General features: G+C 48.6%; 9 protein-coding genes, 4 long non-coding RNA genes, 5 other non-coding genes and 4 pseudogenes across 55 annotated transcripts; 14 read left to right on the forward strand and 8 right to left on the reverse strand.

The window, feature by feature from the left end:
• Positions 1–7,531: 7,531 nt before the first annotated feature.
• Positions 7,532–7,747, forward strand: LOC129018574 (small nucleolar RNA U3). The gene has a single exon (XR_008495381.2). It is a non-coding gene; the product is annotated as a small nucleolar RNA U3 (small nucleolar RNA).
• A 3,461-nt stretch (positions 7,748–11,208) lies between these two features.
• Positions 11,209–22,380, reverse strand: LOC134737552 (GRB2-related adapter protein-like). The gene is made up of 3 exons (XM_063656205.1): positions 22,102–22,380; positions 17,073–17,170; positions 11,209–11,344 (listed from the first exon to the last, which is right to left on the reverse strand). The coding sequence occupies exons 1-3, from the start codon at positions 22,177–22,179 to the stop codon at positions 11,218–11,220; spliced, it is 303 nt and encodes a 100-aa protein (XP_063512275.1). The 5' UTR covers positions 22,180–22,380; the 3' UTR covers positions 11,209–11,217.
• Positions 22,381–38,631: 16,251 nt separating this feature from the next.
• Positions 38,632–38,860, forward strand: LOC129018584 (small nucleolar RNA U3; annotated as a pseudogene).
• Positions 38,861–47,146: 8,286 nt separating this feature from the next.
• LOC129018572 (small nucleolar RNA U3) lies at positions 47,147–47,362 on the forward strand. The gene has a single exon (XR_008495379.2). It is a non-coding gene; the product is annotated as a small nucleolar RNA U3 (small nucleolar RNA).
• A 3,357-nt stretch (positions 47,363–50,719) lies between these two features.
• LOC129018573 (small nucleolar RNA U3) lies at positions 50,720–50,935 on the reverse strand. The gene has a single exon (XR_008495380.2). It is a non-coding gene; the product is annotated as a small nucleolar RNA U3 (small nucleolar RNA).
• Positions 50,936–59,221: 8,286 nt separating this feature from the next.
• LOC129018585 (small nucleolar RNA U3) lies at positions 59,222–59,450 on the reverse strand (annotated as a pseudogene).
• A 16,244-nt stretch (positions 59,451–75,694) lies between these two features.
• On the forward strand, positions 75,695–114,121 carry LOC129017742 (GRB2-related adapter protein-like). 3 transcript variants are annotated; one of them, XM_054458440.2, is made up of 5 exons: positions 75,695–75,980; positions 80,912–81,009; positions 86,739–86,861; positions 106,346–106,479; positions 113,958–114,121. In XM_054458440.2, exons 1-5 carry the CDS (start codon positions 75,903–75,905, stop codon positions 113,990–113,992), a joined length of 468 nt encoding a protein of 155 aa, XP_054314415.1. In that variant the 5' UTR covers positions 75,695–75,902; the 3' UTR covers positions 113,993–114,121. The 3 variants fall into 3 exon arrangements, with proteins under 3 accessions (XP_054314415.1, XP_054314414.1, XP_054314416.1); XM_054458439.2 differs by lacking the exon at positions 113,958–114,121 and adding an exon at positions 106,778–106,955; XM_054458441.2 differs by lacking the exons at positions 106,346–106,479; positions 113,958–114,121 and adding an exon at positions 96,743–97,396 and having other exon boundaries at positions 75,698–75,980.
• On the reverse strand, positions 90,336–90,551 carry LOC134738786 (small nucleolar RNA U3). Its single transcript, XR_010124806.1, has one exon. It is a non-coding gene; the product is annotated as a small nucleolar RNA U3 (small nucleolar RNA).
• Positions 107,877–111,492, forward strand: LOC129016793 (kynureninase-like; annotated as a pseudogene).
• Positions 114,122–115,659: 1,538 nt separating the features above from the next.
• LOC129017743 (uncharacterized) lies at positions 115,660–123,639 on the forward strand. The gene is made up of 4 exons (XR_008495121.2): positions 115,660–115,853; positions 119,432–119,525; positions 119,684–119,844; positions 122,291–123,639. It is a non-coding gene; the product is annotated as an uncharacterized LOC129017743 (long non-coding RNA).
• Positions 123,640–136,539: 12,900 nt separating this feature from the next.
• On the forward strand, positions 136,540–235,973 carry EPN2 (epsin 2). Of its 15 annotated transcripts, none has more exons than XM_063656215.1 (12): positions 172,131–172,270; positions 173,047–173,440; positions 180,990–181,112; positions 181,985–182,749; positions 184,668–184,838; positions 209,183–209,295; positions 211,344–211,436; positions 212,390–212,564; positions 228,008–228,184; positions 228,854–228,940; positions 231,132–231,347; positions 233,202–235,973. In XM_063656215.1, exons 4-12 carry the CDS (start codon positions 182,155–182,157, stop codon positions 233,498–233,500), a joined length of 1,926 nt encoding a protein of 641 aa, XP_063512285.1. In that variant the 5' UTR covers positions 172,131–172,270; positions 173,047–173,440; positions 180,990–181,112; positions 181,985–182,154; the 3' UTR covers positions 233,501–235,973. The 15 variants fall into 15 exon arrangements, with proteins under 15 accessions (XP_054314423.1, XP_063512290.1, XP_063512288.1 ...); XM_054458443.2 differs by having other exon boundaries at positions 173,047–173,314; XM_063656220.1 differs by lacking the exons at positions 172,131–172,270; positions 173,047–173,440 and adding an exon at positions 136,595–136,729 and having other exon boundaries at positions 181,014–181,112.
• A 6,441-nt stretch (positions 235,974–242,414) lies between these two features.
• Positions 242,415–261,935, reverse strand: B9D1 (B9 domain containing 1). Of its 5 annotated transcripts, none has more exons than XM_063656237.1 (8): positions 261,695–261,935; positions 259,478–259,546; positions 256,998–257,109; positions 247,051–247,147; positions 246,537–246,599; positions 243,992–244,051; positions 243,032–243,099; positions 242,415–242,701 (listed from the first exon to the last, which is right to left on the reverse strand). In XM_063656237.1, the coding sequence occupies exons 1-8, from the start codon at positions 261,755–261,757 to the stop codon at positions 242,559–242,561; spliced, it is 675 nt and encodes a 224-aa protein (XP_063512307.1). In that variant the 5' UTR covers positions 261,758–261,935; the 3' UTR covers positions 242,415–242,558. The 5 variants fall into 5 exon arrangements, with proteins under 5 accessions (XP_063512307.1, XP_063512308.1, XP_063512309.1 ...); XM_063656238.1 differs by having other exon boundaries at positions 242,415–242,681; positions 261,695–261,928; XM_063656239.1 differs by lacking the exon at positions 243,992–244,051 and having other exon boundaries at positions 242,415–242,681; positions 261,695–261,928.
• Positions 261,936–276,585: 14,650 nt separating this feature from the next.
• MAPK7 (mitogen-activated protein kinase 7) lies at positions 276,586–311,257 on the forward strand. Of its 8 annotated transcripts, XR_010124664.1 has the most exons (9): positions 277,960–278,159; positions 278,425–278,661; positions 279,307–279,472; positions 280,012–280,029; positions 280,136–281,214; positions 281,309–281,988; positions 282,335–282,468; positions 282,600–282,842; positions 311,037–311,257. XR_010124664.1 is itself a non-coding variant. In XM_063656209.1 (8 exons), the coding sequence occupies exons 2-8, from the start codon at positions 278,430–278,432 to the stop codon at positions 282,751–282,753; spliced, it is 2,463 nt and encodes an 820-aa protein (XP_063512279.1). In that variant the 5' UTR covers positions 276,586–277,630; positions 278,425–278,429; the 3' UTR covers positions 282,754–283,063. The 8 variants fall into 8 exon arrangements, 7 of the variants coding, with proteins under 7 accessions (XP_063512279.1, XP_063512284.1, XP_063512280.1 ...); XM_063656209.1 differs by lacking the exons at positions 277,960–278,159; positions 311,037–311,257 and adding an exon at positions 276,586–277,630 and having other exon boundaries at positions 282,600–283,063; XM_063656207.1 differs by lacking the exon at positions 311,037–311,257 and having other exon boundaries at positions 277,961–278,159; positions 282,600–283,063.
• On the reverse strand, positions 282,967–287,103 carry MFAP4 (microfibril associated protein 4). 3 transcript variants are annotated; one of them, XM_054458456.2, is made up of 6 exons: positions 286,692–287,103; positions 286,300–286,378; positions 285,850–286,004; positions 284,876–284,972; positions 284,617–284,799; positions 282,967–284,227 (listed from the first exon to the last, which is right to left on the reverse strand). In XM_054458456.2, the coding sequence occupies exons 1-6, from the start codon at positions 286,695–286,697 to the stop codon at positions 283,980–283,982; spliced, it is 768 nt and encodes a 255-aa protein (XP_054314431.1). In that variant the 5' UTR covers positions 286,698–287,103; the 3' UTR covers positions 282,967–283,979. The 3 variants fall into 3 exon arrangements, with proteins under 3 accessions (XP_054314431.1, XP_054314432.1, XP_063512306.1); XM_054458457.2 differs by having other exon boundaries at positions 286,300–286,321; positions 286,692–286,768; XM_063656236.1 differs by having other exon boundaries at positions 286,583–286,733.
• Positions 311,117–317,072, forward strand: RNF112 (ring finger protein 112). Of its 3 annotated transcripts, none has more exons than XM_054458454.1 (14): positions 311,117–311,252; positions 311,419–311,459; positions 312,285–312,570; positions 312,730–312,936; positions 313,072–313,203; positions 313,369–313,473; positions 313,886–313,936; positions 314,246–314,302; positions 314,383–314,457; positions 314,567–314,684; positions 314,835–315,004; positions 315,083–315,136; positions 315,316–315,390; positions 315,501–317,072. In XM_054458454.1, the coding sequence occupies exons 1-14, from the start codon at positions 311,199–311,201 to the stop codon at positions 315,969–315,971; spliced, it is 1,896 nt and encodes a 631-aa protein (XP_054314429.1). In that variant the 5' UTR covers positions 311,117–311,198; the 3' UTR covers positions 315,972–317,072. The 3 variants fall into 3 exon arrangements, with proteins under 3 accessions (XP_054314429.1, XP_054314430.1, XP_063512300.1); XM_054458455.1 differs by having other exon boundaries at positions 312,733–312,936; XM_063656230.1 differs by lacking the exon at positions 312,730–312,936.
• Positions 317,073–323,168: 6,096 nt separating this feature from the next.
• On the reverse strand, positions 323,169–394,041 carry LOC134738716 (uncharacterized). Of its 2 annotated transcripts, none has more exons than XR_010124666.1 (2): positions 324,328–324,469; positions 323,169–323,432 (listed from the first exon to the last, which is right to left on the reverse strand). XR_010124666.1 is itself a non-coding variant. In XM_063656240.1 (2 exons), exons 1-2 carry the CDS (start codon positions 393,970–393,972, stop codon positions 323,366–323,368), a joined length of 648 nt encoding a protein of 215 aa, XP_063512310.1. In that variant the 5' UTR covers positions 393,973–394,041; the 3' UTR covers positions 323,187–323,365. The 2 variants fall into 2 exon arrangements, 1 of the variants encoding a protein (XP_063512310.1); XM_063656240.1 differs by lacking the exon at positions 324,328–324,469 and adding an exon at positions 393,392–394,041 and having other exon boundaries at positions 323,187–323,432.
• Positions 338,932–364,209, reverse strand: LOC134738717 (uncharacterized). The gene is made up of 3 exons (XR_010124667.1): positions 363,941–364,209; positions 350,708–350,783; positions 338,932–339,265 (listed from the first exon to the last, which is right to left on the reverse strand). It is a non-coding gene; the product is annotated as an uncharacterized LOC134738717 (long non-coding RNA).
• Positions 394,042–395,337: 1,296 nt separating the features above from the next.
• Positions 395,338–395,888, forward strand: LOC129017518 (large ribosomal subunit protein uL22-like; annotated as a pseudogene).
• Positions 395,889–405,539: 9,651 nt separating this feature from the next.
• On the forward strand, positions 405,540–405,611 carry TRNAW-CCA (transfer RNA tryptophan (anticodon CCA)). The gene has a single exon. It is a non-coding gene; the product is annotated as a tRNA-Trp (tRNA).
• A 21,091-nt stretch (positions 405,612–426,702) lies between these two features.
• On the forward strand, positions 426,703–470,610 carry SLC47A1 (solute carrier family 47 member 1). 5 transcript variants are annotated; one of them, XM_054458462.2, is made up of 17 exons: positions 426,703–426,925; positions 435,347–435,448; positions 439,382–439,450; positions 440,939–441,087; positions 442,580–442,622; positions 444,372–444,416; positions 448,109–448,206; positions 448,490–448,587; positions 448,693–448,806; positions 448,892–448,959; positions 452,675–452,783; positions 452,905–452,980; positions 458,312–458,381; positions 458,629–458,761; positions 463,038–463,132; positions 464,342–464,423; positions 468,905–470,610. In XM_054458462.2, the coding sequence occupies exons 1-17, from the start codon at positions 426,791–426,793 to the stop codon at positions 469,129–469,131; spliced, it is 1,713 nt and encodes a 570-aa protein (XP_054314437.2). In that variant the 5' UTR covers positions 426,703–426,790; the 3' UTR covers positions 469,132–470,610. The 5 variants fall into 5 exon arrangements, with proteins under 5 accessions (XP_054314437.2, XP_054314439.1, XP_054314438.1 ...); XM_054458464.2 differs by lacking the exon at positions 463,038–463,132 and having other exon boundaries at positions 426,711–426,925; XM_063656232.1 differs by lacking the exon at positions 435,347–435,448 and having other exon boundaries at positions 426,734–426,925.
• An 8,411-nt stretch (positions 470,611–479,021) lies between these two features.
• Positions 479,022–483,791, forward strand: LOC129017753 (uncharacterized). 2 transcript variants are annotated; one of them, XR_010124668.1, is made up of 3 exons: positions 479,022–480,198; positions 482,399–482,732; positions 483,692–483,791. It is a non-coding gene; the product is annotated as an uncharacterized LOC129017753 (long non-coding RNA). The 2 variants fall into 2 exon arrangements; XR_010124669.1 differs by having other exon boundaries at positions 482,688–482,732.
• A 39,516-nt stretch (positions 483,792–523,307) lies between these two features.
• LOC129017752 (uncharacterized) lies at positions 523,308–527,918 on the forward strand. Its single transcript, XR_008495126.2, has 4 exons — positions 523,308–523,663; positions 524,645–524,793; positions 526,678–526,732; positions 527,028–527,918. It is a non-coding gene; the product is annotated as an uncharacterized LOC129017752 (long non-coding RNA).
• The last annotated feature ends 13,730 nt before the right edge of the window (positions 527,919–541,648 follow it).

Below are 541,648 nucleotides of genomic sequence, written 5' to 3' on the forward strand. Positions count from 1 at the left end.
ATGGAGTCTCGCTTGGTCCCCCAGGCTGGAGTGCAATGGTGCCATCTTGGCTCACTGCAACCTCCGCCTCGCGGGTTCAAGCGATTCTCCTGCCTTAGCCTCCCAAGTAGCTGGGACTATAGGCGCGTGCCACCACTCCCGGCTGACTTTTGTATTTTTAGTAGAGATGGGTTTCACCATGTTGGCCAGGCTGGTCTCAAACTCCTGACCTCAAGTGATCCACCTGCCTCGGCTTCCCAAAGTGCTGGGATTACAGGCGTGAGCCACCGTGCCCAGCCTACAGATACTTTAAAAAACATGTTATTTGTCATGCCTGTAATCCCAGCACTTTGGGAGGCCAAGGCGGGCGGATCACAAGGTCTGGAGATCAACACTTTCCTGGCCAACATGGTGAAACCCCATCTCTACTAAAAATACAAAATTAGCCAGGCATGGTGGCGCATGCCTGTAATCCCAGCTACTCGGGAAGCTGAGGCAGGAGAATCGCTTGAACCCGGGAGGTGGGAGGTTGCGGTGAGCTGAGATCATGCCATTACACTCCAGCCTGGGCAACAAGAGCGAAACTCCGTCTCAAAAAATAAAAAAAATCTGTGGTTGGGCATGGTGACTCAGGCTCACACCTGTAATCCTAGAACTTTGGGAGGCCAAAGTAGGAGGATTGCTTGAGGCCAAGAGTTCAAGACTAGCCTGGGCAACATAGCAAGATCCCATCTCTACAGAAAAGTAATTTTTAAAAATTATGACATTTTGAGCTCCAGGATGAAAAAAATTTTAAAAAAAGAAAGAAAATTGGCCAGGTGCACACCCGTAGTTCCAACTAGACAGGATGCTGAGGCGGGAGGATCTCCGGAGCCCAGGAGTTCAAGGCTGCAGTGAGCTGTGATCATGCCACTGCTCTCCAGCCTAAGATACAGGAAAAACCAAAGTGTTTTTCTTTTCTTTTTTTTCTGCTGTCATTGTAGGAAATAGTCTATAGGTTTCCATTATATCCAGTTATAGAGGGTGTTACTGAGTTATGGATTTTCTGCCTGCTGGATCTGTCTGTTTCTGATAGAGGGACATTGAAGTCGCCAACTATAATAGTTTCTCCTTGCAGTGCTATCGCTTTTTCCCTCACGTGTTTTTAAACAACATATGACACACCTAAGTATTTCACTGGACTTACAGTACACAGGTGGCTCTTGGTTTAATTTTCTTCTGACTCTATTTCTTTCACCCTTGCCTCTCAGAGCAAAAGATTTGCTGCTTATCTTTGCTGTCTATGGGCTTTGGGCTGCTGGGCTGAAAGGCGGCGCCACTTAAAAGGAAAGTCTTCCTGCTCTTATAAAAATTCTAATGTAGCCTGGCGCGGTGGCTCACGCCTGTAATCCCAGCACTTTGGGAGGCCGAGGCAGGTGGATCACGAGGTCAGGAGATCGAGACCATCCTGGCTAACACAGTGAAACCCCGTCTCTACTACAAATACAAAAAAATCAGCCGGGCCTGGTGGCGGGCACCTGTAGTCCCAGCTACTCGGGAGGCTGAGGCAGGAGAATGGCGTGAACCCGGGAGGCGGAGCTTGCAGTGAGCCGAGTTTGCGCCACTGCACTCCAGAGCCTGGGCGACAGAGCGAGACCCCATCTCTAAAAATAAATAAAATAAAATAAAATAAAATAAAATAAAATAAAATTAAAATTCTAATGGAACCCACTTAAGGTGAAGAGGTCGATGATGACGAGAGTAAGGAGAGCAGGCAAAGCTTTCTCAGGATGGAGAGAAGATGGGGTACCAGGATTAGATTCTCAACCTATTAAGAAAAAAAAATACCAATGATTTATACAAGAGAAGGGTTTATTTCTATCTCCCATAACAAAATCTGGGGGTAGACACTCCAAGACCGGTCTTGGACCTTGACTCTCTTCCCATCAAAAGGTGGACTCCAATGCCACACTCGGTAAGGGCTGGTCTTAATGACAGGCTCCAAAGACATGGAATGTGGCTGGTGGGCACAGTGGCTCATGCCTGTAATGTCAGCACTTTGGGAGGCCGAGGCAGGCAGATCACTTGAGGTCAGGAGTTCGAGACCAGCCTGGCCAACATGGTGAGACCCTGTCTCTACCAAAAATACAAAAATTAGCCGGGCGTGGTGGTACATGGCTGTAGTCCCAGCTACTCAGGAGGCTGAGGCACAAGAATCGCTTGAACCCGGGAGGCAGAGGTTGCAGTGAACCGAGATCACGCCACTGCACTCCAGCCTGGGTGTCAGAGTGAGACTTTGTCTCAGAAAAACAAAAAAAACACAAAGAATGGAATGCGGTCGGGTGCAATGGTGCACCTCTGTAATCCCAGCACTTTGGGAGGCTGACGCTCGTAGATTGTTTGAGCTCAGGAGTTTGAGACCAGCCTGGGCTACATGGTGAGACGCTGTCTTTACAAAAAAATACAAAAATCAGCCAGGTACGATGGAGCATGCCTGTAGTCCCAGCTACTTGGGAGGCTGAGGTGGGAGGACCTCTTGAGCCTGGGAAGTCGAGGCTGCAGTGAGCCAAGATTGCACCACTGCATTTCAGCCTGGGCAACAGAGACCCTGCCTTTTAAAATAAATTGTAAAATAAAACTTTTAAATAAAGAAACAAAGGAAGTTGATTTCTGTATACTGTGTAAGATAAGGATCCAATGTGTTCTGCATGTGGGTATACAATTTTACCAATACCGTTGATTAAAGTGGCTGTTCTTTTGCCCCTTTGTCCTTGAAGAGATGGTCCTTGGCCCCTTTGCGGAGAATCAATTGGCCATAATTGTTTGGGTTTATCTCTGGGAGAGTGAGACCCTGTCTCGAAAGAAAGAGAAAGAACAAGCAAAGAAAAGAAGAAAGAAAGAGAGAGAGAGAAAGGGAGAGAAAGAGAGAGAGAAAGAAAGAAAGAAAGAAAGAGAGAGAGAGAGAAAGAAAGGAGGAAAGAAAGAGAAAGGGAGAGAGAAAGAAAGGAAAGAAGGAAGGAAAGGAGGAAAGAAAGAAAGAGAGAAAGAAAGAAAGGAAGGGCGAGCCGGGCGCGGTAGCTCACGCCTGTAATCCCAGCACTTTGGGAGGCCAAGGCGGGCAGATCATGAGGTCAGGAGATCCAGACCATCCTAGCTAACACAGTGAAACCCCGTCTCTACTAAAAGTACAAAAAATTAGCCGGGCGTGGTGGCGGGCGCCTGTAGTCCCAGCTACTCGGGAGGCTGAGGCAGGAGAATGGCTCCGGGAGGCAGAGCTTGCAGTGAGTCGAGGTCGCGCCACTGTATTCCAGCCTGGGTGACAGAGCAAGACTCTGTCAAAAAAAAAAAAAAAAAAAAAAAAAAAGAAAGAAAGAAAGAGAAAGGAAAGGAAAGGAAGAGAAGAGAAGAGAAAAGAAAAAGAAATGGAACGCAACAGAAGTGACGCTGTGTGAACTTCAAGGCTAGGTCATGAGCAGTGTCCACCCTCTCTCTGGAAAACTCACTCTTGGAACCCTGCCACCATCCTGTGAGGAGGGCCAGGCCACATGCAGAGGCTACCTGAAAGCCCCACTGAGGTCTCAGCTGATAGACAGACAGCACCGGCCATCAGACATGGGAGTGGTCTTCACTTGTGGTCTCCGTCCCCACCCTCCATCTGACAGTAACCACAAGAAAGACCCGAGGCAGGCACCATTTAGCTGAGCCGAGGCAATCACCAGAACCAAGAGACGTAATAAACAATTAATGAGAGTTTTACACCACAAGTTATGACTCAGGGATATTTCCTAAAGTGAAAAAAAACCAAAAACAAAAAAAACCTTAAGTATGGGGTGGTTCATTAAGCGGCAGCAGATAACACCTGTGTTCTACCCTGTCTCCCAGAATTCCCTGACAGGATTAAGACCCAGTTACCTGTAGCAGTAATTTACTTAATAACAATGCCCTTTGGTGACTATTTTCCCCATCCTACTCCCTTGTCACTGTTTCTTAAGATCATCTCCCGGCCAGGTGCGGTGGCTTATGCCTGTCATCCCAGCACTTTGGGAGGCCGAGGCGGGCGGATCACGAGGTCAGGAGATCGAGACCATCCTGGCTAACACGGTGAAACCCTGTCTCCACTAAAAAATGGAAAAAATTAGCCGGGCTTGGTGGTGGGCGCCTGTAGTCCCAGCTACTCGGGAGGCTGAGGCAGGAGAATGGCGTGAACCCGGGAGGCGGAGCTTGCAGTGGGCGGAGATCGCGCCCCTGCACTCTAGCCTGGGTGACAGAGGGAGACTCCATCTCAAAAAAAACATCATCTCCAGGCCAGGCGCGGTGGCTCACGCCTGTAATCCCAGCACTTTGGGAGGCGGAGGCGGGCGGACCACCTGAGGTCCGGAGTTCGAGACCAGCCTGACCAACATGGAGAAACCCCGTCTCTACTAAAAATACAAAATTAGCTGGGCGTGGTGGTGCATGCCTGTAATCCCAGCTACTCCGGAGGCTGAGCCAGGAGAATGGCTTGAACCCGGGAGGCAGAGGTTGCTGTGAGCCGAGATGGTGCCATTGCACTCTAGCCTGGGCAACAAGAGCGATACTCCATCTCAAAAAAAAAAAAAAAAAAATCATCTCCCAAGGCCACAGGCGGTGGCTCACACCTGTAATCCCAGCACTTTGGGAAGCCAAGGCGGGCAGATCACTTGAGGTCAGGAGATCCAGACCATCCTGGCCAACATGGCGAAACCCCGTCTCTACTAAAAATACAAAAATTAGCCAGGCGTCGTGGCGCATGCCTGTAATCCCAGCTACTCAGGAGGCTGAGGCACGACAATCACTTGAACTCAGGAGGCAGAGGTTGCAGTGAGCCCAGATCATGCCACTGCGCTCCAGCCTGGGTGATGAAGTGAAACTCTGTCAAAACAGAAATTATTCTCTCGCAGTTATGAAGGCTCAAAGTCAGGAATCAAACTGTTGAAGCCTCGAAGGGGGATCCTTCCTTGACTCCTCCAGCATCTGTAGGCTACTGGCCATCCTGGTGTTACTCAAACACCAGGGGTTCCATCTAGGGCCTGCTGCTCACCTCACAGAAAGCCAATCACTGAAACTGTAGCAGGACGAGTCGCAGACAAAACTCCTCAGACACCGGATTAAAGAAGGAAGAGGTTTTTTTATTCGGCCGGGAGTGTCGGCAGACTCGTGTCTTAAGAGCCGAGCTCCCCGAAAAAGAAATTCCTAGCCCTTGTAAGGGCTTACAACTCTAAGGGGTCTACGTGAAAAAGTCATAATAGATCAAGTAAGCGTGAGGAACGTGACTGGGGGCTACATACATCAGCTAACAGTACAAAAAGTTTTACAGTGCTTTCTCATACAATGTCTGGAATGTACAGATAACACCAGTAGTTTTGGTCAGGGGTTAATATTATTATTATTTTAACCACCAGGGCCAGGTGGTGGCGCCAAGGTCGTCTAGCTATTTATCTTACTTCTGTTTCTTTTCAACTTTTTGCTTTCTCCATTTTCTCCTGTCTTATAAACTAGGGAAAAGGGGAGGTTGGGGAGAAACTGGGAAGGACAACAGGAGAAGTGGTGGCCTCATACCATAAAACAACGATTATTGCCAAGGAAGAAGGCGTTAACCAGGTGCTACAGCTGAGGGGATGGGAGGGATTTATCCCAGGAACGCAGGGGGTGGTTCAACATAAGAAAATCCGTTAATGTAATATACCGCATTACTAGAACAAAGGGAAAAAAACAGTCATTCCAGCTGACACAGAAAAAGCGTCCAAGAAATTCTGACATTTCATCATTAAAACATAGAGAAAACTATGAAACAAGGGGATTTGCCTCAACATTATAAAAGGTATTTGTGAAAAACCCACAGTTACCATCACACTTAAGGGCGAAAGACTAAAAGCTTTCCCCCTAAGTTCAGGAACAAGACGCAGAGGTTCACTTTTACCACTGCTAGTCTGCTAGTCTGCTAGTCAATGTGTTTTTTTTGTTTTGTTTTGAGACGGAGTCTTGCTCTGTCACCCAGGCTGGAGTGCAGTGGCGCGATCTTGGCTCACTGCAGCCTCTGCCTCCAGGGTTCAAGCAATTCTCCTGCCTCAGCCTCCCCAGTAGCTGGGATTACAGGCGCGCGCGCCACCACGCCCGGCCAATCTTTGTATTTTTAGTAGAGACGAGGTTTCACCATGTTGACCAGGTTGGTCTTGATCTCCTGACCTGGTGATCCACCCGCCTCGGCCTCCCAAAGTGCTAGGATGACAGGCGTGAGCCACTGCGCCTGGTCCAGTTGTGTTTTTATACACTAGCAAGGAACAATTCAAAAATGTAATTAAGAAAACCGCTGGGCGTGGTGGCTCACGCCTGTAGTCCCACACTTTTGAGAGGCCGAGGCGGGTGGATCCCTTGAGCCCAAGAGTTCAAGACCATCCTGGGCAATGTGGTGAAACCCCCTCCCTACAAAAAATACAAAAAATTAGCCGAGCGTGATGGCATGTGCCTATAATCCCAGCTACTCAGGCGGCTGACGTGGGAGGATCACCTGAGCCCTGGAGGTCACGGCTGCAGTGAGCTGTCACGTCATGCATCGTTGCACTCCAGCCTGAAAAAGGAGTGAAATTCTGCAACATGTTACAACATGAATGAACCTGGAAAACGTCATTCTAAGTGAAATAAGCCAGACACAAAAGGACAATATTGCATGTTTCCACTTTTAGAGGTACCTACAAGAATCAAATTCATAGAGACAGAAAGTAGAATAGTGGTTAAAAGGGTCTGGGCAGAGGGAGGAAAGGGAAGTTTGTTTTATGGGTAGAGTTTCAGTTTGGGATGTCGAAAAAGTACTGGAGATAAATAACGGTGATGGTTACATGCCAATGGCTACATGAATGTACTTAATGCCACTGAGTTGTATATGTGAAAAATGGTTAAAATGGTAAATTTTGTATCTATTTTATACCATCCCCCCTAAAAAAAATTGTTCTTAAGAGTCAAGATCTCACTCTGTCTCCCAGGCTGGGGGGCAGTGGGGTGACTGATCAGAGCTCACTGCAGCTTTGAACTCAGCCAGCTTCCCTGACTCAAACGATCATCCCGCTTCAGCCTACCGAGTAGCTGGGATTACAGACGCTGCCATCACGCCCAGGTCATTGTTGATTTTTTTCCCCCGCGCTTGGTAGAGACGGGATTCCGCTATATTGCCTAGGCTGGTGTCGAACTCATAGAACAAAGGATCCTCCCTCCTGGGCCTGGGCGTGGGCTCGCAAAACGCTGGGATTCCCGGATTACAGGCGGGCGCACCGCACCAGAAGCAAACACTTCCTGCTTCAAAAATTCAGTTTGTGATTGGCTGTCATTCAGTATTATGCTAATTAAGCATGCCTGCTTTTAAACGTCTTAAAACAATTTTTAAAATTACGTTTCCACCTAAAACGTCAAAATTTGTCAAGTGATAATATTCTAAAAGATGTTATTGCCAAACTATTTTCCTATTTGTTTCCTAATGGCATCGGAAATAGCGAAAGTATCTCGCCATCAGTTAAAAGTGTGCGGCTGATGTAGACCCAGCAGAGGCTGGGAGCAGGACGTTAAGACTATACTTTCAGGGATCATTTCTATAGTTCGTTACTAGAGAAGTTTCTCTGAACGTGTAGAGTACCGAAAACCACGAGGAAGAGACGTAGCGTTTTCTCCTGAGTGTGAAGCCGGCTTTTGGTGTCGCTTCGTTGCGACTGCCGTCAGCCATTGATGATCGTTCTTCTCTTCTTATTGGAGAATAAGAGGGAGAGGACGCGGTCTGAGTGGTTTTTTTTTGACGGTTGAATAGTAGGCAACAGGGTGTGTAAATCTCGGATGCTTTCTGCTGGGGTTTCTTTGCTACGGCTGGCGGGCTGGCGTGTCCCCAAGAAACTTTTTTGTTTTCCGCACTGTCAGCGGTGGCTCTTGTCTTTTTTTCGTTCGGGGGGTTTTCCAAATTTTAGTCTTGGCGTGGGGAGGCCGTGCGTACCTCCTGTTGTCTCTTTTTGCACTTCGCATTTTGTGCTTTTCGCTGCGTCTTTCGTCGTCGTTTCCCGCCCGCCACCCCTACCCCCAGGCGGGGTCTCGGGATCATTTGTTCTGCCTGGCTCCCAGGGAGCCTGGAGTGCGATGGCGCGATCTTGAGGTTCATAGCAACATCTGCCTCCCGGGCTCAAGCGAGTCTTCTGCCTAAGCCCTCCCGAGTGGCCGGGGCTACGCACGCCACGCCCGGCTGCTTTTTTTTGTTGGTTGTTTGTTTTGTTTTAATTGTTTGTAGAAACGGGGTGTCACCATGTTAGCCAGGTTGTTTGTTTTGTTTTAATTGTTTGTAGAAACGGGGTGTCACCATGTTAGCCAGGTTGGTCTCGAACTCCTGATCTCAGGTGATTCGCCCGCCTCGGCCTCCAGAAGTGCTGGGATTACAGGCGTGAGCCACCGCGCTCGGCCAGTGAAGACACACTATTTATTTATTTTATTTTAATTTTTGAGGCAGAGTTTCCCCTCTTGTTGCCCAGGCTGGAGTGCAAGGGCGCAATCTCAACTCGCCGCAACCTCCGCCTCCGGGGTTCAAGTGATTCTCCTGCCTCAGCCTCCACAATCACAGCTCACTGCAGCCTCGACCTCCCAGGCTCAAGCAATCCTGACCCACCTCGGCCTCCAGAGTAGCTCGGACTACAGGTGCCCACCACCATGTCTGGTTAATTATTTGTGTTTTTAGTAGAGATGGATTTTCGCCCTTACCAAGGCTGGTCTCGAACTCCTGGACTCCAGCGATCCTCCTGCCTCGGCCTCCCAAAGTCCTGGGATTACGTAAAGGCGTGAGCCACCGCGCCTGACCTTTTTCCACCACAGCCGGCGAGTTTTTTTATTTTTAGTAGAGATGAGGTTTCACTATCTTGGCCAGGTTGTTCTTGAATTCCTGACCTCATGATCCACCCGCCTTGGCCTCCGAAAGTGCTGGGATTACAGTGGTGAGCCACCGCGGCGCTCGGCCAGTGAAGACATATTTTTCATTTAATTTTATTATTTTTTTGAGATGGAGTTTTGCTCTTGTTGACCCGTCGGAGCCTGGAAGGCATCAGGTGGGTGGGAATGCTTTTCCCCCAGCAGGAGCCCTCATGGGCTCCTGGCCCAGCCTGTCTGAGTCTGCCTTTGTCTGCTTCTTTGGGATCCCCTGACTCCAAGCCCCATCAAGCTTGCATCTCCACACCCGGCCCCAGTGTTAGCTCTTGACACAGGCCTGTATTTCTTTGTCCTTTATTTTTATTTTTATTTTTTGAGACAGAGTCGTACTCCATCACCCAGGCTGGAGTGCAGTGGCACAATCTCGGCTCACTGCAGCCTCTGCCTCCCGGGTTCAAATGATTCTCATGTCTCAACCTCCCGAGTAGCTGAGATTACAGGCATGCGCCACCATGCCTGGCTGATTTTTGTATTTTTAGTAGAGACGGGGTTTCAGCATGATGGCCAGGCTGGTCTCAAACTCCTGACCTCAAGTGATCCACCCGCCTTGGCCTCCCGAAGGGCTGGGATTACAGGCGTGAGCCACCACACCTGGCCTTCTTCATCCTTTAGGAGATCATGAGAGGCCACTCTGCCCTCCTCTGGGGCCACCCCTTCCTTCATCCCTTCCTCCCAGCTGGCCTCTTTACCACCCCAGTGCTAGCTCCGCTGGTGGCAGTAAGAGCTAGCATGGTAAGCGCCTCCTCCATTCCGGGCTCTGTGCCCACAGCAGCCCTGAGAGCTGGTACTGCTGGTGGTCCCCCCGCACACCTCCACGCCTGGGCCCAGCCATTTCTCTGTGTCCCCTCATCAGCCCCTACCCGTACAGTCCCAGAGGCCATCATCTACCTCCTGGCTCCCCACAGGCCTCCCTGCCACCATGCTCTCCCCCAACAGTTCTTTCTCCTCACAGCACTCAGAGTCATCTGCTAAAAATGGAGTCCAGTTACATCTCTCCCCTGCTCAAGACCCTCCATGGCTCCCTACTGCTCTGAGAGAAAACCCGACCTCCTTTCAGGCCCTCTGTGATCACTGGATGTGGGTGGAACTCCAGCCCCTGCCCTTCGCTTACTCTGCTCCAGCCACATCACCTCCTCCGGGTTCCTACACGCCCCAAGCGCATTCCCACCTCAGGGTCTTTGCAAATGCTATTCCCTCTGCCTAGAAGCCTCTCCTCCCAGGTCCTCCTCATTCCTGGGCACCTGGGAAGCCTCCACCTCCTAGTTCAGATCTTTGCTGCAATGCCACCTCCTCAGAGAGCCCTTTCCTGACCACGTTGGTTCATTCTGTGTTAACATGTTTTCTTGTTCACTCACAAAGACTGAAACCCACGACAGCAGCAACTTTGTTTTTTTTTCCCATTTGGTTTCCCCAGCCCCTAGAGCATCCTGGCACATGGCACATAGTCAATAAATATTCCTTGAATTAATGCGTCTAGATTCTACCAGGGCCTAAGAGTAGGAAGGACAGAGACCAACTAGGAGCCTGACCCTGTCTATCCCCACCCATTCCTGCTGCTACCTTCCAGCCTGGATTCCTCAATCACCCCAGGGTGGCCCTTTAGGATTGGATTCTGTGCTGCCCAGCGGCTGCCACACCACAGGTGAGGGCCACCCTAATACAATGCCAAATGTTCCCCAGCACGGTCATCCTGCCTCCATGCCAGGGACTATTCTAATTGCTTTAAATATACCAACTTGTTTCTTCCATGCAATAGCCTATTTTACATGTGAAGAAACAGGCACAGAGAAGGTAAGTGACTTGCCCGAGGTCACAGCCAGGAAGTGGCAGAACCAGCATTTGAGCCCAGGCAGCCTGGCCTCAGGGTGCATCTTCCCAACTATATCACATAGAGTGGGACCCTGTGCGGAGCACATCCTGGACACCCGCCCTGGGCATTTCAGCACTCTCCTGCCCTCAGTCCCTTGCCACATCACCACCCTGGACACCGCCCTCTCTTGATGAAGAACCTATGATGGCTCCTGTGCTCATAGAAGCCTGGACCTTCAGCCTGGCATTCGAGGCCTTGCACAGCTGGCCTGAGCCTGCTTTCCCAACACACCCCACTGCTCTGGGCTGCACCCTGGGGTGCCCAGACCACCGCCTGTGTCCAGGCCTCTGCCCGGACTGCTCCCTCTGCAGGGATGCCATTCTTCCACCCTCACTCTGTGAGCCCCTCCCGGGCCCCAAGGCTCAGCTCAAATGCTGCCCACCCCCCACCCACCCTCCTCTGCACACACCCCCAAGGGCCAGAGCTCACTTCACAGAGACAGAGAACTCCCCTGGGGAGCTCTCGCTCTCCCGGATCAGGAAGGCTCCCAGATGGTTCCGCTTCATCAGAATCTCTTCGGCCAGCTGCCGGGAAATCCTGCCCGAGTACCACCTGTGGAGAGAGGGAGCTGGTGAAGGCAGTGTGAGACCAGGCTTTCAGCCAGCCTCCCACCCGGTGCCAGGTGTTCAAGGTCTGAGACAAGAGAGATGTGATTGCACCCATTTTACAGATGGGAAAACTGAGGCACAGAGACGTGAAGCAATACACCCGCAGTCACACAGCAGAGGCAGGCAGGAGCTGGAACACAATCCCAGCATTTTAGCTCCTGAGGCCAGCCTCTCCTACCATGCCAGCAAACACACACCCTTATGGAAACAGAAAAGTCACACTCCAGTGAGCCACAACCCAGCCAACCTCAGTCTAACTTTCCCTTTGAGATGGTAGATTCTTTAAAGTCAAAAAATAAATCAGGCTGGGTGGTGCATGACCGTAGTCCAGCTACTCGGGAGGCTGAGATGGGAGGATCACTTGAGGCCAAGACTTTGAGACCAGCCTGGGGAATAGAGAACCCCCCTCCCACCCCCGTTCCTTAAAAAAATACTTCTGGCCGGGCGTGGTGGCTCACGCCTGTAATCCCAGCACTTTAGGAGGCCAAGGCGGGCGGATCACGAGGTCAGCAGATCGAGACCATCCTGGCTAACACGGTGAAACCCCGTCTCTACTAAAAATACAAAAAAATTAGCCAAGCGTGGCGGCATGCACCTGTAGTCCCAGCTGCTGGGGAGGCTGAGGCAGGAGAATGGCATGAACCCGGGAGGCGGAGCTTGCAGTGAGCCGAGATCACACCACTGTCCTCCAGCCTGGGTGACAGAGCAAGACTCCGTCTCAAAAACAAACAAACAAACAAACAAAACACTTTTTTTTGAAATAGAGTCTTGTTCTGCCGTCCAGGCTAGAGTGCGGTGGCATGATCTCGGCTCAGTGCAACCTCCGCCTCCTGGGTTCAAGTGATTCTCCTGTCTCAGCCTCCCGAGTAGCTGGGACTACAGGTGTGTGCCACCGCCCCGGCTAATTTTTTTTTTTTTTTTTTTTTTTTTTTTTTTTTTTTTTTAGTAGAGACAGGGTTTCACCATGTTAGCCAGGATGGTTTTGATCTCCTGACCTCGTGATCCGCCCACCTCAGCCTCCCAAAGTACTGGGATTACAGGCGTGAGCCACCTCACCCGGCAAAAAAAAAAAAACTTTTTAAGTCGAAAATATAAAAACATGACAAAAATAATAGTAGCTTTGATCTGGAAATACCCATTCCACAGTCTCAGGCCACCTGAATTTTTTTCGCAGGCACAAGTTCCTTTTGCTGCTGACCAAACAGAACTGGGTATGCAGAAGGTGCCTGGTAAATGCTTAGACTCTTGCAAGATCCCCAGGGTCTGGGAGTGAAACTCCTTTTCCAGTCCTGCTGATCTTGCTGTGTGGCTCCTGATAGCTCCTGGTAGCCCCTGGCCTCTTCAGGAATTTGCCACTGCTATAGGCTGACTTTGTGTCCCCCAAAATTCAAATATTGAAACCTAATCCCCCATACAACAGCAGTTAAAGGTGGGGTCATTGGGAGGTGATTAGCAGCCCCCATGAATGAGATTGGTGCCCTTATGAAAGAGACCCCAGAAAGCTCACTTGTCTCTCTGCCATGTGAGGACACAGCTAAAAGACACAGCCGTCTATGAACCAGGAAGTAGCCTCATCAGACACGAATCTGCCAGCACCTTGATTTTGAACTTCAGCCTCCGGAACAGTGAGCAACAAATGTCTGTTGTTCATAAGCTACCCAATGGATGGCATTCCGTGACAGCAGCCTGCAGGACTAGAACACCCACCATCGGAGGGTCTGTGTGGTCTCTGGCTGGCTTTCCTAACTCCAGTGTTTTAGCCCAGCTTTGGCTCTGACCCCTTTATTGTTCAGATGGGGAAACTGAGGCCCAGAGCAGCCAGAGGTCTCATGGTGGGACCATGACAGAATGTTCCCCTTCACTTCTTCCATAAATGCTCCTCTCCCTGAGTCAGACTGAGCTTGGCACAGGTGGTGGAAGCCAGGCGGGGCTCTTCCTGTTGTTTCGGATGTTGATGAGCCCTCGGGGCTGAGTGCAGAAGGCGTGCGGTGCTGCACATGCCGCTAGTGTCCTGGCCATGTCCCGGCGCCGGCCTTGGCAGGATGAAGGCTGCTCAGTACAGACCTCGGGGCTTTTTTTCTGGTGATTGACATATTTGGCCTGGGTTCAGGGCAGGCTGAGGCTCCCAGGAACAGTCTGACTCCCAGTGGTGACTGATGGAGCAGAGGGGTAGACGCCCCAGCGCCTGGCCCTCCGGAGGGATGACTCCTAGGTGCGCATTCTGCACTATCTCCAGCTGGCCCTTGTCCCCAGCCAGATGGAGCTCCGGTTGCCCCCAGCAGCGATGACACCAACAGTGTGCCCCACTGGCTCCCCCTCTTCCCTGTCCTCTTCGCCACTGTTATATAAATTCCTTGTTATCAGGCTTGTGTCTCAGGGACGGCTTCCGGAGAAACCTGAACTCCTAGACATGAGATTCTAGACCACTGCTGCCCCCAAACGAATGGGGGCCCCTCAGCCCCTGTCCCAGCGAGTTTCCTCCTGGGAGGGGGCGTGGGGAAGGTAGCCGCTGGGTATAGGGCTCAGGGCAACCATCCGGAGAGCTCAGCCTGGGTCTCCTGGGGTTTGGAGACCTGAAGGCAGGTGCCCAGCCAGCCTGGGTGTCTCAAGGCCAGAGGTGAATGCCACAGGCTGCAGCAGGAGGGGAACATAGGGGGCCCAGGGTTGGGGTTACCAGGGAGGGGAGCTGCAGAAAGCCCCCAGCTCCGTCCTGGAACAGTGCCCAGCGTGGCCCAGGGCGGGAGTTTCCTGAGGGGGCAGGTTTCTTCGAAGAACCCACAAAACTCCTCAGGCGGCATCAGTGCGTGGGTGGCTGTTGCCCTCAGAGAGCGTCGCAATCACACCCTCCCAGGAGTCTCCCACGTCCCCTGCCAGCCCTGCCCCCACCATGGCTTGACAGATGGAGGCAAGAAGAAAGCACTTCCTGAAACCCCCAGGGCCCGGCTCCTTCCCCCATACCAGTGTCACTCCATTTGTGGCCATCTCGCATCATTCCTGTATTACTTCTGTGGAAACTGAGGCCCAGATAGGGGCAGAGACGCCCCCACACCCCACCAGATGACATAGCAAGTGCATGGCCTGGGACTCTCCCAGTCCCACAGCTGTTCTTCTGAGCTTCCCCGCTGTCCTCCAGGGTGTCCCAGCCCAGGGCCAGGCCACACGGCTGCAGTCCCGCTCCACCTCGTGCCAGCTGTGAGATCCTGGAGGGGCACTCAACCTCTCTGTGCCTCTGTCTGCTCATCTCAAAGATGGCGATGGTGGTGCTCAGCTCCTAGGGCCTTGAGAGGATGCATGAGCTGCTTGTACGCGGGTGTTTGCTGCTCCCCCCACACATCCCCCTGCCAGGCTTGTCTCTGCCTTCCCTGGCAGATATCCACTTGAACTTCCAGGCCCAGCGGGCCACACCCTTCCTCTAGGAAGCCATCCCTGACTCCCATGGGCCGTGAGGCTGGGTCACGTGCTGCTGTGGCCCCTGCCGATGAGGCTGGCTCTGGAGCACTTGGCGTACATTGTGCCTCCCCCAGGGGCTCCTGGGGTTGGCAGGGGTGAGAGGGGGTGCCCAGGGAAGGAGTGGGCCTGGCATAGTCACGAGGCCTACCTCTGAATTTCTGAGGCCCCAGCCCTCCCTCTCTGCCCCCACACCCTGGGGCCTTTATGGGCTGAGTCAGGTGTGGAGCTGGAGTTTCCCCATAGACATTTCAGGGAGCAAAGCAGGTGCTGAGGTTAGTCGAGGACACACCTGGGCATCACTTCAGGCAGGTTACTCAGGGGCCTGACCCCATCCCTGCTGTGTCCCAGACACAAATGGCCAGAGATTACCCCAGAGGCATGGGAGGCTGAAACCCTCCATGGCTCCCAACTGCCCTGCTAGAGTCTTGCCTCGACCACTGGCATCCCCCCGACAGGCCTGGCCTGGCACTGCGATCTTTTGTCATCTTTTCTCCCCTGCCTGAGCAAATGCAACCCTCTCAGCAGCTGTAGGCCAGCCAGCCTTCCAGCCATTGCCAGGCCATTTCCTCCACCTGAAGGCCCCTCCCTGACAGCTTGGCCCAGGGGGATTTCTCCCGTTCATGCCCTCTGGCATGTCTAGATGTGCCCATTGGCTTGCAGGGGCCTGGGGCACTGGCTCCAGCTTGTGGCCCTGGGTCGGATTCTCTCGTCTCTCTCCCTCTTCACGCACCCCCCTCCCTCTCCCCCTTAATTGACAGAAAGAGCACAGAAACCTGCCCAATGTCAACAACCACACGAGACATAGTGGGGCCTGGAACCCAGGCTGCAGCCCCAGATGACTACTGGAAGCTGCAGCCTCTGTGGGGGAGGCTGGGAGTGCCTGGAGCCCGGGCAGGTGGCTGAGGACCTGGGTCGGAGGGGGCCTCGCCCAGCGCAGGAAGCTGGAGGTGGTGGCAGCTTTGGAACTAACTTAAAGAGAGATAAAGAGGAAATACCTCTCATGCCCCACCCTGGCCCTGCACCTCCTTCCCTTCCCACTGCACAGCCACACACGCATCTCAGCTCCCAAACTGTCCCTCCAGCCTGCTTGGCCCTGTCACCTGTCTCCATATCTGACTGAGTCCTACCATAACACCTCCATGGCTCCTCACATGGCTTGGCATTTGGGGTCCTCCTGCCAGTCCCACACGCCACAAATTCTCTGTCATTGCTCTCCCTTTGCTCATCCTGACCCTCTCCCAGGGATGCCTTTCTCTTTTTCTACTTAACCAACTCCTACACATCCTTCAAAACCTCACTCATTGCCACCTCTTCTGAGAAGCCTTCCCTGAGAAATCACCTTAATGCTCACTGTCTTCCCATGTAGTATGTCCTTCATGTCCTCTTTCTCCCCCAGAACACAGCTGCTCTGACCCCTTGTGTCTCCAGCATCATCCGGGCTGGGCCCCCTGGAATTGTGGCCAGTGTTTAGTGCATGACTAAGTGGCTGTATCTTGGGGCTGCCTCAGCTGTCATTTAAAGCATATCCAGTTGGTTTGCATAGATTTCTTGGGCCCCATGCCTGTTCTGAGGTTGGGCCCTGCCCCAGCCATTCTCAGGGCAGCAGTGTTGGCTGCCACCTGCCCAGAGCCCAACCTGGGACATCCCTAGGCTGGTAGGTCCCAGGCCCCAGGATAGCTGGGCCCCAGGCCCAGTTCTTGCTCCACCCGGGTCCCAGACTCTGCTCTGCCAATGTCCAATTCCCCCCCAGACCCCAAAGGCAGGGCCTACCGGGTCTGCTTCCTGCCCAGCCCTCTCCCAGTCGCCACCCAGGGCCGGGCCAGCTCTCAGCAAGAGCTCTAGAACCCTCCACCCTGAACAGATTGGAGCGTCTGCCCTCCTTGAGTTATAGATAGGAAAACTGAGGAACAGAGGGCAGGGACCTGCCTAAGGCCACACAGCAGCCAGTGGCGCAGCCAGCTGAAAGCCCAGGGCCTTGTCCTCTCTCGGGGACCTCCTGGACATTCTCCAGTGGCTCAGGTCCTCAGTGTCGAAGCCTGGGCTTGCCCTAACTCTGCCCCCACTGTGGGTAAGTCCTCAGAACTGTCTCCTATGCCTGCACAGGCTGGTGGCCTCTGTGGAGCCTGGGGGCCCCAGACGGAGGGACAGAGGCCCAGGAGTGAGGGGGTCCCAGGGCCAGGAGAGACAGAGCCACGGGGACGGGATGGGGGGTGTCCACTCACGGATGGGGCTTGACGCGGATGTAGTTCTTGGGAATAAACCCCTCGACACCCCGGAGCTCGGCCTTGTACCAGTTCTGGTCATCCTCCATGTTCAGGATCTGTGGGCAGGAGACACAAAGCCACTCAGTCACCGAGAAGGAACAACTGTTACCCCCGGAGGCCCCACTGCATGCCAGGCCCCAGGTGGGCTTCGCCTGCACCAGCTTCTGTGCCTACTCACAGAGAAGGGCTGGGGGCCTGGGACGGACTTGCCCACGGTCACAAGGGCTGAATTAGAACCCTTCGTTCTTCAGTGCTGCCCATCCCCTGGCCCCAGGACAGCCCATCCTCAGGTGATTCACAGACTCCAAGGGAGGCACAGTCGGGGACTCGTAGGAGGCTTGGGGTGGCTGGAGCTGGATTCTCAGGCTCCGACACCAGGAGCCCTGCGGACCATGGGGTTTGCAGGAGCAGAACGGGGGACCTGAGTTCCTTCCTGGGTTGTGCCCCCGAGTTTGGGGGGCCCACAGCACCTACATGCCATGCACTGAGCCTTGGGGTGAAGGTCGGGGGGCCCAGCGTGAGCACAGCCGCCAGTGGTCACCTAGGGTCCCTCTCATTTAAACAGCTCAGGGGTGACAATTCAGTGGGGGGACGTCAGGCTCTGGGGAGCAGATAAGGGGGCCTTTGGTCTGAGACAGACTGGTTCTCAGCCCTGGCATGGCCTGCTCGGTCACACGGGCTCCTCTTCCGAGCCCGTGAGGCCCCCATCACCCCACAGGTGGGCCCGGAGGAACTGAAATAGCCGGAGCGGGGGTGGGAGTCCCTGAGGGGGAGCAACCAAGCGATCAAGGTGGGGCGGGGCCGGGCCTGGGAGGGGCACAGCATGAGGCCGGGGGTCCTGCCTCCATTCCCTGGGCACACCTTCCGTGTGTCCCCCTGATTCTCATATAGCCCCCAAGGTCAACATCACCAAATGCTATTTTACAGATAACAAAACTGAGGCCCAGAGGGGAAGTGACTTGGCCAAGGCCACACAGCAGGGGAGAGGTAGAGTCTGTTTGGTCAGCCAGGACTCTGAGGCCTGGGGTTTTTGGCTCGCTGGTCAAGGGGGTCCTGGCCCACCAATTTTTGCCTCCAGTCCTCTTTGTCACTGGACCCCATGTTGAGGGGACATCTCTCCTGTGAGGGGACATCTCTCCTGTCAGTCCTGGAGCAGGTTCCAATGTCAGCTCAATCCTTCAGGGGTACTTGAGAGAAAAAATTGGGCATGGGGTACCAAAGGCCCAGGGCAGGCCAATACAGGGGCACCAACTCCAGCAGTGACATTTTGCCAAGAGTAGCTGGGATTGGCCTCCTAGGGCCCAGGCCTGAGGCCCCACCCTCACAGGTGGCCTCTGCACCCCCATCTCCACCCCTGCTTTGTCCACCAGGCCAGGCTGGCTGAGCCCCTTCCTTCCTGCCCCTGCAGCCTGGGCCAGGTCAGCACACCCAGGGGCGAACGGAAGCAGGTGGCTGACTCAGGAAAACTTTCGCTCAACACAAAACAAAACAGGCCGGGCGCGGTGTTTCACGCCTGTAATCCCAGCACTTTGGGAGGCTGAAGAGGGTGGACCGCCTGAGGTCAGGAGTTCAAGACTAGCCTGGCCAACATGGTGAAACCCCGTCTCTACTAAAAATACAAAAAAAAAAAAAAAAGCCAAGTATGGTGGCACACTCCCATAATCCCAACTTTCTCAGGAGGCTGAGGCAGGAGAATCACTTGAACCCGGGAGCTAGAGGCTGCAGTGAGCCAAGATCGCGCCATTGCACTCCAGCCTGGGCAACAGAGTGAGACTCCGTCTTAAAAAAACAAAACATCTCCCCCAACCTAAGGAGAAAATGAGGGCCTGTAGGCCACATACCACAGCCATGGATTCCAGGAGGATGCCCTGAAGCCTGGGGCTCCAGAACATTCTGTCTGCTTCTGACTCTCTCTGTGGTCTTGGCCTCAGTGTCCTCCCTCGTCTGTCCAATGGGTGCATTTATGGCCTGCCCTGCATGCAGCAGTGCGGACATTGGGTGGAATATATCTCATGCAGTCCCTGCTTCGTTTTGTCTCCTTGTCGTCTGCACTCAGAGGACTCAGGGATGTCCCATTGGTTACATTAGCGGATTTCTTTCTCTTTTTTCTTTTTTTTTTTCTTTTTGAGATGGAGTCTTACTCTGTCACCAGGCTGGAGTGCAGTGGCGCAATCTCAGCTCACTGCAACCTCTGCCTCCTGGGTTCAAGCGATTCTCCTGCCTCAGCCTCCCAAGTAGCTGGGACTACAGGTGTGTGCCACCACGCCCAGCTAATTTTTGTATTTTTAGTAGAGATGGGGTTTCACCATGTTGGCCAGGCTGGTCTCGATCTCTTGACCTCACGTTCACTGATTTCTTACTGTGAACATTGTTTGAAAGCCCCAGACCCTCTGAGACCCGGGAATTCTCACAAGGGAGAGAGGCCAACTCCTCCCTGGAGGAGTATCACTGCTCAAGGTGAAAGGCAGAACTCGGCCTGCCCCTGAGCCTTTGCCCCCATGGTGCCCTCGACCCAGGCTGCCACCCCACTTTACCATCCCAGCCCGATGCAGATGCTGCTTGACAGTTGTTTACTGAGCACCTACTGTGTGACAGGCACCCCACAACGGAGCAGGGAACAAGAAGCTCACATTCTAGTAGGCAGAGACAGACCATAAACAAGGGAAGAAACAAATAAGCAAGGTAGTTTAATGGAGCAGTAAGCGCTGCGAAAAATGGACATCAGGTGACAGATGGAGAATGTCTGGTTGGGTGGGGACAGGGAGATTGTCAACACGGGACAGGTGGGGTGGTCCAGAAAGGCCTCTCTGAAGAAGTGACATGGAAGCTGAGACCCGAATTACAAGAAGGAACCAGCGGTAAGAAAATGTGGGGAACAGTGTCCAAGGCGGACGGAACAGCCAGTGCCAAGGCTCTGAGGTGGGGCCAAGCTCTGTCCTTGAAACAGAAAGGAGGCCAGGGTGTCTGGAGCTGAGGGAGGGAGGAGCAGATGTCACAAGATGTGCGGGGGAGGACCAGGCTCTGAGTCACGGCCACTGCGTGGAGATTGGGCTGGGGAGCAGAGGGTGTCGCGGGGAGACCTTGGGAGCCACCACGCAAGCCCAGGTAAGTGACAATGGAGGCCTGGGCTGGAGGAGGGGCTTCAGGTAGGTTTTGCCAGAGTTGCCGACAAGACAATGACAGGCTGCAGAAAGTAGGTTCGGGGAGCCCAGGGCTGGCTGTGTTGGGTCTGGACCGTCGCCCTTTCCCATGGAGATGTCAAGGTGACATGGGCTTCCTGAGTCTGGGTCTCATCATCCAGGCTGCTCATGCAGAGATGGGAGTGAAGCCACTAACCACATGCCCCTCCAGCTGGCAACAGCAGGGGGGTGCGTGCACCCAGAAATGCCTGGCCCATCAGGGAGGGAGGCTTTGTCCCAGGGAGGTGATGTTTGGGGCCATTTGTCCAGAGTGAGTCCATGAGCCAGAGTTTTCATCCAAGACCAAAGTTCAGATTTGAATAACGGGCTTCATTGCCCACTCTCCCAGGCTGGACTCAATCTGTAGGCAGGCAGTGCTGTGGCAGGGGCTGGCCCACAGGGAGTGCTGGAAAACACTTGCTAGACAAGAGGACAGGATGGTCGCGGAGCTCAGCTTCCACCGCAGCCACTTGATCCCTCCAAGCCTGGCTCAACGCCTCCCGCGCACCCCATTCCTGTTTCATCACTGCCCCACTCCCTCCCAACACCACACTTGGGTCTAGAGACCTCGAAGTGCTCTCAGATGAGAAACCAAGACTTGGATCCCCGCAGAGGGTCATGCCTTGGGCTCACAGCCCCAGTGCTCAGCCTGGCCCTGTCTCCATCTGGCCACGAGGCCAACAGCCAGCACTGCAGTGACCCCAGGTGCCAGCACCCCAGCATAGAGAAGGAGGAATTGATCCTCCTCCTCTGGACCCCAACCCCCAGCCCAGCCTGTTCAGACCAAGTGCAGGTTCCACAGCCAAAGGGACACAGGTTCAAAACTGACTCCATACCGAGCAGGTCATGTTGCCTCCCTGTGCCTCAGTTTAGTCACCTGTGAAATGGGGGTGCCAGTCCCCATTGCTTAAATGGTACATGAGGTGTGCTGCTGAGTTTGGGGCCTGGCTATAGCAGGGTGATGGCACAGGGAGCTCTCCCGTCTTGTGCTTGAAGCTTGTGGCCAAGAGCAGCGCCCAGGGCTCAGCGCAGAGGAGCATCCAGTCTAACGCCCATTGCTCCAGTGGGGAAACTGAGGCCCAGGGAAGGGCAGTTACTTCCCTAGTGTGGTTTACTGGCAGTTCCAGTGCACACATCTTGGCATGGCCACTCCCAGAATCCTGGGCATGGCTTTCATATGCAAACTTTTAAGCAAGGACATTTCCAGAGACACATTCCACAGGCCCATCTGTCTAGACTGTCTTGGAAGGCTGCAACATTTGTCAAAAGCGGCCCAGACAAGGAGAAATGAACTGTGGTATGACTCTATTTTCCCTTTTCTCCACACTACTGGGAAGCTCATCCTTGACACTTTCATCATAGCTATTTTAGCCCTACTAGGTTAGCATGTGTACTTATTTCTTTCCTAAGACCTTCTCTCTCTCCCTCTTTCTCGCTCTGTTCTCCATTCCCATACTCTGTCTCTCTCTCTAGCTCTCATTCTCTCCCTCTCTCAACAATTTTCTCTTCAAACATTTTCCTGGAAAACTGGGGGTTGAACTAACTCCTGCCAGACACTGTGGTAATATCTCATCGAATCCTCACAACAGCCCCAAAGGAGGGTCATTAGTTATCTCCCCATTTCCTAGATGGAGAATCTGAGGCTCCGAGGGAAAAGGTGGCTTGTCCAGAGTCACACAGCCAATAACTGGAGAGGCTGGGCCTGTCTTCCAGGGGCCACAGTCTGCTTGGGACAGTCCCAGGCCCCCGGTGCCTAAATCCACCCCCACCCCGTGTGGGGCCAACTCAGCAGGCTCCAGTCCCCCTACCTTGAGTGTGTCTCCCTTGTTGAAGGCCAGCTCGTCGCTCTCTGTAGCCTGAAAGCTATACAGGGCCACGGACTCCATGCCGCTGCTCGGGGCTCCAGCAGCTGGGCTCAGAGCTGGGCCGACAGCTTCCTGCTTCCTCTGCAGTCGAGGACCGTCTTCCTTTGTTTTGAGTGCGTGTTTGTTCTTTTGAAGTTGAGACTGAAACTGCTCCTGATGGGGGAGAAACAGGAAACAGACATGTCACAGAACAGGGAGGGCTTGTGAGCCAGCTCGGTCCCTACCTCAGACCCCAGGTGCCAGGAATGGCCCTTGGGGAGTCTCCCTGAAGCTCTGGGAGTGGGGCCCCCTTGTGCCCATGTTTCTTTTTTTTTTTTTTTTTTTTTTTTTTTTTTTTTTTAAATTTATGAAGTATTTATTGATCGTTCTTGGGTGTTTCTCGGAGAGGGGGATATGGGAGGGTCATAGGATAATAGTGGAGAGAAGGTCAGGAGATAAACATGAACAAAGGTCTCTGGTTTTCCTAGGCAGAGGTCCCTGCGGCCTTCTGCAGTGTTTGTGCCCCTGGGTACTTCAGATTAGGGAGTGGTGATGACTCTTAAAGGGCATGCTGCCTTCAAGCATCTGTTTAACAAAGCACATCTTGCACCGCCCTTAATCCATTTAACCCTAAGTTGACACAGCATATGTTTCAGAGAGCATGGGGCTGGGGGAAAGGCCATAGATCAACAGCACCCCAAGGCAGAAGAATTTCTCCTAGTCAGAACAAAATGGAGTCTCCTATGCCCACCCCATTCTACACAGACACAGCAACAATCTGATCTCTCCTTCCTTTCCCCACACTTCCTCCCCTTCTCTTCAACAAAACCGCCATCGTCCTCATGGCCCGCTCCCGATGGTCGCTGTCTCTTTGGAGCTGTTGGGTACACCTCCCAGACAGGGCAGCCGGGCAGAGGCGCTCCTCACGTCCCAGACAGGGCGGCCGGGCAGAGGCGCTCCTCGCTTCCCAGACGGGGCCGCCCGGGCAGAGGCGCTCCTCTCCTCCCAGACGGGGCGGCCGGGCAGAGGCGCTCCTCACTTCCCCGATGGGGCCGCCCGGGCAGAGGCGCTCCTCGTTTCCCAGAAGGGGCCGCCCGGGCAGAGGCGCTCCTCGCTTCCCAGACGGGGCTGCCCGGGCAGAGGTGCTCCTCACTTCCCAGACAGGGCCGCCCGGGCAGAGGCGCTCCTCACTTCCTCCCAGACCGGGTGGCAGCCGGGCAGAGGTGCTCCTCACCTCCCAGACGGGGCGGCCGGGCAGAGGCGCTCCTCACCTCCCAGAGGGGGCGGCTGGGCAGAGGCGCTCCTCACCTCCCAGAGGGGGCGGCCGGGCAGAGGCGCTCCTCACTTCCCAGACGGTGTGGCGGCTGGGCAGAGGCGCTCCTCCCTTCCCAGATGGGGCAGCCAGGCAGAGGCGCTCCCCACTTCCTCCCAGACGGGGTGGCGGCCAGGCAGAGGCGCTCCTCACTTCCCAGAGGGGGCGGCCGGGCAGAGGTGCTCCTCATCTCCCAGACGGGGCAGCCGGGCAGAGGTGCTCCACACTTCCTCCCAGACGGGGTGACGGCCGGGCAGAGGCACTCCTCACCTCCCAGACGGGGCGGCCGGGCAGAGGCGCTCCTCACCTCCCAGACGGAGTGGTCAGGCAGAGGCGCTCCTCACTTCCCATATGGGGTGGCGGCCGGGCAGAGGCGCTCCTCACTTCCCAGATGGGGCAGCCGGGCAGAGGCGCTCCTCACTTCCTCCCAGATGGGGTGGCGGCCAGGCAGAGGCACTCCTCACCTCCCAGACGGGGCGGCCGGGCAGAGGTGCTCCTCATCTCCCAGACGGGGCAGCCGGGCAGAGGTGCTCCTCACTTCCTCCCAGACGGGGTGGCAGCCGGACAGAGGCACTCCTCACCTCCCAGACGGGGCGGCCGGGCAGAGGCGCTCCTCACTTCCTATACGGGGTGGCAGCCGGGCAGAGGCGCTCCTCACTTCCTCCCAGACGGGGTGGCAGCCAGGCAGAGGCGCTCCTCACTTCCCAGACGGGGTGGCCGGGCAGAGGCGCTCCTCACTACCCAGACGGGGTGGCCAGGCAGAGGACTCCTCACCTCCCAGACGGGGCGGCCGGGCAGAGGCGCTCCTCGCTTCCCATACGGGGTGGCAGCCGGGCAGAGGCGCTCCTCACTTCCCAGATGGGGCAGCCGGGCAGAGGCGCTCCTCACTTCCTCCCAGACGGGGTGGCGGCCGGGCAGAGGTGCTCCTCACTTCCTCCCAGACGGGGTGGCGGCCGGGCAGAGGTGCTCCTCACCTCCCAGACGGGGCGGCCGGGCAGAGGCGCTCCTCCCTTCCCAGACGGAGTGGCCAGGCAGAGGCGCTCCTCACCTCCCAGAGTGGTGCCCATGTTTCATCATCCGTAAAAGTGAGGTGCCTGGAGGAGAAGTGCCAAAGCCGTCCTGCTGGCTCAGGCACTGAGTCTCATGGCACCAGATGCTGGCCCCTCTTCACCAATTTGCCAATGACTCTCCGTCTTTTCCTAAACCCTGATGCCTCTTGTGATGCCCTGCCTCCTGCTCCTTCAATCCCAAACTCCTCACCTGGCATTCAAGGCCCTTGCAATCCACCACCTCCACCTGCCCCTACAAGCAGCCCCCATTCTCATCCCTTGTCATCCCCTTCACTCTAAACAAAGCTAGGGCTTCAGCCACAGCAAGGGGCCACACCAAACTCTCATTTCAACCCCAGACTTTTGCACCTGTGGTTCCTCTGCCTGGTGTTCTCCTCTTTCTGCTCCCAGGAGACTCTTATTCACCCATCAAAGCCCAGCTCAGAAGGTACCTCTTCTGGTTTAAACCCTGGGCACCTTAGGTGGGACTTAAATCCTAAGGTCAATAAGACTTGTAGGCCGGACGCGATGGCTCATGCCTATAATCCCAGCTTTGGGAGGCCGAGATGGGCGGATCACTGGAGGTCAGGAGTTCGGGATCAGCCTGACCAAGATGGTGAAGCCTCATCTCTACTAAAAATACAAAAAATTAGCCTGGCGTGGTGGCATGTGCCTGTAATCCCAGCTACTGGGAAGGCTGAGGCACAAGAATCGCTTGAACCCGGGAGGCAGAGGTTGCAGTGAGCCGAGGATCCATCCAGGCTCAAAGCAATCCTCCCACCTCAGCCTCCAGAGTAGCTCGGACTACAGGTGCCCACCACCATGTCTGGCTAATTATTTGTATTTTTAGTAGAGATGGGTTTTCACCATGTTACCAAGGCTGGTCTTGAATTCCTGGACTCAAGCGATCCTCCTGCCTGAGACTGTGCCATTGCACTCCAGCCTGGGTGACAGAGCGAGTCTCCTTCTCAGAAAAAAAAAAAAAAAAAAGAGAATTGTAAATAAATCTCTACCTTTTCTTAGTGGGTTTGTTATGAGCAGTGTTATCAGTGTAGCAATTCTGAAACTGTTTTGCAAGTGTTTCAGGATAGAGCACAAATGGACAAGCACAGCTATATTGTTTGGAACCAAGGTTCTCCCTGGGAAAGAAGGGAGACACAGACGTGGAAGGAAAACCAGGCAGAGCCCTGTGGTGTTGCATGGACACTGGATGAATCAGTGTGAAGTCATATTGTTTTTTTTCTGTAAAGAAGTTTTTCTTCCTTCATTTATATTAATATGGACTCATGGTTTCATATTTTAGCCAGTGGATTATAATCCATTACTATCACATTTATTTTGATGCTTAAAATGCCCCTGATTAGGCCAGTGGGGTCTCCTTCAAGCTGTCTCCTTATCCTTTTGACATGGACCCGTCATTCTGTGAACACGCCCTGACCTTCTGGCCAATAACAGAAGAATCGCTTGAACCTGGGAGATGGAAGTTGCAGTGAGCCGAGATCGCACCATTGCACTCTAGCCTGGGTGACACATCAAGACTCCATCTCAAAAAAAAAAGAAAAAATAGTTGCGAGGAAAGAAGAGAAGATGACAGCTGCCCGCCGCCCACTCTGGAGTCCCTGAGCCAACCAGGCAGGATGGAGCTGGCCCTGGCCTCACCTAGCTCCATTCCAGGGCTTCTCCACGCTGCCCTCTACTCAAAGACCCCTGCCTTCTGGCTGCCCCCGACCCCAAGGGTGACAGGATGTTATAAAGCCCCTCTTTCCGGCTCTGTTGCAGCTGAGGTTTCAAAGCCTCAGAATGATGCAATGGAGGGGTTGGGATCCGCCCCTGCCTCAGTTTTGAGGTGCTTCCAGCCATATGAGGGGAGGAAGACTTCCCCTTATGAAGCTGAATGTGTGTCCCCCGGGGCGGTGGGACAGATGCCTGGTTTATTTTTATGTGTTTTAGAAGTATTTATTCTCTGCCAAGTCCTTTACAAAGAGGTAAGTGACCAATAGTTGGTAGGTGGCAGGGCTGGGGTTCAAACTCAGGCAGGCCTGAGGGCCAAACCACGCCTACAACTCCTTCGCCGCATGGCCTCAACCCAGAGGATTCCTGCCCCAGGTGGCTCAGGCCAGAGCTGGGAGCCTGGGCTGCCTACTGTACAGTGAGCTCAAGGAGTGCAGTGAGGTAAGCAGCAAAGCTTTGTTGGAGGGTAAATCTGCCCTGATTCCGGGAGACCAGAGCGGACCCCGCAAATGGGACTTGACTGAGAGGACCCTTGAAGAATGCAGCACCCCAAATGAGGCAGACGCCGGGGCCTGGAACGAGGGGCCATCAGAAGCTGGAGGCTTGGGCCAGGCCCGGTGGCTCACGCCTGTAATCCCAGCACTTTGGGAGGTCAAGGCAGGCAGATCACTTGAGGCCAGGAGTTCGAGACCAGCCTGACCAACATGTTGAAACCCTGTCTCTACCAAAAATACAAAATTAGGCTGGGCATGGTGGCTCACACCTGTAATCCCAGCACTTTGGGAGGCCAAGGCGGGTGGATCACCTGAGGTTAGGAGTTTGACACCAGCCTGGCCAACATAGTACAACCCCGTCTCTACCAAAAATAAAAAATTAGCTAGGCGTGGTGGCAAGTGCCTATAATCCCAGCTACTTGGGAAGCTGAGGCAGGAGAATCACTTGAACCCAGGAGACGGAAGTTGCAGTGAGCCAAGATCATGCCACTGCACTCCAGCCTGGGCAACAAGAGTGAAACTCCGTCTCAAAAAATATATATACAAAATTAGCCGGGAGTGGTGGCGCATGCCTGTAATCCCAGCTACTTGTGAAGTTGAGGCAGGAGAATTGCTTGAACCCAGGAGGCGGAGGTTGCAGTGAGCTGAGATCACCCCATTATACTCCAGCCTGGGCAACAAAAGCAAAACCCCATCTCAAAAAAAAAAAAAAAAAAAAAAGGAGTTTTGGAAACCAAGGTTTTATTATGCAGATGAAGCCTCCAGGTAGCTAGCTTCAGAGAGAATAGAGTGTAAATGTTTCTTATCAGACTTAAAGAGTCTGTTCTATCAGTAATTCCAAAAGTGAGGAGGTTATAACCAGGCATGTCCAGCTCCCCCTTCCCATCATATCCTGAACTCATTTTCAGGTTAACTTTGGAATGCTCTTGCTGAGAGAAGGAGTCCATTCGGATGGTTAAGGGACTTAGGATTTTGGTTTTGATTGATGGAGGTCCCTCAAAAGCTGCTCACGGGAGGAAAACTCATCACTGGCCACAGGCCACACCAGGCTAGGGCAGACCCAATCACTCTCTCAGTGCTGAAACCCTAACCCCCTGTGATCAGCTGAGTGACGGCCCCGAAGACATCCAGGTCCTGATCCCAAGAACTTGGAATGTTCCCTTATATGACAAGAGGGACTTTGCGGGTGTGATTATATTAAGGATCGTGAGATGGGATGGAAACTGCAATTTCAATGCAGTTTGAGTTCTGTAATTATTAAACTGGGCTAGACTACTAGACCCTGGAACACTCCAAAGAGGCTGACTGGGGAACTTTTTATCATCAGAGATTGGCTGAAACACCTGAGAGAACTCCCTGAAAAAAAATTTTTTTTTGAGACAGAGTTTTGCTTTTGTTGCCTGCACTAGAGGGCAGTGGCATGATCTCAGCTCACTGCAACCTCCGCCTCCCGGTGTCTACTAAAAATACAAAAATTGGCCAGGCATGGTGGCGCATGCCTGTAGTCCCAGCTACTTGGGAGGAGAATCACTTGAACCTGGGAGGTGGAGATTGCAGTGAGCAGAGATCGTGCCACTGCACTCCAGCCTGGGTGACAGACGGAGACTCTGTCTCAGAAAAAAAAAAAAAAAAGAAAAGAAAAGAAAAGAAAATGAAGAAACAGACCAGGCATGGTGGCTCACACCTGTAATCCTAGCACTTTGGGAAGCTGAAGCAGGAGGAATGCTTGAACCCAGGAGTTCAAGACCAGCCTGGACAACATAGTGAGACCCCATCTCTACAAAAATAAACAACAACAAAAATAGGCCAGGCACGGTGGCTCACGCCTGTAATCCCAGCTTCTCAGGAGGCTGAGGTGGGAGGATCGTTTGAGTCCTGGATTTCAAGGTGATAGTGAGCTATGATCACACCATTGTACTCCTGCCTCTGAGGACAGAGCGAGATTTTGTCTGGAAAAAAAAAAAAAAGAAAACGGAAATGAAGAAACATGGATTCATGAACATCTATGAATATTTGGTTTAAAAAGGTGAGGCTATGGTGTTTGCATTGAGATCATGGCCCCTCTTGCCCTTCCTCTCAGCTCAGTGAGGCTGAGACTGCACTCTGGACAGCTGCAGCCAAGAACATGGGGTCTCCTGCTGCCTCCAGACCAAGGAAACAGGGCTCCCTCTGTCCCCAGCTCCCAGTAGGAGGGCTTTCCTCCCAGGAAGAACAGGACATCAATTTCCTATTCTACCCCAGCCACCTGTTGCTGAGACTAAGTCCTGGGTGAGTGTAGCCAAGAGTTGGGGGCCCCCTTCTTGCACCCAGCCCCCCTCAAGGAACAGAGGCTCTGCCTTGGGTGCAGTGTGCTGCAAGTGCTAGGGTCCTGATCACTCCAGCCCTGGCTCATGTGGAAGTGGCCCGACAACAGGAGAGACAAACTTTGAGGACCTCGGCCATTGTCCCCACTCCCACCAAGTCCTCAGCCCCTAGCGCAGGGTGTCACTCAGAGAGAAGCTTTCCAAAGTCTCCACCCCCAGCTCCAGGGCCCTGGCTCAGAGAGATTTTTGCCTAATGAAGAAACAGGCCATAAAAAGGAGACTTCCTAATCTCTTCCCAAAGCAACTGACCTCATTTGCTACAGAGAATGAAGGAATTCAAGGCAAAAGTTGCTTTTGTTTTGATTTTGGTTAGGTTTGTTTGAGAGTGCAGTGATGCGATCTCCACTCACTGCAACCTCCGCCTCCTGGTTTCAAGTGATTCTCCCGCCTCGGCCTCCCGAGTAGCTGGGATTACAGGTGCCTACCACCACACCCAGCTAATTTTTTTAAATTTTTTAATTTATTTTATTTTTTATTTTATTTATTTTTCAGAGGTTGAAACAAGCTCTGCAAGTTGCCAATGGATTGCTTTATAATTTCCTATAATGCCCCGCTCTGCACACTGATGCCTATCAAGTTTGGCTTCTTGGAAGGAATAGTGTGTGAGGTCCATGTCTGCTATTTGTTCTGACCTCAGGAGGGCTCCCTCTACTGGTGCTATTCCCTGTTCTCTCCTGTAAACGAGCAGCCTAGAGTTCAGCTTGTGTCTTGAATCTTCTCCCAATTATCTCTCACCATAATCTCTACCATTCTCAAAAGCACCTTTTGGGCCGGGTGCAGTGGCTCACGCCTGTAATCGCAACACTTTGGGAGGCTGAGGTGGGTGGATCACGAGGTCAGGAGTTCGAGACCAGCCTGGCCAAGATGGTCAAACCCCGTCTCTACTAAAAAACAAAAAATACAAAAATTAGCCGGGCGTGGTGGCAGGTGCCTGTAATCCCAGCTACTTGGGAGGCTGAGGCAGAGGACTGCTTGAACCCGGGAGGCGGAGGTTGCAGTGAGCCGAGATTGTGCCACTGCACTCCAGCCTGGGCGACAGAGCGAGACTCCGTCTCAAAAAAAAAAGAAAAAAAGAAAAAAGAAAAGAAAATTTGCATAGCTTAACAGCTGGGTATGGTCAGGGAAAGAGGAAGAGAGCCTTCCAAAACCACTGTCATCACAGGGTAACTGTAGGCATACTCAAAGCTGGGCCCCCTGAGAACGACCTTAGAAGATGAACGTCATAGGGAAGAAATAGACTTCACTAAAATAATCCAGCCAGTCACTAAACAAATAAACAAGAAAATAATAACAAGCCCAGGGCAGGGGAGACTCATACCCAGAATTGCTACAATGTATTATTTAAATGTCCTGTTTCCAACAAAAAAAAATACGAAGCACGCAAAAAATTTAAAAAACAGGAAAGCATGACCCATAGATCGGGGGAAATGCAGGCAAAGGAAACTGCCTGTGAGAGGGCACATGTTGATTTATCAGAAAAAGACTTTAAAGTAGCCATTATACACATGTTCATAAAACCAAAGGAAACCGTGACTAAATAAATAAAGGAATGTATGATGATGGTGTTTCATCAAATAGAGAATACCAATAAAAAGATAGAAATTGCCAGGCACGGTGGCTCACGCCTGTAATCTCAACACTTTGGGAGGCTGAGGCGGGTGGATCACGAGGTCAGGAGATCGAGACTAGCCTGGCCCAACATGGTGAAATCCTGTCTCTACTAAAGATTAAAAAAAAAAAAAATTAACCGGGTATGGTGGTGCATACCTATAATCCCAGCTACTCGGGAGGCTGAGACAGGAGAATCCCTTGAACCTGGGAGGTAGAGGTTGCGGTGAGCTGAGATTGCACCATTGCACTCCAACCTGGGCAACAGGGCAAGACTCCAAATAAAAAAAAAAAAAATCGAAATTATAAAAAAAAAAAAACAAGTGGAAATTATGAAGTTGAAAAGTATAGTAACTAAAATAGCCGGGTGCAGTGGCTCACACCTGTAATCCCAGCACTTTCGGAGGCCGAAGCAGGTGGATCACCTGAGGTCAGGAGTTCGAGACCAGTCTGACTAACATGGTGAAACCCCATCTCTACTAAAAATACAAAATTAGCCAGGCATGGTGGCGGGCACCTGTAATCCCAGCTACCCGGGAGGCTGAGGCAGGAGAATTGCTTGAACCCGGGAGGCAGAGGTTACAGTGAGCCAAGATCACGCCACTGCACTCCAGCCTGGGCGACAAGAGTGAAACTCCATCTCAAAAAAAAAAAAAAAAAAAAAAAAAAAAAAGTAAAGAAAAGTATAGTAACTGAAATAAAACATTCATTAAAGGGATTCACCAGCTGATTTCAAAATTCATATGGAATTGCAAATGATCTAGAATGGCCAAAAAAATCTTGATAAAGAAAAAAAAACGGCTGAGTGTGGCAGCTCGCGCCTGTAATTCCAGCACTTTGGAAAGCCCAGGCAGGAGAATCACTTGAGCCCAAGAAGTCAAGTCTGCAGTGAGCAGAGATCGCATCACTACACTCCAGGCTGGGCCACAGAGCAAGACCTTGTCTCAAAGAATAAAAACCAGAAACAACCAACAAACAAATAACAATAATTAAATAAAAATAAAAAACGTAGGGTTACATTTTCATGCCTTGTATTTGGCAATGGAAACTTTGATATGATACTCAAAATACAAGCAATGAAATGATAAATTGTATTTTATCAAAATTAAAACTTTTGCTCATCAAAGGACACTTTCAAGGAAGTGAAAAGACAACCTACAGAATGGAAGAAAATATTTGTAAATAATAAATCTGGTGAAAGTTTCATATCCAGAATACACAAGAACTCATAGAATTCAATACTTGAACACAAACAACCCAATTTAAAAATGGGCAAAGGATCCTAAAAGACTTTTCCCCAAATAAGGTATACAAATGGCTCACAGCTCCTGAAAGATGCTCAACCTCATTTGTCATTAGGGAAATGCAAGTTGAACCCACAATGACACACCCTTCACATCCCTAGGATTGCTATTAAGCCATGCCTGCTGTCTTGATGACCCCTGCCCCTGTCTGCCCCCCTGTCGTTGCTGGTCCCTGAGATCCATTGAGTGGACTCATTGCTGGCTCCTGGTACTACCAAGCTGGGACCTGGAATATCTTGGTGTCGCTAGAGTGAAAAGACTCATTAATTATGGTCAGTCAGATCCTTCTAGGGCTAAGAGACCAGCCAGGGTGGCCCCAGCTTGTCCCTAACTTCGGATCCTAGAAAGGAAGCCCTGGCTGGGCGCGGTGGCCCACGCCTGTAATCCCAGCACTTTGGGAGGCCGAGGCAGGAGGATCACCTGAGGTCAGGAGTTCGACACTAGCGTGGCTAACATGGTGAAATCCCATTTCTACTAAAAAAAAATACAAAAAATGAGCCAGGCATGGTGGCACGAACCTGTAATCTCAGCTACTTGGGAGGCTGAGGCAGGAGACTCACTTGAACCCGGGAGGCAGAGGTTGCGGTGAGCCAAGATTGTGCCACTGCACTCCAGCCTGGGAGACAGAGCAACACTCCATCTCAAAAAAAAAAAAAAGGAAGCCCTGAGTTCTGCCCAGTTCGGCCCTTTGAGGGTGAGAGATCCCACTATTACCCAAGCCTGGCTGTTCTGGGTATGTAAGTTGGGGGACAGTGGGGAGCACAGTTCAGGAACCACTCCCACAGCCCCAAGAGCCTCCCCAACCCCACCAAGTCCACCTTTGTCCTCTTCTCTGAGCTGCAAATGCCTCTTGGGCGCCATCCCCTGGAGGTTTCTCAGATGTACAACAGCCCAGATAAAACTCATCATTGCCGGGCGTGGTCGCTCACCCGGCACCTGAGACAAATAAAATGTTTTTTTAAATTATCTATAGGCTGGGCATGGTGGCTCACGCCTGTAATTCCAGCACTTTGGGAGGCCAAGGCGGGCAGATCACGAGGTCAGGAGATCGAGACTATCCTGGCTAACATGGTAAAACCCCGTCTCTACTAAAAATACAAAAAGTTAGCCGGGCATGTTGGCGTGCACCTGTGGTCCCAGCTACTTGGGAGGCTGAGGCAGGAGAATCGCCTGAACCCAGGAGGCAGAGGTTGCAGTGAACCGAGATCGTGCCACTGCACTCCAGCCTGGGCTACATAGCAAGACTCCATATCAAACAAACAAACAAACAAAAAAACACCACATTTTATTTGGGCCAGGCTTGGTGGCTCACGCCTGTAATCCCAGCACTTTGGGAGGCCAAGGCGGGCGGATCACCTGAGGTCGGGAGTTGGAGACCAGCCTCACCAACATGGAGAAACCCCATCTTTACTAAAAATACAAAATTAGCCAGGCATGGTGGCGCATGCCTGTAATCCCAGCTTCTCGGGAGGCTGAGGCAGGAGAATTGCTTGAACCCGGGAGGCGGAGGTTGCAGTGAGCTGAGATCATGCCATTACACTCCAGCCTGGACAAGAAGAGTGAAACTCTGTCTCAAAAAATAAAAATATATATTTGTGGTTAGGCATGGTGACTCAGGCTCACACCTATAATCCTAGAACTTTGGGAGGCCGAGGTAGGAGGATTGCTTGAGGCCAGGAGTTCAAGACTAGCCTGGGCAACATAGCAAGATCCCATCTCTACAGAAAAGTAAATTTTAAAAAATTATGACATTTTGAGCTCCATGATGAAAAAAATTTGAAAAGAAAGAAAGGCTGGGCGCGGTGGCTCACGCCTGTAATCCCAGCACTTTGGGAGGCCGAAGTGGGCGGATCACAAGGTCAGGAGATCAAGACCATCCTGGGTAACACGGTGAAATCCTAAAAATACAAAAAATTAGCCGGGCATGGTGGCGGGTGCCTGTAGTCCCAGCTACTCGGGAGGCTGAGGCAGGAGAATGGCGTGAACCATTCTCCATTCTCGGAGCTTGCAGTGAGCCGAGATTGTGCCACTGTACTCCAGCCTGGGCGACAGAGCAAGACTCTCTCTCAAAAAAAAAAAAAAAAAAAAGAAAAGAAAGAAAGAAAATTGGCCAGGTGTGTTAGTGCACACCTGTAGTCCCAACTAGTCAGGGTGCTGAGGCAGGAGGATCTCCTGAGCCCAGGAGTTCAAGGCTGCAGTGAGCTGTGATCGTGCCACTGCTCTCCAGCCTAAGATATGGGAAAAACCAAAGAGTTTTTCTTTTCTTTTTTTTCTGCTGTCATTGTATGAAATAGTCTATAGGTTTCCATTATATCCAGTTATAGAGGGTTTTAATGAGTTACGGATTTTCTGCCTGCTGGATCTGTCTGTTTCTGATAGAGGGACATTGAAGTCGCCAACTATAATAGTTTCTCCTTGCAGTGCTGTCACTTTTGCCTCACATGTTTTGATGTTCTGTTGTTAGGATCATACATGTTAAGGACTGTTATGTCTTCTTTGAGCATTGACTCCTTAATCATTATGTAATGCCCTGTCCTTATCCCGGATGACTTCCTTTTCTTTTCTTTTTGTTTTTCAGACAGGGTCTCTGTCAACCAGGCTGGAGGGCAGGGATCTTGGCTCACTGCAACCTCTGCCTCCTGAGTTCAAGCGATTCCCGTGCCTCAGCCCGCAGAGTAGCTGGGATTACAGGCAAGTGCTACCACACCCCGCTAATTTTTGTATTTTTAGTAAAGACAGGGTTTTGTCATGTTGGCCAGCCTGGTCTTGAACTCCTGGCCTCAGGTGATCTGCCCGCCTTGGCCTCCCAAAGTGCTGGGATTACAGGTGTGAGCCACTGTGCCTGCCCTATTCCTGATGACTTTCCTTGCTCTGAAGCCTGTACTGTCTGAAATTAATATAGAGACTCCTGCTTTCTTTTGATTAGTGTTGGCATAGTAGATCTTTCTTTATCCATTTGCTTTTAATACATACGTCTTTAAAGTGTAGTTCTTGTAAGCAACATATAGTTACATCTTGTTTTTTGCTCACTCTGACAATCTCCGTCTTTTAATTGGTTTATCTGGACCATTGATATGCAAAGGGATGTTGATATAATTGGATTAATAGCTGCCTTTTTTTGTTTTTACTGTTTTCTATTTGTTGCCTTTGTTTCCATTTTTGTCTTCCACTCTTTTTCTGCCTTTTGTAGTGTTTTGCCTTTGGGGTTTTTCTTTTTTTATTTTCTTTTACTTTCCTTTTTTTTTTTTTTTGAGACAGAGTCTCCCAGGCTAGAGTGCAGTGACGCGATCTCAACTCACTGCACTCTCTGCCTCCGCGGTTCAAGCAGTTCTCCTGTTTCAGCCTCCCAAGTAGCTGGAACTACAGACACGCACTGCCACGCCCGGGTAATTTTTGTATTTTTGTTAGAGATGGGGTTTCACCATGTTAGCCAGGGTGGTCTTGATCTTCTGACCTCCTGATCCACCTGCCTCAGCCTCCCAAAGTGCTGGGATTACTGGCATGAGGCACCGCACCCAGTCTATTTTTTTTTAAGTTTTTTGTTTTTTGTTTTGAGATGGTATCTTGCTCTTGCTGCCCAGGCTGGAGTACAATGGCAAGATCTCTGCTCACTGCAACCTCCACCTCCTGGGTTCAAGTGATTCTCCTGCCTCAGCCTTCTGAATCGCTGGAATTATGGGAGCCCGCCACCACGCCCAGATAATTTTTTGTATTTTTAGTAGAGATGGGGTTTCAACATGTTGGCCAGGCTGGTGACAAACTCCTGACCTCAGGTGATCCACCCGCCTTAGCCTCCCAAAGTGGTCAGATTACACACATGAGCCACCACGCCCGACCCTAAAAGTATTTTTTTTATAGAGATGGGGTCTCCCTCTGTTGCCCAGGCTGGTCTCAAACCCCTGATCTCAAGTTACTGCCTGCCTCAGCTGCCCAAGTTGCAGGGATTACAGACACAAGCCACTGCCCCCGGCTCTATTTAGGAACATCTTAGTTCCAAGTTTTGGCAATTATGGATAAAGCCGCTATAAACATATGTTTGCAGGCTTGTGTGGACATACGTTTTCAACTCATTTGGGTAGACACCAAGAGCTGCATTCCAGCCTGGGCAACAAGAGCGAAACTTCGTCTCAAAAAAAAAAAGAAGAACAGAAATTAGGCCAGCCATGATGGCTTGCGCCTATAATCCCAGCACTTTGGGAGGCCAAGGCAGGCAGATCACTTGAGGTCAGGAGTTCAAGACCAGACTGGCCAACATGGCAAAACCCTGTCTCTACTAAAAATACAAAAATTAGCCAGGCGTGGTGGCGCGTGCCTGTAATCCCAGCTACTCAGGAGGCTGAGGCACGAGAATCACTTGAACTCAGGAGGCAGAGGTTGCAGTGAGCCCAGATCATGCCACTGCACTCCAGCCTGGGTGATGAAGTGAAACTCTGTCAAAACAGAAATTATTCTCTCGCAGTTCTGGAGGCTCAAAGTCAGGAATCAAACTGTTGAAGCCTCGAAGGGGGATCCTTCCTTGACTCCTCCAGCGTCTGGAGGCTACTGGCCATCCTGGTGTTACTCAAACACCAGGGGTTCCATCTAGGGCCTGCTGCTCACCTCACAGAAAGCCAATCACTGAAACAACGATTATTGCCAAGGAAGAAGGCTTTAACCAGGTGCTACAGCTGAGGGGATGGGAGGGATTTATCCCGGGAATGCAGGGGGTGGTTCAACGTAAGAAAATCCGTTAACGTAATGTACCGCATTACTAGAACAAAGGGGAAAAAACAGTCATTCCAGCTGACACAGAAAAAGCACCCAAGAAATTCTAACATTTCATCATTAAAACATAGAGGAAACTATGAAATGAGGGGATTTGCCTCAATATTATAAAAGGTATTTGTGAAAAACCCACAGTTATCATACTTAATGGTGAAAGACTGAAAGCTTTCCCCCTAAGTTCAGGAACAGAGGTTCACTTTTACCACTGCTACTCGATGTTTTTTTTGTTTTGTTTGTTTTGTTTTGTTTTTGAGAGGGAGTCTTGCTCTGTTGCCCAGGCTGGAGTGCAGTGGCGCGATCTTGGCTCACTGCAGCCTCTGCCTCCCGAGTTCAAGCAATTCTCCTGCCTCAGCCTCCCCAGTAGCTGGGACTATAGGTGCATACTGCCACGCCTGGCTAATTTTTGTATTTTTAGTAGAGACGGGGTTTCACCACGTTGGCCAGAATGGTCTTGATCTCCTGACCTCGTGATTCCTCTGCCTCAGCCTCCCAAAATGCTGGGATTACAGGTGTGAGCCACCATGCCCGGCCTAGTCAACATTTTTTTTTCTTTTTTTTTTTTTGAGACAGAGTCTCACTCTGTTGCCCAGGCTGGAGTGCAGTGGCACAATCTTAGCTCACTGCAACCTCCGCCTCCTGGGTTGAAGCGATTCTCCTGCCTCAGCCTCCCGAGTAGCTGGGACTACAGGCTCGTGCCACCACGCCTGGCTAATTTTTTTTGTATTTTTATTCGACATGGGGTTTCACCATGTTAGCCAGTATGGTCTCGATCTCCTGACCTCGTGATCCCTCCGCCTCGGCCTCCCAAAGTGCTGGAATTACAGGTGTGAGCCACCGCGCCCGGCCTAACATTTTACTAGAAATTTTAGCCAGAGCCTTTAGGTAAGAAAAAGCAATAAGAGGCATCAAATTGGGGAAGAAGAAATAAAACCATCTCTATAAATACAGAAAATCCCGAAGAATACATACACAAAAATTACTAGAGCTAATAAGCAAATTCAGCAAAGTTTCAGGACACAAGATCAACTCACAAAAACCAGTTGTGTGGTTTCTTGTTTGTTTGTTTTTTTGAGGAGTTTTTCTTGTCACCCAAGCTGGAGTGCAGTGGCACGATCTCGGCGCACCGCAACCTCTGCCTCCCGGCTTCAAGCGATTCTCCTGCCTCAGCCTGCTAAGTAGCTGGGATTACAGACATGCCCCACCATGCCCAGCTAATTTTGTATTTTTAGTAGAGACGGTGTTTCTCCATGTTGGTCAGTCTGGTCTCGAACTCCCAACCTCAGGTGATCCGCCCACCTTGGCCTCCCAAAGTGCTGGGATTACAGGCTTGAGCCACCGCGCCCGGCCTAATTTTTATTATTATTTTTGTTTTCCCCTTGGTAGAGACCGGATTCCGCTATATTGCCTGGGCTGGTCTCCAACTCAGAACAAAGGATCCTCCGGCCTGGGCCTGGGCGTGGGCTCCCAAAACGCTGGGATTACCGGATTACAGGCTGGCGCAGCACACCAGGAGCAAACACTTCCCGCTTTAAAAATTCAGGTTGTGATCGGCTGTCATTCAGTATTATGCTAATTAAGTAGTCTTTAATTAATTTAGTTTAATTTAAATAAATTTTTAAGACAATGTTTTAAAATTATGTTTCTACCTGAAACGTTAATTTAAATTAATTTTTAAAACAATTTTTTTTAAATTATGTTTCCACCTGAAACGTTAATATGTGTCGTTACGTGATGATATTCGGGAAGATGTTATTACCAAACTATTTTTCTATTTATTTCCTAATGGAATCGGAAATGGCGAAAGTATCTCGCCATCAGTTAAAAGTGTGTGGCAGATGTGGACCCAGCAGAGGCTGTAAGAAAAGAATTAAGACTATATTTTAGGAAGTATGTGTCGTGTAGTTCGTTATTAGTAAAAGGTTTTTTTTTTTTTGAATGTGCGGAATACCGGTAAGCCACGAGAAAAAACGTAGTGTTTTTTGCTGAGTGTAAAACTGACTTTTGGCAGCTACCTTAGTGTTAACTGCTGACTGTCATTGACGACCGTCCTTTACGACTGTTTGGAGGGTAAGAGGGGAAAAAACGCCATCTGAATGGTTTTCTTTGTAAATGGTTTAACCACTCGTAACGGTTTAGCGGCTGTTGTTTTTTTCTCTCATTAATGAGTTGTTTTCGTCTACTCGCAAGTTCTGTCCTTTTATTTTGGTGGTAGTAAACCTGGTATTTTGCCTCGGTGATTTTTCAATCCTAGTCTTGACAGAGGGGATTCTGTGATATGTTTTATCTAATTTTCCGTTTCTTCCCGCCCGCTGCTTCTTTTGCCCTTGTTTTTTTTTTTGTTTTTTTTTTTAAGTTGTACTTTTTCTCCCCGGTCACCAACCCTAGGCGATTTTCCTACCTCAGCCTCCTGAGTAGCTGGGATTACAGGCTCGTACCACCACACCTGGCTAATTTTTTCTATTTTTAGTAGAGACGGGGTTTCACCATATTGGTCAAGCTGGTCTCGAACTCCTGACCTCGTGATCCTCCCGCCTCGGCCTCCAAAAGTGCTGAGATTACAGGCATGAGCCACCGTGCCCGACGTGCCCCCGGTTTTGTTTTTTTTTAAATTTGCCATTTTTGGAATCGGTAGCATTTGATAGCAGTAGGAGTCTACCTGAGTTTCCCTAATTCGAAAGACTTGTTGTTCCTGTATTTTGAGCAATGGGATACAACCAACAATGTAGTTGGCTCTCTTTAGAGAGTTACAAAGGAAAGCAATTTAGTTTTCTCCTAATCGCTCCTAAGTGCTATGCTTATTTCTTTTATGTTTCTTTAGTAAAATTAAAAATCAGCTTTTTTCTTTTTTTTCAGATGGAGTCTCGCTTGGTCCCCCAGGCTGGAGTGCAATGGTGCCATCTTGGCTCACTGCAACCTCCGCCTCGCGGGTTCAAGCGATTCTCCTGCCTTAGCCTCCCAAGTAGCTGGGACTATAGGCGCGTGCCACCACTCCCGGCTGACTTTTGTATTTTTAGTAGAGATGGGTTTCACCATGTTGGCCAGGCTGGTCTCAAACTCCTGACCTCAAGTGATCCACCTGCCTCGGCTTCCCAAAGTGCTGGGATTACAGGCGTGAGCCACCGTGCCCAGCCTACAGATACTTTAAAAAACATGTTATTTGTCATGCCTGTAATCCCAGCACTTTGGGAGGCCAAGGCGGGCGGATCACAAGGTCTGGAGATCAACACTTTCCTGGCCAACATGGTGAAACCCCATCTCTACTAAAAATACAAAATTAGCCAGGCATGGTGGCGCATGCCTGTAATCCCAGCTACTCGGGAAGCTGAGGCAGGAGAATCGCTTGAACCCGGGAGGTGGGAGGTTGCGGTGAGCTGAGATCATGCCATTACACTCCAGCCTGGGCAACAAGAGCGAAACTCCGTCTCAAAAAATAAAAAAAATCTGTGGTTGGGCATGGTGACTCAGGCTCACACCTGTAATCCTAGAACTTTGGGAGGCCGAAGTAGGAGGATTGCTTGAGGCCAAGAGTTCAAGACTAGCCTGGGCAACATAGCAAGATCCCATCTCTACAGAAAAGTAATTTTTAAAAATTATGACATTTTGAGCTCCAGGATGAAAAAAATTTTAAAAAAAGAAAGAAAATTGGCCAGGTGCACACCCGTAGTTCCAACTAGACAGGATGCTGAGGCGGGAGGATCTCCGGAGCCCAGGAGTTCAAGGCTGCAGTGAGCTGTGATCATGCCACTGCTCTCCAGCCTAAGATACAGGAAAAACCAAAGTGTTTTTCTTTTCTTTTTTTTCTGCTGTCATTGTAGGAAATAGTCTATAGGTTTCCATTATATCCAGTTATAGAGGGTGTTACTGAGTTATGGATTTTCTGCCTGCTGGATCTGTCTGTTTCTGATAGAGGGACATTGAAGTCGCCAACTATAATAGTTTCTCCTTGCAGTGCTATCGCTTTTTCCCTCACGTGTTTTTAAACAACATATGACACACCTAAGTATTTCACTGGACTTACAGTACACAGGTGGCTCTTGGTTTAATTTTCTTCTGACTCTATTTCTTTCACCCTTGCCTCTCAGAGCAAAAGATTTGCTGCTTATCTTTGCTGTCTATGGGCTTTGGGCTGCTGGGCTGAAAGGCGGCGCCACTTAAAAGGAAAGTCTTCCTGCTCTTATAAAAATTCTAATGTAGCCTGGCGCGGTGGCTCACGCCTGTAATCCCAGCACTTTGGGAGGCCGAGGCAGGTGGATCACGAGGTCAGGAGATCGAGACCATCCTGGCTAACACAGTGAAACCCCGTCTCTACTACAAATACAAAAAAATCAGCCGGGCCTGGTGGCGGGCACCTGTAGTCCCAGCTACTCGGGAGGCTGAGGCAGGAGAATGGCGTGAACCCGGGAGGCGGAGCTTGCAGTGAGCCGAGTTTGCGCCACTGCACTCCAGAGCCTGGGCGACAGAGCGAGACCCCATCTCTAAAAATAAATAAAATAAAATAAAATAAAATAAAATAAAATAAAATTAAAATTCTAATGGAACCCACTTAAGGTGAAGAGGTCGATGATGACGAGAGTAAGGAGAGCAGGCAAAGCTTTCTCAGGATGGAGAGAAGATGGGGTACCAGGATTAGATTCTCAACCTATTAAGAAAAAAAAATACCAATGATTTATACAAGAGAAGGGTTTATTTCTATCTCCCATAACAAAATCTGGGGGTAGACACTCCAAGACCGGTCTTGGACCTTGACTCTCTTCCCATCAAAAGGTGGACTCCAATGCCACACTCGGTAAGGGCTGGTCTTAATGACAGGCTCCAAAGACATGGAATGTGGCTGGTGGGCACAGTGGCTCATGCCTGTAATGTCAGCACTTTGGGAGGCCGAGGCAGGCAGATCACTTGAGGTCAGGAGTTCGAGACCAGCCTGGCCAACATGGTGAGACCCTGTCTCTACCAAAAATACAAAAATTAGCCGGGCGTGGTGGTACATGGCTGTAGTCCCAGCTACTCAGGAGGCTGAGGCACAAGAATCGCTTGAACCCGGGAGGCAGAGGTTGCAGTGAACCGAGATCACGCCACTGCACTCCAGCCTGGGTGTCAGAGTGAGACTTTGTCTCAGAAAAACAAAAAAAACACAAAGAATGGAATGCGGTCGGGTGCAATGGTGCACCTCTGTAATCCCAGCACTTTGGGAGGCTGACGCTCGTAGATTGTTTGAGCTCAGGAGTTTGAGACCAGCCTGGGCTACATGGTGAGACGCTGTCTTTACAAAAAAATACAAAAATCAGCCAGGTACGATGGAGCATGCCTGTAGTCCCAGCTACTTGGGAGGCTGAGGTGGGAGGACCTCTTGAGCCTGGGAAGTCGAGGCTGCAGTGAGCCAAGATTGCACCACTGCATTTCAGCCTGGGCAACAGAGACCCTGCCTTTTAAAATAAATTGTAAAATAAAACTTTTAAATAAAGAAACAAAGGAAGTTGATTTCTGTATACTGTGTAAGATAAGGATCCAATGTGTTCTGCATGTGGGTATACAATTTTACCAATACCGTTGATTAAAGTGGCTGTTCTTTTGCCCCTTTGTCCTTGAAGAGATGGTCCTTGGCCCCTTTGCGGAGAATCAATTGGCCATAATTGTTTGGGTTTATCTCTGGGAGAGTGAGACCCTGTCTCGAAAGAAAGAGAAAGAACAAGCAAAGAAAAGAAGAAAGAAAGAGAGAGAGAGAAAGGGAGAGAAAGAGAGAGAGAAAGAAAGAAAGAAAGAAAGAGAGAGAGAGAGAAAGAAAGGAGGAAAGAAAGAGAAAGGGAGAGAGAAAGAAAGGAAAGAAGGAAGGAAAGGAGGAAAGAAAGAAAGAGAGAAAGAAAGAAAGGAAGGGCGAGCCGGGCGCGGTAGCTCACGCCTGTAATCCCAGCACTTTGGGAGGCCAAGGCGGGCAGATCATGAGGTCAGGAGATCCAGACCATCCTAGCTAACACAGTGAAACCCCGTCTCTACTAAAAGTACAAAAAATTAGCCGGGCGTGGTGGCGGGCGCCTGTAGTCCCAGCTACTCGGGAGGCTGAGGCAGGAGAATGGCTCCGGGAGGCAGAGCTTGCAGTGAGTCGAGGTCGCGCCACTGTATTCCAGCCTGGGTGACAGAGCAAGACTCTGTCAAAAAAAAAAAAAAAAAAAAAAAAAAAGAAAGAAAGAAAGAGAAAGGAAAGGAAAGGAAGAGAAGAGAAGAGAAAAGAAAAAGAAATGGAACGCAACAGAAGTGACGCTGTGTGAACTTCAAGGCTAGGTCATGAGCAGTGTCCACCCTCTCTCTGGAAAACTCACTCTTGGAACCCTGCCACCATCCTGTGAGGAGGGCCAGGCCACATGCAGAGGCTACCTGAAAGCCCCACTGAGGTCTCAGCTGATAGACAGACAGCACCGGCCATCAGACATGGGAGTGGTCTTCACTTGTGGTCTCCGTCCCCACCCTCCATCTGACAGTAACCACAAGAAAGACCCGAGGCAGGCACCATTTAGCTGAGCCGAGGCAATCACCAGAACCAAGAGACGTAATAAACAATTAATGAGAGTTTTACACCACAAGTTATGACTCAGGGATATTTCCTAAAGTGAAAAAAAACCAAAAACAAAAAAAACCTTAAGTATGGGGTGGTTCATTAAGCGGCAGCAGATAACACCTGTGTTCTACCCTGTCTCCCAGAATTCCCTGACAGGATTAAGACCCAGTTACCTGTAGCAGTAATTTACTTAATAACAATGCCCTTTGGTGACTATTTTCCCCATCCTACTCCCTTGTCACTGTTTCTTAAGATCATCTCCCGGCCAGGTGCGGTGGCTTATGCCTGTCATCCCAGCACTTTGGGAGGCCGAGGCGGGCGGATCACGAGGTCAGGAGATCGAGACCATCCTGGCTAACACGGTGAAACCCTGTCTCCACTAAAAAATGGAAAAAATTAGCCGGGCTTGGTGGTGGGCGCCTGTAGTCCCAGCTACTCGGGAGGCTGAGGCAGGAGAATGGCGTGAACCCGGGAGGCGGAGCTTGCAGTGGGCGGAGATCGCGCCCCTGCACTCTAGCCTGGGTGACAGAGGGAGACTCCATCTCAAAAAAAACATCATCTCCAGGCCAGGCGCGGTGGCTCACGCCTGTAATCCCAGCACTTTGGGAGGCGGAGGCGGGCGGACCACCTGAGGTCCGGAGTTCGAGACCAGCCTGACCAACATGGAGAAACCCCGTCTCTACTAAAAATACAAAATTAGCTGGGCGTGGTGGTGCATGCCTGTAATCCCAGCTACTCCGGAGGCTGAGCCAGGAGAATGGCTTGAACCCGGGAGGCAGAGGTTGCTGTGAGCCGAGATGGTGCCATTGCACTCTAGCCTGGGCAACAAGAGCGATACTCCATCTCAAAAAAAAAAAAAAAAAAATCATCTCCCAAGGCCACAGGCGGTGGCTCACACCTGTAATCCCAGCACTTTGGGAAGCCAAGGCGGGCAGATCACTTGAGGTCAGGAGATCCAGACCATCCTGGCCAACATGGCGAAACCCCGTCTCTACTAAAAATACAAAAATTAGCCAGGCGTCGTGGCGCATGCCTGTAATCCCAGCTACTCAGGAGGCTGAGGCACGACAATCACTTGAACTCAGGAGGCAGAGGTTGCAGTGAGCCCAGATCATGCCACTGCGCTCCAGCCTGGGTGATGAAGTGAAACTCTGTCAAAACAGAAATTATTCTCTCGCAGTTATGAAGGCTCAAAGTCAGGAATCAAACTGTTGAAGCCTCGAAGGGGGATCCTTCCTTGACTCCTCCAGCATCTGTAGGCTACTGGCCATCCTGGTGTTACTCAAACACCAGGGGTTCCATCTAGGGCCTGCTGCTCACCTCACAGAAAGCCAATCACTGAAACTGTAGCAGGACGAGTCGCAGACAAAACTCCTCAGACACCGGATTAAAGAAGGAAGAGGTTTTTTTATTCGGCCGGGAGTGTCGGCAGACTCGTGTCTTAAGAGCCGAGCTCCCCGAAAAAGAAATTCCTAGCCCTTGTAAGGGCTTACAACTCTAAGGGGTCTACGTGAAAAAGTCATAATAGATCAAGTAAGCGTGAGGAACGTGACTGGGGGCTACATACATCAGCTAACAGTACAAAAAGTTTTACAGTGCTTTCTCATACAATGTCTGGAATGTACAGATAACACCAGTAGTTTTGGTCAGGGGTTAATATTATTATTATTTTAACCACCAGGGCCAGGTGGTGGCGCCAAGGTCGTCTAGCTATTTATCTTACTTCTGTTTCTTTTCAACTTTTTGCTTTCTCCATTTTCTCCTGTCTTATAAACTAGGGAAAAGGGGAGGTTGGGGAGAAACTGGGAAGGACAACAGGAGAAGTGGTGGCCTCATACCATAAAACAACGATTATTGCCAAGGAAGAAGGCGTTAACCAGGTGCTACAGCTGAGGGGATGGGAGGGATTTATCCCAGGAACGCAGGGGGTGGTTCAACATAAGAAAATCCGTTAATGTAATATACCGCATTACTAGAACAAAGGGAAAAAAACAGTCATTCCAGCTGACACAGAAAAAGCGTCCAAGAAATTCTGACATTTCATCATTAAAACATAGAGAAAACTATGAAACAAGGGGATTTGCCTCAACATTATAAAAGGTATTTGTGAAAAACCCACAGTTACCATCACACTTAAGGGCGAAAGACTAAAAGCTTTCCCCCTAAGTTCAGGAACAAGACGCAGAGGTTCACTTTTACCACTGCTAGTCTGCTAGTCTGCTAGTCAATGTGTTTTTTTTGTTTTGTTTTGAGACGGAGTCTTGCTCTGTCACCCAGGCTGGAGTGCAGTGGCGCGATCTTGGCTCACTGCAGCCTCTGCCTCCAGGGTTCAAGCAATTCTCCTGCCTCAGCCTCCCCAGTAGCTGGGATTACAGGCGCGCGCGCCACCACGCCCGGCCAATCTTTGTATTTTTAGTAGAGACGAGGTTTCACCATGTTGACCAGGTTGGTCTTGATCTCCTGACCTGGTGATCCACCCGCCTCGGCCTCCCAAAGTGCTAGGATGACAGGCGTGAGCCACTGCGCCTGGTCCAGTTGTGTTTTTATACACTAGCAAGGAACAATTCAAAAATGTAATTAAGAAAACCGCTGGGCGTGGTGGCTCACGCCTGTAGTCCCACACTTTTGAGAGGCCGAGGCGGGTGGATCCCTTGAGCCCAAGAGTTCAAGACCATCCTGGGCAATGTGGTGAAACCCCCTCCCTACAAAAAATACAAAAAATTAGCCGAGCGTGATGGCATGTGCCTATAATCCCAGCTACTCAGGCGGCTGACGTGGGAGGATCACCTGAGCCCTGGAGGTCACGGCTGCAGTGAGCTGTCACGTCATGCATCGTTGCACTCCAGCCTGAAAAAGGAGTGAAATTCTGCAACATGTTACAACATGAATGAACCTGGAAAACGTCATTCTAAGTGAAATAAGCCAGACACAAAAGGACAATATTGCATGTTTCCACTTTTAGAGGCACCTACAAGAATCAAATTCATAGAGACAGAAAGTAGAATAGTGGTTAAAAGGGTCTGGGCAGAGGGAGGAAAGGGAAGTTTGTTTTATGGGTAGAGTTTCAGTTTGGGATGTCGAAAAAGTACTGGAGATAAATAACGGTGATGGTTACATGCCAATGGCTACATGAATGTACTTAATGCCACTGAGTTGTATATGTGAAAAATGGTTAAAATGGTAAATTTTGTATCTATTTTATACCATCCCCCCTAAAAAAAATTGTTCTTAAGAGTCAAGATCTCACTCTGTCTCCCAGGCTGGGGGGCAGTGGGGTGACTGATCAGAGCTCACTGCAGCTTTGAACTCAGCCAGCTTCCCTGACTCAAACGATCATCCCGCTTCAGCCTACCGAGTAGCTGGGATTACAGACGCTGCCATCACGCCCAGGTCATTGTTGATTTTTTTCCCCCGCGCTTGGTAGAGACGGGATTCCGCTATATTGCCTAGGCTGGTGTCGAACTCATAGAACAAAGGATCCTCCCTCCTGGGCCTGGGCGTGGGCTCGCAAAACGCTGGGATTCCCGGATTACAGGCGGGCGCACCGCACCAGAAGCAAACACTTCCTGCTTCAAAAATTCAGTTTGTGATTGGCTGTCATTCAGTATTATGCTAATTAAGCATGCCTGCTTTTAAACGTCTTAAAACAATTTTTAAAATTACGTTTCCACCTAAAACGTCAAAATTTGTCAAGTGATAATATTCTAAAAGATGTTATTGCCAAACTATTTTCCTATTTGTTTCCTAATGGCATCGGAAATAGCGAAAGTATCTCGCCATCAGTTAAAAGTGTGCGGCTGATGTAGACCCAGCAGAGGCTGGGAGCAGGACGTTAAGACTATACTTTCAGGGATCATTTCTATAGTTCGTTACTAGAGAAGTTTCTCTGAACGTGTAGAGTACCGAAAACCACGAGGAAGAGACGTAGCGTTTTCTCCTGAGCGTGAAGCCGGCTTTTGGTGTCGCTTCGTTGCGACTGCCGTCAGCCATTGATGATCGTTCTTCTCTTCTTATTGGAGAGTAAGAGGGAGAGAACGCGGTCTGAGTGGTTTTTCTTTCTTGACGGTTCAATAGCAGGCAACAGGGTGTGTAAATCTCGGATGCCTTCTGCTGAGATTTTCTTGCTACGGCTGGCGGGCTGGCGTGTCCCCAAGAAACTTTCTCGCTTTCCGCACTGTCAGCGGTGGCTCTTGTCTTTTTTTCGCTCGGGGGGTTTTCCAAATTTTAGTCTTGGCGTGGGGAGGTCGTGCGTACGTCCTGTTGTCTCTTTTTGCACTTCGCATTCTGTGCTTTTCGCTGCGTCTTTCGTCGTCGTTTCCCGCCCGCCACCCCTACCCCCAGGCGGGGTCTCGGGATCATTTGTTCTGCCTGGCTCCCAGGGAGCCTGGAGTGCGATGGCGCGATCTTGAGGCTCATAGCAACATCTGCCTCCCGGGCTCAAGCGAGTCTTCTGCCTAAGCCCTCCCGAGTGGCCGGGGCTACGCACGCCACGCCCGGCTGCTTTTTTTTGTTGTTTGTTTGTTTTGTTTTAATTGTTTGTAGAAACGGGGTGTCACCATGTTAGCCAGGCTGGTCTCGAACTCCTGATCTCAGGTGATCCGCCCGCCTCGGCCTCCAGAAGTGCTGGGATTACAGGCGTGAGCCACCGCGCTCGGCCAGTGAAGACACACTATTTATTTATTTTATTTTAATTTTTGAGGCAGAGTTTCCCCTCTTGTTGCCCAGGCTGGAGTGCAAGGGCGCAATCTCAACTCGCCGCAACCTCCGCCTCCGGGGTTCAAGTGATTCTCCTGCCTCAGCCTCCACAATCACAGCTCACTGCAGCCTCGACCTCCCAGGCTCAAGCAATCCTGACCCACCTCGGCCTCCAGAGTAGCTCGGACTACAGGTGCCCACCACCATGTCTGGTTAATTATTTGTGTTTTTAGTAGAGATGGATTTTCGCCCTTACCAAGGCTGGTCTCGAACTCCTGGACTCCAGCGATCCTCCTGCCTCGGCCTCCCAAAGTCCTGGGATTACGTAAAGGCGTGAGCCACCGCGCCTGACTGAGAACTGTAAGAAATAAATTTGTGTTATTTAAGCCACAAAGTCTGTGTATTTTGTTATGGAGCCCAAGAAAAGACAAGCAGCTTCTTCTAAAACTAAACTTACTCTTTCCTTTTGATCAGAACTCGTGCCTCTTGGTGTCTACCCAAATTAGTTGAAAATGTATGTCCACACAAAAACCTGCACACCTATGTTTATAGCAGCTTTATCCATAATTGCCAAAACTTGGAACTCAGATGTTCCTAAATAGAGCCGGCGGCTGTGGCTTGTGTCTGTAATCCCTACTACTTGGGCAGCTGAGGCAGTCACTTGAGATCAGCAGTTTGAGACCAGTCTGGGCAACAGAGTGAGACCCCATCTTTATAAAAAATACTTTTAGGGCCGGGTGCGGGTGGCTCACGTCTGTAATCCCAGCACTTTAGGAGGCCAAGGCTGGTGGATCACCTGAGGTCAGGAGTTCGAGACAAGCCTGGCCAACATGGTGGAACATCTCTACTAAACATACAAAAATTACCCAGGCGTGGCGGCGCATGCCTGTAGTCCCAGCTACTTGGGAGGCTGAGGCAAGAGAATCGCTTGGAACTGGGAGGTGTAGGTTGCACTGAGTCCAGATTGTGCCATTGCACTCCAGCCTGCTTGAACTTGAGAGGCGGAGGTTGCAGTGAGCCAAGATCGCGGCACTGCATTCCAGCCTAGGTGACACAGCCAGACTCCTCAAAAAAAAAAAAAAAAAAAAAATGCTGGGATTACAGGCGTGAGCCACCGCGTGGCTGGGTGTAGTGGCTGACGCCTGTAATCCCAGCACTTTGGAAGGCCAATCCCTTGAGTTTACGAGCTTGAGACCAGCCTGGGCAATATGGGAAGACCCTGTCTCTAAAAAAAAATAAGACCGGGCACAGTGGTTGATGCCTATAATCCCACCACTTTGGGAGGCCAAGGCGGACGGATCACCTGAGGTCGAGAGTTCGAGACCAGCCTGACCAACATGGAGAAACCCTGTCTCTAATAAAATAAAATTACCCAGGCGTGGTCACGCATGCCTGTAATCCCAGCTACTCCTGAGGCTGAGGCAAGGGAATCGCTTGGACCCGGAAGGCGGGGTTGCGTTGAGTCCAGATTGTGTCACTGCATCCAGCCTGGACAAGAAGAGCAAAACTCCATCATCTCAAAAAAATAATAAAATTAAATGAAAAATATGTCTTCACTGGCCGAGCGCCGCGGTGGCTCACCACTGTAATCCCAGCACTTTCGGAGGCCAAGGCGGGTGGATCATGAGGTCAGGAATTCAAGAACAACCTGGCCAAGATAGTGAAACCTCATCTCTACTAAAAATAAAAAAACTCCCCGGCTGTGGTGGAAAAAGGTCAGGCGCGGTGGCTCACGCCTTTACGTAATCCCAGGACTTTGGGAGGCCGAGGCAGGAGGATCGCTGGAGTCCAGGAGTTCGAGACCAGCCTTGGTAAGGGCGAAAATCCATCTCTACTAAAAACACAAATAATTAACCAGACATGGTGGTGGGCACCTGTAGTCCGAGCTACTCTGGAGGCCGAGGTGGGTCAGGATTGCTTGAGCCTGGGAGGTCGAGGCTGCAGTGAGCTGTGATTGTGGAGGCTGAGGCAGGAGAATCACTTGAACCCCGGAGGCGGAGGTTGCGGCGAGTTGAGATTGCGCCCTTGCACTCCAGCCTGGGCAACAAGAGGGGAAACTCTGCCTCAAAAATTAAAATAAAATAAATAAATAGTGTGTCTTCACTGGCCGAGCGCGGTGGCTCACGCCTGTAATCCCAGCACTTCTGGAGGCCGAGGCGGGCGGATCACCTGAGATCAGGAGTTCGAGACCAGCCTGGCTAACATGGTGACACCCCGTTTCTACAAACAATTAAAACAAAACAAACAAACAACAAAAAAAAGCAGCCGGGCGTGGCGTGCGTAGCCCCGGCCACTCGGGAGGGCTTAGGCAGAAGACTCGCTTGAGCCCGGGAGGCAGATGTTGCTATGAGCCTCAAGATCGCGCCATCGCACTCCAGGCTCCCTGGGAGCCAGGCAGAACAAATGATCCCGAGACCCCGCCTGGGGGTAGGGGTGGCGGGCGGGAAACGACGACGAAAGACGCAGCGAAAAGCACAGAATGCGAAGTGCAAAAAGAGACAACAGGACGTACGCACGACCTCCCCACGCCAAGACTAAAATTTGGAAAACCCCCCGAGCGAAAAAAAGACAAGAGCCACCGCTGACAGTGCGGAAAGCGAGAAAGTTTCTTGGGGACACGCCAGCCCGCCAGCCGTAGCAAGAAAATCTCAGCAGAAGGCATCCGAGATTTACACACCCTGTTGCCTGCTATTGAACCGTCAAGAAAGAAAAACCACTCAGACCGCGTTCTCTCCCTCTTACTCTCCAATAAGAAGAGAAGAACGATCATCAATGGCTGACGGCAGTCGCAACGAAGCGACACCAAAAGCCGGCTTCACGCTCAGGAGAAAACGCTACGTCTCTTCCTCGTGGTTTTCGGTGCTCTACACGTTCAGAGAAACTTCTCTAGTAACGAACTATAGAAATGATCCCTGAAAGTATAGTCTTAACGTCCTGCTCCCAGCCTCTGCTGGGTCTACATCAGCCGCACACTTTTAACTGATGGCGAGATACTTTCGCTATTTCCGATGCCATTAGGAAACAAATAGGAAAATAGTTTGGCAATAACATCTTTTAGAATATTATCACTTGACAAATTTTGACGTTTTAGGTGGAAACGTAATTTTAAAAATTGTTTTAAGACGTTTAAAAGCAGGCATGCTTAATTAGCATAATACTGAATGACAGCCAATCACAAACTGAATTTTTGAAGCAGGAAGTGTTTGCTTCTGGTGCGGTGCGCCCGCCTGTAATCCGGGAATCCCAGCGTTTTGCGAGCCCACGCCCAGGCCCAGGAGGGAGGATCCTTTGTTCTATGAGTTCGACACCAGCCTAGGCAATATAGCGGAATCCCGTCTCTACCAAGCGCGGGGGAAAAAAATCAACAATGACCTGGGCGTGATGGCAGCGTCTGTAATCCCAGCTACTCGGTAGGCTGAAGCGGGATGATCGTTTGAGTCAGGGAAGCTGGCTGAGTTCAAAGCTGCAGTGAGCTCTGATCAGTCACCCCACTGCCCCCCAGCCTGGGAGACAGAGTGAGATCTTGACTCTTAAGAACAATTTTTTTTAGGGGGGATGGTATAAAATAGATACAAAATTTACCATTTTAACCATTTTTCACATATACAACTCAGTGGCATTAAGTACATTCATGTAGCCATTGGCATGTAACCATCACCGTTATTTATCTCCAGTACTTTTTCGACATCCCAAACTGAAACTCTACCCATAAAACAAACTTCCCTTTCCTCCCTCTGCCCAGACCCTTTTAACCACTATTCTACTTTCTGTCTCTATGAATTTGATTCTTGTAGGTGCCTCTAAAAGTGGAAACATGCAATATTGTCCTTTTGTGTCTGGCTTATTTCACTTAGAATGACGTTTTCCAGGTTCATTCATGTTGTAACATGTTGCAGAATTTCACTCCTTTTTCAGGCTGGAGTGCAACGATGCATGACGTGACAGCTCACTGCAGCCGTGACCTCCAGGGCTCAGGTGATCCTCCCACGTCAGCCGCCTGAGTAGCTGGGATTATAGGCACATGCCATCACGCTCGGCTAATTTTTTGTATTTTTTGTAGGGAGGGGGTTTCACCACATTGCCCAGGATGGTCTTGAACTCTTGGGCTCAAGGGATCCACCCGCCTCGGCCTCTCAAAAGTGTGGGACTACAGGCGTGAGCCACCACGCCCAGCGGTTTTCTTAATTACATTTTTGAATTGTTCCTTGCTAGTGTATAAAAACACAACTGGACCAGGCGCAGTGGCTCACGCCTGTCATCCTAGCACTTTGGGAGGCCGAGGCGGGTGGATCACCAGGTCAGGAGATCAAGACCAACCTGGTCAACATGGTGAAACCTCGTCTCTACTAAAAATACAAAGATTGGCCGGGCGTGGTGGCGCGCGCGCCTGTAATCCCAGCTACTGGGGAGGCTGAGGCAGGAGAATTGCTTGAACCCTGGAGGCAGAGGCTGCAGTGAGCCAAGATCGCGCCACTGCACTCCAGCCTGGGTGACAGAGCAAGACTCCGTCTCAAAACAAAACAAAAAAAACACATTGACTAGCAGACTAGCAGACTAGCAGTGGTAAAAGTGAACCTCTGCGTCTTGTTCCTGAACTTAGGGGGAAAGCTTTTAGTCTTTCGCCCTTAAGTGTGATGGTAACTGTGGGTTTTTCACAAATACCTTTTATAATGTTGAGGCAAATCCCCTTGTTTCATAGTTTTCTCTATGTTTTAATGATGAAATGTCAGAATTTCTTGGACGCTTTTTCTGTGTCAGCTGGAATGACTGTTTTTTTCCCTTTGTTCTAGTAATGCGGTATATTACATTAACGGATTTTCTTATGTTGAACCACCCCCTGCGTTCCTGGGATAAATCCCTCCCATCCCCTCAGCTGTAGCACCTGGTTAACGCCTTCTTCCTTGGCAATAATCGTTGTTTTATGGTATGAGGCCACCACTTCTCCTGTTGTCCTTCCCAGTTTCTCCCCAACCTCCCCTTTTCCCTAGTTTATAAGACAGGAGAAAATGGAGAAAGCAAAAAGTTGAAAAGAAACAGAAGTAAGATAAATAGCTAGACGACCTTGGCGCCACCACCTGGCCCTGGTGGTTAAAATAATAATAATATTAACCCCTGACCAAAACTACTGGTGTTATCTGTACATTCCAGACATTGTATGAGAAAGCACTGTAAAACTTTTTGTACTGTTAGCTGATGTATGTAGCCCCCAGTCACGTTCCTCACGCTTACTTGATCTATTATGACTTTTTCACGTAGACCCCTTAGAGTTGTAAGCCCTTACAAGGGCTAGGAATTTCTTTTTCGGGGAGCTCGGCTCTTAAGACACGAGTCTGCCGACACTCCCGGCCGAATAAAAAAACCTCTTCCTTCTTTAATCCGGTGTCTGAGGAGTTTTGTCTGCGACTCGTCCTGCTACAGTTTCAGTGATTGGCTTTCTGTGAGGTGAGCAGCAGGCCCTAGATGGAACCCCTGGTGTTTGAGTAACACCAGGATGGCCAGTAGCCTACAGATGCTGGAGGAGTCAAGGAAGGATCCCCCTTCGAGGCTTCAACAGTTTGATTCCTGACTTTGAGCCTTCATAACTGCGAGAGAATAATTTCTGTTTTGACAGAGTTTCACTTCATCACCCAGGCTGGAGCGCAGTGGCATGATCTGGGCTCACTGCAACCTCTGCCTCCTGAGTTCAAGTGATTGTCGTGCCTCAGCCTCCTGAGTAGCTGGGATTACAGGCATGCGCCACGACGCCTGGCTAATTTTTGTATTTTTAGTAGAGACGGGGTTTCGCCATGTTGGCCAGGATGGTCTGGATCTCCTGACCTCAAGTGATCTGCCCGCCTTGGCTTCCCAAAGTGCTGGGATTACAGGTGTGAGCCACCGCCTGTGGCCTTGGGAGATGATTTTTTTTTTTTTTTTTTTGAGATGGAGTATCGCTCTTGTTGCCCAGGCTAGAGTGCAATGGCACCATCTCGGCTCACAGCAACCTCTGCCTCCCGGGTTCAAGCCATTCTCCTGGCTCAGCCTCCGGAGTAGCTGGGATTACAGGCATGCACCACCACGCCCAGCTAATTTTGTATTTTTAGTAGAGACGGGGTTTCTCCATGTTGGTCAGGCTGGTCTCGAACTCCGGACCTCAGGTGGTCCGCCCGCCTCCGCCTCCCAAAGTGCTGGGATTACAGGCGTGAGCCACCGCGCCTGGCCTGGAGATGATGTTTTTTTTGAGATGGAGTCTCCCTCTGTCACCCAGGCTAGAGTGCAGGGGCGCGATCTCCGCCCACTGCAAGCTCCGCCTCCCGGGTTCACGCCATTCTCCTGCCTCAGCCTCCCGAGTAGCTGGGACTACAGGCGCCCACCACCAAGCCCGGCTAATTTTTTCCATTTTTTAGTGGAGACAGGGTTTCACCGTGTTAGCCAGGATGGTCTCGATCTCCTGACCTCGTGATCCGCCCGCCTCGGCCTCCCAAAGTGCTGGGATGACAGGCATAAGCCACCGCACCTGGCCGGGAGATGATCTTAAGAAACAGTGACAAGGGAGTAGGATGGGGAAAATAGTCACCAAAGGGCATTGTTATTAAGTAAATTACTGCTACAGGTAACTGGGTCTTAATCCTGTCAGGGAATTCTGGGAGACAGGGTAGAACACAGGTGTTATCTGCTGCCGCTTAATGAACCACCCCATACTTAAGGTTTTTTTTGTTTTTGGTTTTTTTTCACTTTAGGAAATATCCCTGAGTCATAACTTGTGGTGTAAAACTCTCATTAATTGTTTATTACGTCTCTTGGTTCTGGTGATTGCCTCGGCTCAGCTAAATGGTGCCTGCCTCGGGTCTTTCTTGTGGTTACTGTCAGATGGAGGGTGGGGACGGAGACCACAAGTGAAGACCACTCCCATGTCTGATGGCCGGTGCTGTCTGTCTATCAGCTGAGACCTCAGTGGGGCTTTCAGGTAGCCTCTGCATGTGGCCTGGCCCTCCTCACAGGATGGTGGCAGGGTTCCAAGAGTGAGTTTTCCAGAGAGAGGGTGGACACTGCTCATGACCTAGCCTTGAAGTTCACACAGCGTCACTTCTGTTGCGTTCCATTTCTTTTTCTTTTCTCTTCTCTTCTCTTCCTTTCCTTTCCTTTCTCTTTCTTTCTTTCTTTTTTTTTTTTTTTTTTTTTTTTTTTGACAGAGTCTTGCTCTGTCACCCAGGCTGGAATACAGTGGCGCGACCTCGACTCACTGCAAGCTCTGCCTCCCGGAGCCATTCTCCTGCCTCAGCCTCCCGAGTAGCTGGGACTACAGGCGCCCGCCACCACGCCCGGCTAATTTTTTGTACTTTTAGTAGAGACGGGGTTTCACTGTGTTAGCTAGGATGGTCTGGATCTCCTGACCTCATGATCTGCCCGCCTTGGCCTCCCAAAGTGCTGGGATTACAGGCGTGAGCTACCGCGCCCGGCTCGCCCTTCCTTTCTTTCTTTCTCTCTTTCTTTCTTTCCTCCTTTCCTTCCTTCTTTCCTTTCTTTCTCTCTCCCTTTCTCTTTCTTTCCTCCTTTCTTTCTCTCTCTCTCTCTTTCTTTCTTTCTTTCTTTCTCTCTCTCTTTCTCTCCCTTTCTCTCTCTCTCTTTCTTTCTTCTTTTCTTTGCTTGTTCTTTCTCTTTCTTTCGAGACAGGGTCTCACTCTCCCAGAGATAAACCCAAACAATTATGGCCAATTGATTCTCCGCAAAGGGGCCAAGGACCATCTCTTCAAGGACAAAGGGGCAAAAGAACAGCCACTTTAATCAACGGTATTGGTAAAATTGTATACCCACATGCAGAACACATTGGATCCTTATCTTACACAGTATACAGAAATCAACTTCCTTTGTTTCTTTATTTAAAAGTTTTATTTTACAATTTATTTTAAAAGGCAGGGTCTCTGTTGCCCAGGCTGAAATGCAGTGGTGCAATCTTGGCTCACTGCAGCCTCGACTTCCCAGGCTCAAGAGGTCCTCCCACCTCAGCCTCCCAAGTAGCTGGGACTACAGGCATGCTCCATCGTACCTGGCTGATTTTTGTATTTTTTTGTAAAGACAGCGTCTCACCATGTAGCCCAGGCTGGTCTCAAACTCCTGAGCTCAAACAATCTACGAGCGTCAGCCTCCCAAAGTGCTGGGATTACAGAGGTGCACCATTGCACCCGACCGCATTCCATTCTTTGTGTTTTTTTTGTTTTTCTGAGACAAAGTCTCACTCTGACACCCAGGCTGGAGTGCAGTGGCGTGATCTCGGTTCACTGCAACCTCTGCCTCCCGGGTTCAAGCGATTCTTGTGCCTCAGCCTCCTGAGTAGCTGGGACTACAGCCATGTACCACCACGCCCGGCTAATTTTTGTATTTTTGGTAGAGACAGGGTCTCACCATGTTGGCCAGGCTGGTCTCGAACTCCTGACCTCAAGTGATCTGCCTGCCTCGGCCTCCCAAAGTGCTGACATTACAGGCATGAGCCACTGTGCCCACCAGCCACATTCCATGTCTTTGGAGCCTGTCATTAAGACCAGCCCTTACCGAGTGTGGCATTGGAGTCCACCTTTTGATGGGAAGAGAGTCAAGGTCCAAGACCGGTCTTGGAGTGTCTACCCCCAGATTTTGTTATGGGAGATAGAAATAAACCCTTCTCTTGTATAAATCATTGGTATTTTTTTTTCTTAATAGGTTGAGAATCTAATCCTGGTACCCCATCTTCTCTCCATCCTGAGAAAGCTTTGCCTGCTCTCCTTACTCTCGTCATCATCGACCTCTTCACCTTAAGTGGGTTCCATTAGAATTTTAATTTTATTTTATTTTATTTTATTTTATTTTATTTTATTTATTTTTAGAGATGGGGTCTCGCTCTGTCGCCCAGGCTCTGGAGTGCAGTGGCGCAAACTCGGCTCACTGCAAGCTCCGCCTCCCGGGTTCACGCCATTCTCCTGCCTCAGCCTCCCGAGTAGCTGGGACTACAGGTGCCCGCCACCAGGCCCGGCTGATTTTTTTGTATTTGTAGTAGAGACGGGGTTTCACTGTGTTAGCCAGGATGGTCTCGATCTCCTGACCTCGTGATCCACCTGCCTCGGCCTCCCAAAGTGCTGGGATTACAGGCGTGAGCCACCGCGCCAGGCTACATTAGAATTTTTATAAGAGCAGGAAGACTTTCCTTTTAAGTGGCGCCGCCTTTCAGCCCAGCAGCCCAAAGCCCATAGACAGCAAAGATAAGCAGCAAATCTTTTGCTCTGAGAGGCAAGGGTGAAAGAAATAGAGTCAGAAGAAAATTAAACCAAGAGCCACCTGTGTACTGTAAGTCCAGTGAAATACTTAGGTGTGTCATATGTTGTTTAAAAACACGTGAGGGAAAAAGCGATAGCACTGCAAGGAGAAACTATTATAGTTGGCGACTTCAATGTCCCTCTATCAGAAACAGACAGATCCAGCAGGCAGAAAATCCATAACTCAGTAACACCCTCTATAACTGGATATAATGGAAACCTATAGACTATTTCCTACAATGACAGCAGAAAAAAAAGAAAAGAAAAACACTTTGGTTTTTCCTGTATCTTAGGCTGGAGAGCAGTGGCATGATCACAGCTCACTGCAGCCTTGAACTCCTGGGCTCCGGAGATCCTCCCGCCTCAGCATCCTGTCTAGTTGGAACTACGGGTGTGCACCTGGCCAATTTTCTTTCTTTTTTTAAAATTTTTTTCATCCTGGAGCTCAAAATGTCATAATTTTTAAAAATTACTTTTCTGTAGAGATGGGATCTTGCTATGTTGCCCAGGCTAGTCTTGAACTCTTGGCCTCAAGCAATCCTCCTACTTCGGCCTCCCAAAGTTCTAGGATTACAGGTGTGAGCCTGAGTCACCATGCCCAACCACAGATTTTTTTTATTTTTTGAGACGGAGTTTCGCTCTTGTTGCCCAGGCTGGAGTGTAATGGCATGATCTCAGCTCACCGCAACCTCCCACCTCCCGGGTTCAAGCGATTCTCCTGCCTCAGCTTCCCGAGTAGCTGGGATTACAGGCATGCGCCACCATGCCTGGCTAATTTTGTATTTTTAGTAGAGATGGGGTTTCACCATGTTGGCCAGGAAAGTGTTGATCTCCAGACCTTGTGATCCGCCCGCCTTGGCCTCCCAAAGTGCTGGGATTACAGGCATGACAAATAACATGTTTTTTAAAGTATCTGTAGGCTGGGCACGGTGGCTCACGCCTGTAATCCCAGCACTTTGGGAAGCCGAGGCAGGTGGATCACTTGAGGTCAGGAGTTTGAGACCAGCCTGGCCAACATGGTGAAACCCATCTCTACTAAAAATACAAAAGTCAGCCGGGAGTGGTGGCACGCGCCTATAGTCCCAGCTACTTGGGAGGCTAAGGCAGGAGAATCGCTTGAACCCGCGAGGCGGAGGTTGCAGTGAGCCAAGATGGCACCATTGCACTCCAGCCTGGGGGACCAAGCGAGACTCCATCTGAAAAAAAAGAAAAAAGCTGATTTTTAATTTTACTAAAGAAACATAAAAGAAATAAGCATAGCACTTAGGAGCGATTAGGAGAAAACTAAATTGCTTTCCTTTGTAACTCTCTAAAGAGAGCCAACTACATTGTTGGTTGTATCCCATTGCTCAAAATACAGGAACAACAAGTCTTTCGAATTAGGGAAACTCAGGTAGACTCCTACTGCTATCAAATGCTACCGATTCCAAAAATGGCAAATTTAAAAAAAAACAAAACCGGGGGCACGTCGGGCACGGTGGCTCATGCCTGTAATCTCAGCACTTTTGGAGGCCGAGGCGGGAGGATCACGAGGTCAGGAGTTCGAGACCAGCTTGACCAATATGGTGAAACCCCGTCTCTACTAAAAATAGAAAAAATTAGCCAGGTGTGGTGGTACGAGCCTGTAATCCCAGCTACTCAGGAGGCTGAGGTAGGAAAATCGCCTAGGGTTGGTGACCGGGGAGAAAAAGTACAACTTAAAAAAAAAAACAAAAAAAAAAACAAGGGCAAAAGAAGCAGCGGGCGGGAAGAAACGGAAAATTAGATAAAACATATCACAGAATCCCCTCTGTCAAGACTAGGATTGAAAAATCACCGAGGCAAAATACCAGGTTTACTACCACCAAAATAAAAGGACAGAACTTGCGAGTAGACGAAAACAACTCATTAATGAGAGAAAAAAACAACAGCCGCTAAACCGTTACGAGTGGTTAAACCATTTACAAAGAAAACCATTCAGATGGCGTTTTTTCCCCTCTTACCCTCCAAACAGTCGTAAAGGACGGTCGTCAATGACAGTCAGCAGTTAACACTAAGGTAGCTGCCAAAAGTCAGTTTTACACTCAGCAAAAAACACTACGTTTTTTCTCGTGGCTTACCGGTATTCCGCACATTCAAAAAAAAAAAAACCTTTTACTAATAACGAACTACACGACACATACTTCCTAAAATATAGTCTTAATTCTTTTCTTACAGCCTCTGCTGGGTCCACATCTGCCACACACTTTTAACTGATGGCGAGATACTTTCGCCATTTCCGATTCCATTAGGAAATAAATAGAAAAATAGTTTGGTAATAACATCTTCCCGAATATCATCACGTAACGACACATATTAACGTTTCAGGTGGAAACATAATTTAAAAAAAATTGTTTTAAAAATTAATTTAAATTAACGTTTCAGGTAGAAACATAATTTTAAAACATTGTCTTAAAAATTTATTTAAATTAAACTAAATTAATTAAAGACTACTTAATTAGCATAATACTGAATGACAGCCGATCACAACCTGAATTTTTAAAGCGGGAAGTGTTTGCTCCTGGTGTGCTGCGCCAGCCTGTAATCCGGTAATCCCAGCGTTTTGGGAGCCCACGCCCAGGCCCAGGCCGGAGGATCCTTTGTTCTGAGTTGGAGACCAGCCCAGGCAATATAGCGGAATCCGGTCTCTACCAAGGGGAAAACAAAAATAATAATAAAAATTAGGCCGGGCGCGGTGGCTCAAGCCTGTAATCCCAGCACTTTGGGAGGCCAAGGTGGGCGGATCACCTGAGGTTGGGAGTTCGAGACCAGACTGACCAACATGGAGAAACACCGTCTCTACTAAAAATACAAAATTAGCTGGGCATGGTGGGGCATGTCTGTAATCCCAGCTACTTAGCAGGCTGAGGCAGGAGAATCGCTTGAAGCCGGGAGGCAGAGGTTGCGGTGCGCCGAGATCGTGCCACTGCACTCCAGCTTGGGTGACAAGAAAAACTCCTCAAAAAAACAAACAAACAAGAAACCACACAACTGGTTTTTGTGAGTTGATCTTGTGTCCTGAAACTTTGCTGAATTTGCTTATTAGCTCTAGTAATTTTTGTGTATGTATTCTTCGGGATTTTCTGTATTTATAGAGATGGTTTTATTTCTTCTTCCCCAATTTGATGCCTCTTATTGCTTTTTCTTACCTAAAGGCTCTGGCTAAAATTTCTAGTAAAATGTTAGGCCGGGCGCGGTGGCTCACACCTGTAATTCCAGCACTTTGGGAGGCCGAGGCGGAGGGATCACGAGGTCAGGAGATCGAGACCATACTGGCTAACATGGTGAAACCCCATGTCGAATAAAAATACAAAAAAAATTAGCCAGGCGTGGTGGCACGAGCCTGTAGTCCCAGCTACTCGGGAGGCTGAGGCAGGAGAATCGCTTCAACCCAGGAGGCGGAGGTTGCAGTGAGCTAAGATTGTGCCACTGCACTCCAGCCTGGGCAACAGAGTGAGACTCTGTCTCAAAAAAAAAAAAAGAAAAAAAAATGTTGACTAGGCCGGGCATGGTGGCTCACACCTGTAATCCCAGCATTTTGGGAGGCTGAGGCAGAGGAATCACGAGGTCAGGAGATCAAGACCATTCTGGCCAACGTGGTGAAACCCCGTCTCTACTAAAAATACAAAAATTAGCCAGGCGTGGCAGTATGCACCTATAGTCCCAGCTACTGGGGAGGCTGAGGCAGGAGAATTGCTTGAACTCGGGAGGCAGAGGCTGCAGTGAGCCAAGATCGCGCCACTGCACTCCAGCCTGGGCAACAGAGCAAGACTCCCTCTCAAAAACAAAACAAAACAAACAAAACAAAAAAAACATCGAGTAGCAGTGGTAAAAGTGAACCTCTGTTCCTGAACTTAGGGGGAAAGCTTTCAGTCTTTCACCATTAAGTATGATAACTGTGGGTTTTTCACAAATACCTTTTATAATATTGAGGCAAATCCCCTCATTTCATAGTTTCCTCTATGTTTTAATGATGAAATGTTAGAATTTCTTGGGTGCTTTTTCTGTGTCAGCTGGAATGACTGTTTTTTCCCCTTTGTTCTAGTAATGCGGTACATTACGTTAACGGATTTTCTTACGTTGAACCACCCCCTGCATTCCCGGGATAAATCCCTCCCATCCCCTCAGCTGTAGCACCTGGTTAAAGCCTTCTTCCTTGGCAATAATCGTTGTTTCAGTGATTGGCTTTCTGTGAGGTGAGCAGCAGGCCCTAGATGGAACCCCTGGTGTTTGAGTAACACCAGGATGGCCAGTAGCCTCCAGACGCTGGAGGAGTCAAGGAAGGATCCCCCTTCGAGGCTTCAACAGTTTGATTCCTGACTTTGAGCCTCCAGAACTGCGAGAGAATAATTTCTGTTTTGACAGAGTTTCACTTCATCACCCAGGCTGGAGTGCAGTGGCATGATCTGGGCTCACTGCAACCTCTGCCTCCTGAGTTCAAGTGATTCTCGTGCCTCAGCCTCCTGAGTAGCTGGGATTACAGGCACGCGCCACCACGCCTGGCTAATTTTTGTATTTTTAGTAGAGACAGGGTTTTGCCATGTTGGCCAGTCTGGTCTTGAACTCCTGACCTCAAGTGATCTGCCTGCCTTGGCCTCCCAAAGTGCTGGGATTATAGGCGCAAGCCATCATGGCTGGCCTAATTTCTGTTCTTCTTTTTTTTTTTGAGACGAAGTTTCGCTCTTGTTGCCCAGGCTGGAATGCAGCTCTTGGTGTCTACCCAAATGAGTTGAAAACGTATGTCCACACAAGCCTGCAAACATATGTTTATAGCGGCTTTATCCATAATTGCCAAAACTTGGAACTAAGATGTTCCTAAATAGAGCCGGGGGCAGTGGCTTGTGTCTGTAATCCCTGCAACTTGGGCAGCTGAGGCAGGCAGTAACTTGAGATCAGGGGTTTGAGACCAGCCTGGGCAACAGAGGGAGACCCCATCTCTATAAAAAAAATACTTTTAGGGTCGGGCGTGGTGGCTCATGTGTGTAATCTGACCACTTTGGGAGGCTAAGGCGGGTGGATCACCTGAGGTCAGGAGTTTGTCACCAGCCTGGCCAACATGTTGAAACCCCATCTCTACTAAAAATACAAAAAATTATCTGGGCGTGGTGGCGGGCTCCCATAATTCCAGCGATTCAGAAGGCTGAGGCAGGAGAATCACTTGAACCCAGGAGGTGGAGGTTGCAGTGAGCAGAGATCTTGCCATTGTACTCCAGCCTGGGCAGCAAGAGCAAGATACCATCTCAAAACAAAAAACAAAAAACTTAAAAAAAAATAGACTGGGTGCGGTGCCTCATGCCAGTAATCCCAGCACTTTGGGAGGCTGAGGCAGGTGGATCAGGAGGTCAGAAGATCAAGACCACCCTGGCTAACATGGTGAAACCCCATCTCTAACAAAAATACAAAAATTACCCGGGCGTGGCAGTGCGTGTCTGTAGTTCCAGCTACTTGGGAGGCTGAAACAGGAGAACTGCTTGAACCGCGGAGGCAGAGAGTGCAGTGAGTTGAGATCGCGTCACTGCACTCTAGCCTGGGAGACTCTGTCTCAAAAAAAAAAAAAAAGGAAAGTAAAAGAAAATAAAAAAAGAAAAACCCCAAAGGCAAAACACTACAAAAGGCAGAAAAAGAGTGGAAGACAAAAATGGAAACAAAGGCAACAAATAGAAAACAGTAAAAACAAAAAAAGGCAGCTATTAATCCAATTATATCAACATCCCTTTGCATATCAATGGTCCAGATAAACCAATTAAAAGACGGAGATTGTCAGAGTGAGCAAAAAACAAGATGTAACTATATGTTGCTTACAAGAACTACACTTTAAAGACGTATGTATTAAAAGCAAATGGATAAAGAAAGATCTACTATGCCAACACTAATCAAAAGAAAGCAGGAGTCTCTATATTAATTTCAGACAGTACAGGCTTCAGAGCAAGGAAAGTCATCAGGAATAGGGCAGGCACAGTGGCTCACACCTGTAATCCCAGCACTTTGGGAGGCCAAGGCGGGCAGATCACCTGAGGCCAGGAGTTCAAGACCAGGCTGGCCAACATGACAAAACCCTGTCTTTACTAAAAATACAAAAATTAGCGGGGTGTGGTAGCACTTGCCTGTAATCCCAGCTACTCTGCGGGCTGAGGCACGGGAATCGCTTGAACTCAGGAGGCAGAGGTTGCAGTGAGCCAAGATCCCTGCCCTCCAGCCTGGTTGACAGAGACCTTGTCTGAAAAACAAAAAGAAAAGAAAAGGAAGTCATCCGGGATAAGGACAGGGCATTACATAATGATTAAGGAGTCAATGCTCAAAGAAGACATAACAGTCCTTAACATGTATGATCCTAACAACAGAACATCAAAACATGTGAGGCAAAAGTGACAGCACTGCAAGGAGAAACTATTATAGTTGGCGACTTCAATGTCCCTCTATCAGAAACAGACAGATCCAGCAGGCAGAAAATCCGTAACTCATTAAAACCCTCTATAACTGGATATAATGGAAACCTATAGACTATTTCATACAATGACAGCAGAAAAAAAAGAAAAGAAAAACTCTTTGGTTTTTCCCATATCTTAGGCTGGAGAGCAGTGGCACGATCACAGCTCACTGCAGCCTTGAACTCCTGGGCTCAGGAGATCCTCCTGCCTCAGCACCCTGACTAGTTGGGACTACAGGTGTGCACTAACACACCTGGCCAATTTTCTTTCTTTCTTTTCTTTTTTTTTTTTTTTTTTTTGAGAGAGAGTCTTGCTCTGTCGCCCAGGCTGGAGTACAGTGGCACAATCTCGGCTCACTGCAAGCTCCGAGAATGGAGAATGGTTCACGCCATTCTCCTGCCTCAGCCTCCCGAGTAGCTGGGACTACAGGCACCCGCCACCATGCCCGGCTAATTTTTTGTATTTTTAGGATTTCACCGTGTTACCCAGGATGGTCTTGATCTCCTGACCTTGTGATCCGCCCACTTCGGCCTCCCAAAGTGCTGGGATTACAGGCGTGAGCCACCGCGCCCAGCCTTTCTTTCTTTTCAAATTTTTTTCATCATGGAGCTCAAAATGTCATAATTTTTTAAAATTTACTTTTCTGTAGAGATGGGATCTTGCTATGTTGCCCAGGCTAGTCTTGAACTCCTGGCCTCAAGCAATCCTCCTACCTCGGCCTCCCAAAGTTCTAGGATTATAGGTGTGAGCCTGAGTCACCATGCCTAACCACAAATATATATTTTTATTTTTTGAGACAGAGTTTCACTCTTCTTGTCCAGGCTGGAGTGTAATGGCATGATCTCAGCTCACTGCAACCTCCGCCTCCCGGGTTCAAGCAATTCTCCTGCCTCAGCCTCCCGAGAAGCTGGGATTACAGGCATGCGCCACCATGCCTGGCTAATTTTGTATTTTTAGTAAAGATGGGGTTTCTCCATGTTGGTGAGGCTGGTCTCCAACTCCCGACCTCAGGTGATCCGCCCGCCTTGGCCTCCCAAAGTGCTGGGATTACAGGCGTGAGCCACCAAGCCTGGCCCAAATAAAATGTGGTGTTTTTTTGTTTGTTTGTTTGTTTGATATGGAGTCTTGCTATGTAGCCCAGGCTGGAGTGCAGTGGCACGATCTCGGTTCACTGCAACCTCTGCCTCCTGGGTTCAGGCGATTCTCCTGCCTCAGCCTCCCAAGTAGCTGGGACCACAGGTGCACGCCAACATGCCCGGCTAACTTTTTGTATTTTTAGTAGAGACGGGGTTTTACCATGTTAGCCAGGATAGTCTCGATCTCCTGACCTCGTGATCTGCCCGCCTTGGCCTCCCAAAGTGCTGGAATTACAGGCGTGAGCCACCATGCCCAGCCTATAGATAATTTAAAAAAACATTTTATTTGTCTCAGGTGCCGGGTGAGCGACCACGCCCGGCAATGATGAGTTTTATCTGGGCTGTTGTACATCTGAGAAACCTCCAGGGGATGGCGCCCAAGAGGCATTTGCAGCTCAGAGAAGAGGACAAAGGTGGACTTGGTGGGGTTGGGGAGGCTCTTGGGGCTGTGGGAGTGGTTCCTGAACTGTGCTCCCCACTGTCCCCCAACTTACATACCCAGAACAGCCAGGCTTGGGTAATAGTGGGATCTCTCACCCTCAAAGGGCCGAACTGGGCAGAACTCAGGGCTTCCTTTTTTTTTTTTTTGAGATGGAGTGTTGCTCTGTCTCCCAGGCTGGAGTGCAGTGGCACAATCTTGGCTCACCGCAACCTCTGCCTCCCGGGTTCAAGTGAGTCTCCTGCCTCAGCCTCCCAAGTAGCTGAGATTACAGGTTCGTGCCACCATGCCTGGCTCATTTTTTGTATTTTTTTTTAGTAGAAATGGGATTTCACCATGTTAGCCACGCTAGTGTCGAACTCCTGACCTCAGGTGATCCTCCTGCCTCGGCCTCCCAAAGTGCTGGGATTACAGGCGTGGGCCACCGCGCCCAGCCAGGGCTTCCTTTCTAGGATCCGAAGTTAGGGACAAGCTGGGGCCACCCTGGCTGGTCTCTTAGCCCTAGAAGGATCTGACTGACCATAATTAATGAGTCTTTTCACTCTAGCGACACCAAGATATTCCAGGTCCCAGCTTGGTAGTACCAGGAGCCAGCAATGAGTCCACTCAATGGATCTCAGGGACCAGCAACGACAGGGGGGCAGACAGGGGCAGGGGTCATCAAGACAGCAGGCATGGCTTAATAGCAATCCTAGGGATGTGAAGGGTGTGTCATTGTGGGTTCAACTTGCATTTCCCTAATGACAAATGAGGTTGAGCATCTTTCAGGAGCTGTGAGCCATTTGTATACCTTATTTGGGGAAAAGTCTTTTAGGATCCTTTGCCCATTTTTAAATTGGGTTGTTTGTGTTCAAGTATTGAATTCTATGAGTTCTTGTGTATTCTGGATATGAAACTTTCACCAGATTTATTATTTACAAATATTTTCTTCCATTCTGTAGGTTGTCTTTTCACTTCCTTGAAAGTGTCCTTTGATGAGCAAAAGTTTTAATTTTGATAAAATACAATTTATCATTTCATTGCTTGTATTTTGAGTATCATATCAAAGTTTCCATTGCCAAATACAAGGCATGAAAATGTAACCCTACGTTTTTTATTTTTATTTAATTATTGTTATTTGTTTGTTGGTTGTTTCTGGTTTTTATTCTTTGAGACAAGGTCTTGCTCTGTGGCCCAGCCTGGAGTGTAGTGATGCGATCTCTGCTCACTGCAGACTTGACTTCTTGGGCTCAAGTGATTCTCCTGCCTGGGCTTTCCAAAGTGCTGGAATTACAGGCGCGAGCTGCCACACTCAGCCGTTTTTTTTTCTTTATCAAGATTTTTTTGGCCATTCTAGATCATTTGCAATTCCATATGAATTTTGAAATCAGCTGGTGAATCCCTTTAATGAATGTTTTATTTCAGTTACTATACTTTTCTTTACTTTTTTTTTTTTTTTTTTTTTTTTTTTTTTGAGATGGAGTTTCACTCTTGTCGCCCAGGCTGGAGTGCAGTGGCGTGATCTTGGCTCACTGTAACCTCTGCCTCCCGGGTTCAAGCAATTCTCCTGCCTCAGCCTCCCGGGTAGCTGGGATTACAGGTGCCCGCCACCATGCCTGGCTAATTTTGTATTTTTAGTAGAGATGGGGTTTCACCATGTTAGTCAGACTGGTCTCGAACTCCTGACCTCAGGTGATCCACCTGCTTCGGCCTCCGAAAGTGCTGGGATTACAGGTGTGAGCCACTGCACCCGGCTATTTTAGTTACTATACTTTTCAACTTCATAATTTCCACTTGTTTTTTTTTTTTTATAATTTCGATTTTTTTTTTTTTTATTTGGAGTCTTGCCCTGTTGCCCAGGTTGGAGTGCAATGGTGCAATCTCAGCTCACCGCAACCTCTACCTCCCAGGTTCAAGGGATTCTCCTGTCTCAGCCTCCCGAGTAGCTGGGATTATAGGTATGCACCACCATACCCGGTTAATTTTTTTTTTTTTTAATCTTTAGTAGAGACAGGATTTCACCATGTTGGGCCAGGCTAGTCTCGATCTCCTGACCTCGTGATCCACCCGCCTCAGCCTCCCAAAGTGTTGAGATTACAGGCGTGAGCCACCGTGCCTGGCAATTTCTATCTTTTTATTGGTATTCTCTATTTGATGAAACACCATCATCATACATTCCTTTATTTATTTAGTCACGGTTTCCTTTGGTTTTATGAACATGTGTATAATGGCTACTTTAAAGTCTTTTTCTGATAAATCAACATGTGCCCTCTCACAGGCAGTTTCCTTTGCCTGCATTTCCCCCGATCTATGGGTCATGCTTTCCTGTTTTTTAAATTTTTTGCGTGCTTCGTATTTTTTTTTGTTGGAAACAGGACATTTAAATAATACATTGTAGCAATTCTGGGTATGAGTCTCCCCTGCCCTGGGCTTGTTATTATTTTCTTGTTTATTTGTTTAGTGACTGGCTGGATTATTTTAGTGAAGTCTATTTCTTCCCTATGACGTTCATCTTCTAAGGTCGTTCTCAGGGGGCCCAGCTTTGAGTATGCCTACAGTTACCCTGTGATGACAGTGGTTTTGGAAGGCTCTCTTCCTCTTTCCCTGACCATACCCAGCTGTTAAGCTATGCAAATTTTCTTTTCTTTTTTCTTTTTTTCTTTTTTTTTTGAGACGGAGTCTCGCTCTGTCGCCCAGGCTGGAGTGCAGTGGCACAATCTCGGCTCACTGCAACCTCCGCCTCCCGGGTTCAAGCAGTCCTCTGCCTCAGCCTCCCAAGTAGCTGGGATTACAGGCACCTGCCACCACGCCCGGCTAATTTTTGTATTTTTTGTTTTTTAGTAGAGACGGGGTTTGACCATCTTGGCCAGGCTGGTCTCGAACTCCTGACCTCGTGATCCACCCACCTCAGCCTCCCAAAGTGTTGCGATTACAGGCGTGAGCCACTGCACCCGGCCCAAAAGGTGCTTTTGAGAATGGTAGAGATTATGGTGAGAGATAATTGGGAGAAGATTCAAGACACAAGCTGAACTCTAGGCTGCTCGTTTACAGGAGAGAACAGGGAATAGCACCAGTAGAGGGAGCCCTCCTGAGGTCAGAACAAATAGCAGACATGGACCTCACACACTATTCCTTCCAAGAAGCCAAACTTGATAGGCATCAGTGTGCAGAGCGGGGCATTATAGGAAATTATAAAGCAATCCATTGGCAACTTGCAGAGCTTGTTTCAACCTCTGAAAAATAAATAAAATAAAAAATAAAATAAATTAAAAAATTTAAAAAAATTAGCTGGGTGTGGTGGTAGGCACCTGTAATCCCAGCTACTCGGGAGGCCGAGGCGGGAGAATCACTTGAAACCAGGAGGCGGAGGTTGCAGTGAGTGGAGATCGCATCACTGCACTCTCAAACAAACCTAACCAAAATCAAAACAAAAGCAACTTTTGCCTTGAATTCCTTCATTCTCTGTAGCAAATGAGGTCAGTTGCTTTGGGAAGAGATTAGGAAGTCTCCTTTTTATGGCCTGTTTCTTCATTAGGCAAAAATCTCTCTGAGCCAGGGCCCTGGAGCTGGGGGTGGAGACTTTGGAAAGCTTCTCTCTGAGTGACACCCTGCGCTAGGGGCTGAGGACTTGGTGGGAGTGGGGACAATGGCCGAGGTCCTCAAAGTTTGTCTCTCCTGTTGTCGGGCCACTTCCACATGAGCCAGGGCTGGAGTGATCAGGACCCTAGCACTTGCAGCACACTGCACCCAAGGCAGAGCCTCTGTTCCTTGAGGGGGGCTGGGTGCAAGAAGGGGGCCCCCAACTCTTGGCTACACTCACCCAGGACTTAGTCTCAGCAACAGGTGGCTGGGGTAGAATAGGAAATTGATGTCCTGTTCTTCCTGGGAGGAAAGCCCTCCTACTGGGAGCTGGGGACAGAGGGAGCCCTGTTTCCTTGGTCTGGAGGCAGCAGGAGACCCCATGTTCTTGGCTGCAGCTGTCCAGAGTGCAGTCTCAGCCTCACTGAGCTGAGAGGAAGGGCAAGAGGGGCCATGATCTCAATGCAAACACCATAGCCTCACCTTTTTAAACCAAATATTCATAGATGTTCATGAATCCATGTTTCTTCATTTCCGTTTTCTTTTTTTTTTTTTTCCAGACAAAATCTCGCTCTGTCCTCAGAGGCAGGAGTACAATGGTGTGATCATAGCTCACTATCACCTTGAAATCCAGGACTCAAACGATCCTCCCACCTCAGCCTCCTGAGAAGCTGGGATTACAGGCGTGAGCCACCGTGCCTGGCCTATTTTTGTTGTTGTTTATTTTTGTAGAGATGGGGTCTCACTATGTTGTCCAGGCTGGTCTTGAACTCCTGGGTTCAAGCATTCCTCCTGCTTCAGCTTCCCAAAGTGCTAGGATTACAGGTGTGAGCCACCATGCCTGGTCTGTTTCTTCATTTTCTTTTCTTTTCTTTTCTTTTTTTTTTTTTTTTCTGAGACAGAGTCTCCGTCTGTCACCCAGGCTGGAGTGCAGTGGCACGATCTCTGCTCACTGCAATCTCCACCTCCCAGGTTCAAGTGATTCTCCTCCCAAGTAGCTGGGACTACAGGCATGCGCCACCATGCCTGGCCAATTTTTGTATTTTTAGTAGACACCGGGAGGCGGAGGTTGCAGTGAGCTGAGATCATGCCACTGCCCTCTAGTGCAGGCAACAAAAGCAAAACTCTGTCTCAAAAAAAAATTTTTTTTCAGGGAGTTCTCTCAGGTGTTTCAGCCAATCTCTGATGATAAAAAGTTCCCCAGTCAGCCTCTTTGGAGTGTTCCAGGGTCTAGTAGTCTAGCCCAGTTTAATAATTACAGAACTCAAACTGCATTGAAATTGCAGTTTCCATCCCATCTCACGATCCTTAATATAATCACACCCGCAAAGTCCCTCTTGTCATATAAGGGAACATTCCAAGTTCTTGGGATCAGGACCTGGATGTCTTCGGGGCCGTCACTCAGCTGATCACAGGGGGTTAGGGTTTCAGCACTGAGAGAGTGATTGGGTCTGCCCTAGCCTGGTGTGGCCTGTGGCCAGTGATGAGTTTTCCTCCCGTGAGCAGCTTTTGAGGGACCTCCATCAATCAAAACCAAAATCCTAAGTCCCTTAACCATCCGAATGGACTCCTTCTCTCAGCAAGAGCATTCCAAAGTTAACCTGAAAATGAGTTCAGGATATGATGGGAAGGGGGAGCTGGACATGCCTGGTTATAACCTCCTCACTTTTGGAATTACTGATAGAACAGACTCTTTAAGTCTGATAAGAAACATTTACACTCTATTCTCTCTGAAGCTAGCTACCTGGAGGCTTCATCTGCATAATAAAACCTTGGTTTCCAAAACTCCTTTTTTTTTTTTTTTTTTTTTTGAGATGGGGTTTTGCTTTTGTTGCCCAGGCTGGAGTATAATGGGGTGATCTCAGCTCACTGCAACCTCCGCCTCCTGGGTTCAAGCAATTCTCCTGCCTCAACTTCACAAGTAGCTGGGATTACAGGCATGCGCCACCACTCCCGGCTAATTTTGTATATATATTTTTTGAGACGGAGTTTCACTCTTGTTGCCCAGGCTGGAGTGCAGTGGCATGATCTTGGCTCACTGCAACTTCCGTCTCCTGGGTTCAAGTGATTCTCCTGCCTCAGCTTCCCAAGTAGCTGGGATTATAGGCACTTGCCACCACGCCTAGCTAATTTTTTATTTTTGGTAGAGACGGGGTTGTACTATGTTGGCCAGGCTGGTGTCAAACTCCTAACCTCAGGTGATCCACCCGCCTTGGCCTCCCAAAGTGCTGGGATTACAGGTGTGAGCCACCATGCCCAGCCTAATTTTGTATTTTTGGTAGAGACAGGGTTTCAACATGTTGGTCAGGCTGGTCTCGAACTCCTGGCCTCAAGTGATCTGCCTGCCTTGACCTCCCAAAGTGCTGGGATTACAGGCGTGAGCCACCGGGCCTGGCCCAAGCCTCCAGCTTCTGATGGCCCCTCGTTCCAGGCCCCGGCGTCTGCCTCATTTGGGGTGCTGCATTCTTCAAGGGTCCTCTCAGTCAAGTCCCATTTGCGGGGTCCGCTCTGGTCTCCCGGAATCAGGGCAGATTTACCCTCCAACAAAGCTTTGCTGCTTACCTCACTGCACTCCTTGAGCTCACTGTACAGTAGGCAGCCCAGGCTCCCAGCTCTGGCCTGAGCCACCTGGGGCAGGAATCCTCTGGGTTGAGGCCATGCGGCGAAGGAGTTGTAGGCGTGGTTTGGCCCTCAGGCCTGCCTGAGTTTGAACCCCAGCCCTGCCACCTACCAACTATTGGTCACTTACCTCTTTGTAAAGGACTTGGCAGAGAATAAATACTTCTAAAACACATAAAAATAAACCAGGCATCTGTCCCACCGCCCCGGGGGACACACATTCAGCTTCATAAGGGGAAGTCTTCCTCCCCTCATATGGCTGGAAGCACCTCAAAACTGAGGCAGGGGCGGATCCCAACCCCTCCATTGCATCATTCTGAGGCTTTGAAACCTCAGCTGCAACAGAGCCGGAAAGAGGGGCTTTATAACATCCTGTCACCCTTGGGGTCGGGGGCAGCCAGAAGGCAGGGGTCTTTGAGTAGAGGGCAGCGTGGAGAAGCCCTGGAATGGAGCTAGGTGAGGCCAGGGCCAGCTCCATCCTGCCTGGTTGGCTCAGGGACTCCAGAGTGGGCGGCGGGCAGCTGTCATCTTCTCTTCTTTCCTCGCAACTATTTTTTCTTTTTTTTTTGAGATGGAGTCTTGATGTGTCACCCAGGCTAGAGTGCAATGGTGCGATCTCGGCTCACTGCAACTTCCATCTCCCAGGTTCAAGCGATTCTTCTGTTATTGGCCAGAAGGTCAGGGCGTGTTCACAGAATGACGGGTCCATGTCAAAAGGATAAGGAGACAGCTTGAAGGAGACCCCACTGGCCTAATCAGGGGCATTTTAAGCATCAAAATAAATGTGATAGTAATGGATTATAATCCACTGGCTAAAATATGAAACCATGAGTCCATATTAATATAAATGAAGGAAGAAAAACTTCTTTACAGAAAAAAAACAATATGACTTCACACTGATTCATCCAGTGTCCATGCAACACCACAGGGCTCTGCCTGGTTTTCCTTCCACGTCTGTGTCTCCCTTCTTTCCCAGGGAGAACCTTGGTTCCAAACAATATAGCTGTGCTTGTCCATTTGTGCTCTATCCTGAAACACTTGCAAAACAGTTTCAGAATTGCTACACTGATAACACTGCTCATAACAAACCCACTAAGAAAAGGTAGAGATTTATTTACAATTCTCTTTTTTTTTTTTTTTTTTCTGAGAAGGAGACTCGCTCTGTCACCCAGGCTGGAGTGCAATGGCACAGTCTCAGGCAGGAGGATCGCTTGAGTCCAGGAATTCAAGACCAGCCTTGGTAACATGGTGAAAACCCATCTCTACTAAAAATACAAATAATTAGCCAGACATGGTGGTGGGCACCTGTAGTCCGAGCTACTCTGGAGGCTGAGGTGGGAGGATTGCTTTGAGCCTGGATGGATCCTCGGCTCACTGCAACCTCTGCCTCCCGGGTTCAAGCGATTCTTGTGCCTCAGCCTTCCCAGTAGCTGGGATTACAGGCACATGCCACCACGCCAGGCTAATTTTTTGTATTTTTAGTAGAGATGAGGCTTCACCATCTTGGTCAGGCTGATCCCGAACTCCTGACCTCCAGTGATCCGCCCATCTCGGCCTCCCAAAGCTGGGATTATAGGCATGAGCCATCGCGTCCGGCCTACAAGTCTTATTGACCTTAGGATTTAAGTCCCACCTAAGGTGCCCAGGGTTTAAACCAGAAGAGGTACCTTCTGAGCTGGGCTTTGATGGGTGAATAAGAGTCTCCTGGGAGCAGAAAGAGGAGAACACCAGGCAGAGGAACCACAGGTGCAAAAGTCTGGGGTTGAAATGAGAGTTTGGTGTGGCCCCTTGCTGTGGCTGAAGCCCTAGCTTTGTTTAGAGTGAAGGGGATGACAAGGGATGAGAATGGGGGCTGCTTGTAGGGGCAGGTGGAGGTGGTGGATTGCAAGGGCCTTGAATGCCAGGTGAGGAGTTTGGGATTGAAGGAGCAGGAGGCAGGGCATCACAAGAGGCATCAGGGTTTAGGAAAAGACGGAGAGTCATTGGCAAATTGGTGAAGAGGGGCCAGCATCTGGTGCCATGAGACTCAGTGCCTGAGCCAGCAGGACGGCTTTGGCACTTCTCCTCCAGGCACCTCACTTTTACGGATGATGAAACATGGGCACCACTCTGGGAGGTGAGGAGCGCCTCTGCCTGGCCACTCCGTCTGGGAAGGGAGGAGCGCCTCTGCCCGGCCGCCCCGTCTGGGAGGTGAGGAGCACCTCTGCCCGGCCGCCACCCCGTCTGGGAGGAAGTGAGGAGCACCTCTGCCCGGCCGCCACCCCGTCTGGGAGGAAGTGAGGAGCGCCTCTGCCCGGCTGCCCCATCTGGGAAGTGAGGAGCGCCTCTGCCCGGCTGCCACCCCGTATGGGAAGCGAGGAGCGCCTCTGCCCGGCCGCCCCGTCTGGGAGGTGAGGAGTCCTCTGCCTGGCCACCCCGTCTGGGTAGTGAGGAGCGCCTCTGCCCGGCCACCCCGTCTGGGAAGTGAGGAGCGCCTCTGCCTGGCTGCCACCCCGTCTGGGAGGAAGTGAGGAGCGCCTCTGCCCGGCTGCCACCCCGTATAGGAAGTGAGGAGCGCCTCTGCCCGGCCGCCCCGTCTGGGAGGTGAGGAGTGCCTCTGTCCGGCTGCCACCCCGTCTGGGAGGAAGTGAGGAGCACCTCTGCCCGGCTGCCCCGTCTGGGAGATGAGGAGCACCTCTGCCCGGCCGCCCCGTCTGGGAGGTGAGGAGTGCCTCTGCCTGGCCGCCACCCCATCTGGGAGGAAGTGAGGAGCGCCTCTGCCCGGCTGCCCCATCTGGGAAGTGAGGAGCGCCTCTGCCCGGCCGCCACCCCATATGGGAAGTGAGGAGCGCCTCTGCCTGACCACTCCGTCTGGGAGGTGAGGAGCGCCTCTGCCCGGCCGCCCCGTCTGGGAGGTGAGGAGTGCCTCTGCCCGGCCGTCACCCCGTCTGGGAGGAAGTGTGGAGCACCTCTGCCCGGCTGCCCCGTCTGGGAGATGAGGAGCACCTCTGCCCGGCCGCCCCCTCTGGGAAGTGAGGAGCGCCTCTGCCTGGCCGCCACCCCGTCTGGGAGGAAGTGGGGAGCGCCTCTGCCTGGCTGCCCCATCTGGGAAGGGAGGAGCGCCTCTGCCCAGCCGCCACACCGTCTGGGAAGTGAGGAGCGCCTCTGCCCGGCCGCCCCCTCTGGGAGGTGAGGAGCGCCTCTGCCCAGCCGCCCCCTCTGGGAGGTGAGGAGCGCCTCTGCCCGGCCGCCCCGTCTGGGAGGTGAGGAGCACCTCTGCCCGGCTGCCACCCGGTCTGGGAGGAAGTGAGGAGCGCCTCTGCCCGGGCGGCCCTGTCTGGGAAGTGAGGAGCACCTCTGCCCGGGCAGCCCCGTCTGGGAAGCGAGGAGCGCCTCTGCCCGGGCGGCCCCTTCTGGGAAACGAGGAGCGCCTCTGCCCGGGCGGCCCCATCGGGGAAGTGAGGAGCGCCTCTGCCCGGCCGCCCCGTCTGGGAGGAGAGGAGCGCCTCTGCCCGGGCGGCCCCGTCTGGGAAGCGAGGAGCGCCTCTGCCCGGCCGCCCTGTCTGGGACGTGAGGAGCGCCTCTGCCCGGCTGCCCTGTCTGGGAGGTGTACCCAACAGCTCCAAAGAGACAGCGACCATCGGGAGCGGGCCATGAGGACGATGGCGGTTTTGTTGAAGAGAAGGGGAGGAAGTGTGGGGAAAGGAAGGAGAGATCAGATTGTTGCTGTGTCTGTGTAGAATGGGGTGGGCATAGGAGACTCCATTTTGTTCTGACTAGGAGAAATTCTTCTGCCTTGGGGTGCTGTTGATCTATGGCCTTTCCCCCAGCCCCATGCTCTCTGAAACATATGCTGTGTCAACTTAGGGTTAAATGGATTAAGGGCGGTGCAAGATGTGCTTTGTTAAACAGATGCTTGAAGGCAGCATGCCCTTTAAGAGTCATCACCACTCCCTAATCTGAAGTACCCAGGGGCACAAACACTGCAGAAGGCCGCAGGGACCTCTGCCTAGGAAAACCAGAGACCTTTGTTCATGTTTATCTCCTGACCTTCTCTCCACTATTATCCTATGACCCTCCCATATCCCCCTCTCCGAGAAACACCCAAGAACGATCAATAAATACTTCATAAATTTAAAAAAAAAAAAAAAAAAAAAAAAAAAAAAAAAAAGAAACATGGGCACAAGGGGGCCCCACTCCCAGAGCTTCAGGGAGACTCCCCAAGGGCCATTCCTGGCACCTGGGGTCTGAGGTAGGGACCGAGCTGGCTCACAAGCCCTCCCTGTTCTGTGACATGTCTGTTTCCTGTTTCTCCCCCATCAGGAGCAGTTTCAGTCTCAACTTCAAAAGAACAAACACGCACTCAAAACAAAGGAAGACGGTCCTCGACTGCAGAGGAAGCAGGAAGCTGTCGGCCCAGCTCTGAGCCCAGCTGCTGGAGCCCCGAGCAGCGGCATGGAGTCCGTGGCCCTGTATAGCTTTCAGGCTACAGAGAGCGACGAGCTGGCCTTCAACAAGGGAGACACACTCAAGGTAGGGGGACTGGAGCCTGCTGAGTTGGCCCCACACGGGGTGGGGGTGGATTTAGGCACCGGGGGCCTGGGACTGTCCCAAGCAGACTGTGGCCCCTGGAAGACAGGCCCAGCCTCTCCAGTTATTGGCTGTGTGACTCTGGACAAGCCACCTTTTCCCTCGGAGCCTCAGATTCTCCATCTAGGAAATGGGGAGATAACTAATGACCCTCCTTTGGGGCTGTTGTGAGGATTCGATGAGATATTACCACAGTGTCTGGCAGGAGTTAGTTCAACCCCCAGTTTTCCAGGAAAATGTTTGAAGAGAAAATTGTTGAGAGAGGGAGAGAATGAGAGCTAGAGAGAGAGACAGAGTATGGGAATGGAGAACAGAGCGAGAAAGAGGGAGAGAGAGAAGGTCTTAGGAAAGAAATAAGTACACATGCTAACCTAGTAGGGCTAAAATAGCTATGATGAAAGTGTCAAGGATGAGCTTCCCAGTAGTGTGGAGAAAAGGGAAAATAGAGTCATACCACAGTTCATTTCTCCTTGTCTGGGCCGCTTTTGACAAATGTTGCAGCCTTCCAAGACAGTCTAGACAGATGGGCCTGTGGAATGTGTCTCTGGAAATGTCCTTGCTTAAAAGTTTGCATATGAAAGCCATGCCCAGGATTCTGGGAGTGGCCATGCCAAGATGTGTGCACTGGAACTGCCAGTAAACCACACTAGGGAAGTAACTGCCCTTCCCTGGGCCTCAGTTTCCCCACTGGAGCAATGGGCGTTAGACTGGATGCTCCTCTGCGCTGAGCCCTGGGCGCTGCTCTTGGCCACAAGCTTCAAGCACAAGACGGGAGAGCTCCCTGTGCCATCACCCTGCTATAGCCAGGCCCCAAACTCAGCAGCACACCTCATGTACCATTTAAGCAATGGGGACTGGCACCCCCATTTCACAGGTGACTAAACTGAGGCACAGGGAGGCAACATGACCTGCTCGGTATGGAGTCAGTTTTGAACCTGTGTCCCTTTGGCTGTGGAACCTGCACTTGGTCTGAACAGGCTGGGCTGGGGGTTGGGGTCCAGAGGAGGAGGATCAATTCCTCCTTCTCTATGCTGGGGTGCTGGCACCTGGGGTCACTGCAGTGCTGGCTGTTGGCCTCGTGGCCAGATGGAGACAGGGCCAGGCTGAGCACTGGGGCTGTGAGCCCAAGGCATGACCCTCTGCGGGGATCCAAGTCTTGGTTTCTCATCTGAGAGCACTTCGAGGTCTCTAGACCCAAGTGTGGTGTTGGGAGGGAGTGGGGCAGTGATGAAACAGGAATGGGGTGCGCGGGAGGCGTTGAGCCAGGCTTGGAGGGATCAAGTGGCTGCGGTGGAAGCTGAGCTCCGCGACCATCCTGTCCTCTTGTCTAGCAAGTGTTTTCCAGCACTCCCTGTGGGCCAGCCCCTGCCACAGCACTGCCTGCCTACAGATTGAGTCCAGCCTGGGAGAGTGGGCAATGAAGCCCGTTATTCAAATCTGAACTTTGGTCTTGGATGAAAACTCTGGCTCATGGACTCACTCTGGACAAATGGCCCCAAACATCACCTCCCTGGGACAAAGCCTCCCTCCCTGATGGGCCAGGCATTTCTGGGTGCACGCACCCCCCTGCTGTTGCCAGCTGGAGGGGCATGTGGTTAGTGGCTTCACTCCCATCTCTGCATGAGCAGCCTGGATGATGAGACCCAGACTCAGGAAGCCCATGTCACCTTGACATCTCCATGGGAAAGGGCGACGGTCCAGACCCAACACAGCCAGCCCTGGGCTCCCCGAACCTACTTTCTGCAGCCTGTCATTGTCTTGTCGGCAACTCTGGCAAAACCTACCTGAAGCCCCTCCTCCAGCCCAGGCCTCCATTGTCACTTACCTGGGCTTGCGTGGTGGCTCCCAAGGTCTCCCCGCGACACCCTCTGCTCCCCAGCCCAATCTCCACGCAGTGGCCGTGACTCAGAGCCTGGTCCTCCCCCGCACATCTTGTGACATCTGCTCCTCCCTCCCTCAGCTCCAGACACCCTGGCCTCCTTTCTGTTTCAAGGACAGAGCTTGGCCCCACCTCAGAGCCTTGGCACTGGCTGTTCCGTCCGCCTTGGACACTGTTCCCCACATTTTCTTACCGCTGGTTCCTTCTTGTAATTCGGGTCTCAGCTTCCATGTCACTTCTTCAGAGAGGCCTTTCTGGACCACCCCACCTGTCCCGTGTTGACAATCTCCCTGTCCCCACCCAACCAGACATTCTCCATCTGTCACCTGATGTCCATTTTTCGCAGCGCTTACTGCTCCATTAAACTACCTTGCTTATTTGTTTCTTCCCTTGTTTATGGTCTGTCTCTGCCTACTAGAATGTGAGCTTCTTGTTCCCTGCTCCGTTGTGGGGTGCCTGTCACACAGTAGGTGCTCAGTAAACAACTGTCAAGCAGCATCTGCATCGGGCTGGGATGGTAAAGTGGGGTGGCAGCCTGGGTCGAGGGCACCATGGGGGCAAAGGCTCAGGGGCAGGCCGAGTTCTGCCTTTCACCTTGAGCAGTGATACTCCTCCAGGGAGGAGTTGGCCTCTCTCCCTTGTGAGAATTCCCGGGTCTCAGAGGGTCTGGGGCTTTCAAACAATGTTCACAGTAAGAAATCAGTGAACGTGAGGTCAAGAGATCGAGACCAGCCTGGCCAACATGGTGAAACCCCATCTCTACTAAAAATACAAAAATTAGCTGGGCGTGGTGGCACACACCTGTAGTCCCAGCTACTTGGGAGGCTGAGGCAGGAGAATCGCTTGAACCCAGGAGGCAGAGGTTGCAGTGAGCTGAGATTGCGCCACTGCACTCCAGCCTGGTGACAGAGTAAGACTCCATCTCAAAAAGAAAAAAAAAAAGAAAAAAGAGAAAGAAATCCGCTAATGTAACCAATGGGACATCCCTGAGTCCTCTGAGTGCAGACGACAAGGAGACAAAACGAAGCAGGGACTGCATGAGATATATTCCACCCAATGTCCGCACTGCTGCATGCAGGGCAGGCCATAAATGCACCCATTGGACAGACGAGGGAGGACACTGAGGCCAAGACCACAGAGAGAGTCAGAAGCAGACAGAATGTTCTGGAGCCCCAGGCTTCAGGGCATCCTCCTGGAATCCATGGCTGTGGTATGTGGCCTACAGGCCCTCATTTTCTCCTTAGGTTGGGGGAGATGTTTTGTTTTTTTAAGACGGAGTCTCACTCTGTTGCCCAGGCTGGAGTGCAATGGCGCGATCTTGGCTCACTGCAGCCTCTAGCTCCCGGGTTCAAGTGATTCTCCTGCCTCAGCCTCCTGAGAAAGTTGGGATTATGGGAGTGTGCCACCATACTTGGCTTTTTTTTTTTTTTTTGTATTTTTAGTAGAGACGGGGTTTCACCATGTTGGCCAGGCTAGTCTTGAACTCCTGACCTCAGGCGGTCCACCCTCTTCAGCCTCCCAAAGTGCTGGGATTACAGGCGTGAAACACCGCGCCCGGCCTGTTTTGTTTTGTGTTGAGCGAAAGTTTTCCTGAGTCAGCCACCTGCTTCCGTTCGCCCCTGGGTGTGCTGACCTGGCCCAGGCTGCAGGGGCAGGAAGGAAGGGGCTCAGCCAGCCTGGCCTGGTGGACAAAGCAGGGGTGGAGATGGGGGTGCAGAGGCCACCTGTGAGGGTGGGGCCTCAGGCCTGGGCCCTAGGAGGCCAATCCCAGCTACTCTTGGCAAAATGTCACTGCTGGAGTTGGTGCCCCTGTATTGGCCTGCCCTGGGCCTTTGGTACCCCATGCCCAATTTTTTCTCTCAAGTACCCCTGAAGGATTGAGCTGACATTGGAACCTGCTCCAGGACTGACAGGAGAGATGTCCCCTCACAGGAGAGATGTCCCCTCAACATGGGGTCCAGTGACAAAGAGGACTGGAGGCAAAAATTGGTGGGCCAGGACCCCCTTGACCAGCGAGCCAAAAACCCCAGGCCTCAGAGTCCTGGCTGACCAAACAGACTCTACCTCTCCCCTGCTGTGTGGCCTTGGCCAAGTCACTTCCCCTCTGGGCCTCAGTTTTGTTATCTGTAAAATAGCATTTGGTGATGTTGACCTTGGGGGCTATATGAGAATCAGGGGGACACACGGAAGGTGTGCCCAGGGAATGGAGGCAGGACCCCCGGCCTCATGCTGTGCCCCTCCCAGGCCCGGCCCCGCCCCACCTTGATCGCTTGGTTGCTCCCCCTCAGGGACTCCCACCCCCGCTCCGGCTATTTCAGTTCCTCCGGGCCCACCTGTGGGGTGATGGGGGCCTCACGGGCTCGGAAGAGGAGCCCGTGTGACCGAGCAGGCCATGCCAGGGCTGAGAACCAGTCTGTCTCAGACCAAAGGCCCCCTTATCTGCTCCCCAGAGCCTGACGTCCCCCCACTGAATTGTCACCCCTGAGCTGTTTAAATGAGAGGGACCCTAGGTGACCACTGGCGGCTGTGCTCACGCTGGGCCCCCCGACCTTCACCCCAAGGCTCAGTGCATGGCATGTAGGTGCTGTGGGCCCCCCAAACTCGGGGGCACAACCCAGGAAGGAACTCAGGTCCCCCGTTCTGCTCCTGCAAACCCCATGGTCCGCAGGGCTCCTGGTGTCGGAGCCTGAGAATCCAGCTCCAGCCACCCCAAGCCTCCTACGAGTCCCCGACTGTGCCTCCCTTGGAGTCTGTGAATCACCTGAGGATGGGCTGTCCTGGGGCCAGGGGATGGGCAGCACTGAAGAACGAAGGGTTCTAATTCAGCCCTTGTGACCGTGGGCAAGTCCGTCCCAGGCCCCCAGCCCTTCTCTGTGAGTAGGCACAGAAGCTGGTGCAGGCGAAGCCCACCTGGGGCCTGGCATGCAGTGGGGCCTCCGGGGGTAACAGTTGTTCCTTCTCGGTGACTGAGTGGCTTTGTGTCTCCTGCCCACAGATCCTGAACATGGAGGATGACCAGAACTGGTACAAGGCCGAGCTCCGGGGTGTCGAGGGGTTTATTCCCAAGAACTACATCCGCGTCAAGCCCCATCCGTGAGTGGACACCCCCCATCCCGTCCCCGTGGCTCTGTCTCTCCTGGCCCTGGGACCCCCTCACTCCTGGGCCTCTGTCCCTCCGTCTGGGGCCCCCAGGCTCCACAGAGGCCACCAGCCTGTGCAGGCATAGGAGACAGTTCTGAGGACTTACCCACAGTGGGGGCAGAGTTAGGGCAAGCCCAGGCTTCGACACTGAGGACCTGAGCCACTGGAGAATGTCCAGGAGGTCCCCGAGAGAGGACAAGGCCCTGGGCTTTCAGCTGGCTGCGCCACTGGCTGCTGTGTGGCCTTAGGCAGGTCCCTGCCCTCTGTTCCTCAGTTTTCCTATCTATAACTCAAGGAGGGCAGACGCTCCAATCTGTTCAGGGTGGAGGGTTCTAGAGCTCTTGCTGAGAGCTGGCCCGGCCCTGGGTGGCGACTGGGAGAGGGCTGGGCAGGAAGCAGACCCGGTAGGCCCTGCCTTTGGGGTCTGGGGGGGAATTGGACATTGGCAGAGCAGAGTCTGGGACCCGGGTGGAGCAAGAACTGGGCCTGGGGCCCAGCTATCCTGGGGCCTGGGACCTACCAGCCTAGGGATGTCCCAGGTTGGGCTCTGGGCAGGTGGCAGCCAACACTGCTGCCCTGAGAATGGCTGGGGCAGGGCCCAACCTCAGAACAGGCATGGGGCCCAAGAAATCTATGCAAACCAACTGGATATGCTTTAAATGACAGCTGAGGCAGCCCCAAGATACAGCCACTTAGTCATGCACTAAACACTGGCCACAATTCCAGGGGGCCCAGCCCGGATGATGCTGGAGACACAAGGGGTCAGAGCAGCTGTGTTCTGGGGGAGAAAGAGGACATGAAGGACATACTACATGGGAAGACAGTGAGCATTAAGGTGATTTCTCAGGGAAGGCTTCTCAGAAGAGGTGGCAATGAGTGAGGTTTTGAAGGATGTGTAGGAGTTGGTTAAGTAGAAAAAGAGAAAGGCATCCCTGGGAGAGGGTCAGGATGAGCAAAGGGAGAGCAATGACAGAGAATTTGTGGCGTGTGGGACTGGCAGGAGGACCCCAAATGCCAAGCCATGTGAGGAGCCATGGAGGTGTTATGGTAGGACTCAGTCAGATATGGAGACAGGTGACAGGGCCAAGCAGGCTGGAGGGACAGTTTGGGAGCTGAGATGCGTGTGTGGCTGTGCAGTGGGAAGGGAAGGAGGTGCAGGGCCAGGGTGGGGCATGAGAGGTATTTCCTCTTTATCTCTCTTTAAGTTAGTTCCAAAGCTGCCACCACCTCCAGCTTCCTGCGCTGGGCGAGGCCCCCTCCGACCCAGGTCCTCAGCCACCTGCCCGGGCTCCAGGCACTCCCAGCCTCCCCCACAGAGGCTGCAGCTTCCAGTAGTCATCTGGGGCTGCAGCCTGGGTTCCAGGCCCCACTATGTCTCGTGTGGTTGTTGACATTGGGCAGGTTTCTGTGCTCTTTCTGTCAATTAAGGGGGAGAGGGAGGGGGGTGCGTGAAGAGGGAGAGAGACGAGAGAATCCGACCCAGGGCCACAAGCTGGAGCCAGTGCCCCAGGCCCCTGCAAGCCAATGGGCACATCTAGACATGCCAGAGGGCATGAACGGGAGAAATCCCCCTGGGCCAAGCTGTCAGGGAGGGGCCTTCAGGTGGAGGAAATGGCCTGGCAATGGCTGGAAGGCTGGCTGGCCTACAGCTGCTGAGAGGGTTGCATTTGCTCAGGCAGGGGAGAAAAGATGACAAAAGATCGCAGTGCCAGGCCAGGCCTGTCGGGGGGATGCCAGTGGTCGAGGCAAGACTCTAGCAGGGCAGTTGGGAGCCATGGAGGGTTTCAGCCTCCCATGCCTCTGGGGTAATCTCTGGCCATTTGTGTCTGGGACACAGCAGGGATGGGGTCAGGCCCCTGAGTAACCTGCCTGAAGTGATGCCCAGGTGTGTCCTCGACTAACCTCAGCACCTGCTTTGCTCCCTGAAATGTCTATGGGGAAACTCCAGCTCCACACCTGACTCAGCCCATAAAGGCCCCAGGGTGTGGGGGCAGAGAGGGAGGGCTGGGGCCTCAGAAATTCAGAGGTAGGCCTCGTGACTATGCCAGGCCCACTCCTTCCCTGGGCACCCCCTCTCACCCCTGCCAACCCCAGGAGCCCCTGGGGGAGGCACAATGTACGCCAAGTGCTCCAGAGCCAGCCTCATCGGCAGGGGCCACAGCAGCACGTGACCCAGCCTCACGGCCCATGGGAGTCAGGGATGGCTTCCTAGAGGAAGGGTGTGGCCCGCTGGGCCTGGAAGTTCAAGTGGATATCTGCCAGGGAAGGCAGAGACAAGCCTGGCAGGGGGATGTGTGGGGGGAGCAGCAAACACCCGCGTACAAGCAGCTCATGCATCCTCTCAAGGCCCTAGGAGCTGAGCACCACCATCGCCATCTTTGAGATGAGCAGACAGAGGCACAGAGAGGTTGAGTGCCCCTCCAGGATCTCACAGCTGGCACGAGGTGGAGCGGGACTGCAGCCGTGTGGCCTGGCCCTGGGCTGGGACACCCTGGAGGACAGCGGGGAAGCTCAGAAGAACAGCTGTGGGACTGGGAGAGTCCCAGGCCATGCACTTGCTATGTCATCTGGTGGGGTGTGGGGGCGTCTCTGCCCCTATCTGGGCCTCAGTTTCCACAGAAGTAATACAGGAATGATGCGAGATGGCCACAAATGGAGTGACACTGGTATGGGGGAAGGAGCCGGGCCCTGGGGGTTTCAGGAAGTGCTTTCTTCTTGCCTCCATCTGTCAAGCCATGGTGGGGGCAGGGCTGGCAGGGGACGTGGGAGACTCCTGGGAGGGTGTGATTGCGACGCTCTCTGAGGGCAACAGCCACCCACGCACTGATGCCGCCTGAGGAGTTTTGTGGGTTCTTCGAAGAAACCTGCCCCCTCAGGAAACTCCCGCCCTGGGCCACGCTGGGCACTGTTCCAGGACGGAGCTGGGGGCTTTCTGCAGCTCCCCTCCCTGGTAACCCCAACCCTGGGCCCCCTATGTTCCCCTCCTGCTGCAGCCTGTGGCATTCACCTCTGGCCTTGAGACACCCAGGCTGGCTGGGCACCTGCCTTCAGGTCTCCAAACCCCAGGAGACCCAGGCTGAGCTCTCCGGATGGTTGCCCTGAGCCCTATACCCAGCGGCTACCTTCCCCACGCCCCCTCCCAGGAGGAAACTCGCTGGGACAGGGGCTGAGGGGCCCCCATTCGTTTGGGGGCAGCAGTGGTCTAGAATCTCATGTCTAGGAGTTCAGGTTTCTCCGGAAGCCGTCCCTGAGACACAAGCCTGATAACAAGGAATTTATATAACAGTGGCGAAGAGGACAGGGAAGAGGGGGAGCCAGTGGGGCACACTGTTGGTGTCATCGCTGCTGGGGGCAACCGGAGCTCCATCTGGCTGGGGACAAGGGCCAGCTGGAGATAGTGCAGAATGCGCACCTAGGAGTCATCCCTCCGGAGGGCCAGGCGCTGGGGCGTCTACCCCTCTGCTCCATCAGTCACCACTGGGAGTCAGACTGTTCCTGGGAGCCTCAGCCTGCCCTGAACCCAGGCCAAATATGTCAATCACCAGAAAAAAAGCCCCGAGGTCTGTACTGAGCAGCCTTCATCCTGCCAAGGCCGGCGCCGGGACATGGCCAGGACACTAGCGGCATGTGCAGCACCGCACGCCTTCTGCACTCAGCCCCGAGGGCTCATCAACATCCGAAACAACAGGAAGAGCCCCGCCTGGCTTCCACCACCTGTGCCAAGCTCAGTCTGACTCAGGGAGAGGAGCATTTATGGAAGAAGTGAAGGGGAACATTCTGTCATGGTCCCACCATGAGACCTCTGGCTGCTCTGGGCCTCAGTTTCCCCATCTGAACAATAAAGGGGTCAGAGCCAAAGCTGGGCTAAAACACTGGAGTTAGGAAAGCCAGCCAGAGACCACACAGACCCTCCGATGGTGGGTGTTCTAGTCCTGCAGGCTGCTGTCACGGAATGCCATCCATTGGGTAGCTTATGAACAACAGACATTTGTTGCTCACTGTTCCGGAGGCTGAAGTTCAAAATCAAGGTGCTGGCAGATTCGTGTCTGATGAGGCTACTTCCTGGTTCATAGACGGCTGTGTCTTTTAGCTGTGTCCTCACATGGCAGAGAGACAAGTGAGCTTTCTGGGGTCTCTTTCATAAGGGCACCAATCTCATTCATGGGGGCTGCTAATCACCTCCCAATGACCCCACCTTTAACTGCTGTTGTATGGGGGATTAGGTTTCAATATTTGAATTTTGGGGGACACAAAGTCAGCCTATAGCAGTGGCAAATTCCTGAAGAGGCCAGGGGCTACCAGGAGCTATCAGGAGCCACACAGCAAGATCAGCAGGACTGGAAAAGGAGTTTCACTCCCAGACCCTGGGGATCTTGCAAGAGTCTAAGCATTTACCAGGCACCTTCTGCATACCCAGTTCTGTTTGGTCAGCAGCAAAAGGAACTTGTGCCTGCGAAAAAAATTCAGGTGGCCTGAGACTGTGGAATGGGTATTTCCAGATCAAAGCTACTATTATTTTTGTCATGTTTTTATATTTTCGACTTAAAAAGTTTTTTTTTTTTTGCCGGGTGAGGTGGCTCACGCCTGTAATCCCAGTACTTTGGGAGGCTGAGGTGGGCGGATCACGAGGTCAGGAGATCAAAACCATCCTGGCTAACATGGTGAAACCCTGTCTCTACTAAAAAAAAAAAAAAAAAAAAAAAAAAAAAAAAAAAAAAAATTAGCCGGGGCGGTGGCACACACCTGTAGTCCCAGCTACTCGGGAGGCTGAGACAGGAGAATCACTTGAACCCAGGAGGCGGAGGTTGCACTGAGCCGAGATCATGCCACCGCACTCTAGCCTGGACGGCAGAACAAGACTCTATTTCAAAAAAAAGTGTTTTGTTTGTTTGTTTGTTTGTTTTTGAGACGGAGTCTTGCTCTGTCACCCAGGCTGGAGGACAGTGGTGTGATCTCGGCTCACTGCAAGCTCCGCCTCCCGGGTTCATGCCATTCTCCTGCCTCAGCCTCCCCAGCAGCTGGGACTACAGGTGCATGCCGCCACGCTTGGCTAATTTTTTTGTATTTTTAGTAGAGACGGGGTTTCACCGTGTTAGCCAGGATGGTCTCGATCTGCTGACCTCGTGATCCGCCCGCCTTGGCCTCCTAAAGTGCTGGGATTACAGGCGTGAGCCACCACGCCCGGCCAGAAGTATTTTTTTAAGGAACGGGGGTGGGAGGGGGGTTCTCTATTCCCCAGGCTGGTCTCAAAGTCTTGGCCTCAAGTGATCCTCCCATCTCAGCCTCCCGAGTAGCTGGACTACGGTCATGCACCACCCAGCCTGATTTATTTTTTGACTTTAAAGAATCTACCATCTCAAAGGGAAAGTTAGACTGAGGTTGGCTGGGTTGTGGCTCACTGGAGTGTGACTTTTCTGTTTCCATAAGGGTGTGTGTTTGCTGGCATGGTAGGAGAGGCTGGCCTCAGGAGCTAAAATGCTGGGATTGTGTTCCAGCTCCTGCCTGCCTCTGCTGTGTGACTGCGGGTGTATTGCTTCACGTCTCTGTGCCTCAGTTTTCCCATCTGTAAAATGGGTGCAATCACATCTCTCTTGTCTCAGACCTTGAACACCTGGCACCGGGTGGGAGGCTGGCTGAAAGCCTGGTCTCACACTGCCTTCACCAGCTCCCTCTCTCCACAGGTGGTACTCGGGCAGGATTTCCCGGCAGCTGGCCGAAGAGATTCTGATGAAGCGGAACCATCTGGGAGCCTTCCTGATCCGGGAGAGCGAGAGCTCCCCAGGGGAGTTCTCTGTCTCTGTGAAGTGAGCTCTGGCCCTTGGGGGTGTGTGCAGAGGAGGGTGGGTGGGGGGTGGGCAGCATTTGAGCTGAGCCTTGGGGCCCGGGAGGGGCTCACAGAGTGAGGGTGGAAGAATGGCATCCCTGCAGAGGGAGCAGTCCGGGCAGAGGCCTGGACACAGGCGGTGGTCTGGGCACCCCAGGGTGCAGCCCAGAGCAGTGGGGTGTGTTGGGAAAGCAGGCTCAGGCCAGCTGTGCAAGGCCTCGAATGCCAGGCTGAAGGTCCAGGCTTCTATGAGCACAGGAGCCATCATAGGTTCTTCATCAAGAGAGGGCGGTGTCCAGGGTGGTGATGTGGCAAGGGACTGAGGGCAGGAGAGTGCTGAAATGCCCAGGGCGGGTGTCCAGGATGTGCTCCGCACAGGGTCCCACTCTATGTGATATAGTTGGGAAGATGCACCCTGAGGCCAGGCTGCCTGGGCTCAAATGCTGGTTCTGCCACTTCCTGGCTGTGACCTCGGGCAAGTCACTTACCTTCTCTGTGCCTGTTTCTTCACATGTAAAATAGGCTATTGCATGGAAGAAACAAGTTGGTATATTTAAAGCAATTAGAATAGTCCCTGGCATGGAGGCAGGATGACCGTGCTGGGGAACATTTGGCATTGTATTAGGGTGGCCCTCACCTGTGGTGTGGCAGCCGCTGGGCAGCACAGAATCCAATCCTAAAGGGCCACCCTGGGGTGATTGAGGAATCCAGGCTGGAAGGTAGCAGCAGGAATGGGTGGGGATAGACAGGGTCAGGCTCCTAGTTGGTCTCTGTCCTTCCTACTCTTAGGCCCTGGTAGAATCTAGACGCATTAATTCAAGGAATATTTATTGACTATGTGCCATGTGCCAGGATGCTCTAGGGGCTGGGGAAACCAAATGGGAAAAAAAAACAAAGTTGCTGCTGTCGTGGGTTTCAGTCTTTGTGAGTGAACAAGAAAACATGTTAACACAGAATGAACCAACGTGGTCAGGAAAGGGCTCTCTGAGGAGGTGGCATTGCAGCAAAGATCTGAACTAGGAGGTGGAGGCTTCCCAGGTGCCCAGGAATGAGGAGGACCTGGGAGGAGAGGCTTCTAGGCAGAGGGAATAGCATTTGCAAAGACCCTGAGGTGGGAATGCGCTTGGGGCGTGTAGGAACCCGGAGGAGGTGATGTGGCTGGAGCAGAGTAAGCGAAGGGCAGGGGCTGGAGTTCCACCCACATCCAGTGATCACAGAGGGCCTGAAAGGAGGTCGGGTTTTCTCTCAGAGCAGTAGGGAGCCATGGAGGGTCTTGAGCAGGGGAGAGATGTAACTGGACTCCATTTTTAGCAGATGACTCTGAGTGCTGTGAGGAGAAAGAACTGTTGGGGGAGAGCATGGTGGCAGGGAGGCCTGTGGGGAGCCAGGAGGTAGATGATGGCCTCTGGGACTGTACGGGTAGGGGCTGATGAGGGGACACAGAGAAATGGCTGGGCCCAGGCGTGGAGGTGTGCGGGGGGACCACCAGCAGTACCAGCTCTCAGGGCTGCTGTGGGCACAGAGCCCGGAATGGAGGAGGCGCTTACCATGCTAGCTCTTACTGCCACCAGCGGAGCTAGCACTGGGGTGGTAAAGAGGCCAGCTGGGAGGAAGGGATGAAGGAAGGGGTGGCCCCAGAGGAGGGCAGAGTGGCCTCTCATGATCTCCTAAAGGATGAAGAAGGCCAGGTGTGGTGGCTCACGCCTGTAATCCCAGCCCTTCGGGAGGCCAAGGCGGGTGGATCACTTGAGGTCAGGAGTTTGAGACCAGCCTGGCCATCATGCTGAAACCCCGTCTCTACTAAAAATACAAAAATCAGCCAGGCATGGTGGCGCATGCCTGTAATCTCAGCTACTCGGGAGGTTGAGACATGAGAATCATTTGAACCCGGGAGGCAGAGGCTGCAGTGAGCCGAGATTGTGCCACTGCACTCCAGCCTGGGTGATGGAGTACGACTCTGTCTCAAAAAATAAAAATAAAAATAAAGGACAAAGAAATACAGGCCTGTGTCAAGAGCTAACACTGGGGCCGGGTGTGGAGATGCAAGCTTGATGGGGCTTGGAGTCAGGGGATCCCAAAGAAGCAGACAAAGGCAGACTCAGACAGGCTGGGCCAGGAGCCCATGAGGGCTCCTGCTGGGGGAAAAGCATTCCCACCCACCTGATGCCTTCCAGGCTCCGACGGGTCAACAAGAGCAAAACTCCATCTCAAAAAAATAATAAAATTAAATGAAAAATATGTCTTCACTGGCCGAGCGCCGCGGTGGCTCACCACTGTAATCCCAGCACTTTCGGAGGCCAAGGCGGGTGGATCATGAGGTCAGGAATTCAAGAACAACCTGGCCAAGATAGTGAAACCTCATCTCTACTAAAAATAAAAAAACTCGCCGGCTGTGGTGGAAAAAGGTCAGGCGCGGTGGCTCACGCCTTTACGTAATCCCAGGACTTTGGGAGGCCGAGGCAGGAGGATCGCTGGAGTCCAGGAGTTCGAGACCAGCCTTGGTAAGGGCGAAAATCCATCTCTACTAAAAACACAAATAATTAACCAGACATGGTGGTGGGCACCTGTAGTCCGAGCTACTCTGGAGGCCGAGGTGGGTCAGGATTGCTTGAGCCTGGGAGGTCGAGGCTGCAGTGAGCTGTGATTGTGGAGGCTGAGGCAGGAGAATCACTTGAACCCCGGAGGCGGAGGTTGCGGCGAGTTGAGATTGCGCCCTTGCACTCCAGCCTGGGCAACAAGAGGGGAAACTCTGCCTCAAAAATTAAAATAAAATAAATAAATAGTGTGTCTTCACTGGCCGAGCGCGGTGGCTCACGCCTGTAATCCCAGCACTTCTGGAGGCCGAGGCGGGCGAATCACCTGAGATCAGGAGTTCGAGACCAACCTGGCTAACATGGTGACACCCCGTTTCTACAAACAATTAAAACAAAACAAACAACCTGGCTAACATGGTGACACCCCGTTTCTACAAACAATTAAAACAAAACAAACAACCAACAAAAAAAAGCAGCCGGGCGTGGCGTGCGTAGCCCCGGCCACTCGGGAGGGCTTAGGCAGAAGACTCGCTTGAGCCCGGGAGGCAGATGTTGCTATGAACCTCAAGATCGCGCCATCGCACTCCGGGCTCCCTGGGAGCCAGGCAGAACAAATGATCCCGAGACCCCGCCTGGGGGTAGGGGTGGCGGGCGGGAAACGACGACGAAAGACGCAGCGAAAAGCACAAAATGCGAAGTGCAAAAAGAGACAACAGGAGGTACGCACGGCCTCCCCACGCCAAGACTAAAATTTGGAAAACCCCCCGAACGAAAAAAAGACAAGAGCCACCGCTGACAGTGCGGAAAACAAAAAAGTTTCTTGGGGACACGCCAGCCCGCCAGGCGTAGCAAAGAAACCCCAGCAGAAAGCATCCGAGATTTACACACCCTGTTGCCTACTATTCAACCGTCAAAAAAAAACCACTCAGACCGCGTCCTCTCCCTCTTATTCTCCAATAAGAAGAGAAGAACGATCATCAATGGCTGACGGCAGTCGCAACGAAGCGACACCAAAAGCCGGCTTCACACTCAGGAGAAAACGCTACGTCTCTTCCTCGTGGTTTTCGGTACTCTACACGTTCAGAGAAACTTCTCTAGTAACGAACTATAGAAATGATCCCTGAAAGTATAGTCTTAACGTCCTGCTCCCAGCCTCTGCTGGGTCTACATCAGCCGCACACTTTTAACTGATGGCGAGATACTTTCGCTATTTCCGATGCCATTAGGAAACAAATAGGAAAATAGTTTGGCAATAACATCTTTTAGAATATTATCACTTGACAAATTTTGACGTTTTAGGTGGAAACGTAATTTTAAAAATTGTTTTAAGACGTTTAAAAGCAGGCATGCTTAATTAGCATAATACTGAATGACAGCCAATCACAAACTGAATTTTTGAAGCAGGAAGTGTTTGCTTCTGGTGCGGTGCGCCCGCCTGTAATCCGGGAATCCCAGCGTTTTGCGAGCCCACGCCCAGGCCCAGGAGGGAGGATCCTTTGTTCTATGAGTTCGACACCAGCCTAGGCAATATAGCGGAATCCCGTCTCTACCAAGCGCGGGGGAAAAAAATCAACAATGACCTGGGCGTGATGGCAGCGTCTGTAATCCCAGCTACTCGGTAGGCTGAAGCGGGATGATCGTTTGAGTCAGGGAAGCTGGCTGAGTTCAAAGCTGCAGTGAGCTCTGATCAGTCACCCCACTGCCCCCCAGCCTGGGAGACAGAGTGAGATCTTGACTCTTAAGAACAATTTTTTTTAGGGGGGATGGTATAAAATAGATACAAAATTTACCATTTTAACCATTTTTCACATATACAACTCAGTGGCATTAAGTACATTCATGTAGCCATTGGCATGTAACCATCACCGTTATTTATCTCCAGTACTTTTTCGACATCCCAAACTGAAACTCTACCCATAAAACAAACTTCCCTTTCCTCCCTCTGCCCAGACCCTTTTAACCACTATTCTACTTTCTGTCTCTATGAATTTGATTCTTGTAGGTACCTCTAAAAGTGGAAACATGCAATATTGTCCTTTTGTGTCTGGCTTATTTCACTTAGAATGACGTTTTCCAGGTTCATTCATGTTGTAACATGTTGCAGAATTTCACTCCTTTTTCAGGCTGGAGTGCAACGATGCATGACGTGACAGCTCACTGCAGCCGTGACCTCCAGGGCTCAGGTGATCCTCCCACGTCAGCCGCCTGAGTAGCTGGGATTATAGGCACATGCCATCACGCTCGGCTAATTTTTTGTATTTTTTGTAGGGAGGGGGTTTCACCACATTGCCCAGGATGGTCTTGAACTCTTGGGCTCAAGGGATCCACCCGCCTCGGCCTCTCAAAAGTGTGGGACTACAGGCGTGAGCCACCACGCCCAGCGGTTTTCTTAATTACATTTTTGAATTGTTCCTTGCTAGTGTATAAAAACACAACTGGACCAGGCGCAGTGGCTCACGCCTGTCATCCTAGCACTTTGGGAGGCCGAGGCGGGTGGATCACCAGGTCAGGAGATCAAGACCAACCTGGTCAACATGGTGAAACCTCGTCTCTACTAAAAATACAAAGATTGGCCGGGCGTGGTGGCGCGCGCGCCTGTAATCCCAGCTACTGGGGAGGCTGAGGCAGGAGAATTGCTTGAACCCTGGAGGCAGAGGCTGCAGTGAGCCAAGATCGCGCCACTGCACTCCAGCCTGGGTGACAGAGCAAGACTCCGTCTCAAAACAAAACAAAAAAAACACATTGACTAGCAGACTAGCAGACTAGCAGTGGTAAAAGTGAACCTCTGCGTCTTGTTCCTGAACTTAGGGGGAAAGCTTTTAGTCTTTCGCCCTTAAGTGTGATGGTAACTGTGGGTTTTTCACAAATACCTTTTATAATGTTGAGGCAAATCCCCTTGTTTCATAGTTTTCTCTATGTTTTAATGATGAAATGTCAGAATTTCTTGGACGCTTTTTCTGTGTCAGCTGGAATGACTGTTTTTTTCCCTTTGTTCTAGTAATGCGGTATATTACATTAACGGATTTTCTTATGTTGAACCACCCCCTGCGTTCCTGGGATAAATCCCTCCCATCCCCTCAGCTGTAGCACCTGGTTAACGCCTTCTTCCTTGGCAATAATCGTTGTTTTATGGTATGAGGCCACCACTTCTCCTGTTGTCCTTCCCAGTTTCTCCCCAACCTCCCCTTTTCCCTAGTTTATAAGACAGGAGAAAATGGAGAAAGCAAAAAGTTGAAAAGAAACAGAAGTAAGATAAATAGCTAGACGACCTTGGCGCCACCACCTGGCCCTGGTGGTTAAAATAATAATAATATTAACCCCTGACCAAAACTACTGGTGTTATCTGTGCATTCCAGACATTGTATGAGAAAGCACTGTAAAACTTTTTGTACTGTTAGCTGATGTATGTAGCCCCCAGTCACGTTCCTCACGCTTACTTGATCTATTATGACTTTTTCACGTAGACCCCTTAGAGTTGTAAGCCCTTACAAGGGCTAGGAATTTCTTTTTCGGGGAGCTCGGCTCTTAAGACACGAGTCTGCCGACACTCACGGCCGAATAAAAAAACCTCTTCCTTCTTTAATCCGGTGTCTGAGGAGTTTTGTCTGCGACTCGTCCTGCTACAGTTTCAGTGATTGGCTTTCTGTGAGGTGAGCAGCAGGCCCTAGATGGAACCCCTGGTGTTTGAGTAACACCAGGGTGGCCAGTAGCCTACAGATGCTGGAGGAGTCAAGGAAGGATCCCCCTTCGAGGCTTCAACAGTTTGATTCCTGACTTTGAGCCTTCATAACTGCGAGAGAATAATTTCTGTTTTGATAGAGTTTCACTTCATCACCCAGGCTGGAGCGCAGTGGCATGATCTGGGCTCACTGCAACCTCTGCCTCCTGAGTTCAAGTGATTCTCGTGCCTCAGCCTCCTGAGTAGCTGGGATTACAGGCATGCGCCACGACGCCTGGCTAATTTTTGTATTTTTAGTAGAGACGGGGTTTCGCCATGTTGGCCAGGATGGTCTGGATCTCCTGACCTCAAGTGATCTGCCCGCCTTGGCTTCCCAAAGTGCTGGGATTACAGGTGTGAGCCACCGCCTGTGGCCTTGGGAGATGATTTTTTTTTTTTTTTTTGAGATGGAGTATCGCTCTTGTTGCCCAGGCTGGAATGCAGCTCTTGGTGTCTACCCAAATGAGTTGAAAACGTATGTCCACACAAGCCTGCACAATATGTTTATAGCAGCTTTACCCATAATTGCCAAAACTTGGAACTAAGATGTTCCTAAATAGAGCCGGGGGCGGTGGCTTGTGACTGTAATCCCTGCTACTTGGGCAGCTGAGGCAGGCAGTCACTTGAGATCAGGGGTTTAGGAGCTGCCTGGGCAACAGAGGGAGACCCTTGTCTCTAACAAAATAAAATAAAATACAATACAATAAAATAAAATAAAAAATATGTCTTTACTTTGGGAGGCCGAGGCAGGTGGATCTCCTGAGATCAGGAGCTCAAGACCAGCCTGGCCAACATGGCGAAACCCCACCTCTGCTAAAAATACAAAAATTAGGCTGGGCTCAATGGCTCACACCTGTAATCCCAGCACTTTGGGAGGCTGAGGTGGGCAGATCACGAGGTCAGGAGATCGAGATCATCCTGGCTAACATGGTGAAACGCCGTCTCTACTAAAAAAAAAAAAAAAAATACAAAATATTAGCCGTTCATGATGGCAGGTGCCTGTAGTCCCAGCTACTCAGGAGGCTGAGGCAGGAGAATGGTGTGAACCCTCTAAGCGGAGCTTGCAGTGAGCCGAGATCGCGCCACTGCACTCTAGCCTGGGCGACAGAACGAAACTCCATCTCAAAAAAAGGAAAACAACAACAACAACAACAAAAATTAGCTGGGTGTGGTGGCACACGCCTGTAATCGCAGCTACTCAGGAGGCTGAGGTAGGAGAATCGCTTGAACCTGGGAGGCAGAGGTTGCAGTGAGCTGAGGTCGCCTCACTGCACTGCAGCCTGGGAGACAGAGCAGAGTGAGACTCCATCTCAAAAAAAAAAAAAAAAAAAAAAAAAGGTCCTACATAGGTGAATGGACAAATAAACTGTGGTACATTCAGAGACTTAGATATTATTCAGTGCTAAAAACAAATGAGTTATCAAGCCATAAGAAACATTCAAGAACCTTAAATGCGTATTAACTAAGAAAAAGAAGCCAATGTGAAAAGGCCATATACTGTATGATTCCATACACATGACATTCTGGAAAAGCAAAACTATGGAGACAGTAAAAGGCTCAGTGGTTGGCAGGGGTTGGGGGAGGGAGGGATGAACAGGCAGAGCACAGGGGACTTTCAGGGCCACAAAACTACTCTGTATGACATGACAATGGTGGATATGGCATTACACATTTGTCCAAACCCACAGAATGTACGACACCAGGAATGAGCTGTAATGTGAACTATGGACCTTATTTAATAATTCCATATGCATATTGGTACATCAGTTGTAACAGAAGTATCACGCTATAATGCAAAATGTTACTAATAGGGAAATGAGTGTAGGGGTTTGAGAGAGAGGATGTATGGGGATTCTGTTCTTTGTGCTCAATTCTTCTGTAAACCTATAACCGCTCCTCCCAGAAAAGTCTACTAATTAATTCTTTTTTTTTTAAGACGGAGTCTTGCTCTGTGTCCCAGCTGGAGTGCAGTGGTGCGATCTTGTCTCACTGAATCAAGAGATTCTCCTGCCTCAGGCTCCCAAGTAGCTGGGATTACAGACATGCATCACCATGCCTAGCTAATTTTTGTATTTTTAGTAGAGATGGGGTTTCACCGTGTTGGCCAGGTTGGTCTTGAACTCCTGATTTTAAGTGATCTGTCCACCTCAGCCTCCCAAAGTGCTGGGATTACAGGCATGAGCCACTGTGCCTGCCCTCTACTAATTAATTTTTTAAAACACACAGGCATACATACATAATGACAAGTCACTGGCTGTACACACACAAACAAAATAGCATGGATTATGATCCCAGTCTTAAAAAACTTCACCTGTCAGCTGGACGTGGTGGTTCACGCCTATAATCCCAGCACTTTGGGAGGCCAAGTTAGGAGGATCTCTTGTGCTCAGTAGTTCAAGACCAGCTAGGGCAACAGGGTGAAACCCCGTCTCTACAAAAAATACAAAACAATTAGTCAGGCATGGTGGCACGCATCTGTAGTCCCAGCTACTTGGGAGGCTGAGGTGGGAAAACGGCTTGAGCCCCGGAGGTGGAGGTTGCAGTGAGCCAAGATCATACCACTGCCCCCCAGCCTGGATAACAAAGCCAGACCCTGTCTCAAAAAAACAAAAAACTTGCCTGTCCATCCATTCGTTCATCTTATATAGATAGATTGAGGCTGTGTGGAGAGAATTCTATGATGATATTCATGAAATATAAAACCCCACAGATAGGGGGAGATTTGTTGCTTTTTTTCTGTATACTTTCTAAGTGGCTTGGATTTTTTCTGTTGAGCATGTTTATAAAACAAGTACTTAAAATTTTTTTTAATTTAATGAAGTAGTGTGACATTTCTTGCACCTTTGAGTTTGTGAGCAAATATTCATAAATTTATATTTGGATGTATGAGTTTGTTGTGAGAAAAAGACCACAAATCCATGTATGAAGACCCAAAAACCCAATATGGTTATTGATGAAGGGTAGGATAATAGATAGTTTGTTTGTTTGTTCATTTGTTTGTTTATTTTTTCAGAGATAAGAGTCTTGCTCTGTCACCCAGGCTGGAGTGCAGTGGCATGATCACTGCTCACTGCAGCCTCAAACTCCTGGGCTCAAGTCATCCTCCCACCTCAGCCTCCCAAGTAGCTGAGACCAGAGGTGCTCGCCACCATACCTGACTTATTTATTTATTTACTTATTTATTTATTGTAGAGACAAGATTTCACTATGTTGCCCAGGCTGGTCTTGATCTCCTGGCTTCAAGTAATCCCTTCCACTTCAGCATCCCGAAGTGCTGGAATTACAGGTGTGAGCCACCATGTCTGGCCCCTGGATTTTTTTTTTAAGTGCATTTTATCATATTCTTTTTCCTCTTCCCCCTCCTCTTCCACTCCCCCTCCTCCTTTTCCTTCTATTTCATTTTCTAATCATGTCATTCCCTTGCTCACTGCTTTCAGTACCAGGCACTAGGGAAATAAAAATTCCTTAAATTGTATGACTTATTAAAAGGTCCCAGCCCCTGTGGGAGGTCCACAGTTCCCCAACCAAACGGGAAAAATAGGTTCACAAACTAGGTACCTTATATTCACATTATTTAATGCTTACAGTAACCCATTTTACTGGTGGCAGGATTAAGAGCCTTAACCTAGGAATGGAGGAGCCCGGGTTCGAACCCGCATCTGGGGCGCTGGGAGTGTGATTCCTCCCAGGGCTGCCGGGTTTCTTAGTCGCATCTCAAGGCAGCCCCAACGGGCAGCGCCCCATCCTATGGCCGCCTCTGCCCTCTTGCGGCGGCTTCCGGAACTACAGGTCGCATTCCGGTCCCAGAAGTGAATGAGGGGTCCCCCGGGGGCTGTGCTAAGGACGGCCTGTGGCAGGGCCACTCCACACCCCTCAGCGTCCAGGCCACACAGACACAGAATGCAAGAGAGAGACTGACCCACCCACGCACCGGTACTCATAGACGCAGAGACCGAGGCACAAATGACGGGATTGCCGCAGACCGGCCAGGAGCAGGGACAGACAGCGGCTCCGCAGACTCTGGTGGGACTGGGCTGACGCCACTCTCGTGTTTTCACCACACCCTCTCTCAACTATAACTACCTAATAAAACTTAAAATTGTTCTATAAATAGATGGGGGGGCGTGTTTGTTCGTTTGTTTGTTGAGATAGGGTCTCGCTCTGTCCCCAGGCTGGAGTGCAGTGGCGCAATCTCGGTTCATTGCAACTTCCCCCCTCCCGGGCTCAAGCAGTCCTCCCACCTCAGCCTCCCAAGTAGCTGGGACTACAGGCTTGTGACACCACTCCCAGCTAATTGATGTATTTTTTGCAGAGACGAGGTCTTGCTATGTTGCGGAGGCTGGTCTTAAACTTTTGGGCTCAAGCCGTCCTCCTGCCTCAGCCTCCCAAAATTCCTGGGATTACAGGCGTGAGCCACCACACCTGGTCAATACATGTACTCAAAGGGGGACTTTATCTATTGCTACTCTTAAGTGGAAAATTTGTGTCACTTTCATAGGCAATAACAATGAAAGTGAATAGGATAAAAACAAAACAATGTTATTAAATGGTGTTGGATGCTTCCCCACAGAGGCTGTGCAGGCTGAGTGCTCTGTTCAAAAACGAGTTTTAGCAAAGTGTGAGGACAGTTTTGCAACCATGTTTCATATTCCAACTCAGTAGACACAATTTTTCACAAAGTAACATTCTTCCTTTTCTGATATTTTCTATTGTATGTTATTCCATCTATTTCGTTTTATTTTTTAAAGCACTCAAAGGTGGGTAGAGGCAAGAAGTACAGAAACAGGTGGGGGTCGAGGCTGAGTGGCGGTAGTGAGGGCTCATACCTTCCACTTTAGTGCATGTTCAGATTTAATTTGCAAATTAAAAAGAAGTTGTGTTTTTTTCGTTTGTTTGGTTTTTTTTGAGACGGAGTTTCGCTCTGTCGCTCAGGCTGGGGTGCAGTGACGCGATCTTGGGTCACTGCAAGCTCCGCCTCCCGGGTTCACGCCATTCTCCTGCCTCAGCCTCCCGAGTAGCTGGGACTACAGGCGCCCGCGACCACGCCCCGCTAATTTTCTGTGCTTTTAGTAGCGACGGGGTTTCACCGTGTTAGCCAGGATGGTCTTGATTTCCTGACCTCGTGATCCGCCCGCCTCGGCCTCCCAAAGTGCTGGGATTACAGGCGTGAGCCACCGCACCCGGCCTTAAAAAGAAGTTTTAAAAAAACTAGTTTGGATTCAGTATACTAACTTTATAGCTCACTAAGCGGTCACACCCCATAATTGGAAAAACTGTGTGCAAAATACATAAAGCCCTAATAACACTGTGCAGAGATTTTACCTGGGCATAATCAGCAGATTGAAAGTGAATGAAGAAGGAAATTGCCTTCCCACTGTAGTTGATTATCTACTGAGGTGGCCACCAAGAACTTCTCCCCGCCCTGTGCACTCCGCCACACCCACATCCAAAGCTGAAGTCTATTTCCCCTCCCCTTGCATCTGGCCTGGCCTTGTGGCTGTTTTCACCCCTAGAATGCACCCCCACTAGAATGCACCAGAAGCAATGTTCTGGGACTTCCGAGTTAAGACCTCAGGAGGACTAGCAGCTTCTGATTGTTATCATTTGGGATGCTCCTTCTGGAAATGAGCCACCACATTGTGAGGAAGCCCAAGAAGCAACACAGAAAGACCCATGCAGAGAACTGAGGCCCTGGGCTAACAGCTCTAGCTGGCAGCCAGCAGCAACTGCCAGCCACATACTTCCTATCCACGCCTATGGCTTCAAACCACGAAAACACAGGATGACCAGGCGCGGTGGCTCACGCCTGTAATCCCAGCACTTTGGGAGGCTGAGGTGGGCGGATCACAAGGTCAGGAGATCGAGACTATCCTGGCTAACACGGTGAAACCCCATCTCTACTAAAAATACAAAAAATTAGCCGGGCGTGGTGGCGGGCGCCTGTAGTCCCAGCTACTCCGGAGGCTGAAGCAGAAAAATGGCGTGAACCCGGGAGGCAGAGCTTTCAGTGAACCGAGATTGCGCCACTGCACTCCAGCCTGGGCGACACAGCGAGACTCTGCCTCAAAACAAACAAACAAAAACAGGATTCCCAGTTAAAACTGATTTTTGAAAAAATAGTGAAAAATTATTATCACTATTATTTTTATTTTTTTTGAGATGGAGTCTGGCTCTGTCACCCTGGCTGGAGTACAGTAGCATGATCTTGGCTCACTGCTACCTCCGCCTCCCAGGTTCAAGCGAGTCTCCTGCCTGAGCCTCCCAAGTAGCTGGGACTACAGGCAAGCGCCACCACTCCTGGCTAATTTTTATATTTTTAGTAGAGACGGGGTTTCACCATATTGGCCAGGCTGGTCTCGAACCCCTGACCTTGTGATCTGCCCACCTCAGCCTCCCAAAGTGCTAGGATTACAGGCGTGAGCCACTGCGCCTGGCCTGAAAAATTATTTAGTATAAGTATGCCCCAAATAACATGGGACATTCTCATACCAAAAAAAAAAAAAAAATCATTCATTGTTTTCTAATTTAACTGGGAGTCCTGTATTTTTATTTGATATATTCAACAACCCTGCGGACTTTCTCTGGCTTCAAGAGAATGCTCAGCCTGGGCGAAGGGCAAAGGAGCAATGAGGACAAGTGCCACCCTCTCCAGCCCTTGTTGGGACACTTCCGAGCTGTGCTCGCCCAGGAGCACTGAGCCTCTGCTGCCTGCAGCGGTGACCTGCTCCTTCTTGGTTTTCACCCCTTAATCTCACTTCTCCACACGCCTGCTGGTGCCTCCTAGGGTTACCTCCCAAAGAAACTCCCAGTACCAAAATTCTTGTCTCAGGGTCTTTTTTTTGAGACGGAGTCTCGTCCTGTCGCCCAGGCTGGAGTGTAGTGGTGCAATCTTGACTCACTGCAACCTCCACCTCCTGGGTTCAAGCAATTCTCCTGCCTCAGCCTCCTGAGTAGCTGGGAATAACAAGCGTGTGCCACCACGCCTGGCTAATTTTTTGTATTTTTTAGTAGAAACAGGGTTTCACTATGTTGGCCAGGACAGTCTCGATCTCCTGACCTCATGATCCACCCGCTTCGGCCTCCCAAAGTACTGGGATTACAGGGGTGAGCCACCGCGCCCGGTCTATTTTAGAACTCAAACCAAGACAGGAAGAGCTGGGTAAATGCTAAGTTTAATGATGGCCATTATTCCAATTATTCACTCGCATCTCCTCTTACTGTAGAGGAAAATAAACAGGAATGTAATAATCACAGCTAACATTAATTAAGCCCCTACTGGATATGATACATGTTCCAGATGTACTAACTCACTTCTCACCAACAACCGTCTGAAATATCTTTAAGTCCATTTTCCACACAGGGAAACCAAGGCATAGAGAGCCTAAGCAACTTAACATCTCATTGCCAGCAAGCAACAGCAGCAGAATTCACACCTAGAAAGTGGAGCTTAATAAAATGTAAAATTGTTCTATAAATAGATAAAGTGTTATTAAAAAGAAAAATAGAATGAATTTTGAAATGTCAATTAATGTACTTATTTATTTATTTATTTATTTATTTGAGATGGAGTCTTGCTTTGCTGCCCAGGCTGGAGTGCAGTGGTGCAATCTCGGCTCACTGCAAGCTCCGCCTCCCAGGTTCACGCCATTCTCCTGTCTCAGCCTCCTGAGTAGCTGGGACTACAGGTGCCCACCACCATGCCCAGCTAATTTTTTTGTATTTTTAGTAGAGATGGGATTTCACTGTATTAGCCAGGATGGTCTCGATCTCCTGACCTTGTGATCCGCCCACCTTGGCCTCCCAAAGTGCTGGGATTACAGGCGTGAGCCACCGCACCTGGCCTATTCATTTTATTTTTAAGACAGGGTGTCACTCTGTTACCCAGGCTGGAGTGCAGTGGTACAATCATGGCTCACTTCAACCTCAAACTCCTGGGCTCAAGTGATCCTCTCACCTCAGCCTCCTGAGTAGCAGGTGGGCACCACTCAGGGCCCATGTGTTCACATTAGCTTAGGCCACAGTGCCTCTCCAACCCCCAGAATGAAATCCAAGCCCCTTGGCCTGGTCCTCAAGTCTTTCTCTGACCTGGTCATCCCTGCCACCTGCCCTCTCTTCTCCAGCTACCTTGAATCACTTGAAGAATCTCCATGCCTCACACCTTTCATTGCTGTTACTTTTGCCTTGAACACCCTTCCTCCTTGTCATTCCCACTTTTCAAGTCTCACATCAGCGTGCACTGCCTCCTCCAGGAAGCCTCTCAGCACTCACCCCAGAGTCTGTCAGGCTCCTCTAGGTTCCCATGGCCTCCCAGCTGTCCCCTATTTGATCACAAATGCTGGCTCTGGAAGAGTTGATAGAGGAGCAGGCAGCTGAGTGACAGGCACCATGAGGAGTGGGCGGCTGAGTGAGAGGCACCGTCCTGCCCCATGGTTAGCTAAAAAATCGATAAACCAGCATCCAATGGGCACCTACTGTGTGCAAGGCACTGTTCTCAGTGCTGGGGCTACCCATGGAAGTAGACAGACAAAAATCCCCGCACTAACAGGCCGACTTTCTCCTGGGCAGGCAGACAATAAACACAGTAAGTAGGATGGAGAGCTGGGAGGTGGCCCAAGGAGAGCACACGAGGGAGGATGCTGGGCGTTCGTGTCATTTGCATGGCTACGACAGCGTGCTGCGGGGGCATCGATGTTCCCACCTTCCCATGAGGCCTCCCCTCGCATCCTCCGATACACACTGGCCACTCCAGCTTCACTTCTTTTTTTTTTTTTTTTTTTTTTTTTTTGAGATGAAGTCTTGCTCTGTCGCCCAGGCTGGAGTGCAGTGGCCCAATCTCGACTCACTGCAACCTCTGCCTCTCGGGTTCAAGCGATTCTCCTGCCTCAGCCTTCCAAGTAGCTGGGACTACAGGCGCCCACCACCATGCCCGGCTGATTTCTGTATTTTCAGTAGAGACCGGTTTTCACCGTGTTGGCCTGGCTGGTCTCCAACTCCTGACCTCAGGTGATCCTCCCGCCTCAGCCTCCCAAAGTGCTGGGATGACAGACGTGAGCCACCACGCCCGGCTTTTCTTTTTTTTTTTAAGACTGAGTTTCGCTCTTGTTGCCCAGGCTGGAGTGCAATGGCATGATCTCAGCTCACTGCAACCTCTGCCTCCCAGGTGCAAGTGATTCTCCTGCTTCAGCCTCCTGAGTAGCTGGGACTGCAGGCATGCCCCACCATACCTGACTCATTTTTTATTTTTGGTAGAGACGGGGTTTCTCAATGTTGGTCAGGCTGGTCTCAAACTCCTGACCTCAGGTGATCCGCCCGCCTCGACCTCCCAAAGTGCTGGGATTACAGGCGTGAGCCACCGCGCCCGGTCCGGCTTCACTTCTTTAAGCACTCACCCTGTGCTAGACAACTGACATTCCGTGTTATGTTTATTGTTTATTGCCTGTCCCCTCTGTGTCAGCTTCCTGAGGCAGTGACTTTGCTCATCCTTGTCCCTGCGGTATCTCCGGTGCCCAACTCAGTATCTAGCACACGGTAAGTACTCAGGGAAGAGTTGTGAAGGATACATTTTGCGGAAGAGGAAACTGAATCTCAGGGAAGGAAGATGATTTGCTCGAGGCCACATGAAAATTAGAAGGCAGGAGAGGGATTTGAGCAGGGTCTGTGGCTCCGAGACCGAGGCTCCTCTCCGGGTGACTCTTCCCGGGATTCTGGCCTCATTTGGACCTCCAGGGCCCCCGACCTGAGCCTGGGGCAGAGCTGGGACCCAGGCGGCGGGCGAGGCTGAGCGGCTAGCTGAGAGTCGCCAGCAGAGGGCGCTGTCTACACGTGTCAGGGCGCAAGGAGGCGCCAGTAGGGCTGAGCCGGGGGAGAAAGAGGGAGCGGCGGGTTGTGGGGTGGTGGGGCAGTGGGGCGACAGGATGGGGAGGAGACTGAGGCAGGGGGGGCTGTGGGAACCTGCAGGAGAACTTTACCAGCTGGATAAAGGCAGATTTCCCAGGAGTTTATTTTTTAACTGTATGCGGAAAAATAAATGGGAGGTGGCGTTTGAGAAAGCGAAATGTGTTCAGGTGGAGAGAACAGCATGTGTGAAGGCCCAGAGCCGGCCTCCGGATCTTTTCAGTATGCATCTTGGTCAGGGGAGGATGCTCGGCCAGGACACATGCATGGCCCCCTGGAGTCGTGCAGCGCTGGCCTTGGTGAGTCTTCAGGCACAGATTGAGGCGTAAAGGAGGTGCTCCTGCCGAAATTTAATTACGCCCAGGCATGGTATCCCAGCACCTTGGGAGGCCAAGGTGAGAGGATTGCTTGAGGCCAGGAGTTCGAGACCAGCCTGGGCAACATAGTGAGATGTGATCTCTACAAAATTTTTAAAAATTAGCCAGGTGTGGTGGCATACACTTGTAGTCCCAGCTACTCTGGAGGCTGAGGTGGATGGATCACTTGAGCACAAGAAATGGAGGCTGCAGTGAGCTGAAGGGGCCACTGCACTCCGGCCTGGGTGACAGAGCAAGACCCTGTCTAAAAAACAAACAAAGAAGTAAATCCCCTAGTCTCAGGTATTCTGTTAGAGCAACACCAAACACACTAAGACAGGGAAGAAGGGGCTGGGTGGGCTCCCACAGTCCTGTCCAGCCACTGGGCCCGTGCAGCACAGCACTTCCTGGGTGCATCAGCATTGAGCCTTCCCTGAGTGCTGCTGCCATCTGTCCTCCAGTTATGAAGGGAACAAGAGACCCAGAAAGGGGTGGGGCTGGCCCATGGTCTCCCTTGCTCACAGCCCTGGGCTGGAGCCCTTGTACAGAGCTGCCTCCTGGTCAGCCAGGAAAGGCTCACTGGAGGAGGAGGGGTAGGTCAGGCCTCTTCCTGGCCTCAGAACAGGATATGGGTGAGGGATGTTGGTGTCTCCTACACTGGGGCCTGCCCACCTTCTTCCCCCAATGTTCCTCCATCCTGCTCTGAGTGTTGTGCAGAGGACCCTGGACTATGGGGTTCATCCTTTCCTAGGGAGCTTTCAAGAGCCCACACAGCCTGCTCCCCGCACCCCATGGAGGCGCAATGATAGCAGAATTACTGGCACTGTTAACCTGCTGGAGTTGGAACCTGGAGTCCTGGAAGGTCAGAGGTCAAGCTGGGGGGCTGGGGGGACTGCTTGCACTGGCCACTGCAGTGCAGAGAAGCTGAGGTGACCTCATTCTGAGAGACTGGAGACCAGGGCTGGGTGAGGGTGCATGGGAAATGGGTGGATGGGGACTGGGTGAATGGGTACTGGGTGGATGGGGACTGGGTGGATGGATACTGGGTGGATGGGGACTGAGTGGATGGGTACTGGGTGGATGGGGACTGGGTAGATGGATACTGGGTGGATGGGGACTGAGTGGATGGGTGTTAGGTGGATGGGGACTGGGTGGATGGATACTGGGTGGATGGGGACTGAGTGGATGGGTACTGGGTGGATGGGGACTGGGTGGATGGGGATTGGTAGATGGGGACTGGGTGGATGGGGACTGGGTGGATGGGGATTGGTGGATGGGGACTGGGTGGATGGGGACTGGGTAGACAGATACTGGGTGGATGGGGACTGGGTGGGTGGGGACTGGGTAGATGGGGATTGGTAGATGGGTACTGGGTGGATGGGGATTTGTGGGTGGGGACTGGGTGGATGGGGATTGGTGGATGGGGACTGGGTGGATGGGAACTGGGTGGATGGATACTGGGTGGATTGGGACTGGTGGATGGGGACTGACTGGATGGAAGGAGGGCAGGGGGGCCAGGTGTGGCCAGGCAGCCTGCCTGCTCTGCTGAGCGGCCTGGACCCAGGGGCTGCCTCTCCCAGGCCTCAGTCTCATCGTCTATAGAATGGAGTTTCCAGAGATGGTCTGAGGCCCCTTCCAACTGCCTGCAATGTGCTGGGTCCCAGGTCCACAGGAAGGACTGGTTCCTAGGGTCTTCCTTCCCAGCAAATTGTCCCTCCTGCTTCTGGCAGCAAAAGCTTCCCAGGATAATATTATCAATAATAATATTGTCCCCCCGCTCCTCCTCTGCCTCTTCTTCTTGTGTTTCTATATTCCAGGAACTTTCCTAAATGATTCATTTATTTATCAAATAATTCAATCCCCCACAATCCCATGAGTAAGAGACATTTACTGATCCCTTTTTATAGAGGAGGAAACAGACTCAGGGAGGGGAGGTGACTTGCCAGAGCCACACAGCTGGCAATCTGGCTCCTGTACCTCCGCGTCCCTGAGGTCACTTTAGTGCCCCCGCCGCATGCCAGGGATAAAGAGACCCAAGACCTTACCGCAACTCACAGAGACCTATGTGGCTGCATGTGTCACCCCCAGGCAGAGTGACTTGAAGGGCCCAGGGAGGGGCCTGTTTTCATCCTGGGGACAGCCAAGCCCTGGAGTCCAGCTGGGAATGGGCAGTCAGTCCGGGCTGGGGGATGGTGCCTGGCTGCTAGGGTGCTGGTCCTAGCATGGCAGACATGGTTTAAAATCCCAGCTGTGCCACTTTCTGGTGTGTGATTCCAGGCACGTGACCTTTCTGCTTTGTGCCTCAGTTTCCCCTTCTGTGGAACGGGGATAATAGCAACACCTCTTTTATAAGGCAAGGTGGTTGTGAGGATTCAATGAAGCAATACAGGAAAGCACTTGCCTGCTTTGTCCCATGGGTTCTCCATGGGATAGGGAACCCATGGAAGCCACGCCCAGCTAATTTTTTTCTATTTTTTTTTTAGTAGAGACAGGGTTTCACCATGTTGGCCAGGCTGGTTCCAAACTCCTGACCTTGAGTGATCCACCCACTTCAGCCTCCCAAAGTGCTAGGATTACAGGCCTGAGCCACGGCTTCTGGCTGTTTGTTTTTTGAGACAGGGTCTCACTCTGTCGCCCAGGCTTGAGGGCAGTGGTGCTATCATAGCTCATTGCAGCCTTGATCTCCTGGGCTCCAGTGATCCTCCCCCTTCAGCCTCCTGAGTAGCTGGGACTACACGTCCACACTACCATGCCTGGCTAGTTTTTTATTTTGTAGAGGTGGGATTTCATCATGTTACCATGGTCTTGAACTCCTAAGCTCAAGTGATCCACCCATCTTGGCCTCCCAAAGTGCCGGGATTTATAGGCATGAGCCGCCATGCCCAGCCTGAATGGCCGCTTTTGATGGAGCGCTTACTATGTGTCGCTAAACCCCTCTGAGCCTCAGTTTCCTCCTTTGTAGTGTGGGACTTGCTCGAGGACTCACTGCTGGCCTTGGGGAGCAGAGAACTCAGGTCTTTGTGATTCCGAAGTCCAGGTTCTTCCACCTGCAACTGCAGTTTCCAGAATTGGTCCCACCCCAGGAGGATCAGCCAGGTGATATGAGATCCTGCTCGGGGCTGTGAAAAGGGAATGGGAAGTCAGGGCACCCTGCCTGGTCCCACGCTGATCCACCTGGGGTACCCATCTGAGAAATAGGGGTGGAGACCAGACTGGGTGATGCAAATGGCATGTGGCATTGATCACTGGCCCCCTCACCCTGGCCACGGCCTCCAGATGGGCAGAGTGCACTCCCTGTCTCTTGACTCTGGGCTCAGCCACGTAACTTGCTTTGGTCAATGGGATGGCAGTGACTATAACAAGACCAAAGGCTTGAGGTGCACTTCCACAGTAGGGCTGTCTTCTTGTGCTTCTGCTGTGAGAAGATTGTCCCCCTGAATGGCTGCTGGCCCTTCAGCCTTGCCCTGCCAAGAGACACATGGAACAGCCAGAGCCCAGCCTAGAGCCTGTATCCCAGACTAGCCTGAGGCAGAGCCGCCCAGCCAAGACCAACTGACCTTCAGCTAACCTGCAGATGCATCGGGGGAATTAAATGATTGTTCTAAGCCACTGAGTTTTGGGGTGGTTTGTTATGTGGCATTATTGCAGTGATAGCTAATACAAGCCTGGTATCACTCTACAACTCTTGGACTCTGAGCTGCATTTACGTCCTGAATCCATCACTTACTGCGAATCAGGTCTTTATGATTATTATTATTAATTTTACTCCATCAATTTCAAGTTTTCCATAAGAGACATAGATAATGTAAAGGTCAAAGATTTTGGGTGACAAAACAGAGATAACTACAAAATCTCTGGTAAACAACAGTTGCTACCTTTGCACCAAGCTGAGCTCTGAGCTTCCTGACAGGCATGGCAAAGAGAGGAAGAAGATGCACTACTCATATGCTGGGGAGCGTTAAGGTCCTACGGGCTGCATCCCATGGGCTGGCGACCTCCCACTGGGGCCCTCTTCACATTGCTGTGGGATCCCAGCATTTTCCCCAGCTTTCTGCCTTCCAGACCCTGCTCCAGTATCACCCCAACTTGAAGCCTTCCTGGCTGTTAGAATTTCTTACAGCAGATTGCCTCCGTCACTCATTAGTTCATCCCGTATCTGCTGGCATCAACCTATGTTGTGCTTAGAAAAGACTTATAGAGGCCGGGCGTGGTGGCTCACGCCTGTAATCCCAGCACTTTGGGAAGCCGAGGTGGGCAGATCACGAGGTCAGGAGATCGAGACCATCCTGGCTAACACGGTGAAACCCCATCTCTACTAAAAATACAAAAAATTAGCCGGGCGTGTTGGCGGGTGCCTGTAGTCCCAGCTACTCGGGAGGCTGAGGCAGGAGAATGGCGTGAACCCAGGAGGTGGAGCTTGCAGTGAACTGAGATCGCACCACTGCACTCCAGCCTGGGCGACAGGAAGAGACTCTGTCTCAAAAAAAAAAAAAAAGAAAAGAAAAGACTTATCGAGTGAATAATGAATAAATGAATGAATGAGGAAATGAATTTACAGATGGGGAAGTGACTTAATGAAGTTAAAAGCAAGTACATGGAAGAAAGTGTTTGTTTACCTGAGTCTGATTAGGAGAAGGAGCCCTGAGTGGAGGCACTGTCGTTTGAGGTGGTCTTGCCTATACATTTGTAAAGAATGCTTGAGAAGTTTCTTGAGGGGTTCTGGGAGCTGAGGATCACATCAGAATTCTAGCTGAGAACAATTTGTGAGCTGTCACAGTGCAGAGCATGGTGGTTGAACTCAAATGCCACCAAGCAGATGACAGGGACACTTTCCACCTAGTTCAGGAACATAAGCTAAGGCACTTCAGGGAGGTTTTTTTTGTCTGTTTTTAATTTTTTTGAGACAGGGCCTCACTCCATCACCCAGGCTGACTGCAGTGGTGCGGTCTTGATTCACTGCAGCCTGGAACTCTTGGGCTCAAGGGATTCTCCCACCTCAGCCTCCTCAGTAGCTGGGATCACAGGCTTGCACCACTATGCCTGGCTGATTTTTTTTTTTTTTTTTTTTTTTTTTTTTTTTTAATTTCTGAAGTATTTATTGATCATTCTTGGGTGTTTCTCGGAGAGGGGGATATGGCAGGGTCATAGGATAATAGTGGAGAGAAGGTCAGGAGATAAACACATGAACAAAGGTCTCTGGTTTTCCTAGGCAGAGGACCCTGCGGCCTTCTGCAGTGTTTGTGCCCCTGAGTACTTGAGATTAGGGAGTGGTGATGACTCTTAAAGAGCATGCTGCCTTCAAGCATCTGTTTAACAAAGCACATCTTGCACCACCCTTAATCCATTTAACCCTGAGTTGACACAGCACATGTTTCAGAGAGCAGGGGGCTGGGGGAAAGGCCATAGATCAACAGCATCCCAAGGCAGAAGAATTTCTCCTAGTCAGAACAAAATGGAGTCTCCTATGCCCACCCCTTTCTACACAGACACAGCAACAATCTGATCTCTCCTTCCTTTCCCCACACTTCCTCCCCTTCTCTTCAACAAAACCGCCATCGTCCTCATGGCCCGCTCCCGATGGTCGCTGTCTCTTCGGAGCTGTTGGGTACACCTCCCAGACAGGGCAGTGCCTGGCTGATTTTTAAATTTTTTTCCAGAGAGGGGGTCTCACTTTGTTGCCCAGGCTGCTCTCAAACTCCTGGCCTCAAGTGGTGCTTCCACCTCGGCCTCCTAAAGTGCTCAGATTATAGGCATGAGCCACTGTGCCCAGCTGGGGAGTATTTTTATGTCCCCAAAATGCAGGATCTGCCTCCAGTTGATTTATCTTTAGTGAATAAGGATGAAAATGCCATCTATTTCCTGGAAAATTCTCTTGGCCTTCAACCAAAAATGGTTAAAACAGATCTTGAAGAAGAGCTAGTTGAGTGGGGCAAAATGGGAGCCTATGGTCACGAAGAAGGCAGCATCCTTGGGATACAGAGATGAGAGTATTGTAGGCCTACAGAAGGACTATAGGAGCCTATGAGAAAGAAATAGCCCTAGTGAATGCGCTGACTGTTAATCTACATCTTCTACTGTTATCCAGGGTCTCGCTCTGTTGTCCAGGCTGGAGTGCAGTGGCACAATCACAGCTCACTGCAGCCTCAACTTCCCAGGCTCAGGTGATCCTCCCATCTTAGCCTCCCAGGTAGCTGGGACTACAGGCACACACCACCACGCCAGACTAATTTTTGTATTTTTTTGTAGAGATGGGGTCTTACCATGTTGCACAGGCTGGTCTCAAACTCCTTGGATTATAGGTGTGAGCCACCGAGCCCAGCCTTAGTCCAGTTATTGTTTAAGCCTATACCAAATGGTATAAAATTCTTATAGAAGCCAAAGCTTTCTCTTTTAATCATTATACTCTTGAGTCACAGCTACAACTCCATGGAGTTAACATTGAGGAAAGTGGGGATTATAAAGCCGAGAGGGGGGAAGAAACCTTAAGAATAAAGGATATTGGCCGGGTGCGGTGGCTCATGCCTGTAATCCCAGCACTTTGAGAGGCCGAGGCCGGTGGATCACCAGAGGTCAGGAGTTTGAGACCAGCCTGGCCAACATGGTGAAACCCCATCTCTACTAAAAATACAAAAATTAGCCGGGCATGGTGGCAGGTGCCTGTAATCCCAGCTACTCTGGAGGCTGAGGCAAGAGAATCGCTTGAACCCGGGAGGTGGAAGTTGCAGTGAGCTGAGATCGCGCCATTGCACTCCAGCCTGGGGGACAAGAGAGAGACTTCGTCTCAAAAAAAAAAAAAAAAAAAAAAAAAATTAGCTGGGTGTGGTGATGCATGCCTGTAATCCCAGCTACTCAGGAGGCTGAGACAGGAGAATCACTTGAACCCAGGAGATGGAGGTTGCAGTGAGTCAAGATAGCGTCACTGCACTCCAGCCTGGGTGACAGAGCAAGACTCCATCTCAGAAAAAAAAGATAAATAAATAAAATAAATAAAGGATATCCCTGAAGCAATTGAGAAGGGAGGAGGCTCGATTACAGCAATCCTGTTTAGTGGGCTGCATTTTTATATTGGGCAGCTCTTTAATATACCTGCTACCACTAAAGCTGGACAAGTGAAGAGATGTTTTGCTGGCTTGATCTAGCATGTACAGTTGGAAATGCTGAACTCCACTTACATGACCGAAGAGTTGACTTTGCCCACTGGTGTTCCCACAATAATTTGAATGCAGGAGCAGGAGGTCTGGCAGGTGCTTTTTCTATGAAAAGCAGCCCGTATGATTAAAGCTGTGCTGGTGGGTGGTTTGGCTGTGAACTCAGCACCAGATTTGAGATGGATAACCAACTGCAGTTAATCCCTGGGGTTAGTGGATTCCAAATTTCAAATCCTTCCATTTTGTTGGTCTATTTCTTACACACTAGTTTAGAGATCTTTAGGCAGGCAGCGATTAAAGCATTGTGGAGAAAATCTATTTTGCTGACTGGTTATCTGGAATACCTGATCTAGCACTGCTATGGCAAAAATAAAGCAGAATCAAATAAGCCAATGGTGACCATTACTGCATCCCATATGGAGGATCAGGGCTGCCAGCTGACACTAACATTTTTCTGTTCCAAAGAAAGATGTTTTCCAAGAGGTAGAAAACAGAGGAGTGGTTTATGACAAGTGGAATCCAAATGTCATTCAAGTGGCTCCAGTTCCTTTCTATCATTATTTCCATGATGTTTATACATTTATCAATCTGGGCTGCGTGCGGTGGCTCACACCTGTAATCTCACCACTTTGGGAGGCCGAGGCCGAGGCCAGAGGATCACTTGAGCCTAGGAGTTTGAGAACAGCATGGACAACATAGTGAGACCCTGTTTCTACAAAAAAACAAACAAAAAAAAAGTATTTTTAACTAGCCAGGCATGGTGGCACACACCTATAGTCCCTGCTACCCAGAAGGCTGAGGCAGGAGGATCACTTGATCCCAGGAGATCAAGGCTGAAGTGAGCTGTGATGGCACCACTGCACTCCAGCCGGGCCAGAAAGTGAGACCCTGTCTCCAAAAAAAAAAAAAAATTATCAATCTGCTCACTTCTGTACTTCACTCTGCAAAAACAAAAAATTAGCAGTGTTTTCTAGAACAATTTAAGCAAATTATACTGAAAGCTGATGTGTTGTTTTTTTTTTACCATTATTCAATTTTTAGTTATTGAAAGTATTTTACAATTGATTGCATGCACCTGGCAGTAAGTAATATACTTTACAGAAAAGAAAAATAAGTAAATGAAACAACAAGTAAGACTAAGGAGTGATGGGTGAGCTAAGGAAATTGCTTTTATTTTATACAAGTTTATTGAAAACCTCCTGTACTTATCCCTGAGAGAGGATGCAGATATGGCCCCTGCTTATTAGAAGCACAGGTCTGAGTGGGGGAGGCAGATCCAGACCCAGCCAATCATGGCTGAAGGTGATCAGTGCTGTGACAAAGGAGTCCCAGGGACTGAAGGGCCCAAGAAAGCCCCAGTCCATCCTGGAGGTCAGGGAAAGCTCCCTGGGGATGGAAAGAAATGGGTTGTATAGGAATTTGCCAGGGGAAGAGGTGGGAGAAGATGGAGCAACATGAGCAAAGGGTGAGGAATGAGAAGAACTAAGCAAATGTGCAGGAGAAATAAATGGAGCTTCTAGACATTTAACACCTAGTAACATATTAAAAACTCAATGGAGAGTTTAAATGACAGTTTAGACAAAGCTGAATAGAGAATTCATGATCTGGAAGATGGATTTGAAGAAATTATCCAGAATTCAACCCAGAAAGAAAAATAAATGGAAAATGGGGGGGGGAGGAATTCAACCTGAGAAACTGGAGGAGGAGGAGGAGGAAGAGAAGGAGGAGGAGGAGGAGGAGGAGGCAGCGGCAGTAGCAAGGAGAAGGAGAAGGAGAAGAAGGAGGAGGAGGAGAAGGAGAAGGATGAGGAGGAGGGGGAGAAGGAGAAGAAGAAGAAGAGGAGGAGGAGAAAACAAAGAAAAAAAGTGGTTAGGAGCCAGGGAGAATACAACAGGAAGATCTAACATAGGTAGCAGTTCCAGACAGAAAAGGGAAAACGAGACAAATGGAATATTTGAAAACATAAAGTCTGACTTTTTTTTTCATATCTAATAAGCCCCACCAAATACATAGATTCTAGAGAGCCAACGAATCCCAAGCAAGATAGGTAGGAAGAAATTCATGTCTGGACATATTGTAGTGAAAATATAGAACACTAAAGTCAAAGAGGAGATCCTAGAAGCAACCAGAGAGAAAGCAGAGGAGATTCTTTAAGTGTTTCAGTGTTGCAACAGTGACATATTCAAAGGCAGGGAGTATAGGGAAATGGGGCTCCAGTAGAGCCAATTATTAAGGGTGATTTTGAGCCAGAGGAGTGATACGATGAGATCTGTGTTTCAGAATCTGAGTATGGAAAGCCAGGTGTGCTGCTCAAACCTGTAATCTCAGCACTTTGGGGGGCCAAGGTGTGTGGATTGCTTGAGACCAGGAGTTTGAGACCAGCCTGGGCAACAGAGTAAGAGACCCTGTTTCTTTTTCTTTTTTTTTTTTGAGACAGAGTTTCACTCTGTCACCCAGGCTGGAATGCAGTGGCGTGATCTCAGCTCGCTGCAACCTCCGCCTCCCGGGTTCAAACGATTCTCCTGTCTCAGCCTCCCAAGTAGCTGGGACTACAGGTGCCCACCACCAGACCTGGCTAATTTTTGTATTTTTAGTAGAGACAGGGTTTCATATTGGCTGGGCTGGTCTCGAACTCCTGACCTTGTGATCCACCTGCCTTGGCCTCCCAAAGTGCTGGAATTACAGGCGTGAGCCACCGTGCCTGGCGAGACACTGTTTCTACAAAAAAATAAACAAAAAAAATTAGCTGAGCATGGTGGCATGCACCTATAGTCCCAGCCATTTGGGAGGCTGAGGTAGGAGGATCACTTGGGCCCAGGGCGTCGAGGCTACAGTGTTCGCACCACTGCACTCCAGCCTAGTGTGCAGACTGGAGTGATGGAGTGAGACTCTGTCTCAAAAAAAAAAAAAAAGAAAGATGCAGTTCTACTCAGCGTCATCTGATTGCTACCCTGTAGAAGTGCAGCCCCAGAGTTCTGAGCTTCTGATATCCCGAAAGAAATGGAAACAGGTGGCCCCTAGATGAAGGAGGAGGTCAGGGGTGGCTGGAAGGCAGGTCCTGGGGAGTGGAGGGGCTGGAAGAAGACGGAGGGGGAAGGTGTGGTAGACACTATTATAATAGCTGACTGACCCTTGTGTACCTTTCCCAATGCCCCTCTTCCCTGCTGCTTTCCACTGTGGAGGCTGGAAAAGAGAAACTACTTACCTTCTCTGCCTTTGTTGCAGCTAGGAGTGACCATGTGACACAGTTTTGGCCAATGACATCTAAGGAGTCTCATTAGATCTCATTGTGTGTGTGTGGCAGGGGTGGGGGTGGGGGGTGAGGGGGTGGGGTGCCTGGGAAATTATTGACAAAAGTGACAAATGCTTTCAATTAACCCTGAAAGTAACCATTCTTTTTCCTTTCTGTCTTAAATGCGGAGGCAGATGCAATGCCAGGAGCAGCATCAGCCACGCTGTAAACAAGGGGGAAACGCCAAGCGCATTACAGAGGACGTCAGCCCTGCCATCACTGGGCTGGGGAAACAATGCCAACCATGGCTGGTCTCCAGGTTCACAGTGATGGGGGAAATAAACGCTTATTTGTCTAAGCCATTGTGATCTGTTTTCCTTTTTTTTTTTCCAGCCACTTTACAGAAGAGGGATATTTGTTAAAATTCAGAAGGGGAGGGAAAAGGAGAGACTGCGCAGGTTGAAACGGTGGTGGGTAAATGTCAAAGAGAGACTTTGCAGGTGGCAGGGGCCTGAGCACGATTTTGTCACAATAGCAGATTGAGCACAGGATGTGCCAGGCACAGCGCTTTATACTGATCGACGCGTTTTAAAAAATATTTTGTAGGCCGGGCGCGGTGGTTCATGCCTGTTGTAATCCCAGCACTTTGGGAGGCTCAGGCGGGCGGATCACGAGGTCAGGAAATTGTGACCATCCTGGCTAACACGGTGAAACCCCGTCTCTACCAAAAATACAAAAAATTAACCAGGCGTGGTGGCACGCGCCTGTAGTCCCAGCTACTCGAGAGGATGAGGCAAGAAAATCGCTTGAACTCGGGAGACGGAGGTTGCAGTGAGCTGAGATCGCTCACTTGAGATCGCGCCACTGCACTCCAGCCTGGGCGACAGAGCGAGACTCCGGCTAAAAAAATAAACAAAAAAAAACACAACTTTGTAGAGACGGGGGGGGGTCTCACAATGTTGACCAGGCTAGTCTCGAACTCCTGACCTCAAGCCGTCCTCAGGCCCGGGCCTCCCAAAGTGCTAGGATTAAGGCCTGAGCCACCGCGCCCCGCAGAACGCATTCAGTTCTCACTGCAACTTTCTGAGGCAGGCTGTGCTGTTATCCCCACCACACAGGGAACTGCGGCTTAGACAAGAAAAGCGCCAGCCAGCAGGTGGTGAGGCAGGATTTGAACTCGAGCACACGGAACCCATCCAGTCCCGATGGACTGACTCCTCCGTCAGCGGAAGAGGGAGCGAGTCGTTTGGTGAAACAATGAGTGTCTCAGGGTCCTGAGTGTGAGGTGTGGCGCCTGGTGGGTCGCGGGGTCCTGCCTGGCCGTGTCCGGGCCTCCGGGAGGGCCGACGCAGGGGAGGACGGTCCGGGGCAAGGCGGCCAAAACTGCTCTCCCTGAGGGCCGGGGCTGTGAGCGCTGCGCGGTCTGTGCGCGGGATACGCCGGGCCCCGCCTCGCCTTCCCGCCCCGTCTCCCAGTCCTCCGCCCTGGCCCTGCAATAGGGAGCCCGGCCCGGGGGTTCTGCGGCTGCCGCAGCCCTGACAGGGGCCGGGGACGTGGAGGGAGCGGGCCGGCGCTGGCGCAGCCGCAGAACTGTGCAGGAGAGACTGTGACCCCGGTGGCCCTCTCTTGAGTCTTGGTTTCTTCCTCCGTGAAATGGGGCTTGAGCAGCGCCTCCTCGACGGGGAAGAGGGCCGGCAGAGACAGCCCGCCAGAGTCCAGGACAGCGCTGGGAAGGAGCCTGTGCCTCCCTCCCAGGCCCATCCCACCGCCGATCCAGCCCAGGGGCGGCCCCGAGCATTTCCTGAAGGGCCTCAGGAAATACCAGGCCCCCGCCCCCAACCCTCCCGCCGCCCCCGCCCGTCCGCTAGCGTCCAGCTCCCTGGCCGCCCCTCCCCCGCCTCCTTCCGGCCGGGCCCCTGCTTGCATCTTGGCTTGCTGAGGCTGCGGGTCTTGGCCCGGCCTTCGAGAATCCCCCGCCGCCTCCCCTTCTAGATGTATCTGCGCCGCCTCCTTTCTCCCTCCCCTTCCTTCCAGCCCTTCATTCCCTCGGGGCGGGCAGGCCGGCAGGCCCCGCGCAAACCTGGGGAAAGGTAGGTTGAGGGGGTGGGGTCCGATAACTGGCAGCCACACCCAGTAGGCCAGGCAGCTGCAGGAAAGAGGTTAAAGGAGTTGGAAGAAATTCTGGGAACCCAGGAAAGGAATCAGGGAAAGCTGCCTGGAGGAGGCGACATTTAAGTTTGGACTGGAAGAGCAAGGCGGGTCAGACAATAATTCATGTATTTACCAAGCATTTATCGAGCACTTATTGTGTTCAAGACCCTGGGGTTGGGGCAGGAGGCAAGATAACTGTGTCCTTATGGGTTTTGCAGTAGGGAAAACAGTGGAGGCAACCATCCACAAACTGCTGGAGCTGAGACCACCAGAGGGGACAATAGAACGTTAGTTCCATTTGATCAATGACACCAGAGAGGACTGGGGTGAAATTACTTTCCCATAGTCACAAGTGGTAGAACTGGGATTCGAACCTATGCTACTGTAACATGAGCCCCTAACCACAGGAGTCTCTGTGGCTTTTCAAAGCAGACACGCTGCTGCACACAGGAGCAGCTGCCAGCCTGCCCTGCAGCAGCCATGGCCATGCTGCAGGGCCCACCAGGGGCAGGTGCTGGCAGAGGGGACAGCCAGCCACTGGTGGGAGATCTTGTCCTGGGAGAGGCAGCAGCGGAAATTGCTGTGGGATGGTGGAGGCTGTGGTGGCCATGATGTGGTTGCTTCAGGGCCCCTGTGGTTCCAACCAGGGCACTGTGCCTGCCTTCTGTGGCTTCTTCACCCACAGAGAACCCTCATTGGGGCCATGTCCTGCTTCCTGGAGCTGAGATGGAGTCTGGGAGCCCAGTTGGAACCCTTCTCACTCCCTGGGGACCTCCCACCCTTTATCTCCTGGGAGGCTGGGCTAGCATTCCTGCTTTACAGAAGAGGAAACCAGGGTCAGAGAGGCATGATGGCTGGTCCAGGGCCACACAGCAGGAGACCTGTGTCTGCTCAATGACTGAAGATACGCGGCTCTTTTCTTGATACTCCATTCATTCGTTCATTCACTCACTCACTGGAACATATGCACATATCCTCTGGGTACTCACTATTCCATTGCACAGCAACCTGAAGGCTTCCAGCTAAGCTTGAGCACCTGAGGACCAGCGACTCTGCCTGGGGGCTTCATCCAGCAGCTGCAGCTTGCTGGCTCCTGCCCCAGAAGGCCACCGTAGTGCTAGAGTAGGCTGTAAAGTGCTATCCCCCCAGTAGCCTTGATGCACGACTGACCTGGTGAGAGTTAGTGATAAACAGTTCTGCATCATCGCCCAAGGTTCCCCAGCTGTCCATAGTGTTATGTGCTCATTCCCATACCCTTTGTTGTCTCCTTCCCTTCCCTGTGTCATTTCCCTGACATCCTAAAGGTAATTCTTGGGATCTCATTCAAGCCAAAAACCTTGCACTGGAATTTTTGTTCCAGACTGAGCTTCTGAGGGTAGCAAATGAAGACATTCATTTATTCAGTCTTCAAACATGATTGACCTAACCTGAGCCCGCCCCATGCTGGGCTCTGGGGATGTGGGCATGATTCATAGGCATTTTCTGGCCTCCAGAGCCCCTTGCTTGATGGAAGAGGCAGGAACAGCTTCTGATGATTCTAACCCAGTGTGGTTAATGACGTGACTACATCTCCAGGGAGAGTGACCCCTTCGGCCTGGGAGGTCAAGCGGCATCTCCAAAGATGTTCCCTTCCAGCTTGGCTTTGAAGGATGAGGAGGCGTTCCCCAGCGGGACCAGGGGGCTGGGTAAATGGCATTCTTGGCAAAGAGAGCAGCATGTGCAGACCAGGAGCAGGAGCAAGGAGGGGCTAACAGATGGTGGCACTAGCGATGTTGGCAAGGCTGACCGTGCCAGCCTTGAAGGCCAGGGGAGACCCTGGGACTGTGGTGTGGTCATGGGAAACCGCCACTGAAAGTTTTGGAGCAAGGGCAGGATTTGGTTTTAGGAAACGCACTTTCTCTGGAAAGACCTACAAGTTTAATGGTCTTTCCTTCCTCATTGTAACTCCCAGCAAGTCAAGGGAGTCCACCCTGGTGCAGCTGAACAGCAGCATTGCTATACGTGGAGCTCTTATTAACACTTAATTCACTGGGTCTTCACACCCGTGAGTGAGGCATCCTTTTTAGTAACCTTTTTATAAGTGGGGAAACTGAGGCACGGTACAGGAACTCAATCAAGGTCCCATAGCTAGGAAGTGGGAGCATTGGGATTAGAACCCATGTTTCTTGGCCAGGCATGGTGGCTCACGCCTGTAATCTCAGCACTTTGGGAGGACGAGGTGAGCGGATCACCTGAAGTCAGGAGTTCGAGACTGGCCTGGTCAAGATGGCAAAACCCTGTCTCTACTAAACATACAAAAATTAGCCAGGCGTGGTGGCACACGCCTGTAATCCAAGCTACTCGAGAGGCTGAGGCAGGAGAATTGCTTGAACCCAGGAGGTGGAGGTTGCAGTGAGCTGAGATCGTGCCACTGCATCCAGCCTGGGCAACAGAGCAAGACTCTGTCTTAAAAAAAAAAAAAAAAAAGACTGGGCGCGGTGGCTCATGCCTGTAATCCCAGCACTTTGGGAGGCCGAGGTGAGTGGATCATGAGGTCAGGAGATCGAGACCATCCTGGCTAACACGGTGAAACCCTGTCTCTACTAAAAATACAAAAAATTAGCTGGGCATGGTGGCAGGTGCCTGTAGTCTCAGCTACTCGGGAGGCTGAGGCAGGAGAATGGCGTGAACCCAGGAGGCAGAGCTTGCAGTGAGCCGAGATCAGGCCACTGCACTCTCGGGACGGAGGGAGACTCTGTCTCAAAACAAAACAAAAACAAAAACCCATACAACAACAACAAAAAAAGAAGAAGCTGTGTTTCTTTGGCTTTAAGCCCATCCTCAACGTTGTGCCACTGCTATGCTTTTCAGAGGCTAGAGGGTTCCAGGAACCACCTTCTCTCCCCAGCACAGCCCTGGGGGGCGGGGGTGGGTGGGCAGAGAAGGGACAAGCAGCCCAAGTCACAGCCAGGGATGGAGACAGCATGGCTTCTTTCAGAGAAATGAAGAAGCAGGAGTGTTACTTTTGGCCAGGATGGGAAACGGGTTGGAATCTTGGCTCCTATGCTCACTAGCCATGTGGTCTGTGGCAAGCCACATCCTCTCTCTGTGTCTTGACTTACCCATCTGTAAAATGGTGGCTCCTCATAACCCCCACCTCATAGGGCTGTTGTGAAGATTGAACGTACTGAAGACTCAAATTGTGAGTACACCGCCAGGCACGTAGGAAGAGCTCTTAGAGTGTTATTTTATAGCCCTCATTTGAGAGAGTGTGGGCAGGAGCACAGCCTCTGGGCTCCAATCCACAAACTGCCATCTACTAGTCCATTTGTGAGCTGGCTGGTAAATTCACCTTCCTGTGCCTCAGTTTCTTCATCAGTAAAATGGGATAATGATGGTGCCTTCCTAGTTGGGTGGTTGTGAAGGTTAAATGAGATGCCATGTGGAAGTGCAGAGGAGAAGGGCTGCCATAAGGGGCTCCATGTGGGTGCTGCTGTTATTATTGGGCACCTACTGCATGCTGTGTCCCTGCATACAGGAGTTGACCTTTGAGACCTGCTTGTTCATGGCTGTTTCACGGATGTCAAAGTGGAGGCTTAGCAAGGTTGGAGGTTCCTGGAGTCTCCCAGCTGGTAAGGGCGGTGTCAGGACTGGAACCCCAGCCAGGCTGACTCAGACATCCCTGGGGCCTGCGCCCAGCAGGGCAGCTGTGACTCAAGTTTGCAGGAAGAGGAGGAGGAGGGTGGGGTAAATGGGTGCTTGACGGAAGCCACGACCTCTCTTCCCTCAGAAATGGAAGTGCTTGCTGAGGTTTGGTGTGTCCGAGCCAAAGAGCAGCCAATGACAGGCCTGAGGATCATCTGGCACAGCCCACTTGACAAGGCCTTGGAAACTTTTGGTCTCTGCAGCAGCAACCGGATTTCAGCCTGGGCCTCGGACACCTAGGCCTGGGTACAGATGCGACTTGGATGCAGTCCTTCCCTGGCAGTGGAGGGGATGCCCAGGCTGGCACAGGAGTCTCGGGTCCCCTCTGGCTCTACTCCAATCTGCTGTGTGATTTTGGCCCAGGCAGGGACCCCTCTGGGCTCTGTTACTGGAGAAAAGGCAAGTGGCCGGGACAGGCCGGTCCCCAACCCTCCTTGCCTGGAGGTCTGCGAGTTGGAGGGCTCTGGGGTAAAGCCAGAGCCAGGCCCGGGGAGAGCCTAGGCTCATCTCTGGTGAACAGGGTACCCTCTAGCCAAAGCAGGGGCAAGGTAAGACACATGCCCCTCATATGGGAGCTGGGGCTGACCCCCTCTCCTAGCCCTGCACACCTTGAGCACATGGCCTTGGCCCATCTGCCCTGTGGGTGGACACTTTCCAGCCCTGGGTCCTGGACTCCACCAATCAGCAGGAACCTAGATTCCTGAGGGGTGCAGCCTGGACGGGAGGTCAGGGAACTGGGTTCCTGAGGCGTCTCTGTGCCATTCATCTCTCCATTGGTTTCCCAAATGTGGACTGAGCACACACTGTGAGTCAGGCCTGAGCTAGGTTCTAGGGATGCTACTGTCAACAAGACAGATGGAGGTTCCTGCCCTCATGGAGGGGAGGGAGACAATAAGCAAAGAAATAAATGCATGATGTAATGTCAGCCAGGGAGCGATGCTGCAAAGCAGGGCAGGCGTGGGGAGTGATGCAGGCCGGGGTTGGGGAGGCACCGTTGTAGTGGTCAGGAGGACTGCTCCGAGAGGCAAACTGAGGGAAGGAGGATGGACATCTAGATGTCTGAGGAAAGGGCCATTTGGGCAGAGGGAAGAGCACAGGGCTCAGTGTGTGGGGGGGGGGAGGTTGGAGGGGGCTCCGTGTGTAAGGGGGCCAGTGGGGAAGGGAGGCAGGCTGCGAGTGGACAGGGCTATAGACTTCATTCTAACTGTGACACAAAGGTCTTGCAGGGTTTGGGAGGGGGACATGATCTCATTTGGTCTTCCCAATAACTCCCTGCCAGAAAGAGGCAGAGCCCCAAATTGCAGTGAGGAAGCTGAGGCTCAGAGGACATCCCTGCACATGTCTGGGGTGTCATATCATCATCGGAGGAGCTGGGACTCAAACCTAGCTCTGGAACCTGCTCTGTCCTCAGCTCCATGATAACATTGTGTGAGGTGCTGGGTGCAGCTCCCAACTCCTCCCTGCTCAACCATGCTCTGTTAGCCTGTGATCTACAGAGTGACTTCCACCAGGGATGTCTTGCCCTTTTTTTTTTTTTTTTTTTTTTTTTTGAGACAGGGTGTTGCTCCATTGCCCAGGCTGAAGTGCAGTGGTGGGATGATAACTCACTGCAGCCTCAACCTCCTGGGCTTAACTGATCCTCCCACCTCAGCCTCTCAGGTAGCTGAGATTACAGGCGCACACCAATACGCCTGGCTAATTAAAAAACAAAAAACAAACAAACAAACAAAAATATATTTTTTTTGTAGAGATGGGGTCTCATTGGGTTGCCCAGGCTGGTCTGAAACTCTTGCCCTCAAGTGATCCTCCCGTCTCAGACTCTCCAAATGCTAGGATTGAGCCACCACGCCCATCTGGGATGCCTTGTCTTTTATACCTTTACTCCACAAATATGTGCTTAGGCATTGCTCGCTGTGGCCAGAACCTTGCAGGGGTGAGAGACACTGGTAAATGAGAGCTGGTCCCAGCCCTCCCTCAGAAAGCTGCTGGACCACAGGGTGACAAAACTGAAGCTGTCTGTCACATCTGGGAGCAGGTGCTATGAGGATAAACAGCCAGAGAAGACCCCTAACTTGATCTGTGGCCATCAATGAAGGCACCCAAGGCAGGATGCCTCCCTGAATCCTAAAGCCAATTAGCAGTCAGCCAGGACAGCTGCTAGAGGGGGTCTAAGGGGGAGTGGAGAGGATGTTCCAGGCAGAGGGAACAGCAGACAGGAAGGCTCAGAGGTGAGTGTGAGCAGGCAGTCTCAGGGACCCCAGACAGTTGGTGAGGCTGCAGTGCTCAGGGGAGGTGTGCCGACAGGTAAGCTGGCAGGGCCAGGTCCCTGGGGGCTGGCTTGTCCTTTCTGCCATTGTCTGAGAGAGTCGGTGGCTGGTATCTAGTGGCCCAGATGAAGATAATGGAGATGCAATTGTATTCTTCTTTCTGCTCAGTGCCTCTCAGTTAAGGACATTTGCAAAAATTAATAACAGCATATGCTTTTACGTCCTCCACTTAAATTTCCTTTGGATTAAAGAAAGTAATGGAGGGAAAGGAAGAAAAGCAGGACGGAGCAAGAGAGGGAGGGGAGAAAGAGACAAAAGAAGGAAAATAATTTGGGGAAAAAAAATTTGTCCTTTTCTGGGCTAAGATAGCCCCAGCCTTTGCATTTGCTCACCCACTGAGTCACCAGCCTCCTGCCCTCTTTCAGGACTGTACATCTTGGCCTCTTACCTACTATGTCTGCGTCAGCCTCCTTCACAGCCTGATGGCCCCTGCGGCAGCCCCAACCCAGTTTCAGGGGCTAAGAAAACTACAGTTGCATGAATGAGTGGAGGTGAGTGGGAGGCAGAAGCAGCGGGGCAGAACCAGTCTGTTCCGAGATCTCTGGACCAACCAGTGGATCCTGATGGTCAGCCTTGTCTAGAGCCCCTTCCAGCACGGAGGCCAGTCCTCCTGGCATTCTTCTAATTACACTGAGCTGTGAGTTATGTGTGCCAAGTATGTGCTGGATTTTGTACCAAGTGCTTTCAATTCATCAGTTCAGGGTAGTGATGCAGGTAGCTCCAGGCTCAGAGAGGAACAGTGACTTGTCCCAGGTGACACAGCTGGAAAGTGGCTATGTCTGGATTCAAACCCAGACTTCCTTGTTGCTAGGACCTGTACTTTCAACCACTGCCTATGCCTCTATAAGGAGCCAGCTTATGGCTATGTTCACGCAAAGAGAAAAGCATCCAAATGGGAAGGCTGGAGAATTCAAGCAATTTTCCCACATGTCAGACAGTCCTGTTTCCCTCTCCCTTCAAAAAATGTCCTGGATTCTCTCTCTGTCTCTCTCTGTCTCTTTCTTTTTCCTTTTCCTTTTTGTCTTCTTTTCTTTGTTTTTTCTTTTTTTTTTTTTTTAAACAGGGTATTACTCTGTTACTCAGGCTGGAGTGCAGTGGTGTGATCACAGCCCACTGCAGCCTTGATGTCCCTGTGTCCCTGGCCTCAGGTGATCCTCCCACCTCAGCCTCCCAAGTAGCTGTGACTGTCCCGAGAAGCTGAGACTACAGGTGTGCGCATGCCATCACGCCTCACTAATTATTTTACTTTTTGTAAAGACAGGTTTTTTTCGCCATATTACTCAGACTGGTCTTGAACTCCTGGGCTTGAGTGATCCACTGGCTCCCAAAGTGTTGGGATTACAGGCATGAGCCACTGCACCTGGCCTCACATCTCAGTCTTGATTTGCACTTTTTGCCCAAAATAATTGAGTATAAGGCAGGCCAGAAGTGGTCAGGGGGCAGGGACAGTCCCCAGCAGGGTGGCAAGTCTTTCTGCAACATTTTTGGAATACAAGCAGAAAGTGATTTGCTATTCCACACAAAACATGATTGGGAGGGCACTGGATGAATACAACTAAGATTTAAGCATTACTTCAACAAATATATACACAGAGCTAAATCAGTATCAGGAAGTAGTGGAGAAGCACTCAGAATAGGCACAGATCTCTACAGCTGTAAGAGTCTTGTTACTTTTTTTTTCTTTTTTGGGATGGATTCTTGCTCTGTCGCCCAGGCTGGAGTGCAGTGGCGCGATCTCGGCTCACTGCAACCTCCGCCTCCCGGGTTCAAGTGATTCTCCTGCCTCAGCCTCCCAAGTAGCTTGCCTTAAGGAGCGTAGACACAAAGCAAGGGAAGGGTCCCCAGAGAGATCCTGGCCCACAGGGTCAGTGCCTCATCCCCACATAACATAAAAAACAGCCTGGGACAGGCGCCCACCACTACGCCCGGCTAATTTTTGTATTTTTTAGTAGAGACGGGGTTTCACCAAATTGGCCAGGCTGGTCTCGAGCTCCTGACCTGGTGATCCACCTGCCTTGGCCTCCCAAAGTGCTGGGATTACAGGCGTGAGCCACCGCGCCCGGCCACATTCTTTTTTTTTTTGAGATGGAGTCTCCGTCTGTCGCCCAGGCTGGAGTGCAGTGGCATGATCTCAGCTCACTGCAATCTCGGGCTCCCGGGTTCAAGCAATTCTCCTGCCTTAGCCTCCCGAGTAGCTAGGATTACAGGCGCACACCGCCACGCCCAGCTAATTTTTGTATTTTTTAAGTAGAGACGGGGTTTCACCATGGTGGTCAGTCTGGACTCGAACTCCTGATCTTGTGATCCGCCCACCTCTGCCTCCGAAAGTGCTGGGATTACAGGCGTGAGCCACTGTGCTCGGTCAGCTGTTTATTGATTTTGAGTATGTTATTGATTTTGTGAATGGAGAAGGGATCATCGGGTGGGGTTCTTTGATCTGGAGCAAAAGAAATGGATTCTGATTAACCAAGGGGGAAAAAAGAGGGGGGTGGATTTAGTGGAAAGAAGTGGAGTAGTTCAGAGAATCAAAGGCAAGCCAGCATGGTGGCTCATGCCTATAATCCCAAATACTTGGGAGGCTGAGGTGGGAGGATCGCTTGAGCCCAGGAGTTTGAAGTTGCGGTGAGCCATGATCACGCCACTGCACTCCAGCCTGGGTAACAGAACAAGACTGTCTCAAAACAAATAAACAAAACAAAACAAAGGCCAGGCTTGGACAGGCCACCACCCAAGGTAGCTCCAGGATCTCAGAAATGAGAATTAACAGGCAAGTTTTTTGTTTGTTTGTTTGTTTTTGAGATGGAGTCTCGCTCTATCGCCCAGGCTGGAGTGCAGTGGCACGATCTCGGCTCACTGCAAACTCCGCCTGCCAGATTCATGCCATTCTCCTGCCTTAGCCTCCTGAGTAGCTGGGACTACAGGTGCCCGCCACCACACCCGGCTAATTTTTTGTATTTTTAGTAGAGACGGGGTTTCACTGTGTTAGCCAGGATGGTCTCGATCTGACCTCGTGATCCACCCACCTTGGCCTCCCAAAGTTCTGGGATTACAGGCGTGAGCCACCGTGCCCAGCCTGTTTGTTTTTTGAGGTGGATTCTCGCTCTGTCACCCAGGCTGGAGTACAGTGGCGTTATCTTGGCGCACTGCAACCTCTGCCTCCCACGTTCAAGGGATTCTCCTGCCTCAGCGTCCCAAGTAGCTGGGACTACAGGCGTGTACCACCATGCCCTGCTAATTTTTGTACTTTTAGTAGAGACAGGGTTTCACCATGTTGGCCAGGCTAGTCTTGAACTGCTGACCTCATGTGATCCGCCTGCCTTGGCCTCCCAAAGTGCTGGGATTACAGGCATGAGCTACTGTGCCTGACCAGCAGGCAAGTTTTTGAAGGCAACACTGCTGTGGGTGGTCCACAGGGTGGACAGATGCTGGGCAGTTAATTCAACAGAGGACCTCTCCAGGTGGCTAGGGTGTTGGCTGACAGCATGCAAATCCCCAGAGCTCTCACCTGCAGCTGGCATGTGAAACCCCACTGAACATGAAGCAGTTTTGTTCTTTAAAGCCTACCTTTGGATCTGAGAACCAAATATAGGTTGAGATACCTGGCCTACCAGTAACCTTTAGTCTAGACTATGGAATTTCCCTTCTAGAAACTTACCCTGCGGATAAATTTGCGCAAGAACATATATGAGAAACAGAATGCAGGATATAATGTACGTCATCTGCTGGGGACTGGTTACATATAGGAAGGCTTTAAGAATGAGGTTGGGCACGGGGGCTTACGCCTGTAATCCCACCACTTTGGGAGACCAAGGTGGGTGGATCACCTGAGGTCAGAAGTTCCAGACCAGCCTGGCCAATGTGGTGAAACCCCATCTCTACTAAAAATACAAAAATTAGGGGCCGGGAGTGGTGGCTGACGCCTGTAATCCCAACAATTTGGGAGGCCAAGGTGGGTGGATCACTTGAGGTCAGGAGTTTGAGACCAGCCTGGCCAATACGGTGAAACCCGATCTCCACTAAAAATACAAAAAAGTAGCTGGGCATGGTGGCACATGCCTGTAATCCCAGCTACTTGGAAGCTGAGGCAGGAGAATCGCTGAACCTGGGAGGTAGAGGTTGCAGTGAGCCAAGATCACACCACTGCACTCCAGCCTGGGCAACAGAGTGAGACCCGGTCTGAGAAAAAAAAAAAAAAAATTTGGGCCGGGTGCAGTGAGTCACCCGAGGTCAGGAGTTCAAGACCAGCCTGGTCAACATGGTGAAACCCCGTCTCTCCTAAAAATACAAAAATTATTTGGGCATGGTGGTGCATGCCTGTAGTCCCAGCTACTCGGGAGGCTGAGGCAGGATAATCATTTGAACCTGGGACGCGGAGGTTGCAGTGAGCTGAGATTGTGCCACTGCACTCCAGCCTGGGGACAGAGCAAGACTCCGACTCAAAAAAAAAAAAAAAAGAGCCTGGGTGCGGGGGCTCACACCTGTAATCCTAGCACTTTGGGAGGCCGAGGCAGGTGGATCACCTGAGGTCAGGAGTTCAAGACCAGCCTGGCCAATATGGTGAAACCCAGTCTCTACTAAAAATACAAAAGAATTAGCTGGGCATGGTGGTGCATACCTGTAATCCCAGCTACTCGGGAGGCTGAGGCAGGAGAATCGCTGAACCTGGGAGGTAGAGGTTGCAGTGAGCCAAGATCACACCACTGCACTCCAGCCTGGGCAGCACAGTGAGACTCCGTCTGAGAAAAAAAAAAAAAAAAATTTGGGCCGGGTGCAGTGGGTCACCTGAGGTCAGAAGTTCAAGACCAGCCTGGTCAATATGGTGAAACCCCGTCTCTCCTAAAAATACAAAAATTATTTGGCATGGTGGTGCATGCCTGTAGTCCCAGCTACTCGGGAGGCTGAGGTAGGACAATCATTTGAACATGGGACGCGGAGGTTGCAGTGAGCTGAGATTGTGCCACTGCACTCCAGTCTGGGTGACAGAGCAAGACTCTGACTCAAAAAAAAAAAAGAATCAGGGTGCGGTGGCTCACGCCTGTAATCCTAGCACTTTGGGAGGCCGAGGCAGGTGGATCACCTGAGGTCAGGAGTTCAAGACCAACCTGGCCAATATGGTGAAACTCAGTCTCTACTAAAAATGCAAAAGAATTAGCTGGGCATGGTGGTGCATGCCTGTAATCCCAGCTGCTTGGGAGCCTGAGGCAGGAGGATTGCTTGAATCCGGGAGGCGTAGGTTGCAGTGAGCCGAGATCTTGCCACTGCACTCCAGCCTGGGCGACAGAGACTCCGTCTCAAAACAAACAAACAAACAGAGTAAGGCAGTTCTCTCTTGGTGGATGTGCAACAATCTCCAAGAGTTAACACTGTTAATGATATAAGCATGAGGTAGTGTGTGGAGGGAGTTACTGTTTGCATGTGTGGGGGTGAAGGAGATACATACAATAAGATTGTGTCAGAATCTCTGTTACACTGTAACAGTGATTGCCATTAGGGAGGGGAACTGCAGATCGGGGAAACAGTAGGAGGGAGACTTGTTGCATATGTCCTTATGCACTGATTGAACTTTTTTTCTGTGCCTGTATTTTTTTTTTTTCTTTTTCTTCGAGATGGAGTATTGCTCTGTCACCCAGGCTGGAGTGCAGTGATGTGATGTCAGCTCACTGCAAACTCCGCCTCCCGGGTTCAAGCAATTCTCCTGCCTCAGCCTCCTGAGTAGCTGAGATTACAGGCATGTGCCACCACGTCTGGCTAATTTTTGTACTTTTTTTTTTTTTAGAGATGGGGTTTCCCTATGTTGCCCAGGCTGGTCAAATGCTACTCGTTTGAGCAGACTTCTTTGTATTACAGTTTGGAGTGGTTATGTTTTAACTCTCAAGCCAAGCTGAAAGTTTTAAGGGTGTGAAACTTGTCTGTAAATTTTCTGAAGAAGCAAGCACCGTGCCCTTCTGAGGCAGGAGAGGAGCTACGGCTTTCTCAGACCACACCAAGAGTCTGTTGTAGAAAGGCACTATGCACATTTCCAAAGAAGGGGCGCTCTGAGAGAGGACAGCAGAGAATAGTGGATAGATGTTGGTCCCTGGCTCTGACTGACATGTGAAAATCTCAGCCTATCAGCTGGGCCACCAGCTATTGCCCCTCTCTGCACCTCAGTTTACTTTGCTCATCTGTTAAACAGTGATAAGTGTGCCTGTCCTACCCTGTTGCAACAATCTGTCAAAAAACAAGCCAAGACCGGGTGCCGTGGCTCGCGCCTGTAATCTTAGCACTTTGGGAAGCTGAGGCAGGCAGATCACTTGAGGCCAGGAGTTCAAGACCAGCCTGGCCAACATGGTAAAACTGTGTCTCTACTAAAAATACAAAAATTAGCTGGGCATGGTGGCCTGCACCTGTAATTCCAGCTACTCTGGAGGCTGAGGCAGGAGAATCACTTGAACCTGGGAGGTGGAGGTTGCAGTGAGCCGAGATCTCACCACTGCACTCCAGCCTGGGCGACAGAAAACAAAAAAGACCTGAAGCCAAGGTTGTATCTGTTTACTAAAACAATGCATGTGAAATGTTTAGTCCATGTAGTTACCATTTCTTTTTCTTTGGGTGGGGGAGGGGTGTTGTTTGCTTTTTGTTGTTGTGTTTTTGTGTTTTGTTGGTTTCATTTGTTTTTGAGACAAGGTCTCGCTACTGGACTCAAGCGATTCTCCCACCTCAGTCTCCCAAAGTGCTGGGATTACAGGTGTGAACCACCAGGCTCAGCTTATGATAACTATTTCGAGTCAGCATTTGACAATTTGAAGAAAACTTTTTTTTTTTTTTGAGACGGAGTCTTGCTCTGTTGCCCAGGCTGGAGTGCAGTGGCATGATCTTGGCTCACTGCAACCTCTGCCTCCCGGGTTCATGGGATTCTCCTGCCTCAGCCTCCAAAGTAGCTGGGATTACAGGTGTGCGCCACCATGCCTGGCTAATTTTTGTATTTTTAGTAGAGATGGGGTTTCGCCATGTTGGCCAGGCTGGTCTCGAACTCCTGACCTCGTAATCACGCCTGTAATCCCAGCACTTTGGGAAGCCAAGGCGGGTGGATCACGAGGTCAGGAGATCGAGACCATCCTGGCTAACACGGTGAAACCCTGTCTCTACTAAAAATGTAAAAAATGAGCCGGGCATGGTGGCGGGCGCCTGTAGTCCCAGCTACTCAGGAGGCTGAGGCAGGAGAATGGCGTGAACCCAGGAGGTGGAGCTTGCCGTGAGCCGAGATCACGCCACTGCACTCCAGCCTGGGCTACAGAGCGAGACTCCGTCTCAAAAAAAAAAGAAAAGAAAATGCAAGTGGACTGGCCAAAGGAGAAAAGGGAATTCATTAGTGTGGTGGGCACTCCTGGTCAGCATTTGTTCTTCTTGCAACTCCGGGAGTGAGCCCTGATTTGACTATGCCAATTATCATAATTCCCCACATCACCCTCCCGTGATCCAAGCTCTTCCATTCAGAGCAAGCCTAGGATTTTAGTTTGCTGAGCTGGGAGAAAGAGATGCTCTCTCTTCCTTCCTTCCTTCCTCTCTCTCTCTCTCTCTTTCTTTCTCTCTCTCTCTCTCTCTTTCTCTCTTTCTTTCTGTCTTGCTCTGTCATCCAGGCTGGAGTGCAGTGGCGTGATCTCGGCTTACTGCAACCTCCGCCTCCCGGGTTCAAGCGATTCTTTTGCCTCAGTCTCCCGAGTAGCTGGGACTACAGGCGCATGTCACTACGCCCAGCTAATTTTTGTATTTTTAGTAGAGATGGGGTTTCACCATATTGGCCAGGCTGGTCTCGAACTCCTGACCTCATGATCTGCCCACCTCGGCTTCCCAAAGTGCTGGGATTACAGGCGTGAACCACTGCACCCAGCCTGCTCTCTGTTTTCCATGGCGTGGCCACAGATCTGAGACATGGATGTGCCACAGCCAATTTGCAGCTAGTCAAGACACCAGCCAAGGAAAATGGCCACATGTCCAAGAGGCATATGTCAAAGAATGGAGCCAGAGCCTTGATCACACTGCACTTGAACCCTAGCTCTGGAAATTTTGGTTAAATGAGTCAATTGATTTCAATTATCATTTAAGCCAGTTTGAGTGGGGTTTTTCTCTTTCTTTCTTTTTTTTTTTTTGAGGTAGGGTCTTGCTCTGTTGTCCAGGCTGGAATACAGTGGCACAGTCATGGCTCATTGCAGCCTCAACCTGCTAGGCTTAAGGGATCCTCCTGCCTCAGCCTCCCAAGTAGCTGGGACTACAGGTGAGCACCACCATGTCCAACTAAATAAAAAAAATTTTTTTTTTTTTTAGAGACAAGGTCCCACTATGTTGCCCAGGCTAGCCTCTTACTCCTAAACTTAAGTGATCCTCCCATGTGGAGCACCAGTAGGATTATAGGTGTGAGCCACCTCACCTGGCCTGGGTTGGGTTTTCTTTTTTCTTTTTTCTTTTTTTTTTTGAGAAGGAGTCTCACTCTGTTGCTGGAGTGCAGTGGTGCAATCTGGGCTCACTACAACCTCTGACTCCCTGGTTCAAGCAATTCTCCTGCCTCAGCATCCCGAGTAGCTGGGATTACAGGCACGCGCCAACATGCCCAACTAATTTTTTGTATTTTTAGTAGAGACAGGGTTTCACCATTTTGGCCAGGATGGTCTCGATCTCCTGACATCCTGATTGGCCTGCCTTGGTCTCCCAAAGTGCTGGGATTACAGGCGTGAGCCACTGCTCCTGGCCTGAGTTGGGTTTTCTATCACAATAGTTCCAACAAATGTATTGGCTTGTGTGCTGAAAAGTCTATGATTAAAGCTTCAGGCATGGCTGGTTGGCTGGTTCAAGGTGCTTAATATCAGCAGGAATCTATCTTTTCTCTCATCTCTGTTCCCATCTGTGTTGGCTTCATTCTTAGGCTGGCTCTCCATTATGGAGCTACTCCAGGCTTATGTCCCACTAGCTCAGTAGCCTGATAGGAAGAGAAGCTTCTTTTTTTCTTTTTTTTGAGACGGAATTTCACTCTTGTTGCCCAGGCTGGAGTGCAATGGCACAATCTTGGCTCACTGCAACCTCTGCCTCCCGGGTTTGAGTGATTCTCCTGCCTCAGCCTCCCAACCAAGTAGCTGGGATTACATGTGCCACCATGCCTGGCTAATTTTTTTTTTTTTTGAGACGGAGTCTTGCTCTGTTGCCCAGGCTGGAGTGCAGTGGCGCAATCTCGGCTCACTGCAAACTCCGCCTCCTGGGTTCACGCCATTCTCCTGCCTCAGCCTTCCGAGTAGCTGGGACTACAGGCGCCCGCCACCAGGCCGGCTACTTTTTGTATTTTTAGTGGAGATGGGGTTTCACCGTGTTAGCCAGGATGGTCTCGATCTCCTGACCTCGTGATCCGCCCATCTTGGCCTCCCAAAGTGCTGGGATTACAGGCATGAGCCATCGCGCCTGGCCAATTTTTTTTTTTTTTTTTTTTTTGAGATGAAGTTTTGCTCTTGTTCCCCAGGCTGGAGTGCAGTGGCATGATTTCGGCTCACTGTAGCCTCCTCCTCCCAGGTTCAAGCGATTCTCCTGTCTAAGCCTCCTGAGTAGCTGGGATTACAGGTGCATGCCACCACACCCAGCTAATTTTGTATTTTTAGTAAAGACAGGGTTTCACCATATTGGCCAGGCTGGTCTCAAACTCCTGACCTCAGGTGATCTGCCCACCTCAGCCTCCCAAAGTGCTGGGATTACAGGCATGAGCCACTGCACCCTGGCCCCTAGAAGCTTCTATTTTCAATGATTTCTGTAGAAGTCCTGGGCTTGGCTTGAGACTCGTTGGTCTGCTATGAGTCAGGTGCCCATTCCTGAACCAATCACTGACCAGAGAGAGAAAGCTTTGATTGACTCAGGCTCAGAGCTGGAAGGGAGAAGGAGTCGCTCCCTTCAGCCTATTCATATTCTTCCCAAGAGTTTAGTTTTAGGCATGGTGGCTCATCCCTGTAATCTCAGCACTTTGAGTGGGTGGCTGAGGCAGGGGGATCAACTCCAGGAGTTTGAGACCAGCCTGGGCAACATTATGTGACCCTGTCTCTACAAAAAAATTAGAAAAAATAGCCAGGTGTGGTGTAGTCCCAGCTACTTGGGAGGCTGAGGTAGGAGGATTGTTTGAGCCTAGGAGATTGAGGATGCAGTGAACCATGATTGTGCCACTGCACTCTAGCCTGGTTGACAGAACAAGACCCTGTCACACACACACACACACAAAAGGCTGGGCATGGTGGCTCACTCCTGTAATCCCAGCACTTTGGGAGGCCAAGGTGGACAGATCACCTGAGTTCAGGTGTTCAAGACCAGCCTGGCCAACATGGTGAAACCCTGTCTCTATTTAAAAAAATAGAAGGGCCAGGTGCAGTGGCTCATGCCTGTAATCCCATCACTTTGGGAGGCCAAGGCAGGCGGATCATCTGAGGTCAGGAGTTCGAGACCAGGCTGACCAACATGGTAAAAAAATACCAAAATTAGCTGGGCATGGTGGCACATGCCTGTAATCCCAGCTACTCAGGAGAATCGCTTGAACCTGGGAGGCGGAGGGTGCAATGAGCCGAGACTGCACCACTGCACTCCAGCCTGGGCGACAGAGTGAGACTCCATCTCAAATAAATAAATAAATAAATAAATAAATTTAAAAATACAAAAGTTAGCCAGGTGTGGTGGCACATGTCTGTAATTCCAGCTACTTGGGAGGCTGAGGTAGGAAAATTGCTTGAACCTGGGAGGCGGAGGCTGTGGTGAGCTCCGCGCCACTGCACTCCAGCCTGGGCAACAAGAACGAAACTTCGTCTAAAAAAAAAAAAAAAAAACTTTAGCTTTGGAGTTTAGGCTTGGGTTTTCCAGGGTTACTACTTTTTAGCTGTGTTATCTTAGGCAAATAATGGAAGCTTTCTGAACCTCATCTGTAAAATGAGGATAACGGTAGTCTCAACCTCTTAGGGTTTTTATGAGGAGGAAATGAGGTACTCCATGCAAAACATTTGCACAATGCTCACTACTTTGTTGTCATTGTTATTATTACTATTTCCTTCCTCCAGCAGCTGCACTTCCAGGATGTTGGCACAGGCCCTTCCTTCCCCATGAGCTAGAAGGAAACTTCCTCCTGTGAGAGCTGTCATAGCCCTTTCTCTTGATTGTCTATGTGGCATTTGGTTTCTGCTCATGTTCATGCTGCCCAAACTCATAACTTCTCTGTCCTTCTAGACTTCCAACCCCTAGAAGGGAAAGGATGGCTCCATTCCTTTCAATGTCCTTAATAAGAGAACTGCCATCAACACCCATCCAGTGCATTTACAGTTTCCAAAGCATCTCCTCCTCTGCCTTTTCACCTGAGCCAGAATGCAATCCTAGGGGGTGGGAGGAGTTATTATTCCCACTTCACAGATGGAGAAACTGAGGTCCAGGGAGGGGCAGTGACGTCATGGTCAAGCAGCAAGTCGGTGGACAAGAAATTAGGTGTTTCTGGATTGCCAACACAAGTTTCTTTTTGTGGGACAAATAGTTTTGAATATAGAGTTCAAGCCTTTGGTGAAGATCCCGGGGAGCCTGTTCTGCACCTGTGCTAAGTGATTCTTTTCATTCAGCATGCAGTCTGTCCCTGTCTGCTGCCTGCCAGTCTTTCCCCCAAAGTCCCTTCCTGCTTGAAACCCTCCTTCCCTAACCCCAGAGACACCCCTGTCCTGCACTGCCAGCTCTTTCTTCTGAAATACACCTCTCCAACCAGCCCCCATCAGTCTGCCCCATTATCCACCTGGAACCAACCTCCAGACCTCTGCAAGGGCAGATGAGAGTGTCTCCTCCAGCCCTGTTTTCCATGGACTGCTTTGGGCACAGATGAAATTGTTCAGCGTATCCTGCAAGTTCCTCTGCAAGACTGCTTATGTGCTCTAGACTCATAGAACCTGGAATTGAATCCTAGCCCTGCCACATGCTGCCTCAGTTTCCACATCTAAAATAGGAATAGGGCTGCTGACATCAAAGGATCATCATGAGGATGAATTGAGAGAGGAATGCTAGGGGGCTGATACGCTTCAAGGAGGGGGTCCAGGAAAGAGAAATGACTTCGAGGAATGCAAGAATGTCCCCTCTGACCTTGCACGTCGGTGGTGGTCTTCCGGCCTCAGGACACCCTCCCCCACTTCCCAAGCCTGGCCTAATCTAGTATTCTCCAACTCACTTCCTGTCCTGTAGGTTAGCTCATCATCTCATTATCTGTATCCAGTTCTCTTTCCAGGCTTGCATATTATCTGTGCGGCTACACACACTTGCTAGGTGGGTGGTGAAGGGAGTATTAGGCTCTGCATACGGAAAAGTGGGCCTGGGTGGCCAAGCCCCAGCATCTTTCCAAACCTCAATTTCTTGTCTGTAAAATGTGAACAGCAAGAATGTGCACCTTGCTGGGCACGGTGGCTCACGCCTGTAATCTCAACACTTTGGGAGGCCGAGGCGGGAGTATCACGAGGTCAGGAGTTCGAGACCAGCCTGGCCAACATGGTGAAACCCTGTCTGTACTAAAAATATAAAAATTAGCTGGGTGTGGTGGTGCGTGCCTGTAATCCCAGCTACGCGGGAGGCTGAGGCAGGAGAATCACTTGAACCTGGGAGGTGGAGGTTGCAGTGAGCTGAGATTGTGCCACTGCATTCCAGCCCGGGCAATAGAGTGAGACTCCGTCTCAAAACAAATAAATAAAAAAAGAATGTGCACTTGTGGAATTGTGGTAAGGTTTTAGGCCAGCACTGGTCAGCATGGTAGCATCTAGCCACATGTGGCTATTTACATTTAAATTAATAAAAGTTTAATGAAGTTTAAAAAATTCAGCCCCTCAGTCTCACTAGCCACATTTCAAGTGCTCGCTGGCCTCCTGTGACTCGTAGCTATCCTACAGACAGCACGCAGAAAAAACATTTCCATCGTGGAGGGAAATTCTGCTGAACAGTGCTGATTTAGAAGCATCACGCCTGTGCTGTGCATCAGCTATGTGTTATAACTCATCTGACATTGTAAACTCAGGGCAGAAGCATGATTGCAGTGTAAAGTTCTGCTTTCCTTGGAGATGGGGTAAAGAGGTGAGGCTCACAAGGAATGTTGGACTGGTTGAAGGCATTCTCTTGGATGAGGGTGGACCAAGTTCAAAACGGGGAGCTCCGACTTCTGCTGCAAGGCAGGCACATAGGGCATAATTCCCTCTGCTGGTGGAGAAGGGACACCAAGCAGTGGGAAGGGTGGTTAACTGGAGAGTGTTTCTGGCATCTAGAACTACCAGTGTTTGATTTTTCAAAGGAAAAGTGGCCATGTGGTTTTGCAAACGTGTTACAAACTCTCTCCACTTTTATTGTATTTATTGTATCACTAGCTAGACAAATAAAAAAGAGAGAGAAGATACAAGTAAACATAATCAGAAAGGGCAAAGAGGACATTACCACCGACCCCATAGAAACACAAAAAAGCCCTCAGAGACTATTATGAACACGCCTATGCACACACACTAGAAAACTTACAAGAAATAGATGAATTCCTGGAAAGATACAACCTTTTTTTTTTGCCAGAGAATGGAATTCCAGATCCCGGGTGGTTAGAACCTTAAAGGATACTTTCATTCCCTGGTTCCTGTATAGGGAGGAGGAATCTGAGGCTCAGAGAAGTACAGTGACTTGTTTAAGGTCCCTCAGTGGGTTAGGGCAGAGGAAGACTTCTGGCCACAGCTTCCCTGAAGCCAGGGCTAGGCACAGTGTTGATGTCACCCAGGTAACAGGGATGGTGCCCTCTGCCCACCTAGCAAGGCCTGACTCATGCTCCGCGCCCCTGCTGTGAGAGGTCTCTGCTGACTCCCACCCTGATTGGAGCAGGTTAGTCAGCTTTGAGGTGCAGCCTCCAGTTCTGGCCCCTCCAGTTCCGGGACTCTCATTGGAGGCATTTGGGGCTGTCTCATTTCTGTGCCCAGCACAGGGCTTGGCACAGAGGAGGTGCCTTGTGGGTGCCCGCCAGTCAAGGGTTTCCGTTTTCGTGCCCTTAGGTAACCCCTTGAGTAGCCTAAAGAAGCCTATAGACTTCTCCGAGTCGTTTTTGAGTATATTTTATTGACGTGAAATACACGCACGAAAAAGCGCACAAATCCAAAGTGTACTTCCGCGCATCTTCATAAAGTGAACACACTTGTAGCTTAAGAACCCAACCCTACCAGCGCCCGGCAGGCCCTGGCCCCCTTCCAGTCTCTCCTACTGAACAAGGTTTTTGAGTGAAACCGGCGGGCCGGAACGTGAGTGTCTGCTTGACGGGTCGGGGCCTGCGCGTGCTGCCCGGCCGTGAGTGTGGGGGGCCGTGAGTGTGCACGGGGTGGAGTGGCCTGAAGGGGATCAGAGTGCGCGCGTTCGGGTATTAATTTGGCAGGGTTTGTGTGGCGCTCGGAATTGGGGTTTGTTTGGGGGCTCGGGGGTCGACTGTGGGGCGCTGCGAAAAGGTGGGCCGTCCGCGTGGGGTCCTGGAGCGCAGGAGGCGGAGGGGAAGCCGCGCATGGGCCACAAGGGCGGGGCTCGGGCGGGGCTCTGGCGGGGTCGCAGGGGCGTGGCCTGCGGGAGTGGGGGCGGGGCCTAGGCGGGCTCGGGGGCGGGGCCTGCGGGCGCGCGCACGCGTCCGGCGCGCCCCCTCCCGGCCGCCATGTTGTCTGGTGTGTGGGTGTCAAACGGAGCCAGACGCGGCGGTGGCGGCGGCTCTGCTGGCTCCGGTCGCTCCCGCCTCCCCAGCGCTGCCGGCGGCCGCAGCGGCGCACCCCCGCCGGCCCGGAGGAGCAGAGGTGAGCCAGAGCCCGTGGGGCTCCAAGGCCAGAGCGAGTCCCCCAGGCGAGGACCCTCCCCCTCTCCAGGGCGCGGACGCCCCCAGAGCACAGGCTCCCCTACCTCACCAGCCCCGCCAGGGCATGCGCCCCTGCCGCCCCGCTGGTCGCTACGCCAGGCTCTGGGGCATCCCCTTCTTTCCAACCAGGCCCCGCCCCACGGACTGGAGCATGGCCCCTTTCCCATCTGGATCCAGCTTTCCGCTGCAAGGATCTCCCCCCTTACCCGTCCCTATCATCGAGCATCTCCTTTTATGTCCCCAGAGTCCAGGGCGCCCCTTACTCCTACCTCGGATCCTGGAGCCCCGTTCATCTTCGAACAACCCCGCCCCCCTCCCCAGAGCACGTTCCTCCCCTCCCTGGGCCCGGCGCCCCTTCCTCCTGAGCCCAGCCTGGTCTCCCGCCCGCCCCCGTGCAGAGCCCGGTCCGGGCGCTCTCCGGGAATCGCGGGAGGGGTCCTTTTCTCTGTCCCGGATCCCGCCCGTCTCACCTTTCCTGGGGACTGTAGCAGGGCCCCCTTCCGTCCTCGGGGACCGGGCTCCCCACTCCCCAGCCCCCACTCCCACGGAACAGCGGGGACGGGGGCGGAAGAGCCAGGCTCCAGCTGCCTTTTGTTCCGCGTGGGATGGCAGAGACCCACCCCGCCCGGCGGTCCTGCTCGGCTGATCCGGGTGGGTGAATGGGTGCGTGGGGTCTGGCCTCTTCCAGGAGAGATTTCTTCTCTCCCTATGGGGCGGCTCCCCGAGAGCCGAGCGCGTTGGGAGGCTGGCCTTTGCTAGAGGAGTCGGTGCCAACAGGTTTTTGTTTGCGACCTGAAGTTTGCCCAGTGGCTTTGCCTGGGGCAGCTTGAGCTCCTTGTGAATCCCCCCGCAGGAGCTTGTGGAAGGCCATTTCTCCGCCCAAGGACTCCGTCTGAGCGACTCCTTCACAGTTGTGCTGCCCTGGGGACGTATCTAAAATCTGTGCTTTAAGAGCGGAGAGGGCTTAACCATCATTAGGGTTCAGATGAGGGAAACTGAGGCCCAGAACTACAGTAATTTGCCCAAGGTCACGCAGTGATACTGTGTCAGTGCAGAACTGGAAGCTAGGTCTCCAGGCTCTGTTTACCACATTTAATAACTTTTTTATTTTTTAGGGAGATGTTCAGGACCCTATCTTCCCCTTTATTTTTAATATTTATGCAACAAAGTGGGCAGGAAAATATGAGAAGTAATGAGTTATTCCTTTTCACCTCCAGAAAATACCCTGTGAAAGAAGGGATTGGAACAGGGTGTTAAAATGATGGGAAAAGGTGAATTTTAAGAATCCAAGCTTCCTCTCATTATGTAATATAATGAAGATTTGGCAGAAAACGTGTCTCTTGTAGCTCTAGATACAGAATTTTAGGTGCTGACAAAATCTTACGCTGAATCTGGCATAGCAGTGATCGAGTTAGCACTGATAATTAAGTTTTCATCTGTATTTAAATGAACATCAAAAGGGACTACAATTTGCTTCTGAATGGTACTTGTTCGGTGCTTGTTTTTGGGACAAGTGATTGTTTTGGGGAAGCGCACCTAGACTTTTAAATCTTTTATTTATTTATTTTTTTGAGACGGAGTCTCTCACCCAGGCTAGAGTGCAGTGGCACGATCTCGGCTCACCGCAACCTCCGCCTCCTGGGTTCAAGCGATTCTCCTGCCTCAGCCTGCGGAGTAGCTGGGATTACAGGCGCACGCCATCCACCATGCCCGGCTAATCTTTGTAGGCTGGTCTCGAACTCCTGACCTCATGTGATCCGCCCACCTCGGCCTCCCAAAGTGCTGGGATTACAGGCGTGAGCCAACACTCCCGGCCTAAATCTTTTATTTGTCTGTATTTTTACTTTTACATTTTAAAAGCTTATTTATTTCCCTAGTTTTAAAATTGGGCTAGTAATCTTTATCAGTCTCACTGGGCTATTTTGTAAGCAGGGAATGAGATACTGGTTATTAAAGATTTTGGTAAAGTGTAAGTTACTTTAAGGCATGATTCAGGACTGCTTCCCACAAGTCCCTGGACCAGGAGCCAGTTCGGATTGTCTTGTGGGATGTACCAAGTTCCCCTGGTTTACAGAGGCTTTTTGCCTGTCAGAAGCCTGAGCTGGCCAGATGGAGAGCTCTGTGGAAAACTCTTCCAGCAGTGTGTGTTGGGCCAAGCACTCGAGGTGTGAAGAAATGTAAAACTTTCAAGTGATAATATCTAGCATTGTGTATGCAGCCTTGAAAAATGACCCAACCTTTGTAGAAATTCTCTGTTATCACTAACCCTCTTCCATAATGAGCGGAGGATTTCCCAAGAATTGGGATTCTGATAAGAGTCCTGCAAAAGTTGAAAAGTTTTGGGACTTTTTTTTTTTTTTTTAACTTTAATTAGGAGGAGCGGCAACTTTCAGTTGTGAACTGAAGTACTAAGAGATTTTTATGCATGGAATTGTCCTTGTCATACTTTTGGAAAGTGCATTAAAATTTTCTAAGTTCTCTGGCAGTTCTCACTGTTCCCCATAACCTTTCTCTCTGGCTTATAGCGTGTGAAGGACCACGATTGTTGTCATTTTATGGCGTGTATACCTGGTGACCCTGACCTTGGAGAAGTCAAAGGGCTTGGATTTGGGGAATTTTTTTTTTTTTTTGAGACGGAGTCTCACGTTGTTACCCAGGCTGGAGTGCAGTGGCGCAATCTTGGCTCACTGCAAACCTCTGCCTCCTGGGTTCAAGTGATTCTCCTGCCTAACCTCCCGAGTAGCTGGGACTACAGACGTGTGCCACCATGCCCGGCTAATTTTTGTATTTTTAGTAGAGATAGGGTTTTGCCATGCTGGCCAGGCTGATCTCGAACTCCTGACTTCAAGTGATCCACCTATCTTGGCCTCCCAAAGTGCTGGGATTACAGGCGTGAGCCACCATGGCCAGCCTTGGATTCGGGGAAGTTGAGGCTGGAAAAGATGTGAGGAATTATGTAGTTTGTATCCCTTTTTTGTCTGCTGGACTTTTAACTTATGTATTCGGTGTAAACAGACCTCTTCTGTCAATACTTTGCCGGCTAGCTCGCCCGATGTTTGGCCCGTTTTTCTCCGCTATCCTGCCTTCACCACCCCACACAGTTTGCTGGTGCACTTACGACATTGTCCGTGTGTCTGGGGCTCTTGTGACACTGTGACGTCTTTGAGGCCAGTGGTCAGCCTGTCTTTACTTCTCCAGTACCAGGTTCAGTCTCTGATAGATGGTAGGTGCTCAGTAAAGGTCTGTCACCAGTATTCCTCGAGGCAGGGGAGCACATTTTTATGGCTCCATTACTGCAGCCTCTACTGTTCTGTTGCACTGTTGCTGAAATCACTACTGTTGGTCCAGCAATTGTGTGTCAGTTGCATAGGTTTATCCACCTCATCTGCAGGTGAGGAGACTGAGGCCTAGGGAGCTTAAGTTACATGCTCGAGGTCGCACAGCCAGTAAGTGATTTGAACAGATCTGTTGGACTCCAAAATATTATTATACCTGTTACCTACTTCGAGGACCAAGTCTCGTGGGGATGAAGAGACACACTGCAAGTTAACAGTGGACTGAGGGAGGTGGGGTGATATGATTAAGGTGGTTGAGGATGGGAAGAGCGCATTTGTTTTTTGTCAGATGCATTGTGAAATGAATGTTTAAGTCCATCTGTTGAGTTTTTGAAAATTGACAAACTTGCTGGGCGTGGTGGCTCATGCCTGTAATTCCAGCACTTTGGGAGGCCAAGGCGGCTGGATCACCCTGAGGTCAAGGGATTGAGACCATTCTGGCCAACATGGTGAAACCCCATCTCTACTAAAAATACAAAAATTAGCTGGGCGTGGTGGCGCACACCTGTAGTCCCAGCTACTCGGGAGGCTGAGGCAGGAGAATCACTTGAACCTGGGAGACAGAGGTTGCAGTGAGCCGAGATCGCGCCACTGCACTCCAGCTTGGTGACAGAGCAAGACTCCGTCTCAAAAAAAAAAATTGACAAACTTTTTCTGATAAGTTCGTCAATGGAATTTTATTGCGTAACTAGTTCATTCAAGTTAACTAAAAATAGAAACTTAGAAAAACAAATACAGTGAAATAAATACATGTTGAAAGCCATTTCAGCAGCCTTTTTTTTAAACCACCGTAATTTCACATCAATATTTAACATAGGGATTACCACCAATTTGTGAGTAGAAAAACTGAGGCCCAGAGAGGTTAAGTAAGCTGTGAGGAACTGGCACAGCCAGGATTCAAAGTGAATCTGTGTAATTCCCAGGCCTGGGGCCCTTCTGCTCCACCGGCCTCTGTGGAAGGCCCCAGAAAATGATAGGTATTCATTTAAATAATAGGATAAATTTGTTGTCTGAAAAATCACCACCAAGTTTATTTAGAAGGTTGGGAATTGCGAATAACGAGATTTCTTCTGGCTCTTTCCTAACCTTAGAACCTTTGAAAACACTGTGGTTTGAATGTCAATAATTAATGGATCATTTTAGCTGAGAGACACTAGATTTGGTGTTTGATTTGAAAAAAAAAAAAAAGCCTAGGCCAGCCACGGTGGCTCATGCCTGTAATCCCAGCATTTTGGGAGGCTGAGGTGGGCGGATCACTTGAGGCCTAGAGTTTTTGAGACCAGCTTGGCCAGTGTGGCAAAACCCCGTCTCGACCAAAAAAATACAAAAATTAGCTGGGCATTGTGGCATGCACCTGTAGTCCCAGCTACTCAGGAGGCTGAGGCAGGAAAATCACTTGAACCTGGGAAGGGGAGGTTGCAGTGAGCTTCCAGCCTGGGTGACAGAGCAAGACTCTGTCTCAAAAAACAAAAACAAAAAACCTGCCTTCTTTTGAACCAGATCCGCAACATTGTTAAAATGCTGCCTATCCATGCATTGGATTCTTTCTGTGACTCATTCCCCTAGTACCTTAGGTGCTGGAGCCTGCTTTGTTCCTGGGCATAGAAAGTCCTTTTCCTGGTTCTGTTTCCTGTTGGTCCTGGTCTAGGCAGAGTGTGCTTCACTTTCAAGCCCTCTAGAGACAGAACAGGTAACTTAATTCTCTTTCCGTTCAAAGCAATACAAGGAATTGGACATGCAAAGGGCTGTAAATAAAGGGACTCCCCATCTTCTCTTCATGGTAACCCTGCTGATACATAGAACAGGGAAAAGTAGGCTCATCCTGGGGGATGGCTGATCGTTTAGGGCTAATGCATGATGTGGATTTAAAAGCATTTATAATTAATCACTTCTGAGTGCAGGCTTCATTTTTCCTCTTGGTCCCACCCCTCTTAGGTAGTTGCACGTTGCAGCAGCTCGATAGCTGAGAACACCAAGTGGTACAGTTAATTTGGCTTCAAAGGCCATGTGGCAGATAGCTTTGGAATGAGGTGTGGGTACTAATGGGCCTCCTGGCTGGGTGGCTTTGGGCACTTTAATCACTGAGCTTTGGTTTCCTCATCTCTAAAGGTGGGCTCATAATCACTACTTCATGGAATAGACTAACCTTGTTTCTCAAACTCCTGTGTGCAGCAGAAGCACCCAGAGGGCTTGCTGAACACGTGGCCGGGGCTCTACCCCATTGTTTCTCATTAGGGAGGGGAGGCCTGAGAATGTGTCTATTTTTTTTAAGACAGAGTCTTGTTCTGTTGCCCAGGCTGGAGTGCAGTGGCATGATCTTGGTTCATTGCACTCCACCTCCCATGTTAAAGCGATTTTTCTGCCTCAGCTTCCTGAGTAGCTGGGATTACAGGCGCGTGCTACCATGCCCGGCTAATTTTTTTTTTTTTTTTTGAGACGGAGTCTTGCTGTCTCCCAACCTGGAGTGCAGTGGCGCAGTCTCGGCTCACTGCAAGCTCCGCTTCCCGGGTTCACGCCATTCTCCTGCCTCAGCCTCCTGAGTAGCTGGGACTACAGATGCCTGCCACCACGCCCGGCTAATTTTTTTGTATTTTTAGTAGAGACGGGGTTTCACCGTGTTAGCCAGGATGGTCTGGATCTCCTGACCTTGTGATCCACCCACCTCAGCCTCCCAAAGTGCTGGGATTACAGGCGTGAGCCGCTGCGCCCGGCTATGCCCGGCTAATTTTTTGTATTTTTAGTAGAGATGGGGTTTTACCATGTTGGCCAGACTGGTCTCAAACTCCTGACCTCAAGTGATCCACTTGTCTTGGCCTCCCAAAGCGCTGGGATTACAGGTGTGAGCCACCGTGCCTGGCAGAGAATGTGTATTTTTAGCCAGCTTCCAAGTGCTGCTGATGCTGCCGGTCTAGGGACCAAATTTGGGAACCTTGGCCCAGAGGACTGCATGAGAAGGTGTGTAAGATGTCTAGCACCTGCTGGCTGTGCAGTAGAAACTCAAAAATGACACTGAAATGTTTCTAAATATTGGTCTGAAGATGATGGATGGCGTGACATTTGGAAAGGAAATGTGGGTTCTCAAAGAGCGTTTTCACTTCATTCTTTTGTGATTGTAAGTTAGACTGTGGTCACAGGGATTATCACTATTGGGTTAATTGAGATGCTTTCCTTAATGAAGGGGACAGAAGATGTCATTGTCCTTCAAAAAGGCTGTAAATCTTGGAATCTGTTGAAAAGGCATGTTCATCATTCTCACACATCATGTAAGAAGTTTGCTGTCTAGGCCTTTTAGAATTGTAACTTGGGGGCTGGGTGCGGTGGCTCATGCTTGTAATCCCAGCACTTTGGGAGGCTGAGGCTGGTGGATCACTTGAGGCCAGGAGTTGGAGACCAGCATGGCCAACATGGTGAAACCCCATTTCTACTAAAAATACAAAAATGAGCCAGGTGTGGTGGCGTGGGCCTATAGTCCCAACTACTCGAGAGGCTGAGGCACGAGAATTGCTTGAACCTGGGAGGTGGAGGTTGCAGTGAGCTGAGATTGTGCCACTACACTCCAGCCTGTGTGAGGGAGTGTGACTCTTCTCAAAAAAAAAAAAAAGAATTGTAACTTGGAAAGGTTGAGGGAGTAGTGTTGTTGGGTCCTCGATTCCCATGGGGCCACTTGGCATGGACCACTGGTGTTAATGGAAGTTGCTTCTCCTCCCTGCAGCAATTCAGATTTAATATTCTTTCATGTTTACAGTTCGAATTTTTTTCTTCAGTGGTAATTATCAACTTGTCCATCAAAACTGAATGTGCAGGGAGGTGTGTGTGAGCCCTGATGGTTTTTGAATATTTCCTGTGTGCCAGGCCTTATATTACTAATTTTATGCACTGTGTTTAATTTTCATGGTGGTCCTGCAAGCCCTATCACCATTTCTCATTTTGCATTTTAAAAAACTAAGAGGGGTTCAGTAACCTGCCCCAGGCCATACAGCTTGTATGAACTGCTGCTGGTATGCCCCAGCTGGTATTTGCTGCCACCTGTGTCAAACTCAGAACTGCTTTATTTCCACGACCTCATTTGCAGCTGTGCCAGGTACGCCCATTACCTCACTGTACCCTCACAACAGCCCCAAGAGGTAGGCTGAGCAAGCTGAGGCTCGGAAGAGGCAAGCTTGGTCATGGGGACCTGGCCAGTGGCTGGCTGGACCTGAATTCAGTCCCATGCCTGTCTGATTTTGGAGCTTTATGAAGTTGTTTCTATGACAACAGTTTACCTGTCAGGTGACCCTAAGCTGCCTGGATGTGTACAGCAGGGACCTAGGGCTACCCTAGCTGGCTTGACTCCAAGGAAGTCTGTGTGGGCTGGTAAGGATTTTTGTGTTTGCAGAGCTGTGTTAAAATAATTGGCCAAATTTTTCCTTGAGCGAAGGGGATATTTCTTTTTACTTTGTGATCCTGCAGCTCTGCACACTGGTGTGGGTACTAAGGACTGAAAACCCTCTACTAATGCTACTTTGTTAAAAGGGGGTCAAATATGGAATTTGGTAGTTTTTTTTTTTTTTTTTTTGAGTCGGAGTCTCTGTCGCCAGGCTGGAGTGCAGTGGCGGGATCTCAGCTCACTGCAACCTCTGCCTCCCAGGTTCAAGCAATCCTCCTGCCTCAGCCTCCTGAGTAGCTGGGACTATAGGCATGTGCCACCACGCCCAGCTAATTTTTGTATTTTTAGTAGAGAGAGAGTTTCGCCATGTTGGCCAGGATGGTCTTGATCTCTCTCTTTTTTTTTTTTTAAAGACGGAGTTTCGCTCTTGTCGCCTAAGCTGGAGTGCAATGGCGCGATCTCGGCTCACTGCAACCTCCATCTCCTGGTCTCAAGTGATTCTCCTGTCTCAGCCTCCTGAGTAGCTGGGACTACAGGCACGCGCCACCACGCCTGGCTAATTTTTTTGTATTTTTAGTAGAGACCAGGTTTTACCATGTTGGCCAGGCTGGTCTCGAACTCCTGACCTCAGGTGATCTGCCCGCCTCGACCTCTCAAAGTGCTGGGATTACAGGTGTGAGCCACCATGCCCGGCCCTTCTTCATCTCTTGACCTTGTGATCCTCCCGCCTCGGCCTCCCCAAGTGCTGGGATTACAGGCGTGAGCTATCGCACCCAGCTGGAATTTGGTAGTCTTAAAAAGTTACATGTGGCCAGGCGTGGTGGCTCATACCTGTAATCCCAGCACTTTGGGAAGCCGAGGCAGGTGAATCATGAGGTCAAGAGATCAAGACCATCCTGGCCAAATGGTGAAACCCCATCTCTACTAAAATACAAAAATTAGCTGGGCGTGGTGGCGCATACCTATAGTCCCAGCTACTTGGAAGGCTGAGGCAGGATGATCGCTTAAACTGGGAGGCGGAGGTTGCAGTGAGCTGAGATCGTGCCACTGCACTCCAGCCTGGCGACAGAGCGAGACTGTCTCAAAAAAAAAAAAATAATTCCATGTGAAGTATCTCCTTCCCCGGTAGGCAATTAACACCTGGGTTCTAGCCAATGGGTAATTTTCGCTCTGGTCTTAAAATGTCCTGGGGAGGCTGGGGTGTGAGCATTTTCCCAGGGTTTGAGCACTCCTCGCAGCTCCCCAGCCAAGGAATGGTAAACAGCTATGTGCTGGTGCCTGCCCTGCACTTGTGGGAGGCCCTGGAGGCTTGGACTTGAGTTTGTTTTGTGAACTCTTTAAGACTCTGAGGTGAATAAATCAATGTGAGCAAAAAGTTGTATTAAAAGGCCCCTTCCCCCCACCAAAAAAAAATCCTAGCAATAAAGGGATTTTTTTTTTCCCCTGAAAGCAAGTCCTCCCTGTGTGCCTTTTTTTTTTTTTTTTGAGGCGGAGTCTCGCTCTGTCACCCAGGCTGGAGTGCAGTGTCACGAGATCTCAGCTCACTGCAGTCTCCGCCCCCGGGTTCACGCCATTCTCCTGCCTCAGCCTCCCAAGTAGCTGGGACTACAGGCGCCTGCCACCATGCCTGGCTGATTTCTTTTTGTATTTATGGTAGAGACAGGGTTTCACCGTATTAACCAGGATGGTCTTGATCTCCTGATCTCGTGATCCACCCACCTCAGCTTCCCAGAGTACTGGGATTACAGGTGTGAGCCACCGCGCCCGGCCCCCTGTGTGCCTTTTTGATACTCAGAGCTGTCCTGGGATATAATGACTATACTATAGATGACAAAATTTGGGAAACAACTGATTGGAGAAAGAATTTGTATGTCACTTTATGAGAAGCAGCTAGGAGATGTAGAAGTATGGGCATTTCAAGGACAGTTTCATGACTGAGGCCAGTGTCAACCTGAAAAATATGGAACACGTGATCTAGAGGCAAATATTGGTTATAAATGAAATGCCACCAAGAACTTAATCTAATTGAGAAGACAAAGTTACTGTTTGTGAGACAGAAGCTAGCAGTTTGTTGAGCCATGATTTTGATTCTTTGTCATGGGGTCAAGAATGGAGAAAAAATTTAGAAGAGTCAGGGAAGGCATCAGGAGAAGGTAGGATTTGAGCTGGACCTTGAAGAACAAGAAACAGTATCCCTAAGTGGAAGGCAGATGGGAAGGTATTTTGGATCTCAGGAACAGCAGGAGTTAAAGCTTGAGATGGGATGGAGTAGGTGCTTGAGTGTGTGCCGGCTCCTGCAGCTGGTGACGGGTGGATGCCTGCTGGGAGCAGTGAGCTCCCAGGTGGCCAGATGGCCACTGGCTCTGATGAGGCAGCAGCCTTGGGGTTTGGTTTTCTGGGTAGTAGGGAGCAGGGTAGGTCTTGAGGAGTGCGTGCCACCTCAAGGGTTTGAGAAGGGGGCCCGGCGGAGTAATCTCTGTGGGTGGGGGCCTGGCCCAGACTGGCTTCCTGAGACTGGCTAGATAGCAGTTCTAGAGATGGAGAATGAAGAGAAGCCAGAGTTGAGTTGTGTTTAGGGAGTAAAGGGGGCCTCAGTGCTGGCTGGGAAGTTTGGATTTGACTCCCTGGGAGCCTGCAAATCATGTGGCCTGGAAAGCTAGAAAAATGCCCGTGATGGGGCCCCACCCCAGACCAATCAAGGGGGAGCTAGTAATTTTTAGAAGTGCCCCCAGATAGTTCTCATAGTCTGTGTGGGTTGAGAAGCTGAGCTGTGTGCTTGGAGGAGCCTCTGGGAGTGTCAGGGATTGGAAGGGGAAAATTGGAGCCAGAAGAAGCTTTTGAAGTAATGTGGTGTGGGGACTGGGCTCCTGAGCTATTGTAGAATGACTGTGGATTGGCTGGTGGAATCAGGGCTGGAGAGGAACTGGCAGAAATGATCACCCTGGCTGAAATACGCCTCTAAGCTACCTTGGTAAATAAAGAAGGACAGCTTAGCAGAAAGTTTAAACAAGGGACGGGCAGAAGAGACTGTGATCCACCTATTTGGCAAGCCTCCCTTCAACCTGCATTTTAGCCACAGAGCAGGCACAGCAGGTTCTTATCTGTTCTCTCAAGCTGGCTAGCCAAGTTCCTCCCCACCCCCTAAATTATAATGACTGCAGCAGATGGTACATGTAAAATTTTAAATTACATTTCTTTAATTTTATTAAAGATAGTTGTAGAGTTACTAATTTAGATAGATTCACTTTACTAGTCAAAGTCTAGAAGTGAGATTTTACATGGTACAGTTAATGCATGTCACAGTGTCATTGTAATATGTGGTATTTCAGTCAAAAAATGAGTTTATAGTCCACTTCATTTATTCTTTACTTAATGCTTATTGAGCACATATGTATTATGTGCTGTTGGCTGGGAACGTGTGAGTGAATAAAATTTAAGTTCCTCTTACATTTCAAAATAGTTTTTGGTCTGCAGATGGTGGCTCTTGCCTCAGTAACAAGTAATATTAGCTTTGGGAGATAGCTGGGGGAGGGAAGTTTAGAAAGTGGTGTCAAACACTAGAATGGAACCTGGGAACCAGAGAAGGCTTCGAGGAAATAGTATGTAAGTTGAGTCTTGAAGGAAAAGTGGGAGTTCTCAGGGACAGAGATGAGAGGATTCCTGGCCGAGGGAGTTGCATTATGCAGAGGCCTGAGCTGAGCAAGGAGGGTGCAGAGGAGGAAGAGCTGGACATGTGGCAGAGGCCCAGCTGCCTGCTGACCAGACTGTCCAGGCAGGACAGGTGAGCTTGGTGAGGTTTGACTCATGGGCTGTGGTTTTCACATAGCCTTTTGGTGGTGAGTGGGCAGGACTGTGGGCCTTCCACCCCACCTCTAATCAGAGCATCTCTGTGCTGGTGAAAGTGGGGAGCTAAAAAGAGCCCACTTGAGAAGTGTTCCTCTGCTGTTGAAGAACAACTGAAGTTATCTGGAGCTGCAGTGAGCAAGCTGGTATCCTGAGGGTGGCTGGGAGGGAGAGATTGGAGATTTCTTCCAGAGGACCTGAAGAGCCCTCACTTTTTTCTGTTTGCAGTGAGATGGATGTTCCCTCCTCTACTCCAGGCCAGTTTCCCAAGGCATCTGGGTAATGTCTATGTGATTAAACAGTCTCTTGGGAATAGAACTCCTTTCAGTTAAGCAGCTCTGTTTTCCAGAAATCCCTGGATAATTTTATGACCATGTGGTAAAGGTAAGGGACCTTGCGTTAACTTGGGGTGAATGTCAGAGAGCTGCTGTGTGCTAGGCTCTGTGCTGGGCACCCAGGAAATGGTCCTTGCCCTTGACTCTGCCCAGTCTGGACTAGAAAAGTGGTCCTTAGGTGGATTGAGCTCACAGATGTGTTTTGTTTGTGCCTCTTTCTAAACATTAAAATTGCTTGCTCTGTCAGTTTCCTATGGCTGCTGTGACAAACTGCCACAAATGCAGTGGCTTAAAACAACACAGTTGTATAGGCGGGAAGTCCGACACAGGTCTTAATGGGCTGAGGTCATGGTGTAGTTAGAGCTGGTTCCTGCTGGAGGCTCTCGGGGGGAACCCGTTTTCTCTGCCTTTCCAACTTCTTGAGGCCTTCTGTGTTCCTTGGCTCGTGCTCCTTCCATCTTTAAAGCCAGCTGCGGTTTTCCACTCTTTCCCACGTGGTTTCTCTCTGACCCTGACTCTTCAGCCTCCCACTTCCACTTTTAAGGATCCTTGTGATTACATTGGGCACACTGAATAATCCAGGATACTGTGTTTTAAAGTCAGCTGATTAGAAACTTAAATTCTTTTTTTTTTTTAGACGGAGGCTCGCTCTGTCTCCTAGGCTGGAGTGCAGTGATGCCATCTCGGTGCACTGCAACCTCTGCCTCCCGGGTTCAAGGGATTCTCCTGCCTCAGCCTCCTGAGTAGCTGGGATTACAGGTGTGCGCCACCATGCCCGGCTAATTTTTGTATTTTTTAATAGAGATAGGGTTTCACCGTGTTGGCCAGGCTGGTCTCAAACTCCTAACCTCAAGTGATCTGCCTGTATCAGCCTCCCAAAGTGCTGGGATCACAGGCGTGAACCACTGTGCCCTGCCTAGAAACTTAAATTCTAACTGCTACCTTAATTCTCCTTTGCCACAAAACCTAACATATTCACAGGTTCTGAGATTAAGATGTGGTTATCTTTGGGAGGCCACTATTTGCTGGTCATAGTTGCCAACATTAAAAACAGGAGATCTTACATAGCCTCCTAGTCTTGCAGCTTCATTGACAAATCAGAACACTTGGCAGCCTGGGGCCTGTACTGTTGCCTGGCAACAGTGGGTCAGAGCCAGTGTCGGCGCCATCTCTAGTTGGGGTTTGCGGGTGCCAGTTCTCCACAGACTTCCACCCTCCGCATGGTGCCTGCTTATTTCCCGTGGTTGTCTGGTCCCTGCTCTGGGGACACGGGCTTACACAGAGTCCAGTCAGGGCAGAATCCCCAACGCAGGGTGGCTGAGTTTGTCTGCCTCTCTCTCTGTTCATACCCTGCTACTTGCCCCCCTGCACCTCCCCCCTCACTTACTGCCTCTATACCCTTTCCCTGAAGCCTCTTCTGCCTCTGCCTGGCACACACTGTCCCTCCTCCTCTCTGTGCCCTTCTCTCTCTGACCCAGGGCTCTACATTCCGCAGCATCTCTGGTGCTATTTTAGGTGGGATTGTTTGTGCCATGATTCCTTGTCTCTTGTCCCCTCCTTTTCTGGCACCCAACACTAGTACATTCTGATGCATTCCCTTTTATGTCTTGCATTGGTGTTTGTGAAAAGCAAGTCTTTATAATGTACCTTTAGAGCAATATCCATTAAAAACCAGGATCACACAACAAGCATGTAGTTGAACATCTGTGTGCCTTGCATTCTCCTAGACATTGGGAACACCATGGGGACTGCTGCCCTACCTCTAGTTGTAGAAGAGGGATAGGGGAAACAAATGGATAGGAAATCACAGTGTCAGCTTCTTACTGCATCTGGAGAGGCAGGATCTTGCTTCCTTCAGCTCCCAAGCCTGGAGGTGAGCTCTGTTTGCATTGTGTGTTGGGTGGGGTTGTTTGTGGGGCTCTGTTAAAAGCGTTTCAGTGGAAGATCCCTGAGTTTGCAGACATCACCTGGACCCCCAGCTTGTAGTTGAATTTTTTTTTTTGAGAAGTGCAGTGGTGTAATCTCAGCTCACTGCAACCTCTGCCTCCCAGGTTCAAGCGATCCTCTTGCCTCAGCCTCCTGAGTAGCTGGGATTAGAGGTGCACGCCACCACTCCTGACTAATTTTTGTATTTTTAGTAGAGACACAGTTTCACCATATTGGCCAGGCTGGTTTTGAACTCCTGACCTCAGGTGATCTGCCCACCTTGGCTTCCCAAAGTGCCGGGATTACAGGCGTGAGCCACTGCACCTGGCCAGGTAGTTGAGTTTTGAGCAGGCAACTTGGAAGCTTGCATATCATACAAGTTGAGTATCCCTTGTCTGAACTGCTTGGGACTAGAAATGTTTTAGATAGTAGAACTTTTTTGGATTTTGGAGTGTTTGCAATGCATAATGAGATATCTTGGGGATGGAACCCAAATCTAAACGTGAAATTCATTTATGTTTTGTGTATACCTTACACCCATAGCTTGAAGATAATTTTATATAGTATTTTAAATAAGTTTGTGTACAAAACAAAGATTTGACTGCATTTTGATTGTGACCCGTTGCATGAAGTCAGGTGTGGAGTTTTCCACTTGTGGTATCATGTTGCTGCTCAAGAAGTTTCTGATTTTGGAACATTTTGGATTTTGGATTTTCACATTAGGGATACCTAATGTGAGAGAGACTAGGCCACACAGCTCCTTGCACTGCTGCCTGGTGGTCTGAACTGGGGCTCTGATTGTTTTCTGAGGGGCCTTTTGTGTGCCTTCTGTGAAGGGGCCTGCATTGAGTGAGTCTACACTGTTGGGCTCAGTGTGGAGCATACCTGGTTGAGCCACCAGAGTTTGACAGCTTAAGGGCAGCCTGTCATTTTATCTACAGAGTATATTAACATGATAAAGATCTTTGGAAACTTACTTAAAAACAAAATGAAACATTTCATGATGGAGGATTTCAAACAGAAAAATAGAATAGTTTAGTGAACTCCCATCACTTAGCTTCAACAGTTAATTCTAGGCTCCCCCTATCTCAGATGATTTTAAAGCAAATCCCAGTATTCACTTTATTGGCAAATGCTTCAATACATATCTCTAACAGATAATGGACTCTTTATATACTTATTTTTAAGTGAAGACTGACCACCAGCCTTCCTAATTGTGATTTTCATATTTCTGTGTTTGAAGCTGATTTTTTAAAATTATGGAATAATGATTATATTTACATAAAATCTTGATTGATCGACTGAGATAGGGTCTCACTCTGGCGGCCAGGCTGGAGTACAGTGGCGTGATCTCTGCTCACTGCACCCTCCGCCTCCTGGGCTCAAGCCGTCCTCCTACCTCAGCCTCCTGAGCAGCTGGGGCTACAGGTGCATGTCACCATCGCCGGCTAATTTTTTGTATTTTTTGTAGAGATGGGGTTTCACCATGTTGCCCAGCTCCAGACTGGTCTTGAACTCCTGAGTGCAAGAGATCTGCCTGTCTTGGCCTCCCAAAGTGCTGGGATTATAGGCATGAGCCACCACACCCAGTCACCATGCTAAGGATTTAAAAGTGAACAATTCTGTGGCATGTGGTACATTTATAGTGTTGTGCCACTATCTAGTTTCAGAACTTTTTCATCACTCCAAAAGAAAATCCATACTCATTAGGTAGTTGCTCCTCAATTTCCCCAGCCCCTGGTATCTGTTAACCTACTGTCTGTCTCTATGGGGTTTGCCTATTCTGGACCTTTCATATAAATGCAGTTATACAATATCTGGCTTTTTGTATTGGCTTCCTTCACCTAGCATGTTTTCCAAGTTCATCCATGTTGTAGCATGGATCCAAACTTGATTCCTTTTTATGACCAAATAATATTCCATTGTATGGATATACCACAATTTATTTATTTAGTGGTAGACACTTGGGTTGTTTCCACATTTTGCTGTTGTAAATAGTTGCTTTTTTTTTTTTTTTTTTTTGATACAGGGTCTCACTCTGTCACCCAGGCTGGAGTGCAGTGGTGTGACCATGGCTCACTGCAGCCTTGACTTCCTGGGCTCAAGGGATCTTCCCACCTCAGCCTCCTGAGTAGCTGGGGCTACAGGCCTGGCTAATTGTTGTATTTTTTGTAGAGACAATGTTTCAGTGTTGCCCAGGCTGGTCTTGAACTTCTAGGTTCAGGTGATCCCCCTGCCTCAGCCTCCCTCAGTGCTGGGATTATAGGTGTGAGCCACTGTGCCTGGCCAATAGTTGCCATTTTAATTTAACTTGTCATTGCTTAATTTGAAATATGGTGATGTGCTGCCTGGATCAAAAAGAAAATGTCACATGTGAGAGGGCAGGACAGTGATCTGCTCTTGACTCTATTTATTGCAATAAACACATTTTGAAAGAACTTATAACAGTCAGTCGTGGTGGCTCATACATGTAATACCAGCACTTTGGGAGACTGAGGCAGGATCACTTGAGGTCAGGAGTTTGAGACCAGCTTGGCCAACATGGTGAAAACCCTGTCTCTACTGAAAATACAAAATTAGCCAGGTGTGGTGGTACACACCTGTGGTCCCAGATACTCAGGAAGCTGAGGCGGGAGAATCACTTGAACCCAGGAGGCGGAGGTAGCAGTGAGCCATGATCACGCCACCTTACTCCAGCCTGGGTGACAGAGCAAGAATCTGTCTAAAGAGAAAGAGAGAGAGAAAGAGAAAGAAAGAAAAAAAGAAAGAAAGGGAGGGAGGGAAGGAAAGGAAAAACGAAAGGGAAGGAAGGAGAACTTTTAACTGAAGTATAATAAATGTAACAGAGGTCACACCTGTAATCCCAGTACTTTGGGAGGCCAAGGCCGGTGGATTACTTGAGGTCAGGAGTTCCAGACCAGCCTAGCCAACATGGTGAAAACCTGTCTCTACTAAAAATACAAAAATTAGCCCGGCGTGGTGATGCACGCTTGTAATCCCAGCTACTCGGGAGGCTGAGGCAGGAGAATCCCTCGAACCCAGGAGGCGGAGGTTGCAGTGAGCTGAGATCGCACCACTGCACTCCATCCTGGGGGACAGAGCGAGACTGTCTCTCAAAAAAAAAATAAAAATTATTAAAAAACCCAGAAAACTGTACTATGTATAATGTTAGTACATAAGGGACTTAGAGGCCTCTTCTGATTGTTTCTGGTGACCATTAGTCCTGCTTAACAGATTGGTAGTCTGATGGGCAAACCCCACCCTTCTTGGTCTTGAGAGGGCACTGCTCCAGGTTTGAGGATGAGTAGTGGCCTTTCTGAGCACTGGAATGGAGGTGGGTGATCAACAGCCTCTGGGACTTTGCCCCACTCCTGAGTTACAGGGACAGACTTCTGTTTTCATGAGACTCATTGACAAAGGAGCTTGTTTTCCTGGATACTAAGTCAGTGTCTTTGTTTATGTACCTCAGTGACATAGGCAAAGAGTCTGTGCCTTTGTCTTAGTTTGCATTGTCCTGACGGCGTGGTTGTCAATGTGGAAAGTGAAGTGGATTTGGTGGTGTGTTTCATGTGCAGGGCATTGGTTTCAGCTAAGAGTTTGTTTCCAGCTAGGAGTTAGAGGGCAGCCTCTAATGAGTGGCCAAGTGCTGACTGGTGGGCATCCTTCGCAAGGGCTACTTCTGTGGAACTGTGCTTTGAGAGATGCAGTAAGAAGTGACCTGTGTCACGTCTTTGGTGGATGTGGTCACAGCGTTGGGGTGCATACTCTGCCGCATCATGCTGTATGTCTTCTTTTGGAGGGTGCGAGGGAGGCATTTATCTCAGGTCCCAGGCCAAGGAGAATCTTCTCTAGTGAATCTGGTTTGTTTTTTATCTTGTGGACAGTGTGAATTCTCTGGCCACTAGGAAGCTCAGTTCAGAGCCATCATTTCCCAGCTGTAATGTGACCTGCACTTTGGGTTCTAACCTGGCATTCTGGCTCAACTCCTCCACCCTCTGTTTCCTTATTGCTTGAGTTTCTTCATTTACTTTATTTATTTATTTCTTATGTTCTCTGGATTTCTTTAACCCAGTGAGTCTCAACTTTGACTGTACCTTAATCAGCATCCTCTAGGGAGAGTTTTTTTTTTTTTTTAAAGTGCCAGTGCTTGGCCCCCATCCCTTATGTTTGATAGACTGGATTGATTTTTTTTGAGACAGAGTCTTGCTCTGTTGCCCAGCTGGAGTGTGGTGGCTCACTCATAGCTCACTGCAGCCTCCAGCTCCTGGGCTCAAACAGTCTTCCCTCCTCAGCCTCCTGAGTAGTTGGGATTACAGGCATATTCAACCACATGTGGCTAATTATTTATTTATTTGTAGAGACAGAGTCTCATTTTGTTGCCCAGGCTGATCTTGAACTCCTAGCTTTAAGCGATCCTTCTGTCTCGGCCCCCCAAACTGTTGGTATTACAGACATGAGCCACCAAACCCAATCCCTCCTGTTTTTTATCTTTTATTTATTTTATTTTTTTTGAGACGGAGTCTTGGTCTGTTACCTAGGCTGGAGTGCAGGGGCGTGATCTCAGCTCACTGCAAGCTCTGCCTCCCGGGTTCATACCATTCTCCTGCCTCAGCCTCCCAAGTAGCTGGGAGTACAGGTGCCCGCCACCACGCCCGGCTAATTTTTTGTATTTTTAGTAGAGACGGGGTTTCACCGTGTTAGCCAGGATGGTCGCTATCTCCTGACCTCGTGATTTGCCCGCCTCGGGCTCCCAAAGTGCTGGGATTACAGGCGTGAGCCACCGCGCCCGGCCCCAATCCCTCCTGTTTTAATTGTTCTGGGATGGGGCCTGAGCAAAAATGTTTCCAAAATTCTCCAAAAGCTGGACGTGATGGCTTGCACCCATTATCCCAGCTACTCAGGAGGCTGAGAGGGGAGAATTGCTTGAGACCAGAAGTTTGAGGCCAGTCTGGGCAACATAGCAGGACCCTGTCTCAAAAAAAAAAAAAAAAAAAGTTCCTTAAAAATTTGGATGTGTGGCCAGGTTTGAGAACTGCTGCTTTAGGCCATTTCATGTCTTTTTAGCATCAAGGCAGGGATAAGTAATCAAAAAGGATGGAGTCTGGGAGGATAGCGGGCCCAAAGGCCAGCGGTATGAGCTCAGAGAAGCCTCGTAAAGGGGATTATACAGCGTCCAGTGGTTTTCGGCTGGTGGCACCCAGTGGGAAAGCTCTGAGGGGCTCCTCTCCTTGTCTAGAACCACAGGAGAGAGACTCAGCTCCTGGAGCTGAGTGACTTAAAATTTAGCTGTGAAGTCCGTAGGCCTGTCTAATGGTGGCACAGCTTTGTAACAGGGTCTTCTGGGCCTTTCAGGACCCAAGTCCCACACTTGGAGCCTGATTTGTGCTTAATACCATTTGCTGTGTAATGTGATTGCAGAGACTTGACAAATAAAGAGAACATTTAAAACATGGTCTTTGCAACTAATCTGGTCCTTCCTGTGCTTTAAAAAAGAAAAAAATTCCCACTGTCCCTGCTTTAAAGAGAAACAAGAAATTACAAAAGAAAACACAGACTTTCTTGATTTAAAAGAATATATTTTATTGGGAGAAGAAAATAGCAAGTCGCACAAGAAATTACTATGTAATCTGACTGCAAAGTGTTGGGTAGATTTTAACATTTGAAGAAAAATGTTTCTTTAAGCAAATGAAACCCTAATTTCTCCCTTCCCCCTCCAAAAAACACCCTAGATTTTCATTTAGCTATTTTGTCTTTGAACAAAAATCTTGCTTTTCCCCCTTTCTTTGGCTTTGCCCTCTGATAATCAGTAGTTTCCAAAGACTGTGTAAAAGTCAGGTCTACCAAAACAGAATATATGCAACATGGTGTTTGTAGGCTGTGTTTCTTTTTTGTACTAGGTCCCATGGAGATTGTTTGGAATGCCTGTTTTAATGGTCATCAGAGAAAATTCGGCAAGTATGCCTAAGTAGGATGGACCAAACTAGACCTTGACCTATAGCCTTAGGACCTATACGTCAAGTCCTAGTTTGTTCTGTAATCACTGTTAATATTTTGATTTATTTTCTCTCTCTCTTTTTTTTTAAACAGGGAGTCTCGCTGTCACCCAGGCTGGAATGCAATGGCGCCATCTTGGCTCACTGCAACCGCCGCCTCCCGGGTTCAAGTGATTCTCCTGCCTCCACCTCCCGAGTAGCTGGGACTACAGGCATGTGCCACCATGCCTGGCTAATGTTTTGTATTTTTAGTAGAGACAGGGTTTTGCATGTTGGCCAGGCTGGGTTCAGGTGATCCACCCGCCTTGGCCTCCCAAAGTGCTGGGATTACAGGTGTGAGCCAGCACACCCAGCCTGGTTTGTTTTCTCTAGGTAGATTGTGTTTGTTTAATCCTCAGAGGTCTTTATGGCCTTTGTAGCCATCATGGGATGGCTCAGAGCTTTCCCTTGACTGGCTATACTGGGAAGAGGTCAGCTGCCGCCTGTGATTTGTTTTCTATTCAAGGAAGCTTTTGGTCCCAGTGTCCCACGTTCCAGGTGGTAGGTGTCCCGCAGCCCGTCAGAGGTTTGGGAGGCCAGGAGGGAGCTGTCTAGTAGGGGAGAGGCTTTGCTGGACTTATAGGGCGTGTTAACCAGTTAGATGTGGGTGAGGGAAGAGGAATAAACACTGACTCAGGTGGCTGCTGGTGCTGGTGCTGATGCTGATGCTGAGACATTGTGGAGGAGAAAATTGGTCTGGTGAGGAAGATGATTTCAGTGCTGGACAATGGGACCAAAAACTGCTAGCCCTGTGTGCACTTCAGAGGCTTCCAGAATGGGGCAGAGACACTTACTGCTCTCTGGGCTTCAGTCTCCCCATCTATGATACAAATGAGAGAGTGGGATTAAGTGGTCGCCAGGTCCTTCCCAATGCCAACGTGCTTTGATTTGTCTTTTAAGACTCTGCCTTCCTGGGTGAGAGTCGCATTCCTGTCGGCAGCTATTTGGTTGTTTCTGAGCAATTCTTCTCTGTTTGGTGACGTTGGGTTGGATTGACAATGGGAAATTGGCAGTGGGTGTCAGCATATTCTTTCCACACAGTTTATTGCCTCTCTTTTCAGGAGTTTTCAGAAGGGAAAACAGGCCAATTCCTCAGGAAATGTGTTTGCCTGAGACTCAGCAGCTAACTGTGATTTAACCTAGAGAGCTAGTCCAGGCTGTGGGTCTAGCCAGTCAGTGTCTAGTAATTTCCTTCTGGGGGCCCTTGGCATCGATGCTGCATGTGGACAGCGCGGTTTGTGAGACCCTGTGAGCAGGGTTCCCACACAGGGAAAGGTCTCTGGTTCCCTGCCCAGTGGTGTTAGGCCCACCTGACTGGTCACAGAGCCAACCCCAGCCTTCCCACAAGAGTGCAGCCACAGGGGTGAGACCGCTGTGTCAATGAGTCTAGCCGACGGCCCGCCACATGTGTGGCCCTGTATGTATGTGCCACATCATATTACCAACTGGTGGATATTTAAGAAATCCATTTGATAGAATTAAAAGGCTACTGTGAAGGAATTTTTTTTCCATTTGGAAGAAAAAAATCAGTTTATAATTTGGAATGGGGAAACAAATGTTATCTGCCTTAAAAGAAAAAAATTCATTATATAACATAGCGGCTGCTGAATCAAGTCTTGGAAATTTGTGATTTTTTGAAAACCGCCCTGTAAGGCTTATGGAAATACAATTTGGAATCCATTAGCTTCAGGTGTTTCTCCTTTTGGTGATGGGGAAACATGGTTTTGCTGCTGTTTTTGTCAAATGTGAGAGTCGTAGCTTATTGATCTGGCATCTTTTGAGTGTTGGGTCTTTTTTTTTTTTTTTTGAGATGGAGTCTCACTCTGTCACCCAGGCTGGAGTGCAGTGGCATGATCTCAGCTCACTGCAAGCTCCGCCTCCCGGGTTCACACCATTCTCCTGCCTCAGCCTCCTGAGTAGCTGGCACTACAGGCGCCCGCCACCACGCCCAGCTAATTTTTTGTATTGTTAGTAGAGACGGGGTTTCACCGTGTTAGCCAGGATGGTCTCAATCTCCTGACCTTGTGATCTGCCCGCCTTGGCCTCCCAAAGTGCTGGATTTACAGGCATGAGCCACAGCGCCCGGCCGAGTATTGGGTCTTTAGGGGTCAAAACTTTTGATCTTTGCTTGCAGTTTTTTTTTTCTCTTTTACACTCTCCCTGTTCCCTGATTAAATGAAGGCCAGGCTTGCCTAGTTCCGGGGAAAAGGCCAAGGGTGCCTAGAGCAAGGTGGATGGGACTTTGTTCGCAGATGGGCCTTGAGAGAGCGACCCCTCGCTCCTAAATGCCCGGAGGAAGGGACGGACTTCTTTATCTTTACCACGGGCATTCCGCCTTACTGCTTTGGCCTGTGGCCTTTCTTCACTTGCTTTTCCTCATTTTACTTGGAATGTGCTTTGCCTGTTGTGTACCCACCTCGTCTGCCCCCTTGCACACTCCGTGGCTGGCCTAAAAGCGCAGTCTGCTGTCCTGTGCCCTTTAGACTTCCACTGTAGGATTATCATGTTTCCACACTCCCTGTGGACTGTGCCACTGGAGCTCTTTGCAGGCAGGAACCATGTCAGTTTGACCTCCATCCTTCAGCACCAGCCCAGTGCCTGGCAGGTAGCAGGAAAGCAGAAGCTGAGGAAGGGCTTGCTGCACAAGTGGATGCCAGGAGCTCTGGTTCTTCCCTTCTTGAATCTGCTACCTTATGATGGGAGGGACACAGGGCTGTGCTGGATTTGTGCACGATGCTTTGGGCAGCCCATGGGAGAGGGCCAGGAGGAAGGAAACCCAGACTGAGTGGATGGCAGGCTGGATGGGGGCATTGACAGTGGGGGAAGCATTAAAGGCCATTTGCAGCCTTCCAAGTGTGAAGCTGGAGGGGCCTGGAAGAGAGTCACAGAAAGGAAGGGACAGACGTGGGAGGGTGCGGGGTCCCTCCCCTCCAGCTTCACAGGTCTTGGTAATGGGCTCTTACACGGGTTGGTGGCGGAAGGACACAGGTGGACCTGGGCTGGTGGTCACTCCTGGGTTGCTCTTGGCCCTGGCATCTGAGACCTTTTGGCCAAAGGCTTTGATGTGGCTCTGGTATTTTTTCTTTTTTTGAGAATGGAACTTTTTTTTTTTTTAATGAAATGCTCTTTTGAATAGGTAATACAGTCACATTTCTGAAATGAAAATATATTAAAATATATTTTAAGAAATTTTGCCCCTCACTCCTGATCTCATCTCTGTCCTCCCTCCTCCCTGATAACCTACCTGTAGCGGTTTGAATACCCTTCTAGTTTTTCTTAATGCAAGTACAACAAACACAAATTGTGTATTATTATTTCTCCCTTTTCAGTAAATGAAAGATAGCATTCTGTGTGTACTGTTCTTCACCTTGTGCTTTTTTTAACTTATTGTAGAGATTTTTCCGTATCAGTGCATGGAGAATGGTTGTCATTCTCTTTCAGCTGTGTTGTACTGTGAAGTTGTCCCTGTTTGAGTGCTCACCCCTGAGGAAAGGCGCCTGGCTGTTTCCAGCTTGTTGTTTCATGACATGCTGGTGACAGTTGTCTCACATGCACATCGTTTCCCACATTGCAGTGGTCCTGCAGGGTGGCATCCTGCAGGCACATTGCTGAGTCAAAGAGGAAACACAGTTGTAATTTTGACAGATATTGCCTAGTTGCCCTCTACAGGGCTTGTTCCATGTTGCACTCCCACTGGCAGTGTTGATGCCTGATTCCCCACTGACTTGCCAACACAAGATGTAGTCAAATGCTTGGAGTTTTGCCAGCCTGATGCTTGTAAATAATATCTCAGTATAGTTTTAATTTGTATTTTTCTAAAGAGGAGCTGATCATGTTGTCATATGTTTAAGGACCATTTATAGTTTTCTGTGGACAGTTCTTCGATTTTTCTCTTGGGTTATTGATTTTTTCTCAATTTCTGAAGGTGTTTTTTATATTTTTGGAAGGTTAGTTCATTGTCTTATGACTTACAAATTTTTTTCAGGCTAGGAATTATTCTGATCTAGGCAGAGTCTTTAAATAATTCTATTCCTCCCCTTCCCTCTGCCCCATCTCCTTATGTTTAAAGATTTGGACAGTGGCTTTGGGACAGAACCACACCTTTGGCTTCCTTCCAGGATTTAAGTTAATTGGCCTTAGACACATTTTCGGTATGAACTTATGATAGCGTGGATGTGTTTGAGCTGTATCAGGATGGGCTACATGATGTGAGAACAGCCAACCCTCTCACCTCAGTGGCCTAACAGCAGAGGCTCATTTATTTTCATGCTGCATGTCCAGTGTATGTAGTCAGGAGACTTCACTCATAGTCACTCATGAACCTAGGACGATGGTGGCACAAGCCTTTTGTTTTGTCTTATTTCGTTTTGTCTTATTTTGTTTTGTTCACAGTTTTATTGGCTGGGAGTGGTGGCTCACACCGGTAATCCCAGGACTTTGGGAGGCCAAGGTGGGTGTATCACTTGAGGTCAGGAGTTTGAGACCAGCCTGGCCAACATGGTGAAACCCATCTCTACTAAAAATACAAAAATTAGCCAGGCATGGTGGCGCATCCCTGTAGTCCCAGCTACTTGGGAGGCTGAGGCAGGAGAATTGCTTGAACCCAAGAGGTGGAGGTTGCAGTGAGCTGAGATTGCGCCACTGCACTCCAGCCTGAGCGACAGAGCAAGCCTCCGTCTCAAAAAAAACAGGCCAGGTGCAGTGGCTCATGCATGTAATCCCAGCACTTTGGGAGGCCAAGGCGGGTGGACCACCTGAGGTCGGGAGTTCAAGACCAGCCTGACCAACAATGGAGAAACCCTGTCTCTACTAAAAATACAAAATTAGCTGGGTGTAGTGGCATATGCCTGTAATCCCAGCTACTCAAGAGGCTGAGGCAGGAGAATCGCTTGGACCCAGGAGGCGGAGGTTGCTGTGAGCCGAGATCACACCATTGCACTCCAGCCTGGGCAACAGGAGCGTTAAAACTCCATCTCAAAAAAAAAAACAAAACAAAAACAGTTTTATTGATACATAATTTATTTGCCATGCAATAAAGTTCACCATCAGCATAATCTTATTTTAGAACATTTTATTACCCCCAAAAGCAACCTGTACCCATTAAGCAATCATTTCCCTTCCCATTCTCTCCAGCCCCTGGCAACTATCAGTCTGCTTTCTGTCACTATGGATTTACCTGTTCTGGACATTCCACATAAATGGAGTCATACAGTATGTGGGCTTTTGTGTTTGGCTTCTTCCATTCAGTGTAATGTTGTCAAGGTTCATCCGTATGATAGAATGGACCAGAACTTCCTTTTTAAGGCTGAATAATATTCCATTGTATGGATAGATCACATGTTGTTGATCTGTTCATCAGTTGGACAAAGTTGTTTCCAGTCTTTGGCAGTCGTGAGTAACACAGCTGTGAACGTGGTACACGAGTCTCTGTGTAGACATGCTTTCCTGTCTCTGGATAGATAAGGAGGCTCCATCCTGACATAGGCACCCACTGTCACCACCGCAGGGAATGTGGCACCTGCCTTTTACTGTTCAGCAGAGAGTGACACACATCATTTCTATGTCATTTCATTGCAGTGCCATGGCTAACTTCAGAGGAGGTGGGAAAATGCACTTCTGTCATAGGCCTAGAAGTGGGTGAACTGGAAATACTTGGTGACTAGAATCAGTACTGTAGAAGAGAAGAGAAGTGGACATCCCTGGGGCCCAGGAGAGTGGTTTTGTTTGGACAAGTCATTCCAGAAAGCGTTCACTAGTAAGGAGGGAGTTCCAGGATAGAAATTACATGGGTTGGCCTTGAAAGCTGGTTGGTAGAAAAACCTCACATCTTCCAAGGAGCGTCTTAGATGGGTATGATGATATTGGAACAGAGAAGGGCAACCACATAGAAGTAATATAAGTAGAATGGAGGTTTAGGATTGAGCACTTCTGAGTTTCACAGGAGACATTGTGGCCGAGAGCTTCATCCCAGTTCTGTGATTTGCTGTATGTTACCCTCTCTCTTGTGTAATGCCTCCCTTGCAAAAGTGCGGCAAGATCAGTGCCATGAAACCCCTGGGTCAGTGCCTGGCACATGGTAGGCACTCAGTAAATTATAGCTGTTACCTTGGTGCATTTGACCAGCAGCAGCTGAGGCTGCAGTCACTGAGTCACCAGACCTGGCCTTCCTGAGGTCTTGGGCTTATGTTTTCCTTGTGAGGCATAAATGTGCTGAAGAACATCCCTTTTTCTTGGCATGGTCATCCCTGTGGTGGCTGAAGGAAAGGGGGCTGGAGCGAGAAGGGGGGTTAAGGGCACGGATGTAGCCAGTGTATATTTGGAGGGCAAGTAAACAGTTCTTCCTTGGCCTCTCGGCACAAGTTTCTAAAGTAGAGCGATTTCTGAGTTTAGGAGCAGCTGGGCAGATCTGCACACGCACTCAGTTGTCAGTGCTGGAAACGCGCCCCTTTATTATTATTTTTCTAAACAAAGCAGGACAATGGCAGTGTAAACATTGTTTGAACAAAAAGCATTTGGCCAATGGAGATAAAACCAAAAGGAAAATAACAACTTTGATTTCCTTTTGGTTTTTGTGTTTTGACATTTGGTAGCATACTTCTAATCTTTTAGGAATTATAAAAATTATATGGTATGCGAACTCCTGTTTGTTTATGCTGTTAAATTTAGTGCGAAGTAAACTAAAAAATTCCCCTCCTGTTGGGATGTCAGCTTGCTCCCATTTTTGTTTTTCTTTGAGAGGCATGGTCAAAGGACCAGTGGGACCTGAAGAGGGCCCGTCAAAAGCATGTGAGGCATGTGGGGAAACCTGTAGTGAACCAGAAAGTGCAGCCTTATTTCCTACAGCTCTCTCATGTTCCTTATCTTGCTGATTCTCGCAGGCTGCCATTTCCATTTTACAAATGAGGAAACTAAACTGAGATTCAGTGAGGTGACTAAAAGATGCTGGGTAGAGCAGTGATCTTTTCATTCTGCCAGGTAGTTATTTTAAAACTTAACCAATATTCATAGGCCATGTTTTATGTTCAGTGAGGGCATTTGTGGTTTGGTAAGGGTATAGAGAGGATCAGAGAGCTTGGAGGAAGGGAGAGAGAAAGGGGGGAGTGTGTGAGCAGGTGGGGCTGGACTCGGTGCCCTGTAGAGTCATTCATTCTTGCAGCAGATGTGTGCCAGGCACCGTGCCAGGCCCAGCATGCAGCAGCAAGGAGACAGTCGGGGTCTCTGTCCCTTGAGAGCCTGCAGTCCAGAGGTCGTGGGAGGAAGGAAGGAGGGTGGAGGGAAAGCCGGAAGCCCAGACGAGCTCCAAGGCCTCTGGCTCAGTCCGCTGGGCAGCAGGTGGTGGATCCTGGGCAGAGCATCCCTGGAGAGAAGGAGAAGGGGGCAGGTGTGGAGTTGGGGGTGATGGGTTCGGTTTTGTCCTGAAACTGGAGGGGAAGGTGGCATGGTGCAGAGGTGTGTACCAGTGACCAAGAAGGTCCAGTGGCCAGGCATGTTGGCTCACACTTAGAATCTCAGCACTTTGGAAGGCCGAGACAGGAGGATTGCTTGAGCCCAGGAGTTCGAGACCAGCCTGGCCAACATAGGGAGACCCCATCTCTACAAAAAATAATAAGCTGGGCTTGATGGTGCATACCTGTGCTTAGGAGATTGAGGTAAGAGAATCACTTGTGCCTGGGAGGTCCAGGCTGTAATCAGCTATGATTGTGCTACTGTACTCCATCTTGGGTGACAGTGAGACCCTTTCTCGGGGGAAAAAAAAAAAAAAGAACGTCTAGGAAGTTACATGTGGTCTCACACAAAGGTGTCTGAACTATTTGTTGGTGGTCATTAGAAGGTGAAGACACTTCCCAAGCATGCACTGCTCTGCATGGGGCAGAAAAGCATGATCTCTTCATTCTCTGCTTCCCTGGCACTGGATGGTTCTCTTGTGTCCCTGCCCTGCTCTTGGCCCTTTCTTGGACTTGGCCGTTGGCTACTTGCCTCCTCCTTAATTGCATTCTTGTCCGCATCTTCCTCTGCTCTCTCTGTCTCTCCCTTAGTCCTCTCATATGCTCCTCTGAGATGAACATGTTGGCCACAGTGCCTCTCCTGTGCCCTGGTCCTAGGCACCAGCTCTACTAGGCCGTTTTTATTCTCCAGGCCTGTCCTGCCAGCACCTCCAGCCATGTTTGTTTGAAATAAAACTAAGTATGCTGCCTCTTGCCTTCGTCTGGAACCTCTCCACCTTCCCTTTCTGTTAAGGGTGCCTCCGTCCTCATGGCTATTCCACCCCTTCTGCCCCACCCACACTGATATTTGGTTGTCAGGGTTCATGTTTCCACTCTGTTTATGTCCATCGCCTGCCTTTCCCATTCCCCCGCAGCTGGATTCAGGCTCTGGACTCTGCTCATTGTGTTGTGTGGCTTCTCAGTCATCTTTCTGTCTTCCTCCTCCCGCCTCTGCCCTAATCCTTTCTCCCACTGCTGCTTGATCAAGATTCAGAAATACCATCCTGAAGACGTGAGTTCTCTGCTCTAAACAAAAATAAAAAATCAACCTTAGTAGCTTTGCCTTCCCCAGTATTTCCCAAAATAATTTTAAGTGGCATACAGTTGAATGTTCTTAGTTTTAATCTTTGTCTTAGAAATGCCATAGTATTTTGGCAGTTCCTGAAAAAGTTAAACGTGTAGTTACCATATGACCCAGCAGCTTCACTCCTCAGTATATACCCAGGAGAACTGAAAACTTGTCCACACAAACACCACATAGATGTCCATCTCAGCATTATTATTTATTTTATTTTATTTATTTATTTTTTTGAGACGGAGTCTCGCTCTGTCGCCCAGGCTGGAGTGCAGTGGCGCGATCTTGGCTCACTGCAAGCTCCACCTCCCGGGTTCACGCCATTCTCCTGCCTCAGCCTCCGGAGTAGCTGGGACTACAGGCGCCCGCTACCGCGCTCGGCTAATTTTTTGTATTTTTAGTAGAGACGGGGTTTCACCGTGTTGGCCAGGATGGTTTCGATCTCATGACCTCGTGATCCGCCCGCCTCGGCCTCCCAAAGTGCTGGTATTACAGGCGTGAGCCACCGCGCCCGGCCATCTCAGCATTATGAATATGAATATATGAATATTCTTCATGGCATGATAGCCAAAAAAATTAGTAACAACCCAAATGTCCATCAACTGATGAATGGGTAAACAAAATGTGGTCCATCTATACAAAGGAACATTAGCCATAAAAAGTAATAGAATACTGGTACATAATGCAACATGGATGAACCTTGAAAACACTGAACCTGCCGGGCGCGGTGGCTCAGGCCTGTAATCCCAGCACTTTGGGAGGCTGAGGCAGATGGATCATGAGGTCAGGAGATCGAGATAGCCACCACGCCTGGCTAATTTTTTGTATTTTTAGTAGAGACGGGGTTTCACCGTGTTAGCTAGGATGGTCTCGATCTCCTGACCTTGTGATCCACCCGCCTCGGCCTCCCAAAGTGCTGGGATGACAGGCGTGAGCCACTGTGCCTGGCCTAAAAGTTCACATATTATATTATTTCATTTGTATGAAATGTCCAGAATAGGGAAATCCGTAGAGAGGAGATTTGTCATTGCCAGGGGCTGGGAGTGTGGACATGGGTGGTGACCACTAATGGATGTTGGGCTTAATTTTGGAGTGTTGAAAATGTTTTGGAATAATAGTGAAATAGTGATGATTGCACAACATTGTGAATATACTAAAAAAAACTCCGCTGAATTGTATACTTTAAAATAGTGAATTTAATGCTATGTGAATTATATCTCAACAGAAACAAAACAAAAAGATCCCCCCATATGCCATAGCAGTAATACCTGATTTTATATATGTTACTTAAAGTGAATATTTGAATTTAAAAGTAAGTTGATATGAAGAAAAATATGAAGCAAGCAGTAGAGCAGCTTTTTTTTTTTTTTTTTTTTGAAGACAGAGTTCCACTCTGTCGCCCAGGCTGGAATGCAATGGCGCAATCTCAGCTCACTGCAACCTCTGCCTCCCGGGTTCAAGTGATTCTCCTGCCTTAGCCTCCTGAGTAGCTGGGATTACAGGTGCGCACTACCACACCCGGCTAATTTTTGTATTTTTAATAGAGATGGGGTTTTCACCATGTTGGTCAGGCTGGTCTTGAACTCCTGACCTCGTGATCCACCCACCTCAGCCTCCCAAAGTGCTGGGATTACAGGCAGGAGCCACCGCGCCCGGCCAATCAGCTTTTATAGTAAGGATTTGAATGGGCTAATTCCCGGGACAGTGCTTGCACATAGTGGGTGCTCTGTAAGTGTTAGTCATTGTTGCTATTGAGAGGAGATGGCAAAAATCTTGACAACTCAAGTTGGCAAGTGCAGATTTCTTTTGTGCCTAGTGAGGCCCTGTTGGTGCAGCCTCAGCCTGCTGCAGCCTCTGCATTCCCAGCTACCTTAGTGGCAGGCGTGTCTCCCTGAGGGTTCTCACTCTGCCGACAGAGGCCTCCTCTTCCATACTCAGGCACTCATCCCTCTCATTCTTCATTGCAGTGCCCTTGATGGCCCCAAGTCTTGTCCTCGTCTTCTCAGGAGCTGCCTGAAGCACCCAGTTGGAGTGTTTTGTTGCTCCCCCAGTCCAGACAGGGTGCCACATCTGTGCTTGTTTAGATCCCCTGTAGCTGCTGGCATGGGGATCTGGACACACAGTGAGTGTGTGAAAAATACTTGTCAAACCTGTGTCAACTAAACTATGAACACATCTTTTTTTTTGAGGCAGGGTCTTGCTCTGTCGTCCAGGCTGAAGTATAGTGGCATGATCATGGCTCACTGCAGCCTCAAACTCCTGGGCTCAAGCGATCCTCCATCTCAGTCTCCCACTCCCAGAAGTGTTGGGATTATAGGCGTGAGCCACCACACCTGGCCTTAATACATCTTTGTAATGACAAAACAATGTTATAAATCAGGCAAAAATATTTTAAAAATATATTGCAGAGTTTGTAAATCTTAGAATGAGCTGTTCTAGGAACAGACTTTAGAAAAAGCTGGCCCATGTGTCCCGGGAGACATGCATGGCTATAGAAGCACTTTTCACAGTAGCAAAAATCTGGAAATAACCCAGATGTCCGTGGACAGGAACACGGGTAGGGACATTGTTAAATATTGGCATGATCACATGGTACACAGCAGTGACAGTGGGTGAGTGGCAGCTAGCTGTGCATAACAACAGAGAGAACTTCAGAAGCAGTATAGAATGCCACAGGCAGGCTGGGGAAGACGGCATACTGTTCAGTTTTACTAGTGTGTGATACAATTATGTTCTTTTTTAAAAAGTGAGGGACTGAAAACCCAATACCAGGGCTGTTTGCCTTGGGGGTCAAGGAGGTGGGGAGAGGGAAGTGAGGGGGAGCCAGGTGGCTGGACATGGTGGTCATGTTCCAGGCCTTGAGGGGACTGTGGAGTCATGGGGACTTATTTTGTTTGTCCTCACATATGGTTTGCACATATTCTCTTATGTGTACCTAATGTTACATAATAAAACATTTAAGAAAACAGAGGAACAACAAGAAAACATTAGGGCTGGCTCATGCCTTTTGTGGGGTAGACTCTGACATTTAAGAGTTGGGAAGGAACATTTCCTCCTAATGTATCCAGTCAGTGTTGCACAGTAAATAAAACACTGGGAATGTCTCCAGCAGAGGAGGAAAGAGGGAAGTAATATTTTTACTCTGCACCAAAAAAGGAAGTTTACCTTTCAACATGAAGAGACTTTTTTTCCTGAGTGGTATTTCAGATGACAACAGCTATTTCAAAGGAACAGTACAGGTTTCTCAGGGTGTTAAAGTCGGTGTGACTGATTTAGTAGAAGACACTGTTAATAGCCAAAGAGGCATCATTTCTTAAGGATGTGAGTTCTGAAGAACACGTTTTTAAGAATAGTTTTAGAGTCTCTGTGTTGTTATTTTGGACTTCCACCCTGACTGACTCCATTGAATTGCCAGTGTGTAGAACCTTCCGCATTTCAAGGTAAAAGTTTCTTTGAATAGCGTTAAAGCCTCTTCCCTTTGCTGGCTGCACTGAAGGAAGCTGGGAATGCCAGGTTCTGTCCTGGCTTAGCAGTGAACGGCTCTGGGTCCTGGCATCTGCACGTGGTTGACTTCCAAGGCCCTTCTAGCTGTAGCATCTTTGCTCCTGCTTGTTTGACTTGGTAAGAGACTGGGGAAAGGATCCATTATGGCCCACAAAACATGAGGTCGGAAAACAGTTGTTTCCATGCCATCTTTTGGCCTCAAACATCTAGACAAGAGGGACCTTTGTAGGCCTGCAGATTCAGCAAAGGAAAGTTTCTTGTTCTTAGGATTTTGAGCACTGAATTTGTCTAAAGCTACAAAGAATGAGAATAAGAATAGGGATTAAGAGGATGGGATCAGAAGTCAGAGTCTGAGTGCAAATCCTAGTCCCACCTCTTGCTGGCAGTGCAACCTTGGGTCAGTTACTTAGCCTCTCTTTGCCTCACTTTCCTTCTCTGTAAGATATGAATAAGAAGAATAATTCCTCCATAGGATTGTTATGAAGATTCAATCAGTGGACACATGTGACCTGCTCAGTTAGTATTCACTAGCCTCTGCTTAGAGAGCCCCTTCTGTTTCTTACTGCTCTTTTAATTCTGTTCTGTTACTAGTATCAAAGAGCACATCTGAGACTTTGCTTGGAAATAACAGCTGCAGAGGAGAAGGGCAGGCAAGATTGGTGATGGTTTTGAACAGGTTGTGTGTATAGTCTAGAGAGAGATGCTTGTGGACAATGCCACCCACCCCTCTGGTAGGTGATTCCCACCCAGTGTGTTCTCATAGGGATGCCTCTGTAGGCTTTCATCTCCTGCCGAGCTGTCCTGAGGAACCTGCTGAGAAATGTCCCTGTAGACATTGCACCTTGGCAGGACACAGTAGAGGAGGCAGGTATTTGGACACCTCTTATTTGCCAGTCCTACTCTTACCAACCCTCACAGCCATGCTGAGCAGCACCTGTTACCTCTATTTGAGAGGTGTGGAAATAGAGGCTCAGGAAAGCTCAGCTTGCCTTGGACCATGCACCTGGAAAGGCAGGACATAATCCCTGTGGCCGGAGTGAGAACTACATATTTCAGCCCTAGGCTGCTGCCCAGGCTGCTGGTGTCGCTCCTGAGTCCAGCTGTAAGGGGCATCGAGTGGATTCTCAGGCCCCGTGGTGCCTGGGCTTCGGCAGGTGCTGGTTCGTGTGGAGCATGTGTTAAGCACCAGGTAGGGCTGTTCCTGTTCCCAGGCAGTTTATTGTTAGGCAGACAATACGGCACTTGCCCTTTAACTCAAGAAATGGAGACCGAAAGGGAAACAGGAACTGGGAGAACAGCCTCAAGGTGTGAACTCTGGCAGTCTCTGAGTAGAGAGATAATGGATATCTTTAACAATGTTCTTATTTTTTGCTTCTGTGTCGCATGGAAGGTGTTTGTTGAGGGCTGAGTGTGTGCCAGGCACTGTTCTAGACAGTGGCAAAGAGACAGGCTGGGCCTTGGTCTTGGGGGTGGTGCGGGGCAGGAGAGAAACAGATAAACAGGCACATAAGAAATGTCAGATAGAGGAGGGGCTCTGTTCCAGATGACAGCTGGTGACGTTGATAGAGAGTGCCTGATGGGTTCTGTGGAGGCCATGCGATCTGAGTGACAAGGAGCCAGTCTAGTGACAGATAGAGGAAGGACGCTGGGTGGGGGAAATGGCAGGTGGGTAGAATGCAAGGCAGGAGCTGGTTCCAGTCATAGGGAAAATGACCGGAAATGAGAGTGCAGCATGTGGGTGGCACATAAAGAGTTAACCCTCAGGGATTGCTCTGCCCCAGAGCCCACCTTTGGGATGAAGGAGCTCATCCTTTGAGCTTCAGCTAAGGTGAGCCTGCTCTTGTGGTCTCTAAGACCCTGGCTCACCGCCCATCCCACAATGCTGCTTAGATGAGGCTCAGCAGACATCAACCATCACTACCACCAGTCCCTGCAAGTAACTCCCTCAGAAATCTGCCTTGTTCAGAAATCTGCCTTGTTCCTCCGAAGCTACTATGGGAAGAGTTAGATGTGACCTCCTGGAGGCACAGGTGGGAAGGCAGAGGTGAGCAAACCACTTGTTTTTCTCACAGCTGTGGTCTTGCACTTGTACACGCACAGTGTGAAAATACCTGTTTCTTGGCCAGCATCTGGAGCTCTCTTTGAGAAAATATGTTACGTCACTACTGTGCCCGAAACCCAAAGTCAGCAGGCCCTGCCTGAGGGGATCCACTGCCCCTCCTTTACTTCCACACTCTCGCAGGCTTCTTGCGAGATGGCGACAGCCCAGCAGTTAGCACCACCACATCCACCAGCCAGGTCTAAATTAAGCACGAGATCATGGGAATGTAGATTTTCCCATGCAGCTCTGCATGTTTTTCAGATGTCTCAAGCTGGAAAATTATGCTGATCAAATGGTAATCCATAGCTCGACCTGTCCTGTGGGGTGGGGGCGAGTAGCCATCAAAGGCTCCCGTTCACTGCACCCAGTCTCTGGTTGGCTTCATCGTCTCCCATCAGCCAGTGTTTTCTCTAGCACAGCCACAGTGTGTGAGAAATGGGGAATCTCTGCCTAAGGGTCACAGCGGCCATCCTCAGAGGAGGGAAGGGTTCTGAAGGCTGCTTTTCACATTTCCAAAGGCTGAAGGGAAGCCCTACTTTTTTGCCCACCATGAAGCCCCACAGGCTAACAAAAACATCTGCTGCTTGGCTGTGGCTAGAATTCTACTCCCTCAGTTGGTGACCTGTGGCTGGGCTGATCAGAAGCTTGGGTTTCTCATGACACCATGGAGATGGCAGGGAATTGAATCAGTGGTCAGAATGGGGGCCTTTGGGACTGAAGGATTTGGGCTGAGCTTCTGGTTTAATCCCATCATTTTAGAAGCGAGGACCCTGGGTACTGGCTTCTTGGTGCCACAGAGCGGTCACAGCATTGGCCCTGGTCCCTGGATTCCCATCTCCTCTCACTACCACATCACGTTATTTGCATTTTGGCATGATTTTTAAAAGAATGCTTTTCATAATTTGGTCATTTGTAAGACTGCTTTGAGGAATAGGAGAGGTAGGGGAGCATTCAAGAATTCTCATTTGCCTTTATGGAGCATTGCTGCCTGCCCTTTGTGCAGTCACAGTGTTTGATCCTCTACACTGAGGGGGAGGTGCAGCTCCTTGCCATACCCCTGTTTTCCTGGATTGGCAGAAACAGCCAAAACCAGGTCTCCAGATCCCATTTTTTCTTCACACAGTCTTTAAAAAGACTGCATTTCCCCACCTGCCCGTGTAGTCTACACCCACAGGCTGCTCCTCCCAGAGACTAAATGATAGGGGCATGTTGATAACAAGAAATTAAGTTCCTTGTGTATGTTTTGGTACTTGCTTTCTGATTTTAGAAAATTGAGTACATATCAAGTTCTAGGAGGCCAAGTGACATCTAATTTGAGCTCTGCTGTGTCTGTTCCAGTGGCTCTTAGATCCTGGGAGAAGCTGCCTAGGTGGCTTCTTGAGGGTGGACCTCCTACTCCCCTTCAGAAGCCTCTGCCTGGTCATCTCGTCCTGCAAATAAAGTGGCCATTCTGTGGAGCCTGCTCAGCCTTTTTTTTAGAGGTTGGTTCTTCCTATGCAGTCAGCCCTTCCTGGCTCGCCTCTGGCAGTAGGTTAACTGACACCTGCAGGGATCTTTCTTCCTTAGAAGAAAGTCCCAGGGGAGACAAGTAAGCACATGGGCAGTTTACCTTTTCCTGCTCTACTGTCTAGAAGTCAAGTCTGAAATGTTTGTTTTTCTTCAAAATTCTTTAAGTATATGAGTATAAAGGTTTTTTAGCCCACTTTTTGGAGACTGATAAATTTTTTATTAAAAAAAAAAACTATTCATTTTTATAGACAGGGTCTTGCTAGGTTGTCCAGGCTAGATTTGAACCCCTGAGCTCAAGTGATCCTCCTGCCTCAGCCTTCTGAGTAGCTGGGAATACAAGTGTGTAGCACCCTGCCCAGCTGATATAAAATTTGATTTCTCTAACCAACAAGAAGTCATCAGAGTATAGATGCCCACTTTCAGTTAGTGAAGTGTTTATTTTTTGGCTGAATCTCACTGTTTTTCTGGTATGAGGGAAATAAAGGATTTTTTTCTTTTCATTTCTCTACGGGATGAGCAACAGTTATTAGGCTTTAAGTTATTGCTAGCGTGGCTGAAACAGAGTCATAATAGTCTTTTCTCTTTTGGCTGAAATGATGACTGTTGAAAAGAATGTAGCACTGTCCATATTGTCCTAACTGGCCTGTTGTCTTCTGGAGAGCCCGTGTGGTTTGGTCATGTGGTCTGTGGTCTCAGCTACCCCAACTGGGCCTCCTTGTAATGATCGTTGTACCCTTTTCTCCGGTAGGAAGATGGAGATGTTTCCTCACTCGTGGACTGCACCTCAGGAAAGATAAAGCCAGTGAATTGAGGATTGCGGAGTATTGCACACATTCAAGTGTCCTACAGTGGACACCATGACACTGACTCCAGCATGCCTAGAAATCACCATGGGGGCTTAAGAGAGTGGCAGCCCCTCAGCTCTGCCCCCAGAATGACTGGATTTTTGAACAGACTCCCAGGATGTTCTGATGTATCTGGTTGATGGACCACACTGGTGGAACACTGTGGGAAAGGTGGGGTGTACCCCTTTCCCAAGCATTCTGTGTCATCTGCTTTTAGAAGAATAAAGTACATGTAGAAACATAGGAGGCTGCCAGACATACATAGGTGGAGCTGCCATGTGAGGTGAAGATGTTCAGGTCAATTAATTTACCCATATTTATTGATTGGGATTGGGTTTTCACAATGTTGATTGACCTGTGATTGTTAGGTTTGGGGAGGGGAGTGGAAAGACAGCTCCCTGACAGCCGAGCGTGATCTTCAATGATGGCTGCTCCCCATAGTTTCCTTAGGGACTTGATGTAGACCCCAACTGAAAGGTGAACATCCTCCTCTCAGCACACGATCAGCCACACCTTGGTGGCACAGAGGCACGGGGTACAGAGATGTGTGCCTTCACCACAGGCCCACCTGCGCTGCTTGGAACTGTGAAAAGCCTCTGTCTCCCATGATGGGGAACTCTAGATTTGGAAAGAATTTCCCCACCAAGCTCCTCAAGCCTTTGGAGCACATTTTTATGGAATACTTTTTACTTCCTGGGGCATAACCCTAGCCTTGGAAATTTTTTTTCCAGTTTTGTTCTGTTTGCTGTTTTGTTTAGTCTCTTTTCAGTCTCTACTCTCATTTGAATTCTGACTGTGTTTTCAAGTTTCCCAGAAAATTTTCCCCCAGCTTGTCCCCTGCATGTATGGGGATCTAGTTGTTATTTTGTGGTTCCCGTCATGAGTCACTCTCAAAAAAGAGCAGATGATCCCAGACTTTGGTTGGGGGTACCTCATTCACAGGGAGTGCCGAGTCCTCCTGGGGAGGATGCGGTTCTTCCTTGGTCAGTCTTGGGCTGTGGGTCAACTGTGGCTGGGGAGAGCCTGACTGATGTCTCTGCACTCCTACTTGAGGCCCTGTTGGAGGTTCAGGGGAGCGCCCATGCTCTGTCCTTCTGTTATTTGGCTGTTGCTGCTTTTCTACCTCTGGTTCTCTCAGGTGCTTTATGCACAGGGTTTGCAGTTGCAGGGGTCAAAAGCACACATTGCTGTAGATTACAGCATGAGAATTTCAGGGGATAAATGGCTCCACGCACAGGTAGACATAGAGGTGCAGACCATGTGTTGTTATGTCTTGTGCCTTCTCCTGTCCTTGGCTTCTTGCTTTCTTCTGTGGCTGCTTCAATCATAGGTAAACTCTGACTCTGCCTCTGTGGTGTGTTCCAGCAGCTTAGCAACCCTGCTGGTTTCCCAGAAGTTTTAGGAACCATCCAGAGGGGTCTACAGGTGGTCCAGTCTGGATTCTTAACATATCACTGATCTAGCTGCTGGGCGGGGGAACTGTGGGGCTTTGATTGGCCTGGTCTGAGTCCTGGGCCTACTCCTGGCCAGCTTCCCAAGGATGACTGAAGTACTCTTTCCAAGAAGGGGGGGATTATGGTTGTTACATAGGCAAAACCAATGATTCAGTTTTCAGAATGGAAATGAAATATTATTTGATTTATAGAACCTTACCTAGTTCTGGGGACTAACTGTAGAAAAGTGAGTATTCGCTTTCATATTGAATAGATATGGCTTTTTACGTGGAGGCTCTGAAGCTCCCAGGGCATTTCAGAAGGCCTGACAATTTCTGCATTGCTCATGGTGCTACTTCCCCAGGCCACCTCAAGCATTCAGTTTCTTTGCTGTTGGTTGGAATTTATTGACTCTGTGTGGTTAACAATTGTTATCTGACATGCGTCAGCACCCTGATTTCTTAGTAAAATGAATTATTAATTAATACAATTTCAAAACAGGTTTTTAGGGCTAGGGCTGGAGTGGGGAAGGTGTGGCTGGTGGGGTGGTGGCCAGGAGCTTCTGCCTGGTCATCTCGTCCTGCAAATAAAGTGGCCATTCTGTGGGCCTGCTCAGCCTTTTTTTTTTTGAGACAAAGTTGCTCTGTCACCCAGGCTGGAGTACAGTGGCATTATCATGGTCCACTGTAGCCTCCATCTCCTGGGCTCAAGGGATTCTCCCATCTCAGTCTCCTGAGTAGCTGGGACTGCAGATGTGCACCACCATGCCCAGCTAATTAAAAAAATTTTTTTTTTTATTTTTTGTAGAGATGAGGTCTCACCATGTTGTCCAGGCTGGTCTTGAACTCCTGGGCTCAAGTGATCCTCCTGCCTTGGCCTCCCAAAGTGCTGGGATTATAGGCGTGAGCCACTGCACCTGGCCCTATTCCTGTGACAGCTCTCTTGGAAGGTACAGAAAGGTTTGTTTGCCTTGAATAATGAATCTCACTTTACACCTTGCTGTCTTCATTTAAAAATATTTAAAGTTTTGACAGAATTGTACAAGTTCATGTACTTTATCACTTAGCATCAAATAGTTCTGGGTAATAACTGATGATATGATGCTAGAACTGGATTTCTAAAGGCGTTTCTAGTTACTGAGGATCCTTTCAATTGTCAGTATGTAATTTATGAGAATAAGTTTGGTTTTGTTTTTGTTTTTTGTTTTTTGTTTTTGCTGTATTGGGTCTAAACTTTTAACAGAGTTTAATACTGTTTTTCGTTGTTTTGACAACCCTCCCACCTCCACCTCTAACATCCATATCTGGCGTAGAGGGAACTAAGAAATGATTGTGAGCTGATCACACACTTTCTCAGGTTTGAGTGAGGAGCCCAGAAGGTAACAAATGATCCTGTTTTAGTTGCATTTGCATGTGCATTAGTTCAGTCTCAGCAAGCTGGAAACAAGAAAATTGGAAAATTGAGAAGGAAAGTGTGGAAAGTGGAGCGTGCAAACTATGCGAAAAAGAGGGAGAACAAAACAAAACTCAGATTCTAGAAATAACAGAATGTGCCCAGGCACGGTGGCTCACGCCTGTCATCTCAGCAGTTTGGGAGGCCAAGGCGGGTGGATCACTTGAGGTCAGGAGTCCGATACCAGCCTGGCCAAAATGTTGAAACCCCATCTCTACTAAAAACACAGAACTTAGCTGGGTATGGTGGCAGGTGCCTATAATCCCAGCTACTTGGGTGGCTGAGGCACCAGGATCACATGAACCTGAGAGGCAGAGGTTCCAGTGAGCCGAGATTGCGCCACTGTACTCCAGCCTGGGCAAAAGGGCGAGACTCTGTCTCAAAAAAAAAAAAAAAAAAAAAAAGAGAAATAACAGGATGTGCCATGGAGGGTGGTATAAGCTTGGAGCTTGCTCTTGGGATGGACTCATGGTAGATGTTTGCTGGGAGAGGAGATGTTTAAATTTACAGGCAGTCCTGTGGTTGAGGGGAAACAGTGAAAAATGGGGACCTGAGGTGTACAAGGTCAAGTGTGTCAAAGTAATGGAAGTCCAGGTGTTCAACTGGAATAGCTGGAGCTTTGTGCCCACTGGCACTGCTGGAGTCCTGCTTCATGGCCCACGCATCATGGGCTGTCTCACAGTTGGAATAATTAGTTTCAGCCTCCAAAGTCTCGCTTAGGTGAGGTGCGTAGTCCAGTTGGCCTGGAAAATTAAAAGCCTTGGCCGGGCGCGGTGGCTCACGCCTGTAATCCCAGCACTCCGGGAGGCCAAGGTGGGTGGATCACAAGGTCAGGAGATCGAGACCATCCTGGCTAACACGGTGAAACCTCGTCTCCACTAAAAATACAAAAAAATTAGCTGGGTGTGGTGGTGGGTGCCTGTAGTCCCAGCTACTCAGGAGGCTGAGGCAGGAGAATGGTGTGAACCTGGGAGGCAGAGCTTGCAGTGAGCCGAGATCACACCACTGCACTCCAGCCTGGGCGACAGAGTGAGACTGTGTCTCAAAAAAAAAAAAAAAAAAGAAAAGAAAATGAAAAGCCTCCAGTGACTTTTCTCCTAGTGAGGATTATTTGTTTGTTTGTTTGTTTTTTTTAGAGACAGTCTCGCCATGTTGCCCAGGTTGGTCTTGAACTCCTGAGCTCAAGTTATCTGCCTGCCTCAGCTTCCCAAAGTGCTGGGATTACAGACATGAGCCACCACACCTGGTCCTAGTGAGGTATATTAGTCTGTTTTCACATTACTGATAAAGACATACCCGAGACTGGGAAGAGAAGGAGGTTTAATTGGACTTACAGTTCCACATGCCTGGGGAGGCATGTGGTGAAAGGCAGGAGGTGAAAGGCACTTCTTACATGGCAGCAACAAGAAAAAAATGAGGAAGAAGCAAAAATGGAAACCCCTGATAAACCCATCAGATCTCATGAGACTTATTCACTATCACAGGAATAGCACAGGAAAGACTGGCCCCCATAATTCAATTACCTCCCCCAGGTCCCTTCCACAACACATGGGAATTCTGGGAGACACAATTCAAGTTGAGATTTGGGTGGGGACACAGCCAAACCATGTCATGAAGATTTCTTTTGGTTTTTCTCTTTTGAGACAGAGTCTTGCTCTGTCACCCAGGCTGGAGTGCAGTGGTGCCATTTCAGCTCACTCCATCCTCTGCCTCCTGGGTTCAAGCGATTCTCATGCCTCAGCTACCCAAGTAGCTGGGATTCCAGGTGTGTACCACCACGCCTGGCTAATTTTTGTATTTTTAGTAAAAACAGCGTTTTGCCATGTTGGCCAAGCTATTGCTGAACTCCTGGCCTCAAGTGATCCTCCTGCATCGGCCTCCCAGAGTGCTGGGATTACAGTCGTGAACCACCACGCCCGGCCCCTAGTGAGGATTTCTTAGCTCCATACCTCTCACTTCTCACCATCCGCCTGTGCCGAAAGATGCTCCTGTCTATAAACTTCAAGAAAATAGCAGGCAGCATGCAAATTATATAGGCCTTATTTTATTTTTTTGACTATAACCAGTATTTTATTATTTTATTAGCTTTTTCCTTTTTCCTGAAGTTTAAGTATTTCAGAGACCATCAACAGATGTCCTTGCAAGTTAGTCTGTTAGAGAAAGCCCCTGCCTTGGTCAACAGCCCCTGTTTCTTAATTGTTTGGAGTTCCTTTCCCAGCTTATGTCTGGTGGGGCAGCGGCACCTTGGCCCTTGCTCACAGGAATCACTGCCTTTTCTTTGCTGCCAAAGGTTTAGGAGGCTCATTGGGAGCCCTGGCTGGGCCTCACAGCCTCCCTGGGAGGACACTGGGCCCAGCTGGAGGTCTTCTGCTTCCACCCACAAGGTCACCAGATAGGGGAGGGCAGCAGAGCCCAGAGCATTGTTTCTCACTTAGGAAAGTGTTCCTTTTTTTCTTTTGAGATGGAGTCTCGCTGTGTCGCCCAGGCTGGAGTGCAGTGGTGCAATCTCAGCTCACTGCAAGCTCTGCCTCCCGGGTTCATGCCATTCTCCCGCCTCAGCCTCCTGAGTAGCTGGGACTACAGGCGCCCGCCACCACGCCTGGCTAATTTTTTGTATTTTTAGTAGAGATGGGGTTTCACCATTCACAGAATGGTCTCGATCTCCTGACTTTGTGATCCACCTGCCTCAGCCTTCCAAAGTGCTGGGATTACAGGTGTGAGCCACCATTCCCTGCAGGAAAGTGTTCCTTTTTTTTTCTTAGGACATTCTCAACCATTTGAGACCATTTTGCTGGGAAGGAGGTGGCCGAAGTCCTCTTTTTTTTTTCTTTACTTTTCTTTTTTTTTTTTTTTGAGACAGGGTCTCACTCTATCGCCCAGGCTGGAGTGCAGTGGTGCAATCTTGGCTCACTACAGCCTCCACCTCTTGGGCTCAAGCAATTCTCGTGCTTCAGCCTCCTGAGTAAGCTGGGATTACAGGTGCGTACCACCACACCCAGCTAATTTTTTGTATTTTTAGTAGAGACGGGGTTTCGCCATGTTGCCCAGGCTGGTCTTGAACTCCTGAGCTCAGGCATCTGCCTGCCTGGGCCTCCCAAAGTGCTAGGATTACAGGTGTGAGCCACCATGCCTGGCCAAAGTCTTTGTCAGTGGTGAATCCTAGCTCTGCCCACTTCTCTGAGAAGCTGAAGAGTCATACCTGCTCTTCATCAAATGGAACAACAAATTGAAGGGCCTGGTGGTCCCTGGCACATTGTAAGCCTCCTGAACATTAAGTACCTCTGAACATTACTGTTGATTTTGACACATATTTGTGCTTTAAGCTGGGAAATATTCATTAAAAATTAAAGTGTTCTTTTTTCTTTTTTCTTTGTGAGGCCCATTGTATCTTTGCCAGCAGTGAATGTTGCATCATGAATGAAAAACCTAATTACATCAAATGTCCAGGTCACAGTGCAAAAGTTTTTATCCCTGGTCGTTTCACAGCCTTTGCAGAATATGCCTGCTTTTAGCTGAAGCCCTGTTCTGTGGCTTCAGATAGAGTCAGATTCCTTGACATATTTGAGGGTGGAGAGAAGGCCTCCTTGGCCAGAGCAGATGTATGGGTTATTACCAGGGTGAAATTTTATGAGCTGTCCCCTTTTTGTGTGTGGAAAAATCATACAAAGTGCTTTTTCCTATTTTCTCACTTAACAGCAATCAATACAGATGACTTCTGTAACTTTCTCCCCACGTAACAAGCAAGCAGTCAGTTTTGCAGGACACCAGCTAGGTGTCCTTCAGTTCAACTCTGATATTTACCTGGAGATAGCTTCAGATCCCGTATGTTGAGGGCTCAGTCCCACAAGACCACTCCCTCCTTCCCAGCAGTGCAAGTCCAGGCCTCTGGAACTTCTGACCAGCCAGCTTCAAGTTGAGACCCCTTCTTTGGGTTCATTTAATTCGGTAGAGTGGCTCACATAACTCAGCGAAATTGACTTTTATTTACCTATTTATTATAAAGGATATTGCAAAGGATACAGATGAAGAGATGCATAGGCCAGGTGTGGGAGAAGGAGTGCAGAGCTTCCATGCCATACCTCAGTGCCACCCTTCAGGAACCTTTGTGTGTTCAGCCATCCAGAAGCTTCCTGAGCCTGTCCTTATGTCTTTTTATGGAGGCTTCATTATGGAGACATGATTGACTAAATGATTGGCCATTGGTGATAAACCTAATCTTCAGTCCCTCTCCCCTTCCCGGGACTGATCCTGCCTTGGTCTTTCTGGTAACCAGCCCCGTCCTGAAGCTGCCTAGGGACTGCCAGCCCTCAGTCAATCATTCACATTCAAAAAGACATCACTGTGGAGATTCCGAGGATTTTAGGTTTGGAATCCCTGCCAAGTGACAGGGTTGAAGACCAAATACATATTTCACAATAGCAAACCCTTCTTTTTGTGTGATTGATTGTGATGAGTAGTCATTGCATTTCTTGTGGCTTTTCCTTGCTTCTGCCACCTTTTGTTTACTTGCTTTTTTTTTTTGATGTGCCCATTACCCATCTGAGGCTTTAGATGAGGAATGTAGGAGCTACCTGTTGTTTCTGTGGCAGAAACATCTTGAGAGTAAAGACCACCACAGGAAGAAAGGGAGGCGCAGGTTCTGGGCCTGGAGTGACCTTAGTCAGCTGACTGTGTGATTCCAGGCTTAGGTTCCTCACTTGTATAGTGGGAAAAATAATCCTTCCCCTGAGGGTTTGAGGGTGGCGGGGGGACAGCCAAGCAGGTGGTCAGAATGGTGGGTGGAGCCCCTTGCTTCCTATCCGGGCCCTAGCTGTCCTAATCTACCTGGGGCAATCCCTGGAGACTTCTAGGGCCTCAGTTTTCCCATTTTATAGGTAAGGAACCTTCATCCCCTGCCAGACTGTGGCCTTCTTGAGGGCAGGGACTCTGTTTTTAATCTGTAACATTCATTTATTTAACAGTGTTCATTTCTGTGTCGGGCACAGTGCTAAGTGCTGGGTGCTCACTGGTGATGAGGCAGATGAAGGTTACCAAACTTGTGGACAGGAGCCTCATGTCAGAGACGTGGACCTCACTGTAGCCTGGTAAGTGAGTGTTATCTGGAGGAAGAAAGGGGATAGATGATGTGTTTGGTTGGAGCAAGTTAATGGATAGCCAGGGGTCTCAGTTTTCTTTGTGAAATGAGGGGCTGGGCTATAACCAGATTAGTTTTAAGGCTGTATTAGCTTGGGCCAGATGCTGGAGGCTTCTGAAAGCCAAGTGGAGGTCTTTATCCTTTTTCTAGAATTGCTGTTAGGAATCTTTATAAATTCTTGAACAGGGAAGGTCAGGCGAAAAGTGGTTGTCAAGGAGAATTTTCTGACATTCGGAAGCACAGTGGACCAAAGCAGTTTTGAAGGTATTGACAGGCATTTTTGAGTTAAGATAGACCTGAAATTAGTCTCTTTCTTGTCCTCATGTGTATTTTTTTTTTTTATTTAAATAAACTAAAAAAATAGAGATGGGGGTATTGCTATTTTGACCAGGCTGGCCTCAAGTAATCCTCCCATTTCAGCTTCTCAAAGTGCTGGGATTACAGGTGTGAGCCGCCATATCTGGTCTCACATGTAATTTTAAATCTGCCAAGATCAGCTTCCCCCAGCGTTTCCAATTCTTCCACAGCTGGCTTTTGCCAGGCAGTGAAAAGACAACCCATAAAATAGCCATTCCAGTGGAAGTGTTTTGAAAATAGAGCAATAGTCATGATGTTTACTTCTTTTCTCCTAAAGGCTTAAACTTGAGTGTAAGTTTTATTCGTTGTTGACTGGTGATAGTGATTTTATCTTGGGTTCGTCCTAAGGAGGCTGGGTATGTCCACTCAGCTCCCCAGTTTTACCCAGTACCTGCTGCTGGACCAGAGTCTCCCATCCTCACAGGGGGCTTACGTCGCAGTGGAGTGGGTTTTCTCTTTCTCTAGGTCATGGCTTCCAGCTTTTCGAATCTGAGGCTCCAAAGGAGGAAATGACCATTCAGGGATCTTACTCCAGCTTGATTACGGAAACTGAACCTTCATAGGGTGCGCACTTACCAAGGACAGGAAGGTTTCTCTCTTTGAAGGGCTTTAAACTTATAACAAAGAAAATAAAAATGACGACTTCGTCTATCAGACGGCAGATGAAAAACATCGTGAACAATTACTCAGAGGCAGAAATCAAAGTCCGGGAAGCCACCTCTAATGACCCATGGGGCCCGTCCAGTTCTCTGATGACCGAGATTGCCGACCTGACCTACAACGTGGTGGCCTTCTCGGAGATCATGAGCATGGTGTGGAAGCGGCTCAATGACCATGGCAAGAACTGGCGGCATGTGTACAAGGCGCTGACCCTGCTGGACTACCTCATCAAGACAGGCTCCGAACGTGTGGCCCAGCAGTGCCGGGAGAACATCTTCGCCATCCAGACCCTGAAGGACTTCCAGTACATTGACCGAGATGGCAAGGACCAGGGCATCAATGTGCGTGAGAAGTCAAAGCAACTGGTGGCCCTCCTCAAGGACGAGGAACGGCTGAAGGCTGAGAGGGCCCAGGCTCTCAAAACCAAAGAGCGCATGGCCCAGGTTGCCACTGGCATGGGCAGCAACCAGATCACCTTTGGGCGAGGCTCCAGCCAGCCCAACCTCTCCACCAGCCACTCGGAGCAGGAGTATGGCAAGGCTGGGGGCTCCCCGGCCTCCTACCATGGCTGTGAGTAATGGAAGTGCTTCTCACCCTTTGCCAGAGCAGCAGCAATGGGTGACAGGCGGGGTGGGTGTCCCTGGGCTTAGGGAGTGGTGGCCACTGCAGAGCTTGAACCTGTCCTCAGTACCCAGCTTTTGGTGGCCCAGGCAAATTGTCCTTGGTCTGGATCGAGTTTTGATTATAAAGGGACTTTTAGTCCCTTGGCTGCTCTGGTTCAGGGATCTCTAATGCCTTTTGCTGCTCTGTGGGTCTCATTCTGTACATCTGGGCAGAAGGTGGGCAGAGGCAGGTCTTTTCTGCTTCCTTGTCAGAATGGGTCTGGCAGCAAAGGAGTTGTCCTGCTGCACATACAATGGGGAGTTGACTCTGGTAGCCAGGAGGAAACAAATGCTCTATCTTGATAATCTTGTTTCTGTAATCTCATAGTAAGTGTTTTTCTGCTGACTGAGCTTCAGGTCTCTTGAATGGCTCAGTATTATTCTACTTCAGCAAAAAAACTTGTACAGGTTGCTAGTGTGAACAAGGCCTCCCTGCCAAACATGCAAATGAGAGTTGCTAGTGATCTGGTTGCATGGCTGGGTCTGCATTGAGTGGGGCCGGTCTAGTTCTGGTTTTGCATGTTGGATTAATTTGGGTCTTTGCCTTATGGTCAGAAGAGGTTTCAGGGAACAGAGTGGAGTTCAGGGCCTGATGGAAGCTGGTCTCTGTGAGCCACATTGGCATCCTGGCTGTTCATTGGAAGTGGTCCCCCAACAGGTGTTTCTCCATTTTCACAGTGCTATTCCAGCCACATGTGGACCCCACACTCAGAGAGACAGGTGGCCCTAGTAGCCTTTGGGGGACAGGGTGAGGATGGAGGTGGGGATTGTAGAAATTATATCTTCTGGCTGCTAAAACAAAAGTGCAGATCCCTAGTAACACTATGTCAGCATAGCAGAAAACTTCTTTTTAAAGGAAGTTGTTTGTAGTTTGACAGACCTCAGTCAACCCTTGGCTTAGTCAGTGTTCTGTTACCAGACCATTTACTAACATTTCCTGCTTTTGCAGGTTTCGATTTGACATTGTACTGCCACCACTAGCATTTTGAGAAATGTGTTAAATGAGAGATTTTCATATTAAAGTCAGATTTCCTGCTTCTAGGAATTCTGAATTATTACCGAGCTTGGAGCAGGTTAACATATTCTTGTCCCGTATGTAGTTGTCATTTTTCTTCTTAGTTTGAACTGTTTTGCTTAAGCAAAGGTTGTGACCTTGGTTAAACCACTTGAAAACAATTTAACCTTAATCTCCAGAAGCCTCAACACAGGGTTAAATTGCACCAAAAAAAAATGAAGATTGCCCTTTAAGAAGTGAAATTGTTTTATTTCTCTCAAGGACCCTCTTACCAACCCCCAGAGAGGCTCTCTTTGGATAGAGTTGGTCCCAACCTGCCTTGACTTCCTCTGTTCCTGTGACTGTGGCTGTGGCTTTGATGCAGGCCAAGGGGAGCTGCCATTCTCTTTATGTGCTTTTCATGGTCATTCTCAAGAAGCCAGAGGATGCTAAGCAGGGAGCTGAAACAGCTTCATGTTCCATGAACAATTTGTGGAACTTTGCAGATGCAGGGGTGGGACAGTGGGGATGCAGAAGCCCGGTTTGATCCACCCCTCCTCCTCATACCGAGTCCAGGGCCTGTAGCCATAGGTCCTGCTGGGCTAAATGATACTGCTGCAGTTCCAGCTCTGACGTTTTTGGTTCCCTCAGACCTTACGCTTGAGCTGCATGTTCAGGGTCAGAATGTGGTCAGTGGGCTTTTCACAGCTTCCACCGCAGTGGGCTGTGGGGTTGACCCCGAGCGGCCTTGGCCCGTACCTCCTGCAGGGGCTGCTGCGCACCCTCTAATGGCGTGTCTCTCTCTGTGTGTGTGTGTGTCCCTGCCCCACAGCGCCTGAGGCCTCGCTGTGCCCCCAGCACCGCACAGGGGCCCCGCTGGGTCAGAGTGAGGAGCTGCAGCCACTGAGCCAGCGCCACCCCTTCCTGCCGCACCTGGGGCTGGCCTCCCGCCCAAATGGCGACTGGTCCCAGCCCTGCCTCACTTGTGACCGCGCAGCCCGAGGTGGGACGGCGGTTTGCTTTTTTCCTTACTAGAAATGCTGGGCAGCTTGCTGGGGGTGTGCTTGCCATGCCAGTACAGCCAACTCTCTCCCTGTCTCCTCTGGGCCTGGGGGTTTGGCCTCCAGCAGGCCCAGGAGCCCTTTCTTCCTCTCTCCTGGGAGCTTGTGGCCTGGTCATGCTCCCCTTCCAGGATCACATGTCACTTGCTAGAAGTTCTGTCAAAGGTTTAGCAGGGGAGCTGTTCTTTGGGTAAGGCATGGGGTGATGGCCCATGCTCTCCCCATGCTCCCATTCCCTGACAAACTGGAGGGGCTCTGCCACCTGTCAGGCCCACCCATGGTGGTGGGTCAGACAGCTTGGCTTGTTGGACCGGAAATGTGTGATTTAAACCTCACAACACCAGACAAATATAAGATCCTCAGTGATGGTCATTGGAAGCCATTATCCTTAATGCAGTAACGTATGCCTTGCCCTGAATAAAATGGGATTTTTTTTTTTGCTTCCCAATTAACTGCTGTTCTTCCTGAAATCCCCGTTACCATGGAAAACAGAGAGTTAGCTGTACTGTCAATTCTAGGTCACGGTGTTTGAAGATACCTAATTCAATGGGTAACTAAAAATGGGGCTTCTCTTTCTACTAATTAATAATGTATCCTGATCAGAGCCCTACAACTGTAGCAGGTTAAACTGAAAACAGATTTTCACTGTTGCCTACAGGAAAATGCTCTCAGTCTACCTTTGGTCCCAAGTGGGGTCTCTGCTACAGGGAAGAAAGGTGTCTGTTCTCTTCTACTCTTCTTACAAGAAGGGGCATGACAGAGAGCTTTTGTGCGACTTCCCTGATAAGGTGGCCAGCCTTTATTCAGCCCTGGAAACAGTTACTGTTCATTCATGCCTCATTAATATTACAGCTTGTTTGACTTGGGTATTTGTGTAATAACTATATTTAACTCTAGGATATTTTCCTTCGTGTCCCTGTTTTCCCCTAACAGTTTATACAGGATTTTGGCTTCTTCTAAACTGACATTAGAAAACGTAAGGAAGGCCAGCTCTGCACTGTAAAGAATGTAAATGATAAAAGCATTCGTTAAAGGGTCACCCAGAGGCATTGGAGTTATATGCCCATTTCACCGCTCCCCCCCCCCCCCCCCCAGATAGTCAGGGGCTGCTGTTCTCAGCAGGTCCCGCAGAACTCTCCATGGAGTTCCCTTTTTGTTTTTCCCATGTTCTACCCATTTGGTAACTGACAAGGTCTGTTTTGAGCCTTGGTGGCTAATTTTGTGTTACCCTGGCCCTCTAGCTCTCCCGCTGGCAAACTGGCTTTCCTGGGACGTTTGCGTGTTAAATACGGCCTGGCAGGGCTGCAGGCTGGCCATCTTCCCCCGCTGCGGCTGTCTCTGGCCCTGCCTCTGCACCTTTGCCTGTGCCATTCCGTTCTCTCTGCTTGGGTATCGCTCCCACCACCTGCCCCCTGTTCCCACAACCTGGCAAGTTGCTTAAGGTATCCACCCCGTGTGGATTTCTGTTGTCCTTCAGCCCTCATAGGAGTTGAAGATAAAAATGAGTATTTTTTTCTTCGAAGATTTCTCATGCCCCAGATGAGTTTTGAGCAAACAAGTGTTATATGGATTGCATTTCATCCTTTAACTGTTGGGTGTGGCATCCTCTCCACATCTCACTCTCTCCCCATCAGAGGGTAGGGGGCTGTCGGAGTCCAGGGCAAAGACCCTGGCCATGTTTCTTCTCTGTTCTTTCTTGATGCTTCACAAAGGGTTGAGTATAAGGTAAGTGCTTAATCTGTCACACCAGTGGATTTGTTTGGAGCACACCTTCTTGGAAATCGGCAGTGGAAAAGTCAGAATGATGCCGGCCATTCAGAAAACTGTCAGGTGAGATGCAGGCTGTGATTCAGGAGAGATGTTTGTGAGGGGTGCTTTTGGGACCGCAGGCCCCACAGAGGCAGAGGAGGCAGACTGCTCAGAAGCCCTCTTCCCATGAAAGCAGCCACAGCCGGGAAGGCCTCTTGTGTGACTGGCGATAATCGTGAGGATGTCTGAGGAGAGCTTTCTTTCATGTGCCATATGTCATCTCATCCTCCCTGTGCCCCTCCCTCTCTCTTACCTCCCACATAGATCTGTAGATCTGACCTTGGAAGTCTCTTGAATTGTCCATCTTGTTCCATGGCCTCAATTCAGTGCCAGTCTTCTGACCAATTTCCTGCTGTCATTATCTCTCAGTCTCACCCACCCTCCATCTTTATAAAGGATGCCCTGGTCCTCAGTCTCAGAAAGCCCCTTTAGATGCCAGGCCCTGCAGGGCCATCTCAGAGCCTTTGACATTGCAGACCTCAGTTGCTTCCACCAGCTGTGTCCCCTGCCGTCAGTCTGGGGGTCTTCCTGTTCCCACAGAAGCATTCCAGACCTTCCCAGGCCTGCCAACGTCTGCCTGCAGGCACAGCTCTGGGCTTTCCTTTTGAAGCCTGCTCTACCTGCCCTCTGCTCTGTATTTATTGCGTTCCCATGGGGCACCAGGCACTGAGCACAGAACAGAGCCCCTTGCCCTCATGGAGCTTATATGGTAATGGGAAAGAAAAACACAATATAAATTATTCAGCGTGTTATGTAATGAGTGCTCTGGAAAACAGCAAAACAAAAACAGTCTTGCTTGAGTGTCTTTGGGGAGGTAGGAGAGGGTGGCTTGCAGTATGAATGGATCAAGGATTGAAGGAGTGTGGGGGTGAGCCTTGTGGAGGTTGGAAAGAGCCTTCCAGGCAGGAGGGCAGCTGTGCAAAGGCCCTGAGGTGGGAGTGTGCTCAGGGTGTTTGAGAAAAGGCAGCCAGTGAGGTGGCGATGAGTGACGGAGCATGGCCAGTGCGTGGGGGTGGAGCGTGGCAGAGGTGGGCCTGGAGGAGGTGTGGGGCAGGACCTCTCAACTCTGTCTGGCTGGGAGCATTCCTTGAATTCCTAGTCCATCCATATGGGTACTTTTGTGTCCATGTTTAGATGTTGTGCCGATGTCATTGCTAGGAGCTTTTGGAACAGTTTCACTGTGCTTACCTTGCAGACTATGCACTCAGTGGCCCGGTGTTGGGCCTTCTAGGTTTATGTCAGAAATTTCTTTGACTTTTACTCACAGTGAGGTGGGGGAAGACGAGGGTTAGGAGGATCCCTTGGGCTGTGTATGGGCAGGGTGGGAGCAGGGAGCCAGGTCAGGAGGCCACTGTCCCCATCCAGGTGGGAGATGGTGGGGGTCTGGACCCGGCAGGGCTGCAGAAATCTGGGCAGTGGCCAGGTTCTGGGTATGTTTTTCTTTTTTTTTTGAGACGGAGTCTCACACTGTCGCCCAGGCTGGAGTGCAGTGGCACGATCTCTGCTCACTGCAAGCTCTGCCTCCCGGGTTCACACCATTCTCCTGCCTCAGTCTCCCAAGTAGCTGGGACTACAGGCGCCCGCCACCACGCCTGTCTAATTTTTTGTATTTTTAGTAGAGACAAGGTTTCATCATGTTAGCCAGGATGGTCTTGATCTCCTGACCTTGTGATTCACCCACCTTGGCCTCCCAAAGTGCTGAGATTATAGGCGTGAGCCACCACGCCTGGCCGGTTCTGGGTATGTTTTAAAGATGACCTGACAGACCTTGCTAGAGGACTGGGCAGAGTGAGAGGGGAGCTGAGGATGACTCTGAGGGCTGGGAGCAGAGCAGCTGGAGGCAGAGCTGCCATCATCTGAGGTGAGGGCGGCTGTGGGTGCAGCAGGTTAGTGGAGGGGTTGAGTTCAGGACATATGGAAGTGTCTCCTAGACACACAAGTGGAGGTGTCAAGAAGGTCTGAGAAGTCTGGAGTTGGGGAGAGAATTCTAGGCTGCAGACACGCTTTGGAAGTTGTCAGGGCATGGACAGTGCTTATGGCCGTCAGCTGTTCGGCCTCACCTGGCGCTCATGGTTTTTTGTTTTTTTTTTTTTTGAGATGGAGTCTCACTCTGTTGGCCATGCTAGAGTGCAGTGGTGTCATCTGGGCTCACTGCAACCTCCGCCTAGCTGGCTTCAAGCTATTCTCCTTCCTCAGCCACCTGAGTAGCTGGGATTACAGGCACATGCTACCATGCCTGGCTAATTTTTGTATTTTTAGTAGAGATGGGGTTTCATCGTGTTGGCCAGGTCTTGAACCCCTGACCTCAAGTGATCTGCCCAGCTCGGCCTCCCAAAGTGCTGGGATTACAGGCGTGAGCCACCGTGCCTAGCCTCTGGCGTTCATGTTTACTTGGTGGTCTTGTAATTTCAGACACACCAGCTGCCGTCCCAAGGCTGGGTCCTCTTAAGGCTTACCCGTGTTGGCTGCCCTCACGTGATCCTGGCATGTAGTCAGTGCTCAGGACAGTTGTGTGTGGGCAGAAGCTGCGCAGCACAAAGGAGGACCCTCAGGCCCAGGGGGTTGAGGGATTTGCCTAAGATCACACAAAGATGGCAGCTGGCCTGAACTGCAACCTGGTGGGGGTGAGCAGCCCACATGTTACCCGCCCCCCGGGCTCTTTCCACCATTTGCTGTTCTGTTCTGCAGAACTGGCCACAGTGTCAAAAGGCTTTGGAGAAATTACAGAAGTTCTTGGGGTAGACAGAACCTACATCAAAGGGAGGCAGATGGGGATGAGAAAAACATTCCTGAGTCAAGGTGGAGGCCTGGAAAGAAAGATTGCTGCTGTCCTCTCACCAAGGACACTCTAAGGCCAGGGGCCAGATCTTCTGCCCTGGCTGGCCTCTGTTGAGGGTGGGTAAGGGAAGGAAGGAATGCCCAGCTTGGTGTTCTCAGCCCCCTTGCTGAGCTCCCTGAACTACAGTCTGCAGAGCCAGAGCTACAGCTGTCTTGATGCTCCCTGAGCAAGTCCCAAGTTGCCTGGTACCTTGCAGTTCTTGGCGGGAGTTTAACTGCCCAGCATTCCTGTTCTCAAAAAAACAAAAAAAAAAAGAAAAAGGAAGGCAGGCAGAATAGAAATCTTCATTGCTTTCTGATTCACTCAAGTGAATCAGAACCAACTTAGGTCCTGAAACCAAAGTAAGCAGCAGTGGGCTTTGTACCAGGTGGGGGCTGCTGCCTGCAGCCGGGTCTTCTTGGCTCTCCTCATGGCCCCTCCGTGTTGCTGATGCCGCTGGCCCTGGCTGTAGTATGCTTCAAGTCTGCTGCCAGAGAAATGGCAGGGATTCTTTTGGGCTACTGGTCCTCTGGGCTGAGAGCCCCTTGTGCTGAGGCTGCTCCTCTCACACCCCACCCGGAAAGCGTTTGCCAAGTGATTACTAGAAAAGATTTGCGTTGGCTTATAAAACACATGCAATGCCACAGGATTAAATAGATACCAGAAGAAACTGGGGCAAAAGGAAAACAGAGGTGAGAAAGAAAAGCCAGGATTGTATACAGTGGCTAGAGATGGATCCAAATTTGGTTTGATACTGTGCAGCTGGGAAGGCCGGAGTGTCAAGCAGCCTGCCCAGGACTTCATGGAGCAGTGGCTGTGATCATTGTCCTGTGGCATCACCCCAACAGCTGCTGCTGCTGTCCGCCAGGCCTTCGGGCCATGCCTTCACTCTCTAGTGGCCTGGCAAGAATCTAAGGGGAAACAGGATTTCTCAGGGAGTGGAATGGCAAGACTATCCACAGTTATCAGCCATTCATTCTTTTTTTTTTTTTTTTTTTTTTTTTGAGACGGAGTCTCGCTCTTTCGTCCAGGCTGGACTGCAGTGGCGCTATCTTGGTTCACTGCAAGCTCCGCCTCCTGGGTTCACGCCATTCTCCTGCCTCAGCCTCCCGAGTAGCTGGGACTACAGGCGCCCGCCACCGCGCCCGGCTAATTTTTTTTGTATTTTTTGTAGAGACAGGGTTTCACCGTGTTAGCCAGGATGGTCTCGATCTCCTGACCTCGTGATCCACCCGCCTCGGCCTCCCAAAGTGCTGGAATTACAGGCATGAGCCACCGCGCCCAGCCTCATTCTTAAACCCGATGGGGACTTGGTAGAATTTGAAAGCTTTCTTGTGCACTGTTTCATGAGTATGTCCAGGAAGTCCCCAGGCACAGTGGGCCCTCAGAGGACTCTCTACGGAAGCTGTCTTCATAACAGGGGAACCTCAGGGGTGAACCAGAGTTGTCATGGCCTCAGCCCTGCTTGCCCAGCTCTGAGAATGGAGCTGAAGCATGCACACACACAGACACATGTGCACGTACACCAGACATGTACACACGAAGGAGGGTGTTTTGATAAGAAGTAGGCATCTGAAAAGGGAGTCCTCCATGGGTCTACTTCTGAAAACTCAAAGATGTGGGAAAATATATTGTTAAAAAAAAAAAGCCAAACCCAGCCAGCGTGTCAGAAGTGCTTCTGAGGTGGACCTTGGAAGGATCCTGGGCCAGCTGAGGTCTCCTGAGAGCGTGGGAGGTGACCGAGCTCCGAGGTGCAGGGCTGAGTGATGCTGCCAGCAACTGGGGGGCAGCAGGGCACGCCCGGGGCTGAGAGGTGGTTGGTGGCCGCCAGCCAGGTATTTCCTAGTGTCAGGCCAGGGATAGCTACCTGTGGGAAGTGTGTCTAGCCCTCAGGGCCCTTCCATTGGGTTTTGGGGATGGGCCGGGAATTTGGTGGGAGATGAGACTCATTTGGCATCTTGTTTTGGTGGAACAAATGTGTTCTGTAAGTCAGGGGAGCCGTGCATCTTCGGCTGGCAGTTAGTCCCAGGGGCAGAGGCACAGCAGAGCTGTCAGCGTTAGCTTACTCTAGAGAGAGTTAATCTCTTCAAGTGGAAAATTGAGTCACGGAGGAAGCTGATCAGTAACATGAACACACCCTCAGAGGCGGCAGATTTATTGACACATCTATCCAAGTATCAGGTATAAAAGATGCTCATTCTTGCCACAAGGGCTTGAGTTTTAAGTGGGATTTGAATGTGATTCGTGAAGGCTGTTGAATGGCTGGGCTGCTAAAGTCAGACAGTTGCGCAACACAACCAGAAGGCATCTGGATCACCTCTCCTGGGCCTTTGCCTTCTCTTAGGAGGAGTCCATTTGCTTCTCACAGTTGTCTGGAAGGTAGGCAGGGCAGATGAGGTTAATAAGGAAACTGACATGAACTTGCTCCCCTAAATCCTCTCATTTGTAAGTGAAGAAGCTAGAATTAGAACTGGGATTTTGAAGAACTCTGGTTCTGTTTCCTCTACTTGACAGTGTTTGAAATTGCTTTAAAATTTTTTCTGCAAAATAGGCAAATATGGTGTACACCTATTACAATTTTAAGATTATGTGGTTCATCTTATATAATGCTTTTTTCTGTATTATTTTTTTTTTCTTTTTAAGATGGGATTGGCTGGGCAGGGTGGCTCATGCCTGTAATCCCAGCACGTTGGGAGGTTGAGACGGGCAGATCACCTGAGGCCAGGAGTTCGAGGCCAGCTTGGCCAACATGGTGAAACCCATCTCTACTAAAAATACAAAAAAATTAGCCGGTCATGGTGGTGGGCACCTGTAATCCCAGCTACTCAGGAGGCAGAGGCGGGAGATTCTCTTGAACCTGAGAGGCAGAGGTTGCAGTGAGCCGAGATCACTCCAGCCTGGGTGACAAGAGCGAAACTCCATCTCAAAAAAAAAAGGGTCTTGCTCTGTTGCTCAGGCTGGAGTGCAGTGGTGTGATTGTGGCTCACTGCAGCCTCTGCCTCCCTGGGCTCAAGTGATCCTCCCACCTCAACCTCCTGGGTTGCTGAGACTACAGGTGCATGCCACCATACCCAGCTTTTTTTTTTTTTTTTTTTTTTTCTTTCTGTATTTTGTAGAGATGGAGTTTTGCCATGTTGCCCAGGCTGATCTGGAACTCCTGGGCTCAAGCTGTCCTCTGGCCTCGGCCTCTCAAAGTGTTGAGATTACAGGCATGCAGGCACAAGCCACCACACACAGCCAGGAATACCTAATTAAACCATTATTTAATTGGGCCCCAGATCTTAAGGAGCTCCTCTGATTGTCAGAATATGGGATTGTTCTCAGAATTGAAACAGTGCTATCAAGGCTGGGCGCGGTGGCTCATGCCTATAATCCCAGCACTTTGGGAGGCCGAGGCTGGTGGATCACTTGAGGTCAGGAGTTTGAGACCAGCCTGACCAACATGGTGAAACCCCTGTCTCTACCAAAAATACAAAAAATTAGTCGGGTGTGGTGGTGGGCGCTTGTAATCCCAGCTACCCAGGAGGCCAAGGCAGAAGATTGCTTGAAGCCCGGGAGGCAGAGGTTGCAGTGAGCCAAGATCGCACCACTGTACTCCAGCCTTGGCAACAGAGCAAGACTCTGTCTTTAAAAAAAAAAAAAAAAAAAGAAACAGTGCTATCAAAATTGCTGATTGGGAGGCCGGTTGCAGTGGCCCATGCCTGTAATCCTAGCACTTCAAGAGGCTGAAGCAGGTGAATTGCTTGAGCTCAGGAGTTTGAGACCAGCCTGGGCAACATGACAAAACCCCATCTCTACAAAAAAAAAAAACAAAAAAAAAACCAGGCATGGTGGTGCGCACCTGTAGTCCCAGCTACTTTGTGGGGCTGAGGTGGGAGGAATCGCCTGAGCTCAGGAAGTCCAGGCTGCAGTGAACCAAGACTGTGCCACTGCATTCTAGCCTGGGTGACAAAGTGAGACCCTTTCTCAAAAGAAAAAAAAAATTGCTGATTGGGGATTATTGATTAAATGATTGACATTGGTGTGTGCCATAGAAAATGGATCAATACAATATTTACCTGTTTTTTAAGGATCCTTTGTAGTATAGGTAAACAAACTATTGTTTATAAACTGTCAATAAGTGTAGGCGGTTTCTCGATGCTTTAAGGTTGAGTTTAGCAACAGTATGATTCATAGTTGTTAGTTTTTGTTTAGTGATAGAAGGCAGTTCCTCATTTTGACAGTTGCCTTTTCTTTTTTCCCTAAATCACTAGCTCTCAAGCTTTTAAATCTCCCAAAATGTCCCAAATCCTGGTCCACACCTTTGCCACACCTCTCAAATGAGAATCTCTGGGAGGGCCCCAGGTACTGCGGTGGCACTGACAGCAGTGTGCTGGGAGCTGCTGGTTCCCTGTCAGATGTTTTAAGTCAGATTGGCTAGCATAGTCACAGCTGCTGACAGTGTCTTTATTCATGGATGCCCAGTACAGCAGTTGCTAGTTTCAAATAGCCAACTTCCAGGAGGCATTTAAAAAAAAATTATATGACTAGAAACAGGAGGGAAGGCATGCAGATTTGTCTTCGCATGGGAAAGTAGGCCATATAATTTAAACCTCTCCCTGTATCATATCCTTTTTTACTATCTTCAGAGTCTTTTTCACTACCTGAAATTCTCTTATTTGCTTTGTTTTGTCTCCCTGCACTAAAACGAGCTGTTAGAGCAGGAGCCCCGTTCATGCCCCGTGCTGTATCCCTAGTGTCCTTAGCACCACACCTGAACCAGGAAAGGTGCTCAGAACATACTTCATGCATGAGTGCCTCACCTGAGGTCAGGAGTTCGAGACTAGCCTTGCCAACACAGTGAAACCCTGTCTCTATTAAAAACACACACACACACACACACACACACACACACACACACACAGCCAGATGTAGTGGTGCACGCCTGTAGTCCCAGCTACCTGGGAGGCTGAGGCAGGAGAATCACTTTAACCCAGGAGGCGGAGGTTGCAGTGAGCCGAGATCGTGCCGTTAGACTCCAGCCTGGGCGACAAGAGTGAAACTCCCTCTCAGAAAAAAAAAAAAGAAAAGAAAAAAGAAAATACATTTGAGGTCAATTCCAGAAATATAGGAATGCCTTATATATTTGTGTGGTTTCTCGATGCTTTAAGGTTGAGTTTAGCAACAGTATGATTCATAGTTGTTTTTGTTTAGTGATACAAGGCAGTTCCTCATTTTGACAGTTGCCTTTTCTTTTTTCCCTAAATCACTAGCTCTCAAGCTTTTAAATCTCCCAAAATGTCCCAAATCCTGGGCCACACCTCTCCCACACCTCTCAAATGAGAATCTCTGGGAGGGCCCCAGGTGCCGCGGTGGCACTGACAGCAGTGTGCTGGGGGCTGCTGGTTCCCTGTCAGGCTTTAATCAGTTGAAGGGCTCTTCCTCCCCTCTCTCCTCAACTCATGGCCTGTAGCAGTGTCTTTTTACAGAGTTACAGGCAGCTAGGCAAGACTCCAACTTGGAGCAGCTTGGAAATTGATATTACACATCAAATTAGTCTCCTCCTGCTGACTGCTAATGGAAAGCTTAGTCCGGCTTGCGGTGGGATAACCAGAGCGCCTCCTGCGAGTCCACTCTGTGACCTGCTTCTCCAGGTACAGTGAGGGCATGAAGTCATTCATTCTATTTTTTTTTTTTTTTAAACTGGGACAGAGTCTCACCCTGTCACCCAGGCTGGAGTGCAGTGGCCTGATCTTGGCTCACTACAACCTCTGCCTCCCAGGTTCAAGCAATTCTTCTGTCTCAGCCTCCCGAGTAGCTGGGACTACAGGTGTGTGCCACCACGCCCAGCTAATTTTTGTATTTTTAGTAGAGATGGGGTTTCATCATGTTGGCCAGGCTGGTCTTGAACTCCTGACCTCAGGTGATCCACCCACCTCTGCCTCCCTAAGTGCTGGGATTACAGACGTGAGCCACTGCGCCTGGCTCCTGCTAGATTTTTGGTACAAATGTAATGTATGTCCGTTCATGATAGTTGGGAAAATGCAAAAAAATAGAAATAGAAAAAGAAGAAAAAAATCCTTCAATCTTAACTATAATATACAAAGACAACTGTTATTCACATGTTGGTGTATTTATTTTTATTTTTATTTATTTGTTTTGAGACAGTGTCTTGCTGTTGCCCAGGCTGGAGCATTGTGGCACAATCATGGCCCATGCAGCCTCGAACTCCTAGGTTCAAACGATCCTTCTACCTCAGCCTTGCCTAGTAGCTGGAAGTACAGGCGCACACCACCACACCCAGCCAAATTTTTAATTTTTAGTAGAGACGAGGTCTTCCTATGTTGGCCAGGCTGGTCTGGAACTCCTGGCCTCAAGCGATCCTCCTGCTGTGGCCTCGCAAAGTGTTGGGGTTACAGGACTGAGCCATCATGCCTGGCCACGTGTTGATGTAGTTCCTTCTGGACTTTTTCCCAAGCATTTTCTTTTTTGCACCGTGAACGCAACTTTGCATTCCTGCTTTCTGTCTTGTGACATTAAAACAGAAGCATTTTCTGTGGTTCCTACACACCCTGTAAACATCTTAACAGTTGTACATAGTATTCCTCTGGGTGAACATCTTAACAGTTGTACATAGTATTCCTCTGGGTGAACATCTTAACAGTTGTACATAGTATTCCTCTGGGTGAACATCTTAACAGTTGTACATAGTATTCCTCTGGGTGAACATCTTAACAGTTGTACATAGTATTCCTCTGGGTGAACATCTTAACAGTTGTACATAGTATTCCTCTGGGTGAACATCTTAACAGTTGTACATAGTATTCCTCTGGGTGAACATCTTAACAGTTGTACATAGTATTCCTCTGGGTGAAGATCCCTAAGTCATCCTTGCCTTGACGTTGGACTGTCAGTCACTCCTCATCTTCACACTGAACAGCCTACAGATTTTAGTTACAGGGCCCTGGCTGCATAGACTGACCACTGGCAGTTGGGATCCACAAAGTTGTGCAGTTTTGTTATAGCCATCTATCTGTGGGCAAAGCATGCAGGTTCTTAATCTGGAGAGGAACTGAAGGCCAGGGCAAGACCCACATCCCCAAAAGTGCTGACAGATCTGAATCATAGGTCTGAAAACAAAGCAGATCTAACATTTTATATTATGCAGATAGTATAACAGTATTATGGACATGTCATTCACAACCATGTGACATTTTCAAAACATATTTTCCAAAAAGTTGGTTCGTGTGCTCACTTTATGTGCTCATGTGTGTGAGGGCCAGCCCTAAGCTTTCAGGGGCTTGCAGCTGGTAGCTGAGACCTTGTTTTTGGTGGGCCCCATTTAAGAGAGGCAGACATACCGACACCGTGTGGCGCTGGGTGTGGGGGAAGGTGGTGTTCAGGCAGGCAGTGCAGAGTGGCTGTAAACTATGGAGCTGCTCTAGCCCTTCGCTTGTCATCATCCCAGTTTGCGAGGGAGCATGAGGCCAAGGGCAAGCCACTGGGGGGCCTAAACTAGGAGGGCAGGAGCAGTGACCTTGGTGCACTTGGCCACAGAGGGTGCCTCTCATTTCCATGAGAAATAGGACAATTATGCAGTTTGATTTTTTTGAAAAAATCTAACTATGCATTTTCCATGTTGCTAGATAGTTACTTAGTTTTATTTATTTATCGATTCATTTATGTATTTTGTTTTATTTTGTTTTGGTTTTTTGAGACAGAGTCTCACTCTGTCGCCCAGGCTGGAGTGCAGTGGCACGATCTCAGCTCACTGCAGCCCTGCCTCCTGGGTTCAAGCGATTCTTCTGCCTCAGCCTCCCGAGTAGCTGGGAGTATTTTTAGTAGAGATGGGGTTTCATCATGTTGGCCAGGCTGGTCTTGAACTCCTGACCTCAGGTGTTCCACCCACCTCTGCCTCCCTAAGTGCTGGGATTACAGGCGTGAGCCACCATGCCCAGCCTCATTTATGTATTTTAAATTTATTTTTATTAATTTATTTTTTTAAGACAGAGTCTTGCTCTGTCGTCCAGGCTGGAGTGCAGTGGCACGATATCTGCTCACTGCAAACTCTGCCCCCCAGGTTCAAGTGATTCTCCTGCCTCAGCCTGCCGAGTAGTTGGGATTATAGGTGTGCGCCACCATGCCCAATTAATTTTTTGTATTTTTAGTAGAGACGGGGTTTCGCCATTTTGGCTAGGCTGGTCTCGAACTCCTGACCTCATGTGATCCTGCCCACCTCAAGGTCAGCTTCCCAAAGTGTTGGGGTTATAGGTGTGAGCCACGGTGCCCGGCCTATTTATGTTTTTTTTAGAGGGGGTCTCGCTATATCACTCAGGCTGGCTGAAGCGGTGTTGTGATTCTACCTCACTGTATCTTCAAACTCCTGGGCACAAGGGATCTTCCCATCTCAGCCTCTTGAGTAGCTTGGGACTACAGACACCTGCTACCGAGCCCAGCAACACTTAGTTTTGAAGGTTAAACCTTTGGCAGCTTACTTAATTTAACTTGGAGAAGTTGTAACTTGTAAAATGGGCGTAACCATAGTGCTTCTCTCCTGGGTTATTGTGTACATTATGTATGCTAATAATGTATGCACTTCACATACTAGCTTGCACACAAGAAATGCTCCAGAAGTGGCCCTGTCACTGTTAATTCTTATGATCAGACTTGTTTCAGATTTTCACCAGTGTAAATAATGCTGTGGTAAACTTCTTTGAACAGAAAGCTTGTTTTTTTCTTTTTTTAAGGATTCTTTGGATTATTTCTTCAATGTGGAATTCCCAGAAGTGAGATTAGTGGGAAAAGTGTATGAACATTCTGTTTCTTGAAGCATGACAAATGTTTTCCAAACAGACTGTTTCCAAACAAATGCTTTCCCCCCAGCAGTGGAGGAGGGTGCTCAGTTGGGAGCCCCTGAGCCCATAGCAGGTGCTATAATTTTGTAATCGATTATTTCCAATTGAATAGATGAAAATTACTATCAGAATACTAATTTTAAAAATGAGTCCTGTTTATAAGTATTACTTTAAGAAATTGTTGCAGGCATTTAACGTCTTTGAAGTTTATGATTGAATTAAAAAAGAGATAAATGATCATCTTTGTTGAAGTGCCTGCTCACCTCAGATGGCACTGCCTGGGCTTCAGAACCCCTCCTCCCACTCTGGCTTATGCCTGGAGAGCTGGGGGTGGCTCAGGGTGAGGCTGCAGGTCCTCTTTTCCTTACTGCTGGTCCCCAGCCATGGTGAGACCCCTGCCCCAGCACTCTACCTGGAGAATGACAGGCTGTAGCTTTGTTACTTTCACTGTGGACAGAAGCAGCAGGAACCTCAGGGACTCCTGAGGTAAATGAGAGTGAGAAAAAGCTGCTTAGTGTTTTGGCTAAGTCCTTCCTTTCCCACCCAACAAGCTGGTGCTCTTATTGTAGGAGAGAGTTTAATAACAGCCCGAAGAGAATGGCACAACTTGCTTTTTTCTGACTGAGGATGGGATTTGACTCATGCAGACAAATGAATGGACTGCCTTTTGTCTCTGCTTTACCCTCCCCCCTCTTTCACCAGCCCTGCATTGGGGCCTCAACGTGGTCATTGTTGGGGCTCTCTCTTTTTTCACCTGAGATTTCAGCTTCCTTGTCTGTAAACTGAGGCAGCGGTACCAGTGTTGCAGAGGGGTAGTGGAGAAGTTATAGCCATTATTTGTTTTCACCAGAAACTAAACTTGACCATTATCTGATGGGTGTTTGAGCACCTACTTAGTGCCAGAAGCAAAGCTGACGTGGCCCCTGCTTTCCGCCCACTAGGGCAGATGGCTGCCTGGAAGCAGTTGAACGGATTAGAACATGCAGCTACAGGTGATCAGGGCTGCAGCCTAGGTGCCACCTAGCTGCCCCACGGTTCCGTGGTGGGCAGGTCTATGCAAATCTACCCCCAATGTCCGGAGAAGCCGAGGGGCCAAGGAAGGAGGCTGACAAATCCAGTTTCTTAGAAAGAAACAGGGACTTAGGAGCAGAAGCCATGTTTCTCTCAGGAAGTGGTGAGACAAGGTGTCAGATCCCACGCCATTAGCCCCCAGATCCAGGGCTTATATGCCATAGGGAAGGAGTGGTTCAGAAGGAATGTGCAGGATATTTGAAGTATGATAACATTAAGGTAGTTTGACCTAAAGACAGGGTTTAAGGTAAGTATGTGCTCTTACATAAAAACAATAAACTGTAAATCTTTTTTTTTAAGACAGAGTTTCGCTCTTGTCGCCCAGGCTGGAGTGCAATGGTGCAGTCTCGGCTCACTGCAGCCTCCGCCTCCCAGGTTCAGGCGATTCTCCTGCCTCAGCCTCCCAAGTAGCTGGGATTACAGGCGCCCGCCACCACGCCTGGCTAATTTTGTATTTTTAGTAGAGACGGGGTTTTTCCATGTTGGTCAGGCTGGTCTCGAACTCCTGACCTCAGGTGATCCATCTGCCTCGGCCTCCAAAAGTGTTGGGATTACAGGCATGAGCCACCGCACCCGGCAAACTGTCAATCTTGGAGGCCTTCCTGGAACTGGGATTAATCAGAAGCCAGCCTGGTGAATTAGCCTCCAAGATGGAGCTGCTTTGGCCTCCACATCCACTAAGTGCTCTCTGTGCGCCAAGGCCAGCTCCAGGTATCAAGGTGTTAAATAACAAATAAAACGGATGGACCCCCTTCCCTGTGGAGCTCCCAGTCTGATGAGAGACTGGCCTGATAACACAGTCAGGGGAGGCGCAGTGAGAAGATGGCCTTAGAGCTGATACTTAGGGATGAGGATGCGGTTCTCCTTCCCATTTGAGGACCACAAGCAGCATACACAGTGTGAGGGAGCAGCAGGCAAGCAAAGGCTCGAGGCAGGAAGGAGCCTGCATGGCAGGTGCCCAGGGAGGATGGGAAGCGAGCAGGGCCCAGTGTTACTTGGCTAGCTGCTGTGTCACCCCAGTCTCTGCCTCCATGGTCGCATGGCAGTCTCCCCTGGTGTGTCTGTGTTTCTGTCTCTTCTAAGGACACTAGTTCTATTGACTCTAGGGCCCATCTTGCTCCAGTATGACCTCATCTTCACTAATTACATCTTCACTAATTATATCTGCAGCTACCCTGTTTACAAATAAGGTCGTGTTCTTCATCCTACTTTATGGGGGACCCAGTTCTGCCCATAAACCCTGGTCAGAAGAAGGCAGTGTAAGTGCTGAGTCCACACCATGTGGCAGCACGACACACCAGCTGATTCAGGAACCAGGTATCATACATAGGATCCCAATTAAATGTGTCCAGACTCTGGCCACTTCTCATCCCCTTCATAGCTACTTTTCTGGCCCAAGTTCCCTAGACCAGTCAAGTGGCATCACTGCCCCACTTAAGACTCTCCAAAGCACCTCTGAGGGCTTCTGAACCCCCACCACTCTTTGGTCATGTGCCCTTGGGTGCCTCTGCTGACACTAGCCTCAGAGCCTGTCCCCTCCTCTCAGAACAGAAGTGCCCCTGCCCTTTTGCCGGCCCTTTCAGGGCTCTGTGCCATTGCCTCCTGTCAGAGCATAGCTGAGCAAGCTCTCCTCTTCCCCACCCTGCCCTGCCCTGTCCCTCCTTTTGAGATTTGTTTATGGTCTCTCCTTACTAGAACACAAGCTCATGGGAACAGGAACTTTCCTCAGGCCCAGAGGAGGCCGTGCTTGTTGTGGGTATGCGCATGTAACTGACTGAGGGGGCAAAGCCCCTTTAGGGTGCTAGGAGCAAGCGTGGGGCATAGGTCCTGAGTCTTGGCTCTGAGTTCTCATCCTGCCCCTGAGTGGCTGTGAGCCGCAGCCATTTACCCTCTCTGGGCCCTGGTGTCCGCATCAGTGGGAAGGGTTGGTAATGAAGAGCCAGACCTTCAGGGTCAGACTCCACCTGCCCCAGCTGGGTGGCATTGGGACAGTCACTGCACCCCTAGGCCTCAGCCTGGACTGTAAGTGGGGCAGCACCCCCTTATGGATGGAGGGTTCCTCGAGAGACAGTGTTGCACAGGTGGTGGGTGATTTTCACATCGCTTCTTGTTTGTTCCCCACAACAACCGTGGGAGACGGTTTCCCGTCCCCATTCTGCAGATGAGAAAACAGGCACTGAGAAGGTAATCACCTAGGCCAGGGGTCCCCAACCTCTGGGCCACAGACCCAAAGCTTCATCTGTATTTATAGCCGCTCCCCATCACTTGCATTACTGTCTGAGCTCCACCTCCTGTCAAATCAGCAGTGGCATTAGATTCTCATAGGAGCGCAAACCCTATTGTAAATTGCACATGTGAGGGATCTAGGTTGTATGCTCCTTATGAGAATCTAGTGCCTGATGGTCGGTCAGTGTTTCCCATCAACCCCAGATGGAACTGTGTAGTTGCAGGGAAAGAAGCTCAGGGTTCCCACTGATTCTATATTATGGTGAGTTGTAGAATTATTTCATTCTATATTACAATGTAATAATAATAGAAATAAAGTGCACAATAAATGTAATGTGCTTGAATCATCTTGAAACCATCCCCCACCCCACTTCTGGCCGTGGAAAAATTGTCTTCCACTAAACCAGTCTCTGGTGCCAGAAAGGTTGGGGACAGCTGACCTAGGCCAAGGTCACGCATTAAGAAGTGGCAGAGCCCGGATCTGAGCCCAGGCATGGACTCAACAGCCCGTGCTCTCGTCTGCCACACTGGGCTGCCCTCTCAGGCTGATGACACTCGGCCTGGGGTCAGGCCCAGGTGGGAGAAGCACATAGGGCAGGGAGGAAGAGTTCCCTATGGGCGAGTGTCAGAGACGGAAGCGCACTACAGGCATCCACGCACAGAGTGTGCGTTCAGAAGCTTTTCTGGGTGGAAGCACAAGAAAATGTGAACAGCTGTTTACTCTGGGGAGAGCAGTGGGGCAGGATGAGAGGAGTAGCTCTCACTTCCTTTTATGCTGAAATATTTAAGGATAAGTTGTGGGTATCCTCACATTACTCCCCTAAATACTTCTGTAGACATCTCTTCCTGGAGAGTCACACAGCCGCTGTCACACACACAGTCACACACCTCACAAAATGGGAAATTAGCAGCATCATCCCACACTGAGGTCATGGTCACATTTTTCCAGTTGTCTGAAAGTGTCTTGCTGCTGATGAGCCTAACGTGAGTCCACCCCAGGACCCCAGGCTGAGTCTGGCCATCCTGTCCCTGCAGTCTGTGTCATGGCAGCACGTTCTCCATTTCTCCAGGCCAGCCTTCCTTCGGGATGTGTGTCCCTGGCCTGGATCTGTCCGTCTGCTGCCTCTCACCATGCTCAGCCTGGCCCTCACCCTGAGCTTCCCGAGAACCGGAATCACGGCTAGAGTCTGGATTCTGTGCACACCAGCGTTTTGCTGGGACTGTCATGGATGGGGGTATGACGTCACCTGACAGGCAGCCCTCCCACCACTGATAGCGCCAGTGTTGGCCACAGCACAAAATAACTTTGTGGTTTGTCCCTGTGTTGTAAAGTCACATCCACCTTGTGGCTGGACAGTGATCTGGCTGTGGTCATGCTTCATTGCATTTTTCATTATACACCTTTTTGTCTTTTGCATCACATATATATATTCCTGTTAAATATTACCTGGTGTAGGCTGGGTGGGGTGGCTCACGCCTGTAATCCCAGCACTTTGGGAGGCCGAGGCAGGCGGATCACGAGGTTAGGAGTTCAAGACCAGCCTGGCCAACATAGTGAAATCCCATCTTTCCTAAAAATACAAAAATTAACTGGATGTGGCGGTGCGTGCCTGTAGTCCCAGCTACTCAGGAGGCTGAGGCAGGAGAATAACTTGAACTCGGGAGGTGGAGGTTGAAGTGAGCCGAGACCACTCCATTGCACTCCAGTCTAGGTGACAGAGTGAGACTCCGTCTCAATAAATAAATAAATAAATAAATAAATAAATAAATATATAAATAAATAACCTGGTGTAATCTGAACTGAACTTTTTAATAATTTGCCTCGTTAGACTAAAAGCAGCCTTCCCAGCATCTCCCTGCGAGGAGGTAAAGTAAGGGCCTTGGAGGCTCTCCTGTGTTGAGAAGTGGCGGGAATGCCCTCAGTAGCCAAGGTCATTGCTGATTCAGGAAGTGGCCCCTGGAACCACAGGATGATGTCACCACCTTGAGGAAGCGTTTCGCTGCTGTTCAGTAACAAGGAAGGAACTTAGCTTGAACTAGAGAACTGGCCACTGGACAGTGGACGCTGACCCTGTGCTCAGCGCTGGCTCCCTAGCCCCTCCCTCGAAGTAGGCCAGCCCAGCAGAAAGCAGCCCCAGGCCTGTTCCTCGGAGGCCTGGGAAGGGCCATGCTTTCTGTGTGTGACGTGGAGGGTGGGGTGCCTGACGGAGCTTAGCCCTCAGGTGGTCTGGTCCCCATGGATGGAGGATAGAGCACCAGCTCAGGACAGGGCTGGAATCCACAGGGAAGAGCCACCTGCATCCCAGCACTCCTGACCCCTTGGTAGGTCAGTTGCTTACCTCCTCCCACAGGCCCCACTGTCTTCATTTCACTGATGTGAGAGCAGAAGCTCAAAGAGGTCAGGCTATCACATGGACTCACACTGCTCGTCAGCGGTGGGGACAAGATTTGCCCGTCCAGTGCTCTTTCCACTATTTGGTCTTCCCTTGGCTGACATGCACAGGGTGTGAGAGGTGGTAGCAGTGCTTGGGCCCACATGGGGTCTTCTCACGCGCCCAAGGCCTGGCAACTTTTCATTTTTTCTGAGTTGTCAGACATGCCTGTGTACCCAGCATTGCCACACCAGGCCCAGGGACATACGAAAACCAGGACCTCACCCTGCCTTCCCCACAGGGTCTGTGACGCTCACGTACCTGTGCAGTCACGCTGCCCACCGCACAGAGCCGTTTGATGGTAGAATCCTGTCCCATGTGCTGTAAAATGTAAAAATAGACTTGTGTGGTGTTGTTTTGTTTTGTTTTGTTTTTTTGAGACAGTCTTGCTCTGTTGCCCAGGCTGGAGTGCAGTGGTGTGATCTTGGCTCGCTGCAACCTCCACCTGCTTAGTTCAAGTGATTTTCATGCCTCAGCCTCCTGGGTAGCTGGGACTACAGGCATGTGCCACCACACCTGGCTAAATTTTGTATGTTTAGTAGAGACAGGGTTTTGCCCTGGTTGGCCAGGCTGATCTCAAACTCCTGACCTCAAGTGATCCGCCCACTTCGGTCTCCCAAAGTGCTGTGACATCATTACAGGCATGAGCCACCATGCCTAGCCTACATTTGTGTTTTTTGTACCTGCCACTTTCTTTTTGTCCTATCCATGCAGATTAGAGGAGGCTTTTTAATCAGCACTATGTGACTGGAAGATGCTGCTTCCGTACTTTCTAGGAAAATTGCAAAATGTAGCTGATAAGAATCAATTTCCTGTTTTTCTACCAACTTGATTGCCTTCTTTCACAGTTACCTGAAAGTGGCCCACTGAAGCATCTTTATTAGAAAATCTTTCACCCTTTGTTTTAGGAGCATATTTGGGAAAGGGTGTCTCTCCCCCAGCACAGAGTACAGGCACCCAGGCTCTGCCGGGCAGTCCCTGGAGCAGACAGGGTAGACTCAAGTGGGAGAGACCCTTGTCTGCCTGAGTTGGGAGAGTTTTCTTGGTCTTCTTTTTAGATTGTATTTTGAGGGAAATGTTGGGCTTTTCTAGCCTTCCTACTCAGCCTCTCCCCCTTAGGCTTTTTCTCAGCTGGTGTGACAGACTGGAAAGGATAGAAATAAGGCCTACCTGTGGTTACAGTTCTTGGCCACAGCAAATGAAGACTTGGAGCTCTTCCAGTGGGGTTCATAATGCAAAAGGCCGCCTTCCTGGGAGAAGGTCTGTGCATTTGATGCGACTTTAGTGATGAGCTTAAACTAACAATTCCCGTTCTTCCCTCCAGTGAGTGTCTGAGAAAGCAACCTGCAACAATGAGAGAGTGGCACATCCCCCAGCGCTTGCTTTTTCCCTTGGTCCCTGTGAGCTCTGAACCTTCAGATCCTCAGAGTAGAGCCAAGGCTAGGCTCAGGTGGTCAGAAGGGCCCATTCAGGCCTGTCTCACAACGACATCTGTGTTCACTGTCATGTGCATGGGCACAAGAGGCCCTTTGTGGAGCTGAGTTGCTGTCACCAAGGCAAGAATATCTCTGCTGGAATCCTCCCTCGAAGCTCAGACCCGTTGTGTGTAGCTCAGCTGATGTTCAATGGTTGGTGGCCAAGAATTCTGCCATCTGCAGAACTGAAAGCTGTACATCCGTTTATGAAAACCACCACATTCAGGGGAATACCCTTTGTCTTTAATTTCCACATTGATGTGGTGAGCTATGATGTGGTGAGCCAGTATGTGCCAGCTGTGCGTTATTCTAGCAGTGTCAGTTATGGTAGACATAAACGTGTACATTTGCATTTGAAGCTATTCTGGCCTTGCAGATGTGCTGGAAAGCTCAGAGGACAAAGGATGCCTCACTTCTCCAGCAGGTCCAGTTCAGAGCCCCGTGCCCACTCTCCCCCTCCAACCTGGCTGTATCAGGCACTGTAGCTGTGCAACCCAGTACCAGCTTCCCTGCCAGGATGGGGCTTGTTTTCCAGAGCACTTTTTTGGGGTGGGGTGGGATATGAGCCTTCTACTTGATTCATTTGTGGTTTCCATTTGGTAGTAAATGAAAGATGTCGTAAGTGCAATATTTGCTTTATAGGAAGGGTTTTGTGAACCAAGCCTCAGAGATTCCTTATCAGGAAAGAGGCTGGGAACAGGTGGCTGGAGTGGTTAATGATTTGGATGCGAGTGTCCTGTTCAGTTGAGAAGAGTCCCCAGCAACTGTCTGGCTTCCTTTATTCTGTTCCATGTGGGTGGTGACATCTTTTTGAACACAGGAAAGCCCAAACTTGAGAGTTCTGATTGGCATAGGTGAAGTTTAGAAACAAAACGAACAAAAAAATATACTTTTTGTTTTGGTGTATTATTAAGAAATCAAGTTGTTAAGGTGAATTGAGGACTTTTCTTTACCCTCCTCTAGCTTTATTTCTGAAGAGATACTTTGGGAAATATAATTGGGTGATAACACTAGGATGGGATTTGACTTGATTTTATTTGGAAACATACATTTATGTTTTTATAGCTGCAACTTTCTTTTTTTTTGGAGATGGAGTCTTGCTCTGTCACCCAGGCTGGAGTGCAGTGGCGCGATCTCAGCTCACTGCAAGCTCTGCCTCTTGGGTTCATGCCATTTTCCTGCCTCAGCCTCCCGAGTAGCTGGGACTATGGGCGCCCACCACCATGCCCGGCTAATTTATTTTGTATTTTTAGTAGAGATGAGGTTTCATCATGTTAGCTAGGATGGTCTCGATCTCTTGACCTCGTGATCTGCCTGCCTCGCCGTCCCAAAGTGCTGGGATGACAGCCATGAGCCACCGCGCCTGGCCTGTTCCAAAGTAAATTTATTGCTGTATGTTTTGTGTGTTTTTAAGAATTTCATGACAAGGTGATGCCTCTGCTTGGCAACCTCACATGGTAGAGAAGTTCCCAGTCTCCTGCCCGGCCCCACCTCAGCCCTCTGCCCAGAAGCAGCCTCTTTCTACCTCCCCTGGTTCTTCTGTGGATCACGTCTGTGGCCTGAATTGCATTTAGGCCTCTTCCCCTATTTTATTCACCACAGCCGTGGCCCAGCCATCTGAAAGCCTCCTTTGTCAGGAATTATTCCCAACCTTTTAGTTTCTCTCAAAGAGGAAAACCCTAAGAAGCAAATTTAGATTGGAAAGTAAGGCAGAAGCAACACCTAGGTGAGTGAATCCTGCTAGTTAGGTTTCCTAAAATAGATGTAATGAAAGAAGGAAGTAAACTAATACACAATTAGAACATTTATTTATTTTTTGAGATGCAGTCTTGCTCTTTTGCCCAGGCTGGAGTGCAGTAGCTTGATCTTGGCTCACTGCAACCTCTGTCTTCTTTGTTCAAGCAATTCTTCTGCCTCAGCCTCCCAAGTAGTTGGGATTACTGGCGCCCGCCACCATACCCAGCTAATTTTTGTGTTTTTAGTAGAGACCGGGTTTTACCATTTTGGCCAGGCTTGTCTAGAACTCCTGGCCTCAGGTGATCCATCTGCCTCAGCCTCCCAAAGTGCTAGGATTACAGGCGTAAGCCACCATGCCTGGCACAATTAGAACATTTTAAAATGACCCGTTAACCATGAAATTGAATTCTGTAGTTGTCCATCTGTCCATCTGTCGACCTGTGCATGTACCTGTCTGTGCATGCATGTAAGCCTCCACCCAACAGGTGTTTGTCAGCCAGGGGTGAGTGCTATAAGGGAGAGATGCAAAGGTGCAGAGTCTGACACAGCATCAGGATGGAGGGGAAGGACCCGGTCAGGGAAGCTGAGCTCTGAATACGAAAGAGGAGGTGGGTGCGCTGAGGGAACAGCCTGCACGGAGACCGAGGAGGAGGACAGGGCAAGGAACCATCTAAAGCAGTAGCTCCAAATCTCTCAGAGGGCAGGTCTTGCTCTGAGAGTTTTAGAGAAGCTATGGACCCTTCCTGAAATGGGGGCAGAGGTGGGCACATACTTCTAAAACTCTACAATAATTTCTGGAGGCATTTAGATTCCCTGATCATGAAACATCCTGATGGCTGTGTAAGCCCCAGCACCCAGCACCATGGTTTATGGTGTGAATGTCAAGACTCCAGCGGGGTTTGTTACATCAGCTAGGACTTCACATCTCATTCATTCAATAAAAACTGTCTTTCCAGGAGCGGCTTAGAAGTAATTAAACTAGCTAAGTACACAGCAAAAGTGTCTGCATGTGTGTCTGCATTTTTATCTGCATTTCTTTCTAATCAGTGTACAAAGCTGCTTACAAAACGAAAATGTTTGGGGTCACTGCAGAAATGCGCGGGCTTCATTTTCCATGATCTCGTAGTAACACTACGAGAGACAAAGGTCAACTCTTTTTTTTTTTTGAGACGGAGTCTCGCTCTGTCACTAGGCTGGAGTGCAGTGGCGAGATCTTGGCTCACTGCAACCTCTGTATCCCGGGTCTCTAAGCGATTCTCCTGCTAGCTGGGATTATAGGCACATGCCGCCACGCCCAGCTAATTTTTGTATTTTTAGTAGAGATGGCGTTTCACCATGTTGGCCAGGATGGTCTCGATCTCCTGACCTTGTGATCCGCCCGCCTCGGCCTCCCAAAGTGCGAGGATTATAGGCGTGAGCCACCGCGCCTGGCCTCAAAAGTCAACTCTTGAATGTTGGTGTGCCTGGAGTGGAGTCTTTGGTCTCCAGATGCCCTCCACCTGTTTGAAGGATGCTCTTTGGTCCATCTGTTCAAGAGCTATACTTTGGGTCTTTGAGTTAGGTCCTTTTTTGGAGCACTGCAGATCTGCCGTGAAGACTGAGGTTCTGATCCTTGTGAGGCCTGATGGCTGGGGCTTGCATACCCAAAGGCATCTTCTCTTGGTCGGTACCAGGGGACTTCTGTAGTTGGGAAGCTATGTTTGACTGTCACTTGATTTTAACATTCAAATATTTGTAAGCCTTTCCTTTCCTCTGCATTGTTGGGCTACTGCTGGACCTTGTGGGTTTGAGATGGGAATGGAATGTGGTCTGCCCAGGAAACTGCTGTGCAGGAGGTGTATCAGCCTTGTCTTTTGCATATGATGACTTGGTCTTCCCCAACAGCCACCTCCCCGCGAGTGTCCTCCGAGCTGGAGCAAGCCCGGCCCCAGACTAGTGGAGAAGAGGAGCTTCAGCTGCAGCTGGCACTTGCCATGAGCAGAGAAGTGGCTGAGCAGGTCAGTGCCCCAGGCAGGGTCTGCACTGCATTGACTGCCCATGCTCGGGGTGGAGTGTGGCTCACTGGGAAGATGATGGCGGACACAGCCCTGTCTTCAAAACATTTCAGATATGCTTGCTGAGATGGCATTTCATGCTGCCGTAAGTGTGTATTCTTGTCACCCAGTGTCCCTCCCAGTGAGGGAGGGATCCCATGCAAAGTTACATTTAGGAAAGATTTTCTAGGAAGTCGTTGCCAAGGAAAGAAACCAGTTAAAAATGCTTCCCAGAAACACTTGTGCAGACACATGTCTGGGCTTCCCCTGAGTGAGCTGAGCCTGCACAGGCTCCTTGAAGAGTGGCATGCAGGGTGGGCGCAGGGATGCAGGCATGAGGGGCAGGAGCCAGCCCAGCCCCCGCCAAGCACTTTGACCTGTAGCAAGAGATTTGCAAAAAACAAAGGCTGGGAAAAAATGCTCCCGAAATGAGAGTGTGCTTGTGTTTTGATGATGAAAGTATGTATAGTTTTAATTTTTTTCAATTCCCATTTTTCTTTTCTTTTCTTGTCTTTTCTCTTTTCTTTTCTTTCTCTCTCTCTCTTTCTTTCTTTTTTTGATTCAGAGTCTCGCTCTGTCACCCAGGCTGGAGTGCAGTGGTACAATCTTGGCTCACTGAGACCTCCGCGTCCTGGGTTCAAGTGATTCTCGTGCCTCAGCGTCCCGAGTAGCTGGGATTTCGGGCACGTGCCTCCATGCCCGGCTAATTTTTGTATTTTTGGTAGAGACAGGGTTTCACCATGTTGGTCAGGCTGGTCTCGAACTTCTGACTTCAAGTGATCTGTCTACCTGGGCCTCCCAAAATGCTGAGAGTACAGTCGTGGGCCACCGCGCCTGGCCCCCATTTTTCTTTAGTAAGCATGCATTACTTGACAACAGGGAGAAGGGAAAGGAGCAATTAGAGTGGCCTTACAAATTGTCAAGCCTTTGGTTGCAGTTATCAGGGCTGTCTCCAATGACCTTTGGTTAAAAAAAGTAGATGGGACCAGGGGTAGCACAGGGATTCTCTCCTCTATTAGAAGTTGGTGTTCAGAAGGGAATACTAGGGATAGTTAGATTTGAGTACTGACAAGTTCATCCCGGCATTGTTTGTGTGTCTACAACTGGCAACATTCTAAAGTTCAGTAACAGTGGGCAATCTCAGTTGTGGCCTCTCTGTCCCTGCAGTGGGAAACAGGCCACCAGTAACTGCCCATGTGGATGCATGTGGCTCCATGGCCAGCAGCCCAGGAAGAAGGTGCATGGTAGCATCCACTGAGAAACATAGGGACAGACGGACGGTTTGAGCCCATTTTAGTTAATATTTATAATAAAATATAAGGGAGCAAGTTCAAACTCCCGTGCTGATCAGTAGTGGGATTGTCCCTGTGAATAGCTACTGTGTGCCAGCCTGGGTAATACCATGAGACCCTGTCTCTTAAAAACAAGAAAAGAAAAAATACAAGGAATATATTATTTATATTTAATTATTATATAAACGCTTAGGACAGCCCTGTCTTTTGCATATGGTGACTTTGCCTTAAATAAAGATAGTGAATCATTTCTGTTAGGAATCATAGAAATATGCAGCCATTTTCCGGAAGCATACACAGTGGAGGTGGAATGATACGTGATTTTTATCTTCTTTCTAATTCCTTTTTGGGTTGTCAGATTTGTGTTTTATAAGGACACACATTGCTTCTATAAGTAGAAAGAATTTATAAAGCCAGTTTCATTTTGAGAAAAAAATATTTTAAATTAAGCATTCCCTTTCCCCAGTGTGGTGGTACCTGAGCCATAGTCTCCCTGGTGTGACCCCAAGGGGGTCGAAGTCACAGGAGTCGCAGTGAGGGAGGGGCCTTTTGGGTACACACACATTTGGGATTTAAAAGTAATTGTGTTTTACGAGTAGTTTTGAAATCTTCCTTTGAAATACTGCATCATACAATGTGCAATTCCTGTTTCTGGCCAGTGTGGCTTTGTTCTGTACAGTGATGTTATTACAATTACCAGTTCGCATTGTCCCTCTACAGGAAGAACGCCTCAGGCGGGGTGATGACCTCAGATTACAGATGGCCCTGGAAGAAAGCCGAAGGGACACAGTTAAAATTCCAAAAAAGAAAGAGGTAAGAGCTTGCTGGGAGGGTAGATGTTTCACCCTGTCCTGTAGTTGTTATCCTCCACCCAACTTGCCTGGATGGCATGTTGCACAGTGAGTTCTCCAACCTCAGCAAATAACCTTCATGCCTGTAGTGAGCGAGAGCCAGGTGAGCAGGCGACTGAAAACACACCTGAACTAACCAGGAGACACTTAATGTCCCAGTGCCTCAGTCTGCTCGTTTGTAAAATGGAGGTGATGATAGCGCCTGCCTCCTGCGGCTGTGGCTACGGCAGCTGTCAAGTGAGCTACATGCCAGGGGCTGCAGAACACTTTCCTGCGGTAGGGTGTGCCCCTAGTAGTGCTGGTTGCCTCGTCAGCTCTGTGCCAGGCTTCCTGCTTTGATGTAGAGATGACCGGGACATGGCTGGGCTCTTGACAAGCTCATCATCATCCAGTCAAGACCCAGACCCCTCCTCACACCACAGGCCCCGGGGCTCCATTGGCCTCCTCTGTTACAGTGCTACTGAGGCCGGTGGAGCCCCTGGCTCCTGACTGGTTGATGTTGATGATCCCTGATGACACTTGGGGTGGTCTTGAGAGTGGGGAGCATGCAGGCGACCCCAGGAGGAGGGCCCTCAGGCTGGCCCTGGATAGTGGCTGGCAGGTGGGAGGGATGGCGTTCTGGAGGAGGTCCACAGCCCAGGCAGAAGCCAGTGTTAGCCTGGAAAAGTCTGTGGAGCCCTGAGGTCTGTGAAGTCTGGTGGGGGGGTTTTGCAAACAGTAAATAGCTTGTTGTGACTGGAGAGCTGGCTGGACAGGGAGGGAGATGGGACGGCTCAGTTTCCAAGTTCTTCTCAGCCCCTCCTAGAGGGCTTCACTGGAGGAAGAGGACAGGTGGGTGATATTTATGGCTAGTTCATGGGTATTTGCTGTAACTGTAGCATAGTAAAACCTGTCCCCTTCTCTTTGTCTTAAAAGCACGGCTCTCTCCCACAGCAGACTACGCTGTTGGATTTAATGGATGCTCTTCCCAGCTCGGGCCCTGTGGCCCAGAAAGCGGAGCCCTGGGGCCCGTCAGCCTCCACTAACCAGACCAACCCCTGGGGCGGGCCAGCGGCTCCTGCGAGTACTTCAGACCCCTGGCCATCATTTGGTAAAGACCCCATTACTGGTCTCCTGTGCTTGCCTGCTGGATGGGTGAGGGGCAGGGCAGTGCTTCTTGCTGTCTCTCACCCACTTGGGTCTGGTCGATTGTGGTGGGTGTCCAGGCTCCTCCACCCCTCAGCGGTGATATCCAACTGGCCCTTGCCCTCCTCCTTGAGGATGGTGGCATGGTGTTCCCTCTTTGTTTTGAGTGGTTTTCTGCTTTGGGAGAAGGAAAGTCGACTTCCCCTCAACCTCCCATTTGCATCAGAAATGCCTTGTGCCTTCTCTGGGACATGTTTCAACTCTCGCAGCCTCAGCATTACACCCAGCGCCCCAGCTGAAGGAACCAAAATACACAGCGTGGAACATCCAAATCAAGCTGCTGTAATTAGCTGGAAATTATGATGTGCTTACCATCACGTCTGATGAAAAGGGGATACATTTGCTATAATTCTGCTTGTTACTTAAAGCAATAGAAAATCCATTTAATAGGCTAAATGAATATTTTAAAGTTTTGCTTAACGTGAGATGTAAGAGGAATTGTGGTGGGAAGTTCAAATTGTGAGCATGACACAACTGGTTTGATCTGGGTGATGATCTTGGGCCCACGAGTTTCTTAATCACTGGGCAGGAGCATGGCCCAGCAGGCTTTATGAAGGCTTCCTGGCCTGTTGCCCTGGGAGGCCCCTCCTGGTGTGCTAAACCCTACTGGGCATGACTGACCTGTGGGCTTTCTGTTTGGGAACTTTGTATATTTTGTGGCATCTTGCCTGTATCTCCTGGAGTCTCTGTTTCTCTCGGGAACTGTCTGTTGTGTTCAACTCGGTTCCCTGGGTGTTTGCTAAAATGTACCAAGTGACAGGCTGTGTTCTGCTGTGCATGACCCCTGAGACAACAGGTGATTATTGTCCCTGTTGTCTGTTGTCAAGGCCCTGCTCAGGAGCGGGCAGGACAGGAACACAGCATAATAGCAGTACTGTGTAGTCCAGGACTCGATGGAGGTTATTTGAGAGCATCCTGGAATGAGATGAGACTCAGTACAGGAGTCCAGGGAGTGTGAGGCAAGCATTTTGGAGGAAGGCTACTTCCGTTGAGTCCCCAGGGAAGAGAACAGGTGTCCAGGCACCAAGAGGCAGGGAGTTCCCTGCAGAAGACTCAGCGTGTGAGAAGCAGAGGGGTACGGAGTGGTGGAGTGGGTGCAGATGCAACCAGCTGGTGTGAACCGGGAAGCAGGGAAGAAGGGCCCTGATCACTCGGGGCCTGCACTCAGCCTTACCAAGTGCTTGGACTTGGGTCCAGAAGACACTGTCAGCCCGAGATGCCCTTTAGCATCTGGTGAGTTCCGATAGCTTGATGGTGGCCTCTGCAACCCAGGCAGGGCCTCATACCCCGTTTGGCAGGAGCCCTCTGGGCCTTGGGAAAAGCCCCAGGCAAAATTGCCCACAGCTTTCATTGACTGAAGGCCAGTTCCAGGGCTGCTCAAGAGGTTGGTTCACAAGGTTTGTCACCTGTGTGCTGTACCCCCAGGGAGCCTGTGGTATGGTTTTACTCACCACACATGGGGACTGTGGTGCCCCAGGGCTGGCAGACCCTTTTAGACAGTGGCTTTGGCTTTATTTTTAAATCTGAAGAATGATTAGTCTGTAAAGTGATGGCTACCGGAAGTTATGGTTAGGATGTTTTCAGGAAAGACTGTTCATTAAACTGTTGGATAGTTGTCTTAGTGCCCTGTAAAGAAAGTGGTCACACCAGGAGCCAGGTGGGTTTAATAGAGTTAAATTCTGGGGAGGGGTTTGGGGATCAGAGTGGTGGGAAGGAGACTTAGTTTTAACACTTTACCTTTTTATATTGTTTGACTTGTTTACCAGGGGTAAGTTTTTCCCAGTCAGGAGAGACAAAAATCTCAAAATATCTTTAAATGACCAAGTTATGCCCAGCCCCTCCTTTGGCTGGTGGACAGGGCTGTGCCCTGGACCCAGTATCCTGGGCTGAGCCAAGGACCTGACCTGACCCTCTAGGAACACAGCATAATAGCGATACTGTGTTGAGAGCACCCTGGGGTGAGACTCGGTACAGGAGTCCAGAGGGTGTGAGCGGAGGAGTCTCCCCTGATGAATGGGGGTAGCTTGGTGGGCTTGATGGGCTGCTGCTTCACCTAGGAATGCTGCCCACATGAATCTGCCCTCCCAAATTTTAAGAACTTGAGATAAAATACACCATTTCAACTTTTTTTTTTTTTTTTTTTTTTTTGAGACAAGTCTCACTGTCGCCCAGGCTGGAGTGCAGTGGCACCATCTTAGCTCATCTTCGCCTCCCAGGTTCAAGCAATTCTCCTGCCTCATCCTCCTGAGTAGCTGGGATTACAGGCACACGCCACCACACCCAACTAGTTATTTATTTTTAGTAGAGACGGGGTTTCACCATGTTGGCTGGGCTGGTCTCAAACTCCTGACCTTGAGTGATCCGCTCGCCTCGGCCTCCCAAAGTGCTGGGATTACAGGCATGAGGCACCATTCCTGGCCCATTTCAACCATTTTAAAGTGGACACTTGACTGGTTTTCAGCACATTCACAATGTTGTGCAGCCACCATCAGATATCTAATTCCAGAACATTTCCATCACTCCAGAAAGAAACCGCATACCCAGCCCCTGGCAACCACTGATGTGCCTTCTATTTCCAGGGATTCGCCTCTCTGGACATTTCGTAGAAACGGAGTCATGCACTGTGTGGACTTTTGTGCCTGGCTTATTTTGTTTAGCATCATGTTTTCAAGGTTCATCGATGTTATAGCTTGTGTCAGTCCTTCATGACTTTCTGTGGATGAATAATATTCCATTGCATGGATATACAACACTTTGTTTAACCATTCAGCAATTGTTGGATATTTGGGCTGTTTCCACATTTTGGCTGTTATGAATCCAGTTTTTTAAAGAGAAGACAGAAACCTGGATTTTTGAAATCTATTTAGTGTTTAAATGTTGGCTGTGAATTTTAAAAATTAAGAATATGGTTTGAGCTAATTAAAAGCTATCTGAGGATGGGCACATGTGGCTTGTTGACTGCCAGTTGGCCATCTCTTGCCACTTGCCCAACCTAGGATCTTCTTGGTTCTGATGCACTTGGCATTATTACCAGTGACTTGGGGAGGAGATAGGCCACCAAAGCCCAGCGACATTGTTAGTAGGTTTGGGACAGGCTCAGTGCTTATGGCACCATGTCCTATACTTGTCACACCATCCTGGACTGCTGCGAGGCCCTTCTGTGGCCCTGGCATGTCCTGGAAAAGTCACCACAAATTCCAATATGGAGAGATAGCCACTGTTAAAATGTTAGCTTGTCTGCTTCCTGTCTTTTTTCTGGGCATTATGTTTTTACTTAGTTGAAGCTATATTGTATATATAATTACGTGTGTGTGTATGTGTGTATTTCAATTTGTAGTGTCATGAGCATTTCTAGGCATCATTAGAAATTCTAAACAATACCACGCTGTACCATCATTTACTAAGCAGCCTAGTGATGTTCATAGGGGTGTTTTTGCAGTTCTAGCACTCTGCTTTCAATAGAAAAATACATTAAAATCACAGTGATTTCTTTTAATTCTGAGATTCTTTTCTCAGTGGTGGTGCTGACCAGCTCTGCAGGAGAATGGCCCTCTGCTAGCTCCTGCATTCACTGAAGTGTGTTAGCACACCCTGTGCTTCCACATTCCATCAGCATAGCCTCAGAGCAGGAGTGTGGTATTGGATTTATTGTTTAGCATCTAGTTAAATCCAATAGTGCACATTTTCAGGGTCACCCCTCCATCCTGAGATGCATTCATAAATTAGAAAGATTGGAGTCCCTTCCCATAACACTGTTAGCTGTGCCCTCTGGATGAAAGAAACACTGTTTTGAAAGCCACCATTTGTAGTGAGCCCCATCATTACCAGTTTTTTCCAAGCAGCACTAGGAGCAGCTTGGCCAAGTGGCCTTGGGAGGAAATGCTCAGGGCTGAAAGGAGGGAGATTGGAGCCTGCCAGGTCAGTGGGGCACTTCCTCCTCTGTTCCAGACACACAAAGCAGCCACCTGGTCTGAGGAGGGCTTACAGCCTGCTGATTCAGAAGACCTTGGCTGGCTGGAGCCCTCTCTCTGTACTCCCGCCCACAGCCTGGGCTGGGACAGAGGCTGTCTTCTGCCCTGGCAGCAGCAGGTGGTGCTACTGGCTTCTTGGTGACCTCTGCACAGCTCAGTTCTTCTGTGACGCACCCCCCCGCGTTGTGACTGCCTCCCTGTGCACATGAATATTCATCTGTGAGGCTCGGGATGCGCCAGGCTGGCGGGTGGGAGGCGACCGGGACACAGGCTCCCTGTGAATGGGCCCCACAGAGGAAGAGGCCGGAAACTGCTTGATCTTTCAAACCTTGATTCCATCTTCATTTCCTCTCATTCACTTGAGTTTTCAACAAGCACTTACTGATTGGGTATGTGGCATGGCCTGGACCCTGCCGAGGACGTGGAGAGGGAGAGCACAGAGAGAAGCCTTGCAGCGGATCTACTGTCCATTCATAGAGGGGGAGCATGCCCATCGCCTCCCCGAGCCAGCAGGCGTTCCCTGAGGGTACACCTGGCCCTCAGGGAATGCTTGTGACTTTGTGACTTTGTCTCCAAGTCACGTTTCAAGAAAGCAAGGTGCCACAGTGTGTGGCCTTCCATGACTCCCCCGCACACAGCAAAGAAGGAGGTCACACTGGCCATGGGACTGTGTATGTGTCTGGGGGGCTTTGCCCATTTGTATAGTTTGAATTCAGCGCAGCAGTTTGCAGTGTCCTGTACACACACAGGTCCCCAGTGTCACTTACAGAATGCAAACTAGACAGAGCCCACCCATGCCAAACAGCTTGTCCATGATTACCTGGATGATTTGGAGGTGGTCAGGGTTTGATCCAAGCACAGAGTTCACTCTATGTTCAAAAGCTGTCTGAGCTGTGACCAACTTTGTCTGTGAGGGCTATAACAGTAGAGGGTTCTTGGCTGGACACGGTGGCTCACGCCTGTAATCCCAGAATTTTGGGAGGCCGAGGCGGGCAGATCACGAGGTCAAGAGATGGAGACCATCCTTGGCCAACATGGTGAAACCCCATCTCTACTAAAAATACAAAAATTAGCCGGGCGTAGTGGTGGGCACTTGTAATCCCAGCTTCCTGGGAGGCTGAGGCAGGAGAATCGCTTGAACCCGGGAGGCAGAGGTTGCAGTGAGCTGAGATCACACCACTGCACTCCAGTGTGGGCAACAGAGCGAGACTCCATCTCAAAAAAAGAAAAAAAGTAGGGGGTTCTTTCTGAGCCAAAACTTGTTAAACGTTTCAACATTGTGCGTGATACAGTTGCAGAGTTTTAAAATTCTTAGCAGTGCTGTTGTTTGTTATTTTAATAGCAGATTCTAAAGGGGAAGCAGGGCCCATAAGAGCTAACTGGAGGTGTCAGAAGAGTCTCTGGAATAGTTTCAGGTGGCATTCCGCTGGAGTGTGGGGTTCTCACGTGGAAGCCTGGCCCATGAGTCCTGGATGGTGGGTCAGCGTGCTGCTGGCTCATGGAGAGTGCTTCAGAACCCGTGCAGTGGAGACACTGCACATATTGCAGAGTTCACGGTAGAAAGAATTCTTCCATAAATGTTGGCTGGGCATGGTGTCTCACGCCTGTAATCACAGCACTTTAGGAGTCCAAGTTTGGCAGATCACAGGAGGCCAAGAGTTCGAGACCAGCCTGGCCAACATGGTGAAACCCCGTCTCTACTAAAAATACAAAAAATTAGCCAGGTGTGGTGGTGTGTGCCTGTAATCCCAGCTACTTGGGAAGCTGAGGCATGAGAATCACTTGAACCCGGGAGGCAGAGATTGCAGTGAGCCAAGACCATGCCACTGCACTCCAGCCTGGGCAACAGTGAGACCCTGTCTCAAAAAAAAAAAAAAAATTTTCCATAAATGTTAAAATGCCTTGTGTTAACTCTTAAAGATATAAACCTATTAGTTTAAACTGTGTTTAGAACCTCACTGTCTGAGAGTACGTCTAGATGGAAGGACAGATTCTACTTTTTAAATTTTTTTTTTGAGACGGAGTCTCGTTTTGTCACCCAGGCTGGAGTGCAGTGGCGCGATCTCGGCTCACTGCAACCTCCGCCTCCCAGGTTCAAGCGATTCTTCTGACTCAGCCTCAGCCTCCCGAGTAGCTGAGATTATAGGCGAGTGCCACTACGCCCAGCTAATTTTTTTGTATTTTTAGTAGAGACGGGGTTTCACCATATTGGCCAGGCTGGTCTTGAACTCCTGACCTCGTGACCCACCTGCCTTGGCCTGCCAAAGTGCTAGGATTACAGGCGTGAGCCACTGTGCCTGCCCCCTCCCCCCCCCTTTTTTTTTTTTTTTTTTTTTTTTTTGAGATAGAGTCTCCCTCTGTTGCCCAGGCTGGAATGCAGTGGTATGATCTGGGCTCACTGCAACCTCCGCCCCCCGGGTTCAAGCAGTTCTCCTGCCTCAGCCTCCCAAGTAGCTGGGACTGCAGGCATCTGCCACCACGCCCAGCTAATTTTTGTATTTTTATTAGGGACAGGATTAGTGACCAGGCTGGTGAAATCCTGACCTTGATCCGCCAGCCTCGGCCTCCCCAAGTGTTGGGATTACAGGCGTGAGCAGCGCTGGGATTACACCATGCCCGGCGACAGAGTCCACTTTTGCAGGGAGCCTGGGTGTGCAGTGGCTGAGGCCAGAAAGGCGAAGCCTGAGAGACCTGGGGCTCGAGCAGAGCTCAGAGACTCCTCTCTGGTGAGGGCCTCTGCAGGGGCTCAGGCATCCTGGATTCCCTTAAATGCCTAATCTTTACATTGTGTCTCATTGTCTGCCTGGCAAACTCTTATGTGTTTTTGAAATCATGGCTCAGACATCCCTACTCAGGGGATGTGGTCACCCCGTCCTCACGCCTGCCTCTTGCCCTCTCGCCATTGATGCCTGCCTGTGACCCGCATGCTGGCTGTAGCGGCTGTCTGTTTCTCTATCTCAGAGGGAGGGGCCATCCTGGGGCCAGGCCTGGGGACTGCTGACCAAATGTTGCTTGGATAGAACAAGGTGACTATGGGAGGCCAGAGCTTGTCTCCACCACGCATCTGCCCACTCAGGCCTGTGAGTCTGAGCTGGGCCCTCACATGGGGCCTCATTTTTGGGGAGGGCTTGGTGAGAGGTCTGGGTGCACCCAGAGCTCAGTGTTTCTTATGCATCCTGGCTGCCCATTTGAGTCATCTCAGTAGCTTCTAAAAATCCAAATGCTCAGGCCCACCCTGGAATCTGTGTGTATGCAGAGGACAGCATCAGTATTTTACTAAAATCCCTAAGAGCTTCCCAAGAAGAACCATGGTTGAGAACCACTAGTCTGGTGCCCCCTGGCCCAGGGTGCATGAATACCACTCAGTCTAAGACACTTGAAAGCTCCATGTCTTAGATAATCAGGATGGAGATTATGGGCCCACTCTAATCTGGTTGTGTTTCTGAGCCCCTGAAGTGGACATTTATCCAGAACCTGTTAGAAGTGGTCACTGAACTCCAGTGTGCAGAGATGCAGATAAACTGCAAAGTCCCTGCCAGCCTGAGGTCCTGTGGGTCCCTTGATCTTTGTGACCTCTCTTCAATCCCTAGTTAGTGATGGAGTGCACCCTCTGTGTGTCAGGCTTGGATCTCGGGGACGGGGAGCAAAGCAGACCCAGCCCATGTTCTCATGGAGCACATGCTTTGGCAAGGGGGACAGATGCAGTCTCACATGCATACAAGCGGCATGAGTGCCCTGAGAGGGGTTTTGAGCTGGGTTTAGAGTGGGAACTGCATGGCGGGCTGGCATGGAGGCTGCAGAGTGGGGGCCGGGCTTTCCCAGCAAGTGCCCCACATACAGTGTGTCAGGGGAGCCAGTTTGGTCGAGATATGATGCTGCCCTCAGCTTGACCCAGTGGCTAGGAGGTGACCACCAAGACTCAGACCCCCTTTGCTGTGTTGTTCACCTCAGAAGCTCAAGCCTTTGCTCTGGCAAGCACAGTGGCTGCCTCTGGTGCCCACCTCATAGTCCCAGTTAACACAGCCCAGGGAATAGAGAGAGCGGATTTCTCTGTAGCTCCAGTACCATTTCTGGGATTTAGGGATGGGGGACTAGAGTTGGGGACACTTTGCAGATTGATTTTAACCAGTGAGAACCCTTTTCTGTTGCCAGGGCAGGATCTGTCCCTTTCGAGACTGACTGGAAGTGGGTGAGGGGAGAATTCTCCCAAGGAGAAACAGGGCATCCTTGCAGGAGAAAGCGGGAGTGGGGGCTGCAAGTAACCGGGGCATGTCCCCTGACAGAGGCAAGTGGGAAGGGATAGTAGCTGGGGAGTGAGATAGTGTGCAGGGGAGATGATGCACGGTCAGGGCTGCAGGGAAAGCGAGGCTCCAGTCTGTGTCATCCAGGCACAGCTGGGCTGCTGAGCATGGGCAGTGAGGAAGGCATGTTGACTCCCCCAGGCTCCACAGGGGGTCAGAATCAGCTTAGCACTGGGCCTCAGGTCTCCTGTGTCCTCTGTGTTGTGTCACGGCAGTCCTGAAGTCACACCACAGCTCTTCGGCTTGCAGTCAGCTCTCTCCCTGATTTGTCATTTCCACCATGCCACTTACCTCCAGCTGGGACAGAGAGCTGAGGACCCACAAGGTGTCCTGTTGCAGGGGGTTAGAGTGAGGGCTTGTCTCTACAGTGTGATTCCAGCGGGGCAGATTTAGTTTCCTGATCGCCCCTTCCCCGTGTCGAGCAGAGGTGGACCTGGCAAGGGCAGCTTCAGTCCTGGGGGAGGACGATCTGCATGAGACACTGGAAGATGAGGAGTGAAGTGTCAGAAGGAGCTTCTGGATGGAAACAGTTATTTCTGTAGCCTCTAGAAGGTTGTGGGTTCTGGGGCAGTAGCAGGAGAAGCCCTAAGTCCAAACAGGAGTGGACAGGCCATGAGGAAACGAAAGGCACAAGTGTCCATGGGATGTTGAGAACAAAGCTTGCAGATTGACATCTGCTTTGGCCTGGCCAGGCCCCCATCACTGGGGCAAGCTTGGGAAGGAGTGAAGGCAGCACTCTCCTCCTCTCCCTCCTTGTGCTGCTACAGCTAGCCAGTAGCTGATCCTGGCCAAAAGTGAAAAAGGCCGCCAAGATAGTGGCTGGTGGGCCAGGTGCAGTGTCTCATTGCGCCTGGCCAATAATACATTTTTACGTAAGAATTTGTGGGACAACTGAAGCCTGTGAGACCAGCCTGGGCAACATAGGGAGACCCCATCTTTACAAAAAATAAAAAATCAGCCAAGCATGGGGGTGTGTGCCTGTGGTCCCAGCTACTTGGGAGGCAGATGTGGGAGGATCACTTGAGCCTAGGAGGTTGAAGCTGCAGTGAGCTGTGATTGCACCACTGCACTCCAGCCTAGGTGACAGAGCAAGAACCTGTCTCTAAAAAAAAAAAAAAAGATAGTGGCTGGTGTGGCTTAATAGGCCCTTACTAAAGCTATTCAGCATTTCAGAGACAAGAAGGCATGAAGCTGCATGTAGGATGCCTAGCAGTTGGTTCATCTTTTTGAAAGCCAAGGAGTCTCCTCTTCACCTGTCCATCCTTGAGCAGTAGAGCTGGGGCTTTTAAGAGAAGCATTTGTAGAATTGAGAGTAGGAATGAGGGAAGAGACTAGTTGTCTCAGAGGCTCAGGGGAGCATTCCCTGGTCTTCTGAGATTGACACATCACTGCCACCTTCTGCTGCCTTTCTCTAGGCCTCAGAGCTCAGCCAGGCTGTCACAAGCTTGCTGGGTGCCACCCTCATGTCTGGTGCCAGGGCTGAAGGTAGCCCTTACCCCAGGGAGTTTACAGTGCATGAGAGACTCATAGTTAAATAATAGTTATGGTGCTGTATGATAAGTGATCTAAAAGAAAGTCAAGGGGAGGATTCCAGAGGAGTCAGAGAAGGCAGGAAAAGAAAATAAGAGGGCCGGAGAGGCCCAGAAGATGCCAGGCATTTGGGAAGCAGTTGGGAATCAGTGTGGCTGGGGGTAAACATGGGAGCAGAGTGAGGATACCTAACACATATCTGTTTGGAGTTCCAGAAGAGCTAATATTTGAAAGATGACAGGGTTTTCAAGAATTTTGGAAAGATGCTACTTCTCAGATCCAGGGAGTCTGGTGAATCCTAAGCAAGATAAATCAAAGAAATCCCCACCTAGACATATCATCAGGACACTGCAGAACACCAGAGAAAGAAAATACCTTAAATAAACCTACAGATTACAGGCCATTCATTACAAAGAAATGGCAACTAAATGGATAGCTAACTTATTGACAGCAATTGTAGATGTCTGAGTGGCATAGTGTCTTCAGTGTGCTGCAAGAAAAACACAGTCAACCTAGAAAGCCATTGCTAGCAAAATCATCTTTCTTCCAAGAATTGATAATTTTTTAAAAAAAGATATTTTAAGTTTGGAAACAACAGCAACAAAAACTGCCAACCCCCAGAATTCTGTATTCAGTGAAAGTGTTCTTGAAGAGTAAAGGTGAAAGGATGACATCTGTTAATAAAACACTAAGAGAATTTGTTGCCAGCACATCTGTACCACAGAAATGCTAAGAGAAGTTCTTCAGGCTGACAGGAGAGAAAACCAGATGGAAACTCGGATCTTCAGGACAGAATGAAGAGCATCGGAAATGGGAAATAATTTGGGAGAACATTTCAGAAGTAATAAGGATATAAGAAAATTTAAGTGGCACAATCCATAAGCTTGTGAATTTGTTGTTCCCAGCAATTGGAGAACACACATTCTTTGCAGTCACATGCAGAATACTTGGAAAAAATTGATGATGTCCTAGACAGAAAAGCTAGTCTCAACAAATTGCAAAAAATTGGTATCACATATAACACAATTTCTGATCACAGTACACTTAAGTAAAAAATCAGTTAAAAGGATAAGTAGAAAAACTTCATACACCTAAACGTTTAAGAACACTTCTAAATTCTTGAGTCACGGAAAAAATTATAATGAAAATCAGATATATTTAGAACCAAATTAAATATATATTTAGACAGAGTTTTGTTCTTGTTGCCCAGACTGGAGTGCGATGGCATGATCTCAGCTCACTGTAACCTCTGCCTCCCGGGTTCAAGCAATTCTCCTGCCTCAGCCTCCCGAGTAGCTGGGACTATGGGCATGTGCCACCATGCCCAGCTAATTTTGTATTTTTAGTAGAGATGAGGTTTCTCAATGTTGATCAGGCTGGTCTCGAACTCCCGACCTTAGGTGATCCACCCATCTCGGCCTCCCAAAGAGCTGGGATTACAGGCATGAGCCACCTCGCCTGGCCAGTAGTATATTTTTACATAAGAATTTGTGGGACAACTGAAGCAATAGTAAAATAAATTTATAGCTTTAAATGTTCACATTAGTAAAGAAGAAAGATACAATGAGGTTAGAATAGCATTACACTGACATAAAGTAAAAGGAAATTATAAGGATAAAGATAGAAATTAATGAAAAGAACATAAACACATAATAGTATCCATAAAGACAAGTCAGTAATTGAAAAGAGTAATAGACAAATTTCTGGCAAGAAATTTTTTTAAGAGGAAGGGCACAAACAGCATTAGGAATGAAACAGCATAACTGCCGGCACACTCAGGATTTAATGTTGGGTGAGAGGCTGACTCTTTGATCAGCTCTGTGCTTACAAATTCAAAAACTTAGATAAAATGGATAAAATTAAAAAGGAAACAGCAAAGCTAACTGAAGAATAATAAAAAACCTATAAATAGAAATCTATAATCATGGAAGGTATAGAATCGGTATTTAAAAATCCTCCCCTTCTGCAAATCCACCCAGAGGGCTTTGCTGGTAAGTACTAATAACAACATTCAAGAAACAATCCCACTTTCATACAAACTCCTTTAGAGAACAGGAAAATAAAGAATATTCATAATCATTGTATGAGACTAGCAGAAACCTAATGGCAACACCAGGCAAGGGCAGTGCAGTGAGAACAAACATTTCAGGCCAGTCTGGTTATGAATATAGATGTAAAAATCCTAAGGAAAGAAACAATTACAAAACCCAAGCCAGGGAAATATTTTAAAAGATGTACATTATGAAGTACTTTGTTTGCAAGAACCAACTCATTAGAAAATTTACAAATGTACCATATTAACAGATTAAAACAGAAAAAATGTGGTCATCTTAGAGGCAGAGACCATTTGATAAAATTCATTAGCCATTTATTTCCAAATTCTAGCAAACTTGGAATAATGGCAAACTTCCATAACCTGATAAAGGGCTTCTAAAAGGAAAAAAACCTATAGCTAACATTGAACTTAATAGTAAAATATTAAAAATTGATTCTGTAACATCAAGAGCAAGACAAGGATACCGACTACCAGCACTTCTATTTGATGATTTAACTGGTGATCCTAGCCAATGCAGTAAGACAAGAAAAAGAAAAAGTATAAAGGACTAGAAAGAAGACACTAAATAGTCATCATTTGCAGGTGATGGGATTGTACATCGAATATGAAAAAATTTCTACAGATAAGTTATTAGAATTAAGAGTTATTTGAATTATTATTAGAATCAATAATTGGAGTGACTTCTAATTAATAGTTTAGCAAGATTGCTGGGTACAAAAGAGTATACAAAAGTTTCTCTGCATAACAATAAATAGATTTCTATGAAAAGTTTAAAAGATACTAGTTCCTAGGAATAATGCTTAGTTCCTAGGAATAAATCTTACAAAAGTTGTACAAATCTCTGTGGGAGATAAAGGGTAAAAATTAAAAAGATTAAACTTTACCAAAAGATATTAAAACTTAAGCAAATGCAGAGATAACCATGTGATCTTGGTTTGGAAAACTCACTATTGTAATGATAACGCTTCTCCCCAAATTGATCTGGGATGCAATGCAATTCTGGCCAAAATCCCAAAAATATTTAATTTTTGTTTCTTCACTTTTGTTTTTTAACTTGACAAGATGATTTTGAGATGACTACAGAAGAGCAGAGGGCCAAGAATAGCCAAAACAAGATTGTGATTTGCTGTATCAGATATCAAGAATTCTCATAACAGTGTTTGTGAGGATAATTAAGAAGGTGCAAGTGGCCAGGCACGGTGGCTCACGTCTGTAATCCCAGCACTTTGGGAGGCCAAGGCGGGCGGATCACAAGGTCAGGAGATCGAGACCATCCTGACTAACACAGTGAAACCCCGTCTCTACTAAAAAATAAAAAAAATTAGCTGGGTGTGGTGGTGGGCGCCTGTAGTCCCAGCTACTCGGCGGGGCTGAGTCAGGAGAATGGCATGAACCCGGGAGGTGGAGCTTGCAGTTAGCCATGATCGCACCACTGCACTCCAGCCTGGGCGACAGAGCGAGACTCCGTCTCAAAAAAAAAAAAAAAAAAGTGCAAGGACGGAAATAGGTAAATGTAGAGAGCCCAGTAATAAGCCCACAAAGACTTGACTTACAACAGAGGAGGCCCTGCATACCATGCCGTAAGGAGTGGATGGACTCTAGTCCATGCTGCTGGGATGAGTCAAGAAGAAGGTAACCATAAGGGACGATCGATAAAAGACTCAAATTGGCACCTCATAGGAGAGGAATCATGAGTGATCCATGAGTATATGAAAAGATGCACAGCCTCATTAAAGAACAGGGAAATGCGTATCAAAACCACAGTCAAATAACTTTTCAGCCCACCAGATTGGCACACATGGGAAAGTAAGCTAATACTAAGCATCAGAGAGGTTATGAGGCAACTCCTGGGGCAGCAAGACTGGCACCCACTGCTGGATGGAACATAAACTCGTGCCACCGTGTGGAAATAGTTGTAGCATTCCTCGGTGAAGACAGAGGTACCCATGACCCAGCAACTCGTGTATACATGTGAACAAGAACAAGCAGCAAAACCAAATTAGTATCCTTCAACAGAGGAATCATGACTTTTTTTTCATAGAATGGAACAAAACAAATTCCAGCTCCACCTCAACACAGATGACTCTCTCAAATAAAATGTGGAGTAAACAAAGCCAGCCACAAAGGAATGTGTACAGAATGCTTCTATTCATATAAAGTTCGGAAAATAGGGACTTGGCATGGTGGCTCACACCTATATTGCTAGCACTTTGGGAGACTGAGGCAGGAGGATTGCTTGAGCCCAGGAGTTTGAGACCAGACTGGGCAACACGGTGAGACCCCATCTCGACGAAAATTAGAAAAAAAATTAGCCGGGCGTGGTGACATGCCTGTAGTCCCAGCTACTTGGGAGGCGGAGGTGGGAGGATCGCTTGAGCATGGGAGGTGGAGGTGCAGTGAGCTGTGATTGCACCACGGCACTCCAGTCTGGGTGACAGAGTGAGACCCTATCTGATAAATAAATGAATACACACACATATTTAGACACACATACATATACATAATATATATGTGTGTGTGTATTCAGAAAGTAGGCACAACTAACTAAAGGTATCCCTACAAGATAAACTAGAAGGAGAAACGAGAAAGGCTAATAAACAGTTCATAATGGTTGGGGTAGGAATGTCATTAGGGAGGCACTTTCTGGTCCCTGAGAGGTGGCAGTGGTGTCTGAACACTTGCGGTGCTCCGCAAGAAGGAAGAAGATGTTGGTTTTATATGTACTCATGTATACACAAATCTGTGTCTATACATAAAGATGCACATCACGGCATTGACACTTAACATTAGATGCACTCAGATGTTTTAGATAGTTTTTTTGTGTGTTTTTTCTTTTTTTTATAGTTTTTTATTTTTATTTTTTTCTCTGTTCTTTTTTTTAAAGCCAGTTGTGACCCACTAAATTGATTTTGTCACTCCCTGTTTGAAAGTGTTTTATTGCCTAAGTTGAGTGGTAAGTATGTAGCTGTTTGTTTTATTCCTTTTTATACAGGACTCATCCATTTTATGTATGCTTCTGTCAGAAAGCAGAAACCACTCAAAGCACATGGGGAGAGGATGCCTCTGGGCCGAGCTGGGAGGGCTGCTTGGGGCCCCTTGTCTAGGGAGGGAGCCTGGATTCTGTGGGGAGATAGGTTTGTTTCAGATAGTCCATCGAAGTGGGGTTGAGCTCAGGAGCCCTTTGCAAGCCCCCTGTATGGTGGGGAGCTTGGAGAGAACCTCTTTCAGCTGCTTCCTCTGGTCATTACCAGAGGACAGGGGGAGGTTATCCTGGGACATCCTGGCCTAGCATGCTTCCTTCCCAGGGTTGTTGGCCCTGGGCCCCAGCTGTGTCCCTCTTTGCTGGCATGGGACAGTACCCTTTCGATGGCTGTCTCACCTGGCACAGGGCACAGACCCTGGTGTGGCTGGCGGTATCCTTTTCCCTTCTCACCCCAGCTGCCCAGACCCTCTTAAGGCATTTCTGAGCCGTGACCCTGCCTTCCAACAGGTACCAAGCCAGCTGCCTCCATTGACCCATGGGGGGTGCCCACTGGAGCCAGCACACAATCTGTCCCCAAGAACTCGGACCCTTGGGCAGTTTCACAGCAGCCTGCCTCCAGTGCTGGGAAAACAGCTGCTGACGCATGGGGCGCAGTCTCCACTACCAAGCCCGTGTCTGTCTCTGGTGAGCCCTTCACTCACCCACTTTCCTGCCTGGCCTCTGAGCGCTCATGGGCCCTGCAGCCGCTCCTGGCTCCTAGGCATCAGCCCTCTTGCTTTGCTTGCATTTGCTCCCCTCCTCCCCCTTAGCCTTTGTTCCTGATCCCCAGATCCCAGGTGCCCCAGTGTGAGAGTGAGTGCGAGTTCCCAGTCTTTGTGCGCTGGTACCTCCCTCCAAATTGAGGGGGCTTCCAACTGGGTGTTGAGAGAGGAGACTGCCCTGGGCCCACAGCCTGTGGGTCCTGTCCTCACCCCTAGGGGGCTGGGCAGGCTGGCCTCCAGGCACTCCTTCTGGTGACTTCCTATAGACCCTCATCCAAGCAACCAGACCCAGCTTGATGCACCTCCACCACTGCCAGCACCCCTTTCCTTTTTGGGGTGGGGGTGGTAGAAGCAGTAGCAGGTGGGCATCCCACACCCTGTCCTGGGAGGCCAGGCTCCCTGTCTCCCCTCCCAGCGTGCTGGTGACCCCAGGCTGTCTTGCCTCTTTGGCTCTCAGCATTCTCCTCCATGAGGCAGGGTAAGCGGGGAGAGGCCCCTGTTGCCAGCTCATCCTGAGGGTGTGCACTGGGCAGTGGAGTTGCCATGAAGTCCTGTGAGATGCCCCCAGTCACTGGCCTCTGTGTCCACCCAGGGTCCTTTGAGCTCTTCAGTAATCTGAATGGTACAATTAAAGACGACTTTTCTGAATTTGACAACCTTCGGACTTCAAAAAAAACAGGTATGTACAGGTGATGAGGGTTTCCATAATCCTCCTTGCATTTGACCAGCTCAGTTATTGCAGAAATAATAATCAGCTTTCAAAACCCTTCAATTTCCTGCATTTTCTTTGTATTTTGATCTTGGGAGCCTGAAGCTTCTAATTCTAAGAATTCATGCATCAATAGTTAAAAATCACAAGGTAGAGTCCCCCAGGACTATGTCTCCATGTTAGGATCCCCAAGGCTTCCTGCAGATTCCACAGCCCCGTCCTCCTCAGCTCAGAGTGGGCCTCACCTCTGGCCTGATCCAGCTTTCCATTCACCCTCCTCCTGCCAATTTCCACTCCTCAGAGGGCCTCCTTTTCCCAGACAGCCACCTTTGGGCATCAGTAGGGCCAGCCTCTGCCCTGTGTTGTCACCTCCCAGGTGACCGCTCCAGCCCAGCAGACCCACAGTCCAGTCTCCAGACCTGTTTTCCTTCCCTGTGTGCCTCTGGGATGGGAGGATATCAGGTGGATGCAGAAGGAAGGGGCCAGTGGGCCAAGATGGGCCTGGAGGGGTGGAGGGAGAAGGCCTGGGATGCATTCTTCACACACCCTGTTTGAACTGGGGTGTAACAGCCTCTGTCCATCTCTGGGCCACATCTGCCAGCCACGCATGGCAACTTCTCTCTTTTTTTCTTTCCTGTCTTGGCTTCTGCTGCTTGCCTCCCCCAATTTCCCTACCACTTCTCTCCCAGTCTCTTCTTTTTATCCCTTCTCTTTTATCCCTCCCTACCAACTGTAGCCACAAGCCTGGCTAGGCCCTGGTATGAGGTACAAGCAGCCTGGCACCGTTGACCGTGCTCGACCCCCTTGACCTCCTCTAACCCCTCTCAGTTCAAGAGCTCCCAGCCGGGAGACCAGAGGCAGCTTTGAGAATGTGCTGCTTTTTTGGGTCTTTCCTTTGCTGCATTAATAAGATTCCATGTGTCTTCTCTGTAGGCCAAAGTATAGCCTAACCTGTCCTTGACTCCCGCTCTGTGCCTCAGTGAGAAGGCAGCTTGGCCATTGTTACATGTCAGCTTTTGAAACATTTATCCTCTGCCGGTGCAGTGGCTCACACCTGCAATCCCAGCACTTTGGGAGGGCCAGCGTGGGAGGGTTGCTTAAGCCCAGGAGTTTCAGACCAGCCTAGGCAACATAGTGAGACCTCCGTCTCTACAAAAAAATTACAAAAATTAGCCAGATGTGGTCGTGTGCACCTGCCTGTGGTCCCAGCTACTCAAGAGGCTAAGGCGGGAGGATCCCTTGAGCCCAGGAGATGGAGACTGCAGTGAGCTTTGATTGCCCAGGCTGGAGTGCACTGGCGTTACTGCTGTTTTGTTTTTTTGTTTTGTTTTGAGTCTTTTTTGCTCAGCTCGTATTGTCAAATAGAGTTGTCCTGCCCCTTGCCTCAACTTTTATGGATTAACAGATTGAAAACATTTTCTCGTGACTTTAAAACTTGTAAAAATACTTTGTTGCTATGTAATCTCTCTTTATATGGCTCAGCAATAATTCATTAATTTGGGGGAGGACATTTTAGGTTGATTTCAGGTTTTGCTACTGTAAATGATGCTGTTGTGAAGCTCTTTGTGCTTACAACCCTGTTCACATTTTACATTATTTGCTTAGACCAGATTCCTAGAAATGGGGTTACTGAGTGAGAGAATGACTGTTGTTAAGAACTCCTGTACCATGAAACATCCCGTCGTGGCAATCACATTGCTACCGGCCTGTCTCAGCACAGCCTGTGTCGCCTCTATGGGCTGAATTTTAAAAGAAACAATTTGCTTTCTTTTTACTATCAAGAAGTTCATGTTTATTGTGGAAAATTTAGTAAATGGAAAATGTAAGGAAAAAAAAAAAAGTAAATTGCCCATGCCTAGCTTCCAACCCAAAATGACATCTTGGTATTCTGGAGGAATGAGCTATACACACTCTTTTGTAACCTGCTTTAGTATTTTGATAAAGCTTTCTTTGCTTATCATTAGGTAGTCTTCTGTTCCTGCATTCTGGTGTTTGGTTATGTGGACACTTGATTTATCTAACCCAGCCCATGACTGGCTGTGTGTCGTCACGTGGCGCTGTCAGGCAGGCATGTCCCCAGGAGGCCATGTTTTGTGTTAAGTACACAGTCTTAGGCTCTCCCTGCCACACTCACGCTGCCATATGTGTCCTTGTCTTGTAGCCGAATCTGTGACCTCTCTGCCATCCCATAACAATGGAACTACCAGCCCTGACCCCTTTGAGTCTCAACCCCTGACCGTCGCCTCAAGCAAGCCCAGCAGTGCCCGGAAAACACCTGAGTCCTTCCTGGGCCCCAATGCGGCCCTGGTGAACCTGGACTCACTGGTGACAAGGCCTGCCCCACCGGCCCAGTCCCTCAACCCTTTCCTGGCACCAGGTAGGCTCTCATCCCAGGCTTCATCCATTGCCTGCTGTGCCTGGGAATGGGTATGCAGCAGGCCTCTTGGGGGCTCTTCCCACTGTGTGACGGGGAAGGGGTGGGACTAGCTGGAAACTCTAGATGATTACGTATGCCCTCGCCAGTGCTGCATGGGGTGGGGTGTGGAAGCTGTTAACAGTTATGTGGGGAGGGTATGGGTAGGAAATAGCTCCCCTCCTCTCAGTTGAGACTACCAAGCAGAAGCTGTCCCTGACTTGGTGCCCCCCGGTTGTGAGACCCTCGAGGGAGTATCAGTTCTAAGACAGGTGGGGTAGGGTGGGCTGCTGGGGGTGAGGAAGAGCCAGGGTTTGGCGTGTAGCATTCCTCTCTTGGGAAAAATGTAACTTAGCCCTTGGGTACAAGCCTTCCTCCAGGTCCCTTGCTTCCACTCCTGGTGCCAGAGTCTGCCCCCTGTCCTCAGGGCTCCATGTTGGCTGCTGGACAAGCCCCCAGCTGTTCAATTGGGTATCCAGGGCCATTATGGCCTGGTCCCACCCTCCTCTTCCCTTTCTGTGTGTATGAAACCCTTGTGACATCCAGCCCCTTGGTGCCCCTCAGCCTGTAGAGCCCTTCCTTAAGCCCAGGCTGTTACACACTCAGTTTCTCCTGCCTGGAATGTCCTCCCTCCTCTTCCCTAATGAAAGCATCTTACTCATCCTTTGACACCTAGCTCAGATGACCCCCTTCTAGGAAGTCCTCCCAGCCCCCTTCCTCACGGGTTTCCCCAAGGCCTTGGGCTTCCCCCAGGGCAGGAATGTGTCACCCTCAGGTGTTCAGCCCCAGACTGGCCCCACCATGTAGGGATCTGAGGATCTTGGGCCACCGTCCCTGACAGTACCTTGCAGAGGAGAATGACCACTGAACTTACAGAGGCTGAGGTTGGGGACCCTTGGGCAGAGGTGAGGTGTGTGGAGTTCCTGGGTCCTGGCCAATCCTGAGGTCCTGAGATGGGTGAGGACATGGCTGCCCCCAGGGGAGGTGGTTCCCCGGGTGGAACTAGATTAGCTTCCAGGCTCCTCAGCCAGCCAGGAGTCTGTGTCTGCCCCAGGAGGCCTTATGCCTCTTCTGCCCAGAGAGCCCTTGAAGGCCCTGCAGGAGCTCCAGTGGTCATCTGTGTCTGTCAGCTCTTGGTGGGCACCTGGCTGGAGGCCTGAGGCAGCTTTGTTGGCTGCACACCAGTCATGGTCCCTGGGGGCTGCAGCCAAGATGGAGGAGGTTTGGGCAACTCTGCTGGACATACAGGGCCATTCTCCAGGCCACACAGGGTAGGGCCAGGCTGCATGGGAGAGTTGGTGCCGGCAGCGCACACACTTTTGCAAAGAAAAGACTTTCTGGTGTGAGGTAAATTCTGGAGACACTGGGAAAGACAAGGCTGCATCAGCTTCTTGACTGCAGGATTTCTAGCCTTCGCGGGCACTGCCACATGAGCCACACACTGCCAGTCCCATGTCCCCTTCAGCAAACAAAATGAGGGAGCAGTGGCAGCTGATGGTTGGTGAAGGTGTCCTGGGTGCCAGCCCTGCAGAGGAGCCAGGGTGCTCCGAGATGGGTGTGTTCCTGGCACGGCCTTGTTCAGCTTTGTAATGCTAGACAAATCACTTGGCTTCTCACAGCCTCAATCTCCTCATCCTTAAAGGGCAGATTCATGCAGTCAGCAGATATTTGCTAGTGTCTGCCATGGACTCGGCCGGCACTGTCACGGGCTCTGAGGGCACAGCAGGGACCAGAATACCCGCATGCAGTCCCTGACCTGGGAGCTCAGAAAGCCGCACCCTGACGGCTCAGCCTCTGCCCCTCCTTCTGTCTCCCCAGGTGCACCCGCCACCTCGGCCCCTGTTAACCCCTTCCAGGTGAACCAGCCCCAGCCGCTGACGCTGAACCAGCTTCGGGGGAGCCCAGTCCTGGGGACCAGCACATCCTTTGGGCCTGGCCCAGGAGTGGAGTCCATGGCTGTGGCCTCGATGACCTCCACGGCCCCACAGCCAGCTCTGGGGGCCAGTGGTTCCTCTCTGACACCACTGGGCCCTGCAACGATGAACATGGTGGGCAGTGTGGGTATCCCCCCATCGGCAGCCCAGGCCGCCGGCACAACCAACCCTTTCCTTCTCTAGTGCCTGGGCCTGGGACCTGCCCAGAGCACCTGTGCTGGAGGATGCCGAGCAGGGACTCTCGTCTGTGGGACGGGATCCAAGAGTTTGGGGATTTAGGGGTATTAGGGCTTTTCAGCTCCAGCTTCCTGATGAAAGGGCTGTCTTTACAGCCCCACCCCTCAGACCCTCGCCTTCCAAGGCAGGCCCCTCAGCCTGGCCTGCTCTCACCACCTCCTCCAAAGCACTCAGGTCCTGGCAGGGCTCCTCTGAGGCCTTGGATGAGGAGGTGGAGCCATCAGTGTTGCCCTTGCCCCCAGCCTCAGCCCGAGGGTCTCCAGGTTGTTGCCTGGCCCAGGACTTGGGACGGTGGCCTTGTCTTTGTCCTCCCCACCCCCCAGCCCTAGGGACACCCCAGGCAGTCCTGGGTGTGGACACGATGAAGCACCGGCTCCATAAGACACCTTTTGGGGAAGTGGTTGTGCATATTTTATTTTTCTTTGACTCGTGTGAGTTCAAAGTAAACACCACCACCATGGACAACTCTTGAATTAAATCCACTAGAGCGAGCTTTAAAACTAATCTGAGCATAACCCCCAACGTGGCTCTATGCTTGTGTACCTTTGCACATATTTTGTTTAGTACAGTTTCATATTTGAGTTTGCAGAATTATCTAATAGTCTTTTTTTGGCTAATATTTTTATAACGTGGTTCTTATTTAACTGTCTAGTTTTGATAGAATTTACCAGGTCTGGCTGAATGAAGATATTGGCACGTGTCATTTTAGTGGTTTAAATCCTCTTATTTATGGTTTTAACTCTAAGAAAATTTTAAAAGGAAGAGATGTTTGGATGACAAAAAAAAATGCCTTATTGAAAAACTAAAGCAAATTCTTTATAGGAAGAAAATATGGGAATTTGATTACACATAGATGATGATGTTTATTTAAAAAGAAAACTACAACAGCAACAAAAAATCCTAGCCTCCAGTTGCCTTTTCCTTTCTTTAGCTCCTGTTTTTGGTGAATTACTAAACTGATTGACTTTCAGCCTTTTTGGCTAGATCCTGAGAGAGAGGCTATTTTTCTTACGAATATACCAACATCCTGAAAGTTAAAAGAAAAAAATCGAATGTATGAATGTGACTCACCAATTTTTATCAACTAATTCCTTTTTTTTATTAAAGGCATGCAGGGATTAACAGGACTTCTGTTTACAATGGAAATCTGAAATGGAAGAACCATCTTTAACCTTGTGTCTGTGATCTCCTCTGTCTTAATCCACGCTCAGGCTAAAGATGGGGATAATGTGGAAATGGCAGTTGTCCCGAGGGCGTGGGGCGGGGGGTGCTTCTGTGCCCACGGGTCCCTGGGCAACAGTCCCTAGGCTAAGACAGGGGTGGGGGGCTAAGGGACCAGGGCTGGCCCTGATCCACCTACCTGCTAACTCCAAACATTATTTTTAAGTTGGAGACCTAAAAATAATTCTCTTGTATTTTGGAGATGAAGAAAAAAGTCATTCACCTGGGATGGATTTTTAACAAACATGCACTAATATTACCTCCCTCTTCCAAACTCCTCCTGTCCTCACCTCACCCACCACTGTAAAAGTATTACATCATGCATTAAAGACCAGGAAAGACTTGCTTTTACCCAGGGAAGGGACAGTCCCCCAATCCTGTGTCTGGGCAGCTTGCCTGGTGGACGTTTCCGGCCCTTTTTCCACCATGGGAATTTCTCACCTCTAGCTCTAAGGGCAGCTGACCACCTGCCAGCCCCTCTCTGGTTCCAGAAGATTACCCTTCGCACTGGCACAGGAGAGATCTTAAATGGACTCTGGGCTGCTGGGACATGCAGGCTCCGAGTGGGGACTGCACCCACTCATGCTGTTCCTAAGGCCGCTCTCTCCAGTCCCAGGAGCCGTGTCTAGAGTTCCTGACCAGCCACCTTCTGCCAGAACTGCAGGCCTGCGGCTGGGCCTTAGGCTCCCGCTGCCATTCGGGTAAGCCGGTGGCTGGTCTTGTCTGCCGAGGGAAGGGTGGGGAGGTGCAGTGGGATGGGAGGCAGGATGCTTGCCCAGAAAGGTGCTTTCCTTCAGACGGTGCAGGGCCTGGGCCAGCCTTACAGGTCAGTAGACCAGACTCGACTACTTGGGGCCAGTGATTCTTTTATAACAAGAGCCCTTCATGATGCGACTTTGAGGCCCCAACATGACAGCCACTGGGCCACCAGGACCCAAGAAGACAGCCCCCCTGCCCCATCTTCTGGCACAGGCCATCCCGAGTGCATGTCCCTGTTGCCCACTGCACTGATCATGAAGCCACCGGCCACTGCCACGCGTGTTGCATCTGTGCCATCGTGCTCCCTCCTGATGGGCACCGTGGTGGAGGAAGTCACCCAGCTGTTTCTCAGTCCCAGAGGCCGGTGGCTGGTTTTGAACTTGTGTTGACTGTTGATACTTATTTACTGTATAAATATAATTTATCATTTGTACCATGATGCGGTTTCTGGCTGTGTCCTTCTCCCACCCCATCTTCATCAGTCCTGTGCCACTGGAGAGGGGTGGGAGATGAGGGAGCCAATTCTTGTGGAGCTTGGTCTGCAGTTACTGAGGCCACCAGCCTGGTCCTAGTGCCCGTGTGAGCTGGGCATTTTGTTGCCCCTGAACCTCAGGGAAAGGGGGTGGGAGGCCTGCCTTTTGTGAGGTGCTGAGACTGGTGGCCTGCACAGGTGTGCTGGGGGAAATGCTAGCCACTGCACTTTACCCTTCCTGCGTCCGCCCTCTTAATGCGGCCTTGTCACTGGTGGAGGCTGCTTTGGGTGAGGTGGAAGTGACAGTGTGCTGGGTCCCCAGAGGCTTCCTGTGCTCTGCCTCCTCTCGTGTCCATGCTGCAGAAGAGCTGCTCTGGGAAGCCATTGCCTGTCAGCTGGGGCAACAGAGGGAGGGAGTGCGTGAAGCTGCCCAGCCAACTGCGTGTTCCTGAGAGGAAGGGCCTGTTGGAGCCACTGGTTCTTAGGTGGCTTGCTGTGCAACAGCTGACCGACACAGAGGGCCTGTGCCTCAGAGCCACCAACCAGAGGAGGGCAGCGGCGGGAGGACACGTGTATCTCTAGGCAGCAGAGGTGGAAGAGGTGCTCCGGTCACGGGAGGAGGCAAGGCTGAGGCAGAGGCTGCTGGGAGACACTGATGGGAAGGGTTGGAGAGGCCTTGAGATGAGCCTGGAGGGAGGCCTGGGGCTGCCCTGAAGCCCTCTGCTCTGTGCAAGTGCCTGGCTCCCAGTGTCCACCCAAGGATAAGCAGACAAGCTTGACTCAGAGCTAGGAGGCTAGGGACTGGTGGCAGGAGGTACCCGTTCAGTGCAGGGGACAGGAGAGAAAGAAGGGTGTGTGGGATGCTCTTGGTTACACTGCAGTAACACATCTCCAGGTCTCAGCGGCTTCCCGCAGAAGTTTGTCACAGAAGTCAGTGACTCAGGGACTCAAGCCACTTTCATCTTGAAACACTGCTGTCTTTGACAGACAGCCCTGAAGGTGGCTATGAAGGGAAAAATGGACAAGGGTCAAGCATAGATTTCTTACAGCCAGGCCTGGAATTGCCTCACTGCCACTCACACCAGTGCCAGAATTAGGCCCTCGGCCCCCATCCAGATGTGGGGGGGATGGGCAAGTGCAGGCTTCCTTAGTGGCGGAGGGCGGGAGGTGGCGAAATGGGCTTGGTTAACATTGCCAGTCCCGATCACAGCAGACTCTCTGGCTCCTAAAGAGTTATTTCAGTCTTCTTCTCAAACATAGACCGTAAGGTCCTGTGTCCTGGGCTCTGTGGGGTACAGAGCCTTCTCCAGCAAGGCAGACACAGCCTATAAACTAGAAAGACCTATGATCTGTGCCCTTCCCCCAACAATAACAACAAAGCGGGGCAATAGTCAGTACCCACAGTCCAGCTCCATTTGGAGGAGCAGAGAATGGGAGATGCCCCACGGTGCTGGAAGCAGCTGCACAGACTGAGGTCGCCTTGCGGTGAGGAGGGAAAGGACCTGATGGTGCCCTGCTCTGGGCTCTGCCCCCTGGTGGGGAGCTGGCCTTTTTTGTATTCCCTTGGCTGCAGCTCTTGGGCCAAGCTCAGCTTTCTCACCTGCTGCCTGTGGGTGGATGGTTCCAGGCCAGGACCTGTTTTGAGTGAGCCAGAGGCTTCAGTCCAGGCTCATGGGCCTTGCACACTTCCATAAAAAATGTGACAATCTTTGTACTTCTAATCAGTTCCATGTACAAATAACTGCATTATTTTGGTCAGAGTGTTACTTTGGTGGCCCCTGATGGACCTTGTCTCCCAGTGTGGTCTCTGTCACCTGATGGGCGTGGCCATATGACTAGATGGGGCCAGTGGCATGATGGCAGGAGGGGCTTGATAAATGCCTGCACATGGAGCTTGACCTCTTAGCATGTTCTGCTGGCAGCCCACATGTCGTGCTATGAGAACTTCAAACACATGGAAATGCCACATGGGGGAGAACAGAGGTGTTCTGTCAGTAGCCCCCATAGGCCCCAGACAACAGCCCACCATGTGAGTAATCATCGTGGTCAGCTCAGTGGAATAGCTCTAGCCAGAATCAAGTGTAGCACAGCCACCCAGCTGAGCCCAGTCCCCTGTAGGATCATGAGTGATAAATGATAGTGGTTTTAAATGACAAAGTTTTGGAGTAATTTGTTACACAGTAATGGACAACTCAAGCACACATAAAATTCTTTCCTAGACATAAGCTGCCTTATTTCCTTGCTGCCTTACCTCCATGCTTCTCTCAACTTAATGGTAGCTACCATGAGGCCATCTGGGATCATGATGGGAGAGCCACCCCCTTAATTCCATATTTACCAAAAGACCAAGTTATTTTGTTCAGATGAGAAGTTTTATTATGCCTTTATTGCTGAAAGCAATTTTGAATCTTATCTTTTCTCATTAGAGTTCGAGAAAGTCTTTTGCAACCTTTTGATGCTAATTTTTTTAAGATTCTTTGTTGCCTTTCATTTCTGCTTGCAAACTAGCCAGTTCTTTCCTCCTTACTGTCATAGCGTTCCAAAATGCAGTCAACAGTAGCCGACTCACACTGCACATCCTATCTGGTCTGTCCCTTTCCCCTAGAGCTGCTGTCTCTGGGGCACATAACCTGCCTCCCAAGTTAGCATGAGAGTCTTAGCAAATGTCTTGTACTTGCATAATATAGATCTCCTGCTGTCCAGCTTATGAGCTGTATTCTTTTTGCTTGCCACGCAGCTGCTTAGCCAACAACAGTTTGTTTTTTCTGTTTTTTTGGCTACAGCAGAAACCCACTCCTGATGTTCATATCATTTGCAATAGAATAGGCTATGCAGGATCAAATAACCCCAAGGTCTCATTGGCTGAGCACAGTATCTTATGAGTGTTTCTCACTCACAAAAAGCCTAATGGAGATGTTCCTGGCAGTGCTCTGCAAGCTGGGGTGCCCAGACCCAGGCTCCTCCCTTATGATGCTGCTGTCTTCAATGTGTGCCTCAAAGGGTGCCATGGACAAGAACGAGGAGCAGTGCTTGTGCGACCCTGAAGTGGGTCAGACCTCTCAGTGGTGAACATCCTTTTCATACTTTGCTTTGGCTAGAACTACTCAAATGGACCCACCTTGATACAAGGGGCCTAGGAAATGTAGTCTTCTGGTGTGCCAGGAGAAAAGGGAGATAGGCTGGTGAACATGCAGCTTTGTGACACCGACAGCATGGACAGCAAGTGAGCGTGGACCTGCAGGCCGTATGCCTCAACTATCCTCATGGAGGGGGTCCCACATGCCCAACCCCCCCGGACCCCAGCTTCCCGGGCACTTGCGCCTTCAGCCTCTAAATCTCACTGCATCATCTCTTGCCTTGACTGGGCAGGGACGCAAGGAGCTTTGTGAAGTGACAGTGACATTTCTGTGCCTTTGGGGCTGGGTTGTGCATTCTTTTCTTTTTTGAGACAGAGTCTCCCTCTGTGGCCCAGGCTGAAGTGCAGTGGCGCAGTCTTGGCTCACTGCAACCTCCGCCTCCCGGGTTCAAGCGATTCTCCTGCCTCAGCCTCCCGAGTACCTGGGATTACAGGCGCCTGCCACCATGCCTGGCTAACTTTTTGTATTTTTAGTAGAGACGGGGTTTCACCATGTTGGCCAGGCTGGTCTTACAGTCCTGACCTCAGGTGATCCGCCTGCATCAGCCTCCCAAAGTGCTGGAATTACAGGCGTGAGCCACCATGCCTGGCCTGGTTGTGCATTCTTAAAGTATTCTGGGCCAGGCGCGGTGGCTCATGCCTGTAATCGCAACACTTTGGGAAGCTGATGCAGGCGGATCACCTGAGGTCCGGAGTGCAAGACCAGCCTGGCCAACATGGTGAAACCCTGAAACCCTGTCTCTACTAAAAATACAAAAATTAGCCAGCTTCAGTGGCAGGTGCCTGTAATTTTAAGCTACTCGGGAGGCTGAGGCAGGAGAATCACTTGAACCCGGGGGGCAGAGGTTGCAGTCAGCCAGGACCGTGCCACTGCATTCCAGCCTGGGCGACAGAGTAAGACCCTGTCTCAAAAAAAAAAAAAAAAAAAAAGTTACGCATTTTGTTGTATGTAAACGTCCCCTCAAAAGAACACACTAAAGCCAGACACTGGATTCTGGTTAATGGTAAGTGTGCTGAAATATACAGAAGGTGGAGTCCTGATGTCGCAGTTTATTTTGAAATGCAATAAAAATAGGATGGATTGAAGCAGGGATGAATAGTTGGATATATGTGAATATACAAGTACGGAACAGGAAATTGGTAATGGTAAAATCTAGGTGGTGGGTATGTGGTGTTCACTGTAAAATGATGTCAACTTTTCCATGTTTAGACATTTCAGTAATGTTGAGAAAAATTGGAAAATTAAACATAACCAGAAGAGGGTGACTTAGTATTTCCCAGCTGCTGACGGGCTGGAAAAATGGGGCCTGAGGCTTGTATGTGCACGCCACAGGCTAGAGGCTTCAGGGAAGCTTCAGGTCCCCTTGATGTGGACTAAGGGCCAGTGCCCTGGGTGAGGTGAGGCCATGGACAGAGAAGACAGCTTTCCGGGGAGCTGTGATAAAATGGGGCAGAGGACAGGAGCAGCTGAGAGTGCTGGGCTTTTGCTCTGTGTCGTCCCATAACACATGTGGGACACAGGTGGAGGCTGGCATGAAGGAGCCGGCGCAGGAAAACTCACGATGGAGGGAGAAGGGGAGAAGACCCTTGAGAACACTGTATCTCCCACACACCCGAGGCATGTCCTCAGGCAGGGTAAGGAAGGCAGCTAATGTGGGGTGGTTGTGGGAACAGAAGGCAGCACCTTAGCTAAGCTGGCAGGGAGGGTGCTGGAGGTCTGAAGAGACAAAGGTTGTAGGTTTCCTCAGAGAATGCATGAGGGAGTTGTCTAAGGAAACACAGACCTGGGCCATGGATGGAACATGAGCCGTTGCGGCTCTGGGGGGCTCAGGCAGGTGCAGGGAAGGCGAAGGAACAGCTGGCTGTCACCAGGGCGGAGACCTTGCCAGGTGAGCATAAACGAAGGATGGAGGGCACTATGGGAAGTGCATGCAGATGACCAGGAGTTCTAAACTGGGTTGGGAGGAAAGCAAGTAAAGAGGGGCTGATGGTTGGCAAAAAGGGGCTGGGCCAGGAGCTTGGAGGGCCTGGTGGTTTGAAGAGCACAGGGAAGCGCCACATGAGGGAGGGCCTGGCCTGAGGGAGGGATGCATCAATCCAGACTTCGGAGGCAGTGCCTTCACCAGTAACAAGAGATATGCCTGGCTGTGAGGGGTAGAGGTGAAGATTGTTCCAAGTGAGGAGGTTGAGGAAGAGGCAAGGACACACCCCTGCTCTAGGCTCACCGCACATGGGGAGTGGGAGGAAAGAGATTCCACTTAAGAGGGCTGCAGGGGACTGAGTGGGCCTCAGTAACGCCAGAAGGCAGAGGGAACTTCCTATTCCGAGAAGATGGTCAGAATCACAGGAATTTTGCTGACAACAGACGATGAGTTTCAGAACGCACAGTGAGTTGGGGGGAGGGCACGGGAGTGCTCGTGAGATAAAGGGCAGAAGAGGGTCGGCCCAGATGGTCTCAGGGCAAGTGCCATGACAGTCCAGGGCAACATGGGCGAGGCTGGGAGGTGGGGGTTTGCCAGGAGCCTGTGGTTTCTCTTGGATCCCGCTGAGGGCAGTATCTAGGCTGGGGCAGCATGTCTGCTGAAAGCTCAGTGGCAGGGCAGAGAGGGCCCAGGGCTGCCTCGTGAGGTGCCAGGGGTTCTTGTGAAGGTGGGGAGGCCCAGGGCCAGGGCCTCCCAAAGTAATGCTGAAGGGGCTTTGCTTCCAGAAGGGCCCGGGCAACCTCAGAGGTCAGGTGTTGAGCCAGGGGGCTCACCTTCCTCTCCTGCCAAGGGGCTGCCAGAAAGCTGGACCCCAGCCAGCGGCCTCCCACCTCTGAGAGGTTTCCAGCCTCCATCCTTGGACTGCGGGTAGGGGGGCAAAAGAGGGGAGTGGGCAGGCTGAGGGTCTGCCATCCCCCAGGTACCTCACCATCCAGCTCCCAATAACAGGGTTCTCTCCTTGCCAAGGGAGGCTGGCGGCCAGGAGCACGGCTGAGCGGGTGATTCTACTTAACCCCAAGCCTCTAAGGAGGGTGCCATGCCCAGTTAGTTCAAGGAACAATGTGTTGAGGTATAGAAAAGGCCACACAGCTTTGAGTGGCAGAACCTGGTTATGTCAAAGCTCCCATCCCACATGCCATCCTGCTGCACGGTCTGGTCTCCTGGCAGCTTCCACGGCACAAGGGGTAGGGATGGGGAGAGCCCTGGAGGTGGGGCCAGGAAAGGCCCAAGAGCCCCCAGCTCCTGTGGGGGAGGGGCTAAACAGGAGAGAAGGCAGCCCCAGGCCTAGGCTCTCTGAAAATGAGACTTTATTATATAAAACTATTCTGTGTGCCCCCAGCTCTGGCCACCAGGCTGCCCTTCAGGCCGATGGCCAGCGGCTGACTCCGGGAAGGCAGCCCTTCATTATCAGAGACTGGGCAGCCTGTGGAGCCTTCACTGGGGGAAGCGCTGGGGCGGGTTGGGCCCCGACACACCCTGTGTGTCAGAAGGCCCAGTGTCGTAGCCCAGTTTCCTCATGTCCTTGGTCACCACGTTGAAGAGGAGGGTGACAAAGCCCTGAGAACGGACACGGGTCACTGGGGACAGAAGGGCAGCATCAGCCAGGCTGGGCTGGGGCAGAGACAGACCCAGGTTGATCTGGGAATCTCTCAGCCTCAGCGTTCTCATCTGTAAAATGGGGACAACAGCGCCTGACCCAAGCCCCTCACTGGGAGGTAAAGGGGCTGCCGGGACAGGCAGACATGACAAACCCTCTGTGCTCCAACCAGGCCCTCATCTGGGAACATTTGTGGGCTAGCTCCCATGTACCTGGCAGGTCCCCGGCATTCACCCCAACCCTGGGCCCACCCACTCCCAGGCTCTAACCTGTCTCGGGGCTGGGGGTAAGAGAGGGGAGGGAGCTTTACCTTCCCGGCCTTCACCCTGAGCCACCACCTTGGGGTCTGTGTACTCGGGCCGCCGCCCCATGAACCAGCTGGGAACACAGAAGAACACAGGTGAGCAGGGCCCCACCTGGGCATTCCTGGCCTTGGACGACGCTGGATGTGGGATCTCCTCGGTTCAGAAACCAGCACTCCTGTTCCAACCGCACCCCACCCCCACCAGGAGTCAGGCCCTAAGCAGAGCCTTCCCGGTGGCTGGGCTCCAGCGTGGGGTGTCCCTTGCTGGGGTCACACAGCCTAGCCAGGCCTCGTGCTCTGCAGCCATGCTGCCTCCGCTGGCCGGTTAGGCTTTTCCATCTCTGGCTTCCATGGGTTTGGTTCACTGGGAATGAGAGCTCAGGGAGATTCTGGGGTGGGGGTGCTGCCTGAACCCCCAGAAATCCCAGAAAAGTGACAGCAGCTGAGGTGGGGGAAGGGAGGGGACAGTGTGACCCTCCAGCCTCCCTGGAAGGGGGTCCTACCCCACAGAGTCTGTGGGGTGGGCAGAAGGGCCAGAACTGGGCTCCTCAGCCTTACCTCCCACTAGTGTGGGGTCCAGGGCATGTCACTTCCTATCTTGGCACCCACCGCAGGCCCCGCCAGGGGCGGCACACAGCCACCAGGCTGAGCATGCTCCCTCCCCAGCCCCAGACCCCAGTTGGGCCAGGCGGGAGGCCAGGAGGCCGGGGGTGTCAGGCCCCGCCGCCGACACACCCACGCGAGCCGGAAACAACCAGGAGCACTATTCCCGGCCGGGTGGGTCCAGCAGCCGCGGGCTTCGCCCCGCCGGGACTCGCGGCCGTGCCTCCTCTGTACCACAGCTCCCAAGGCCCCCCGCACGGACACACCCGGCCCCGAGGGTCGCTGGCAACCATGCCAACCCAACAGCCCACGCACCGCCCTCCCCGTGGCCTCTCCATCTCTGAGGTGGGCACCAGCGCTCACCTGGGGCTGCTGCAGAGGGGCCCTGGCCAGGGAGGGGCTCTCGGCTGCCGCAGAGTTGGCCTGTGGAGACCACAGCCAGGGAGTGCTGCCCACCAGCCCCCAACCCCAAGGAGGGAGCCAGGGAGTGAAAGCCAGCAGGCACTCCCCAAGGGGAAGGGATGAGCAGCCACAAACCCTGCGCCTCAGTTTCTCCTTTGGGAGAGCAAGACTCTCACAGCACCCACCTCACAAGAGGCTGTGTGTGAGGACTGGGGCCTGGGAGCATCCCCACTGTGCCCAGCAGATCCCATCCCGGAGCTCACATAGAGCTCCCATTCCCACCGAATTTCTTTCCTGGGGTCCACCCGGGTGGTCTGCTTAGCTGGCTGGGGTGGGGGAGACAAGACAGGCTGTTCTGGGAGAGCGTTCCAGGCAAGGACCTGAGGCAGGGAAGGACCCCTCAGACTGCAGGAACTGAGGTAGACGGGCAGCAAGTGGGCAGAGGCCATGAGGCAGGCAGGGCCTGGCCACCAGCCTGGCAGCATTCTGGTTGAAGTTCATCCTGACAGAGGCGGGTTCTAGCAGGGGAGGGGTGTGGCCCCAGTTGTGTTTTAGGAACACCGTTTTTCTTGCTGTGTGAAGACTAGACTGGAGGGGTTGCAGCAGGCTGATGACGGCCCCTCAGAGATAGCAGATCCTAGTCCTGGGAAACCATGCACGAGACCTAATTGAGAAACAGGGTCACGTGCACTTTGCACAGATATGATTAGGCTAAGGATCTTGAGGCGACTATCCAGGTGGACCCTAAAGGCTGGGACTCGAGTGATGAGGCCACAAGCCAAGGAAGGCTGGGGCCAAGAGAAACTGAAAGGGCAACAGAGTCTCCCCTACAGCCTTGGGAGGGAGCACAGCCCTGTGGTGCCTTTTCTGGGCCCAGTGACCTGGATTTTGAGCCTGGCCTTCAGCACTGTGAGGACATACATTTCTGCTGTTTTCAGCTATCACATTTGTGTGTTTTGTTGCAGCAGCCACCATGGGAAACGAATACAAGGGCCAAGAGTGTTTGGGGCAGGCCCTAGGCCAGCGCTGGAGGATGTGGGGAGAGGCTGGGAGAGGAGTGGGGATGACCGAGGTCTCAGCCTGAGCAAGGAGCCTCCATATTTGGGAAGATTCTGCCAATCAAACTGCTTTCACTAATCAGAACTTTCTCCAGTTTTTGTAATCCAAGCACACACTGCCTTGCCCAGTTGCGAGCCCCTCTACAGGGGCTGTGAAACCCTTTCCTCAGTGAGCTGTCCCCTGGAGGCCCAAAGTCCTCCTTGGAGCTGTGGGCGGTAGAACAGGGTGAACAACCCAGCCTGGATGGCTGTGTGGGTCCCCAATCTCTTAGGCTTTCCCAACCCACTGATGGGCACTGCCTCGCTGCCTCCCTGACAGCCTGTGGCATGGGGATTGTCACCTCCAGGTGATACTGGCCCAGGTCATCTGGGAAAGAAGTCCTTTGCCACAGGGTGGCCTCCCAGAAGGACTCCTGGGGCAGTGGGCACACAAATTCTCAGGCTGAGGCCAGCAGAGACCCTGCCCTTCCTCTCCTCCACGGCTCTCAGAGCTCAGTGAAGCACTCTCAGCCCTGGGGCGCGATGCTGTCCCTCCACCCAGCAGGGCTCTGGCCTGGTCTCACGCCCAGTACTGGTCAGGCTCGCAGGGGCTGCTTGCCGGCTGCTGCCCTGGAACCCAGGGAGTCCTCCACGTCCCACTTGTGCCTCACTGATCTGCCGGGGGCGGCAGAGGCTTGCTGCCCAACTGCACAAATGGGCCTCGAGTCAGAAGGCCAGGGCCCAGCTGGCCTTCTAAGCTCCCACTTGGATGTGGGCAGGGGTAAGAGGCCTTCCTGCTGGGGCTGCATCCAGGCATCCCCTGGGCCCTCCCTGCAGGCCCTTGTGTCCTGGCCCCTGCCTGCCTCCCTGATGTCTCCCTCATTCTGCCTGGCTTACCACTTACTGGCCACACTGCCGTCCTGGCCACACCACCGTCCTGGCCACACCACCGTCCTGGCTTCTTCTAGCATGCTAAGCTCACGCTCTCCTCAGCCTGGCAGGCACTGTTCCCTGTGCCTGATGTTCTTCCCCGGCTCTTCCCTCCACACTAAGCCTCTGCGCAAATGTCAGCTCCGGCCAGAGACTCCCACATGTAAAGGCATTTATCATGATTACTGTTCCAAGGTGTCTGACTCATACTGCTATATCCTCTTGTTTCCCACCTTTTAATGTCACATTATGTCATGAGCATTTTTCCCATCTGACAAGAGTTTTTCCTCTGCTCCATCTGACACAAAGATTTTTCACAGGGCACAGGGTAAAATCGCCCGGCCTTCTGCTGCTGGAACAGGGCTGAAGGGAGCCCCGTGACTCAGCACTCCCAGGGGACCTGTTTCTATTTGTCCTCAGTGGGTGGAGCAGCTTGCAGATCTGAGGAGGCGACCAGGCACAAACTGAGGGGTAGAACGGGACATCCATTCATCCAGTAGATCAGAAGGAGGGGCTGGGGTTATGGGTACAAGACTCACCTTGTAAATTTCTGCAGTTTAGATGTAGATTCTGGGACAAACATGGGAATGGTCCTTTTGTGCCTGAAACAAATGTTTTTGCAGACAGAGATGCTGAGTAACAGACCTTTCTGAGCCTCCAGGGAGAAGAAACCCTCAGATCAGGCCAGTGCAGCTGCAGTGTGGGCCAAGTCAGGGCCAATGTCAACAAATCCAACCTGTGCTAACTGAGCACCCCTGTGCCTGGGCAAGGTGCTGAGCGCCAGGAGACAGCCTCATGGAGGTCAGAGTCCCTCAGGGTCTTTTCTTTTCTGGGTCCCATTACCTCCCCAACCCACCTGGTGTGTGGCTGGCACCACCCATCCGAAAGGTTCTCCTCCCAAATACAGGCTACAACCCCCCTGGCCACCAGGCTGAGCTGCCCAGGCCCCTGGGGACCCCAGAGCATTCCCAGCCTGAACCTAAGACAGAAAACGAGGTGAGGTCTGTCCTAGGACAAGCCCTGCCCAGGGCCCAGGTCAGAATGAGGACCTACCGGCCAGGTGAGAAGGGCACGTGCACAGCCCCATAGCCGCGAACCACATCGTTCCCGAACACATCTGGTCCATACACGCTGAGCACGATCTGTGGCCCTTGGGAAGGACAAGGCAGGGGGTGGGCACATGAGGACACACGGGGGAGGTGCAGGGCAGAGAACAGGGCGTGTCCAGCTGAGGGTGCTCAAAGGATGGAGCTCAAAACCCTGGGGTGGCAGGCTTGAGAGGGGACAGAAGCAGGCATGGGAACCCAGACTGTGCCAAAGACTTCTGCCCACCCTGGTACTTCCTGTGTCTCCACTGAGGCCTGGGCACACACTCCATACCCCTTATCACCGCTGTGGAGTCAGTGCCCACTCAGTCACTCCATGTACAAGGAGGCACTTCCAGAGGCCTTATTCTGGGCCCAGGGCCCCAGCTATGATCACGGCTGACTAAGGACCTCTGCTCTCTGGGTGCTCCCTTCCTGATGGAGGCGGGCTCATGGGACTGAGGTGGCAGGGGCTCATTTTGGGGGTGTCTAGAAGTCAGAGAGAAAACAATAACCTTCTGGGCATTTTCCTTTAAAATATTGTAGGTACTATAATAGGTGTGGCTGTTTTTACACCTGCTTCATGTTGCCATTGAGGCGCATGAGGCACTTTCACCTTGCCAGTTTCAGGTGAGGCCCAGGGAGGGACTAGGAGCCAGCCTGCCAGGCTCTGATCCTGCAGCCACGGCTGAGGCAAGTTAGCCAACCTCTCTGCCCCTGTTTCATCATCTCTAAAACACATGAAATAGTACCTAATGCATAGTAAGTGCTCAGTAAATGTTAGGGAGAGGTTTGTGCCCTTCCCATTACTACCTTCCACCAAAGGTAACCATTATTCTGAATTTTATGAAACTACCTGTTTACTTTTCTTTAAGACTTCACTGCCAAAGAATGCATCCAAACCTGGTACTTTACCTTTACCAATGTTTTTGAAAGTTTATACAAAAGGAATTATACAGTATATTTATTTTTGTGCCCAGCCTCTAATCCAAAATTATGTCCATGAGATTTTCTCAGATGGTTTCCTGTAAAGGGGTGTGTTCATGTTCAATACCATATAACATTCTGCGTGGGAATCTGTCACAATGAGTGTTCATTCTAGTGCTGATGGACACATGGGCTGCCCTTCCTCTGGGGGCCACGCACCCAGTGCTGAGCACCATGGTGCAGGCTCTCGATACTCGCGTGCACACATCTCTGGTGGGCACACACCCAAGAATGACACTGCACAGGGCCCATGTATGTTCCCTCCCAAAAGGTAACACCAAGCTGCCAGCACGGACCTATCAGCCAGCACTCCCCCAGCAGTGGTATCTGATTCCTGCTCCTCTGTACCTCACCAAAACATGGCATTACCAATCTTTTAAATTTGAGCTGTCCTAGTGAGAGAATAGTGGTAGCTCACTGTAGCTTTAAATTACATTTTCCTTCATTTTAGATTTTTCTTACTGAAATAAGGTTGAGACCTTTACCTGTTTCTTGGTCACCTGGATGTCCTCTTTTGTGAAGAACCTACTCAAGTCTCTTGCCTGGTTTTCTACTGGATGGTCTTTTTCTTTTTTCTTCATTAAAAACATTTTTTTTTTTTTTGAGACAGGGTCTTGCTCTGTTGCCCAGGCTGGAGTGCAGTGGTGCAATCATGGCTCACTGCAACCTCAACCTCCTGGGCTGAAGTGATCCTCCCACCTCAGCCTCCCAAGTAGCTGAGACTACAGGCATGTGCCGCCACGCCTGACTAATTTTTAAATTTTTTGTAGAGATGGGGTCTCACTATGTTGCCCAGGCTAGTCTCAAACTCGGGCTCAAGCGATCTTCCTGCCTCAGCCTCCCGAAGTGCAGGGATTACAGGTGTGAGTCACCTTGCCTGGCCTGGCCTTTTTCTTATTGATTTATAGTGTGTATATATGTGTTTATCCTGTGACTTTTCACTTTTAGTGATGTCTCTGGATGAATATAAGCCCTTAATTTTAATATAGTCAACTTCATTGATCTTCTCCTTTATGGAGTCCTCCGAGAAAATCTTCCCTTACCCTGATACCATGGCTATAGTCCTCTGTGCTACATATCCATCTGAAATTGACTTGTGTGTATGAGGACAGGCTGAAGTTTTTTCCTATGTATATCAAATTGTCCCAGCACCATTTATTAAAAAGACCAGGCTGGGAGCAGTGGCTCATGCCTGTAATCCCAGCACTTTGGGAGGCTGAGGTGGCAGATCACTTGAGGCCAGGAGTTCAAGACCCGCCTGGGCAACGTGGCAAAACCCCTTCTCTATGAAAAATACAAAAATTAGGCGAGGCACGGTGGCTCACACCTATAATCCCAGCACTTTGGGAGGCTGAGGCAGGTGGATCATCTGAGGATGGGAATTCAAGACCAGCCTGGCCAACATGGTGAAACCCCATCTCTACTAAAAATACAAAAATTGGCTGCATGTTCCTGTAGTCCCAGCTACTCGGGAGGCTGAGGCAGAATTGCTTGAACCCAGGAGGCAGAGGTTGCAGTGAGCTGAGATCGTGCCACTGCACCCCAGCCTGGGAGACACAGCAAGACTCCATCTCAGAAATTAAAAAAAACAAACAAAAACAAAACCAAAAATTAGCCGGGCGTGGTGGCGCATGCCTGTATTCCCAGCTACTTGGAAGGCTGAGGCACCAAAATCACTTGAACCCAGGAGGCAGAGGTTGCAGAAAAATCTTTCAACATTTCACCAGTAAAAGTGATGTTTGCTCTAGCTTTTCAGAGATAATCTTGATCAGGTTAGGGAAGCTTCCTTCTATTCCTAGTTTACTAAGCTTTTATCATGAATGGGAGTTGAATTTTACCATGTGTTTTCTTCATTTATGGGGATGATCATGATTTTTCTTTCTTTTTTTTTTTTTTTTTTTTTTGAGATGGAGTCTTGCTCTGTCACCCAGGCTGGAGTGCAGTGCTGCACTCTTGGCTCACTGGAACCTCTGCCTCCCAGGTTCAAGCGATTCTCCTGCCTCAGCTTTCCAAGTAGCTGGGATCACAGGCGTGTGCCAGCAAACCCGGCTAATTTTTGTATTTTTGGTAGAGACGGAGTTTCACCATGTTGGCCAGGCTGGTCTCAAATTCCTGACCTCAAATGATCTGCCTGCCTCGGCCTCCCAAAGTGCTGGGATTACAGGTGTGAGCCATGATGCCTGGCCTGACTCTGACTTTTCTTCTTTTTAATGTGGTGAATTATTTAGAGACAGGGTCTTGCTACGTTGCCCAGGTTGGTCTCAAACTCCTGGACTCAAGCAATCTTCCCACCTCGGCCTCCATATGAGCCACTGTGCCTGGCCAACTATAGATGTCATAAAACCTTTGTATTTTTGGAATAAATCCTACTTCTCATGATGTATTATATTATCCTTTTTTTATCTTGCTAGTTTCTGAATATTTCATTTGGGAGTTTTGAATTCAGTTTCTGAATATTTTGTTTGGGAGTTTTGCAACTGTGTTCAAGAAGGAGTTTCTTCTTTTTAATGTCCTCAGCAGGCTTTAGAATCAAAACTATGCTGACCTAAAAAAGTTGGGGAATGTTTAATCTTTTCAGTTCTAGGAGTTTGTGTAAGTCTGCTGTTACTTTCTCTTTTTTTTTCTTACACTTCTGCCATGGAAGGTGTCATTCTTTAAATGCCTGGTGGAACTCAGTGATGAAGACACTTGGACTTGGAACTTGCTTTGTGAGAACATTTTTAATTATAGATTCAATTTAATAGATACAGGACTACTCAGATTCTTATTCCTTTTTTGCAGTTTTGGTAGTTATCTTTTTCTAGGAATTTGACCATTTCATCTACCTTGCCAAATGTATAGCAAATGGCTGTTCTTTATATCTTATCTTTTTACTGTCTGCAAGATCTGTAACATGTTCCTTTTTCATTCCTGCCATTTCTGTCTTCTGTTTCTTTTTCTTCTCTTTTAGAGATAGGGTCTAGCACTGGCACCCAGGCTGGAGTGCAGTAGCATGATCATAGCTCACTACACCCCCAAATCCCTAGGCTCAAGCAATCCTCCCACCTCAGCCTCCCGAGTAACTGGGACTACAGGTGTGAGCCACTGTGCCTGGCCAATTTTTCTATTTTTTGTAGAGACAGGGTCTCACCATGTTGCCCAGGTTAGTCTCGAACTCCTGGGCTCAAGCGATCCTACTGCCTCAGCCTCCCAAAGTGTTGGGATTATAGACGTGAGTGACCCCGCTTAGCCTGTTTTCTTTTTCATCGTCTTAACTTGGGGTTTTCAGTTTTAAAAACCAACTTTTGCCTCTTTCATCTCTTCTGTTGTAAGTGTGCTTTCTGTTTAATGAATTAATTCTGCTGTGTCTCATTCTATTCTGCTTTCTTTGGGTTTAACTTGCTATTCTTTTACTAATTTCTTTTTTTTTTTTTTTTTTTGAGATTGAGTTTCACTCTTTCGCCCAGACTGGAGTGAAGTGGCACAATCTCAGCTCACTGTGCAACCTCTGCCCCCAGGATCAAGTGATTCTCCTGCCTCACTCAGCCTCCCCAGTAGCTGGGATTATAGGCACCTGCCACGGGCCTGGCTAATTTTTTTTTTTTTTTTTTTTGAGATGTTGTTTTGCTCTTGTTGCCCAGGCTGGAGTGCAATGGCATGATCTTGGCTCACTGCAACCTCCACCTCCTGGGTTCAAGTAATTCTCCTGCCTCAGCCTCCCGAGTAGCTGGAATTACAGGTATGTGCCACCACGCCTGGGTAATTTTGTATTTTTAGTAGAGACAGGGTTTCTCCATGTTGGCCAGGCTGGTCTCGAACTCCCGACCTCAGGTGATCCGCCCGCCTTGGCCTCCCAAAGTACTGGGATTACAGGTATGAGCCACCGCGCCCAGCCTATGCCTGGCTAATTTTTAATATTTTTAGTAGAGATGGGGTTTCACCATGTTGGCCAGGCTGGTCTCGAACTCCTGACATCAGGTGATCCACCCGTTTTGGCCTCCGAAAGTGCTGGGATTACAGGCGTGAGCTACCACACACAGCCTTCTTTTACTAACTACTTCTTTTTTTTTTTTTTGAGATGGAGTCTCACTCTGTCGCCAGGCTGGAGTGTAGTGATGCGATCTCAGCTCACTGCAATCTCTGCCTCCTGGGTTCAAGCAAGTCCCCTGCCCCAGCCTTCCGAGTAGCTGGGACTACAGGAGCGCACCACCACACCCGGCTAATTTTTTGTATTTTAGTAGAGATGGGGTTTCACATGTTGGCCAGGCTGGTCTTGAACTCCTGACCTCGTGATCCACCCGCCTCGGCCTCCCAAAATGCTGGGATTATAGGCATGAGCCACCGCACCCAGCCACTAATTTCTTAAGATGGATGCCGAAATCATTAATTTTTCAGCCTATTTTCTTCTCTAATATGCATTTAAAATTACAAAATTGGCCAGGCGCAGTGCCTCACGTCTGTAATCCCAGCACTTTGGGAGGCTGAGGCAGGTGTATCACCTGATGTCAGGAGTTCGAGACCAGCCTGGCCAACATGGTGAAACCCCGTCTCTAATAAAAACACAAAAAAATTAGCTGGGCATAGGGGCAGGCGCCTGTAATCCTAGCTACTTGGGAGGGTGAGGCAGGAGAATCATTTGAACTCAGGAGGCAGAGTTTGCAGTGAGCCAAGACCGCATGCTATTGCACTCCAGCCTGGGCAACAAAAACAAGACTTCATTTCAAAAAATAAATAAATACGGCCAGGCATGGTGGCTCACGCCTGTAATCCCAGCACTTTGGGAGGCCGAGGCGGGCAGATCACCTGAGGTCAGGAGTTCGAGACCAGCATGACAAACATGGAGAAAACCTGTCTCTACTAAAAATACAAAATTAGCCGGGCGTAGTGGTGCATGCCTGTAATCCCAGCTACTAAGGAGGCTGAGGCAGGAGAATCGATTGAACCCAGGAGGAGGAGGTTGCAGTGAGCTAAGATCGTGCCACTGCACTCCAGCCTGGGCAACAAGAGCAAAACTCTGTCTCAAAAAATTAAATAAATAAATAAAATTTAAAAATAAAATAAAATTACAAAATTTCCCTCTATCCATGACTTTAACTGCCCTCTGCAAATTTAAATAGCTCAGTATTTTTATTGTCATTCAATTCAAAATTCCATTATTCCATCAGTATTTCTTCTTTGACATATGGGTTGTTTTTAGAAGTTATTTTCTTATTTTTCAAACATATGGAGATTTTTCTCATTATCCTTGCTATTGGTCCCTAGCTTAACTTCACTGCGGTCAAAGAATATACTCCACTCCTCCTGAAAAGCTAAAAGAGTTCCAATGTACTGGCGCTGACTCACTACCGGATCACCACTGACAGCTGAGTCTACTTGCTTTACTGCCTCTCCCCATGCCTCAGTCAACTCATCCTACTTGTGAGGAATTTAAAAGTAAATTAGATCTCTGGACACTTTCCCCAAAATACTTCACTCTGCATGTCAGCAAATAGAGCTCAATATTTGTTCACAGTTCTTTCGAGATAAAATTTATGCATAATGAAACATAAATCTTAAAGTGTACTATTCAATGGATTTTGACAAATGCATACATCTGTGTACTAGCTGCTTTCAAGATTTTCTTTTTGGCTGGGTGCAGTGGCTCATGCCTGTAATCTCAGCACTTTGGGAGGCTGAGGTGGGTGGATTATGAGGTCAGGGGTTCAAGACCAGCCTGACCAAAATGGTGAAACCCCATCTCTACTAAAAATACAAAAATTAGCCAGGCGTGGTGGCAGGCACCTGTAATCCCCAGCTACTCGGGAGGCTGAGGCAGAGAATTGCTTGAACCTGGGAGGCAGAGGTTGCAGTGAGCCGAGATCACACCACTGCACTACAGCCTGGGTGACAAAGCAAGACTCCGTCTCAAAAAAAAAAAAAAAAAAAAAGATTTTCTTTTTGTCTTTGGTTTTCAACTGTTTGATTATCATGCACCTAGGGGTGGGTTTCTTCCATTTATCCTGCTTGAGGTTTGTCTTCTTGAATTTGTGGCTTGATGTGTCTCATCAGTTTTGAAAAGAATTGTAGCTATTTATCCCTTCCAATATTGTCTCTATCTTGTCCTCTCCCCTCCTAGCAGGATTCCAATTCCATATGGCAGACTTTCAGTATTCTCTGTCTCCTACCTTCTCGTCTATATTTCCTATTCTTGGGTTTCACTGTCGATATTTTCCTTTGACCTAGCTTTCAGTATATAATTATCTCTTCAGCTGTGTTTAATCTGCTGAATTCCTGCTTTTGGTTATCATATTTTTCAATTCTAGAATTTCTATTACAATGTTTAAAAAATATGGCCAGGCATGGGGCTCAAGCCTGTAACACCAGAACTTTCTTCGGCCGAGGTGGGAGGATTGCCTGAGCTCAGGAGTTCAAGACCAGCCTGGCCAACATGGTGAAACCCTGTATCTACTAAAAATACAAAAAATTAGCTGGATATGGTGGTGCATGCCTGTAGTCCCAGCTACTCGGGAGGCTGAGGCGTAAGAATCGCTTGAATCCAGGAGGTAGAGGCTGCAATGAGCTGAAATGGCACCACTTGACTCAGAGAGACAGAGCAAGACTCTGTCTGCAATTTAAAAAAAAAAATCGGCTGGGCGTGGTGGCTCACACCTGTAATCCCAGCACTTTGGGAGGCTGAGGCAGGCAGATCATGAGGTCAGGAGATCAAGACCATCCTGGCTAACATGGTGAAACCCCGTCTCTACTAAAAATACAAAAAAAAAAAAAAAAAAAAAAAAATTAGCCAGGCGCGGTGGCGGGCGCCTGTAGTCCCAGCTACTCGAGAGGCTGAGGCAGGAGAATGGCATGAACCCAGGAGGCAGAGCTTGCAGTGAGCTGAGATCGTGCCACTGCACTCCAGCCTGAGCAACAGAGCAAGACTCAGTCTCAAAAAAAAAAGTCAGGCTTCCTAGTTCTCTGCCATAATTCTCAGTCTGTTTTATCTCTTTTGATCATAGTAAAAATGTATCTGACAATTTCAGTGTCTGGAGATTCTGTTTATCTCTATTGCCTTATTGTCTTATTTTTGCTGGTTATCATTTATGTTGTCTTGATTCTTGTGTGCCTTATTATATGCCACATATTACATTTGAAAAAATATATAGAAATAATTTTATGTCTATGAGATGTTATCTTTCTCCAAAGAGTTTTCTTTTTTTCTTTTTTTTTGAGACAGGGTCTCACTTTGTCACCCAGGCTGGAGTGCAGTGGCATGATCTCTGCTCACTGCAGCCTTGACCTCCTAGGCTCAAGTGATCCTTCTGCCTCAGCCCCCCAAGTAGCTAAGATTACAGGCGCCCACCCCCATGCCAAGCAAATTTTCGTATTTTTAGTAGAGACAGATTTTCGCCATATTGCCCAGGCTGGTCTTAAACTCCTGAGTTCAGGCGATCTGCCTGCCTCAGCCTCCCAAAGTGCTGGAATTACAGGCATGAGCCACCATGCCCAGCCCAAAGAGGTTTCTAATTTGTTTTTGTCAGGTGCCTTGACTGTAACAATCTTGGAGCTGACTACAAGAATCAGGAGGTTGAAATCATCAGGGGCTGAGCTGAAATCCCTGTGAGGCTGCTCTGCTTCCATCCCTCCCTTATTCCTAGGGCAGCTCTTTGGGGTCTTAACCCAGTTTGGTGAGATTTACCTGAGGCCCTCCTCCCAACCCCTTGGAAGGCTCTGAACATCAGTTTTTTTGTGTCCTGGGCCCAGAGAGGCTGTCAAAAGTCTTGATCAGTCTCTCAATCACCTCTATTGAAATCAGCAAACACTCCCAGAGGAGATGGGATTGGGGTAACCTCTCTGGATTTCTGTTCTCCTGGATCTTGCCTGGTAAATCTCTTCTATTTTGCTAACTCTCTGATGCCTCTGAGGTAGTTGCTTTTTGTTTTTGCTTTTGTGTATTACATTTACCTCTCCTACCTGTCCTTGGCAGGAGGAGGTTGGTCCAGTACCTACAGTACCTATTGCACTGTTCCAGGAAGTCTATTGAAACTTCCTACTCATGGATGATGACAGCAGGATGGAATTCCCTGCTCAGGAGGACCACCAGGCATTTTCTGCTCCAGACCCTCCACACCGTGGTGAGCCTAGGCCCAGGCCACGTGCAGTAGAAAGGCCTAGATTGTGAAATCAGATGGGCCTAAATTAAAATCCACACTTGGTCACTAGATGTAAAACAGAAGGCAAATGATGTCAGTTTTGAGTGTCAGTTTCCTTATATGGGAAAAGAAATGGAGAGAAATCTCTCCAGCAGGTATGATTGGGAAGCTCGGATGAGTCCACACAGTGAAAGTATTCATAGTCCCCATGGAGACTAAGCCCAGGCTTTGTGCACAGTAGGCACTTATGAAGTGCAAGTGAACGATCAGAATGGTTAATAACCACCAGCCATGGTAGAAAGTAAGCAATGCCAACCAGGAAGCCCTTGGGAAAGAGGTTAGACTTAGGACGTGGGAATGGTATCCAGACAGATGGATCGACATGAATAAAGCTCAGATGAAGAAAGTTGAGGGACTAGCACAGGAGGAGCAAGTGCCAGGGTCTAGCCAGAACACAACACGCCATGGGAAGTCAGCAGGCACAGAGTCAGGCCTCCAAGCCAAACAGCCGCAGTCCTGCACGCAGTCCTGCATGCCAGGGTGGGGAGCCTGCCTTTTACAGGCATGGCCACTAGCCCTGATGCACTCTGAACTTCCAGAAGGCCAGCTGCACAGCCTGTAGCAGACGAAGGGGGTGAGTGGGGATGAGGAAGAAGAGGAGGGAAAGGGACAGATGGCAAGAGAGAACGTTGAGGGCTGCTTCAAGAGCCCAGGTGACAATCTGAATGTGAACAGTCATGGGCTGGATGAGGCAGAGGCTGTCTTGGGGGTGCTTGTGAAAGCTCTGCCACCCTACCCCGCAGGGCCCCTGCAGACTCACAGCCGTAGGGGTTGGTGCTTTTAAAGGTGACATCAATGGGGAAGTTCCACACCAGTGCTTGCCGCACATCTTGGCTCTTGGATGTGATCTGTGAGATCCCCTCCTCCAGACCCTGTGGGGACAGTGACACAGACAGCTGGATTCAGAGCAGAGCCAAGCTGCTGCAGCTCCTCCCCTTACCTTCAGCAGGCAGTTGGGAAGGCTGTTTTCTCAGCTGTCTTCTCCCAAGACACTAACTTCCAAACAAAGAGGACTAAGAGATGATGGAGTACCTCTTTAAGTCTGGTACTTTAACACCGTAGCTTGACAACCCTGGGAGGCCAGCCACTCTCCCGGGCACAAGGGCACGAGATCTGGTCCCAAGCTCTTGCCCCACTGAAGGAATGGTCCAGTATGCTTACACTCTCCTGCATCCCCACCCTCATCAGTATCCCCATCGGTATCCCCATCGGTAAATACGTAAATGTGTTTTCTCCATCAAAAATAGTCCTCTTTCAACTCTGCTGCTTCTTCCACCCACCAACCCTTTCTCTGCTCCCTTTATAGCAAAACTGCTTCAAAGAGCTGCCACACTCACCGGTTCCAATTCCTCCCCTGCTATTCTTTTGTGACCCCACTCCAATGTGACTGCTGGCTCCAGCACTCTACCAAAGGGTTTTCTCCATTAATGCCCGTGACCAACATTGCTAGATCCAATGGTCATTTCTCTATCCTTGTGTTACGTGACCCATCAGCAGCACCTGATGCAGCTGCTTACTCCTTGATACACTGTCTTCCCTTGGCTTCTGGGTCTCTCCACCGCACAGGGTGGCCCCTGCTCGGTGGCTCTTGCTGGTTCCTTCTCAGTGTTGCTGTTCTAAGGCTGAATCTTTGGCCAGCTCCTCTACCCGTACTTGGTGATTGCATCCATCTCATGGCTTTCAATGTGCTCTAGATGTCAATGATTCCCAAATTTATGTCCCCAGCCTGGTCCTTGCCTCTGCACTCTGGATCAGCACCTCCTCTTGGATATCCAGTGGGTGCCTCAACCTTAACCCACACCAGGCTGAGCTCCAGGTAGCTCTCCCCAATCTGTTCTTCTCACTGAAAGGTAGCTGCCTACCTCTAAGTGCTCAGGCTAAAAGCCCTGCTGTGAATCCTAACTCCTCCTTCTCTCAGACCTCACATCCATCAAAAGAACCCAGCGGCTCTATCTTCAGAGTATACTTGCAGTCCAGCCCCTCCCGCCACCCCACTGCTGCTGCCCTCCTCTCCCATCTCCACTGCTGTCAGAGTCAACTGGGCTGCCCGCTCTTGCCCTTTCCCCCCGAGTCTATCCTTCTCATAGAAGCCAGGGAATCTTCTAAAGACGTAAGTCAGATCACTTTCTCTGCTGAAAGCTCTCCAACGGGATCCCATCTCCCTTTGAGTAAAGGTCACAGTCCTTACTCTGACCTTCTAAGTCCTACAAGACCTGCCCAGGTGCCTCTCTGCTCCAGCCACTCTCCTGCTGGCTTGCTCTCCAGTGGCCACATGGCCTCCTTGCTAGTCCTCAAACATGCCAGGCAAGCTCCTGCTCCAGGGCCTTTGCACTATCTGCTCTTTCTGCCTGGACAGTTCTCACGGGTTTCCACATGGCTTGTTCCCTCACTTCCTTCAGGTCTTTCCTCAAAATTTACTTTCTCGGCAAGGCCCTCCCTGGCAGCCTTAGCGAGATCGCAGCCTCCGTCTCATCACTCATCCCTGTCACTTCCTGGCTTGGTCCCCCCTCGCACTTCTGGCTTACTAACATCCTAGAATATGCACTCCTTATTATCTGACCCCCCAGCAAGAACGTGCGCTCTGGGAAGGCAGGGTCTTCTGGTTTGGCTTTGCTCACCCCTGCATCCCCGGCACCCAGAAGACAATCAGTAAAGGGAAAAGAAGGATTATCATCTCAGTTGTACAAATGAGGAAACTGAGGCTCAGAGAGCTTAAATAAGTTCAGTCTCCTTTTCTTAAACTGCTGTGAAGATGAAACAAGTGCTTTGCAAACAGCAGAGCACAGAGCGGGCTGAAGTTGTCACCATAGTCCCTCACCTGGTGGAGGCAAGCTACCCCTTGGGAAGTCCTGGAAGGAGAGCTCCTACTCTTTTTACTCCAGGTCCTCCCCACTGGCTGAGGAGAGGCCAAATGGTGAGTGGACTGGCCAGAGTGTCCACAGCTCAGCCACGGCCAGGCTGGCTCACTGGGGCCTGCCTCCTGCTGCAGGTGTTGCTCTTTGCTGCCCCGGGGAAGCTCACAGGGTAGGGCGTGTGAGTGCAGTCTTGGTGGATGGATCAGGGAGTCCAACCATGGCTGTGTCCTCTGCTCCCGCTTTACCAGGAACACTCACGTTTGGGCTCCCCTGAACTCAGTGTCTACCTCTTAACTGGTTCTGAATGGGGAGGGGAAGGGTATGACACCTTCAGAAACTCCAAAAGTCATGAGGGCAGCCAGGGAGGCCCAAGAGCCCAGCTTACCGCTGTGGGGTCCCAGTCCTGGCCGTACACAAAGCAGTACTTGCAGTAGAGGTCATCATACTCTGGAAACTGAAAAAAGCACAGACAGATTCTGTCGACTGGTATTCATGCTGAGGCCAATGCATTTGCTAGGCAGGTGCAGCCAAGGGGAATTCTGAACGTGAGACACCTGCGAGTGGGTCTAAGAGACGGCTGGAGATGTGTTCAGAAGACAGGCTGAGGACCAAGAAGCGGGAGTTCACGGGAGACTCCCAGGTGCCACGGCCCCTGGCTTTTGCTCAGGCTCTGCCTTCTGTCTGATTTGTCCTTCCTACTTCATCCGGAAAACTCCTGCTCACCCTTCAAAACTTACCCTTCAGGGAGCCTGCCCTAACTCTCAGGCTGGTTTAAGGTCTCCTCTTGGCTCCCTTAGCCCTGTACTTCCCTCCATAAAAGCAATGGTTGCCTGTGTCTAAGTCTGTCTGTTCCTCTAGACCACGAGCAGAGAACAGATTTAATGCCTTTCTGTGTCCCCACTGCCTGGCACAGGGCTGGGCACAGATAAGGTCTAAGGCAGGGGTCCCCAACTGGTACCAGTCTGTGGCCTGTTAGGAACGGGTCCACACAGCAAGAGGTGAGCAGCAGGCAAGCAAGCAAAGCTTCATCTGTATTTACATGCTCCGCACTGCTCGCATGACCACAGGAGCTCCACCTCCTTGTCAGATCACTGGCGGCATTAGATTCTCATAGGAGCGCAAACCCTACTGTGAACTGCACATGTGAGGGATCTAGGTTGCATGTTCCTTATGAGAATCTAATGCATGATGATCTGTCACTGTCTCCCATCACCCCCAGATGGGACCATCTAGTTGCAGGAAAGCAAACTCAGGGCTCCCACTGATTCTACATTATGGTGAGTTGTATAATTATTTCATTATTATTTACAAGGTAATAATAGAAATAAAGTGCACAATAAATGTAATGTCCCCAGATCATCCTAAAACCAACCCTCGCCACCTCCTGTCCGTGGAAAAATTGTTTTCCACGAAATCAGTCCCTGGTGCCAAAATGGTTGAGGACCACTGGTGTAAGGGAATGGTGCTGAAGTGAAAGGTCTGAGAACCCAGGAGGCCATCATATGCAAGGCTGGAGCTGAGGCCCTGAAAAGAGGGAGGTGCTGAGAGCAGACCAGGGAGGAACAGCGTGATTGTCAGTGTGTGTGTGTGTGGTGGGGGGGAGTCGATGATGCTGAGAGCACAGACACATGTGACTCAGCCCAGCCGAGAGCCCCTAATGGGAAAGGACAGGAGAGTGGGGAAAGACGGTCTTAGGCACTAGGCTAAGGCAGAGGCGGACAGGGTGGGAGCATGGAGTAGTATCCCTGATGAAACAGGAAGGCAGGAGACACCTACAAAGCATCAGGCCCTGTCAGAGCCTTACCCAAACCGTCTCAGTCAATCCTCACAATAATATAATAAACTAATAATAAACACCACCTCCAACAGACTGGAAGGACAGTGTAGTGAAGCTTTGAGGTCAGATAGGCGTGGGTTCAATTCCCAGACAGGCCAGTTCCTTTGGTATATTTCCCCAGCTGTAAAATGGGGGTGTTAATAGTGCCTATCTGGTAAGGCTGTAAGGATGGACCAGTGCCGAGCACCGACTTTGGGACATATTGAGGACTTGGTGAGTGTTGGTTTATATTTACAATAAATGATTCCTCTAAAGTGTAGGGGGATGGAGAATAGCGTCCCTCGGGCCTGGCAGGCACACCTTCCTTGGGTCAGTTCCAGGCCACCACCATCGTTGGATGGTTGGATTCGAACCCGAGTTCAAGGATCTGGGGATTCAGAACGCGGGACAGTAACTCCACACGGGACACGGCGCAAATGCTGGAAACTCGGCCAAGCCTCGGCTCCTCGCGTTACATCCCCGGAGGCTCCTGCCAGTGATCCAACCAAGTGGGCATGATCCGTGCGAGGGCCCACAGGCTTGGCCGAGTGTGACCTCGGTACTAGCTCAACATCTCGAGGTCTGCTTCTATTCCTGCACATCGGGACTCAGGATCCGGGCAACCTCGCCCCAAGCTCTCCAATGCTGGCTCCCCTCCCCCGCCTAACCGAGAGGCTCAGAGGAATGACGTGGCTCTCCGGGGGCCACAGGGCAGCTCGGGGGGTTGAGGGAAGGGCCCCAGGGGATGCTGGGGGGCGGGGCCCGGCGGGGTCCACGGCCGCTCACCTGGGCGCTCTCCACCTGCCCGTTGACCATGAGTAGAAAGACGCTAGGACTCGCGGTCGCCATAGCAGGGCTGGGGGTTCCGGTGGGACCCACCTAGGCCGCGCGCGGTTGCTAAGAGACGCCGGCGTTGCCCTAGAAACAGACGGCGTAGCGCACAGGACACGTTTCTTGACAGCGACACCTTCGCGAAGGCCACGCGAGTGTGTGTGTGTGACATGCGCAGGCGCAGTGAGCGGGTGCCGTCATAAGGGGGCGGGGCTTGTGTGGGGCGTGGTACAAGGGGGCGGGGAGCCACACCGAGGCTCCACCCCTCCTTAGGGCAGGTATGACCGAGACCTGGGGCGGGAGCGTTGACCTGTCGGGTAAAGCCAGCCCTACCGCTTGACTCAGTTGCACCTGCAGGGAGTGTGTGTTCACTCTGACTCAGCCCGGCTCCCCCTCCTCGCCGAAGCGCGGAGGCGAATGAGAGCTGAGTCCTGGGGAGCAGCACCCCGATTCACGCCCGCAGCAAGCCGAGTGTTTAAAATACATTCAGCCACTAGATGTCGCTGTGGCCCCACCGCGAGGACGCGGAGGAAGGTGCTGCGGGGCACGGGCGGCGTGACCACAGCTGTCGGGGCTAACTCTGGAAGGCCGGGTGCTCGGAGGAGGCTCCCCAGCTGGGGCCAAGCAGCGTCCAAGCAGGTGAAAAGGATGCGCCCTTGTGGCTTGGAGATCCTTGCCCTCGAAAAAGTTTATTAAACAAACTTGGGAGGGAACTCAAGAATCCTTACATCCAAGCCATCGCTCTTTAGTTCGAAGCTGGGGAAACTGAGGCCCGCAGCGGGTGGCGCCTGGCACCCCAATCAGCCAGCGCTCAGGGGAGTTGCTAGCCAGAATCCACGAATCTGTCAAGATACAGTCTTGTATCTTAGTGGCGGAGGAAGGTGCTGCGGAGCACGGGCGGCGTGACCACAGCTGTCGGGGCTAACTCTGGAAGGCCGGGTGCTCGGAGGAGGCTCCCCAGCTGGGGCCAAGCAGTGTCCAAGCAGATGAAAAGGATGCGCCCTTGTGGCTTGGAGACCCTTGCCCTCGAAAAAGTTATTAAACAAACTTGGGAGGGAACTCAAGAATCCTTACATCCAAGCCATCGCTCTTTAGTTCGAAGCTGGGGAAACTGAGGTCCGCAGCGGGTGGCGCCTGGCATCCCAATCAGCCAGCGCTCAGGGGAGTTGCTAGCCAGAATCCACGAATCTGTCAAGATACAGTCTTGTATCTTAGTGGCCTGTCACATAGTAAGCACTTGGTAACTACTAACTTGTTGATAAATGAATAATTGAAGACATCTCCATTTTACAGAGGAGGAAACAGATTCAGATGGCAAAAGCAGGTAAGTAGCTAAGTCAGGATTCAAACCCAGGACTCCAGAGGCTAACAACCCTCATTGCCTCTGTCTTGTCCTGGGCCAGCCCCAAGAGCATCTGTTGGCAGACGTGTCAAAGGAGACGTTGGAGACATTATCCTGGATCCAGGAAATGAAGGGATTCACAGGTGTGTAGACTCCCGGGAGGCCAGGCTCCGGGCAGGGACCCCAGGTCATCACATTCTGCAGCTCCCAGCTTGGGAGCAGACTAGGGGAGTCCCATCAACCATCTGCATGAGGGAGAGAAGGAGCAGTCTCAGCCCAGCCTGCACCCACTGAACCACCCCCTGCCTGGTGAGCAAAGATATTTGACCAGGGGAGGGGGGCAGTGGGTAACCAGTTCACACATCTGACAAGAGCAGCTGGGGGAGGGGACGGGTGGGCTGGTGGCCCAAGTGCTGCACCCAGAGCCCAAGACAGAGCCCATTTCCCCTCCTGGAGAGGGGGTCATACTCCCTTCTTCCCCCAATCTGTCCATCTCTTTCCAGTTAAGGTGTTTTCTCCCACATATTCTATCAGTCTCACCCAATTATTTCCTCCCTTTGGCCTTTGAGGGTTGGTATTGCACAAAAGTTTTCAGCAAAATGCTTGTAGTTATCGAATAACTGGGGGCTCCCAATAGTTTAAGACCTGGCTATACCAAAGGCTGCCCCACATTCGAATAGGACATAATGGGGGAGTCTCCCCAAGGGGTGGGAAGTTCTAGGGTGGCCTTCAGGGGTACAAATAAGCCCGACCCCTGGGTGTTGGGGAATGGAAGGCTCCAGGATAGGATGGGAGGGTGACCAGGCCTAACTTTAACAAGTCTAGTAGCATTAGAAGTGACTTTGGGGGAGGGTGTCTCAGAGGCTTGCATAGGGGCTTGCATAGGACCTGCTGGAATCCTTAACACCAGTTCAAGGGCCCAGTGGAGAGCCTGGTGCACTAGAAGTCCTTGGGCAGGCTATCCTTCAGGTCAGGACAGTCAGGTTGGAGGAGAAGGTAGTCTCTGCAGATGCTGACATGCATCGATCTCAGCAGGACACTCTGCAGCTCTTGGGGTGGGATGTAGGGATCTGCAATGGGATGGGGCAGACCCTCAGCCTGGCTGACATCCAGCAGATCTGCACCAGTCCAGCCATGCTGGTTGTTAACATATATTGCCAAGCTTCCCTGCCTGTGCCTGTGCCAAGTCTCTCCACCCCCAGATGCCTTCCTGGGCTCCTAGACATTCCTCGCTCCCACCTCACTCTTAGTACAGCTCTGTCCTCTGGTGCACTCCCACGCAGTCCCTTCAGGAAAGCTTCCAGCACATTGGGCAGGCGGGGCTGTCAGCCATTGGGCAGGGGTGAGGCTGGAAGCCAGCTCGAGCAGAGCAGGTGTCAGCACCAGCCCTCTTCCCTGCATGCCTACGGCCATGGTGCTGCCGGACAGCTGGCCAGAGCCCCTGCAGGGTCCCAAGCTCCACCCTGGCCATCTGCCTCCCCCAGTCTCTCAACCATCCCAGGCTTCTGCTCCCATCCTTAACTGAAATCGGTTCAAACCCCTGGCCCCAGCAGAGCTGTCTCAGGAAGAGGGAACAGTGGGATTGGGTGGCCAGGGGGATGGGCTGCACAGCACTTGTGAGCGACGGAGGCCTTGCCCCTTGCCAGTTGTGCCAGGACCAGGCTACCAAACCCAGAGCCCTCAGGCCCTACTGAGGACAAGAGCAGCTCCCCCATGGTAACTTGATCTCACAAGAGTCCATCTGCAGTTGATCTGGACCCAAGGTCACACTGAAGTGGGACCAAGGCCAACTATGGAGAGAGAAGGTGAAGGGGAAGTGGAGAGGTGGAGAGGCTGGGGGCCACCCTCCTGGAGCCCCTCTCCACCACCCCTCCTGGCCGTGCACCCACCTGTCAAAGCAGTTGGTGCCTGTGAGCACCCACTCTTGGGAGATGAGGGCCCCCTCACAGCGGCACCAGGTGTCCAGGAAGATGCTGGCCTGGCCAAGCCATTTGTCTGGGCCCTTCTTGCTGGAGGCCTCAGCCAGCCTGGACCCTGCACCTCAGGAGACTGAGGCCTCAGAGCTCAGCTGGGGGTCCCAGGGCCTTGCAGGTCTACCATGCATCTCTTTCCATCCAGCCCTGCGACCTCTGCAGCCCAGCTTCCACCCCTTGCCCCTCCAGCTCAAAATCAGACTGTCTGCAGTGGAATCCTATGTGACTCAGGGAAAGTCCTTTAACCTCTCGGAGTCTCAGTTTCCTCATCACACCCAGGGGATTGTTGTGAGGATTAAATGTGATAATATATGTCAAAGTTCCATACATTTGTAGCTATTCTTTTTTTTTTTTAATTAAAAAGTTTGTGGGCACATAGTAGGTGTATACATTGCAGCTATTCTTGTTGCTAAAGTCGTTCCTGGGGTGCTCCTGCTTTTTCATGCCTCCTGGTTTGCACATGCTGTTCCTTCTACCCAGCTCATCATCTCCTACCGTATCCGCCCAGAGAACTCCTTTGTAGCCTTCAGAGCCCACTCTTGTGAAGTCTTCCTTGAAGCCTCTCCCCTTGGCCCCACAGTCTGCTGCCCACTTCTCACCCAGAAGCTCACTATAAGTGGGTGTCTGGCTCTGCTTGCTTTTCTGTCTAGACAGGGAGCTCACTCATCTCTAAGGAAGCTGGGCCTCCTTGAGGACAGCCCTCCATCTGCTCTGCCCTGGTCATCGGGGTCCACCCTCAGCACCTTCAAGGGGTGGGCAGCCCTGGGGTGCACACTAGGGGCAGGCATCCTGCATACAGACTTGGCACTGGGGTCTCCAGATCCTCCTCCCAGGAACTTGTCCTGGGTCCTGGGGCAGGGGACTTCTCAGAGTCCTGCTCTGCCTCCTGTCTCAGGTAAGAGGCAGAGAGGGCAGCTGGCTGAGACCAACAGTAACAATATATATAATCCCATCTGCCCTCTCTTTACACCCCACGAAGTCCTGAGCACCTGTGATTCTGGGGTCCTCACAGTGACCCCCCCAAGACCAGTGCTCCTAGCCCCTTTACAGATGGGGAAGTCAAGGCTCACAGACAAACCGACTTCCTAAGATCACAGTGAGTTGGAAGCAGAGTTGGGATTCAAATCAGGGTCCCTGTGACTCCGAGTCCCCAAATCATTTCTCTCAAAGGCCTTATAGGTCTTTTCTTCTGTCTTTGCCTCTTGGCTCTTCAGTGGAGGGGCCACACTTGGAATGCTAGTTGCTTGAAATGCCTGGTGCAGGCACTCGCCTGAATTTCACAAATGGTGCCAAGTCAATACCCTTTGTGGCCTGTCCCTGACGATTCCTTGGGCCTCACGTCACCCTTCCCCTCAGCCTTGAAGTAGTGTATGCCTGCGGTTCTACGGTGGGCAGGTCTATGCAAACCAGAAGGCACGGGGGCTGAGAGGCCAAAAAGGCAGACAAATCCGGTTTCTCAGAAAGAAGCATTTAATAGAGGCATATGAACAGAAGCCATGTCTTGGGCGGTCACGAGACAGGTAGGTCTCTGCACTGTTACCTCTAGAGCCAAGGCATGTATAGCATAGGGAAAGGGCATAAGTGCTTCAGAAGGGGTGTGTAGGACAATTGATCAGCATTGCCAGTGACGGTAGATAAAGTAGAAATCTTAGAGGCCTTTCTGGAACTGGGGTCAATCAGAAGCCAGCATGGCAGATTCGCCTCTGAGATGGAGCCGCTTTGGCCTCTGCACCTGCACATGACGTTCTCAGCAATGTTGTGTGTTTATTTTTTGAGAGGAAGTTCACATAACCTAAAATCAATCTTTTTTTTTTTTTTTTTTTTTTTTTTTTGAGACAGAGTTTCACTCTTGTTGCCCAGGCTGGAGTGCAGTGGCGCCATCTTGGCTCACTGCAACCTCTGCCTCCCGGGTTCAAGCGATTCTCCTGCCTCAGCCTCCCAAGTAGCTGGGATTATTGGTGCCCGCCACCATGCCCAGCTAATTTTTGTATTTTTGGTAGAGACAGGGTTTCCCCATGTTGGCCAGGCTGGGCTCGAACTCCTGACGTCAAGTGATCCACCTGCCTTGGCCTCCCAAAGTGCTGGGATTACAGGTGTGAGCTACTGCACCCGGCCAATCAACCATTTTTTATGTGTCTAATTCAGGGGCATTCTGTCTATCACCTTGTCTTTGCAAATGCTGTTCCTTTGTTCTAGAAAGTCCTTCCTGCCATTTCTGCCTGGAAGCTTCCTGTTGAACTTCAAGAGCCAGATAAATGCCCCTTCCTCTGGGATGTCTTTTTTCTGATCCCCAACTTGGTCTAGGGGCTCTCCCTGGGCTTCCTCAGCCCCTTGGTCACAGCCCTTCCACACTAGTGGTCTGACTTGGTCTCCCCAGCCAGACTCAAAGTCCCGGCATATGCAGTGGAGGGTGGGTGCACTGGGATCATTTACTAAATGCTTGTTGAGTGAATGCATGAGTGGCGGTCTTTGGGGAGCACTCTGGGGGGCCCTGAGGCCTTGTGGGTAGGGCTGGGCCCTCGGGTTCCAGCCACAGGGAGGGCCTAGAGTCTGACATGGGGGGAGACAACTCGGATCCAGCCTCCTGCAGCATAACAGAATAACCCGGTCTGGGTCTGAGGCAGAGCCCGAGGTGGGATAGACGGCTCTCAGGTTCCATCGACAGCCTTTCCTCAACTTGCAGTGTGAGCCCAGGCCAGTCACTGCCGTATTCTGGGCCTCAAAATCTTCATTAATGAGAAGAGGGCATTGCCTGGACTATCTCACTCTCCTGTTAAGTCATTTGAAGGGCTGCGGGAATCCCTGGCCTTTCTAAACCGTGACTCAGGGGCTAGGCACGCCCCCTTTACCCCTGAAGCTCACGGGAGAAAGTGCTTGGAGTAGCTTCTTCTAGGAGTTAGTCAGCAGACAGAGCTGAGTTCCAGTCCAAACTCTTCCCCCTCACTGGCTATGTGACCCTGGGCTGTTTGCTTAACCTCTCTGAGTCTCAGCTTCTGGGAAAATGAGGATCATAAGGTCCCTACTAGTAGGGCTCAGTAAATGTCAGCAATGGTCTCCACAGTGAAGATGATGACATGATTGGAGTCCAGTTTACTTGTAGACAGACAAGTTGAATTGCTGGCCAAATTCTGAAAAAAAATTGTAGGTCTTTAAAAATCATTCATTTTGGGGTGGGGCACAGTGACTCATGCCTCTAATCCTAGCACTTTGGGAGGCTGGGGCAGGAGGATCCTTCGAGCCCAGGAGTTTAAGACCAGCCTGGGCAAATAGAGACCCTGTCTCTAAGAAAAATACAATAAATAAATTAGCCAGGCGTGGTGGTGCGGGCCTGTGACCCTGGCTACTTGGGAGGCTGAGGCGGGAGGAGCGCCTGAGCCAGGGTTTGAGGATGCAGTGAACTGATGGCGCCACTGTATTTCAGCTTTGGTGCCAGAGCAAGACCCCATCTCTTACAAAACAAAAACAAACCCAGAACCATGAGTTATGTTTCTTACACTGGATGTTGCTGAGTATAAGCACCTCTGACGGTTCTAGGATGCTTGTTTCTAAGAGCTACATTTTCCTCCTCTGAGAAATAGTGAAGTGGATGACATTCTTTTTTGTTTTTGAGAACTGCTATGAAGAAAAAACATGAATCATGGCAAAGAGCTAGCGAGGGATGCGGGGGCGTATAGGGTTATGGTAGACAAGCAATTCCCTCTCAGGAGAAGACATTGGAGCAAAGTCCAGAAAGAAGTGAAGGGTTGAGTCATGCATGGATCTGGGGGTGTGCACGTCCAGGCAAAGAGCATAGTCAGTGAAAAGGCCCTGCATGGAGGGAGGGGCAGTCTGGAGCCTGCCTGCACTGAGACAACTGTGCACCTCTTCCCAGCTCCGCATTCGGTGTGTCATGCTGGCAGCTTGCAATCAACCACGGAAGGAATATTTACACCAAGGAAATTGGCCAACGCTACAATCAGGGCTTTACTATTTTATATTTTATTTTTTCTCAGAAAACGGGATGTGCCACTTTACCAGCCCATCACTGGGGGTAGGAGATGAGGTCAGATAACTTGCCAGGCCCAGATCACCCAGGGCCTGAGTGGCTGGAGGTTAAGTGACTTGGGTTTTTACAGGATCCCTCTGTGTGGGTGTCGGGGGAAAGCTGAGAGGCCGAGGAGCAGGCAGACGTGGTCATCCAGGTAGGTTTGCCAGACTTAGCAAAGAAAAATACAGGATGCATGCACTACTTGGGACATACCTAACTAAAGAATTATTTGTTGTTTATTTGAAATTCCAATTTAAAACACTGGATATCCTGTGTTTTAGCTAGCAACCCAGGTGGCAGGTGGAAGATGGAGATTCATGATTGCTTCTGGAAGACTCGCTGTGTGATTCCGCCCACCCCATGGCCATTCCCTCCTCCTAAGATGTTCAGAGCAGGATTCCTACCTAGTGCCCTGCCAAACATGGCCCACACCCCAACTCACTCTGGACCACACCTGCCCCTCAGTCATTTCCTACAGGCTTTTCCTGCAGATTGAGAGAGGAAACTGGGCAGGGAGCACATCACTGATGGGTGAAATGATGATCTCAGAGGAAACCAGACAAGCTAGAGTTGTCACTACACCCTGGACTCAGAAAACTTGGGCACTTCACCGACGGCCACCTCCCATCTCCCTTTCATTCTTCATGGGCAGGGCCTTGCAAGCCTTGGTGATGGATTTTATTCCATGAGATGGGGCAGCGGTTGCAGGAACACGATTTGAGTTGTTTTTTGAAAGATTGCTCTGGCTAATGTGCAGAGTGGCTTCTCAGGGTGCGCACGGGGGAGATATCTTAGGACAACTGGGTGTTGGATCTGGAGCTCAGGGAGAACAACCCTCAGAGGAGAGATGCCACCATTCCAGAGAAGAGCAGAGGGCCAGGAGGAGGGGTGTGTGGCCATGTGGTTGACATCTCGGTGACATGTGCTGGGTGTGTCCCTCACAGACTTGGGATCTTTCTGGCAGGCAAACATAGGCCTTGGGGAATGTTCTGGGATGGGCGATGTCAGCCTCAGTGTGTTTGCTCAGCTGCTGGGCTCTCTTGGGACCACAGAGGACTGCAGAACCAATGGTGGAACTCCAGGCATGGTGACAGGATGTGACCAGGTTCCCCCACCCAGGTCTGTGGTCAGCCTGGCTGTGCTGAATGGTGGAAGCAGGGGTGAGGCCCCAAGAGGTGTTTGGAGCCATCTGGCTGTGAGGTCAGCCACCCAGCCCGGCCTCTGGAAGCCATGGGCAGCCATTTCCCAGATGCGGCTTCCTGCCCTTTCCTCCACTAAAACCACACTCAACTCATAGGCTGGCCTCAGGGGCAGTCCCTTTCCCAAGGGGAGGGCCGCATGCAAATGCCACACTGGGCTGAGCCAAGGCAAGGATCAATTCTGGAGGCCTGGATCCTCCACGTCCTATGGGCAGGTCAGCCACAACAAAGCCCACCCTGCCCATCAAGCCCCACTGCTTTCCACTGCTTTGGTGCCTTCGCCTCTCTGGGTGAACCCTGCTCACCTTGAGCCCCTGCATGTAAGGCACTTTTAGATGCGATCATCCCCTCCAATTTTCCTGATACAGGGCGAGGAAGGCAGGTGGCCCTGGCCACTGTGTGTGCAGAGGCAGAGCGAACAGGCAGCAGCACTGGAGGGAGGGAGGAGTGTGTGTGTTGCTGTGTGTCCTGTGTGTGGATTTGTCTTTGTGTGCAAGTCCCGTATGTGTACCTAGGGTGTATGTCCCAGTAGCTTGTGTGTACCTCTGCCCTTTGTGTGTACTTGTGCAAATCTCTGTGCGTGTTTGTGGAAATCTTTGTGTGTGAATGTAAACATGTACCTAAGAGTGTTGTCTGTGTGTGAATGTGTGTGTATAGGCACCCGGAACCAGTTATGATTTAGATCAACATCCCACTTTCAGCCTTGGGGAGATTCCTTCCTGCATGACTGGGGAACAGATCACTACTCCCATTTTGCAGAAGTGAGACTGAGGCTCAGAGAGGGCCGAGACTTGCCTAAGGTCACCAGCTGATGGGATTACAATTCAGTCCTCACCTCTATGGTGGCTTCTAAGGGCTCATGGGTGTTCTTGGTCCCAAATTCTCCTCCCCAACCTGTCCCATTGGTGCCTGCAATACCCCTGTTGGGAAGAGACAGTGTCCTTGGCAGATTCATCTGTTAAACTGGCCTCCCTTCCTGACACAGGGACAATCCATCCTTCCCAAGACTGCCCTAGCAGGTAGATGGCCCCTGGAGCAGAAGGGCCTGCCAAAGAAGGCAGGGAAGGGAAGGGGTGGGGGTCCTGCAGAAAGACAACTGCCTGCCCTTCAGAGTGTGGGCTGTGGGAGAAGCTGCCACAGACATGGGTGTGGGTTGTGGTTTGGCCACTTGGGCTTCCTCCTACACCCCAGCCACGCACTGGGTGACTGAACCGGATTACTCGTGGCTGCTGGCACTAATCAGAGAGCTGTGTGTGTGTAAAGAAGGAAAACCCTGGTGCAGGGAGTCCTACAAACAGAGGCCCCTCCCACAGTTGAGCCCATTTTGTCACCTGTAACCAGGGACAATGATGCATCACCTGAGTCCCCCTCGGAGAAAGATGAAGGTAGAAACGCTTACACACTGAAGATGCTGCTGGAACACCGCAGGGACTGGGCGGAGCGGGGACAGCGTTAACAAGGGCGGCTGCTGCAGCGCTGGTGAAGGGCCAGACCCTGTGTCAGGTGCCCCTGCAGATATAATTCCTCGAGTCCACAAAACAATGCAACCAGGTGGATCTGAACATCCCCACTTCACGGATGAGCAACTCAAGGTCAGGGCTGTCAGTCTTGGCTACCTCCATGGCCTTGGGGCCCTGCATGGTCTCACCCCTGCCTAACTTTCTAGTCTCCATGTCTCTGTGTGACCCCCTCCCTCCTGCCACTTCCCTCTGGCCTTCTCGTGGCCCTGAGATGTGCCACACTCTCACCCGCATCAGCTCTGTGTCCTTTGCCCCCACTGTCCCTCTGCTGCCGCATGCTCGTCCATTAGGTCCTGACTTACATGTCACTTCCAGGGCCCCTTCCTGACTTCCTGTGCTGGGCAAAGGGCCCATTCTTAGCTCCCCAGGGCCGGCCCCCCATCTCGGTGCCTGTCACAGATTTCCCTCATCAGAGAAAGCTGGGACTTGTGCTCATGGCTCTGACCCCAGCATACAGCACAGACAAGAAAGGATGCCCTGGCCTCCATGTGATGGAGCTGGATTCAAACCCAGGTGTTTCTGAAACCAAAGTGTGCCTTCGTAAAACTTAAGAGCATGGGATTGGAAGGGAGGCAGTAACATCAGCAGAGCGGCACCCCACTCGGACAATCCACCTGCGCTCCTCAAAGTTTTTAACCACACCCGCTCTTGCGGCAGAGGGGTGCGAACAGTCGGGCACATCTATTATTTCTGCTGACCCACGTCCATCCACCTTCCTGAAAGCTCAGGTTTCCTGTGGGGAAATGGCCCTCATCCATACCTGGTCTGAGGAGTTTGGCTGAGCCGGACTCCCTGCCCCACTTCCAGAGGTGGACAGGTGATTCGGGTCTGGCCAATCAGCATACCCCCTCTTCCCCACGCTGAGTCTGTCCAATGGGAGGCTACCCTGGAACCCATGCTGGGACTGACAAAAAGGGATGCCCACTGCCGTGATGGACGTCCCTGAATGAGGGTAAGGTTCTGGGGCTCAGGAAGGTCTCCAGGGCTTGGATTAGAGATAATAATTACCATGTCACAGATGACTAAAAGAGTCTCAAAGCACATCGGCACCCCCCAACCTGTTCTGCTTCTTGGTTCCTCATCTTGGTGACATCTCCATTGCTAGAAATGGACACTATCACATGTCCTGCATTTACCCCTTTATATACCTCTTTTTTTACCTTTTTTTTGAGACAGAGTCTCACTGTGTCACCCAGGCTGGAGTGCAGTGGCACCATCTCGGCTCACTGCAACCTCCACCTCCCGGGTTCAAGCAATTCTCCTGCCTCAGCCTCCTGAGTAGCTGGGATTACAGGTGCCTGCCAACACGCCCAGCTAATTTTTGTATTTTGTATTTTTAGTAGAGTCAGGGTTTCACCATGTTGGTCAGGCTGGTCTCGAAACCCTGACCTCAGGTGATCCACCTGCCTCGGACTCCCAAAGTGCTGGGATTGAGACACCGCGCCCAGCCTAATTTTTGTATTTTTAGTAGAGACAGGGTTTCACCATGTTGGCCAGGCTGGTCTCAAACTCTTGACCTCAGGTGATCCCCCAGCCTCAGCCTCCTAGAGTGCTGGGATTACAGGCATGAGTCACTGCACCCAATCCCACGTCTGTCTTTTAATCAAGGCATGCTCTGCCTTCAAGTACACCCTCCATGATGTCTGCCAGAAATACTTTCAGGAAGGCAGCTGTGAAGGGCATTTGTCTACTCAAAAATCCTAGGTAGACATTTAGATTAGTTCAGAGGGTTTCGGTAACCTAAACCAGAAATCTTGAACTCAAATGCCCGCCGTGGCCGTGCAGGAAACGTGAGCCGAGTGAGTGGAGCATCTGTATACAACACATGAGATTGTCTTTGTTCCCACAAAAAGATATACTTGGTCTTTCTTTTCCTGAAACACATGTCATCTCAGCCTCTTTTGTTTTCCTGCTTTTAATAAGATGTAGAAAACAGTTGTGAAAGCACAATGATAAGTAGCATCTGACCCTCAGCCTGTGCTGGGGAGGCTGTCAGGGAGTGGCAGGGACTGTGGTGAATTAGAGAGCACATGTTCTTTCAATGGCGGGGTCACAGTTCGATGGCTACATAGAAATGCTGATCTGATTTTCCAAAAGAAAGCAAAAATCAGGATTCTTATGGCAAATCTCCCCATTTTTGACGGGCAAATAATTCCAAGCTTTTAAAAAGCACCATGTGAGTCATTCTCTCATACCACTGGTGGGTGTCTAAATCAGTATAATCTCTAAGGATAGAAATTTGACATTAGCTACTAAAATTGTAAGAACAATACTCTTTAACTTGACACTCCCACTTCTGGTATTCTTCCTGCATATACACTTGCTGTGTGCAAAATGATATGTTCAAGAAAATTTATTGCAGCATTGTTTGCAATAGTGAAAAAACTGAACTAATCTAAATGTCTATCTAGGGGGTCTTGGTTAAACAGGTTACATTTGTAAAGGAATATTATGCAGCTGTAAAAATGAGTGCATTTTTTTTTTTAGATATGACAATAGCACAAGTGACAAAAGACAAAATAGATAACTGGACTTCATCAAAATTAAAAACTTTTGTGGAACACAGGACGTTATCAAGAAAGTGAAAAGACAACCTGAGAAATGGAAGTAAATATCTGTAAATCATGGGAAGTAAATATCTGTAAATCATCTAATAAGGTAATATCTGTATCTGCAAATCATCTGATAAGGGATTTTTATTTAGAATATATAAAGAACTCTAACAGCTCAACAATAAAAAGGCAAATAATCCAATTAAAAATGGACAAAGGGCTGAGTGCGGTGGCTCATGCCTGTAATCCCAGCACTTTGGGAGGCTGACGTGGGCGGATCACTTGAGCTCAGGAGTTCAAGACTAGCCTGGCCAACACAGTGAGACCCTGTCTCTGCTAAAAATACAAAAATTAGCTGGGTGCAACGATGTGCACCTGTAGTCCTAGCTACTTGGGAGGCTGAGGCAGGAGAATCACTTGAGCTTGGGAGGCGGAGGTTGCAGTGAGCCGAGATCCTGCCACCGCACTCTAGCCTGGGCTGGAGTGAAACCCTGTCTCAAAAAGAAAAAAAAAAAAAAAGGTCAAAGGATTTGAATAGATATTGAACAGACATTTCCCCAAAGGAGACAAATGGCCAATAAGCCGTGAAAACATCCTTAGTCATTAGGGAAATGCAAATCAAAACTACAATGACGTATCACTTCACACCCACTAGGATGGCTATAATTAAAAAAAATAATAATAATAATAAGGCTGGGTACTGTGGCTCATGACTGTAATCCCAGCACTTTGGGAGGCTGAGGCAGGTGGATCACTTGAGGTCAGGAGTTCGAGACCAGCCTGGCCAACATGGTGAAACCTCATCTCTAATAAAAATACAAAAATTAGCTGGACATGGTGGCAGGGACCTGTAATCCCAACTACTCGGGAAGCTGAGGCAGAAGAATTGCTTGAACCTGGGGTGCAGATGTTACAGTGAGCCGAGATCGTGCCACTGCACTCCAGCCTGGGTGATAGAGTGAGACTCAGTATCAAAAAAAGAAAAGAAGTGTTGGTGAGGATGTGGAGAAATCGGAACTCTTAAATATTGCTGGTGAATTTGTAAAATGGTGCAACTGCTGAAGAAAACAGCTTGGCACTTTCTCAAGAAGTTTATAGTTTACCATGTGACCCAGCAATCCCACTCCCAAGAGAAATGAAAACATGTCCACAAAAAACTTGTACACAAATGTTCTCAGAAGCATTATTTATAATAGCCAAAAAATTGAAACAACCCAAATGTTCATAAACTGATGGACAAACAAAATATGGTATATCTAAACAATGCAATATATTTGGCCATAAAAATTAGTGCTAATATGACAACATGAACTTTATACTAACTGAAATAAGCTGAACACAAAAGACTACACAGTGTGTGATTCCATTAGTATAGAGTATCCACAACAGGCAAGTCCATAGAGACAGAAAGTAGTTCAGTGGTTGCAAGGGCTCAGGTGAAAGAGGAATGAGGAGTGACCGTTAATGGGTATAAACCAAAAATAAAATTAGAAGGCCCTTTGCAACCATCTGAATGGACTCCCTCCTTGGCCAGCACACCCTAAAATTTAACCTGAAAGACTGGTTCAGGCCACGATGGGAGGTGGGAGTTGGACATGCCTTATTATATCCCTCCAACATTAACATCAACATAGACCTTGAGTCTGATAAGAAACATTTGTCTATTCTCTCTATAGCCTGCTACTGGGAGGCTTCAACTGCATAATAAAACCTAGGTCTCCTGGCCAGGTGCAGTGGCTCACACCTGTAATCCCAGCACTTTGGGAGGCCGAGCGACGTGGATCACTTGAGGTCAGAAGTTTGAGACCAGCCAGGCCAACACGGTGAAACCCCATCTCTAATAAAATACAAAAAAAAAAAAAAAAAAAAGCCGGGCTTGGTGGCTCATGCCTGTCATCCCAGCTATTCGGGGGGCTGAGGCAGGAGACCAGGAGGGGGAGGTTGCAGTGAGCCGAGATCGCACCACTGCACTCCAGCCTGGGCAACACAGTGAGACTCACTCTCAAAATAAAATAAAAAACCAAAAAACCCTAGGTCTCCACAACCCCTTATCATCACCCAGATATTCCTTTCTATAGATAATAACTCTTGTAACCAAGTGCCAATCAGGATATGTTTAAATCTACCTGTGACTTGGAAGCCCCTCCCCTTTGAGTTGTCCCGCCCTTCCAGAATAGACATTGAACAGACATTTCCCCAAAGGAGACAAATGGCCAATAAGCACATAAAATCAATGTCAATCTTGCATGTATTGACTTATGTATTATGTCCTCCTAAAATGTATAAAGGCTGGCTGTGCCCCGACCATCTTGGGCACATGTTGTAGGACCTCCTGAGGCTGTCACCACTATGTCCTTAACATTGGCAAAATAAACTTTCCAAATTGACTTGAGACTTGTCTCAGATACTTGGTTCACACAGGTTTCTTTCAGGAGCGATGAAAATGTTCCATAAACCACTCTACCTAAAATTAGGTAGTGATGATGGCTACTCAACTGTGAATACACCAAAAAACACTGAATTGTACACTATAAAAGGATGAGTTTTATGGTATGTTATTAAAAGTTGTTTAAAAGTGAGGGACCCCTCCAGTTATTGATACGGAATGATCTTCAGGAAAAGAACATAATATGCCACATTTTGTACACGAAAGGGGAGGTAGGTACGAATATGTATACGTATTGCTTTTTTCTAGAAGCCGCCTAGGAGTGAAACCAAAATTCTTCACTTCTTTTCAGCCCTACCTCGAGCTCCCTTTAGAAAACCTTTCCTTCCAGCTCACACTATCCACCATGTCCACCTTCGCCCCCCGGCACTGAGCCTTAGAGGGGCGGTGCTCCATAAACATCTGCTACATGAATGAACGAATCAACTATCGGATTTTGGGGTGGGTCGGGGCACCCCGGTTCCAGCGAGGGCTCCGCCTACCCGCGGGCTCCGCAGAGGGGCAGAGGTTGGGCGGCCGCCTCGGTTAACTCCGCTGCAGCCCAAAGCACGGGAATCGCGGGACAGACAAACGAGCTGAGGAAAGACACCTGGAAGCCAGGAACCCGCGAGCTGCGGTCCAACTTGGCCGGAAGCTGCGGAAAGGCTCAGCCACCGGAAGTCAGTAGAGGTTTCGGCCGGACGCTCTAGAATCCCGGAGGACCGGGATCTCTGTGGTTGGCCGTGACGGGCACCCTCTACCGGGGATGACACATTCCCAGAGCTCCTGGGACCAAGAAAATGGTGGGCACAATTCCCTGGGCGGAAGGGGACTTCGGGAGACAGTAGCCAAGGTAACAGTCCCAGTCCTGGGCATCTCAGACCGGGCAGTTCCCCGAGCTCACGGGACTAGCTGTGATTGGCCGGATGAGGTCGAGCGCTTCATGGGGACGCGCGCGCTACGTGCAGGGGCGTTGCCTTCCATTCACTTGGCGCCCGACTACCAGTGCGCATGCGTTTGAAGGCGGTGCAGGGCGGGGAGCACACCCCTGCGAAGTGCCGGGCACCCTTTGGGCGGCTCCCGCCGGCGAGCTGGACAGCGGCGCGCGCCAGGCGTGGCTTTCTCGGCCGGTGGGCTAGGATTGGACGCAGTAGGTAGAAGGGGCAGGACCCTCCTCAGAAGTAGCTCAGCGATTGGCGAGGAGCTGGAGGGAGCGTGGTCTTGGGAGGCGGGGCGGAGGGGGACGCACAGGGCAGCTCACGACGCTGAGGTGGTGGCTGCGGCCTTTGAACAAGTAAGTGAGCCACCCTCGGAGACCCCCGCGCTGGGGACGGAAGGCCAGCGAGCCTCGGGACCTCTGAAATCCTTGAGGAGGCGCGGGGGTGAGTGCGGCCCTGAGGAAACCCAGGTGCCCCGCCCCTCCCTTTCTTCCTGGCCCGCGCCTCGCCTCCCCCTCCCCCGACCCTGGCGGGCCCCCGGCTCTGGGCCCGGACCCCTGGGGTAGCGAGTCTGCCCCAAACCAGCCGCGCGCTTCTGCCCTTGTCGGTTTAGGAAACTGGGAAGTTCCCTGGTCCTGCTCCCTGGCCCGCAGAGGGGACACTGAGGCCCACGGTAGGTGGTCCTCTCCTCACCCGAGTCTCCACACAGACACCATGGCCGAGCCTCTGAAGGAGGAAGACGGCGAGGACGGCTCTGCGGAGCCCCCCGGGCCCGTGAAGGCCGAACCCGCCCACACCGCTGCCTCTGTAGCGGCCAAGAACCTGGCCCTGCTTAAAGCCCGCTCCTTCGATGTGACCTTTGACGTGGGCGACGAGTACGAGATCATCGAGACCATAGGCAACGGGGCCTATGGAGTGGTGTCCTCCGCCCGCCGCCGCCTCACCGGTGAGCTTCCTGAGCCGTCGCCTCCCAGATGTGGCAGCGTCGCAGGGAGTGGGAAACCGGCCTGTCCCAGACAGCCGGGAAGGAAAGCGGGGTGCGAGTTCTGGCTCCGGTCAACACACACTGACCAGGGCCCTCTGCCTGCCAGGCTCCGGGGAGGCTTGGTTCTCTGAAACTCCGGCCTGGTGGTTTTGCCATCCTGCCTGCCTACTTCCTCCTTAGAAAAATGACAGTCCCAGTTAGACCAGAATGTAGAGCCAGTCCTTCGTGTCTAAGAGAGAAATGTGTTCTGGAGCCAGACACTGGCATAAGGAACTAACTGGTGGTGGAATGGGTGAGGTCTGAGATGGAGAGCGTGTAGGCATAAGAGGCTGAACTGGGCATCCGTGCAACCTCCAACAAGTTACTAAGCCATATTTCCTTCTCTTTAACGTTGACCTATTGGGACCTGCCCCGTAGGGGAGTTGTGAAGGTAACATTTAATAATGTAGGTAGCATGCTTAGCACAGGGCTTGGCACATAGTAGGTACCCAGTATTTGGTAGCTGTTGTCATTTGCATCCTAGAAGGGAGGTGTTGATAGGGGCTGAGTCGACTCTGCAGTTTCTCCAAGGTATCCTCTGGTATGTCCCTGTTCCCTGCTCCTCAGGCCAGCAGGTGGCCATCAAGAAGATCCCTAATGCCTTCGATGTGGTGACCAATGCCAAGCGGACCCTCAGGGAGCTGAAGATCCTCAAGCACTTTAAGCACGACAACATCATCGCCATCAAGGACATCCTGAGGCCCACTGTGCCCTATGGCGAATTCAAATCTGTGTAAGAAGCGGGATGGGAGAGGGAGCCAGACTTGGGACTTTTCTGAAGGCTGCAACCATGTTGCTGAAGTTCTGGAAAGGCAGCTGAATCTAATCTGAAGCAGGCTGGGAAAATTCCCGCAGTTCTAGGACCAGTTCTCCTTTAGAGTTTTGCCAGGGACAACTGTTATTCCTCAAGAAGTGTACAGATGATTTTACAGTTTTATAGAATCTTAGTATATAGGATGTCAAATGTAGGACATTCCTACTATGACCACATCCTCCTATTCCCATAGCAGACTTCACTAATCAATCACAGAACACTTTCCTACAGACAGTGGACAAGCCTGGTCAATTTTCATCATAGTTCTTCAAGCTGCCACTACCAAACAATGGAGATAGCCCCAAAAGGAAACCTATTGGCCAGCCCTGGTGTAGTCCAACCCCATCTTTTATCTGATGGGGAAACTAGGTCTGGAGACAAAAGTGATTTAACCAAGTTCATGGAAAAGTCGTAGAGAATCTAAAACGTGATGCTCTTCTTCCATACCATGCCATCAGCCCCTACGGGGTCCCAGGGTAAGGCTGTTACCTGTCTGGAATCGGAAGGGTGTGGTGAGGATGGGACTTGTCCCTGGAGTGTGATCAGGCCAACCCATGCTTCTCTCCTTCCTTCCCCTTCCAGCTACGTGGTCCTGGACCTGATGGAAAGCGACCTCCACCAGATCATCCACTCCTCACAGCCCCTCACACTGGAACACGTGCGCTACTTCTTGTACCAACTGCTGCGGGGCCTGAAGTACATGCACTCGGCTCAGGTCATCCACCGTGACCTCAAGCCTTCCAACCTATTGGTGAATGAGAACTGTGAGCTGAAGATTGGTGACTTTGGTATGGCTCGTGGCCTGTGCACCTCGCCCGCTGAACATCAGTACTTCATGACTGAGTATGTGGCCACGCGCTGGTACCGTGCGCCCGAGCTCATGCTCTCTTTGCATGAGTATACACAGGCTATTGACCTCTGGTCTGTGGGCTGCATCTTTGGTGAGATGCTGGCCCGGCGCCAGCTCTTCCCAGGCAAAAACTACGTACACCAGCTACAGCTCATCATGATGGTGCTGGGTACCCCATCACCAGCTGTGATTCAGGCTGTGGGGGCTGAGAGGGTGCGGGCCTATATCCAGAGCTTGCCACCACGCCAGCCTGTGCCCTGGGAGACAGTGTACCCAGGTGCCGACCGCCAGGCCCTATCACTGCTGGGTCGCATGCTGCGTTTTGAGCCCAGCGCCCGCATCTCAGCAGCTGCTGCCCTTCGCCACCCTTTCCTGGCCAAGTACCATGATCCTGATGATGAGCCTGACTGTGCCCCGCCCTTTGACTTTGCTTTTGACCGTGAAGCCCTCACTCGGGAGCGCATTAAGGAGGCCATTGTGGCTGAAATTGAGGACTTCCATGCAAGGCGTGAGGGCATCCGCCAACAGATCCGCTTCCAGCCTTCTCTACAGCCTGTGGCTAGTGAGCCTGGCTGTCCAGATGTTGAAATGCCCAGTCCCTGGGCTCCCAGTGGGGACTGTGCCATGGAGTCTCCACCACCAGCCCCGCCACCGTGCCCCGGCCCTGCACCTGACACCATTGATCTGACCCTGCAGCCACCCCCACCAGCCAGTGAGCCTACCCCACCGAAGAAAGAGGGTGCCATCTCAGACAATACTAAGGCTGCCCTTAAAGCTGCCCTGCTCAAGTCTTTGAGGAGCCGGCTCAGAGGTGCCTTGTGGGCAGGTCGGGTGGGCAGAGGGGAGACTTGGACTTGGACAAGGCTTCAGGCTTTTACCTTCTCCCCTGCCCAACTTCCCCGCAGATGGCCCCAGCGCACCCCTGGAGGCTCCTGAGCCTCGGAAGCCGGTGACAGCCCAGGAGCGCCAGCGGGAGCGGGAGGAGAAGCGGCGGAGGCGGCAAGAACGAGCCAAGGAGCGGGAGAAACGGCGGCAGGAGCGGGAACGAAAGGAACGGGGGGCTGGGGCCTCTGGGGGCCCCTCCACTGACCCCTTGGCTGGACTAGTGCTCAGTGACAATGACAGAAGCCTGTTGGAACGCTGGACTCGAATGGCCCGGCCCCCAGCCCCAGCCCCCACCTCTGTGCCGGCCCCTGCCCCAGTGCCAACGCCAACCCCAGCCCAACCTACCAGTCCTCCTCCTGGCCCTGTAGCCCAGCCCACTGGCCCGCAACCACAACCTGCGGGCTCTACCTCTGGCCCTGTACCCCAGCCTGCCTGCCCACCCCCTGGCCCTGCACCCCACCCCACTGGCACTCCTGGGCCCATCCCTGTCCCTGCGCCACCCCAGATTGCCACCTCCACCAGCCTCCTGGCTCCCCAGTCCCTTGTGCCACCCCCTGGGCTGCCTGGCTCCAGCACCCCAGGAGTTTTGCCTTACTTCCCACCTGGCCTGCCACCTCCAGACGCCGCGGGAGCCCCTCAGTCTTCCATGTCAGAGTCACCTGATGTCAATCTTGTGACCCAGCAGCTATCTAAGTCACAGGTGAGAGGGAGGCACAGTCCATGGGGACACCTGGGCGTGGGCCAAAGGAAAATGGGTTCAAGAAGTGGTCCGTGTTCCACAAAAACTGAGCAGCAGATGGGGCTTTATCTCTGAATGTGTCTCCTTGCTCACAGAAGGAGCATAATGGCAATGAAGAGGTTGTTAGGAGACAAGTTAGATATGGCCTGGAAAGTGCCTAGCCCAGAGATGGGGCCAGCCAGCACTCACTGACTGCCGAGACTAGTGTTAGCACTCCCAGATATCCAGGTGGAGTAGTCAGCAGCATTGGGACAGGGTAGCCTGCAGACCTCAGTCTGTCTGCATTGTAACCTGTCATTCCCTGCAGGTGGAGGACCCACTGCCCCCCGTGTTCTCAGGCACACCAAAGGGCAGTGGGGCTGGCTACGGTGTTGGCTTTGACCTGGAGGAATTCTTAAACCAGTCTTTCGACATGGGCGTGGCTGATGCGCCACAGGATGGGTAAGGTGGCTGGACTGAGCTCCTAGACTGGGACTGTGGGGAGAGGTTCCTGGTGCAGGAGACGTGCACCTGTGGGATGAGTGAGGGTCCAGCCTAGGCTAATAGTACCCCTCCCTTCCCTTCCCCTGCAGCCAGGCAGATTCAGCCTCTCTCTCAGCCTCCCTGCTTGCTGACTGGCTCGAAGGCCATGGCATGAACCCTGCCGATATTGAGTCCCTGCAGCGTGAGATCCAGATGGACTCCCCAATGCTGCTGGCTGACCTGCCTGACCTCCAGGACCCCTGAGGCCCACAGCCTGTGCCTTGCTGCCACGGTAGACCTAGTTCCAGGATCCATGGGAGCATTCTCAAAGGCTTTAGCCCTGGACCCAGCAGGTGAGGCTCGGCTTGGATTATTCTGCAGGTTCATCTCAGACCCACCTTTCAGCCTTAAGCAGCCACCTGAGCCACCACCGAGCCATGGCAGGATCGGGAGACCCCAACTCCCCCTGAACAATCCTTTTCAGTATTATATTTTTATTATTATTATGTTATTACACTGTTTTTTTGCCATCAAAATGAGGCCTGTGAAATACAAGGTTCCCTTCTGCACCTGACTCCAGGTGTAATTTTTGGAGTTCGGGGTAGGACACCATCAGTAGGGGAGCAAGGAGGAGCCAGGTGCCTACATTTGGGGGATAAGCAAATATGTTCGTGTGTATGAAGCCAGTTCATTCAGGTTCTGAAGGTTTATTGAGACCTTCAGTCCCTACCCACTCCCAGCCCTGCAGAGATTGTCCTCTGCTCCCTCATGTGGCTAAACCTCTCAACCCCCAGAGGGTATGGGGAAGACCTCATATGCATGCCTACCTTGGCTGTGGCTGTTTCAGGGTGGTGTGCGGTAGCTGTGTTCTTGGCATAGAGCTTCAGGGGCTGGGATGGGCCATCAGGGAAAGCTGAGTATGATAGTGAGGTGAGCTGGGGTTCCACGGTACTCACCACAGGGGAGTAAGTTGGTGGGAGGGAGGCTGAAGATGGGACATGGTTTGAGAGTAGCCAGAAGAGTGCTGGGCTGTGGCCTAGAATACACCATGGGCCCTGTTCACACTGCACTGCTCAGCTTAGCACACTAGGGTGGCCCAGACAGGGGTCCACAGTGAGGAAGCGGGACAAGATGGACCACAAAGGCCTGCAGCTGGGAGAGTGGCTCCTGGCTGTCAGCTGTTGGGACAGGGTGGAGGTAACTCATTCTCATGGAGCCCAGCCAGGTCCAGGCTAGAACCATGTGCCTCTCGGAAGAGGCCTGGGGAGCTGCTGGCAGCATAACTTCAGGTGTAGGGGAGCCGGGTCTGGCTTAGGAATGGATGCCCTGGGTGTGTGACAGGGATGAGGCATGGCTGAGAGCCACAAGGCCCCCTTGTAAGGAGTTGGTGCTCAGGAATCAGCAGAAGCATGCATCACGGGCAGCAGAGGGAGCACTCATGGAGACCATGGGTGTCCAGGGGAGGAAAGGGGCCTGAGGGGGCCAGCCCCTCAGGCCCGGCGGATTTTCATCTCGGTGCGTTTGAGGGAGTAGTAGAAGCCCTTCCACTGGGCCCAGTTGATGCCATTGGCATAAGAGAGGTGGGAGCCACCTAGGTAGAAGCCATTGAGGTTGGCGAAGTGGCAGCTGCGGAACCAGAAGGCTCCTGAGGAGAGAGCTGCGCAGTTCTGCACAAAGAGGTCCTGGTCCCGGTCGAAGGTAGAGAACTTCTGGCCACTGTGGTAGGACAGGGAGTCACCTGGCAGAGGAGAGAAGGGTTGGGGCTGCTGAGGCAGGGAATTGAGCCCCGAGCTGGCCTGGAGAGGGTGACAATGACGACTGTGAGAGATATCATGTGGCAGCCTGGAGGGATGGGGGCACCCTCCCTGAGCCAGATGTTGGGTAGATGTGCTTCTGCAATGAAGAGAAACAGCTGCTCCGCCACAGAGTTGCCTGGAGCAGGGCCAGGATGGCTGCTCCCCAGGGCTGAGGCCCAAGCTGGTTTGAGCTGGTTTGGAGCCAGCTGTGGCCCTTCCAGACCCAGGAGGGTTGAAGGAGGGGCCTGAAGGAGGTTGGGGCTGACTAGGCGGGGCGAGCCCTGCCTTCTTTCCCCTCGCAGCCCCTCCTAAAGCTAACAGCGGGTTATACCTGCCCCGCCATCCTCGAAGCCTGCCACAAAGAGGCTGTAGCCATCCTCCTCTGCGCTGACTGCGTTCGGGGAGATGGAAAAGTCAGCATACTTGGCATAGGCTGTGTTGTTCTCAAAGTCCTCCAAGTCCACTCGCAGCTCGTACTTCTGCTTCAGTGTCAGGAGGTGCATGTTCTGCAGCCCTGGGGAGGAGGGGCAGCTGGTCAACAAGGACCTGGCCCTGGGGCAGCCCCTCAGCCCACCTAGTCCCTGCCTTACCCAGCCAGTACTCTCCATCGGCACGGCCGAAGCCCAGCTTGTAGTCATTCCAGCCGCGGAAGAAACTCACTGAGCCATTGAATCTCTTCTGGAAAACCTGGAGCAGAGAAGATGAGACTGGATCATCAAGGGTCCAATGGGCAGGGTTCTGGTCCTGCCCTGCCCACCTCAAGCATGGACCCTGTGATGCTGTGGCCAGTTTGTTAAAGGACTGAGTTGGGGGGGTAGTGGGAGTAGGGTTGCTAAAACAACATCCACATTGGCACCAGGCCCCCTGTGGAGCAGTTGCCAGCACCCACCTGGGCTCTTCATACCCGGTTTCGTATAGAGGCAGGAAAGAGGCTAAGAGGGAGGCGTTCTAGAGTTCGAGTGCCTAGCTGTGGGATCTGGGCAAGTTACTTCACCTCTCTGGGCTTTAGCTCCTCACTACTTCCCAGGATTATTGTGAGGCTTATGTGCATTAACCTACCTCAGCTGGGCACCTACTCATCTCATGTGCATTAACCTTATGTGCATTAACCTACCTCAGCTCACGCCTATTATCTCAGCACTTTGGGAGGCTGAGGCGGGCGGATCACCTGAGGTCAGGAGTTCAAGGCCAGCTTGGCCAACATGGTGAAACCTCATCTCTACTAAAAATAAAAAAAATTAGCTGGGCATGGTGGCACATGCCTGTAATCCCAGCTACTCGGGAGCCTGAGGCAGGAGAATCTTTTGAACCTGGGAGGTGGAGGTTCCTGAGATGGAGCCACTGCACTCAAGCCTGGATGACAGAGTGAGACTCCGCCTCAAAACAAACAAACACCTGCCTCAGGCACTTAGAATTAAGTGTTGGCAGCTGCTCAGAAGCTGTGCTGTGGATATCATTATCCCCATTTTAAAGATGAAGAAACTGAGGTTCACATATGTGAAGCCCAGGGTCACAGGGCTGGGATTAGAACCAGCTCTGGCCTCCGTTCCCTCCTCCCACTCACCGTCCACTTCCCGCCCTCGGTGGTCATGTCACAGAAGACGGGCACAGGCACACTGGGGCCCGAGGGGTAGATGAGGTACACGCCGTCTGACTGGTAGCCCTGGGCATAGATGTCGTCACAGTCCAGGGGTTGCTGAAGGCAAAACCTCTCCAGAGCTGGGGGTAGGGACATGGGGACAGTGAGGAGAGTGGGATCATGGCATCACTGACACCTCAGCACCCCAAGGTTTGCCTCAGTCCCTGGGGCTGGGGGACTTTGACACAAGGAGTCGTGGAAGATTTCTTCAAGGGAGATGAGCAATGCTCATGTCATCCATCTGCCCCATTTTGTAAAGGAGGAACCTGAGTCCTGTAGAGCTGGGGCTCGGCCCTGACAGTCTGTTCTGACAGTCCAGCCTCTTCTTGCCCAACCTGTGGCCCAGGCCGCGTCTGTGAGTGTGGGGCTGCTTACCATCTCCTCGGATCCCGGAGACCTGGGGGGCACACGGGGGCGTGGAGAGAAGCAGCAGCAGCGGCAGGGCCAGGAGGGCCTGGCGATGGGCAGACAGGGTCAGCGCAGCCCCTTCCCAGCTCCAGAGACCCCCTGTTCTCTTTGCATTTGCCCCCACCATGCGTGCACATACTGCCCTTGCCTGAATCCCTCTCCTGCCGTTTGGCCCCTCTTCCCCGCCCCCCCACCCCGCCCGCCAAGTAACCCCATTCTCTGGGACAGGCTATGTACCCTCATAGCTTACGAGTTTCAAGAGAACTCCTTGTGCCTTCATAGTCCCCTCTGTGGCCAGGGGCCTCTGGAGTGGGCTCAGTTCCCCCATGCTATGAGTCCCCCCACCCTGGGCCCCGTACCTTCATGCTGTCAGTTCTGCTCAGAGTGGCTGGGTGTCTGCGGCCCCAGACTGCAACCGCCCAGAGTTATGTGCTGGGCCCCCGCCAGCCTCCCCAGCCCCGCCCCCCTTCCCGTAGCTGCAGAACCCCCCTCTCCCCACCCCAGACAACCAGCATCAGTTTACACTATCAGGGGGCTGGGAGGTGGGGCTGGAGCCAGGGGACCACCTGTGTCTCATTAGTCCTGTTGGGCAAAGTACTGCAGACGTTAACTCCCTGCTGGCTCCCACTGTTCCCTGGATCCCGCTCCATCCGCTATCCGCCATCTGCCACCCACCCCGCTAGACCTGTGGGCCCCCTGGCACCCCCAGGCAGCCCCAGCCCGCCGCAGCCTGCCCCCTACTTCCTGATGGGCCCCCCCGCAGATGTCTGTTTATTCTTTCCCCTCCTTCCCTGGCCTGTGTTTCATCAGCCATTGAGGGGGAGGGCTGAGGGAGAGTGGGGGTGTCATATGCCTGGCTTCTGGGGAGGGGAGGCCTGCTCTGGGGAAGCAGAAGGCTGAGGGGACAGTTTCAGAGCTCCTGATGTGGGAGCCTGGCTGGGGCTGGTGGGGGGACAGAGGCAGCAGTTTCTTGGCAGGCCTGGGACATTTCTGAGCCATGAGCACAAGGCTGCTGGCGTCCAACTGCTCTGTCTGCCCCAGCTCAGGCCAGGGCCCCTCTCCAGCCCCCCTCCCCAGCCCCCCCTCACTCTGGCCACCTCAGGCCCACTCTTTTCCCCTCCCACAGTTCCCTGGCCCATCTGTCTGGCTCACATGCACCGGTTATGGGACCTCTTTTGTGTCTCCTCACTCCACCCCTCCTTTCTTCTTCCAAACCCTTCACTTTGGCTCCCACACCTCCCAGACTCTACTTCATCTGAATCTCCCTACTTTCTGGGCTCTCTCCTCCTATCCTTGGCACACTACCAGGAGAGTTGTTCTAGATGGCCTCTCAGATTATGTCACCCTGCTTAAGCCTCATGGCTCCCTATTGCCTCAGGGCTGAGGCGAGGTTTTTCACCTTGGACATGAAAGGAATTTCAAGTCTGTCTCTGGCCTACCTTGAGGACCTTGTCCCTTATTGCTGTGACTCATAAACTACAGTGCAGCCACTCCAGACTTTTCACCATGGAGGTCCCCACTCTTTTGTGCTGCTCCCTGTGGTGCCCGCTCATCTGCCTCCTTTTGTTGGCCATAAGGGCCAGTGAGCGGGGTCTGTGTCTCATTTCTGCATGCTTAGTGCCCATCACAGAGCCTGGCACAGAGTAGGCTTGATATGTACATGCACAGTCACTCACGTATTTATATCTATATATAGATAAGATACTAGAGTCAGGGCCTTGCCCTGTTGCCCAAGTGCAATCATAGCTCACTGCAGCCTCAGGCTCCTGGGCTCAAGTGATCCTCCCACCTCAGCCTCCTAAGGAGCTAGGACTACAGGTGTGCCACCACACCAGCCAATTTTTAATTTTTTTTGTAGAGATGGGGGGGTCTCCCTATGTTGCCCAGGCTGGTCTTGAACTGGCCTCAAATGTTCTTCCCACCTTAGTCTCCCGAGAAGCTGGGACTACAGGGCCACCACACCTGGCTCACAGATATCTTTTGAGCGCTGTGCTATAGGCTAATGCTGGCTGCTGAGGATACAGTATCTGCCCCACAAGGAGTGGCAAGCACAGATTTTGGACAGTGAATTGCAAATGTAAGGTGTATTACAAAAGGACATTTGTGTTGAATGGATGAACACATGAAATATTCAAAGGCAAAGTGATGAGGCAGCTCTGGCTTAGGTCCCATCTCTCCACTCCTGAGTCAATAGATAAGCCCCTTGGCAAAGCCCCAGTTGGCCTCCCTGACTTGGTTCTGTGATTGCCTCTATTCATAGTTGTGTCTTGTGTCAGGCTACCTCAGTTCAAATCTAGGTTCTGTTGTCTGTTAGCTGGGTGACCTTGCAAAAATTACCTAGTCTCTCTGTGCCTTGGTTTCCTCCTCTGTAAAATGAGGATAGTCATAGTATTTACTTCATAGGGGTGTGGTAAGGATTAAGTAATACATATCAAGTTCCTAGAACAGTGCCTACAAATGGCAGCTATTTAGTAAATATTAGCTATCGTCATCGTCATCATAAACATCATGATTCTCATATGAATGGGTTGTCTTCAACACAGCTTGTATCCTTGCCTGTGGAAGAGACAGTTGGCTGGCTCTCACTACTCATTCTTCCCTTAGTCGTCAGTAGTAAGATCCTGATTTTTATCTGGGCTCATTGTCCAGCCTCCCTTGTAGCTAGGTGAGGTCACACATCTGAATTTTGGCCAATAAGATGCCAACAGGTATGTTGTAAAGGTAGGTGGCTTGTCCCTCTTCATCCTGCCCTCTGTCCTGCTGGATGTGATGGCTGGAGCTCTAGCTGCCACCTTGGACAGTGGGGATGAGGAAGATGAGGCCTCATCAGGGAATGGCAGAGGAGGAACTGGCAAAGCCTCTCACGACTTTGTGGTGTCGGTCCAAAAACAGCCCTGGACTGCCCTCCTCTAGGCCTTTTTTATGCAGGAGAAAAAGAAACTTCTATGTACTTTAAGTGTCTGGTGTGTTTTTTTTTTCCTGTTACACACAGCTGAATCTAATCCTGATCTCTTCTTTCAGCAAATGCCAGCTAATTTTAACACAAGTCTATAAAAGGGAAAATAATGAAAAAAAATCAGTCATCAAAACAAATACTAAAATGGTCCAAAGTCAAGTATTGAAGACTTTTGGAGAATACCACTAATGAACAAACATAGAAACTCCTTCTCCCCCTAGAAAAGAGAGAATTAAGATACGAGGTATCAATTACATTTTGCCAATTAGTTTTTCCTTAAAAAATTTAATAATGTGTGTGGGTGCAGCAAAGCAGGCACTGTGTTCACTGGATGTGGCTGGAAATTAGTTTAACTTTTGTGGGAAAGAAATTTGGTAATAGCATACCCAGAGTCGGTAATCCTTCTAAGATGTTGTCTGGAGGAAATACTCTGACATGTTGAAGAGGCTACAGATGCAGCTGGGGGACATTACTTGTTGGCTGCCCAGGTTGGGAAACCTCTTCCCACGTTTGGGGTGTTCCTTTCCTAACTAGAGTGCTGGGTGTTCACATTTCCAGGGTTCCTTGCAGTTTGATTGAAGGCACATGGCCTTGGTTTAGCTGATAAAATGCACAGTCCTGGGCTTCATTTTGGGAGAAAGTGATTTGAGAAGCAAGAGCAGGAAGAATCCATTCCTGGGGCGATGGTGACCCCAGTGCTGTCTGGGTCCTAGTTTCTCTGGGTGGTTGGTGGTGGCTTGGCAAGCACAATGCTGAGTGACACTGGCTTAGGCTCGGGCTGCAAAGCCCTGAGCTTGGTTCTCAGCCCTCCCGGTGATCAGTTTGCTCTGCCTGCTGATGTTTTTGAAAGAGACCCCCAACTCACATGCATGAAGATGTTTGTGTCTAGATTCTGTCATTGCCAACAACAGACACTAACTCTGACTTTGTCGGGAGGCTTTGCTGGGAGTCTAGACTAGGGGTGTGTGGGAGCTGAGGCTGCCCTGGGCTCTGGAAAGCAGGCGCTCAGTGGGGGTCCTGTGGTGGGATAATGTCGGGTTGATGCTGCTCAATGCACAGGGCTATGGCTTTGTCTGTCTGCCAGATTCCAGGAGTGAGGAGGGCCCATCCCACTGGCCTTGCTTGGGTTGTTTTATGCATCCCTTGGCAGGGGGAGTGCAGTTGGACACCTTTCATTTGCCTCCCCACCTTTCTCCATAGTGCCCTGGGCCCCGGAAGGCCAGCCTCACCCTCTGGTTTCTGATTGGGTCCAGCCAATGAGGAGCCTATCAGGATTCAGCGGGAAGGAGAATGAAGTAGGAATATTCATTCCCTTCCTTGTAGAGTCCCCACAGGCTGGTTTTGTTTCTCAGCCAGCAGTCTCAAGTCCTGCCAGGTAGCCATCTCCATACAGCCTCCTGACTCACTGTGGGCGACTCCTTCCTCCTCTGCCACTTCAGGTCTAGGGGTGTTGACAGCCCTGGTGTTACCAGCCCAGAGATAGGGGGCCATCTCCTGCTTACACCTCAGCAAATAGTCCTTTTATTAAATCCTACTCAAGTTGTTTTAAGCTGAGTGTTACTTGATGGAAACTGGACTGATTCAGGGAGAGAGGCATTCCTGATTATAATACAGAAAACGAGTGTGAGATTAGGAGGGGAAGTGGCTGCAGGTGTACAAAAGAGTCTCCACTAAATACCCTCTGTAATAGTCATTGTAACGTACGCTGTAATATTGTCAAACCCAGATGGCTCAGTAAAAACGGATGACCCCCTGTGCTCCCTCGATGTCATTTTGGTAGGATATTTGCTCAAGTTGGTATGGCTTCCGTCCCTGGGTTAGGCCTGTGCTGGTTGTTCTCTGCGTTCCCTGATCCACCCACATCCTCCTCTGTGCCCGGTGGGGGGGCTGCCCTGTAGGGAGGACATCGCTGAGTTTCCATGGCCCCTGGCTTCCAGCTGGGTTTGACTAATGGGAGACACCAGCAGGAGATGGGAGAAGAGAGAGGTTGAAGTATTTCTGCCCGGCTCCTGTCCTGATGAGCACTGCAGTTTTGGCTGTAGCTGTGCCCGCTGTCCCCCCCGCCCCTCCCCCCCACCTCCTGATGACATCTCCTGCCATAACCTCCCTCACTGTCTCCAGTAACTCTGTTTCCTCCCCTTGCCCCTCAGGCTGGGATGATGAGGGCTGTCATCCTTGCTAGCCCCAGGATGCCTCAATGCCCCATGTTGGTTTTCTTAATGTTCACACCCAAGTAAATAGTCCCTTCATTAAATTATCTGAATAAAAAAAAAAAACAAACTCGAACAGCTGAGTTCACCCTTTGTTTCCTGAGAGGACCCTGACTGACTCAAGGTCTTACTTTGGTTTCCTCTAAAAGCACAGCAGCCTGTGGAGTGGAGCATTTTCTGTTGTTTTGGACAACAGCTAAGGACAAGACCCCTATACTCTTTGCAGGTGCAGACACCTCCCTGTGTGTCTTGCTGGCAGGCAGCTAGATTGCTCCTTTATCCACCCTCCTGTATCCGGAGCTAGAGAAGCCTGAGGAGAGTTTTTGAAGGAAACTCATCAAAGCAGAGAGCACCTAGGGAGAAGAGACGGTGGGTCCCCCCAACCCAGGCCAAGCAAAAGGGCTCCAAGACAGAGGGGCTGTGTGCCAGAAGGACAGGCTTGGGTTGACAGGTTGAGCTGCCCAAACCCAAGGGCCCTTTCCCAGAGGCCGCTGCTGCAGCAAAGTGAGAACGACTGTTTGGAAGACAGGGGTGAAGCCTGGGGCTGCCCGAGGTGGAGAGAAGAGAGGGGGCAGGGGCTCGCACAGTCATCATTTGGCAGGACACAGATGTGGTGTTTCGAGTGGGTGCTGTGGAATATGAGGTCAGATTGGAATCAGGCCCATCCTCGTAACCTCATTTTACCTTAACTACCTCTTTAAAGGCTGTATCTCCAAATATAGTCGCATTCCAAGGTACTGCATGGTACAGCTTCAGTGTGAATGTTGGGGTACACGATTCATCCCATAACAAGCATCTTCGAAGCACCAGACACTCTTTAACCCTTTATAGGCAACCGTGCACAAGACAAAATCTCCAGCCCTCCTGGAGCTACAGAAGAGAAAGAAAAGTAAAGTGAAATGATAAGTACTATGAAAAATGAAGCAGGAAGGTGGCAGGAGTGGGGCCAAAGTTTGGAACAGGGCATGTCCAGAAGGCCGTAGTCCAGAAGGCCGTAGTGTGGAGATGGTAATGGCAAACTCTGTGTCCAAGGGCAGACACAGACATTTTGTGGTGGGGAACACTGTCTTATTTCTGTAACATGGGGGAAGGTTTTAGGAGGGATTTAGTGTCTCTCCCCACCTTTTTATAGTTTGGGACAAGATCAGTTGATGCAGCTCAGGATGTGGCAGAGAGAAGAGGCAGATTAGAGATGGGGAGGGTGTTGAATGTAGGCTAAAACATTTGAACTTGATCCCAAGGGCCTTTGGGATTAGGGTATATTGAGATAATGTAACTTAGGTTCCTGATTTTACTTTGATGTGTAGATGCTAGGTAACTGGGGAGAAAGCATACAGATTAGAGGTCTTTTTGTTTTTAAATAAACAAATGCATGTGTGTAATTGGGATAAGAGGGGTACTTGGAGGCCGTATAAGGAGAAACAGCAGTCCCTAGCCCTGTGTTTGATGAGTCCTGGGGTTGAGTCTTTTCTCTTTCACTGTGCTGGCCAGCGAGTGGAGGTTTGTTTCCATCAGTTCTGAGAAAATTCTTTTCTATTACTTCTTTGGCTGTTTCTTTCCTCCATTTTCTCTGTTCTGTTTGTGATAATTTTATTAGTTGGATATTGGATCTCTTAAATTGATCCTGTATTATATATTGCCCCAAAAATCCTCTGTGCTCTGCCAACCATCTCTTCCTCCTCCTAACCCCCTGGCAACTACTGAACTTTTTAGTGTCTCCATAATTTTATCTTTTCCAGAATGTCATATAGCTGGAATCATATAATAATGTGTAGCCTTTTCATATTGGCTTCTTTCACTTAGTAATATGCATTTAAGTTTCCTCCATGTCTTCTCATGGTGTGTTAGCTTACTTCTTTTCAACACTGAATAATATGCAATTGTCTGGATGTACCACAGTTTATTTATCCATTCACTTCATAAAGGACATCTTGGTTGCTTCCAAGTTTGGGTGATTATGAATAAAGCTGCTATAAACATCTGTGTACAGGTTTTGTGTGGACATACATTTTCAACTCACTTGGGGAAATACCAAGGAGCATGATTGCTGGATCATATGGTAAGACTATGTTTAGTTTTGTAAAAAACTGCCAAACTATCTTCCAAAGTATCTGTGCCATTTTATATTCCTACCAGCAATGAATGATTGCTGTTCCATATCTTTGCCAGCATTTAGTATTGTCGTTATTTTTTACTTTAGCTAGTCTTATACATATGTAATGATGTCTTGTGATTTTAATTTGAATTATTTAATAGCAAATGATGTTGAACATCTTTTCATGTGCTTGTTTGCGATCTGTATATCTTTTTCAGTGAAAAATCTGTTCATGTCTTTTGCCCATGTTCTTTTTTTTTGAGACAGGGGCTTGCTCTGTCACCCAGGCTGGGTGTAGTGGTGCAGTCTCAGCTCACTGCAGCCTCAACCTCCTAGGTTCAGGCCATCCTCCCACCTCAGCTTCCCAAGTAGCTGGGACTACAGGCGTGCGCCACCACACTTGGCTAATTTTTGTATATTTTTTAGAGACGTGATTTTGCCATGTTGCCCAGGCTGGTCTCTAACTCCTGGGACTCAAGCAATCCTCTGGCCTCAGCCTCCCAGTGTGCTGGGATTACAGGCATGAGCCACTGCACCCGCTCCCCCAACCCATGTTCTAATTGGACCACTTGCTTTTTTTACTGCTGGAGTTTTGAGAGACCTTTATGTATTCTAGATACTAGTGCATTGTCAGCTATGTGGTTTGCAAATATTTTTACCCATTCTGTGGCTTGTCTTTTTATCCTCTTAACAGGGCCAGTCTTTTATAGAGCAAACATTTTAAATTTTGATTAAGTTGAATTAATCAACTTTAATGGATTGTGTTTTTGGTATTATATCTAGCAACTTTTTGCCTAGTCCTAGGTCCCAAATATCTTCTATTTTTTTCTAGTTTTATAATTTTACATTTAAGTTGGTGATCCACTTTGAGTTAATATTTATAGAAGTCAAGTACTTTTTTTCCCCCTTCTTTTTGTAGATTCCTTAGGATTTTCTACATAGATAATTAGGTCATCTGCAAATAGGGGGAAGTTTATTTCATCCTTTCCTATTTGTATATCTGTTATCTCCTTTTCTGGTCTTATTGCACTGGCTAGAATTTCTAATCCTACGTTGAATAAGAGTGATGAGAGGAGATATCATTGCCTCGTTCCTGATTTTAGCAAGAAAGCATCCAAGGCTAGGTGCGGTGACTCACGCCTGTAATCCCAACACTTTGGGAGGCTGAGGTGGGAGGATCACTTGAGCCCAGGAGGTTGAGGCTGCAGTGAGCTGTGATTGTACCACTGCACTCCAGCCACGGTGACAGAGTCAGACCCTGTCTCAAAAAAAAAAGAAAAGAAAGCAAGCATTCAGTCTTTCACTGTGAGGAATAATGTTACCTGTAGGTTTTTTGTAGGTGCTCTTTATCAAGTTGAGAAATTTCTCCTGTATTCCTACTTTTCTGACAATTTATCATTCATGGGGTGTTGAATTTTTTCAAATACTTTTTCCACATTGATTGATATAATCATATGGGTTTTCTTCTTTAGCCTATTCACTTGGTGGGTTATATTGATTGATTTTCAAATATCGAACCAACCTTTCATTTCTAGAATAAATTACACTTGGTCATAGTGTAGAATTATTTTTATATTACTGAATTCTATTTGGTAATATTTTGTTAAGAATTTTTGCACCTGTTCATGAGGGATATTAGTCTGAATTTTTTTTTTTAGTACCATCTTTGGTTTTGATACAGGGTCATAATAGCTTTGTAATGAATTGGGAAGTATTTCCTTTTCTTTCCTTCTATTTTCTGGAAGATATTGTATATAACCAGTTTTAATTCTTTTTTTTTTTTTTTTGAGATAGGATCTTACTCTGTCGCCCAGACTGGAGTGCAGTGGTGTGATCATGGCTCCCTGCAGCCTCACCCTTCTGGGCTTAAGCAATCCTCCGTCCTCGGCCTCCCAAAGTGCTGGGATTATCGGCATGAGCCACTGAGCCTGGCCCTGTGTTAATTCTTTTGTAAAAGTTTGGTAGAATTCTTCAGGGAAATCATGTGGGGCTGGAGATTTTTTTTTTTTTTTTTTCCCGAGAAACATTGTGATACATCTTTTAGGCCTCCATGGTTTTTGAAGAGATGTTTGTTGTCGTTTAAATTGCTTTCCCCCTATAAATAAAGCATTTTTGCCTAGGTGCTTTATACATTATTTTCTTAGTTTTTAGTTTTCAGAAATTTATAATGTGTTTTGCCATGAATTTTTGGGAGTTATCCTGATTAGGATTTGCTCACCCCTTTTTTTTTTTTTTTTTTGAGACAGAGTCTTGCTCTGTCACCCAGGCTGGAGTATAGTGGCATAGTCTCGGCTCACTGCAAGCTCTGCCTCTTGGGTTCACACCATTCTCCTGCCTCAGCCTCCTGAGTAGCCAGGACTACAGGCACCCGCCACCACGCCCGGCTAATTTTTTGTATTTTTAGTAGAGACGGTGTTTCACCGTGTTAGTCAGGATGGTCTCGATCTCCTGACCTCATGATCCGTCCGCCTTGGCCTCCCAAAGTGCTGGGATTACAGGCATGAGCCACCGAGCCCGGCTTGCTCACCTTTTTAATCTGTTGTTGGCTTATGTCTCTTATCAAATTTGGGGAGTTTTCAGCCATTATTGATTTGAGTACTTCTTTTTGCCTCACCCTCCTTCTTTCCTCTAAGGACTCCAGAGACACAAATGTTAGATCTTTGTTGTACGATAGTTCCCCAGATCCATGAGTCTGTTCATATTTTTTCCAGTCTTTTTTCTCTCTGTTGTCAGATTAGGTAGTTCTATTGTTTTGTCTTGGAATTCACTGATGGTTCCCTCTGTCCTCTCCATTCTGCTCTTGAGCCCATCCACTGAGGCTTTTATTTTGATTATTGTATTTTTTGGTTTTAAACTTTCCATTTGGTTCTTTGTAGCTCCTTCTTTTTTTTTCCTTTTACTTTTCTTTCCTTTTTTTTTTTTTTTTTTTTTTGCTGAGGCTTTCTGTGTTTTCATTGTTTCAAGTGTGTTTACAGTTGCTCATTGAAGCATTTTATCACAGCCATTTTAAACCTTTGTCAGCTAATCCTGACATCCCAGTCATCTCAGTGTTGGCGTCTATCAGTTATCCTTTGTCATTCGGTTTGAGATTTGCTGGTTCTTTATATGATTAATACTTTTTGATTGAAACTTGGACATTTTGTATTATGTTATGAAATGCTGGGTCTTATTTAAACCTGGTTTTTGTTTGTTTGTTTGTTTGTTTGAGACTGAGTCTTGCTCTGTCACCCAGGCTGGAGTGCAGTGGCGTAATCTCGGCTCACTGCAACCTCCACCTCCCGGGTTCAAACTATTCTCCTGCCTCAGCCTCCCGAGTAGTTGGGACTACAGGGACATGCTATCATGCCTGGCTAAATTTTGTATTTTTATTAGGTTGGTGCAAAAGTAATTGCGACTTTGCCATTAATGGCAAAAACACTTACTTTTACGTCAACCTGATAGTAGAGATGGGCTTTCACCATGTTGCCCAGGCTGGTCTGGAACTCCTGGCCTCAAGTGATTCACCCACCTTGACTTCCCTAAGTGTTGGGATTACAGGTGTGAGCCACCACACCCAGCCTAAACTTGTTTTAGCTGGCGTCCTCTGACACCCCTCTGGCCGGGAAAGGGGTGGCACTGCCTCAGTACTGCCAGGTGGGGGTAGAAGTCCAGGTTCCTCACTTTGCTTCTGTTGACACTTAAGAGGGGGATTCCCTGTTACTGTTGGACAGGGTGCAAGTTTCAGCTCCCCACGTGGTCTCCACTAACACTGCAAGGTCAGGGAGAGCACCTGTAATGGCTGGGATGCAAGTCCTGGCTCCCTACTTGGCCTTCTCTGTTACCACCCAGCTGGGGATGTTGGGACCCCTCGTTACTGCCTAGTCAGGGGGAGGTCTAGGCTCCCCATTCAGCCTTTGTGGCATGGGTGGGTGGGGCTGCATACTTTCCTGTGGCATTTGACTGCAGTAAGGTGTTTATTGCCTAGGAATTTTCTGTCTTGCCAGGCCTCCCTTTTCCTGGTCCTTTGGCTACAGATAGCAGGTTTTGTTGAGGGTTTTTTTTTGTAGTGGCTGTTGGCATTTCCAGACTGCCAGCTTCTCCAGTACCCATTCTAGGATAATGAGACAAAAAGAAAGCCCAGGAGAGTCGCCACCATCCTCAGTCCTGATGTCCCTGGCCCTCCTGCCTTCTTTTCTCCACCTTTCAGAGTCTTCTCATGTTTGTCTTGTACATGATGTCCCAGGTTTTTAGTTGTACTTAGCAGAAAATCAGGAAAAAATATACCTACTCCATCTTCCCACAAGTGGAAGTTCCTTAAAAAGAATTATGAGGCCTAAGTTACATAGAGTGACGTAGACCAGTCTTTACAAACGTGTACCTGGGAACTACCACCCAGATTCCTAGCACCACAGCAGGCTTCCTGTGAGGAGGGACACATTTTTATTTGCATCTTTAAAAAATTGGGCTGGCTGCCAGGTGGAAAATGGATTGGTGGGAGGCAGGGGAGGGACTGATGGCCTGAGTGTTCTCAGACACCATCATCTGTCCCTGATGGCCCCTGTGGGTGGGGTGGGATGGCCTGGGCTCCATGGGTCACCTCCCTCCTCTTTGGCACTGGGTCATCAGTCAGGGTCAAGCAGTCCAGGGCTGCCTGATGTGGGTGGGGAACCTCTGCTCTTTCTGGCATCAGACTCATTGTCAGGAAGCAGAAGCACATTTCAGCTTTTGTACACCCTCTTTCCTGACCTCTGGGGTCAGCTGTTAATTTCCTGTTGCCTAACTGTACTCCACATTCATTTTGTCAGCAAACATGCTGTATTATGGATTGCTAAGGACATGACTGCTGTGGCTGCTTTGCTCTGCCCGGCCCTGGATTATGGTGTTGTGATAGGGAGAGCAAATGGGGTTAGAGAGAGGAAGAAGAAACACCGTGTGTCTGCAAGAGAAAGAGAGACAGAGAGAAACAAATGCTAGAGACTAGATAGGAGATAGGCTTGGCTTCAGGTCACTTGGATAGCCTCAGTTTCCTCATCTGTAAAATGGAGCCAATATTTTCACCTTTAGAGAAATGTGGGGAGGGTGGGAGATTCTGTTGTTAGAAGGACTCGGCATATAGTAGGAGCCCAGTAAATAGACATTATCATTATTATCATTGTAATAAACTAATGGAAAACTGTACTTCTTTATCCGTTGGATGTCTGTCCTCAGGCCTACTGTGTAAAAAGCCCTTCTTCTGTAAGAATCTCTTGGATTTTCCTTTGACAAAGAAAAAGAGGCGAGGCCTTGTGGGGGTTGGTCTGAGATCCAAGTTGGGGCAGGACTGATGTTTGGGGACATCTGGGCACACTGAGGTAAGTGGCCCAGACTTGCTTCCAAGGCTGATTAACAGGCTAGCATTGGCTGGGCGCGGTGGCTCATGCCTGTAATCCCAACACTTTGGGAGGCCGAGGCGGGCGGATCACAAGGTCAGGAGTTCGAGACCATCCTGGCCAACATGGTGAAACCCTATCTCTACTAAAAATACAAAAATTAGCTGGGTATGGTGGCGTGTGCCTGTAATCCCAGCTACTTGGGAGGCTGAGGCAGGAGAATCGCTTGAACCAGGGGGTCAGAGGTTGCAGTGAGCCAAGATGGTGCCACTGCACTCTAGCCTGGCAACAGAGCAAGACTCCGTCTCAAAAAAAAAAAAAAAAAACAGTTTAGCATTTATTGAGCACCTACTATTCACCAGGCTTTCTGCACTGACCCTACGTGGGAGTAATTATATCTTCAGTTTTACCGCTGAGGAAACTGAGCTTGAGTGAGAGAGGTGACTTTGCCTAGTGAGTTGAGTGGAACCAGTATTTGAACCAAGGCTTGTTTGGTGCCAAAGCCTGGGTGCTGCCCAAGACGCACATAACCTTGCCAGTCAGGTTGAAGGATGGCATAGGTCAGCGGGCCAACAGAGGCTTACATGCAGAGGCCTGGACTGCAGCGGGCCTCTGGCTCCATTCAGTCTGCCTATCAAACCAGCTGCGTGGGGCTGCCTCTCACTCCAGAGGGGTCTATGGGTCCTGGATCCAGTTGGGCATAGTCTGTGGGGGGAAGTTTGCTCCACAGGGGCCAGCTGGCCACATCTGTCAACTTCCTGGCTGACTGCCTGGATACTCCAGTCTCAGGGTCCTAATGGGCAGTATGCAAGTTGGAATGGGGGTGGTACAGTGGAGGAGAGGGGTCTGGAGCCTGGTCTCGATTCTGACTTGGAGGAGGGAAGGTGATACATAATGGTAGGTTGGCTGCCAGCAGCCAGGGATTGCTATCCAGTGTGGACATCCAGAAGGGTGCTCAAGGTGTCTTCTAACTTGACTCTTATGACTTCCTTCTTCCCTGTTGTCCTCATCAGCTAGTGCCTCCCAACTTGTATGTCCTGCTTCGAACCTGCCTCTGAAGCCCACCTTCCTGTCCTCACCCTCCCACCCCCACCCCACCCCTTGTGCCCCATGCTTCATAGCTCTGGAGAGGCAGCCCCTATTTGAATTTTGTCTTTCCCACTTTTGTCAATAAATCCAGCAAATGTTTATTGGCCCCAGGCCTGACTGTTTTCACTGTTGAAGCTTCAAATGATATATTGGTATGAGGTTTGGGGAAATAATTTAACTTCTCCAATTCTCTGTTTTCTCATCTGTAAAATTGCATGTGTGCGGGGTAGTGGGCGGCTTATATCCACCTCAAGGGTTGTGAGGGTTAAAAAGATGGGGCTCCAGTCTCCAGGTGCCTCCTACCCCTCCTTCCTCACCCTCAGCTTCTTTCTCCCCTTTCTGATTTCTCTACTGTGCCTACTGCTCGATGAGCACCTGAAAATTCTCCTACAAGGCCAGGCACGGTGGCTAACACCTGTAATTCCAGCACTTTGGGAGGCCGAGGTCAGTGGATCACCTGAGGTCAGGAGTTCAAGACCAGCCTGGCCAACATGGTGAAACACCATCTTTACTAAAAATACAAAAAGTTATTTGGGCTTGGTGGCAAGCGCCTGTAATCCCAGCTACTTGAGAGGCTGAGGCAGGAGAATTGCTTGAACCTGCGAATCAGAGGTTGCAGTAAGCCAAGATAGTGCCACTGCACTCCAGCTGGCGATAGAGCAAGACTCCATCTCAAAAAAATAAAATAAAATTGGCCAGGCGCGGTGGCTCAAGCCTGTAATCCCAGCACTTTGGGAGGCCGAGGCAGGTGGATCACGAGGTCAGGAGTTCGAGACCAGCCTGTCCAATGTGGTGAAACCCCATCTCTACTAAAAATACAAAAATTAGCTGGGCGTGGTGGTGCACGCCTGTAATCCCAGCTACTCAGGAGGCTAAGGCAGGAGAATCACTTGAACCTGGGAGGCGGAGGTTGCAGTGAGCCAAGATCCCACCACTGCACTCCAGCCTGGGTGACAGAGCGAGACTCCATCTCAAAAAATAAAAATAAATAAATAAATAAAATAAAAATAAAGTAAAGCTGTTTTTGACATGGCAGATAGATAACCGAAAAACTCCCTGAATAAAAGATAAAAATCATCCTTTAACATTTGTAGCCAAAATCAGCAAAGATCAATATGTATGATTTTGCTCTGTGTTGGTGAAGATATCCTTAAATTATACTTACCCAAGTGGAAACGGGGTAAGAATAGTAATATGTGCTACAGTGCTATTTGTTATAGCAAAATGTTAGCAATGCTCTAGATGTCTGTCACTAGAGGCCTAGCTCGAGGATGTGGTCAGTACTCAAAGGCGCCTAATGCAAAGTGGCTGTTGAAAGTAGCAAGGTGTCTCCTCCAGTCTGTCCCAGTGGACGCTCAGAGTAGTGGTTCAAGAACACAAATCTGTTCACATGTATGCCTGCTTAAAATAGTTTATGGCTCCACTGACATGCAGTGAAAATCCAAAAATCTGCCACATGGCCCTCCATCATCTGTTCCCTGCTAACTGACCTTAGTCCCCTTACCCTGCCTCTATCCTTCCTTCTTGCCAGCCCTCACCCTGTGCTCCAGCCGCACCCACACTGAACCTGCCCTGCCACCTCATTGCCAGGCCTTTGCATGTGCTGTCCCCTGTGTCTGGAGTCCCAGCCCCCAACAACGTGTACCCTGCTAACTCCCTTATCCTGCAAGACTGAGCCTTGCTGACTCCCAAGTCTGAGTGAGGGGCTTCCTCCGGGCTCCCACATTTCCCTGGGCAGCTCCTATACAGCAGGGGCCGTGCTGCAAGGCAGCTGCTTCCTTGTTTGCACATAGTGTTTGAGCTCCTCGGGGCAGGAACCTATCAAAAGACAAAATGACAATAAATTTAGTTTAAAGACCTAATTGGCTTTTATTTGAAATTTTAGAATTGGGCAACACCTCATTCTTATAAAATAGAATGATTGTTTGATGAGCTGAACAGAGGAGATTGGTTTTACAGGCAGAAAGGGCTGAAGTAAGCAGACAGAACAAAAAGCAGACTGATTTCAAAGTTACTTTCCTTGTAAAGGTTAAAGCAGAGGGGACTTCCTATCATGCTGGCTAAAAGTGGCCTGTTTGGGGATTTGGCTATTATCTCTTTGTGTCCTGATTTCTTGGAAGATCAGATAAACAATTTAGTTTTGGCTTTGTAGCATGGAACTTCAGCATGAGTGAATCCATTTTGGTTTGGTCTGTTGGAGTTTATCCAGGAGCTCAATCCAGACCAATAACCTCCTATAAATCTTATTTAACAGACCACATCTTGGTATTTGTTGTAGTCTCTGCATCCAGCATCACTCTGGGTACATGCTTGGTACATAGGAGGCATTTCATAAGTTTGAAGAGCAAAGGGGAGGAGAGAGAAGGATGAGGAAGGGTTCCCTGTAGAAACTCTGAGCCAACCTGGGCCTGGGTGATGGGTTTCATGAAGGCAGGCAGAGATTGGCAAGGGCATTCCAGGCAAGGAGAGTGGCTGGGGCAAAGGTGTGGAGGTGTGAATGTTGGGAGACCACAGCACACAGCAGGCCAGAAAGGAGGGGACGGCCCGGGATTGGGAGTCAGGACATTTTATTTCTTCCAGGGCTGTCATTGAAAGGTTTCCTTAGCGCTCTAAACCTCAGTTTCCTCATTCAGAAAGCAGGGCTAATAGTCACTGTATTATGAGAATCAGCAGAGGTAGTAGGGCACATGACAACACATTGTGAACCCTAAATTGCTGAGCAAATGTTGGATAATTGTACTATTATTAGTTGTTTCAGGATGCCTAGTACCAGATTGATGATGGGGGGCTTCAGAAGTAAAGCTGGGGAGCTCTGACTTCCTTCCAGCTGCTGATGGGAAGGCCTGGCCTCTGTTGCTCACACAAGGGGACCTGGCACAGACACAGCCGTGGCGAGAGCAAGGAGGGCCACTGGGCCTGGGGGACAGGAGGAGGGCAGCCACAGGGAGCAGATGCTGCTGCACCTTGGGGCCAGGGTCAGGACCCAGATGGGGAAGGCAGCCATGTTGGCGTGGATGCCAGCTCACCACAGCCAGCAGCACCCAGAGGCCATTGGTTCAGCAGGACAGCAGGTGTCCCAAGCCCTGCAAGAAAGCAGTGTACAGGCATGGACTAAGGGATGACACCAAGGGAGGGCTTACACACCTCTCTGTGACTGGCCCATCACCCTTACCTCTCCTCGCTTCACATGCTGCATTCCAGGTGAGCTGTTTATCTTGCAGCTGTGTGTTGTTGCATGGGCTGGTCTCTTTGCCGCACATGTTGTTTGCCTGTCCCCATTCCTTTGCCTGGCCACCTCATATTCATCCTTCAGATGCAGCTTGTGTGGGAAGCCTTCCTAGGTGCCCAGGTCTGAGCAAGGTGCCTTTGCTTATTCCTTGTGCGTCTCCCCTCACTCTACCTAATCAGAGAACTTATCACCCCGTACTTGTTTATTGACCTTTCTGTCTCCCCAGTAGACTGAAAGCACCCTGAGGGCTCATCAGTCTACTCCCAGAGCCTAGTATGATGTCTGGTGTGTTGCTCAATAAGTGTTTGTAACATGGACAGATGGATGAATCCATGCATGGATGGATAAGTGTAAGAGTAGATGGTGGATGAGTAGATACACAGATGGTGGAGGAGTGATGGATGAAAAGATGTGTGCATGTGTGGGTGGATGGATGGAGCAAATCATACATGTGTGCATGCATGGATTGGTAGTTGGAGAGTGGATGGATGAAAGAATATAAGAAATGAGGTCGGGTGTGGTGGCTCATGTCTGTAATCCCAGCACTTTGGGAGGCCGAGGTGGGCAGATCACTTGAGGTCAGAAGTTCAAGACCATCTTGGCCAACATGGTGAAAACCTGTCTCTACTAAAAATACAAAAGTCTCTACTAAAAATACAAAAAAAAAAATTAGCTGGATGTAGTGGCACACACTTGTAATCCCAGGTACTCGGGAGGCTGAGGCAGGAGAATTGCCTGAACCCGGGAGATGGAGGTTGCAGTGAGCTGAGATTGAGCCACTGCACTCCCGCCTGGGTGATAGAGCAAGACTCTGTCTCAAAAAAAAAAAAAAAAAAAAAAAAAAGGAAAAGAAAAAAAAAGAAAGAGAAATGAATGGTGGATACATAGATGAATTAATGGATGGATAATGAGTGCATGGGTGATTGAGTGAGTGGATGGTTAAATAGGTAGATAATGCATTTATCTTGATGGATAAATAGGTAGATAATCAGTGCATGCATGGATAGATGGTTGGAGGAATGGAGAATGAATGAATGTATGGAGGGGTGAGTGGGCAGAAGATGAACAAGATGGTGACTGTGTCTCCCAAAGTTCAAGTGCTGGAAACTTAATCCTCAATGCAATGGTTTGAGAGATGGGACCTTTAAGAGGTGATTAAAGGTCACCTCAGGAATGGATTAATGCTGTCACCTCGGGAATGAGTTCTTTTATAAAAGGATGAGTTTGGTCCCCTTTCCTCTCTCTCGTCCCTGTAATTGCTTCTGCCATGTGATGACACAGCAGTAAGACCCTCATCAGATGCAGCCCTTTGTTCTTAGACTTCCCAGCCTCCAGAACCTTGAGCCAAATACATTTCTGCTCATTATAAATTACCCAGTCTGTGGTATTGTTATTGCAGCAGAAACAGGCTAAGACCCCGTGCTTACTAGGGCAGTGCCCACAGTGCCAGGCTTCATGAAGGCCAGCTCCCAGGCTAAGAGGTGGGAGAGGACTGGGGGTGTTCCACTCAAAGGGACCTCTGATCTCATTGCCCTTGCCCCCCGACGTTTACACATCAGGAAACAGGCCCAGAGAAGATCAGGGACTTGCCCGAGGTCACACAGCAAGCTGGGGTCAGAACCAATCAGAACTCAGTTGCCTGTTTCCAATATTCTGCATAGATAGAGGCTGGACTGATTTTTATCCCCCTCTGAGGCAAGTGATGGCAAACTGAGACACAGCAAAACTACAAACTCTTTCCAAGGCTTATTGTAATAACTAACTTTATTTCTGCCACCAAAGAGACCATGGAATGTAGTGGCTAAGAGCTTGGAGTGGGGAGCCTGATGGCTTGGGTTTGGATTCCAGCTCTGCCATTAATAGCTATGTGGTGTTAGACAAGTGACTTAACCTCTCTGTGCTTCAGTTCCCTCATCTATACAATGGAAGTGATATAGTACCTCCCTCATAGGTTGTGTTACTCGGGGTGAGCTTATCACATAAAGTGCTTGGAACAGCGCCTGTTGAGTAAGGATGTATGATGTGTGCCTGTGCGTGTAAGGCAGTAAGAGTGAGCCTGTGTGTAGATGTGTATGAGCATGAGGCCTGAAGGTACACACATGTTTGTGTGTGAGTATGAAGGAGTGAGCATGTGAATGGATGTGGATGTGCAAGTGCGGTTGTGAGGGTGTAACTGTGTATGCGTGTTTGTGTGTGTGTGCGAGCACTGTGGGTCTATATCAGGCAAGGTGGAGTCATGGATGTGCATGTGGCACAATGTGTGAGCACAGAGTGTGGGATACATGGAGTATTTTGACCATATGTGTGTGGTATGTGTGAGAATTTACATGGAATGGTATGTTGGGGGAGGGCTGACCAGGTGTGTGCATGCATGCATGTGTGTGTGCGTGTGCGTTTGTGTGTGAAGCTGGCTCTTGCCTACATCAAGGGACTCAGAAACCTCCCCAAACAGGGTCCCAGTCTGGAAAACTGTATTTTTGACTCTTGAGGCTGGTTATTCCAAAAATGAGTCCACCTCCACTCCAACTCCCAGCCTGGAAGCTAGAGCCAGAGGTCAGGAAGTCAGGTTAGTGGCCTGAGCTGGGCCACCTGTTCACAAGGATGGAAGAGACAGAGGGAGAGCAGGTGCTGGGAGCTTTCAGCTTCAGGATCTGGAGGCCAAGGGCTGGATTTGGGCAGAGATCTGACAGGGTGGATGGCATGGAGCTAGTTGATGGTGCAGGGCCAGCCCAGCGGGCACTGGAACTCCCAGGTTCATACTCCTTGAGTCTGTGCAAGGTCTCGAACGAAGGTAGTGATCCTGTCTGGGTGAGTTATGGCCATATTCCTGGCATTTCTTTGCTGGGTAGAAGCACCTCACACCAACTTGGCCAATATTTGTTGGTGAATGAATGGACAACAGATGAAATGAGAAATAAGTCTGTCCCTAGGGCCTGCAATTCGCTCCCTCCCACAGTTCAAGCTCCACCCCCGAAACCCAGGACCTCCCCTCCCACCCCAACCCTCTCTGTGGACTCCATTCTCACTCAAGTCACTGCTCAGCCCCCAGCAGCACCCTGAGGGTCTGTCCACCTTGCAGGACCAGGCCTGGCTCAGTGTGGCTCTTCCTGTCCCGTTGAGTTCCTGGGGAAGGTCAGAGGCCAGTTAGGGGCACCATGAGAAACCTGTGTGGTAGCCTCATCATGGTTAGAAAGCAAGGAACTAGGCAGAGTGGAGTTTCTTCCGTTCCTTTTCAGATTCGCTGAGGTCCACACAGGGTAGTCATCCTCCTATGAGGGCCTTAGCTGCCAGGCTCAAGAACTTTGCAGGCCCTGGGCCCTTTGACTGTCAGGAGGATTCTCTAATCAGAGCAAAACACATTAAAACATGTGGTATCCACAGCCCAGGTTGAGTTGAAATTTTTTGCCATTAATATTTTTCAAAGGATAGGATCATCTTTTGATAAGACACGTTATTTATTTTGATGTCTGAACACTTTTTTTTTTTTTTTTTGAGACAGGGTCTCACTCTGTCACCCAGACTGGGTACAGTGGTGCAGTCTCGGCTCACTGCAACCTCCACTTCCTAGGCTCAAGTGATCCTCCTATTTCAGCCTCCTGAGTAGCTGTGCACCACCATGCCTGACTAATTGTGTGTGTGTGTGTGTGTGTGTGTGTGTGTGTGTGTATGTAGAGACAGGGTTTCACCATGTTGCCCAGACTGTTCTCGAACTCCTGAGCTGAAGCAATCCACCCACCTTGGCCTCTCAAAGTGCTGAGATTACAGGTGTGAGCCACCATGCCCGGTCGATGTCTCAACACTTTACTGCCATTACTTTCTCTGTTTTGGTCACCCTGACTTCTCAGAACCTAGCACTGTGCTCAGCACTTAGTAGGTGCTCAGTAAACATTTGTTGAATCAGTGCACTTATGACTTGAATCTGACTTTACAGATGATAACTCGAGCTGGGTTTACCAGCTAACATCATGTAAGGGGTACTGGGACATTAAACTAAGTGGGTGTTACTTTTGATTTTGAAATTTTCTTTTTGTGGTTTGGAGACCCTCATTTTTCCATTAGGTTTCAAACATTCTCATAGACCGTAGACTCAGAGACTCATGGAGCATAATGGATAAAGCGGGGCTGCCCATAGACATGGACCCAGGACCACCACAGCTGGCCTCCCTGGGCCAGGGGTTCCCCTTGGGGCCCTAGATAGTATCAGAGGCCTCTGGCTGCAAAGGAGCAGGGCCCATCCTTTATCCCATCCTTTATCCAGGAGCAGGTCTGGTGTTCCTCCCGTCTCCTATCCACCTGGTCGGCCTGTACCGTGCCTTGGGGAGTGCCCTCTTTTAGGTGCCTGGGTATGATCCCAAGGGGATCTGTATTTCCACTTGTAGCCTTGACTTCCCCAGCAGCACCCTCAGCCTCCCGGCTTGCCCCTCTAGTCTGTTGTCCATACAGCAGCCAGAGTGGGAGGGGCCAGCTTCGCAGGTATGCATTCAGTGCAGCCACTCAAGGCGAGAGCTCAGAAGGGCCGTGTGCTTGGGCTTCAGTGCTCTGGTCACCATCTTGAAACAATCATTTTAGCATTGAATTTGTGCTTTGTGAGTGAAGTCTGATGGGAAAATGGCGCCTTCACTGGGAATTTGGAAGCTGGTTTGTGTGTGTCCCATCTCCCACTGCCTCCCCAGCACAGGCTCTTGGCTGCCTACTCCCAGGCTCCCAGTGTCCCCACCTCTGCCCCACCATGGCTGCCCCCCTTCATCTGGAGGGCTGAATGCAGGCTCAAGGAGGACTGGGGACTGCTGGATTGGCCCCTGGCATCTTAGGGTGTGACAGAGTGGTGGCTCTCCCCTCCCTGGGCTGAAACTTAGCATAGGCTTCTCCCTGACCCCCAATCCAGGTATTGAGCATGTCCTAAAAATGACTGTGGCAATCTGGAGGGGCTGCCTGTTGGCCATGGGTGGAGGCAATGTGCCGTGAGAAGAGGTAATGGACTTTCTTGCCTCTGGTGGAGGCTTTGCAGTTACATTTTTCACCAAATCCACAAATTGTATAGCTAGCCTGGCCAGGCACTGTGGCTTAGTCTGTAATCCCAGGACTTTGGGAGGCCGAGATAAGCAGATCACTTTGAGCTCAGGAGTTTAAGAACAGCCTGGGCAACATGACGAAACCCCGTCTCTACAAAAAAATACAAAAAGTATCTGGGCATGGTGGTGTGCACCTGGGGTCCCAGCTACTGGAGAGGCTGAGTCTGGAGAATTTCTTGAACCCAGGAGGTGGAGGTTGCAGTGAGCTGAGATCACACCACTGTACTCCAGCCTGGGTGACAGAGTAAAACCCTGTCTCAAAAAAAAAAAAAAAAAAAGCCAGGCGTGGTGGCTGACACCTGTAATCTCAGCACTTTGGGAGGCCAAGGCAGGCAGATCACCTGAGGTCGGGAGTTCAAGACCAGCCTAACTAACGTGGAGAAACCCCATCTCTACTAAAAATTCAAAAATTAGCCAGATGTCATGGCACATGCCTATAATCCCAGCTACTCAGGGGGCTGAGGCAGGAGAATCGCTTGAACCCGGGAGGCGGAGGCTGCAGTGAGCCGAGATCATGCCGTTGTACTCCAGCCTGGGCAAGAGTGAAAATCCATCTCAAAAAATAATACTACTAATAATAATTAATAAATAAAATTATATAGCCAGCCCTAAGAGTGAGGCTTCTACCATACATGTTTGCCCTGCGGGATCCCTCCTGAGATACTGACTGGTGAAGTCCCCATCCCCTCCTTTGGCCCCTGAGGGCCTACATGACCCAGGCCTGCTCTGCCCTTCACCTTGGTGCACCCATCTTGGCATCAAATATTCCTGCCAGGCCAGCCGGACCTCCTTCGTTCCCCAGAATGGGTTCTGTGTCCCCTCTCCTCTGGGCCCTGTACCTGTGGTTTGCCCTGCCTGGACAGCCTTTTTCTACCTCCTTGCTTATCAGGACAGCCTGACACCCCTCCTCACCCTCCCCGCATCCAGGTTCTCACCCAGATCATAGCAATGCCTTTTCATTGTCCGGTTGGGATCTTGGGGAGGATGGAGCTTTGTCTCTCTTGTTTCCAGCTGTACTGCAGTGTGAGACACAGTGCCTGGTGCTCAGTAAGTATCGTTAAGTGAAGACTGATTGTCCCATCTGCTTCCTCACATCTTTGCCTAGTGATGAGCAAATGGAAGCTCAGAGAGGGCAGTGACTCACCAGCATTTCATGCTGGGATGGAGGCAGGTTTAGAGCTTGAATCTGAGTCCAGCGCCCACGCTTTCTCTCCTGCAAGGATGAAAGGCTACAAGGCTTGAGAAAACCCTCCCTTCTGCCCTGAAGGCAGAGCTTTGGCACGGCTTTGCTGCCAACACACAGGGGCTTGTCCCACCTGGGGCAGGAGGAGGCAGAGTCTATGGCATTGCTTCTCTGAATCTGATTGATTCAGCCCCACAATCTCAGGCCCTCCAGAAACCAAAATGAACAAGATCCAGCCCCAGCTTCAGGGGTATCTCCACCTGCTGAAGGTGGTCTCTGCTGAACTTTTCTAGGTTCTGAATCCCACCTCACCCTAACCCTTCTGCATCCTAGCTCATAGGATGTACGAATGACTCCCGTGCCTGGACTAGTGGCTTTACGTAGGTAATGGTGGCTCCTCAGAGCACAGAGAGGTGCAGTGGAGTCCCAGAGCCCCTGAGCCGAGAATCAAGCCCAGATCTGTCTGGCTCTGAAGCCTGGGCTGCGCCAAGCCTATCACATATCAGATGTCCCAGCCCTGAACTGCCTGAGAACAAGACCGCACCCAGTTGGGAGGGGTGAGGCAAGGAGGCTCTAGGGAGGCCACAGAACCTGCACTGGGCCTAAGAGGGTGTCCCAGGAGGGATGAGAAGGAGCAGAGCAGCCAAGCCAGGGTGTAGAAGCAGGGAAGAGTGGGGCAACAGAAGGGTGGAAGGAAGGTTCAGCCCAGACCGCAGGCCGGAGAGTTTGGATTTTGATCTGATGGTAGTAGGGAGACACAGAAGGTGTTTGAGCAGTGTGAGGTCATCTGTGCTTGGGGAGCCTATGCTGGCTGTGCACTGGGGAGTGGAAGGGAGGCAAGGAGCCCAGTCAAGAGGCCATTAGAAGGTCCAGAGGTGGCTCATAGTTTTGATAGATTTCACCCTGCTCAAGTTTGAGGCAGAGTGAAAGCCATTGGGAGGGAAATACACCAGAGGACATGGAGGGTCCATGAGTGCTGAAGAAGGCTGCAGCTGGGTTGGGCATCAATGACATAAACCTGAGGGAGGGCAGGAGGATGTGCAGGGCCACGTGAAGTAGAGTGGCATTTGGGGGCTCTGTACATAGTAGGTACTCAGTAACTGTTCATTGAATGAATGGATGAATAACTCCTTGTCTCTGGGTCAGCTCTGGTCTTACCGTCTCCTGTTTCCCACACCTCTTCTCTTTGCCCACCGTGTCCTGTGGCCCTGGGGAGACCTCAGCTGGCCCAGTAGAGGCAGTGCTGGCCCATGGTTCCGCCGGAGGGCGCCTCCATGTTTGCGGGTGCACCGCACGCCTTCTCCCTCTCTGTCCCCCTCCCCCTCCCTGTCCTTATCTTTCCCTTCTGTCTCCATGGCGACTCACCACCTCGGCTTGCCTGCATCCCAGCCTCTGCCAGGGATTCTGAGCCGGGCTCCATCCCTCCCTCCTCGGAGCCCTGCTACCCGCAGCCCTGTCTCCTCCCCCTGGGGTGAGTCCAGCAGCAGCCTCCTCTTTCCCGACTGTCACATTTCTTTTCCAGCTCTGACCGGGAGTCAGCTCCTCGGGGATACCATCCCCCGACCTCACCTTCCACCTGCCGCAGCCTGCTAGCCTTTCCGGGAGAAAAGGCATCCTTACCTCTGGTTGAAGGTCTCGGGGCCTCCCCCTCTGCATCCGGACCCTCTCCCCATCCCAACCTCCCATGCCGAGGCCCGCCTTGTCAGTCACTTCCTTTTGTCATCGGCTTGGCAAACGGGCAAGTCTTCAGTCCTAAGATCGGGAAGGAGAGTGGGGTGGGAAGGGCCCTCCTTGGGCTGGGGGATGGGCCGGTGGTGGGGAGGATGAGGGGTCCCTGGAAACCCAGGGTGAAGATAGAAGTCTGGATTCTGTTCTAAATCTTTTTTTTTTTTTATTTCTCCAAGGAGAGAAAACAGAGCTTCATGGGAAACAGTGGCAACAGTTGGTAAGTAGCAGGGCCTTCCAGGCTGGGATGGGTGCAGTGAGGCCAGGCAGGTCAGTTGAAATGGCCGGTCCCGGAACACAGAGCCTGGCAGCCCAGCCGGGAGGGCTGTCCGCCTGAGGCTGGATTTGCCAGGCTGTGGAGGGAGGGACAGGAAGAAGCAGGTGGGTGCTGCAGGGAGGCAGATGCCAGCTCAGAGCAGAGAGCGGAAGGAATCTTCTAAGATCCAGAGCCATCTGCCCAACTGCAGCACAGGCTCATGCCTTCTCCTCACTGTCCCTGCAGCATGGGGTTGTGGAGGGTATCATCCCTGGGGGCCTGGCTGAAGTCAGCACCTCATGGAGGGAGCCCCGCTGCAGAACGCCGGGAGAGGCTCTTCCCAAGCATTTGCACCAGGCACTGTGCAGACAGCTGCACATGCCTCCTCTCGGATGGCCACCCCAATGGCCCCATGAGGGGTATTGCTATCCTCTCCATTGGGACAGTTAGGAAATTGAGGCCCAGAGGGGGAAGGAACTTGCTCGCATTTGCATGGCTGGGATGTGGTGGAGTCTGTTCCACTCAGATTTTCTCCCTCTCAGACTCTCTCACCATTGCTCTGCTGTCCCCACTCTGAGGCCCCTACGTCCTAGGACACATGTCAGTGAGGAACGGGCAGAGCTTGGCCTCTCTGGGAGCAGCTCCGCCTGTCCATGGAGGCACCGATGGAAATTGGGTTGGCACAAAGGGACCTCCACTCCCAAGCCATCAGTCTTCCACCACAACCCTGGCCGGTACCCCCGTCCCCAATAGACATCCTGCTTTTCAATGGCCTGTTTTGCCCCGCAGGTCCCATACGCCTTTCCCCAAGTTGGAGCTGGGCCTGGGGCCCCAGCCCATGGCGCCCCGGGAGCTCCCCACCTGCTCCATCTGCCTGGAGAGGTTGCGCGACCCCATCTCGCTGGACTGTGGCCACGACTTCTGCATACGGTGCTTCAGCACACACCGTGTCCCGGGCTGTGAGCCGCCCTGCTGTCCTGAGTGCCGGAAGATATGCAAGCAGAAGAGGGGCCTCCGGAGCCTGGGCGAGAAGATGAAGCTCCTGCCGCAGCGGTCGCTGCCCCCTGCACTGCAGGTCTGGGAACTGGGCCTAATCAGTCAGACCCAAGAGGAGGGGGTGGCTTTGGCCCTATTCTAGAACATCAGGACAGGACCCAGAGCTCCAGGCTGAACACATTCCAGGGTCAGGAGCTGGTCCTGGATGCTCAGGGGCCCCTCTCTTCTCCTGGCCCAGGAGACGTGTCCTGTGAGGGCGGAGCCGCTGCTGCTGGTTCGCGTCAATGCCTCTGGGGGGCTCATCCTTAGGATGGGGGCCATCAACCGCTGCCTGAAGCACCCTCTGGCCAGGGACACCCCGGTCTGCCTCCTCGCTGTCCTGGGGGAGCAGCACTCAGGGAAGTCCTTCCTCCTCAACCATTTGCTTCAGGGCTTGCCGGGCCTGGTGAGGGCGGGGCGGGGCAGGAGGGGGGCGGGGAGCAAGGATGGGGGTTCCTGCCTGGGGGAAGCTGGGTCTGGTATTCTGGTCTGTGGGGACAAGGAACCGACCAACTGATGCTCTCCCTTCTCTCCCCTGCAGGAGTCTGGTGAGGGCGGCCGGCCGAGAGGAGGAGAGGCATCCCTGCAGGGCTGCAGGTGGGGCGCCAATGGCCTCGCCAGGGGCATATGGATGTGGAGCCACCCCTTCTTGCTGGGGAAAGAAGGGAAGAAGGTGAGGGGGGAAGTGGCAGAAGGAGGTCAGGGATGGGAAGGGGAATCAAGAAGGGCATCTCTGGGGTGAGGATAGAAGATGGGGATGGGAAGGGGCAGGGTTGGGAAGAATGTGGGAGAACAAGGCAGGCCTGGCCCTTTGGGTCTTCCCCTACCCCTTGCATAGGTGGCGGTGTTCCTGGTGGACACAGGGGATGCCATGAGCCCTGAGCTGAGCAGGGAAACAAGGATCAAGCTCTGTGCTCTCACCACGATGCTGAGCTCCTACCAGGTGATGGGGGGCGCTGATGTTGGCATCCCCACCCCACACACCCTTCTCCAGCTCAGCTTCCTGAAGGCCAGAGCATCTCACAGGCTTTGGTGTCTGGGGTCCTCATAGGTTCTGGGTCTGCCTCAGAAGGGGGAAGGTGCTCCTAGTCGGTGAAGGTGGGAACGTGGGTTATCCCTAAAAGTGGGCTGATGGTCCCAAGGCAGCTAAAGACCTGATAGATCACAATACCCTCCAGGCCTGTCTCCGGCCTTGAGGCCAGCCCAGCCCTGCAGCCTTCGAGGTCCCCATACTGGCCTCTCCCATGCTCTGAGGCCCACAGGCTGCCTGCGAGCTCCCCACTCACCAGGGCCTTCCCCAGTGAAGTCCCCCGGCCTCTGTAATCCCTCGTACATGTTGTTCTTTCTGATTCCAGATCCTCAGCACCTCCCAGGAGCTGAAGGATACAGACCTGGACTATCTGGAGGTACAGAGACCTCTGATGTTGGGGCATCCCCCACCCCCACCCTCCCCACTAGGCCAGGGGCTGGACCCAAAGGAACTAGGTGCCCTCCTGGTCTGGCCTAGGGTTTTATGACACTTGAACAGTGTTGAAGGGGGAGGGTGGAGAGTAAAGCATGAGATGTGTGGTTTGGGGAGAGGCAGGAGAACCCCAGGCTGCAAAAGGGGAAGCCTAGCTCCTATAGCAGGCGTAGGGAGGTGGGGAGACAGGCTTGGGGTACACCATAGTCCTCAAAGTGGCCCAGCCCTGATGCTGTCTGTGTCCCACCCCCAGATGTTTGTCCACGTGGCCGAGGTGATGGGCAAGCATTATGGGATGGTGCCAATCCAGGTGAGACACCTATCTCTGGATTCATTGGCCCCAGGCCCCGCCACCCCCAGTTGCTGGTGTCAGGACCCCTTCTCTTCCAGCATCTGGACCTCTTAGTTCGTGACTCATCCCACCCCAACAAGGCAGGGCAGGGGCATGTAGGCAACATCTTCCAGGTGAGTGGTGCAAGTGGATGGGGTGGAGGGGCCATGGACAGGGCAGAGGTGGGGAAGGCATGGGAGGCTGGACCTCCTAGCTCAGAACACTCCTCTTGCTGCCTCACAGAGATTGTCTGGCAGATACCCCAAGGTGCAGGAGCTGCTGCAAGGGAAGCGAGCCCGTTGCTGCCTCTTGCCTGCCCCGGGGAGGCGGCGGATGAACCAAGGCCACACAAGCCCTGGTGGTGAGTGTCCCTGAGAGCTGAACCTCTCTTGCGCTGCTCCCAGCTCCCCTCCAGCAACCGAGCCCCTTGAAGCACCCACCTCTCCTGGCCTCTGACACCCCTTCTCCTCCCAAAGCCCGCAGTCTCTCAGCATGCACATCTCTCCCTCAGACACAGATGATGACTTCCGTCACCTTCTGGGGGCCTACGTCTCAGATGTGCTGAGTGCGGCCCCCCAGCACGCTAAGAGCCGCTGCCAGGGGTACTGGAACGAGGGGCGCGCCGTGGCCAGGGGGGACAGACGCCTGCTCACGGGGCAGCAGCTAGCTCAGGAAATCAAGGTGTGAAAACTCCCTGGAGACCCAGGCGACTCGGCTGGGCCCCTGCTCTCCCTGACCCCAGCGATGGTATCTCCGCAGAACCTCTCAGGATGGATGGGGAGGACAGGGCCCGGTTTCACCTCTCCGGATGAGGTATGAGCCCCTGGGGGATCCAGTATTCTGGTAGGGAGGCAGGGGAGGCAGGGAGGTGGGGGCTGTGCCGAGGCCTCTGGGGTAGGGGTCTGTGTGCCCTGGGAGTGGAGATGAGGAAACAAGCAGCACCCCTGGCTGAGGAAGAAGGAAGGAGGCAGCCTGGGTTTTCCCGTGGACAGATGGCTGCTCAGCTGCATGACCTGAGGAAGGTGGAAGCTGCCAAGAAGGAGTTCGAGGAATATGTGAGGCAGCAGGTGAGCCCCGGGGCCTGCATGGGAGGCAGGTGTGGGCCGGGCAGGGTCCAGGTCAGGGAGAGGATACCTGGGACTCCTGGTCAGGGCACCTTTTTCCCTCCCTGTCACAGGACATAGCCACGAAGCGCATATTCTCTGCGCTGCGGGTCCTGCCAGACACCATGCGGAACCTCCTCTCCACCCAGAAAGATGCCATTCTGGCCCGCCATGGTGTGGCCTTACTCTGCAAGGGGAGAGATCAGACCTTGGAGGCACTGGAAGCTGAGCTGCAGGCCACGGCCAAGGCCTTCATGGACTCCTACACGATGCGCTTCTGTGGCCACCTAGCTGCTGTGGGGGGTGCTGTGGGGGCCGGGCTCATGGGCCTGGCAGGGGGCGTGGTGGGTGCTGGCATGGCAGCAGCTGCACTGGCTGCAGAGGCTGGGATGGTGGCTGCTGGAGCTGCCGTGGGGGCCACAGGGGCCGCCGTGGTTGGGGGTGGCGTGGGCGCTGGGTTGGCTGCCACAGTGGGCTGCATGGAGAAGGAGGAGGATGAGAGACTTCTGGAAGGGGACCGAGAGCCCCTTCTCCAGGAAGAGTAACAGCCCCAGGAGGTATTGAAGGACAAGAGAGATGTCAGGTGGGGATGAAGAAGAGGGGCAGGTGGGGGGAGGGTGATGCCAGGGATTCCAAGGTACCCCCATGTACTGCACTGCCCTGGTTGGATGCTCGGTGTCTGGGTGGCAGCTGAGCTGGGACTCAAGGTGGCTCTTGGAACCTGAGAGGCAGCATCTGGGAGCAGTGGATAGAACACCCGGCCTGTTTCTGGTTGCAGATGGTTGCTGATCTGCCCTTGTCACAGATAGGCTACATCCCAGGGTTTCTGGCTGCAAGTGAGGCTCCACCCTCCCCACCTGGCTCATTTCCCCGATGACCCTGGATCGTGGGAAAGTTAAGCAGGCACCATCCTGGAAGTCTACCCCTGGGTGGTCGAGAGACCTGTTCTTTCACAGATGTGAGAAGCCCCAGGATGATTGACCATGGTGTTCAGGAGCGGGGAGCACTGATGAGGTGCTGGGGATGACAGGAAGGAAGGAACACTGGGCAGAACCAGAGAGATGGGACATGGTAGGCTGTGGCCCAGACCCCAGAGCAGAGAAACTTGCTCCCATGACCCTTCCCAAATCTGCTCCAGCAGGACTAAGGTGGCTTCCCCACTCCTGGCCCATAGCCCCAGAGAGCCTGTCTGTGCATCCTGAACCACTCTGTGCTGGGCCTCCGCAAGGGCCTCTCTTGGGCCTGTGTCCTTTTTCAAGCCTGTTTAGATGGGGGAGTGCCCATGCCCTCTGTGAAATGCCCAAATGCCAAAGAATAACACCTTTTCTTGCATTCTGAGCTAAGCCAGACAGCCTTTATACTAGATTCTATCAAAATCTTGCAAAGGAAAACAAAATGAACAATTTCTATCCTTAAACACATCCTTTCTCCCCTGGGCTTGTAAGAAGATGCAGCTTGATGCAGCTCCTCAAACACCAGGCCCCCTGGGAACTGGGGGTGCGGGAGTTCTCCCTCTGGGGGACAGAAAATCTGACTACTAGGAAGACTTCTAGGCTATGAAACTGACTTCTAGGCTATGAAACTTACAGGGTATGGGTGGGCACATTATCCTTTATTTTACGAAAAATAAAATGTGTGTATGTGAATGTCAGCTTCCCAGTATATTATTGAAACAGAATTTGACCCTCAGATGACTTCATGGTGGGAGCAGGTGAACCAATGAGATCCATTGCTGGAATGCACATATGGGAAGGGGGAGATTGGAATTCAAGAGATCCAGGGAAGTGAACATCAGAGGTCCCCATTCAGTGGCTGCAAGAGGCCTCAAGCCAAGGCCAAGTGGATATGGGCACCTTTGCAGGCTCTTCCACTAGGACTTGGGGTTCCGCTCCTCTTGTCTCCTCTCTGAGAAACTGCTTCCCATGATCCTGTCAACAGGCAGTCAACAAGCACCTGTCCCAGCAAGAGGACAGAATGGAGACATAAGCAGAGAGAACTTGGTCAAGCTTTGAAGGAAGGAGGAGCCCAGGACCACTTCTGCAGGGCTCAGCCAGCCAGGAGTTCACCCGACTGATTCTCCTCCCAGCCCTGCTCCCCAGCTCCCCAGCTCCCCGTCTCAGAACCACAACAGCAGTCACTGCATCCAATCCTGGCATTTTGTAGGTGCACACCCAGAGAAAGTCTCAGATAAGCCTGTGCAGCTGCTGATGACAGAAGCAGGGGAACCCCGAAGTCCTGGTTCCCAAGCTGGTGCACTTCCCGAAGTTATTTTGTTAAGGTCGACTGTGCTGAAATTGAGATGCTCCTTTTCAGATGCTTCTTCTGGCTGATCAGGTCCAGCTCCAGGGAAGTGTGTGGTGGGCAGAGGCAGCAACATGGTCTAGAACAGATGGCTCAGCAGTGAAGCTATAGTTAACAGGCTGGGGACAAAATACAGAATGTAGAGAAATCCCAAAGCCAGGGTGGGGTTGAGTGGGGTAAAGACAAATGAGAGTGACTCTCTTTTTTAGGGTCTGAGCCAAGGGTGGGAACAGGGTCTTAGCTTTGTGTAGTGTTTGTGGAGAAAGGCTTTCTGGAAGCATCTTTCTGAGCCCTTCCACTGTCATCTGGTGGACACATGAGCTATGAAACCTTTTAGACTTTGGAGGCTCAGGATGAGGGGGCCCAGAGACTCAGCGAGGGAGGGTGTTACATGGCTAGAATTCCACCCGGCAGCACTGGAAGGAACAACAGTTCAGTGTCTACCTCTCCCGACTCTTTGCACAGATGGGAAGAGGTTGGCCCAGTGAGGGATGTCTCTGCAGAGACAAGATGAGTAATATTAAGTGGTGTTTGTCTTGTGCCTTGTAGCTTTCAAAACATTTCCTCAAACATTATCTCCCTTAAGCCTTGAAATCATCTCAAGCAGTATGTAGAACACACATTTTTACAGAGGAGGACACTGAAGCTGAGAGAAATAATGTGTCTCAGTGGAAGCAGCTAGTCAGAGATAGGCCAGGACTTGACCCCAAGAGTTCTGGTGCCAAATCCCTGGCTCAGTGGAGCCTTCAAGCCTCTCCAGACTCCAAGACGACCAGGCTTCTGGGTTCCAAACCTGATTAGTTGGCTTCCTAGGCTTCCAACATTGATTCTGTAATTCGCAAGAGCCCAGGTGACTCATTGACCGAGGTCTCAGCAGCGTGCTGACGTCTGGCTGGTTTCCCTTCTGTGACCCACTGCAGATTCCAAGATTGGTAGGTTCCAAGATTGGGTTAGAGGTTTGGTGACTTGCTGTATGGTTCCTGTTTCTGAGGCCTCCCTCGTTGCAGATGGCAGTACTGCAAGACAAGAGGAACCTGCGACCTGAAGGCCCTTGACTGCTTGGATCAGGAATAAGCCCTCGACTCCACTGGCTCTCATCAAACCACGCCGTGAGCAAGGAATAAACTTTTACTGCATGAAGGGGATGCAACATCTAGGTTGACTTAGTACACTATTGCCCACCCTACTCTAACACACACAGAAATGGGTTCTTTGAAATGGAGTGATGCTGTAACAGACAGGTAAAGTATCACCAGTTGGGGGCTGGGCAGTAAGGAAAAGCATTTTATGTCACAGCAGAACGTTTGCTAAAATTGTTGCCTACGGCAACTTGGAAGACAGACCTTGTGCTATCGAGGAAAAACATTATTTTAAATAAAATCTGCCAACCCAGAATATTCTCTCCACAAATGTGGAAAATAAAGAAAATACTAGTTCTGTGATTGAATAAGCATTAAACACATGGATGTATTATCAGCTAACGCAATCATAAAGACAGTCAGAAATCCCCCTATTTATGTAGTCAAGCAGCTACAACCCGTTACACACATGCTGTCATGTGTGAGGACTTGAACTCAGGTGAGAGAGAGCTCCACAGCGTCGTTTGCTATACGTGCGCTTACAGCTTACCTAATTCACCTGGTGATTGGGGTGGTCATCTGTGCTAATTAGTGCCTTTTTCTGTAGGGAAAATAAAGCAATTTGAATCTCTAGGAAATGCAGGTTGTTGGCCGGGCGCAGTGGCTCACGTCTGTAATCCCAGCACTTTGGGAGGCCGAGGTGGGCAGATCATGAGGTCAGGAGTTCAAGACCAGCCTGGCCAACATAGTGAAACCCTGTCCCTACTAAAAACACAAAAAATTAGCCAGGTGTGGTGGTGGGCACCTGTAATCCCAGCTACTTTGGAAGCTGAGGCAGGAGAATCGCTTGAACCCGGGAGGTGGAGGTTGCAGTGAGCCGAGATCACACCGCTGCGCTCCAGGCCAGGCGACAGTGTGAGACTCTGTCTCAAAAAAAAAGCAGGTTGTGCAAGGCACCTAGGTGCGTCTTGACACACCCTTGGTGACAGCAACATGGGGCACTGTCGTCCTTGATGTTACACTTACGAGAGGGGGCTCCCAGGCTTTTCAGAAAAACAGTTTTGGGTTTTAATTCTGGTAAAAGATTTATTTAAACTTTAAAAAGACTTGCATAAGTATCTGAAGGAACAGAGGAAGGATTTACAAATACAGGCTTTCTCAAGGAAATGTTCTAAGAAAGGGGAGGGGAAGAAGGGGTCTCTTTTCCTTTTGGAAACAAAACAAATGCCATCTTATTTTTATTTACCTTTATAGTTTCCCCCCCTTTGTTATCATTATTATTATTATTATATTTTTGAGACGGAGTCTCGCTCTGTCGCCCAGGCTGGAGTGCAGTGGCGCGATCTCAGTTCACTGCAAGCTCTGCCTCTCAGGTTCACACCATTCTCCTGCCTCAGCCTCCCGAGTAGCTGGGACTACAGGCGCCCACCACCATGCCCGGCTACTTTTTTTGTATTTTTAGTAGAGACGGGGTTTCACCGTGTTAGCCAGGATGGTCTCGATCTCCTGACCTCGTGATCTGCCCGTCTCAGCCTCCCAAAGTGCTGGGTATTATTATTTTATAATAATACTGTAATTTATTTATTTATTTATTTATTTATTTATTTATTTTGAGATGGAGTCTTGCTGTCCCCCAGGCTGGAGTGCAGTGGCATGATCTCAGCTCACTGCAAGCTCCGCCTCCCGGGTTCACACCATTCTCCTGCCTCAGCCTCCCGAGTAGCTGGCACTACAGGTGCCTGCCAGCACTCCCGGCCAATTTTTTGTATTTTTAGTAGAGATGGGGTTTCACCGTGTTAACCAGGATGGTCTTGATCTCCTGACCTCGTGATCCACCCGCCTTGGCCTCCCAAAGTGCTGGGATTACAGGCGTGAGCCACCATGCCGGGTCAGTAATGCTATAATTTACTAATGATCTCCATTGCTTTTTTTTTTTAACCTTTCTCTGGGCAGTTTGCAGCCATTAAAATACTCAGCGAGCCCACAGTAAAACAGCAAAGCTGATCAGACTGTTAGAACAAAACATCATAGACTGACTGGCTTATAAACAACAAAAATTTATTTCTTATAGTTCTGGAAGCTGGAACTCCAAGAACAAGGCTCCCACAGATCTGATGTCTGGTGAGGGCCTGTTTCCTCATAGACTTACATCTTCTCACTTTCACCTCACATGCTGGAAGGAGTGAAGGGTGTCTCGGGGCTCTCTTCTACAAGGCCACTAATCCCATTCATGAGTTCTCTGTCTTTATGACCTAATCACCTCCCAAAGACCCCACCTCCTGATACCATCACCTTGGGGTTAGTTAGGATTTCAACATATGAATTTTGGGTGTACATAAACATTCAGCCTGTTGTAAAAGCAATGATCAGGATCTCAATGGGATGAATTTAACAGTCAGTAGAATATGCACCTCGGGGAAAAACCTCTAAACACATCATACTAATGGTGAATGGTTAAAGCAAACTTGATTAGCAATGTGCAAAAATTCTCCTTCGGCACACATTAATGTTACAAACTGCTGTGCTGTCTTTATCACTTGCTCTTTCATGCAGTTAACTATTTGAGTATCATTTTGTAGTTGCTTACAAAGTCTTACCCAATCTAAGACTAAGGAGTGGCTTACCTGCAGCACCTATCTAAAATTTTAAGACTTTTCTTTTTCCTTTTCTTTTTCTCTTTTTTTTTTTTTTTTTTTTTTGAGATGGAATTTTGTTCTTGTTGCCTAGGCTGGAGTGCAATGGCGTAATCTCGGCTCACCGCAACCTTTGCCTCCCGGGTTCAAGCAATTCTGCCTCAGCCTCCTGAGTAGCTGGAACTACAGGCATGCACCACCACGCCCAGCTAATTTTGTACTTTTAGTAGAGACAGGGTTTCGCCATGTTGGTCAGGCTGGTCTCAATCTCCCGACCTCAGATCTGCCCGCCTCGGCCTCCCAAAGTGCTGGAATTACAGGTGTGAGCCACCATGCCCAGCCATGTGCGTAGCTCTTATTACGTTAAGTCTTGAGGACAAACCCACCCATCGGCCATTTTCCACATCAGTCCAATCAATAGTTTTATTATGATAGCAGTATGTCATGCTGAACGAGTGATGAAATCTCAGAGCTTTTTTCTAGCTAATTGCTAAGCTGCTTTATTGCCAAATCCCTCTGAGATCCTTGTGGTGAATTTTTGTTTGGGCATTACATTACTTCTCAACAGTCCAATTCTGAATTTTTGGCCGTTGCCATTGCAATTGTATTATGTGTTTTTGTAATTGTCTCAAAGCATTAAGTTTATTATTGAAAGTATCAGTATCAACAAGCATTAGCTACGCTTGTCTATTTCTATTCCTCCAAGGACTGTATTTAACGTTTCCTTTTGTCCTTGTATGGCCTCAAATAAGCCTCTTAATAATCAGATTTCATAATGGGAGAGCCTAGGGGATGCAATTCTGGTTATGCAAACTACTTAGCCTCAGACATTTCGTGTCAAACGTAGGGCTTGAGTATTGTGATGCATATTAGTTATGTTAGTGTTCCCAAAAATGCACTTTGGGAGGCCTAGGCAGGTGGATCACTGAGGTCAGGAGTTCGAGACCAGCCTGGCCAACGTGGTGAAACCCTGTCTCTACTAAAAATACATAAATTAGCCAGGCGTTCACGCCTGTAATCCCAGCGCTTTGGGAGGCCAAGGCGGGTGGATCACGAGGTCAAGAGATCGAGACCATCCTGGCCAACATGGTCAAACCCTGTCTCTACTAAAAATACAAAAATTAGCCAGGTGCAATGGCAGGCATCTGTAATCCCAGCTACTCGGGAGGCTGAAGCAGGAGAATTGCTTGAACCTGGGAGGTGGTGGTTACAGTGAGCTGAGATCAGGCCACTGCACTCTAGCCTGGGTGACAGAGCAAGACTCCATCTCAAAAAAAAAAAAAAAAAAAATTAGCCGGGCATGGTGGAGGGTGCCTGAAATCCCAGCTACTCGGGAGGCTGAGGCAGAAGAATCGCTTGAACCCGCAAGGTGGAGGCTGCAGTGAGCCGAGATCGTGCCATTGCACTGCAGCCTGGGTGACAAGAGCAAAACCCCGTCTCAAAAAAAAAAAAAAAAAGATGGTCCCACCTTCACTCTGACGACAATCAGATTGTTGGTCTTATAAATTTGGGCCATATCTATCCTGAAAACACAATATAGAGCAGATGGGAAATAAATAATTGTGGGGACCATTACTGGGAGTACAGAAAGAAAAGTAGTGTTGCAAATAACATGTTTGTTTCTAGTAAATTATGAGTCTTAAAGTAATTGAAATCATCACTGCTGTGAATAGGCCAGCAGGGCTGTTTATGATAATAGTAATAATAAGTTCACAAAAATAGTTCTTTTCAGTTGAATTCAGTACCAATATCATTTATTCTAGAAGATTTAAGTTTCAAGTCCTTGTGGGAATCCAAATCCAGTTGAAAGCATGAATCCAGATGGATTTTTCTTTCACCTTGATAATCATATCAGAACATGTGAAAGGGTCCCTCGCAGGGTGGTGACAGCCATCTTTCCTCTAGAACACCCTTATGTACATGAAATCATCGATCGTTGATGGGGTGGCAGATTTCCTTTGGCAGATCCTTCTGAATCCTTCTGGTTTTATGTCTGCAGGGAAGAGAGAAGCCCTTTTAAGTACAGAACATGATTATGAGAGGATTCAGTTAAATTGGGCCCAGGACATGGTCTCAGACCCAATTCCTAGGACTGCCAAACATAATTTCAAAGGGAGCAATACTGTGCTTGCTTGCAGGGTTGCTCTCATTTTTAACAAGGCTAGCACTAAAGCATGAGGCCATTTTAGGCCAGCAGATTTCTAAATGAGGTTTTAGAGTCCAATTCATCTGCTCTGTTTGTCCAGAGGACTGAGGGTAACAGTGAGTATGACAGCATGATTTGCATCATTCCTGAACCACAATAGACTATGGGCTATGTGGACATCCTAGAAAACATAACGTGGCAAAAATATTTTGCCTTCCACAGGCCTTAGTTCTACAGAATCCAGCTGCTGTGAGGTCCCTGGTGAAGCTGGTGGAAGAGAACCTTCTGTATGTACCTGGGGAGTGGCCTTAAGAGAATCCCATCAACAACCTGCACATCAACGTTTTGGATGATGCTACCTGCTCAGCAGGCATAGTGAAGTGGAGTGCCTTTAAGATCCCTTTTCACTGGGGGATGGTTTTGTTGATGACACAACATTACTAATCAAGCAAATGGGAACCATGGTACAATATTATTTTGTTAGCTAATTCCCATAGTCCAGTCAGATTTTTTTAGCCCCTTTCTTATTCCATTTGTCGATTTCCTTTTGTGATGCATAGTTTTGAGAGTAAATAAAAGTTACTTATGTTAAAAGTGAGACTTCTGGCCGGGCATGGAGGGCCACACCTGTAATTCCAGCACTTTGGGAGGTGGGGGCAGGCAGATCACTTGAGTCCAGGAGTTCGAGACCAGCCTGGGCAACATGGCTAAACCCCATCTCTACCCAAACTACAAAAATTACCCGGGCTTGGTGGCGCATGCCTATGGTCCCAGCTACTTGGGAGGCTGAGGCAGGAGAATCTCTTGGACCCAGGAGGCAGAGATTGCAGTGAGCCGAGATCACACCACTGCACTTCAGCCTGGGCGACACAGCAAGACCCTGTCTGAAAAAAAAGAAAGAAAAAAAAGTGGGACTTCTAAGTTTGGGTCTGCCGTATTTGAAGAGCGGCCTTTGCTGCTCTTCAGCAAAATTATTTCCTTTAGAAATGGCATTGTTTTGCCCATGTGAATGCTACAGTGTAATGTCTCTAAACACTCAGGTCTTAATTTTCTTTTCTTTTGCTTTTCTTTCTTTTTTTTTTTTTTTTCCTTTAAGACGGAGTCTCTTTGCTCTGTTGCCCAGGCAGGAGTGCATTGGCATGAACACGACTCACTGTAGACTTGAAATGGGCTCAAGTGATCCTCCTACCTTGGTCTCCAAAGTGCTAGGGCTACAGGTGTGAGCCAGCTCTTAATTTTCTGAGATAGTTTACTTCCTGTCAAAGTCAAGAATCTCCTATTTTTCAGAATCTTCCCTGTTGCATGACTGACACTAAACAGACATTTACTATATCAGTACGTCCATTTGTTTGAAGTCCTGAGCCAAGCCCTAGTAAATGTAAGCTATTCATTAACTTGAATTGTGCTGAACTGATTCCAGGCAAAATAAGCTCCCACAATTTCATGAGCAGCTACCACAGCATAGGAAGCCTAAGTTGGCTGTTTGCATCCTGTATGTGACCCATCAGCAAATGTGATCTGTCAAAAGACAAAAAGCACAAGTTTAAAAATCTTAATCGGCTTTTATTTGTGACTCAAGAATTGGGCAATAACTCATTCTTGTAAAACAGAATGAGTGTTCCGATGAGCTGAACGAGGAGGTTTGGCTTGATAGGCAGAAAAGGGCTGTGGAAAGCAGAAACAGAGAACAAAAAGCAGATGAGTGGTTTCAAAGTGACTTTCCTTGTATGATGGTCCCCAACTTAAAATGACTTAATTTGTAATATTTTTAATTTAGGATGGGTTTATTGGGAGCATCTGCAAAGTTTAAAGCAGAGGGGATGTCCTATCATGCTGGCTAAAACTGGCCTGTTTCGGGATTTGGCTATTATCCCTGTGTGTCCTGAGTCCCTGGAAGGTCAGATAAACAATTTAGTTTTGGCTTGTTGGTGTGGAACTTCAGCATGAAGAATCCTATTTTGGTTTGGTCTTTTCGGCCTAGTGCAGAAGCTCACTCCAGACTAATTGCATCCTATAAATTTTATTTAACAGGTCAAAGCTGAATTTTTAACAGAAAAGTCAGATAAATCACATTGGAGCCCAGTGTCTTCTTTTATTACCATTTGTGTTAGGCTGTTCTTACACTGCTATAAAGAAATACCTGAGAATGGGTAATTTATAAAGAAAAGAGGTTTAATTGGCTCATGGTTCTGCAGGCTTTACAGGAAGCATGGTACTGGCATCTGCCTGGTTTCTGGTGAAGCCTCAGGAAGCTTTCAATCACGGTAGAAGGCGAAGGGGAAACAGGCACATCACATGGCAAAAGCAGGAGCAAGTGAGGCAGGTCGTGGCATGGGCGGGCAGTGGAGCGGGGTGGGGGGAGGTACCACACACTTTTAAGTGACCAGATCTCGCAAGAACTCACTATCAGGAAGACAGCACCATGCCATGAGGGATCCAGCCCCAAGATCCAAACACCTTCTACCAGGCCCCACCTCCAGCATGGGGGATTACAATTCAACCTGAGATTTGGGCAAGGACAAATATCCAGACTAAATCAACATTGTACAACCATGATCATCTATTTGATCAAAGTCTGTTGAGATAGCAGAGTTTAGGAGATTGCATCTCCCAAGCACAATATAGGCATTGGATAATAATGCTTGTTCACAGCTAGTCCCATGGCACACCTACAAGTGCCAGGTTTATGCACTGGTAAGATAGCTATCACGGTATGGGGGACATAAAAATAAGTCAAATGACTCTAGGGGCCAAGGGAAAACTTCCCCTTCACCCTCTGAATGTTTACTGAAAAACCAACTCACAAAAGGCAGATTAATATGAGGAATAACATAGAAATTTACTAATGTGCACAAAAGGAAAATCGCAGTGATTATCCTAACCCCTCAATGGGATTCAGAAGCTTACTTACCCTCTTGAGGTTACAGAAAGAATCAGGGCTCAGAGCATGAGCCAAACCAGATTACGGTGGTAGGGTGGTAGATCAGATTATGGCAGTTATGGAGGGGAAGAAGAGGAGGCCTGGCTAGCAAAGAGGGTCTTGTTATGTAGATGAAGCCTCACAGGTAGCGGCCCTCGAGAGAGAATAGATGGTGAATGTTTCTTTTAGACTTAAAGGTGTCAGACTCTCAGTTAATCTTTCCCAGATCTGGATGAGGGAAGGCCTCAGAGACGGCCCGGCTTCATCAGTGCAGATTTCTCTACAGATCAAATCTCCCCCACAAAAGGCAGCTTTTTAGTTATTTTTGTATTTCCAGCCCTTCTGAATAGCCATCTTAAACTATATCAAGGAAGTATAGGCTGGGCGCGGTGGCTCACGCCTGTAATCCCAGCACTTTGGGAGGCCGAGGCGAGTGGATCACGAGGTCAGGAGATCCTGGGTAACACAGTGAAACCCTGCCTCTACTAAAAATACAAAATAAATAAATAAATAAATAAGCCGGGCATGGTGGTGGGTGTTTGTAGTCCCAGCTACTTGGGAGGCTGAGGCGTTAGAATGGCGTGAACCCGGGAGGCGGGGCTTGCAGTGGACCAAGATTGCACCACTGCACTCCAGCCTGGGCAACAGAGTGAGACTCCGTCTCAAAAAAAAAAAAAAAGGAAGTATATTTTGGGGTGAAATATTTTTATTTTCTTCAGTCCCCACTTTGAGACTTTTACCTCCAGATAATTTCACATATGGAAAGGCAAGTTGAAGCCAGGTGCAATGGCTTACGCCTGTAATCACACACTCTGGGAGGCCGAGGCAGGTGCATTTCCTGAGCTCAGGAGTTTGAGACCAGCCTGGCCAATATGGTGAAACCCTGTCTCTACAAAAAATACAAAAATTAGCCAAGCGTGGTGGTGCATGCGCCTGTAGTCCAGCCACTTGGGAGGCTGAGGTGGGAGGATTGCTTGAGCCCAGGAAGTGGAGGTTTCAGTGAGCCAAGATCGTGTCTCTGCACTCCAAACTGGGTGACAGAGCAAGACAGTGTCTCAAAGAAAAAAAAAAAGGCAAGTTGATAGCTTTGAAGAGATTTAAGTTAGAGGTTGTTAGATAAGAAATAGGCAAAGGAGGGGAAAAACAAATTGAGATAAGCAGAAAAGAGCAAATTATATACATTTTCCCATATTCTTTTAAATCACTCTTCATACTGAGAATAAGTCAGTTTGGTTAAACAGCTTTGTCTAGTTTTAGGAGGTGACATTGCAGATGGGATAGGTCTGGAGTGCAGTGGCACAATCTTGGCTCACTGCAACCTCCACCTCCCGGGTTTAAGCAATTCTTCTGCCTCAGCCTCCTGAGTAGCTGGGATTATAAGTGTGCACAACCATGCCTGGCTAATTTTGATATTTTTAGTAGAGACCAGGTTTTCACCATGTTGTCAGGGCTGGTCTCAAACTCCTGACCTCAGGTGATCCACCTGCCTCAGCCTCCTAAAGTGCAGGGGTTACAGGCTTGAGCCACTGCGCCCGGCGTGTGGTGGCATGCTGACAGATTTTTCTGGACTGTAGTTCAAATCAGGTGTTCAAGTAACCTTTCTGAGTAGCCCATACACCAGCAGGCATGAAGGCTATTTACATTAAGTTGCTCTGGTGATTTATCCCAAAGTTTATATCAAGTTGTCTAGCTTCAGTATGCAGGGCTTCAAGAAAAACAGTTTTAATTTCCAGTGAGTCCAAGTCAGAAAAATGGGAGAAAAATGGAAAAACGCTAGTCTGGAGACTTGTAGCTGGAAAGATTTCAAGATTCAGCCCAATAATAATAATAGCAGGTGTACTGTGGTTTTTTTCTGAAACATAATTTTTCTGTCTCTAGTCCCCCTTTTCTATCACAGACAAATCATAGTGGGACCATTTTATTTGTAAAATACAAAACAGTGCAAAAAATTAGCCAGGCGTGGTGATGCACACCTGTAGTCCTAGCTACTCAGGAGGCTAAGGCACGAGAATCGCTTGAATCCGGGTGGCAGAGGTTGCAATGAGCTGAAATTGCACCATTGCACTCCAGCCTGAGTGACAGAGCAAGACTCCATCTCGATTTAAAAAATAAAATAAAATGAATAAATAAATATGTGAAAAGCAAGCACAGCTGGAAGGCAGAGCATCTAGATCCCCAAAAATCAAGGATCTCTTTTTTTTTTTTTTTGCAACGGAGTCTCACTCACTCTATTGCCTAGGCTGGCGTGCAGTGGCTTGATCTCGGCTCACTGCAACCTATGCCTCCCAAGTTCAAGTGATTCTCCTGCCTCAGCCTCCTGAGTAGCTGGGATTACAGGTGCCTGCCACCATGCCTGGCTAATTTTGGTATTGTTTGTTGAGATGGAGTTTCACCGTGTTGGCCAGGCAGGTTTCAAACTACCGACCTCAGGTGATCCGCCTGCCTCGGCCTCCCAAAATGTTGAGATTACAGGCGTGAGCCACCGTGCCCAGCCAAGGATCTTATTTTTACATTGAATCCCAGGTCCCCCTAAAGAGGGACACTCCATAGGACTAAGTCTTTTTTTTTTTTTTTTTTTTTGACACGGAGTTTTGCTCTTGTTGCCCAGGCTGGAGTGCAATGGTGCGATCACCTCAACATACGCCTCCTGGGTTCAACTGGTTTTCTTGCCTCAGCCTCCTGAGTAGCTGGGATTACAGGCATGCACCACCATGCCCAGCTAATTTTGTATTTTTAGTAGAGACGGGGTTTCTTCATGTTGGTTGGGCTGGTCTCAAACTCCCGACCTCAGGTGATCCGCTCCCCTCGGCCTCCCAAAGTGCTGGGATTACAGGTGCGAGCCACTGTGCCCGGTCAGGACCAAGTCTTGTACAATGCTTCCACAGTGCACCTTACTGCAACAGCAACCCAATGCCAATCAGCCCATTCTGTGCTGAGCTCATTCTCTTGAGAGTCCTGTGCCTTGATGGTGAGTGTTTCCACAGCCTCCAAGTGTCCACACTGCACCTTTCTTATCTAAACACCCAAAGAAATGAGTAGTCCCTTGCGAACAGCTGCAGTCAGCCATCTCCAAAACTGCAGCCCTCACCAGTGACCAGCCAGCTATCTCACACACACAAAGGTTGTGTTCCCTCATAGCACAGAGTAATCCCTGCTACCCCCACAAAGCCGAAGAGATCATGCAATGCAATGCAAGAGGGAGCAGAGATTTAGATGGAGGGGAACCTGCCTGCAACTCTTTGGAGGAAGAATTTCTCAAGGAAAACAGAAGACTTTAGAAAGGGGGTGAGTGGAGCCTTTTTCTGTTTTCCTCAAGGGTCTCAGAGTCATTAGAAGTCCCTTCTAGATGCCTTTATGTGGCACTGAAGATGACAAAACAAGGAGAAGCAGGGAGGATTAGAAGTAAATGGGAGAGGCTGGGCACAGTGGCTCATGCCTGTAATCCTAGCACTTTGGGAGGCCGAGGCGGGCAGATCACCTGAGGTCAGGAGTTCGAAACCAGCCTGGCCAACGTGGTGAAACGCCGTCTCTACTAAAAATACAAAAATTAGCCAGGCGTGGTGGTGCATGTCTGTAATCCCAGTTACTTGGGAGGCTGAGGCAGGAGAATAGCTTGAACCAGGGAGGCAGAGGTTGCACCACTGCACTCCAGCCTGGACAAGAGAGCGAGATGCCATCAAAAAAAAAAAAAAAAGAAGTAAATGGGAGAACAATTCTCAAGGAAGGAAGCACATAACTCAAAAAGGGGTTTCAAAAAAGAAGAAGAAGAAAAAAAGAAACACACACACACAACACAACACACACATACACATACACACACACACACACACGTGGGGTTTCAGTTGACTAGAAAAAAAAAATCCCTAAAACAGGATCCAAAAAGCAGAAAGGCCTTTAAAAAAAAAATGTATGTAGCTTGAATATCAGCTTTTAATTAAGCCCACTTCTGACCATAGAGCTCTTTAGGAAAATATTTGCAAATCTCTTATTATCAGACTTTATTCAGAACAAGTAGCTAATACTCCTGGCTTTTGAACTCTTTTACCAAAGGTACCCTCCTCAATAAAAATTGGTCGCTCCCAAAAGTAAAAAGTCACACAAATGTCAAACCAAATGAGACTGATTCCCTGACTGGGAATTGAACATTGAATCCAGGCTATGGTGGTTAAAGTGTGGAATTTTAACTCCTAAACTGGAAGATAGAATGCAGTCATTGTAAATCCTACAGGGGATCCAAAGCAGGCAGTTTGAGCATACAAAGGATTTTAACTTTGTTTTAGGTCAATTTTTTTTTTTTAGGTGGCGTCTGACTCTGTCACCCAGGCTGGAATGCAGTGGCACCATCTTGGCTCACTGCAACCCCTGCCTCCTGGGTCCAAGTGATTCTCATCCCTCAGTCTCCCAAGTAGCTGGAACTACAGGTGTGTGCCACCACGCCCAGCTAATTTTTGTAGTTTTAGTAGAGACAGGGTTTCGCAGTGTTGGCCAGGCTGGTCTCGAACTCCTGGCCTCAAGTGATCCACCTGCCTTGGCCTACCAAATGTTGGGATTACAGGCATGAGCCACCATGCCTGGGTAGGTCAAATTTTTGATTGTTAATTTTCTCAAGAGAATTTCTAAATCTAGTCATGACAGCACTATGCTGTCTTTCTTTTAATTTAATTTTCTCATAAATACAAATAAGGCAATTGTTTAGAATAAGGGATCTCTAAAATCCTTTTTTTAAAAAAAAATTAGAAATGTTTCTAATTTAAAGGATCCATCGGAGGAGGAGATCAAACAATATGAATACTTATACCAAAAAGTACACAAGAGTCGCTACACCCAAGACTAGACACAAATCCTTTTCTCCCATTAATCAAGATTTCGCAGAGGAAAATAGAGACAGTGACTTTTACCTTCTGCTTGACTGGATTCTGCAGAAAGAGAGGCAGGGAGCCTGGCTGGTAAGAATGTCTAATCCTTCTACAGGCTGGTCAGGTGCTGGGTTCCCTAAGCTGTGGCTTCAGAAGAGCAGAGCTTTGGTTTTGTCAGAAAAAGGAAAATCTTAAAAGTGGCCCAAGATGGCTGCAAGTTGGACATATGGGTAATAGAAACTGGGCCTATGGACTAAAGCTGAACTCTCGCCTGCAAGGCTTGAGTTTGTCAAATACTTCACTGGATTATTGATTACAACCTTGCCTATCCCACGAAGCACAAAGACAGTATAGAATCAGTCATCTCCTAAGATGCCTACATGCTCGTTAACCTTTTACCCTTGTCAACCTGAAATAATTGAAAGGATCAGCATCCAGTTTTAAAGAGTTTATTCAAGTGAAAAACTGGCAATTGCCATCCAGAAAACACAGACTCCAGTGCTCCGAAATTAAAAGTTAAGGTCTCGGCCGGGTGCGGTGGCTCACGTCTGTAATCCCAGCACTTTGGGAGGCCGAGGCAGGCAGATCACAAGGTCGGGAGATTGAGACCATCCTGGTCAACATGGTGAAGCCCCATCTCTACTAAAATACAAAAAATTAGCCGGGCATGCTGGCGTACACGCCTGTAGTCCCAGCTACTCAGGAGGCTGAGGCAGGGGAATTGCTTGAACCCGGGGGGCGGAGGTTGCAGTGAGCCGAGATCGCACCACTGCACTGCAGCCTGGGCAACAGAGCGAGACTCCATCTCAAAAAAAAAAAAAAAAAAAAAAGACAAGTTAAGGTCTCACTTATATTGGCAGAAAACAAAAAAAATCTAGTAGGATTATAACATTTTCTACACAGGGCTGGTTTATTAGTTACAGTTTAATTAGCTGCAGCATGTTTTCACTTCCTTTCCATTGTTAGATGTTAAATACACAAAAAGTGTATTTAACATTCCATTTTAGACAATGTGATCCTCATGAAATCTTTGTGTGAGAGAGGAAAGAGGGAAGTTAATCTATGATGAAGATCAATAGTTGAGAGGGAAGGGGTCTTCCCTGGCATCCTTCATTCATTTACAACATTTTACAAAATAATTTAGGTAAGAAAAAAGACTAATGTATAATCAGGGAAACAAAAGTTACAGCTTCCTAGGTTACAGCTGCCAGTTTATGTGACTCAGGTCCCATAATCACATTCCCTTAAGGCTCAAAATATTTTAAGGTTCCAAAAGCTTAGATTTTGAATTACTTATTTTCACACCCTATATATGTTAACCACGTATTTGCTTTATCTTATGTACAACGTCACTGAGCACCAATCAGAATTGTAGGAATGTCACCTTTGCTTCTCCATTTCCATATAACAGAATGTATAAATACTATCTCGTGTAGCCCACTTGGGGAGACATTTTTGGTTTGTTCTGAGTCTGTATTTCCCAGAGAATTAGTCTCCAAACTTCACTCGGGATAAAACTAACTTTAAATTTCTTTAAGTTACAGTGCCTGTTATGTAACCTTTCTGTCAACAGTATCCTGCTCACAGCACCAAAACTGTAGAGGGCAAGGGAAAATTCTGCTGAAAAATCAACTCACAATGGGTAAATTAATAGGAGAAATGACATAGAAATGTACTAATATGCACAGAAGGAAAATCGCAGAGTGATTACCCCCACTCCCCAGTGGGGTTCCGAAGCTTATGTACTATCTTGAGGTTACATTAACAATGGGGGCTCACAGCATGGCCAAAACCAGATTACGGTGTTAGATCAGTTTATGGCGGCAACACAGGTTATGGAGGGGAAGAAGAGGAGGCCTGGCTAGCAAAGAGGGTCTTGTTATATAGATGAAGCCTCACGGTAGCAACACTCAGAGAGGATAGTTGGTGAATGTTTCTGTTAGACTTTAAAGGTGTCAGACTCTTGGTTAATCTTTCCCAGATCTGGATGAGGGAAGGCCTCAGAGACAGCCTGGCTTCATCACTGCAGATTTCTCTACAGATGCAAATCTCCCCCACAAAAGGCAGCTTTTTAGTTATTTTTGTATTTCCAACCCTTCTGAATATCTGCCTTGAGCTATGTCGAGGAAATATATTTTAGGGTAAAATCATTTGATTTCCTTCAGATGCTTTGATATTGTGACTTTGGTTTTTGTTCCTGGTTCCTGACATACCAGCTCCTAAACTCTTGGGATGTCTGGAGTGATTAAGTGTCTTTCTGTATGCTAGTGAGATGATTAGTGGCTGGGGGTTCCCAGATAGACTTAGGATGGGGCTGGTTGTCAGGGAAACCAACCATACAATTAGAGGCTTGGCACTTTCAGCCCCACCTGCTAACACTGGAGAGTAGAGAGGGCCTGAAGCTTGAGTTGATTACCAATGGCCAATGATTGATCAATCATGCCTACATAATGAGCCTCCAGAACATTCCAAAAAGATGGGGTTCAGAGAGCTTCTGAATTGCTGAATAGATGGAGCTGTCTGTAGGGTGGCATGCTTACAGGATGCCATGGGGGTGTGCTGCAGGACAGGACATGGAAGCTGGAAGCTTATTGCCCCTTCCCTTCCATACCTTGCCCTATGGATCACTTCTGCCTGGCTATTCATCTGCATCCTTTATAATATTCCTTACTAATATAATAAGCTGTTAAACATAAGTAAATGTTTCCTTGAGTTCTGTGAACTTCCTAACAAATTAGAATGGGGTTGTGGGAACCCCAATTTATAGCTGCTCAGTTAGACGCATAGGTGACAACCTGTTACTTGCAATTGGTGTCTGAAAATAGGCCAGTCTTATGAAAATAGAACTAAGCCTTAACCTGTGGGATCTGACACTATGCCCAGGTAGACAGTGTCAGAATTGAATTGAATGGGAGGACTCCCATTTGGTATCCACTGTAGAATTGCTTAGTGTGTGAGGACAAGCCCACACACATCTGGTGTCAGAAGTGAAGTGTTGTGTTGAGTGGTGTGAGTAGGAAAAGCAGTTTGTTTTTTTAATCTCTCTTATTAAGACCCAAAGTAAGGGCTTGAGCCCCTATAATAAGTGTAGCAGCTCCTGCCGTAGCTCGAAGGCATCCAGGCACCCAGAAGAACTGAGAAATATGCTACTGGTCTATCGTCTAATACCAACTTTTGAATTAAATTCTACTGTGGCAGGCCAGGTCTCACTAACAGCTGAACAGGCAGGCCTTCATGCCAACTGCTTCGGCACTGAGTGGTTAGGTTAAATATTAAAAGCTGAAAGACCCAGTGCCCCTATGCAAAGGCTGGAATATAACAGAAGCCCACCCAGAGTCTTGCCTAGGCCTTTTCTGGGCCTTGAAGCATGACAGGATAATGAAGGAATTCTTAACAGGACCTGTTTAGAATTAAACAAGTTTTATTTTTTATTTTTTAAATGGAGTCTCACTGTGTTGCCCAGGATGGAGGGCAGTGGCACAATCTCAGCTCACTGCACCCTCCACCTCCTGGGTTCAAGCGATTCTCTTGCCTCAGCTTCCTGAGTAGCTGGGACTATAGGCACATGACACCACGCCCAGCTAATATTTGTATTTTTAGTAGAGACGGGGTTTCACTATATTGGCCAGGCTGGTCACAATATCCTGACCTCAGAAGATCCACCCACCTCTGCCTCCCAAAGTGCAGGGCTTACAATAGGCATAAGCTGCCATGCCCGGCCAAGATTAAACAAGTTGGGTTTTTTATTTTGTTTTTGTTTTTTTTTGAGACAGAGTTTTGCTCTTGTTACCCAGGCTGGAGTGCAATGGCATGATCTCGGCTCACTGCAACCTCCACTTCCTGAGTTCAAGAGAGTCTCCTGCCTCAGCCTCCCAAGTAGCTGGGATTACAGGCGCCAGCCACCATGCCCAGCTAATTTTTGTATTTTTAGTAGAGATGGGGTTTCACCATGTTGGCCAGGCTAGTCTTGAACTCCAGACCTCAGGTGATCCACCTGCCTTGACCTCCTAAAGTGCTGGGATTATAGGCGTGAGCCACCGTGCCCCGTCAGATTAAACAAGTTTTGTTGGGGGTCTGAAGGATCTCCCAAACCTCCGTGATTTAGCAGGAGACAAGATAAGGGTAATCACGCCTGACATCTGGACCCATTTAGATTAAGTAAATTTACTGAGGTTCTAGAAGAAGGTCTTCATGACTCAGACCTTAGTTATAGACTAGAAATTAATCACTTATGTATTTAAATGAATACACACTTACATGCAGACATATATAACTTAGAAGGTATATAAGCTCTAGAAAACTGCAATTTTGGGTTGGTTTGGTGATATTTTCCCAACCTTTTCCCTGTACCCGGTTACAGAAATAAACTCTCTTCTTTCCCAGTTCATCTGCATCTTCTTATTGGGCCATGAGAGTAAGCAGCCAGACCCTTGGTTTGGTCCAGGAACACTACCAGCAGTGCCTTTCATGGCAAATCACTTGGAAAGGTTTTTCAAAATTTGGAATTCTTGAAGCACGGAGAGAGACTATAGCCAATTTCAGTTGTTCAAAAGGCTCTTCAGGCTAGGCACGGTGGCTCACGCCTGCAATCCCAGCACTTTGGGAGGCGGAGGTGGGCGGATCACTTGAGGCCAGGAGTTTGAGACCACTCTGCCCAACATGGTGAAACCCCGTCTCTACTAAAAATACAAAAATTAGCCAACTGTGGTGGCCTGTGCCTGTAGTCCCAGCTATTTAGATGGCTGAGACATGAGAACCGCTTGAACCCAGGAGGAGGAGGCTGCAGTGAGCCAAGATCATGCCACTGCACTCCAGCCTGGGCCACAGAGCAAGATTCTGTCTCAAAAACAAAACAAAACAAAAAAGGCTTTTCAGGTTCTAAGTCAGAGATTCTGGAATATTGTCATGTAATGCTCCATCAGAGGTTTTTGCCTGCCCTGTAAAAGCTGGTGTTAAGTAAAGTAAAATTATGGGAGATCATTGTTTTGGATGAAGCTCCTGCACTAGGCCCCAAAGGACCAGACTAAAAATCAAAATAGAGTCACCTATGCTAAAGTTCCAGGTTACAAAACCAAAACTAAGTTGTTATCTGACAGGAGAGAGATTTCCCAAACAGGCCAGTTTCCATTTTTAAGCAGCATGATAATGAATTCTCTCTGCTTTAATCCTCACACAAAAGCAGCAGCCTGAAGCAACCTGAGAATAACCTAGTCAGTTATTCTCTATTGTTCTGTCTCCCTGTGCCCACCTTACCAGAAAAGTAGCTTTGAAACCAGGGATATGCTCTTTGTTCTTTGCTTCTGCTTTCTTCATCCCTTCTGTCTATAAAGCCAACCCCTTCTGCTCAGCTCGTGGGAACACTTATTCTGTTTTCTGGAATGGAGTGTTGCCCAATTCTAGGCTCATAATAAAGTCAATTGAGATCTTTAAATTTGTTGTGGTTTTGTCTTTTGACCTTGGAGTCCACTGTGGAAAATATCCTACTTGTCTCTAAAATTGTCTTTAAGTTATTTTTCCTGTTGTAGACCATTTCATCTGAAAAGTTAGCTAACTCCTAGATTATAACACTTTTGTGTTCTTCAGTGACAAATGTCCTAAATATTTTACCTCAGTTTGGCAATATTACAATTTGTCTAGTAAGGCCTTAAGCCCCTCTGAAGTGAGGAATTCTAACAAAGCCAAAAGTATCAATTTGGCATTGCTCTTTAGTTTCTTAGGCTATCAGCAGATCATCTACATATTGGATTGTAAACCAAAAATAAAATTCTAAGCCCCTTAACCAACTGAATGGACCCCTCTTCTTGGCCAAGGGGATTCCAAAATAAACTGAAACACTACTTCAGGCCATGATGGGAATGGGTGGTTCGATATGCCTCATTATACCTTCCTCCCTTGGAACTCAGGTGCAACTGACCACCATTAATGTTAAAACAAGAGACCTTAACACTGATGAAATAGACTCTTTTTTTCTTTTTTTGAGACAGAGTCTCACTCTGTCCCCAAGGCTGGAGTGCAGTGGCACAATCTTGGCTCACTGCAACCTCCATCCGCCTCCCAGGTTCAAGTGATTCTCCCACCTCAGCCTCCTGAGTAGCTGGGATTACAAGTGCATGCCACCATGCCTGGCTAATTTTTGGATTTAAATAGACCCTTTGTAGCAAAAAGATACCAATATGACAGATAGCAGGCCCCAAAAGAAATAGAAATATTTTACCCCAAAATATATTTCTTTGACATATTTTGAAATGGCCCTGCACAGCTGTATCTTGTGGAGAAAATCTACATTCAGTAGAGAATCCCCTTCCCTTTCCAGGTATTTTTCCTGATGCAGGAGAGAATTAACTAAGAGTCTGACACCTTTCTAAGTCTGATAAAAAACATGTACAATCCATTCTCTGTGAAGTCTGCTACCTGAAGGCATCATCTGCATAATAAGAACCTTGATTTCCCAAACCCCTTATCTTAACCCAGATATTCTCTTCTATGGATTCCAGGTCTTTAGATAATAACTCTTTCAACCAGTTGCCAATTAGAAAATCTCTGAATCCACCTATGACCTGGAAGCCCCCTCTTTGAGTTGTCTCACCTTTCGGGACCAAACCAATGTATATCTTACATGTATTATTATTATTATTTTGAAACAGAGTCTTGCTCTGTCACCCAGGCTGGAGTGCAGTGGCACGATCTCGGCTCACTGTAACCTCCGCTTCCTGTGTTCAGGCAATTCTCCTGCCTCAGCCTCCTGAATAGCTGGGATTACAGGTGCGTGCCACCATGCCCAGATAATTTTTGTATTTTTAGTAGAGATGGGGTTTCACCATGTTGGTCAACCTGGTCTTGAACTCCTGACCTTTTGATCCACCCACCTCGGCCTCCCAAAGTGCTGGGATTACAGGCGTGAGCCACCATGCCCAGCCATCTTACATGTATTGATTGTTGTCTTATGTCTCCCTAGAATGTATGAAACCAAGCTATGGCCCAATCACCTTGGGTACATGTTCTTAGGATCTCCTAGGGCTATGTCACATGTCATTGGTCCTCATGTTTGGCTCAGAATAAATCTCTTCAAATATTTTACAGAGTTTGACTCTTTTTATTGACAGGATAATTAGAAATTTCTCTGGTGGGACAAATTTCCCTAACATTTCCTGTAAATTGCTAGAGAAAATAGTAGGAGAGTCCTGAAATCCTTGAGAAATTCTTTACTAAGTTAAGTATTGAACTCCTTTGTAGGTAAAAGCAAACAAGGATTTGGACTCATTACCCACAGGAACAGGAAGTAAAAGCAGAACACATTACAGACAACAGAAACAAAGTCAAAATAGTTGCAGGATTAGGAACTACAAATTCATTTACTTCTCAAAGACCTTGTACAAATCTACACAGTGGTCAACCATCTTTACCAAATTTACTTTCCTTGCTTACTGGAAGTATGGGAGTATGACAAGGTGAGGCTACCTTTTATAGAGGTATCCCTTGTTTTTCTAATTCTTTTATAATGGGTTTGATTCTCTCAAACCAAGCTCAGGACAAAGGATATTGTTTCACATATGACTATTGTGGCATATCCTTTAGGTAAACCATTTTTGTTGGTTTTATATCTTGAATTAGACTAGCAGTATTATTCCTCAGGGCCCAAAGGGACTCATGGATCTGAGTTAGTTGGGGGGGCTTTTCAGCATGGTGTGAGATTGCCACTCTCTCTCATCACTTTTTTCTTCCAGAAGGCACAGAGTAAACAAGTCAGGGTCCTTTGATTCTCTTTTCCAGGGAGCTTGACAAACACTTCATCTAAGTACAGAATATGGTTGCCTTTAAGTTTTGCAGCAGGTCTCTCCCAAGTGGATTTTTTAGGAGAATTAGGAGAAAATAAGAATACATTGTTCCTCATTCGGAGGGTCTATCTGTATGGGAACCACAGAAAAGAAGGAACGGTTAAAAAGAATTCTAATTGCTGTTGGGTGGAGTCTTAAAAATATCAATTAGGTCAATGTGATTAATAGCACTGCCAAGTCTTAAGTATCTCCCCTGGGTTTTATATCTACTTGGTCATCAATTACTGAGAGAAGAATGTTGAAATCTGTTACTATAATTGTGGATTTGTGTTTCTCCTTGTAGTTCTATCAGATTTGCTTCATGTATTTTGAAATTATGTTATTTAGTTGTATAGACATTTAAGAATGTCTTATCTTCCTTTTGCATGTAGCATTATGAAATTTTTCTCTTTAACATAGGTCATAGTCCTTTTGAAGTTTACTTTGTCTGATATTAATATGGCTATTCCATGTTTGTTTTATTTAGTGACTTTGTGGTATATCTTTTTTTCATTTTGTTACTCTTAACTACCTGTGTCTTTAAATTTAAACTCGGTTTCTTGTTTCTTATAGACAGCATATTTTACATCTTGCTTTCCTTATTCATTCTGATGATATCTGCTTTTGTTCACAGTCTTTAGACCATTTATATTTAAAGGAATTCTGATATGATGTGCAGTGATGTGGTTTTTTCTTTTTTACTTTTTTATCATTATAAAATACAAAAAACATAATGGTGTGTATTTCTTTATGTTTCCTATGTTTAAGTTTTATTGAGATTCTTGGATCTGTTGGTTTATAATTTTCAGCAATTTTGGAAAATTTCATAAGATTATTCTTCATATTTTTCTTTACACTTTCTCATTCTAAAATTGCAATGTCATGTACATCAGATTACTTGATATTATCACAAAAATCCTTGATTATTTTTTCCATCTGTACTTCATTCTTTCTCTGATCTTTTCTTCTCTGGTCTTTTTTCTTTAATACTTATATGGTTTGGATTTGTGTCCCTGCCCAAATCTCATGTCAAATTGTAATCCCCAATGTTGGAAGAGGGGCCTGGTGGCAGGTGATTGGATCATGGGGGTGGACTTCCCTCTTGCTGTTCTTGTGATAGTGAGTTCTCATGAGATATGGTTGTTTCAAAGTGTGTAGCACCTTCCCCTTCACACTTTCCTCCTGCCCCAGCCATGTAAGATGCACCTGCTTCCCCTTTGCTTTCTGCCATGATTGTAAGTATTCTGAGGCTTCCCCAGCCATGCTTCCTGCACAGCCTGTGAAACTGTGAGTCAATTAAACCTCCTTTCTTTATGAATTACTTAGTTTCAGGTAGTTCTTTATAGCAATGTAAGAATGGACAAATACAGAAAATTGATACTGGGAGTGAAGTATTGCTATAAAGATACCTGAAAATGTGGAAGTGACTTTGGAAATGGGTAACAGGTTGGAACAGTTTGGAGATCTCAGAAGAAGACAGGAAGATAAAGGAAAGTTTGGAATTTCCTAGAGACTTGTTAAATTGTTGTGACCAAAATGCTGATAGTGATATGGTTAATGAAGTCCAGGCTGAGGTGGTCTCAGATGGAGATGAGGAACTTATTGGGAACTGAAGCAAATGTCACTTTTGTTATGTGTTAGCAAAGAGGTTGGAGGCATTGTGCCTCTCCCCTAGAGATCTGTGGAACTTTGAACTTGAGAGTGTTGATATAGGGTATCTGGCAGAAGAAATTTCTAAGCTGCAAAACATTCAAGACTTGGCCTGGCTACTTCTAGCAGCCTATACTTATATTTGTGAGCAAATAAATGAGCTGGAACTGGAACTTATCTTTAAGAGGGAAGCAGAGTGTAAAAGATTGGAAAGTTTTCAGCCCAGCCATGTGGTAGAAAAGAAAAACCCATTTTAAGGGAGGAATTCAACCCAGCTACAGAAATTTGCATAAGAGGAGCCATAATAATAGCCAAGACAATGGGGAAAATGCCTGGAAGGGATTTCGGAGACTTTCGTGACAGTCTCACCCATCACAGGCATGGAGGCCTAGAAGGGAAGAATTTTCTGGGCCAGGCCCAGGGCTCAACTGTCCTACACAACTTAGGGACACTGTTCCCTGCATCCCAGTTACTCCAGCTCCAGCCATGGCTAAAAGGGACCCAGATATATCTCAGGCCACTGCTCCAGAGGGTGCAAGCCATAAGCCTTAGCAGCTTCCATGCAGTGTTAAGCTGGCGGGTACACAGAGAGGAAGAGTGGAAGCTTGGGAACCTCTGCCTAGATTTCAGAGAAGATATATGGAAATGCCTGGATGTCCAGGAAGAAGTCTGCTGCAGGGAAGGAGCCCTGATGGAGGACCTCTACTAGGGCAATATGGAGGGGAAATGTGGGGTTGGAGCCATCACACAGAGTCCCTACTGGGACACTGCTTAGTGGAGCTGTGAGAAGAGGGCCACTCCCCAGAATGGAAGATTTACCATCAGCTTCCACTATGCACCTGGAGTGCCACAGGTGCTCAACTCCAGCCCATGAAAGCAGCTGAGGGGGCTGTATCCTGCAGAGCCACAGAGGTAGAGCTGCCCAAGGCCTTGGGAGCCCACCTTTTGCATTGGTGTTCCCTGAATATGAGACATGGAGTCAAAGGAGATTATTTTGGAGCTTTAAGATTTAATGACTTCCCTGTTGGGTTTCAGACTTGCATGGGGCCTGTAGCCCCTTTGTTTTGTCCAATTTCTCCCATTTGGAATGGGAGACAGTATTTAGCTAATGCCTGTACCCCCACTGTATCTTGGAAATAACTAACTTGTTTTGATTTTACAGGCTCATAGGCAGAAGAACTTGCCTTATCTCAGATGAGACTTTGGATTGTGGACTTTTGAGTTAATGCTGGAATGAGTTAAGACTTTGGGGGACTGTTGGGAAGGCCTGATTGTATTTTGAAATATGAGAAGGACATGAGATTTGGGAGGGGCCAGGGACAGAATAATATGGTTTACATTTGTGTCCTTGCCCAAATCTCATGTTGAATTGTAATCCCCAATGTTGGAGGAGGGGCCTGGGGGGAAGTGATTGGGTCATGGGGGCAGACTCCCCCTTGCTATTCGCATGATAGTGAGTTCTCATGAGATCTGGTTGTTTCAAAGTGTGTGGCACCTCCTGCTTCATGCTCTTCCTTCTGCTCCCACCATGTAGGAGTGCCTGCTTTCCCTTCACCTTCTGCCATGATTGTAAGTTTCCTGAGGCCTCCCCAGACATGCTTCCTATACAGTCTGTGGAACTGTGGTCAATTAAACCTCTTTTCTTTTCTTTTCTTTTTTTTGAGGTGGAGTTTTGCTCTTGTCGTCCAGGCTGGAGTGGACTGGAGCAATCTCAGCTCACTGCAACCTCCGCCTATGGGTTCAAGTGATTCTCCTGCCTCAGCCTCCTGAGTAGCTGGGATTACAGGCATCTGCCACCACGCCCGGCTAATTTTTGTATTTTTAGTAGAGATGGAGTTTCACCATGTTGGCCAGACTGGTCTCGAACTCCTGACCTCAGGTGATTCACTCACCTCGCCCTCCCAAAGTGTTAGGATCACAGGCGTGAACCACTGCGCTTGGCCTAAACCTCTTTTCTTTATAAATTATCCAGTCTTAGGTAGTTCTTTATAGCAATGTGAGAATGAACTAATACAAATACCTACTCTGCTGTTAATTCCATCTAATGTTTCTTTAAAAACATTTTCTATTTATCTCCTCATCTTCTACATTCTTTAGCATGTGAACCATATTTATGATGTCTATTTTCTATATCATGTCTGTTAATTGCATCATTTATGTCACTTATGAATTTTATTATACTGATGGATTTTCCTCCTGATTGTGTGTGATATTTTCTTGCTTTTACCATGCCTATTAATTTAAAATTTTTTTTAACTTATGGTAAAACAAATGTAACAAAATTTACCATTTTAACCATTTTTAAGCATACAGTTCAATGGCATTAAGTACATTCACATTATTGTGCCACCATCACAATCATTCATCTCCAGAATTTTTTCATCTTACAAAACTGAAACTCTCTACCCATTAAACAGTAACTCCCCATTAATTCCTCCCCCCCAGTCCCTCGCAACCACCATGCCACTTTCTGTCTCTCAATTAATTCTGTCAATGTTGCTTCATACATTTGGGTGCTCTGCTGTTAGATGCGTATTTCTCCTTCAGTTTTGAAGGACAGTCTTGCCAGTCATAGTATTCTTGGTTGATAGCTTTTCTTCTCTGAACATGTTGAACATATCATCCCACCCCTTTCTTGCCTATACAATTTCTGTGGAGAAATCTACTTATACTCTAATGGGAGCTCCCTTGTACATCATGAGTCACTGCCCTTGCTCTTTTGAAGACAATAGTTTGATTATAACATGTCTCTCTGTATTGGCCTCTTTGAGTTCATCTTACTAATAATCTTACTAATTTACTAATATTTGTTTTGAGATTGTTGAATTTGGATGTCCACTTCCTTTGTCAGATTTGGGAAGTTTTCAGCCATTATTTCGTTAAATAAGTTCTCTTTCTTCTCTTTCTGGAATGCCTTTAATGTGTATGTTGATCTGCTTGATGATGTCCCATAAATCTCTTAGGCTATCCTCACTTTTCTTCATTTTTTCTTCTTTTTGCTCCCTGACTCAAAGATTCAAATGACCTGTTGTTCAGTCCACTGTTTTGTTTGATCAGGTCTGCTTTTGAACTCTTTTGGTGAATTTTTCAATTCAGTTGCTATATTCTTCAGCTCAAAAATTTCTGCTTTCTTTTTTTATCGTTCTATCTCTTTGTTGATTTTCTCATCTTGTTGCATTTTTTAAAATTTCATTTAATTATCTGTGTCCTCTTGAAGGTCACTGTGTTTCTTTAAGACAATTATTTTGAATTATTAATCCGATAGTTTATAGATCTCCATCTCTTCGGAGGCAGTTTCTAGAGATTTATTTTTTTCCTTTGATTTGGTCATGTTTCCCTGCTTTATTGTGTGGCTTGTGATATTTTTTTTTGTTGAGTTGTACACATTTGAAAAAAATAGCCTTCTCTCTCAGTCTTTATGGATTGGGTTTGTACAGGGGAATTCTGTTCACCAATCAGCCACACCTAGAGATTCTGGGGGCCTCTGAAATCTTTTTAGCAGGACGCAATTCCTCTGAGTTTTGCCTGTAATTTTCCAGTTAGAGAGGTTTGCCAGTTTCTTTTTCAGAAGATCATAATCTTTGGCTCCCTCTGGTGTCTCTCTCTAGAACTGCAGGTTCCCTGGTGCCACAGCAGCAAGCCACTCTACTCTCCTTTGTTTTCAGAGGCCCCATCCAAAGTATGCTGGTTCCCTGTCAACTCCCCCAGATCAGATGAGACGTTCACCGGTCCTTGGAGCAGCTCTCTGAAAAGCTGGACAGCCAGCCAAACAGCCCACTCTTCTACCTCCCTGCCAAGGGAAGACCTATGAGTTGAGCACCTCCCAGTTACCCTGAGTCATGCCATCCTCTGTGTGCAGCACTTCAGGCCTTCTGGTGGCACAGTAAGCCACCCCATTCTCCCTTGCTTTCAGCATCCTCCAGGCATCCAAACTATTCTGGTTCCATTAGTGCCCTGAGTCAAGTAAGACAGAGACTAGTTTTCTGGGCAGCCTTCTGAGAAGCTGGAACGCTGGGCACTCTTCTCTCCCCTCCATCTAACCTAAGGGAGAAGCCATGAGAAAAGCTGAGCTGTGCTAGCTTGGGACAGGGACAATTGCAGATAAAGTGAAATGGCTCTTCTTACTGATTTCAATGCACTGTTCTTGGCTTGGTCTTGCCTTGGGGTACTGCAACTTCCTCACTGGTTTCTAGAGTTCTCATAAAGGTATTTTGGTCTATATATTGTTGTTAATTTGGTGTCACCGTGAAGGAAACAAGGGTGGGGGCTTCCTATTCTGCCGTCTTGCTGATGTCACCCCAGTTCCTCTATTCTTTACCCCAAAAGATCATACCAGATCAAAAGATGTACAGAACCGGGTGTCAAAAAGGTGTTCAACACAAATATATTTAATGAAAAGTTGAACAAGTGAGGCAGAGGTCTTTGTTTAGTGTTACTCTAACAGAATACTGGAGACTGGATAGTTTATGAAGAAAAGAGGTTTATTTAGCTTGCAGTTCTGGTGGCTGGAAAGTTCAAGATTGGGCATCTGGTGAGGGTCTCAGGCTGCTTCAGCTCAAGGTGGAATGTGAAAGGGGAATCGGCATGTGCAAAGAGATCACACATGCTGAAGGAGGAAGCAAAGCAGGGAGGAGGTCCCAGGCTGGTTTGTTTGTTTCTTTGTTTTTTGAGACATGGTCTTATTCTGTCACCCAGGGTGGAGTGCAGTGATGCGATCATAGCTCACTGTAACTTTGAACTCCTGGCTCAAGCTATCTTCCCACCTCAGCCTCTTGAGTAACTAGGCCCATAGGTGCATGCCACCATGCCTGGCTAATTTTTTCCTTTTTTGGTAAAGACAGGGATGTTGCAATGTCTGTGTTGCCCAGGCTGGTCTTGAATACCTGGCCTCAAGCAATCCTCCTGTCTTGGCATCCTAAAATGTTGGGATTAGAGATGTGAACCATCACACTGGCCCAGGCTCCTTTTAACAACCAGCTCTCTTGTGAACTAATGGGAGGACATTAATTCATTCATGAGGGATCCACCCCCATGACTGAAACCCCTCCCACCAGGGCCTATCTCCCACAATTGCCGCATTGGGGATCTAAATTTCAACACGAGGTTTGAAGGGGACCTTTTTCTGATCTGCTGTTGCAAAACCACAGCAGCTGTGGGGACAAGGGTAACTCTATTTCAGATGCTAATCCACCATGTGACTCCTGACTAACCTCGAGTCTGGGAATGCCTCCAAGATGTCTAGTTGATGTATTATTCTTTATGTAGAAATCTCTGTTTACTGTAAGTTTTGCCTTCCCTCCAAATCAACCCTTGATGTTGTTGCATACATCATAGGCCATGACACCCTCAGCATTCTTTCAGCTATCTACACATTCCTTCCGGAGCATGTAGACTTTCCTCCTGATACATAAGCCATGGGTCTCAGGGGTTGCAGTACTCAGATCTGCCTGTCTCGTGGCCATGGAAGACTACACTTCTGTGTGTAAGTTCCCTAATAAATCATCCTTTACTGACAAACTGGATTTGTCTGCCTTGTTCTTTGGTTTCTTATCTCCTTCTGTGTTTGTGGGTCACTTTGCATTTACAGTGCTTTTAGGAAAGAACAACAGACCAGACAAAGATTATACCTCCTTGAACTAGTGAGGAAACTAAAGATCAGGAAGGCTATTGGATATACCCAATGTCAAAGTCCTTAATAGCAAAGCAGCAATCAGAGAGCCAGAAAAGTAAGCAAGAGATGCATCTGTAGTGGATTGAATAGTGTTCCTCCAGGTACTGTCTACCAGGATCCTCAGAATGTGACTTCATTTGGAAATGAAACATCTTTGCAGATGTAACTAAGCTAAGGATCTCAAATGATGTCATACTGGACTTAAGGTGGGCCATAAGTCCCCTGACTGGCATCCTTGTGAAAGAAAGGAGAAGGAAATTTGAGACGAGACACAGAGGGAGATGCCTTGTGAAGATGGAGGCAGAGATTGGAGAGATGTGTCTGCATGACAAGGAATGCCAAATATTGCTGGCACCCACCAGAAACTAGGAGAGAGGCACAGAACAGACCCTCCCTCACAGCCTTTAGAAAAAATACCCCCGCTGACACCTCGATCTTGGACTGCAGGCCTCCAGAATTGTGAGAGAATAAGCTTCTGTTTGTTTTAAGCCACACAGTTTGTGGGGTTTTGTTACAGCAGCCTTAGGAAGCTTCTGTTGGGTTTAAATTTCAGAGCCATAACTTCTATTCCCAGTGACACCACAGGCCTTGAGAAGGGGATGGAGTCTCAGGCACTCTCACACCATGCTGACCGGAGAGCAAATCTGTGAAGTTGTTCTGTAGGGCAATCTGACTATATACATCAAATGTACATTTTATTTTATCAGTAGCAACAATCGTAGTAGCCTCACTCAGATGCAACAGTAAAGGACCAGGGTCTGCAGGAATATTTAAGACATCATATTCTGAACCTAAGACCACTGCCCAGCCTTAGTGGACTTGTGATTTCTCTTCCCCCTAGTTTTACATTTGGGGGGCCTGCTCTGCAACGTGGTCGTTCTGCAATCGAGACCAAATCTTGTTCAGATGCAAGAGAAACAAAACAAAACTAGGTTCCACCCTGGGCTAACATTCACCCCACTCACCACAAAGGATGGTAGTGAAACTACAGAATAAAGCAGAGGCCAGGCACGGTGGCTCACGCCTGTAATCCCAGCACTTTGGGAGGCCGAGGTGGGCAGATCACAAGGACAGAGGTTTGAGACTAGCCTGGCCAATATAGTGAAACCTCGTCTCTACTAAAAATACAAAAATTAGCCGGGCATGGTGGCGGGCGCGGGAAGCTGAGGCAGGAGAATCACTTGAACCTGGGAGGCAGAGGTTGTAGTGAGCCAAGATTGCACCACTGCAAGTGCCACTGCACTCCAGCCTGGGCGACAGAGTGAGACTCCATCTCCAAAAAAAACAGAAAAGAGAAAAAGAAAACAGATTTGGCTGGGTGAGGTGGCTCACGCCTGTAATCCCAGCACTTTGGGAGGCCAAAGCTGGTGTATCACCTAAGGTCAAGAGTTTGAGACCAGCCTGGCCAACATGGTGAAACCCTGTCTCTACTAATAACACAAAAATTAGTTGGGTTTGTTGGTGCACGCCTGTAATCTCAGCTACTCAGGAGGCTGAGGCAGGAGGATTGCTAGAACCTGGGAAGTAGAGGTTGCAGTGAGCCAAGATCACTCCATTGCACTCTAGCCTGGGCGACAGAGCAAAATTCCATCTCTGAAAAAAAAAAAAAAAAAAAGAGAACAGATCCAACTGGGAGGGAAATAACAGGCAAACTGGCATGAGAAAAATCAACCCCGTGCTTGTGTGCGGTTATAAATGCCTCTGAAAATTGGGGACTTGCCCATTGCTAGTGGATTTTTTCATCGCTGGATTAAACATAAAGGGGGTTAGATAAAAGATGTGGTCTTCTAGGCACTGGCTTCATGGAACACTATCTGGGGGAACTTTCTCTAACACAAATAATGCAAATGCCTATTTTTCTAATAACAATTTTAAAAATTTCTGTCTTCAATAGTGAGAAAAACAAACAAATAAAAACAGAACAGTAACAACAACAACAAAACAATGAATGAACAGACCGGGTGCAGTAGCTCATGCCTATAATCCCAGCACTTTGGGAGGCTGAGGTGGAAGGATTGCTTGAGCTCAGGAGTATCAAGCCCAGCCTGGGCAAGATAATGAGACCCTGTTTCTACTAAAATAATAATAATAATAATAATAAATAGCCAGGAATGGTGATGCGCACCTATAGTTCCAGCTACTCAGGAGGCTGAGGCAGGAGGATCACTTATGCCCTGGAGATCAAGGCTGCCATGAGCCATTAACACATCACTGCACTCTACCCTGGGTGACAGAGAATCTGACTCAAAAAAATAAGTAAACAAACAATTAATGGACAGATGTTTGGAAGACTGAAAGTTTACCTCCCAGAATTCTATAGCCCTTTCCAGAGATGTTGAATGTTAGCATTTTTGTTTATTTATTTTTTATTTTTATTTATTTATTTATTTATTTATTTTGAGACAGAGTCTTGCTCTGTCATCCAGGCTGGAGTGCAGTGGCACGATCTCTGCTCACTGCAAGCTCCGCCTCCTGGGTTCATGCCATTCTTCTGCCTCAGGCTCCTGAGTAGCTGGGACTACAGGCGCCCACCACCATGCCCGGCTAATTTTTCTGTATTTTTAGTAGAGACAGGGTTTTACCATGTCACCTGGGACTGTCTCGATCTCCTGACCTTGTGATCCACCCACCTCGCCCTCCCAAAGTGCTGGGATTACAGGCGAGTCACCGCGCCCGGCGCAATTTTGTTTATATGATTCTGATATCGTCCCATTTATTTAACACACCAAAAAATGCACAAATACATAGTTTAAAAACAGATTCTACAGTTCTTTGACTTTTAAAAAATATCTTTTAAAAATCTTTTAAAGAATGCTTGACATTGTATCTACCCTCTTAACATGCAGACATGTACATGCAGGGTCATGCACACACACACTGGCTGGGACTGGCAGAAGGGGCCACTGTGGTGTGCCTGCAAGCCTAGGGGTGGGTCCAGGTGGCACCATGGCAGGGGCAGATCTTGGTGGTAGTAGTAAATATTCAAATGAGCACTTTAAAGGCCAAAGTGGAGAAGGATTCCATGTGAAAAGTGGTTGAACATGGGTCAGTTGGTCCTGAGACAGGCGAGCATCATCCCAAAGGAGTAGGCATTGGCCTCAATCACCGTCAGTGATAGAAAGGGAGTTGGGTTCAGATTCCCAAATCCAGAGTGGCAGAGATAGGAAACACCAAGTTGCCTCCTCCAGTGCCGTATCCTGGAGGAGCCGGCAGGAGCCCAGGGAGAGCTCTCTTTTTCTTGTGAAGTGCAGGGCGTACTAGAATAAGTTCACAGTTCTGGAGACTTCTAGTGGCACTTAAGAATCCGGGGAAGGGGGTGTAAATCTCCACAGCCCATATCCTAGCAGGTCTCACAGCCTCTGGACAAAGTAGGTAAGGGAAGTCATTGAGCCAATCACTTACTTGGGGATAAAAATTGGCTCTAAGGGCTGAGTCAGGTACTCTTGACTGGTGAATATGGTTTGGATATCTGTCCCCTCCAAATCACATGTTGCAATGTGATCTCCAGTGCTGAAGGTAGGATCTGGTGGGAGGTTTTTGGGTCATGGGGGTAGATCTCTCATGAGTGGTTTGGTGCCCTTCCTGCACTGATGAATGAGTTCTCACTCTGTTAGTTCACACGAGAGCTGGTGGTTTAAGACAGCCTGTCATCTCTTGCTCCCTCTCTCACATGTGACACAGTGGCTCCCCTTTGCCTTTGGCCATGACTGGAAGCTCCCTGAGGCCTCACCATGCTTCTTGTACAGCCTGCAGAACTGTGAGCCAAATAACCCTCTTCTATATAAATTCTCCAGCCTCAGGTATTTCTTTATAGTGAAGCAATATGGACTAACACACTAGATAAGGTGATTAACTTTCCCATCCTCACCCAGGATCCCGTGGACCTTAGATGTCTCCAGCCTCCAGCCCCCAAGAAAGGGTGGATGTACGGCCCTAGTGGGAGAAAGGGTCTTGCAGTGTCATGGGGTCGCTGGGTTCAGGGACTGTGGCTGTGGACAGGAGCTGGGCCCTTCCCATGGATGCCCCCAGCTGCTGTGGGCCTCCTGGCTGCCCAGGGAGCCTCAGTCTCCAGCAAAACCTCAGCCAAGGGAATGTGCTTGGCAGGATCTTGGGGAAAGACCCCAGAGACTGAGCGTGGTCTGGCCTGGTGAGTAGCAGAGGAGTCTGGTATTCCTGTGGTTTTCTCCAGTGACCAGCAAGAGCATCCTGACCTCCAGCAACTTTCACCACCAGCTCTGGGGAGGTCCACGGGTGTCCCAAAGCAGGCCAGGGTTGACAGAACTTCCCCTGGAACAAAAGGGCGAAAGTCCACTTGATTTTCACTTTCAGGATGAACGGCAACGCAGGGCCTCGCCATCCTTCTAACTACTGGGATTTTACTCAGGTGACGTTAGACAAGTCATACAGGGATCCAAGTGAAGTGCACATCCCCATTTAATGCAGAAATACACAAATTGAGTTCCGATCTCCTGCCTGTCAGCACGGCCCCTACTAACCCTGGGACAGCATCCCCAGATTTTTAAAACAAGGGGAACTTGGCTGTCAGCAAACAGCTGTGGTACCCAGGTGCTCTGCCAAAGAAGCAACCAGGAACTTTACAACTGTGCTCTTCAAATGCCTGGCAACCCCTGCACTTTTCTCTGTGAGAGGTGATCAGCCAGGGTCAGAGTGGAAAGGCTGAAGAAGAGCTCCCTGGGAGTGTGGGCCCCACGATAAGTCTCATCCCCAGACACCTCTCCACAGCCACTTTGCCTGAATTGCCAAGTGAATGGCGGTGCTGCAAACCTTTTGCTTTTAGTAGGTCTTTATGCAAGGAAATAAAAAATCTCAGGACCACTCAACTCCTTCCGCCAAAGGGAAAGTTAAGCCTGGAGGCTGAGTCACTGGCAACACCCTCTTCCAAATGAATTGCTGTTACTTCACAACCTTGTGTCAAAGCATTAGGCATTAGCTAGATCCCCATGAAAAGGCCTCAGGCATCTCCAGATGACAGCCCCCACAAAGCACTCATAAGTAAACTCTTATGTCAATTGACTTGACTTACTGTCAATCAAGGAAAATAACCCAGGCAAGTCTCAATCATTCTGGGAGGCTTATTTGCCAAAGTTAAGGATGCACTCCCAGAGACAGGTCTATGCCTTTCTCTGAAGATAATTTTGGTGGCTTCAATATTTAAAGGGGAATGGGTGGAATATTGAGAAATACACAACTTTCATGTGAGAGCGGGGTAGGGAAAAACAGTCATTCATGCCTTTGCCTGGTTCAGTGAATCTGAATTTTTACATGAGATGCCATAGATCATAGGGCAGAGGGAACAGTAAGATATGCATTTGTCTCAGATGAGCAGAAGCATGAATCTGAGCTCTGTCGTATGTCCTGGGACCTGTGAAGATAAGCTATCAATTTACATTGCCATGGTGAACTGCAACAGAAACATTTTAGGGTAAAGATCTTGAGGCCCATAAGGATCTTTACCCTAAAATGTGAGGGAGGTAGGTAGCTTTTCATCTTTGCATCCATCTTATTTGGGACCCAAAATGGGAGGCAGGTTTGCATGAGCCAGTTCCCAGCTTGACTTTTCCCTCTGGCTGAGTGAGTTTGGGAGTCTCAATATTTATTTTCCTTTCACACACCTTTCAAAATGTCTTTCTTCCCATAAATAAGGACTTGAGATGTGCAATCCAAGTCCAGCTCCTAAAACTAAAGTCTGTTGTACTCCACACTGACAATGTCCATTACAAGCTTATCTTCTGAGGGGCAGAACAAAGTCGACATGAGATCAACCATTCCTTCCCCTACCAAGAGACATCAGCATAATTGAGACCTCCTTTACTCCCCTCTTCCTTCAGACATTCACCTTATCTGATGTAAAATGTCGGTTTACTGGACACTAACTAAAGTCTCACAAGAATGTAACATTTGCCTTACCACCTACCTGCCCCTTTTCCTACATGCCTTCCCCCACTTTAAGGAAATGTATACATACGGAAGCGCCTGAAAACTTCTCCACAAAAACACAGCCACAGGTGCATCTCTGGCTTGAGTTTTTCTTCAGATGTGCCCTCAAGCTCTAGCTTACTAAACCTCAAATCATTGAGACTTGCCTCAGTCACTCATTTAGGGTACTATTTATAAACATGTGTGATGAGGCCTCCAAGTACTCCCATTTTTGCTGGAGTGAGAACCTTCCCTCTCTGCTGACAGTGATGCTGTAGCTGCCCGATGGGTTCTTCCTGGCCACTGCACAAAGGAGACCAATGCATTGCAGTAAAGAAAGAGTTGAACAGACGTGAGGCTGCTCACGCCATGTGGGAGACAAAATTATTACTCAAATCAATCTCCTTGGGCTGGGCATGGTGGCTCACACCTGTAATCCCAGCACTTTGGGAGGCCAAGGCAGGCAGATCACTTGAGTGCAGGTCAGGAGTTCGAGAACAGCCTGTCCAACATGGTGAAACCCCATCTCTGTTTTAAAAATACAAAAATTACCCGGGCATGGTGGTGGATGCCTGTAATCTCAGCTACTCGGGAGGCTGAGGCGTGAGAATTGCTTGAACCCAGGAGGTGGAGGTTGCAGTGAGCTGAGATGGTGCCACTGCACTCCAGCCTGGCTGACAGAGAGAGACTCTGTCTCAAAAAACAAAAACAAACAAACAAACAGAAGACCAATCTCCTTGAAGGCTCATAGGGTAGGGGTTTTTCAAAAGTAGTTTGGTGGGCAGGGGGCTAGGGTATGGAAAGTGCTGATAGTTTGGGTCAGAGATGAAATCAGGGGATTGAAGCTGTCCTCTTGCACTGAATCATTTCTGGGTGGGGCCACAGGAGGAGTTGGCAGGTCCTGGTGGGTCCGGGTGGAGTCATGGTGTCAGACATGCAAAAATCCTGAAAAGATATCTCAAAAGGCCAATCTTAGATTCTACAATAGTGATGTTATCTGCAGGAGTAAGTGGGGAAATTGCATGTCTTGTGAGCTCTGGAATAATGGTAGTGATTGTTTATGTGTACTCCTTGGCAGAATCCAGGCTCCTCTTCCTCCTAGCCTGGTGGTCACTCACTAGCTTTACAAAGGCAATTGAGTTTTGGGAAAGGGCTATTAAAATTTAAATTATAAACTAAATATCTCCCTAAGTTAGCTTGGCCGAAGCCCAGGAATAATTAAAGGCTGCTTGAAGGCTAAAGGCAAGAGCGGGGTTGGCTAGATCAGATCTCCCCCTCTGCCATAATTTTCTCACTGTTACAATTTTTGCAAAGCCAGTTTCAATGTGACTGGAGGGAGGAGAGGGTCCTTGTTCTCAGGAAAACAAAGTCAGTCTGTGGAGGGAGATCTGTCCTCCCCTGTGGCTACTCAGTGATTATAGTGCTGCACAGTTGAACCTCGAACAACACAGGTTTGAACGGCATGAGTCCACTTATACGCAGCTCTTTTTCAACCGAATGAGGATGAAAAATACAGTATTCCTGGGATGCAAAGCCCACCTTTACAGAGGGTTGACTTTTCCTGCAAGCAGGTTTGGCAGGGCTGACTGTGGAAGTTGAGTATATGGGGATCTGGTTATACGCCATTGGTCCTGGAACCAGTCCCCCACATAGATCAAGGGACGACTGTATTTGATATTATTTAGGAAGCTTCTGAGCTCAGATTGGCCATTGGTTGAAAGAGTTATTATCAAAGTTCTAGAACCAATAGAAAGGAGTGTTTGTGTTACAATAAGAGGTGGTGGAGACCAAGGTTTTATGCAGGCGAAGCCTCCAGGTAGCAGGCTTCAGAGAGAATAGAGTATTAATGTTTCTTGTCAGACTTGAGAGTCTGTTCTCTCAATCTTAAGGCCTCTGTGTTGATGTTCATGCTGGTCAGCTGTGCCAGAATTCCAAAAGTGCGGAGGGTATAATGAGGCACATCTGATTCCCGCTTCTTATCATGGCCTGAACTGGTTTTGCAGGTTCACCTTGAAATGCCCTTGGCTAAGGGGAGGGGTCTGTACAGATGTTTGGGAGGCTTAGAATTTTATTTTTTGTTTACAATGGTTTTCTGCAGCTCACCACTTAACATTAAATCTGTTTCCTCTGTTCCTAAATTGGCAAGCTGATCTTATCTATTCAAATGCAGAAAATCTTTTTTTTTTTTTTTTTTTTTTTTTTTTTAGATGGAGTCTCACTGTCACCCAGGCTGGAGTGCAGTGGTACAATCTTGGCTCACTGCAAACTCCACCTCCTGGGTTCAAGTGACTCTCCCGCCTCACCTCCCAAGTAGCTGGGATTACAGACACACACCACCATGCCCAGCTAATTTTTGTATTTTTAGTAGAGATGGGTTTTTTCACTATGTTGGCCAGGCTGGTCTTGAACTCCTTACCTCAAGTGAGCCACCCGCCTTGGCCTCCCAAAGTGCTGGGATTACAGGCGTGAGCCACTGTGCCTGGCTCAAATGCAGAAATTCTGAAGCCTGAAGTCCCTGTACAGTTGGAGCTTTTGATAAAACTTCAGGTTTCCTTAAAAGGCCTTCTTCAACACTCCATCCCTAAGCTGTGTTCAAAACTGCAGGGTAACTGAGAAAACGGTGGCAGCCTGGGGTGAATGCAGTCCCTCCTTTTTCGTAATCCAAGAAACTCCTCTACATGAAAACCACTTGAAAGTTACAGACACGGAGGGAGGGACTTTATGTCTTCCTTGGGGGCAGCCAAGACAAAGAGGGATGCTAAGCGGATTATCTTGGTATTCATCATTCATATGCAGGAGTGGAGCCTTCAGGACTCAGGCCTAGCAGGGGAAGGTTGTGGCTCATGAACCCCCGCTTACAGCCTGGCACCCTCCTACTGCAACCGTGCTCTATGGACAGGTTTTCATCATTCATCCTCATGTTCCACAAGGTGTTCCAGAAATCCTCTGCCCCATTCCATACACCCACCGCAGCAGCCTGGTCAAGTGATTTCAAGTGGGTCCTCACCACTAAAAAGAGGAAGATGGACAAACTTTCACTTGCGTCCATGTGAAGAGACCACCAAACAGGCTTTGTGTGAGCAGTAAAGGTTTTTAATTACCCGGGTAGAGGCGGGCTGAGTCCGAAAAGAGAGTTAGCAAAGGGAGATAGGGGTGGGGCTGTTTTATAGGATTTGGGTAGGTAAAGGAAAATTAGTCAAAGGGGGTTGTTCTCTGGCTGGCAGGGGTGGGGGGGGGGTGTCACAAGGTGCTCATTGGGGGAGCTTTTGAGCCAGGATTAGCTAGGAGAAGGAATTTCACAAGGTAATGTCATCAGTTAAGGCAGGAACAGGCCATTTTCACCTCTTTTGTGATTCTTCAGTTACTTCAGGCCATCTGGATGTGTACGCACAGGTCACAGGGGATATGATGGCTTAGCTTGGGCTCAGAGGCCTGACATTCCTGTCTTCTTATATTAATACGAAAAATAACATAAAATAGTATTGGAGTGTTGGGGCAGCAAAAATTTGGGGGGTGGTATGGAGAGATAATGGGTGATGTTTCTCAGGGCTGCTTTGAGCGGGATTAGGGGTGGCGTGGGAACCTAGAGAGGGAGAGATTAAACTGAAGGAAGCTTTTGTGGTAAGGGGTGATGTTGTGGGGTTGTTAGAAGGAACATTTGTTGTATAGAATGATTGGTGATGGCCTGGATACAGATTTGGATGAATTGAGAAACTAAACGGAAGACACAGGTCCCAATAAGAGAAGGAGAAAAACAGATATTAAAGGACCAAGAATTGGGAGGACCCAGGACATCCAATTAGAGAGTGCCCAAAGAGGTTCAGCATAGCCCTGCCAGCAAAGATTATTTATTTACTTTAAGAGTTAAGAGTGGCAGTTTGGGGAGAGCACCAGGAGATATCAGCTGTGATGGCTTGGAGAAACAGTGTAAACCAGCAGTGTAAACAAGAGCAGGGCATTTATGAGTAGTTGAGAATGGTGAATAGGAGAATGACTAGACAGAAGATAGTAGGGATGACAAGTTTTTTGGGGTGCAGTCCAAGTTGGTCTGGTATCTGAAATGAGATGGGGACCTAATAAAAAGGAGCATCCATATAGGAGCTGAAATGGGCTGTACCCTGTAGCATTCTGAGGACAGGCCCAAATTCTGAGAAGGGCAAGTAGGTGGTAAAAGTATTGTCCAGTCCTTTTTAAGTTGGTGGCTGAGCATGGTGAGGTGTGTTTTTAAAAGATGATTAGTCCGTTCTACCTTTTCTGAAGATTGAGGATGGTAAGGAGTATAAAGATTCCACTGAACACCAAGAGCTTGAGAAACTGCTTGGGTGATTTGACTAATAAAGGCCAGTCCGTTATCAGACTGTATAGAGGTGGGAAGGCCAAAATGAGGAATTATGTCTGACAAAAGGGAAGAAATGACCATTGTGGCCTTCTCAGACCCTGTGGGAAAGGCCTCTACCCATCCAGTCAAAGTGTCTACCCAGACCAAGAGGTATTTTAGTTTCCTGACTTGAGGCCTGGGAGTAAAGTCAATTTGCCAGTCCTGGTCAGGGGCAAATCCCCGAGCTTGATGTGTAGGGAAGGCGGGGGGTGGGGGTGGGGGCCTGAACAATCCCTGAGGAGTAGTAGAATAGCAGATGGAACACTGAGAAGTGATTTCCTTAAAGATAGATTTCCACGATGGACGTTTCAGTGGGGAAGTAGGTGGGAGTGGCCAGATGAGAAGAAGAAAAACTGCTGTGAGGGATAGAAGCTGGAATGCTACCTGCTTTTTTAGATACCTTATCAGCATAAGCATTGCCCTGAGCAATGGGATCTGATGCCTTTTGATGGCCCTTGCAGTGAATGACTCCAGCTTCCTTTGGAAGTAAAGCGGCTTTGAGAAGAGTTTTTATTAAAGAGGCATTAATGATGGAGGACCCTTGCATAGTGAGGAAATTTCTTTCTGCCCATATAACAGCATGGTGGTGCAGGATATGGAAGGCATATTTAGAGTCAGTATAAATATATATATATTTTTTTTCTTGAGACGGCATCTTGCTCTGCCACCCAGGCTGGAGTGCAATGGCGTGATCTCAGCTCACTGCAACCTCCACCTCCCAGGTTCAAGCGATTCTCCTGCCTCAGCCTCCCGAGTAGCTGGGACTACAGGCACCTGCCACCATGCCCAGCTAATTTTTATACTTTTAATAGAGATGGGGTTTCACCATGGTGGCCAGGGTGGTATCAATCTCTTGACCTTGTGATCCACCCGCCTCGGCCTCCCAAAGTGCTGGGATTCCAGGCGTGAGCCACTGTGCCTGGCCAAGTCAGTATAAATATTATCGTGTACTCCTTTTGCAAGAGTGAGGGCCCGAGTTAAGGCAATGAGTTCGGCTTGCTGAGAGGTAGCGGAGGGGGGCAGAAAGTGTATGTGTCAGATGTGAGGAAGAAAATAGATTTGGGAAGTTATGAGAACTGTAGAGAGTGAGTTGAGCATAGTTTGTGATTTTGAGGGCCTCTAACAGTATTAAGGCAGTGGCAGCTGCTGCATGGAGACATAACGGCCAGCCTAAAACAGTAAGGTCAAGTTGTTTGGACAAAAAAGGCTACAGGGTACGGTTCCAGCTCTTGTGTAAGAATTCTAACTACACAGCCCTGCACTTCGGCTGTGTGTAATGAAAAAGGTTGGGATGAGTTAGGGAAAGCTAGTGTGGGAGCAGCTTTTAGGGCTGTTTTTAAGGAGCAGAAAGAGGAGTGGGGAAAGGATTTAGGATCTATGGGGTCAGCTAGATTTATCTAGAATAGAATAATGGGTTGTGGAGGGAGGTGTCGAGGATAGGAGAGTATATGGGTTTGGCACCACGGGGTGGACAGGCAAGACAATTTGGTTGATAAAGTGCAGATCCTGAACTAACCTGTAAGACTTGTCCAGTTTTTGGACAGGTAAAATGGGGGAATTGTAAGCAGAGTTTATAGGCTTTAAAAGGCCATGCTGTAACAGGCGAGTGATAACAGGCTTTAATCCTTTTAAAACGTGCTGTGGGATGGGATATCGGCGTTGAGCGGGGTAAGGTTGATTAGGTTTTAATGGGATGGTAAGGGGTGCACGATCAGCAGCCAAGGAGAGAGTAAAGGTGTCCTATACTTGTGGGTTAAGGTGGGGGGATATGAGAGGAAGACACAAAGGATGCTTTGGGTTGGGAAGAAGGGTGGCAATGACATGTGGCTGTAGTCCAGGAATAATCAGGGAAGCAGAAAATTTGGTTAAAATGTCTCGGCCTAATAAGGGAACTGGGCAGGTGGGGATAAATAAAAAGGAGTGTATAAAAGAATACAAGTTGGCACTAGAGTTGGGGAGTTTTAAGAGGTTTAGAAGCCTGGCTTTCAATGCCCACAACGGTTATGGAGGCAAAGGAAACAGGCCTTTGAAAAGAAGGTAATGTGGAGTGGGTAGCCTCCATATTGATTAAGAAGGGGACGGACTTACCCTCCACTGTAAGAGTTACCTAAAGCGTCTGTGATAGTCCAGGAGGCTTCTGAGGCAATCGGGCAGCATCAGTCTTCAGCCGCTAAGTCGAGAAGATCTGGGAAGGAGCCAGTTAGAGCTTTGGGCCAGTTGGACAGTCCAGTTTCCAGTGGGGTCCCGCACAGATGGGACATGGCTTAGGAGGAATCCTGGGCTGCGGACATTCCTTGGCCCAGTGGCCAGATTTCCGGCACTTGAAGTAACCTCCTCCCCGAGGAGAGGAACCCCGGCAGCTGTGATTCAGGCATTTGGAAGTTCTTGCGTGCTGGAGATGTGGCTGGGGTTTCTCTCACAGTGGAGGCAAGGAACTGAAACTCAGAAATACATCACTACTTGGCTGCCTCTACTCTATTATTGTACACCTTGAAGGCGAGGTTAATTAAATCCTGTTGTGGGGTTTGAGGGCTGGAATTTAATTTTTGGAGTTTTATTTAACGGGATTGGGTAATAAAATGTATATTGAGAATAAGACGGCCTTTTGACCTTTTAGGGTCTAGGGCTGTAAAGTGTCTCAGGGTTGCTGCCAAATGAGCCATGAACTGGGCTGGGTTTTTATATTTGATGAAAAGAGTCTAAACACTAACTGATTTAGGAGAGGTCGGATAAAGAAAAAGGAGCATTAACCTTGACTATGCCTTTAGCTCCAGCCACCTTTTTAAGAGGGAATTGCTGGGCAGGTGGGGAACGGCTAGTCGTGGAAAGAAACTGTAAGCCAGACCGGGTGTGAGGAGGAGAGGTGGTAAAATGGTGGGGAAGCAGAGGCTGAGGAAGAATTGGGACCTGGCTCGGCCTGGTGAGGAGCAGCCTGGGGAGGAGGGGAGAGGTCAGATTTGTCTGTAGAAAAGGAAGATTAGAAAGACTCAGTGGGCCAGGTGAGGTGGCTCACGCCTGTAATCCCAGCACTTTGGGAGGCCGAGGCGGGCAGATCACGAGGTCAGGAGATTGAGAACATCCTGGCCAACACGGTGAAACCCTGTCTCTACTAAAAATACAAAAATTAGCTTGGTGTGGTCGCACGTGCCGGTAATCCCAGCTACTTGGGAGGCTGAGGCAGGAGAATCGCTTGAACCTGGGAGGTTGTGGTTGCAGTGAGCCAAGATTGCCATTGCACTACAGCCTGGTGACAGAACAAGACTCTGTCTCAGAAAAAAAAAAAAAAAAAAAAAAAAAGGCAAGAAAGACTCAGCGACGCTTAAGGTTGGGACTGAGGGGACAGGCGGGAGGGAAAGAAGGAAGATCTGGGACAAGTTACACTGGGAACAGAGACTAGGGAGGGACCAATGTGTAAAAGAATGCCTGGACGTCAGGCACCTCAGACCGTTTGCCCATTTTACGACAAGAATTATCTAGATCTTGTAGGATGGAAAAATCGAAAGTGCTGTTTTCTGGCTATTTGGAACCACTGTCGAGTTTGTATTAGGGTCAAGCGGTGATGCAGAAGAAAATAAGGTGCTTAGATTTTAGGTCAGGTGAAAGTTGAAGAGGTTTTAAGTTCTTGAGAACATAGGCTAAGGGAGAAGAAGGAGGAATGGAGGGTGGAAGGTTGCCCATAGTGAAGGAGGCAAGTTTGGAGACAAGGGGTGGAGGGTGCTTGCCCCCCAGGAAAGTGGAGAAGGGGTGGGAGGTGCTTGCCCCATAGGAAAGTGGAAAAGGGGTGGAGACATGGAGAGAAGGAGTGGGGGCTGCTTGCCCCCCAGGAAAGTGGAGAAGGGGTGGGGAGAGACATGGAGAGAAGGGGTGGGGGCTGCTTGCCCCCCAGGAAAGTGGAGAAGGGGTGGGGGGTGCTTGCCCCCCAAGAAAGTGGAGAGAAGAGAGGGTAGAGACACGGAGAGAAGGGGTTGGGTAAGCAGCTCTGGGCTGCAATGTGGGTGAGTAGCCAAAGCAGGCATCCCCGCAATTGACTTGACACCAAAGGAATGTGGGTGAATGACCAAGGCAGGTGTCCCCACAGTGATCAGACACCAATGGAGTGTGGGTGAATAATCAGGCAGGCGTCTCCGCGTGATTAAACACCAAGGGAAGACTGTCTTCCTGAGTCCGTGACTGGCACAGGAGTTTTGGATCCACGGATAAAACGTGTCTCCTTTGTCTCTACCAGAAAAGGAAAGGAACTGAAATTAAGAAAAGAGAGAGATTGAAGTGTGGCACCAAAATTGAAAGGAGAAAGAGGTTGAGGGATAGTGAGAGAGGTTGGAGAAGAGAGTAAAAAGAGGCTGCTTACTCATTGTAAAATTGGTGAGATGTTCCTTGGGCTGGTTGGTCTGAGGACCAGAGGTCGTAGGTGGATCTTTCTCATGGAGCAAAGAGCAGGAGGACACGGGATTGATCTCCCAAGGGAGGTCCCCTGATTTGAGTCACGGCACCAAATTTCACTCATGTCCGTGTGAAGAAACCACCAGGCTTTGTGTGAGCAGTAAAGCTTTTTAATTACTTGGATGCACGTGGGCTGAGTGCGAAAAGAGAGTCAGCAAAGGGAGATAGGGGTGGGGCCATTTTATAGGATTTGGGTAGGTAAAGGAAAATTAGTCAAAGGGGGTTGTTCTCTGGCTGGCAGGGGTGGGGGTCACAAGGTGCTCAGTGGGGGAGCTTTTGAGCCAGGATGAGCCAGGAGAAGGAATTTCACAAGGTAATGTCATCAGTTAAGGCAGGAACAGGCCATTTTCACCTCTTTTGTGATTCTTCAGTTACTTTAGGTCATCTGGATGTATACGTGCAGGTCACAGGGGATATGATGGCTTAGCTTGAGCTCAGAGGCCTGACACAAACATGAGTGAACGCCACAAATGGCACCTCCATATGAGGAACTGGGGCAAAAGGAATAGAGGGAGGGGGCTTTTGTTTGGCAAATTGTGCCTCTAAGACCCACTCTCAGGGCTGTATTAAAAAATGGAATGGATCTTTAAAAAGCTAACACAGAGCACAGGTATTTGAGGACTAAGCTCTGATTTTTTTCTTATCTTGCCCAAATTCCTATCTAAGGGGTCTGGAGAGTCATGCTCTACAAACCATAAATTCTCATCACATGGGTTTTATTTAACCCTATGTATCGTGACTTACTTTCCAATCGGACTCTGGCATAACATCACATGACAAAACAGAAAATCAAAATATTTTACCCCCAAACAAGTTTATTTGCCATACCTTGAAATGGCCCTGCAAAGCCATCCTTTGTGGGGGGAAATTTGCATCTGTAAAGAATCTCTATTAACATAGCTAGATCTTTTTGTTTCAGGCCCTCCCAGTTCTGAAGAGATTAGCTGAGGGTCTACCACCTTTTTAAAGGTCAGGATGGGAAACATTAGTCATCTACTGTCTCTAAGGGCAGCCACTATGAGACATCAAAAGAACCTTGGTCTCCACAATCTTTTATCTTAACCTAAACATTTCCTTTCTATTAATCCCAGGTCTTTAGACAAACTCAACCAATTGTCAACCAGAAAATGTTTAAATTTACCTATAGCCTGGAACCCCACCCCCCTTCAAATTGTCCTGCCTTTCTGGACCAAACCAATGTATTTCTCAAATGTATTTGATTGATGTCTCATGCGTCTCTAAAATGTATAAAACCAGGCTTCTGCACCCCAGCCACTTTGGACACATGTTCTCAGGACCTCCTGAGGGCTGTGTCATGGGCAATGGTCACTCATATTTGGCTCAGAATAAATCTCTCCAAATATCTTACAGAGTTTGACTCTTTTTATCAACATATTGTTCTGAGTGATTTTATTGTCCCCACATGAAACTCACAGAACCTCTGTGAGTTGGGTTCCATTGCCTTCCTCTTTGCACGTAGATGATGAGAGGGTGGGAATCTAAGACATGCCCTCAGCCCACAAATGATGGCCAGTGACAGGTAGGGGCTCAAATTCAAGTAGTCCAGTGCCAAAGAAACTTGATAACCCCTCTTAGGGTGTAGCCATTATGTACTTTGGCTCATTTTCCTTCCGGGTGACTTCAGATCAATTGTGGAGAAGAAGGAGCTGGATGAGCTTTGGGTGGGTCATTTATGGTGAGCAACACTTACAGAAAGAGCCTGTAAACCTCTGTGTTGTCACTCTGTCTCTTTCCTGCCATACACAGATTCCTTCACAGAAATCCTTTAGGGGACACAGGGTTCAGGTTCTCCTGTAGAGCATACTTTGTAATTCTCTTTAATTATTTATTCACTCCATGGGGTGATGTTTACTTGTGGTTGTAGCAGCTACCACGAATAAGTTTCAGAACCAAAACTCACAAGATTCTACATGCCTCAGCAAATAAGAGTCGACCTCTGAGATATAGAGCCTTTTCCTGCATTCTTAGATTTCCTTTCTAATTTGTTTCCTAAGTCAGCTCATATCTGACATTATGAACAATAGGCATTAAAGGGTATTATTTAAGGAAGTGTTCTTCCCACAACCTTAATTTTTAAAAATTTATCTCTTTTTTGAGACAAAGTCTCACCCTGTCACCCAGGCTGGAGTGCAGTGGTGTGAACACTGCAGCCTTGACCTCCTGGCCTCAAGCAAACCTCCCACCTCAACCTCCCAAGTAGCTGGAACTACAGGTGTGTGCCGCCATGCCTGGCTAATTTTTGTATTTTTTGTAGAGACGGGGTCTCCCCATGTGGCCCAGGCTGGTCTCACACTCCTGGGCTCAAGCGATCTGCCTGCCTCAGCCTCCTAAAGTGCTGGGATTACAGGCGTGAGCCACCGTGCCTATCCTTATTTTCATTTTTAACATGACACACCCAGCTATAAATTCTGTGGGAAACAACACCCTGTGGGATAAGATCATCACTTTCTATTTTTCCTTTAATAAAAGTCACCCTAAATGGGACTCAATAAAAATAATTATTTGCTGCCAAAATGAAAGTCAAAACCGAGAAATAGAAAAATCAAACATAAAAATCCACTGTAATGAAGACTCACAAAAGATCAACTGAGAGAAATGTTTGCCACATTTATGGAAAATATAGAGTTAGTGAACAAATTAAGGAATTAAGGGCTCAAGGCTTATTTACCATCACCGCGGAAACCACTCTCAATGTGTAAGAGGTAGGGTCCAAGGCGGCAGACCTCTGCTGGACTTCTGTAATCCCTGCTACTTTCTGGCAGGGGCACACTGGGTTCAGAGACTTGTCTTACATCCAGTTGGCAGTGTGACCTTGGATAGGTCATCATCTCTGAGCCCTAATAAATTCACCAATAAACTGGAAACATCTCCTGATTGGTCAGGGGTGGAAGGTCAGTGGGATGGAGGAGGATGACTCTGGGCAGCTGGGAGTACTTCCCTAGAGGGAGTCAAGAGGGCAAGCAGCCCCAGCATGATGTCACAGATGGCCCATTGTGACTTATATTTAAAATTTATATTCAAAAGGGAAGCAGAGCATAAAAGTTTGGAAATTTTGCAGCTTGACCATGTGGCAGAAAAAGTAAAAGCACTATCAGGGGAAGAATTAAAGCAGGCTGCAGAACAACAATTTGCTAGAGAAATTTGCATAACTAAAAGGGAGCCAAGTGCTAATTAACAGCTAAGACAATGGGAAAAGGGCCTCAAAGGCATTTCACAGACCTTTAAGGAAGCTCCTCCCATCACAGGTGCAGAGGCCTAGAAAGAAAGAATGGTTTTGTGGGCCCAGCCTGAAGTGTGCCCTGTGCCACTTAGGGAGGCTCCAGCTCCAGACATGGCTCAAAGGGCCCTAGGGACAGCTTGGGCCACAGCCACAGAGGGTGCAAGCCATAAGCCTTGGTGGCTTCCATGTGGTGTTAAACTTGTAGGCTTGCAGAGTACAACAGTGAATGAGGCTTGGCAGCTTCCCCCTAGATTTCAGAGGAAGTATGAGAAAGCCTGGGTGCCCAAGCAGAAGCCTACAGCAGGGCTGGAGCCCTCAGAGAGAACCTCTACTAGCACAGTGTTGCCCAGCCTCAGGTATTCCTTTATAGCAATGCAAGAATGGCCTAACACATCCAGAAAGCCTCAGGACGTTTGGCCAACAAGCTAATAGAAGCTAGTGTGTGGGACAAAGCACCATGTGGCAAACACCTGAGTAGAAAGAGAAAACCTCCGAAGAGGTGGAATAGTGGAAATGTGGGGTTGGAGGCCCCACACACAAAATCCCCACTGGGGCACTGTTTAGTGGAGCTCTGGGAAGAGAGGTTAATGTCCTCCAGGCCCTGGTACAGCCACTGGCAGCTTGTACCCTTGTGCCCAGAAAAGTGTGACAGGAGCGACAGGAGCTGAACCTTGCAAAGCCACAGGGGAGGAGCTGCCCAAAGCCTTGGGAGTCCAGACCTCATGCCAGTGTGCCTGGATGTGGGACATGGAGTCAAAGGAGATTCTTTTGGAATTTAAGTATTTTTTGGTTTGTTTTTGTTGTTTGTTTTTGTTTTTTGTTTTTTTGAGACAGGGTCTTGTTCTGTTGTCCAGGCTGGAGTGCAATGGTGTAATCTTGGCTTACTGCAACCTCCACCTCCCAGGCTTGAAAGATCCTCCCACCTCAGCCTTCTGAGTAGCTGGGACCACAGGTGCACACCACCATACCCAGATTATGTGGGGATGAAGTTTATACATATATATAATATATATTATATATGTGTACGTTTATATATAATATATTATAGATATTTATCTATAATATATTAATATTAATATATAATATTAATCTATAATATATTAATATTAATATATTATATATAATATTAATATAGTATATATAATATTAATATGGTATATATTAATATTATATATAATATTATGTGTGTGTATATATGTGTGTGTGTGTGTGTGTGTATATATATATATATATGTATATGTGGAGATGAAATTTAGCTATGCTGTCCAGGCTGGTCTCAAACTCCCGAGCTCAAGTGATCCACCTGCCTCAGCCTCTCAGTGCTAGGATTACAGGCATGAGCCACCATGCCCAGCCTGGAGCTTTAAGATTTAATGACTGCCCTACTGAGTTTCTGATTTAATTGGAGCCTGTAGCCCTTTTCTTTTGGCCAATTTCTCTCTTTTGGAACAGGAATGTTTACCCAATGCCCGCTTCCCCATTGTATCTTGGAAGTAAATAACTTGTTTTGATTTTACAGGCTTATAGATGGAGGAAGGAGATGAGTCTTAGATGAAACTCTGGACATGGACGTGGGACTTTGTGTTAATGCTGGAATGAGTTAAGACTGTGGGACACTATTGGGGCCAGGCATGGTGCCTCATGCCTGTAATCCCAGCACTTCGGGAGGCCAAGGCAGTTGGATCACTTGAGGCCAGTTGGTCAGACCAGCCTGACCAACATGGTGAAACCCTGCATCTACTGAAAATACAAAAATTAGCCAGACACGGTGGCGCATGCCTGTAATCTCAGCTACTCAGATTGCTGAGGCATGAGAATCACTTGAACCCAGGAGGCAGAGATTGCAGTGAGCCTGAGCCAAGGCAGCGCCACTGCACTCCGGCCTGGGCGACAGAGTGAGGCACTGTCTAAAAAAAAAAAAAAAAAAAAAAAAAAAAAGACTTTGGGAGACTATTGGGAAGGCATGATTGTATTTTGCAATGTGAGAAGAATATAAGATTTGGAGGGGCCAGGGGCAGAATGATAGAGTTTGGATGTTTGTCCCTGCCCAAACCTCATGTTGAGATGTAATCCCCAATGTTGGAGGTGGGGCTTGGTGGGAGGTGCTTGGATCGTGGGGGCAGATTCCTCGTGGCTTGGTGCTGTCCTCGTGATAGTGAGTTCTCCTGAGGTCTGGTTAAGTGTGCAGCTTCACTGGTGCAATGCTCTCTCTGCTTCTGCTTTCCCCATGTGACATGCTGCTCTCACTTCCCCTTCCACCACGAGTAAAAGCTCTGACACCTCCCCAGAAGCTGAGCAAATGCTGGTGCCCTGCTTCCTGTACAGCCTGCAGAACCGTGAGCCAATTAAACCTCTTTTCTTTATATTAGGTTGGTGCAAAAGTAATTGCAGCTTTTGTATTAAAAAAAAAATAGCAAAAACTGCAATTATTTTTGCACCAATCCAATAAATTGCCCAGCCTCAGGTATTCCTTTATAGCAATGCAAAAATGACCTAACACATCCAGAAAGCCTCAGGACACCTGGGCAACAGGGGAATAGAAGCCAGGGTGTGGGACAGAGCATTGTGTACTGAACACCCGAGTAGAAAGAGGAAACCTCTGCTGGGTGTGGTGGCTCACACCTGTAATCCCAGCACTTTGGGAGGCTGAGGTGGGTGGATCACCTGAGGTTGGGAGTTCGAGACCAGCCTGGTCAACATGGTGAAACCCTCTCTCTACTAAAAATACAAAAATTAACCGAGCATGGTGGCGCATGCCTGTAATCCCAGCTACTCGGGAGGCTGAGGCAGGAGAATCGCTTGAACCCGGGAGGCGGAGGTTGTGGTGAGCCGAGATCATGCCATTGCACTCCAGCCTGGGCCACAAGAGCCAAACTCCATCTCAAAAAAAAGAAAAAAAAAGAAAAAAGAAAACCTCCAAGGAGGAACCCTGTAGAAAACTGCAACGTGACACGTGTTCACTGCACGTGGCACAAGCCGGAGAAGAAAATGTAAATAAAGCCTAGGAACAAAAACTCAGAGCCCTAATGAGTAAGTCTGGATTTGCAGGAGAGGGGAAAGACACGCTTGGCACTCACAGCCTCACTGAGTACATTTTCTCCACCTAAGTGAGTCCACATGTTAATTTACTCATTGGGGAGCAGCCAGCACAAAGCCTGTCCTCCCCAGTGATATGAACACCCTGGCCAGGCACATGCAGCCAGCAGTGCATCCTCACTGGGGCCATATCCATGGCTCCTGTGCTCTGTGACTCTGCTCCTGCCTGGGTAAGGCTTCTGTCCCCACAAAGACCACCACTGTTCTGCTTTTCTCCCACTCTGGGTAAGTTTTGCCTATTCTGGAACCTCCTATTCATGGGCTCATACAATATGTTTTCCGTTGGGAACTATGTTCTTTTTGTGCAGTGTGAGGCTGTGTGTGCCAGCGGTGCTTTTATTGCTGAGCAGTGTTCCATTGTGTGCCTGAGCACAGATTGCTTTCCATTCTGCTATTGGTGGAATCCTGGGATATTTCCAGTTTGGGGATACTATGAATGAAGCTGCTATGAACATCCTTATACGAATCTTCTGGTGAAGTCATCATAGCATTTGGAGACCAAGTTTTTGCCATCATTTATTCAGAGCCTAAAGGACCAGAGGAAAAATCTGCCCAGGGTCATACAAGGCTGAGAAGCCCAGTAAAGCACTCTCTGACATCAGCGACTCAGGTCCTTTGGTCCTGTGCCTGGCTTGGACGGAGTCAGGCTTGTTCAACGTTCTCGCCCCATCACCTCAGGTTCCCCATATCCCATTTACAACATCAGGATTAGCTCCCAGGCTTCAGTGGGGTGAAGAAGGGGGATTGGTTTTCCTGTTTCACTTTTAGCCTGGGCTTAGGCTATGAGCAGGTCAGAAAGGGGCAATGAGGCTGGGTGCGGTGGCTCATGCCTGTAATCCCAGCACTTTGGGAGGCCAAGGCGGGTGGATCACCTGAGGTCAGGAGTTCAAGACCAGCCTGGCCAACATGGCAAAACCCCATCTCTACTAAAATACAAAAATTAGCCGGGGGTGGTGGTGCATCTCTGTAATCCCAGCTACTCGGGAGGCTGAGGCAGAATTGCTTGAACCTGGAGGCAGAGGTCTCAGTGAGCTGAGATCGCGCCACTGCACTCCAGCCTGGGTGACAGAGCGAGACTTCATCTCAAAAAAGAAAAGAGGGGGGGTGGCGAGGAGGGCAATGAGATCATATTTCCCATGCGCTGTGTGAACACTGGTGCTCCATGAAAGGGCCACGTACGCCAAGCAGCCCCAAACGCAGAAGGAGCTGAGAAACCAAAGAACAAGGCACACACATCCAGTGTGTCAGCAAAGGGTGGTTTATTTGGGGAATTTAAGGCAGAAGCATGGTCTTGGGTGACAGCAAGACAGGTGTCCACACTCCCAGACCCAGGGCTTGTACACCATGGAGAAAGTGTGTATTGCTCTACAGAGACCATGGCAGCAATCCAGAACAGGCAGGAATGCTGTGCATCATAGCCTAGAATTTGTGTGATCATCATCACACAACATCACACAACATCACACAACATCACACAACATCACACAACATCAGGGTTGACAAGTTCTCACACTAAGGACAGGAAATTAAGTTCTTTCTCACACTAAGGACAGGAAATTAAGTCCAGGCCCTTTCATGGAACACCAGTGTTCCATGTTGTTCCTAATTAAGTGTAGGAATCAGGAGGCATTCCTGGGACTGGAGCTAATCAGAGTCAACACGGCAGGTTTGCAGCCCAAATGGTCACTTTGTCTCTGCAGTTGGTGTCTCCCTTCCCCTCTGAGTCTCATTATCCCCATGTGCAAATGAAGGGGATTAAGGCCACTCTGGGGCTCATTCTGGGCCTAATGGTCTCTGAGGTTAACCATCCGTGATGGGTAAAGTGAAGAGGGGTGTCTTTCCCCTCTGCTTGCTCCAGTCACTTGGCCCAGAGGCCTCCCTCCAAGTGAGCTCCAGGAGGGCTCCTGCATACTCCTCTCCGGAACACAGCTCCAAGGATGCCATGATGGTCAGTGTTTTAAAATGTACCTGGTAGTTGCTTTTTATACAAATATGGCAAGGCTTACAGATCTGGAGACATTTGCCATTTAAAACCAGTTACTTGGGCTGGGCACGGTGGCTCATGCCTGTAATCCCAGAACTTTGGGAGGCCAAGGCTGGTGGATCACCTGAGGTCATGAGTTTGAGACCAGCCTGACCAACATGGCAAAACCCTGTCTCTACTGAAATACCAAAATTAGCCCGATGTGGTGGTGGGTGCCCATAATCTCAGCTACTCGAGAGACTGAGGCAGGAGACTCACTTGAACCCCGGGAGATGGAGGAGGTTGGGGTGAGCTGAGATTGTACCACTTCACTCCAGCCTGGGCAAAAGAGCAAAACTCCATCTCAAAAAGGAAAAGAAAAGAAAACTAATTACTTGGCCAGGCACGGTAGCGCACCCCTGTAATCCCAGCACTTTGGGAGGCTGAGACAGGAGGATCACTTGAGCCCAGAAGTTTAAGACCAACCTGGGCAACATGGCAAAACCTTCTGTCTACAAAAAATACAAAAATTAGCCAGGCGTGGTAGCGAGTGCCTGTAGTCCCAGCTACTCAGGAGGCTGAGGCAGAAGGATCACTTGCACCAGGAGGTGGAGGCTGCAGTGAACTGTGATTGTGCCACTGCACTCCAGCCTGGGTGACAGAGTGAGACTGTGAGGACCCCACCACAAAAAAAAAGAAAAAAAAATAGTTACAGTTCTCAAGAGGAGGGAGCACGCCACCCCATGCAGGGCCATGCAAAGAAGCACTGAGGTTGGCCAGAAGGCAGGAGAGAGGGGAAGGCATGGATAAAAGACTTTATTAGGTTTTCTCTGGAAGGAATGGGCAAGGCAAGGTGAGTAGGCTTAGGGTTGGTTAGTTTGAATAATTTCTGCAGGCTCTGAGGTGTAGGGTGTCCCAAGTTGTCTGTTACCTGGCCCTGGGATGATCTGGGGTGCAGAGGAGCTACAGAGCCAGCCAGGCTGTGGAACTCCTGGCAGGGTTTCCGGTAGGCACTGCTCACCTCTCCTCTGCCTTCCCAGAGCTTCACTGCCAATGAGCAGAAAGTCGAAGGAATTGGGAGAGTATCTGCAGAGACCCATCTTAAACTATGTACAGGCTTCCAGAAGACAGTCGTTTGACTGGAGACCAAGTTAGGCTTGGGTTGGAGAGGGCCGGGAGAAAATGACAGTGAAATTTGTTTTTCCACCAAGAGACATAGTGCCTCTGTTGGGAGGTGGGGGAGCTTCTACACTGAAGTGGGTTAATCTCTGAACTACTCCTCTAGGGCTGAGGCCCCCCAGCCATGCATGATGCCCTGAGCAGAACGGTCTGACCAGGAGAGGGCACCAGAGCACAGTGCGGGTCAAAGTTGCTAAAGCCCACACCACGAGTGGCCTGGGTCTCTGGGGATCCCCTGGAGTGGCTGTGGATTGTTGAGCCTGGCAATATATTGTGCATCACTTTTTTTTTTTTTTTTTTGAGACGGAGTCTGCTCTGTAGCCCAGGCTGGAGTACAGTGGCAGGATCATGGCTCACTGCAACCTCCGCCTCCTGGGTTCAAGCTATTCTCCTGCCTTGGCCTCCTGAGTACCTGGGATTACAGGCATGCGCCACCACACCCAGCTAATTTTTGTACTTTTAGTAGAGACGGGGTTTCACCATGTTGGCCAGGCTGGTCTCGAACTCCTGACCTCGTGATCCACCTGCCTTGGCCTCCCAAAGTGCTGGGATTACAGGTGTGAGCCACTGCACCTGGCCTACTTTTTTTTTTGAGACAGAGTCTCACTCTGTCACCCAGGCTGGAGTACAGTGGCATGATCTCAGCTCACTACAACCTCTATCTCCCAAGTATTCTCCAGCCTCAGCCTCCCAAGTAGCAGGAATTATAGACATGCACCACCACACCTGGCTAATTTTTGTATTTTTTGTAGAGATGAGGTTTCACCATGTTGGCCAGGCTGGTCTTGGACTCAGGTGATCCAGCTGCCTCAGCCTCCCAAAGTGCTGGGATTACAGGTGTGAGCCACCACTCCTGGCTTTTTGTTTTTTGTTTTTTTTTTTTTTTTTGAGATGGAGTTTTGCTCTTGTTGCACAGGCTGGAGTACAATGGCACGATCTCAGCTCACTGCAACCTCCGCCTCCTGGGTTCAAGCAATTCTCCTGTCTCAGCCTCCTGAGTTGCTGGGATTACAGGTGCACACCACCATGCCCGGCTAATTTTTGGTATTTTTAGTAGAGATTTTGGCTAATTTTTGGTATTTTTAGTAGAGACGGAGTCTCACCATGTTGACAGAAGTTCAAGGCTGGTCTTGAACTCCTGACCTTGTGATCTGCCTGCCTCGGCCTCCCAAAGTGTTGGGATTACAGGCATGAGCCACTGCACCTGGCCCGCTTTTTGTATTCTTTTAAAATAGAGAAGTGGTTTCACCATGTTGGTCAGGCTGGTCTTGAACTCCTGACCTCAAGTGATTCTCCTTTCTTGGCCTCCCAAAGTGCTGGGATTATAGATGTGAGCCACCATGACTTTTTGTATTCTTTTAAAATAAAGAAGTGGTTTCACCATGTTGGTCAGGCTGGTCTCGAACTCCTGACCTCAAGTGATTCTCCTGTCTCGGCCTCCCAAAGTGCTGGGATTACAGGCGTGAGCCTGTGCATTAGATTTATCTGATTTCAAAAATCTCAAAGACCCAGGAAGTGCATGAATTAGTATGACAAAAGATTCCCCCACCATGCGAATATTTGAACCCTAGAAAATCTGAGCCAGGGTTGGGCGTGGAGGCTCACGCCTGTAATCCCAGGACTTTGGGAGGCCGAGGTGGGCAGATCACGAGGTCAAGAGATTGAGACCATCCTGGCCAACATGGTGAAACCCTGTCTCTCTTAAAAACACAAAATTAGCTAGGCGTGGTGGCACGCGTCCGTAATCCCAGCTACTCGGGAGGCTGAGGCAGGAGAATTGCTTGAATCCAGGAGGCGGAGTTTGCGGAGAGCTGAGATCTCGAGATCTCGCCTTTGCACTCCAGCCTGGCGACAGAGCAAGACTCCATCTCAAAAAAAAGAGAAAATCTGACCCAGGTGTGACCTCACAAATCATCCATCCAAAATGTCCATTCTACGGATAGGGAACCCATGATCCAAAGAATAAAGCTTGTCCAAGATCAAACTGAAGCCCAGGATTTGGGAATAGAAACCAAGGGGCAAGGAGGTAAATGGGATGTCCATCACTTATTTATTTATTTAGAGACGGAGTTTCGCTGTTGTTGCCCAGGCTGGAGTACAGTGGCGCGATCTTGGCTCACTGCAACCTTCGCCTCCCAGATTCAAGTGATTCTACTGCCTCAGCCTCCCAAGTCACTGGGACTACAGGCAGGTACCACCACACCCAGGTACTTTTTTTGTATTTTTTGTAGAGACAGGGTTTCACCATATTGGCCAGGCTGATCTTGAACTCCTGACCTCAGGTGATCCACCCACTTGGGCTCCAAAGTGCTGGGATTACAGGCGTGAGCCACTGCGCCCAACCTGGGTCACTAATTTCAGGGGCTGGAAAATCAAGCACAGGCTTATTCCTCCCTCGGTGCCTGGAGTGCCCTCTAATGGCTAGTTCAATAACCGCCTTGAACATCTTAAGGTAAGACAAGACATAGTCATGAATATTTAAAGTCCTTCACTGCTCTCCAGGAACCTCCCCTCCTTCATTAGTGTACGTGTTGGGGAAACATACACATCACTGAAATTTAAGTGCCATGATGATGAACCTTTTTTTTTTGAGACGGAGTCTTGCTCTGTCGCCCAGGCTGGAGTGCAGTGGCATGATCTTGGCTCACTGCAAGCTCTGCCTCTCGGGTTCACGTCATTCTCCTGCCTCAGCCTCCCGAGTAGCTGAGACTACAGGCTCCCGCCACCACGCCCGGGTAATTTTTGTATTTTTAGTAGAGACAGGGTTTCACTGTGTTAGCCAGGATGGTCTCGATCTCTTGACCTTGTGACCCTCCCGCCTCGGCCTCCCAAAGTGCTGGGATTATAGGCGTAAGCCACCACGCCCGGCCGAACCTTTTTTTTGAGACAGGGTTTGGCTCTGTCTCTCAGGTTGGAGTGCAGTGGTAAGATCATAGCTCACTGCAGCCTTGACCTGCCGGCCTCAAGCCGTCCTCCCACCTCAGCCTCCTGAGTAGATGGGACGACAGGAGCACACCACCATGCCTGGCTAATTTTTGTACTTTTTCTAGAAACAGAGTCTCTCTATGTTGCCCAGGCTTGTCTCAAACTCCTGAGCTCAAGCCATCTTCTGGCCTTGGCATCGCAAAGTGCTGAAATTATGGGCGTGAGCCTGGCGAGGATGAATATTTTGTCTGCTTTGTTCAGGATAGTGGTCTCTGTGTCCATGGCAGTGACCACACCCATGCATAATAGACAATGAATAAATACTTGCTGCATGGCGGAATGAATCAAGTACTCACTCTGCACACAGCCCCATTCCTGGATTTTTGAGGTGCTTCAATCAACAGACATTTACCAGTGGCTTTCTGTGTGCAACATACCATGAAGAGAGTCATGGAGTCAGAAAAATTTTAAAGCCACTGTTCATGTCCTAACAGAGTTGCCGTTTATTAGCGTACACGACGTACCATAAATCCTAAGTGTAGAGATAACATGGCAAAGATGAGAGGGGTGAGCAAAACCATGGCGGCGAGCCACACAGGCAGACGGACTGCAGCCATGCTCCGGGGCCTCCCGGGGAGATGGGGTGCACGTCCAGGTGGGAGAAGTCGGCTTTCAGAACAGGAGAAGGGATGGCTTTCCAGGGCTGGGGCCAGTGCCCTCCTCATTTTCCATCTCTCAATTCCGCATTCTTCCTCCTCACCCGAATTACTGAATTCCCGAATTACTAAGACTCGCCTCTCCCGGGGAACTCGGTCGCTGTCCTGCCCACCTCTCTGATGGCTGCTCCCATCCCTGGCCACGTCCACCTTTGGATGCTTCTTGCCGTCACACAATCCCACACCCAGCTGCGCAACTGAGCACTCACAGTGTTTAGAATCCTGCAGCCGCTGCCCCAGGCTTTGACTCCACGGGCTGAGGCCTTTAAGGACATCAGCAGCACCGAGCCAAAGGAGCGCCGCCCACCCAGCCAGAGAACACTGATGCAGGGAGATGGAAACAGAACTTAGTTACTGAAACCTTGTTTACACAAAAATACTCTAAGAGAACTCATAGATGGGAGGGAGTTGAGTCTTGGCTGCGGAAGCAGGCGAAAAGAGACGTAAACCGATCTCCAAGGACTGTGGAGCGGTTCTGGGCAGGTGGCACTGTGGGAAGAAGACAGGAGCAACGGCTAGATGGAAGGCAGGCGTGCTTTGAGTGTGGCAGACAGCGGGAGACCGGGTTCAGCAGGACCCTAGGGGTTCCAGGTCATGTCACAGCTTTATTAAGATATAATTCAGCCCGGACGCTGTGGCTCACGCCTATAATTCCAGCACTTTGGGAGGCTGAGGCGGGCAGATCACCTGAGGTCGGGAGTTCGAGACCAGCATGACCAACATGGAGAAACCCCATCTCTACTAAAAAATACAAATAAAATTAGCTGGGCGTGGTGGCGCATGCCTGTAATCCCAGCTACTTGGAAGGCTGAGGCAGGAAAAGAGCTTGAACCTGGGAAGCGGAGGTTGCGGTGAGCCAAGATCGCACCATTGCACTCCAGCCTGGGCAACAAGAGTGAAACTCCGTCTCAAAAAAAATATATATATATAATTCATATACAATTCATCAACGTAAAGTGCGCAGTCAATAGTTTTTAATATATTCACAGAGCAGAGCAACCATCAACACAATCAATTCTAGAACATTTCCATCACCCCAAACAGGAACTCTGTCCTCATTAGTCGTCATTCCCAAATCCCCCACGTCCACTGCAGCCCTAGACACCACTAATCTACTTCCTGTCTCTAAGATTGCCTATTATGGACTTCCATATAAATGAAGTCGGCCGGGCGCAATGGCTCACGCCTGTAGTCTCAGCACTTTGGGAGAACGAGGAGGGTGGATCACCCGAGTTCAGGAGTTCGAGACCAGCCTGGCCAACATGGCGAAACCCCATCTCTACTAAAAATACAAAAATTAGCTGGGGGTGATGATGGGTGCCTATTATCCCAGCTACACGGGAGGCTGAGGCAGGAGAATCACTTGAATCCGAGGGGCAGAGGTTGCAGTGGACCGAGATCGCGCCACTGCACCCCAGCCTGGGTGAAAGAATGAAACTCCGTCACACACACACACACACACACACACACACATAAATGGAGTGATACACATGGTCCTCTGTGACTGCCTTCTTTCCTTTGCATGTGCTTCCAAGGTTCATCCATGTTGGAGCATGGATCGGTATCTCATTCCTTTTCATGGCTGGAGAATAGTCCAGTGTAGGATAGACCACATTTGGTTATCAGTTGATGGACATTTGGGTTGTTTCCACCTTTGGCTACCATGAACATACCATGAATGTTTAGGTACGAGTTTTTGTGTGCATATATATTTTCATTTTTCTTGATATAATCTAAGTGGAATTGCTGGGTCAAATGGTGACACTGTTTAGTTTGGGAACTGCCAGACTATCTCCCAAAGGGGCTTCAACACTTCACATTCCCACCAACAGCATTTAAGGGTTTCATTTATCAACACTTCTCCAACTTCTTGCCAACACTTGTTATGACTTGTCTTTTTTTACTATACCCATCCTAGTGGGTGTCAAGTGGCATCTCATTGTGGTTTGGATTTAGACTTCCATGATGACAATTGATACTGAGCATCTTTTCATGGGTGTTGGGCAGTTTGTTTGTGTGTGTGTATATGTGTATATATATACATTTTTTTTCGAGATAGCATTTTGCTTTTGTTGCCCAGGCTGGAGAGCAGTGGTGCAATCTCTGCTCACTGCAACCTCTGCCTCCTGGGTTCAACCAATTCCCCTGCCTCAGCCTCCTGAGCCTCCCGAGTAGCTGGGATTACAGGCATCTGCCACCAGGCCTGGCTAATATTTTGTATTTTTAGTAGAGACGGTTTCAACACGTTGGCCAGGCTGGTCTCGAACTCTTGACCTTAGGTGATCCACCCACCTCGGCCTCCCAAAGTGCTGGGATTACAGGCGTGAGCCACTGTGCCCCGGCCAGTTTGTATATTTTCTTTGGGGAAATTTCAAATCTTTTGTCTATTTTTAAAATTCAGTTATTTGTCTTTTTATTATTGCATTGTAAGAGTTCTTTATATATTTGATATGTTTGGGTCACAGGGGCAGATGCCTCATGAATGGCTCTGTGCCCTCCCCATGGTAATAAGTGAGTTCTCACTCTGTTAGTTCACTTGAGAGCTGGTTGTTAAAAGGAGCCTGGCACCTCCTCGCCTCTCTCCCACTCTCACACTTGCCATGTGATGTGCCTATTCCCTCTTTGCCTTCTGCCATGATTGTAAGCTTCCTGAGGCCTTCTCAGAAGCTGAGCAGATGCGGGTGCCTGCTTGTACAGCCTGCAGAACTGTGAACCAAATAAATGTCTTCGTAAATTACCCAGTCTCAGGTATTTATTTATAGCAGTGCAAAAAGGACTAACACAATATTCTAGATATGAGTTCCTTGTTCCTTGTCAGGTATATGATTTGCAAATATTTTCTCCCATTATGTGGGCTGTCTTTTCATTTTATTGATAGTGTCCTTTGAAATACAAAAGTTTTTAATTTTCCTGAAGCCAAATGTATCTATTTTTTATTATGTCGTTTGTGCTTTTGGCATCATATCTAAGAATCCAAGCTCACAAAGTCTTAGCCCTGTGTTTTCTTCTAAAAGAGTTACAGTTTGGGCTCTTACATTTTGGTCTTTGGTCTATTTTGACTTAATTTTGTACATGACATGAAGTGGGCATACAACTTCATTCTTTTGCATGTGGATATCCAGTTATCCCAGAACCATTTGTTGAAAAGACTATTATTTTTCCACTGAATGGTCTTCACAGCCCTGTTGAAAATCAGTTGACTATAGATACATGAATTTATTTCTGGACTCTCAAATTTATTCCATTGATCTATATGTCTATCCTCATGCCAGTACCACTGTCTCTTAGTTACTGTTGCTTTATAGTAAATTTTGAAATCCAGAAGTATGAGTCCTCCAACTTTGTTCTGTTTTCAAGATTGTTTTGGCTATGCTGCTGCATTGAGTACCCACACAGATTTTAGAACCAGCTTGTCAGTGTCCACAAAGGATCCAATCATTATTTTGATAGGATTGCATTGATTCTCTACATCAATTTCAGATGTACCAACATCTTAACAATATTCCCACCCATGAAAGTGGAAAGTTTTATTTAGGTCTTTCTAAATTTCTTTCAATGAAGTTTTGTAGTTTTTAGAGTATAAATTTTATACTTCTCTTATTAAATTTATTCCTATGTACTTTACTATTTTGAGGATATTTAAAATGTAATTATTTTCTTAATTTTATTTTTGAATTATTCATTGCTTTTTTTTATTTTTAATTCTTTTTTTTTTTTTTACATTTTTTTAAGAGATGGGATCTTGCTATGTTGCTCAGGCTGGTCTTGAACTGCTGAGCTCAAGCAGTCCTCCTTGGCCTCCCAAAGTGCTGGGATTATAGGTGTGAGCCACCACACCCAGCCCATTGCTAATATGTAGAAATACAATGGATTTGGCTGGGCACAGCGGCTCATGCCTGTAATCCCAGCACTTTGGGAGGTGGAGGCCGGGGGATCAAGAGGTCAAGAGATCAAGACCAGCCTGGCCAACATGATGAAACCCCGTCTCTACTAAAAGTACAAAAATTAGCTGGGCGTGGTGGCGCTTGCCTGTAGTCCCAGCTACTCGGGAGGCTGAGGCAGGAGAATTACTTGAACCTGGGAGGCAGAGATTGCAGTGAGCTGAGATCGTACCACTGCACTCCAGCCTGGTGACAGAACGAGACTGTCTAAAATGTAATTTTAGACAGCAATGGATTTTTGCTTGTGCTTTTAGTGTCATATCCAAAAAAATCATTACCCAGGTCAATGTCAAGGAGCTTACCCCTGTGTTTTCTTCTTCCGTCTCCAGTCTTAGGTTTTTGTCTTTAATCTATTTTTAGTTGATTTTTGTACATAATGTGAGGTAAAGTTCCAGTTTCATTCTTCTGCATGTGGATATCCAGTTTTCCCAACATTGAAGAGATTATCCTTTCCTCACTGTGTTTTCTTGGCATCCTTGTCAAAGATAAGTTGACCATAGATTAGTGGATTTATTTCTGGGTTTTCTATTCCGTTCTATAGGTCTATATGTCTGTTTTATGCCAGTACCATACTATTTTGATTAATGTAGCTTTGTAATATATTTTGGGTTTTTGTTGCTGTTTTGTTTTTGAGATAATGTCTTGTTCTGTCACCCAGGTTGGAATGCAAAGTTGTGATCATTGTAACCTCCAACTCCTGGGCTCAAGCAATCCTCCCACCTCATCCTCCTGGGTAGCTAGGACGTAGGTGCATGTCACTATGCCCAGTTTAAATTTTTTGCAGAGACAGGATCTTTTTATGTTGCCCAGGCTGGTCATGAACTCTTGTAATATATTTTGAAAACAAGAATTGTGATGCCTCTAGCTTTTCTTCTTGCTCAAGATTGCTTTGGCTATTTGGGGTCTTTTGTGGTTCCATATGAATTTTAGGATTTTTTTTCTATTTCTGTAAAGAATGCCACTGAGGCTGGGTGCAGTGGCTCATGCCTGTAATCCCAGCACTTTGGAAGGCCAAGGTGGGCAGATCACCTGAGGTCAGGAGTTCGGGACCAGCCTGGCCAACATGGTGAAACTCCGTCTCTACTAAAGATACAAAAAATTAGCTGGGTGTGGTGGCGTGCACCTGTAATGCCAGCTGCTTGGGAGGCTGGAGCAGAAGAATCGCTTGAACCCAGGAGGCAAAGGTTGCAATGAGCCAAGATCGTGTCATTGCACTCCAGTCTGGGCTACAAGAGTGAAACTTCATCTAAAAAATAAATAAATAAATAAAAATAAAAAATAGGCTGGGTGGCCGGGCGCAGTGGCTCATGCCTGTAAGCTCAGCACTTTGGGAGGCCGAGGCGGGTGGATCACGAGGTCAGGAGATTGAGACCATCCTGGCTAACATGGTGAAACCCCGTCTCTACTAAAAATACAAAAAAAAAAATTAGCCAGGTGTGGTGGTGAGCGCCTCTAATCCCAGCTACTCAGGAGGCTGAGGCAGCAGAATGGCGTGAACCTGGGAGGCAGAGCTTGCAGTGAGCCGAGATCGCGCCACTGCACTCCAGCCTGGGCGACTGAGCAAGACTGTGTCTCAAAAAAAAATAGGCTGGGCGCAGTGGCTCATGCCTATAATCCCAGCACTTTGGGAGGCCAAGGCAGGCGGATCACCTGAATTCAGGAGTTCAAGACCAGCGTGACCAACATGAAGAAACCCCATCTCTACTAAAAAATAAATAAATAAATAAATAAATAAATAAATACAAAATTAGCCGAGTGTAGTGGCACATGCCTGTAATCCCAGCTACTCGGAAGGCTGAGGCAGGAGAATCTCTTGAACCCGGGAGGTGGAGGTTGCAGTGAGCCAAGATCATGCCATTGCACTCCAACCTGGGTGACAAGAGTGAAACTCTGTCTCAAAAAAATAAAAGAAATACAATAAAAGAAAAAATAAATAAACTTTCCTCTCCTTAACCCACTCGTGTATGTGTCGTTAATCTTCTTGTATGAGATGACAAACCCCGTCTCTACTAAAAATACAAAAATTAGCTGGGCATGGTGGTGCACGCCTGTAACCCCAGCACTTTGGGAGGCCAAGGTGGGCGGATTACCTGAGGTCAGGAGTTTGAGAACAGCCTGGCCAACATGGTGAAATCCCTTCTCTACTAAAGATACAAAAAATTAGCTGGGCGTGGTGGCGCATGCCTATAATCCCGGCTACTTGGGAGGCTGGGGCAGGAGAATCACTTGAACATGGGAGGCAGAGGTTGCAGTGAGCCGAGGTCACACCATTGCACTCCAGCCTGGGTGACAGGGCAAGACTCTGTCTCAAAAAAAACAAAAAAAAAAACCAACTCTTGCATGCAAGTCATCAGGGAGGTCGGGTCTTAAGCATGAGCTGCCTGATTCTCCTTATTTGGCACCCTGCAAATAAATGCCCTCCTTTCTCCCTATGCAAACCTCAGTATAGATGTTTGACCTCACTGTGCCAGGCAAGCAGACTCCAATTTTGTCTGGTAACACTATTCTCTATTTGACTTATTTATGTTTTAACCTTTATTATTATTTCTGCTAACTTTGATTTTAGTTTGTTCTTTTTCTGGTTCCTTTAGGTGTTACATTAATTGCTTATTTAAGACCTTTCTTTTTTTCATATAGGCATTTATCACTACAAACTTTCCTCTTAGTATGTTGTGTTACGTTTTTTTATGCGTCTTGAGATACTGTAAACCAAAAATAAAATTCTAAGCCCCACAACTGACTGAATGGATCCCTCCTCTCAGCCAAGGAGATTCCAAACTAAACTTGAGAAACTAGTTCAGGCCATTATGGAAAGGGGGTTGGACATGACTCATTATGACCTCCTCCCTTTGGAATTCAGGCACAACTCCCAGCATTAACATTAAAACAGAGATCTTAAGACTGACAAAATAGTCTCTGTAGCAATAAAACCTTGACGCCAAATTCTAACCTGACCCTAGTATAGCATCACATGACAGATAGCAGGCCCCGAAAGAAATTAAAATATTTTACTTCAAAATATATTTCTTTGCCATATTTTGAAATGGCCCTGCAATGCTGTCTCTTGTGGGGAGAGTTCTCATTCTGTAAAGAATCCCCTTCCTTTTCCAGGTCTTTTTCTAATCCTGAAGAAATTAGCTGAGAGTCTAGCACCTTTTAAACGTCTGTATAGGAAACATTTGCCATCTATTGCCTCTACAGGTAGCCACCTATGAGACTTCATCTACATAATAAGAACCTTGGTCTCCAGGACCTCTTTTTTTCTTTTTTTTTTTGAGACGGAGTCTCACTCTGTTGCCCAGGCTGGAATGCAGTGGCTCGATCTCAGCTCGCTGCAACCTCCACCTCCTGGGTTCAAACAATTCTCCTGTCTCAGCCTCCCAAGTAGCTGGGACTGCAGGCACATGCCACCATGCTGGGCTAATTTTTGTATTTTTAGTAGAGATGGGCTTTCACCATATTGGTCAGGCTGGTCTCAAACTCCTGACCTCGGGTGATCCACCTCGGCCTCCCAAAGTGCTGGGATTATAGGTGTGAACCACCACGACCAGCCAGTCTCCAGGACCTATCTTAACTTGGAGTCTCCTTTCTATTGATTCCAGGTCTTTGGATAATAACTCTTTCAACCAATTGCCAATCAGAAAACCTTTTAATCCACCTATGACCTGGAAGTCCCCCATTTTGAGTTGTCCTGCCTTTCTAGACCAAACCGATGTATACCTTACAAGTACTGATTGGTGTCTGTCTGTAAATTCTGTCCCCCTAAAATGCATAAAACCAAGCTGTAACCTAACCAACTTGGGTACATGTTCTCAGGGCCTCCTGGGGCTATGTCATGGGTCATTGTCCCCACATTCGGCTCAGAATAAATTTCTTCAAATATTTTACAGAGTTTGGGTTTTTCATCAACAACATATTTTTAAATTTTTATTTATTTTTAGATGGAATCTCTGTCACCCAGGCTGGAGTGCAGTGGTGCCATCTCAGCTCACTGCAACCCTGCCTCCCGGGTTCAAGTAATTCTCCTGCCTCAGCCTCCTGAGTAGCTGGGACTACAGGCATGTGCCACCATGCTTGGCTAATTTTTGTATTTTTAGTAGAGACAGGGTTTCACTATGTTAGTCAGGCTGGTCTCAAACTCCTGACCTCAAGTGATCTGTTTGCCTCGGCCTCCCAAAGTGCAGGGATTACAGGCATGAGCCACTGCGCCTGGCCTTCAACAATATTTTTAAATTCCCTTTTGATTTATTTGACTCAGTGATTGTTCAAGGGTATGTTGCTTAATTTCCATATATTTGTGACTTTTCCCATTTTCTTGCTGTTATTGATTTCTAGTTTCATTTCATTGTGGTCAGAAAAGATGCTAGTAATGATTTCAACCTTCTTAAATGTGTTAAGACTTGTTTTGTGATCTGACATGTGATCTATTCTGGAAAGTGTTCCATGTATGCTTGAGAAGAATGTGTATTCTGCAGTTGAGTGGAGAGTTCTGCGTGTGTCTGTGAGGTACTGATCTATGATCTATAGTGTTGTTAGAGCCAGCTTTTTTTTTTTTTTTTTTTTTGGAGGCAAAATTTCAATCTTATTGCCCAGGCTGGAGTGCAATGGCGCAATCTAGGCTCACCGCAACCTCCGCCTCCCGGGTTCAAGTGATTCTCCTGCCTCAGTCTCCTGAGTAGCTGGGATTACAGGCAAGGGCCACCGTGCCCGGCTAACTTTGTATTTTTAGTAGAGATGGGGCTTCTCCATGTTGGTAAGGCTGGTCTCGAACTCCCGACCTCAAGTGATCCGCCCGCCTCGGCCTCCCAAAGTGCTGGGATTACAGGTGTGTGCCACCGCGCCTGGCCTGAGCCAGCTTTTTATAGGTCTTCTGTATGGATGCCCTATGCACTAATGTATGTGGGGTATTGAAGTCCCCTCCTATTATTGTATTACTGTTAATTACTCCCTTTAGATCTGTTAATACTTGTATTATATATTGAAGTACTCTGATATTGAGCTCATATATTTATAATTATTATATATGCCTACTGAATTGACCTTTTGTCATTATATGATGACTCCTTGGCTGTCACTCTGCTCTTGCATTTACTGATATGCTTGCACTCACGTGGTTTTATGCTACCAGCTCGTCTCAAGGGTTTTAGGGCCCGCTCATTGCCATTGCACAGTGTGTAGCAAAGGCATCTCCTACCTCTGCCCCGGCCCTCTGAAGGGAGGTACTCCAACATTCCTGTGGTGCTAGGATTCCTCCTGGCACACACCTGGCTGCTTTAGTAAGTGGTGAATCTTCTGGGGCCTCTGTGGTGTGACCTCACCTGGTGGGTTTACCAGCCTTACACAGCATCATCCACCTGAGCATGCTCATGTCGCTGAAACTTCTCATCCCTTCTCCCACTGTCTCTGGCAATGCGGGCCTTTTTAACCTCACTTAGTTTGGGTAATTCCTTTTGCCATGCTTCTAGGTGCTAGTGTAGTTACATGATTTGTTTAGTTTTGTTTTTTTTGAGACAGAGTCTCGCTCTGTCACCAGGCTGGAGTGCAGTGGCGTGATCTTGGCTTACTGCAACCTCTGCCTGCCGGGTTCAAGCGATTCTCTTGCCTCAGCCTCCAAAGTAGCTGGGACTACAGGCACGCACCACCAAGCCCAGCTAATTTTTGTATTTTTAGTAGAGACAGGGTTTCACCATGTTGTCCAGGATGGTCTCCATCTCTTGACCTCGTGCTCTACCTGCCTCAGCCTCCCAAAGTGCTGGGATTACAGGTGTGAGCCACCACGCCTGGCCATAGTTACATGTTTGTACCAACTTCTGGAGTCCTTTTCAGGATGACAAATCTTATATCCTGGGGGAGTGTTTCCAAGTTGAGGAAGTCCTCATCTTCCAAATTTGTTTCTCCCTGCCCTTGACTCAGGCCCTCAGATCCAGCCCCATGAGGACTCTCCCATCCCTGCTGGTCCATGGAGACTATGTCCTTTAGCCTCTTTGGAGCAAAGGATCATCCCTCTCTTTTCAGACTAGCACATACCCAGCCGGGACACATTGTGACTTAACCCTCGTTAGTGGCCTACTGGCCAGATTGTGAGGTGGAGGAAGATCTGAGGGCGGTGATGTGGTTTTGCAGGGGTGTGGCCTCTGCACTGCCTGCAAGCGAGAGAGGAATGCTCCCTAAATAGGGAGGAGGGAGCCAGTTCTGCAAGCTCGGAGGATTTGGGAAAATCTGGTGATTCAGGATTTGAGGGTACATCTAGCCCCATCCAAGTGTCATGGTCCCCATTGTTTTCCAACCAGCTCATGACCTTGGTGTGGCAGGCCTGTTCAGATGGGGAGTTCCTCTTCTTATTTATTTATTTATTTATTTTTGAGACGGAGTTTTGCTGTTGTTGCCCAGGCTGGAGTGCAATGGTGCGATCTCAGCCCATCATAACCTCTGCCTCTAGGTTCAAGCAATTCTCCCGCCTCAGCCTCCCATGTAGCTGGGATTACAGGCATGCGCCACCACGCCCAGCTAATTTTTTTGTATTTTTAGTAAAGATGGTGTTTCTCCATGTTGGTCAGGCTGGTCTCGAACTCTCGACCTCAGGTGATCCTCCCGCCTCGGCCTCCCAAAGTGCTGGGCCACTGTGCCTAGCCGGAGTTCCCCTTCTTTAGGCGCAGTTACTCGCACTTAAGACTTGGGCCTGGGCCTCAGCTTTCTCCATCCTTCAGCCACTTTACATGCTCCCAAGGAAACCCTGCAGCTTTCTCATTTAGCTTTAAATTGCTGATTAATCAGGCTCTGCTTAGCTGCAGCCACTCCAGTCCCACTCTCCTGACAATGACTGACTCCCTCGACAATGACTGACTCCCCCACATTCATCATTTGCTGGTACATTCCCTTCCACCTCTGCATCCACCAGCAGTGACAGTTTGAACAATAGTACCTCTGCTCTGTGCGGGGGCATGTACCACTCCATCTACCCCCAGCAAAAGGGTCCTTATCAGCAGCTAGGCAATGGGTGATCCAGAGCCAGAATCCCATCTTAGCATCTTCTTTCTCAGACCCCTCCTGGCCCAGCGGTCACAGGTTGGGCTCTCTGGAAGCAGTGTCTGAGAGGGAGGTTAGTGTGCAGGTTTCTTAGGGCGTGCCCTGTGATCGCCACCCGCAGAAGAGAAGAGAACGAAGCAGGATCAGAAAGAGGCAGAAACTGGTTGCATTCAGCGAAGGCCTCAGCCAATCCCGTATGTTTATCCCCAGCCTGGACGTGTGTTGCTGAAGGAAATGAGAGTGTGGTTGGGTGGAGGCACGTTTGGAGAGGCCTGACGGCTGAAGGCTGTCTGCTAACAGCATTCCCAGCAGTGTGGCCAAGAAATGTTTCTTTTCCAAAGGGGGATCTGGATGGTCAATTGCAGTGGCCCCTTTAGAGGGAGTGGAGGAAAAGTGAGACCCATGAGAAGCTGGAAAAACCAGCTGTCATCATCACCCTCATCATTGTTTCTGTTGTTGCTTTTAACCTGCTCCTTCTATTGCTACTGGAAGTGCTGCAGGGGTTTTGGTATCTACATAGGTCTCAGTCAGCAAGAGTTCAGAATAAGTAGGGCCCTTTAGATCACTCGGCCTCCTCCAGCAAAGATGTCAATCTGGAGACCAGGAAAGCTGGAAGGGTCTGGAGACTCTATTCTCATAGTTCACAAAGCTAGCTGCATACTGGAATCACCTGGGAACATTTTTTCTTTTTCTTTTTTTTGATAGAGTCTCACTCTGTCGTCCAGGCTGGGGTGCAGTGGCACAGTCTCGGCTCACTGCAACCTCCGCCTCCCCAGTTCAAGCGATTCTCGTGTCTCAGCCTCCCAAGGAGCTGGGACTACAGGCGCCCACCACCACGCCCGGCTAAGTTTTTGTATTTTTACTAGAGATGGAGTTTCACCATGTTGGCCAGGCTGGTCTTGAACTCCTGACCTCAGGTAATCCACCTGCCTCTGCCTCCCAAAGTGCTAGGATTACAGGCATGAGCCACTGCACCCAGCCGGGAACATGTTTTAAACTATGTCTGGCTCTACCCTCATAAAATTATGAAATGATTTTAATGGTCTGGAGTTATAGTTGGGATATTCCGTTTTATCTTGTTTTTTGAAACTCCCCAAGTACTTATAACGTACAGGCTGACAAGAACACCTGATTCAATCAGTTCTCTCTGCCCCGACCTTACAGATGCGGAAACCACGACCAAGAGAGAAGGAGAGATTTGTCCAAGAACACACGGTAGTTAGTGGGAGGAGCCAAACCAGAGTCCTAAACCTTGACCCATTTTCCCACCATTCAACGCTGCTCCTCGGGCTGAGCAGGGCCTGGTCCTGCAATGAGCTGCAAACAGTCCGTGGGATGACAACTGTACAACTTTCCTATTACATCAGCACTTAGTTTGCGGAGGTCCCAGGGACTTCTCGGTATAAGGCTAGGCTCAAGGGGCTCCTAGTCAGGAAAAGCTCCCCGGCGTGGGCTTGAGGAAAGGCCAGGTTGGAATTCAAAAGTTGGAGGACAGTAGAACTTCCATTCTGACTGGTGGGCCAGGAGAGAAGGGGGCTCAGCAGGGGTGTATGGAGATGAGTGTGACAGATACAGGGAGAGTGGTGGGCCCCAGGAAAAGGGAAGCCAGACTGGGAGGGAGAGGCCACGCACCGCCATGAAACCCCAGCCAACAAACCCAGGGCTATGAATGTGTTTGAGACTCGGACCAGAGCCAGTGGGGACTTGGAAGCTGCTTGAGCCTGGGAGGCACCTCGCCAGAGGAGAGCTTAGAACATGGCTTCTGGGAGCAGGAATGCTGGTCAGGTGGACTGAAGGCTGAGACTTAGAGCAAGGAAAAGGCCACGGAGTCGCCCTCGTGTTCTGGGAGCGTGGGGCCCAGGAGCCGCTCCAGCACTTGTCAGAGCTGCCGCCAACATTTATTATATTAGAGCCGGGCGTGGTGGTACAGTGTTGTAGTCCCAGCTACTCAGGAGGCTGAGGCGGGAGGATCACTTGAGCCCAGGAGTTCAAGGCTTCAGTGAGCCGTGATCTGTGATCATGCCTGTGAGTAGCCACTGCATTCCAGCCTGGACGATATAGATAGCAAGACCACATCTCTAAAAAAATATATACAGAGTTCTGGCCGGGCGCGGTGGCTCACGCCTGTAATCCCAGCACTTCGGGAGGCAGAGGCGGGCGGATCACGAGGTCAGGAGATCGAGACCTTCCTGGCTAACACAGTGAAACCCTGTCTCTACTAAAAATACAAAAAAATTAGCCGGGCATGGTGGCAGGCGCCTGTAGTCCCAGCTACTCGGGAGGCTGAGGCAGGAGAATGGCGTGAACCGGGGTGGCGGAGCTTGCAGTGAGCAGAGATCGCGCCACTGCACTCCAGCCTGGGCGACAGAGCGAGACTCTGTCTCAAATATATATATAATATATCTATATAAATATATATAGATATATAATATAAATATATATAGATATATAATATATAAAAATATATAGATATAGATATAGACATAGATATAGAGAGAGATATAGAGAGGGAAAGAGAGAGAGAGAGTTCTGTTCTGCTCTGGGCTCTGCTCAGCCATGCCATGGGACAGCCTTGCCTGCCCCTCCCCCTGCCAGCAGGAATCAGTGGCACAGGCACAGGCTACTAATGTGGGTGTTAACAAGAGTGAGCAGCACCAAACGCCTGCTGGGTGAGGGTTGGGGACAGCAGGTGTGACTGATACACTGGGCAATGGTGCCTCCCCTCCTGTCTCTGGCCTCTGGGCCTTTGGGCCTGATGGGCTCCAGCCTAATCCCAGCACTTCCTTTCCGGATGCTTGAAGGGAAAGCCCCACAGCTCTTGGTGTGCTGCAGGCTCTTAGCCCAAATGCTCCTCTCCTGAACCCTCCACGGCTCAACATGGAACAGGGTCTGGCCAAATACTCTACCAGAGTAAGAGACGGAGAAAAATGAGCCCGGGGCCACGCGAGCAGCACAAATGATGACTGGACAGCAAATGGCACAGGGAGAACAAATCTTAGAATGGATGGATCGAAGGCACCAGATAAGTATGACAAGAGATGAAAGCGGAGCAGGGAGCTGAACGCCCTGCCACACGGGAAAGTCACTGGCAAGAACCGCACTGAATCGTTTTCCATCTCCCAGACTCTCGGTGCTTTTCCCTCTCTGTTTGTGTGTGTTCCATCTGCACCCGTGTCTGCACTTGTACTCCCCTGAGATTCAAATGAAGCTGGGGAAGAACAATGGGAAACATTTCTGAATAGGGGCTGTCTTGGCCTGTGTTGCTATAAATGAACACCTGAGACTGGATAATTTATAAAGAAAAAATGTCGGCCGGGCGTGGTGGCTCATGCCTGTAATCCCAGCACTTTGGAAGGCCAAGGTGGGTGGATCACCTAAAGTCAGGAGTTCGAAGAACAGCCTGACAAACATGGTGAAACCCCGTCTCTACTAAAAATACAAAAATTAGCCGGGGGTGGTGATGCCTGCCTGTAATCCCTGATACTTGAGGGGCTGAGGCAGGAGAATTGCTTGAACTCAGGAGGTGGAGGCTGCAGTGAGCCAAGACTGCACCACTACACCATGTTGGTCAGGCTGGTCTCAAACTCCTGATTTCGTGATCCGCCCGCCTCAGCTTCCCAAAGTGCTAGGATTACAGGTGTGAGCCACCACACCCAGCCTTCCTTGCATATTCTTTTGGTACATAGCTCCATATTTCTTTCTTTTTTTTTTTTTTGGAGACAGTCTCGCTCTGTCACCCAGGCTAGAGTGCAGTGGTGCAATCTCGGCTCACTGCAAGCTCCGCCTCCTGGGTTGACGCCATTCTCCTGCCTCAGCCTCCCGAGTAGCTGGGACTACAGGCGCCCGCCACCACAGCTGGCTAATTTTTTGTATTTTTAGTAGAGACGGGGTTTCACCATGTTGGCCAGGATGGTCTCGATCTCCTGACCTCTTGATCCGCCCGCCTTGGCCTCCCAAAGTGCTAGGATTACAGGCATGAGCCACTGCGCCTGGCCTCATAGCTCCATATTTCAAAACAGGATGCTGTATTTTGCTCTCTTTCCTCCATCCCACTCCCCGCCCCACATGTGCAACCTTCTCTGCCACTCCATCTTCCTCACAGAGTTTGGCGTGGGTTACCTTTCTGAGACCCAGCAAAGGTTGCTGATCTCCTTCTTTTATGCACACTTCCTAGGGATGTGTCATAGTCCTTGGTTTTCTTCTCATATCGAAGAGTGGAAACACAGAGCTAGTTGGAAGGTTTGAATACGTAAAGGTTTCAGCATGCAAATTTCACCTTAGCATGCTCTGTTGAGGCAGTATCCTTGAGGACCCAGCCATAATTAGGCCTATGTCACAGGCCGACGCTAGGACATGGTGTAAAGTGAGTTTCCTGTTATCCCCACAGTGGCTGAGGTCACACTTAGTAATTATCCATGTGGGCAGAATATTTTTGTTGTTTAAGCTAACTCTTTTTTTTTTTTTTTTTTGAGAGGGAGTTTCGCTCTTGTTGCCCAGGCTAGAGTGCAATGGTGCAATCTTGGCTCACCACAACCTCCGCCTCCCAGGTTCAAGCAATTCTCCTGCCTCAGCCTCCCGAGTAGCTGGGATTACAGGCAGGTACCACCACGCCCGGCTAATTTTGTATTTTTAGTAGAGACGGGGTTTCTCCATGTTGAGGCTGGTCTTGAACTCCTGACCTCAGGTGATCCTCCCGCCTCAGCCTCCCAAAGTGCTGGGATTACAGGCGTGAGCCACTGTGCCTGGCCAATTTAAGCTAACTCTTAACAAAAGAGTGCTCAACTCATAGGGGATCCCTTTATACAAGAGATAACCAAACAAAAAGGAATGAATGATTCAAAATAGAATTTCAGATGCTGAAAAGGTAATGAAAAAGTAAAGAAGCACATGAGTTACAGTAGATGGATCTGCGTTCCAGCCTCAACAGTGGTATCCAGCAGCACAAAACCCTCTTCCTGTATGTTACGGGCTGAATTGTGTCCCCCGCCTCTCAATTCATATATTGACATCCTAATCCCCAGCACCTCAGAATGTGACTGTATTTGGAACAAGGGCCATTATATCGGTGGGCCTTAACCCAATATAACTGGTGTCCTTATAAGAAAAACATTATCCTTCCACCCACAGAATCCACTGTTGGAAAACCAGAATAGTATCAGAAATAGTGGCAGGAAATATGGACTTGAATAGAGGAAGGGAGGTGTTTTTATTACTTAGTCCTCCCCACCCTCAATGAAAAAAGAGACAAGTAGGGAAGAATTCTGATTGTCAGTGAACATAGCACTCAAGAAAATTTATTAGGTCTATAAAATGATAGTTTAAAACCTGATGGTATGGTTTGAATGTGTCCAACACTCAAAGTTCACGTGTTAGAAACTTGATCCCCAATGCAACAATGTTGGGAGGCAGGGCCTAATTGGAGGTGTTTGGGTCATGGGGGCTCTGCCATCATGAATGGATTAATGCCATTCTTACAGGAAAAGATTCATTATTGTGGGAGTAGGTTCCTTATAAAAGGACCAGTTCAGCTCCCTCTTGCACTCACTCTCTCTCTCTCACTCTATTTCTCACTCTTTCTTTGCCCTTCCACTATGGGACGACACAGCAAGTAGGCCCTTGCCAGAACCTGGAGCCCTCCAGAACGGTGAGCTAATAAATTTCTGTCCATTATAAATTATAAGACCCTTCACTGATACCTCAAAATGATGTATGGGTGTGACTAGGAGAACTTTTAAGAATGTTAAAGAAATGATGTCACTGAAAATGGTGTGGACTAGAGAACTCTAAAACCCATCCCTCCACTAAAGCAACAATTAAACTGGCAAAAAATGTCAGAATTTACTTTTCCTGAATTTTGGGATAATAAAAAACAACCACCGAGGGACTGGTTAATGAAGAAAGAAGCAGCTAAATTTTGGTAAGAGATATTGTGACATTTCAATGTAATCCCCAATCACCTCTCCATCCCCAGTTCAGAAAGCAGCCATGGAGATGGTGGCCCACAATCCCGGGGCAGCTTGCTTGTGCCAGAGAGGCCAATAAGGTCCTTGTTCTCAAAAAGCTGTGGTTGTATTTTTTGACCAGTCTGGCAGCAACCAGAGGGACTGACTCAGAGGCTTGCCTTTGTTTCATCGCCCTCAGAACTTTCAGCATTGGAGCCATCTTCCCAGCAGTGTTTGTTGAAAGGATTTAAAGGCATATGCCAGCTGTAGCCACCTGGAGCAAGGGAAAACAGATGGGGCCAGAAGCAGACACGTCAGAGCACCTAGGAGGGAAGAGGCTGGGGAAAGAGAAACATGGAGAAATAAAGACTTCGAAAAGCTCCTGCATAGCCGGGCGCAGTGGCTCACGCCTGTAATCTCAGCACTTTGGGAGGCGGCGGTGGGCAGATCACGAGGTCAGGAGATCGAGACCATCCTGGCTACTAAAAATACAAAAATTAGCTGGGCGTAGTAGTGCACGCCTGTAGTCCCAGCTACTCGGGAGGCTGAGGCTGGAGAATTACTTGAACCCGGGAGGCAGAGGTTGCAGTGAGTGGGGATCGTGCCACTGCACTCCAGCCTAGCAAAAGAGCAAGACTCAGTCTCAAAAGAAAACAAAAAACAAAAAACAAAGCAAAGGTCAGGCACGGTGGCTCACGCCTGTAATCCCAGCACTTTGGGAGGCCGAAGTGGGGGATCACTTGAGGTCAGGAGTTTGAAACAAGCCTGGCCAATCTGGCGAAACTCTGTCTCCACTAAAAATACAAAAATTAGCCAGGCATGGTGGTGGTCGCCTCCCAGCTACTCGGGAGGCTAAGGCACAAGAATTGCTTGAACCAGGAGGCAGAGGTTGCAGTGAGCTGAGATCATGCCATTGCACTCTAGCCTGGGTGACTCCTTCAAAAAAAAGCCAAAAAGTAGAACCCAAATATTCACCAACTGATGAATGGAAAAATAAAATGTGGCCAGGCGTGGTGGCTCACACCTGTAATCCCAGCACTTTGGGAGGCCGAGGCAGTGGATCACCTGAGGTCAGGAGTTTGTGACCAGCCTGATCAACATGGTGAAACCCTGCCTCTACTAAAATACAAAATTAGCTGGGCGTGGTGGTGTGTGCCTGTAATCCCAGCTACTTGGAAGGCTGAGGCAGAATCGCCTGAACCCGGGAGGCAAAGGTTGCAGTGAGCCGAGAGGCCATGTACTGTATGATTCTATTTACACGAAATACTCAAAACAGGCAATTCCATAAAGATAGAAAGTAGACTAGTGGTTGCCTTGGGCTGTAGAAACTGGCAGATGTGATGGTTAATTTTATTTGTCACCCTGACTGGGGAACACAGTGTCCAGATATTTGGTCAAACATTATTCCAGGTGTGTCTGTGAGGGTGTTTTTGGATGAAATTAGCATTTAAATCAGTAGACTGAGTAAAGCCAACTGCAAATATAGGTGGGCCTGATTAGAACAAAAAACCCTACCCTCCCTTGAGTAACATTGCTTCTTCCTGGGTCTTGAGCCTACTGGCCTTCAGATGGAAATTACACCAGTGGCTCTCCTAGCTTTCAGGTCTTTGGACTTAGACTAGAACAAAACCATCAGTTCTTCCTGGTTTCCAGCTTGCTGACTGACCCTGGAGATCTCAGGACTTGCAAGAGCCAATTCAAATGCATATATGTGTTATTGGTTTCCTTTCCCTGGAGAATTCTGACTAATTCATGGGGATTGGGAGGTGACGGTTAAGATTTCTTTTTGGGATGATAAAAATATTCTACAATTGATTTTGGTGATGGCTGCATAACTGTGACTATACTAAAAGCCACTGAATTTTATGGCATGTGAGTTCTATCTCAATATAACGTTAGCTATTTTTGTATGGTATATGAATCACATCTCATGATAACATATAGCTACTTATTTTTTTTAAGAAAATCTGCTTTTAAAGGCATTTGATACTCACATTGTATATACTTTATTAAAGACCTAGAGGCAGAGGCTCTAGAAGGAGCAGGGGTCCCCAGCCACTGGGAGATTCCCAGCTCCCTTCTCCTGCTTGGGTTCGCGCACTCAGGCTTACCCCTGCGGGTGGGCCTCTTGGACGCAGCACCCCCCGGAGACAGCGCCACGGGTGTGGGACGTTTCCTCCTTTCCAACTGGCGAGGTGATCCTGGGCAAGTCATTGTCCCTCATCCCAATTATGCCTCTATAAGGTGTGGGACAGCTCCTGGTTCCACAGAGGATCGAGCATGGGGGCAGGTGGTGGACCGAGCTGGAGGGGAAGAACTGTCGCGATGGGGCAGCAAGTAGGACAGGCGGTTCCAGATGAGCACGTGGGGTGGGGTGGGCCAGCGTGCCGTCATAGGCTCCCCATTGTGACACACGCGCAGCCTCACCTGGGATTGGCAGGGAGGGCGCGAGCCGGGGGTAAAACCAGAGTTCCAGGGCCCGACCCTGGCCAGAGTCTGGGCAGAGAGAGCCTTTACTGCTCCTGCTGCTCCTGCCTGGCCTTCCCTCTAGGTAACCCCGAACCCTGACCCCGCTGAGGAGGCCACGCTCACCTGTCTTGGGTCCCCTAAGTCCCAGGCCTTGTCTGCATGTCAGCCAGGGCTGGGGCTGCACCCCTGTGCTAGGTCTCCCAGGCCCAGCCTCTGACTGCATTCCAGGCTTCTCGTCCTTCGAACTCTCCTGCGGCTTCCCTGCCTCGCGCCCAGGTCTGTCGGGGTCTACGTAACCAGGGTCGGGTGGCGGCCTCGGGAAGCCGATGTGCTGTGGGAAGTGTGGATGCCGCGTAGCGGTGCCTCCATGGGAAGCTGTGCCTCCAGCTCAGGGACAGATGTCCTCAGTGGGGCCCACTGTCCAGCTGGACATCTCTAGAACCTCCGGGACAAATTTAGACTGAAACCCATTGAACCTTTGGAAACATTCATCAAATAAACTGAACTGGGGGCATAGGAACAGAAATAAATGAAGGTCATTCCCTGCAGAGAAGAACCAAAACCGTTTGTACAGGTGCACAGAGGCTGCCTTTTTGCTCATGATGACAAGAAACATCAGAACCTCAAAATAGGGCTTAGAGGAGCCACCTTTCCCCACAAAAAAAGGTGTGGATTGTACCTCTCTTTCCTTTAAAGAACCCCAGGATTGGTTAATGGTTCTGTGGGATACGGGGGCCTAAGTCCTGGCCCAGAATTTATTGAAATTGTGGTTTGGGAGAACCTGTGATCAATACAATTTTATTCTTAGGAACATTTTCAGCAGGACGCGGTGGCTCAGACCTGTAATTCCAGCACTTCAGGAGGCAGAGGCGGGTGGATTGCTTGAGCCCAGCAGTTCAAGACTAGCTTGAGCAACATGGCAAAACCCCATCTCTACAAAAGGAAAAAAAAGGAACACTTTTCTTCAGAAAGGGAAGATGTCAATGGACTGAACAATAGATTAAACATGTTTTGAAAAAAAAAATCTCCAGGCCGGTGCAGTGTCTCATGCCTGTAATCCCAGCACTTTGGGAGGCCAAGGCAGATGGATCACCTGAGGTCAGGAGTTCTAGACCAGCCTGGCTAACATGGTGAAACCCCATCTCTACTAAAAATACAAAAATTAGCCGGGCATGGTGGCAGGCGCCTGTAATCCCAGCTACTCAGAAGGCTAAGGCAGGAAAATTGCTTGAACCTGGGAGGCGGAGGTTGCAGTGAGCCAAGATTATGCCATTGCACTCCAGCCTGGGCAACACAGTGAGATTCTGTCTCAGAAAAAAAAAAAAAAAAAAACTCTATAAAGATGCAAGAGTCCTTACAATATTATCAAAATGTGAATTGAAGCCAAAAGCAGAAAATCTCTTGTGGGCGGGGGGGTGGACAGCAAAAGGCTTTTTAAAGGAAGATATTCCACATAAAAAGGAATGGAGCCTCTTTCCCTCAGCGGCCCAAGGTAATCTGTGAAAAAGTTTCGCTATTCACTTGACCCCGAGAATCCCGCAAAATCATGCAAATCAAGAGGTTCCAATGTTCGTGTTCACTTTAAGGTATGCAATTCATAGTTGTGATCCAAGAGTTCCTCGTGTTCCACTCAAAAAACACTTGTGAAACTGTCAAGGCCATCAAGGGTGTGCATATACGAAAAGCCACGAAGTGTCTGAAAGATGTCGCTTTACAGAAACAGTGCGTACCATTCTAATGTTACAATAATGAAGTTGGCAAACAGTGGGGCTGGACACAAGGTCGGTGGCCCAAAAAGAGTGCTAAATTTTTGCTGCACATGCTTGAAAACGCAGAGAGTAATGGTGAACGTAAGGGTTTAGATGTAGATTCTCTGGTCATTGAGCATATCCAAGTGAACAAAGGACCGAAGATGTGCCACTGGACCTACAGAGCTTATGGTCGGATTAACCCATACATGAGCTCTCTCTGCCACACTGAGATGATCCTTACTGAAAAGGAACAGATTGTTCCTAAACCAGAAGAGGAGGTTGCCCAGAAGAAAAAGATATCCCAGAAGAAACTGAAGAAACAAAAACTTACGGCACGGGAGTAAATTCAGCATTAAAATAAATGCAATTAAAAGGAAAACAAAAAGAATGGAGGAAAATTAATAAAGGCCATTAAAGAAGGTAAAGTTGTGCAATGAGAATTCAAAAATAGATTTGTTGCAAAGATTAAAATAATGCATGTAAAATACAGTGCTAGGAAAATAACAGGTCCTCAGGAAAAAATATTAGATAAAGTAACAAAGATTTGCATTTCCAGACCACTCAGAATTGGTTTGTGAATCATTCTGTGGTGATTCACATCAGATTCACACCAATTCTATGGCCAATTTACACATCCATCAAGCATCACAAGAAGTTCACACAATCTGGATTCTGAGCACGCAATCAGAGTGATCAGATTGGACTCCATATGGCCTAATCAGAGAAAGAGGAAATTTGAGAGGAGAAATGAGAAAGAGAAAAAGAAAACCAACATTACAACAAAGTACTTAGAAAAAGGGGCCCACTCACACCACGGTGTCTTTGGGTTTATGTGACTCCACTGTAAATATTAACAGCAAATTTAGTTGCCATTCATGCTTGCAGAGAAGCTAGAAGTAGGTTAAATTATACACCTCAGCCCTATAGCACTTGTCAGCTCTGTACCCCATGAAGTCCTAAATTCTGACATATCTGTTGCTATTGTTTGAATGTGTCCTCCAAATTTCATGTGTTGGAAACTAAATCCCCAAATTCATATGTTTATTGGAGGTGAAGCCTTTAGGAGGTAATTAGGATTAGATAAGGTCATCAGGGCAGAGTCCTATGATGGGACTGGTGGCTTTATAACAAGAGGAAGAAAGACCTGAGATAACATGCACGTTTTTGCCCTCTTGCCATGTGACGCCCTCTATGATGTTATGACACAGCAAGAAGGCCTTCACCAGATGCCGACACCATGCTGTTGGACTTCTCAGCTCCCAAAACCGTGAGCTAAATAAACTTATTCTTTATAAATTACCCAGCCTCCCCAGGTATTCTGTTATAGCAACAGAAAAACAGACCAAGATATCTGTGAAAGCCTAGATACACTAGGCACACTAAATATCAGGAATCCAAAAATTGCTCTCTCTGGAATCCATTTCCATACATTACTTCCCTTAATCCTTACAATAACCCTTTGAGATAGGTTATATTCCACACATTTTAGAGTCGAGGAAACTGGCAAAGAAAAGTTGGGTGACCCATCCAAAGTCACACGGCTAGTAGGTAGCAAGGACTTGAGGTCCTGTCCTGACATCTGGCCCTCTGGCATAGTTGCTACCTCTTTCTTGGTAGAATGGATCTCCATACCTTAGATCTTTCTTATTTGTATCGCTGAAGACATTTTTATTTTACTTTATTTTATTTTATTTTATTTATTTATATATTTAGAGATGGAGTCTGTTTCTGTTGCCCAGGCTGGAGTGCAATGGCACAATTTCGGCTCACTGCAGCCTCTGTTTCCCGGGTTCAAGCTATTCTCCTCCCTCAGCCTCTCGAGTAGCTGGGATTATAGGCACATGCCACTATGCCAAGCTAATTTTTGTATTTTTAGTAGAGACAGGGTCTCACCATGTTGGTCAGGCAGGTCTGGAACTCCTGACCTCAAGTGATCCACCCGCCTCGGCCTCCCAAAGTGCTGAGATTGCAGGTGTGAGCCACCACGCCAGGCCCATGGAGACATTTTAAACCCATAAAAGTAAATTCCGATTAACAATTAGAACAGGCCAGTTGCAGGGGCTCACACCTGTAATCCCAGCACTTTGGGAGGCCAAGGCAGGTGGATCACTTGAGGTCAGGAGTTCGAGACCAGCCTGGCCAACATGGCAAAACCCCGTCTCTACTAAAAATACAAAAATTAGCTGGGCGTGGTGGTGCGTGCCTGTAATTCCAGCAACTGGGAAGGCTGAGGCCCGAGAATAGCTTGAACCTGGGAGGTGGAGGTTGCAGTGAGCCGAGATCACACCACTGCACTCCAGCTTGGGTGACAGAGCGAGACTCTATCTCAAAAAACAAAACAAAACAAACAACAACAAAAAACCCAATTAGGACAAAGCCCTCTTTTACAATTAATATCATATATCAGGTTGGAAGACAGCTGTGGTGGTCCAAAAAAGACAGCCTCATATTCATTAATGTTGACAGAATTACAGAGCTCTGTCTGCCACTGGGCCTCTCTCTGCACACAGCCCTCACTAATAAGCCACATTCATCATCAGCTGCATTTTGTGAGCATTGAGGAAGTGTGGCCTTTGGGTTTAATAAAGTACCGAGTCCAGCTCTCTAGGCTGAAAAACATCTCCAAAGACAAGGTCAGCCAAAATTGTCATGGAGGCGAAGATAAATGGAAAAAGTCACATTTATTGTCAAACAGGGACTGGCTGGATAGGATCCTTGTCCTTTGCTAGTTGCACTCACAAGCTGTTATCCCAACAGACATAGCACTTTCCACTCCCAACATTCCATTTCTCCAACGCAACGGGCATTGAAATCACTCTAGTGTCCTCAGACCATTGAACATACATGGCACTCTTCTAATCAGACAGACCATTGAAAGACTTTAGGCCCTGACTGTTTAGCCACATTTACATGGGTTTGAACTGAACCACATCTTTGGAAAAACCAAAGCCTAATAGGTCACAGAAGCCTTAAAAGGGGGACAGGCAGAGAGAAAAGGCAATTGTTTCCACCTGTAATCTTTTTGGATTTTCCCATTTTAAGAGAGGGTTTCTTTCCTATTTGAGGGCCTTGAGGCACATCATATGAAATGAATGAAAACCTGGCATCAAACAAAATCATCATGAAAATCTAAATGCCCAACGTTCACAAACCCCCTGAATCTGCATTTTTACCCCCAAGTAGCAGCTAGACTCCACTTTGATCTTCCTCCATCTCCCTAACATGGCATTCAGATTGGCGTTTTTTGTTGTTGTTGTTTTTTTTTGAGGCAGAGTCTCACTCTGTCCCAAGGCTAGAGTGCAGTGGCATGATCTCGTCTCACTGCAACCTCCACCTCCCAGGTTCAAGCAATTCTCCTGCCTCAGCCTTCCGTGTCGCTGGAACTACAGGCGCATGCCACCATGCCCAGCTAATTTTTCTATTTTTAGTAGAGACGAGGTTTCACCATGTTGGCCAGGATGGTCTCAATCTGTTGACCTCGTGATCCGCCTGCTTCAGCCTCCCAAAGTGCTGGAATTACAGGTGTGAGCCACTGCAGACTGGCCTTTTTTTGTCAGGAGGCTGCAGCCTGGTGGAGGCTCCCTCTGTCTGGGGATCTGCATGAAGCCCACACTGACTCCCAGTGAGGATTTCTGATGGAAACTGAAGGCATGCCACCAGTTTTAATGGGATCTTTCCTCCTGAAGAGTGGCATAGCTAGCTGGTGTTGGGACTTAGAAGAAACATTTTCTGTCACAATGGGAAACAGGAGTTCCTTTCTTTCCTTTGGGCTAAATTCCCTGTTAGCGGGGAGCAGGGGAGCTAGAGATCATCCAGAGACTTTGCTCCCAGGAATCTGGAGTCATCTATCAGTTGGGCACTCATAGTTGGGATTGGTGCTTGAAGTAGGACATCAGAGATGGGTAAAAAACAAAGAGGGGAAAAATCTGCAAATGTAATGTATGTTGCATGCCGTGGCAAATCCCAGATGTGGTCCTCAGGTCCTCCTCCAAGGGAGAACTTGCTGTCCAGCCATACAAGGGCAGTTAGTGGACAGTCTGCAGCTGGCCTTTGCCTACCTCAGCTTTCCAGCCAATGGCACCATCCCACAGGAGTGGCCCTGGCCCGTGACTGAGCAGGTGGTGGTATAGGGCAAGCCATTTCCATGGGACATGGGATTCTCCTAACAGAGCTCCCCATGGACAGGCAGAGAATGCAGGCATCTAGAGATAGTTTGTATACATGCATCCTGGCCTGACAGCTGTCCCTGCCAACCCAGCCAACTCCCATTTCCTTTCATAAGTGCTACTCCCAAAATCACTGTGTCAGCAAATACTTCCCAAAAAGCCAGCCTGCAAGAGCAAGTCTGTCCCCCAAACTTTTGGTGTGGTGGTAGAGATAACCCACTCCACAGGGCAGTGTGCCTTTTCCCTTCAGGGTTCAGTTTTCAAGTTCTGGTTGGAATTTGTCAGATCAGGAATGTGTAAATCTGAAAGATAAACGACATCTTCCATGGGCTTTGGGGAGCTGGAATATTTTCAGCCCCTTAGAAAACAGGAGCCAAGGCTGTGCGCAGTGGCTTACACCTGTAATCCCAGCACCGTGGAGGCCGAGGCGGGCAGATCACTTGAGTCCAGGAATTTGAGACCAGCCTGGGCGACATAGTAAAACCCCATCTCTACTAAAAATATAAAAATTAGCTGGGTGTGCTGGCACACACCTGTAGTCCCAGCTACTTGGGAAGCTGAGGCAGAAGGGATCCCTTGAGCCCGGGAGGCAGAGGTTGCAGTGAGCCATGAGCGTGCCACTGCACTCCAGCCCTGCAACAGAGCAAGATCCTGTCTCAAAAAAAAAAAAAAAAAAAAAAGTAAAGACTTTGTCTTGACTAACAAATACACCTGGGCCAGGTACGGTGGCCCACACCTGCAATTCCAGCACTTTGGGAGGCCAAGGGGGGAGGATTGCTTGAGCCCAGGAGTTTAAGACCAGCCTGGTATCATGGCAAGGCCCTGTTTCTATTAAAAAAAATTAAAAAATTAGCCAGGCGGATGGGCATGGTGGCTCACACCTATAATCCCAGCACTTTGGGAGGCTGAGGAGGGCAGATCACGAGGTCAGGAGTTTGAGACCAGCTTGACCAACATGGTGAAACCCCGTCTCTGCTAAAAATACAAAAATTAGCCAGGCGTGGTTGCACGCACCTGTAATCCCAGCTACTCTGGAGGCTGAGGCAGGAGAATAGCTTGAACCTGGGAGGCGGAGTTTGCAGTGAGCCGAGATCCCACCACTGCACTCCAGCCTGGGCGACAGAGTGAGACTCCGTCTCAAAAAAAAAAAAAAAAAAATTAGCTGGGGATGGTGGCCATGGTCCCAGCTACTTGGAAGGCTGAGGCAGGAAGATCCCTTGGAGCCTAGGATTTCAAGGCTTCAGGGAGCCACGAAGGTGCTACTTCACTCCAGCCTGAGCAACATAGTGAGACTCTGTCTCAAAAACAAACACAAAAATACCCACCAGTTACCTAGGTGTGAGATGATACTAAACTAAGCAGAGAGCAGGAAACCAAGCTGTGTGTGTTTTTCTCAGTGATGAGGTAGCCCCACTCATAATGTGCCTGTGGTGTAACCCCTGCCTCCCTCCGCCTCCTCCACAATAGTCACTCTGAGTCCTCACTGTCACACTTCTTTACTCCAGGAGCCTTGTATGTTCATGCATAGGGGCCAGCTCTCAACAGGGTCAGCTTCCCGGCCTCATGCCCTGGAAATCTAGGTTGCATTTGTACAATGGGACTCTCAAGATGCTCTGAGGCATCATGATTATAAACACAATTTTTATGAAAACAATCTTGAAGGCATATCTTTGCATTTATCCTTGTTTCTTTAGTACATATTCTCTAGAAATAGAAATGTCTAGACAAAAGCATCTAAAAAACATTTGTCGTATTATAATCCAAAAAGCAAGTTCCAATTTATACATGCTTTTCCCATCTTGCATGAGAATATTTATTTCCACATATTCTTGCCAATGTTGGTAATTATCCTAGTTTGTATTTGTCAATTTTCTATATTCTACAGAAGTTTTTTTTTTTTTTTTTTTTTTTTAAATAAGGTTTAGCTGGGCGCAGTGGCTCATGCCTGTAATCCCAGCACTTTGGGAGGCCAAGGCGGGAGGATCACAAAGTCAGGAGATCAAGACCACAGTGAAACTCTGTCTCTACTAAAAATATAAAAAATTAGCCAGGCTCGGTGGTGGGCACCTGTGGTCCCAGCTACTTGGGAGGCTGAGGCAGGAGAATGGCGTGAACCCGGGAGGCAGAGCTTGCAGTGAGCCGAGATCACGCCACTGCACTTCAGCCTGGGCGACAGAGCGATACTCCGTCTCAAAAAAATAAAAAAAATAAAAAAATAAGGTTTAGCGTTTGCATATACAAACTCTAAAATAAGGAAGCAATTCTTTACAATTTCTGGGCAACAGCAGAGCTGGGAGGAGGGCGAGGCGCTATGTAACTCTCTCAGGTGCAGAATTCAAAGAGCTGTCAAAATACTCAGCAATCAAGACATTTAAAATATTTAATATTTCCAAAAGTAAAAATTAGTGCAAAAATCTCTGATGAACGAAGTATCAAAATTTTACATAAGATGGGTTTCCACCCTGCACAACTGCATGTTTGCCTCACTCCTAGTCCTTGCCCTGGTAAGTAGGGTCCTAGTCTTTATTATTTATTTATTTGTTTGTTTTATAGAGACAGGATTTCACATGTTGGCCAGGCTGGTCTTGAACTCCTGACCTCAAGCGACCTGCCTGCCTCAGCCTCCCAAAGTGCTGGGATTATAGGCGTGAGCCACCATGCCCAGCCACGGTCCTAGTCTTTAAAGGGACCCTTTAGCCACATCTGCATAAGTCACTTGATCTAATCTCTTCATTTGATCACAATGCCATACTGTAGTTCAATGTCTTACCCCTGTCACAGAACACAAGACAGTGCTTGGTTCCATATCCCAGGAAAATAGGGGCCAGGACATCACAGGTGTAGCCACAGATCTGAGCAGGGGTCCAAACACAGTGGAGGCTGGGTGCAGTGGCTCATGCCTGTAATCCCAGCACTTTGGGAGGCCGAGGCAGGAGGATTACTTGAGGCCAAGAGTTCACGACCAGCCTGGGCAAAATAGTGAGACTCTGTCTCTACAAAAAAGTTAAAACTTAACCTTTAATTAATCATGGGTGTGGTGCTGTGCACCTGTAATCCTAGCTACTCAGGAGGCTGAGGTGGAAGAATCACTTGAGCCTAGGCGTTCAAACTGCAGTGAGCTGTGATCACACCACTGTACTCCAGCCTGAGCAACAAAGACCCTGATTCAAAAATAAATACAAAATAAAAAAAAAAAGTTTTATTTTTAGACAGGGTCTCGTTCCCAATCTGCTGGGATTATAGGCGTGAGCCACCTGGCCTGGCCAGATCTTTCTTTTCCTTTCTTTCTTTTCTTCTTCTTTTTTTTTTTGAGATGGAGTTTCACTCGTGTTGCCCATGCTGGAGTGGAATGGCGCGATCTCAGCTCACTGCACTCTCCGCCTCCCGGATTCAAGCGATTCTCCCGCCTCAGTCTCCTGAGTAGCTGGGATTACAGGCGCCGCCACAACGCCAAGCTAATTTTTTTGTATTTTTAGTAGAGACGGGGTTTCACTAAGTTGGCCAGGGTGGTCTTCAACTTCTGACCTCAGGTGATCCACCCGCCTAGGCCTCTCAAAGTGCTGGGATTACAGGTGTGAGCCACTGCGCTGGCCAGATCTTTCCTTTTCTAAAAGGCATAAAGCCCTGTGGGTGTTGTATGTATTGAATTAAGATTGATGCTTCATGTTCTTCAACAGACCAGGAGAGTTTATCTTTCTTATTTAATAAGGTTTTTTGTTTTGTTTTGAGACAGGGTCTCGCTCTGTCCCAGACTGGAATGTAGTGGTGCAATCATGGCTCACTGCAGCCTCGACCTCCTGGATTCAAGCAATCCTCCCTCCTGGTCCTTCCAATGTGCTGGAACTACAGACATGAGCCACCATGCTCGGCCTATTTACTAGCCTTTTTACTGAAAAATTTATTCACTCACTTATTGGCCAGGTGCAGTACCTCATACCTGTAATCCCAGCACTTTGGGAGGCCCAGGCAGGAGGATCACTTGAGCCTAGGCGTTCCAGACCAGCCTGGCCAACATGGTGAAATCCCGTCTCCACTGAAAATACAAAAATTAGCCATGGATGGTGGCACACGCCTGTAATCCCAGCTAAGTGGGAGGCTGAGGCAAGAGGATCGCTTGAGCCTGGGAGGCAGATGTTGCAATGAGGCCAGATCACACCACTGCATTCCAGCCTGGGCGACAGAGCAAGACTCCATCCAAAAAAAAAAAAAAAGCATTCACTCACTTATTGTTTTATTTTTCTTATTTAATAGGAAGAAGAAAGTACTGTTCAAATCAGGGGCTTGACTCCCACAAGACTCCCACAAGAGCACGGAGTCTTAAGTGGACAATGAGCCGTTTAAAACCACGCACAGGCCAGTAGCGGTGGCTTAGCCTGTAATCTCAGCACTCTGGGAGGCCAAGGAGGGCAGGTCACTTGAGGTCAGGAGTTCGAGACCAGCCTGGCCAGCATGGTGAAACCCCGTCTGTAGTAAAAATACAAAAATTAGCCGGATGTGGTGGTGCGAGCTTGTAATCCCAGCTACTTGGGAGGCTAAGGCAGGAGAATCGCTTGAAACCGGGAAGCGGAGGTTGTAGTGAGCCGAGATCGCGCCACTGCACTCCAGCCTGGGCGACACAGCAAGACCCTGTCAAAAAAAAAAAAAAAAAAAAAAAGCCAGGCTAAGTGTCTCACGCCTGTAATTCCAGCACTTTGGGAGGCCTAGGCGGGTGGATCACCTGAGGTCAGTAGTTCGATATCAGCCTGGCCAACATGGAGAAACCCTGTCTCTACTAAAAATACAAAAAAAAATTAGCCGGGCGTGGTGGCGGGCGTCAGTAATCCCAGCTACTTGTGGGGCTGGGGAGGCTGACGCAGGAGAATCGCTTGAGCCCAGGAGGCGGAGGTTGCAGTGAGCCGAAATTGCGCCACTGCACTCCAGCCTGGGCAACAGAGCGAGACTGTCTCAAAAATAAAAAGAATTGTGGCATTTTTCAAGTCTTTTTGGCAAGGTGCTTCCTGGCCGTGGGCGTCGCCCTCCGCACCCCCGCGCTTGTCCCCTGAGAGGAGAGGAGAAAGGAGCAGCCTCGAGCTCCGCGCCCCCGCGTCCCCCGCGCCGCCATCCGCTCTCGGCCGCCACGCCGAGTTCCTGCCGCCTCCCGACGACAACGTCGCCGCTTCACCGGAGGCAGGGGACTCGGCGAGCGGCGACCGCGAACGCCTCTGACGGCCGCCCAGCCGCCCCCAGCCAGGCCCCGTCGTCCCCAGCCCCGCCCGGAGTCACCCCACCTCCCTTCTCGGCGTTCTCTCCTCCACCCGCGTCCCCACGCCCGCCCCGACGTCCCCTCGCTCCCTCTCAGAGTCCCCTCTACCCCGGGGTCCCCCTGCCCTCTGGGTTTCCTCTAGTCCCTCGTTCCTCCCCTGGACATCTCCTCACCCCTAACCCCCGGCGTCCTCACCGCTCCTCGGAGTCACCCGCCCTCGCGTCCCCTAGTCCGCCCCGGCGTCCCCTTCTCCCTTGCGTCCCCTCGCTCCCTCCCAGAATCCCCATGGCCCAGGGATCTCCCCGATCCCGGGCCTCCTCCTGGGCATCTCCTCAATCCCATCCCCCGGTGCCAGTCCCCGCACCCCGGTGTCCCCTCGCCGGGTCACTACTCGACGCGGAGGAGGCGGAGCCCGAGTCTCGGCCGCCGGGTGGCTGCTACGCTGCGGCGCCGCAGTTCTGGCTGGGATGCCCCAGCTCGTCTGTGTTCCCACACCCGAGAAACCACACTCGCTAGCGCTCTAAATTGGTGCTGGAATTCAGGAAAGAGGGCGTCTTTCCTCAGCCTCCTAGCCCTGGAACCATACTGGAGAAACGAGGTCTTTAGCGATGCGGAGTCCCCAGCTCCTTGTGACCTCGTGGCGCAATGGTAGCGCGTCTGACTCCAGATCAGAAGGTTGCGTGTTCAAGTCACGTCGGGGTCAATGTTGGGTTTTTTTCTTTCTTAACTATAGAGGACTGGAAGGAGCGGAATGAAAGTCATAAATGAGAAATTAAGCCCCTGCAAGATATGTTGTTCTTCCAACGCAACTGAAAGCAACTCCTTTTTTCCCTTCCCTGGGAATAAAAACGCCGTTCCTTTCCGAGGGAGGGGCAGCACCAACCCTCGGAGCGAACCCCGAGGGAGCCGGAAGCCACCCAGCCCGGTCGCAGGGAGGGCGCCCCGCCCGCCACTCCCACTTCCACTTCTGCCCGCCCCCGACTCACCTGGGCTCTCACCTGGAAGGGGTCCCTCGCGTCCCGGAAATGGGCTCCCCACCCTAAGGACTGGTGTCTTTTGCATCTCCGTCTTCTCCCTGCCTGCCTTGAACTTCTCTTTTATTGTCTGCTGCACTTTCAGGGATTCCTAGTCTCAGTGATGGTCTCTCTGGTGGTCCTTTCTCTGACACCTGAATTGACACCTCATTCTCAGCAGGTCTATGATTCGGCCACAGCCGTAAAGCCTGGATATTCACTTCAATGTTGTCTAACAGTTGTTACCATGTATTATATCTAGTTGGAGGGTTCATAGGATCTAATGTTACAAAACATGATGTTCAGGTCTGAATTCTCTCCACCTGCGTGGTCCAAAAGCCCCAGGCCAAGAAATTACAGTTTCCCAGGTTAGGAGACCCCACAGATGCTGGCAGAAGTTGAGGTAAATACTCTCTGAGAGAAATACATCCTCACAACAGGCCTTTTAGTTTTCCCACATATAAAGTCCCAGTCGAAATTTACTCATAATACATTTTAAAGGAAAATAAAGTCTGTGAAGCTGATTCTGCTGTCCACTGTTTTTGAAAAACAGCAGAATCAGATCCACAGATTCCAGTATGGAGATTATCAGATATTGAATACCCAACAGATATGTTTAATCTTTTTCAAAAAATAAAAGAGGAGACCAAAAAGTTAACTAGAGAACAATAAACAATAAAAATATATGTGTAAATAACTAAAAACAAAATTCTAGCAATGAAAGATTTAATACTTGAAGTTAGAAACACAATGGATATATCTAACAGCAGATTAGACTGAGTTGAAAAAAGAATAAAATGGAATATTGTGGTGATTCAAAATATGTGGTCAGGCATGACTAAATATACAAATTGAAAACTACTCGACCATATTATAAAAATAGAGGGTCAGGCATGGTAGCTCATGCCTGTAATCCCAGCACTTTGGGAGGCCCAGGAGGGAGGATCTCTTGAGCCCAAGAGTTCAAGACCAGCCTGAACAACATGGTGAGACCCCATCTCGGAAGTAGTGGTGCACTGCTGTGGTCCCAGCTACTCAGGAGGCTGTGGCAGGAGGATCACTTGAGCCCAGGAGCTCAGGAGGCTGCAGTGAGCCATGATCACACCACTGCACTCCAGCCTCGGCAACAGAGTGAGACCCTGTCTCAAAAACAAAACAAAAAAAGTAGGCTGGACGGATCACCTGTGGTCGGGAGTTCGAGACCAGCCTGACCAACATGGAGAAACCCCATCTCTACTAAAAATACAAAATTAGCCAGGCGTGGTGGCACATGCCTGTAATCCCAGCTACTCAGGAGGCTGGGGCAGAAGAACCGCTTGAACCCAGGAAGCAGAGGTTGCGGAGAGCCAAGATCATGCCATTGCACTCCAGCCTGGGCAACAAGAGTGAAACTCTGTCTCAAAAAAAAAAAAAAAAAAAAAAAAAGTCAAGGAATTATGTTTTGGTATAAAATTCTTTGATTTCTTTTAGGGCCTGCTGTCTGTCACGTTGGTATCTTATTGCTACGAAAAGTCAGTCTTAAGGTCTCTGTTTCTTTCTTTCTCTTTCTTTTCTTTTCTTTTTTTTTTTGAGACAGAGTTTCGCTCCTGTTGCCCAGGCTGCAGGATCTCTGCAACCTTCGCCTCCTGGGTTCAAGCGACTCTCTTGCCTCAGCCTCCCAAGTAGCTGGGATTACAGGCGTGGTGCACCACTACGCCTGGCTAATTTTGTATTTTTAGTAGAGATGGGGTTTCACTATTTTGGTCAGGCTGGTCTCGAATTCCTGACCTCAGATGATCCACCCGCCTCCCAAAGTGCTGGGATTACAGGCATGAGCCACTACGCCAGGCCAAGGTCTCTATTTAAAATTGGTGCTGGTCAACTGTGCCTGAATTCCAAAGGGAGGAAGGTATAAGGAAGCACGACCACCCATTCCCACCACGGCCTGAACTTGTATTTCAGGTTTACTTTAGAAACGCGCTTGGCGGAGAGCAGGGGTCCGTTCCGTTGTTTGGGGGGCCTAGGAATTTTTTTTGTTTTGTTTTTGTGACGAAGTCTCGCTCAGTGGCCCAGGCTGGAGTGCAGTGGTGCGATCTCAGCTCACTGCAAGCTCCGCCTCCCGGGTTCACGCCATTTTCCTGCCTCAGCCTCCCGAGTAGCTGGGACTACAGGCGCCCACCACCACGCCTGGCCAATTTTTTGTATTTTTAGTAGAGACGGGGTTTTACCGTGTTAGCCAGGGTAGTCTCAATCTCACCTCGTGATCCACCCGCCTTGGCCTCCCAAAGTGCTAGGATTACAGGCGTGAGCCACCGCGCCCGGCCTGGGGAGCCTAGGATTTTTAGTTTACACCACATACTGGCATCCTTGGCTCCAGAGGGGAGGAATGAGCTTGGGCTTCAGAACTGAGAATGTTCCTATCAGAATCTGTTCCTTCAATGGGCTAAAGCCTGAGCACACGTCACCAAAGCTGGAGAAATAAGCGGCACAAGCCAAGATCTGGAACCCACCTTCTGTTCCTCCCACGCGCCATCTGAACTTGATACTCAACATGAGAAATTCCTTAGCGTCAGCCCCACTCCCACCTCAGAGGAGGGGCAGCCTCCCTCAGGGGGGACTTCAGCCCCAGGGACACTGCCTGGCCAGGCCTGGGTGAAGAGTCCTCACGACCTCATTCCCTGGAGCCGCCTGTGGGAGAGAGAACTCTAGAAGCTGAGTGTCAGAAAGAAACCGGGTGATCTCAGCCTAGTTCGTGCTCCAGGGGATACACAAAACTGACAGTGGCTGGGAATAGAAGCAAAAAGTGTCCAGAGCGGATTACAGAACTGGAAGGTCCCATTTGCATAAAACAGACAGAATGCCAGGGACCCACAGACTCCCACTCACACAGGACTAGAAAGGAACACGCCAAAACATTAGTGATAATGATCTCTGGGTGGCAAGATAACAGATTTTAAAAAAAATCTTTTTGCCTGTGTTTTATTATTTTAAAGCAACAAACAGTAAAGAATAGTAGTAAATGTTCCAGCCTACAGTGAGAGGACCTGGCCAGAAATCCTGACTCCTGCCCTGATTAGTTGTGTGGCCTAGGACAGTTTATTTAAACTCTCAGTCCCCAACTTCATCAGTAAAATGGGAATAATAATGGTCCCCATCTTACAGGGCAAATAAGAGAATTCAGTGAATGGATTAGAGTTCACACTGCATGAGTGAACACAGAGAGCTTCAAACAGTGCCTGGCACATGGCAAACACCATAGACGCCGGCGTTGTGTTCACCATTACTCTGTAAACCAAAAATAAAATTCTGACCAGATGTGGTGGCTCACAGCTGTAATTCCAACACTTTGGGATACCAAGGCAGGAAGATCGCTGGAGCCCAGGAGTTTGAGACCAGTCTGGGCAACATAGAAAGACCTCATCTCTACAAATAATAATTTAAAAAATTAGCTAGGTGTGGTGGCATGCACCTGTAGTCCCAGCTATACTCAGGAGGCTGAGGTGGGAGGACTGCTTGAGCCCAGGAGGTGAAGGCTGCAGTAAGCCATGATCATACTGCTATACTCCAGCCTGGGTGACGGAGCAAGGCCCTGTCTCAAAATAAATACAAAATAGTAAAATAAAAATGTCTAAGCTCTCCAACTGACTGGCAGACACGCCCCATTACCTACCTCTGCCACCTCCTCAGCCAAGGACGTTCCAAACCTGAAAATCTAGTTCAGGCCATGATGGGAAGAGGAGTCTACATGCCTCATGATACCCTTCTCCCTTTGGAATTCAGGTACAATGGACCAATATTAATGTTAAAATAAAGATCTGGCAGGGCACAGTGGCTCATGCCTGTAATCCCAGCACTTTGGGAGGCCAAGGCAGGTGGATCACCTGAGGTCAGGAGTTTGAAACCAGCCTGGCCAACATGGTGAAACCCCATCTCTACTAATTAGCCAGGCATGGTGGCCGGCACCTGTGATCCCAGCTACTTGGGAGGCTGAGGCAGGAGAGTTGCTTGAACCCAGGAGGCAGAGGTTGCAGTGAGCCGAGATCAGGCCACTGCACTCCAGCCTGGGCAACAAGAGCAAAACTCCGTCTCAAAATAAATAAATAAATAAAAATAAATAATAATAATAATAATAAAATAAAGATCTTGAGACTGACAAAACAATGTCTTTATAGGTACCAAATTCCAACCTGACTCTAGTATAGCATCACATGACAGATAGCATTTATATATATATATATCTATTTTTTTTTTTTTTTTAAGACAGAGTTTCACTCATCACCCAGGCTGGAGTGTAATGGTGTGATCTCAGCTCACTGCAACCTCTGCATCCCGGGTTCAAGAGATTCTCCTGCCTCAGCCTCCTGAGTAGCTAGGATTACAAAAATTAGCCTGGCTAATTTTTGTATCTTTAGTAGAGATGGGGTTTCACCATATTGGCCAGGCTGGTCTTGAACTCCTGACCTCAAGTGATCCACCCACATCGGCCTCCCAAACTGCTGGGATTACAGGTGTGAGGCACCATGCCCAGCCCCAGAATATATATTTTTTGACATATTTTGAAAAGGCCCTGCAAAGCTGTCTCTTGTAGAGGAAATTTACATCCTGTAGAGAATCCCCCTCCCTTTCCAGGTCTTTTTCCTGGTCCAGGAGAGATTAACTAAGAGTCTGGTACCTTTTCAGGCCTGATAAGAGCTCTAAAGCCCACTTCCCGGAGGCTTCCTCTGCATGAAAAGAACCTTGATCTCCACAACCCCCTATCCCCAGATACTCCTTTCTATTGATGTCAGGTTTTTAGATCATAACTTAACTCTTTCAACCAATTGCCAATCAGAAAATCTTGGAATCCGCCTATGACCTGGCAGCTTCAATCCACCCCCATCACTCCCAGCTCTCACTCCCCTCTTTGAGTTATCCTGTCTTTCCATACAGAACCAATGTACACCTTACATGTATAGATTGATGTCTGCAAGTTCTGTCCCCTTAAAATATATAAAATCACACTGTGACCCAACCACCTTGGGCACATATTCTCAGGACCTCCTGGGGCTGTGTCACAAGTTGTGGTCCTCACATTTGGCTCAGAATAAATCTCTTCCAATATTCTCCAGAGTATGGCTCTTTTTGACAGTAGCTCTTCTAGAATTATTAATATTTCCAAGGCTAAAAAACTCATCACTAGATCAGTCAGCAAAAGAAGATTATGTAAGTTCAGAACTTAGACCAAGACTGTGTTCCACTGTCACCCAGCTCCAAGACAGGGACCCGGTGATTCTGTGACCTGCGTGCTGTGATGGATCATTCAAATGCACAACAGGCTCCTGAGGCCATCACAGGCCGCCTGGCTCTTGTCAGACCCTCCTGGTGGGGGGATTTTTGACCACAGTTAGCAAGGGATAGAGCAAAGGACAGTTTCGCTATCTAAAAAGCAAAATCTCAGAACACCGGCAGAGGGCGCAAATGGTAAGCCCAGGAATCACAGGGACGTCCCTGCGAACATCTTTTTCCTCCAACATAGAACTAATTAACTTTGTACTAGGGTATTCTCTAAAATAATTTCTGGAAAACCATGTAACCCTTGTACATTTTCTAAGTGGTAATAAAACATTTTCACCATAATTAAAAATAGTTGCAAGGGCTGGCATATCATAAATAGTAACATTTAAAAATAAAACGGTTACATCATTGTTTTAAATATATCCAATGACATATACACACCACAATTTGATACTGTCACCCATTTTTAAAAAATACATGAACAAGCTCTTCCTTAACAGTCAGAAAATTTCATCTTTCCTTTTTCTCTTCATATTTCCATTCCTTCCCCCCATCAATTTGTAATATACTTTTATGCTGAAAGTCTTTTATTTATCACTCTATCATGACTATCGCCACAAAAATACAAATGTAAACTGAAAATTAAAATGTCTCATTTCCTGAGACCTTCAAAGGCTAAGTATTAACAATTTTTCTTTGGGATAGAATTATCACTATTTTAAAAAATATTTTTTGGCTTCTTTAGATCATGGGAACTATAATTAATATCAACACAGCATTGCTACAAACAACACAAATATATTACACATCTTGATTATGTATTATGAGGTTTTGAAGTTGTCAGACTGCCTCTTTGGCACCTGAGAAGTGTTTCTGCCTTGGGGCAATGTGAGGTACAATGTGGGTGACAAGGTGTCTTTCTTTAGTGACAAATACACTGAAAAGAGCAAGGAGAAGGCAGTTTCAACCAGAAACCTGGGAATCTGGAACAGTAGTTGCTTTTTTTTTGAGATGGAGTCTCACTCTGTCGCCCAGGCTGGAGTGCAATGGCATGATGGCATGATCTCGGCTCACTGCAGCCTCTGCCTCCTGGGTTCAAGCAATTCTTCTGCCCCAGCCTCTTAAGTAGTTGAAATTACAGGCACCTGCCATCATGCCCAGATAATTTTTGTATTTTTGTAGAGACAGGGTTTTACCATGTTGGCCAGGCTGGTCTTGAACTCCTGACCTCAGGTCATCCACCTGCCTCTGCCTCCCAAAGTGCTGGGATTACAGGTGTGAGCCTCAAAACTTTCCTTGTCACACACAGTATTCCCTTGTCACATACAGTATTGACTACTCCAGTTTGAAGATGCCATCAAAACCTGCTATGGAGGGACTGGGAAAGCTGACTGAGCCAGTGGCCCATTGGAGGGACCACAGCAGAGCAGACAGAGCAATAACATCCCAGATGCGGGGGGAGGAGCACACCCCAAGGTCTTTGCATGGCCCCGGAGTGCTGGGCCAGATGTCACTCAGCCAAGTCAACCCAAAGGAAGCCTGGAGACCGAGTCACAGGTAGAACCTGTGCAAAGGGAGGAGTAGACGTTTTAAAAAAGAAAAAGAAAAACACAATTTTCCCAAATAGCTTTATTACTTTATGACGAGGAACTTTATAACAGAACACCCGTGAGTAGGTAGTTTTTCTGTTTTAAATTTTTTTTTTTTTTTGAGACATAGTCTCGCTCTTTTACCCAGGCTGGAATGCAGTGGCACCATCTTGGCTCACTGCAACCTCTGCCTCTCAGGTTCAAGCGACTCTCCTGCCTTAGCCTCCTGAGGAGCTAGGATTACAGGCGCCCACCACCACGCTAATTTTTGTATTTTTTAGTAGAGACAGAGTTTTACCATGTTGCCCAGGCTAGTCTCAAATTCCTAACCTCAGGAGATCTGCCTGGCTCGGCCTCTCAAAGTGCTGGGCTTGAGCCACCACTCCCGGCCTGTTTTAGATGTTTTAACTTAGGTTAAAGTGTTTCTATTTTAAGTGTTACATATGTCTATAGTCTATTTAATTGCCTTACTTTGCAATAAGACACTGAAATAATTTACAGCTCTTTAAACTCCACTTTTAGGGGCTGGATGCAGTGGCTCACGGCCATAATCCCAAGGCCTTTGGAAGGCCAAGGCGGAGGGATCGCTTGAGGCCTGGAGTTCAAGTCTAGCCTGGCCAACATGGCAAGACTGCTACCCCCAACTATTATTATTTTGAGACAGGATATCGCTCTGTCACCCAGGATGGAATGCAGTGGTGCTGTCAGAGCTCACTGGGACCTTGAACTCCTGGGCTCAAGGAATCCTGATGCCTCAGTCTCCTGTCTGTCTGGGGCTACCAGCATGTAGCACCACACCTGACTAATTTTTGTATTTTTTTGTAGCAATGGGGTCTCACTATGTTGGCCAGGCTGGTACGGACTACTGGCTTCAAGTGATCCTCCAGCCTCAGCCTCCCAAAGGGGTGAGATTATGGGTGTGAGCCACCCCACCTGGCCTAGTTACTTTTTAATTAAAATTATTAATTAAATAATATTTATTTTTATTAGCAGCTCATGAGTGTAATCCCAGAACCTCAGAAGGCCGAGGAGGGAGGATCGCTTGAACCCAAGAGTTCAAGACCAGTCTATCAACATAATGAGACCCAGTCTCTACCAAAAATAAATAAATAAATAAATAGTTGGGAGTCTAAGTTCCAGCTACTTGGGAGACTGAGACAGGAGGATCGCTTGAACCCAAGAGATCGAGGCTACAGTGAGTGATGATCGCACCACTGCACCCCAGCCTGGGTGATAGAGTGAGACCCTGTACAAACAAAAAAAAAATAGAGATAGTTTGTACTTGAATGCAACTTAAGTTCCCTACTTGTTGAAGACCGCCCATGATTGTCTGGTCTTAGACATTTTGAAATGGGATGAAATGTATATGCCTTACCAGAAAGAACAGGCTTTAAAGTTAGACATATTTACATTTAAATCCTGGTTTGACCAGTTGCTTTTACATAAGCCTTAGTTTTCTCATCTATGAATAAATAAGAATAAGAGATAATAACGCCCATTGTGATTTTTTTTTTTTTCTTTTTGGTAGGAAGCAAATGAGAATGTGTTACAGGGTCTGGCAGTTAGGTGTTCAAAACTGAGGGTTATTCTTGTGGTGATGCTGAACAGGGCTGTCTTTATGCTTCCATTGCTCTGAGGGCCAGGACTTCTGGGGCCAGCTCTTGCTCTAAATTCCTGCGTGACCTTGGGCAAGACTCATTTTCCTCTGAGGCCCAGTGACCCCATGTGTCCAATGCAAGCTGGATGCCTGGAGAGGCCTCCAGCTTTGACACTCTCGTGCTAACCCTCTACAGCCTTGCTGCTCAGAAGGTGGGCCTCAGACCCGCAGCAGAGGAGGCCTGGGAGTAGCTGCAGACTCTCAGACCCCACCCCAGACCTACCCCAGGCTCTGAATCTGCACCTGAACAAGGTTTCCAGGTGATTCTCATGCACGTTGCGACCGAAAAGTTTCTGCTCCACTGTTCTGGATTAAACTGATTTGAGGTATCTTAGTTGACGAACCAAACCACCAGAATGATTGGGAATTTAGACATTTTGTTGACTCTAGGAATTAGGCATATCCTGACAGTTTAGAGACATTACTCTTCATTTTTGACTCCTCACATCTGAAAATATGGAATTTATTCATTCTGAATGTTTTATTTCTGGGGACAGCAGATGCTCCCAGTGCATTTGCTGAATGAGTGATGAGCTGTGTGTGGAGTTGGATATTCCTGTCTTTTGATTATCTGTTGTTAAATGATGATCTTTTGTTCCCACTCTGTTTCTGGAATCAGGCAGAAGTAATTTCCAGTCACCTATCTGCCACTAATTAGCCATTTAGCTCCAGGCAAGTTACTTAGACCATTTGAACTGCAATTCACCCATCTGAAGAAAGCAAGTAATAACCCCCTCTAGGATCCTTGTCAGGATTATGAGGTAATGGCTGAAAACACTCAGCCCAGACCTAGAATATGGCAGCTGTTAATGATATTACAAGAAGGAAATGTCATTACATCAAATAGAAGGTAATGGATAATGGTATTACATTATTATAGTTGTCATTGTTATTAATATCTTGGGGACAGATTCAGATGGAGCTACAGGACAAAAAGTGCTTCTGGGCATCCTCCCTCAGTGGTCAGATGACACCCAGGTTCCTGGAAGATGGTTCCCTCCAAGGTCTTTGATGTTACTTCTGGTCTGTGTCACACTTGGTCCACAGTGGCCCCTCACAGTCAGGGCCAAGCAAACACTCTTCTCCAAAGATGGCTTACAATCTGAGAGTCCTTGTACTTCTTACAAACATAGTCCCTCAGATGACTCCAAGTGGCCTTCATAGTTGCACAGAGCTTTCTGGACTGGAAAGATGGTGGACAGGATGTTCTCCTACCTTTTATTTTATTTTATTTTATTTATTTATTTTTTGAGATGGAGTTTCACTCTTGTTGCCCAGGCTGGAGTGCAATGGTGTGATCTTGGCTCACCCCAACCTCTGCCTCCCAGGTTCAAGTGATTATCCTGCCTCAGCCTCCCAAGTAGCTGGGATTACAGGCATGCACCACCATGCCCAGCTAATTTTGTATTTTTAGTAGAGACAGGGTTTCTTCACATTGATCAGGCTGGTCTCGAACTCCCTACTGTCTCACGCGTCCGTGTGAAGAGACCACCAAACAGGCTTTGTGTGAGCAACAAGGCTGTTTATTTCACCTGGGTGCAGGAGGGCTGAGTCCGAAAAGAGAGTTAGCAAAGGGCGGTGGGATTATCATTAGTTCTTACAAGTTTTGGGATAGGCGGTAGAGTTAGGAGCAATGTTTTGCGGGTAGGAGGTGTATCTCACAAAGTACATTCTCAAGGGTAAGGAGAATTACAAAGAACCTTCTTAAGTGTGGGAGATCACAAAGTACATTGATCAGTTAGGGTAGGGCAGAAACAAATCACAATGGTGGAATGTTATCATTTAAAGCTATTTCCATTTCTTTTTGGATCTTCAGTTGCTTCGGGCCATCTCGATGTATACACGCAGGTCACAGCGGTTATGATGGCTTAGCTTGGGCTCAGAGGCCTGACACCTACCTCAGGTGATCCATCGCCTAGGCTTCCCAAAGCGCTGGGATTACAGGCATAAGCCACCACGCTTGGCCCTTATTTATTTATTTATTTACTTATTTATTTATTGAGACAGGGTCTCACTCTGTTGCCCAGGCTGGAGTGCAGTGGCACAATCATGGCTTGTTGCTGCCTTGACCCCGCGAGCTCAAGCAATCCTCCTACCTCAGCCTCCTGAGTAGCTGGGACTAGAAGCTCATGACACCATGCCTGGCTAATTCTTAAATTTTTTGTAGAGATGAGGTCTTACTATGTTGCCCAGGCTGGTCTCCAACTCCAGGGCTCAGCCTCGCATCCCATGATGCTGCCTTTTTCTTGAGTCCAGGGGTCATGTTTGATGGGGAACTGAATGACTTCCGCTAGGTCATCTCTGTCAAGACCTGGAGTATTTTATTTTAACCTCCAAAAATCCAGCACTAGTCCCATTCTGTCCGGCACTCAACAGCAGTGCTGAGTCAACTGAGCTCCTGGCCAGTCTGGGGGATTGAGCTCCTTCCTGGTTGAGCACGACCAAGCCCTTAGAGTTATCAGACACCCTTGGCTATCTCTGGTCTGCACATCCTGAGCCCAGATTGCAGCAGCAATTGGCCTAGGCATTAACCTTGGGCACTGCCTGGAGATTGTTGGGCTGAGTCATAAAAGATGTTTGGGGGAAATAAAGAGAAATCAGACTGTTACTGTATCTATGTAGAAAAAGGAAGACATAAGAAACTCCATTTTGATCTGTACTAAGAAAAATTCTTCTGCTTTAAGATGCTGTTAATCTGCAGACCTAGCCCCAGCCCTGTGCTGGCAGATCACATGTGCTGTATTGACTCAAGGTTTAAGGGATTTAGGGCTGTGCAGGATGTGCTTTGGTAAAAATGTGTTTGCAGGTAGTATGCTTGGTAAAAGTCATCGCCATTCTCCAGTCTCGAGTACCCAGGGACACGATGCACTGCGGAAGGCCGCAGGGACACCTGCCCAAGAAAGCCTGGGTATTGTCCAAGTTTCCCCCTACTGAGACAGCCTGAGATATGGCCTCGTGGGAAGGGAAAGACCTGACCATCCCCCAGCCCGACACCCATAAAGGGTCTGTGCTGAGGAGGATTAGTGAAAGAGGAAGGCCTCTATACGGTTAAGATACGAGGAAGGCATCTGTCTACTGCTCGTCCCTGGGAATGGAATGTCTTGGTGTAAAACCCGATTGTATATTCTATTTACTGAGATAGGAGAAAACCGCCTTATGGCTGGAGGTGAGACTTGCTGGCGGCAATACTGCTCTTTACTGCACTGAGATGTGTAAAGTGAAACATAAATCTGGCATATGTGCACATACAGGCACATCACCTTTCCTTAAACTTATTTTTGACACAGAGTCCTTTGCTCACATGTTTTCCTGCTGACCCTCTCCCCACCATTACCCTATAGTCCTGCCACATCCCCCTCACCGAGATGGTAGAGATAGTGATCAATAAATACTGAGGGAATTCAAAAACCAGTGCTGGTGCAGGTCCTCACTTGCTGAGCGCTTGTCCCCTGGGCCCACTTTTCTTCCTCTATACTTTGTCTCTGTGTCTTATTTCTTTTCCCAGTCTCTTGTCTCCACCTTGCGAGAAATACCCAGGGGTGTGGAGGGGCAGGCCCCCTTAAAATGTGGCCACATGTTTTGAACAAAAAGTCGTAAAAGATGTGGCCACATGTTTTGCCCATTTGGGCTTAAAATCTCAGGGTCTTACATCTGCATATGACTAGGTGTGAGCTGGGTGGGGCAGAGGGGCGTCCTCTGTTGGGGTGTACGTGGGGGCACCTAGAAGGGCAGTGCTCCAAGCCCAGAGATGTATCAAGAGATTTCTTTGACATCTTGGACAGGGATATGGACTTCTGCTGAGCATACATGTCAGACGCTCACTCTTGGTTGCCTGCTTTACACCCATTCCGCTCCTATTCTGTGCTCGCAGAACCACAGTGGTTTTTCTTTTCAAAGAACCAGCTTTTGGTTTTGTTGATTTTTCTCTATTGATTTCCTATTTCCAATTCTATTGGCTTCTGCTCTAATTTCTTTTTTTCTTTTCTTTTGTTTGCTTTGGATTTAATTTGCTCTTCTTTTTCTTGTTTCCTATGGTAGAAGCTTGGATGATTGATTTTAGATCTTTCTCTTTTCTCATAGATGCAGTCAATGCTAGAAATTTCCCCCAAGCACTATTTTTTAATTCTGCATCCCACAAATTCTGATAGTTTGTATTTTCATTTTCATAAAATTTAAATTCATGACCAACATGTGTTAAAACTTTTCTTGAGATTTCTTCTTTGGCCCATGTGTTACTCAAAAGTGTGTTGTTGGCCGGCGCAGTGGCTCACGCCTGTAATCCCAGCACTTTGGGAGGCCGAGGCGGGTGGATTTCCTGAGGTCAGGAGTTCAAGACCAGTCTGACCAACACGGTGAAACCCCGTCTCTACTAAATACAACAATTTAGCTGAGTATGGTGACGCATGTCTGTAATCCCAGCTACTTGAGAGGCTGAGGCAGGAGAATCGCTTGAAACCGGAAGGCGAAGGTTGCAGTGAGCCGAGATTGCGCCATTGCACTCCACCCTGGGCAACACGAGTGAAACTCTGTCTCAAAAAAGAAATGTGTTGTTTAATCTCCAGATATTTTGGGGTTTTTCCAGCTAGCTTTCTGTTATTGATTTCTAGTTTAATTTTATTGTGTCCTGACAACATACTTTGTGTGGTTTCTTTTTCTTTTTCTTTTCTTTCTTTTATTTATTTATTTTTTTGAGACATAGTTTCGCTCTTGTTGTTCAGGCTGGAGTGCAATGGCGCGACCTTGGCTCACTGCAACCTCTGTCTCCCTGGTTCAAGCGATTCTCCTGCCTCAGCCTCCTGAGTAGCTGGGATTATAGGCATGCACCACCACGTCCGGCTAAATTTTGTATTTTTAGTAGAGACAGGATTTCTCCATGTTGGTCAGGCTGGTCTCGAACTCCCAACCTCAGGTGATCCATCCACTTGGGCCTCCCAAAGTGCCGGGATTACAGGCATGAGCCACCGTGCCCAGCCCAAAATGTTCTTCTGAAGCCCTGTGCACTTTACCTCATTTTATCCTTTGATCCTCCCAATAAGGATGAATTTCATGATGCAATAAAGCTTAAAGCTTAACTCTCACGAATCCTGTTTTGTTTGTTTGTTTGTTTGTTTGTTTTGTGAGACAGTTTCTTGTTGCCCAGGCTGGAGTGCAGCGGCGTGATCTCGGCTCACTGCAACCTCCACCTCCCGGGTTCAAGCGATTCTCCTGCCTCAGCCTCCTGAGTAGCTGGGATTACAGGCGCGTGCCACCATGCCCAGCTAATTTTTGTATTTTTAGTAGAGACGGGGTTTCACCAGACCTCAGATGATCCGCCTGCCTCGGCCCCACAGAGTGCTGGGATTACAGGCGTGAGCCACTGCACCGGGCCTCCTGTGTTTTTTTTTGACTGTTTGCTGGCTTTGTTTCTGTTTTACTTTCTAGATTCTGTCTGATTCTTGGCCAGGTCTGTTTCTGGCTTGTGTTCTGATTTGTATACAGCGACTTATGCCCCCTTCAGTGAGGTTTTCATGATCTGACCATTAGGCAATCTCTGCCAGACAGCAGACTGAGCAGGAATTCTGATTATTGGTAGTAGATTTTTGTTGTTCTTGTTTTGGTTTGTGTGTTTATCTTGGAGATCCCAATGTTTCCTGGCTCCTCAGTTTTGTCTTTATTGTTTATATACAGTGTGAGCGCAAGTTATTCAATTAGAAAAGGGCCTTTTCTTTCCCTGGAATGGAGAGCAGCCTTTGATTCCTGTAGCTCAACCAATTGGTCAGTTTTGAGTTCTGTGTTTTCCTTTATGATTTGTGGGCAAAGTTAACAAAACTGAAAAAGTTGGCTCTCTTTCTGTGTGTCTAAATTTATTTATTTATTTTTTGAGACAGGGCCTCACTCTGTCATCTAGGCTGGAGTGCAGTGGCACAATCACAGCTCACTGCAGCCTCCACCCCCCTCCATGCTCAAGCAATCCTCCCATCTCAGCCTCCCAAGTAGCTGGGACTATAGGCGCATGCCACCACACCTAGCTAATTTTTGTATTTTTTTTTTTTTTTGTAGAGACGGGGTTTCACCATGTTGCCCATGCTGGTGTTGAACTCCTGAGCTCAAACAATTCTTCTGCCTCAGCCTTCCAAAGTGCTGGGATTACAGGCATAAGCCTCCGCACTACCCTGTGTGTCTAAATTTTAAAAAGCCTTTCCCTTTCTTGCCAAAAACAGGTATTTACCCTTTACAATCACCTGTTTATACTCTCCCTGCCTCCCTCTCTCTCTCCCTCTCTGTCTTCATTTAATATCTGTGATTCTCTTGGCTTTGCCCTTTTCCAATATTGGCTTTATCCCAGGGCCAGCAGCATTATGGCTGTAGCACTTCCAGGCATAACATTCAGATACCACTGGGTGTGGTGGCTCACGCCTGTAATTCCAGCACTTCGGGAGGCCAAGGCAGGTGGATTGCTTGAGCTCAGGAGTTCGAGACCAGCCTGGGCAACATGGTGAAACCCCGTGTCTACAAAAAAATACAAAAATTAGCCAGGTGTGGTGATGGGCTCCTGTGGTCCCAGCTATTTGGGAGACTGAGGTGGGAGGACCTCTTGAGCCCAGGAAGCACAGGTTGCAGTGAGCCAAGATCACACACTGCACTCCAGCCTGGGCAACAGAGTGAGACTCTGTCTCAAAAAAAAAAAAAAAAAAAAAAAAATTCAGATGCCGCAACATCTGAAGGAGAAAATAGGGGCCTTTTTCTTCTCTGACTGTTAGAAATAGGAAACTTTTTCCAGAAACACCATTAGATTTTCACTCAGGCTTCATGGCTAGAGTTGGATCATGAGCTTGGGCAACATAATGAGACTCTGTCTCTAATATACATATAAATACATTAAATAGAATTGGGTCATGCATGTCCGTTCCTACATAGGGCCCTGAGAAGGAAAATGAGCTTCTTGTGGCTGGCTAAAATGACCCATCTGGGGTGAAAGGAATGTTGGGGAACTAGCCACAATGACCACCATCAATTCTACAATAAAAAGAGAATTGAGGGCCGGGCACGGTGGCTCACACCTGTAATCCCAGCACTTTGGGAGGCCGAGGCGGGCAGATCATGAGGTCAGAAGTTCGAGACCAGCCTGGCCAACATAGTGAAACCTCATCTGTACTAAAAATACAAAAATTAGCCAGATGTGGTGGCACATGCCTGTAGTCCCAGCTACTCGGGAGACTGAGGCAGGAGAATCGCTTGAACCCAGGAGGTGGAGGTTGGAATGAGCCGAGATCTCACCATTCCAGCTTGGGCAAAAGAGTGAGACTTAATCTCAAAAAAAAAAAAAAAAAAAAAAAAAAGAGAATCGGGGCCGGCCATGGTGGCTCACGCCTGTAATCCCAGCACTTTGGGAGGCCGAGGAGGGTGGATCACTTGAGGTCAGGAGTTCGACACCAGCCTGGCCAAAATGGTGAAACCTCATCTCCACTAAAAATACAAAAAAAAGTTAGCCAGGCATGGTGGCGCACATCTGTAATCCAAGCTACTCCGGAGGCTGAAGCAAGAGAATCGCTTGAATCTGGGAGGTGGAGGTTGCAGTGAGCTGAGATCGTGCCATTGCACTCTGCACTCCAGCCTGGGCGACAGAGTGAGACTCCATCTCAAAAAAAAAAAAAAAAAAAGAGAGAGAGAGAGAACTGGAGTGGATTGGAGTTTTCATCTGTAATGTGTAATGCTAGAAGCATGGGAATGTGTGAAATATCATGACTGCAAGCATTCAGAAAGCACACGCCACAATATCCTGAGAAAGTACCCACTAGAAAATGAAAAGCTAATCAGAATTTAAAAATACAGGGAAGATACAGACGTGGTCAGAACATGGTGAGTATGAGATGCTGAATAAGGCCACCCAAAGATGTCCCCATCCATCTCCTGAAACCTGTGAATACATAACCTTGCATGGCAAAGGGACTTGGAGATGTGATTACTACAAGGATCGTAAGAGGCAAAGGTTATCCTGTGTTATCGCGTGGGCCTAATGGAATCTCTTCTTCTGAGAGGAAGACAAGAGAGTAAAAGCCGGAAAAAGGAGACGTGATGAAAGAACAGAGGCTGCAGTGATGTGCTTTGGAGATGGAGGAAGAGGGAGGTGGCATCTAGAAGTAGGAACAGGCAAGGGAATGGATTCTTCCTGAGCCCCAGCAAGAACGCAGCTCTGCTGAAACCTTGATTTCAGCCTCACGGAACCCATTTCAGGCTTCTGACCTCTGTTAAATAGTAACTTTGTGTTATCGTAAGCCATTAAATTTGTGGTAATTTGTTACAGCAGCAATCAATAAACACTTATCATGAATGACCAAAATTAATTCAAGAAGAGGTTAAACAAAACCCTGAATAGACCAGCAACTTCTAAATAAATAGAAAACCTTTTATTTTTGTTTTATTTTTAAATAAAATGCCCCTTCTATAAAGGCATCAGATGGTCCTCTAGGTGAGTGGCCTTCAAACCTTCAAGAAACAGATCATTCTTATGGTATTTGAATAATTACAGAGCCTAAAGATTCACGGAAGCCGGGCGCAGCGGCTCACGCCTGTAATCCCAGCACTTTAGGAGGTCAAGGCAGGAGGACTGCTTGAGCCCAGGATTTCAAGACCAGCCTGGGCAACATAGTGAGACCCCTGTCTCTATAAAAATAAATAAATATAAAAATCCTGAATATAATATTAGCAATAAATCTACCACTATATACCTGTTATAGTATACTATTATGAATAATGGACGTTTATTCCAGGAATTAGTGACAGCTAAACATTAGGAAATCTACAATGAACTTAAGTTAACAACCAAAAAGAGAAGAAAAATTTGATCATTTGAATTAATACTAAAAAAAAAAAAAAATATATGAGAGCACAGTGGCTCATGCCTGTAATCCCAGCACTCTGGGAGGCCAAGGCAGGAGGATCACTTTGAGCCCAGGAGTTTGAGAGCAGCCTGGGCAATATAGTGAGATCTCTTTGTCTCTATAAAAAATATGAAAACAGGCCGGGCATGGTGGCTCATGCCTGTAATCTCAGCACTTTGGGAGGCCAAGGCAGGCAGATCACCTGAGGTTGAGACCAGCCTGAGCAACATGGAGAAACCCCATCTCTACTAAAAAACAAAAAAACAAAAAAACAAAATTAGTCAGGCATGGTGGCGCATGCCTGTAATCCCAGCTACTCGGAAGGCTGAGGCAGGGGAGTTGCTTGAACCCAGGGGGCAGAGGTTGCGGTGAGCCAAGATCGCATAATTGCACTCCAGCCTGGACAACAAGACTGAAACTCCGTCTCAAAAAAAAAAAAAAGGAACAAGAAAACAAAATTAGCCGGGTGTGGAGGCACATGCTTGTAGTTCCAGCTCTTCAGGAGGCTAAGGTGGGAGGATTACTTGAGCCAGGGAGGTCGAAGCTACTTTGAGCCGAGATCAAACCATTGCACTCTAGTATAGGCGACAGAGAGAGATCCTGTCCCCCCGCCCAAAAAAAAAAAAAAAAAAAACTGATAAAATTCAACTTTAATACATGCTTTTAATAATATATTTCAGCAAGTTAAGAGCCATATATGAACATACTTATGACTATTTATCAAGCATCAATAACAAATTCATCATATCCCTAGTCCAATGAGTCTCCCATTCCCTAGATGAGCACTGATTAGACTAGGGATATGATTGAATGAGAAGACAGTATTTTAATGAGATGCATTCTTTCTGAATAAATCTGCAGATATAATGCAATGTCAATCAAAATCTTAACACTTTCCAAGTAACAAGGTTCTCTGTTCTTTTGTTTTTTGTTTTTTATTGAGATAGGGTCTCACTCTGCTGCCCAGGCTGGAGTGCCATAGTGCAATCATAGCTCACTGCAGCCTCAGACTGCTGGGCTCAGTCAATCCTGTCACCTCAGCATCCCAAAGTGCTGGGGCTACAGGTGTGGGCTACCATGCTTAGCCAACCACACATTGTTTTAAAAGCTATTTATCAGCCAGTAGAGCTGCTTCTTTCCTCCTTACTTTTCTTTTTCAGAGTTTTTGTTATATCTTTTCCTGTATACACTATCGATTGCTTTTAGAATCATTCTATTAAATTTTAAAATAATGGAATACACAGAAGTGGACTAAAACCTAATACATTAATTGAAAATTAATTTTCCTGCTCTACTTTTTGGAAGAAAGTCACTGTGTACAATCCACCTTTCAGGAGTGAGGAGTTATGCTCTGCATCACAAGGACCTTTTATTTTTTGTTGCTATTGTGAAAGATTTCTTTTAGTATTTTCGTATATGTTATTACCAATATAAAGGACTGACATGACTTGTTGAAGAACTTCTATGTAGCAACTTTATTAAACCCCTTTATCAATTCTATTAGCTTTTGTTCATATTTTATTTCTTTGGGTTGTGTGGATTTTTTTTTTAAGAGATGGGGTCTCACTGTGTTGCCCAGGTTGCTCTCAAAACTCCTGGGTTCAAGTGATCCTCCCACCTCGGCCTTCCAAAGTGTTGGGATTATAGGCATGAGCCACTGTGCCTGGCCCAGTCTGGCAATTTCTACTGTGAGTAATCCCTTTGCCTTTTCTTTCCTAATATTATACATTACGTTTCCGTTTCCTGTCTTAGTACATCAGCAGTGATCAGAGATCTAGTGAATATCCTCGGATATTTGTCTGTTGACACTCTCAGTTCTTTTGGGAAACTTCTCTACTCCATACCTACAGGCCTTGTGGAACGAGACCAGCCACAGGGCACCCAACCCTAACCCTGTAGGTACAAAGCTGGGTGCATGGTCCAGGGCCAGCCAAACATCAGACCATATTTTCCCACCCAGGGCGATTGTTCCAGAGGTGGGCAAGAAACCTAAGCAGGGCCAACCAGATTTTCTCCCAGTTTTTTGTTTGTTAGTTTGGAACCAGAAGAGAGGAGAGGAGGGTCTTACTTTCTGGTTTAACACATGGGAAAGATAGGAACGAGGGTATCAGAGGCCACCACTGTCACCTGCACACGAAGAGAAAGGCTGCCGGCAGAGAAGGAAGAGAAACCACGGAAAGAATCCCAAGGTGGGAGGAGACGGGAGGAGAGGGACAGAGATGGGGAGAAGGACAACATGAATGATCTGGGTTTTTTTTTGTTTTTTTGTTTTTTTTGACATGGAGTCTTCCTCTGCCACCAGGCTGGAGCGCAGTGGCGAGATCTCGGCTCACTGCAACCTCTGCCTCCTGGGTTCAAGCAATTCTCCTGCCTCAGCCTCCCTAGGAGCTGGGATTACGGCGCGCGCCACCATGCACAGCTAATTTTCGGTACAGATGGTGTTTCACCATGTTGGCCAGGATGGTCTCGATCTCTTGACCTTGTAATCCGCCCGCCTAGGCCTCCCAAAGTGCTGGGATTACAGGCGTGAGCCACCGCGCCTGGCCTAATGACCTTGTTTTCAAATCCCTGAATCCAAACTTCCTGATTATGTGAGCCAAAATATTTGTTTTCCATTTTCTCTACTTACATTGGATCACTTACAACGGAAGGAATTTTGACTATTACAGAAATCATTTTTGTCCTGGTAACTGACACTTATTAGGTAATGGCTGGTGCCAGGCTGAGGGCAGGTGGCACTGACTCAGGTCTTCCGCCCAGGCAACCCCAGTCTTCACAACTGGCAACAAGTGTTCTTTCACGTTTGCAGACGAGGAAGCTGAGGCTCTGGGAGGAAAGCGCGCTGCCCACGCCCTTCTGGGCCACAGCCTCTCGTACTCCCACAGCAGGCTAATGGATAAACTTCCAACACGACGAGCTGGCACCAACTGTGCTACTCGGCAAATGGGAGCATGTTGCTCCATCCTGGTAGATTCTAAGTTCTCTAATGGAACAACTGATGAGAGGAGAGGCGTATGCAACATCCAAACCAGCATCAAAGCGTGTACCCAACTCAATCTGCACAGCAAATGTGCCCAACCCATACACCCCGCGGGGTGCTAACCGAGTCACGGCTCGAGGCCTCTGGGTCCTTCCACACCAGGTCATTCAGAACCTGAAACCCCCAGCGGAGGTGCAGAGCCGGGGTGAGTCCTGGCGTCCGAGACTTGGAGGACCCAGCCCCCCGAGCGCGTTCCGTTAGTTTCCAAAGCTTTTTCAAACTTTGCCTTCCAAGTGCAGGAGTTCCTTGGTCTTTGCAAGACCCGCAGGCGTCCGCAGTGGTGCAGAGAGAGGTGCAAGGGGCGCGCCCAAGGTCGCAGGCTGCCTGGCTGCGCGCTCAGTCGGGCCCCCGGGCGCCAGGCGCGGGGCGGGCTCTGGGCGGGCGGCCGGGGCGGGGACTGCAGAGCAGGCTGCGCCGCGCTGTACCCACTGCCGGCCTCCGCGCTACCCCGCCGCAGCGCGCGAGTCACATGGAGGCTCCTGAGGAGCCCGCGCCAGTGCGCGGAGGCCCGGAGGCCACCCTTGAGATCCATGGGTCGCGCTTCCTGCGGCTGTCCGCCTTCCGAGAAGAGCTGCGGGCGCTCTTGGTCCTGGCCGGCCCCGCGGTGAGTTAGGTAGCCTCGGTGGGAGGGCGGTCCCGGCGGGCTGGGGACCTGGTGATTCCTGCCGCCGCGGGTGACTTTGGCGGGGTTTGAGGACCGAGCGAGCTGGCCGCGGGCGGGCTCCGGGGAGCATCGTGCCAGGAGCCGGGCGGGCACCCCAGCTCCTCTGCCTGCGTCCCGGCCGCCTTCCGCTCCGCACCACACGACTGGGGGCCCCGCGGGGCACTGCGGGAACGGCTGGCACGCGCCCGGGCGCACGTTGGCTCCGAGAGGCCGGCGGCTCCAGCCTCCTGCGCCAGGAGACACCGGGGAGCTGGGACCTTTGCGCCTAACGGGGCTCTACCAGGTCCAGGCTGTATTTGCATCCGGGGGTGCCTTCTCTGGCAGCTGATTCCAGCCAATAAAGCGCAAGTTGCCGAACTTCAAAGCACAAGGGAACTTGTTTCTTTGAAAAGTAGCGGTAAAAAGTTCGGGAGCTCTGCGATCTAAATAATCCCGAGGCACGGAGGAGGGGATGCGTGGTCTGTCGTGGACTCAGAGTTGCGAAATGATTTCTTCAGAATTCAGTCAACCTCTACCGAGGAAACCAGAGGCATCCTGTACCACCCCTTCCCCGCCAATAATTATGTATGTGAAAGAAAAAAGGGGTTTTAATGTGGTTCTTTGTGGGGTCGAGGTGTTCTTATCTGTGGGATTCTTTTCTTTTTAATCATTAGGTTAGGGCTGTTTCTGCCTTGTCTCCTAAGAGTAATGTGGTTTTTAAAACCACAAAAATATAATCCTATCCACATTCTCCTGCCAGCTTGGGTGGTTTTCAAACCGAGAGGGTAGGACGCGGCACAAGAAGCAACTGGTATGCACTTAAAGCGTGAATAAGCTTTTGGCTTTGAGGCCCACATTCTGCACCTGCGCGGGCTGAGGGGGGCTGCTGTGCCCCTGGAGTGGGGGCTCGGTGGTCTGTGGGATATTGTGGCACCCTCTGTGGTGTGCAGGACAGCAAGAGTAATGCCGAGGTCAAAGCCGTGGAATAAGATCTGTCAGCGATGCTTTCTCACAGACCAGAAAGAATCCATGATTTGGGGCCGGGCGCGGTGGCTCACGCCTGTAATCCCAGCACTTTGGGAGGCTGAGGCAGATGGATCACTTGAGGTCAGGAGTTCGAGACCAGCCTGGCCAATATGGTGAAACTCCGTCTCTACTAAAAATACAAAAATTAGCCAGACGTGGTGGCGGGCGCCTGTAGTCCCAGCTACTCCAGAGGCTGAGGCACGAGAATCACTTGAACCTGGGAAGTGGTGGTTACAGTGAGCCAGGATGGTGCCACTGCACTCCAGCCTGAACAACAGAGTAAGACTTGGTCTCAAAAAAACAAAACAAAATAAAACAAAAACACCTCATGGCTGGGCGCGGTGGCTCACGCCTGCAATCCCAGCACTTTGGGAGGCCGAGGCAGGCGGATCACGAGGTCAAGAGATTGAGACCATCCTGGCCAACCTGGTGAAACCCCGTCTATACTAAAAATACAAAAAATAAAAATAAAAATTAGCTGGGCATGGTGGCAGGCGCCTGTAATTCCAGCTACTTGGAAGGCTGAGGCAGGAGGATCGCTTGAGCCCGGGAGGCGGAGGTTGCAGTGAGCCTAGATTGCGCCGTTGCATTCCAGCCTGGGCAAAAAGAGTGAAACTCTGTCTCAAAAAAAACAAAAACAAAAACAAACAAACAAAAAAAACACCTCATGATTTGGAATCTCAAGACCTGGGGCTGCGTGCCCTGCTTTGACCTCCGAAAGTAAGTCAGGAAGCCGCTGTGCGGATTGAAACAGCCTCATAACCTCTTCTGGTCTCTGCGTATTCATTTGTAAAATGGAGATAATAGTCGTGTCTTGGCTCAACATTCCCTCACAGAGCTGCTGTGAGAAGGGGCTTTCTAAGGCTATTATTGTTTTATTAATTTTTTTTTTGAGACAGGGTCTCGATCTGTCGGCCAGGCTGGAGTGCAGTGGTGCGATCACAGCTCACTGCAGCCTCAACTTCTGGAGTAGCGGAGACTACAGGCACACACCACCATGCCTGGCTAATTTTTATATTTTGGGTTAGAGATAGGGTCTCCCTGTGTTGCCCATTGCTTGAATTCCTGGGCTAAAGCAATCCTCCTGCCTCGGCCTCCCAAGAGCTGGGATTATAAGCATGAGCCACCTTGCCCAGACTGTTATTGCTTTAATAGTATAGCAATAATAATAATAATAATAACAGGGCAGGTTTCTGAAATCCAGCCCTCCCAGTAGCCTGATCCCCTTGATGTGGGGGACCTCTCCAGGTCTCCAGGGATGAGCACTAGACTGACATGCTGGGGACCTCATCTTTTCTCTTTGTATGTACATACATGTATACCATTGTGTTTATTACAAATGTCATGCATATTTACTGTAGAAAAAAAAGGAAAACCAAGATCAACAAAAGGAAAAAACCCTCTGAAATCTCACCACTGAGAGGTAATTTGGGAGCTTTCCTTCCAGTCCTTTGTGTGTGTGTGTTTCTGCTTTGTGAAAATGTGATTGTAGAGTTTTGCTACCTGCTTAGTCTCTCATGAAGTGTATGTGTACCGGCCTGGGTCTGTCTCCCATCTCTAATCCCATCTGCTGTAAAGTTTTCTGTTTGCTAAAAGGCATGGGATAAGGAGAGACCACCTGCTTCTTTCCCCATGCTCATTGTCCAATACTTTCTTCTCCAAGTGTCCAACATAACATGAAGATGCCTTGTCTGGCTCTCCTCTCTGTAATTTTCTCTCTCATTCGCCATCTCCCTTCTAGACCTCTCAAGTTAACCCTGACCCTTGAGGTCTCACTGGGCTTTAAATGAGGCCTTTGTAAAGAGATTAACCCATAACACAATGGAAATGTGAGCCAAATGGTGCTTACTTCTCAAAAGATGCGTCCATTTTATCCTGGAGAAAGCTTGAGGAAGACTGGATTTGCAAGGGAGGGAATGTGCAGATACCTGGCCTCAGGTACTCCAGCTGTGCCTCCTCTTGGTCATCAGCCTCTCATCACCTGGCTGAATCAAAACAGCAAAAGTTCTGAAAAGTAACCCCAAAGATGGACCCCCGGGCATTGCCTGGGATGTAACAGAGGTGGGATAGCCTAGGCCCCAGCTCAGGGAAATGTTTCCACTTGTGTGGGAAGAAGCTGGCGGACCTTCTAGGGTTACAGGGCAGAAATATCAGAGAAGGCAGGCAGGTTGAGGGGGATGAGGTGGGGGATCTGGAGAGACCCGCTTTACCCGGGACACACAAAGGAAAAAATGCAGGCTGATCTTTTGAATTGTATCCTGAAGGCAATGGGGAAGATATTGATCAGGAAGTGGTTACTGACACCAGATTCAGCAGGAGAAAACTGGTCAGAGACCGACAGGCCTAGGCTGGAGGAGGGGAAGACCTACAGGGAAGGTGGTTCCTTCCATTCAAAGGGTGAGAGGAGGTAGCCAAGATGGCAGGAGCTGGACAGAGGAAAGTCGGGTGAGGTCCAGCCCCCACCACCTCTACTCCCCGTTTCCTCCTCCAATCCATCCTCACCAAGGCCTTTGGCTTTAGCTCCTTAAATACCTCTCAGAGGGATCCACTTTTTCGTATCTCCGCTCTCATGCTCCACATGGAGCCACCAAGTCCTTTTCAAATGCACATCTGAGCTTGTCCCTCCTGCTTAGAACCTTTTCCTTGGTCCTGCAAAGCCCTCTATGGCCTGGCCCTGGCCAGGCCTCCAGCCTCATCTCTCGTCCCTATCTCCTGGTTACACCCTCCACCCAGCCTCCTTTCAGTGCCTCAGCCTGGAAAGTCCTCCCCGACAGACAAGTCTCCGGCACCTGACTATTTGACATTGACTTGTTCATCATGCAGGTTTCAGCTCCACTTCATTTCCCCCAGAAACCTTCTCTGAATTCTCTGCTGCACCCCACAGCTCATCACGCATATGTCTTGAGCTGTGTTATTTATTGCGTTTTGAATATCTTTCCCTATTCTACAGATGCTCCTTGGCTTACGATGGGGTTATATGCACTGAAAATATCTTTAAGTCAAAACGCCTCTAAAGGATGAGATCACGGATTGCAAGAGTCCTGACTTGCGTGGGACGGCCATGACTGGCTTGCCACCCCCGTGCTGGCCAATTATCTTCAGTTCCATTGCAAGAGTAATAGCTGCCTTCTTTTCCCCAGAAGCAGGAGACACAGATGGCTGTCTTGTAGTCATGATGGGATGCGAAAACACAAAACAAAATACCCAAAAAACGCTGGCAACACAGTCCACTGTAGAGTGTCAGCTGCCTGCTCTAGTGATGGCAGGGCTGATGGGCAGCTGTGGCCCACTGCCCTGACCGGCACTGCAAGTCTGAGACTACACATCACTATCCCGGGAAAAGATCAATATCCCAAATTCCAAGTACAGTTTCTACTGAATGTACATTGCTTTTGCACTATTGCAAAGCTGAAAAATTGTAAGTCAGGACCATCTGTACTGTGGGTCCCATGGGGCAGGAATGGAGTAATGGTGTCTAACTCACACCTGTTCCCCCAGTGCTGGGATGTACTTTGTGCTCCAAAGACAGTGGCCGTATGTAACCATCTGAGTTGACAGTCAGGTGGCTGGGCTAGTTGCGAAACCTCCTGGGCTGTGCTTCCTCACATGTAAAAGAAGGGGGGCTGTCCCAGGTGACCTCTCAGCTTCTTTCCAGTGAGTGAAATTTCAGCAGTCATGGGAGGGGGTAGGAGAGGTTGTCTGGAGGTGCCTGGCCCTGGAGAGCAACTTCTAAAGCTGCCAGGCGCTGAAGGTCTTTATCTGGCTGCCAAGTTTGCTTATTGTTGTCTGGCCAAAATCTGAGCAGGGTCACTGTGACAAGAAGGGACGGAAGCACGGTCAGTCTGGAAGTTTCTTTGTTTGAAGCAGGGTCTCGCTGTGTCACCCAGGCTGGAATGCAGTGGTGTGGATGGCTCACTGCAGCCTCATACTCCTGAGCTCAAGTGATCCTTCCTGCTTCAGGCTCCTGAGTGGCTGGGATTGCAGGTGCATGCCACCACGCATGCTATTTTTGGTATTTTCTGTAGAGACGGGGTCTCTACAAAATGTTGCCTGGGCTGGTCTTGAACTCCTGGGCTCAAGCAGTCCTCCCGCCTCAGCATCCCCAAGTGCTGCGATTGCAGGCATAAGCCACCGTGCCCGGCCCAGTCTGGCAATTTCTGTCATCCATTCAGCTCTGTCCAAGCCACTGCCAGTTCAGGCTGTTCTTCAGACAGCAGCTGCTGAGACATCTAGCAGAACAGGCCTTTGTCCAGAAATGGTTCATTCCCTGGGCACAGAAATACGCTCTGTGACAGCACAGTCCCAGAGGGCCTGGAGCACTCTCAAAGCGTGGCCCTGGACCACATGCATCTAGCCTGGGTGTATATGAGGGAGTGTGGGGATATACTGAAATGAAGATTCCTCAGCCCCAGGGAACTCCTGGGTCCTTTTTTTTTTTTTTTTTTTTTTGAGATGGAGTCTCTCTCTCTGTCACCCAGGCTGGAGTGTAGCGGCTCGATCTCTGCTCACTGCAACCTCTGCCTCCTGGGTTCAAATGATTCTCCTGCCTCAGCCTCCCGAATAGCTGGGATTATAGGCGTGTACCACTGCGCCCAGCTAATTTTTTGTATTTTTAGTAGAGATGGGGCTTCACCATGTTGGCCAGACTGGTCTTGAACTTCTGACCTCAGGTGATCCACCCGCCTCAGCCTCCCAAAGTGTTGAGCTTACAGGCGTGAGCCACTGAGCCCGGCCTAACCTCTTGGGTCTTGTGATGGGCCAGGGCAAAGGTTCCCAGGTGACCCTTATGTACATGATCCACAGTCTGTGGCCAAGCGTTCACCCAAAGGGCTTGAAACCAGGATCTGAGAAGAGGTTAGTAACTCTGGACTCAAGCTGAGATCCCTGGCATGGACTTTCAGGATGGGCTGGCTGCATGAGGCTGCCTGACTCAGGCAGTCGGAGAACAGGGTTGTTGCCGTAACCCTGGCAGAGCCGCAGCGGCTCTCAAAAAAACTATTTTTGCTGGCATTGACATTGAAGATGCATCTCACATCGATTAGTCTAACTCAGCTCGACTTCCTGGCCTTTTGTATCCGAGACATCTGATGATTCCCACCCTTGGACTGGCCCCCACTCAAGTGAGAAAGATGTTCAAGGCAGTGCAATTTGTGATGGTAAAATCTGGGCGGCACTCCAAAAGCCGGGCAGTAGGGGAGACCGAGCACACTTCCATGCGAAGCCATGAAAAACAGCTCACAGGTGGCCTGCAGGGAGGCAGGCAACTGTGGAGTGGAAACGTGATGTTCCGTGGGAAAGGAGAAGACAGATTCTGTGAACACAACTGTTTGTGACAGATGATGTGCAAAAGCTTAAAGCACAGTGAACTGAACAGATTTGGAAGTGATGCCGAGTTTACAAATAAAAGGGACCCTGTGGCCTTTAAAGATACGTGAATTCACAATTTAAAGAGACACCAAGCTCCACCCAATGAAACCACAGGGGACATCTGTAAGGGTGGTGACAACGCCCAAATCGTGTGGCACCAGTACAGGCCTACTGGGTGTCCATTGGCTCTAGGTTTAGATTCTACAGCATCTGGTTCTTCATGTCGGCTTTTTTTATTGACACCTCCACCCCACCCCCTTTTTATTCCCATCTTCTGTCTTATTTTGGCTTACGCAGAATATTGCAAAAGCGCTTCTCATGTTCAGTAGCGGGGGACTGTTGGCGATTAAATCCACATTAGGCTTCTGTGGTAGTGAGAGAAGCACCTGGATCGTGCAGGAGTTCATACAAGAAAGATACTTCTCCTACAACAGACACACACACACACACACACACACACACACACACCCACCCCTAGGGTTAGGAACAGGCTGTGCATGCTCTGAAGTTCTGGGCCCATCACAGGAGTTGAAAACGGTCTCTCCCGGGATGTGGATTCTAGGGAAGAAAAGAGGGAGATCATCGGAACCATTATGGCTTGGGGGCCTGATGAGGTCCTGATGTAGCAATTTTGGGGTGGCTGCAGAGCTGGCAGATGGGCTGTGTGTGAGCCTGGTGGAGGTCAGCTCTAGAAGCTAAGTCATTGGAGCACTAAAAGAGGGACCTTTCTGTGGGCTCAGCACAGAGGACTCTGTTCTCCTTGAGGGCGGTGAGAGGTGGCCTTGTGGCTGGACCAGCAGCAGCATCACCAACTCTGGGGTATCAGCTTCAGTGAGGGCCCCATGGGGCTGATGCAGGCAGCGGGGGCAGCAGCAGCAAATCCTTAGGCAGCCATTCTCTCCTAGGGGGCAGGGGTCAGGTGAACTCCCCATTTTGGGCCGTGTAGCCTGCCAGGGGAGAGGGGCTTCCCCAAGAGAGACACTGGACTGCCTGGGTCTAGTGGGTGGGGTGCAGGAGGTGATTTTAAGTTAACCTCCAGAAATAAGCTCATTATCCAATCGTGCAGTGAAAGCACTGTGGAGCAATTCATAGAATTGCCCACTGGAATTTCGAGGAAGAATGGTTCAATATTCCAGAATTTGCCCTCACATCTGAGGATTCCTAGAATGCAAGGCATTCAGCAGGCCTGTAATGTTTCACTCTGAGAGTCTGGATCCCACTGGGACTCCAAGTGGACAATCTCATCGCTACCTCCAGCTCCTCCTGTCTACGGACTTCCTTGCTGGAATGGGTTCTTGTTGTTGAAGGCTGTATTCTCTCCAGTCCTCACTAGGAATCTTGGATAACAAGGGGGTTACCCCAGAAGGCAGCCTCTTCAGATTGCAGAGGAAATTTAATGTGATCTATGGCTTGAGAAACTGAACTGAAAAACCGAAAAGGCAGGCCGGGCGCGGTGGCTCACGCCTGTACTCCCAAAACTTTGGGAGGCCGAGGCAGGCAGATCACGAGGTCAGGAGTTCGAGACCAGCCTGACCAACATGGTGAAACCCCGTCCCTACTAAAAATACAAAAATTAGGTGGGTGTGGTGGCGCCTGCCTGTAATCCCAGCTACTCAGGAGGCTGAAACAGGAGAATTGCTTGAACCCGGGAGGCGGAGGTTGCAGTGAGCCAAGATCGCGCCACTGCACTCCACCCCGGGTGACAGTGTGAGACTCCATCTCAAAAAAAACAAAAGCTGAAAAGACTGGGAAGTTCTCAAAAAAGTGATTCTGACCCAGTGGTTGCCAATAAATGTTTTAATATTTCAAGAAGCCTCCCATCCCCAGCCCCAGAAATTGTACATTTGCCTGTGAAAGGTGGCAGAGGCTCACTGAAGTTGTATTTCTTTACTTCTGACTGGACTTGTTGGGTCGGGGTCACCCTTGGGGCCCCAGGCTTCCCTGCAATGGTGGGCACTCACCTCCCTTCCCGTTCCCTTCTCTACCCAGTTCTTGGTTCAGCTGATGGTGTTCCTGATCAGCTTCATAAGCTCCGTGTTCTGTGGCCACCTGGGCAAGCTGGAGCTGGATGCAGTCACGCTGGCGATCGCGGTACGTGTGGGCTTTCTGGCAGGTTTACCAATACTGTCTGTGTTTGCCTTCTGCTGCTACTATAACAAATCATCAAAATGTAGTGGCTAAAACCTACACAGACTTATTCTCTTACAGCGCTGGAGTGCAGAAGTCTGAAGTGGGTTTCATGGCCTAAAATCAAGGTGCTGCAACTTTAATTCCCCTTTGCCGTGTAACCTTGCAGATTCCTAGGTTCTGGGGATTGGAATGGGGACATCTGGGGGGGATCCTGTCTATCACATCTTCTAATTTATTTTATTTTATTTTGTTTTGTTTTGTTTTTTTTGAGACGAAGTCTTGCTCTGTTACCCAGGCTGGAGTTCAATGGTGCGATCTCGGCTCACTACAACCTCTGCCTCCCGGGTTCAAGCGATTCTCCTGCCTCAGACTCCTGAGTAGCTGGGATTATGGGCATGCGCCACCACACTTGGTTAATATTTGTATTTTTAGTAGAGATGGGGTTTCACCACGTTGCCCAGGCTGGTCTCAAACTCCTGAGTTCAAGCAATCCACCTGCCTCGGCCTCCGAAAATGCTGGGATTATAGGTATGAGCCACCGCGCCCATCCTCACATCATCTTATTTCTTTTCTTTTTTTTTCTTTTTTTTTTTTTTTCAGACGGAGTCTTGCTCCGTCACCCAGGCTGGAGTGCAGTGGTGTAATCTTGGCTCACTGCAACCTCCGCTTCCTGGGTTCAAGCAATTCTCCTGTCTCAGCCTCCTGAGTAGCTGGTACTACAGGTGCTTGCCACCATGTCTGGCTAATTTTTGTATTTTTAGTAGAGATGGGGTTTCACCTTGTTGGTCAGGCTGGTCTTGAACTCCTGACCTCAGGTGATACATCCGCCTCGGCCTCCCAAAGTGCTGGGATTACAGGCGTGAGCCACCGCGCCCAGCCTACATCATCTTATTTCTAATCCATGGAACTCGTTCCCACTCTTGGTCCCACAGTTGGGGGAGGGGAACAGTAAAAGGGGAGTTCAGTCTGACTTCCTCAGAGGAACTGACTCCCGCCATGCCCACCCCTCAGTTGTCTGTCTTACTGAGAGTCCTAATCTAGAAATGGGTCTGGAAGGTAAAAATCTAGATCTTTGTGTCCAAACTTAAAATCGGGAGGAACTGCAGATCCTCTCTGTATAATAGACGCAAACCCCCAAAACCAGAGACATGTCATCAATCTCAGCCAGGAATTGTCAGCTGGCCATGTAAGAACAAAGGGTTTGGTTTGTCTAGTTAGGTTGTTTCTAGAAAAGTGGATTCAGTGGCTCTCGGGCAGGTGCATGTTCCCCTTTCTTCCTGCCCTGACGGAGACACAATTTCACTTTGATCTGCCTGGTCTCACCAGGCATTTGAGTTTGCTATCCATGAACTATGCAAAACGCCTGGGAACTAGTCATCAAGTATATGTGGAACTAGCTGTGAGTATACATGGCTTATTTTCTTTTATTATTTATTTTGAGATGGAGTCTCGCTCTGTCGCCCAGTCTGGAGTGCAGTGGTGCGATCTTGGCTCACTGCAACCTCCACCTCCTGGGTTCAAATGATTCTCCGGCCTCAGCCTGGGATTACAGGCACATGCCACCACACCCAGCTAATTTTTTGTATTTTTAGTAGAGATGGGGTTTCACCATGTTGGTCAGGTGGGTCTTGAACTCCTGACCTCGTGATCCACCCTCCTCGGCTTCCTGAAGTGCTGGGATTACAGGCGTGAGCCACTGCACCCAGCATGGCTTATTTTATTTTGGCTTTAGCGGGCAACATGGACAATCCCAGGCTTAATTATCCATTTTGTTTTTAAGTATTGTATTTGCAATAGAGGAGAAGACGGAAATACACTTAGCAAGCCTCAGCAGATTCTCTTTGGCCAAGGAATTGCAGGATGTGGCCAAGGACTTATCAAAGTCAGTGCTTCCAGGCTGGGTGCAGTTTGGGCTGTTGTCCACAGGTTCCCTGCTGTAGAATCAAGTGGAGGTACCAGGTTCCAGATGGGGAGCACATCAGACATCCTGTGATACCACTCCCTGGTTTGGGGGGCACTGCTCTAGGCTCCCCGAAACTTCAGGGTTTGCTGCTGACCCTGGTGAAGGTGAGCACACCTGGAAAGCCTCTGGCACTAGTCCGGACTTCAGACTGCCTCTGCACTCCCAGTGCCCCCCAGGGTACGGACGCAGGCCATGATAGGTCTCCAGCAGGTGGAGTTTTCTGTGTTACTGTGCCATTGCATTCCCGGAAGAAGTGTCCCTGATACCCGAAATTGGAGAGTAAAGTGACTTTTTAAAAGAGAAAGCCTGGGTAATCACCTCTAGCCTAGACTTTTTCCCTTCCAGACTTGTACATGTCCTTACCCAGCCAAGATCTTGTAACCGTAATAGGCTTGTCGATTTGCTTGTGGCAAGTCAATAATCTGAGATGCCAGGTTGCAACAGTGAAAGAGGTTTAATTGTAAGGCCACTAAATGAGGAAACCTCAAATCAGTCTCTCCGAGGAGTTTGGGGCAGGGTGTTTAAGGGTTTTCGAATGGGCTGAAGTGTGATTGTTGATTGGTTGAAGGGTGCAGCATGAAGTCATGAGACAGGGAGATGAAGAAACTGTGTTCTCATGCTGATTCAGTTCCTCTTTGTGGGCCTTCAAACTGGTTGGTGTCAGATGTTTCACTGGAATTCAGGCTCTGCTTAATAAATTTTTTTTTTTTTTTTGAGATGGAGTCTTGTTCTGTCGCCTAGGCTGGAGTGCAGTGGCACGATCTCAGCTCACTGCAACTTCCCCCTCCCGGGTTCAAGTGATTCTCCTGCCTCAGCCTCCTGAGTAGCTGGGAATACAGGCGCCCGCCATCATGCCGGGCTAATTTTTGTATTTTTAGTAGAGACGGGGTTTCACCATATTGGTCAGGCTGGTCTCAAACGCCCGACCTCGTGATCCGCCCACCTCGGCCTCCCAAAGTGCTGGGATTACAGGCGTGAGCCAACATGCTCGGCCAGAAATTTTTTTTTTTTGAGACAGGGTTTCACTCCATTGCCCAGGCTAGAGTGCAGTGGTGCAATCTCAGTCCACTGTAACCTCTGCTTCTTGGGCTCAAGCAATCCTGCCACCTCAGCCTCTGGAAATAGCTGGGACTACAGGAGCATGCCACCATGCCTGCTAGTATTTGTACTTTTGTAGGGACGAGGTTTCGTCATGCTGCCTAGACTGGTCTCAAACTCCTGGGCTCAAACGATCCTCCCACCTTGGTTTCCCAAAGTGCTGGGATTACAGGCGTAAACCACCGCACCTGGCCAACAATTCTTAAACAATAGCCTTATCATTGTAACACCAGAAATCCCATCTGTAGGAACAGTGGGGATGTACATGGCCAGTGTCTGATGCCACATGACTTTCAGTTATAAGGAAGTGGGTCAAAGTGCAGCCTGATTAATACTATAGTTCTGGGCCGGCCGCGGTGGCTCACACCTGTGAGGGAGGCCGAGGCGGGCGGATCACGAGGTCAAGAGATCGAGACCATCCTGGCCAACATGGTGAAACCCCGTCTTTACTAAAAATACAAAAATTAGCCGGTCATGGTAGCGCATGCCTGTAGTCCCAGCTACTTGGAAGGCTGAAGCAGGAGAATCACTTGAACCCGGGAGGTGGAGGTTGCAGTGAGCCGAGATCGCGCCACTGCACTCCAGCCTGGGCAACAGAACTAGACTCTGTCTCAAAAAAAAAAAAAAAAAAATTATGGTCCTGTCCAGAATTCTTGTTAAACCTGTGAGAATGGCTTCAGTATGAGTGGGGTCCAGGCAGCTAACACAGTTGGTAAAATTGACTTGTGAATGCTGAAGGAGGAGCTTTGCAGGCTCTTACCAACACACACAGGGATTTTGTCTTCCTTTCCTCCTTTAACTCTATAGGGCCTTATCTTTGGGTTTATTTGCAGGTTATCAATGTCACTGGTGTCTCAGTGGGATTCGGCTTATCTTCTGCTTGTGACACCCTCATCTCCCAGGTAAATGGAAGTGGTCACACGCTCACAGTGACCTCAAACGTCTTTTCTCAAGTGTAGATGGAAGAGCCCCACTGGCAGGAAGAGTTCAGCAGCCAGCACCTGCAGTGCCTTTCAGCCAGCAACTCCTCTTCTCCTGGCCTGCTTTCTTTGAAATGTCACTAGGTTTCTTTCGGTCTTGTCAAGTAGTTTTTGTCTGCACAACTGCCTTACCCTATATTTTGATCAAATAGGGGACATTTTATAAAATTCCCTTCTATTGCTCCCCACGTTTGAATTTGGTATAGTTCTGTGGTTCTCAGAATTGAGCATGCATTGATTGAGCTTGGAGGGCTTGTTAAAACCCAGCTTGCCTGGCCCCACCCAGTGGCAGGCTGGTAAATGTTCAGCAACCAGGCCTTGGGTGAAAGGGGAAGGAGGGAAACACATGACTGGCAGTGTTTGCCAGTTCCAGGGGTACAAGTATTTCCTCTGGTTAATTTCAGACTACCAGAGATGTCACTGAACCTGGAGCTGGAAGAGATGTGCACGACTTGAAAAGATGTACAAAATTTGGCTTGTTTTGTTTTGAGACAGAGTCTTGCTCTATCGCCCAGGCTAGGCTGCAGTGGCACACCCACTGCTCACGGCAGCCTTGAACTCCTGAGCTCCAGCGATCCTCTTGCCTCAGCCTCTCAAGTACCTGGCATTACAGGCATGCGCCACTACACCCAGCTAATTTTTTGTAGAGATAGGGTTTTGCCATGTTGCACAGGCTGGTCTCGAACTCCTGGGCTCAAGCAATCCTCCTACCTCAGCCTCCCAACATGTTGGGATTATAGGCATGAGCCACAATGCCCAGCCTGGCTTTTTTTTTTTTTTGAGATGGACTCTGGCTCTGTCACCCAGGCTGGAGTGCAGTGGCACGATCTCAGCTCACTGCAACCTTTGCCTCTCTAAAAAAAAATTATTTTTTTTCCAGTCTCTAAAAATAAATGAAGTGTGAATTTCAGATTGTTTACCTCTGCAAAAGAAAAATTGTTTTAAATAGAATTTTTTTTTAAAAAAAGGTATGGATCTGTAAATCCCGCCCTGGGTGAATTAAAGTCCAGAATGTCATTAGTGAGACCCTGGCATCAGAGTTTTGAAAATGATCCCCCGGTGATGCTAATGGGAGCTGAGTTTGAGAAGCATCTTTCACACCATCCTTCTCCTACCTAAACACTGGGGCAAAGTCTCTAGGGCCATGGGCTTTTTTTTTTTTTTTTGAGACAGAGTCTTGCTCTGTCCCCCAGGCTGGAGTGCAGTGGCGTGATCTCAGCTCACTGCAACCTCTGCCTCCCAGGTTCAAGCGATTCTCCTGCCTCAGCCTCCTGAGTAGCTGGGATTACAGGTGTGAGCCACCTTATCCAGACAACCTGTTTCTTTGTGTGGCACAATTGAAGGCTTTTAGGGGACAGCTGGGGTGCTGGGTCTGTGCTAATGGGTTCATTTTGGCTGTGTGCACCCCAGACGTACGGGAGCCAGAACCTGAAGCACGTGGGTGTGATCCTGCAGCGGAGTGCGCTCATCCTGCTCCTCTGCTGCTTCCCCTGCTGGGCGCTGTTTCTCAACACCCAGCATATCCTGCTGCTCTTCAGGCAGGACCCAGATGTGTCCAGGTAAGATGGAACCTGTCACGGCGGGACTGGGCATCCATCCCACAGAAAGATTATCCTGTCCGGGTGCAGCCAAGGCCAGGGACAAGGCTGCACACCAAGGTGGTGCTCATCTCTACTTGGCTGACGTCTCCTAGGTCTTAGTACTTTCCACATCTGGCATTTAAGATGTACTCCCCCTCCCCTCCTGGGTGACTTGCATGGTTAAGAGTTTTAAATGAAAATAGATTTGCAAGCACCCTCCATGTGGGATGGTAGTTTGTGACGTTTGCTCAAAGTTTAGTTATTCTTGACCTTGGTTGATATTAAAATCACCTGGGTGCTTTCAAACCCACCTGTGCCCCTGCTCCCTACCACCCAAGATTCTGGTTTGTTTTTTTTTTTTGAGACCAAATCTTGCTCTGTCCCCCAGACTGGAATGCAGTGGTGCGATCTTGGCTCGCTGCAACCTCTGCCTGCCGGGTTCAAGCAATTCTCCTGCCTCAGGCTCCCGAGTGGCTGGGATTACACCTGCCACCACGCCCGGCTAATTTTTGTACTTTTAGTAGAGACGGGGTTTCATCATGTTGGTGAGGCTGGCCTCAAACTCCTGACCTCACGGGATCTGTCGCCTCGGCCTCCCAAAGTGCGTGAGCCACCATGCCCGGCCAGGATTCTCTTTTAATTGGTCTGCGGTGAGGCCTGGGTATTCGTATCTTTCAAAGCACCCTAAGTGATTCTAACGTGCTGCCAAGTTTGAGACCCACTGATTTAATTGGGTAAGAGCTTTTAAAGCTCTTATCTAGACCAGCGGCTCTGAACCCAGGAGACATTTGACAATGTCTGAAGACATTTCTGGTTATCACAGCTGGCAGTAGGAGGGTGCTCCTGGTAGAAGGCAGGAGGCTGTGGAACATCCTGCAGTGCTCGGGACAGCACCCCACAACAGGTGGAGAATTACCTGGCCATAGTGCTGAAGTTGAAAAACGCTGTCTTAGACATAAAGATATAAATTAACCAAGAAAGCTTATCTGGGTTATAAGATGACAAGCTCTATATGTAAATTTTCACATTTGCTCCAGCAGTTTTTTTCTGAGATGGAGTCTCGCCCTGTTGCCCAGGCTGGAGTGCAATGGGGTGATCTCAGCTTACTGCAAACTCCGCCTCCTGGGTTCAAAAGATTCTCCTGCCTCAGCCTCCCGAGTAGCTGGGATTACAGGTGGCCGCCACCACACTTGGTTAATATTTGTACTTTTAGTAGAGATGGGGGTTTTACCATGTTAGCCAGGCTGGTCTCGAACTCCTGACCTCATGATCTGCCTGCCTCAGGATTACAGGCTGGGATTACAGGCGTGAGCCACCGTGCCCGGCCTGTTCCAGCAACTTAAGCCCATTAATCTGGAAACAGCCAAGAATGCAAAAGGCAGTTTTAATTATTTTCTTCTGCCTAACTTTCCCTGGAAACAGAGGCCTCCATCACAGTTTTTGTTTTTGTTTTTTTCTTTTCGTTATTTAGGCTCACCCAGACCTACGTCACGATCTTCATTCCAGCTCTTCCTGTAAGTGCTCAAGGGCTAAGAGGTTCCCTTCTTGGGGTCCGTGGGTGAAAGGTAGCCACCATATCTGTGAGCTCAGTGTATTGGCTCAGTCTTAGATGATTCTTATCTGTGATGTTGGTGCCTTCAAGAAAGCCTGTTTTTATTTATGCCTGTTAAGGACACAACAGATGTTTGTCTCAAGGAACACCAAGATTGAGGCTACTCCAGGACGTCTGGAGTAGAGCTGGAGAGACCTCCAGAATCATCCATGGAGAAGAGTGCAAACTTTTATTGTAAACAAGGGCAAAGTCTCACCCATCTCAGAACCCCTGAGGGTGTCACTTAGAACCTTTAGACTTTTTTTTTGGTCTGCTGAGTTTGACCACACAGAACCTTAAGCATGGGTTAATGTTTGACACAGCAGTGTGTGGTCAATGAACAATGAGAGCTAAGTGGTTTTTTTGTTTGTCTGTTTGGTGTTTTTGAGACAGGGTCTCATTCTGTCACCCAGGCTGAAGTACAGTGGGATTGTCATAGCTCACTGCATCCTTGACCTCCTGGGCTCAAGCCATCATCCTGTCTCAGCCTCCTGGGTTGCTGGAACTACAGGCACATGCCACCACACTTGGCTAATTTTTTAGTTTTGTAGAGACAGGGTCTTGCTATATATATATTTTTTTAAGATAGGGTGTCACTGTGTTGCCCAGGCTGAAGTGCAGTGGCACAGTCTTCACTCATTGCAACCTCTGCCTCCCAGGCTCAAGTGATCCTCCCACCTCAGCCTCCTGATTAGCCGATACTACAGGTGCACACCACCACGCCCAGCTAATTTTTGTATTTTTTGTAGAGACAGCATTTTACCATGTTTCCCAGGCTGGTCTTGAACTCCTGGGTTCAAGCAATCCGTCTGCTTTGGCCTCCCAAAGTGTTGGGTTGCATGTGTGAGCCACCACGCCTGGCCTGAGAGCTGAGTGTTTGTTATTCAGCTGGAGGCTGTAGCTGAATTGGTCTGCGGGGGCTTCCATAATATAATACCACACACTAGGGGGCTTAAACAACAGAAGTTTATTTTCTTACAGTTCAGGAAGCTGGGAGTCCAAGATCAAGGTGCAGCAGGGCTGGTGTCCTCTGCGGCCTCTCTCCGTGGCCTGTGGACGGCCACCCTCTGCAGGTTGTCCCCTATGCATTCATCCCCCGGTGTCTCCTGTCTTCTTAAGAGGACACCAGTCCTGTTGGATTAGGGCCCCACCTTAATGACCTCATTTTAACTTAATCTCACTTTGAGGACCTCCAAATAGTCACATTGAGGACTAGGGCTTCAACACATGGATCTAGGCACACCATTTGCCCTCAGAATTGGCAGTGTGCTCGCTTACTTATCCTGAAACCTTGTAAATGTGACAGTCTTTCATGATTCTACCACATAGGACCAGTTTATATGGAGGTGCCCATCTGGAGTGTGCCTGGGGCCTCCTTTCCATGCCAGTGTCCCCAGAAGAGTCCTGGCCACTCACCCAGGGAAACTCCACCTCCTTTTGCCAGATGGAGGGAATATGCTTGGGGCATATGCACCCATAAAGGAGATGTGGGAAGCCCCCGGGCCATAACCCCCTGGCCCCAGCCCTGTCCTGAGACAACAGCCTCTGTGGCTCCTTGCGGGAGCAGAGGGCAGCCGAGCCTTGGCTGTGGCTCCCAGCTCCCTGCCGTGTGACCTCACTGCTGTGTGTCAAGGCTGAAACATTAACATTCATCTCTCTTGTTCTCTTGTAGGCAACCTTTCTTTATATGTTACAAGTTAAATATTTGCTCAACCAGGTAATACTGACTGTTCTCTTCCTTTGGGAGGCTAATGGGAGTTTGTACCTTTCTGGGAGTGGGGGCCCTGAAGATACTCCAGGACCAGGGACCCCAGGGTGGAGGGAGCTCACCGCTGGGAGCCACTGAAAGATATTTTTTCAGTGTTGTGCACACACAACTTGGATGTCAAGAGGTTTGTTAAGTGATATCCAGGAAAGAACATATTATATTTGGCTCTGGAAAACTCTTATCCAATTCCCACTTGGAAATATTGTCACTAGCAGGGTGGGCTCAGAGCCGCAGTGTTCCTTGGCTCCGCATTTTAACCAGTGTCCTGGAAAGAAGGGTGCGTGCCCGTTTGCTCCCGAGACAGAGCGCAGGCTGGGGGCAGCTCGTCTGGCAGAGAGGGAACCAAACTGTCTGCTCTGTTCTGTCTGAATGGCCCCACTTTTCTCAGTGAGGATATAAGAGCTCAAACTCTAATGACACCTAACATCAGCCAGAACTCCTCCTATGTGATTAAACAGTCACGGCCAAAGGGCCTGGCGTGGTAGGGGTAGATTTATGAAATCAGCATATGTGGGACTCTCCACATTCTTCCAGATAAGTCCAGGTAAACAGGGGTACTCGGCAATGGATCCCAGCCACACTGGCGGGCTCTCTGGGGATGTGCAACAGGAAGTGTTCTTAAAGTTAAGATATTACGCTATTAAAAAAAATGTTTTTAAAGTAGATATGGGGTCTTGCTATGTTACCCAGGCTGGTTTCAAACTCCTGGCTTCGAGCAATCCTCCTGCCTGAGTCTCCAAAAGTGCTGGGATTACAGGTGTGAGCCACTGCATCCGGCCAGGATATTACTCTATCAACAAAACAAGAATATTTAGAATCCCGATTAGTATTAGAATGACATATCAGAAATAGGTGTAGACTAAAGAGAAGGAAACCCACACATCTCATCTGGCTCTGGGCTGTCTCCTTTTGATGTAGACCCTTGCTAAGGCAGCATGGGTGCCTCAGCACGCTGCAAGACTTTCTCCTGGACTCAGTCCCCCAACAATGGCGGTGGCCCTAACCTCAGGGTCTAACATGACCTACTGAGGACAGTGAGTGTGAAAGTCTTCTCTCCCCTTCTCTGGGGCAGAGGGAAAGGCCTGGAAGTAGGAGCCACGAGCTGAGTGGGGTTGGGAGCTTTGAACTTGGTTACAGAGGACACGTGGGGTTCCCAAGGTCGGGAAGGAAGGCAGGGGATCCTAGACAGAGGTGCAGCAGAGCCTGTTCCTAGGGGCTGAGGCCCACAGAGTCTCGTTAGGCCACTGCGGTGGGAGCGGACGCAGTGAGATCATGGCATCGAGAAGTGGGCTGGCCCAGGGTCAGCGTGCACAGGGCCTTGTGTTCTCCGCTGGGGCATTTAGTTTTGGGAAATTAACTAATTGGGAGAGGAAGAGGTGAGAGTTATGGACATGATCCAAACGAATAATGGTGAAGGTCTGTGATGAAGAGTTTGCGTTGTGAGAGCAGTGGGAGATACGATGATGGGTGGGTTCTGTAGAAATGGCAGGGGTTGTTGGGCCCCCAGGGTGGAAGGAGTTTCTGCCCTGGGGCCCTTCCCTAGGAAGACAGGGCGACCATTAGCTGAGCGTAGAACCAAAGAGAAGCAGCTGGGAGTTTGGAGAAAGTGAATGCCCTCGGAGAGGGCGGAGGGTGGGAACAGAGCCAGATGGTACCAGGGGAAGGCAGACTTTCAAGTAGGAGAGTCAAGAGGGCCTTAGAGGAGAAGGTGACGCCACTGGACATGGAGACGCATGCGCGTTGCAGGCTTGGCCACCTCCGCTCGTCCTCCCACGAGCTTGCTCCTCTGCCTTCCATTCCATCGCAATGTGTGGAATTCCGTGGCCTCGGCCATCTTTGCCCCCAGTAACCTGTCCTTTTTGTCCCTGTCACATCCTCGACTCCATCTTTCCTTCCCTCCCACATCTGGTCAGTCACTTGGTCCTATAGCTTCTGCCTCCTCCCAATCCTCCATGCCACCACCTGAATTCATTTCTTTCTTTCTTTTTTTTTTGAGATGGAGTCTCTGTTGCCCAGGCTAGAGTGCAGTGATGTGACCTCAGCTCACTGCAACCTCCACCTCCGAGGTTCAAGTGATTCTCCTGCCTCAACCTCCCAAGTAGCTGGAACTACAGGCACGTGCCACCACGCCCAGCTAGTTTTTGTATTTTTAGTAGAGATGGTGTTTCACCATGTTGGCCAGGACAGTCTCAAACTCCTGACCTCAGGTGATCCGCCCACCTTGGCCTCCCAAAGTGCTGGGATTACAGGCATAACCCACCGTGCCCAGCCCTGAATTCATTTCTTGCCATTTGTCCTCTGTGTCATTTCAGAGGACCTTAACCTGTCTCCATCCACTGCCATCTGCCTGAAAAGTAAATCTGATCACTAATTCCCTTGCTACAAACTAACCAGGGCCTCCCCATAAATGTGTGGCCTACTCAAGTCGTCGGCCAAGACCATTGTCCTGGCTCCATCAGCCTGAGACCACCAGAGACAGGACTGCAGGCCAGTGGGTTTGCAGTTGTGTTTATCAAGCTGTCGCAATGAGAGAGACTAGAGGGGCTGTGGGATGCCTCAGCAAAGGAAGAATAGTTATTATAAAGGTTTGAAGAAGGGTGGGGTTCAGGTGACATTTAAGCGAAACCGTGGTTTGATAGGCGCTGAGCAGACCTGTGAGTGAGGGGCCAACATCAGGTCTGGGCTGTGACGTGGACCCGGTGCTCCTCCTTAGGAAACTCAAGGCTAAGAAGGATGTTGAGGGTGGACAGATGTAAAATGCCACATCCAGGAGCTCCCACGAAGCTCTGTGCCTGGGTTGGGAATTGAGGCTACTTTTTTGTGTTAACATGATTTTGAGCCTCCATGCAAGAGTGGGGGGTTTTCTTTTTACTGATATGATTTCAAACAGCAATGTTTCTGAACAGTCTGATTTTAGAGAACAAAGTTTCTCAATGAGTCAGAAAGCACTCATCGTTCCACGAGGGGTGTAATGACACTTTATGGGGACAGCGTGACCTTCGGAGAAAGGAGGTTTCCTCTTACATTTGCACTGACTTTATCTGCTTCTGCTATTCTATCCGGACGTGAGGCAGGACAGAGTTTTACTTCTTTGGTCTGATGTAATTTTACTGTCACACCCTGTCTTACTTTGAGACACCAAACAGTCTGGATGTTTCTCCAGTCCTGTACTTTTGAAAGTTAGATATGTTGAAATCCCTTCCATATTCTAGAAAGAAACTCTAGTTTCTTCAAGATCTTAGGTCAATTTTCTGAATTTCTATTTTGGTGAAGAAAGTATTCTCATTTTCTCCTATCGTCCAGTGTCAAAGATGCCTTGTTGACCCATTTAGCCCCTGCCAGTCCTTGCACTGCTGGAAATAAGCCATTTATCTTCTTCCTTCCCTGCTGCTGAACATATCTTGCCTGTGTCTCTCTGTGGCCAGAACTCCGCACTTTATACCTCAAAGAGAGAAGGAAGAGAAAGGGATGGGAGAGTGGAAAGGCAGGAGCAACAAGGACGTGGCCTCTCCAGTTAAGCCCCCCAGCTATGCCTGTGACACCCGCTGAGCAGGCCAGCTGGAGCCTGTGTGTGCTTGGGTAGCAGAAAGGCAGTCCTATTCTGTGGGTCTCAAGGATGGCATGCGGTGTCCTTGTTCCAGGGAATTGTACTGCCCCAGATCGTAACTGGAGTTGCAGCCAACCTTGTCAATGCCCTCGCCAACTATCTGTTTCTCCATCAACTGCATCTTGGGGTGATGTGAGTCCAACATACTCTTGGGACAGGGAGAAGGGATGACTTGCATGTGGTTTTTCCAGGAGGGAGAAGAGTGGGCGCGTCAGCTGGTTCTTGTGTCCATGCGTGGTCCCTTTCTTGCACACTGTGGAAAGCACTGTCAGGGATGGAGGGTGAGGCTGCTCTGGGAAGAAGACCTTGGCCTGCTGAGGACGGCACGGGAAGGGATGAGTCTCCCCTCCTCACCGAGTGGGGCAGGGAGAGGCGCAGAAAGGTACCTCCCTCTCACTGGGACTGTTCTTTCCAGAGGCTCTGCACTGGCAAACTTGATTTCCCAGTACACCCTGGCTCTACTCCTCTTTTTCTACATCCTCGGGAAAAAACTGCATCAAGCTACATGGGGAGGTAATGACTGCCCTTTTGTCTTCCAACCGGGATGTGGGTTTTGTCTCAGGTTGAATTCCGGCCCAATGGCCAGATCTCCTGGAAATGTGTGTGTCCCGCCCACAGGCTGGTCCCTCGAGTGCCTGCAGGACTGGGCCTCCTTCCTCCACCTTGCCGTCCCCAGCATGCTCATGCTGTGCATGGAGTGGTGGGCCTATGAGGTCGGGAGCTTCCTCAGTGGTCTGTATGAGGACGGATGATGGGGACTGGTGGGAACCCGGGGGCCCTGTCTAGGTGCAAGGTGACAGCTGTCTCTCTTCACCAGGCATCCTTGGCATGGTGGAGCTGGGCGCTCAGTCCATCGTGTATGAACTGGCCATCATTGTGTACATGGTAAGCAGGGGAGCCGGTCGTGGGGAGGTGCCAGGCATTTTCCTTGCTCGGTATCTGAAAGAGTCTATGGATGAGCACAGGCATTCGTACATGAATCATTTGTGAAATGATGGACAAAAGTCAAATCCCATCCTTGAGCCTGGGAAGGTACCTCTGCTACAGCTGGATCTTCCCTAGGAACTGAAGGGGGGCTGGAGAGAAACTGCATGTGATCTGCTGGTTCTCCATCTCCTAATGCAGCTCCCAGCTGAAACTTCCCTTGAAAGATTTGATTTTGTTTCCATACTTTTAGAATCTTTTTCAGTTGTCACAACACAAATGCCTTGAGGGGCCAGGTGGGTGGCATAGCAGAGGGATGAGGCTGGGTGTATGACCATAAACATCAAGCTGCCTGTGTCACTATGCCCGCTCCTGCCTGGTTCTGAAGCCTCTGAAAACACAGTGTGGCTACTCCAAGGTAGATCTCCAAAACAACTGAAAGCAGGGTCTTAAAGGGATTTTTTTTTTTTTTGAGACGGAGTCCCACTCTTGTTGCCCTGGCTGGAGTGCAACCTCCACCTCCCGGGTTCAAGCACTTCTTCTGCCTCAGCCTCCCAAGTAGCTGAGATTACAGGTGCCTGCCACCACGCCCAGCTAATTTTGTATTGTTAGTAGAGACAGGGTTTCACCATGTTGGTCAGGCTGGTCTTGAACTCCTGACCTCAGGCGATCTACCCTCCTCGGCCTCCCAAAGTGTTGGGATTACAGGCGTGAGCCACCGCGCCTGACTTGTTAACTGTGTTCACAGGAGCATCATTGACAGTAGACAAAAGGTGGAAGCAACCTATGTGTCTGCGGGTAAACGAAACGGGTTCTATGCATACAGTGGAGTATTATTCAGCCTTAAAAGGGAGGAAATTTTTGATCATAGAGAACACTAGTCATTAGGAGGCTTTTCTTTGGCTTTATTTTCCTGAAAACATCAACTGGAGATTCTGAAGGAAGCAAGTACCATTTTAGAAATGGAAAATTAAAAACAGAAAGGGAGTCTGTAATGTGGGGAGAAACCCAAGCCAGCAGATATGCTTGGCATTTTTTGCAGCATTAACACTTAGATTTTTTCCCTCTGATATTGGTTATGTTTTAAAACATAGAGTACACATTTCCTGTTTTCTTTAAGAATTATTCTCTTGCAGAGCTATGTTTTTTGTTTTTGTTTTTCTATCCTTGGCAGAGTTTTTTAACATGGATTTTTTACTTCACTTTTAATATTTTATTTACATTTTATATTTGAGTAAATTCATTACTATATCTAAGTCAAAATGCTTAATGGTATATAGGATTCCACTATATGTGATATACTTTTAAAATCAATTTCCTATGGTTGAATAGTTTATTTCCAATGTTTCAATATTAACAACTCTTCAAGGAACATCCTAGGACAAATATCTTCATATACTTGTCTGATTATTTCTTTAAGATTCGTAAAAGTGAAACAAAGGTATGATTTTATGTCTTTTGAATATATTTCCATATGCTTTCCAATAGGCTTGTAAGAATTTACACTTATATTTCTTCTTAAAAGAAAGATGTATGCCCTTTCCTCAGGTTCACCAGTTTTGCCACATTTATTCTGTCTGGTCTTTCTACACAGTCCATGTTCAAATACTATTATCAATACAGTCAATTCAAAACAATACCAGTTGTTCCAGTAATGTCCCTTATCACTAATTTTCCCCTAGCGTCATATCTCTTTAGTGTCCTTTAATCTGGAACAGATCTTCATTGTTCCTTCGTCTTTCTTGACCTTGGCATTTTTGAAGAACATAGGCCATTATTTGTAGAAGTCCACTCAGTGTGGTTCAGCTGATGTTTCCTTATAAATAAATTTAGATTGTCCATTTTGGGCAGGAAAGCTAGAGAAGTGATGCTGTGTCCTTCTTAGTGCACCATATCAGGAGGCACATGATGTTGAGCTGTCTCAGTGTTGGTGATACTACTTTTCACTTGTTGGTGGTTTTTTTTTTAGACAGCGTCTTGCTCTGTCACCCAGGCTGGTGACAGTGGCCTGATCTTGGCTTACTACAGTCTTGACCTCCTGGACTCAAGCAATTCTCCCACCTCAGCCTCCTGAGTAGCTGGGACTACAGGCATGCACCACCACTCCCAGCTAATTTTTTTTTTAATTTGGTCTTGTTATGTTGCCCAGGCTGGTCTTAAACTCCTGGGCTCAAGCAATCCTTCGACCTTGGCCTTCCAAAGTGCTGGGATTACAGGCACAGCCATTGCACCCTGCCAGTATTAACTTTGATTGCTTGGTTAAGGTGGTGCCTGCCAGGTTTCTCCTGTCAAGATACTACCTTTCCCTTTGTAATGAATAAATAAGTTGTCAGACGATCTCTCTGTTTGTCCCTACTTGTGAATTTATAGGCAGAGAGTCAGTCTTCTATTACTTTTTTATTTCTCAATCTGTGTATCAGATTTTCTTTAAGCTGGTCCATAGTCATCCTGATCCTAAGGCAATGTTCATGTTTCAACAAGTGATGACTCCTTTTTCCTTATTAATATTAATTTTTCAAGTGGTAACTTTATAAATAATAGTAATGGTAAATCTTTATTGAGTAATTCCTACATGATTCTTCTAAGCAGTTAGCATGTACGGACTCATTAAGTTCCCACAATAGCCCAATGAGATAGGTTCTATGACTCAACTCCTTTTACAGATAAAACTCTGGAGGTTTCAAGAGGGTAAGTAACTTGCTCAGGGTGATGCAGCTGATAAAGTGGCTGTGCTGGGATTTGAGCCCAAGCAATCTGGCTTCAGAATCCTGATCCCTAACCACAATGCAGGGTTGCTTCCCTGCAGTTCCTTTAGTGCCACTCCTGTCTTCTAAGCTGGATCCCTTGATGGTCTTTCAGAACAGACACTATGCCATGTGTGGAGGCGCATGCCTGTGATCCCAGCTACTTGAGAGGCTGAGGTTGCAGGATCGTTTGAGCCCAGGAGGTCGAGGCTGTAGTGAGCTATGATTGTGCCACTGCACTCCAGCCTGAGGGACAGAGTGAGACCTTGTCCCTATTTATTTTATTTTATTTATTTATTTTGAGAAGGAGTTTCACTCTGTCACCCAGGCTGGAGTGTAGTGGCACTATCGTGGCTCACTGCAACCTCCGCCTCCCAGGTTCAAGCAATTCTCCTGCCCCAGCCTGCTGAGCAGCTGGGATTACAGGCATGCGCCACCACGCCCAGCTAAGTTTTGTATTTTTTAGTAGAGATGGGGTTTCACCATGTTGGCCAGGCTGGTCTCAAACTCCTGACCGCAAGTGATCCACCTGCCTCGGCCTCCCAAAGTGCTGGGATTACAGGCATGAGCCACCGCGCCTGACCTCTGTCCCTATTTTAAAAGAAAAAAGAAAGACACAAGCCTGGGCTCCTGATGAGTCAGTCCATCCCCCCACACCCAGAGGAGGAACATGGTTGTGCAGCACCCTCGTGTTGCAGAGGTTGGAAGCTCTGCAGCAAAGCCCAGTTTGTGCTAAGCATCGTAACCTGGGGTTCAGTTTCCACAGTAGTGTGGGAGTTCCCAGCTAGACAAAGGGGATGTTGCAAATCAGTCTTTTCAAAACTTTTAGGACCAAGTTTTCCCACTAGGTGTGGGGCATGAGGCTGCTTCTCTGCACGTGTTCTCACTCTGCAGTTTCTCACTCGTTGTTGCAGGTTTCCTTTTTATTTTAGGTCCCTGCAGGCTTCAGTGTGGCTGCCAGTGTCCGGGTAGGAAACGCTCTGGGTGCTGGAGACATGGAGCAGGCACGGAAGTCCTCTACCGTTTCCCTGCTGATTACAGGTGCTGAGACCCCTTTACCCGAGGCTCTTGGTGCAGCCTCTGCATGCAAAACCCAGGCTCCCCCACTTCCTGTGGATCTTCTTGTTCACTGTGTTGTTTCTTCTGCCGTTTTTACCTTCAGTGCTCTTTGCTGTAGCCTTCAGTGTCCTGCTGTTAAGCTGTAAGGATCACGTGGGGTACATTTTTACTACCGACCGGTAAGTGCAAGGATTTTTTTGAAATGTGAAATCTGTGATAAAGAAATGGTTCATTGAGAAACTTTGTTCTCTAAAATCAGGCTGTTCAGAAACATTGCTGTTTGAAATCTTATCAGTAAAAAGAAAACATCTCACTCACGCCAGTAATCCCAGCACTTTGGGATCACCTGAGGTCAGGAGTTCAAGGCCAGCCTGACCAACATGGTGAAACCCTATCTCTACTAAAAATACAAAAATTAGCTGGGTGTGGTGGCAGACGCCTGTAATCCCAGCTACTTGGGAGGCTGAAGCTGGAGAATCTCTTGATCCCAGGAGGCAGAGGTTGCAGTGAGCCGAGATTGTGCCACTGCACTCCAGCCTGGGCAACAGAGCAAGACTCCGTCTTAAAAAAAAAAAAAAAAAAAAGAAATGGTTCCTCCAAGAGCAAGATGCCAGCAGAAAAAGTTTTTTAAAACTAGGAATTTTTTTTAAAAAGAGGCCGGGCACAGTGGCTCACGCCTGTAATCCTAGCACTTTGGTATGTCAAGGCCGGCAGATCACCTGAGGTCAAGAGTTCGAGACCAGCCTGGCCAACATGGTGAAACCCCCATCTCCACTAAAAATACAAAAATTAGCTGGGCATGGTGGCACACGCCTGTAATCCCAGCTACTCAGGAGGCTGAGGTGGGAGAATCACTTGAACCCAGGAGGAGGAGGTGGCAGTGAGCCAAGATCGTGCCACTGCACTCCAGCCTGGGTGACAAGAATGAGACTCCATCTCAAAATTTAAAAAAGAAATGGTTAAGTTGGATAGATGCTATCATAGAGGCCGCCTGTGGTTGTTGCAGCAGGGATGTCTGACTCATTTGCAAGATCAGAGGCTCGGCCGGGCGCGGTGGCTCACGCCTGTAATCCCAGCACTTTGGGAGCTGGAGGCAGGTGGATCACAAGGTCAGGAGATCAAGACCATCCTGGCTAACACGGTGAAACCCCGTCTCTACTAAAAATACAAAAAATTAGCTGGGCGTGGTGGCGGGTGCCTGTAGTCCCAGCTACTCGGGAGGCTGAGACAGGAGAATGGCGTGAACCCGGGAGGTGGAGCTTGCAGTGAGCTGAGATCCTGCCACTGCACTCCAGCCTGGGCGACAAGAGTGAGACTCTGTCTCAAAAAAAAAAAAAAAAAAAAGTTTCTAACTCCCTCACTCAGAATGAGTGGGGAAGGCGGTGGTAAATAGTTGGCTTTTCTCACAAAGGGACTCAGGATGAACTTTACGAGGACCAGGACAGATGGATGGTTTCAGAAGGAACATAGTAGAAGCTGGACTCTGAATCTGTCCACTTGGGAAACCATACAGCGGCAAAGGAAAATAATGAAAAACAAGAGGCCCACAAACTATAGAACTGACGAGACGAGGAAACATCAGAAACTCAACAATCAAATTACTTGTAAGGTGGCCAGGATCGACCCAACCTGGTAGAATCGGTGAAAGAGATGAACCTCTACCTAACTTAATCACAGGGGGCGGGGAAACGGCACCTCTAACAAAGAAAGGGGGACGTTACTACTAAACACAATCATTTTTTAAAATCCTAAGAGACTACTTTGCACAACTTTTTCCAAGGAAATCTAAAAACCTGGAATAAACAGATAATTTTCTAGGGAAATAATTGATCAGTATGTATCCTAGAAAAGATAGAAGGTCTAAATAAACTGATTTCCTGGTAAGAAATAAGAGAAAGCTATTTTTTATTTTTTTTTGACAGAGTCTCGCTCTGTCACCCAGGCTGGAGTGCAGTGGCATGATCTCAGCTCACTGCAAGCTCCGCCTCCCGGGTTCATGCCATTCTCCTGCCTCGGCCTCCCAAGTAGCTGGGACTACAGGCGCCCGCCACCACCCCCGGCTAATTTTTTGTATTTTTGGTAGAGATGGGGTTTCACTGTGTTAGCCAGGATGGCCTCAATCTCCTGACCTTGTGATCCGCCCACCTCGGCCTCCCAAAGTGCTGGGATTACGGGCGTGGGCCACCACGCCTGGCGGAGAAAGCTATTTTAAAATGTCAAAAAGCACAATCCCAGAAGGTTCCAAAGGATAATTTTATAAAATCTTCAAAACATAGGGAATTGCGAACATAGGTAAAACAGAAAATTTCAGAGCACAGGAAAAGGAAAACTTTGCATTCTGTTTATGAAGCAAATATAACATTGGTGCGAAAATCTGACAAAGTTTGCACATAAAAAAGAAAGAAAATCACAGATCACTCTTATGTATTAATATGAATTTAAAAATCCAAAATAAAATGTTATTAGACATAGGCCGGGCGCTGTGGCTCACGCCTGTAATCCCAGCACTTTGGGAGGCCCAGGTGGGTGGATCACGAGGTCAGGATATTGAGACCATCCTGGCTAACACGGTGAAACCCCGTCTCTACTAAAAAATACAAAAAATTAGCTGGGTGTGGTGGCATGCACCTGCAGTCCCAGCTACTCGGGAGGCTGAGGCAGGAGAATGGCGTGAACCCAGGAGGCGGAGCTTGCAGTGAGCCGAGATCGAGCCACTGCACTCCAGCCTGGGCGACAGAGTGAGACTCCGTCTCAAAAAAAAAAAAACTTATTAGACAAAATTTAACAGCACATTGAAAGAATACATTTGGGTGAAATATAAAAGTGAATATAGGCCAGGCGCGGTGGCTCATGCCTGTAATCCCAACACTTTGGGAGACTGAGGCAAAAGGATCACTTGAGCCCAGGAGTTCAAGACCAGCCTGGGCAAAACCCCATCTCTACAAAAAATAAAATTAAGCTGGGCATGGTGGTGTGCACCTGTAGTCCTAGCTACTCAAGAGGCTGAGGTGGGAGGATCACTTGAGCCTGAGAGGTTGAGGCTGCAGTGAGCCATGATTGCATCACTCCACTTCAGCCTGGGTGACAGTGAGACCCTGTCTAAAAAAAAAGTGAATATAATATCTCAGCTGGAAAAAACAGGTGCAGAACATCATATAGAGAATGCTGCATATGAAATGATAGAGTATAGAAAGCAAAATTAAGAATATACATTTGTATCTGCTTATATTTTCATAGACACTAGACAAATATGGAACGTGCTAGGAATTGTTACCTGGAGGAGGTAGGGCTGGTACTGGGGCAAACTGGAAGGGCACTGCAGTAAGACTTTGCTTACTATCTTGTTCATATTGTTCCATTTTTTGACCATGTGCATGTTACCTATTCAAAAAATAAAATTTGAACAAAATAATTATATTTCTGTCCTTTTTGGTGAGGAGGAAGTGATCATCTTGTTCAGTGCTGGATTTCTTTTCTTTCTTTTTTTTTTTTTTTGAGATGGAGTTTCGCTCTTGTTGCCCAGGCTGGAGTGCAATGGCGCGATCTCGGCTCATCGCAATCTCTACCTCCTGGCTTCAAGCGATTCTCCTGCCTCAGCCTCCCGAGTAGCTGGGATTACAGGCATGTACCACCACCCCCGCTAATTTTGTAGTTTTAGAAGAGACGGGATTTCTCCATGTTGGTCAGGCTGGCCTTGAACTCACCACCTCAGGTGATCCACCCGCCTTGGCCTCCCAAAGTGCTGGGATTACAGGCGTGAGCCACCACGTCCGGGCCAGTGCTGGATTTCTTATTTAGTAATTAAACAAGTATTTATTGGGAGACAGTCTTCTAGGTTCTAGTTTGGAGTGACCAAACTCACTCCAAGGGTGTTGTGAATTTCTTGCTTCCCCAGGTCAGGGCAGCATTTTTCTCGTCTCCCTTCACGTGCAGGGGTTAGAATCCAACCCCTAGCTTTAGGGGTCCCATTTCTAGGAACCAAGGATAATTCTGCAGAATATATCTATCCATAGAGGGAACTTAATTTTTACTCTGTAGCGCTTCACTCAGGCTTACTAAGAGACACAGTCAGACTTGGCCTGTGGCATCATCTTAAAAGAAGGATGCACCCAAACTTGCTGGGATGATAGATGCGTGCCACTGGGCCCAGCCAAACTTCTTTTCAGCTGATGGGGAACGGGGGAGGGGTGTCACCAAATCTCTTGATTTGTCTACACTGACCAAAGGGACTATGCAGTAGCCCCTCCTTATCCTCGGTTTTGCGCTCCAAGGTTCAGTTACCTGCAGTCAATTTTGTTCTGAAAATCTTTTTTTTTTTTTTTTTTTTTGAGAGGGACTCTCGCTCTGTCACCCAGGCTGGAGTGCAGTGGCGTGATCTCGGCTCACTGCAAGCTCCGCCTCCCGGGTTCACGCCATTCTCCTGTCTCAGCCTCCCCAGCAGCTGGACTACAGGCACCCGCCACCATGTCTGGCTAATTTTTTTGTATTTTTAGTAGAGACGGGATTTCACCACGTTAGCCAGGATGGTCTCGATCTCCTGACCTTGTGATCTGCACGCCTCGGCCCCCCAAAGTGCTGGAATTATAGGCGTGAGCCACCGTGCCCAGCAGTCTGAAAATCTTAAGTGGAAAATTCCAGAAATAAACAATTCATAAGTTTTCAATTGCATGCTGTTATGAGTATTAGGAGGAAATCTCACGTCCTGCCTGGGACATGAAATCATCCCTTTGTCCAACGTCTTCACACTGTGTGTGCTTTCCACCTGCTAGTTATTTCAGATCGACTGTTTTGGTATCACAGTGCTAGTAATCCCAAAGCACAAAAGTAGTGATGCTGGCATGTGGTTATGGCCTACTTTATTACTACTGTTGTTACTCTCTTACTGTGCCCAATTTATAAGTTAACATTATCATACGTATGTGTGTATAAGGAAAACACAATGTATTTAGGGTTCAGTCCTCTCTGCGATTTCAGGCATCCACTGGGGAACTTGGAACATATCTCCTGAAGACAAGGGTGTGGTGCTGCATATTTTTTCTAAAAGCTGTGAGATACAACATGCAGTTAGTTTCCTCTATGGACCCAGCAACAGGAGAACTGTCCCTGACTAGGCTGCTGGCCTCAATGCACGCGCATGTCTGTAATATGCAGAAAGCTATATACTTTTTTTTTTTTAAGACAGTCTCACTCTGTCATCCAGGCTGAAGTGCAGTGATGCGATCTCAGCTCACTGCCTCCTGGGTTCAAGCGATTCTCCTGCCTCAGCCCCCTGAGTAGCTGGGATTACAGGTACCCACCACCAGGCCTGGCTAATTTTACATTTTTAGTAGATACGGGGTTTCACCATGTTGGCCAGGCTGGTCTCAAACTCCTGACCTCAGGTGATTCTCCTGCCTCAGCCTCCCAAAATGCTGAGATTACAGGCATGAGCCACTGCGCCCAGCCAGAAAGCTAAATACTTCTTTCTCCACTTTGTCTCCTAATCACCACGTGCTTTATTTTCCTAACAGAGATATCATTAATCTGGTGGCTCAGGTGGTTCCAATTTATGCTGTTTCCCACCTCTTTGAAGCTCTTGCTGTAAGTATTATGTAGTAGTCCCCTAAGTACTGTTATGATCTTCTGATGGTGGTAAATTTCAGCTGAGAGGAGGGGCCAGCATAGGTAGGAAGATTGAATATTGTTATCACATTTCGTTTAGAAGGGTACTGTCACCTTACCATGGACTTTAGCATCAGAGTCCCACAGAATATGAAGTGCTCGGGAGATGGGAGTGTTTCAAGAGCACCGGATGTGTTCACACTGATGGAATGCTCTCTGCCTGCAGTGCACGAGCGGTGGCGTTCTGAGGGGGAGTGGAAATCAGAAGGTTGGAGCCATTGTGAATACCATTGGGTACTATGTGGTTGGCCTCCCCATCGGGATCGCGCTGATGTTTGCAACCAAACTTGGAGTGATGGGTAAGCTCTAACCTCTGCAGGCAGGGCTTAGCTGCTCACCAGCCCAGGAAATGACTGTCGGAGCACACAGGTCTTTGACTGAGGCTCACCTCTGAAACTCGGGAGCTTGTCTACGTCCATTCTGTGTCTTGTCAGAGAGCGCAGGGGGCATTCAGGAGGTGGCCTCCAGCTCTAGCCAGGGCCCCAAGGCTACGTGGTCCTGCCCCTCACACCCCTGCGGGCAGTCTTCCACGCTGACACACTTGAGCACAGATACCCTTTCTACTCACCTCCTATCCTGAGTCATTCAGCCCTCACTTCTCTAAAGGAGGCGACAGCAGGGACCGCTGAAGAAGCATTTGGAAGCATCCCTTTAGCGTGTTCCATGCTGTTCTTTAGAGACAGCATGTGAGCCCCTGAGGGTGACTCTGCAGTGCCAGGGCCATCGTAGGCGGTCTGTCCTGCATGCGTGGGGTGCCGCAGGGTCAGCACTCACGGTGGTACTCTGCATCCTAGAGCAGGGCCCCGTGTGCTCACCAAGCAGTGTAGCTGGATCCTTGGAGGGCAATGGGTGGCCAGTGCCCTTCTCATTACCTTCATCGCACTCCGCAGCCTCCACCTCCCTCCTTGTGCAGCCTTAGCTCTGTGCCCCCACAGAGCTCCCCACAAGGCCATACACGTGGTCGGTGTGAACAGCACAGGAGGAAGAGGGTGGACTTGAGCACCTTCCCACATTTGGAAGAAAAAACTTAATCCACAGCATCTGAAATTACCAGAGCTAATCTTTTTAAAAAGTACGGAAATAAATGACTGCCCAGCTTTGATTTCTAAAATAATAATTGGGAACATATTGGCAGTTAATAAATGATGATATGAAAACCTGGACATTTATCTTTGGGGTGAGTAGTGACTGACTTAAAGCGTGGCTTGTTTTGATTCATCTGTACTTGGCAGGCTCAGAAGTGGTGAGAAGTCAACTGATACCTACAGGGAACTTCCAGTTCAGTATGTTCCTTTATGTGGCACATTTTTCTCAAGTTCAATAATATTTTAATTAAAAATACAGGAGTTGTTCAAAGAATAGAATTGCCAATGCAAAGTTCATTGGGCTTGCATGATAGTGCAGAAAATTATTTAGCTGAGTTTCTGGTGTGATTCATATTTTGGATTTGCCAATTGCCTAGCTAATGCAAATATTATAGGAATCTAATTTATTTTTATTTTTAAAGTAATGTATTTTATGTAACACAGTATATCTAAAATTATTGCAACATGCAATCAGTATAAAATATTAAGGAAATAATTTAAATTTTCTATATTATATCTTTTAAACTTTAAATTGACAAATTATAGTTGTATACATTTATGGGGTACAGTGTGGTGTTTTGATATATGTATAAAATGTGGAATGATTAAATTAAGCTAATTAACATACTTATCACCACTATTTTTTATGGTGAGACATTTGAAATTTACTTAGTTAACTCAAAATGTGCAGTACATTGACTACAGTCACCCTGGTGTGCAATTGATCTCAAAACTTATTCTTCCTATCGGAAACTTTGTACCTTAACAACTCCCCATTCCCACGCCCTCCCCTCCTTGCCACCAGTCTCTGGTAACCATCATTCTACTCTCTACTTCTATGAGTTCAACTTTTTTAGAAGAGGAGTCTACTTTATTCTCTTGTTTCATTTTTTTTTACAGATGGGGTCTTGCTATGTTGCCCAGGCTGGTCTCAAACTCCTTGACTCAAGTGATCCTCCCACCTTGGCCTCCCAAGTAACTGGGATTACAGGCATGAGGAACCTGCTTTGAAATATAAATCCGTCTATATCCCAAGTGCTGTCCTTGGCTCACCTATTCATTTAACAAAATATATCTAGGCCAGGCACAGTGGCTCATGCCTGTAATTCCAGCACTTTGGGAGGCTGAGGTGGGCGGTTCACTTGAGGTTAAGAGTTCAAGACCAACCTGGGCAACATGGCGAAACCCTGTCTCTACTAAAAATACAAAAATTAGCCAGGTGTGGTGGTGTGCGCCTGTAGTTCCAGCTACTCGGGAGGCTGAGGCACAAGAATTGCTTGAACCCGGGAGGCGGAGGCTGCAGTGAGCCAAGATGGCACCACTGCACTCCAGCCTGGGCAACAGAGTGAGACTCTACCTTAAAATAAAATAAAATTTTAAAAAAGCATAACTAATTGTGCAAAGTAGAACAGGAAGTTGAGAATCACTGAAAAGAAATGGTGGGGGCCCTGGGGATGTGAGGGCTCTATGAGAAGACTGTAGTCAATCCCCCCTACCCACCTATTAGAAGAAAGTGTGGTATGAATTGGTTTTGAGTATTGTGTCTCCTGGTATGGTATGCAGTATACCTATACAAGGTGTCTAGGAGAGCATCAGAATTCTGCAGGTTCTCAGAAGCAACCCCAGGAAATCATAATGACCTTCAGAATCCCTGGGAGACATTTTAAATATGTAAACTCCCGGGCCTTGCCCATGAGATTCTAATAATCATCCCACTTTGGGCACCTAGGTTGGGTCAAACAGTAATCTTTTAAATGATGTATTCTAAAATTATTGGAAATCTAATTCATAACTTTAAAATTATAGCTGGAGGTAGCTGGTTATTTCCTGTTTAAGGTGGTTCGGGTGAGCTTGTAGTTTCTATGTACTGAGAACACTGGATTTGAAAGAGGAAGCCAGTAGCTTGCTTTTACTAATTTTTTATAGGACTAGCAGGTGGCACCAACTATACTATTCTAAGAGCAGGCTAGGCTGGGCGTAGTGACCCATACCTATAATCCTAGTGCTTTGGGAGCCAAGGCAGAAGGATCACTTGACTCTAGGAGTTGGAGGCTGCAGTGAGCTGTGGTCGTGCCACTGCTCTCCAGCCTGGGCAACAGAGCAAGACCCTGACTCTAAAAACCAAACAAACAAACAAAAGGGCAGGCTGATCATACCTGAAAAATGTGATTGGTACCAAGAAACAGAGCTGTAAACCCTGTACCGAATCCATAAACCAGGAACCCAGACTAGCCACCTTAACCCTTACATAGATCTGGGACAGCTGTGGAAATAAACCAGGACCAACCAAGCAAGACAAGCAAAGGCTGTGTATTCTCAGCAAGGGTGTTGGCTGCCACCACTTGCATTTGGGCAGAGACTCAAAGGCAGGCAAAGGAGTGGGAAAGCGTCACAGTGGATAAAAGGGGAGGCTGCAGGTGTGTCCTGAGTGGAGACTGTTGATCTGGGGGATGCTGGAGGTGGCTGACTAGAAATGGGCCTCCCATGTGATTGGTTAGGGGGATGTATTTTACTTTCTCTGGTTGGTCCTAAGTTGGAAGTGCAGAGCAAAATTAGGGAAGCTGTCAGTTGCTAATCAAGTCCTGGCCATCTGGGGCCAATCGTTACAGAAGTTACTGGTTATCTTCCTGGACTGTTACCAAAGGCGGGGATCTTGCTTCGTGCAAGTCTGATTTAGGGAAGGCTGGCTTCCTGGGTTTATTGTAGATGGGGTGGGGTTTCTTGGGCAGGGTGCTGCAGGTTGTGAGGCAGAGGTCTGTTTTTATTAAGGTCATGCCCTTGTCTCTTGGTTATTGTTGGAGCTTTTGGTTCTGCCATTAGTTTACTGTTGACCAAAAAACCCTCCTCACCTGGGGTCTCCCTCTGTGCCCTGTGTGGTGCCTTGAGATTCACAGGGCTTTTCCCGCCATCCATTCCCACCTGGCCTGCCTTTGGTGTTCTCCAGTCATCTGTAGGTGCCCAGCCCTGCTCTGGAAGCTTCCAGCAAAGTCTGTGTCAAGCAAGTTAAGGTCCAAGGTCTGACAGAAACTCTGAGGGAGAGAACATTAGTAATTTACATGGCTAGTGATTTCTGCTTTTTTTTTTTTTTTTTTTTTTTAATGTTAGTCCCCTTTTTTGAGGAAACCAGGGCAGAAGCAGTTGGTCTTGGGAAATTTTAATTTCCTTATAACTGGCATTTTTCTTAATATTCAAGCATTATAATCAGTAAAGCCAAAAATATCCTCTGAATATTTGTTCCAAAATCCTGAACCAAAAGAGATGGCCCTTTTGGGGGTGGCCTCAGGGAGTACTGGGCTTTCCAGAACCTTCTGGAACCTTCTGGAAGCCCGAGGAGGAGCAGGATAGAGGTCTCTGGCCCACTGTGGGCTCCACCTCAGCCATGAAAGCAGATATTCAGTATGGCTGACAGAATTGAGATAGGCAAACCATACTCCCCAGGGGCAGCTGGTTTTCTATGGAATTAACCTCTATTAAATATTTCTATTTCTAGGTCTGTGGTCAGGGATCATCATCTGTACAGTCTTTCAAGCTGTGTGTTTTCTAGGCTTTATTATTCAGCTAAATTGGAAAAAAGCCTGTCAGCAGGTAACTATGTTCATTCTGTCCCGGTAAAGGTTCCTCTCCTAGAAAAACAGGATCTGATCTGGCTCTCCCTTTTTTCTTTTGGAAAGTTCTTTTCTCATTTTCTTTATTCTTATCTCATGAATACTATTGTTCTTGTTGTTTTAACTAGACAGTTCAGATGTGAAGGGCCAGATGACCCTGGCTTTATCCATTCCCAGAAAAACAGGGGACTCCTTTCTTCCTTGTCTCCCATGCCAGGCTGTCACTCTTGTGCAGGAAAATCCAATTTCAGGACAAGAATTAGAACTGGAGAGAAAGGTGGGATGCATCAGAGTCATCCTGATGTTGTTTTTATGGTCTCCAAATGTTTTGTTAAGATACTTGTGTGCATCCTTCCCTTCAACTTTCTAGGGTCAGTGTGAGGTCTAGAAATAGGTGGGAGAAAAATGAGATGAGTCGAGGTACAGTGGCTTATGCCTGTAGTCCCAGCTATTCAGGAGGCTGAGGCGGGAGGATCGCTTGAGCCCAAGAGTTCGAGGCTGCAGTGAGCTGTGATCACTGCACTTCAGCCTGAGTGATGGAGCGAGAACCTGTCTCTACAAATAAAAATTTTTTAAAAAGAAGAAAGAGATAAAGTAAAAAGAGAGAGTTCTAAATGATCTTGGTCCCTCTCTTGTCCCTGTCTCCCTCACCCTGTACTGTTCCCATCCCACCTTCCCTCTCATGGACCCATTTCAACCTTTTCTGTTTCCTTTTTCTTAAGAGACAGGCTCTCACTCTGTCACCCAGGCTGGACTATAGTGGCAGGATCACATCTCACTGGAGTCTCAACCTCCTGGGCTCAAGTAATCCTCCTGTCTCAGCCTCCCAAGTAGTTGGGAATACAGACATGCGCCACCATGCCTGGCTGGTTTTTTTTTGTTGTTGTTGTTTTGTTTTTAATTTTTTAATTGAGATGGGATCTTGCTGTGTTGCGCAGGCTGGCCTTGAATTCCTGGGCTCAAGCAATCCTCCCTTCTCAGCCCCCCAAAGTGCTGGAATTACAGATGTGAGCACTGAGCCTGGCCCCATTTCAATCTTTATGAAAGATGACCTGTGAATGAGAGGAACTTCAGCTATACATGCCAATTAAGGAAAATGGCTTGGCTCTTCCTGTACTAGGTGGTCAAGTAAAATACCGTATTAACACTATCGTGAAGCCTGACAGACTGACTAAGTTTCATTTTCCAGGCTCAGGTACACGCCAATTTGAAAGTAAACAACGTGCCTCGGAGTGGGAATTCTGCTCTCCCTCAGGATCTGCTTCACCCAGGTATGATATGACTCCCTCAGCCCTTAGACAAGCCTGTCTAGGTAGGACTGGAGGGGCTGTTAGTGAGACACAGCTAGATTTGCTGCTATGAGCTCTCATTTAAATAGGGCAATAATGTTTCAGAAACACATGATAAACACCCAATTCAAGGTAAACTGACTTCAAGTTTATTTGCTTTAATTCCACACATTAGTATAACGCTATAGATGACTGAAAGGTCCCCAGTTCCTCCCCTAATTTCTGCAAGCACTTTGCAGGCATTTCTAACACTTGGAGATACCGTGCTTCTACCATAGCTTGGAAACTGACATTTGTTTGTTTGAATGGGGTCCCTGCTGTTCATCAGGCAGACACTTGTGGGCTTTAAACAGGTCGTTGCTCGGACCTTTGCTTCTGATGCACATCGTGCAAATGTGGTTATGGTTTTCTTCAGTCAGTTGAGTAATCCCCCTGATTCCTGGCCGCTTAGGCAGTTAGCCACCCACTCACAGTAATCCTTGCTCCTTTATAATTTAAACACTTTGACTTCATAGAACGACTGATACGCAGTCAGTGGTCAGTTGTGTTGTTTCTGCCAATTTTCATTCATGTTGTCTAGGCTCCTGTGCTGTGTGTCTGGTTATCTTTGATTTTAATTTATTTTTAAATTAATTTTTTAAAATTAAAGAAAAACTTTTTTTTTTAATAGAGAGAGGGTCTTGCCCTGTTGCCCAGGCTGGTGTGCAGTGGTACGATGGTAGCTCACTGCAGCCTCTACATCTCGGGCTCAAGCGATCCTCCTGCCTTGGCCTCCCAAAGCAGTGGGATTACAGGCGTGAGCCACCACACCTGGCCTGGTTATCTTTAATTATGTTCCAGACTTTATATTTGAAAATTGTTCATAGAAGTAACTTGAGCCTGAAAGAATGTTGTCTATTTATCTTCAGAGAGGATTTTCTTTTGCTTCTGTTGGACACGGAGGGTGACCAGCAGTCTAGGGCAATCTTGGAAATGGAGGTATCTGGAGCACCCAGCCGACCTGAAGGTGTGCTGCAGCCAGTGTGAGGCTTGGTTTACTTCTTCTGGTTCATGCTTTTTTTTTTTTTTTTTTTTTTTAAGGAGTCTCACCCTATCACCCAGGCTGGAGTGCAATGGCGCAATCTCAGCTCACTGCAACCTCTGCCTCCCGGGTTCAAGCAATTCTCCTGCCTCAGCTTCCTGAGTAGCTGGGATTATAGGCGCCCGCCACCATACCTGACTAATTTTTGTATTTTTAGTGGATATGGGGTTTCACCACGTTGGTCAGGCTGGTCTCGAATTCCTGACCGCAAGTGATCCGCCCTCCTCGGCCCCCCAAAGTGCTGGGATTACAGGCATGAGCTACCACACCTGGACTGGTTCATCCTTAAGTCTTGGATGCAGCCCTTTGGGGTTCTAACCTCAAGTACAGAGAGGTTTGCCAGGGCCTGATTCTTGGTAGGTACCCAAGTCCCCAAAGCCCTGCTCAGCGTTTCAGTCATGTGATCTGGATGTAGATCTCTCTGACCTGCATCTTCTCATCTCTCTGATCTGAATGAACTCTCTGATGTGAAGCAGCCCCAGAGGCTGGGCAGCCCCTCTGGGTTTCCTTCATCCCCTGGATCTTGCCCTGGTGACTCTTTATTACATCGTTTGCATTCTGATGCCTTCAAGATGATATTTAATTTGTTTTATTGAGGTTCTATAATGATCTTCAGGGAAGGGTTGGTGGATGTTTTCTACCATCTTGCCAATTTCCCTGATTTGTAAAATCTGCATAACAATAGCATTTATCCCTGTTGTTTTTGAGTCTCACTCTGTCACCCAGGCTGGAGTGCAGTGGCTCATTCTCACTGCAACCTCTACCTCCCAGGTTTAAGTGATTCTCCTGCCTCAGCCTCCTGAGTAGCTGGAATTACAGGCGTGTGCAGTGGTGCGCCACCACCCCCTGCTAATGTTTGTATTTTTAGCAGAGACGGGGTTTCACCATGTTGGCCAGACTTTTCTTGAACTCCTGACCTCAAGTGATCTGCCTGGCTCGGCCTCCCAAAGTACTGGGATTACAGGCGTGAGCCACCACACCCGGCCTAACAATGGCACTTACTTTTATACTACTGCTGTTGGGGTTGAGAAGCACCCAGAACTGCCTGACCAGGGAAAGCATTTTGCTAAGTGTGAGCTGGTATGATTCTGTTCAGAATGATTTTCTTTTTCTCCCTCCCTCCCTCCCTTTTTCTCTCTTTCTCTCTTTCTCTTTCACCCAGGCTGAAGTGCAGTGGTACGCTCAAGGTTCACTGCAGCCTTGACCTCCTGGGCTCAAGTGATCTGCCTGTCTCAGCCTCCCAAAGTGCTGGGATTAGAGGCATGAACCACTGCACCCGGCCCAAAATGATTTTCTTTCAGAACTCTGAGGATATTGCTATATTCCTAACATTCATCCACTTATGCTCATTAGGAAGTGGGGTGGCCAAGCTTATTCTCGTGCCATTATGTAATCTGCCTTCATTTTTCTCTTTGGAAGCTTTTAGGATATTTTCTTATTATTATTCCTTTTTTTTTTTTTTTTTGAGGTAGGGTCTTGTTCTGTCACCCAGGCTGGAGTGCAGTGGTGCAATTATAGCTCACTGCAGTCTCAAACTCCTAGGCTCAGACAGTCCTCCCATTTTAGCCTCCTGAGTAGCTGGGATTACAGGTGCACGCCACTATGCTCAGCTAACTCTTTAATATTTTTGTAGAGACCAGGTCTTGCTTTGCAGCCCAGGTTGGTCTTGAACTTCTGGATTCAAGCAATCCTCCTGCTTTAGCCTCTCAAAGTGTTGGGATTACAGGTGTGAACCACCATGCCTGGCCTATTACTCTTACTGTTCTGAAGTGTCTTGAGACTAAGTCTAGGTGTGAGTCATTATCTGCTTGAAACTGTTGGGGTGAAGGAGAAGCTTTCCCCTTGTCCTCCAATGGTTCACTGAAAATTCAACTTATAATAAGGCCGATGAATAAGAGAAAAGGCATACAAATGTATTTAACCATGCACAAGGGAAGAATCACCGTCGTTACCCAACATCCCAGTGAGGCCCAACACTCATATAACCAACTTTCAGAGGGGAGAGAGGAGATAGGGCATTTGGTGCTTCTGTTGAGGGATAGTAAATGAGTACTAGGGAAAATGATTGGATATTTTGCAGAATGAATGGATTGGGGGCAGGGTGGACAGACTGGTTCCCTTTGGAAGTTGAATGAACCTCAGAGACTGGCATTATTTTGTAAAAGGTTTGGCAATTGTTCTTCTTGGTGGGTTTGTCTGGCTTTTATGTAGATGGGGAAAAGTCTCTTTCAATGCCTGTTGATCTCTAAAGAGTTTTTAATTTAAAATACTCATTATACCAGGGAGCTATATCTTGGGGTGAAATTCTCTGCACTCCTTCGATACTTAGTAGGCCCTTTGATGTGAATGGTCACATCTTTCTCCCATTCTGTGAATAGCCTTGTATTCTTTCTTCCTTCCTTTTTTTTTTTTGGTTTTTTTTTTGTTTTTTTTGACACTGGGTCTCTCTCTGTCACTCAGGCTGGACGGCAGTAGCACAATCATAGCTCACTGCACCTCGATATCCTGGGCTCAAGTGATCCTCCCACCTCAGTTTCCCAAGTAGTTGGGACTATAGGCATGCGCCATCAGGCCCAGCAAAGTTTTTGTTTGTAGAGATGAGGTATCACTATGTTGCCCAGGCTGGTCTTGAACTCCCGGGCTCAAGGGATTCTCCCACCTCAGCCTCCCAAAATGTTGGAATTACAGGCGTAAGCCATCACACCCAGACGTGAATTATTTCTTAGGTTGTTTCTCCTTGTGTTTTGTTCTGAAATGCTTATTAGATGGGTGTTGGCTCCTTGAAAATTTCCCCTGTGAATCTTTTTTTTTTTTTTTTTCTTGGAGACGGAGTTTTGCTCTTGTTGCCCAGGCTAGAGTGCAATGGCACCATCTTGGCTCACCCAAACCTCTGCCTCCTGGGTTCAGGTGATACTCCTGCCTCACTGCCTCAGCCTCCTGAGTAGCTGGGATTACAAGCATGTGCCACCATGTCCGGCTAATTTTGTATTTTTAGTAGAGATGGGGTTTCTCCATATTGGTCAGGCTGGTCTCTAACTCCCAACCTCAGGTGATCTGCCTGCCTCAGCCTCCCAAACTGCTGGGATTACAGGCATGAGACACCGCGCCCAGCTTCCCTGTGAATTTTAATGGAGAGGGCTACCTTATTTCTCTAGCTCCTGGGAGAGTGCTCCAAGCCATCATTGGTAGGATCATCGGTGTTCGTGAAGCAGTGAGTGGAGAGGCACTCTGGGATAGGATTTCTTTTATTTATTCACTGTAGCAATAGCGTCTTGAATTAACTTTCTCTCTGCTATTAGCACATACTCCTTTTATACACAGCCCTTTATACAAATGAAAAAAAAAATCCCTTTTAAGCTGCTAAGTTCCTTTTTCCTCCCAGGGTGCCCTGAAAACCTTGAAGGAATTTTAACGAACGATGTTGGAAAGACAGGCGAGACTCAGTCGGATCAGCAGATGCGCCAAGAAGAACCTTTGCCGGAACATCCACAGGACAGCGCTAAGTTGTCCAGGAAACAGCTGGTGCTGCGGCGAGGGCTTCTGCTCCTGGGGGTCTTCTTAATCTTGCTGGTGGGGATTTTAGTGAGATTCTATGTCAGAATTCAGTGACGTGGCAGGAAAGAAAGTCAGGTCAAGTGATGCTTTTGAGCTTACACACAATTCACAGGCCCACCAGTGACAATTTACTTTGAGTTAATGTCATTCAGATGTGCCCATGGATTTTGAGGGTTGGGAATGCAAAGATTCATTTTTCTATAAAAAGAAAAAGCAACTAAGGTTAAAAGCTATATTGTGGCCCAAGACACTGTCTGAAAGATGACATGAATAGTAATTCACCACTATCCGAACCAAGCAAGGATCAGTGTGCTGCCTGCATTGGCCAATGGCTTTGATACTTCTGTTATTTTTTTAGACAGAAACCCATAAACTAAGTGCTTAAGAATTCATACTGCTTGAATTATGTAAAATGTATTTTACAATATATCTTTCCTTGGGCCTTAGATTACTATTCACTGGGCAAATGGTATTTGTTTTTGTTTTAATTTTTTTTTAATAGACGGAAGTCTTGCTCTGTCATGCAGGCTGCAGTGCGGTGGTGCGATCATAGCTCACTGCAGCCTCGAACTCTTGGGCTTCAAGCAATCCTCCTGTGTCAGCCACCAGAGTAGCTGAGACTACAGGGGTATGCCACCATGCCCAGCTGGCATTTGTTAGTCTTCATTTGAGGTCTAGATCTAGGCACTGTGGGCACTGAAAAACAGTTGGGAAATCTTTGGAGCTGTGAAAATCCAAACAAGGACTGATAATTCCTGGTAGGGGTGTGTGTGTGACCTACTGCAGCCTCAACCTCCTGGGCTCAAGTGATCCTTCCACCTCAGCCTCCCGAGTAGCTGAGACCACAGGCGTGTGCCACCACGCCTAGCTAATTTTTTATATTGGGGTCTACCCTTTGTTTCCCAGGCTGGTCTTGAATTCCTGGGATCAAGCAATCCTTCCACTTTGCCCTCCCAAAGTGCTGGGATTATAGGCATGAGCCACCACGCCTGGCCAGAGGACAAAATTTTAATAAAGGTCTTAGCTTAAGTAGCAATCCTACTTCATTAAGCCTTCCTGGGGTGCGGTACACACTGTTAATTCAGCAAGCCTCAGTACATACTAAGTATGCTCAGTGCTGTGAAAGTGGATTACACCAAATTAAGTCATTCTTATCACACCCAATCAAAAGTCAAGAAGCCAGGGATAAAAGCACCTCAGGCACATAAACATTAATCTAGTAATGTAATTCTCTGGACATCCAGCTGGTGAAACTGCCTGCTGTAAGCTGAGACCAGCTTTATCCATAACTGCTGAGATAACTTGCTGAAGCTCTAGGAATAATTTTGCCTGCCCGGTTGCTCACCAGTTGTAGCTTGCCAACTCCCAGGACCCTTCCTGGTGCCAATAAACTTTCTCAAAGAGCAATACTGACATTTCTTTGGATAAAACCTCCAGCCTTCTCTGTGTTGTTCCGACATACCGAGGACCAACTGGTCTACATGGATGCCCTGAACATGCAATTCTTTCTTCTCAAATAAAACATTAAATAGAGATTTGCCTCTACATTTCTGACTTAGTGCTAGGATGGCTATAATGCTCTCAGCATCGCCTTTTCCTGAAATAACAAAATCAGAAAAGTTACCTACTTTGAGTAAAAAACACCCAACTGCTGATTTTGGTTGGGGCCACCTTAAGGTATCTCTACCCTCAGTGCCTTGTTCTTGGGGCCACGAGGCCCATTCTCCAGGAAGGCAGATAAAGGTTTGCACTGTGGCCCTCGGTGTTGGGCCTGGGGGCAGGGGGCAGACACCGCAGAGGCCCCTCCCCAGCTGCTCGTCAGGAACCCTCGAACCCTGTCTCCATTCCCCTCGCACAGGACCCCCTGCCCTTCCCCTTGCCGGGTAGGGCAGGGACCCCCTGGGGATGAGAGGAGGTTCTTTCAACCACCAGCCACAAATAGCCGCTGGCCAGGAGGCCACCCCGGGCCGCCAGGAGCAGGGAGGCTGGGGTCCCTGCGAGACAGGACCCCTCCTCTCCCGGAAACACCTGAACCCGCAGCATGCCCAGGCCAGGAGAAGCTGCCAGAAAGCGCCAGACCCGTGCTCCGCGGGAGGATGGAATCACTAGCTCCGTCCTGTCTGCCCACCCTCTAGGGATTTTGTTCTTCCAACCTGACCTACAAACTCTCCTGATAAAAACCCGTGTCATCCAAAAGCACACGAGGGGTCCTCCCCCACAGGGACCCCTTCCCCGAGCTCCCTTCGTCAGCCCCCAAGGGCCCTTCCGGTCCCCTCCCCCAGGGTTCTGCGGGCGGCGACCATTCCCCTGGGCGTCTGGAGCGGGTCCGGGGCGGGGAGGGGCGGGGCTGGGTGGGACCGGGCCGCCCCTTGCCCCCCTCCGCCCTCCCACTGCGCTGCGGTCCCGCGCCCGCGCCGCCGCTAGCCGCTCCCAGCCTCAGCATGGAGGCCCTTGCGGCCGCCGACGCCCGGGTCCCCGCCGAGCTCCCCGTCGCTGCCAAGGACCGGCCCCCATAGCGGCCCCGGGCCTTCGGATGGCGTGATCGCTTGTGGGGCCTGCGGGGCGCGCTGCCCCCGGACCTGCGGCGGGAGGTGGCTGAGCTGGCGGCGCTCGCGGGCCCAGTGGTGAGTGCGGCGGCCTCACGCCCAGCCCGACGCCTCCGGAGCAGCCGCCGCGCGGGGGTGGGCGCGGGCTTCCAGGAGGGAGGGCGGCTGTGAACGCGCCTTGCTTTCCGCGCCTCCGCAGTTTCTTGCGCAGTTGATGATCTTTCTCATCAGCCCTCGTCAGCTCCATCTTCTGTGGACAACTGGGCAAGGTCGAGCTGGACGCTGTCACGCTCGCCGTCACGGTGGGTGCCTGATTTCGCCCGTGTAGGAGCCGACGGGCGGCCAAGGCTTAGGATTTGAGCGGTGTCCTCGGGCGCTGTGGCTCACGACTGTAATCCCAGCGCTTTGGGAGGCCCAGGTGGGAGGATCGCTTGAGTTCAGGAGTTCGAGACCAGCCTGGGCAGCATAGCAAGACCCCGTCTCTACTAAAAATACAAAAATCTACTAAAAATACAAAAATTATCCCGGCGTGCTGGCACCGCCTGTGGTCCCAGCTACTCGGGAGACTGAAGCAGGAGGATCGCTTAAGCCCAGCAGATCGAGGCTGCAGTGAGCTGAGACCGCACCACTGCACTCCAGCTTTGGCAACAGAGCAAGACCCTGTCTCAAAAACAAACACACAGGGCGGGGCGCGGTGGCTAACGCCTGTAATCCTAGCCAGCACTTTGGGAGGCCGAGGTGGGAGGATCACCTGAGGTCAGGAGTTCGAGACCAGCCTGGCCAACATGGAAAAACCCCATCTCTACTAAAAATACAAAAATTAGCCAGTTGTGGTGGCACGCGCCTGTAATCCCAGCTACTTGGGAGGCTGAGGCACAAGAACCGCTTGAACCCAGGGGCCTGAGGTTGCAGTGAGCCGGAATTGTGCCACTGCACTCCCGCCTGGGTAACAGGAGACTCCGTCTCAAAAAAAAAAAAAAAAAAGGAAAGAAAAAAATCAATTTGAATTGTGTCATGTCTTATGCATCTTCCTTTACAGGTCTGGGACTGACCTGTGGCTTACCATTACTAATTAGATTTGGAAGGATCTCGTGTCAATACTTAGAAAAGTGTAAAACTGAAATAACTGCACTTTTTTCTATTATGAAATTAAATCAGGAGATTTTTAGGTAATTTAGGTTGTTTGCCATTAATTGGATTACACAGTGCATTCAGCTCCCACCCTTTTACCCTTGTGGAAAAGCTTCTCCCATGGATTGAAATCACACCTCCTGGGACGTCTCTTCCCTGGCTTTTGTTAGTGATGTGGAAAGTTGTTTCTTCCTGCATTTCATCCAGGCTTTCAGAGAAAGTGGAAAACACTTCTGCTGGTGATGGCAGGCGGCTTTCCCTAGTCTCAGAAAACGTCCCCTCTTTCCCTGTGAGATGGGTACACACCCTAAGAACACGGAGGGCCACCGGAGCTTCTCATTCAGCTACATGGGAGAGAAGACCTTGCCAGGTGGAATCAGTCACACATTTTATTTACAGGCCTGTTATTTGGTGAATGTATTGGATTAAGGGACATTTTTGTTTCCTTTGAAAGTTTAGACTGGGGCTCTAGGAAGAGGCACGAAGGCAGAGGAGATTTGTATACATGGCTGCTCCAGTGTCCCCACCGGGAAAGACGAGCTTGGCCTCTACCTTAACAGGGGATGATCTAAGACTGGCAGGGAAATTTCCTGCTGTGTCCCCGCAGGGCCCAGGATTGGGGTCTACCTTTTCTGATCACTGCTTGCCAACCATCACTGCCCCCAGGGTGCTCCCCGGGCTCACTTCTGGGCCGTCAGTCACTCCTCCCTGTGGATGACATCTAATGGCCAGTCAGCCGCCTCGTTCAAGAGGACCTCAGCACCTGAGTGTCCACTCTTCTCCTCTCCCCGCCTCTGCTGTCATCCCTGGGGCTGTGGGCTCGACCCTGTGGCCCACAGTCACAGCTTTCATTTTTGAAAGGGATCAAGACCATGTAATTGGCCAAAAATGTCCACACAGGTACAATGACCAGATAGCCACCTACTGTTAACCTAGGATTGGGAAACTAGGAACCTCACCTGGAGACGTCGGGGTCTTGTTTTAAGAGCAGAAGGATGTGCCCGGTGTTGACCAAGTCGGCCCAGCAGAGAAAGCGGCACAGCATAAGGATGAGGACCCCTCTCTGAAGTATGATCCCCACGCGCTTGAGGTTCTTGCCTCCAAAGGACTTGAGAAAACAAATGCACTGCTAACAGCATATGCCGGGCAGGCCCAGGCTGGGGGCCCGCGCCACAAGCAACCCCCTCCCAGGGGTGCGTGCCGGCGGCTGCTCAGGCAGCCCCATTTCCCACCATCTGCTCCTGCTCTCCCCACCAACAGCTGACAGCATTGGGGGAGCTTCTGAGCCAGGGACAACCTGGCCCCTGTGGCATTTTACACGTGTCCTGGGACAATGTGTCCCTGCTCCCAGGAGCTGGGACTGTTAACATGGAGGGTAGAGGCAGCAGAAACTGAAGCTTAAAAGAGAGTTTTCCACATGGGGGGAGACAGACGCTGCAGGAGAACGTGTGCCATGGCAGAAGGTGAACTTGTGGGGGACTCAGGGCCAGGGATACCGGGGGAGGGTGCAGTGGAAGAAAAGCACACACTGTAGGCTGAGAAGGGCAGCTAGCAGGGCGGCAAGAACTTCGGGGCGCGGGAGGTCATGGAGGCCAAGGCAGTGCTCTAGAAAGCAGGGATGGCCAGTGGATTAAGGACGGCCAAGCGCTCACCTGAGGATTTTGTCACAGGAGGCCGGGAAGAGGCCAGGCCCAGTGGGCTGGGCAGGAATGAACAAGGCATCAATGGGGGCTGAGTCGGGAGTGCAGGCCAGGCCCGAGTGCAAAGAACACCTTCAAGAAGCTTGGCTTGAAGGAGGCCAGCAGGGAAGGCGGGGTGGTGGTAAGGGAGGGCGATTTTAGGGTATGGGACACCAGACTGGGAGGAGCAAAGGACAAAATGCCCTTGAGCAGGTGGCCCCAGAGGACAGCACTAGTCAAGCTGACTCTGCTGGTTTCTTGGTTTTTTTTTTTCTGAGACGAAGTCTTGCTCTATCGCCCAGGCTGGAGTACAGTGGCGAGATCTCGGCTCACTGCAACCTCCGCCCCCCGGATTCAAGCAATTCTCCCGCCTCAGCCTCCTGAGTAGCTGGGATAACAGGCGCCCACCACCGTGCCTGGCTAATTTTTGTATTTTTAGTAGAGACGGGGTTTCACCATGTTGGCCAAAATTGTCTTGACAACTTAGCTGAAATACCACCGCCCTTGGCCAAAGGTGGAAGAGCACAGAGCCGCTTATCAGGAACCGGCTACAGAAATTCCTGTGGTTAGGCACAGCGCGGTGGCTCACGCCTGTAATCCCAGCACTTTGGGAGGCTGAGGCGGGCAGATCATCTGAAGTCAGGAGTTCGAGACTAACCTGACCAACATGGCGAAACCCCGTCTCTACTAAAAACACAAAAATTAGCCAGGCGTGGTGGTGGGTGCCTGTAATCCCAACTACTCAGGAGGCTGAGGCAGGAGAATCTCTTGAAACCGGGAGGCGGAGGCTGCAGTGAAATCTTCTAGGAAGATGATAGACTCATTTTTAAGATAACTGTGAAAACAAAATTTTTTACCTTTGGAAAAATGTTCATCGTATAAAAGGACTAACAAAAGTATGTGTGTGTGTGTGTGTTTAATAAAGGAACATTCTATTTATATTCCATCTTGTTCCACGAAGAATTTGAACTAGTTTACACAAATACTTCCTTAAAAGAAGGATAAATAAATAGCTGTTAGAATTGGGTCAAAGAAACATGGGTGGAAAAGCTGGGAGCCGGGGGTTAGTTGGCACGGGATAGGCTGGAAACTGTGCTGAGGTTTTATGGAAGCCTTGATTCAGTGGAAGGGCAGGCCTGGGTACTGAGCCTCAGCCACATTCCCCTTGACCTTCAGAAGGCAAACACCATGACATGGAGCGTGGTGTTCTGGGCAGCTTGCCGCCAGAGACAGAGTAGCAATTTTTGTTCTATCCTTTATAAAGTTGTGCGTTGTAAGCGAGAGGTCTAACGTCAGAGCTCAGTTTGATAAAAGCTTGTGACAGCGGAAGCTGCGGGGCCCAAGGCCATGGTCCTGCTTACATGGGTACACTGAGCCCCGGGGGAGAGTAACACATTTCTCATTTCTTTGTGTTGGGAATATTCAATATTTTCTTTTCTTTTATTTCTTTCTCTTTTTTTTTTTTTGAGACAGAAACTTGCCCTGTCACCCAGGCTGGAGCGCAGTGGCGCAATCACAGCTCACTGCAGCCTCAAACCCCTGGGCTCAAGTGATCCTCCCGCCTCAGCCTTCTAAGTAGCTAGAACCACAGTTGTGTGCCACCATGTCCAGCAAAAAAAATTTTTTTTTTTTGAGACAGAGTCTCGCTCTGTTACCCAGGCTGGAGTGCAGTGACTCACTGCAACCTCCATCTCCCGGGTTCAAACGATTCTCCTGCCTCAGCCTCCTGAGTAGCTGGGACTACAGGCGTGTGCCACCACACCCAGCTAATTTTTGTATTTTTAGTAGAGATAGGGTTTCACTGTATTGGCCAGGCTGGTCTCGAAATCCTGACCTCAGGTGATCCACCTGCCTCGGCCTCCCAGAGTGCTGGGATTACAGGCATAAGCCACCACACCCGGCCAATGTCCAGCTAATTTTTAAAATTTTTGTAGAGATGGGGTCTGGTCATGTTGCCCAGGCTTCAGTATCCTTCCAGCTATTTGAAGCTATCTGTGATTGTTTCCTGAAGTCATCCCACAGTGTGATGGAACACAGGAGCCTATTCCTTCTGTCTAACTGTAACTTTGTATCCTTTAACACATCTCTCCCTATCCCCCTCATCCCCCTACCCTCCTATGTGACTTTTTTTTTTTTTTTTTTTTTTTTTTGAGACAGAGTCTTGCTCTGTTGCCCAGGCTACAGTGCAGGGGCACAGTCTCAGCTCACTGCAACCTCTGCCTCCCAGGTTCAAACAATTCTTGTGCCTCAGCTTCCTGAGTAGCTGGGACTACAGGTGCATACCACCACTCCTGGCTAATTTTTGTATTTTTACTAGAGATGGGGTTTTGCCATGTTGACCGGGCTGCTCTTGATCTCCTGGCCTCAAGTGATCTGCCCACCTCGGCCTCCCAAAGTGCTGGGATTACAGGCATGAGCCACCATGCCCAGCTCTGTGTGACTTTTTAAAACACAAAACTTTTCATAAATTGGCATGCTTTACCTTTCTGTTTTCCTGGCAGTCCGAGGGTTTTGGGAGCTTTAGTCATGCCCCTCTCCCCTGGCTGGAATTCAGTGTTGCTGTGTGGGTATATCCTCATTGTGCCACAGCCCTCCTGGGGCATGGTTAGATGGAGACCCTGGTCTCATGGGGTCCCGCTGGGCAGTATGTGTATGGCCTGTCAGTTATGTGGTGGGGCTGGAGTTTGTGTTCACCAGGCCAGAGTCGTGGTCAGTGAAGAAGCTAACTCACCTGGGGCTGCCATCGCCAGTAACCGTGAGACCCAGGACGCAAACGAGGGTCTTTCAGCCCCTTGCCCTGCATGCCTCTTGCACCCTACCTGCGGGCTACTCTATGTGCCCTTGGTTGTCAGGGACTGGGTGAGGTCTGGTCAAGGGGGTGACACAACTAGTCCTGTTCCTCACTGGAGGACTAAAGCTGGGGATCTGGAGCCAGACTTCCCAGACTCAGGTCACCATCTGAGTAACTTGGGCAAGGGACATACACTTTGTGTAACTCAGGTTACCCAAAACAAAAAATGAGATGAGTGGTCCTAGCACCATGTACATGAGGGGCTTAGGGCAGTGCCTGGCACATAGTATGTGCTCAATAAAAGTTTGCTGTTATTATTACTAAATGCACATCCTACTGGCAGATCGGGGCATCACCTTTTGATATTAACCACAACTTTATTTATTTTTTATTTTTTTGAGACAGGGTCTCACTCTGTCACCCAGGCTAGAGTACAAGGGTATGATCTTGGCTTACTGCAACCTCCACCTCCTGGGTTCAAGCGATTCTCCTGCCGCAGCCTCCCAAGTAACTGGGATTACAGGCGCCCGCCACTATGCCTGGCTAATTTTTGTATTTTTAGTAGAGATGGGGTTTCACCATGTTGGTCAGGCTGGTCTCGAACTCCTGGCTGCAAGTGATCTACCTGCCTTGGCCTCCCAAAGTGCTGGGATTACAGGCATGAGCCACCACACCTGGCCCACAATTTAACCTTAAATATAGAAATTATAACGTGCTAAACTGTTTTAAGAAAAACTAGGTTTCGTATTTCCCCAGTTGACACAAGGTGGTTATCGTCCTTTAGTTAGAAGGTACATTTTTGTTCAATAATCAATAAGGATAGATGTAGACACCCATTTGATCTAAAATCAATAATCAATAATCAATAAGGATAGATGTAGACACCCGTTTGATCTGTGAGTTGCCCTTTAGAGACAAGCTTGTTGAGGTTCCTCCATGAAGAGGGAGCTGTCTGATGTGGCCCTGAACTGGTGTCGTCCCCTGAAGTTCTGCCACACCAGGTCTGTGGTTCTCTTGCAGGTGGTGAACGTTACTGGGATTGGAGTTGGCACTGGCTTAGCCCCAGCTTATGACACCCTCATGTCTCAGGTGAGGACCATCCTCCCCCACATACTGTTTTTTGACAGTTACCTTTCATAATAGAGACTTTCTAGGACCATCCACCCTATGGGTTTTGTTGTATTTTATTTGTCAAATACAGATGGTCCCCGACTTAGATTTTTCAGCTTTGTGATGGTACAACAGTGACACGCGTTCAGTAGCTGCACTTCAAGCCCCATACAACCATTCTGCTTTCCACTTTCAGTACCGTCCAGTAGATTCCATGAGACAGTCAACACTGTACCACAAATAGGCTTTATCTAAGATTATTTTACTCAGCTGTAGGCTAATGTAAGCACTCTGAGCACATTTAAAGTGGGCCAGGCTAAACTGTGATGTTTGGTAGGTTAGATGCATTCAGTGCATTTTCAACTCAAGATATTTCTAATTTACAGTTGTGAGGTAGCTAGGTAGCCCATTTTAAGTCATAGAGCATCTTTTTAAAAAAAATTATTTTTATCTTTGGAGGTGAGGTCTCCCTGTGTTGCCCAGGCTGGGCTTGAACTCCTGGGCTCAAGAGATCCTTCTGCCTCAGCCTCCCATGTAGCTGGGACTACACAGCTGCTAATGACTGGAAATACAACCAGGGTCAGCCAGGCGCAGTGGCTCACACCTGTAACCCCAGCACTTTGGGATGCCAAGGCAGGCAGATCACCCGAGGTCAGCAGTTCGAGACCAGCCTGGCCAACATGATGAAACCCCATCTCCGCTAAAAATACAAAAATTAGCCAGGCTCAGTGGTGGGCGCCTGTAATCCCAGCTACTCAGGAGGCCGAGGTGGGAGAATCACTTGAATCCGGGAGGCAGAGGTTGCAGTGAGCTGAGATCTCACCACTGCACTCCAGCCTGGGCGACAGAGCAAGACTTCGTCTCAGAAAAAAAAACCAAAAAAACCCAGCAGAGTCAGCTTGACTAGTGCTGTCCTCTGGGGCCACCTGCTCAAGGGCATTTTGTCCTTTGCTCCTCCCAGTCTGGTGTCCCATACCCTAAAATCGCCCTCCCTTACCACCACCCCGCCTTCCCTGCTGGCCTCCTTCAAGCCAAGCTTCTTGAAGGTGTTCTTTGCACTCGGGCCTGGCCTGCACTCCCGACTCAGCCCCCATTGATGCCTTGTTCATTCCTGCCCAGCCCACTGGGCCTGGCCTCTTCCCGGCCTCCTGTGACAAAATCCTCAGGTGAGCGCTTGGCTGTCCTTAATCCACTGGCCATCCCTGCTTTCTAGAGCACTGCCTTGGCCTCCATGACCTCCCGCGCCCCGAAGTTCTTCCGCCCTGCTAGCTGCCCTTCTCAGCCTACAGTGTGTGCTTTTCTTCCACTGCACCCTCCCCCGGTATCCCTGGCCCTGAGTCCCCCACAAGTTCACCTTCTGCCATGGCACACGTTCTCCTGCAGCGTCTGTCTCCCCCCATGTGGAAAACTCTCTTTTAAGCTTCAGTTTCTGCTGCCTCTACCCTCCATGTTAACAGTCCCAGCTCCTGGGAGCAGGGACACATTGTCCCAGGACACGTGTAAAATGCCACAGGGGCCAGCTAGCTCACTGGTTGTCCCTGGCTCAGAAGCTCCCCCAATGCTGTCAGCTGTTGGTGGGGAGGGCGGGAGCAGATGACGGGAAACAGGTCTGCCTGGGCAGCAGGCAGGTGCCCCTGGAAGGGGTTGCTTGTGGTGCAGGCCCCCAGCCTGGGCCTGCCCGGCATATGCTGTTAGCAGCGCATTTGTTTTCTCGAGTCCTTTGGAGGCAAGAACCTCAAGCGCGTGGGGATCATACTTCAGAGAGGGATCCTCATCCTTACGCTGTGCTGCTTTCCCTGCTGGGCCGACTTTGTCAACGCCGAGAGCATCCTCCTGCTCTTAAAACAAGACCCTAAGTCTCCAGGTGAGGTCCCCTGTTTCTCAATCCTAGGTTAAGAGTAAGTGGCTATCTGGTCATTGTACCTGTGTGGAGGTTTTCGGCCAATCACATGGTCTTGATCCCTTTCAAAAATGAAAGCTGGCCGGGCGCGGTGGCTCACGCCTGTAATCCCAGCACTTTGGGAGGCCGAGGCAGGTGGATCATCTGAGATCAGGAGTTCGAGACCAGCCTGGCTGACATGGTGAAACCCCGTCTCTACTAAAAATACAAAAAAGTTAGCCAGGCGTGGTGGTAGGTGCCTGTAATCCCAGCTACTCGGGAGGCTGAGGCAGGAGAGTTGCTTGAACCCGGGAGGCGGAGGTTGCAGTGAGCCAAGATCGTGCCATTGCACTCCAGCCTGGGTGACAAGAGCAAAACTCTGTCTCAAACAACAACAACAACAAAACAACAACAACAAAAAATGAAAGCTGTGACTGTGGGCCACAGGGTCTGGGGGCTGCAGGGACCACCTGACCCAGGGTGACAAGATACAGGACCAGGGTGTTGTGTGCCTGGCCTGTCTCCCGTTCACCGAGTCCCTCCATTTTGCTGTCTGGCAAATGCACAGAATATTTTTCCCCTGAAGTAGAAGAGCAGTGTAATCGCCTTCACGTATGACTTTAGAGTTGGGTTTTTTCTTTAACCTATAATTCCAGTGTATTCTCTGGTATTGTCCTTGGGGTGCGTGGTCCTTTCTAGAAGACTGTCTCACTCACTGTTAGGTGACCCTGACACTTTCAAATGGTTTCTGAATTTTGCCCAAGTTTTAGTTCATTTTGCTGTGTTCACTCCACCTTTCATGCTAAGAATGAGCTGAAAAATGGGACGTGGTCAGACTTCCCCTTAGATAGCAGACATTTAGTAGACTTAGTGTCATGTTTGTGTAGGTTGAAGAAAAACACTTAAAGTTGTTATTAAGTTTCTCTCATTTTTAGGCTGGGTGTGGTGGCTCATGTCTGTAATCTCAGCACTTTGGGAGGCCAAGGCAGAAGGACTGCTTGAGCCCAGGAGTTTGAGGTTACAGCCAGCTATGATGGTGCCATTCTACTCCAGTCTGGGCATCAGAGTGAGACCCTGTCTCTAAAAAGTAAATAATTTTTAATTTTTAGAAAATACTCTGTGGGTTCAATTTGAAGACAATATGACCAGCGACTGTTTTAATATTAACTGAAGGCTATTTTGTTTGTTTCAGGATAGCCCAAATTTATGTGCTGATTTTCATTCCTGCCCTTCCTTTCTTTTTTTTTTTTTTTGAGACGGAGTCTGGCTCTGTTGCCCAGGCTGGAGTGCAGTTGCGCGATGTCGGCTCACTGCAAGCTCCGCCTCCCGGGTTCACGCCATTTTCCTGCCTCAGCCTCCCGAATAGCTGGGACTACAGGCACCTGCCACCGCGCCCGGCTAATTTTTTTGTATTTTTAGTAGAGACGGGGTTTCACTGTGTTAGCCAGCATGGTCTCGATCTCCTGACCTCGTGATCCGCCCGCCTCGGCCTCCCAAAGTGCTGGGATTACAGGCGTGAGCCACCGCGCCCGGCCTCATTCCTGCCCTTCCTGTAAGTTTCAAGGCTGTTGTGTCTCACGACATGAAGCAGCTCACATGTGTCGCCCTGCGCATGCCCCTTCCCTCCCCCGCTCTTGTTTGTTTCTTCATCTTGGTGGAGTTCATGCCAAAAGCCCGACATGTATTTCTTGGCCCTGTTGTCCCTCCCTTGCTGACTCTCAGGACATGTACCACTCTGATGTCCAGTAGCTTAAATTAAAGACAAAGATTGGGCCGGGCATAGTGGCTCACACCTGTAATCCCAGCACTTTGGGATGCTGAGGCGGGTGGATCATGAGGTCAGGAGATCGAGACCATCCTGGCTAACAAGGTGAAACCTTGTCTCTACTAATAATACAAAAAATCAGCCGGGTGTGGTGGCAGGCACCTGTAGTCCCAGCTACTTGGGAGGCTGAGGCAGGAGAATGGCGTGAACCTGGGAGGCGGAGCGTGCAGTGAGCCCAGATCGCGCCACTGCACTACACCTGTACACCTGGGCCACTGAGCAAGACTCCGTCTCAAAAAAAAAAAAAAAAAAAAAAAAAAAGAGACAAAGATTGATGAGGGGAAGACATTTCCTTCCTGATTCCTTGTTCTATGGTTACTTCTGATTGCAAATCAACCAGAATGTTTCTGGATCATCCAGGATTTGGGGAGTGCTGCATTCCAGCACCCTCGGAGCTGTTCGAAATGTCAAGATGGTGGCTTCTGCCTCAGCCAGTTGGAATGTGCCTGCGTCAGTTCTTCAGGGAGTACATCTTTTATCCACTCTGGAAAATTCCAAATAGTGTCCTAGCATTGTCTCACGTGAGTGAGGTTCTCTGAGATCACACATCAAGGGGGAGTGTCTTATTTAAGATTAAAAACCGGAACTAAACTAAACCGTTGGAATTTATATTAATGAGAAGTGTTTGTTTTTCTTTTTAAACTTACAGGCAGCATTCTTGTTCCAGCTGCAGAAAAGATATTTACAAAGTCAGGTACAGATTCTTTTTATAATTTTTACTCCATAATCCTGGAAATGTCTAGTAAATATTCGTAGGGAATGTTCTATAAAAGTAATTTACATTTTTCCCCCTGTAATTCTACCCTAGAATTTTTTGCCTGAGAGACTGAGGCCTTGTAGGTGAATTTTGTCTAGCCCAAGAGAGACGGCTGTATCAATCCATCCCATTCCCCTTTCAATCACCACCACCCACTTCTCTCTGCAGCCCCTGCCCCGACCCCTCCCCTCTCTTGGGGCTGGTGCCAGCTTTGCATCTGGCCTGGGACCTGGCTCCTGTGCTTCTGCTTTAGAGAGGAGGTCCCGGGGTCCCTACAGCCACTAGGGAGCAGCGAAGGAGTCTGAGGGCAAGATTTGGATGGACAGTGGAGTGAAGCAGAGCTCTGCCTCCCCAGGTCCCTTCTCGCCCATCTGAGGCCGCAGCCTTCTTGCCTTGCCCAGCTTTGGTAACAGTCAGCTCTCTGTTTCAATGCAGGGACGAAAGAGAGGTTTTACTGAAAGAAAATGTTTGAATAGACAGCATAAACAAAAGAAATGAGTGACTGGTGCCTACAACAATAGGGTGAACATGTTCTGCACACCTGCTATGAAGCAGGCATTGCTGGGTGTCTTGTATGCAAGAACTTTAGCAACTTGGCCCAGATATCTTCCAAGCCGCCTCTCCTTCACTTCATGCCAGGGCCCATTTGCCCTTCAGGAGGTTTTTTCTCTTTGCTGCTGTTATTCAGAAGCAGTTGCAAGCTTCCGGTTGGGATAGCCAGATGCTGCACCAACGGAGGAGACTAATCTGGTCATCTCAGCTCCTGACCATTCCAGTCCTGAGTAACTTTGCCATCATTTAAACTGTTCCCTGTTTCACTGTGAGTGTTCACTTGACAGGCTAGCTAATCAGCTTTTGAAAATGTGAATGTTTTCCTATTTGTTTGGGGGTTTTAGGGCGTCATCATGCCTTAAGTTATTACCAGGATTGCAGCTAATGTCATCAACGTGGTCATAAATGTCCTCTTGCTCTATGCCCTGGACCTCAGAGTGGTGTAAGTCACGACCCCTGCATTCAACAGATACTGAATGTCTGCTGTGTGCTGTCTCCTGTCCCTGGGACTGGGGATAGCGAGAGTGAAATCGTCTGGTAGAGGGAATATGGACAGGTGGACAGGAAATAGAGTTGGGTGTTCAGGTGGTCTGTGTGCCAGGTGAGAACTGGGTGCCACAGGACCCCACAGGAGGAGCAGCTGGCTCAGGCTGTTGGAAGGAAGGTCAGTGGGTTAGTGGGTGGAGAGACAGGGATGGTGCCTGGGAAGAAGCGATGTGTAAGCTGATTGCGTGTTGAGGCGGAGTTCGCCTACAGAAGGGAGTTGCTGTGGTCTATGAAGGCTGAAAGGGGCCACCCAGCAAAGACAGAGTAGGGCAGACACCTTAGGAATTCTCCTAGCATCTTGGACTTGTAAGAAACTGAGCCCAATTGCATCCTTATGAAGCTTGAGGAGATGAGGGTCCCAGAAAGAAAGCACTATCAATTCGCCTGTCCCTCACTGGGGACACTTCTGTGCATGGAGCCAGAGCCAGGCTCCTCAGTGTGGCTAGAAAATCTTTAAAGGCTGGCTGAGGATGGAACATAAGAACACATCAGTGAAACACACCTTCTGTCAGAAAGCTGAACGAGGCGCTGGCCCGGGAAGCTGGAGTCCCACAGGGAGGTGTGAGCACCAGTTGGTTGACCCATGTCCAGAAACAGGAGGCCTGGGCCACCCAGGTTCTCCTGGGAGGTGGACCTCAGAAACCGTCTCTTAGAGGTTTCCCCAACAGATGTACACAGGGAAGCTTGGGGATAGTGGGGAAAAGGAGAAGAAAATTTAGGAATGGTTTAACAAAGGGTAAAATGGAGGGTTGGGTAGGGGAGTGGAATGGAAAAATAGACAGGAAGACGGAGTCCCTGGCTCTGTATGCCAGAGCGGGGCATGGTTCTATTTGTTGTGATAAAATATGACCTATGGAAGACGCTCCAAGGTTATTTTCCAATACAAAGATGTTGAGCATCTTTTCATATATTTGTTGACCATTTATATATCATCTTTGGAGAAATGCCTCTTCAAGTCTGTTGCCCTCCCTTTTTTAAAATCAGGTTACTTCTTTTTTTGTTGTTGAGTATAGGAATTTTTGTTGTTGTTGTTGTTGTTGTTTTGAGATGGAGTCTCGCTCTGTTGCCCAGCCTGGAGTGCAGTGGTGCAATCTCGGTTTACTGCAACCTCCGCCTCCCAGGTTCAAGCGATTCTCCTGCCTTAGCCTCCCGAGTAGCTGGGATCACAGGTGTCTGCTACCACGCCTGGCTAATTTTTTGTATTTTTAGTAGAGACAGAGCTTCACCATGTTGGCCAGGCTGGTCTCGAACTCCTGACCTCAGGTGATTCACCCACCTCGGCCTCCCAAAGTGCTGGGATTACAGGCGTGAGCCACTGCACCTGGCCATAGAAATGTTTTATGTATTCTGGACATTATGATATCCAGATATCCTTATATGATTTGCAAATATTTTCTCCCATTCCGTGGGTTGCCCTTTCACTCTGCAGATTGTGTCCTTTGATGCATACAAGTTTTATCTATGTTTACTTTTGTTGCTGGTGAGCACTATGTATTTTAAATACATAGTGTATTTTAAAATATCCACATTGCTATATATACATCAGTTTTGCTTTTAATTATAATGTGCATCTATCATATTTTATTCCTCTAGTTCCATGTTGTCTCCCACACCCCTCAACTAACGTCTGCCACAGGGAATATTCTATATGTTTTTTTATAGAGGTCTACAAAAATCCCTCTGCCATTTATACCCAGGAGTAGAATGTGTGGGTGAAAGGGCATCTACTGAGTCTTGCCAGCTTAGTGCCGGCCATCTCAATCCATTTGGCATCTTTATATTTTGCTGGAGAACTGAGGTTGCGCCTTGTCTCTGGCCATTTGCAGGGTACAGGTATGTGAAACAGAATTGTTGGTGCCAGAGACTGTTGAAAAACAAATGCCTGTTTTCTTTCCTGTTCCCTAGGTTGGACGAGGGAGTGCTTCCAGGAGTGCGGCTCCTACATCCACCTGGTTATTCCCAGTATGTTCATGGTGTGCACTGAGCAGTGGACCTTTGAGATCGGAAACTTCCTTGCAGGTTTGTCAGCAGTCCATCCGAAAGCTGTCCTCAGCCCGGCCAGTCACATCTCCAGAGATCCCCAGGAAGCTCCAGCTTTGCTTCTTTGTCCTGCCTCATTTCATCAGGCTCTTGTGGAGGTTTCCAATATAGGTTTAAGCCCTCATCCCATCGTTAGCAGACTCAGGTTGGGTGGGGTTTTGGCTCTACTGCAGTACCCTTCATTTTGTAAGTGAGGAAAGGGAAGCTGCCGGTCAGAGGTTTGTCAGAGGTCACCAACTGAAGGAACAAAAGCCCCACCCCAGGCCTCATGAACTAGCTTGTGCCTCAGCTGACTTTTGCCAGACATCAAGCCAAATTGTTTTTTAATTTTAATTTTAATTAATTTATTTTTTTGAGACAGAGACTTGCTCTGTCACCCAGGCTGGAGTACAGTGGCGTGATCTTGGCTCACTGTAACCTCTGCCTCCCTGGTTCAAGCGACTGGCTCAGCCTCCCAAGTAGCTGAGACTACAGGCGTGCACTACCACGCCTGGCTAATTTTCGTATTTTTGGTAGAGATGGGGTTTCACAGTGTTGGCCAGGCTGGTCTGGAACTCCTGACCTCGAGTGATCCACCTGCCTTGGCCTCCCAAGGTGCTGGGATTACAGGCATAAGCCACCATGCCCAGCCCAAGCCAAATTTCTAAGAGTCGTATGTACGCAGGGTGACTGATTCAGCCCTGTTTTAGCCATGGCCTATGTTTCTGTTGGAACTGTAATAATTTTTGCCATAGATATTTACCTTAGCCATCTTGTTATCAGTAAAGTAACAGTCGATGCAGAGGGTGACAGTGACGACGTTGCCATTTCCATGGACGCTTGCACACATCAACAGTCCCATCAGCTATCTGTAGAGTTCTGCAGCCTTCTGCCTCCCGTCCCACCATGTGACCCCATGTCTCTCTAGGGAGTGACTTGCAACTCTAACAGCCTCACCTTTTTCTGCTTTTTGGGGGTGGGGGTAGGGTCTCAGTCTGTCACCCAAGCTGGAGTGCAGTGGTGCAATCACAGCTCACTACAGCCTCGACCTCCTGGGCTCAAGTGATCCTCTGGCCTCAGCTTCCTGAGTAGCTGGGACTACAGGAGTGTGCCACCACACCCAGCTAATTTTTTTTTTTTATAAAGATGGGGGTCTCACTATGTTGCCCAGGCTGGTCTCAAACTCCTGGGCTCAGGTGATCCTGACACCTCAGCCTCCCAATGTACTAGGATTACAGGTGTGAGCCACTGCACCTGGCCATTCTTTTTTCTACTTGGAACCTGATGTTTTGTTCCCTGGTGGAGGAGGGATTTGTAGAATGAGCCTGTGTTCATCTGAGCTGCCTGAGATCATGGTCATGGCAACTGCTCGGGGAAGGATGTCTGGGCTTCTCAGCACATGCAGTGAATTCTGCCACCAGGTTATGCTTCTTGGGGGCATTCTTGGGTTCTCTTAAAATAAGTTCTAGTTTCATAAGGAAAATGTTCACATACTTTTTGAAATGTGTTCTGTGTGTGCTGACGTTTCAGGACTGATTGACGTGACGGAGCTCAGCGCTCAGGGCATCATCTGTGAGCTGGCGTCAGTGGCCTACATGGTAAGAACTCGGGTGAGACTCGGGCCGAGACCTGGCACCTTCTCTGCTTAAACCTGCTGCGCCACTGTCCTTGCATTCGCTCAGCAGATGTGCACCATGGGAAGGGAGGAACCAGGCAGCACAAGTGAGAGAGGACAGTGCAGTGTGGACAGCATGGACGGGGGCCAGACACACGGAGCTGAGTCCTGGCCATGTCATTCCCCAACTGTGTGACCTGGGCTTGTTACTTAACCTTTCCAAACTTTAGTTTCCTCATATACAAAATGGAGGGGGAAAAAACCTACTTTGCAGGTGAAGATTGAATGAGAATGCATGCATATGCAACACTCACCACGACGCCTGGCACATATGTTCACCTGACGTGGAGTTGATGTGGTGCGAGGATGCAGTGGGGTGTGAGATGGGGTCAGCTCTTGCCCTCTGTGGCTCGTGGCCCCATAGGGAGACAGAGATGAGCCAAGTACACGGATGAGTGAGAGCACTGTAAATGTGTACGATAGGTACCATTAAAAAGCAAAAGCAGGGCCAGGCATGATGGCTCACTCCTGTAATCCCAGCACTTTGGGAGGCTGAGAAGGGCAGATCACCTGAGGTCAGGAGTTCAAGACCAGCCGGACCAACATGGTGAAACCCCATCTCTGCTAAAAATACAAAAAGTAGCTGGGTGTGGTATGCACGCCTGTAATCCCAGCTACTCAGGAGTCTAGGCAGGAGAATTGCTTGAACCTGGGAAGCGGAGGTTGCAGTGAGCTGAGATTGTGCCACTGCCCTCCAGCCTGGGTGACAAAAGCGAAACTCCGTCTCAAAAAAAAAGCAAAAGTAGGATTGAGATGCATGAAAACAGAGATGACACCTTTTTGGCTTGGGTAGTCAGGAATGGTCTTTCTGCATTGCTGTTTAAGCTGAGACTTGAAGGATGAGAGGAGCCAGCTTGGGAGCCTGTGCACAGGAGCCAACTGCTCAGCCTGGGCCAAGGCTCTGCAATGGGTCCCAGCACCTGGCGTGGATGAGGCGAAGGGTTAGTGAGGGTAGAGGGAGGCTGGAGGCAGCACGCAGGGCCTGTGGGCTCCAGAAGGAAACAGCCATTCTTGGTGCCATGTAGAAGTGGGCTTAGAGGAAAACAGGTGTGTGTGTGAGTTGGGGAGGGCAGAAGGAGGCTGTTCGAATCGTCCAGATGAACAATCAGGAGGCTGCTGGTGGGGGAGGAGAAAAGGGGGTGGATCAGTTATGTGTAGAGGCAGAATCGACAGGTCATGATCAGCATTTGGTTGTGGAATGCAAAACAATGAAGGAGAAGGGTCACAGACTGCAGAGTTTCTGGCTTGAGCAACTGTAGCGGTAATGCCTGTTGCCTTTTGATGCTTTTTGAATGTCCCAACCCGGTGCAGATATTCCCTTTGTTTTGTTTGTTTCTTGTTTTTGTTTTGTTTTTAAAGATCAGCTGAGGCCATCTCAGCAGTGGGATTATGGGCCATTTTTGTTTATATATATATATATACACACACACACACATATATATGCGTATATATACTATTATTGACTGTACAACAAAACCTAATCCATACGAATATTGATCCGTACTAGAAATTCTTAATATTGCATAGCGCATATATTCGTTCATTGGACATGGCACATTTCAGTCAAGAAATCCCTTGTCAACATGGATATCCTCTGCCAGATTTTTGTCTCTTAATCTACCAACCTCCAATAAATCATCATCCCGCTCTGGAGTGCTACTCTCCTCGCTCCGGGCCCATAACACTTGGGGGTGACTATCCTGAAACTATACCTGGCATCTGGTTCTTACTTCAGGGCCATAAAACTAAGATCACCCACACGTTCCCCTTAAATAAGACATCTTGATGGACTAATGACTATCACCCTATTAACCAGTCACGGGAGCACTGTCATGCTTGGGTATTTCTAACTTTGGGGGATGCTATCACTCACCATTGCGGAAGGTCTAGTCCCTTCCGAATCCGCCGTACATGAACTTGGATTTGATTCCTGCCGAATCAATTGTAGAAGCTGAGCTTATATTGAATATTCCAGGCTGGCACAATAACCATAAGGTATTAATTAATTCATGCTTGAAAGACATAACAATTAATCAATAGGCATGTATGCTCATGCATGTCCACTCACTTTCAAGAACTATTTCCGATTAAATCTGCAACCCCCCATCTCTGACTTTACCGTCAACCTAGGTAAGTGTACCCTCACCAAACCCCCAAAACAAGAGACTAAAATGCAACCCAGTCAGAGCCCAGAAATCATATTTTAACCATGAATACCCCAACAGCTGCCCCTCGATCGATGTCATTTTCCTAAAAATCTTAAGACCCTCCTACTAAATTAAGCCTCCATTTTATATAATAAATACAATAACTAAATTTCCACCCTAATACTAATATACCTTGAGCATACCCCTCTGAAAGTGCTACCCCATATGCCATACCCTAAATCAATTGTATCCGAATTATGAGTAGTCCTCTCAGCCAAACCTCTGCCAATTCAACTTTAAAGACCCTGAATTCCCGGATCTGTAAACGACTATTTATACTTACTTCTTTCCTTCTCGTATTTTAATTTTACACTTAAGTATTTATGCAGTTAATGTAGCTTAATTATTCAAAGCAAGACACTGAAAGTGTCTAGATGGGTCTGCACATCCCCATAAACAGATAGGTTTGGTCTTGGCCTTTCTATTAGCTTTTAGTAAGATTACACATGCAGGCACCCCCGCCCCAGTGAAAATGCCCTCCAGATCACCCAGATCAAAAGGAGCAGGTATCAAGCACGCACAAATGCAGCTCAAAACACTTTGCTCAGCCACACCCCCAGGGGAAACAGCAGTGATAAATCGTTAGTAATAAACGAAAGTTTAAGCTATACTGATATCTAGGGTTGGTCAATTTTGTGCCAGCCACTGTGGCCATACCATTAACCCAAGTTAATAGAACTCGGCATAAAGAGTGTTTAAGGTCTGGCCTCAATAAAGCTAAACTCCATCTAAGTTGTAAAAAACCTCCAGCTGAAATAAAATATACTATGCAAGTGGCTTTAATACCCTGAAGACACAATAGCTAAGACCCACACTGGGATTAGATACCTCACTATGCTTAGCCCTAAACTCTAATAGTTAATTAACAAAACCATTCGCCAGAGTACTACAAGCAACAGCTTAAAACTCAAAGGACTTGGCAGTGCTTTATATCCCTCTAGAAGAGCCTGTTCTATAATCGATAAACCCTGATATACCTCACCACCTCTTGCCCCCAGCGTGTATACTGCCATCTTCAGCAAACCCTAAAAAGGTTGTAGAGTAAGCACAAGTATACAAATAAAAACATTAGGTCAAGGTGTAGCTCATGAGGTGGCAAGAAATGGGCTACATTTTCTATACTCGGAAAATCTCACGACAACCTTTATGACATCTAAGGGCTCAAGGAGGATTTGGCAGTAAACCAAGAGCAGAGTGCTTGGTTGAATAAGGCCAGGAAGCACGCACACACCGCCCATCACCCTCCTCAAATATTATTCTAGAAATTACTATTACTAAAAACTCTGTATGCACATATAGAGGAGATAAGTTGTAACATGTTAAGCATACTGGACAGTGTGCTTGGACAAACCAAAGTGTAGCTTAACCCAAAGCATCCGGCTTTCACCTGGAAAATTTCATCACGACCTGATCACTTTGAGCCAACTCTAGCCCCAAACCTCACTAAAAATATTATCAAACTATCTTAATCAAACCATTTACCTTAGACAAAAGTATAGACAATAGAAATTTTTACCCTGGTGCGATAGACATAGTACCATAAGGGAAAGATGAAAGAACTGAATCAAGCATTAAAAAGCAAAGACAAACCCCTATACCTTCTGCATAACTAGAAATAACATTACACAGAGAACCATAGCCAAGTCCCCTGAAACCAGATGAGCTACCCAAGAACAGCTGAAAGAGCACACCCACCTATGTGGCAAAATAGGTGGAAGATTCATGAGTAGCGGCGATAAGCCTGCGGAGCCTGGTGATAGCTGGTTGTCCAAGATAGAATCTTAGTTCAACTTTAAACTTACTCACAGAACTACTTAATCTCCCTATAAGTTTAATTGTTAATTGCCAGGTGCGGTGGCTCACGCCTGTAATTCCATCACTTTGGAAGGCCGAGGCGGGCGGATCACGAGGTCAGGAGATTGAGACCATCCTGGCTAACACGGTGAAACCCTGTCTCTACCAAAAATACAAAAAAAAAAAAAAAAAAAAAAAGTTAGCCGGGCGTGGTGGCGGGCGCCTGTAGTCCCAGCTACTTGGGAGGCTAAGGCAAGAGAATGGCGTGAACCTGGGAGGCGGAGCTTGCAGTGAGCCGAGATTGTGCCACTGCACTCCAGCCTGGGTGACAGAGCAAGACTCCATCTCAAAAAAAAACAAAAAAAGTTTAACTGTTAATCTAAAGAGGGATAGCTCTTTAGACCATAGGAAACAGCCTTCCTACAGAGAGTAAAAAATATTACCACCATAGTTGGCCCAAAAGCAGCTACCAATTAAGAAATCATTCAAGCTCAACATCTAACTATCTTAAATTCTAATCATTCTACTGAACTCCTAACATCACACTGGACTAATCTATTACTTAATAGAAGCAATAATGTTAATGTAAGTAACACGAAGATATTCTCCATCGCATAAGCTTATATCAGATCAGAATAACCCACTGAAAGCCTAATATTAATAAGCGATATAATAAGCATCCTATTATTTATACTGTTAATCCAACACAGGTATGCTCTAAGGAAAGATTACAAAAAGTAAAAGGAACTCAGCAAATCTTATCCCGCCTATTTACCAAAAACATCACCTCTAGCATTACCAGTATTAGAGGCACTGCCTGCCCGGTGACATATGTTCAACGGCCGCAGTATCCTGACCACGTAAGGTAGCATAATCACTTGTTCCCTAAATAGGGACTTGTATGAATGGCCATGCGAGGGTTCAGCTGTCTCTCTTTTTTTTTTTGAGACAGAGTCTCGCTCTGTTGCCCAGGCTGGAGTGCAGTGGCACGATCTCAGCTCACTGCAAGCTCCGCCTCCCAGGTTCACACCATTCTGCCTCAGCCTCCCGAGTAGCTGGGACTTACAGGCGCCCGCCACCACGCCCAGCTATTTTTTTTTTTTTTTTTTTGTATTTTTAGTAGAGACGAGGTTTCACCATGTTAGCCAGGATGGTCTCGATCTCCTGACCTCGTGATCTGCCTGCCTCGAACTCCCAAAGTGCTGGGATTACAGGCATGAGCCACCGTGCCCGGCCATCTGTCTCTTACTTTTAATCAGTGAAACTGACCTATCCATGAAGAGGCGGATATAAGAAGAGAAGACCCTATGGAGCTTTAATTTATTAATGCAAATGAAAACTCAAAAAAAAAAAAAAAAAAAAAGCCTACAGTCCCTAGCCTACTATCCCTGCATTAAAAATTTTGGTTGGGGTGACCTCAGAGCATAATCCAACCTCCAAACAACCTAAACTAAGACTGCACTAGTGTAAGCGAGTTAACACACATTGACCCAATAATTTGATCAACGGAATAAGTTACCCTAGGGATAACAGCACAATCCTATTCTAGAGTTCATATCGAGAATAGGGTTTACGACCTCGATGTTGGATCAGGACATCCTAATGTCATATCGAGAATAGGGTTTACGACCTCGATGTTGGATCAGGATATCCTAATGTCATATTGAGAATAGGGTTTACGACCTCGATGTTGGATCAGGACATCCTAATGGTGCAGCCGCTATTAAGGGTTCGTTTGTTCAATGATTAGAATCCTACATGATCTGCGTTCAGATCGGAGTAATCCAGGTCAGTTTCTATCTATTTAACATTTTTCCTAGTATGAAAGGACAAGAGAAATAGGGGGCCCACTTCATAAAGTGCTCTCGCCCCATAGATGATGCTATCTCAGTCAAACAAATTATCACACACTTAACCCAAGAACAGGGTTTGTTAAGATGGCAGAGCCCAGCAATTGCATAAAACTTAAAACTTTATTTATTTATTTATTTATTTTTGAGACAGAGTCTCACTCTGTAGCCCAGGCTGGAGTGCAGTGGCGCGATCTTGGCTCACTGCAAGCTCTGCCTCCCGGGTTCACGCCATTCTCCTGCCTCAGCCTCCCAAGTAGCTGGGACTACAGGCGCCCACCACCACACCTGGCTAATTTTTTGGTATTTTTTAGTGGAGATGGGGTTTCACCATGTTTTGCCAGGATGATCTCGATCTCCTGACCTCGTGATCCACCCGCCTCGGCCTCCCAAAGTGCTGGGATTACAGGCATGAGCCACTGCGCCTGGCCAACTTAAAACTTATAATCAGAGGTTCAACTCCTCTTCTTAACAGTATGCCTATAATTAACCTTCTCCTATTCATCAGTCCTACTCTAATCACTATAGCATTCCTTACACTCACTGAACGGAAAATCTTAGGCTATATACAACTACGCAAAGGACCTGACATTGTAGGTCCCCTATGGACTGCTTCAACCATTCACTGATGCAATAAAACTTTTCACCAAAGAACCCTTACGGCCCTCAACATCTACTCTTACCCTTTATATTATTGCTCCAACCCTGGCCCTTTCTATCGTTGTCCTCTTGTGAGCTCCACTCCCTATACCAGATCCTCTAATTAATTTTAATATGGGCCTCCTATGTATACTAGCCACATCAAGCCTAGCCGTCTACTCTATTCTATGATCAGGACGAGCATCTAATTCAAATTATGCACTAATCGGCGCATTATGAGCTGTGGCCCAGACAATTTCATATGAGGTCACCCTAGCCATCATCCTGCTGTTAATTCTACTGATAAGTGGCTCATTTAACTTATATGCACTCATCACAACACAAGAATCCCTCTGACTGCTCCTACCATCATGCCCCTAATCATAATATAATTCATCTCCACACTAGCAGAAACTAACCGAGCCCCTTTTGACCTAACAGAAGGAGAGTCAGAGTTAGTCTCAGGCTTCAACATTGAATATGCCACAGGTTCATTTGCCCTCTTCTTTATAGCAGAATACATGAATATTATCTTAATAAGTGCCCTAACTACTACTATTTTCCTAGGAGCACTACACAGTATATATTCACCAGAACTCTATACCACAAATTTCATTACCAAGACCCTCCTTCTAACCGCCCTGTTGTTATGAATTCGAACAGCATACCCCCGACTGTGCTACAAACAACTCATATATCTCCCATGAAAAAACTTCCTACCACTTAAACTAGCATTCTGCATATGTTATATGGCCTGTCCTAATTTCCAGCATCCCACCTCAAACATAGGAAATATGTCTGACAAAAGAATTACTTTGATAGAGTAAACAATAGAGGTTAAAATCCTCTTATTGCTTGAACTATAGGAGTTGAACCTACCCCTGATAATCCAAAATTCTCCACGCCACCTATTACACCACATCCTAAAGTAAGGTCAGCTAAATAAGCTATTGAGCCCATACCCCAAAAATGTTGGTCATACCCTTCCCGTACTAATTAATCCATTAGCTCAGCCTTACTATTTTCACAGGAACTCTTATCACAATGTTGGGCTCACACTGATTTCTCAGCTGAACAGGCCTAGAAATAAACATACTAGCTTTTACACCAATCTTAATTTAAAAAAATAGCCGGGTATGGTGGCTCACACCTGTAATCCCAGCACTTTGGGAGGCCAAGGCAGGCGGATCACGAGGTCAGGAGATCGAGACCATCCTGGCTAACATGGTGAAACCCTGTCTCTACTAAAAATACAAAAAATTAGCCCAGTGTGGTGGTGGGTGCCTGTAGTTCCAGCTACTCAGGAGGCTGAGGCAGGACAATGGCTTGAACCCGGGAGGCGGAGCTTGCAGTGAGCCGAGATTGCGCCACTGCACTCCAGCCTGGGCGACAGAGCAAGACTCCATCTCAAAAAATCAATCAATCAATCAATCAATCAATCCCCAGTCTACAGAAGCAGCCACCAAATACCTCCTTACACAAGCAACCACATCTATAATTCTCATGACAGGTATCCTTTCCAATAACCTGTCCTCTGGACAATGAACAATAATAAACACTAGTAATCAATTTTCATCCTTAATAATAACAGTCCTAGTAATAAAACTAGGAATAGCCCCCTTTCACTTGTGGGTCCCAACAGTAACCCAAGGAACCTCTCTAATGTCTGGCATACTTCTCCCCACATGATAAAAACTAGCGCCTATCTTGATTATGTTTCACATTTTCCCAACAAGAAACTCGAACATCCTCCTATCTATCACAATTTTTTTTTTTTTTTTGAAGATAGAGTTCCGCCCTTGTTGCCCAGGCTGGAGTGCAATGGCACGATCTTGGCTTGCTGCAACCTCCACCTCCCGGGTTCAAATGATTCTCCTGCTTCAGCCTCCTGGGTAGCTGGGACTACAGGTGTCTGCCACCATGCCTGGCTAATTTTTGTATTTTTAGTAGAGACGGGGTTTCACCATTTTGGCCAGGCTGGTCTTGAACTCCTGACCTTGTGATCCACCCTCCTCAGCCTCCCAAAGTGCTGGGATTACAGGCATGAGCCACCACACCCAGCCTATCTATCACAATCTTATCCATTATAGTGGGCGGTTGAGAACTTAAGCACAACTGTGTAAAATCCTAGCCTACTCCTCAATTACTCACATAGGTTGAATAATAGCAGTACTAATTTATGACCCCAAAATTACCATTCTAAACCTGATTATTTACTTTATTTTAACAACTACTGCATTTCTAGCACTCAACCTGAGTAGAAGCACTGAAATCCTGTCACTATCTCATGCCTGAAACAAATTAACATGATTAACACCTATAATTCCACTAATTCCACTATCCCTAGGAGGTTTACCCTCATTAACAGGATTTTTGCCTAAATGAGTCATCATTGAAGAATTTACAAAAAACAATAGTCTTAATATCCTGATCATTATAGCTACCATAACCCTACTCAACCTGTACGTTTACATATGCCTAATTTATTCCATCTCAGTGACAATATTCTCCACATCTAATAACATGAAAATAAAATGACAATTCGAAAACACAAAACCCATACTACTCCTCACCCCAGTTATCATTTCTTCCACCCTCCTCTTACCCATCTCTCCATTAACACTAACTATAACTTAGAAATTTAGGTTAAATAAGACCAAGGGCCTTCAAAGCCCTTAGTAAGTAAACTATACTTAATTTCTGTAACAGACCTAAGGACTGCAAGACTCTCTTCTGCGTCAATTGAACGCAAATCAACCACTTTAATGAAGCAAAGCCCTGGCTAGGCTGGTGGAATTCAAACCCACGAAAATTTAGCTAACATCTAAACACCCTAATCAATTGGCTTCAATCTACTTCTCCCACCGTTGCGGGGAGAAAGGCAGGAGAAGCCCTGGCAGGATTGAAGCTGCTCCTTTGAATTTGCAATTCAACATGAGAAATCACTTCAGGGCTGGTAAAAAGAGGCCTTGACCTCTGTCTTTAGATTTACAGTCTCATGCTTACTCAGCCATTTTACCTTTTTCCCACTTATGTTCATCAGTCGTTGACTGTTTTAAACTAACCACAAAGATATCGGAACACTATACCTGCTATTCAGCACATGAGTGGGGATAGTGGGCACCACCTTAAGCCTTCTAATTAGAGCAGAATTAGGCCAACCAGGAACTTGGCTAGGAGATGATCAGATCTACAGTGTTATTGTTACCGCCCATGCAGTCATCATCATATTCTATATGGTAATACCAATCATAATTGGAGGTTTCGGCAACTGGCTAGTCCCTCTAATAATTGGTGCACCCGATATGACATTTCCCTGGATAAATAATACGAGCTTCTGAGTTCTGCCCATCTCTTTCCTACTCTTACTTGCATCCTCAACAGTAGAAGCCAGTGCTGGAACCTGCTGAACAGTTCATCCCCCTTTAGCAGGAAACCGAACATATGCAGGAGCCTCTGTAGATTTAACCATCTTCTCATTCCACTTGGCAGGTGTTTCTTCTGTTTTAGGGGCCATTAATAGTAGATGTACGAAAGTTGATTAAGGAATTTTTAGTATGTGCTTATATGTATGTGGACTACATACATATAATAGCCAGCCACCATGCCTGGCTAATTTTTTTTTTTTTTTTTTTTGTAGAGATGGGGTTTCTCCATGTTGCCCAGGCTGGTCTCGAACTCCTGAGCTCAAGTGATCCTCCCACTTCAGCCTCCCAAAGTGCTGGGATTACAGGTATGAGCCACTGCACTCGGCTTCCTTAACTTTTTTTTTTTTTTTTTTTTTGAGATAGAGTCTTGCTCTGTCGCCCAGGCTGGAGTGTAGTGGTGTGATTTGGCTCACTGCAGCCTCTGCCACCCGGGCTCAAGGAATTCTTCTGCTTCAGCCTCCCAAGTAGCTAGGATCACAGGCGCCTGCCACCAGGCCCAGCTAATTTTTGTGTATTTAGTACAGACAGGGTTTTGCCATGTTGGCTAGACTGGTCTCAAACTCCTGACCTCAGATGATCCGCCTGCCTCGGCTTCCCAAAGTGCTGGGATTAAAGGCATGAGCCACTGCGCCTTCCCTCCTTAATCTTTTTTTTTTTGAGACAGAGTTTTACTCTTGTTGCTCAGGCTGGAGTGCAATGGTGCGATCTCAGCTCACCTCAACCTCTACCTCCAGGGTTCAAGCAATTCTCCTGCCTCAGCCTCCCGAGTATCTGGGATTACAGGCATACCCCACCACACCCAGCTAATTCTGTATTTTCTCCATATTGGTCAAGCTGGTCTTGAACTCCCGACTTCTGGTGATCTGCCCACCTCAGCCTCCCAAAGTGCTGGGATTACAGGTGTGAGCCACTGTGCCTGGACTCCTCCTTAATCATTTTTAAGTGTACAGTTCAGTAGTGTTAACTGTATTCACACTGTTGTGCAACCAGTCTCCAGAACTTTTCATCTTGCAAAACTCATTAAACAACTCTCATCCTCCTTCCCCAGACCCTGGTAACCACCTTCTACTTTGTTTCTTGTTGCAGGCCCTTTTTTGTTAGAGACAGCGAGGCAACAATTCTTCATTATTCCCTAACACTAACAGCAACATCACTAACAGCAAAACAAGCCCTGTTAGTGGTGAGCTTACAGTAAAAATTATAAAATATAAAGAAGTAATCCACCATGAACAAGAGTTAACACATACAACTAACAGGAAAGTTAAAGTCCAGAATTTGCAATAATGGTATCATAATCAGACAGAGAAAAGAAAATTATGTTTAAAATCATTAGCCATAAAGGCCGGGCACGGTGGCTCACGCCTGTAATCCCAGCACTTTGGGAGGCTGAGGTGGACGAACCACCTGAGGTCAGGAGTTCAAGACCAGCCTGATCAATATGATGAAACCCCGTCTCTACTAAAAATACAAAAATTAGCCAGGCATGGTGGCATGCGCCTGTAATCCCAGCTACTTGGGAGGCTGAGACAGGAGAATCGCTTGAACCCGGGAGGTGGAGGTTGCAGCAAGCTGAGATCGTGCCATTGCATTCTAGCCTGGGCAACAAAAGCAAAAGTCATCTCAAAAAATAACAAAAATCATTAGACATAAAAGAAGGAATTGAAACCAAAAGAACAATATTGGAAAAAGGACCACAGAGACCTTCCAGAAGTAAAAAATATATCCATTGACATTTAATACTTGATAGACTAAACTGCAGATTAGTTACAACTGAAAGATTAAATAATGAACTTGAAGACAGATTTGTGGAAATTCCCCAGAATAAAAGATATGTAAAGAGATGGAATGTATGCAAGATCTAAGTGGGTTTTTTTGTTTTTTTGAGACAGAGTTTCACTCTGTCACCCAGGCTGGAGTGCAGTGGCGCGATCTCGGCTCATTACAACTTCTGCCTCCCAGGATTAAGCAATTCTCCTGCCTCAGCCTCCTGAGTAGCTGGGATTACAGGCGCCTGCCACCATTCCTGGCTAATTTTTGTATTTTTAGTAGAGACAAAGTTTCACCATGTTGGCCAGGCTAGTCTCGACCTCCTGACCTCAGGTGATCTGCCCGCCTCAGCCTCCCAAAGTGCTGGGACTACAGGCGTGAGCCACTGCGCCGGGCCTAGGTCATTATTTATCTGATAGAAATTCTAAGGAAAAGAGTAGGAAACTGGTGGAGATGTAGTATTCAGACATTTGACAGAAGACACTTGAAGTAAGACATGAATCTTAATATTCACAAATCTAATGAGCATTGTACTGGAGATTCTACCCTGGGTGATTAGACAAGAAAAAGAAAGAAAAGGCATCTAGCTTGTAAGGGAAGAAGTAAAACTATCCTATTTGAGTGTGACATGATCGTTCATTTATAAAACCCTAAGGAATCCATACACACACAAAACTAAAACTACTAGAGCTAATAAATGAGTTCAGCAGAGTTGTAAGATACAAGATCAATACATAAAAATCAGTTGAATTTCTATCCACTAGCAACAGACAATCTGAAAATGAAATTAAGAAAACAATTCCATTCACAAAAGTATCAAAAAGAATAAAATACTTTGGGAGGCCAAGGTGGGCGGATCACAAGGTCAGTAGATCGAGACCATCCTGGCTAACATGGTGAAACCCCGTCTCTACTAAAGATACAAAAAATTAGCCAGGAGTGGTGGCATGCACCTGTAGTCCCAGCTGCTCGGGAGGCTGAGGCAGGAGAAAGGCGTGAACCCGGGAGGCAGAGCTTGCAGTGAGCTGAGATGGCCCCACTGCACTCCAGCCTGGGGGACAGAGTGAGACTCCGTCTCAAACAAACAAACAAACAAAAACAACAAGAATAACAAAGAAGAATAAAATACTTAGGAATAAATTCAACCAAAGGAGTGCAAGACTTGTCAGTGTTAAAAGACATTAAAAATGTAAATAAAGATTTCCCATGTTCATAGACTGGAAGCCTTAAAATTGTTAAATACACCCTAAGTTGATCTACAGATTCAGGGCAAGCCCTATCAAACTTTAAATAGGCCCCCTTCTTGCAGATTGAAAAACACATCCTAAAACTCATGGAGATGCAAGGGACCCAGGATAGTCAGAACAATCTTGTGAAAGAAGAAAGTTGGAGGATTCACACATCAACAACAACAATAAAAACCAGAAGACAGTGAAATAATATCATCAAAATGCTAAGAGAATAGTGTTATTCCTTATTCAGCTACACTATTGTTCTCAAAAGAGGGCAAATTAAAAGACATTTTCCAGCAAATACTGAGAGGCATCACCATTTATTTATAAAGCATTCATGAAAAAAAAAAAAAAAACACTGATGTCCGAAACATGGCAACGAAATTGGTAAATATGGATATATTGAAACTTACTTTGAATTTAAATTTTAAAAAATAATAGGTTAATTCATACAGTACAAAAATAAAGTAGAAATAAAATATGTACAGCAATAAAAGGTAAGATTGGGAGAAGATTCTGTTAGTTAAAGCCATCTAGATATTATCAGGGAAGAGGGTAGGATATAGTGATTGACAAAGTTTTTAAGTCAGGTATGCATGTTGCCATTTTAAGGGAATAACCAAAAGGGAAGAAATAGAATATATAATTTATTTTATTTTATTTATTTATTTTTTTGAGACGGAGTCTCGCTGTTTCGCCCAGGCTGGAGTGCAGTGGCGCTATCTCGGCTCACTGCAAGCTCCGCCTCCTGGGTTCACGCCATTCTCCTGCCTCAGCCTGCCGAGTAGCTGGGACTACAGGCGCCCGCCACCGCGCCCGGCTAATTTTTTGTATTTTTAGTAGAGACAGGGTTTCACCGTGTTAGCCAGGATGGTCTCGATCTCCTGACCTCGTGATCCGCCCGCCTCGGCCTCCCAAAGTGCTGGGATTACAGGCGTGAGCCACCGCGCCCGGCCTAGAATATATAATTTATAAACCAGTAGAAATCAAAAGGAAATTAAGAAAATCTAACATAAAGCAGTGAAAATGAAGATAAAAAGTAAAAAGAAGGCATTATAATAATACAAAATAAGATAGTAGAATTAAATCTCAAATATGTATAATCACACTAAAGGAAAATACACAAAAGTTCCCAAAGATAGACTCTCAAATCTCCCCTCCCTCACTTCCAATCCCTTTGCAGTGCTTTTTTGTCTCAGCTGTGTTCTGCTTTTTTACTTAACATTACCACACAAACATGTTTTTTATGTTTATAAAGGCACTTCCTGAAAATAATGTTAAAATCTGACTGTCTCTGTATAATCAGTACCTGATTGTCACACTGTTCACCTAATTACTTCACTGTCACTGGACTTTTCATTTGTCTAGTTTTTCACTATCCCCTATAATTGATCCCCTGAATATCTTTACACAGAATTTGATCCTTGAGACTAGAATCCCAAATCAGAAACAAGTGTTTCAAAAAATCTTTGCTAGCTCAGTGTATGAAAAATGGGTACTTAATTTCAATTTTTTTATTAGTGAGGTTGACTATATTTAACTAGTTTTTCTTTTAATCATCTTTTATCTGTTTATGTCTGTTGCCTGTTTATTTATCAATTTGGGGTTTATTTTTCTTTTGAATTTATATGAGTTCTTTATAACTAGAAGATTATTAGTTTTCTATCAGTTGTCTCCATGACAAATTTTTCCATTTTATTTTAAAATTTTATGTATTCTTAAAAATGTTTTATTATAAAAGCAAATTATACTAAGCAACACATAACACATTCTGAACACATAGCATAGTTCAGAAGTTAACACAACTGAAAGTGAGCCCACTTCTTCTATTTAGGCTAGTTCCCCAGAGCTGTCCCACTTCTTTTTTTTTTTTTTTTTTTTTGAGACAGAGTCACCCAGGCTGGAGTGCAGTGGCGTGATCTCAGCTCACTGCAACCTCCGCCTCCTGGGTTCAAGCAATTTTCCTGCCTCAGCCTCCCGAGCATCTGGTACTACAGGCACATGCCACCAGGCCTGGATGATTTTTTATATTCTTAGTAGAGATGGGGTTTCACCGTGTTAGCCAGGATGGTCTTGATCTCCTGACCTCGTGATCGGCCTCCCAAAGTGCTGGGATTACAGTTGTGAGCCACTGTGCCCGGCCAATCTGTCCCACTTCCTAACCATTTCTGGCTATAGCTCTGATGATTGTCTCCAGAGCTTTATCCTTACACTTCTTATCACCCTTACTCAGTAATGGTTGACTTCCTGTTGGGAAGATGAGAAATCAGCTCACTTTGCGTGCCATCTCCCTCTTCCTTGCGGTTTTTTTCTGTTTATAGTTCTCTTAGTGGTCAAATTGTTTATAACCTTAAATAATAAGCATAGACCTCTATTTCTTGGTCCGACAACTTTATAGACCCTGTGACCTGACCCCTAAGTTCTAAGATGAGGAACATGGGGTCCTTATGTTTCTTTCCATCTCTCTTCCCATTTGCCTCCCGAATTCCAGAATTCCATACGCTGCTTAATAGCCACCACGTGCCATGAGCCAGGCACAATGCGAAACACTTCACAAATGGGACTCACAAGCTCCTCATTGCAATGCCATGTGAGGGATTTACTGTTCTTTCCCCTGCATCACAGATGAGGAAACTAAGGCCCAGAGAGTATCATTCGCCCAAGTTCAAGGAAGTAACTGGCTAGGATTTGAGCCCAGGGACCTGGCTCCAGAGGTTATGGTCATGGTCTTAGTCACAGCTACCTCTCAGCTATATCACTGTTTTTATTTTGTGAAGCTTACAACATTTGAATTGTATTATCTAATGGTTATTATGTCTTTCATGTGTTAGGGGTTGTCTGAAAAAAATCAACATTCATAATATTATGATTTTTGTAAATATGATTATTTACAGATCCAAATGCGGTCTTGCATCAGGCGAGAAGGAAATGCAAATCCAGTAGCCACCAACACTACCACTTGAAAGAGGCTTTTACAAGTGAAAGATGAAATGCATCATTTTTTCTTGCTTTTGTCATTTGGTCAAAATCATGTCATATTTTGTTTCATATTTAGGCCATGACTTTTCTTGTGCAGCTCATTTGTTTTTTCTGGCATTTCTAATAGCCTTTATTTCTTATTGACAGAGCAGCATGGCCCCTCATCTTGTTACTAAGATGATCCAGTGTGTAAACATACTGTTAAGTATGAGTGCATTTTTTTCTTGAATGCCTCAGGGCTCTTTGATTCCTTGTTTTAATTTGTATCCAGGCTGGGGGCGGTGGCTCATGCCTGTAATCCCAGCACTTTGGGAGGCCAAGGCAGCCAGATCACCTGAGGTCAAGAGTTCAAGACCAGCCTGGCCAACGTGCCAAAACCTCATCTCTACTAAAGATAGCTGGGAGTGGTAGCAGCCTCCTGTAGTCCCACCTACTCAGGAGGCTGAAGCAGGAGAATCACTTGAACCCGGGAGGCGGAGGTTGCAGTGAGCTGAAATCACACCACTGCACTCCAGCCTGGGTGACAGAGGAAGACTCTGTCTCAAAAAAAAAAAAAAGGAATAATTAATTTGTATCCATTGATTTCTAGACTTTTTTCAAGCTTGCTGCACAGCTGTCATTCCAGAATTTCTCTCATTGTCCTCCCGAATTAAGCCTACAATTTCTTTGATCCAATTTCTTCCTCTTTCTTAGATTCCTTTAATTTTTTTTTCTTCTGATCTAGCAGCAGCCAAATGAAAATTTAAAAAAATTTGTTCTGGAGTACTTAGTCAAAAACTTGTTCTAAGATTATATGGAAAGTAAATCATATGCCATGCATATTCGAGAGACTTTATTTTCCTCTTATACTTGTTTAATAATTTGGCTGAGCATAGGATTGTAGGTTCAAAATAACTTCCCTCTGAATTTTGAGGACATTGCTGTGTCTCAGTCTGGTGTTCAGAGTTACTGATGTGAAGTCTGCTCAGAATCTGTTTCTTGTTCCTTTGTAGGCAGCATGATTTTTCTCTTTGAAAGTTTTAACGTTTATTTCTTTATAGTTCTGAAATCTCACAAGAGTGCATTTTGCTGAGGATACTTTTTAACTTCTGCTTAGCACTTGGCATACCCTTTCAGTCTGAAGACTTGTGTTTTTCTTCAACTCTGGGAAATTTAAAAAATATTCTTTCCCTCTTTTCTGTACATTTTTTTCTGTTCTTTCTTTTTAAATTTCTTATTAGGTGGAGGTTGACCTTGGGAATTAATCTTCTTGCCTTTGGCTTTTTTTTCTTCTATTAAAAAATATCTCTTTGTCTTTTTGTTTATCTTCTGTTGCTGCTTTTTTTTAGTTTCATTTTTAATTTCTAAGAACATCTTTTTTTTGTCTTATAGTCTCTTTTATGGGAACCTGTTCTTGTTTTATGCTGCATTACCTTTTAAATATCCCTGTGGATGCTAAATCGAAACTTTAAATGTTCTTCTGTGTTCCTTGAGTCATCTATTTTCTCTGAGATCAGTTGACCTTTTACTTATCTTTATCTGTTTTGGGGATGTGTGCTTCAGTCTTCCTCAAAGCTCTGGTGATCTTACTAGTCTGTTTATACTTAGGAATGAATGAGTACATTGATTTATCAAACAAATGGCCGGCATGGCTTTCCTCTCCTGTTATTTGGAGATTTTTCTCCAACAGGCCTCTCCCCAAAATGGGAAGGACTAGTGGGGAGCTCAGTACCAAGGTGGTACCTGTCCAGTGACATCTTCATTTTAGGGCTTATGGGTGAGGATTAGGCAGTAGGCAGCCTGACCTCCTGCCCCATTTTATCCCCATGTCCCACCTGTCCCCCAAAACAAAAGAAGAGGGGCCTGACTCATGCCACGGAGGAAGCTCCACACTTGGCTTTTCTGTGTCAGCCCAGCTTCTTGTGTATAGTAAGGCTAAGGATGGGCAGGTCGCGGGGCCTGGCTGTCCTGTCCCAGCCCTGTGGCACATCTCCCTGACTGCTCTTTTTCACAGCCTCGGTGGGGGGAAGCAGGGTGTCAGTGCTCCTGGAGCTCTACTGGGAAGACGGAGCGTGAGGCAGCATTCTGTTCGTGTTCTGGGCTGTGGCTTCCTGTGTTTCTGCCCTCGGATCATGGCTGTGGAGCCTGCTTTCCCTCTTCCAGAAGCTGACCTGCTCTCATTCTCAGTGTTGTTAATGAATTTATTTTCTATTAAGCATGGAGATTTATTTTCCATTAACGGTGTTTTGGGAGGGAAGAGAGTTAGGCATGTGATTCATTCATTTTGAACTGGAAGCCAGTTATGTGTACTTTAGGCACACAAATCTTAAGAGATGTTTATATACTCATATACTCAGGTCTGTTTTTTTTTTAAGTTCTTTTTTTTTTTTTGAGATGGAGTCTCACTCTGTAGCCCAAGCTGGAGTGCAGTGGCACAATCTTGGCTCACTGAAACCTCCACCTTTTGAGCTCAAGCGATTCTCGTGCCTCAGCCTCCCGAGTAGCTGGGACTACAGGTGCGTGTCACCATGCCTGGCTAGTTTTTTGTATTTTAGTAGAGACAGGGTTTCACCATGTTGCCCAGGGTGGTCTCGAACTCCTGAGCTCAGGCGATCTGTCAGCCTTGGTATCCCAAAGTGCTGGAATTATAGGCATGAGCCACCGCACCTGGCCTCAAGTTCTTAATCTTAACAATTTAATACATATTTTTATCAACTGAACTTAGGCTAGTTTTCAAAACAATAATGAATTAGAGGGCTTTTGGGAGGATGCTGCTTCTAGTAGGAATGAGAAGTTAGAGCTGATGTACAAATGATTAAAAGCGAACTTGAGAGCCCAAAGCTAAGTTGTCTGTACAACACACGTTACCCTTGCAGCCCCTGGGGGCAGCACTATATTGCAGGATCATGATACGGGTCAAGGAGGTGGCTCCAAAGGTTGAGTGGTGGTCTATTTAAGAAGCAAATAAGCTTATAGCTTTAGATTTCCATAATCAATGATTAAAATTAAGCCTTTGCATCTGAAGGGGCTTCTTTCAATTTACTGGATAATCAGACATATGGAATGTTTCACCCATCCCACCATCAATGAGGTGTTGTCATGGAGTCCAGATTTCATCAATGTCTGGGGTTCCTACAGTGTGCCAGGCGCGGTTCTAAGTGCTTTTTCACATGGGTCATTTAGTTTTTAAAAATTATTTATATACTAACGTTTATACTAAGTTAAATCTTACTTTGTATAATGTAGCTAAGTTGAATTGTCTTGATAGTGTGTATGTAGCCAATAAAGGAGGTGTGTTGCCCTCAAATCCAGCTTCATTACGAGGTTCTGCTGTGATGCATGTGGTACAGGGAGCAGTCAGGGCAACTGTCATGCTTCCTTACCTGCAAAGAAATCGGATGTCACATGGCTGGGCAATTTGTCCACAGTCACACAGCTAGGATGTAAGAGAGCCAGTTCTAGAACTCAGCTCTCCGGGTCTGTCCTGTTTCCATTTAGTTAGACGCTAGTGCACTAATACTGCAATGTTCAGGCTTTATGACTGTGATTTATGCTTCTTAATTCTCAGGTACCCCTTGGCCTTGGAGTTGCAGCCAGCGTCTGAGTGGGCAATGCTCTGGGGGAAGGGAATGTAGAGGAGGCTTGGTGCTCCTGCACTACAGTTCTTCTGTGTACTGGTGAGTCAAGCGTTCTACTCCCTGGCATCTGTGCTGAACTTAGTGTGCTAAGTTAAAATCTATGTATCAGAATTTCTCTAGGAATTGAATCATATATATATATTCAACTAAAACATCTATTCTTTATGCTCTTTCAAATTTACAAAGTTAAATAAAGCTTTTAATTATGATTTTCTGTTAATGATAAACCAACTAAATAATGTTACACTTGGTTCTACTGAAATAATTCTAAAGGCCAGGTTCAAGCAATTCTCTTGCCTCAGTCTCCCAAGTAGCTGGGATTACAGGCACGTGCCACCACACCCAGCTAATTTTTGCATTTTTAGTAGAGATGGGATTTCACCATGTTGGCCAGGCTGGTCTTGAACTCCTGATCTCAGGTGATCTGCCTGCCTTGGCCTCCCAAAATGCTGGGATTACAGATGTGAGCCACCGCGCCTAGCCCAGTTTTATTATTTTCAAGTGTGCTCTCCTAGTGTCATCTGACCTCACTGATTTTAGACCAATGCCTAAATGTATTCTCATAAAATCTCAGGACCAAGGAGGTGATCAGATGGAGTAATAGGGACTGGATTTACCTTTCTGCTTTAAACAACTAAAAACTGGCCAACACATAAATATATATTATATATATATAATATGTATATATGTATGTATGTATATATAATATATAATATGTATATATTATATATATAATATGTATATATGTATGTATGTATATATAATATATAATATGTATATATTATATATGTATGTGTACATGTATAAATGTATATGTATATATGTACATTATATATATGTATTTAAAATATATATATATATTTTAAAATAGTTTTCAATCCCTTGAGGCCAGGAGTTTGAGACCAGCATGGGCAACATAGCAAGACCCATCTCTACAAAAACTACAAAAATTGCCTAGATGTGGTGGCACATGCTTGTAGTCCCAGCTCTGTGGGAGGATCACCTAAGCCCAGGAAGTTGGGGCTGCAGTGAGCCATGATTATGCTACCGCACTCTAGCCTGGGTGACAGAGCAAGGCCTTATCTTAAAAAAGAAAAAAGTTTTCAGACATTGGACAACAGGCAGCCCAGAAAGGGGAAAAAAATGAGAGAACACTATGATTACCCAGTGTACTAGGGGAGAGTTTCCAGGCCATAGCACAGGAAGGGGGAAAGCCCTGCTATCTCTGTGAGATGAAGAAATGGAGTTGGGAGTTTTGGGAGGCCATGTGACTTGAGTTCACAATGCAGGGGACCAGAGAGGAGAGAGTTTGAGGGAGAGTGCTTTCAAGATCTTGGCTGGGCATGGTGGCTCACACCTGTAATCCCAGCACTTTGGGAGGCTGAGGTGGGTGGATCACCTGAGGTCAGGAGTTTGAGACCAGCCTGGCCAATATGGTGAAACCCTGTCTCTACTAAAAATACAAAATTAGCCAGGCGTAGTGGCACACATCTGTAATACCAGTTACTTGGGAGGCTGAGGCAGGAGAATCGCTTGAACCCAGGAGGCAGAGGTTGCAGTGAGCTGAGATCACACCACTGCACTCCAGCCTAGGCCACAAACTGAGACTCCATCTCAAAAAAAAAAAAAAAATCCACAGAGGGGCTCTCTCAAGTCTAGCTGACTACCGAACTGGATGTGCATGTGAGGATGCTACTGGAAGCCAGCAGGACACACCTGAAAGGAGCAGACAAAACAATCCCTGGAGTTCATAAAGGGCTGGGAAGAGTTTGTGTTCCCAACAGCCAGAATGAAACAACCTCGTAATACATGAGACAGCTGGTGGAGTTCTCAGGAGGGTTTTGCCTGGGTAGTAGAGGAATATTAGCCCTAGAAATAATGAGTGCTCTGGTCCTGCTTAACAAAGCTTAAAAGCAAACCTCAACAAGGTCAAACTGCTTCTAGGAAGCAACTGCATCACAGAACTTAACTGTATGAAAGCTCAAGAGTATTTAAAATAGTACAAGAATATGTAGTACCCAACAAAGTAAAAATCACAATGTCTGGCATACAATTAATAATTACCAGGCATACAAAGAATCAATAAACTAAAATCCATAATAAAGAGAAACATCAATCAATAGAAACTGACCCAGAAATGAACAGATAGAATTACTACTCAGGAATATTAAAATGGTTTCTATAATTTTGTTTAATCTTTAAGAAAATAGAGAATAACATGAGCATGTTAAAGTGAGACATCAAATTTATAAAAAGAAAACCAAATTGAATTGCCAGAGATGAAACAAAAAAATCTGAGATGAAAATACATTGGTTGACATTAACAGCAGATTAGACACTGTAGAAGAAAAGATTAGTGAATTTAAAGATACAGCAATGGTAAATATCCTAAATAAAATGTAGAGAGAAAAAAGACTGAAAAAAATGAAAATGAGCAAGCTGTGAGTGGCCTAAAAGCACATAATCGTAGTTCCCACAGCAGAGGAGAGGGAAGAGGGGCAGAATATTTTTTTTTAAAGAAATAATGGCAAAAAACTTTCCACATTTGATAAAATCTTCAGATTAAAGGGGTCTAAAAGGGTATTTATTTGATGTAATCACCGAGCTGACCTTGGGATTCCTCTAGAACATCCTGGCCAAGCTGTCCAGTTTATACTTAATTACCTCACTGATGAGGAACCTGCTACCTCCCAATGCAGCTTTGATTCTCAGAACACTTTTCTTTTGAACTGAAACCTACCTTTCCTACCCATAACTTTCACCCACTGATACCAGCTGTTGGGGCTTATGATCCTGTAGGAGAGTCTGTCCATTTTTCAGTTACTGCCCTATGGGTGTTTTTCTGATGGCTCATGCTCCACAGGATCTTCATGGTAAACATTTGTAATTCCTTCAGTCATTTCTCATGGAACGTGGTTTTGAGTCTCTACCATCTTCATCTTGAATTAACACAAGCCTGAAGGCAGTGTCCATAGTACAAACAGCACCATTTAGAGCAGAACCATTTCCATTAGAGCAGAACCTGTTAGACTTCTAGGGAAGTACTAAGTTTTTGGTGGCTACACCACATGACCTGCCAGTGTGCCACTGACCAGCCACAGCATCACCATCCTTCCTTTGTGTTTGTCCTCCTGAGCCCAAGTGCAGAATTCTACATTTGGACCCATTAATTGTTTTTTCTTATTTTCTAGTCATCTTGACATTTTTGGTGTCTAATTTTTCCAGTGACAGTATGTCCTATCCTTTCCAGCTAGTGGCACGTGTACATGTGATATACACTTTTAGATCTTCATTTCCTCCTCTTTTATGTAAAACCCTAGCACCTTCATACAGTCTTTCTACCCTCAAATCTTACTAGCATCCTGTGTGAACTCAGCATCCATATAGATGAAGACATTCAATGCCCCAGCCCCTCACCTCAACTCCCCAGTCCTCTCTCCAGTAACTTTCTCTGCCCTACCTCAGGCACACACTCCATGATCATACTTTGGGCTTTTTCACTGCATATAACTGTTCTACCTTCAGCCCTTTAACTGGCCACATCCCTAATCCTTCCAGCATACTTTTATAGCTATGTCTACTTAAGAGGTTTCTTCAACCACTTAACCACTCCCAGTCAGTTCACAACTCTTTCTCAATCCACTACATTCTTGCCTTTACTTCCTTCCTTATGTTGCTTAGTCAGTATGGTTCATCATTTTAGTAACTCTTTTGCCAGTAACCTGAATTCTTTTGACCCTTCTAAATGACAGAACTCCATCCTGGAGGAACCCAGTTGCACATTTTCTGTACTAATAGCCAATCACTTCATATTGGTTACACTAGAAACTTATGACCATTAACCATCATTAGACCCTCAGCACCCTGCCCTGCCTTTGTTTAGTCATCTCACTGTCCATCTCTGCAACTCATGTTAAACCTTCTCTACTCTTTTAAAACCACTGGCCCCTCCCTACCACCTTCCACCATCACTGTCAGCAAATGACCTTGCCTCCTCAAGTTCATCCTACTTGGTGCTTGTTGGGCTTCTTGGATATGTAGATTCATGTCTTTCATCAAATTTGGGAAGTTTTCAGTTATTCTTTCTTCAAATATTTTTATGTTTTTTTCTTTCTCTCCTCACCTCTGAGACTTCCATTATTTATATGCTGGTATACTTGATTGTGTTCCCTAGGTCCCTACATCTGTGTTCACTTTTCTTACCTTTTTTTTCTGTTCCTCAGACTAATCTCAATTATCCTATCTTTAAGTTTTCTGATTCTTTCTTTTGCCAGCTCAAATCTACTCTTGAGCCCTCTAGTGAATTTTTCACTTCAGTTGTGGTATTTTTCAACTCCATAGTTTTTATTTGGTTCTCTTGAAAAATAATTTATATATCTGTATTGATAGCATCTATTTGGTGAGACAATATTCTCATACTTCATTAGACATAGTTTTATCTTTTTCAACATATTTAAAATAGCTGAATTAAAGTCTTTTTTTGTTTTTGACTGGGTACAGGGGCTCATGCCTGTAGTTCCAGCACTTTGGGAGGCCAAGGTGAAATCACTTGAGGCCAGGAGTTTGAGACCAGCCTGAGCAACATAGCAAGACTCTGTCTCTATAAAAATTTTAAATTAAATTAAAAAAAAACTAAAAATTAGCCAGGCATGGTGGCATGTGCCTGTAGTCCCAGCTACTCAGGAGGCTGAGGCAGGAGGATTTCCTGAGTTCAGGAGTTCAAGGCTGCAGTGAGCCAGGATAGTGCCACTGCATTCCAGCCTGAGTGACAGAGTGAGACCCTATCTCTCTAAAAAAAAGAAAGTCTTTTTTGGTAAGTCCAATATTTGGGCTTCTTCAGAGAGAATTCTTATTGATTGCTTTTCACCCCGTGTATGGGCTGTACCTTTTTGTTTCTTTGTATGACTCATAGTTTTTTGTTGAAAACTGGACATTTTAAATATTACAGTGCCACTGTTCTAGAAGTCAGATTGTCTTTTTCTTTAGGGGCTTTTGCTATTGCTGCTTGTTTGCTTAGTGATTTTTATGGACTAATTCTGTAAAGTCTATATTATTTGCCAAATGTAGCCACTAAAGTCCCTGTTCTGTTAGCTTAATGTCAGCTAATTATTGGAGAAATATTTTCTCAAATGCTTAGAATCCCAAATATCTCCCATTCTTTGCCAAGAGACTCTCTGTGCATTTTGAGGAACACCTTCAACACTCAGTGAGGCAGTTTACAACTTTGTTTTTTGTTTTTGTTTTGAGATGGAGTCTCACTCTGTCTCCCAGGCTAGAAGTGCAGTGGCACTATCTCAGCTCACTGTAACCTCCACCTCCCAGGTTTAAGCAACTCTCCTGCCTCAGCCTCCCAAGTAGCTGGGACTATAGGCATGTGCCACCCTGCCCAGCTAATTTTTATATTTTTAGTAGAGACGGAGTTTCACCGTGTTGGCCAGGCTGGTCTTGAACTCCTGACCTCAGGTGATCTGCCCACCTCGGCCTCCCAAAGTGCTGGGATTACAGGCATGAGCCACCATGCCCAGCCACAACTTGGTTTTAACCTTCACTTCCTGTTTGTGCAGAGTCTCAAGTTCGGCCAGAGGTGAGTGCTTAGGCCTTAATGGGTCTTCCTTGAGCAGGGGCGCAGTCTTAAGCATGCATATGGCCTTCTAGATTCCCCAGAATATGTCAGAACTTTGCAAAGCCCCTCAGACATTTCATTCCCCAGCCATTCCTACTAAGCTTTTTGGTGAGTTTATTGTGTATCCCTTGTATCAGGCAGCAGCAGCTAAAACATTTGCCCATATACATTTTCAACAAACATCCCTCAACATCAACTTTAGCCCTGGGCAGGTTTGAATCAGGTGAAATAAAGTTAGCCTTTCAAGTGGGGTCTTCTAGAGAACCACCAGACAGATGATCTGTCTGTAAAATAATAACTGTTCCTTGGGAATAGGGCTTTCAAAGAGTTCAACCCATTCTTCCTCCTCAAGTCCTGGAACTGTTATTTTTCAAGGTTACTGCTGAGCTAGGAGCAACAGGATGATATTAGGGTAAGTTAAAATACCACAATGCTTACTGTTCTTACCAAGATTCAGCCACCTTTCTTAAATAAATGCTCCCAATTCCCTTTGGTGAATTTCTGAAAATCTGGAAAAAAATTGTATTTTTTTTAATTAAAAAAATATTTTTAAGAGACAGGGTCTCGCTCTGTCACAGAGGTTGGAGTGCAGTGGTGCAGTCACAGCTCACTGCAGCCTCAAGCTCCTGGGCTCAAGTGATCCTCCTGCTTCAGCCTCCCAAGTGGCTGGAACTACAGGTGCTTGCCCCTGTGTGCAGCTAGTTATTTAAAAAAAATTTTTTTTTTTTTGTAGAGATAGTGTCTCACTATGTTGCCCAGTCTGGTTTCAAACTCCCGGGCTCAAGTGACCCTCCTGCCTTGGCCTCCCAAAGCACTGGGATTACAGGTGTGAGTGACCACAGTCAGCCATGAAAAAATTGATTCTGACAATTTTTGCCAATTTCTGTTTCCTGTGAATGGGCCATACTTTCCTGTCTCTGTATGCTCTGTAATTTTGTGTTGAGAACTGGACATTGTGAGTATTATTCTATGAAAACACTGGAAATCAGATTTTCATCTCTCTCCAGGCATTGTTGTTCTTGTTTGTTGGGGCTATTTATCTATTTGTTTAGTAACTTTTCCAAAGTGGTTTTTACAAAGACAGAATGATCTGGTAGGGATTTCCTTAAATGCCTTTATCTAACAAGAAAAGTTAAGCTGGCTTTTTTCTTGTAAAATTATTTGATAGGCACTGCCTGTGAAGCCACTTCATCCCAAAGGGCCTCTATGCCAGCTCCTCAGTGGAACCTCCAGATAGATCGAAACACACAACTTTAATTTTTAGAGGATAAGGTTTTTATTGCCCAGTTTGGCACTAGTAAGCCACACTAGGAATGCAGGCAGCCATCCCTGCAGCTGCCTGCCGCGGAACTGGAAGACGGGAAAAGGTAGTCACTATGTGAAATGCAATTCACCCATGATCACCAGGCCCTTTCTTCAGGCATTCCCTTTGTTGCTCACTGCGAGTTTCTCACTAGCCTCCAGAGTGCTGAAATCATTGACTGTGACATCTCTCGCCATCAGTCTCACAAGAGACTGATTCTTGAGCTTCCTACTCCACTGTTGTTCATGATGTCATCTGGATAGAGGCTTCTCATGCTGATTTGGCTCTCGTTCTTCTGTAGAAGAAATTTTTTTTTCTGGAAATCTTTCAGATATTATTTTTGTCTCTGCTGGGTGTGCTTAGGTGTGGGTGAATCTTTTTTTCTTATATTCTGCTTGCTATTTTGTAGACTTTCAATCTGAAGCATTGGATTTTTCTTTAGCTCTAGGAAATTTACCCTTTAAAAAAAAATTTACTCCTTTTCCTTTTTTTCTGTTCTCTCCTTTTGAAATTCTTTTTGGATAAAGGATAGAATGTATGGATTAATCTGACATGTCTCTTTTCTCCCAGTTTCTATCTCTGTGTTTGGGATATTTTCTCAACTTTATCTTTCAAGTTGAAATGTAGTGTTTAGCCATGTCTATTCATTATCCAGTTTCTAAAAAAAGGTCTTATTTTAGTGTTCATATTTTTCATTTCCAATTACTTTTCTCCCAATTGCTCCTCTTCCTTAATTGCCTGTTGTTAGCTGATAAATGTCTCTGATAATAGTAATTATAATTAAATTTTTTTTTCTCTCATGTTCCTTGCATTCTTTGTTTCCTGTTGTATTAGCAGGCTTATTTTGGTCTTTCCTTTTTTTGTGCTGTTGATTTTCCTCAATGTCTGGTGAACATTGATTTAACATTTGTATTTTTGTTTTTTTAATGTTGAAAATGTATTTTATTTTTCTACTTTTAAAATATGTTTTTAGTTCAATAGCTTTCAGGGTACAAGTGGTTTTTGGTTACATGGATAAACTGTATAACAGTGAAGTCTGAGATTTTAGTGTATCCATCACCTGAGTAGTGTACATTGTACCCAATATATAGTTATTTTATCCCTATCCCACCCCCAGCTTTTGAGTCTCCAGAGCCCATTATACCATTCTGCATGCCTTTGCATATTCACATAGCTTAGCTCCCACTTAAGAGTAAGAACATACAGTATTTGGTTTTCCATTCCTGAGTTACTTCACTTAGAATAATGGCCTCCAGCTCCATCCAAGTTGCTGCAAAAGACATTATTTCATTATTTCTTTTGTATGGCTTTTATTCTATGGTGTATATATACCATATTTTCTTTATTCACTCATTGATTGATGGGCACTTAGTTGGTTCCATATCTTTGCAATTGTGAACATTTGTTTTTGTGGACATTTGTATTTTTGAGTGAAAGACTGTGTTGCCATGTTGACTGGTGGAGACAGTGCAGATGTTAGGTAACTTTGCAGTCCTGTAGGTCTGTTCCAAAGAGGTCACTCCTCTGAGTCAGAGGATGTCCTGTAGGCTCTGTCTAAATTGGTGGCACCTGTTGACCAGCGGGCTTCCCTGTAGGGTAAGTGGGAGAGGGCACTGGGCCTGTTTCATGTGTTTACTCACTCTAGATCCATCTCACGGGTCTCTAGTTACCTCTGCTGTGTCCCTCTCCAGAGCCCCAGCATCTTTCTGCAGAGCTCCCCAGGCAGATCTTCCACCATAACTGAAGGGGCTCCCTGAGGAAGCAAATGCTTCCTAAGTAAATACTGGCCTTCAACTCCATTTTTGAGGACAATTCCCACACCCAGACTGAAACCTGTATCGGGTTCTTCCCAATCCCCACATTTATATATTCAGATAAAGAGTTTTCAGAATTATCTTCTATAGTGCAGCCTTGTCCATTTTAACCTAAATTCTATATAATAATAAATTTTAAATCAGTGAGGTTTTATTCTGTACTAACTTTATAAAAAAGAAATGTACTATTTTGACTGAATTTATTGATAAATTTGTCAGGATTGTCAGATCAGTAGTTAATTAATACCCCACTTTAATGTGATTTTTAGATCACTAACTACTTTATTTTCCTCTAACAGAGATATTACTTCCCTTGTGAGCCAAGTGATGCCTATTTTTGCTTCTTTTCATCTATTTGATGCACTTGCAGTATTTGGAGTGATTTTACTCGAATAAAGATAGCAAAATTTGTTTTGTGTTTCTAGCTTTTTAATTAGAAATTAAATGTCAGTGATTTTATTTTTAAAAAGAGAAAGCTCTTGCTTTAGACAGTGTGAGTCACTTGGGGGAAGATGGTTTATTAAAGAGTGTAGCCTCTCAAGGTGGAGAAGAGGCTTGTGAGCCAAGTGAGTTCTCCCCTCCTCTATCTTCATCTGGTGCCTGAATGCCAGGTGTTGTATCCAAGTGGTGAGGTGACCTTTGCTTGAACCCTCCACTGCAGGCCACGCCACCTTTGAGTTGACTCTGACCACTAGAAAGTCCCTGTCTAGGCTGATCTGTGGGTGTACAAGGGTTTGAAGACCTGCTCTACCCCAGAATCAGCCCATCCGGCTTCTTCCCAGTTTGAGTTTTTTCCTCATGACATGATTTCTAGGCATTAGTCATTTTGCTTTTTTTCCGTGGAGTTTCTTGCCCTTTGTCCATGTCATCCTGAAGATGTGGCACCCATTGAAACTGTGGTAAGAAATGTGGATGAGAAGCCTGCAATGGCGTTAAATGTTTCTCAGCCATGATATTAGGCTAACTTTTGAAGAGATGCCATTGATGAAACCTCTACATCTTTTTTTTTTAACTTACAACATGTTTTTAAATAGTCAAGATAAAGAGTTAGAGATTTAAGTCATGATAGATTTCTGATGAAAGAAGCTGTGGTTTTTTATTGCTATTGTTGTTAATATAACTTTAGAAACAAAAGATTTCCTTTTTCTCTTACATAATGTGCTGTACCTGTTTTGAGTTAGGGCCATTTGACTGTATCCATATTCGTGAGATATGAATGTAGTATTCTGAGCCTTGTGATGATGACAGACTTGACAGCAATGTTGGGTTTGGTTTTCCTCTCCGTAGGGCGCCTGTGGTGGAGTCCCGAGAGGTACAGGAAAACAAAAGATTGGCGCTATCTTGAATGCCATTGGGTACTATGTCTTTGGTTTTCCCATTGGAGTACCTCTGATGTTTGCCACTAAACTCAGGATAACAGGTATGTGTTTGAGTCCTGTGACTTGTCTCAAATCTCACTTGTCATATTAAGACAAACTGCTTGAGATATAAAACAATTGACTCCAGCCCCACTGGAAACAAGAAAACAAAATAACTCTTAAAAAAAACCATTCAACTAGAAAGTTGCCCTTGTGTAATAGGAAAAATTATTTTCTCCCCCAATATTTATTCGGTGCCTCCTCCATACAAATACACTGGAAATGCAATGGCAAACAAAATAAACATGGCCCTGCCCTCTGAATGAGGGCCAGATTCAATAATTATTTATACAATTGTCAATCCCCGTTGGTTAAGCATTGCAAGAGAGAAGAAGAGGGCGCTGCTTTTCTCTTTTTTCCGGCATAATGCCTCTAGTACAATAAGTTCTGGTAATAGTGGAAATTCTTGTCTTATTCATTACTTTAGTGATAGCGCTGCCAGTGTTCCTCTACTAAATGGTATGCTGGATTTGAGGTTGAAATACACACACACGGCCAGGCGCAGTGGCTCACGCCTGTAATCCTAGCACTTTGGGAGGCCGAGGTAGGTGGATCATGAGGTCAGGCATTTTGAGACCAGCCTGGCCAACACAGTGAAACCCCGTCTCTACTAAAAATACAAAAAACTAGCCGGGCCTGGTGGTGGGCACCTGTAATCCCCCAGCTACTCGGGAGGCTGCGGCAGGAGAATTGCTTGAACCTGGGAGGCAGAGGTTGCATTGAGCCGAGATCGCGCCATTGCACTCCAGCCTGGGTGACAGTGTGAGACTCTGTCTCAAAAAAAAAACAAAAAACAAAAAACAAAACACAAAACGCACACACACACACACACACACACACACAACTATGTATGTATGTGCTCATGTTTTTTGAAATCATGTTCAGGAAATGTCCATGAAGTCTATTTTATTGAAACAAAAATAGTTGAGCATTTTGCCAGATGCTTTTTTAGTGCTATTAGAAATGATTCTATAATTTTTCTCCTTAGGTCTATCATGAAGATAAATAATATTAATTGGTGTCCTCATACTGAACTATCCTGATTATGATATCTTGTTCTTTTATTGAACTGCTACACTTTTTAAATATTTTATTTAAAAATTTTGCACTAAAATTTATAAGTAAGATTGGTCTGTAATTGTATTTTTTGTGTATCTTTGTTAGGTTTTGATATTAATGATATTAATTTTATACTCGCTTCTTAAAGATAATTAAAAATTATACCTTTTTGTATGCCTCAGGACAATTTAAGTAGTATAAGAATTCTCTGTTTTATAAAGGTTTGGTGTAATTCTTCCATGAAACTGCCATGACCTGGCATTCTGAAGTAGTTTATTCTTTGTACAGCTTTCTCAATTTCTTCTCAGTCTGTTAAGACTTTCTTTTATTGTGTCAACATGGGTAAGTTATACTTTTTAAGGAAATTATCCACTTTATTGAGGTTCTAAATGTAAAGATTTGTGCAAATTAACATTTTTTTCTTTTTTTTTAAATGAAGTATTTATTGATGATTCTTGGGTGTTTCTCGGAGAGGGGGATATGGCAGGGTCATAGGATAATAGTGGAGAGAAGGTCAGGAGATAAACACATGAACAAAGGTCTCTGGTTTTCCTAGGCAGAGGTCCCTGCAGCCTTCTGCAGTGTTTGTGTCCCTGGGTACTTGAGATTAGGGAGTGGTGATGACTCTTAAAGAGCATGCTGCCTTCAAGCATCTGTTTAACAAAGCACATCTTGCACCGCCCTTAATCCATTTAACCCTGAGTTGACACAGCACATGTTTCAGAGAGCAGGGGGCTGGGGGCAAGGCCATAGATCAACAGCATCCCAAGGCAGAAGAATTTCTCCTAGTCAGAACAAAATGGAGTCTCCTATGCCCACCTCTTTCTACACAGACACAGCAACAATCTGATCTCTCCTTCCTTTCCCCACACTTCCCCCCCTTCTTTTCAACAAAACCGCCATCGTCCTCATGGCCCGCCCCCGATGGTTGCTGTCTCTTCGGAGCTGTTGGGTACACCTCCCAGACAGGGCGGCCGGGCAGAGGCGCTCCTCACCTCCCAGACAGGGTGGCAGCCAGGCAGAGGCGCTCCTCACTTCCCAGACGGGGCGGCCGGGCAGAGACGCTCCTCACCTCCCAGACGGGGAGGCCGGGCAGAGGCGCTCCTCACTTCCTCCCAGACGGGGTGGCAGCCGGGCAGAGGCGCTCCTCATCTCCCAGACAGGGCGGCTGGGCAGAGGCGCTCCTCACTTCCCAGACGGGGCAGCCGGGCAGAGGTCCTCCTCACTTCCCAGACGGGGCGGCTGGACAGAGGCGCTCCTCACCTCCCAGACGATGGGTGGCCGGGCAGAGGCGCTCCTCACTTCCCAGACGGGGCGGCCGGGCAGAGGCACTCCTCACTTCTCAGAGGGGGTGGCCGGGCAGAGGCGCTCCTCACCTCCCAGACGGGGCGGCCGGGCAGAGGCGCTCCTCACCTCCCAGACGGGGCGGCTGGGCAGAGGCGCTCCTCACTTCCTCCCAGACGGGGTGGCAGCCAGGCAGAGGTGCTCCTCACCTCCCAGACGGGGCGGCCGGGCAGAGGCGCTCCTCACATCCCAGACGGGGCGGCTGGGCAGAGGTCCTCCTGACTTCCCAGACGGGGCGGCCGGGCACAGGCGCTCCTCACCTCCCAGACGATGGGTGGCCGGGCAGAGGCGCTCCTCACTTCCCAGACGAGATGGCCGGGCAGAGGCACTCCTCACTTCTCAGAGGGGGCGGCCGGGCAGAGGCGCTCCTCACCTCCCAGACGGGGCAGCCGGGCAGAGGCACTCCTCACCTCCCAGATGGGGCGGCCGGGCAAAGGCACTCCTCACTTCCTCCCAGACGGGGTGGCAGCCAGGCAGAGGCGCTCCTCACCTCCCAGACGGGGCGGCCGGGCAGAGGCACTCCTCACTTCCCAGATGATGGGCGGCCGGGCAGAGGCGCTCCTCACTTCCTCCCAGACAGAGTGGCGGCCAGGCAGAGGCGCTCCTCACCTCCTAGACGGGGCGGCCGGGCAGAGGTACTCCTCATCTCCCAGATGGGGCGGCCGGGCAAAGGCACTCCTCACTTCCTCCCAGACGGGGTGGCAGCCAGGCAGAGGCGCTCCTCACCTCCCAGACGGGGCGGCCGGGCAGAGGCGCTTCCTCACTTCCCAGACAGGGCGGCCGGGCAGAGGCACTCCTCACTTCCCAGACGATGGGCGGCCGGGCAGAGGCACTCCTCACTTCCTCCCAGACGGGGTGGCAGCCAGGCAGAGGCGCTCCTCACATCCCAGACAGGGCAGCTGCGCAGAGGTCCTCCTCACTTCCCAGACAGGGCGGCCCGGCAGAGGCGCTCCTCACCTCCCAGACGATGGGTGGCCAGGCAGAGGTGCTCCTCACCTCCCAGACGGGGCGGCCGGGCAGAGGCGCTCCTCACTTCCTCCCAGACGGGGTGGCAGCCAGGCAGGGGCGGCCGGGCAGAGGGACTCCTCACTTCCTCCCAGACGGGGTGGCAGCCAGGCAGAGGTGCTCCTCACCTCCCAGACGGGGCGGCCGGGCAGAGGCGCTCCTCACTTCCCAGACGGGGCGGCCGGGCAGAGGCGCTCCTCACTTCCTCCCAGATGTGGTGGTGGCCGGGCAGAGGCGCTCCTCACTTCCCAGACGGGATGGCCGGGCAGAGGCACTCCTCACTTCTCAGAGGGGGCGGCCGGGCAGAGATGCCCCTCACCTCCCAGATGGGGCAGCCGGGCAGAGGCGCTCCTCACCTCCCAGATGGGGCGGCCGGGCAGAGGCGCTCCTCACTTCCCAGATGGGGGGCGGCCGGGAAGAGGCGCTCCTCACTTCCTCCCAGACGGGGTGGCAGCCAGGCAGAAGCGCTCCCCACTTCCCAGACGGGGCGGCCGGGCCGAGGCGCTCCTCACTTCCCAGATGGGGGGCGGCCGGGCAGAGGCGCTCCTCACTTCCTCCCAGATGGGGTGGCGGCCGGGCAGAGGCACTCCTCACCTCCCAGACGGGGCGGCCGGGCAGAGGCGCTTCCTCACTTCCCAGACAGGGTGGCCGGGCAGAGGCACTCCTCACTTCCCAGACGATGGGCGGCCGGGCAGAGGCACTCCTCACCTCCCAGACGGGGCGGCCAGGCAGAGGCGCTCCTCACTTCCCAGACGGGGTGGCAGCCAGGCAGAGGCGCTCCTCACCTCCCAGACGGGGCGGCCGGGCAGAGGGGCTCCTCACTTCCCAGATGGGGCGGCCGGGCAGAGGCGCTCCTCACTTCCTCCCAGACAGGGTGGCGGCCAGGCAGAGACGCTCCTCACCTCCTAGACGGGGCGGCCGGGCAGAGGTGCTCCTCATCTCCCAGACGTGGCGGCCGGGCAGAGGTGCTCCTCACTTCCTCCCAGACGGGGTGGCGGCCGGGCAGAGGCACTCCTCACTTCCCAGACAGGGTGGCTGGGCAGAGGTGCTCCTCATCTCCCAGACGTTGGGCAGCCGGGCAGAGGCGCTCCTCACCTCCCAGACGGGGCGGCCAGGCAGAGGTGCTCCTCACTTCCTCCCAGACAGGGTGGCAGCCAGGCAGAGGCACTCCTCACCTCCCAGACGGGGCGGCCGGGCAGAGGCGTTCCTCACATCCCAGACGGGGCGGCTGGGCAGAGGTCCTCCTCACTTCCCAGACGGGGCGGCCGGGCAGAGGCGCTCCTCACCTCCCAGACGATGGGTGGCCGGGCAGAGGTGCTCCTCACCTCCCAGACGGGGCGGCCGGGCAGAGGCCCTCCTCACTTCCTCCCAGACGGGGTGGCAGCCAGGCAGAGGCGCTCCTCACCTCCCAGACGGGGCGGCCGGGCAGAGGCGCTCCTCACATCCCAGACGGGGCAGCCAGGCAGAGGTCCTCCTCACTTCCCAGACGGGGCGGCCGGGCAGAGGCGCTCCTCACTTCCTCCCAGACGGGGTGGTGGCTGGGCAGAGGCGCTCCTCACTTCCCAGACGGGATGGCCAGGCAGAGGCACTCCTCACTTCTCAGAGGGGGCGGCCGGGCAGAGGCGCTCCTCACCTCCCAGACGGGGCGGCCGGGCAGAGGCACTCCTCACTTCCCAGACGGGGCGGCGGCCGGGCAGAGGCACTCCTCACCTCCCAGACGGGGCGGCCGGGCAGAGGTGCTCCTCACTTCCTCCCAGACGGGGTGGCGGCCGGGCAGAGGCACTCCTCACTTCCCAGACGGGGTGGCCAGGCAGAGGCGCTCCTCATCTCCCAGACGTTGGGCAGCCGGGCAGAGGCGCTCCTCATCTCCCAGACGGGGCGGCCGGGCATAGGCGCTCCTCACTTCCCAGATGGGGCAGCCGGGCAGAGGTGCTCCTCACTTTCCAGACGGGGCGGCCGGACAGAGGTGCTCCTCACTTCCTCCCAGATGGGGTGGCGGCCGGGCAGAGGCGCTCCTCACCTCCCAGACAGGGCGACCGGGCAGAGGCGCTCCTCACATCCCAAACGATGGGCGGCCGGGCAGAGACGCTCCTCACTTCCTATACGGGATGGCAGCCGGCCGAGGCGCTTCTCACTTCCCAGACAGGGCCGCCGGGCAGAGGTGCTCCTCACATCCCAGATGATGGGCGGCCAGGCAGAGACGCTCCTCACTTCCTAGACGGGGTGGCGGCAGGGCAGATGCTGTAATCTTAGCACTTTAGGAGGCCAAGGCAGGCGGCTGGGAGGTGGAGGTTGTAGCGAGCCGAGATCACGCCACTGCACTCCAGCCTGAGCAACATTGAGCACTGAGTGAGCGAGACTCCGTCTGCAATCCCAGCACCTCGGGAGGCCTAGGCGGGCAGATCACTGGAGGCCAGGAGCTGGAGACCAGCCCGGTCAACACGGCGAAACCCCGTCTCCACCAAAAATACAAAAACCAGTCAGGCGTGGCGGCGCACGCCTGCAATCCCAGGCACTCGGCAGGCCGAGGCAGGAGAATCACAGGAGCCCGAGGCAGGGAGGTTGCAGTGAGCCGAGATCATGGCAGTACAGTCCAGCTTCGGCAACAGAGGGAGACCAAAAAAAGGGGGGAGGGGGGAGAGGGGAGAGGGGAGAGGGAGCAAATTAACTTATGTGCTTTTGGGATAAGTTGTTATATATGTGTTTTGCATATATGTCCACATCTTCATTTTCTACAGATTTAGCAACAATGAATTTTATTTTGTTTTTAAAAAGGCTAACTAGAAAATGGAATGAGTCCTGTAATACGTATTCAAATAACTCCTTTTGTTCTCTATCCAACCAGTGCATTATTTTTACTAGGTAAAAAACTCTGATTCTGTCACCATTTCTTTGTGAAGTATTAGTCTTACAGCTGTCACATGAACTTAGTGTCAACACAAACACAGCGGCTGTTTCTTATCGTCTTTTTGGAAATATCATCTGGTGGATTAATGAGTAAGTGTCTTCTGTGTCATCTCCCACTTAAATGACTGGTACAGGCTGGGACCATAGGATATTTTAGTTCAAGCTGGAATTCGTCCTTATTTATTTGAGGACAGAACAGCCACATTTATTACTGTCTCTTCTCTACCAAGCACTCTTGGATTCCCAATACTTTTTTCCAGCCCGTGGTTGGAGGGATTGTTTTCAAGGCAAGCTTTTGAAAGCATCAGGTCTCACATCTGTGGATGCACACCCCAGGCTTGAGCTCTGTGCCAGGTCCTCATCAGCCTTAGGATGAACCCCAGTCCTCCCTTGGCATTCACATCCTTTGAGCCAGCTTCTCTGACCCCATCTCCTGGACGCTCCCCTGCCACTGTGCTCCTTTCTGACTGGCCCCTCAGCTCCTGGGACTCCTCTGGCTGGGGTTCTTCTCTTCCCCCTGCCTGCAGTGCCCGTCCTAGACTTCTCATGGCGTCTTCTCGCTGCCAGGTCCCACCTTAGAGGGGTCTGGCTGTCTCATTCACATTCTCATCTGCAAATCTTTGGTGCTATGACGTGGCTCTGCCCGGTGTCTGTCCTGGCACCTCTCACTCCTAAAATGACTGCATGATTGCTTCCTTGTTTATTATTTGTCCTGCACAGTAGAACATAAACTCCCAAGGACACCTAGCTCGTCTGCCTGTTCAGTTCTGTATCTCTAGCCCTTAAAACAATACCTGGCATAAAACTGAAGGCAGCAAATATTTGTTAACATACAAGCAGCAAACAGTTTTGGAGGTTTTGTGTTGTTCATTGATTGAATGATTGCCATGAATAGCTCAGTGGTAAACTTGAGTCTAATCTTTGTCCATAATTATCTAAAATTTTATCTAAAATTTTAGGGAAATTAACTGAAATTTCACTCTATGGATACAGTAGTTAGGGAAGAATTTTAATGCTCATAGGAACAGAATTGAAAAAAATCTAAACTCTGATTTCATTTTACACCCATAGGTCTCTGGTCTGGATTGATAGTTTGTGTCTTCTTTCAAGCTCTTTTCTATCTGGTGTACATCTTGAGGATAAACTGGAACAAAGTTGTGGAGCAGCTAACAGTCAGTGTATTATTTTAGAAACATGGCTCTACTTAATCCCATGGCATGGTAAGGAACCTCTTAGGGTCAAAATGGTAAAAATGCTATTGGCAGATTGATTCACTGTGAATCATGAAATACATCTAACATTGTGGGGAGGGGAGGCAAAAGAAAACATAGTTCAGCACATTTTCCTCTTTATATAGAGCTGATTTAATATCTACTAACCAGGGACTCAACCTAAAAAAGAAAAGGAATTAGGGCCAGGCATGGTGGCTCACACCTATTATCACACCACTTTGGGAGGCCGAGGCAGGAGGATCACTTGAGCCCAAGTGAGTGTGAGACTAGCCTGGGCAACAGAGGAAGACCCTGCCTCTTAATTTAAAGATATATGTATTTTGCTGTTTAGGTATACTAGTTGTAGGAAAATAGTAGTTTGTTTCCTATTTATACTGACTTGTTAGCTGTTCTTTATGCCTCTTTCTATTTTGTCCATAGTTTCATAAAAGCAGTATGTTAAGTATCTGTAATCTGTGGGAAGTACTTTGGGGGCAGAACAACAACATGTGGATAGAATCTGCATCTTCACTGATGTGAGCATCTACATGCTGAACTGGGAGCCGTTTTTTTGTTTGTTTTTTTCTCGAGATGGAATCTCGCTGTGTTGCCCAGGCTGGAGTGCAATGGCGCAATCTCAGCTCACTGCAACCTCTGCTTCCTGGGTTCAAGCGATTCTCCTGTCTCAGACTCCCAAATAGCTGGGATTACAGGCGCGTGCCACCATGTCCGGCTAATTTTTTGTATTTTTAGTAGAGACAGTGGCAGGTAGGGGCGAGAGTTCACTTTGTTGGCCAGGCTGGTCTCGAACTCCTGAACTTGTGATCCACCCACCTGAGCCTCCCAAAGTGCTGGGATTACAGGCGTGAGCCACCGTGCCTGGCCAAGCAGTTTTTATTGTTTGAGGCTTGAGATGAGATGGATGGTCGGGCACAGTGGCTCACACCTGTAATCCCAGCACTTTAGGAGGCTGAGGCAGAAGGATCACTTGAGGCCAAGAATTCAAGACTAGCCTGGGCAACACAGCAAGAAGCCATCTCTACTAAAAATAATAATAATACTTTTTTAAAAAAAGAGATGGGTGGTTGGCTTAGGGATTATTAATAAGGAAACAAGATGAGTTTAGGCATATCAACCATCACTGTCTAAGCTCTGACCACATTTACGTTTTAGATTTGCCTAACTATGATGTGTTATATTTTTCCTATCTTCTGTTTGATTTATTCAGGGACTAAACTTTATAGGAGATTAAGATGGGCCATAAACTACCCATTAGATCACAATACCATTGACCTTTAGACTTTCTTCCTTCTATCTGTGTTTCGGAACACTGAAGGGCACAAGTGCAAATGATATGTTAAACTTGCTGCTCTAGCAACAGCAGCTTTTTATATTATTGTTGTGAACTGAGTCTGTGTTTTTCTGGTGTTGTTCTCTTGCTTTATGGCACACCCAGGACCAAGACAGACTGTGCTAGATACTGTAACCCATTAGCAGTAGGTTTCATAGTAGCTTTATTTATTTTTCGAGACAGAGTCTTACTCTGTCGCTCAGACTGCAGTGCAATGGTGCAATCTTGGCTCACCGTGACCCCCACTTCCTGGATTCAAATTATTCTCCTGCCATAGTCTCCTGAGTAGCTGGGATTAGCCCACCACCACGCCTGGCTAATTTTTTTCATTTTTAGTAGAGATGGGGTTTTGCCATGTTGCCCAGGCTGGTCTTAAACTCCTGGCCTCACGTGATCCGCCCACTTCAACCTTCCAAAGTGCTGGGATTACATGCATGAGCCATTGCGCCCAGCCTACAATGGCTTTAAGTCAAAGTTTTAGCAAACAACTACTAGTGTGATTAAACTTACTCTGCATTTACTCATGTGATGCTTGTTTCTAGGCACAGGTTCAAGCTGGACTAAAAGGGAATAAAGAGACCATGCCTACCTCCTCAGGTAACAGAGAGCATTCTCTAGTATATTCAATGTCTGACGTACGAAAACTGAAACAGTGCAGCCAGAGTTGCTCAGTTTGCAAGATCCTGCTCTCTTGCTCAATAAAATTTGTCTCAGCCCTAGTAATTGCTGAGATCACCTGTGGGTTCTCCTATGAAATATTTTTAAATGTAATTTCACATATACTAACTGATAACTGAGGGTTATTGTTTACAACATATTCTTATGTAAACTTCATAATATGCCTTTACTTGACCTGGACATAAGTGAATACCCCACTATTCTCTGCAAACAGATATACCTGTCCTGGGAAGAGAAATAACTGATGGAATCATTTTGCCTGATATCATCAGACCAGAGAGCCAGACCCCTCAACTGATGAGAGCAGAAGAAAACACCCAGTATGCAATGTCCACCGCTGGAGAGGTCCTGACAGTGAGGCAGCTGATATTCCATCGTGGAGTGGCTTTAGCTCTTGCTGTCACTCTCCTTTCAGCAGGAATTTTCATTAAGAGTTTCAGTGGCCATGGCTAAAATGGTAGAATCACCACCATTCCACAAACTAGAGATGATCATCATATGCCATATGTTAAGTATGAAAGGTGACCTTGTTATTTGGACAGTGTTTACTCTTAACTGTGGATGGAAAGTATATCAGGGATGTTTCCTTGGTTATTCCAAGGAATTGCACTATCCTATTGGAGATCAAGAAAGGGGCTATAATTTTAAGTAAACTTTTCCCTGTTAATTTTATCATGGTTTCTAAATATATAAATTAGATTTTCCTTGATGTAAAGGTTACTTACTCTTCCTTACTTCAAACTTCTTTCTTCTCCTGGGGAGTGGTTCATAGTCCTGTTAAATATTATTGCTGATCTAGTTTTCTCTGTATTTCTCTATGAATGTACTTAATCTTGTCAGTGAGTGTATATTAAGTGCTTGTTCAAGTCCTATCTCAGGTATTGTCATATAAGCTTTTATAAAATGGAACCTCTTAAAATTTACAATGTATACTGACAATATTTGGAGCTATACAGTCAATATAAAAGATTAACTTTTAGCATTTTTGCCTTTTAATTAATTTTGTGGCAACTGTCATTAAAAGTAGAAAATAAATCTGTGTTCTCTTCTGCTACTCAGCTCCCAGAATGCTGGCAGCTATGGTGGCCTCATCCTCAAAGCAAAAGAGTTTTAGAGTCTTTTATAGGGAATTAGACCAGCCCAAAAAGAAAATCCTTAAAAAAATCTGAATATTGGGTATTCTCTCACACAAAGCCCACCAGATTCCCAGGAGAGGAGCCCACAGTTGAAAGCACCCAATGTCACCAGTGCTTCCCTTAGCTTATTTGTCTCCCTCTCTTGAGTGTTAACAAGCAACCCAGTATTATTAGATTTGTGAAAATCCAATTATAGGAGAAAGCAACCAGAAAAAAAATAGGCGTTATAGGGAGAAAATTTACATCTTCAAAGAGGTAACACAAAATATTTCAACTATGATATAGAATAGGATGCTATAGAATAAAACATTCAGCCAGGTATGGTGGTGCACGCTTCTAATCCCGGCACTTTGGGAGGCCGAGGCGGGTGGATGGCTTGATCCTAGGAGTTCAAGACCAACCTTGGTAACATGGCAAAACCCCATCTCTACAACAAAACCATGTGCCTGTAGTCCCAGCTACTCAGGAGTCTGATGTGGGAAGATCAATTGAGCCCAGGAGTTCGAGGCTACAGTGAGCTCTGATCACACCGCTGCACTCCAAAAAAAAGTGGTTTTTTTCCCCAGAAGATTATGTATGTACATATGTATGTATTTATTTATTTATTTTGATACAGGATCTGCCTCTGTCTCCCTGGCTCCAGCAGTGGCATGATCACAGCTCACTGTAGCTTTGATCTCCTGGGCTGAAGCGATCCTCCCACCTCAGCCTCCCATGTAGCTGGGACTACAGGCGTGCACCACCACTTCTGGCTAATTTTTTGTTTAGTTTTAGTAGAGATGAAATCTCGCTATGTTTTCTATGGTAGTCCTGAACTTCTGAGCTCAAGAGATCCTCCTGCCTTGGTCTCCCAAAGCGCTGGGATTACAGGCGTGAGCTACTGTGCCTGGCCCTAGATTTTATTGAAGTAAAATTCATATAACATAAAATTAACCCTTCCAAAACATTTTTATCATACCAAAAAGGAAACTCAGATTATTAACCTCTCACTCCCCATACCCCTCTCCCTGAGTTCCTGGCAACAACTAATCTGCTCTCTGTGCCTGTGGATTTACCTATTTTGGATGTTTCATAATGAAAGAATCATAGAACATGTGACCTTTTGAGTCTGGCTTTTTGAACTTGGCATGCATGATGGTTTTGCAATTCCTCTTTTTTTTTTTTTTTAAACAGAGTCTCACTCTGTCGCCCAGGCTGGAGTGCAGTGGCACGATCTCAGCTCACTGCAACCTCCGCCTCCCGGGTTCAAGTGATTCTCCTGCCTCAGCCTCCCGAGTAGCTGGGACTACAGGTGCGTGCCACCATGCCCTGCTCATTTTTGTATTTTTAGTAGAGACGGGGTTTCACCATGTTGGTTAGGCTGGTCTTGAACTCCTGACCTCGTGATCTACCCACCTCGGCCTCCCAAAGTGCTGGGATTACAGGTGTGAGCCACCATGCCTGGCCCGCGATTCCTCTATGTTGTAGCATGTCTCTCAAAACTTGATTCCTTTTTCTGGCTGAATAGTTTATTGTATGATATGCCACATGGTGTTTACTAATCAGTTGATGGACTTTTAGATTGTTTCTACTTTTTGGCTATTGTGAATAATGCTGCAGTAAATACTCGTGTACATGTTTTTGTTTGAACACCTGTTTTCACTCTTTTAAGTCTATACCTAGGAGTGGAATTACTGGGTTATATGACAATTCTATTTTTTCTTTCTTTTTTTTTTTTTTTTTTTTTTGAGACGGAGTCTTGCTCTCTTGCCCAGGCTGGAGTGCACTGGCGCTATCTTGGCTCACTGCAAGCTCCACCTCCCGGGTTCACACCATTCTTCTGCCTCAGCCTCCTGAGTAGCTGGGACTACAGGTGCCTGCCACCATGCCTGGCTAATTTTTCGTATTTTTAGTAGAGACAGGGTTTCACTGTGTTAGCCAGGATGGTTTCAATCTCCTGATCTCATGATCCGCCTGCCTTGGCCTCCCAAAGTGCTGGGATTACAGGCGGATAATTCTATTTTTTTTGAGGAACTGCCAAAATGTTTCCCATGGTGGCTGCACCATTCTTCATTGCCACCAGCAGTGTATGAGGTTTCCAGTTTCTCCACATCCTTGCTAACACTTGTGATTTTCTTTTTGATTTTAGTTATATCATACTAATGGGTGGGAAGTGGTGTCTCATTGTGATTACTAGAGATCACACACTACTAATGATGCCAAGCCTATTTTCTGAAATACTTCAGAAATTCAGATACACATAAAGAAAGGAATTATGTATTAGAAAAGGAATAAATGAAGGTAAAATATTTTATCTTTCTTATTTTTAATTGATAAAAGATATATGAAAATAGTAGCAACAATGTATTTGGTTATTACAGCTTGTGCATAGCTAAAATGAAGGATAACAGTGTTATAAGGGTCAAGAGGGAGGAACTGAGAATATTCTAAGGCACTTGCATGACCCATGAAGAAGAATAGTGTTATTCAAAAGTGGAATTAGGTTAGTTGTAAATGCATATTGCGAACTCTAGGACAACTAATGAAAAAGCTTTTAAAAAGTAATATAATCAATATGCTAAGAGAAGAAAGAAAATAGAATCTCATAAAATGCTCAGTTAAAACCACAATGGAAGAAAGAAAGTAACAAGGACAACAAATAGAAAAGTGGGCAGGGCGCAGTGGCTCACACCTGTAATCCCAGCACTTTGGGAGGCTGAGGTGGGCAGATCACGAGGTCAGGAGATAGAGAACATCCTGGCTAACACGGTGAAACCCCGTCTCTACTAAAAATACAAAAAATTAGCCAGGCGTGGTGGCGGGCGCCTGTAGTCCCAGCTACTTGGGAGGCTGAGGCAGGAGAATGGCATGAACCCGGGAGGCAGAGCTTGCAGTGAGCCGAGATCGCGCCACTGTACTCCAGCCTGGGCAACAGAGCGAGACTCCATCTCAAAAAAAAAAAAACAAAAAACAAAAAACAAAAAAATAGAAAAGGTAACATATACAGATACTAATCTCACTATACCAATAATGACACCTTTTCTTTGAAAAATAAAAACACTTAAAATGAGAATAGAAGGAAAGTGCCTCAAAATGATAAAAGCCATATATGTCAAACCTCCAGCTAAGATCATACTCAATGGTGAAAGACTAAAAGCTTTTCCCCTAAGATCAGGAACAAGACAAAAATGTCTGCTTTCCCCACTTCTATTCACAATACTATTGAAAGTTTAAGATGGTGCAATTAGGCAACAAAAAGAATAAAAGGCATTTACATTGGAAAGGAAGGAGTAAAATTACCTGTGTTCAAAAATAACATGATCTTATATGTATAAAACCCTTAACATTCCACAAAACCATTAGACCCAATTAACAAATTCAGAAGGCACAGGATGCAAATCACAACACACAAAATGAGTTGCATTTCTATACACTAGCAATGAATGATCCCAAAAAGAAATTAAGAAAACAATTCCATTTTTAATAGCATCAAAAAGAATCAAATGCATAGGAATAAATTTACCATGGAGGCAATAGACTTGTACACTAAAAACTATAAAACATAATTGAAAGAAATTAAAGAAGACATAAATAAATGGAAAGACAACCCATACTCATGCACATGAAGACTTAATACTGTTAAGATAACAATATTACCAAAAGCGATTTAAAGATTCAATGCAATCTCTATCAAAATCCCTAAGACATATTGCAGAAATAGAAAAATCGACCCTAAAATACATATGGAATCTCAATGGACCCAAACAGCCAAAAATGTCTGACAAAGAAGAACAAAGTGAAAGGACTCAGATTGCTTGATTCCAAAACAAACTACAAAGCTACATAATCACAACAGTGTGGTATTGGCATAAAGACACATCTATGGACAGAATTGGGAATGCAGAAATGAACCCCTGCATATATGGTCAAATGACTTAAACAAGGGTGCCAATACCATTCAATGGGAAAAGGAAAGTCTTTTCATCAAATTGTGCTGGGAAAACTGGATATCCACATAGAAAAGAATGAAGTTGATCCCCTATTTACGATATATAAATATTAGCTTAAAAGTGATCAGTCTGGGTACAGTGGCTCACACCTATAATCCCAGCACTTCGAAAGGCCAAGATGGACTGATTGCTTGAGCCCAGGAGTTCAAGACCAGCCTGCAATATGGCAAAACCCTGTCTCTACAAAAAATACACACACACACACACACACACACACACACACACACACAAAAGGTGTGGTGATGTGTGCCCGTAGTCCCAGCTACTCAGGAGGCTGAGGTGGGAGGATCACCTGAGCCTGGGAGGTGAAGGCTGCAGTGAGTTCTGATTGCACCACTGTACTCCAGGGTGACTGAGTGAGACCCTATATCAAAAAAAAAAAAAAAAAAGTGATCAAAGACCTAAACATAAGAGCAAACACTAAGCCTGCCAGAAGAAAACATAAGGGGAAATCCGGATTTGGCAGCGATTACTTGGATATGCACAAGCAACAACAACAAAATAGATAAACAGGACTTCATCAAAATTAGAAACGTTTGTGCATAAAAGGACACTATTAATAATATAAACAGGTAACCTTCTGAATGGGAAAAGGTATTTGCATAGCATATATCTGATAAGGGATTTATGTTCGGACATAAATTCTTAACAACTCACAAGAACAAAATATACAGACAGCCTAATTCAAAACTAGGCATATGGCTGGGGAAGGTGGCTCACATCTGTAATCCCAGTACTTTGGGAGGCCGAGGCAGGTGGATCACTTGAGGTCAGGAGTTCAAGAACAGCCTGGCCAACATGGTGAAACCCCATCTCTACTAAAAACACAAAAATTAGCTGGGCATGGTGGCAGGCACCTGTAATCTCAGCTACTCAGGAGGCTGAGGCAGGAGAATCACTTAAACCTGGGAGGCGGAGGTTGCAGTGAGCCAAGATCACGCCACTGCACTCCAGCCTGGGTGACAGAGCGAGACTCTGTCTCAAAAACAAAAAACAAAAAAACTAGGCATAGGACTTGAACAGACATTTCTCCAGAGAAGATAAATAGCTAACCAGGGCATGAAAATATTCTCTCTGCATCACTAGTCATTAGGGAAATGCAAATCCAATGAGACATTACTTTATACTTATTATAGGGGTCATTATAGAAAGAAAACAGAAAGCAAGTTTTGGTGAGAATGTGGAGAAATTGGAACTATTGTACACTGCTGATGGGAATGTAAAATGGTGCAACCACTATAGAAAATAGTATGTGAGATCTTTAACAAATATAGAATTACGATATGCTGCAGGGACTCAAACAGATATTTGTACACCAGTGTTCACAGCAGCATTATTCACAATAGCCAAAAGGTAGAATCACCCCAAATGTCCATTTTGTAAATGGATAAACAAAATGTGGTATACTTACAATGGAATATTACTCAACCTTAAAAAGAAATGAAACTCTGATATATGCTACAGCATGGATGAACCTTAAAAACATTGTGCTAGGGCTGGTGTTGGTGTGGCTCTTGCCTATAATCTTAGCACTTTGGGAGATGGAGGCAGGAGGATCCCTTGAGCTCAGGAGTTTGAGACCAGCCTGGGCAAAATGGCGAGACCCTGTTTCTACAAAAAATTTTAAAATTACCCAGGTATGGTGGCACATGCTTGTGGTCCCAGCTACTCAGGAGGCTGAGGTGGGAAGATCACTTGTGCCTGGGAGGTTGAGGCTGCAGTAAGCCATGTTTGTGCCACTGTGCTCCAGTCAGGGTAACAGAGCAAGACCCTGTTTTCCCCTAAAAAGAAAACGTTGTGCTAGGGAAAATAAGCCATATGCAGGCCTATTATACAAGGACACTTGTACAAGTGTGCAAGGACACATCCTGTATGATTACACTTATGTGAGGTACCCAGAATAGTCAAAATCATAAAGTATAGAGGTTATTTACGGGATTGAAAGAGGGCAAGAGGGGAATTATTGTTTATGGGTACAATTTCTGTTTGGGATGATGAAAATGATGTAAAAGTGAATGATATTGATGGTTGCAGAACATTGTGAATGTACTTAATGTCACTGAATTGTGCACCTTAATGGTTAAAATAGTAAGTTTTATTTATCTATTTTATTTCAATAATAAAAATGCCTCACTTGGATCACAAACATCTACAAAATTCTATAGATAACATATTAGTCAAAACAAGCTGCATGCCTTCCTGCTAATATTAGGAACAAAGCAAGGATGTCCCCTCTCACCACTCATTTTCAACATCGTAACTGAAGTTTTAGCTAATGTAATAAGACAAATAAAGGAAATCTATACATATTAGGAAGAAAGAAATTAAGCTGCCTTTGTTCACAGATAACATGATTATCAAGGTAGAGCATCCCAAATAATCAACAAAAAAGATTTCTGGAACTAATAAGTGATTATAGCATGGTATCAGGATGAAAGTTATTATACAAAGTCAATTATTTTACCATACAATAGCAATGAACACTTTGGATTTGAAATTAAAATTAAAAACACCACTTACATTAACACCAAAAAGGGGGGGAAATACTTAGATATAAATCTAAATATATACAAGATCTATATGAGGAAAACTACAAAATTCTGATGTAAGAAACCAAAGGAGATGCAAATAAATGAAGAGACAGTCCATGTTCATGGAAATGAAGAGCTGAAGTTGAAAAGATGCCAGTTCTTCTCAACTTGATACATGGATTCAACACTCTCAATTAAAATCTAGCAGTTTATTTTGTGGATATTGACAAACTTGATTCTAAAGATGACATGGAAAAGCAAAAACCCAGAATAGCCAACACAATGTTGAAGAACAAAGTTGGTAGACTGACACTACCAACTACAGGATTTACCATAAAGGTAGAGTAAACACAATAATGTGGCATTAATGACTGAATAGACAAATAAATAGAACAGAATACAAAACTGAAAATGGATTCACACTAATACAGTCAACTAAGGGTTGACAAAGAAACAAAAGCAATTCAATGGAGAAGGGACAGCCTGTTTGACAAATGGTACTGAAACAACTAGATATCCACATGCCAAAAAACAAAACAAAACCAAAACCTAGAGAAAGATCTTGTATCTTTCTTTTCTTCCTGTCATGCATCACTATAAAACTCCTAGGATAACATAGGAGAACATCTAGGTGGCCTTGGGTTTGGCAATGACTTTTTAGATACAAAACCAAAAGCACAATTCATGAAAGAAAAAATTCATAAAATGGACTTCATTAAAATTTAAAACTTGCTCTGTAAAAAAACACTGTTAATAGAATGAAAAGACAAGCCAAGGATTATGAGAAAATCTTTGTAAAAACATCTTATATAAAAGACTATTTATCTAAAATATACAAATAACTCTTTAAACTCAACAATAAAAAGCAACCCAATTAAAAATGGTCTAAACAGACACCTCACCAAAGAAACTATACAGATGGCAAATAAAGATGTGTAAAGATACTCAACATTATGTGTCATCAGGGAAATGGCAATAAAACAATGAGATACCACTACACACCTATGAGAATGGCTAAAATCCAAAGCACTTACATCACCAAATGCTGGCAAGGATGTGGCACAGCAGGAACTCTCATATATTGGTAGGAATGCATGATGAATGGTACAGCCACTTTGGAAGAGTTTTGCAGTTTCTTACAAAGCTAAGCACAGGTCTCCAATAAGCACATATCAGCTATTTACCCAAATGAGTTGAAAACTTACATCCACATGTTTTATGTATTTTTTTGTATCTTTTATGTATATTTTACAATTTTGATCATTTTAAGTGAACAATTCAGTGGCATTAAGTACATTCACAATGTTGTGCAATCATCGCCACTATTTACCTCTAGAACTTTTTCATCATTCCAAATTGAAACTCTGCCCCCATCAAGCAGTAGCTCTGTTACCATAATCGCTTCCCTTGCCCCCTGCCCCAGCCCTTAGTAACCACTGTTCTACTTTCTGTTTCCATGAATTTGACTATTCTATCATGTAAATGGAATCATTTGTCTCCTTTTCATTTTATGTAATTTTGTCAAACTTCTCTTTTTGTATCTCTTACCTTTTGTTCTCATGCAACTTTCATCTCTATTAAGGTGGGCTTTTCTCTTCTCTTTCTTTCCTGAGTTTCAATTCGAGTTTGCCCTCTCCTGTTTTCTTATAATCTATTCTTTAATCCCTCACAGCCTTCCTTTGGGCTAACTCCTCCGCCCCCGCCCCCAAAGATCATGTGTCAGTGTCTTAAGAGATTGTGAGAATTACACATCAGAATGCTTCATCTTTTGTAAAGGTCTGTATCTCCTTTTTCCTTAGAGTTATATGCATGTGTGCGTGTGTGTAGTGTCTATGGTCCTGTGTTTGTTCTTTTCTATTACTGATCTGTGGACACGAACATTTATATTGGCATTTGCTGAAGAAGAGTGTGTTGAAAGTTAGGAGAGGTGTCCCAGGCAGTCTGAGGCTTCAATTCAGGTCTGTTGTCTTAAACACCTTTCATAAAATCTGCTATTCCCAGCTATGGAAATATGTGCAAATAGTCAATACACATGAAAAGGTACCCACCATGATTAGTCACTAGGGAAATGCAAGTTAACATCACAAGGAGATATCACTACAAGCTGGGTGCAGTGGCTCACACCTGTAGCCCCAGTACTTTGGGAGGCCAAGGCAGGTGGATCTCTTGAGCTCAGGAGTTCGAGACCAGCCTGGGAAACATGGCAAAACCCTGTCTCTACTAAAAATATAAAAATTAGCCAGGCATGGGGGCACGCACCTGTAATGCGAGCAACTAGGGAGGCTAAAGTGAGAGGATCACTTGAGCCCAGGAAGCAGAGGTTGCTGTGAACTGAGATCACACCACTGCACTCCTTTTTTTTTTTTTTTTTTTTTTGAGACAGAGTCTCAAAAAAAAAAAAAAAAAAAAAAAGAGAGAGATCACTATGCATCCACCAGAATGGGTAATTTTTTTTTTTAATCAAGTTTTAGAAAGGAGCTGCTAGACTGTGTGGTGGGGAATATAAACTGGCATAAAAACACTGAAAAATTATTTGGCCTCTAAAGTTAGACATGTATTTACTTTCGCCCAGAAATTCTATAGTGGTGATTGGGTAGGGGCCTAAGAGGAATGCTGGTAATGTTCTGGGTCATAGATACAGGTAGGTAAACTCTGTAATAATTTACTGTAGGCACTGTTTTGTATTTATGTAGTATCCAATGAAAATGTAATGAAATTTGGGCCAGAAGGCAGAAAGAACTCCTGGGTACACACTAACTACCTTAGTCCCCCTGAGGTTTAAATAATTAAAAGTGTCTGTTTCATCCTTGCCTTTAAGAAAACTCTCTCTGCTGACAACTGAGCAGATCAAAGATCTAAAGGTTGTGCTGGAGAAGGGTCATGGAGTAGATAACCCCCAATAAAAACAAAAACAAAAACTTCTTTTTTTTTTAGCTGAAAAAGGAGGATGGAAAAGTGTAGTGGGCAGGCATAGTAAAATCACTACAGTCTACTGCATTCCTGAAAGGAGTAGCTTGTGAGGACTCACCCCTTACCCCTATATCCTGCTGTGGTGATTTCATTACCCATAGCTACTTAAATCAATGAGTATATCATATTCAAAAGCTGAAGGGAGAATGCTTCAGCTTGGGAGTGTAGTAAAAGAATTCCCAGTCCTCTCTTTGGTTCCATAAATATATCACCTTGTTCTATTAAAGCACTTAGATGTGATTTTTAAATATGCCCAACAAAATGCCATCAGTTGATTTCTCTAACTAATAAAGAAAATGTTCAAGAGTTAGTAGTAAACTCTTGGTGATTATGCCATTAGAATCAGAGTACATCATTTGTAAGAAATTCTCAGCTAGGCACGGTGGCTCACGCCTGTAATCCCAGCACTTTGGGAGGCTGAGGCGGCGGATCATGAGGTCAGGAGTTTGAGACCAGCCTGACCAACATGGTGAAACCCTGTCTCTACTAAAAATACAAAAATTAGCTGGGCATGGTGGCACGTGCCTGTAATCCACCTACTCAGGAGGCTGAGACAGGAGAATTGCTTGAACCTGGGAGGTGGAGGTTGCAGTGAGCTAAGATTGCACCACTGCACTCCAGCCTAGGCGACAGAGTTAGACTCTGCCTCAAAAAAGAAAGAAAGAAAGAAATCCTCATATCTCATCCTCAGCAAAAGCAGCAGCTACTCAGCAATTAATTTGCCCTAGGTGAAACTGATTCCTGTTCTAATTCCACACTGGAATTCTGTTCATTATTTACATTTTTTTTTTAAATGGAAGCATGATTCATATCTCAATTTACCTAGTTCTTTACACAATATTTATTAGCTCAGCATTTAGAACTGGCTACTCTTTCAGATCAGATAAACATTCTTGGGTACACTCTGTGGCGGCCTTTGAGCTGATTTAAATATTGTTGCCACACGGTTCTAGATACTGATATTAGTTGGTTGGCTTCCTATGCACAAGCACTCCTCAGTTACTTACATAATTGAATTAAACACTTTGTATATGTTGGAGCTACTGCTTTTCTTTGTTATATAAGCCTGCTTGTCTTCTCACCTACTGTCTCCCAACTTTAACTATGGTATTTCCACATGGGCTGGATTTCTTTGTTTTTGTCCAAAGCAGGCAAGCGAGAAGTAGAAGTGAAGAAGAGTCTGATGGTCTTGCCAATTTCCTTGCTTCATCATGAATCTCCTTAAGCTTCAAATTACAGGCTGTTGAGAAAGCCACAAAAGTAGACAGTGCCAAGACACTAAGACTAGAGTATGTGAGAGTGTAGCATTCATTCATTCATTCACTCAATAAATACTTACTGAGCACCTACTGTGGACCAGATTCTATTCAAGGTACTAACATTACAGTGGACATGAACGACAAAGATCCTGACTTTGCAAGATATTCCAGTGAGGAAGACACATTAAAAACAACAAACAAACAGATACATTTATATTAAGAAAAATAAAACAGGGTCAGGGACAGAGAGTAGCAGAGACTGATATTTTAGACAGGGTGGTAAGGGAAGGCTTCTTTAGGGAGGTAATATTGAAGCAGCAATTGAATTAAGTGAGAATGATAGCTGGACACTACAGGCAAAGGAAACAGAATGAATGCAAAAGCCCTGGGCGGGGAACGTGTTTAGAATGCTCAGTAGTATACAGCAAGGGAGCCACTCTGGCTGGAACTCACTAAGTGGGAGAATCCTACAAAAAGAGGTTGAAGATGTAGCAGGGGCCAGGGCATTTAGGGCTTGTAGAATATGTGTAGAAAAATTCACATTTTGAATTTTATTTTAAACGTGAGGGGAGGCTGTTGGAAAGTTTTAAGCAGTGAATTAACATGATCAGGGTACCTTCAGACACCAACGGCTAGGTGGAGAACAGGCTACAGCAAAGTGTTATCAGAGTCCACTCATGAAAGATAAACTATCTAGTTATTTCATGCAGAGGGAATTTTAAGAGTAATAGATGTCAAAAAGAATAATGGGGTGACATCATAGATAAAAAAGCCGCTAAAAATACCCTTAGCTGGAACCAATGGAACTGCACCAGCTTCTGTGCCATTTGGAGACACTATCATTTTCATCCTCTGTCTACTAGAGAGGTGCCACCTTAACCATGGAAGGAATTCCTAGAGTAAAGAATAATCCTTCCTCCACTTTCACTACAGAAATGGCCAGCAACTGCCACACGATTGAATCCAGAAGCAGTAAGTTACTCTCCACCTCCTGCCTTCTGATTTCCTTGTAGTGCCCCCTACTGGCAGAAGCCAGCTGGCATGAGAGCCTGGGAAATGGGGTTCACACACTCTAGGTCCCTGCAGTAGAGTATAAAAGGGCAAGTGTAGAACTGAGAAATAACAATCTCTAGAATCAAGAGTAGAAGCAGGGGACCGGCGAGGTGGCTCACATCTGTAATCCCAGCACTTCGGGAGGCTGAGGGAGGGGGATCACTTGAGCCCAGGAGTCGGAGACCAGCCTGGGCAACATCGCAAGCCCCCATCTCTACAAAAAATACAAAAAAATTTAGCCAGGCATGGTGACACATACCTGTAGTCCCAGCTACTTGGGAGGTGGAGGTGGGAGGATCACTTGAGCCTGGGGGCTGGAGGCTGCAGTGAGCCATGATCATGGCCACTGCACTTCAGCCTGGGTGACAAGAGTGACACCTTGTCTCAAAAAAAAAAACAAAAAAAACCAGAAGAGTAGAAGCAGGGAAACCATCAGGACGCCCGGCCTGCTTTTTCTTTTTCATTTTTTTCCCCTCAGCTGTGGTAATTTAGCCAATTCAAAGGCCTTGTTCTCCATAATTTCAACTTTCCTTCAGATTTGACCAAGTCAAGTAGAGCTGGTCAAACCCAATGGGAAAAAGACCAAAACAACAACAACAGAAACAAAGAAACAGTTAAGCAAAAGAAACGATCGCACAATTTGTATTATTGAGCGCTCTAATGGTAAGGAGAAATTAAGACCAGCTGGTTGTTAATCCTAACTTTAGTCACCAAGGAGAGTTTCCAAGACAAAACTCCAATTCAGGTGCTTACCTAGGAATAGGGTCCAGGCTCAAGACTGCTCTTTACCATTTTAGAAGGAGGAAAAAACTCAGACTCACCTTCCCTGCTGGAAGCCAGATGAAATTCCAGAAAGGAGTTGCCTCCCCTCCATCGTCACGGAAGCAGGAAAACGCACCTTCTTTGTTGCGAGTAAGTAAAACTGCAGAAAAAGAGGAGTACAGCAAAATAAACTTTAGATCTCAACCAAATTTTGGGAGATCAGAGATTCTCTGGAGTGGGGAGCTCCCAGGCCTCAGCAAATTGTCCTGTTTGAGCAATAAAAATAGCCCAAGCTGGTACCAAGCACTGATAGATTTGTCAAAGGTCAGCGCCACCTCCACTCAGAGTCACTTCCTTTGGCTGCCAGTCTGTAAACCAAAACCAGCTCTCAATCAATTTGGAAGTTTATTTTGCCAAGGTTAAGGACATGCTTGGGAGGGAGGTCTGTGCCTTTATCTAAAGATGATCTTGAGGGCTTCAATATTTAAAAGTGAGGAGGGGGATGGAGGGGAAAGAGGGAGAACACGGTCATTACTGAATCCACACATTGCACAAACAGAAAAAGGAACAGGCAGGGAAATAGTCAATTATGTATTTGCCTCCTGCTCTGTAAATCAGCACTTCAGTAAGATAAGGTGAGGACAGAGCAGCTACCTATGGGGACATTTAACCTTTCATCTGTAGCTATCTGCTTAGGAACATAGAGAAAGGCAGTTTCTTGCATGACTCAGCTTTCTGCTTAATTTTTTCCTTTTGGCATAGTGAATTGGGCTCCCATGGTTTTTGTTGTTTTGTATATAAGTGTTCATTTGGGCCAGGGCCCCAAGTTATTTTCTTTTCACAAATATACCCTTTGGAGTTCAGAGGAAAGGCTGGGATTAGAGCCTTATGTGAGCACCATTCATGGGATTACACGAGGGAGTGGCTGTGAAAAGAGGGTCCCCGGACTAAGCCCTGGGCACCTGAACAACTGAGAGGTCAGGGAGGGGAGAAAAACCCAGCAAAGGAAACCCCAGAGGACCCGGCCAGTGAGCTAAAAACAAAAGTGCAGAAGAGTGCAGGGAAATGGTAAAAAAGGGAAAGCTTTCCACAAGACAGGACCGATCAGCTGAGCCAACTGCTGCTGAGTAGAGTG

The sequence above is a fragment of the Pongo pygmaeus genome, chromosome 19 (genome assembly GCF_028885625.2).
Source record: "Pongo pygmaeus isolate AG05252 chromosome 19, NHGRI_mPonPyg2-v2.0_pri, whole genome shotgun sequence".
Classification (NCBI taxonomy): domain Eukaryota; kingdom Metazoa; phylum Chordata; class Mammalia; order Primates; family Hominidae; genus Pongo; species Pongo pygmaeus.

Bases quoted from the DNA above. Each gene is read 5' to 3' on its own strand.
- LOC134737552 (XM_063656205.1), bottom strand. From the start codon at position 22,179: ATGGAGTCCGTGGCCCTGTATAGCTTTCAGGCTACAGAGAGCGACGAG. The intron at 17,171-22,101 runs GTAGGGGGACTG...TCCTGCCCACAG, and splicing joins ACAAGGGAGACACACTCAAG to ATCCTGAACATGGAGGATGA. The intron at 11,345-17,072 runs GTGAGTGGACAC...CTCTCTCCACAG, and splicing joins ATCCGCGTCAAGCCCCATCC to GTGGTACTCGGGCAGGATTT.
- LOC129017742 (XM_054458439.2), top strand. From the start codon at position 75,903: ATGGAGTCCGTGGCCCTGTATAGCTTTCAGGCTACAGAGAGCGACGAG. The intron at 81,010-86,738 runs GTGAGTGGACAC...CTCTCTCCACAG, and splicing joins ATCCGCGTCAAGCCCCATCC to GTGGTACTCGGGCAGGATTT. The intron at 86,862-106,345 runs GTGAGCTCTGGC...CCTCCTTTGTAG, and splicing joins GAGTTCTCTGTCTCTGTGAA to TGTGGGACTTGCTCGAGGAC.
- EPN2 (XM_063656220.1), top strand. From the start codon at position 182,155: ATGACGACTTCGTCTATCAGACGGCAGATGAAAAACATCGTGAACAAT. The intron at 182,750-184,667 runs GTGAGTAATGGA...CCTGCCCCACAG, and splicing joins CCCGGCCTCCTACCATGGCT to CGCCTGAGGCCTCGCTGTGC. The intron at 228,941-231,131 runs GTATGTACAGGT...CTTGTCTTGTAG, and splicing joins TCGGACTTCAAAAAAAACAG to CCGAATCTGTGACCTCTCTG.
- B9D1 (XM_063656237.1), bottom strand. From the start codon at position 261,757: ATGGCGACCGCGAGTCCTAGCGTCTTTCTACTCATGGTCAACGGGCAG. The intron at 247,148-256,997 runs GTGAGTCTGCAG...GTCCTTCCCAAG, and splicing joins AAGCACCAACCCCTACGGCT to GGCCACAGATCGTGCTCAGC. The intron at 244,052-246,536 runs GTGAGTCTTGTA...TGGTCTCCACAG, and splicing joins AAACTGCAGAAATTTACAAG to GCCAACTCTGCGGCAGCCGA.
- MAPK7 (XM_063656209.1), top strand. From the start codon at position 278,430: ATGGCCGAGCCTCTGAAGGAGGAAGACGGCGAGGACGGCTCTGCGGAG. The intron at 281,215-281,308 runs GTGCCTTGTGGG...ACTTCCCCGCAG, and splicing joins TTTGAGGAGCCGGCTCAGAG to ATGGCCCCAGCGCACCCCTG. The intron at 282,469-282,599 runs GTAAGGTGGCTG...CTTCCCCTGCAG, and splicing joins GCTGATGCGCCACAGGATGG to CCAGGCAGATTCAGCCTCTC.
- MFAP4 (XM_063656236.1), bottom strand. From the start codon at position 286,660: ATGGGGGAACTGAGCCCACTCCAGAGGCCCCTGGCCACAGAGGGGACT. The intron at 286,379-286,582 runs GTAAGCTATGAG...GCCCATCGCCAG, and splicing joins AAGGAGTTCTCTTGAAACTC to GCCCTCCTGGCCCTGCCGCT. The intron at 284,800-284,875 runs GTAAGGCAGGGA...CCTCCTCCCCAG, and splicing joins CGATGGAGAGTACTGGCTGG to GGCTGCAGAACATGCACCTC.
- RNF112 (XM_054458454.1), top strand. From the start codon at position 311,199: ATGCCGAGGCCCGCCTTGTCAGTCACTTCCTTTTGTCATCGGCTTGGC. The intron at 311,253-311,418 runs GCAAGTCTTCAG...TATTTCTCCAAG, and splicing joins GTCATCGGCTTGGCAAACGG to GAGAGAAAACAGAGCTTCAT. The intron at 313,937-314,245 runs GTACAGAGACCT...TCCCACCCCCAG, and splicing joins CAGACCTGGACTATCTGGAG to ATGTTTGTCCACGTGGCCGA.
- LOC134738716 (XM_063656240.1), bottom strand. From the start codon at position 393,972: ATGCAGTCAGAGGCTGGGCCTGGGAGACCTAGCACAGGGGTGCAGCCC. The intron at 323,433-393,391 runs GTAAGCCTGAGT...TCTTCCCTGCAG, and splicing joins CAAGAGGCCCACCCGCAGGG to ACATAAAACCAGAAGGATTC.
- SLC47A1 (XM_054458462.2), top strand. From the start codon at position 426,791: ATGGAGGCTCCTGAGGAGCCCGCGCCAGTGCGCGGAGGCCCGGAGGCC. The intron at 439,451-440,938 runs GTAAATGGAAGT...TGTGCACCCCAG, and splicing joins GTGACACCCTCATCTCCCAG to ACGTACGGGAGCCAGAACCT. The intron at 458,762-463,037 runs GTAAGCTCTAAC...TTCTATTTCTAG, and splicing joins AACCAAACTTGGAGTGATGG to GTCTGTGGTCAGGGATCATC.